The sequence below is a fragment of the Scyliorhinus canicula genome, chromosome 3, assembly GCF_902713615.1.
Source record: "Scyliorhinus canicula chromosome 3, sScyCan1.1, whole genome shotgun sequence".
Classification (NCBI taxonomy): Eukaryota; Metazoa; Chordata; class Chondrichthyes; order Carcharhiniformes; family Scyliorhinidae; genus Scyliorhinus; species Scyliorhinus canicula.
In genome coordinates, this window is record NC_052148.1 from 223053585 (window position 1) to 223630300 (window position 576716).

At 48.9% G+C, this 576716-nt stretch overlaps 2 protein-coding genes and 2 long non-coding RNA genes across 5 annotated transcripts in view; 2 read left to right on the forward strand and 2 right to left on the reverse strand.

Annotated features, from left to right (window-relative positions):
- The window catches only part of LOC119963319, a 19755-nt gene extending 19424 nt beyond the window's left edge, over positions 1-331 (reverse strand). The window contains exon 1 of the long non-coding RNA XR_005460077.1: positions 230-331. This is a non-coding gene — a long non-coding RNA (uncharacterized LOC119963319). The remainder of the gene's footprint in view (positions 1-229) is intronic.
- Positions 332-12126: 11795 nt separating this feature from the next.
- On the forward strand, positions 12127-19364 carry LOC119963318. Its single transcript, XR_005460076.1, has 3 exons — positions 12127-12245; positions 17616-17705; positions 19283-19364. It is a non-coding gene; the product is annotated as an uncharacterized LOC119963318 (long non-coding RNA).
- Positions 19048-448070, reverse strand: pdgfc (platelet derived growth factor c). Its single transcript, XM_038792293.1, has 6 exons — positions 447694-448070; positions 299288-299483; positions 215861-216041; positions 84302-84503; positions 23461-23675; positions 19048-19368 (listed from the first exon to the last, which is right to left on the reverse strand). Exons 1-6 carry the CDS (start codon positions 447800-447802, stop codon positions 19252-19254), a joined length of 1020 nt encoding a protein of 339 aa, XP_038648221.1. The 5' UTR covers positions 447803-448070; the 3' UTR covers positions 19048-19251.
- Positions 448071-510438: 62368 nt separating this feature from the next.
- Positions 510439-576716, forward strand: part of glrbb (glycine receptor, beta b) — a 258440-nt gene continuing 192162 nt past the window's right edge. Inside the window, exons 1-3 of one of the 2 annotated variants that reach the window (XM_038792295.1) lie at positions 510439-511075; positions 511824-511977; positions 569187-569293. In XM_038792295.1, the coding sequence (XP_038648223.1) occupies positions 511856-511977; positions 569187-569293 (229 nt within the window). In that variant the 5' untranslated portion in view covers positions 510439-511075; positions 511824-511855. Of the gene's footprint in view, positions 511076-511196; positions 511365-511823; positions 511978-569186; positions 569294-576716 lie in introns of those variants that run through there. The other variant, XM_038792294.1, reaches the window with a different exon arrangement.

The following is a 576716-nucleotide window of genomic DNA, read 5'->3' on the forward strand; positions in this document are numbered from 1 at the left end:
ACCCGACAACAAGAGGACGTCTGGAAGAGCCGGAGAAAAGAATACCAGTGATTTTGCGTCCAAGGACCAATCCCACCTCTTGGAAACACCAGTCAAACGTGCGGTCAGAGATCCGGCGCCAGGATAGGCTCATCATCCACACAGAGACCCACAGAACCCATGACCAGTGACACAGTTTCTTAGGTGGACAATCATACTCGTTAGCATTGCCGAGCAAGAGGGTTCTTACCTCATCTCTTGTTCTATCTTTAACGATTTGTTCTATTTATATTTGTTCAATTGAGACATTTAATTTGGGAACCCTAAATTACCAAACGGGGTCAGAGTTTTTAAAAATAATCTGTAGAGTAAGGGGACAGCTGAAAGCTGGAGGCATTGTGTCGCAGTTTTATTACAGGTACAGATTGAGTTAATCAATAACAAGCATAACCTTCGGGTTAATCTAAATCCAATGAACAATATTGTAACTTTTTGAGTTTAGAGATTGCTGTGAGTGATAAATGGGTTAATGACTCAGTTAAACACAGACACAGGAATATTGTGCAAGCGGATAAAAATAGTTCCAACAACAATCTCAAATTTTTTACTTTTTTTCCCTCAAGAATTTTGTAGACCTTCAAACAAGGAGCATTACTCGAGATTGGGATCAACAGAAAACCTGGCAACAGATTTCCTCTGGGTTTATGAACGCCAGGAATTATTGGCACGTCCCTGTTAAACAATACCCAGGATTATTTAGGTAAGAGAGTGAACAGGTACTAAGTGGGTGCTGTGATAATAAGACACATTTATTTAAAACGGCATTTTGGGTGCTCGTTGCTGTTTACCGTGTGTAGTACCCTCAATAACGACGCAAGAGAGTAGAACGGTAAAGAGGGCTAAGAACTAGCCTGATGCCGAGACGGGTGCTTATGGTGCCGCTTACAGAGCGGCCCCTTATATACGGCTCCATGATGGGCGGAGCCAGAGGCGGAGTCCCCCAGGGTTCCAAGCCCGGCCTTAAAGGGGACATCACCTTACATGATGATAAAAGTACAGTAATACAGTAACCATTCATCACAATGTGATTTGATTTTGTCTGGAGATACTAAAACAGGTGTCTGCAGGTTTACCATTCAAGCAGTGATTAGAAGCAATTTTTGAGAAGTGGTGTATGATGTGTTGGGTATGCTGGGTCTGTGAGGACTGCGTTTACAGTAGCAGTGAGAGAGACAGGCTTCCAACACTTGAATAAATGCAACTCTATTTTATTGAACTCTTAACTATTACAGTAAGAAGTCTTACAACACCAGGTTAAAGTCCAACAGGTTTGTTTCAAACACGAGCTTTCGGAGCACGGCTCCTTCTTCAGGTGAATGGAAAGGCTTGTTCCAGAAATGTTTATATAGACACAGTCAGAGATGCCCCGGAATGCGAGCACCTGCAGGCAATCAAATCATCAAAGATGCAGAGAGAGAGGTAACTCCAGGTTAAAGAGGTGTGAATTGTCCCAAGCCAGTTCAGTCGGTAGGCCTCTGCAAGTCCAGGCTTGTTGGTGGGGGCCGAATGTAATGCGACATGAATCCCAGATCCCGGTTGAGTCCGCATTCATGCGTGCGGAACTTAGCTATAAGTTTTTGCTCAGCAATTTTGCGTTGTCGCGTCTCCTGAAGGCCTCCTTGTAGAATGCTGACCCCGAGATCAGAGGCTGAATGTCCTTGACTGCTGAAGTGTTCCCCAACTGGAAGGGAACAGTCCTGCCTGTTGATAGTCGCACGATGCCCGTTTATTCGTTGTCGCAGTGTCTGCATGGTCTCGCCAATGTCCTAGACTCGACATGTATGCTCAAGCCGTCAGAAGTCGTGTCAATGCCAGATTCATCACTCGCAATCACAAGGCAGCCTCAAACGTCACCCAAGCACAACGCAACGCCATCCGCACTCTCAAGACCAACCGCAACATCGTCATCAAACCAGCAGACAAAGGAGGGGCCACCGTCATACTGAACAGAACAGACTACTGCAAAGAAGTATACCGACAACTCGACAACCAGGAACACTACAGGCAGTTACCCGCAGATCCAACCAAGGAACACATCCGCCAACTCAGCAGACTGATCAAGACCTTAGATCCAGACCTTCAGAACACCCTACGTGCTCTCATCCCACGTAATCCCCGCATTGGAGATCTCTACTGCCTCCCGAAAATACACAAGGCCAACACACCAGGCCGTCCTATCGTTTCAGGCAATGGGACCCTGTGTGAGAACCTCTCTGGCCACATCGAGGGCATCTTGAAACCCATCGTACAAGGTACACCCAGCTTCTGTCGCGACACGACGGACTTCCTACAGAAACTCAGCACCCATGGACCAGTTGAACCAGGAACATTCCTCGTCACAATGGATGTCTGGGCACTCTACACCAGCATCCCCCATGACGACGGCATTGCTGCAACAGCCTCAGTCCTCAACACCGACAACTGCCAATCTCCAGACGCAATTCTGCAACTCATCCGTTTCATTCTAGACCACAACGTCTTCACCTTCGACAACAAATTCTTCATCCAGACGCACGGAACAGCCATGGGGACCAAATTTGCACCTCAATATGCCAACATCTTCATGCACAAGTTTGAACAGGACTTCCTCACCACACAGGACTTTCAACCGATGCTATACACCAGATACATCGATGACATTTTTTTCCTTTGGACCCACGGCGAGACATCACTGAAACGACTACACGATGACATCAATAAGTTCCATCCCACCATCAAACACACCATGGACTATTCTCCAAATTCAGTTCCATTCTTGGACACACTCGTCTCCATCAAGGACGGTCACCTCAGCACCTCGCTTTACCGCAAGCCCACAGATAATCTCACGATGCTCCACTTCTCCAGCTTTCACCCGAAACACATTAAAGAAGCCATCCCCTATGGACAAGCCCTCCGTATACACAGGATCTGCTCAGACAAGGAGGAGCGCAACAGACACCTACAGATGCTGAAAGATGCCCTTGTACGAACGGGATATGGCGCTCGACTCATTGATCGACAGTTCCACCGCGCCACAGCAAAAAACCGCACCGACCTCCTCAGAAGACAAACACGAGACACCACTGACAGAGTACCCTTCGTCGTCCAGTACTTTCCTGGGGCGGAGAAACTACGACATCTTCTTCGCAGCCTCCAACACATCATCAGCGAGGATGGACATCTTGCTAAGGTCATCCCCACACCCCCACTACTGGCCTTCAAACAACCGCGCAAACTCAAACAAACCATTGTTTGCAGCAAATTACCCAGCCTTCAGAACAGCAACCACAACACCACAAAACCCTGCCAGGGTAATCTCTGCAAGACATGCCAGATCATCGACATGGACACCACCATTACACGTGGAAACACCACCCACCAGGTACGCGGCGCATACTCGTGCGACTCGACCAATGTAGTCTACCTCATACGCTGCAGGAAAGGATGTCCCGAAGCGTGGTACATTGGCGAGACCATGCAGACACTGCGACAACGAATAAACGGGCATCGTGCGACTATCAACAGGCAGGACTGTTCCCTTCCAGTTGGGGAACACTTCAGCAGTCAAGGACATTCAGCCTCTGATCTCCGGGTCAGCATTCTACAAGGAGGCCTTCAGGAGACGCGACAACGCAAAATTGCTGAGCAAAAACTTATAGCTAAGTTCCGCACGCATGAATGCGGACTCAACCGGGATCTGGGATTCATGTCGCATTACATTCGGCCCCCACCAACAAGCCTGGACTTGCAGAGGCCTACCGACTGAACTGGCTTGGGACAATTCACACCTCTTTAACCTGGAGTTACCTCTCTCTCTGCATCTTTGATGATTTGATTGCCTGCAGGTGCTCGCATTCCGGGGCATCTCTGACTGTGTCTATATAAACATTTCTGGAACAAGCCTTTCCATTCACCTGAAGAAGGAGCCGTGCTCCGAAAGCTCGTGTTTGAAACAAACCTGTTGGACTTTAACCTGGTGTTGTAAGACTTCTTACTGTGCTCACCCCAGTCCAACGCCGGCATCTCCACATCATCTTAACTATTAAACATACTTTAACTGTGGGTTGACACTATGCTGAGTTGACTGGAGACCTGAGGCTAACCTGACCAGACTATCTGACTACCACATGGTGTATATTCTAGATGTTGCTCACGGGCTCTGACTGTCTCAGAGGCTGCATCCCAAGAGAGCGGGAAAACTAGTGCCCTCTGGCTTTATAGTGGCCGTGTCCTGTCTGGTGATTGGCTGCTCTGTTCTGTGTGTTCATTGATCATCCTGTGTGTTAATCAATGTCTGTCTGTGCACCATCATATACTTGTGTGTATATTATGACAGTGTATGACATATCCACACACAAAGTACAGAACGTGTTAGTTGACAAATACCAGAATCTTTCAGAATGGACCAAGGGGGAGGGCACACTGGTTCTTGAACATGATATTTGCGTGCCTGGGGGAGGAAGTCTAGAGGAGGAGGTGTATCTCATTGACAGGAAATAAGGATACCATCTTACTCCCGCTGCTAGTTGTCCCTCTCTACTGCAGCAGTTGCTGCTCTGCCTGACTTCCTGTCCTTCCATCCACCATCCTGACTAAGAAGGCCCTGAGCAAGATATCTATGAACAAATACTCCCTTTCTCCTGGTGACCCCAATAGGATTTCCAAAAGTAGACCAACACAGCATTCCTTCCCTTTAGGTGAAGTCCTCAAAGAATTTCCAGAATAAATGTTGACAGAGTGTTGGTGAAGTCTTCACAAAGAGTGGAATTTTCCAGACGTAGCACATGTTCCGGCCATGGAGATGGCTAGCCATTGGCCGCTGGCTGGATCACCTAGTCCCGCTGATGTCTACAGCGTTTTGCGTGGCTGGCCTGTCCTGCCACTGGGAAACCCGCCGCTGGCAGTCAGCTTCCGTCGGACCAGACAATCCCGCTGGCGGAAAGGAGCGGAAAACTTTGCCCAATGTGTCAAGAAATTTCCCTCTTGTGTCTCAAAGTTCTCTTCCAATCAACAGAAGCAAATGAACATTGGAAGCTGAGCAAATGACTTCCAATAGCACTCAAAAATCCTGAACAGAAATGTTTTGATTTCAGTTCCTGCTTGAAATGAGGGCTACGATCTATCGGCCTCATTGTGTCTGACTCGGGGCGTGATGAGGCCGTTATCATGAGATTTAATGGCCTCATTAGGCATTGCGAGATTTAACAAGATCTCACGAGGCTTTACGACCTGAATCCTGCCCATAATGGCTGGTGTTTTGTTATGCTCTTGGCGTACCATAAGCTGCTTCCTTGATGTGCACTCTGACAAAGGAAGGTTCAGACTTGGAAATAGCTTTAACACGTTTATTTAAATTGTTAACAATTCTCCTACTTGGATTCGACTCTCCCGTTAATCCTGCTGTAGCTACTCAGACTGACGAACCAGTCTGCTACAATCCAGGTGGTGGGTGTGATGTGTTTGAAAATCAACCCTGTGTCTGTACTCACTGAGAGTCTCCACTGGAAAGAAGAAAATTATGTGTGCTGTGTCCTTTATATATGGGTTGGTGTAATGCCCTCCTGTGGTGGTGTCACCTCTGTGTGTATCGTGAATGCCCATTGGTCGTGTCCTATCTTACTGACCCATTGGTTGAATATCTGTGTGTCATATCTCTGGTGCTCCCTCTAGTGTCTAGCTAGTCTACGTGTACTTACATTAACCCCTTGTGTATCTACAGTGATGTTTATCACCACAGGTGGGGTCCAGATTTGTATGTTCAAGTGTGCAGTCAAGCTCACTTAAATATGTTCATGCTGGAGTTGCCCAACTGTGGGATCTAACGCCCGTGCTTCGGAGACCCCTAGCGAGCGCCATTTAACACTGATCTCCACCAATGTGGACAAGGCATACCAGCACTTAGGGGGGTCCCCCAGGTGTTTGGGGGCCCCTGGGTAGTCAGGCTATGGGCAGGGTAGTATCCTGGCACCCATGATGCCATCCAGGCACTATGCCATTACCATCTGGGGCATTGGGAGGGTCTGGAGACTGTGATGTGGGGTTCAGAGAATGGGGCACCATTGATCTCTTCCTGCACTGGTGAGCAGAGTTCATTAGCGCAGGAAATGGGACAGGGCATTCCTTGCCGAGTCCCAGAAATGAAGCAGAGTCCCATTTAACAGCGGTGTTTTTCTCTGCGCCCCCAGAGCCAGGAAACACCTGGCTAAATGAGCCCGACAGGGGTTGGCAGGAGTAGAATGAAGATGGCATGGGAGGGAGGAAAGAATGGGATGGGGATGGCATGAAAGCATTGGCATGGGAAGGATGGAATGTTGTGGAGGTGGTATGGGAGGGAGGAGTTCCAAATCCCAACCCCACTCCGGGGCAAACAGTCACACTTTGTCTTTTTCATGGAGGTGCCCCCTTATTTGGCATGGCGACAGGTTACCTGCTGCATTAAGGATGGCAGGTGGGCTTTTGAAGTTGGAGGTCTTTCAGTTTGAGAGGAGCAGCAGCCTGTAATAAATGGCAAGTACGCACACCAAAAATGTTATTCAAAATTTTAAATTAAATAAAGATTCAGTGGCAAAGTGACAACTATGGTTTGGGTGTTGGGGAATCCTTACAGTGTGGCCTTTGGCTACTGGGAGGGCCTATAGGATCGTCTGGTGTGCTTCCTATCCCCAGTCTGCCACTGGGTTCATGCCCCCAGGTAAATAGACCACCCTAGTCTGTGGGGAAACGGAGGGCCCGCTGGAAAATCCCAATGAGCTTAACTGGCTACATGCCCTGTGGAGACAGACAACCCTGCTGGTTCTGAACCCACCTTGACAAAAATGGCCGTCAGGAATGGGTAGGAGACCGGCATGCTGGCTGGTACTGATATTTTCAGGCTCTGTCTGCCTTGGCAGTACACAAATTCCTTGAATAATATCGAGCCCATCAGGTGTAAACCTACCTTTGCAACACAGGAGAAAACAGCTCCCAATTATAATTATAAACAGGCCAAAAGGCCAAACTCTGCATAGAATTTGGATTTATATTCCTAGGCCTGTTTTACAGATGGACAGATTGTCCAAGGTGAGTAATTTTCAATCTGTTCGGTCATTGCTGAACAAATAACAAGAAACTGCATTTAAAGAGTACTGTTGCTATAAGATACAAATTATAAAGATGCAAATCTAAGCACAAGCCTTTGTGGGTCTCTTACTGTTAATCTTACTGTACAAAAATGTTCTTCTAATTTCAATTTTATCCCCAGTGAATGAAATATGCCGTTGCAATATAACCACCATTATAATTCTTCACTTACTTGACTATAAACTACTAAAAGTAAAAATGGAATAGATATACCAAACACAAAATTCAGTAAATATTCTCAAATGCATGAATAGAAATGGCTTCAGGCTTCCGGTGGTGGCCATGGTGTGAGTGGTCACACATTTGGTAGACCCGCCCAACGTGGATTTTTTTCAGTCCCTTCCTGCCCGAATGGTGTGGTATTTGAGGACAAAAGATGTATGACTGCCCAGGGAAGGTAATACTCCTCTGGTGAAGTTGGTGTATGAATCAGCGGACGACAAGTGCCACAAGAGAGAATTTGGAGCAGGAAGGTTTTCGTGGTGCTGATGGAACCATCAATTCACCAGACACGTGTTTCCGATATGAATCTAGGCTTTAATCGACTGACTACAGAGCCAGATTGTTACCTGTTGATGAACTCTCTGTGAACTGCAGGCTGACTCTGGACAAGGGTATTTATACAGCAGCACTAGGGGGAGGAGTCGTGGGCGGAGCCAAGGGTGAAGCACTGTACAAGCTCCTGAGCATTCCCAGAGCTACTCCCCCTAGTGGTCGGATAACGCTCTGCGCTTACAAAGACTTAGGGCGCGATTCTCCCAAAACGGGAGAAATCGTAAAGCAGGCGTAAAACCCGGGTGGGTTTTACGGCAGCGCGCCCCTTCCCGACCGGGGACCGATTCTGGTCCCCGGTCGGGGCTAGCAGCCCGACGCCGTAGGCTCCGGCAAGACGGGCTTAACGAAAATCGTTAAGCCCGCTTGCCGGAGTTTGCGCCGGCTGACGCGTCATATGACGTCAGCCGCGCATGCGCAGTTTGGAAGACTCCACCCCGCGCATGCGCGGGTGACGTCATCGCGTTTTGCGCGAAACCCGCGCATGCGCGGGCCGGGTTGCCCCTCAGCCGCCCCGCGAATGGATACTGCGGGGCGGCGGAAGGACAAGTAGTGCGCGGGCATCGGGCACCGATCGCGGGCCCATGGCACCCTTGGCACGGGACGGCCGTGCCAATCGGTGCCATGGTTATTAATAGCGAGTTAGTCACGCCGTTTTTACGAACGGCAAGACCAGGTGTGTTTGCCATTCGTAAAAACGGCGTAAAGGGCTGGGACTTCGGCCCATCTGACAGCTGAGAATCGCTGCCGGCCGTAAAAAAACGGCGGCAGCGATTCGGGTCGGGACTTCGGCGGGGGGGGGGGGGGGGGGGGGGGGGGGAGAGAATAGCGGGAGGGCGGCAAAAATGTCGGGAAGGCCCTCCCGCTATTCTCCCACCCGTCGTGGGGGTCGGAGAATTTCGCCCATAGTGTGAATTATCATGTTACATTCACCACAGGTGCAACATGGAGAAGATGGTGGAGGGCAAGAGGGCAGCACTGCCTGGTCAATGGAGCAGCTGGTGGAGTCTTTAAATAATAAATTCCAGCAACAGAGGAAAAAGGCTTTTAAGGGTTTGGCCAAGGTGTTGGAGCAGCTTAGGGTCGTGATTGAACGTGTGGAGCAGACGCAGGAGACTCAAGGCCTGGCGATCCAGAAGTGGAGGAGTCAATGAGGGAGCATGAGGATTGGCTGGCCTCCCTGGAGAAGGAGATGGGAATGTTGCTAAGCAGCCAGAAGAGGCTGAGAGGGAAATTGGAGGATCTCGAGAAGTGCTCCAGGAGGCAGGATTTGAGGATTGTCGGGATGCCTGAGGGCATTGAGGGAGCAGAGGCCGGCAAGTATGTGGCGAGCATGCTGGAGACAGTGATGGGGGGTGGTGGCCTTTGTTTGGCCCAAGTGGTGGATCGGGAGCACAGGGCACTAAGGAGGAGGCCGCAGGTGGGGGGAACACCAAGGGCGATGGTGGTGAGGCTGCATCATTTTTTGGATAAATAAAAAATTCTGAAGTTCTGAAATTCTGAACCAAGAAAAGCCCCTAGGAAAGGAGTGAGCTGTGGATTTGCCAAGACCTGGGTGCAGAGCTGGCGAAGTGGAGTGCCAGGTACAACCATATAATGGCAGCTCTCTTTAATGGGGTGAAGTTCAGGGTTTTGAACCTTGCCCGCTTGTGGGTGACACATCAGAAGCAGGAATTTTACTTTGACTCCCCGGAGGAAATGATGGACTTTCCGGAGGCCCATGGGCTGGGACGAGTGTGAGGACATTGAACTTTGGAAACAAGTTTTGTATAAATTGTGGGTCACATTGGGAGGAGTTTCGTGTTCATTGTGGGGTACATGTGGTGGGCAATGTGGGGTAGGTTCCGGCAGGGATGCAGCGATGGTGGATGTGCCTTTTGTTTCTCTTTGTTTGTTGGTGGTTCGGAGGATTTGGGGGCGAGAGGGTGGACTGGAGGGGTGAGGGGGAGTCGGAGGCCTTGGGTGGCGGCCACCATGCTAGCTGGGTGGGCTATTTAACGGGAGTGAATTGGGGATTTGCCAAGAGGAAGGCATTAGGAGGGATGGGGCAGGTGTTCCACTTGGGGCTGGACATGAAGACGAGGGGGGTGGAGGTGTTGGTTAATAAGAGGGTGACTTTTGAGATGGGTAGCATAGTGGCTGATTCGTGGGGGGGGGGGGGTTATGTGATAGTCAGTGGGAAGCTGGAGGGGATGCCACTGGTCCTGGTGAATGTGCATGGCCCAAATTGGGATGACATGGACTTTATGAGCCTGGTTTTCGGGAGGATCCCAGACCTGGAAATGCATTGGCTGATTTCAATACGGTCCCAGATCCGAGTTTGGACCAGTCAAGACGGAAGTCGTCGAGGCTGTCAGTGGTGGCAAGCGAAATGGACAAAGGGTCATCTGGACTCGAAGCATTAACTCTTTTCTCTCCCGACAGATGCTGCCAGACCTGCTGAGATTTTCCAGAATTTTCTCTTTTAGTAGCAAGAGAGTTGAGGGGAATCATTCTGCAGGAGACAGTCTATAGGAGACAATATGAGTCAGAGCCCCAACCAGGCAGCACGGTAGCATGGTGGTTAGCGTCAATGCTTCACAGCTCCAGGGTCCCAGGTTCAGTTCCTGGCTGGGTCACTGTCTGTGCGGAGTCTGCACATCCTCCCCGTGTGTGCGTGGGTTTCCTCCGGGTGCTCCGGTTTCCTCCCACAGTCCAAAGATGTGCGGGTTAGGTGGATTGGTCATGCTAAATTGCCCGTAGTGTCCTAAAAAGTAAGGTTAAGGGGGGGTTGTTGGGTTACGGGTATAGGGTGGATACGTGGGTTTGAGTAGGGTGATCATTGCTCGGCACAACATCGAGGGCCGAAGGGCCTGTTCTGTGCTGTACTGTTCTATGTTCTATGTTCAGGGAGAGGGAGATGAAGCGGTTCCTGGATGGATTGGAGTTCCCTAAGGTAGAGGGTGAGACGGTGCAGAGGCTGGAGGCTGTGATTGGGTTAAGGGAGGTGATGTATGGCATGGGTGTGATACAGGCATTGAAGGCCCTGGGGCTGGATGGGTTCCCAGTACAGTTTTATAAAAGGTTTGATGGAGAGCTGGGGCCACTGTTGGTGAGGGCGTACAATGAGGCGAGGGATAGGGGGAGCTCCCCCCTACATTGTTGCAGGCTTCCATCTCCCTGATCCGAAAGAAAGATAAGGACCCAAATCAGTGTGGGTCGTACCGGCCAGTATCGCTGCTGAACTGTTGGCAAAGGTGCCAGCATCCGAATTGAGGACGGAGGGCATGTCGTTGTGGGCGCCGATTTGCAACAACCATAGGTTTGTGCCAGAAGGTTGGATACGAGGTTCCAGGGTGGCGGCAGGTGGGGATAGGGTACTTTAGCGACTTGTTATGCGGGGCAAATTCATGGGGCTGGAGGAGTTGGAGAACGTGGATGAGTTGTCAAAGGGAACAGCTTTAGGTACGTGCAGGTGAGGGATTTTGTGAGGAGAGGTGTGCCATCCTTCCCGGGGCTGCCTTCTCCGTTGTCTGAGGTTGAAATGGGGAGGGGAGGGTGTGGGATATTTAGAAGGAATTGATGGAAAGGGAGGATGCTCCAATGGTGGAAATTAAGCGTAAGTGGGAGGAGGAGCTGGAAGGAGAGGTACCGGCCAGGACGTGGGTAGAGGCCTTGCGGAGGATGAATGCGTTCTTGTGTGTGAGGTTAAACATCCAGTTTAAAGTGGCGCATAGGGCCCATATGACGGTAGTGAGGATGAGCAGGTTCTTTGGTGTGTGTGGTGTGTGGGGGGAGGGGGGGGCACGAATCACGACCACATGTTCTGGGCGTGTCCTAGTTCTTGGATGTGGTGTCTGAGGTTCTGGAATTGGGGTTGGACCTGAGTCCGGAGGTAGCGGTAATTAGTGTGTCGGAAGATCCAAGAGTCCAGGGTGGGAGAGAGGCCGATGTATTGGCCTTTGCCTCCCTGATAGCCCGGAGACGGATTTTGTTGTGTTGGCGGGTCTCGGAGTCACGAAAGGCAGGGGTGAGGGTGAACGACCTGGCAGAATTCCTCCGGTTGGAGAAAATCAAGTTCATTTTGCGGGGGTCGGTGGCTGGGTTTACTCGGAGGTGGAAACTGTTCATTGATTTGCACAAGTGAAGGAGACACAGCCGGAGTGAGACACATCCAGAATGGGAATTTGGAACTTGGTAATTTGGTGCAGTGAGGTAATTCGGTGCAGAGTGGGAGAAGGTGCTTTGTCCCTACTGTTTTGTTCTCTCTCTTTCTTCTGTGGCCTGTAACTTTTAATCTGCAGGGAGAGAACCAGAGAGCATCTGAGAACCTGGGAAGATAAGTGACTTTTATTCATTTTTATTTTTATTACCTTTTCAAATTGTGTGGGGGGTGGGGGACTGAAGTGACATCACAGTAAAGGTCAGGTGGGGTTACAGGGATAGCACGGGGGATTGGGCCAGGGTAGGGTGCTCTTCAGAGAGTGCTGACTCCATTTTCTGCCCAACACTAGATTATTCACCGCCCGCTGCCAGTAGCGGAGATCCCGATGCTCCAGAGAACCTAGTCCAAGGTATATAAGATGATAAAAGGTATTGTTAAAGTAGGCATGGATAGGTGCTTCCTCTTGTGGGCCTATCTGGAACAAGAGGTCATAGTTTTACGATAAGGGGTAGGATATTTAAAACAGAGATGAGGAGAAATTACTTCTCTCAAAGGGTCTTGAATCTGTCGAACTCACTGCCTTGGGCAGCACAGTGGCACGGGGGGAGGAGGCGGAAATGCTCAAGGATCCTTATCGGTGAGTTGGGGAGGGGGTCCGGGGGTCTCTTTGGGGAGTCGAGCGTTTGGGGCGCCATTGTTAAATGGCACCCCGATTTGTTCCTGCACTAAGGAGGTCCGCTTTTTCCACTTATAAGTATTAAATAAAAATCACCATTAATCATTAAAAGTAACATTAAAAATTACTTAAAAATAACAATACATGCCTGGATAAAAGAACAAAATAAAAACTGTTCAATAACTTTCTACGTACATTTAAAACAACTGTAAAACTTGTTGCTTGTTGTCTTCAATGCACATATCTGCAGTTTAAATGCCTGACCGCAGTGGGCATTCCCGTAGCTGCTGCGTCACAAGGTGGCATCACAGAGTGTCCCGCCAGAAGTCCAAGGCTGCCGCTGGAGCCGGAATGTTCGCCGTGCCTTTTGCATGCAGGTTAGTGCACACTTTTCTCTCAGTATCTGTGGGCCATGGCTCCCCGCCAATACTCGGAAGTTATGGGCAATCCATTACTTCTGTTTTGAAGTTGTTCCGTCCTCTCTCCGTTAAAAATATATCTAATGCACAGATGCAGAATTTACTTGAACTACTTTTGCACAGTCTTTTTATTTAAAATTGCCCTCAATGAGTCCTTAACTCCAATGAGAATCTATCATCGACAACCAGAAGGAGGTGTTTGAGGTTAACTTAGTCCTTCCTTCCCTGGGGTGAAGGCCAGGCTTCTGCTTGGCAGAATCCTTCTAGCCTGGCCTCCAACTGGCTTTCTCCATATTGGGAATTTCTGGCAAAAACCCATGTCCTACTGAGCCATGGTTCAAGGCAATCTGTCAACACCATGACAACAACTTTTGAAGATTTTCTTCAAATTAAATACACATCTTAGCTCTTGAGTTCTCACGCAGCAGGTGCTCACGTCTAAAGCTGCCAAAATGGTTCCCCAGCATCTCCAGTGTGTCGTTAAGAAAATAGATTTTGTGATTGAAGGAAAGAAAATGTGTGCATTAGCACTCAGTTTATGTTCAAGTTTGCAAAGTGTTGCTGCAAACTTGACAGGTCAAACTTTCAGCTTATTGCACTTGGGTATAAAATATTAAGTGTGCTCGGAGAAAAAATAGGCAGGGGGGGATTGCAGCCCTATAATAGAGCTATCCAATATTCTTGACTTTAAATTAACTGGATGGAAGGTTGAGTGGGCTCCATATGATAAGATGATGGTAGCCTTCTAGGTGTGTTTAGTAACTTTTCTCATGTTTGGACTTCTCAATTTATTTCACTGAGATTTTGTTTACACTTTACATTCTAATTTTCACACTTGCTTGTGAGACGTGCAACCGTCATCAAGGTGCTCTGTTTTCATAATGCAATTAACTTTATAGATCCATATGTTTCTGATATGCCAGGTACTTTGTGATTTCAATAGCTCCCTCGGGAAGTTTAGTTGCGGTAAATCCCTTTTAATTTTTCTTTAAAAGTATTTTTATTCAACAAATTTTTAACATTTTCACAATACATCACCCAAACAGCCCCCAGCTTCCACAAACAAACAAACAAGACATTCCCTTCCCATCTCCCCCCCCCCCCCCCCCCCCCCCCACCCCCCGCTCAATAGGCAATGGCAACCCATTCTCGAAAATGCACAGTAAAGAAACTCCAACAATTGTAGAACCTCTCCTTCATCCCCCTCAGTTGGAACTTTACCTTCTCTCGGGCCAAAACTCCAGTAAATCCTCCTGTCATGCCGAGGCACAGGGTGGAGAGACTGATCTCCAACCCAACAAAACCCGCCTTTGAGCGATCAATGAGGTGATGGCTGAGACATCCTTCCCCTTGTCTGCCTGCAGCTGGAGCTGGTCCGATACCCTGAATATGGCTTCTAGGGGGCCGGGCTTCACATCCACGTGCAAGACCCCTGAAAGTGTCCTGAATATCGACCTCAAAAATTTCCTAGTTTTGGACAGGACCAAATAATGTGAACATGATTTGCAGGGCCCCTCCCACATCGCTCCCAGGCATCGTTCACCCCTTCGAACAGCCGGCTTGCTCATCATGATTCAGTGAGGAGAGCTCTATACACTACCTTCAGCTCTATCAGTCCCAACCTTGCACAAGAAGTCGAGGCATTCACCCTCTGAAGCACCTCACACCAGATATCAAAGAGCCTGAGCTGTCAAACGATGTTTCCTCTGGGGAGTAGTTGTTCTAGTGCACTCATAGCTGTCTGGGCTCTCAGCCAAGCACGCATAATGAGTCTTTAATGAGATCTCGGACAGTTACTTCTCTTTTTATTCACTTACGAGATGTGGACGTTGTTGGCTAGGCCAGTACTTAGTGCCTACCACCAGTGTCCATTGAGAAGGTAGTGCGTGGGGAGCTGTCTTCTTGAACAGCACTGCAAGAACATCTGCAGAAACAATCTTTCAGCATCTACCCTATAAAGCCCCTTGAGAATTTTATAAGTTTCTGTGAGGTCACCTCCAGTCTTCTAAACTCCAGAGAATATAAACTCAATGTACTTAACTTTTCATCATAGGATAAATCCCCTCATTCCAGGGACAAATTCAGTGAAGCTTTGCTGTACAGTCTCCATTGCACGCAAAACCTTTTACAAATATGAAGGAAGACCAAAACAACACACAGGACTCCAGATGTTGTCGCACCAACACCCTATTACAATAGTGGCAATAGTTAATTGTTTTCCATCATTAAATTGTTTCTCATGAACAATTGTTTACAATAACTGGTCAGCGTGTTAGTTCTGCCACATAACCTATAATAGGTCAGCAAACGTACATCAGAGAATAAACAATAGCTGTGTTCTTTGTGATGGTCAAAGACTATTGATTTTCACTGTGCTTCGTTATTGCTCCTGTTTGTCAGTGCTTGGCGATTTAACAGCATTCCTCCTGCTAATGCAGTTTGTGATATGGAGCACTGCCTTTGGCACATGAATACCTTATAACTGAAAATCTTACATTTATAATTTGTATAATGTTGCCATCACAGTAAATGCCTCCACTTTTAATGTCCTTTCCACAGAGTTGACGAGTACAGCCACAGAACTAGGTGGATGAACTCTGATGTGTCAAACTGTCTTTTCTCATCTCTGACATTTTTGTATTCTCATGGCAAATAATGGGCATGATTCTCTGTTTGCAGACTATGGGTAGGATTCACCGTTGCCCACTGCCGATATCGTAATCGGCGATCGGGCAGAGAATCCCTTCCGGTGCCCAAATCGGCGCTGCAGCTGGTTCAATGCCAGTTTTCTATCCTCCGCCACCTCTGAAATGGCACCATTGCGTCGCACGCCATTGGAACGGCATTAGCATGCCACTGAAGGCTCTCCCCCAATGGGCGGAGTTCCTGACCGCATGGTTGAAGTGTGGTGTCAGCGGTTGGGAACCCGGCGTGGCAGCTGCAGACTGTGTCCAGCGGCGCCACGGTCGGCCGGGAGCCTTGCTGCTGGCTGGGGGTGGCTTCCGCGAGGGCTGGGAGGGTCTGGTGGGGGGAGGCCATGGGGGCAGTATTTGGCAGGTCGGGTCCACGCATGGCCGGTGCCATGTTTTATGGTGAGGCCGATTCAGGTCGGCACTCTGCGCATGTGCGGTCATGGACCCAATGTTCTCCCGCCATTTCTATCTAGGTGGCCCGATAGTGAGGTTGGATGGCTGCCCCTGCCCCCCCCCCCCTCCTCAATGCAATTCTGGCACCTCCCTACCACGGAAATTGCTGGGTCACTCCCCCCCAACTGACAACTCATGACAACATGAAAAGCAATTAAGTGCTTTCTGTTGAGTAAAAGAGGAAATGAAAGCATTTAACTCCTAGATGTTTATATATATTGCAATCAGGCTACTTGCGATCCTCTTAAGCATAAAGGGAAATTAAATGAAACAATCCAGACATCTGACTGTCTGGAAGCTGACAATTACGGTCTAGTGAAACATTTTCTCTTTGAAGTGCGTAGAAGCCTTTTCTGATCAAAGGGTTTGAGAGGGTTTAAATCCCAGTAGAACTCCGAGACCAGCGAGTGCCTGTGCTGTCTCTGCCTCCGACTGCTGCTTGGTGTGTCAGTGAGGTGTTGTCCAGAAAGTAACCCCAAGTCTAATCTAGAGCTACGACCCATTGAGCTGCATGTCTCTCCACTAGTGGAGGGTGTGGGTGAGTGCTGTGATGGATCTCCGTGAGCCCCCTCATCATTGGACGAGATCTGGTGGCTCAGAGTGTTGTTGCTGAGTTTCCTGGATGGCCACTATCTGCTGGTGCCTGCAAAAAAGAAATTGATTTTTAGTGGATGAGCTTAAGCTATTTAAGAGTACATTTGACTTACTTTGATTGCAGGGATTTGGTGAAGTGATGGAGCTGAGATCCATACTCAGTTTAATGCGCTTCCTGGAGCTTTCCCTTCAGTAGCAGATGTGCCTTTGTGCCTGGACTCCATGGATCAAGGCCCCGAGGGCCTGCTTGCTGAAGCAGGGTGCTGCCTTCTTCTTGAAGGTGGCAGTCTTCTGTTTGCGGCTGGATGCCATCGTGAGCAGTCTCTTGATGACAGGTGGGCTGAAGAGTGTGATATAAGTGTATTTTACTGTTTAAATATGGTGCCAGGGCTTTCGATCTCGCCAGTTGATGAATCAGCTCCTAACCCACCAGGTGATTCAGAGAGATACTCACTTGCGCATAATTAATTAGGCTCTAAGCGTGGAATCAGGTTTGAGTTCGCACCATTCTGGCCAGCGGGAATGGTGCCGCCCGGACTGTCTGCCATCACACTTAGACAACAAAATGGAGAATTCCAAACCCCTCCCCCCCCAATACGTGAGAAAACTTTAAGCATCAAAATGGCAAGTTTTTTAACCTTTGGGACGGATAGATTGCAGTATTAGTCACAAATACTGTATGCTTACTGTAACCATCCTTTCAAACGTCATTTCAACCCTTTATTACAGCACAAAATCTTCTCCAGAAGTGTATTTTTTTTTTACGATTTACTGCAAACCACGTTTTACAAGTTAAGTCATTTTAATGAATCCCTCCGGTAGACTTTACAAGAGCTGTTGATATTCAGATTAAGGCCAAAGATGTACCTCTTCCTTCATTTCATGAAAACGCAGACTTGTTTTTCATGTTGCCTTACAGTTAGAGATTGGGTGTTGCATTTCAGATGAATGAAGAGAAAGGTCATTACAACACTATATAGTGAACCTAGATGCAGTTACATGATTAACCTGTGACCAAAGACCAAAGATAACTGGTATGTGTAACCATTTCAGATCCAATGCTGCTACATTGATAGGAACAAGTGTGATTTTAATGTATTGTCTAAAATTAAATAAATACCAATAAGTAACCAACATGTAATGCAGCTTTAAAAAAAAAGAGTGCTTTCAAGAGCTGGATTCTCTGGTCCCCCAGCCGTGTGTTTCTCAGTGGTGCACTGTTCACTGGTGGAGGGATTCTCTACTCCTGCCACTTGTCAATGGGATTTCCCATTGAAGCCACTCCATGCCGCCGGGAAACCCCTGGGCATTGAGCGCACTGCTGATGGAAACAGAAAACCCAATGGCCAGAGAATTTGGCTAGAATTTCTGAACATAGTTTCTCAGAAACTGGCTTTGTTTCTGTAGCGAACTATTTAACAATCCATCTGTGCTGGTCAGAGCACCATGCTAATCTCAGTTAGTAACTTCAGCACTGATACTCTGAGTTAGTAGAAGTTTTTCATATAACTATATATTCTTCAACTTTTATGACGCTTTAATGAAAGAAAGAAAAGATCAAGTCAAATCAAGATACAGATACAACTGTTTTATGAGCAAAGTAGACAATTGGGTAGAAGTTCTGATTAGTACGATCTTTGGAATAGTGGCTACCATACAAAAAGATATATGCATTGCACAAAGCACCAACACTGACAGTGCAATGATATGGCTGTGCTCTTAAACACACCTACCCATTTCCCTTTTTTGCAAAGTGTTGTAAATCATGAGTCATCTTGGACAATGCAATGAGCTAAATTCTTAAATAAGTTTGGTACAAAATAGATACATTTAATGTAATATAAAAAAAAAGCTTTAGTCATTTTAGCCTAAATGAGAAAAAAAATGTACACGCATCATTCAGGCAATGCCCTCAGAAAAGTCTGTCAAATAAGTCCTTACTCTTCTTGAATTTGGTATTTCTCCAATATACTGTTCATTGGGAGACATTTGCGAGAATATTGTAGCTGTGATTGTAGACGGACATGCAGATTTCTCTTTTAAAATGGTGCATGGAGAAAAACGATGTTCAAAAGCACACAGGAAATGATGTCACACAATGGATGAAGTGGCACAAGACAAACCAATTTTCTTGGAAGTTTTCAGCAACATGGCTAGGAATACTGTAAGCCACAAAGTATGTGACGTAAACAGTAACTGACTCCAGACAATAGTCTTTTTTCCTTAATCTATTTTCCGAACTTTTACGAGGTTCAGAACTGGAACATGGGAACTAAATAACATTTATATTCTCCCACAAGTGAAAGAGAAAACGGGAACCCGGAGTGCAATGCAAGAGCTATTTTCTTTGCTGTTGTTTAGAAATCCAAACATGTCTGGGTGTAGAAGTTTTCCCCTGTGTGATACGTTGCAGTTCCATCTATAGGCAGGAGAGCTGATGTGTCTTGCCCGAAATCCACCGAAAAGCCAGAAAGTGGAAAGTTGAGAACTGAGATGACTGTGATTTCTGAGTTAAGGTAATGCACACAGGCCCCATTGCTCAATGGTTCAAGTCTTTGAAAGGTAAAAGGGCAAACTGGCTTAACCTCCTGTTTTTCCTTTACACACACAGTCACATTCTTCATGGTGCTCCAATCCCACGTCTGCCAGAGATTTCTGCAACGGTTTCCCAGGGCTTCTATATCGCAACTGAAGAACCTGAAAGAGTTGTAAGCCATTAAATTAACACCATGAAAGATGAAGGGATTTTACTCCTGTCACAAATTAGATCTTTCCAGACACTTTGAATCTTCCATTACCAACACACAGCAAAATGAACGATACATCTCGACCACGCCACTAATCATTGAGGATTTTGTTCTTACAACAAATCTCTTCGGTAAAGCTGTCTTTATAAAATAAAAGTAACCTGGGTATCAGTGTGACATTATCCAAATGCTTACTTGGGCTTCCAGAAACTCAAGTAATTTATTACAGCAGCGATATGCACCTCTGGACTGCATCACCTCGATGTGTATAAGAGTGAATACCAGTCTCATAACAACAGCAACTACAAAAAACGATGTTGCAATATTCCTCAGCATTCTCACTTTACAAGTAACTCGATTCTAATCTGATAAAGCGGATTATTCATGTCGTCCAATTTTGTTTTGACAGCTGGCCATAACTTTATTCACTCCAAAGTGAACATAGATCCCTTAAAGAATTAGACTGGGGAAATAATAATGGGGAACCAGGAAATGGCAGACGAGTTAAACAAATACTTTGTGTCAGTGTTCACGGTGGAAAACACCAACAGCATTCCAAAAATAAACAATCAGGAGGCAGAAGTGGGGGTGGAAATAAATACAGCAACAATCACCAGAGAAAATGTACTGGAAAAACTAATGGGACTGAGGGCCTGGACCTGATGGCTTCCATCCCAGGATTTTAAAGGAAGTAGCTACAGAAAAGTGGATGCACCGGTGGTAATCTTCCAAGAATCCTTAAATTCTGGAAAAGTCCCAGAGGATTGAAAAGCTGCCAATATACCACCTTTATTCAAAGAAAGAGGGAGACAATAAACAATTAACTGTAGGCCAGTTAGCTTAACTTCTGTCATTGGGAAGGTTAGAGACCATTTTAATGGATGTAATAGCAGAGCATTTAGAAATGCATTATACAATCAAGCTGAGTCAGCATGGCTTTATGAAGGGGAAATCATGCCTGACAAATATATTAAAATTCTTTGAGGAGATAACGAGCAGGATAAAGGGGAACCTGTAGATGTAATATACTTGTATTTCCAAAAAGCGTTCGATAAGGTACCATACAAATTGCTACTTAATAAGTTAAGAACCCAAGGAATTGGGGTAGTCTATTCGCATGGGTAGAGGATTGGCTAACTGATAGAAGCCAGAATGTGGGATAAGAGGAGTATTTTCAGGATGGAAACCTGTAACTCGTGGAGTGCCAGAGATCTGTGCTGGAGTAAAAATATTCACAATATATATAAATGACTTGGATAAGGGCAGTGACTACTATTGCCAAGTTTGCGGATGACACAAAAATAGGTGGAAGGCAAGTGGTGAAGATGACACAAAGGGCTGACACAGGGATATAGGCAGGTAAGTGGGGCAATCCCACTCTGGGACTTGTCGGAAAATGTGAAGTTATGCTCTTTGGCAGGAAGAATAAAGGAGCTGGGTATTATTCAAATGGAGAAAAACTGTAGAAACCTGCAGCACAGAGGGATTTGGGGGTCCTCGTATATAAATCGCAAAAAGCTAGCATGCAAAGACAGTAGGTGATTGGGAAAGCAAATAGGATGTTGGCCTTTATTTCAAGGGAATGGAATATAAAAATAGGGATGCCCTGCTAAAACTATAGAAGTCACTTGTTAGACCACATCTGTGCTCATTAGAGTTCAGAAGAATGAGAAGTGAGCTTACCGAGGCATATCAGATTCTCAGGGGAGCTTGACAGGGTAGATGCTGAGAAGATGTTTCCTCTCTTGGGAGAGTCTAGGACCAGAGGGCATCATCAAAGATTAAGGGGTCACCCATTTAAGACAGAGATGAGGAAGAACTTCTCTCAGAGGGTAGTGAATCTGTGGAATTCTTTACCATAGACAGCAGTAGAGGGTCGTTAACGGTGTTCAAGGCTGACATAGACAGACTTTTCACCAAAGGCAACCAAAGGTTACGTGGATAAGGTAGGAAAATAGAGTTGAGGATTATATCGGATCAGCCATGATCTCATTGAATGGTGAAGCAGACTTGATAGGCTTATGGAATTTTGATTGGGCTGCATTATGGTTGAAACAATAAATTCCAATGCATAGTTGAATAGTTGCATATAGATCTTCACTGTCACTGGCTCAAAATCCTTGAATTTCTTCCCTAATAGCACTGTAGGTGTACCTAAGCCATAAGCACTGCAGCGGTTCAAGAAGCTGGCTCACCGTTGTGTCCTCAATAGCTATTCAGCATGGGCAATAAATGTTGGCCTAGCCAACGATGTCCACAACCTCGCAAAATAATTAAAATCATGGTTTTTCATTATGGATCTTTAATCCACTGATCTCTGTCATTCTCAGAGCCATTTGGGGATATCTAGATGTCAACCAAACAATGGCCAGTGGCTCGAGTGATAGAATATTGATTTTTATTCCCAAACGCAGCATTTAATATGGGATAGATATGAAGCAAACTACGCACCCAAAGTGGCCGTACCTTTCCCCCTCCTTTGAACCACTGGTTCTCCTTCTCTTCTAGTCCTTTTTCTCCCCCTCTTCTCCTATCACCCTAGTTTCTCCCTCTCTCCTACTATCACCATATCCTCTGTCCTGTCCTATCTCTCCTTCCTCTCTTGCTTTGGTCCCATCATCACCCCATCTCTCCCACACCCTCAACCCTGCTTGATCTTAAAAAATGCCTTTGCTCTTGAATTTTAATATTGTTGGAATCCAATTAACATACAAATAAATGATACATGCGTTGTACCAGTTTAAATGCTTTCAATTGCAACATGCTATTTTCTTTACATCTTTTCTTTATTCATTTATGTTTGGAGTAGGATAAAGGTGAGATCTACCAAAATGGTAAGCAGATTAATTCAGGTTGATATGAAAAATGGCCCCTGCTTGCACAGGCAGGTTTCATGAACCTGCTGGAAAGTTACTAGTTCTATGTGAAGTGCAATTGCTGAAATTTAAGAGACTGGAATGAATTTTAGGGAGTGAAGTTGATTGCGAGCCAATCATCTTTACAAAAGGCTGTCCCTCAGTGATGATACACCAGGGGAAGCCTTAACGATTGTGGGACTTCTGCCCTTCACGGAAAGAGAGTCCCATCCTTGAGAGAATAATCTGATTGGGCAGCACCTGACAAGTCCCAACAGTGCCAAAACTCAGTAGTGGCTGTTGCTGCTGGACTATAGTATTCCTGAGGAGAAGGTCCATGGCGAGATAAGTCCAGGGTACTTTATTTTGAATACATTTAGAGTACCCAATTCATTTTTTCCAATTAAAGGGCAATTTAGTGTGGCCAATCCACCTACCCTGCATATCTTTGGGTTGTGGGGGGCGAAACCCACGCAAACACGGGGAGAATGGCAAACTCCATACGGACATTGACCCAGAGCCGGGATCGAAAGTGGGACCTCGGCGTCGTGAGGCAGCAGTGTTAACCACTGCGCCACCGTGCTGCCTCAAGTCCAGGGTTCTTGATCAGGATGGAATCAGGGGCTCTAGGGATTGGGTGATTGGGTAGTTGGGTTTTGGAGACCTGGAGGAGTCACAAAGGGTGGCAGGGTTAAGGGTGGTTAACGTCTTCAGTGGGTGCCTCCAAGTTCCCGATGGGCACAGGGCAGCCCCAAAGGAAGTAACCACCTCCCTGCCTTTCTTCCTTATCACCTGAGATGGTGAAGTAGTGCGCTGGCCTCCTTCCTCAACCATATGTATTATTTCGGCGAGGATGGAAATAGGCCCTTAACTGGCTATTAATTGGTCAGTTAAGCACTTCATTAGGCCCAAGGCCGAGTGGCCTGGCTGATGTTTTACCTGTATTTTGGGGGGAAACTCGGGAGGGGGGGAGGGGGGGGGGATGGGAAGGGGGTGGTCTAGTCACCTCTCCTATTTTGTGTGATTTCCAGCTTGTAAAATGCCAGGTGTAAAGATCCCCCTGCTGCAATGATTGCTTCGAATAAATCCTAGCATGTCCGTGTGCAGGGTCTGAATGGTCTTAAAGAATCATCATAACTTTGTTGTCACATGAGAACTATTTAATAAAAAAACTAGCTACCAGATACCTCGTGGTATTTTTTTGACACTTTGATGGGGACACATTGACAATCATGGCAGCCAAGGGAGCAGCAGGCACAATTTCCTCCACAACGTTTTACCAGTAAACAGCCAGGCCAGTAGATGGTGTCTGTCCGTTTGAGTTCCTCTCTCAGTGACACTGATATGTTGCGTGGTGTGCAGCTGTACAGCCTCACCTCTTCTTTCAGCAAGTTCAGATCCACTGCATTAACAAAAACAAGGATACTTCTATTAGTTTCCTAATGCGTCCCCACAATCTCAATAGAATATTTCAGAACACAAGGTCCTGGCACAAAGTCTAACAATCACCTACATATTTTGACCATTAATTCCTGAGCTCGTAATACATCAGGTCACCTTGTGTTAGGTTATACGGCAGAAAGAAATAGAAGAATGTGTTAATGTGGGAAGAGGAGCGTGTGATGCATAAACACTGGGACCTGCTGGATCGAATGTTTGTTGTTAATTCGATGCAATATAACATGATGGAGATTTGAGTACTTGAGAAATTTCAGTGTGTTATGGAAGTTTTGAGCTGGATTTTCTGAGAGAGAATGTTCTTTTGAGTTTGTTAAATTGTACACATAATGAACTGATAAATAATTCAGTTATTATTTTAGATGCAAAACAATTTGTTCACCAGCTCTGCCCTGTAAGGTGACTTACAATCTGAATCTATTTCTATTTATGCCGATTGTGATTTAATTAAGAGATAATTTTGGGATCTAACACCAGAAAAGAAACAAACATGAGTAGTAGAGCTCTTTGCTGTTTTTCCAGCTCATTGTGTACAATATCCATTATAGATATAAACATTATTATGTGAATAAACCATATGAATTGCCTGGTGGTCTGTCAGCTGTGAACTTGGGCAATTGGTCTACCTGGTGGTCTACTGAAAGTGATTGATCTGAGGCATGAATTTCCCTTCTGGCCATTGCGGGCTGGTTTAGCTCACCAGGCTAAATCGCTGGCTTTTAAAGTAGACCAAGCAGGCCAGCAGCACTGTTCGATTCCTATACCAGCCTCGCCGGAATGTGGCGACTAGAGGCTTTTCACAGTAACTTCATTGAAGCCTACTCGTGACAATAAGCGATTTTCATTTCGTTTTCATTTTTCATCTGATGCATCTGAGGATAACAGTAAGGAAGACTTGTGCCCTCTTCAATTCCCTCATCATCTTCATTCTCAGATATGGCAGCATGTGAAAGCTGAAGATGTTGCCATCCTGGAACTCCTGCTTTCCCCCTCATATACCTCAGAATCACATAGAACTTACAGTGCAGAAGGAGGCCATTCGGCCCATCGAGTCTGCACCAGCCCATAGAAAAAGCATCCTATACCTCCACCCTATCTCTGTAACCCAGTAACCCCATCTAAACCAAGGGGCAATTTAGCATGTCCAATCCACCTAAACTACATATCTTTGGACTTTGGGAGGAAACTGGAGCACCCGGAGGAAACCCACACAGACACAGGGAGAACGTGCAAACTCCACACAGTCACCAGAGGCCGGAATTGAACCTGGAACCCTGGAGCTGTGAGGCAGCAGTGCTAATTACTGTGCCATCGTGTGGCCCCCTTCATACACTCCAGTCCTCATCTGCTTGTATGCTGTCAGATGTAGAAACATCGCTGCCTGCACAGTCTCAGCAGGGGCAGCTGGATGAGGAGGAGTTCCCCACAAAAGCGATGAGGATGCACTCAAAACCAGCAGCACAGATACTGACTCTGCAAAGACCTTAGAGGGCAGTATAAAATCACAATCAGCATGTGGTGAGCCAGTGGGCATAAGGGAGGGCTGCAACCGGCGGAAAGGGGTTGCTTATATGTTGTAAAAACAGAAAATGTTGGAAGGCCTCAGCAAGTCCGGTAGCTTCTATGGAGAGAGAATCAGAGTTTAAATCCAATATGGCCCTTCTTCAGAACCAGGTTCAGTTTGTATGCTCAAAATGCTTGTAGGTTGGGTTTCTGGAGGATGGAGTCACAGCTGGGTTCTGCAGGCGACTCAGATGAGGATTTCACTGGGGGAACCTACAGGAGAATGTTGACGAACATGCACAGGAAGGTGCTTGGAGTATTGGCAAGCCTGTCAGACAACTTGAGGTCATTGTCTCGGAACTTGGAGGAGTTTGACTCCAACATGTGAGAGGCTATCACGTAGAGCTTAGTGCTCATTTAATTTCATTTCATCCTTTTCACCATAGATGTGGTGGCCAAGAGCATGAGTACTGGTGGCTTGACTAATGATGGATCATCTGGTGGCAGTTGTCGCAGACTTTACTACAGTACAGGCAGAATCCTTCCCACCTGTTGCAGTGGAAGCTCAGATGAAGATCATAGGATTCGCGGCTTGCGCTCAGATGCTTTCGAGCAGTCTTGCAATGTGCTTCAGCAGATTGCTAGGATTGTCGAGGTGTTGCCCCATGGGAAGGGGCAGCGACTACATGGAGGATTAACTTGCTGTCCTCTCTCAGGGTGACAGCCTTCCTGCTCCCACCACTGCCGTACCACCATTGCTCCAATTGTTGCCTTTTAGCCAGCCAGTTCAGATTGTTGCCTCTCTTAGAAAGGCATCGGAGGACAACTGGGAGGAGGAGGAGACAGAAAAAAGGCAAATTGGATCCCATGACATTCTGAAGCTGTGCTTTCTCAAACGGGATTTGTTCCAGAGTTTCATGAAAGCCATCTCAATCTTCCCCTGTGAAAGCTAGCAGCCGTCCACCAACCACTGTCACAGCACTGTGTAGGAGCACTGGGGCATGTAAAGGTACCCACATGGCAGGTGCTAAGGATTGATAGCTCACTAATGTTTGTACAATTGAATGAGTTGTTGGATGAAGATGTTTTGTGAAAACTGGTGGTGGTGGTGTTTATTGTTGATTGTTGGCTGTAGGGATATTGTGGTGAAGTTTGTTAAAAATGAAGCAGAACCTGACCATCTACCCTCCCTCACTCGTTCAGTTTCATGGGGGTCCATGTTGCCTGCTTTCTGTCTCCACCTCCTCCTGCTTTTTCACCTCCTCCTATCAGGCTGGCCTCCAGATAGCAGAAGGTAATGGCCGAATCCTCACAATGGACAGGGCTGTGGAGGACCCAGAAAACCCACAAGCTTCAAGCACCTCAATGGTCTATAGAGGAGTCTCTGTCTGCCAAGTACCAAATACATATTTATGGAATGGTGGGTCAAGTGGTTTCTGTACATGGGTGGAGGGGAGGTCGGGGATGCCTGCAGAACCACATTGTAGTTGATGATGCACAAAAATCCTTCCATCTTGGTGATGGCACGTGTCTTTTCATAGTTCCCCTCACCTTGCATGTATGACTGTTATCACCTCCCAGATGCTAAAATCAACTCCATATTGAAAACTTTCACAACCACCTGGGGAGATCCAGAGGCGTGAAAGGTGATGACAATGGTGACCTTCAAACCCATGTGGAAGGTTGTAGGGGGTTGGCACATCTCCATGACAACCTCCTTCATAAATTTGAGACTCCTTGGCTCATATGAATGCAGTCTATCTCTGAGAGTGCCAACCCTCACGACATACAGGGATAAACTACCCCACACCATCTACCAGCACAGATATATTCACTTCAGTGGGAATGAGATAGTGAGTCAGTCCAGGGTCACAGGCGAGTGAGCACCTCAGTGACACACAGGAGCAATTGTGAGTTCTGTGAGAGCCAAGAGCCCTGGCAATTGGGGTGCTGCTGGAGGCCAGGCCTTTGCTGAACTCTAGACTGATGATAGGCTGCTGATGTTGGCCACACTGAAACTGCTGGAGTTGTCGAATAGGACAAGGAAACATCTGCTAAAGCTGCCAGATGTTATGCGTAGTCATGTTCTGATGATAGAGTAGACCATCTAGGCATAAATTTTGCCACGCCTCAGGTGTGTGAGTACATGCCTTCCAAGGAGAGGTTAGTGACCGCCATGGAGAGGCAGATCCATGCAAACTATCGCAATGCTGCTGGCTGTATGTGCAGACCTGTATACCATTGCATTGGCCATGAGCTCTAGGCTGCAGTGGTGAGACAGGAGTGGCAACAGCAAGTCCAGAATCCTCTCCAGGTGCCCCTCCAACGGTAGATCAGCACATGCCATTAACACACACAGGGAAGAAGTTTTGCAACCTGTCACATTTAGGGGCTTCTGTCAAGGCGCTCCGAGGATGGCTAGATGCTCCTCAGTACCTCTGCCAGTGACCAAATGCCTTCAGTGAAATTGGCCACTTGTGCAACAGCCCCTTAATATGCTGGGGTCCTCGAGGCCTTGGACACCCAGAGCACGACCCCAAGGTCATCTCAAGCAATATGGTATCACACGTCCAATAGCCTGACTCCATCTCATTTGCAGATTCTGGGGCACACCTGGTTAGAAAAAGCACGTGGATGCACCCCGATGGCATAGGTGTTTACACCTTTATTATTAGATAATGGTTGCTGTGTTTCATTAAATTGTGTTTATTCCTGCATCCTTTATTCAGTGTCTTTGGTCTGCTAACCCTGGGGGGCTGGTTAGCCTATTTGGTAAGATGGTTAGCACGATGCAAGTGCTCTCCACACCATCCTGCAACACACTTCCCTCCAGCATTAAAACGCAACCCCAGCTCGTCGTGAGGTTGAAAAGGCAGCTGAAGAACAACAAGGCCTCTGACACAGATGGAAACCCCGCAGAAGTATTAAAATGTGGTGGAGAGGCACACTTGACAAGAATCCACAACCTCATTACTCTTGTCTGGAAGGAAGAGAGCATGCTGGATGATCTCAGAACTGCCTTAATTGTGACCACCTTCAAGAAAGGAGGCAGATCCGACTGCGGAAATTGTCGAGGGATTTCCCAACTTTCCACCATGGGGGAAGGTAATCGCGAGAACACTCCTCAAACGCTTCCCCCCAGTGAGAGAAGAGCTCCTCTCTGAGTCTCAGTGTGCTTCCGTCCATCAAGAGGCTCAATGGACATGATCTTCAGCACGCAACAATTCCAGGAAAAGTGCAGGGAACAGCATCAACCTCTGCACGTAGCCTTCTTCGATTTCACAAAGACCTTCGACTCTATCAACCGGGAGAAATTGTGGAACAACCTCCTCAAATTCGGATGGCAGCAGAAATTCATCATCATTCTCTGCCTGCACCACAGACACACAAGCTGTGATCCTTGCCAATGGAACCACCAATACATGTGCAAACCCGGGTCAAATACACAAACACATTGCACAAACACACTTCACCATCTTCCTCACAGCAACACTTCACCCCGCCACCCTGAAGCTCCCCGCTGGAATGGAGCTAACCACTGGACAAGCGGAAAACTGTTCAACCTCCAACGCTTTCAGGCCAGAACCAAGATCACCCCAACCTCTGTCATCGAGCTGCCGTATACAGACGATGCCTGTGTGTGCGCACATTCAGAGGTACAAACCATCGTCGATGCATTCACTGAGGCTAATGAGAGAATGGGCCTCAGACTAAACATCCGGAAAACAAAGGTTCTCTGCCAGCCCACTCCTGCCACACAAAACTGCTCCCCCGACCATCAAGATCCGTGGTGAGCCCTTGGACAATGTGGATCATATCCCATACCTCAGGAGCCTCCTCTCTGTACAAGCAGATATTGACGGCAGAATCCAACATTGACTCCAATGCGCTAGTGTAGTCTTCGGATGCCTGAGGAACAGAGTATTTGAAGACTGAGGCCTCAAACCCAACACCAAGTACATGGTCTACAGAGCAGACATGGTCCCGCCCTCCTGTATGCATCAGAAACATGGACAATGTACAGCAGACACCTGAAGTCCCTGGAGAGATATCACCAACACTGCCTCTGCAAAATCCTGCAAACCCACTCGCAGGATAGGTGTATCAACATGAGTGTCCTCTCCCAGGCCAATATCACCAGCATCGAGACACTGTACACGCTTGACCAGCTGTGATGGCTGGGCCACATTGCCCGACACAAGTGCTCGATCTTGAGCTTGGCAATGGCAAGCGATCATGAGGAGGACAGAGGAAACACTACAATGACACTCTGAAAGCCTCCCTAAATAAATGCAACCTCCCCACCGACACATGCAAATAGCTTGCATTAGAACGCACAAACTGGAGAAAAAGCATCTACGAAGGCGACAATTACCTTGAAAATCGTAGGGTGGAGAACACAGAGGCCAAGTGTCAACAGCGGAAGGAGAGCTCAGAATTCCGACCATCCCCCTACCTCACCAAACATCACCTGCCAAATCTGTGGCAGGGTCTGAAGACCCAGGATTGGACCATTCAGCCCGGAGTGGGAACAAGTCATCCTCGACGCGGAGCGACTGCCCAAGAAGAAGACAAAGTTCAGAATAATGCCATGAATGGCGATTCAATTCCAGTTCTGAGTGAGGTGGACTTAGGACTTGCTTTCTCACTCAGTCCCAGAGAGTGGAAGGCAATAACAAACAGCCACTGACAAAAGCTGCCAAGAAAGCAGCTCAGGATGATGGAACATTTTTAATATTAACAATTCATTCCAAGGTGAAATGTGTATCTCCCAGGCTCTGGCTCCTGCCATCGGATGTTACTGTCCTGCCTCCTCAACATATTCTTCATCAGAAGGGGTGCAAATCTGCTGCACATTCCCTAGATACAATGCCTCCACACTCTGCTGTGGGAGTTTGCGAAGAGTGCAGCAGAGCACAATGATTCTAGAAACCCTGACTAGGGTCATGTTGCAGAGCTGGTCCAGACCAGTCCAGGCAACAGAATCCCACCTTGAACAGGCTTATTGTTTGCTCAGTCGTCGCCCAGGTTGTCCCATGACAGACGTTGCACCGTTCCTCAGATTCACCGACATCAGTCGTCCTGTCTTGAGAGGGTACCTCCTTTCACCAACGATCCTCTATGGAAACATCGGTGGGGCTGGAACAACAATGCGGCTGGGAGTGCCAGAGCACATGGACGTCATGAGCGCTCACCGAGAAATTGTTACATCCCTGCTGGGTATGCTCCTTGTGGTCGTAGACCTGCTGAATGTTCTCTGTTGATGAAGACTGCAGACTGGCCAGCAGGAGCATTGATGGCTATGAGTCTCTATTACACCCTGCACATATGGGAAATTTGCAATGACCTAAAGCCATCAAACCCCTCAGCCTGGCTATTCAGGTCAGTTCAGAAACACATGCTGCGGGATCCTCCGCTTCATTGGCAGCGCACCCAAGGCCGCAGGTTTCCCGAAAGCGTGCCGTTGGCCACATTGGGAAACCCAATTGGCCTGCTGCAAGAATGGAGAATCCCACTAACGGTGGGGGCTCAACGCACCAAAATACTGGGCTGACAGGTTGGAGAATCCGGCCCTTGAACCCCCAGAATTATTAAACAGTGTGTTAGTTATTTCCCTCACACATTGATGTGTGCAGCTGCCTGGGACATCCTGCACATGTCTCGGGTGGATCCTTGGAAAGTGTCGAAGGTGTAAAAATCAGTGCTGCAGTGATTTTCAGTGTGAATGGTACTTGTAGCTCATTCTGCAGAGCTGTATAGAGCTGGTGAAGGAATCCTTTCATAGGTGCAGTCTTCTCTCGACACTCAACAACTGCAGAGAATTCTTGTAATTTCTACACAGGTACGCAGCATGAGACATCTTCAGCCTCTCTCCAGCTGCCACCCTCTATGGTGCCCAGGATCTCCCACTGATCTGGTGATGGTGGCTCATGGCACCTGGCACATCATTCCTCTATGCCTCATCCCTCCTCAAAATTGTACGGAGGAGTCCCATCTTTAGATGGTACTTCCTTCTCTGGCTGTTGCCCTTGGATACATAGTCCAGATATTGCCTCTCTTCTTGTCACAGCTGCCCCTACCCCTGATCACCCAACTACATCCCCAACCCCTGACTACCTCTAACCACCCGACTATCCCCCACTACCTCTCCAATCACACCCAAATATCCCCTATCTCCCACTCTTCTGTTACCTCCCCCGACCCTGACTAGCCACCCACGCCCAACTATTGCCACTGCCCCTCCAACTACTCCCCAAACAACCTGCCAGCACCCTTCCACTCACCCTAACCCATCACCTGGGTCCCAGGTTCGATTCCTGGCTTGGGTCACTGTGTGTGCAGAGTCTGCACGTTCTCCCCGTGTCTGTGTGGGTTTCCTCCGGGTGCTCCGGTTTCCTCCCACGTCCCGAAAGACGTGCTGTTAGATGAATTGGACATTCTGGATTCTCCCTCTGTGTACCCGAACACTCACTGGAATGTAGCAATTGGGGGCTTTACACAGTAACTTCATTGTAGTGTTAATGTAAATCTACTTGTGACAATAAAGATTATTTATTTATTTTATTTTTACCCCCCCCACCTATTTACCTGCCATCTTACCCCCTCCCCCACCGACCCAGTTGCCATTCCACCCTCTCACTCGCTTACCCTCTCCGAGCTTGTCGAACTGGCTTTGGGCCATTTAAATACACAGGGATGCTGCAGCTAGTATCGTAAAAAGGGAGCATGGCTTGGCTTCTTGTGACACTCCTACGCAAGGGGGGACAGGACTGCACACTCTACATTTCTCAGAAGGCCTGGTTTGGGAGTCCGGATGAGAAATGGGGAGCATCAATGTAGGGTAAGTAAATCGGAACAGAGTGGCAATCCGACCTGAACAACTCAAAGGCCAGGGAAGAACTCCACATTCAGCTCTGTGGGCGACCACTCACGAATGACCCAATGCCAAAACACTTTGACAGTAGGACACACATCCAGAACACTAGAGCCAAGGTCAAGGTCAGATTAAATCTGATGTGGAAACTCGCAGGTACCATCTCGAACAAGAAAGCCAATGCAGCACACATTGCTTCACTCACCCTGATTTGCCCAACAGTAGAATACTGCTGTTCAACCTGACTCAGGAGCCACCACTCAAACATGGTAGATATCCACTTTGAGGAAGTCATGAGGATTATTCCTGGGCTGTTGGGACTAACACAACTCGAGTGGGTTCCTGTGCTAACAAATATTGCCCACAGAAAAACAACCCCCTCAAAGCACACCACAGCTGACATTTATTGAAACATTTCTATTGATGCAGTACATCAGAAAAAACCCACATACACTTCTTTTTTTTAAAATTTAGAGTACCCAATTCATTTTCTCCAATTGAGGGGCAATTTAGCGTGACCAATCCACCTACCCTGCACATCTTTGGGTTCTGGGGGCGAAACCTACGCAAACACGGGGAGAATGTGCAAACTCCACACAGACAGTGACCCAGAGCCGGGATCGAACCTGGGTCCTCGGTGCCGTGAGGCAGCAATGCTAACCACTCTGCCACCGTGCTGCCTTAAAACCCACATACACATCTGAAATCACGTAGTACTGACTGGAATACACTCCACCCCCCACACTCTGTGACCTGCCTCACCTCTCAATGACACATCTCCCTTGTTGACTGGAAACAACCCCAACCGCAACCTGGTAACTGACCCGAGTGGGGAAGTCCCAGGTTTCAATTTTCCATAGACAACCCTCGACTGCTTGAAGACAGGCCAGGGAAGATGTGGACAATTGCTCCACAAGTGGAACATGAGGAACAACTCAAATTGTGACTTGGAAAGTCAGACCATGGCAAAATTTCTGCCCTTAGAGATCCATTCCCGGGAGCATCACAACCATTCACGCTGCGTCAGCTGAAGCTATCAAACAGATTGTTAACTGCAACATTGAACTGTAACTGCTTCCCCAGCCAGGAAAAAAAACTGAAAGACTTCTTTATGTACTACTATCCTTTGTTATTTAGTTTTACCTTTATTTCCAGAGATCTGATTGTTGGATTGACCATTATTTTTAATTATATGATAAACTAGTAAACAGGCTTTTGTTTAAAATTTTTACACAAATTTATCGGGTCATACTTTAGAATTGGTTAATTTACTGTTTGCCCTGTGACGGCATTTTCAATTTCTTTTACCCCCCCACCCCCCAATTCAGTTATGACTCGCAGCTCACAGACCACTCTGAACCAGCCTGCTGCAATGTTTCCCCCATCTGCTCTGTGCTAACTTCAAAGTCTCGCTGCTTTGATCCCGCTCTGTTTCACATTCTCTTTGCTCTACTCTCATTCTGCTTCAAAGTCTCTTCACCCTGATCCCGGTCTGCTTCAATGTCTCTCTCTGCTCTGATCCCGTTCTGCTCAAACGTCTCCCCACTCTGATCCCAGTCTGCTTCAATGTTTCTCTGCTCTGATTGTGGTCTGCTTCAAAGTCCCTCCACGTTCATCTCAATCTTCTTCAATGTCTCTCCACTCTGATCCCGGTCTGCTTCAATGTCTCTCCGCTCTGTTCCTGGTCTCACCTCCCTTAAGGAGTTACCCTTTTGGCTTCCGTGAGGTCTACCACGTCAGGGCCACGCTGATAAATACCGGTAGCGATTTCCACCGACGTGATCCCCGGCCCAGAGGACGAGAGAATCACGCTGGCCCGGAGATTCTGGTGCCCTGCCTGCTAAGTGAACGCAAATGGGTCGTTCAGCACCTGGGCATGAAACCCGATCCCACTGCATCACAAAGGTGCCAATCCTATTTTTATCCAGGACACCCGATTCTCCACCGTATCAGGAACCCCACTACTGGCGGTGGGCAGTGGAGAATCCAGGCCACTGACTTTGAAGGGTTTCTCCACTGACTTCACACCCATTTAGGGGGGAAATCTGAAATGTATTTCTTTCTGATTGAGCTGGGAAGTCAAGGTCAAGTGGAATATTCCAGTCAGCAGGATGATATGTTTTGAGGATTGTGGCATTGTTGAATTTAACAGGGAATTTGTCAAGCCTTTGCTCACTGTAAGTGCTTGCCAGCTCTTTGAATCTGACTAATTGAGATTGGAGTATCTAATACCTTTGCTCCTCTGAGACTGGAGGTGGTCATCCAGCTAATAATTGGTGTTCTGTGAGGCCTGTGCCTTTGAAATTTAAAGGAAGTTATGTTAATTGATGTCACCTGCTTTTCAGATTGGTGATTGCTATACTTGTGTGTTCATGTTGCACAAGGTGTGCTCCAGACTGCTAACTATAGGGATTTGCAATTCCAATGCAGTACTTCACTCACCAGGAATGCATATGAGAACGTTGTGGGCACGCTCCATGATTTTAATGGACAGGAAACTGTGGCCATAATTTCACGGTATTTGTATCTAGTGGGTGAGACTGCCACATTCTCCAGATCATTTTGTCAGAGTCGATTCAGTGATCCCATGCTCCAATGCGTGTAGGGACCGAGGAGATAGGGCTACATGGACTCCACCTGTGACCCCTCAATGGAGACACAGATTGTGGGAGAATTGCCCCTTACATTCCATTCACTAACACGGCAATGGTCTGTGAAGCGACAGACTGACTTGGATTGCCTTCGACATGAGTTCCCAGCAGCTCTGTGGCTGCCATTTTGAAAATTAATTCAGCAAAGAAAAATAAACTTTACAAACCTCCCTAGGATCAAAGAGGAAAACGCTGCTGAACTGAATCACAGAATCTGGAGGACGTTTTAGCCCCCATGAGTCAAAATAAAAATAAAGAAAGGAAAATACTTTGTAAAACCACAATTTAGCCATTTCATGGAATTAGAACACAATGTTAAAGTTGTGACTACAGGAAGAGCATATTTAATTTCATACTTTAACAATTGAACATGATTTTTAAAACTATCTTAATTTTAAGAAAAATGTCTTTTCAGTCAAAGAAACTTACTTCTAAGTTCATGACTCCTTGGTCAATTAGTTGTATAAATTCTAAATCTCAAAGATTCCAATGATCACCTGTATTTGGTAGACGAGGCATAGAACATACAGTGCAGAAGGAGGCCATTTGGCCCATCGAGTCTGCGCCGACTCACTTAAGCCCTCACTTCCACCCTATCCCCGTAACCCAATAATCCCTCCTAACCTTTTGTTTTAGTCACTAATGGCAACTTATCATGGCCAAACCACCTAAGCATGTATATAACCCATCAGAGGGCGCAGATTCCGCTGGTTTCTGGTATCAGAAGAGTACAAAACAAAACCTTCAATGGTACTCCCTAAATTATAGCAAGGAATCCTGTCTTGTGTGTGTGACATTATATAAATGTCCAGTATACAAAGAGTTAATGTCATGTTACAATTAACCACTAGATGGAGCTAGATGCAGTACTAAGCACTGGGGCTGGATTCTCCGCCCCGCCTCATTTCTGTTTCACCCAGCCGTCGGGATGCTCCATTACGCCGGCTAGTTAATGGGGTTTCCCTTTGTGGGGCAGCCCAACGCCATCAATAAAACCCCCGGGCTGCTGGCAAAACGTAGCATCCCGCCGGCGGAGAATCCATCCCCTGATTCTCATACTTTTGGGAGCGAGAGTGAAGGCTGGAGTAGAGTGCGTAGGAGAAATCTAGAGAGAGGATAGAGTACAGTTAGAGTTAGAGTGTAGAGACTAGTGTTAGTCGAGTGTAGATTACTATATTTAGTTTAATACGGGAGTAAGTGGTCGAGCTTAATTTAAGTAGTGTAAATAAACGTTAGCTTTGTTAATAAATTGGCTTCTGTGGTCATTATGAACACTACAACATCCATCCTGAAAACAGCATCACAAAGAACACCACAGTATGATTAAAGGCATTACCCTATCAGAACTTTCTGCAGGGAGGGGATGCTCTTTGAAATGGACATTCAGAGGATAGGTCAACTCATACCACACAAGCTGGGACACAGTCTCCAATTCACAGTGAATTGATAAGGTGTAAATCAGACCCATGTTTGAAATGGGAGCAATACGCTCAATGAAACTGGCAGATCAGTCTGAGTCTTGCTCATAGATGATGCCTTCCTCAGGAGTCCTGGGGCGCAATTCTCCCAAAGGGAGATAAAGTGCCGACGCCGGATTGAAAACCGGAATGTTTCACTCTGGAGTCGGAGGCCGCTCCTCTCCCCCTAGTCTCCCACCCCCAGGGGGCTAGGAGCGGCGCTGCAACAATTACGCATGATGGACCTTGGCGCCCGTGTCAAAGCTGCGCTGCATAAATGACGTGGCCGGCGGCGCTTAAATGACGTCACCCGTGCATGCACAGGTTGGCCAGCGCCAACCCACGCATGCGCGGTTGCCGTCCCCCCCGCGGGCGCTCCACAAGACATGGAGGATTGATCTTGCGGGGCGACGGAGGGAAAAGAGTGCGTCTTTTAGAGACGCCGGCCCGACGATCGGTGGGCACCGATCATGGGCCAGACCCCTCCTGAGCACCCCCCTGGTGCTCGATCCTCCGTCCCCCTCCCACAGGCCGCACACGCAGTGTTCGCGTGCTGTTCACGCCGGCAGCGACCAAGTGTGGTTGGTGCCGGCGTGAACTGGTCGGATTGGGCAGGCCGCTCGGCCCATCCGGGCCGGAGAATCGCCACTCGACCGTTAGAAACGGCGAGCGGCGATTCTCCGAGCAGCCTGTCGTAAACCGCGACACGCCGTTTTGGGTAGGGGTGGGAGAATCGCGTGCGGGTGCCAGGGCGGCGTGGCGTGAATCGCCCGGCACTCCCACAATTCTCCCACCCAGCGTGGGGGTCGGAGAATCGCTCCCCTGTTTTTTTTAAGTTGGCGATACCCTAATTGAAACAGGATTGTTGAGATCGGCATGCTGAGTTTCAGCTCCACAGAGACTTGCCCATGTGAACAATCTCCAGGTGCCGGCATCACCAAATTGTGAACATTTGATCGTTTAAAAATTAAATCAGAAAGAAAAAAATCTAACAGAAACACTTTCAGTTGGGAAACGAGACCTCGTGCTACATATTAGCGAGTTCAAAAATGCGGTTGTCCCTTGTGTGTGCTCTGTGGCAGGCTGGATAACAGAGGTGTGATGTCATCATTCAGGACAGCAATGTAGAAATCAAAATATACTTGTGGGGAACCGTCTACTGTGAAAATATGTTTCGTAATTATATCTAAAGAAGAATAATCTCTCAGAGCACAGTAAGTACCCCTTTGGCATTATTCACATTTGTTCAAACTGGGATCTGAGCCAGGAGTTCACGTTGGATAAAGCGGCATTGGTTCTGGATGACGTTGCATTGTTTCAGCGGTCTAGTCCTAGACTGTTTGAAGGGAAAATTCCAACTCTTGGCAACCATTCACAATCATCAGAGTAAGAGAAGCAACAGCGAGAATCTGTACAGTATATTCTGCTGGAAAAATGTCAAAAGTGCAGTGCTATATGTAACTTATTTCATTAAATGTCTGAGCAATTCTCAACTTTACAATATTTAAAGAGGGAGATGTGCAACAACCTGAAACTTTTGTTCCAGCACAAACAAACAGACGTAAATCCAGCATTAATTCAGTCATAGTATCCACGGATCTGTTGTTTTATTTGTCTTTGGGATACAGCTTAATCCCATTTCTCCCCAAAATGTGCACCTCTGCTCCCCCTCGCCCAGCCCCACAGCTCTGAAGAAAGCAAAAAAAAAAAAACACCTTTCAGTCTTAGTAAGCAAAGCTACAAAATGGTGTATAATATCACCAGAACTGCTTGCTTCTGGAGACATTCATACTGGACAAGCTCATTTTTCTGACTTTGCAGTAGCCACTGGAATTAAAACAGACAGTAACAGCCAAGCACGGTACTTTATCAGCTCAAAGCTCCTGATTCCAGAGCGGAGATGTATGAAAAAAAAACCATTCTGCTTTATCTGAGCATAGCTATGGATAGCTTTGGTCTGGGCATTTAGAAAGCTCAGCAGGTATTAAAATTATTTTTAACTCAGTGGGAACCAATGCTTTGCACAGAGGTTCTCATTGTCAAATTATCTTCCTTGTATTGGATATCTTCCTTGAAACTACATGGTTTCACTGTCCCCTAGCTCTCTAACCACTCTATCCTGACAACCCTTTGTGTTTTTCCAACTCTGACTCTTGTGCCTCGCACACTCCTCTCCCCCGACCACTAGTGGCTGCACCTTCTGCCATTGAGGACTTGAGCTTTGGAAATCCATTCTTGAAAAATCTATCTGTTCACTTCTCTCACCTCACAGAACATAGAGTGCAGAACGAGGCCATTCGGCCCATCGAGTCTGCACCGACCCACTTAAGCCCTCAATTCCACCCTATCCCCCCTAACCCCCTAACCCAATAACCCCTCCTACCTTTTTGGACACTAAGGGCAATTTAGCATGGCCAATCCACCTAACCTGCACGTCTTTGGAATGTGGGAGGAAACCGGAGCACCCGGAGGAAACCCACGCAGACATGGGGAGAATGTGCAGACTCTGCACAGTGCCCAGCAGGGAATTGAACCTGGGACCCCGGCGCTGTGAAGCCACAGTGCTAATCACCATGCTACTCTGCTGCCCCAATACCTCCTTAATGAAGTTTCTTAAAACCAAGTAGCTATTTGACTAAACTTTTAATCTCTCATCCTGACATCTACTACATTGGCTCAAAGTTAATTTCTGGGTAAGTTACTGCAAAGCACCTTGTGATGTTTCACTATTCTCAAGGAACTATGTAATGCCAAGTTGTTGTCGTTGGCAACTTGGCTCAGCAATGTGGCTGTTACCTCGGAGTCTGAAGGTTATGGGTTCAAGCCTCTCAATGTGACCTGAGCACAGAATGGCGCTGACAAGTTATGTGGGGAAGAAAGAGTGCTGTGCTATTGTTTTCCACTGATGTTTGTGAGTGATCTTCCGATGGAGGATCCTTCATATTCAGCCTGATGCAGAAAATCTTATTGAGAGCAATGGCAGAAGTTGCACCTTATTTTACAGCACTAGCTCATGTTTAACAGTAATATCCAGTATGGATGTGTACTGAAGCAAGCTGATCTGGTGATATTTTACATAGTTTTGCAGCTTTGCCTCGTAAGACTGAAAGGGTTTTTTTTGTTTTCTTCAGAGCTGTGGAGCTGGACAAGGGGGAGCGGAGGTGCAGGTTTTGGGAGAAATCATAGAATTTACAGTGCAGAAGGAGGCCATTCGGCCCATCAAGTCTGCACCGGCTCTTGGAAAGAGCACCCTACCCAAGGTCAACACCTCCACCCTATCCCCATAACCCAGTAACCCCACCCAACACTAAGGGCAATTTTGGAAACTATGTGCAATTTAGCATGGCCAATCCACCTAACGTGCACATCTTTGGTCTGTGGGAGGAAACCGGAGCACCCGGAGGAAACCCACGCACACACGGGGAGGATGTGCAGACTCCGCACAGACAGTGACCCAAGCCGGAATCGAACCTGGGACCCTGGAGCTGTGAAGCAATTGTGCTATCCACAATGCTACCCTGCTGCGTTACCGTGTTGCATCAGAAAGACCAACAGTAAGGAGTTTAAACATCCAAAAGCTGGTTTGAAAATAGCTTTGGGGAAAAGGTAAATGGGTACGGTAAGTGGGCAATGGGGTCATGTTGGTAAGAGGGGGTAGAGGGGGTAAGATAAATTGTTAAGGGGTAAATGGGTAAGAGGGTAGGGTGGGTGAAGGGGTAGTTAGGGTGAGGAGACAGGGTGGCAAATGGGTGAGTTGGTAGGGTAGCAAGTGGATGGGATGAGTAGGTGGGTAAGGTGGGTCGAGTTGCAGATTGTTGAGTGGTTAATTCGGTGTGAAGCATAGTCAGGACAGGTCAGGTTTGGGACGAGTCGGGCAGCACGGTGGCACAGTGGTTAGCATTGCTGCCTACGGCGCTGAGGACCCGGGTTCGAATCCCGGCTCTGGGTCACTGTCCGTGAGGAGTTTGCACATTCTCCCCGTGCCTGCGTGGGTTTCACTCCCACAACCCAAAGATGTGCAGAGTAGGTGGATTGGCCACGCTAAATTGCCCCTTAATTGGAAAAAATATTTGGGTACTCTAAATTTAAAAAAAAAAGGTTTGGGACGAGTCAGGTTGGGTCGGTATACAACTGGTCTCCCCCAACTTTCCCTATCTATCATTCACACTGAACCCTGCCAACCAGTTATATAGCTACCCAGGTGTTAGACTTGGTTTTTAATTTGTCTAATTAGGTAAGTTCTAACACAGAGTTGGAGACTTTTTGTAGAGTCCTGGGGAGCAAGGGGATTGCCCATTGAAAGTTCAAACTTCCTGGGTAATTTTGAGTCAGTGCATTGGGACCTCAGAGGGGTTCTGTAGTGCATCTTATGGGGTACGTCCAGTCCCCGTCCACCCAGAGACCAGCAGATCTGGGCCATTATCTTTCAGCTGAACAGAAAGCCTGCCTATTTCAGTGGAATAGAACCGATAACAAGCAGACAAACAGCATTTGGAATCTCAAAGCAACAAGAAAGGGTAGTTCAGGAAAGTACTGACCACAAGAGTAACAATAAAAAAGAAAAAGCTAAAGAACACAAGGGGGGATGGGGCAGAGGCTGTTTAGCACAGGGCTAAATCGCTGGCTTTGAAAGCAGACCAAGCAGGCCAGCAGCACGGTTCGATTCCCGTAACAGCCTCCCCGAACAGGCGGCGGAATGTGGCGACTAGGGGCTTTTCACAGTAACTTCATTTGAAGCCTACTCGTGACAATAAGCGATTTTCATTTCATGAGGTTGAATGCTGGAGGGTAGAAAGGTCATCTACCACAATGATGAGGACATTGGAAAATACTCAGCACAAGATAATAGTGATTAAAGAATGACAGATATGCAAATTCAACACTTCAGCACTGTCTCAAATAGCATGCATCAGTTATAGCTTTGTCTTTATACAGAAGCCATGTGTAAATCCATCTTTATAATTCTATCATTATAACACACAATTTACCGCTTCTCAAGGTCGACAAATGAGAGTCTGAGTTTGGGGAAGTACTCAATCTCCCATTATTTATCTTGGAACACAAGAAGCCATGTCAGAAATGAATGTCTTATCGATGAGCTCAAGTCTGCCAATTTGTAAAAAAAAAGTCACATGTTGGATCCACTTTAACCCTTTGCGAACAGTATGGTTTTGCTGCACTGCATACACAGAGTGGGAGAATCGGCAGCTGAGCACTCGGGGGCAGAGTGTATACAGAGAGCACAGAAATAAGTTAAGGAGAAATCTGAAGATTATTCATTTCTAATTTTATATAGAAAGCCCAAATTAATATATAAATAGATAAGCAGAGTGATTACTAGATCTAAGGGGACAAAATAAACTAGTTGGATGATGCAAAGTTAACAATAAATAAGCACCACAAGTTATGGGGCAGAATCTGGCGATGTGTTCAATGGCAGGTGGGGGGAGGGGAATTCAGTGGGGTTGGTTGGGCAGAAATTGGTTTTATACTGCCTTGAATTTCCCCTGGATTTTCCGCTGGTGCCCGCCATGGTGGATCAGGAAACCTGCTGGTGTCTACACTGAAATTGATTTGCATCCTGCTAATGGGATGCAGGTGAAGGTCCAGTCGGAATCTTCCACCGACACCCGAGTCTCCGCGGCTCCAGCAGGAGAACAGACGTGGTGTGCAGACTTCTGGACTTACCTAAAGAATGCCTGGGACTGTCTCCGGTGTTCGGGGTGGAGGCTGCCAGCACACCGGAATCAACATACCAGAGGGTGAGGGGAGCTCTTATCAGGGGAATCATCCAGTTTCAGTGTCAAGGAGGGGCCCATCTTCCAGCCTCAGCATGTTCCTGGAGAGCCATATTCTTTCTTCAGCAGGTCCATCTTCTTTCTTCAAAAGTGGGACAGTATGATTGGGTGCCTTTTAAACATGGCACCCAGATATGATGGCAGAACACACCCAACCAAACTCATCCTGCCACAGATTATGGTGCGAAACCCCCAGATGCATAATTAATTAGGTCAGGGTCAGAAGATACGGCGTGCTTTCCAGTTGGCCTCCGCAGCATTACATCCCATCGCATACATCCCATCCCCACTTCCACCACAGGACTTAGTCCCAGATTAGAGAATTCCACCCATATGTTGGGTCTATAATATGTGGAAATTTGTGGACAACAGAACCATCCAGGATTGCCAAGTCGGCAAGGACATGGCACAGGTGCAACACCATCCCCTTGTTGGGGCGGAGCCTGCTGCAGCACACGCTGCCATCATCTGTTCGAAAGACCAGTGACACCTGAACACCTTGGGCCATTGCTGGCCTCCCCCTCTGGGTCCCTCCCTCGCCTGATGGATGGTTGGGTCCTCAGAGCGTGGGGTGGGGCCCTGCACATGGGTCGCCGCCTCGAGCATCTATCGACACTGTTACTGCTGCCTTTGCCGGTGTCTGGCCGCCTGGCCTGCCAGCAGCACCACGAAGGCAGATTCCGCGGGGTCAGATATTAGCCATCCAGTGTAACATCTGTCAGGAATTGGAGAGGCTGTGAGACTGACCACCAGGAGTGTCTTCCACCCCGGGACCCTCCATTCCCTCATTGCTACCCCTCTCCCGACATCACCTGCGATCTGATATTCCCAGCTCATGAGCCCCTGGCCACAGCGGGGGGCCCTGGTCACCGGGCTCCACACCCTGTACCCCAGACACTCGCATGTAACGCAACCTGGACTGGACGCTGGTCCCTTCACCGGTGCACATACCCACTGGCTGGTCACGGAAATGTCCCCGGTGCTGGAGCCCAGCCCCTGGGTGTTGGGATCTTGGCCACTTCATCCGTGGTGTTGCCTCCTGCAGTGCCCAGGCACAGTGTCCAGGCATCACAGTCAGATTGGGATGCTAGGCAATAGCTGTCACACGCTACATGGCACACCTACCCATGGGAATCCAATTGGGAGCTATGAAGTGCTCACTGAACAATGATTGCCAATTTCCTATTAGCAATAGCCTTCAGCCGCGCTGCCTGATGCCCCCATGGTCAGTGGTAGTTATGGGTAGTCGCTGGGGCATACAAGCAAGGGCTTGGATTGCCCCCGTAACGGGTACACACAATCCAAGGGGTGGAATAGTGGACCCACGGGCGCTGAGACAGCCCCCCCGCCAGCCCATAGGCAACCCTCCCCCACCAATGGCGGCTTACTCAGAGGATGGCCACCATGCCCCACCCCCACACCCGCACAGAAAGGGCAGCAATCACAGTGCCCCAGGCTCATTGCCTGGGAGCGAAGATGGCTACCCACCTCCTCGAGTCCACACAGCAGCCATTCCGCCAGCTTCACATTTTTGAAAAAGGTGTACTAATCAGCGCCTGAATGACATTTTAAATGAGTGACCCCTTATGTAACTGGGATTGCTCATTCTCGATCCACATCCACCCTGCCTATACCCCTCAGGATCAAGTTGCCTCTTACTCTCCTAAACTGCTGCAGATGGTCAGTCATTGAGAGAAAGGCAGGTGATTGGGGGAATCCCTGGTGATTGTGGTGCATCTCAGAGTTGTCATGTGGCGCCTGCAAACCAAGATGGGTGCAGTCAATCCAGACTATGGAGAAGACAGCAGTTCTTGAAAAGAGCCATGCTCTTGCGCCAGCTGTTGCTCTCTGGCGAGTGAGAATGAAATGTAGTCAGCTGTCTTTTGAATGTGGAATGTCTGTGACCTCACTGACAGAATAGTGGCTGGCAAACTGCAAGATGTTGATCCAGCCTGGAGGCAGTCCACAGCCATTGGCAAAGTGGTTGGTCCTCTTCCTGCTCTGGGTTGGATTTGTGGCTGTAGCAGATTGCAGATTTTTGGGAAGACATCCTTACTAAAGTACAAAAGTTTGATGCATTGTTCCTTGCTGAGGTTCAAATAGGAGAACCGCTCCCTAAGCACGTTGAGTGGATATGGCCTCATGTTGAGAGAGTTCATCTCTATCCACCCCCTCCTCCTTCTAGCAGCTTGTCCTGTTCTGCATATTTTCATGTTTCCAGTGATGCCATATTCCAAGAGGAATGCCTCCATCTGCAAGCATGACTGGTAGGAACTGGCTTGTGCAGAAACCTTGATGTCAAGAAGGCATCTCACCACCACCTTCTCAAGGGCAATTAGGGATGGGCAATAAATGCTGGTCTCGCCAGCAAAGCCCACATCCCTTGAATGAATTTTTAAAAAAAAAACTACAAACCATTAGAAGCCACTATTAATCCCACTCGAGACTACATCAAGAAAAAGAGGGCACAGATTCCAAATAATTGGTAAAAGGAGTGAAAGCAAGGTGACAAAAAAATCTTTTCACCCGGAGGGCGGTTGAGTCTGGAATGAACATCCTGAGAGGGTGGTGGAGGCAGGTTTGATCGAGGTATTCAACAGAGAACTGGAATTCTATCTGAAATGAAAGAATATGCAAGGTAACGGGGATAAGGCAACGAAGTTGGACACGGTAGAATGCTCTTTCAGCGAGCCAGTGCAGAGTGGATGGGCCAAATGTCCTCCTTCTGCACTATAAAGATTCTGTAATTCAATTAGCAACACCTGAAATTGAAAGCTCGTCTCAGTAATGGTAACCATGACAACTATCATTGATTGCCATTTTGTTCACTAATGGACTTTAGGGAGGGAAATCTGACATTCTTATCTGGCCTCGCCTACATGTGTCTCCAGATCCAGAGAAATGTGGTTGACTCTTAAGTGAACTCTGACAAGGTACTCAGTACAAGGGAAATTATGGATAGGTGGCAAGTGCTGGCATTGCCAGTGATGCCCACATCGTACGAAAGAAGACTAAAAGAGCCCTTGACCAGCAGCTGTCACACCACTCCCTGAACACTTTAGCAACTATAAAGAACTCTAGTAAGCGCCAAACACCAGTACACTCGTAGAAACAGCCCGTGGAAGTCAATCAGCAACTAACCTTAAAGCAGTTAATGGTCCCTCTGAATAGCACTAGTTGGATGTATTTTCTGCTGCTGAACCTATGCTCGGCTGTGTGCGATTAAGAGAGAGCGACAGCCGGAGTCTTGTGCTCCAAAATGGCAGTAGTGATTGACATCACGTTCTGCTTACGTTGCATCCTTCTGGTGGACTTTTGCACAAACTTGGTGGTAGTAGTGTTCCCTTGTGCCTACTGCCCTTGTCCTTCCAGATGCTTGAGGTTGCAAATTTAGAAGATATTGTTGTGGAAGACTCCAATTTGGCAACAAACACAGCTTGCACCACAGGAGGTGGGCGAGCAAAGGACGCCATTTTGGATCTCAACACTGACAGTACCTAAAGAATGGGCATTACACATCTGAATTTGGCAGCTTGAGTTGAAATGTGTGTTAGATTCATTTCCACAAATAAGAGAATCAAGAGAAAACAGATGATTGTCATAGGGACACACACATTTGGAAAGTTGGCATTGGCTAAAGGATCAATGTGGGAAAGAGGGATTGATGTGGAAAAGAGCTGGTTTTGTGTCAGTAGTGCGTCAGTACAAAGCATGTTGGCTTGGGAGAGGTTGCAGCTGTTTGGCAACCTCTCCAGGAGGCAGGGTGGTGGTCTATGATTGTCAGGGTTGTCCATGAGGGCAGCACGGTGGCACAGTGGTTAGCACTGCCATCTCACAGCACCAGGGATCTGGGTTCAATTACGGCCTCGAGTGATTGTGTGGAATTATGGGCGGTACGGTAGCACAGTGGTTAGCACTGTTGTTGTTTCACAGCTCCTGAGTACCGGCGCATTCGATTCCCACTTGGGTCACTGACTGTGCGGAGTCTGTACGTTCTCCCTGTGTCTGCGTGGGTTTCCTCCGGGTGCTCTGATTTCCTCCGACAAATTCTGAAAGATGTGCTTGTTAGGTAAATTGAACATTCTGAATTCTCCCGGACACGCGCCGGAGTGTGGCGACTAGGGGATTTTCACAATAACTTGATTGCAGTGTTAATGTAAGCCTACCTGTGACAATAATAAAGATTATTAGATTCTTCTTCTTATTATTATTATTGCACTTTCTCCCCATGTCTGCGTGGGTTTCCTCCGGGTGCTCCGGTTTCCTCCCACAGTTCGAAGATGTGCAGGTCAGGTGGTCTGGCCATGCTAAATTGCCCTTTAGTGTCCAATAGATATGCAGGTTAAGTGGGGTTACAGGGTTATAGGGATAGGGTGGGGTTACAGGGTTATGGAGATAGTGCGGGGGAGTTGGTCCGGGTCGAGTGCTGTTTCTGAGGGTTGGTGCAGACTCGATGGACCGAATGGCCTCCCTCTGCACCGTAGGGATTCTATGATATTGCAGGACCCAAATTTAATTTTGATGGGTGGAATGGTCGTTGCATGCCAACTGCCACGTGCTCTCAGCAGAGTGGGGCCTTGGTCCAATGGCAAGTGGGGAGTTCTAAGATCATTGGAGGCCAGACACTGCTGTGAGCCATTCAGCGGGATTCTCCAGCCCAGCCTACCACTGGGATTTACTGGTGCCGCCGAGTCAATGGGCCACTGGCTGGTTTGTCCACCCACCGGGGTGAAGCCTGAAAATCCCAGACATGATCAAGTTTTGTGCATGATTTCTCAAAGCCTTTCCGCCATCTAAAAGCCATAAGTCAGGAGTGTGATGGAATATCCTCCACCTCTCTGGATGCGTGCTGCTCTGCCAAAACTCAGGACGCCGTCCAGCATAAAGAGCCCATCTTGCTCGGCACCTCATCCACCACCTTAAACATTCACTCGCTCCACCAGTGTTACACAATGGATGTCGTATGTACCATCCACATGGTGCGCTTCAGCAACTCATCAAATATTCTTCATCAGTACCTCTCAAACTCATGAAACTACTATCAGGAAAGACAAGGGCAGCAGGCACAAGGGAACAACCAAGATACCCTACATGTCATGCACCATTCTGACTTAGAACTATTTTGCTGTTATTTCACCATGGCTGGGTCAAATTCCTGTAATTCCCTTCCGTACAGCACAATGGGAGTACCTGCAACACAAGCTACAGTGATTGAAGAAGGCAGCTCACTGGCTCACCAGCACTTTCACAAAGGCAACGAGGGATGGGCAATAAATTGCTGGCTTTGCTAGTGACACCCACATTCCGTAAATTAATTGGAAACAAATAATTATCCAAACCAGGATAGAATGAATAGTCAGTTAGGCAAGCAAGAACAGATTTGTTAAAGGCAAATCATGCTTGACCACCTTGGTTGAATTTTGTTCCAGGAGGGAATAAGGGCAATGTAGCTGCTATGGTGTAACTGAAATTGCAATGTGATTTTGCTACAGTACCAGATAATTATGCTTGCTGGTAAAATGGAAGCACAGAGGGAAATTGGTCAAGAGACGGAAAAGGGATTCGTGGAAGAGTTGTTTTTCACATTGGAAAGGGGTAACCATTGATGTTCAGTCGGTTCGGGACTGGAGCCATTATTGATTTGGACTTCAGAGTACAGGACACAATTTCAAAACTTGCAGATAACACAGAACCTGGAAGTCCAATAAACAGTGAGTAATATAATAATAGGCATGGCTGGTGGGATGGATGTATACCTGGCAGATAAAATTCAGTGCAAAAAAAGTGCGAGTTGATATATTTTGATCGAGAAAGTGGGAAAAGACAACACAAGCTAAATGGTACGATGTTAACCTAAGTGCAAGAATAGAGAATGGGCGGAAGGTGTGTGCACAAATTTTTGAAAGTGACAGGACAGGTTGACAGAGCAGCTCGTAATGTATTTGGATTCTGAGCTTTACAAATAGAGGTATGGGGTGCAAAAGGCAGGAATTATATCAAACTAATTAAAAATACGAGTTCAGCCTTTGTATTTTGTTCAAATTTAGGTGGTATAGTTGCACAGTGGTTAGTGCTGCTGCCTCACAGTGCCAGGGACCCGGGTTCGATTCCAGCCTCGGGTGACTGTCTGAGTGGAGTTGTCACATTTTCCCCGTGACTGCATGCGTTTCCTCAGGGTTTCCTCCCACAGTCCAAAGATTTGAGGGTTAGGTGTATTGGCCATGCTAAATTGTCGCTTAGTATCCAAATATGTGCAACTTAAGTGGGTTAGAGGGATAGGCCAGGGTGCAGGCTTAGGTAGGGTGTAATTTTTATACAGGGCAGCATGGTAGCATAGTGGTTAGCATGTGGCTTCACAGCGCCAGGGCCCCAGTATCGATTCCCCGCTGGGTCACTGTCTGTGCAGAGGCTGCACGTTCTCCCCTTGTCTGCGTGGGTTTCATCCGGGTGCTCCGGTTCCGATTTCCTCCCACAGTCCAAAGATGTGCGGGTTAGGTGGATTGGCCAGGCTAAATTGCCCTTAGTGTCCAAAAAATGGTTCGGAGAGGTTATCGGGTTAGGGGGATAGAGTGGAAGTGAGGGCTTGTGGGTTGGTGCAGACACGAGGCCGAATGACCTCCTTCTGCACTGTATGTTCAATTTTGGAGGGTTGGTGCAGACTCATGGAACATACAGTGCAGAAGGAGGCCATCCGGCCCATCGAGTCTGCACCTACTCACTTAAGCCCTCACTTCCACCCTATCTCCGTAACCCAATGACCCTTCCTAACCTTTTTATTTGAACACTAAGGGCAATTTAGCGTGGCCAATCCACCTAACCTGCACATCTTTGGACTTGATGGGCTGAATGGCCTCCGTCTGCTGTGTATGGATTCTATGGATAGGCATTTTCAAAAACAACATGAAGACAGAATACATTTTTGAAAATGGTTGATTGGAATGATTGGTGAAGTTCCCCTTAGGTCAGGTGAAGAGATTTCATAGAGGAGATTGAAATTGTGTTTGGTTTAAGTGACACAAAACTTCAAGGTATTGTGAACTTTGAGCAGGATAGTTAAGGACTAAGAGGACACGGACAGGCTGGTGGAATGGAAGGATATGTTGCAGATGGAGTTTAACATAAAGGAATGTGAAGTGATTCACAGGAGAGGAAATATAAAATGGCGGGTACAATTCTAAAATGGGTGAATGAACAAAGCGCCTGGGGGTTGATGTACACAATCACAATCAATGTGGCAGAGCACGTTGAGAAAGTGGTTAAAAAAAGCATATTGAATCCTCAATTTTATATATAGGAGCATAGATTACAAAAACAAGGAAACTATCATAAAACATTGGTTCAGCCTCAATGGAGTATTGTGTCCAGATCTAGACATCACACTGCAGGAAGGATTTAGAGAGGATGTAGAAACGATTTACGATGGATCCAGAAATAAGAGACTCCAGAGAAGTAGATAGATTGCAGGAGCAGGATTATTTTCCTGAAATAGAAAATTTGGAGTAGAATTAATAGAGGTGTTCAAAATTCTGGAAGGTCTAAAGCAGGCTTGTCCCACCTTTAAGGTGGGCGGGGGCACACTTCCAAACATCCAAGTTTTTCTCGCTCAAGTTTTCCCGACCAATGAGCAAATTTCCGAAGGGTTTGGCACAACAGTAAAAATGAACTTGTTAAAAAGGTTCAAGTATGAGGAAAAGAAAAGACTTGCTGAGCAAAAATAAAGCAATGTCAAAGCAATACATCTAAAAAGAGACATTAATAAGAGACATTTTAGTATGATTCGGGTCAGAGTTTGTGTTACTGTGTTGGTGGATGAAGATGAGGGTGAGTTAGAAACCTGAGACAGAGTGAGACACACACATACGCACTCACTCACTTTCTCACACAAACACACTTGTTCATCCTTTCTCACACACAAACACACATACTCTCTTACACACACACAAACACACACATTCTCTCACACACAAACAAACACACAAATACGCTCACAAACACACAGTCCCTCACTCACACACACACCTTATAATAATAATCTTTATTATCACAAGTAGGCTTACATTAACACTGCAGTGAAGTTACTGTGAAAAGTCCCTAGTCGCCACATTCCGGCACCTGTTTGGGTACACAGAGGGAGAATTCAGAATGTCCAAATGACCTAGTAGCATGTCTTTTCGGGACTTGTGGGAGGAAACTGGAGCACCCAGAGGAAACCCACGCAGACACGGGGAGAATGTGTAGACTCCGCACAGACAGTGACCCAAGCCGGGAATCGAACCTGGGACCCTGGCGCTGTGAAGCCATAATGCTAACCACCATGCTACCGTGCTGCCCTAACTCTCACACACACTTACTCTCTCTCTCGCACACACATATACTCTCACTCACACACACACTCTCACTCACACACACAAACACACTCTCACTCACACACACAAACACACTCTCTTACACACACACAATGTATGTGTATGATGTGATTTTGGGTTTGATCAAATGGCCTTGTCGCGCCCAACCCGGTTATGTGACGAGGCCATTAAATCTCGTGAGAGGCCTCTCGTGCGATTTGTGACGTTCAAACACCTCGCGAGATCAACGAGATCTCACGGGACATCGCGATCTGGGTCTCGCCCTCGCTGATCGATATCCAGATTAACATATTTAAGTGAGCAGTTTGGCTCATTTAAATATGTCTGCACCCAATTCTCTCGAGGCCCGGGAATGAACGCTCGTGTCTGGGAGACCCTGTCATAGCGCGTTTAGCACTGGTCCACATAAAACGTGGACCAGTGTCTTTATTTATAAAATAAGTAAAGTGTCTTTATTTATAAAGCCTAGGTCCACCTAAACGTGGACCAGGCGTAATGGCAACTGGAGGGGTCTCCAAGGCCATTGGAGGCCCCTGTGGTCGTGATTTGGGTAGGGTGGTTCCTGGAAACTCCCACTGGCACCTGGGCCCCTCAGCACCCCCACCCTGATATTCCTTGCCAACATTCCACCCCCCACTATCCATCATGGCATTCCACCCCCACCCTGACATTCATTGGCTGCATTCCAACCTCCACCCCCAACAAGCCATCGCAGCATTCCCTGCCACCAACACACCGAGAATAGAAGGGTTTACGTTATACACAGATCATGATCGGAGCAGGTTTGAAGGGCAGCAAGGCCTCTTCCTTGCTCTTTAGAGCATTCAGAAGGATGTCAGTTGGCCTGTTGTGCAATTGCTGGCTCTCTGCTGAGCTGACCAATTCAGTCAGAAACATGCCCCCCCCCCACACACAGACACACTTTTCTCCATAACCCTGTAAAGCTTTTCTCATCAAATGCTTATCTAATTCCCCTTTGAGATCCACAAGGCGATTGAATCTGCTCCCAGACTCTCACATAGTGCATTCAAGATCCTGACCACTCGCTGCAGAAAGAGAATTTACCTCATGTTGTCCGAGATTCTTTTGACAATCACTTTAAAATCGATGGTTCTTAACCTTTCCACCAAACTTCTCTCCTCTGTGGAGTAGCCTCAGCTTCTCCAATCCACCCACGTGACAAAAGCTTCTCATCCCTGGAGCCATTTTTATGAATCTTTTCTGCACCCTTCCTCAAACCTTAGTATTATTCTTAAAGATTCATTCCCAGAAATGTACACAGCATTCCAGTTGCACCCAAACAAATATTAGGAACATAGGAACAGAGTCGGCCATTCAGCCCCTTGAGCCTGTCCTGCCATTCAATGGGATCACGCCTAATTTCATATACCTGCCTTTGGCTCAGATCCCTTAATATCTTTGCTTAACAAAAATCTACCGATCTCAGATTTAAAAAGAACAACTATTCTAGCTTCAACTGCTGTTTGTGGGAGTGAGTTCCAGACCTCAACCACCCTTTGCGTGAAGAATTGCTTCCTAACATCTCTCCTGAACAGTCTGGTCTTAATCTTTAGACTATACCCCCTAGTTTTAGAATCTCCAACCACTGGAGATAGTTTACCTTTATCTACCTTGTCTTTTCCTCTTAATGTCTTCATAAAGTTTAATCACAACTTCCTTGTTTTGGTACGCAGTGTCTTTATTTATAAAGCCGAAGATGCCATTTGCCTTTTTCATAATTTTCTCAACCTGCTCTGCCATCTTCTGTGATTTGTGTAAAGCCATCTCCAGACCTTTCTGTTCCTGCACCCCTTTTAGAATTGTACACTTTATTTTATATCTTCTCATTCATCTGACCAAAATGTAGTACTTCATAATTCTCTGCATTGAATTTCACGTGTTGCCTGTTCTCCCATTCCATCAACCTGTGTCCTCTTGAGGTTTGTCACTTATCTTCCTCACAGTTCACAGCACATCCAACTTTTGATACGTTTACAGATTTTGAAACTGTGCCCGGTTCCCCCCGGATTTAGGTTATTAAGGTATATCAGGAAAAGCATTGGTCCTAGAATTGATCCTTGGGGAACCCGACTGTATATCTCCCTCCAGTCTGAAGAACAACTGTTCATCCCAATTCTGTTTTCTGTCACTCAGCCAACTTGGCATCCATGTTGCCGCTATCCCTTTGATTTCACCGGCTTTTAATTTGCTGGCAGGTCAATTCTGTGACACATGATCAAACAGCTTTCAGAGGTCCATGTACACCACATCAACTGCAGTGCCTTCATTAACCCGCTCCGTTACCTCATCAAAAAAGCCAAACAAGTTCATAGAATTTTCAGTGCAGAAGAAGGCCATTCGGCCCATCGGGTCTGCACCGGCTCTAGGAAAGAACACCCTACCCAAGCCCACACCTCCCCCCTATCCCCATAACCCAGTAACCCCACCCGACACTAAGGGCAATTTTGGACACTAGGGCAATTTAGCATGGCCAATCCACCTAACCTGCACATCTTTGGACTGTGGGAGGAAACTGGAGCACCTGGAAGAAACCCACGCACACACGGGGAGAACGTGTAGACTCCGCACAGACAGTGACACAGTGGGGAATCGAACCTGGGACCCTGGAGCTGTGAAGCCACAGTACTATCCACTTGTGCTACCGTGCTGCCCAGTCCTCTGTCCTTTTGTCCAGTCCTCTGAGCACATTGTACCTTCTTTTTTAATGCTTCACCCTGATGTCCCTCCCTGTGTCAAAGTAGTTTAAATGCTCCACTAGTTAACCTTCCTACAAAGACAGCCCTGGAATGTTCAGCCCATCCATCCAATACTCACTGGGAGTATTGGATGGATGGACTGATCCATCCAATGGCACTGGGAGCAATGCGGAGGCTACTAGGTTTGAGGCCCTGCTCTTTAACCTCCTCCCGTGCTCCTGATGCATGTGAGTGCACGACTTGCTTCATGTTTCAAAATGAGCTGCAGTATCTGGCTGTTTCCCTTTCTCCCGCAGAAGGTTCTGCATTACTTCCATAATCTCCTTTACCCTGGCATTGATGAAGCAACAAATCAGATGAAACTCCTGTCAGCAGTTGAAGAAATGCCTGCCCACTCCTGACTATCAAATCCATCAGGACCACAGCATTGCTACACCTTGTGCTATTCCCCATACAGTCCCCTTGCTACAGGTTCCCAAGTACTGGGCACTGCACCGCTTTAATATTTGTGAGTACCACATTTCTGGAGGATTCCTGTATTGCCTGTTTTCTGATGCTTTATTTTACAGCTTGGTACCTATGCGTCCTCTCGTCTTGCTTACTTCCAGATAGTGTTTTATTACATCAATTAATCATGGATTTCTTCCTTTCTCACTTTCCTTTGTACCTTCTTGCCCTCCTCTGTCAACTTCCATCACTAGAACTATCACATTCATAATCTATAGACATAATAAGGAATACCAATCTGATTAATAGACACAATGATAACCTCATGCTTTAAGCAGTTTGGCAATTCCTATTAAGATATGACATTTTCACATGCCTGTACTATAAAGTATAACTAATATTAGATATTTTTAACTTACATGCTATGGGATTTCTTTCACACTGTGTGCGGTGCTGTTTTGAATTATATTTGAATTGCAGTCTCGGAATGTGAGACTGTACTGGGAATTGATAGATAGTTTATCAAAATAACATGATCTAAATGGCTGTTGAGTGAACATTAATCCCCAGTAGAGGAGCACATTTCAAAAACGTAATTTAAACTTCACGAGAGATACTGCTCAATACTTTAAAGGGACCACACATTATACAGAGCGTGCATAATAATCGCTTATTGTCACGAGTAGGCTTCAATTAAGTTACTGTGAAAAGCCCCTAGTTGCCACATTCCGGCGCCTGTTCGGGGAGGCCGGTAAGGGAACTGAACCCGCGCTGCTGGCATTGTGCTGTATTACAAGCCTGCAATTTAGCCCACTGTGCTAAACCAGCCTCAGCAATGGAATACATGAGATTGGTTGTAAAATTGGCATCTTGATTGAATTAAAGCACGATGTTGCCACTTTATGGGGCGATGTTAAACTATTGGCTGACTGACTGGCTCTGGATCATATCACTATCGGGCAGCTGGACCCGTGCTCTTGGCTGGAAGAAGGTATCATTCCTCCTTCTAACAACCCCATGAAAATAATTATTTGCCAGTGGGACACCCTTTTGGCTGGACCACCATTTTGAGCTGGACAGTGCACACACAGTGCACAGTCTTGCCAGTGTTCACCCCAGTGACAATCAGAGTGCTGTGTAGGTCATTGGATCCCGATTGGCATTGCCTCAGTAGATGGAAAGCACAGAGGGGTATGATCCGATTACTCAGTGATCAGCCCAAAGAAGGTTCGCTGCAGCCACAGGACGTACCCCAGTATGTATAACTGTGATTTAGTTACTTCTTTACCGTCTGGAATAGAATACAATTTAAACACCGAAATGTACCAGATCTAACATTAATCATAAATAAATGACCGACCATTCGGAACATAGGTCCCCAATTATGTGGTGAAATTAATAGACTGCGAAAACAGAAGTCCCCAATTTTTAGGTCGGGATGTCTTTTCATGAGATCATAAGAAATGGAGAGGAGTCGGTCATTTGGCCCATGAGACTGCCCACTTTTTCAACAAGAGTGTGGCTGATCCTGCCGTGGTCTTCACTTCACTTTCCTGCCTTTCCTCCATAACTCTTAATCCTCTTCTTGATGGAAAATTTGCGTAACTCAGCCTTGAATATTTTAATAACTCAGCTTCCACTGCTCTCTGTGAGAGAGAATTGCATTGAGATATTCTGAAGGAAAACAAATCTCCTCATTTCTGTTTAAATTGGAAGGCTTCTTATTTTCAAACTGTGTCACCCAGCTCCAGAATCCCTCACAAAGGGAAACATCAGACTAATCATCCCCTTCTGTCAGTGGTGGGGCTAGACGCGGTCGGGAGCAGAGAATAGGCACCAGCGAAAATATTGGTTAATGGATGGCGGGAAATTAGGATGGATACCTACGGTCAAGTATCGTACCATGCACATTGAGACCCATCAGGATGAGAAGTTGGAGGAGGTGCAAGGCAGAGTGGCTGGTAGATGGAAGGCTAGGGCAGGTGGATAGCAGGGCGGAGCATGTGGATGGCAGGGTGGGGCAGGTTGATGGCAGGGTGGGGCAGGTGGATGGAAGGCTGGGGCAGTTGGATGGCAGGGTGAGACAGGTGGATGGCAGGGTGGGGCAGGTGGGTGGCAGGGTGGGGCAGGTGGATGGAAGGCTGGGGCAGTTGGATGGCAGGGTGAGACAGGTGGATGGCAGGGTGGGGCAGGTGGGTGGCAGATGGGACAGGTGGATGGCAGGGTGGGGCATATGGATGGCAGGGTGGGGTAGGTGGATGGCAGGTGGGGCAGGTGGATGGCAGGGTGGGGCAAGTGACTGGCAGGGTGGGACAGGTGGATGGCAGGTGGGACAGGTGGATGGCAGGGTGGAGCAGGTGGATGGAAGGCTGGGGCAGGTGGATGGCAGGGTGCGGCAGGTGGGTGGCAGAGTGGGGCAGGTTGATGGCAGGGTGGAGCAGGTGGATGGCAGGGTGGAGCAGGTGGATGGCAGGGTGGGGCAGGTGAATGGCAGGGTGGGGCAGGTGGATGGCAGATGGGACAGGTGGATGGCAGGGTGGGACAGGTGGTTGGCAGGGTGGGGCAGGTGGATGGCAGGGTGGGGCAGGTGGATGGCTGGGTGGGGCAGGTGGATGGCAGATGGGACAGGTGGATGGCAGGGTGGGACAGGTGGCTGGCAGGTGGGGCAGGTGGATGGCAGGGCGGGGCAGGTGGATGGCAGAGTGGGGCAGGTTGATGGCAGGGTGGGGCAGGTGGATGGCAGGGTGGCGCGGGTGGATGGCAGGGTGGGGCAGGTGGATGGCAGGTGGGGCAGGTCGATGGCAGGTGGGGCAGGTGGATGGCAGGGTGGAGCAGGTGAATGGCAGACAGGCAGGTTGATGGCAGACTGGGGCAGGTGGATGACAGGGTGGGGCTGGTAGATGGCAGGGTGGGACAGGTGGATGGCAGGCTGGGGCAGGTGGATGGCAGGGTGGGGCAGGTGGATGGCAGGGTGGGACAGGTGAATGGCAGGGTGGGGCAGGTGGATGGCAGGGTGGGACAGGTGGATGGCAGGGTGGGACAGGTGAATGGCAGGCTGGGGCAGGTGGATGGCAGGGTGGGACAGGTGGATGGCAGCTGGGGCAGGTGGATGGCAGGGTAGGACAGGTGGATGGCAGGGTCAGACAGGTGGATGGCAGGCTGAGGCAGGTTGATGGCAGGCTGGGGCAGGTGGATGGCAGGGTGGGACAGGTGAATGGCAGGGTGAGACAGGTGGATGGCAGGGTGGGACAGGTGGATGGCAGGGTCAGACAGGTGGATGGCAGGGTCAGACAGGTGGATGGCAGGCTGGGGAAGGTGGATGGCAGGGTGGGACAGGTGGATGGCAGGCTGAGGCAGGTGGATGGCAGGCTGGGGCAGGTGAATGGCAGGGTGGGACAGGTGGATGGCAGGATCAGACAGGTGGATGGCAGGCTGAGGCTGGTGGATGGCAGGCTGGGGCAGGTGGATGGCAGGGTGGGACAGGTGGATGGCAGGGTCAGACAGGTGGATGGCAGGCTGAGGCAGGTGGATGGCAGGCTGGGGCAGGTGGATGGCAGGGTGGGACAGGTGGATGGCAGGGTGGGACAGGTGGATGGCAGGGTAGCGCAGGTGAATGGCAGGGTGGGGCAGGTGGATGGCAGGGTGGGGCAGGTGGATGGCAGGGTGGGGCAGGTGGATGGCAGGGTGGGGCAGGTGGATGGCAGGGTGGGACAGGTGAATGGCAGGGTGGGACAGGTGAATGGCAGGCTGGGGCAGGTGGATGGCAGGGCCGGACAGGTGAATGGCAGGGTCGGACAGGTGAATGGCAGGGTCGGACAGGTGAATGGCAATGTCGGGCAGGTGGATGGCATGGTCGGGCAGGTGAATGGCAGGGTCGGACAGGTGGATGGCAGGGTCGGACAGGTGAATGGCAGGGTCGGACAGGGGGATGGCAGGGTGGGACAGGTGAATGGCAGGGTCGGACAGGGGATTGGCAGGGTCGGACAGGTGGATGGCAGGGTCGGGCATGTGGATGGCAGGGTGGGACAGGTGAATGGCAGGCTGAGGCAGGTGGATGGCAATGTCAGACAGGTGGATGGCAGGCTGGGGCAGGTGGATGGCAGGGTCGGACAGGTGGATGGCAGGGTCGGACAGGTGAATGGCAGGGTCGGACAGGGGGATGGCAGGGTCGGACAGGTGGATGGCAGGGTCGGACAGGTGAATGGCAGGGTCGGACAGGTGGATGGCAGGGTGGGACAGGTGGATGGCAGGCTGGGGCAGGTGAATGGCAGGGTCGGACAGGTGGATGGCAGGGTGGGACAGGTGGATGGCGGGGTCGGACAGGTGGATGGCAGGGTCGGACAGGTGGATGGCAGGGTGGGACAGGTGAATGGCAGATTGGGGCAGGTGGATGACAGGCTGAGGCTGGTGCAGGGCAGGATGGGACAGGTGGATGGCAGAGTGGAGCAGGCCGATGGCAGAGTGGGGCAGGTCGATGGCAGGGTGGGGCAGGTCGATGGCAGGGTGGGGCTGGTAAATGGCAGAATGGGGCAGGTGGATGGCAGGGTGGGGCAGGTGGATGGCAGGGTGGGGCAGGTGGATTGCAGGGTGGGGCAGGTCGATGGCAGGGTGGTTCAGGAGGATGGCAGTGTGGGGCAGGTCGATGGCAGAGTGGGTCAGGTCGATGGCAGAGTGGGGCAGGTCGATGGCAGGGTGGGGCAGGTCGATGGCAGGGTGGGGCTGGTCGATGGCAGAGTGGATGAGGAGGATAGCAGGGTGGGGCAGGTGGATGGCAGGGTGGGGCAGGTCGATGGCAGAGTGGGGCAGGGCGATGGCAGGGAGGGGCAGGTCGATGGCAGAGTGGGGCAGGTCGATGGCAGGGTGGGGCAGGGCGATGGCAGGGTGGGGCAGGTCGATGGCAGGCTGGGGCAGGTGGATGGCAGGGTGGGGCAGGTTGATTGCAGGGTGGGGCAGGTCGATGGCAGGCTGGGGCAGGTCGATGGCAGGGTGGGGCAGGTCGATGGCAGGCTGGGGCAGGTCGATGGCAGGGTGGGGCAGGTTGATTGCAGGGTGGGGCAGGTCGATGGCAGAGTGGGGCAGGTGGATGGCAGAATGGGGCAGGCGAATGGCAGGCTGGGGCAGGGCGATGGCACGGTGGAGCAGGCGAATGGCAGAGTAGGGCAGGTCGATGGCAAGGTGGAGCAGGCGAATGGCAGGGTGGTTCTGGAGGATGGCACGGTGGGGCAGGTCGATGGCACGATGGGACAGGTCGATGGCAGGGTGGGGCAGGTCGATGGCAGAGTGGGGCAGGTCGATGGCAGGGTGGGACAGGTCGATGGCAGAGTGGGGCAGGTGGATGGCAGGGTGGGGCAGGTCGATGGCAGAGTGGGGCAGGTCGATGGCAGGGTGGGGCAGGGCGATGGCAGGCTGGGGCAGGTGGATGGCAGGGTGGGGCAGGTTGATTGCAGGGTGGGGCAGGTCGATGGCAGAGTGGGGCAGGTGGATGGCAGGGTGGGGCAGGTCGATGGCAGGGTGGGGCAGGTTGATGGCAGGGTGGGGCAGGTCGATGGCAGGGTGGGGCAGGTGGATGGCAGAGTGGGGCAGGTCGATGGCAGTGTGGGGCAGGTCGATGGCAGGGTGGGACAGGTCGATGGCAGGGTGGATGAGGAGGATAGCAGGGTGGTTCAGGAGGATGGCAGTGTGGGGCAGGTGGATGGCAGGGTGGGGCAGGTCGATGGCAGGGTGGGGCAGGTGGATGGCAGGGTGGGGCAGGTCTATGGCAGGGTGGGGCAGGTGGATGGCAGGGTGGGGCAGGTCGATGGCAGGGTGGGGCAGGTCGATGGCAGAATGGGGCAGGTGGATGGCAGGGTGGGGCAGGTGGATGGCAGGGTGGGGCAGGTGGATGGCAGGGTGGGGCAGGGCGATGGCAGGGTGGGGCAGGTCGATGGCAGGGTGGAGTAGGCGAATGGCAGGGTGGGGCAGGTGGATGGCAGGGTGGGGCAGGTAGATGGCAGGGTGGGGCAGGTCGATGGCAGAGTGGGACAGGTCGATGGCAGGGTGGGGCAGGTCGATGGCAGGGTGGGGCAGGTCGATGGCAGAATGGGGCAGGTGGATGGCAGGGTGGGGCAGGTGGATGGCAGGGTGGGGCAGGGCGATGGCAGGGTGGAGTAGGCGAATGGCAGGGTGGTTCAGGAGGATGGCAGGGTGGGGCAGGTGGAGGTACATGGTACTGTGAAAATGGGGGAACCGCAAGGAATGTGAGGGGGACAGGGTCAGAGGGAGGAATTGGTGGTGTCAATTACAAAATCCTGGGAGGCAAACCGATCATACAAATAATAGTAGAAAGCAGTCACAGTTAAGGGGCAGTGGCAGGATGGGAGGGTGAGGGTTTGTTGGTAGCGGGACAGGGGAAGGTTTGGGTGGTTGGAGGGGTCTCGGATCGCCTGGGTGGGCAGGGCAAGGGTAGATGCGGGGACAGTAATTGGGGTTGGTTCAGCGAGGAAGGAAGGCATGTGAATGGCGTCTACGCTGAGCTGCAGAGTTATCAGGGGAAGTGTTCAAGGGTGACAGTTTGGAGAGGAAAGGTCACACTGGGGGAGGTCACGGGTGAAGGGTAGAAAATGTGAGAGAATGTTTGAAAGGAAACATGTACCAACCTGCTGCTAAGGCACTGTCTAATCCCTCAATGTCCATCTCAAGACATGCTGCATGGGAGGAAGATTGTCAGGAGTGGTTAGAACTGGTGCTTCACAGCGCCCAGGTACCAGGTTTGATTCCCGGCTTGGGTCACTGTCTGTCCGGAGTCTGCACGTTCTGCCTGTGTCTGCGTGGGTTTTTACCGGGTGCTCCTGTTTGCTCCCACAAGTCCCGAAAGACGTCCTGTTCGGTAATTTGGACATTCTGAATTCTCCCTCTGTGTACCGAACAGGCGGTGGAATGTGGCGACTAGGGGCTTTTCACAGTAACTTCATTGCAGTGTTAATGTAAGCCTACTTGCGACAATAAAGAATATTAGATAAAGATTATTAAGTGGGCGATGCTGCAGGTCAGTTCAACTGGAGAACATGATGGGGAACCCTAATATACTGTCCTGACAATAGAAAGGTTTGTCTATGGACTCGGCAGTGAAGGATAAAGGAACTGTGTGTGTGGGAGGGCTCTCGGACATGCCTCCCGAAAGTCCTGACAAAGAATGATATTTCCATGCCCAGGCATGATTCAGGCGAGGGTCAGCCCCTTTAATTGAGTAATTTGGGGGCAGAAGGAACACACATGCATTGACATGAACAGAAGCAATAAAAGCCCAGCAGACCTCTCCAAAGTGCTCATGTGCATATATTTACAAGTGTGCAACAAAAATTTCAGTGATTATACACCAATGCGACCAGAGCAAACTCAGAGCCTTTTCACTTTACATGTTTTACTACTATATCAAGGCGCTTCTCCGACATCCGCAGCAGAGGTGCAGGCAGCCTGATGACCAGCAAGCCCTGCTATTTGGGATGACTTTGCCGAGCATCCTCTGGAGGCCTGAGGCCTGAAGCAGGTTTATTTGGGAATCCAGCTCTGAGGCAGGTGCTCCCTCGGCAGTCTCAGAAACTGGAGTTGATGGGGTCACAGACACAGGAGACTCAGAATATTTGCAATGCACTCGGAGAGTATTGAGTGGAGGCTCCAGGGTTGTCCGCCTGGCTTTCCCCATCCTTTTGGGTGCCCGAGAGACTCTCTCTGACTCTTTAACCTGGAGGAAGTCAAGATGCTCCATTCCCCTTTTGTGGAGCCAATGCAAAAGCTCACCAATGGCTACAGTGATGGGAGTGCTGATCTGAGCACATCTATGGCAGAAACTGGGTTTCCTGCTGGATCAGGGTTTCCATGGCATCTGCCATTCTCCACGTGGAGACTTTGCTGTATGGACATGTCAGAGCCACTACATCACACAGCAGGCAGATAGGCTTCTCCGCCGCACATGCCACTTTGTTAAGGATCTCTGACTCCGCTACCTGATGCTCCTCCGCCTCTCACTGCATATCCAGCATTTTGTCCAGGGTTGCTCCCAAGGCTTGTCAACAGACTCAGGTTTGTGTGAGCAGCACAGAAGGTGGCCTTGCCACTGAGAGCCATGTACCAGTTCCCATTCATTGAGGTGAGTGTGGGAGTAGAGGTTTCACTTACCCTGGCAGCGCAGGTGATGTCACTCATTCTTTTATAACACTTCAAGGAAAACCTGCTGTGATCGGAGTTGGGTCTCATCGCCCTGGCAACCTCCTCCCATGTAGGTGTGATGAGACAAGTGGGCCACCTCCTCCCACGCCTCAGAAAAAGAACGTTCCTCCTGTCCTCCACTGCTTGAAAAGGTGCACCAGCTGAACCTGGGGCCGGTGATTGTTGATTCCTGCCTGCCATGTCCACCTCTGAACTCTAACGCATGATGAATGAGTAGCTGTCCAGGCATCTTTTAAGTCTGCTCATATAGTCCCCGAGGAAGAGGGAATTATGGAAGTTGAACTGAAGGTAAGTCAGTGGTATCAGTGAGACTGCCTAGTGGACACCAGCAAGAAGGGGTGAAGAGATTTGGAAGGCCAGAGGGGGTGTTAGAAGTGGGGGAGGGAGGTATGAGATTGGGTAGGGATTCATCTTATGGACTCGGGGACCATCAAAGGAGTTTCACCCCTGCCATTCCCTATGCCAGATCACCTAGTAAAAGCCTCTGGACATGGGCCTCCTCTGTTGCAGGTATAATAGTGGTGGTATGATGTATGTAAGAAATTGTATATGTTATATTTTTTGCAGCAATGTTATTAAAACAGGTGCTAATATGCAAACAGACAGTATGACTGCTGGAGCTGTGATTAAAGTGTCGTAAAAGTGAGGTAATCATTGATTTCCAGGTGAAGTGTTCTGTCAACAGATCTTGAAAACCATTTACTTGTTTACAGATAGCTAGCCAATGGAATATATGTTTACATTTGACGGACCCCTGGGGGTGTAGATAATTTATGATTTTGTGTTTGGAACTGGCTAAGCAAATCAAGAAAAGACTTGTAAGAATAGACAAAAGAAAGTCTAATGCTTTGGGTACAGATGATGTAGTTAATGGGAGGAGCCAGGTCGGTCTGAAAAGTCAGTAGGTCCTAGAACTCTCATCTGAACAGAGGTGTTTCAGTTTGGCCCTGAAAGGCTTTCTCTGCAAATTTTCTGCAGAGAGAAAAGCAAGTAAAACCCTGGTTGTTAACTTTATTCATGAGTGGTATTTAATATATAATTTGTTCTATCATAAAAGATACCTGCTGATCAGTGTTATCACCCCTGTGGTGCAGTAATATTTCCTCATAGTTTTACAAATTGCAACTAATTATGTTCTCATCCGGGATCCTAACAGCAGGCACAGGTGAAACACTGAAGTGGCTATTCATTTGCACTTAAAAGCCACAATTGGCCAAATGGTGGAAGGACTAGCCAACTGCCTCCTGTAAAATTGGAGGTTAGAGGCAGACAAGAAGGCAATGGGCAGGCCATGTGTTACATTTTACAAGCCCTTCGCCTGCAAACATGCTGGCAGATTTCTGTATAATACAGTTCTACAACATTTAAAAGATTATTTGTATCATCTCCACTATCTGTCCTGCCATTTCTTTTGAGACTCTAGAATGCAGGCCATTAGGTCCAGGGGCATGTCGGCCTTTTGTCATTATTTTTCTGAATACTTTTATTCCCGTGATCGTGATTCTTTTACGCACTCCTTCCCTTCATTTTCCAGTATTGTCGGGATTCTTTTTGTGAAGACCATTAGAAAATACTTGTTTAGAGTCTCTGCCATTTCCTGGTTTCCAATAATTAATTTCTCAGTCTGGTCCATTTTTTGCGACCTTTTCCTTTTGAAATACTTGTCGAAGCTTTTATTGTCTGTTTTCACATTTCTTGCTAGTTTTCTTTCATATTCAAATTGTTTCTTCACATGGTAAATCGTTCTCATGTCGTCTTTCTTACTCAATGGAATATATTTTTGTTGAGTGACAAAATATCTCCTTAAATGTCTGCCACTGCTTCTTGACCATCTGACCTTTTAACCTATTTCCTCAGTCTATTTTAGCCAACTCTGTCTCCATACTCTTGCAGTTGCCTTGATTTGATTTTAAGGCACTAGTTTTAGACCCACTTTTCTCAACTTCAAACTGAATTTAATATTCTACAATATTATGATGACTCTTGCCTCGAGGATTCTTTACTATGAGGTCATTAATTAAGCTTGCCTTATTACATATTGCCAAATGCAATATAGCCTGCTCCCGGTTAGTTCCAAAACATACCATTCTAAGAAACTGTCCCATTCTGGGAAACTGTCCCAAATATACTCTATGAACTCATCCTCCAGGCTACCTTTGCTAATTTCATTTGTCTAATCTATATGTAGATCACCCAGGATTATTGCAGTATTTTCCTTACTAGTCCCCATTATTTCTTGATTTATATTCAGTCAAACTGGGTAGCTACAGGCAGGGAGCCTATAAACCATTTCCACCAATGACTTAATTCCTTTGCTATTTCTCATCTCCAGTCAAACTGAATTTATATCACGATTCTCCAAACCAAGATCATTTCTCACAACTTTTGATCTCATTGTCTATTAACAGAGTAACCCCACCTCTTTTTGTTTCTTCCTGTCCTTTCAACATGTCAAAATACACCTCTGAGCGTTGGTCACCTTGCAACCACATCTCTGAAGTGGCGATCATCCTCGGAATGTATTTCCATTTATTCTATCAATTCATTCATCTTGATACAAATGCTATGGGCACCCAATCAATAGTTTTTAATTTTGTCTTTTTCCATTTTTAACAGCAAAGGCTCTGGCAACAAGATCCCTGATTATCTATACACCTGCTTTACTTTTCACTGAAGTTAGAAATTGGTACATCTTCATTTCTTGCTGACCTGAATTAATAGTTTCAATAATAATAGATTCCTTCATTTTTCACTTCTGTATCAAACCAAGATTCCCTTTCATCAGTGGTCTAAGAAGTCTTTTAGAACATGGTTGAGCATAATGCCATGTGAGAGTACCTTTAAGAAATGAATGTTTAAGCAATGTACCTTTAAGAAATGAAGCAGCTCATATTACTGAAGAGATGTCAGAGGGGGGAGCTGAGCTGAGATCACTTCTGCTTTTTGGGAGTTTGGGTTTCAGTTTTGAGGAAAAGAGCTTGGGCGTGTCTGTGTTTTTGCAGTAAGCTGGATCTGCGGTGATTTCTGCCAGCAAAGACTATCTTGAATCATTTGGGTGATTTAAACTCATAATAGTAATGTCTTTAACCTGATGTATTTCTGTTTAAAGGTGTTAAGTCTTTTGGAGGTTTGAAGGAACATTTTGAAGGATTATTTAGTGGTGTATTATTTTCGGGGTTATCTTTGAAGTAAGGGGTGTTAAGGGATCCAATGTTTATTTAAAAAGGTTAAGTTGAATTCATGGAATAGACATTGTTTTGTATTTAAAAGCCCACGTGTCCATAATTGTAATACCACACCTGGAGCCAAGCTGTGTGCTTCAAAAGCAACAATACATTAAAGGGAGAAGTTGGTTGAACTCCATGATACATCTTGGGGTTCTGAAAATGCGGCTCCCATAACAATAAAATCATCAAGCTTTTGGACTCACTTTCAAAGTACCCAGGACATTTTATCTGATGGTTTTTGACACAGGCAGAATCAAAGTATGCTATCCTTTCCACGTGATCCCTTTGAATTCACATCTTATTTTTAAAAATATAAATTTAGAGTGCCCAATTCATTTTTTTCAATTAAGGGACAATTTAGCATTGCCAATCTACCTACCCTGTACATCTTTGGGTTGTGGGGGCGAAACCCACGCAGACACGGGGCGAATGTGCGAACTCCACACGGACAGTGACCCAGAGCTGGGATCGAACCTGGGACCTCTGCGCCGTGAGAAAGCAGTGCTACCACTGCGCCACCATGCTGCCCTTTAATTCACATCTTACTGCTGGAGGATGAGGAGGCTACTACATGGCATTAATCAGATTTGAGTTACATCTAGAACTTCTGCATGAAACTTTTTTTTAAACATTTATAGGCTGGTTTAGCACAGGGCTAAAGAGCTGGCTTTTAAAGCAGACCAAGGCAGGCCAGCAGCACGGTTCAAATCCCGCACTAGCCTCCCCGAACAGGTGCCGGAATGTGGCGACTAGGGTATTTTCACAGTAACTTCATTTGAAGCCTACTTGTGACAATAAGTGATTTTCACTTTCATGTTTTTATATCAACAAGTCAATTCACTGCTAACAATAGAATAAGCTCATCAAAGCTGTGATTCCAAAGTAGATGGGATCATACAACACAGATAAGATATGAGGAATGCTGAAACTACTCAGCAGGTCAGGTAGCATCTCTGTTGAGATAAAAAAAAACTACTGTGTCACGTAGAAAGGTCATTGGCTTCATTTTGTTTTTCTCTCCACAGATGCTGCCTGAACCTGCTGAATATTTCCACATTTCCCATTCTTATTTCACATTTTCCAGCATGAGCAGTATCTTACTTTTCTATAAGATATGAGAGACTTGTTTTTCCAACTTACAATCATATATCTGGCACAGCTAGGGCGGCACGGTGACGCAGTGGTTAGCACTGCTGCCTCACAGCGCCGAGGTTCCAGGTTCGATCCCGGCTCTTGGTCACTGTCTGTGTGGAGTTTGCACATTCTCCCCGTATCTGCGTGGGTTTCTCCCCCCACAACCCAAAGATGTGCAGGGTAGGTGGATTGGCCATGCTAAATTGTCCCTTAAATGGGAAAAAATAAATTGGGCACTCTAAATTTATTTAAAAATATATATATCTGGCACAGCTGTGTGGCAGTAGGAATATTACATTGAAGTTTTTACGAGTGCAGCAACTTCCAGGAAATGTTAACTAGGCATGGATTTTGAGCCACCAAGCATCAAATCCCCAATCTCCTGCTCAATCTCCCATCTCCTAGGCTAGCCATTCTATCAAAGAAAGGAACAGGCCTCCCGGGGTCTTTTAAAGTGTGAATGCATCAATCAATCAGGGGTTCCATTTACTTTTAGCAGACTTCTTTGTGAACAAACAAATGACTGGCAAGGTTACTATTACGTATTTGGGAATACATTCTGGTTCTGCATCACATGATGTGTAGTGACGTCAGCAGAGCGTTTGCGTCGGCTTTGAGCAGATCACCACCTTGATAGTGTGATTCTGAAGGGCAACTAGGGAGGGGCAATAAATGCTGGCCTAACCAGCGACATCCACATCCTGTAAATGAATTTACAAAAACCCTGAATAAACCTCTCAAATGTGTTTTCCAAGAATCCATAATGTCGACATCTCCATACCTTTCCTCTTTGTGGCAACAAGGAAATATAACAGTTGCCCATAAGTTCTGTGAAATTTTCCTGGAGATATTAGGGTTCTATTTCCCTATGTGGGGAGAAGATTCTCCAGAGATACATATAAAGATACGTGACAGAAATGTCAGTGAAAAAAAATCTCATCCCTGCACCCATTTTACGACTGTTTTAGACATTGTCACAGTGAGCAGGAGCAAGTTGCGATGGCAAGGACAACACAGGGGTTTTGGATAGGGGTAAGCAGGCCATGAAAGAGATTTTGAGCGACCAGCAATCGGCTTGTGTTAAACAAGAAACTTTATGAGGTATTGGATGGTCCACAAAGGAGTGTCTGGGCCATGGCTCATAATATGGAGGACTGAGCTTCCAACAAGCATGGTATCCTGTGGCATGACATCAGCCCTCCACATTTTACCTGAGCATATGGCCACCATCAACCAATCTCCAAACTCTCACAGCAGGGGCCCGTGTCACTATCTTTTGTAGTTTGAACAGAAAATCAAAAAGTCTGCCAACCAGACTGAGGTTCCCACCATCTGCTTCACCTTTCGCAGGCCGGTGGAACACATATTTTTGAGTTTTTGAGGCATTACTCGTCTCCTCCAATCTGCCCCCCCCCCCCCCCCCCCCCCCCCCATAGATGTGTGTGATACCTTGCAACCCGCAGGAATTCCAAGGTGCACAGCAAACAAAAGTAGCATTGTTGTGCAGAATCTTCAGCATTTCATGCCATTGTGAGAAAATGGTTCCCTGCGACAGCTCAGAGGCCAGGTGTCATTCCATTTCATTTATATGGCCGGGGGCTCAGCTCCGTCAGATCTCCGGATCTCCTGGTGCCGCACAATGAACAGGTGTTCTGCTAAAGTTGTGACTTTGATTGACAGCATGATGGGCCCTTAACCACCCCCCCCCCCCCCCCCCACCCCCCGCCCTTCTCCAACACGCTCATATAATAGAAATAGAAAGAATATCTCTCTATTGCTCCCTTCCCTCAGAAAAATTAGGTGAGCTGGAAAAGTAATCCCTTATTTACGGCTTTATCAAGCTGCACCTACAAAAAACTCCCTGTTACGTCAGCAGGATAGGGCTGGGGATCCTCTATACAAGGGCTAGTAGGCCTGGGGAACTCACAGTTTGAGAACGAGTGACAGTGCTTCATGACATATTTGGCTCACCAATTTCCAAAGTATTAACATTTTAAAATTGTAACAAAACTCTCATGTGAATGGAGATTGGTCCATTTATTCAATCTGACCAAAACTGGGATCTATTTCTTTTCACTGTAACAAAGCCCCAACTCAAAAGTTAGAACAACCAGCAAAAATGCAAAGTAATAGTGAATGTCACAACATTAAAGGGCCGTTAATGTTTCCTATTGTGTCAGTGGCATTATAATGAAACACCATTGACTGGGTCAAGATTAAATGAAGCCTTTCTGTACCATTTTTCCATAATAAGGTATAGAAAATTGGATGTTCTCACCATAGAAAGGGTATACTGTTCACTCATGTACTTTCATGTGAAATAAACTAGTTGGCAATTTAAAATTATGCCTCGTCTTGATAGAATACGATCTAGGCCATCTTCTGCAATCTAAAATGTGAATGCATAGTATCTGGATCAAGGGATTTCTGGCCTGAGTTTTACTGGCACTTGGGTGGCAGAAATGGGAATGGGGATGCAGTGAAATAGAGAGGAGTCAGCTGCTAGGGAAGTTTCCGAGTGGTCAAACAGCACATGTGGATTGGCAGTCTGTTCCATGGAGGCAGTCAGCCAATTTGCCTACCATTAAGCCCCTTTTGCAAACCTGCTGGATAACTTTCTCATCCGTTGCTGGCACTCTCTCAAGCAAAAGCTGAATTTCCAAAACAAAGTAGAAATTCTGAGGTCCTGCTGAATTGTCCAGCGAAGTAAATCCCAGTTTTACTCATCCAATCATGGAGGCCACTAATCATCTGGAGGTGCACAGCGTGTCACTAAATGTTACAGTGTCATGGCAACAAAAAAATAGAATCTAGCAAAACAGGGACTAAATGTTCTTCATTTATGCACATCAAAATGCAAGACATGGTCTGTCTTGTAACGTTTCCTGACAAGCGTTTCCCGTACGTTTCCCGTACCAGCCTCCCTGAACAGGTGCTGGAATGTGGCGACTAGGGGCTTTTCACAGTAACTTCATTTGAAGCCTACTTTTGACAATAAGCGATTTTCATTTTCATTTCAAGCAGCGACAGAACAGGCAAACAGATAAAAAGGAGTCCCATTTTGTGATCGACTCCCAAAAATCTGCAATGTGACATTACCGGTTTTCATAAAATTTACAGTGCAGAAGGAGGCCATTCGGCTCATCGAGTCTGCATTGGCTCTTGGAAAGAGCACCCTACCCAACGTCAACACCTCCACCCTCTCCCCATAACCCAGTAACCCCACCCAACACTTAGGGCAATTTTGGACACTAAGGGCAATTTATCATGGCCAATCCACCTAACCTGCACATCTTTGAACTGTGGGAGGAAACCGGAGCACCCGGAGGAAACCCATGCACACACGGGGAGGATGTGCAGACTCCGCACAGATAGTGACCCAAGCCGGAATCGAACCTGGGACCCTCGAGCTGTGAAGCAATTGTGCCAGCCACAATGCTACCATGCTGCGGTAACTGATGAGGTTCCAATTATTTTATGACAAAAAAGGGATAAGTAACTATGGCTTCACAGCGCCAGGGTCCTAGGTTCGATTTGCTCCCACAAGTCCTGAAAGACGTGCTTGTTAGATGAATTGGACATTCTGAATTCTCCCTCTGTGCACCCGAACAGGCGTTGGACTGTGGCTACTGGGGGCTTTTTGTTGTGTTGTGTAATTTGGAATAACACAAGCTGCCATTTGATGCAGTTTTGAGTAAAATATGCTCCAAACTTTGAAGTGAGTTCAATATGTTTTATTGAACTATTAGCACAGTTCTCAATGATGCGCGATCAATAACTACTGAAATGAGGATGTAGTCCGAATTGAAGGCTTTAATCAACAAGATGTTTCCCCAGAAACTCGAGTACAGAAAGAAGGCCGGCTGCTGGGAAACACGGGTTCTTATACCCCGCCTCACTGGGCGGGGCTACCTTACGTTCCGACCAATGGAATGCAAACACTTGGGCCAATGAGCAGCGAGCCTTCTCCACCAATGGTAGCTCACACTCCCAGGTACCGTAGTACCTCTAGTCATACTACCACATTTACCCCTTGTTGAGAAAGGAACCGGGGTGGGGGGTGGGGGGGGGGGGGGGGGGAGGACTGCTCGGGCGTCCAGCCATGACTGGTAGTCCGGTGCGGATGGGATAATTTACTGGTAGTATGACTAGTGATATGGGACTATACCTCTCTCGAACGGCGGCTGCCCATTGGCCCGTAACTATGTACAGAGTCAGGAATTGTGTTATCAACATGGTGCACTGGCCCATAACTATTTACAGAGACAGAAAAAAAATCCATTAAGAGTTCACATCGACTCGATCAGACGATCGGGGGCCATGGACGTCCTCTGCGACCGACGGAGCTTCGGCGGAGTTTTGATGGAGATGCGGGCGTCCATGACTCCTGGAGCGATGATCCCGTCCTTGTGGAGGTTTCAACACCCCTGGACGGCACTGGTGAGGGCCAGGTCTGGGGTGGGCGGGGGGGCGTCTAGTCCTCCAGGCGGCACAGGTGAGGGGGTTGGCGGGCCAGGGTGCAGTTGCGGTTGGGGGGATCCCACCATAGCCTGTGGGGGGCTTGGTTGGGGCTGGTAACGAGGGGAATGGCGTAGATCCGGTGGGCGCCAGGTCCCATAGAGAGACCGTGTCCTGTCGGCCGTTGGGGTACTCCACATACGCATATTGCGGGTTAGCATGGAGCAGCTGGACCCTCTCGACCAATGGATCTGATTCATGCGCCCGCACGTGCTTCCGGAGCGGGGTCCCTGAGGAAGACTTCCTGGGGAAGACAAGAAGGCGTTCGTGGGGAGTTTGATTAGTAGAAATGCAGATTAGAGACCGGATGGAGTAGAGGGCGTCTGGGAGGACCTCCTGCCAGCGGGAGGCTGGGAGATTTCTGGACCATGGGGCCAGTAGAACGGTTTTCCAGACCGTATCGTTCTCCCTCTCGACCTGTCCGTTACCCCGGGGGTTATAACTGGTCGTCCTGTTTGAGGCAATGCCCCTGCTAAACAGGAATTGACACAGTTTGTCACTCATGAAGGAGGACCCCCATTGCTGTGTATGTAGGGGGGGAATCCAAACAGGGAGAAAATGCTGTGGAGGGCTTTTATGATGGTGGTTGTGGTCATGTTGGGGCAGGGGATGGCGAACGGGAAACGGGAGTACTCGTCAATCACGTTGAGGAAGTACGTGTTGTGGGTGGTAGAGGGAAGGGGACCTTTGAAGTCCATGCTGATGCGTTCAAAGGGACGGGAAGCCTTGATCAGATGCGCTTTTTCGGGGCGGTAGAAGTGCAGCTTTCACTCCGCGCAGATGTGGCAGTTTTTGGTGACTGTCCTGACCTCCTCGGTGGAATAGGACAGGTTGCGGGTCTTCATGAAATGGAAGAAGCAGGTGACCCCGGTTGGCAGAGGTCCTCGTGGAGGGCTCGGAGGCGGTCCACTTGTGCATTAGCACAGGTGACGCGGGACAGGGCATCGGGAGGCTCGTTTAGCTTCCCAGGATGATACAAGATGTCATAACTGTAGGTGGATCACTCGATCCTCCACCGCAAGATCTTGTCGTTTTTTATCTTGCCCCGCTGTGCATTGTCGAACGTGAAAGCCACCGACCGTTGGTCTGTGAGGAGGGTAAACCTCCTGCCAGCTAATGCCTCCAATGCCGTGCAGCTTCTACTATGGCCTGTGCTTCCTTCTCGACCAAGGAGTGGCGGATTTCGGAAGCGTGAAGAAGGCCACGGGCCTGCCCGCTTGGTTGAGGGTGGCTGCCAGAGCTACATCAGACTCATCGCTCTCCATCTGGAAGGGGCACGCATCGTGACCTTTGCGATATCCGCCTTGATGCGGCTGAAGGCCTGGCGGGCCTCCGTCGACAGGGGGAAAGTGGTAGTTTGTATGAGGGGACGGGCTTTGTCGGCGCAGTTGGGGACCCACTGAGCGTAATAAGAGAAAAACCCGAGGCAGCGCTTCAGGGCCTTGGAGCAGTGAGGGAGGGGGAGCTCCATCAGGGGGCGCATGCGTTCAGGGTCGGGGCCTATCACTCCATTTCGCACTACGTAGCCGAGGGTGGCTAGGCGGTCGGTGCGGAACACGCATTTTTCTTTGTTATAGGTCAAATTCAGGAGTTTTGCGGTGTGGAGGAATTTGTGGAGGTTGGTGTCGTAGTCCTGCAGATGGTGACATTATCGAGATACGGGAAAGTTGCCTATAAACCATATTGGTCGACCATCTCTCGTTGGAAGACCGAGACCCCGTTTGTGACACCGAAGGGAACCCTTAAAAAGTGGTAGAGCCACCTGTCCGCCTCGAACACAGTGTATTTGTGATCGCTCGCGCGGATGGGGAACTGGTGGTAGGCGGACTTGAGGTCCACCGTGGAGAAGACCTTGTACTGTGCGATCCTGTTGACCAGGTCGGATATACGGGGGAGAGGGTACGTGTCCAGCTGCGTAAACTTGTTGATGGTCTGACTGTAGTCTATGACCATCCTATTCTTCTCCCCAGTCTTTACCACCAGAACATGTGCTCGCCAGGGGCTGTTACTAGCCTCGATGACCCCTTCCTTCAGAAGCCGCTGGACCTCGGACCTGATGAAGACCCGGTCCTGGGCACTGTATCGTCTGCTCCTGGTGGCGACAGGTTTGCAATCCGGGGTGAAGTTTGCAAACAAGGACGGGGGATCGACTTTGAGGGTCGCGAGGCTGCAGACAGTGAGGGGAGGTATAGGGACGCCGAATTTAAATGTTAGGCTCTGGAGGTTACACTGGAAGTCTAATCCCAGGAGTGTGGCTGCGCAGAGGTGGGGGAGGATGAAGAGCCTGTAATTTTTAAACTCCCTCCCCTGGACCGTGAGGTCCGCTATACAATACCACTTGATCTCAACTGAATGGGAGCCAGAGGCCAGGGAGATTTTTTGCTTTACGGGATGGACAAGAAGAGAGCAGTGTCTTACCGTGGCAGGGTGTATGAAACTCTCTGTTCTCCCGGAGTCCAGCAGGCAGGACGTTTCGTGCCCGTTGAGCAGGACCTTCGTCGTCGCCGTAGAGAGGGTGCGGGGTCGAGACTGGTCCAAGGTGACTGATGCGAGTTGGGGCAGAAGATCGGAGTCGTCATCGGGCGCTGCGTAGTCACGCGTGCCGGGGTCCTCGGAGCCGATCCAAGATGGCGGCATCCACTGGTCACACATGGTGGGGGATGGACAAAATGGCGCCGCCTGTCCCCCGCACGTGGCGTCGGAAAAGCAAGATGGCGGCGCCCAGAGGCCGCATGTGGCGTTGGGGGATGGGGACGGAGGAGTTCGCGGGCCGCATGGGGCCCTCGGAGAGAAACGGGGCGGCGTCCCGCGTCGCTGCCCGGGACCGCAGCGACTGCCTTGGAGTGGCAAACCAACATAAAATGGCCCTTCTTACCGCAGCCCTTGCACGTTGCCGATCAGGCTGGTGAACGCTGCCGGTGATGTTTTGCCTGTCCGCAAAAATAGCAACGGGCCCAGCGGGGTTTCCAGGGCATCTTGCAGCGCAGGCCTGAGGCGATTCAGAGTCCGTAGGGGAAGGGGAAGCTGAATTCCACGCTGCCCAAGGGGCTGCCGCGCGGTCGGGGGCGTAGGAACGGGCGTTTCTGTACGCAACATCTAGAGAGTTCGCGAGGGCCCGTGCCTCCGTGAGGCTCAACGTTTCCTTCTCTAACAGTCTGGCGGATTTGTGGGGACTGCATACCCGCAACAAAGGCGTCTCGGATTAACAGTTCGGTGTGCTCATTAGCAGAACCCTGCGGGCAGCCGCAGTTCCTCCCCAGTCCACTTTAAAAATCGTCTAACGACTCACCAGTGGTCTGCTGCCTCATAGCCAGCAAGTGCCGAGCGTAAACTTGATTCACCGGTCGGATGAAGTGTCCTTTAAGCAGTTCCATGGCGGAGTCGTAGTCAGACGTGTCTTCGATGAGCGTGTAGATGGCGGTGCCGACGCACGAGTGAAGGATGTGCAGCTTCTGCTGCCTCGTCGGTACTTTTTCTGCTGTGCTGAGGTAGCTATTAAAACAAGCTAGCCAATGCTTGAATGTAGCTGCTGCGTTAGCTATGTGGGGGCTGCGTCGTAGACACTCTGGCTTGATGCGGAGCTCCATGCTTTAAAATCTTGTTGATTAAATTGATGCGCGATCAATAACGACTGAAATGAGGACGTAGTCCGAATTGAAGGCTTTAATCAACAAGATGTTTCCCCAGCAGCTCAAGTACAGAAAGAGGCCACCTGCTGGGAAACACGGGTTCTTATACCCAGCCTCACTGGGCGGAGCTACTTTACGTTCCGACCAATGAAATGCAAACACTTGGGCCAATGAGCAGCGAGCCTTCTCCACCAATGGTAGCTCACACTCCCGGGTACCGTAGTACCTCTAGTCATACTACCATACTTAATAAGTTTGACTCTCTGCTAATCTAAGCCATGTGCTGGGGTGTGATGCTGAGGATACACCCTGTCTCACTCTGTAGATGTTGGTGTGTGGAAAGAGGCGGGGTGTGAGTTCCTCATCCCTTTCATAGTGAGATACCACCCCTGAGTGTCCTGACTGCTCATTGGTCGTGTCCTATTCTATGTGTTCATTAGCTGCATGTTTGCATATCATGACACTTTTCACATAAACTTAATTGCAGTGTTAATGTAAGCCTAATTGTGATAATAAAGATTATTTTTTTTAAATTATGAAATAAGATCAAATGAACAGAGGGATAAATTAAAGAAACAGTTCCAAATGGAAACTGTCTTAAACAAAAACAAATCACAAAAGAAACTTAAGACATCAAGTCAAAATGTAAGTAATGGGTTGATAAGGCACCCCAGCCTTCCGGTGCCCAACAAGGAAGGTTTTGAGGGTGCCAGTGGTCATCACATGCTCCCTCTCCAGGGACATCTGGCTGTGAATATAGCCTCGGAAGAGGGGCAGGTAGTCAGGTTGGATAACCCCCTTGATCGCCCGCTGCCTGGACCTGTTGATGGCTAGCTTTGCCAGGCACAGGAGCACGTTCACAAGAAGGTCCTTCTCCTGACCCAGCCCTCTCCGCACCGGGTTCCCGTAGATTACAGAAATGCACAGCACAGAAAGAGGTAATTCAGTCTTTCATGCCTGCGTTACCTCTTTGAAAGAACACTCCTACTTCTTACATCCTTGCTTTTTCCAATTTTCAAAGATGAATTTTGCCCCATTTTGATGATTGTCAATACTAACCCAGAAACGGAAGCCACTTGTCAAGTTGAGGAAAGGAAGGGAGGAATAGCAGATGGTTCATGAGAAGATGTGGAAAACTGATATATTTGTTGAAATTAATTCTTAGCTGGTGGGTGTCGACAGCAAGGCCGACATTTCGTTCACATTTCCTGTTGTCCTGAGAAGGTTTTCGCAGATTTTTTTTTAATAGTGCTTCTGATACAGGTAACTGGCCCCCTAAGTGTGAAAACTATCTTGAGCTTTGGCAAAGAGTCATCCAGACGCGGGACATTAGCTCCCTTCTCTCTCAGATGATGCTGGCAGACCTGCTGAGATTGTCCTGTATTTTGTGTTTTTGTTTCAGATTCCAGCATCTGCAGTAATTTGCTTTTAAAACTACGTTGATGCACAAATGGGATCATATATAGTACCGGGTAAGATCGGCAGGTTTCTTTACCAAGAGGACATTAATAAAGCAATTGGATTTTTATGAAAATAGCCACTTTTTATTTATTTATTTATTTATTTTAAATTTAGATTAGCCAATTATTTTTTCCAATTAAGGGGCAATTTAGCGTGGCCAATCCACCTACTCTGCACATTTTTGGGTTGTGGGGGCGAAACCCACGCAGACATGGGGAGAACGTGCAAACTCCACACGGACAGTGACCCAGAGCCGGGATCGAACCTGGGACCTCAGCGCCGTGAGGCGGTTGTGCTAACCACTAGGCCACCGTGCTGCCCTACCACTTTTTATTTATAGTAGTTTTTGTATTTCCAAAATTTTAAATACCAAATTCAAATTCTCAATCTGCCATAATGGGATTTCTACGGATGCTCTCTCGGCCGATGGATTAAAGTCCAGTAACATAATCACTAAGCTGTTGTACTCACAGATGTGCAAATATTTATTTGGGAGGTCATCAAGATTGCTAGGTCAAATATAGTATTCAATCTTTCTTTATTTCCAGTTGTGTGTCCTTTTGTATGAATTTGTTTTATTCAAGATTTCATTGAAGGCTGACAGTTCTAATTCTGCTTTATATTAACATGCTAGTGAACGTCTTCTTTAGCTCCACTCAGTTCCTCCAAATAAAAGGTGTTGCTATGGGAACCCGTATGGCTCCGAGTTGTGCCTGCTTCTTGGTGCGGTATGTGTTGTTGCAGTCCTACTCAGGCCTTTTCCCTCACCTTTTTGACAATACATTGATTGCTGTATCAACACCATTTCTTTTTATCGCTTGGAACTGGAAAATTCATAAATTATGCTTTCAACTTCCACTCTTTCCTCACCTTCTCATGTTTCATCTGCTGCTCTTCCCTGCTGTGGTAGCACGGGGTAGGCTTCGGGGATCATGTGACTGAGCCAATCGTGCAGGAATGCACAAACCCCAGCCAATATCCTCATGCAGGAGCCCAGTCTTTAAGCTTTCAACATACACTGGGGGGAAATATTTAAGATCCTTGGAACCACCAATGCACCAGTGGTCTACAAAGGACACAATGTCAATCTGCCTTTGGTTGTCATGAAAGGCATAGACTCAGTGTGATGGGAAGAGACTAGTTACAAAATATTACGCTTAACTGGCAGGAAATCTTTAAAATATTCAATGGCATCCTCCAAGATGTCCCAAAGAGGTGTGAAGACGTTTTTCACAAGGAACTGGGATGGATTAAAGCCAAAGCCAAAATCTATGTCAATTTGGATTCAATGCCCAAGTTCTCCAAAGCTAGACCAGTGATACATACATTGCATCAGAAGGTTGAAGCAGAGTTAAATAGATTGGAAGAGCCGGGTATTATCAAGCCGGTTCAGTTTTCAGAGTGAGTGGTGCCAATAGCTTCTGCCCTTTTGAACCAGATAGTTTAATAAAAACCTGTGGTGACGTCAAACTAACTATAAATCAGGCTGCCCAGATTGATAAGTACCGACACCCGGGATTGAGGACGTCTTTGCTAAGCTGGCGAATTCAAAATTCGACTTTTAGTCATGTCTACCGCAACTAGAATTGGAATTGAAGATGGTCTCAGAGGTTTGCCACAACAAATAACCAGAAAGGCCTCTTTCAATATACTGGACAACCAACTGGCATCGCTTCAACAGGAGCTATTTTCCAGTGTACACTGAAAAATCTCCTCCAGTGAATGCCCATGGTGCTGCTCTACCTGGATGGTGCGTTAGTCACCGGCACTACACCAGAAGAACATGTGGCCAGTCTAGTGGGAGTAGACACAGGGGTTCAGCCTCAAATATGAAAAGTGTTCTTTCCAGGCCTCAGAAGTGATATACCTAGGATTTTGCGTTGACGCGACAGGATTGCATCTCCTTGAAGAAAAGGTCAATGCTATATTAGATGTCCCTGCACCCAAAAATGCCATTGAGCTGAAATTCTTCCTCGGTGTGGTCAATTATTATGAAGGGTAGGGCAGCACGGTGGCCTAGTGGTTAGCACAACCGCTTCACGGCGCTGAGGTCCCAGGTTCGATCCCGGCTCTGGGTCACTGTCCGTGTGGAGTTTGCACATTCTCCCCGTGTCTGCGTGGGTTTCGCCCCCACAACCCAAAAATGTGCAGAGTAGGTGGATTGGGCACGCTAAATTGCCCCTTAATTGGAAAATATAATTGGGTAATCTAAATTTATTAAAAAAAAATTATTATGAAGGGTTAATTTTGAATTCAGCCACAACATTGGCACCATTACACCAGCTACTTAAGAAAAATCAACAGTGGCATTGGAGAGAGCCGCAAGAGGAAGCCTTCCGAGTCATAAAGCAATTATTGCAGTCTTCTCTAGGTACATTGTGACCAGGGATAACGTGCTGATACGTGATGGGTCCTCTTACAGTTTAGGGGCAGTTTTATCCCACAAAATGGGACATGGTTCAGAATGCCCTATTGCTTTTGCCTCAAGGATCCTTTCAGAAATAGAACAGAATTATGCCCAGATTGAGAAGAAGGGCTTAGTATCTATATACAGTGTGAAGAAATGCCACCAATATGTGTATGGTCGATGGTTTGACACAGTGACTGACCACAAGCCAATATTGGGCCCTTTAAGGGATGATAAGCCCATAGATCCGGCAAGGGCGTAGAATTAGATCTTGCAGCTGGCAGCCTGCCAGAACAATTATGCTTCCCAGCCTGGTGTGCAAATTGCTAATGCAGGTGCATTAAGTCCCAGCCAAAGAGCATTATGCTGCCACCAGTCCCCCAGGAGATCATACCATCCTTGAACCTGCAAGTGTCTGTCGGACACATCTGAAACTGGACCCAAAGAGACCCCATACTATCAAAGGTGAAGAGACTGATTCAGGCTGGGTCGCACTATGAGAAGTCTGAGCAACTAAGGCCCCACATGACTCGTCAGGCCGAGTTGATATGTGAGGAATATGATTCTGTGGGGATCATGAGAGGTCGTTCTGTCTCCAGCTAGTGGGCCCTCCTTCAAGAGCTACATCGTGCCCACCCATGGCAGACAAAGATGAAGAGGCTGGCATACAGCTAGTCTTGTGGCCAGGCATTGATAAAGCCATGAAAGAATTGCTGCAACAGTGCCACACATGCCAAATGCAGCAGTCCTTGCCACCGGCAGCCACCCTTCACCCTTGGGAATGGCCAGGTTGCCCGTGAACCCAAGCCCATGCTGACTATACTGGCCCTTTAATGGGTAAGATGTTTTGGTCCTGCTGGATGCGCACTCTAATTGGCTATCGGTTAAAGAGATGGGAACCATTCCCTCGAATGTTTGTCATTCATGGGCTTCCCAAATCAATTGTTTCGGACAATGGCACCCTGTTTACTGGTGATGATTTCCAGCTTATTGTACGAGCAAATGTCATACGGCATATGAAATCTGCCCCGTATCACCCAGCGTCTAACAGATTGGCTGCGAGGGCCATTCAGACTTTCAAGATTGCGATGAGAAAGAAATAGGAAAACTGCTTCGCCAGCGGTTGGCTAATTTTTTGCTGTTGTACAGCTCAGTCCATGGGGATCATACCCGCTGAGTTGCTCATGGGTCATTTGTTGAGAAACAGGTTGCATCTTGTGTTTTCAAATTTGGCAGAGAGGATGGAGGCGCAGCAGGCCTCACAGAAGAGTCGACAGTCAGAGCAGAGGAGCGACAGGCCGTTCCCAGTGGGAGACCTGATTTTGGTCCATAATTATGGTTGGCAGGACGCATTGTGACACAGTCAGGGCTGGTGTCTTCTGTGGCCAATGTCAATGGGTGTCTGTCAGAAAGCACGCTGACTGCTTGAGGAGTTGAGGGGTGTCAGCCTGCAGCTTGGAGTCGATAAGTTCTACCAGCATCGTGAACTAGCCGGTGAGGATAGTTTACCTTAGTTGAGGCGGTATCTCTTGAGGTGACACCGACAATGGTAATTCAATTTCTCAGAAGATTGCTGAGCCTGTGGCAGGACTATGAAGGTCTGGGAGGACCCCTGATCTCCAGACTGATTGACTTTTTGATTGACTCTTTTTCCCCTATTGACTCGTAGAACTGTAGTTTTTGGGGTAGTTGAAATGAAGGACTTAAGATGAGAAGTATGTGGTAGTGTGGCCCCTTTAAGGGGGCAGGCTCCAAGGACCACGTGACTGACTCGGGGGTAATTGCATGGGAACGCGCGATCTCCGGCCAATTATAGAGTTTGTGCGGGGCCCTAGAGCAGGTGCCCAGTCAGTGTGGACCCCAGAGCCAAAGTGTAAAAACCTGTTATATAGGGCTGGATTTTCCACCTGTGGCAGCAGAGTTCCCAATTCGGTGGAGAATCCAGCATTGAGCAGGGGTCTCTTTTATGGGGGGCCTCCAGGCAGGGGTCTCTTCCGGGGGTCTTCCAGACAGGAGTCTCTCTAATTTAGGTCTCTGGTGAGGGTTTCTGTAATTAGGGGTCTTTGGTGGGGGTGGGTCTCTCTAATTAGGGGTCTCTGGTGGAGGGTCGATGGAGGGGTGGTCAGGTTACCTTCGTACTGTGGGTGGGAGGTGACCCAGAAACACCTGTGGGGGGTGCTGAATTGTATTGTGGGGGCGTTGAATTGCATTGCAGGTGGGCCCAACCAGCAGACTTTATCTATCGGGCTGCCCGCACAAAATGGCGGACCGATAGCAGAAGTCCCTAGGGAATTCCTCGTAATCCCCGGCATGCACAAATTTGCTTGACTAAAGACTGTGAGTCGCTTCCTGATTTGCGTTCCCAATGTGAGCACACATCAGGTGTGATTCAATTCCAGCAGGAGATCTATCAGCGGGATTCTCCCTAAGTCCCCCATGCTGGTGGGAAAAACGGCGCCAACGACTCCGGCGTCAATGGGCCCCCAAGGTGAGGAATACTCATCTGTCTCGGGGGCTAGGTGGACGCTGGAGGGGTTGGCGCCGCTCCAGCTGGCGCCAAAGGGACTGCGCGAGTTCACGCATGTGCGGAACGGCCGTGGTGATCTCGCGCAGATCGGTGGGCCCCGATCGCGGGCCAGGCCACAGTGGGGGCGCCCCCACCCGAGGACCGCACACGCCGACTTACCTGCCAGGTCCCGTCGTGTGGGACCATGCATAACCCACGCCGGCGGGACTGGCCAAAAACGGACGGCCACTTGGCCCATTGGGGCCCGGAGAATCGTCGGGGGGGCTGCTGCCAACAGCTCCCGACCAGCATGACATGAATCCCTGCCCCGCCCGAAAAACGGCACCAGAGAATACAGCAGCCAGCATCAGGGCGTCGGGGCACGATTCACTCCGCCCCCTAGCGATTTTCCGACCCGGTGGAGGGGGTCGGAGAATCCCGCCCATAATCTCCCAAACGGAGAATCCAGCCCATAGTGTTCTGTGCCTGTTAGTTAAGTGCTTTTGCTTTTCAGCAATAAAACCCTTTGTTAATTACTGGAAGCCTTCAGTGTATGTCTCAAGCCTCCCCTTTCTTAACTTGACTAACTACTGGAAGCCTCCAGTGGATGTCTCAAGCCTCCCCTTTCTCAACTTGACTACTCATCACTATTTCTGGAAAAACGTATCGGCCAATATCAAATCTTCCTCCCACTGTAAGGATCCTCATGTTTAAACCTTGCTTTCCTTGTTTAAACGTTACTTTCCTTGTGTAATTTCTTTATTCCCTGTTCTGTTGGCTTCAACAGTATCTCAGCCTTTATTTTCCAACAGGAACAAACCTCAGTATAACATGCTATTTGGACTAGTCCAAGAACACCCCCCTAAACAATGTGCTATTTAGTATGGTTCCGTGAATTCACCTTTTGATGGACTTGGCCAGCAGCCAATTGGCTCCATTAAAATCCCGGGATTGGCAAATCCTCGATCCGGATTGGTCCGGATAGTTCTGGCAGGGTCTTTGCTGTGTGCCTCTATCTGTTTGACGGTCTCTGATATTTCAGCTGGGGCTCCCTCCAGGTAAAAGGAGCAGCCAGTGTTTTCTCTCTATCCAACTAGTTAGTATTTAAAGCCTGAAGAACTGGGGGTGGGCGGGGGGGAATGCTTTCCACATTCCTCTCTCATTAAGGTGACCAGATGTTTTGTAACACCTCGCAATAGTTGCTGTTCTGATACTCTGTTTAAGTGAGACAAGCCATTGGTCAGTCTGCTGGAGCTGACAACAGATAACCTACTGAACGTACCCAAAGTGCATCTTCCGTGGTAAGGTCAGTGTCGCCCTCGAGAGATCCCACAGCCTGAAAATCCTGCCTGAAGGTTGCAGCCAGAAGAACCAAACCAGTTTGTATTTCAACATTCAGTGGCCTGAGAAGATAGCCGACTACAAAGACTACAACCTCAGCAGCGAAGATACTAATCTCTCAGCTTCATTTAATCCCCCCATTATTTTAATCCTTCCCTTCTGCACTGTGGGTGTGTCTTGTGTGTCCGTGAGCAGAGGGTGGGATGGTGGGGGGGTGGGGGGGGTAAGTTAGATTTGCAGACCGTTGTTCTATTATCGTCATTACATGTTTACTCTTCTCTTGGTGTTAATAAACTGTTTTTTTGTGTTTTACTTACAAATCTCATGCCTGTAAGTCATTGGCACAGTCGAGGGCCTAAGATTTCAAAAGCTTCATACAAACTATTGGTTAATTCACTTTTGTTGGGGCTCCGGGGCCTGTGGGGCTGGAATTGACCATGCACGAGCCCAGGGTGTCATAACACTACAGCCTAGATTTGCCTAGATTTCCTCGCACCCCTCCTGCAATGACTCAATTCCACTTTGCCAGTTTCTCATCCCTGTCTGTTCGGTTGATGTCTATATCAGCATTTATGTTCCGTCTTCCTTTCCTTTCAGCCATAGATTTCCCTCCTCCCCAACTTGGTTGACAGGGCCCTCCACCGTGCCCATTTCGTTTCTCGCACTTCTGTTCTGATCCTGTTCCCCGATCCCACAGTTCGTACAAAAAAATATTTCATATGCTAATGAGTGAACTTGTTACTTTGGAGGGTTATCAGATTTTATGCCATTAAGAAGTGATAGAAATGCTTCAATTCAGAGTATTTGGACCAAGGCCAAGGCTACAAACATTAGGGCATAAATATTCATTAAAACAGGAAACAAAAACAAAAAAGTGCAATATTCAATGGCCTCTGGATCTCAAAGTTCACCTCATCATTTCAGCAGATTCTTTTTCATCCATGATTTAGCTATTGGATTATTGAGTCCCCCATTCAGGGATGAGGTGGTCTTAAACTTCCATCAACAGACATGCCACTCTGCAGTTACATCAATGTCAAAAAGATTTTACTTACCTTCCCCTTTCATTTTCTTCTCTCCCACCACCACACATCGCCACAACCTCACCCCACCCCACCCACTGACCATCCCACCCCAACAGTCTTCTCACAAACAGGATAGCACTAACTCATTAGGGAGTTCACAAATATGGATCTGACATTTCACTTGGTACACAGCCAAAACCAGAAGCTGCTTACCATCGGTATGATAAGTCGCACAACACACAGTTAAATGGACAAATGCGTTACTGCTGCACTCTGGACTGCATAATGAACAATTATGCCACCCATTAGAGATGTGTTGCCTTAGCAGCAGCTGTTTGTCAGGTGTTGGGCATAGTTTGTTCGGTCTTATTAAGGTATTTGTAGTCTTAGTTATAATAATAATCTTTATTGTCACAAGTAGGCTTACATTAACACTGCACTGAGGCTACCGTGAAAAGCCTCTAGTCGCCACACTCCGGCGCCTGTTCAGGTACACAGAGGGAGAATTCAGAATGTCCAATTCACCTGACAAGCACGTCTTTCGAGACTTGTGGGAGGAAACTGGAGCAACCGGAGGAAACCCACGCAGGCACGGGGAGAACGTGCAGACTCCGCCCAGGTTTGATCCTTTTGTGAGGGCCACGAAGAATCCAGCACGAGTTGTAGAATAGAAAGAAATAAGATTTATTTACAATTACATATATATGCGCAGCAGCAACAGCAGTACTCTCTTGCTGCTCACTCCGCTCTAGCTGGTTGCATACTGGCCAGCTCTATTTATGTAGGGAGTCTGCTAATGATTTCTCCGCTCCCCTCATTGGGAAGCTCATACTCCTTAAGGATTGTGGGATTTCCATTAGTCCCCAGCCAGTGGTAAGCAGGCAGGTTATAACAGATTTCCCAAGCCGGGAATCGAACCTGGACCCTGGGCACTGTGAAGCAACAGTGCAGCAGTAAGCATTTCTAAACTGTTAGAAACTATATACCTGGGCACAATGAAGGTCCTAGCTTGGAGCTGTCTAGTTTTGAGACTCCGCCTCAATACTCTACCCCCACTGCCATTTCCGCCCACTGAAAACGGGGACAGAAACATCCCCGCCTTTACTCTCCAACCTATTAAAAGAACCTTACAACAATGTAAAATGTTCACTGAATTCTTAAAAGTGAAATATGGTTAATTATTTCATAGAACCTCTATTTAGATCACAATGGGGAATAATGTCCTTTGGAATAATTCTTGCCGAAGCAGCATAATAGCAATAAAGTAATGATTGGCCAGATAGAAAATGAAAGAGAACACTTGCCTCTGGATTTTCTACCATGGACAAAAGCCTTTCCGAGCATCTGCCAGGTTGGTTTGTACAAGTCTTCCAAATCCAGTTGCCACCTCTCTGGTTCCAAGTACTTGATCAGCTCTTCTACTGTGTCAAAGCTTGAGAGAGCATCATTTAAGCCATCCAAAGATAGAGGAGATGATGGCACGACTGTTGGGCTTTCATAGCGAGTCTGTATTATAAATGTATTTAATACAATGATTAGAGGTATAGGCTCTGTAATCTGAGTTTGGTACTGACAAAATAAGATCTTAAAAGTGTACATTTTATGCATTTGTGGTTTTACTGGGTACATAAGATAGTTGACTTAAATTTCAAGGCTCCTTGAGTACAAATCAAGTACAATCCACTGAACAAGAGTTTCCCCTTCATCTTGCTAGCTGCCAAATCCACTATAATTTTGACTGTTGTTGATCAAGTGTTTAAACTTTGGAAACAACCCAGAAACCCCAGCTATTTGAGCTGGCGTTTAAGTTTCTGCTCAAACTCATTTACATAATGACAAATGTAAACTCTTTTATCGATCAGCACAGAGGGCAGTGATTTAGAATAGTTTTTTACATCAAAAATATTCAATGTCTTTAAGAGTAATATGGTGCAGGTTTATTAATGTAGCTGGAAATAGGTTTATCAAAAAGAACTATTTTAAACAAGAGTCCCTAGTCTGCCACTTAAAAAGAAATTGCTTAAATAAACTATACAGACATATTTACCACTTTTGGTGGTGTACAGAAGTCAATTTTTTGGTAGTACCAACTTGCACCGAAAATATGCTTAATTCTAAGAACATCCTCTAAGGGTTGCAAACAGACATAAATAGGGAAACATTGCCCTGGGGATTAACTCAATCTGGGGACACGGCCAATTTTGTGTGAGAGGTCACTTCCACAATGATATATTTTTAAAATCATTGCAAACAATTATGGAAACTCAATTTGTGCTGAACATAATTTGCACTTGAAATTCCTTGATCTCCTGTGCTGATTTGGGAAAATAGCATAACCTAGTAGAAAGTCTATGGCACCACGGAGAACTGGAGATACTACTGGATGCTGTGGAGGAGAGGCGGGACGCCCTCTTCCTGGGTGGGAAGGAGGTTGCCATCCACCGAGGTTAACCGGGCTGAGTAGAGGTGGCAGAGGCAGTGAGCGGAGTGGGCCCCACCGGGAGCACCGGCCAGCAGTGCCAGAAGAAGCTCCTCAGGGAAGCCTGGATGAGTTACCACCTCCGTGCCCGAAGCACCGCTCCTGTCCCACCCACCCCAACCCTCCAGTTCCTAATTGTCCCCTAATAGGTAGGCAGTGCTATGTGAGGATGGGCAACCCCCCAGGCCATCCTGGGTGTGTCATCACCTCTGTGTCCCTGGCACCAACCCCGCCCCACACCTCTCAACCCTCTGGCCCCATGCGGCTCCCACCAGATGGATGGCTAGGCAGTGCCAAGTGAGGATGGAAAACTCCCCCAGGCCAACCAGGATGAGTCACCACGTCCATGCCCCTGGCACCAGCCCCCCCCCCCCCCCCCCCCGCACCAAACTGAGGGCAATCGAACCCCACCCGCCGACGCCCCAATGCACGTCACCCTACACCGCATTCCAATGCACATACCATCTGCCATGGCCGGGTGCTGGGCACACAAAGGCCACTAGCTGTCCGCATCCCAGTGTCTCACACTGTGCATTATCTGTCCCCCCAGGAGACAGGGGCCCACAATCGCTGGGAGCGGGAGAAGACCAGAGGGGGCCTGCTGAAATGGCTGGTCCTCACTGCCGCAGAGAAGAGGACGATGGACCTGGTCAGTAGATGGGAGAATGAGCGGTGGCCAAGGTGGATGTTGGCATGGGACAACCAAATGAGCCACCAATGAATTGCAGTGGCCCACTGGTGCTACATGGACATTGCTGCAGTACTCCAGAGCATGGCCCTGTCGCAACAGGCCATTGCTGCGGCATTGAGAGCATTGGTCGGGCACTCGTTGACCTGAGCCAGTCCCAGAGGGATCTGGCACAGTCCCAGAGGGACGTGGCACAGTCCCAGAGCTCATGGTTGCAAGCGTGGAGACCTAGGTCTAGACGAGAGCGGGTCTCCAGGACGGGCAGTGCCATGTGATGGAGGAGCCCCTGGAGCTCCTTCCGACTGCACCCCCATCCCAAGGAGTAGCCCGGGGGCCATTGGACACTATGAGGAAGGAGGAGGTAATGGGACCCATGCTGGTGACTACTCACAGGGGAGATGCTGGAACACCGCAGCACCTCCGAATCCTCCTCACCTTTTCCTGCTGCATCCGATGGGCAGTGATCAGAACAGAGTGGCAACATGCCACCTGTGACACCTGGAAGACTGCCAGGCCCATCCAGGCCTGGTCGCTCCAGAGGACGGCCGCCAAAGGGGATCCAGCTCACAGTGTGGGATATGCAGCAGGCAACCTGCATGTGCTACCACCAGAGTTGGTTTGGCACAGTGGGCTAAACAGCTGGTTTGTAATGCAGAACAATGCCAGCAGCGCGGGTTCAATTCCCGTACCAGCCTCCCCCAGAACAGTTGCCGGAATGTGGCGACTAGGGGCTTTTCACTATAACTTCATTGAAGCCTGCTTGTGGCAATAAGTGATCATTATTATATGCATGAGGCCTGATGTGTCGCCTCCTTCCCACCCCATCCTCAGCCTGCTGGATGGCCGGCTCTCCATCCTCACCAGCTGGCCCCTGCTCCTAAGGGGCAGGCTCCCGTTTTGCAGGGTCCTCTCGAACGGCTCCGGTGGTGCAGTTTCAGTGTGTCCGCACGGCCGCGATGGCCAGCCATTCCTGGATAGACCCTGAAATCTATTGGCTGCAGGGGGTATAGGGCAGACATGTTAGCATGATGAGTGCCCTCGTGCCCATCTGGGTCCAATGGGATACACGGTGGCCCTGGATTGCACTGCAGCCCCTGCCCCCACATGCTTCCCCCCCCCCCCCCCTCCCAATCCCACCCCTGTCTCTCTGGCCATTTGCCCCGACAGTTTGCTTTCTCCACTGCACCCCTGGCCCTATCGGTGCCTAGCACAGGGGGGTTTCTAACCTCACCACCCGTCCCTGCAGTGGTACTGGTGGCTAGCATGGGTTGTGTCGACTTGTCTGGGGGCTGGACTGGATGGGTGGAAGCAGGGGCACAGCGGGCAGGCAGGGCTTGGTGACGGTTGGTGGTCCCACGGGTTTGGCTGGCTGATAGGGTCACTGGAGGGGCATCCGCCCTGATAGGGGCAGTGTGCCACAGGCCATGGTGCATGTGCCCACAGTTCGGACTGCGTTCCGCACTTCTCCTGAGGGGTTGCCCTGAATGCCAATAGCGCCAGGTTGAAATCCGAGGTTGAGTCTGCAGCCTTGCACAGCAACCGCTTGACAATATGGACCCCTTTCTCGGCCTTCCCGTTTGATTGCGGGCAATGGGGACTGGATGTGATGTGAATAAAGTGGTAGGATCATGCAAAGTCGGACCACTCTTGGCTGTAGAAACATAGACCGTTGTCACTCATTACCGTGGGTGGTATCCCGTGCCTGGCAAACGTCTCTTTGCAGGCTTTGCTGACGGACTTGGACGTGAGGTCCGACAATTTCACCACTTCCTGCTAGCTGGAGAAGCAGTTGACCAGGAGCATGTAATCACACCCACTGGCGCGAAAGAGGTCTATCCCCACCTTGGACCACGGAGAGGTCACAACTGTTGCAGCGTTTCCTTGGGCTGAGCTGGTTGAAACTTCTGGCATGTTGTGCAGTTGAGGACTGTGTTGGCAATGTCCTGACTGATGCCAGGCCAGTAAACTGCCTGCCGAGCTCTGCGTCGACATTTCTTGACCCCCAGGTGACCCTCATGGATCTGTCTGAGCACCATGTTTTGCATGCTTTGGGGAATGACGATTCTATCTAGTTTAAGAAGGATCCCCTCAACAACCGTCAGCTCGTCCTTAACGTTGAAGAACTGGGGGCACAGCCCCTTTTGCCAGCCATGGGCGAGGTGCTTCATCACGCGCTGCAGTAGGAGATCTTTAGCAGTTTCTTCGCGTATTTGTATAACTCGTTCTTCAGTGGCTGGGAGGTTGCTGGCACACACCTGCACCTGTGCTTCAATGTGGCGAATGAAGTCGCCCTGTTCACACGGCGTGGTGACGGGTCGGGATAGGGCATCCGCGACGATCAGCTTCTTACCCGGTGTGTAGACGAGTTCGAAGGCATATCAGCAGAGATGAAGAAGAATTCACTGCAGCCAAGGTGTCATGTCATTTAAATCCTTTTGGATTATGTGGACTAAAGGCCTATGGTCTGTTTCCACCGTGAGCTTTGGCAGGCCGTATACGTAGTCATGAAACTTGACTATTCCTGTCAGGAGTCCCAAGCACTCCTTTTCGATCTGGGCATACCGTTGTTCGGTCGGAGTCATGGCCCCGGAGGCGTATGCCACTGGATCCCAGGACGAGGAGTTGTCTTGCTGGAGGAGCACCGCCCCAATGCCGTCCTGGTTTGCGTCTGTGGATATCTTGGTATCCTTGGTTGGGTCAAAGAATGCCAGTACAGGGGCTGTGGTGAGCTTCGCCTTCAGCTCAAGCCACTCCGCTTGATGTGCGGGAAGCCACTGGAACACTCAACTTTTTTACGAGATGCCGGAGGGCTGTGGTGTGGGATGCCATGTTGGGAATGAATTTCCCGAGAAAATTCACCATCCCGAAGAAATGGAGGACCGCCTTTTTGTCCTCTGGGGTCTTCATGGCATTGATTGGCAGCACCTTGTCAGCATCAGGTTGCACACCCTGCTGTGAAAAGTGGTCACCCAGAAACTTGATAGCGGACCTACCAAATGAGCATTTGGCCCTGTTGAGCTAGAGGCCGTTTTCATGTATCCTCTGGAAAACTTGTTTGAGGCGAGCGATGTGATCCTCGAGCGTCGTGGACCAGATGATCACATCGTCCACATAGACTCGCACCCCCTCGATGCCCTCCATCATTTGCTCCATTGTGCAATGAAATACTTCGGTAGCTGATATGATACCAAAAGGCATGCGGTGTAGCAATACCTGCCGAACGGAGTGTTAAACGTGCACAGCTTCTGACTGGACTCGTCCAGCTGTATCTGCCAGAACCCACGGGAGGTGTCCAGCTTGGTAAAGAATTTGGCATGAGCCATCTCACAGGTTAACTCTTCACGCTTTGGGATCGGGCAGTGCTCGCGCATGATGTTGCGATTCTGGACTTTGGGATCAATGCAAATGCGGAGTTCACCAGAGGGCTTCTTGACGCAGACCATGGAGCTGACCCAGTCTGTTGGTTCCGTGACCTTTGAGATGATGCCCTGGTCTTGGAGCTCTCGTAGCTGCATTTTCAGACGATCCTTGAGAGCAGCCGGCACCCGGCGCAGTGCATGGATGACTGGGATGGCATTCGGCTTGAGCAATATCTTGTAGCGATATGGGAGCGTGCTCATTCCATCAAACACATTGTGGTAAGGGCAGCACGGTGGCCTAGTGGTTAGCACAACCGCCTCACGGCGCTGAGGTCCCAGGTTCGATCCCGGCTCTGGGTCACTGTCCGTGTGGAGTTTGCATATTCTCCCCGTGTCTGCGTGGGTTTCACCCCCACAACCCAAAAATGTGCAGAACAGGTGGATTGGCCATGCTAAATTGCCCCTTAATTGGAAAAAATAATTGGGTAATCTAAATTTATAAAAAAAATTTTAAAAAAAACACGTTGTGGTATTGCGTGAGAATGTCATCTATCTCAGCCCGGAGATTTACATTGGGCGAGGCAGTCGCCGGTGTCGAGGACATGGCATGGACGCGCTGGATCAGATTTAGGAGTTTGAATGCGCGAGCACCGAGCAGGGATGCCTTGTCAGGCCGGAAGATCTCGAATCGTAAGGTCACTTTGATTGCCTTGTGAGATACACCTAGCTGACACAATCCACTGGCAGCTATGGCATTGCCATTGTAGTCAAGGAGCTGGCAGGCTGGTGGAAGAATGCTAGGTTGGTCTCGGATGCTGTCGGGGTCTGACTGTGATATGAGGTTTGGAGATGCGCCAGTGTCCAATTTAAATCGGATGCGAGACTGGTTGACCGTGATGACAGCACACCACTCGTCGTCAGGATCCACAGTGAGGATTGAAAGGCGGTTTGAAGGCACGGTGGAGGCCAGCTCGTGCTTGGTGATTATGCCCACGTGGTATGCAGACTCAAGGCAGTCAGCATCGGGGTCCGTTGGGCTGTCAGGATCTGAATCCTGCATGCCTCCTTGTACACAGCAGACACGTCTGCGCTTCAGCTGGGATCGCCGGCTATTGGTTGGTGGAGCAGACCTACATAAGGCCGCATAATGTCCAGGCTTTCCACACTGTAGACATCGCCTTCCTTTGGCAGGACATTGCCGCTTTAAATGGGCGGAGCCACAATTTGGACACGTCTTAACGCTGACATCAGCGTATTCCGTGCGCCACCGTGCATGCGCAGTGCGGTCGGCTGACGTTCGCACGTGCACATCGGGGTCTTCGGCCTCGTCGTCCACCCGGTCATGGCGCGCATGCGTAGGGACCCGGGAAAAGTGCGCGAAACGGACACTCTCCTCGATGCTCAGGCCTTGCATTTTTGCGATGGCTTGCACACTTTCTGCCTCGTGGGAGACTAGTTTTGCATTTTCTGCCGCCCTGATGCGGGAGTAACAATCCCTGGCATGCTCACGGACAAAGCACGTTTCGATGGCGACAGAGAGGGTCAACTGTTTGATTTTGAGGAGCTGCTCCCGCAGGGAGTCGGACTGGACCCCGAAAACGATCTGATCCCGGATCATGGAATCAGCCATCGAGTCATAATTACATGACTGCGCTAGGATGCGGAGATGGGTCAAGAAGGACTGAAAAGGTTCATCCTTACCCTGAAGCCTCTGTTGGAAGATGTAACGTTCAAAGCTTTCATTCACCTCAATGTCGCAGTGGTTGTCAAATTTCAGCAGAACAGTCTTGAACTTCCTCTTGTCTTCGCCATCGGCAAACGTGAGCGAGTTGTAGATGTGGATGGAGTGGTCCCCCGCAGTCGACAGGAACAGCGCGATCTTTCTGGCATCTAATGCTGCGTGAAGGTCGGAGGCCTCGATATACAGGAGGAACTTTTGTTTGAAGACTTTCCAGTTGGTGCCGAGGTTGCCGGAGATCCGGAGTTGCGGAGGAGGTTGGATCTTTTCCATGCCGCTGGATGGCTGCTTGCTGGTTGCAGGTTCACTCGAGGTAGGTTCGTTAGAGTTAATAGCTCTCTGGTACCATGATGTGTTATCTGTGTTGGTCTAACATTGACTGCAACTGGATGCAGTAAAACGAGGAACAGGCTTCCGACACAGGAGATGGTGCAACACTGTTTTATTGAACCTGTTGATTGCTGTACATAATCTGCTGGGAGTTGACACTCTATTAACCTAACTGATAACCTCCTACTGGCTTGACCAGACTAGCTCTCTATCACATGGTGATGATGTTTATTGGCCTATGAACTGCGACTATCTCCCTAGCCGTGTCCTGTGAGAGAGGGACAGCCTTAATGCCCTGTGGGCTTTATAGTGGTGGTGTCCTGTCTGGTGATTGCTTGTTTTGTGTCGTGTTATCCTGTGTGTCAATCACTGCCTGTCTGCGTCTCATGATATACATGAGTGGATATTATGACATAGAATTTTGATTGTAATTGTTCTGTCCGTTTGTACGGGTAGCTTGAGACCACTTGAGAGCAGTTCGGGAAATTTTAAACCAATTTTTGGTGAGGCCAGGAGGAGTGCAAGTACAAGCATTCCTCTCTAGTCTGCAAAATCTCTAACTTGCTGCCAGCCCATTGAAAGACAGCCCATCTCCGCCCCCAATCCCGGGAGTAGCTCTGCAAAAGCACCTGACCTGCTGGTCACAAGAGCATGGCAGTCAGCTGATTTCTCAGCCTCGATTGTTCATTCTATGTTTAGTCCATCGTCATGAAAGGGAAACTCTCCACAGGACTGTTTCTGTGCATCACCCCTACTTCCCCCAACCACTAATGTTGCCTCCTGAAAATTGCCCAGGGGTGGGACCAAGGTGAAAGACTCACATGCTGACCAGTGGCGGGAACTTACGGTTTTCGTCTCCGCTCCCTCCTCCACAGTTGAGTGAAAAGTTGGCCCTTTCTGTCCAACGGAGGCAAAGGTTTTGAGAGGAGAGGAGGACTGACAGAGATATGATCCTAATACATATCGTTAACTCTTCCTCTTACAATGGTCATACACTTAAAAGATAGCTTTTATATCCAAAAATCATTGGCTTTAGATCAGCCTGGTCTACCTTTTCTTGAACTACAGCGGAGGATTAAATCCTTCAACTAGATTTTTCAATTGTAATATCATTAATATAGCACCTTTACCGCACCTTTAACGTAGAAATACCATCCCAAGGTGCTTCAGAATAGCCTCACCAAAAAAATAAACTGACAGAAATAATAAATCTCGATGCATGGTGCTTCAAAGAAAATGGGCTGGATTCTCCGCCGATGGGATTCTCCGTTCTGCCGGCAGCACGCCAACACCCGCGGGTTTCCCGGCAGTGTGGCGTGGCCTCAATGGGAAATCCCATTGGCAGGCGGCGAAAATGCAGCCAGCGAGTGTGCACAGCCCAGGAAAACGTGGCTGGCAGGCCAGATAAGCCCGCCCAGTTATTGAGTGTGGTGCTCCTAAAAGACATTCAAAACTCTGCTCATCGATGGGCTTTACGCTCCACCTCACAGATGTTACAATCCTGAAAGCAGCCTCACTCCAAAGTCTTTTCTTATCTGCATGATAGTATTTCAGCACCTTCTCCTGACTTCAATGGGAAAGAAATTTGAGCATGGTGTAAATAACGATTCACTGATTCACTGTTGTTATTACACACTACATCTGAAGACAAACTTCAGCTCCCAACGTTTTATCAAGATTCTAATTGGGCCCAATCTGACTGAATGCTTAAATATTGTTCACTAAAAACACTGATCCTTCTGACAAATCAGGTGAACATCACGGCAATGTTTTCCATTAATTTTGTGGATAATTTTCAGATAACCGTTGTGTGGATCATAAGCAGAGTTAAAGTTATACAATATGCAATCCATATAATTTCTTGAGCCTACTTTAATATTTGCCGCGTAGGATTGCAATCTAAGTCTTTTTAAATAGGAATTATGGAATTTGAACTGATGCTTTAAGTCTACCGCTAAAAAGATTACAGACATATAATGAACCATGTTACAGAAATGCTTCACACAAATGTTAATCTTTTGAAATTTGATTGAAAAGCCAAGCCTGGGATTTCTGTGGGTATCTCAGTATCTTCGAGTGAACAGAAACCCGGACAGGGGGGATATTTAGCCATTCCTTCTTTTCTTGAATAGGGGTGTAACATTTGGGACCATATTACAATTTTGCCGTCGGGACTTCGGCCAGTCGGGTGTGGAGAATAGCGGGAGGGTCTCAATCAATGGCGGCAGGTGGGGGAAACACAACGCGGAGTATTCCCCAAGCACGCCGATTTTCTGGCGCCAGAAAATAGAGGAACTGACGCCAGTCCCGATTCAATGCGTGAAACTGAATTCTCCGCAGGACTGTGATCATTTTTACTACTGCTGGGGGTGGAGGTTGCCAACCAGTTACATCACAACAGGGGGCTGGTTTAGCACACAGGGCTAAATCGCTGGCTTTGAAAGCAGACCAAGGCAAGCCAGCAGCATGGTTCAATTCCTGTACCAGCCTCCCTGAACAGGCGCCGGAATGTGGCGACTAGGGGCTTTTCACAGTAACTTCATTGAAGCCTACTCGTGACAATAAGTGATTTTCATTTCATTTCATTTTCATGTGCCTCGTGATCTTTCACCAAGTTGTGTGCACAGTGCATTCTCCCATGGAAAATTTGGGGATCACGTTAGTGCTAATGTTGGGCTTGAAAATTGGTATGTTCTGGCCCTTAAAATGAAGCAGTGGGATGGGGCTACATCCGTTCTGCACATGCAGTCAAGTCACTGCCAATGTTGTTGGGCATTTGGCTTCAGGCAGTAGCCTAAAACAGGCTTAAGGTCCCTTGCATACGATTAATAAGGACCTGTTGACAGACCCCTGAGTCTAATTTATTTTTGGTATGTGGAGATGGTGCTGGGCCTCTCTTAGAGCCCCAGTGGCTGACAACAAAAGAATGCAGGAGTGCTCCACCAATTCCACCATTGTTGCAATCGCCCCTTTCCAAAATTAGCTTACCATCAAGTTTTCTCAACGTGACAATTTGCAGTGCGAAAGCTGCTTTTAAAGACATGATCGTGACCAACAGCTCAAATATAAAATGTTAACCAGCCGGAGGCCCCTCTCTGTCTAGCCTCAGACTTCATGGTAGGGACACTTTCTGCTTGCAATAATCGGGTCCAAAAACAATGTTGTATTCATGCCAATTGGATAACAAGAATGATTTGGGCCATCCACGGAATCATCATTTGTATGAAATGTAGAGGCTTCCTCCAAAAGCATTTTTTTTGTTTCTTTATTCTTTCATAAGATGTGGGTTTCGCTAGAAATGTCAGCATTTGTTGCCCTTCCCTAACTGCCCTTGAATTGCGTGGCTTGCAAAACCATTTCAGAGGGCATTTCAGAGTCAACTACATTCCTGTGGGTCTGAAGTCACATGTAAGCCACACTAGGTAAGGACCTCAAATTTCCTTCCCGGTACGGTAGCATTGTGGGTAGCACAACTGCTTCACAGCTCTAGAATCCCAGGTTCGATTCCCGGCTTGGGACACTGTCTGTGCGGAGTCTGCACATTCTCCCCGTGTATGTGTGGGCTTCCTCCGGGTGCTCCGGTTTCCTCCCACAGTCCAATGATGTGCGGGTTAGGTGGATTGGCCATGCTAAATTGCCCATAGTATCCAAATTGCCCTTAGTGTTGGGTGGGGTTACTGGGTAATGGGGGAGGTGTGGACCTTGGGTAGGGTGCTCTTTCCAAGAGCTGGTGCAGACTCGATGGGCCAAATGGCCTCCTTCTGCACTGTAAATTTTATGAAGGTAATTGTGAACCAGATGGGTTTTTACAACAATCAATTGTGGTTTCATGGTTGCCATTTGACTTTTGTTTTTAAATTCCACTGTCTGCAGTGGTGGGAATCGAACAAGAATCCCCAGATCATTACCCTGGGTCTCAAGATTACTAGTCCAGTGACAATAACACTGAGCCACCATCTCCTCTCACTCACTTTCACACACTGCATTTGTAGCACCAATCTCATCGGCTGAAATCTGCCTGAATGTGGCTCACATGTGGGATTGTACAATACATTTTATATTCTAGCTCTCACTGATTTTGCAAGCTCGGCATTAACAAGCAAGCATGTTGGCGGGAATGGTGTCATCATCAGATCCAACACAATTGTTATACAGGTACACACAAGCAACTTGTCTGTGCAGTAAAGCAGTTAAGGGCAGGGTTCTCCGGTCCCCCAGCTGGATATTTTTCAGCAGCACACCATTCGCTGGATTTGGATTTGCATTTGGGTTTATTGTCACGTGTATCAAGAGACAGTGAAAAGTACTGTTCTACGCAGAGTCCAGACAGATCGTTCCATACATGAAAAAAATAGTATAGACCCAATGTAAATACATAGACACAGACATTGGGTGAAGCCTATGGAGTGGGGTGCTACTCAGTAGAGAAGATGTGTGGGGAGATCAGTTCAGTCCATAAGAGGGTCATTCAGGAGTCTGGTAATAGTGGGGAAGAAGCAGTTTTTGAATCTGTTAGTGTGTTCTCAGACTTTTGTATCTTCTGCCCAATGGAAGAGGTTGGAAGCGAGAATAACCCGGGTGGGAAGGGTCTTTGATTATGTTGCCCCCTTTCCAAAGCAGCGGGAGGTGTAGACAGAATCAATGAATGGGAGGCGGATTCACGGTGATGGATTGGGCAGTATTCACGACTCTCAGTAGTTTTTTATAATATTGGGTTGAGCAGTTGCCATACCAGGCCGTGAAGCAGCCAGATAATAATATAATAATAATCTTTATTGTCACAAGTAAGGTTACATTAACACTGCTATGAAGTTACTGTGAAAAGCCCCTAATCGCCACATTCCGGCGCCTGTTCGGGTACTGAGGGAGAATTACCTAACAGCACGTCAGGGACTTGTGAGAGGAAACCTGAGCAACGGAGGAAACCCACGCAGACACGGGAAGAATGTGCAGATTCTGCACAGACAGTGACCCAAGCCAGGAATCGAACCTGGGACCCTGGAGCTGTGAAGTAACAGTGCTACCTACTGTGCTACCGTGCTGCCCTTTAGGATACTTTCTATGGTGCATTTGTAAAAATTGTAAGAGATTGGTAAAAATTGGTGGACGTGCCGAATGTCCTTAATTTCCTGAGGAAGTATAGGCACTGTTGTGCTTTCTTGGTTATAGCATCGACGTGGGTGGACTAGGAGAGATTGTTGGTGATATGCACCAACTGTCAACCATCTCCACCTCAGCATCATTGTTGCAGACAGAGTTGTGTACGATACTTCACTTCCTGAAGTCAATCAATGACCAGCTCCTTTGTTTTGCTGACGTTGAGGGAGAGATTACACCATGCCTCGAGGTTCGCTATCTCCCTCCTGCACTCTGACTTGTCGTTGTTCGAGATCTGACCCACTACAGTTGTGTCACCAGCAAACTTGTAGATGGAGTTGGAGCCAAATACTGCCACGCAGTCGTGTGTGTATAGGGAGTATAGTAGGGGGCTAAGTACACAGCCTTGTGAGGCCCGAGTATTGAGGACTATCATGGAGGAGGTGTTATTGTTTATCCTTACTGACTGACGGCGGGATTCTTTCTTTCCGTCCCTTGGCAATGGGATTTCCCACTAAAGTCACCCCATGCCATTCGAAAACCCACGGAGCGCATGGGAAAAGAGAATCCCCACAGCTGGAGAATTCCAGCCTACATCTCAGATTCGCGTCTAGTCTCATCATTCCTCTTTTTCCCATATGAACAAAGAAATATGCCTTAAAATCCAAAATTATTATAATTGGGCCACTTGAAATTTGTTTTGGTTCCTTTCATTCTTGAAAATGTTTGATGCCAAAATGCAGTTGCAGCCCTCTGAGGAGTAATCATAGAATGTACAGTGCAGAAGAAGGCCATTCGGCCCATCGTGTCTGCACTGGCCCCTGGAAAGAGCACCCAACTCAAGTCCACACCTCCACCCCATCCCTGTAACCCACTAACCTCACCTAACCCTTTTGGACACTCAGGGGCAATTTAGCATGACCAATCCACTTTACCTGCACATCTTTGGACTGTGGGAGGAAATAATAATAATAACCGGAGCACCCAGAGGAAACCCACGCAGACACGGGGAGAAAGTGCAAACTCCGTACAGACAGTCGCCTGAGGCCGGGACCGAACCCGGGTCCCTGGAGCTGTGAGGCAGCAGTGCTAACCACTGTGCTACTGTACCTAATCCCAGCAAGTGCACATATGATTGTGACAGGCTTGTGGTTTCTCAGAGATAAAAGCGTTTACACAAGTTTTGGATTTTATGCATTTTGTTTAAAAAAAAACCATTGTTCTGAAATCCCAGACAGCTGGAGTAATTGTATGCGCTTATGTGCCGCAGGGTATTTGGGAGACATAGAACATTAAAAAATAGCATGTTTTCTGCCTTCCTTTTAAGTACTGTTGTACTAGTGTGTGCATGTGATGGATTATAATTATGTCATCTCACTTGACAGGATTGTCTTTTGGCAAGAATACAGCCTTAATGTTTTTCATTGCGTCAATCAGTCCTTCACATCATGAGAACGTATCAGACAGACACACTGGGTTTCATTTTGTGTTATATAATCATTTCAGTCTTTGAACTTGTGTCTATTAGAATATTTTACATAGCTATGTGTGTACACATATATCATACAAACATATACAAATATATAGACACACATATGTAACATTTAAAATATATCTCCATAACCTATAAACAGCTGCAACATATTTCTGCTATATTTTACATAAGATTTATACCAGTCTGTTCAAAGCCAAACTCGTACAGTATGTTTCAAAAATTCATTTGGACTTTTAACCTTAGGAATACTTGATCCAGCAAGGGAAAAAAGGTAGGAATGCATAGCAGACCTGTCCTTAAAGTGAATAAGAAGGGAAGACAGCCAATGAATAACATTTGCAATTGTTTTATTATGTATCAGCTAAAATCCATCCAAATTTATGATAAATGGTGTCAATCTTTTTATATGGAAAATGGCTTAAAGTACAGACAGCGCATGCAGACTTTGAACTTGCCAGGAATTACTGACAGCACTCGCAGTGTAGACCCAAGTGCAAAAATAAGGAACTACAGCACTACCCTTCTGAATGAGGTTGCCATGGATATCCCATTCCTATTCAGCTTAAACTGTAAATGCAAAAGCAAATATGAAAAAGTACATAAATTATGCCATTCTCAGAATCTACAGTAATCTACTCAGACTCGCTCATGTATTCTCCCCAGTCCTTCCTGTTATCCTCCTGAAGAAAATGATTGCATGAACTTGAAACTTTTTTAAAGCTTCCAGAATGAGATTTGCTATTGGATCTCAGGCTGTAACTTTCCAATTGAAGTTGCTTACACAAGAGTCAGTTTTAAATCCAAGTCAATGAAGGGCTAAATGAATTGCTGTGTCAACTTGAAATTGTTCTTTTCAAATTTCAAACAGCAGGAGAATTTGTGAAGCCCATTACAGCAGCACTCTGCAATAAGAAAATAAACTTGCAGAGAGAAGCAAAGATTCAATCAGCTGTCGGTAAGCCCCACCCATGTTCTCCCTCTCCCGAGTGATAGATATACTGGTCAGATCTTCCAATCAGCAGTGGTGTGGGAGTGCACAGTGCTGACCCTGTTTAAAACTTCATCCTTATCTTTATAGACTGGAGACTTTGGACCTTCTTGTCGCAGCTCCAGCTTGGATTCCAACATAAGGTGATTTGGGAGGGCTTGTGCAAACCATAATTCGAGAAAAACCACCCACCAATTTTCATTCTAAAAGAAGACACAATCCTTGAGGTCTATCTTCACTTCACTGCAATTTACTGCTTTTAACTGGATCCGTCTTTGTTCAGTTTCTCCTGTGTCTAAACTTTGCACTCCAGATACTGCATAGACTGCCTCCCGACGTGACCCAGCTGAGTGCCTGACCCGGCCGAGTCTGCCTCCCGACACCGGCCAGCCTCTCCCCCGACACCGCCCAGCCTCTCCCCCGATACCGCCCAGCCTCTCCCCCCGACACCGCCCAGCCTCTCCCCCCGACACCGCCCAGCCACTCCCCCCGACACCGCCCAGCCTCTCCCCCGACACCGCCCAGCCACTCCCCCGACACCACCCAGCCTCTCCCCCGACACCGCCCAGCCTCTCCCCCCGACACCGCCCAGCCTCTCGCCCCGACACCGCCCAGCCACCCCCCCGACACCGCCCAGCCTCTCCCCCCGACACCGCCCAGCCTCTCCCCCCGACACCGCCCAGCCTCTCCCCCCGACACCGTCCAGCCTCTCCCCGACACCACCCAGCCTCTCCCCCCGACACCGCCCAGCCTCTCCCCCGACACCACCCAGCCTCACCCCTACACCGCCCAGCCTCTCCCCCGACACCGCCCAGCCCCTCCCCCGACACCGCCCAGCCCCTCCCCCGACACCGCCCAGCCTCTCCCCCGACACCGCCCAGCCTCTCCCCCCGACACCGTCCAGCCTCTCCCCGACACGACCCAGCCCCTCCCCCGACACCTCCCAGCCCCTCCCCCGACACCGCCCAGCCTCTCCCCCGACACCACCCAGCCTCTCCCCCTACACCGCCCAGCCTCTCCCCCTACACCGCCCAGCCTCTCCTCCGACACCGCCCAGCCTCTCCCCCCGACACCGCCCAGCCTCTCCCCCTACACCGCCCAGCCTCTCCCCGACACCGCCCAGCCCCTTCCCCCGACACCACTCAGCCTCTCCCCCGACACCACCCAGCCTCTCCCCCCGACACCGCCCAGCCTCTCCCCAACACCGCCCAGCCTCTCCCCCCGACCCCGCCCAGCCCCTCCCCCCTACACCGCCCAGCCTCTCCCCCTACATCGCCCAGCCTCTCCTCCGACACCGCCCAGCCTCTCCCCCCGACACCGCCCAGCCTCTCCCCCGACCCCACCCAGCCTCTCCCCCCGACACCGCCCAGCCTCTCCCTCCGACACCGCCCAGCCTCTCCCCCCAACACCGCCCAGCCTCTCCCCCTACTCCGCCCAGCCCCTCCCCCCGACACCACCCAGCCCCTCCCCCCGACACCACGCAGCCTCTCCCCCCGACACCGCCCAGCCCCTCCCCCCGACACCGCCCAGCCTCTCCCCCGACCCCGCCCAGCCTCTCCCCCGACACCGCCCAGCCCCTCCCCCCGACACCGCCCAGCCTCTCCCCCTACACCGCCCAGCCTCTCCCCCCGACCCCGCCCAGCCTCTCCCCCCGACCCCGCCCAGCCTCTCCCCCTACACCGCCCAGCCCCTCCCCCCGACACCTCCCAGCCCCTCCCCCGACACCGCCCAGCATCTCCCCCGACACCACCCAGCCTCTCCCCTTACACCGCCCAGCCCCTCCCCCCGACACCGCCCAGCCCCTTCCCCCGACACCGCCCAGCCTCTCCCCCCGACACCGCCCAGCCCCTTCCCCCGACACCGCCCAGCCTCTCCCCGACACCGCCCAGCCCCTCCCCCGACACCGCCCAGCCTCTCAACACGACACCACTCAGCCTCTCCCCCCAACACCGCCCAGCCTCTCCCCCTACACCGCCCAGCCTCTCCCCCTACACCGCCCAGCCCCTCCCCCGACACCGCCCAGCCTCTCCCCCGACACCGCCCAGCCTCTCCCCCAACACCGCCCAGCCTCTCCCCCCAACACCGCCCAGCCTCTCCCCCCGACACCGCCAAGCCTCTGCCCCGACACCGCCCAGCCTCTCCCCCTACACCGCCCAGCCTCTCCCCCGACACCGCCCAGCCTCTCCCCCTACACCGCCCAGCCTCTCCCCCGACACCGCCCAGCCTCTCCCCCGACACAGCCCAGCCTCTCCCCCCGACACCGCCCAGCCTCTCCCCCTACACCGCCCAGCCTCTCCCCCCTACACCGCCCAGCCTCTCCCCCGACACCGCCCAGTCTCTCCCTCTGATACCGCCCAGCCTCTCCCCCCGACACCGCCCAGCCCCTCTCCCCGACACCACCCAGCCCCTCCCCCCGACACCGCCCAGCCTCTCCCCCGACACCGCCCAGCCTCTCCCCCAACACCGCCCAGCCCCTCCCCCTGACAGTGCCCAGCTCCTCCCCCCGACACCGCCCAGCCTCTCCCCCCGACACCACCCAGCCTCTCTCTCCCCGACACCGCCCAGCCTCTCCCCCGACACCGTCCAGCCTCTCCCCGACACCACCCAGCCCCTGCCCCGACACCTCCCAGCCCTCCCCCCGACCCCGCCCAGCCTCTCCCCCTCAACACCGCCCAGCCTCTCCCCCGACACCGCCCAGCCCCTCCCCCGACACCCGCCCAGCCTCTCCCCCGACACCGCCCAGCCTCTCCCCCCCGACACTGCCCAGCCTCTCCCCCCGACACCACCCAGCCTCTCTCCCCCGACACCGCCCAGCCTCTCCCCCGACACCGTCCAGCCTCTCCCCGACACCACCCAGCCCCTCCCCCGACACCTCCCAGCCTCTCCCCCCGACACCGCCCAGCCTCTCCCCCGACACCACCCAGCCTCTCCCCTACACCGCCCAGCCTCTCCCCCTACACCGCCCAGCCCCTCCCCGACACCGTCCAGCCTCTCCCCCGACACCGTCCAGCCTCTCCCCGACACCACCCAGCCCCTCCCCCGACACCTCCCAGCCCCTCCCCCGACACCGCCCAGCCTCTCCCCCGACACCACCCAGCCTCTCCCCCGACACCACCCAGCCTCTCCCCCGACACCACCCAGCCTCTCCCCCTACACCGCCCAGCCTCTCCCCCTACACCGCCCAGCCTCTCCTCCGACACCGCCCAGCCTCTCTCCCCGACACCGCCCAGCCTCTCCCCCTACACCGCCCAGCCTCTCCCCGACACCGCCCAGCCCCTTCCCCCGACACCACTCAGCCTCTCCCCCGACACCACCCAGCCTCTCCCCCCGACACCGCCCAGCCTCTCCCCAACACCGCCCAGCCTCTCCCCCCGACCCCGCCCAGCCCCTCCCCCCTACACCGCCCAGCCTCTCCCCCTACATCGCCCAGCCTCTCCTCCGACACCGCCCAGCCTCTCCCCCCGACACCGCCCAGCCTCTCCCCCCAACACCGCCCAGCCTCTCCCCCTACACCTCCCAGCCCCTCCCCCCGACACCGCCCAGCCCCTCCCCCCGACACCACCCAGCCCCTCCCCCCGACACCGCGCAGCCTCTCCCCCCGACACCCGCCCAGCCTCTCCCTCCGACACCGTCCAGCCTCTCCCCCCAACACCGCCCAGCCTCTCCCCCTACACCTCCCAGCCCCTCCCCCCGACACCACCCAGCCCCTCCCCCCGACACCGCCCAGCCTCTCCCCCCGACACCGCCCAGCCCCTCCCCCCGACACCGCCCAGCCTCTCCCCCGACCCCTCCCAGCCTCTCCCCCGACACCGCCCAGCCCCTCCCCCCGACCCCGCCCAGCCTCTCCCCCTACACCGCCCAGCCTCTCCCCCCGACTCCGCCCAGCCTCTCCCCCCGACCCCGCCCAGCCTCTCCCCCTACACCGCCCAGCCCCTCCCCCCGACACCTCCCAGCCCCTCCCCCGACACCGCCCAGCATCTCCCCCGACACCACCCAGCCTCTCCCCCTACACCGCCCAGCCCCTCCCCCCGACACCGCCCAGCCCCTTCCCCCCGACACCGCCCAGCCTCTCCCCCCGACACCGCCCAGCCCCTTCCCCCGACACCGCCCAGCCTCTCCCCGACACCGCCCAGCCCCTCCCCCGACACCACCCAGCCTCTCCCCCCGACACCACTCAGCCTCTCCCCCCAACACCGCCCAGCCTCTCCCCCTACACCGCCCAGCCTCTCCCCCTACACCGCCCAGCCCCCTCCCCCGACACCGCCCAGCCTCTCCCCCGACACCGCCCAGCCTCTCCCCCCAACACCGCCCAGCCTCTCCCCCCGACACCGCCAAGCCTCTGCCCCGACACCGCCCAGCCTCTCCCCCTACACCGCCCAGCCTCTCCCCCGACACCGCCCAGCCTCTCCCCCCTACACCGCCCAGCCTCTCCCCCGACACCGCCCAGCCTCTCCCCCGACACAGCCCAGCCTCTCCCCCCGACACCGCCCAGCCTCTCCCCCTACACCGCCCAGCCTCTCCCCCCGACACCGCCCAGCCTCTCCCTCCGACACCGTCCAGCCTCTCCCCCCAACACCGCCCAGCCTCTCCCCCTACACCTCCCAGCCCCTCCCCCCGACACCACCCAGCCCCTCCCCCCGACACCGCGCAGCCTCTCCCCCCGACACCGCCCAGCCCCTCCCCCCGACACCGCCCAGCCTCTCCCCCGACCCCTCCCAGCCTCTCCCCCGACACCGCCCAGCCCCTCCCCCCGACACCGCCCAGCCTCTCCCCCTACACCGCCCAGCCTCTCCCCCCGACTCCGCCCAGCCTCTCCCCCCCGACCCCGCCCAGCCTCTCCCCCTACACCGCCCAGCCCCTCCCCCCGACACCCTCCCAGCCCCTCCCCCGACACCGCCCAGCATCTCCCCCGACACCACCCAGCCTCTCCCCCTACACCGCCCAGCCCCTCCCCCCGACACCGCCCAGCCCCTTCCCCCGACACCGCCCAGCCTCTCCCCCCGACACCGCCCAGCCCCTTCCCCCGACACCGCCCAGCCTCTCCCCGACACCGCCCAGCCCCTCCCCCGACACCACCCAGCCTCTCCCCCCGACACCACTCAGCCTCTCCCCCCAACACCGCCCAGCCTCTCCCCCTACACCGCCCAGCCTCTCCCCCTACACCGCCCAGCCCCTCCCCCGACACCGCCCAGCCTCTCCCCCGACACCGCCCAGCCTCTCCCCCCAACACCGCCCAGCCTCTCCCCCGACACCGCCAAGCCTCTGCCCCGACACCGCCCAGCCTCTCCCCCTACACCGCCCAGCCTCTCCCCCGACACCGCCCAGCCTCTCCCCCCTACACCGCCCAGCCTCTCCCCCGACACCGCCCAGCCTCTCCCCCGACACAGCCCAGCCTCTCCCCCCGACACCGCCCAGCCTCTCCCCCTACACCGCCCAGCCTCTCTCCCCTACACCGCCCAGCCTCTCCCCCGACACCGCCCAGTCTCTCCCTCTGATACCGCCCAGCCTCTCCCCCCGACACCGCCCAGCCCCTCTCCCCGACACCACCCAGCCCCTCCCCCCCGACACCGCCCAGCCTCTCCCCCGACACCGCCCAGCCTCTCCCCCAATACCGCCCAGCCCCTCCCCCGACACCGCCCAGCCCCTCCCCCTGACAGTGCCCAGCTCCTCCCCCCAACACCGCCCAGCCTCTCCCCCCCGACACCACCCAGCCCCTCCCCCCGACCCCGCCCAGCCTCTCCCCCTCAACACCGCCCAGCCTCTCCCCCGACACCGCCCAGCCCCTCCCCCGACACCGCCCAGCCTCTCCCCCCGACACCGCCCAGCCTCTCCCCCCCGACACCGCCCAGCCTCTCCCCCCGACACCACCCAGCCTCTCTCCCCCGACACCGCCCAGCCTCTCCCCCGACACCACCCGGACCCTCCCCCGACACCTCCCAGCCCCACCCCCGACACCGCCCAGCCTCTCCCCCGACACCGCCCAGCCTCTCCCCCTACACCGCCCAGCCTCTCCCCCTACACCGCCCAGCCTCTCCTCCGACACCGCCCAGCCTCTCCCCCCGACACCGCCCAGCCTCTCCCCCTACACCGCCCAGCCTCTCCCCGACACCGCCCAGCCCCTTCCCCCGACACCACTCAGCCCCTCCCCCGACACCGCCCAGCCTCTCCCCCCGACACCGCCCAGCCTCTCCCCCCCGACACTGCCCAGCCTCTCCCACCGACACCGCCCAGCCTCTCCCCCCGACACCACCCAGCCCCTCCCCCCGACACCGCGCAGCCTCTCCCCCCGACACCGCCCAGCCCCTCCCCCGACACCACCCAGCCTCTCCCCCCGACACCGCCCAGCCCCTCCCCCCGACACTGCCCAGCCTCTCCCCCCGACACCGCCCAGCCTCTCCCCCGACACCGCCCAGCCACTCCCCCGACACCGCGCAGCCCCGCCCCGACACCGCCCAGCCCCTCCCTGACACCGCCCAGCCTCTCCCCCGACACCACCCAGCCTCTCCCCCCGACACCGCCCAGCCTCTCTCCCCCGACACCGCCAGCCCCTCCCCCCGACACCGCCCAGCCCCTCCCCCCGACACCGCCCAGCCTCTCTCCCCCGACACCGCCCAGCCCCTCCCCCCGACACCGCCCAGCCTCTCCCCCCGACACCGCCCAGCCTCTCCCCCCGACACCGCCCAGCCCCTCCCCGACACCGCCCAGCCTCTCCCCTGACACCGCGCAGCCCCGCCCCCCGACACCGCCCAGCCTCTCCCCCCGACACCGCCCAGCCCCTCCCCCTGACACCGCCCAGCCTCTCCCCCGACACCGCCCAGCCCCCCCCCCCCGACACCGCCCAGCCTCCCCCCCGACGCCGCCCAGCCTCTCCCTTCGACACTGCCCAGCCACTCCACCCGATACCGCCCAGCTCCTCCCCCCGACACCGCCCAGCCTCTCCCCCCGACACCACTCAGCCTCTCCCCCCGACACCGCCCAGCCTCTCCCCCCGACCCCGCCCAGCCTCTCCCCCGACACCGCCCAGCCTCCCCCCAACACCGCCCAGCCTCTCCCCCCGACCCCGCCCAGCCTCTCCCCCGACACCGCCCAGCCTCCCCCCAACACCGCCCAGCCTCTCCCCCCGACACCGCCCAGCCTCTCCCCCTACACCGCCCAGCCTCTCCCCGACACCGCCCAGCCCCTTCCCCCGACACCACTCAGCCCCTCCCCCGACACCGCCCAGCCTCTCCCCCCGACACCGCCCAGCCTCTCCCCCCCGACACTGCCCAGCCTCTCCCACCGACACCGCCCAGCCTCTCCCCCCGACACCACCCAGCCCCTCCCCCCGACACCGCGCAGCCTCTCCCCCCGACACCGCCCAGCCCCTCCCCCGACACCACCCAGCCTCTCCCCCCGACACCGCCCAGCCCCTCCCCCCGACACTGCCCAGCCTCTCCCCCCGACACCGCCCAGCCTCTCCCCCGACAACGCCCAGCCACTCCCCCGACACCGCGCAGCCCCGCCCCGACACCGCCCAGCCCCTCCCTGACACCGCCCAGCCTCTCCCCCGACACCACCCAGCCACTCCCCCCGACACCGCCCAGCCTCTCTCCCCCGACACCGCCCAGCCCCTCCCCCCGACACCGCCCAGCCCCTCCCCCCGACACCGCCCAGCCTCTCTCCCCCGACACCGCCCAGCCCCTCCCCCCGACACCGCCCAGCCTCTCCCCCCGACACCGCCCAGCCTCTCCCCCCGACACCGCCCAGCCCCTCCCTGACACCGCCCAGCCTCTCCCCTGACACCGCGCAGCCCCGCCCCCCGACACCGCCCAGCCTCTCCCCCCGACACCGCCCAGCCCCTCCCCCTGACACCGCCCAGCCTCTCCCCGACACCGCCCAGCCCCTCCCCCCGACACCGCCCAGCCTCCCCCCCGACGCCGCCCAGCCTCTCCCTTCGACACTGCCCAGCCACTCCACCCGATACCGCCCAGCTCCTCCCCCCGACACCGCCCAGCCTCTCCCCCCGACACCACTCAGCCTCTCCCCCCGACACCGCCCAGCCTCTCCCCCCGACCCCGCCCAGCCTCTCCCCCGACACCGCCCAGCCTCCCCCCAACACCGCCCAGCCTCTCCCCCCGACACCGCCCAGCCTCTCCCCCCGACACCACCCAGCCTCTCCCCGACACCGCCCAGCCTCTCCCCCGATACCACCCAGCTTCTCCCCCCGACACCGCCCAGCCTCCCCCCCGACACTGCCCAGCCTCTCCCCCGACACCGCCCAGCTTCCTCCCGACACTGCTCACTTCTCCAGGCACCCCCGGACAATGTTCAACACACTGCACCTTTGAGCCCCCGATAATACTCACCTGTCATTGCTACCCCCCCTCCAATCCCCTCCATCAATGCTCACCACACTGTGTCATAATCTGCCCCCATGTACATCATGAGGTAAAAACAGGCAGTGACAGACACCTAGGTTAGCCAATCAACATGCAGGGCAGAACACAACCTATCACCAGACAGAACCCCAGAGGGGGGCTTCCAACTGCAAAACACACGAGGCATCGGCAGTCTGGCTCCTTCCGCTGGTGACAACTGTAGTGACAGTCAGGGTGTATATATCAGTCAGCACCTTCTACACGTGGATCAGAGCCGGCCTGGTCTGGTAAGTTAGTTTGTACACTTAGAGTAGTAGAGAGTCAACCCACAGCCAGCTGTGTGCATTGTTACAGAAGTTCAATAAATCATATTGAACCAACGCCTAATTTTGGCGTATGCTTTACCATTCACCTGCATCCTGTTGCAGTCCGTCTTACCCCAGGGTGAATAACACGACACCCTGCACCACATCACCCAGGGTGGCTGAATCTGTTTGGTAATCAGCGGGAGCAAGGAATCCTGGATTCCCAATGGGAAACCAGAGGGACAGTATGGGGCTGGCAAGGTATCCCTCGACATTTTGGGGAGAGGGCGTGTACTGGCAGATTTTGTGAGGGGATGTGATGCAGGGGTGGCAAATGTTGTTAGGAAGGTGGTCAGTGTAAAGCGGGGGCGAGGGGGTCAGCATTGTCTGGATGGTGAGGAGGTGAAGGGGTGATATCACTGTTGTGGGTGTGCAGAGAAATAAGCACCATGAGAGGTTCAGAATTGTCAGGGCTGTGTCAGAGGTGGGTTCTGTCAGGTGATGTGAGGGCAGTGAGCATTGTCAGACGAGTGGGTGTGAGGTGTTGAGGGTGGGGGGGTGGAGTGATGAGCAGCATCAGCATGAACTGGGTAAGTATTGTCCGGAGAGGGGGGGGTGGAATAGTGGGGGAAATGAGCAGGATCAGCGTGAGAGTGGTAGAGAGCAGTGTCTGGAGGTTGAGCATTGTTTGGGATGCCAGGGAATTAGGATGAGGGGGTTGCCGGGGAGTGTCGAGTTTGCCATTTAGTTCATTTACTTATAACTGCATTCCTGGACTGGCTTAACGCGTGTTTGTAACAGTTCCCAGTAAGATAGTACAAACAGCTGCCTAAGTACAGGACAAATAGCCCTAGTTTCCATGTTCTGGAGGGACCATCAATGAGGGGGTCCCTCAGAGCTATTTCTGGTGAATCAGGTTCTGATGTAAACCAGCTCCCCGAACCTCTGATCCCTCATTAGTGGTGAACGTCTCAGCATTTACCGCTATTGAGATCAGATGGTCTGGGCCATGAAGTCAAATAGCCTGGGATCTAAGGATTCAGACAGCCTTCTGTATTAGACATTGAGCCAAGAAAATGGAGACTTGCTGGCAAGATTTTCTGAGTGCTTAAAAATATAATGATCCTCATGTGGAGAAATACCAATAACAATAAAACACTCTCATACATTCTCGGGCAGGGTATAACTCTAGGACTTACGACATCAGACAGTTTATTTCCGGAACGTAATGCTCCTTCAAAGAATTGTTGTAGGTAGGGACAGCACGGTAGCATGGTGGTTAGCATAAATGCTTCACAGCTCCAGGGTCCCAGGTTTGGTTCCCGGCTGGGTCACTGTCTGTGCGGAGTCGGCACGTCCTCCCCGTGTGTGCGTGGGTTTCCTCCGGGTGCTCCGGTTTCCTCCCAGAGTCCAAAGATGTGCGGGTTAGGTGGATTGGCCATGTTAAATTGCCCGTAGTGTCCTAAAAAGTAAGGTTAAAGGGGGTGTTGTTGGGTTACGGGTATAGGGTGGATACGTGGGTTTGAGTAGGGTGATCATTGCTCGGCACAACATCGAGGGCCGAAGGGCCTGTTCTGTGCTGTACTGTTCTATGTTCTATGTTCTAATATAACTTCCCAATTTTTCTTCCTTTTTTTGAGCCACTCTTTCTCACTTTCCCTCCATTTTCTCTTGTGCACTTTCTACTTCCCTTCCTTTTGCTTTCTGTATTGTCTTTTCAATTTCTTTAAGTTTCTCTCGGTCTCTTTTCGGTCAGCTCACTCTGCCCTCAATCGAATTACTTCCCAGATGGATGAATAAGCACATAAATTGTGTTGCCATGACAGCGATAGGAGGATCCAGCCAACACAGTTGCTTTAAACTCAAGACATCATCTGGTATACACATCCCTTGTGAAAAAATACTTGGAATCTTTCTGATTTCAAATTGGCTCTTTCGGATTTGAATGATCTATGTCCTGTACCATTTGGAAAGAAACATCTTGTGCAGGCAGCTGCTTCGCTATAATGTAAGAGGGTTACGCCCCCGAATGTAAAAAAAAGTTTTAAAAAATAAATAGAAATGTTTCATTTTGTTCTGATACACTTTGATATCAAACACAGGGGGCCGAATTCTCCGTTACTGAGCCTATGTCTATGACGCCAAAGGAGGATCCGTGGAGTTCCACATAGGAAACATCAGTGCCACAATCGCACCGATTCCGCTATTCCGCTACCGGTGAGGGGCTAGCACTGGTGCCACGTGGAGCACTCACAGAACATGCGAGAAATGGCTGGGGAATCGCCGGGTCCATGATGGATGTGCGTAGGGCTGACAAACTGCAGCTGCGTTTAGACCATACACCCCACCACCCCCCCACTCCCCCCCACCCCCAACACACACCAACCACGTCTGCAAAGATGACCCTAGTTCTGCTGGACTGCGTCTGCGTCCACCCCAACCCCACGGCCCACCTGCTGGCCACCTGGTACTACTCCCCCTAGCCCTGCCAGGAGCCCCCCGGCCGGCAGCACGATTGTCAGCGAAGTATGGCGGTGCTGGACACTGTCCGTATGCCGTCTTTCGCTCTCCGCAGCCATCACGCCAGGTTCATGAACGTTGAGAGCATACGTGGACCGCGGCATCAGGAACTCAGCCCATCAGAAGCGGAGCATCGTGGGTTGGGCCACTAATGAGATGTGAACACGGTTGCAGCTGTGCGGCGCAATTACGCCATTTTGGAGGGGTAGAGCATCACGATTCAGCATCAAACCAGCACCTGCTGCGATTTCGATGTCAGGAGCTAAACTCAGCCTGATCCCCGTTCCCGATTTCAGTTTCAGGCAACGGAAAAACCCGCCCAGGGGGTTGCATATTTTGTGCACACAGCCAGCGCAGCATTGTGCATCACCAAAATATGGGGCATGTCACTACTTCGGTATGCCAGTATTTTTTAAAGGGACGAGCATAACTGTGTACCCATCTACCAGGCAAGTATCTCATTTGATTTCAGGCCAGCTCAGAAATAGTGACAAGTTAAACTATAAATCACGCTGTGTAATTGCTGAACACTATGGGTGCTATTCTCCGCAAATGCGGAGAGTCGTAAAGGCTGCCGTGAAACTGGCCGTGTTTCACGGCAGCCTCCGCGCCCCCTCCCGGGACCCGATTCTCCCCCCCCGGTCGGGGCTAGCAGCGCGGCCCCGCGAAGCATGGAACGCAGGCTTAGCGACCGTCGCTAAGCCCGCGCGCCAAGGGTCACGCCAGCTGACGCGCACGATGACGTCAGCTGCGCATGCGCAGATTGCACGGCTCCAACCCGTGCATGCGCGGATGACATCATCACGCATATGCGTCAAACCCGCGCATGCGCGAGCCGTCATGCCCCTCAGCCGCCCCGCGGACTGATCCTGCGGGGCGGCGGAGGAACAAAGAGTGCGCGGACTTCGGACCCGCTGCCCGCGATCGGTGCCCACCGATCGCGGGCCTATGCCACCCTTGGCACGGCCGTGGTGCGGCCGATGGGGAGCCACGTCGCAGGGCAGGAGTCTCAGCAGTCCACCTCCACACCTGCTGTACCATCTGGGGATACACCTAGGCATAGTAGTAGGGCCCATATGGCAAAGAAGTTAGACACATAGTTAGTTGGCAGGGGTGCAGGGCACAGCTTATTTGCAGGGGCTAGGGCACCTGTCAGTGAATGTCACAATTAAAGTCAATGTTAAACTGAATTTTGAAGGCTCTGTGCTATGTCCGGTGCCAGGAGGCTGGTGAGGGTGACCAAGTGGCGCTGGGGTTTACGTTCGGTGCAACGGTGATGCCAGGTGTGCGTTCCCTCCCCCCCCCCCCCAACTGAACACCATCGTCTTTGGCACACCAACGGCAGCTACACCACATGGCCATGTGATGGAGTGTCTGTGACGAATACAGTGACCACTGAGGTGGAGAGTTCAGCTACTGCCATGAGTCAGACATTGTCTAACGAATCTGAGCTCACAGCTCATCAAAGAGCGGGCTGTCACCATTCATCATGGCACTCATCACACCCGCTGACACAATCATCAATGTAGTGCAATCCCGTAGTGCCGCAGTCGTAAGGTGATGCGAAATTGGTGTCGTGTGCGCGGTGCGGAAGTTTGGTGGTGCGGGGGGGGTGGTGGTGGGTGCTGCATGGTGCCCGTAGGCGTGAATGGTGGTGCAAGTGCCAGTGTTCAGTGAATCCCCCCCCCGCAGTGTGTGAACCGTGCGGCCACCAATGAGTCGCATGCCTGCTTTCCTCGACAGTGCGGTCGTGCAGCCTACCGGCCATAACCAGCACCTGGGTCATGTCTGTGCCCGGCGCCCCCACGCCACCCCCCCTCCCCCCAGGAGTCCGGAGCCTACCCATGCCGCCAAGTCCCGCCGGTAAGGGTCCTAGCCTGATCCACGCCGGCGGGACCGGCAAGAAACCAGCGGGACTTCGGCCCATCGTGGGCCGGAGACTTCGGTCAGCCCCGGGGCCCATTGAGTCACGCTGGTCCCCGCCATTCTCCGGGGCGGGCGGCGCAACTCACACCTCGCTGACTTTTGGAGGGCCGGAGAATTCGGCGGCCGGCGGGGGCGGGATTCACGCCAACCCCCGGCGATTCTCCGACCCGGCGGGGGGTCGGAGAATCACGCCCTCAACCTCTCATCAACCATGGTTCCCTCACTCGACCATCTCTTCCCTGCCTGACAGAAACATACATATCAAGGACACGTAGTATCTGTTCCTTAAACAAGTTCCACATTTCAATTGTGTCCTTCCCTGACAGCCGATGTTCCCAACTTATGCACTTCAGTTCTTGTCTGACAGCATCATATTTACCCTTCCCCCAATTGTAAACCTTGCCTTGTTGCACGCACCTATCCCTCTCCATTACTGAAGTGAAACTCACAGAATTGTGGTCACTATCTCCAAAATGCTCCCCCACTAACAAATCTATCACCTGCCCTGGTTCATTACCAAGTACCAAATCCAATACGGCCTCCTCTCTGATCAGACAATCTACATACTGTGTTAGAAAAGCTTCGTGGACACACTGCACAAACACCACCCCATCCAAACTATTTAATCTAAAGTGTTTCCACTCAATATTTGGGAAGTTGAAGTCACCCATGACTATTACTCTGTGACTTCTGCACCTTTCCAAAATCTGTTTCCCAATCTGTTCCTCCACATCTCTGCTGCTATTGGGGGGCCTATAGAAAACTCCCAACAAGGTGACTGCTCCTTTCCTATTTCTGACTTCAATCCATGCTACCTCAGTAGGCAGATCCTCCTCGAACTGCCTTTCTGCAGCTGTTATAATATCTCTAATTAACAATGCCACCCCCCCCACCTCTTTTACCATCCTCCCTAATCTTATTGAAACATCTATAACCAGAAACCTCCAACAACCATTTCTGCCCCTCTTCTATCCAAGTTTCCGTGATGGCCACCACATCGTAGTCCCAAGTACATGCCTGCAAGTACTCTCCTTTGTCAGTGTTACCTTCCCCACTGCCTCACTACACGCTTTGACGCCTTGAACATCGGCTACCTTAGTTGCTGGACAAGTCTGGTTCCCATTCCCCTGTCAAATTAGTTTAAACCCTCCCGAAGAGTACGCGAAAACCTCCCTCCCAGGATATTGGTGCCCTTCTGGTTCGAATGCAACCCATCTTGCTTGTACAGGTCCCACAATCCCCAGAATGCACTCCAATTATCCAAATACCTGAAGCCCTCCCTCCTACACCATTAATGTAGCCACTTTTTCAACTGCACTCTCCCTATTACTAGCCTCGCTATCACGTGGCACCGGCAACAAACCAGAGATGACAACTCTGTCTGTCCTGGATTTTAACTTCCAGCCTAACTCCCTAAACTCGTTTATTACATCCACACCCCTATTCCTACCTACGTCGCTGGTACCAATGTGCACCACGACTTCTGGCTGCTCACCCTCCCCCTTAAGGATCCTGAAGACATGATCCGAGACATCCCTGGCCCTGGCACCCGGAAGGCAACATACCAGGAACCGGAAGGCAACATACCTTCCGGGAGTCTCGCTCGCGACCACAGAATCTCTGATCCATTCCCCTAACCATTGAGTCTCCTATCACTATTGCTTTTCTATTCTCCCCCCTTCCCTTCTGAGCCCCAGACCCAGACTCAGTGCCAGAGACCTGGCCGCTAGGGCCTTCCCCCAGTAGGTCATACCCCCCAACAGCATCCAAAACAGTACATTTGTTTTGAAGGGGAACGGCCACGAGGGAGCCCTGCACTGTCTGCCCGTTTGTTATTTTTCCCCTTACTGTAACCCAGCTACTCTTGTCCTGTACCTTGGGTGTGGTTACCTCCCTGTAACTCTTCTCTATTACCCCCTCTGCCTCCCGGATGATCCTAAGTTCATCCAGCTCCAGCTCCAGTTCCCTAACACGGTCTCTGAGGAGCTGGAGTTGGGTGCACTTCCCGCAGGTATAGTCAGCGGGGACACCGGTGGTATCCCTCCGGGACAGGGGCCACTCACCTCCTCGCTCCTCATCGTTAGCCAGCACGACTGGGGTCACGCCGTCGGAACTTCAGCCCATCCGGGCCGTTGAATAGCGGGGGTACCGGAGAATCCCCGTTCTGAGTGTCTCGGGCGATTTTCCGGCTGGCGCGACACCGACCTCGACGGAGCTGTTCTTGCCGGTTGGGAGAATGGTGGACCGGCGTCGCGCGATATAATGGTGCGGCCGCCGATTCTCCCAACCGGCGTGGCTTCGGAGAATCCGCCCATAGTCTTTTCATGGCGTAGAGAACAGCGGTACACCTGCTTTGTCAGGTTTCAGCTCCAACACTGAAAACAAAACTAAAACACACCCTGCAGCAAACAGCCTAAAACAAAAATAAAAAGCTGACAGACAACCTAGCTCCACCCACACTCTGACATCACTGATAAACACCCATTTCTTAAAGGTACTCTCACATGACAAGTTACAGGACTGGATTTTCCTCCAGGCTTTGGGGCCTGCACGTGCCGGAAGCCAGACCACGGGAGTTATTTTCCTGGAGCCGCCTCCCATTGGCCGTGCTCGTCGGGCAATTAAGGATAGTGGGCAGACTCCCGGCCCTTCTCCAGACAGACCTATCGTGAAATATGGCTTTGCTGACACAGGAAGGAGAAAGCTGGAGGCAATCTCAGAGGGATGAAAATAATTAAATTAAAATACTGCAGATACTGGAAATCTGAACTAAAAACAGAAAGTGCTGGAAGTACTCAGCAGGTTTGGCAGCATCTGAGGACTGAGAATCTAAGTTAATGGCAACATGTCAGGTTCTGACTGGAAACCGGTGTACTACTCTTCAGGAACACAGCCGCGTTTTCAGACCAGATTATCTGGGGCTGTTTAGCACAGGGCTAAATCGCTGGCTTTGGAAGCAGACCAAGCAGGCCAGCAGCACGGTTTGGTTCCCGTAACAGCCCCCCCGAACAGGTGCCGGAATGTGGCGACTAGGGGCTTTTCACAGTAACTTCATTTGAAGCCTAATTGTCATAAGCGATTTTCATTTTTTCATTTTCATCTGGAACTTGGTGTATTTTGGGACAACTAACAAGGCAAGGGAATATACAATGACCCCAGGGAGTACAGAGGATCAAAAGGACCTTGGAGTGCAGGTTCACAGATCTCTGAAGACTGCAGGACAGGTAGATAAGGTGGTTATGAAGGCCTATGGGATTCCGAGGCATTGAATATAAGAGCAGGGAGGTTATGCTGGAGCTGTATAAAATGGTGGTTAGGCCCCAGCTGGCGTACTGTGTACAGTTCTGGTAACCACACTGTAGAAAGGAAGTGATTGCACTGGAGAGAGTGCAGAGGCGATTCACCAGGATGTTGCCAGGGCCTAGAGTGTTTCAGCTATGAGGAGAGACTGGATAGGCTGGGGTTGTTCTCCGTGGAGCAGAGAAGGCTGAAGGGGGGGGGGGGGGTGATGGTACCTGATTGAGGTGTACAAAATTATAGAGGACATAGATAGGATGGATAAGAATGTAATTTTGCCCTCTGTGGCGGGGTCAATGACCAGGGGGCATAGATTTAAGGTAATGGGCAGGATGTTTAGAGGAGATGTAAAGAAAACCTTTTTCACCCAGAGGGTGGTAGGAATCTGGAACTCACTTCCGGAAAGGGTGGTAGAGGTGGGAACCCTCACCACACTTAGGAAGTATTTAGCTGAGCACTTCAACTGCCATAGCATGCAAGGCTACCGACCAAATGCTGGAAAATGGGATGAGAATACTTAGGAGCTTGATGTTCGGCATGGACTCTATGGGCCGAAAGGCCTCTTTCCGTGTTGTAAAGCTCTGTGGACGGGATTCTCTTTTCACGGGACTAAGTCCCCACATCGGCAGGAAAACCGGCGCGAACCACTCGCCACTTTCAGTGGCCAGGTGGACGGCGGAGGGGTCGGCGCCACGCCAGTCGGTGCTGAAGGGACTGCGCGATTCTGCACATGCGCCAAAGGGCCAGCATGATCCCGTGCATGCATGGAACCACCGGCAAGGTTCCGCGCATGCGCAGACCGGCCGGCGTATTCTGGTCCTGCGCAGTGGGTTGTGTTCTCCGCCATGGTGGAGCCCTAAAGGGGCCGGGGCGGAAGGAGGGAGTGCTCCATTGGCACAGGTCCGCCCACAGATCGGTGTGCCCCGATCGCAGGCCAAGCCACCGTGGGGTCCCCCCGGGGTCGGATCCCCCTGCACCCCACGAGGCCCACCCCGGCCGACCTACCTACCAGGGGCTGCCATGTGGGACCATGTTTAACCCAGGCTGGCGGGGCTGGCCAAAAACGGACGGCAGAGGAGAATAGCTGGGGGGGGGGGGGGGGCACTGCCAACGGCCCCCAACCGGCGTGGCATCAACCCCGCCCAAAAGCCCCACCAGAGAATACGGTAGCCGGCGTCGGGCGACGGGGCTGGATTCGCGCCCCCCCTCCCCTCCCCCCGGGATTCTCCAACACCCAGTGGGGGGGTCGGAGAATTCCGCTGTATGACTCTACAGCATAAGCAGGTAAAAAATAATTGAAATGATTGGTGCATGGAGTGGATTTCCCAGATAGGAGAGTGCAGGCAAAAACTTAGAAAAGGGTTTATTTATTTGCAAAGGAGTGGGGCCAGCTGCTCTTGGTCAGGTTTTAGAAAATGTCAAAATTCATGAGGTACGGAAGTCCAGTCAATATCCATTTGGGAACGAATTCAATTTTATCCTGCACTTTTATCCAAATCCTGGCCCCGCAGGCGTCCGATTTGCTGGGGTTGATATTCACATTCAGAGGCTGACAAGCCGGAGCAGACTACCATTCCAGCCAAGAAGATAACAGCGAAACGACCAACTCCATGGTTCCTGGACTCGGAAACTGAATGCGTGCTGGACGCCGTTGAGAAGAGGAGGGACACCCTCTTCCCCCGGGTGGCCTCGATCCTGAGGTAGGCCTGAGATGAGGTGGCAGGGGGCGTGAGTGTTGCCAGCCTCACCCAGAGGACTGACATACAATGTTGTAAGATGATGAACAGCCTCCTTTGAGCAGCTCAGGTAAGTAACCACCTCTGTGCTCCTGGCAGGTCAATAACACCCCATCTACCTGCATCTCCCTTACAACCCAACCCTCCACGCCCCCCCCAACACATGTATTGTCCTCTTTGGCCAAGAGCCTTACACACACATGCCACCAGCTACAAGTCCCCCATAAAGCCTGTGTCCCAGCACCTCACTATGTCCTCGCTGTGTCCCCAGGGATAAAGCAGGTCATAATCACTGGGAGCATCTGAAGATGGGTGGCGACATCCCAGATATTTCGGTCCACACAACATCTGAGGAAAAGGCCTTGCAAGCCGCGGGGGAGGCCGAGGAAGGAACAGTGGTTGACATGGAGCCAAACAAGTGAGAGTCCAATGCAATGGAGGTGTCCCTGTAGCAAGTGAGTCGCCCCTCTCTAATAGATCAATCCTTCCCAGGATCCCACCCCATGTCTTTTGTCTTCTCCAACAGACGAGGCAAGGCTGTCCGGGTCGCTGACCCCCATCCAGACCCTTGGAACATCCTGGAGCTGCATTCCGGGGAAGACGCCGACGTCTCGGCACTGCTTTCACCTGCAGCATCCACCATCGCAGAGGCTATCACCTCAGTGAGTAATGTTAATGATCAGGCTCCTGGGTCACTCTCTGATGAGCACCACACACATTAGCGGGAGGCAGGGACTCCCCAGGAAGTAGACAGTCAGAGGGCTGCCCGATTCCAGGCAACAGCTCTCACTTCTGGAAATGATGATCCCATCACTGTTGCAATGCAGAAGCACAGCCAGAATCTACAGGTGGGGATGTCAGCAACATTGCAGCACCTGAAAGGACAGCGGAAGGAGTCCACTCACATTCAGGCACAGGAGATGGTACTGACAATGCCTGGCACCCAGGCCAACACTGAAAGGGTGGCAGCCGTGGCGGAAGGCCTGGGGCAAGACGTCAGGACCATGTGTCAGGATGGCCAAGGCTTGGGGCACACTGTGCTGTCTATGGCTGAGGCACAGGACAGGAGAGCCCAGTCACAGGCGGACATGTCCTAGACGCAGATGGACATTGCTGCAGTTCTCCAGAGCTTGGCTCATTCACAAATGGTCATGACTGAGGGCATTGAGAGCATTGGCCAAGAGCTGACTGTCTTTACCCTGTCACAGAGTGACATGTCCGAGGCAGTGAGGGGCATGGTTCACTCGCTGAGGTGCATGACCCAGTCACAGAGCTCCATGGCTGAGGACATCGACACTATGGTTCAGGCAAGGGCGAGCCGCCAGGACTGGCAGCGCCAGGTGATTGAGCCCTCCAGAGCTCATTCCCTCCATCCCATTGAGTAGCTCAGAGGCCAGTGAGCACCCCAAGGGAGGAGAAAGTGATGGGAGCCATGCTGGCGCCTCTCACAGTGGAGGCACTGGAACACCTCAGCCCTTCCAAATCCTCCCCACCTGACACTGGCGCATCTGCTGGGCAGCGGGAAGAACAGGGTGATACGTTGTCACCTGACACCCGAAAGCCGGCTGTGTCCATGTAGGCCTGGGCCCTCCAGAGGACAAATCACAAGGGCATCACAGGGCAGAGGGCGAGACGAGCTGCAGGCTGGCTTCATTTCGGATGTGCTGTCTGGAGCAGCACCTAGAAGAAGTGGTAGACCGTGAAAGATAAGAAAGATAGATGAGACCTAAGTTGACCCGGCTGTAGTAGAGAACCTCAGCGAGTGAACCGTGCCCCTCATGACATGGCTGGGAAATTATTGGGAAAAATCTGATGGACAGAATTAATTTCCACTTGAACAGGCAAGGATTAATCAAGGATTAATCAAGGATTAATCAAGGATAGTCAGCATGGCTTTGTCAGGTGGAGATCTGTCCAACAAATTGGATGGAATTTTTTGGGGAGGTGTCCAGGTGTGTAGATGAGGGCAGTGCGGTTGATATAGCCTAAGGCTTTAGGGAGGATACTGTTTGGAAGACTGATCAAGGTAGCAAAAAGCCCATGGGATCCAGGGCAATTCGGCAAATTGGAACCCTGGAATCGGGTTATTGGCAGGAAGCAGAGGGTGACGGTCAAAAGTTGTTTTTTATGACTGGAAGACTGTGTCCAGTGGTGTGCCGCAGGGATCGGTGCTTGGCTCGGTCCTCCTTTTAAGTGCATTAATGATCTCGATGTGAATGTGGGGGGCATGATCAGTACGTTAGTAGACTACATGAAAACTGGTAGTTAGGTAAATAGCGAGGAGGAAAGCCTAAGATTACAGGGTGGTATAGATAGGCTGGTCAGATGGGCAGGACATTGGCAAATGGAATTTAACCCTGAAAAGTGTGAGGTGATGCATTTTGGGAGGACTAACAAGGCAAAGGAATATACATTGAAAAGTAGGGCGCAAGGAAGTACAGAGGACCCGAGGGTCCAAAGATCCCTGAAGGCAGCAGGATAATTAGATAAGGTGGTTGAGAAGGTATATGGGATACTTGCTTTTATTAGCCGAGACATAGAATATAATGGAGCTGTATAAAAGGCTCATTGGGCCACAGCTAGAGTATATGTGCAGCTCTGGCCGCCACACTATAGAAAGGATGTGATTGCACTAGAAAGAGTGCAGAAGGGATTCACCAGGATGTTGCCTGGCCTTGAGCATTTCAGCTATCAAGAGAGGTTGGATAGGCTGGGGATTTCCTCAGAGCAAAGCAGACTGACGTGGAGACCTGATCAAGGTGTACAAAATTATGAGGAGCGTAGATCGGAATAAATTTTTCTCCTCAGTAGAAGGGTCTGTAACCAGGAAGCAGAGATTTAAAGTCAGGAGCTGGAGATTTAGTGGGGAATTAGGTCAGGGGCTGGAGACTTAGTGGGGAATTAGGTCAGGGGCTGGAGACTTAGTGGGGACTTGAGGAAAAATCTTTTCACTCCGAGGGTGGTGGGATTCTGGAACCCACTGCCTGAGTGGATGGTAAAGGCAGGAACCCTAACAACATTTAAGAAGCATTCAGATGAGCACTTGAAACGCCATAGGGCGGCACAGTTCCACAGTGGTTAGCACTGTTGCTTCACAGCGCCAGGGATCCGGGTTTGATTCCCGGCTTGGGTCACTGTTTGTGCAGAGTCTGCATGTTCTCCCTGTGTCTGCATGGGTTTCCTTCGGGTTCTCCGGTTTCCTCCCACAATTTCCAGGAGACGCGCTGTTAGGAAATTCGGACATTCTGAATTCTCCCTCTGTGTGACCGAACAGGTGCCGGAATGTGGAGACGAGGGGATTTTTATAGTAACTTCATTGCAGTGTTAATGTAAGCCTGCCAGTGACAATAATAAAAGATTATTATTATTGGAGAAGATCCATCAGTGGGGGAGGCAGATGAGGAAGTGCACCTGGGAAGGGAACGAGCTGCAGGTGTACCAAGATTTGGGTGCAGAACTGGCGAAGAGGAGGGCTGGGTTTAATCAGGTCAAGGCTGCCCTCTTTAAGAAGGTTGTGACGTTTGGGGCGCTGTACCCAGCCCGCCTCTGTGTGACTTTCCAGAAACGTGAATATTATTTTGGCACGCCAGAAGAGGCAATGGAGTTCATGAGGGACAACGGAGTGAGGGACAACGGACTGGCAGGAGAAGGGGGACATTGAACTATGGAGGAGTTTGTGCACATGTGTACTGTGTGCAGTTCTGGTCGCCTCATTTTAGGAAGGATGTGGAAGCTTTGGAAAAGGTGCAAAGGAGATTTACCAGGACGTTGCCTGAAATGGAGAGTAGGTCTTATGAGCAAAGGTTGAGGGTGCTAGGCCTTTTCTCATTAGAACGGAGAAGGATGAGGGGAGACTTGATAGAGGTTTATAAGATGATCAGGGGAATAGATAGAGTAGACAGTCAGAGACTTTTTCCCCGGGTGGAACAAACCATTACAAGGGGACATAAATTTAAGGTGAATGGTGGAAGATATAGGAGGGTGCCAGAGGTAGGTTCTTTACCCAGAGAGTAGTGGGGGCATGGAATGAACTGCCTGTGGAAGTAGTTGAGTCGGAAACATTAGGGACCTTCAAGCGGCTATTGGATAGGTACATGGATTACGGTAGAATGATGGGGTGTAGGTTCATTTGTTCTTAATCCAGGACAAAAGTTCGGCACAACATCGTGGGACGAAGGGCCTGTTCTGTACTGTATTTTCTATGTTCTATGTTTCCTTGTTTGTTCTCGGAAAACTTTTCCCTTGAAGTGTTTCTTTTGTTTTGATGCCGGAGGTGGAAGCCTTTCATTCCTTCTTTAAGGAGGATTGAGGAGTCAGCAAAGGGAGGGGGAATGTGGGGAAGGTGGGGGTTAAAATGGGGGAGGCAGGACTGGAGGAGGAGGCGATAGTATGGAACCGGGGAGGGGTGGGGAGGGGGGAGGTGGGTGTTCGTTATTTATAATGTTGAACAATTTTTCTTTTACCTTGGTTTGTTTTTATGAAAATGACTGAATAAAATATTTTTTTAAAGTTTAAAACGTGACACCAACGCTGTGGTTACCAAGTTAATTATTATTTACTGATGGTAGACTCAATATACAATTCAAACTGCACATTATCATCACCAATAAGCAAAGTGCAGAGGCCACAAGGAAGTTTAATCATTGGGTATAAGTCAACAACATGGAACCTGGTGTACATTTGCCTTCAAGGACATTTGTTGTCATCACAAGTCTGCATTGATAGAGGTTGAGGTACACTGACTTTTCCAATTAAAACAAAAGCAAAATACCATGTATACTGGAATTTGAGAAGCAGCTGGATCATAGAATCCCTACAGTGCTGAAGGAGGCCATTCAGCCAATTGAGTCTGCACCGGACCCAGCTCCGATAGAGCATCCTACATAGGCCCAATCCCCCGTCCTGTCCCTGTAACCCCACCTAACCACTGTGCCTCTCTGCCACACTAAAACAAAGACCATGGCGAGAGCTGTCTTTCGTGCAACCTTCTATTACCTGTCACCACCAGAAATCCCCATCATTATTCTTTTAATTTCAGATTATTATTTTTTTATTTGGGTGGGCAGTGGGATTCGAACCTAGGTTTGCAGACCATTACCCTGGGTCTCTGGATTACTCGTCTGGCAACAATACAACTACGCCACCGCCTCCACCTGCCCCCACTATAGCTTTTAAATTCCAGATGTTTTATTCTGTTCTATTTAAATTCCAACAGCTGCTGTCGTGGGACTTGAACCTGTGATCCCAGAGCATGAGTCTGGGCCTCTGGCTTATTAGTCCAGTGACATTACTGCAACACCACCATTTCCCTCTTTTGGTCTGTTGCTTCAGGAGGTGGAATCAGCCAGTATAAATTTGTCTCTTACCAAATTTGAGAATACAGGCACACATTTTAAGTATGATTAGAAACTCATAAGTAAAGGTGCCATAGTCCCAGACAGGGAGAGCTGACCGGTGGTGATTTAACCTGAGGATCACCACACCTCAGACGAGTGGCAATGTTGAGCCTTCATGAATGACCTCAGCCATGACAGGAATTAAACCTGCGCTGTTGGCCTCACTCTGCATCACAAACCAGCCATCTAGCCGACTGAGCTAAGCCAGCCCCTATAAACAAAGGCGATCCCGGACCATCGTGATGAAAATGCCAAATCCTAACCACGAGGCCAGCAGGGAAGATCGGTGTTCCCCTTTTAGCGATGATGAGAATCATTCAACCCTGATGTGACCTGTCGAATTTTCATAGAATTTACAGTGCAGAAGGAGGCCATTCAGCCCATCAAGTCTGCACTGGCTCTTGGAAAGAGCACCCTACCCAAGCCCACACCTCCACCCTATCCCCATTACCCAGTAACCCCACCCAACACTTAGGGCAATTTTGGACACTAAGGGCAATTTAGCATGGCCAATCCTCCTAACCTGCATGTCTTTGGATTGTGAGAGGAAACCGGAGCACCCGGAGAAAACTCACACACACACGGGGAGAACGTGCAGACTCCGTACAGACAGTGACCCAAGCTGGGAATCGAACCTGGGACCCTGGAGCTGTGAAGCAATTGTGCTAACCACTATGCTACCGTGCTGCCCGTAACAAAGACCATGGCGAGAGCTGTCTTTCGTGCAACCTTCTCCTACCAGTCACCACCAGAAATCCCCATCATTAGACTTTTAATTTCAGGTTATTATTTTTTTATTTGGTGGGCAGTGGGATTTGAACCTAGGTCTGCAGACCATTGCCCTGGGTCGCTGGATTACTCGTCTAGCGACAATACCACTATGCCACCGCCTCCGCCTGCGAATTCTGGTTGATGGTCTGTTGAATTCGAGATGATAAGAAAATTTACATGAGAATCTCCTGTCCACTCTTCAACATAATGTGCAGGCAAGGAAATGTCAAAGTAATCAGGAACATTTAATCATCTTGGGTGTTTCAAAGAGAGCCCATGTATTTAGCAGAGAGAAAGGCCTAGATTTTTGGGCAGTCTTGTACTCCATGACATATCCAAAATGACAATGGAAACCTGGACCTGCAAGTTCCCCTCTACTTCTTTTCAACAGAATTTGCTTGTGGGGAAACGGAACTAGGACATGACTCTTACATGGGGAAACTTGAAATCAGCCGGACTTTTGAGCTCATTGGCAAGTTCAAACGGATCCCATATTCACTCGTATAAGGGCCTTATCCCACAGTGCGTAGGTTATGAATATTTAGAGTAGACATAAATAAATGAAAGGGCAGATAATGTTTGTTGAAATGTGGAACTGTCAAGCTGTCAAGATATTTAAATTCTCCGCCCTTTAAGTTTTGAATAAAAGAACCTTCCCTTGTCTGTAAGATAAAGAAAATGCGCTTGCAGCTTCAACATATGTTTGAAAAATGCTATCATTATTACTGCTTGACTGCTTCCACATTATCACAGTGGGAGCACTGTCAGTTCACAGTTTAATTGACAGCACCAAGAATACAAATGTTTGTTTTCATAAGGGTATAATTCTTGAGGGGATTTAAATGTGTTGAATGGACTTTTATGAATCAGTGCTTTTTTTTTACATAGGGGCAGCACGGTAGCATGGTGGTTAGCATAAATGCTTCACAGCTCCAGGGTCCCAGGTTCGATTCCCGGCTGGGTCACTGTCTGTGTGGAGTCTGCACGTCCTCCCCGTGTGTGCGTGGGTTTCCTCCGGGTGCTCCGGTTTTCTCCCACAGTCCAAAGATGTGTGGGTTAGGTGGATTGGCCATGCTAAATTGCCCGTAGTGTCCTAATAGTAAGGTTAAGGGGGGGAGTTGTTGGGTTACGGTATAGGGTGGATACGTGGGTTTGAGTAGGGTGATCATTGCTCGGCACAACATCGAGGGCCGAAGGGCCTGTTCTGTGCTGTACTGTTCTATTCTATTCTATTGTGAAGTCTGGAACAGATACTTTATTTTGTTTCATTTCAGCATGCCTTTGGAAGACTGCCCATGGTGGATACTGGGTGAGTCAACATAGAGGGCAGTGGCGGACTGGCCAGGGTGTCAGCTTGCCCGATGGCAAGTGGGCCCCTGATGAAGTGGGCCCCCTATATCAAATAAAAATGCAATAAAGAAACAAACACAGACAACTGTTTTAGTAATAAAAAGGAATAAGAAAAAAAAGAGAACAGGATACAAATAAGCAGTGCATGAAAAGGAACGAAGCAGGGGAGGTAGTGGAAGGTAATGTGGAATAGGGGGGCCCGGGTCGGGCATAATTAAGGAAATTCCATGTTTTCAGCAAGAGTGTGTGAATTTAAAGATAAAGTTATAATTCGTGATTTGAGATGATCGGCAACTTCAAAGGACATCAAGCAGTAGTCTTGGTTCAGCCGGTACATCGGTCCGGGGCCGGAGAGCCAAGAAGGGGCCCGTGAATCTCTGAAGGCCCCTTCAAAATTATAATTAATTAAATAAATAAATCTCCAACTTCTTTCCTGAGATTTGTATTCTAACTTAATAAAATATCATTGTTTTTAAAAAGAGCAATACCAAATAAAAATGCAATAAAGAAACAAACAAATAATCACTCAGTGTATGAAGGAACGAAGCAGTGTTAAACGGATGTGAAAAGGAGTGGGGGGGGACTGGTTCACCCGGGTCAGACATAGTTGGAAATCCACGTTTTCAGCAAGAGTGTGTGAATTTAAAGATAAAGTTACAGTTCATGATTTGAGATGGTCGGCAACTTGAAAGGAGATCAAGCAGTACATAGGGTCGTGAGGTCACCAAAAAGGAGAAGCGGTACCTTTGACCGTGAATCATGAGGTCAAAGATATTGAAGTGATAAGCCATAATCGGTAAACTCAAAGGGTTGCGACTTGTAACACTACACTGGTATCAAACTGGACATGTTAACTTTGGTCGTGGGACCATTCTTAATGTCTTACTATAGTCGGACCAAACTTCTAAGTTTCAACAGTTGTCTCAGTTGCTTGCTGGTGTGACACTGGACAGTGGATTGTCTCTTCTGAAGCTGCATAGGCCACAGTAGTATTGACTAATTGATTGAAACATTACAGCATCTATTGATTGAAACATTACAGCATCTTAAAATTGACCCCCAAAAATGTTTATCTGATAGCACAGATGGCGCTGCAAGCTCCCATGGCCAGTATAATGGTTTACAAAGTAAAACTGCTGATGTGGCTGATCAATATGTTCATATATGGTGCTATGCCCATGTCTTGAATTTGGTGATAACTGAAACAACAAAATGTTGTGTGCCTGCAGTTTCTTTTTCCAATTTGCTCCAGAATATAGCAACTTTTGTGAAAGCATCATACAAGAGAATGGCTCTATGGATAGAAGTTGTTGGAAAACATCTAGGACAAGAAAAAATGAAACGATTAAAGCTAATTGGTGAGACCAGATGGTCAGGAAAATCCAATGCAGCAACAACTATATTTGGATGTTTTGATGATGCTGCTGCCAGTATTTTCGTAAATCTATTGACATGCTTATCAATGATACAAGATTCAGAAAAGTTTGATGCAAAAACAAAACATGAAGCAAATGTTTTACTTCAAAGTCTTCTAAAGTTTGAAACCATATTGACAGCATTTACTTACTTGTATATATTTGAAACTACAACCCCGTTATCAAGTTATCTACAGACAAGTGGTTTAGATATGTTTACTGCATGGAGTTTGGTAGATTCAGCTACAACAAAGTTGAAGGAACAGACAAGAACATTTGATAACGTTCACAGCAAGGCTTTGGAATTTGTAAATAAATGTAATGACAGGATTTCACAGATCAATATGGATGAAAATCAAACATTAGAAATTGATGCGTTGGAAACAGCATTGCCAGTTAAGAGGCAGAGGAAGAAGAAAAGAATGGCAGATGAGCTTATTGATGATGAAAGACATTCCTCAGATTCTCCAGCTGATTTTCGAGTAAATGTGTTTAACCTAATAATGGATCGCATTGTCCAGTCACTAGAATCACGCTTTGTACAACACAAACAGCTGTATAAAGATTTGTCCTGCTTGGACCCAGCAAAGTTTAAAACTATTGCAGAGAAGGGGCTTGAAGATGAAGCATTGGAAGGTATTATTAAGCTGTTTCCACAAATCAGCAAAGATCAAGTAATATTGGAATTGTTTTCTTTTGCTTCAAACTTTGATGTATTAAAGTTATTGCTTAATGATGGTGAGAATATGGATTCCAGTTGCAACAATTGTAAAATTTGCAGCACTTGCCCATCGTGTGTACTAAAAATTCTGGCATCCAACAGACTTCATGACAAGGCATATGATAACCTTTATGAACTTTATAAAGTCATCTGCACACTATCAGTTACTCAAGTCCAATGTGAGAGGACATTTTCAAAGCTAAAGATCATAAAGACAAGGTTAAGAAATTCGCTGTCTGAGGAGAATTTGGAATCATACATGTTGCTATCCATTGAAAAGGAATTGTTAGATGAATTGGATGCAGAAGCAATTATTGGCAGATTCGCGCAATCATCTAGCAAACACAAACGATTGCTCTTAATATAGTGGACTGCATGCAATGCTCTATTGTGCTTTTGAACTATCTGTTAATGTGTAAATTGTGCAGCAAACTATTTAAAAATATCAACCAATTACTTAAAATTTTTAAAAAATTAAAAATTAAATTATAACATTCTGTATTTACATTTGGTATCTACTGCCAGTAATATGTACAGTACGTGTACACTGTAATTACTAAGAAATACAAATTTTTTCCACAAAAATTTTAATTGTACCCTTTTTTTCCATATGTATTTTTTGAAAATTTTATTTATTCATTCTGAAAATTAAATGATAGCATTGTAATTGTGGTTGGGCCCCCTTTGTCTCCTGGCAACCAATATTTTTAGACCCAGTCCACCACTGATCGAGGGTGTTAAGGGCAAGGTTGTTGGTTGGGTCATGGGTTGGCATAATTTGGCACCACGTTGCCAAATTATAATTGTCATGTGGATGAGTGGGAGTCATAATTTGGCATGGAAGATACAGGGTCATTGGGCGTGGGTTGACACAGATGGGATATGGAAAGTGGGTGGGGTGGATTAGGAATGTTAGTGGTGAGGGCTAGAGGGCCCAATTTTTAACAGCCCCAGAGAACTGACTCTATCGCTCACCCATCTGCCTGGAACAAAGATCCGACTGTTGGTGGCACTTTTTTCCGGGGTAAGTGGGGAAAGCCAAGAGATTTGCTGATTCTACACACCTGCCTCAGGAGCGAAAGACCAATCCAAAAAAATCACAGAGAATTTCCAATATGATTTTGGCACGAAGGTCGATTCACCAATTGCTTCTGAACAATGTAGATATGGAGGAGCCGTATTGCAGAACACAAAATAGAGTGACGTTGAAAAAAAAAATGAAAATCGCTTGTTGTCACAAGTAGGCTTCAAATGAAGTTACTGTGAAAAGCCCCTAGTCGCCACATTCCAGTGCCTGTTCGGGGAGTCTGGTATGGAAAGCGCCCACCAGCTAAGTACATGATGACCAAGCAGAAATGGAAGTGCATTATTCTGCAACTAAATAGCAGAGTGGAGGTGTCTCCTCCCCACGCAGTGGGGGAGAGTGTCCCCTCCCCGTGGGGACACTCGTGTATTGCGTTCAGGTCCGCCATTATTTAAGGGGCCTCGGAGATCTCTCGCTACACTGGGGAGTTCTGGTGAGCAGAGCTCCCCACTGTACAATGTGTGGCCTTGGCCACGTGTTCCCTGTTCAACGTGAGTCGCATTGTATGGCCAGGTGTTTCTCGGCACTGCGAGTAGCATATTTGGCGTTCAGTTTATTTTGGGTCTTAATGGTCTTCATAGATTATGACAGACAGGTAAACAAGATGAATATCATTGTTAAGAAGTTGACCATGAGGAATTATACTGAGCTCACGAGAGGCATTAGCATCCTACAAAGGATGAAGGGAGAGACTATCTTTGTGTTAAAGGAGTTATTTTAGGTATTACTCTTCCATGAGTTTCATATCATTGATGAGTGTGATTTCCTTTAACAATTAAGCATATTTAGAAGAATTGTACAATTTCTTCTAAACTGCTATGGATCATGGCATATAAGTCGACCTCTGATGCAGCCAAAAACAGGGGTCGACCAGACAGAATGGCACTCTTGGGGGTCTCCCAGGGAAGCGGAGGCCCCCAGCTGCATGTTGTTTGGGCAGAATGGTGCCCTGGCACTGTTGGTGCCACCTGGGTACCCTGGCAGTGCCAGCCTAGCACCCTGCCAGTGCTACCTGGGTGTCAGCCTGGCACTGCCCAGGTGGTCACTGCCAAGGTGCCAAGCTTACATTTTTTGCACATGCGCCATCAGCCTGACATTGCCTGGTGTGGGTGGGGCTGGGGCAGAGACCCGGCGGGGACCCTACCGGCGGGGACACTCGGATATTGCGTTCAGGTCCGCCATTATTTAGGGGGCCTCAGAGATCTCTCGCTACACTGGGGAGTTCTGGTGAGCGGAGCTCCCCACTGTACAATGTGCAGCCTTGACCACGTGTTCCCTGTTCAACGTGAGTCGCATTGTATGGCCAGGTGTTTCTCAGCACTGCGAGTGGCAGGAAACACACAACTAAAGAGGTTCGCTAGGGGACTTTTTTCCCTTTTGGGAGAATCGTACCCAAACCACTCCTTCTGGGAACTTCATAGTCAGCCTGGTTTTTCAAAAATTGGTAAAGATTTTTATTTTGTTCCGTCGGCCATGCAAACTGGTATCATCGTGAAATTGCCTTCTCGTGTCATGTCATTTTCACTAACTATTTTTGAACCTTTCCACTCCGCAGCTTGGTTACTGGACATATTGAAATTCATGGGAGTTTCATCCATGATGCCGGTATGACCTAAAGGCTACTTGTGTTTTTGCTGCTGTTTGATGATGAATTGCTGGAAACTGGTCGCTTTGGTGCTGAGGTCTTTTCGTAGTCCCTGAGCAATTTTTGTCTTCTGCCCCATAACAAGACTGCTTTGTTCCATAAAATGGTGATACCAACTAGGTGTTAGTTTGAAATATTTACTGAACTCAGGGTTCAATTTGGTCCACTTAAGTGCGTATATACATAGAACATAGAACAGTAGAATATAGAACAGTACAGCACAGAACAGGCTCTTCAGCCCTCGATGTTGTGCCGAGCAATGATCACCCTACTTAAACCCACGTAACCCGTATACCCGTAACCCAACAATCCCCCCATTAACCTTACACTACGGGCAATTTAGCATGGCCAATCCACCTAACCCGCACATCTTTGGACTGTGGGAGGAAACCGGAGCACCCGGAGGAAACCCACGCACACACAGGGAGGACGTGCAGACTCCACACAGAAAGTGACCCAGCCGGTAATCGAACCTGGGACCCTGGAGCTGTGAAGCATTGATGCTAACCACCATGCTACCGTGAGGCCCCAAATATACACATTGCATTTCTGATGGCGAGCCTAACAACGTTCGCGGGCCCATTCTGATGTATGTTTCTGAAGATCAGGCCAGCAATAGTCCTTCTACTGATGGTGGATTTGGTCTTCGGCGTCTTCTTCATCCTTCTTCCTTCATTCTCACATCAGTTTTTCACTAGCAATGAATTCCCTCGCTGCAGCACAATGATTTGATAAGGTGGCAAATGTTACAACTTTTAACTTGGAAGCAGCTTCATACTTCATTGGTTTTGCTGGAGGATCCATTTCAGTTTCCTTTCAACTCATGCACATCCTCTTTGCAACACAGCCCCCAATTGCCTGCTTGACCCAATGCATTGATTTACAGTATACGGTCGGTAAAACATGGATTTCAGGGATGAAAAATTGAGGCCAATTACAAATGCGAGTATTGCATCTCACAGCTGAAAAGGAGAGTTGATTTATATGCCAAAGGCACCAAGAAAATGAGGTAATCTCACATGCCACTATCCATGGTATTGAACATTCTCAGTACTCAAGGAGAAGTTATTGTGATTTGGCGAAGAATGAATGTCATTATGGGCTAATTTTACACAAAATATATTTGTTCTACTCCCCAAACAGAGAATGGTGAAATTAGAATGATTGGGAATTGGGCTAGAAAGGATAAAGTCTAAGTTTTCACATTCTATTTCGTTTATATCGAACTCTCAAAATATTGAGAATTTCGGGGAATCCTATATAATTTTGGATTAGCCATTTTAAATATATTTTAGCTCATGGCCCATGGGACTTTGTGTTGCAGAGAAACAATGTAATGGAGTAGCATCAGCACTCTGGAAGGATTTTCTCAACATCAGCAAGATCAAAGTTATCTTGTTCTAATTTCCACCAAAAGACATTTAGAATCGCCGGACCTTGTGTGTAAATTAACTGTCACATTTCTTATATTGTAACAGTGGTTACAAGTCAAAAGCTCATCACTGGCTATAATGCACTTAGGTTGTGAAATGTGCTAATTAAATGCAAATTCTTTATTGTTTCTTTTCTGCTGTGTGAAGCACCTTGGGTAGTTTTAGTACCTGGAACATATTATTGGGTTAATGTAAATTGTCGATGAAAATTTCTCTGGTAATTAAACATTTACAATATAAAATATAATTTTTTAGCAGTGATAAAATTAGCCATGGAATCCCTACAGTGCAGAAGGAGGCCATTTGGACCATCGAGTCTGCACTGGCCCTCTGAAAGAGCAGCCATAACCCCACCGAACCTGCACATCTTTGGATACTATAGGGGAAACTTAACATGGCCAATCTGCCGAACCTAAGCGTCTTTGGACTGTGGGAGGAAATCGGAGCACCCAGAGGAAACCTACGCAGAATGTGCAAACTCCACACGGACAGTCAGCCAAGGCCGGAATCGAACCGGGGTGCCTGTCGCTGTGAGGCAAACGTGCCACCCACTGCGCCACGGTGCTGCCCATAATTAAGATTACTACGTATATCCTGGTTTATTATTTAACTTCTGTATTCTTTTTAGTTACTTCCAGTTATTTCTTATTTACCATATATATTTTATCTTTTATATTATTCGTGTACAGTAGTGAAATTAACACTTTTCTCTGCTTCCCAACAATCTGCTTTAGAGCGGGGAATCATAAAGTCTGTCTCTGGTGTGCTGAAAACCAGTTCCTAAAGCAATTTTCCATTCAAAGAACAGTATTTTGAAATGTGACCTGATGCTGGAATGATAGATCAAATGCTCTACATACTTTGCAGTTGATTCTGCCAAGATCACAAAGCATAAGACATTGGTCAGCGGCCAAGTTCAATGTATGCAGCAAAGTAAAGCATCTAATTACAGTGCTGGAGTTCAAAGAAGATGTTAAATATGCATATAATAATCTGCATTTACATACCAACAGGTAAAAATAACACTGTGAAAACAATGCTATTGTGGAGATTTGATGCTTGCTAGAAACCTAATTATTAGATGGCAAACCAAGCTAATCTCAACGCTTTCCATCCCTTCCTGGGGCCTTCAGCAGCAGCTTGGCTACATTCTACTCTTCATGATGCACCTGGTCTCCACTTCTGGAACCTTCTATGCCTGCTGTCCGCCAATTTTAAGATATTGCACATCCAATCTCACTAAAGGAATATGCCAGGATAGGGTCCTGTAACAGTGCTATCTTTTGAGTCTTCTTTCCAAAAATACACTCTGAATTGTAGTTCTTTTCAGTGTAACATCTCTTTTTAAAGTCAACAAAGAATTTTGTCATGATATGCAAACATACAACCAATGAACACAAGAATAGGACACAACCAATGGGCAGTCAGGACACTCAGAGGTGGCATCACCACAAGGGGGCATGACATAAACACTATAAAAGGGTTGAGGCACTCACACCCTGCCTCTTTCCACAGACAGACATCTAGAAAGTTAGACAGGGTTGATCAGCAGCATCACACCCCAGCACGTGGCTTAGAGCAAGCTGGTACAGTTAGACTGAGTTACTACAGTTAGATTAGCAGAGAGTCGAACTCATTTGAGAACTGTGTTAATAGTTCAATAAATACGTTGAACTCACTTCAGAGTCTGGAGCATCCTTTAGTTAAGACTGCATCAAGTAGCAGCCTGTGTTATCTGAAGCAGCATAACACAACACATTTAAGAAGTAATTATTCATTAGGAATGGGAGCACAGTAGTTATGTTGCTTCACTATTAATTCAGAGGCCTGGTACAATGATCTGGAGTAACCAGTTCAGAACGCACCACAGCAGCTGGGGAATTTATATTGAGTTAATTAAATAAATCCAAATGAGAAAGCTAGTATTTGTAATGGTTGCGATGTAACTACTGGATTGTTGTAAAAAATCCTTGTGGCTGATTTGTAACTGCCTCTAAGTGGCCTCGGAAGGTCTCTCAGTTGTCAAGAAGGGAGCTCACCACCACATTCAAGGGTGATTAGGGATGGACAATGAACTCTGACCTTTCCAGTGATACCCTCATCCTGTAAATGAATAAAAGAAAGTCATAATTCAAGCACTTCCAGCAGATGGCAGGATTGCAGGGAACACATGTGGCAAACTGGAAGTTACACAAGCCATGATCACCTGTGCTTTTAAATTTTAATGGATGGAAAAACCATAAGCTCTACACTGAATATTTCTCAAGCTGTGGTTCCGTTTCATCTTGCTCCTTGATGAGACCTCCAGATTATGGGATTACTCCTTAATATCTTAAAATTAGAATGTGAGGTACCAGTGCGCAGACATTAAAGGTGCAATCCAACAGTCACACTGTACCAGTAAAGTAGCGTGCCCGTTGAAAACCAGAAGACCCCGCACCCGAAAGCTACCCAGCTCACGACGCCTCCTGAGATTCAACGCAATCTCGTGCGACTTTGTAATGTGAATCCCGCCAACAATGGGCAGGATCACTTTTTAAGCAAATCTGCATAATAGCGTGAGACAGTTAGTCTTACTCTAATGTGCAGATCCCAAGGAACCTGAGGCTTTGGGATCCAATCTCTTTGTCTCACAGACCTTGGGCAAGTGTCGTTTAGCACTGGTCCTCACGAATGGGGACCAGACACAACAGCATTCATGGAGTTCTCCCAGGTATCTGAGGCCCCCAGCTGCATGCCTTTTTAGCAGGGTGGTGCCCTGGCACTACTGGTGCCACCTCGGTACCCTGACAGTGCCAGCCTGGCACCTTGGCAGTGCCACCCAGGTGCCAGCCTGACACTGCCAAGGTGCCCACATGGCACTGCCAGCTAGCATAGGCAATGCCGGGATACAGGTGGCATTTTTTGCTCGTGCGCAGATGGGGTTGGAGTTGCCTGGCGTGGGTGTCGGAAGGGGCTGGGGACCCTCCCATATTGTGTTCGGGCTGGGGGGATTGTTTCGGGGGCCTCAGAGATCGGGATGCCATTTAAAAATGGCATCTTGATCTCTCGCTGCAATGGGGAGATCGGGCGAGCGGAGCTCTCCACTGTAGAAAATGGGGTTATGTGCGGCCTCAGCCCCTTATTCAATGCGAGCCGTGTTGAATAATTACGTGTTTCTCGCCACTGCGAGTGCCGGGCAACTTGCAGCTAAACGCGCTCGCTAGGGGACTTTGCACCCTTTTGAGAAAATCGTGTCCTTAATGTGTTGATGTGAAATTCTGTGTTTCTCTATTGTTGGGCTGCTTTAAGTTAAATAACCAAACAACAGAGGGAAACTTCAGAGGAACATCTGAAATACTAATATGGGCAACATCCTGGGGGTTACCGTTGACCGGGAACTGAACTGGAATCCTGCGATGGTTAACACACCTCCTGAGTCCTCATGGCCTGCCCACCATCTATAAGGCACAAGTCAGAGGGGTGATGGAATACTCTCCACTTACCTGGATGAGTGCTGCCCCAACACTCAAGAAGCTTTGCACCATCCAGGACACAGGTGCCCACTTGATTGGTCCCCTTCCAGAAAGATTCAAACCCTCCACCACCAATGAAAGGAGTAGCAGTGTGTACCATCTACATGTAACACTGGAAGAACTCACCAAGACTCCTTAGGTAACAACTTCCAAACCTATGACCGCGACTTACACTAAGGACAAGGGCAGCAGACACATAGGAACATCACAACCTGGAAGTTCCCCTCCAAGTCACTTACCATCCTGGCATGGAAATATATCGCCATTCCTTCACTGTCGCTCGATCAAAATCCGGGACACAGGTGCACACTTGATTGTCTCAGAGACCTTGGGCAAGCGTCATTTAGACAATCTCCTTAACAGCATTGTGGTGTACAGGGACTGCAGCTGTTCTTGCAGATAGTTCACCACCACCTTCTCAAGGGCAGCCAGGGCTGGGCAATAAATGCTGGCCTAGCCAGCGATGGCCACATACCATGAATTAATGAAAGAAAAACCACAGCAGACCAAAATGCGAAAATGCCAATAATTATACTGTGCAGGAAATCACTAATCACCCAAGTGTCAATCTATAGTTCTTTTATTTTGAATAAAGTGTGCTCAACCTATACCTTCCATCTGGTGCTCTCCCAGTAGCATCAGTAATGCTGTTTATAGGCTTCTGTCAATCATATTGAGACCCAGGAGATGCTCCTGACCAGAGCTTGAGGTCATGAGTGCATGGTTGAAGATTTTAGCTTCTCAGCTGTTCCTCGGGAGGATTGACCCAGCTGGCTTTCTGACACCATGCTTGTTATTGCCTTAGGGGGAATGTGTGGAGGATGGTATGTGTATGTGGGGGTGTGTGTGGGGGTGCGGGAGGTGAAGGTAGTAGAAAGGGATGAAGGAGCTGACAGACTGTGGCAGACTAACGTGCTCCTCTGGCAGTGCCGCCACCAATTTAATGGGAACGCTTCCACTGAACTGCAGAAAGGATGAGTCACACCTTCAAAATCTCTATCCATATCATTCGCCAGCTTATCCACCTGTTGCAACAGTCTCTCCAAGCTGGAGCATACTCTCATGCCCAGAGTGTGGATGGCATCTAGCTGCGTTTCTGTCAAAGCTGCAAAGCTGGTGATATAAACTCCTGCTGTGTGGACAAGGCTGCAATGTCCTTGAAGCTGGCTCCATGTTCCAAGGTTGAGTGTGACAGAATTATAAACCTGATGGATCAGGACTGGTAGCACCAAAATGGTAGCACCAAAACTTTATTTAAAGTCTTTGGGAGATCTTCTGTTACCTCATGCAATCTCTGCTGTGCCTCCAGCACTTTTCCTTTCATGACCAGAGGTCCCGGCATCTCTGCCCTGTTCAGCAGAATGGCGAGAGGATCTTGACCTTCAGAAATTCATCTCCTGAGCTGTGCCTGCCACCACTAGTCACTCCTGTTCATGTGCTGTGTATCACAGTATGAGCAGGCCCCATGATCTATAACATCCCTCGGGAGGGTTATATCATGATGATGGCTCCTCAGGAGGTACATCGTCATCCTATGGTCCTTCTACAGGAGGTTACTGATGAAGTTTTTACTGCTGCGAAGGATCGAGAGAAAGGAAGAAGGGGAAAAGAGTGGGAGAGTATTGGATAACAGAGGCTGAATATTTGCATGATTGCAGGGCTTACCCACACGGATTATGAACTTGGCTGAAGGTGCAATTGCTTGTGTTTCAGATAATAAATGAGCAGTCACCCTGCTCATAGGAGGCCACTCTTGGCATCTCCATCACAGCAAGCTCTTGCTGAGTCAGTTATTTCAAACTCAACTGCACTGTCTGGTTGAAGATAATGCTGAGTGTTCCGACCCCCAGTTGTTTTTCTCAGGGTCTTGTGCACACTTCTCCTGCAGGAGACAATTGTGACTGAACATGTCTCTTGCTGAAATGGAGAAGAGCAAGATGCTAAGGAAATGGTAGTGTTGACTGGGAAATAAGTAGCTTGAATGTGAGTTAAAGCTGGAGTCATCAGTGGGAGTGCAGCTTCTGCAATTGTCATTCAATGAGAAAAACATGTATCTACATTTGTCTGAAGATAGCACAGTAATACAGATAAATATCAGAAATTGCAGATTTCCCATTCTAACAAAGAAGACGGCCACTAAGACCAAAGCATCTTGAGTTTTGGGGCAGGCTGATCAAGAAAGGCCTTCACTTTTGGCTTTTCTGAATAAAAATGGCTTTGGTAGTTCTGTAATTGTTGTCGAGTGCTGTTCGTCTTGTTCAATTTGTCATGAAGGCCTTGTTCAATACAGCCCCACTGCTCAGCTTTTCCTTTGCAACACGTCTTATTTAGAGTTAGGCAATTGTAAACAACCAAAGGTTCCTGAGGTGACAGCTGAAGTCATCCACCTCAGCTTCTTCTGAGCTTTCAGCCTTTCCTGAACTCTTGTTCACCTGCATCTAAGTAGAAATCCCCCTTTTCCTGACCTTACACCCGCTCCACGCCATTTGGAATTAAATGAGGACGCTCACGATCAATCCTGCTCACACTTGATAATCCCTCATTTTTTTTCCTGTTCCTCAATGCATTGGTTAGCAATGACATTGCCATGTTACCAGTGTCCTCCCAGAAGTGCTTGGAATGCTGCCGCCACCTCAGACTTGGCATAGCAGTATTGCTTATTCAAAATTTTAAAAATAGAACTACTAGTGTGAAAAAATCCTGCCCTTTTAGCTTTAACAAAACAAGGATCTTTGAGAATTCTCTTGGTGCTTCCACAAATCCTGTAGGAAAACTATCTTTATAGCATCTGCTGCTTCTTTTGGCACCTTGTTCTGTAAATCCACAAATGTGTGCAAAATGTTTAACCTGGAACTTGATATTTGTTTTTTTGCACTGCGACAATAATAGGGTTTTTTATGTAATCATCAAATGCAGAGGTTAGAATGTCACCAGGAATCCAATAAATATATCCAAAAGAGTTAGCTCTACTAATTAAACCTTCTTACTTATTCTGCTGGAATGTCGCCTTCCTAACACAAGCAGCTGAAATGAGAGAACGGGCACATGTACATCACCATTACCAGTAAATCCATTTGTGGTATTATTGGAAAAACAAAGTAAAATAACTCGTGGTCAACAACTCTTGTAATTTTGTGAATCCTGCGGGGATAAGTCTATTTTCTGCTTCTGTTGCTGAAAAGGAGACTGACTGATACCACCTAAGGAAAGCCTGTGGTGATAATTGGTCCAGTTCTAGGGTTCTTCAAACTGCTAAGAAAGCATGCTTCCTAGATTACACTAGCTTCCATTTACTATTGTGAAGACACATTTCCAAGTTTTCCCTTGCAGATACTTTGTCCAACAGATACTGGAAGCTCGGGTCTCCCTCAGATGGATGTACCCAGATTCCATTTCCAACTGGGAGTGCCAAGCAACTAATAATGCACCTTCTCCAATATTGGTGAAAATATTCTAAAGATCCACAAATTACAGTGATATGACATCCCACATGTTTTCCATCATTCGCACACTCCCACCCACCCCATGGCATCAAGAGTTGCAACAATAGAACATAGAACATAGAACGATACAGCGCAGTACAGGCCCTTCGGCCCTCGATGTTGCACCGACATGGAAAAAAACTAAAGGCCATCTAACCTACACTATGCCCTTATCATCCATATGCTTATCCAATAAACTTTTAAATGCCCTCAATGTTGGCGAGTTCACTACTGCTGCAGGTAGGGCATTCCAGGGCCTCACCACTCTTTGCGTAAAAAACCCACCTCTGACCTCTGTCCTATATCTATTACCCCTCAATTTAAGGCTATGTCCCCTCGTGCTAGCCACCTCCATCCGCGGGAGAAGGCTCTCACTGTCCACCCTATCTAACCCTCTGATCATTTTGTATGCCTCTATTAAGTCACCTCTTAACCTTCTTCTCTCTAACGAAAACAACCTCAAGTCCATCAGCCTTTCCTCATAAGATTTTCCCGCCATACCAGGCAACATCCTGGTAAATCTCCTCTGCACCCGTTCCAAAGCTTCCACGTCCTTCCTATAATGAGGCGACCAGAACTGTACGCAATACTCCAAATGTGGCCGTACTAGAGTTTTGTACAACTGCAACATGACCTCATGGCTCCGGAACTCAATCCCTCTACCAATAAAGGCCAACACACCATAGGCCTTCTTCACAACCCTATCAACCTGGGTGGCAACTTTCAGGGATCTATGTACATGGACACCGAGATCCCTCTGCTCATCCACACTACCAAGAATTTTACCATTAGCCAAATATTCCGCATTCCTGTTATTCTTTCCAAAGTGAATCACCTCACACTTCTCCACATTAAACTCCATTTGCCACCTCTCAGCCCAGCTCTGCAGCTTATCTATGTCCCTCTGTAACCTGCAACATCCTTCCGCACTGTCTACAACTCCACCGACTTTAGTGTCGTCTGCAAATTTACTCACCCATCCTTCTGCGCCCTCCTCTAGGTCATTTATAAAAATGACAAACAGCAACGGCCCCAGAACAGATCCTTGTGGTACGCCACTCGTAACTGAACTCCATTCTGAACATTTCCCATCAACTACCACTCTCTGTCTTCTTTCAACTAGCCAATTTCTGATCCACATCTCTAAATCACCCTCAATCCCCAGCCTCCGTATTTTCTGCAATAGCCGACCGTGGGGAACCTTATCAAACGCTTTACTGAAATCCATATACACCACATCAACTGCTCTACCCTCGTCTACCTGTTCAGTCACCTTCTCAAAGAACTCGATAAGGTTTGTGAGGCATGACCTACCCTTCACAAAACCATGCTGACTATCCCTAATCATATTATTCCTATCTAGATGATTATAAATTGTATCTTTTATAATCCTCTCCAAGACTTTACCCACCACAGACGTTAGGCTCACCGGCCTATAGTTACCGGGGTTATCTCTAATTCTCTTCTTGAACAAAGGGACCACATTTGCTATCCTCCAGTCCTCTGGCACTATTCCTGTAGCCAATGATGACCTAAAAATCAAAGCCAAAGGCTCAGCAATCTCTTCCCTGGCTTCCCAGAGAATCCTAGGATAAATCCCATCAGGCCCCGGGGACTTATCTATTTTCACCTTGTCCAGAATTGCCAACACTTCTTCCCTACGCACCTCAATGCCATTTATTCTAATATCCTGGGTCTCAGCATTCTCCTCCACAATATTATCTTTTTCTTGAGTGAATACTGACGAAAAGTATTCATTTAGTATCTCGCTTATCTCCTCAGCCTCCACACACAACTTCCCACCACTGTCCTTGACTGGCCCTACTCTTACCCTAGTCATTCTTTTATTTCTGACATACCTATAGAAAGCTTTTGGGTTTTCCTTGATCCTACCTGCCAAAGACTTCTCATGTCCCCTCCTTGCTCGTCTCAGCTCTCTCTTTAGATCCTTCCTCGCTTCCTTGTAACTATCAAGCGCCCCAACTGAAACTTCACGCCTCATCTTCACATAGGCCTTAAATAGTAGGGTTTTTTAAACAGTTGAAGAGCACATTAGCCAACGTAATCAAATGCAGAGGTTAGAATGTCACCAGGAATCGACCAAATATACCCAAAAGAGTTACATTCTGGAAAGATCTGCTTGAATTATGAACGCAGGTAAGAGTCAGAACTCCACAGAGCAGAGGATCACAGCGTGCCTTTGCAAACTGAGGCATTAAGGGAGCTCTTCGAAGCCCTATTTAGTACTAATTCTCCCTTATCCAGACTTCGCAGCAGCACTTCCATATCCAAATTCATTCAAATTTCTTTCCTGTTTGAAGCAAAATGTTGAAGGCCATGGCTGACATAGACGCCACCAGATTAATGTTCCACCCCCTGGTCAGTTCCTCCGACTGGCCCAAATGAATGCTTCGAATGGAATGCGCCAGTAAAATGCAGGCTTATTCCCCAGAGGAACATTGTAAGCCATGTTTCACACAGTATTTTTCCTTGGGAAAAGTCCAGATCCCAGTGATCCCCATTGATACCACAATGCCATCGCATCATTCTTTCCCAGGACCTCAAAGCTCAACAGCTGAAACGTCATTTTTCTTTATAATATTGGTCGTTAGCCATTTAAAATAAATAACACTTTTATCAGAAAATCTAGGCTAAAAAATGTGAAACTCTTTTCTCACTGTTTCGTTCCTCCATTAATATTCACCCTAAAAATCCAAGCTAGATTGCTATTCATAGCCTCCGCTTCCCGTTTCTCACATTTTCGCTCTTCTCAGGTCAAAACTGGTTTCTACATCTTCATTTTGATTTCTCAGTTGTGTAGTATCATAAATGTTATTATCCCTCCAAAGTCCAAATCCTTACAGAACATTTAGGATGACTTTCCTCATGGCTTCTCCTGCTCCACCAAGCCTTTGTCAAAGTTATGTGGAAAAATGAGGGATTCCCCGAGGAACCTAACGCTCATGTTTTATTTTTAAAAATAACGGACCAGAATTATGTTCTTGTTAATTTGGCTCACTTCTGCTCCAATGAAATTATGCCCTTTCCCAAGTTATGTTGAAGTCTGTATGTTTTTGAAGTAAAGACATTTTCTTGGAGCTATTCCCATCAAGTAACATGGTTCAACTCCCTTTATATAATGATGGGAATATTTTCCCAAAGGGAATCTCCTGCTGGCACAGAATGTATGTGGGCAGTTTCTCTCCGTGAGTTCTTGCTCCATTAGCACAGAATGTGATTTTCCAAGTGGCCTGTTCAACTGATTTCAAATCCTATTGCACAAGATGTGAGCAACTTCATTTAAATTTGATAACGTACGGGAAGCGATACTAATAGGCCGCAGTACCATTTACCATCTAGGAGAGACTCATAAGAACATAAGAACATAAGAACTAGGAGCAGGAGTAGGCCATCTGGCCCCTCGAGCCTGCTCCGCCATTCAATGAGATCATGGCTGATCTTTTGTGGACTCAGCTCCACTTTCCGGCCCGAACACCATAACCCTTAATCCCTTTATTCTTCAAAAAACTATCTATCTTTACCTTAAAAACATGTAATGAAGGAGCCTCAACTGCTTCACTGGGCAAGGAATTCCATAGATTCACAACCCTTTGGGTGAAGAAGTTCCTCCTAAACTCAGTTCTAAATCTACTTCCCCTTATTTTGAGGCTATGCCCCCTAGTTCTGCTGTCACCCGCCAGTGGACTCGCACTACACATTCCGCTTGCCGCCCGGGCTAGTGAAAAGTGAAGCTCTAGGTCAGACAGTGTTCTTAAAAAGGACAGAGGTTAATTGGCTTCATTTTTGTCATCAGCTATTTTCAGTAGCTTTATATTGCGAGGGTTTTAAAACAATTTCTTCAATTTAGCATTTAAAAATAAGGAATTATTATGTAGAAATGAAAACAACTAATATCTGAACAATAACTGGCAGCTAAGAATTGAAGGATTCAAAACTGAAACAGAAAAGTGGTGAAATAAGACCTCTTAGAATAAAGAATTTCAGTGCAGCTAAGGAAATGACAAAGGCACCTAGCTCCAACTCAAGAAGTCATGTGAAATAGACTCTTTAAAAGCAATCCAAGTATGGCAACAATGCCACAGTGGTTAGCACTGCTGCCTCACAGCGCCAGGGACCCAGGTTTGATTCCGGCCTTGGGTGAATGTGTGGAGTTTGCACGTTCTCTCCATGTCTCCATGGGTTTCCTCCGGGTGCTCCGATTTCCTCCCACAATCCAAAGATGTGCAGGTTAGGTTGTGGGGTTAGGGCAGGGGAGTAGGTCAGGGTAGGGTCTTCTTTCGGAGGTCTGGTGCAGACTTGATGGGCCAAATGGCCTCCTTTTGTGCTGCAAAGATTCTACGATTAATGTTAAATCGTCTACTCCATACTCAACTGCTAAGCTTTCAACTAGTTTCAGGTTAGCAGAGGGATAAACTGAAGCATTGGTGAACTTGTGTTGTATTCTCTGGAATCTAGAAGGTTAATAAGTGATTTGATTGGAGTTTTCCAGATTTCAAAGGAAACTGACAGGGCAGATAGAGTGAAACTATCTGTGCTGCTTGGGAAGACTTTTGTTCAATAATTAGGTCATTCCTTTTGGGAGTGAAACTAGGAAACACTTCCACACAGGGATATTTGGAACTGCCTTCTGCAAATAGTGATTGATGCTGGATCAATTGGTAATTTTAAATCTGAGGTTGATAGATTTTTGTTAACCAGAGGTATCATGGAATGGTTTCAACACAGAACAAGGTAATTCAGCAAGAGCATGCCAGCTAATCCCACACTCCTTCCCTTTCCCCATCGCCCTTCAATGTTTTTCCCTCCAAGTGCTTTTCAAACAGGGAGGCCGATTAGGGTGGATAGTGTCCCTACTTCTGACTGGGTTCGGGTCCCACCGAAGGCCGAAGAAGGTGCATTCGTAGCGTGGCCAAACAACCTGTAAATCCTTCCAGCATCCACCAATGGCGAGCAGTAAAAGTGGGAGGGATTCCTGGTCGGCCATGTGATGGAAAGAAAGTTGGAACTTCGACCATCACTGTCCATTGCTCCAGATTACGGCATGCATACATGAGTGCACGTTGCCAGAGCAACGCGGATTCTAAGAGATCCGCAACACACCACTACCACTTATCAAATTCCATTTTCAAAAGCCTCAACCACACTCTCAGGCAATGCATTTCAGAGACTAACCACCCGATGTGTAAAAATGTATTTCCTCATGCTGCCTTTGGTTCTTTTGCCATTTATCTTTGTGTCCTCTGGTTCTAGATCCTTCTTCGAGTGGTAACAATTGATGCATATTGACTCTATCTAGACTCTTCATGGTTTGGAGTACCCCAATCTCCCCTCAACCTCCTCTGTCTTGAGAGAAAAATGTCAGATTCTCTACTGTATGGTCAGAATTTTCCAGCACTTCATGGCGGTGGGACCTCCCGGCCCCAATAATGTGAACAGAGATTTCAATGGCTCGCCAGCCCCACCATGGGGAAAACTGCGGCCGGGGTGCTGAAAAATGTCATCATGTAATTGAAGTCCCTCAACCCTGGAACTATTTGAGTAAATCCATGACCTTCACATCCTTTCTGCTGAGAGAAAAGAGGAAGTGTAGGTGCCGTGGTGCCAGTATACCATCGGGAATGTCAGGGGGTGGGACAGAAGGAGTGGCTGAGGGGGGATTTATGGAGGAGCTGTGGGAGTCAGGTGGAGGGAGTTGGGTTACACTCATGTGGGCGTGGTGTGGAGGGGGTGACCCATTACTGACGTGGCAAGGGGGAAGATGTCCCTCTTTGCCAGTGGTGGGAGTCAGGATTTGCATTATGGGGGCAGGGGGGATGGAACCCCCCCTCTGATTTTCATAAATTTGCTTATTCAAGGAATGAGACCCGCACCAGGCTGCTGCCTCTAGAGCCAGTGGAGATTAGTCCTGATTCGTCTCTGGCACGTTCCATTGGAGGATGGTGCGATTTGAGTTCCATGCAGCAGGCAGGTCGGGGGGAGGGGGGGGTGGAGGGGGGGAGGCTGTTCTGTGGTACGCTGGGGGGGGGGGGGTTGAATGAGGGGGTAGGTATTTTAATTTTATTAATTTACATCGGGGCACCCTTTAGAAATACAGTGCGGGGAGCATGGCATTGTGGAACCTGCCCCTTACGCTTTTTTTGGCAAAATGTTTAATAGCAGAGTGGGAAAACTACACTTTGCCTTTCCCACCTCAGATGGCACTTTGAAAAAAAAGGCAAAATTCTGCCCCTAATGTTTTCTTCACAACATACTTTCCTATTTATCTTTGTGTTGTCTGCAACATTTGCAAAGATGTCCTCGCTCCCCTCATTTAAGTCATTGATATAAATTGCAAAAAGTTGAGAACCCAGCACAGGCCCAATAAGAATCCAGCCGTCACATAGAAACATAGAAAATAGGAGCAGAAATAGGCCATTCAGCCCTTCGAGCCTGCTCCTCCATTCATTATGATCACGGCTGATTATCTAACTCAGTAACCTGTTCCAGCTTTCCCACAATCCTTTGATCCCTCTGGCTCCAAGAGCTATATCTAACTGCTTATTGAAAACATACTGAGCGTCCCGCCAGAATCAGGATGGGATATAGCTGATAGATCCCAGGAGAGGCTGCCCCGGAATTCCCGACGGTTGTTACGCCTCACGGGATCTAACCAGATCTCGTGAGACGTCGCGATCTGTATCCCGCTGACAATGGGCGGTGTCCAGACTCACATAGTTAAGTGAGCTTAAAATCCAACTTAACTATGCCTCGGCCAGGGCGGCAGGTTGGTGCGGTGGTTAGCACTGCTGCCGCAAGGCGCCGACGCCCCGGGTTTGATCCCGGTCTTGGGTCATTGCCGTATGGAGTTTGCACATTTACCCTGAGACTGCGTGATTCTTCACAATCCAAAGATGTGCAGGATAGGTGAATTGGTCACGCTAAATTGCTCCTTAATTGAAAAAAAAGAATTGGCGACTCTAAATTTATTTTTGTTAAAAACTATATCTCGGCCGGATCGAACGATGGCCCAGCATCAACCAGCCTCACCGAGGAGGCTCTAGGTGGGCACCGTTTAGGACCACAAACGGACACCAGGCAGACGGCATTTGGGGGGGAGGGGGGGGTCTCCCAGTTGATCAGATACCCCTGGGTGGTCGGCCTCTCAGCAGTCTGACACCCTGGCACTACTGGTGCCACCTTGGCATGGTCAGACTGGTACCCTGGCACAGTCACCTGGGCACTCCTGCAGTGCAACCTGGGTGCCAGCCTGGCACTACCATGGTGCCCAGATGGAAATGCCACGCTGCCAGGGGCATTGCAAAGTGCCAGGCTGACAGTGCCAAGGTGCCAGGCTGGTATTTTGCCCACATCAGGTATCAGGCCTGGAGGTGCCCTGCCGTGTGAGATAGGGTGCGGCAGGCACTAGCACCCCCTTTATAGGTGAGTTGGGCTGTTGGGGGGGGGGGGGGGGTGAGTGACGCGGGGGGGGGGGGAGAGGTCAGGGGGCCATTTGCACTGATGAACTCTGCTTGGCGGAACTCCTCCGTGCAGGAAATGGCACCAAGTGCAGTCACGGGGGAGGGGGGGGGGGGGGGGTGGGGGGGGTGTGCTTGTTTCCACTCCGTGGGTTGAAATAGCAACAACATGCCATTAGGTAGCTGGGTCGTTCCCGGCGCTACAAGCGGTGTGAACAACACACATAGTAGCACAGTAGTTAGCACTGTTGCTTCATAGCGTCAGGGTCCCAGGTTCGATTCCCGGCTTGGGTCATTGTCTGTGCGGAGTTAGCACGTTCTCCCCGTATCTGCGTGGGTTTTCCTCCGGGTGCTCCGGTTTCCTCCCACAGTCCCGAAAGATGTGCTGTTAGGTGAATTGGACATTCTGAATTCTCCCTCTGTGCACCCGAACAGGCAGTAGGGGTTTTTCACAGTAACTTCATTGCAGTGTTAATGCAAACCTATTTGTGACAATAAAGATTATTATTAACTAATCCCGGCGAGAAGGGGCTTTAATTCTTAAAAATTAAATCACGCTCACTATAGAACATAGAACAGTACAGCACAGAACAGGCCCTTCGGCCCTCGATGTTGTGCCGAGTATTGTCCGAAACCAAGATCAAGCTATCCCACTCCCTGTCATGCTGGTGTGCTCCATGTGCCTATCCAATAACTGCTTGAAAGTTCCTAAAGTGTCCGACTCCACTATCACAGCAGGCAGTCCATTCCACACCCTAACCACTCTCTGAGTAAAGAACCTACCTCGGATATCCCTCCTATATCTCCCACCCTGAATCTTATAGTTATGCCCTCTTGTAACAGCTACATCCACCCGAGGAAATAGTCTCTGAACGTCCACTCTATCTATCCCACTCATCATCCGAGAAACCTCTATTAAGTCGCCTCTCATCCTCCCCCGCTCCAAAGAGAAAAGCCCTAGCTCCCTCAACCTTTCCTCACAAGACCTATCCTGCAAACCAGGAGCATCCTGGTAAATCTCCTTTGCACCCTTTCCAATGCTTCCACATCCTTCCTATAATGAGGTGACCAGAACTGCACACAATATTCCAAATATGGTCTCACCAGGGTCATGGACAGTTGCAGCATAACCCCACGGCTCTTAAACTCAGGCCCCCTGTTAATAAATGCTAACACACTGTAGGCCTTCTTCACGGCTCTATCCACTTGAGTGGCAACCTTCAGAGATCTGTGGACATGAACCCCAAGATCTCTCTGTTCCTCCACATTCCTCAGAACCCTGCCGTTGACCCTGTAATCCGCATTCAAATTTTTTCTGCCAAAATGAATCATCTCGCACTTATCAGGGTTAAACTCCATCTGCCATTTTTCGGCCCAGCTCTGCATCCTATCAATGTCTCTTTGCAGCCAACAACAGCCCTCTACCTCATCCACTACTCCACCAATCTTGGTGTCATCAGCAAATTTACTGACCCACCCTTCAGCCCCCTCCTCCAAGTCATTGATAACAATCACAAATAGCAGAGGACCCAGCACTGATCTCTGTGGTACAACGCTGGTAACTGGTCTCCAGTCTGAAAATCTTCCATCCACCACTACCCTCTGTCTTCTATGTGATAGCCAGTTACTTATCCAATTGGCCAAATTTCCCTCTATCCCACACCTCCTTACTTTCTTCATGAGCCGACCATGGGGAACCTTATAAAATGCCTTACTAAAAATCCATGTATACAACATCAACTGCTCTACCTTCATCTACACATTTAGTTACCTCCTCAAAGGATTCAATCAAATTTGTGAGGCAAGACGTCCCTTCACGAATCCGTGTTGACTATCCCAGATTAAGCTGCATCTTTCCAAATGGTCATAAATCCTATCCTTCAGGACCTTTTCCATTAACTTACCAACCACCGAAGTAAGACTAACCGGCCTATAATTACCAGGGTCCTATTCCTATTCTCTTTCTTGAACAGAGGAACAACATTCGCCACTCTCCAGTGCTCTGGCACTATCCCCGTGGACAGTGAGGACATAAAGATCAAAGCCAAAGGCTCTGCAATCTCATCCCTTGCCTCCCAAAGAATCCTTGGATATATCCCATTTGGCCCAGTGGACTTGTCGACCCTAAGGTTTTTCAAAATTGCTAATACATCCTTCCTCAGAACATCTACCTCCTCCAGCCTACCCGCCTGTATCACACTCTCATCCTCAAAAACATGGCCCCTCTCCTAATGCAGACCAGGGATGCAGACCATCCCTGTCCACCCTATGTTTTGGCCTTAACTGATTTCTGTGTTATCGAATTCCACTGGCTCACCACTCTCTCTGGGTCAAAGAATTTCTCCTCATCTCAGTGCTAAATGGTTTATCCCATATCCTTAGATTCTGACCCCGGGTTCTGGGCTCCGCCAGCAATGGGAACATCCTTTCTACATCAACTCCAACTCGCCCTGTTAGAATTCCATAGGTTGCTATAAGATTTCTTTCTCATTCTTCTAAACTCCAGTGAATATAATACCAACCAACTCAATCTCTCCTCGTACTTCAGTCCCGCCATCCCAAGAATCAGTCTAGTAACCCTTTGCTGCGCTCCCTCAATAGCAAGAACATCCTTCCTCAGAAAAGGAGGTGAAAACTGCACACAATATTCCAGGTGTGGGCTCACTAAGGCCCTGTATAATTGCAGCAAGACGTCCCTGCTCCTGTACTTGAATCCTCTCACTATGAAGGCCAACATGTTTCTTTTACCACCTGCTGCACCTGCATGCTTGCTTTCAGCAACTGGTGTACAAGGACACCCCTATCTCGTTGCACATTCCCTTCTCTCAATCTATAGCCATTCTGATAATAATCTGCCTTCCTTTGTTTGCTACCAAAGTGGATAACCTCACATTCATGCGCATTATACTGCATCTGCCATGCATTTGCCCACTCACTCAACTTGTCCGAATCACACTGAAGCATCTCTACATCTTCCTCACAGCTCAGCCGTCCACCCAACTTTATGTCATCTGCAAATTTGGAGACATTACAGGCTGGATTCTCCAGTTCTCCAGCCGCCTATTTCTCAGTGGGGCGCCATTCGCAGGCGGCAGGTATCACTTGTCAATGTGATTTCCCATTGAAGCCAGCCCATGCCGCCTGGAAATCCATGGGCAGAGGTGCACAGCTGGTGGGAAGAGGGAATCCTAATGGCCAGAGAATTCTGGCCATTACATTTAGTTCCCTCATCTAAATCATTAATATATATTGTGAATAGCTGGGGTCCCAGCACTGTTCCCTGCGGTGCCCCACTAGTCACTGCCTGCCATTTGGAAAAAGACCCATTCATTCCTACTCTTTGTTTCCTGAGTGCCAACAAATTTTTTAACCATCTCAATATGCTACCCACAATCCTATGTGCTTTAAGTTTGCATGCTAATCTCTTATTTGGGACGTAGTCGAAAGCCTTCTGAAAGTCCAAATAAACCACATCCACTGGCTCCCCCTTGTCAACTCTACTAGTTACATCATCAAAGAATTACAGAAGATTTTTCAAGCGTGATTTCCCTTCATAAATCCATGCTGACTCTGCCCAATTCTGCCACTGTTTTCCAAGTGCTCTGGTATTAAATATTTTAAAATGGACTGTAGCATTTCCCCAATATCGGCATCAGACTGACTGGTCTATAATTCTGTTTTTTCTCCTCCTCTATTTTTAAATAGTGGGGTTACATTAGATGCCCTTCAATCTGTAGGAACTGTTCCAGAGTCTGTAGAATCTTGGAAGATGACCACCAATGCATCCATTATTTCTAGGGCCACTTCCTTAAATACTCTGGGGTGTAGATTATTGGCCTTCAATCCCATTAATTTCCCAATACTAATTCCCTACTAATACTGATTTTCTTCAGTTCCTCCCTCTCACTAAACCTTGTATTACCCAAAATTTCTGGTACCTTATTTATGTCCTCCTTTGTGAAGACAGAACCAAAAGTATGTATTTAGTTGGTCAACAATTTATTTTTTCCCCATTAGAAATTCCCCTCTTTCTGACTGTAAGGGGAAGACACATATTTTCACCAATCTTTTTCTCTTCATATACATATTGAAGCTTCTGCAGGCAGTTTTTTTATATTCCCCACAAGTTTACTCTTGTACTCTAGTCTTGGTTTCTTCATCAATCCCTTTGTCCTCCTTTGCTGAATTTTAAACTGTTCCCAATCCTCAGGTCTGCTGATTTTTTTCTGACCAGTTTGTATGCCTCTTCTATGAGTCTAATGCTATGTTTAATTTCCCTTGAAACCAAGGTTTGGCCACCTTTCCTTTTGCGTCAGACAGGAATGAACAATTGCTGCAGTTCTTGAATGTTTGCCATTGCCTATCCACCGCCATCCCTTTAAATGGTGTTCCCCAATCCATCACAGCCAATATGCACCTCATACCATCATAGATTCCTTTATTTAGATTCCATCTCGGAATCAACTACATCCCTCTCCATCTTGATGAAGAATCCCATCATATTACGGTCGCTCAACCACAAGAGGCCTTGCACAACAAGATTGCTCATTATTCTGCCCTCATTACACAATACCCACTTTAGGATGGCTTCTCCTCCAGTTGGATATTGGTCCAGAAAACCATCATGAATGCAGGAATTCCTCCTCTTAAGGTGTTGTTACTGATTTGATTTGCGAATCTATATGCAGATTAAAGTCACCCATAATTATCGATGTTCTCTTCTTATATGCATCTCTAATTTCTTGTTTCATGTCATTCCCAAAATCAATACACCATGTGGGGGTCTATATACAGCCCCACCTAATGTTTTTTGCCCCTTGGTGTTTCTCATCTCTACCCATACGGACTCCACATTGTTGGAGCTAATATCCTTCCTCACTATTGCATTAATTTCCTCTTTAACCAGCAGTGCAACACCACCGCCTATTCCATTTTGTCTCTCCTTTCAAAATACTGAATGCCCATGGATGTTCAGTTCCCATCCGTGGTCACCGTGCAGCCACGTCTCCGTAATTCCAACTATGTCATGCCTGTTTACATCTATTTACGTAATTAATTCACCCACTTTATTGCGAATGCTCCGCACATTAAGGTACAAACATTTCTTGACCCATTCCCATTATTTCTCACTGTGACCCTGTTTGATTCTGGCCCTTGATTTCTCTGCCTACAGTCTTTTGCTGTTGTCCATGTTTCCCATTCCTCTGACTCCTTGCATAGATTCCCAACCACCTGCCATTTTAGTTTAAACCCTTCCCAACCACTATAGCAAATACATCAGTCCCAAACTTGCCCTTCCCAGGTAGAATTCATCCAGTTTGTACTGATCCCACCTCCCCCAGAACCGCTCCCTGAAACTCTCCCCCTCGCACCATCTCTTCAGTCTCACATTCATATGATATTTCTTGCTATTTCTGCTCTGACTAGCAGATGGCACTGGTAGTAATCCTGGGATCACTACATTTCAGGGTTGCTGCTTTCCCCTGGGAGGCCAATTCACCAAACTGTATCCAAAGCGGTATATCTGGTTTGTAGGGGAATGGCCACCGGAGATTTCTGCACTGCCTGCCTAGTCTCCTTCTTGCCCTGCTTGGTTGCCACTCATTCCCTTCCTGTCTGCAGAGTCTTAGCCTGTGACGTGACCACCTCTCTATATGTGCTATCCAGGGTTCTCTCCACCTCAAGGATCCTCCACAGTGTCCCCAATCGCCGCCGCCTCTCCAGCTCTGGGTTCCAGGAGCTGCAGCTGGACACACCTCCTACACACATGCTGGCCCTCAGCACTGGAAATGTTCCCGCTTCCCACAAAGAGTTGAAGGAGCACATCACTGCTTTGAGTTCTTCTGCCATGACTTACCTCTTTAAATTAAAACTTTTAAAAGATACTTAAAATCAAATATTATCAATTACTACAGGGCACCTCTTCCCTGACCATTGTTACTGCAGAATGCAGCCCTTACACGCTAGAGACCACAAAATATTGATTTTACAAACAACAAGCGATAAAAGGAGTAAATACCTATCCGACTGTCCTCACCCAATCAGCTACTTGCCCCACATCACTTTTGAATCGCAATGTCACCTCAGGAGCTCCAAACTCCAAGCGAGGACTCCGCTCTCTGTCTTGATCTTTCTCATACTCTTTTTTCCTCCCAGCCCCGCTCTCAGTCTTTATCTTTCCTGCGCTCATTTATCCTCCCGGCTCCACATCAGTCTTGCTCTTTCTCAAGCTCTTTTTTCCTCCTGACTCTGATGTCAGTCTTGATCTTTCTCGTGCTCTTTAATCCTCCCAGCTCCACTCTTAGTCTCGCTCTTTCTCATACTATTTGGTCTCCTGGCTCCGCTCTCGGTCTCTCCCTGTCTCACACTCCCAGCTCAGTTCTCAGTTTCACGCTTTCTTGCACTCTTTTATTTCCCTACTCCTCTCTCAGTCTCGCTCTTTCTCACACTCTGTTATCCTCACAGCTCTGCTCTCAGTCTCGCTCTTTGTTATCTCCCAGTTCCGCTCACAGTCTCGTTCTTTCCCACACTCTTTTATCCTCCCAGCCCCGCTCTCAGTCTCACTTTTTCTTGCACTCTTTTATTTCCTGGCTCCGCTCACAGTCGCATTCTTTCTCATGCTTCTTTATCTCCCCGGCTCCACTGGTTTTCCCGTGATAACATATTTGTCAATCAGACAAAGATACATTTATGTATCCTCTGTTTTCTGCCAGCCAGCCAAAATGTTTTATCATAATAATAATCTTTATTAGCGTCCCACATTAACATGGCAACGAAGTTACTGTGAAAATACATGCTAAAATAAAAGCAAAATACCATGGATGCTGGAATTCTGAAATAAAAACAATGAATTCCCATCAATTTCTACCCTTCTTCAGCACTGAAGCAGAGTCATATGGACTCTTCAGTATGTTTCTCTCTGCACAGATGCTACCAGACCTGTTGAGTTTTTCCAGCATTTTCTGTTTTTGCTTCCAACGATGCTAATATGTTACTACCTATAACAGGAGTTTTTACTTTCTGCATTAACCTTTATGTGATGAGCCTCATTGTCTATTCTTGACCGAGAGCCCAGGCATCCATTAAAGTACTAAAACACATGGGTCCCAGAGAAAACATTTCTTAACTTAGCATGGGGGGCATGAGGATCCATAGGAGCAGGTGGGGGCATGAGGTGGTATGGTTTGGGCATGGGGAGTGTGTGGATTGAGGGATAGAGGGCCTTTCTGCTTCTATTTTAACAGCACTTAGCAGGCCTTTTAAAAAGCCCACCTTGGCACCCGCCAATCCAATTGACTACCTCCAACTTTTATCCTGGGTCAGTTAGTCAGACCCAACTCTGCACTCATGTCCCCACAATGAAAATCCTGCCTTTGTGGCTCTTTCTCCAATGTGGGTGGACCAAACAAGAATTTTCCCAACTCCCATTACAGAGCTTGAGGTGGAATATCCAGAATATCCAGGCTCATCTTCTCCATGCGTTCTCAGGCCCGACAGTTTGAATACATAAAGTTAACCTTGGAACATGGTCGACCGGGCTTGCTGCATTGTTGCTTGCAAACTAAGGGTGCTGTAGATTGTCAACCATGGCAACGTATCTCACACCCACCTCTTGCAACAACAACTTTGCTTCACCAGATATCAAATAGTAGGTTCAAGGGCTGCACTGTTCTTTCACGGAACAGATTAGGGCATCAGAACATCAGACCTAGAAGCAGGAATAGGCTATTTGGCCCTTCAAAGCCTGTTCTGCCATTCGATAAGATCATGACTGATCTGATTGTGGTGTCAACTTACTTTCCTGTCTGACCATAACCCATGACTCCCTTGTCCATCAAAATTGAAGTCAACCTTGAATAAATTCAATGGCCCAGCTTCCACCGTTTTCTGAAGTAAAAAATTCCACACACTAATAACCTTCCGAGAAAATAGTTCTCCTTGTTTCCATTTGAAAGGGGAGATTTCTTGTTCTTAAACTTTTGTGCCTTTGTTCTAGTCTTCCGCAATTCTGCATTTAGTTTCCCATCAACTTATATTTTGCCAGCTGCTTCTTTTACAAATACAGCCTTTACTGAGGGAATCAAAAATATTTATCCCTTAATATAGCCATGATCAGGGAGTGAGTTGTGGGGGAGGGGTTGGCATGGGTGCGCATGGAGGCGGCTTCATGTAAGGGCGCCAGTTTGGGGGCATTGGTAACTGCACCTCTGCCGTTCCCTCCTGCATGGTACTCCACCAGTCCTGTGGTGGTAGCAGCCCTGAGAGTTTGGGGCCAGTGGAGGAGGCATGTGGGAGCAGTGGGAGCATCGGTTTGGGCCCCAATCTGTGATAATCACCGATTTGCCCTGGGGAGTATGGATGGAGGGTTCCGGTTATGGCGGAGAGCAGGGATTGAGAGGATGGGGCATATGTTTATAGAGGGGAGCTTTCCGAGTTTGAGGGCGCTGAAGGAGAAGTTTGGGTTGGCGAGGGGAAACAAATTCAGGTATCTGCAGGTGCGGGACTTCCTACGTAAACAGGTGTCAACCTTCCCACTCCTACTGCTAAGGGGGATTCAGGACAGGGTAGTTTCCAGACTGTGGGTAGGAGCAGGGAGCGTCTCGGACATTTATAAGGAGCTTATGGGGTCGGAGGAGATGCAGACCGAGGAGCTGAAGCGCAAGTGGGAGGAGGAGCTGGGAGGTGAGATAGAGCATGGTCTGTGGGCGGACGTGTTGAGTAGAGTCAAAGCATCCACAACATGCACCAGGCTCAGCCTGATACAATTCAAGGTTGTTCACCGGGCTCACATGACAGTGGCCCAGATGAGCAGATTCTTTGGGGTTGTGGACGGGTGCGCAAAATGTGTGGGAGGACTGGCGAACCAGTCCACATGTTTTGGACATGTCCAAAGCTTAGGAAATTTTGGCAGTCGTTTGCAGACGTCATGTCCACTGTGTTAAAGACAAGGGTGGCGCCGAGTCTAGAGGTGGCGATTTTCGGGATGTCAGAAGACCCGTGAATCCAGGAGAAAGAGGCAGACGTTCTGGCCTTTGCTTCCCTGGTAGCCTGGAGACAGCTACTATTAGCTTGGAGGGACTCAAAGCCCCCAAAGTCGGAGACCTGGCTATCGGACATGGCTAGCTTTCTTTGTTTGGAGAAAATCAAGTTCGCCTTGAGATGGTCACTGTTAGGGTTCACTCGGAGGTGGCAGCTGTTTGTCGACTTCTTTGCAGAAAATTAATCGTCAGCAGATAGGGGGAAGGGGTGGGGAGTAGTTTAGATTAGAGGAGGGGGTCAATAAGGGTGGGACTTGTATGTGCGGTAAATGGCTTTTGCACTATGTTTATGTTTCATGTATATTGTTTATTTTGCTGTTGCTATTATACCGAAAATACCTCAATAAAATGTTTATTAAAAAAATATATATTTATCCCACATTTAGCCTATGCCTTCAAGTGGCCATGTTACCTTGATTTCCAAGTGTTAGGCAAGTGAATCAGTATGATTGGGAATCCCTGAAGGGATGGTGGAAGCAGGTTCACTGGTAACTGTCAAAAGGTAATTGGATAAATACGATAAGGGGAGCATATTGAAGACAATGTGGAAAGAGCTGGAAAGGGAAACTAATTGGGCAATTCCTTCAAAATGCCAGAACCAGCACCGTGGATCAAATGTTTTTCTTCTTGATTCTATCAAGCAAGAAGCTTAGCTGAAACAAAAACAGAAAATACTGGAAAATCTCAGCAGGTCTGACAGCATCTGTGGAGAGAAAAGGGAGCTAACATTTCGCGTCTGGATGACTCGTTGTCAAAGCCCATAGGCATGGTGGCTTTGACAAGACTAGAAACGTTAGCTCCGTTCTCTCTCCACAGATGCTGCCAGACCTGCTAAGATTGTCCAGTATTTTCTGGGGGGGGGTTCAGATTCCAGCATCCGCAGTAATTTGCTTTTAGCTCAGCTGAAATGCGGGAATCAGGAAATTTAGTCTTCGAGCCGACTTCAGGAATTTCCAGCTTTTCATATTGTGTGAGATTCTGAAAAACTTTTAACCCATCAAGTTTCTGTTCTTCTGGAAGGCAAAGCTGCATGTAGCATGTATTAACATAAAATTACAACTATTTGAATGGTTGTGTTTTGTTTGGAAGAGAAGCGAGTTCCAATGAAACGGAATAGCCTTCCACTTCTGCAAATGGCCGACTTCCCTTTTGGCACAGAGCCTTTTCCAACAGGTACAGAGAGTTAGATGGCGAGATGAATGCATCCGACTTGCAGCGCTCCCAATTTTGTCGTCAATCAGATCAATTCTCTGGTTTCTGTTCTGGGATCACAGACTATTTCATAGCTATTCTGTCAGCATCAAGGACTTTTAGCTAAAGTATGACAAATAGACAGAAAGAACAAACAAATAACTCACATATTTATCGTATTTTCACAAAGGAATATCTCAGAAAGCTGCACAGCCAATGAGTGTATTTTTGAAGTGAATGAAGAAAACTACAAAACATGACATTGTTGTTATAAAGAAAAAAAATGTTTCTTGCTGTTGCATATTATCTTTGTACAAACAGTGGGAACATTTATATTTCCAGGCAAGTTATAAAATATTTACTATTTTTTGAGAAATAACTACAAGAAGAAATCATCCTATTTATCGTGTTACTATAATCGAAGGAAATTTTCCTCCAAAATAGCTTAAGCCAACCTTAAAAGAATGTCATCCAAATTTGTACCTGAATGCTAGTGTGTTAAATATTCTCCAAACAATGTTCCTCAGGGTGCTCCACCCAGAGGTACAGGGGCTCCAGTGGAACATCGTAAACCATAATTTTCAACTATCAGTTTGATCAATTCAAGGGAACAGTTAAGAGTTTCAAAGAGTTGTCACATGCTCTGTTCCTACTCCTTGTCACATACTGGCCTCCTTTGTTTTTCTGGTTAAGTTTAAGTCAAAAGTTTAGTTACATAGGATACACAGAACCAAATCATGCCATTTGGCTGAACCAGGCAATATTGGCATTTATGTTCCAGTCAGGCCTCTTAGCTCTCTTCATATAAAGCTACCATCATAACCATGGGCAGGATTCTCCCACAATTGGCAGGCTGGCACGATGCCGGCACCAAGAACGACGCAAGCCACTCCGGCGTCGGGTCAACCGGAAGTTGCGGAATCCTCCGCACATCCGGTGGCTAGGCTGGCGCCGGATGGGTTGGCGCTGCGCCAACCGGCGCCGAAGGGCCACCAAAAGTTGGCACATGCGCAGAACCGTCGGCGTGGTTCCGCACATGCACAGACCGACCGGCATGTTCCTGCACATGCACAGGGGGGTTCTTCTCCGGACCGGCCATGGCAGAGCTCTACAGAGGCCGGCGAGGAAGGAAGGAGTGCCCCCACAGTACTGGCATGCCCGCAGATCGGTGGGCCACGATCGCGGGCCAGGTCACCCCAAGCGCCAGATCCCCCCCCCCGCCCCCCCCCGAGGTCTCCATTAGACGGCCTACCAGCCAGGTCCCGCCGTGTGGGACCATGTCCATTTCACGCCAGCGGACCGACCAGGAACTGACCAGGAACTGACCAGGAACTGACGGTCGCTTGGCTCATTGGGGCCCGGAGAATTGCCCGGGGGGGGGGGGGGGGGGGGGGGGGGGGTCGCTGCCAACGGCCCTCGACCGGCGTGGCATAAACTACGCCCGAAAACCGGCACCGGAGAATACGACAGCCAGTGTCGGAGCGACGGGGCGGATTCACGCCGCCCCCCCCCCCCCCCCCCCCCCCCGCCCCCGAGATTCTCCGACCCGGTGGGGGGTCAGAGTATCCCACCCAATGTGTTCCTTCTCCCGCAAATGCTTATCTAGCTTCCTATTAAATACGTCTATACTGTTCACTTTAACCCATTCTCTGTGGTCAGGAATTCTACGGTCTCACCACTCTTTGGGTAAAGAGGTTTCTTCTGAATTACCTATTGGATTTCTTGGTGACATCTTATATTGATCACTTCTAATTATGTAGAAACATGTTGAATATTCTTCCTGCATCCACTCTATCAAAACATTTTATAATTTTCAAGTCCTTTACTGTCACCCCTCAGCTTCAAGAAAGAAGACACTCTGTCAATAATTTGCTCATATGTATACCCATGTACTTTTGTAAATCATTTCTGCCTCTTCTCCAGTGCCTCTTTATCCTTTTTATAATGTGGTCTAACCAAGACTCAATGCTGATTTCTATCCCTCCAGAAATGAATCTCGTTCTTGGTTTGGCTTTATTTTATGACCTTGCTGATCCGTGTTGCAATTTTTGTGATTGGTGTATTTGTACTCCAAGATCCCTTCATTCCTTTATCCCACCTTGTGTAAGAGGTCTCACTGTTTATTTCCTTTGTCCCATTTCTTTCATTGTATTTGACTGTATTGGTCCATGGACACATAATCAGGTTGTGACTTTAAGAAGAACATTCAAAGATGAAACAACTTGCTTACCAGGACATTGTGTTCCCAGGCTTTGTATTTTGGAAAAGAGAAGCCAGACTCTTCGGCACTGAGAGGATTTTCGGAACTAGGTTTTGAGGGAGTCGGTTTGATTGGTTAACTGACAACTGGCGTGTTGGCCAGGAACAGTGTTCTGCCTGAAAATGGTCAGAGATTGGTTCCTGCATGATGCTTTCTGATTGAACTTAGCTGAAGTGTTTAGACCTTGGAAGTGAAAGCAACTCTCTCTCTTCTGCTTGCTGAAGTGAACAAATTGCTCTAATGTTCTGAAAGCAGTGAGTGCTTGGCATATCTTTGCAATCGCGTTGGCCCCCACGGCGATTCTGCATGCTCGACGGGCCAAGTGCCCGCCGAGTCCCGCCGGCATCGTTTGCATATGGTCCTATCCGTAGGGACCTTGATGTTCTGGCTGCGGGGCTGTCCTGGGGGCAAGGGGGGCAGGTGGAGCCAACACCGGGGGGGGGGGGGGGGGGGGGGGGGGTGGGGCCTCCACGTTGGCCAGGCCCGCGATCGGGGGCAACTGATCGGCCGGCGTGCTAATTCCGGGGGGAGGGTCTATGTTCCTCTGCGCCGGCCCCTATAGAGCTCCATGTTGCCCATGGAGACGAGCGTGGCACGCATGTGCGGGCCCGCGCCGGCCGTGACAGGCCGGCTTTCGGCACCGGAGCAGCGCACAGCACTCCGGCTCTGTTCTTGCCCCCCCCCCCCCCCCCCCGGGGACGGGGAGAATGACTGGGCCTAGAGGCCTGTTGACGCCGGCGTTGCACGCGCCGGTTTTGACACTGCCGTCAACACTTGGCCGGGATTTCAGAGAATCCCAGCCATGAACTGAAAGTCATTCCAGTGCAACAGAGATCCTTATCCTTATATATTTATGAATATGTTCTTTCCCTTTACACCACCCTTTCCTGTGTGTGTATGTGTGTGTAGAGAATGGGGAGTGTTAGGAAGAGGGAGTTGGGAAAGAGGTCGTAGATAGTCAGTTACATTTTCTGTCAGTTTAATTATAATACTGTACATAATAAAAGATGATGGGCGCGATTCTCCCAAAACGGGAGAAATCGTAAGGCTGGCGTCAAACCCGCCCGGGTTTGACGCCAGCGCGCCCCTTCCCGACCGGGAACCGATTCTGGTCCCCGGTCGGGGCTAGCAGCCCGACGCTGCAAGCTCCGGCATCACGGGCTTAACGAATTTCATTAAGCCCGCTTGCCGGAGTTAGCGCCGGCTGACGCGTCATATGACGTCAGCCGCGCATGCTCGGATTGGAAGACTCCAACCCGCGCATGCGCGGATGACGTCATCGCGTATTTGCGCGAAACCCGCGCATGCGCGGGCCGGGATGCCCCTCAGCCGCCCCGCGAATGGATACTGCGGGGCGGCGGAAGGACAAATAGTGCGCGGGCATCAGGCCCGCTGCCCGCGATCGGTGCCCACCGATCGCGGGCCCATGGAACCCTTGGCACGGCCGTGGTACTGCCGTGCCAATCGGTGCCATGGTTATAGAAAGCGAGTTGTTCCCGCCGTTTTTACGAACGGCCAGACCAGGTCTGTTTGCCGTTCGTAAAAACAGCGTAAAGGGCTGGGACTTCGGCCCATCGAACAGCTGTGAATCGCTGCCGGCCGTAAAAAAACGGCAGCAGCGATTCGTGTCGGGAGTTGGGCGGGGGGGGGGGAGAATAGCGGGAGGGCGGGAAAAATGTCGGGAAGACCCTCCCGCTATTCTCCGACCCGTCGTGGGGGGCGGAGAATCGGGCCCGATGTGTTTTAAAGTTACAAACCTGGTGACTGTAGATAACTAGGCTCAACCAAGAACCTCGGGAATTTTAAATCAAATCTAATTTCACCTGTGTTGCGACTCCAGGTCAAGTGGGGCTGAAATTGACCATGCAGTAGCCCAGGGTGTCGTGGCTCCAGACTTTCACCTTCCAAGTAAAGTAACCTTCCTATTCTTCCTCGTAAAAAGTTCTACCCCACATTTATGTGTTGAACTTCATTTGCCATGTATTTGCCCATTCTGCTGGTTAACTAATAGAACATAGAACATAGAACAGTACAGCACAGAACAGGCCCTTCGGCCCTCAACGTTGTGCCGAGCCATGATCACCCTACTCAAACCCACGTATCCACCCTATACCCATAACCCAACAACCCACCCCCTTAACCTTACTTTTATTAGGACACTACGGACAATTTAGCGTGGCCAATCCACCTAACCCGCACATCTTTGGACTGTGGGAGGAAACCGGAGCACCCGGAGGAAACCCACGCACACAGGGGGAGGATGTGCAGACTCCACACAGACAGTGACCCAGCCGGGAATCGAACCTGGGACCCTGGAGCTGTGAAGCATTTATGCTAACCACCATGCTACCCTGCTGCCCCTAATGGCCTGCTGTAATTAATTGCAGGCCTCCTCAGTATTGATTGCTCCATCCAATTTAGTGCCATCTGTAAATTCAGACACAGTACTTTTGATTCAAATGTCCAAGTGGTTAATGCAAATTGTGAACAGCAGTGGCTCCAGCACTGATCCTTGCGCAACACAACTTTGCACCTTCTGTCACTCTAATGACCCTTTATTTCCACTCGCTGCTTCGTCTCAAAGCCACCCAGCAATGTATTCTGCCACTTGTCCCTTGACTGCACATTCTTTGACCTTATTTAATCGGTCTATGATGAAGCACCAGGGATGAATCATCTCCATCCAGCTCTGATGTAATTCAAGATTGTAGATATCAATCTTTATTCTCTGTGGGTCTATAACTTGGCCGGCTTTTCAATAATCTTGAGTAGACTCTCGCGGGTATTGGAATATTCCAGCCCATATTCCACAACCTTTTCTGATCTCCTTTTTTTCTGCCTTTTCTTCTTGTAAAGGATCAGTGCTATGAGATTTTGAAATAAAGGTCCAACAACGATAAAGCATTGCTTCGTATATTAAACAGTGTAAAGAATTGCTTGAGCAACAGAACCGAAGGATCTGGCTTTGCCAGAGAGTGCATTAGATACTACCACTTGAGCTTTCACTGTGTGTACATATGTTTGCAATCATTTCCCTGTACTAATTTGTTCTGTTTAAATGTATTAATTTAGATAACCCTGTGATTAAGAGCAATTCTCAAAAATGTTTGATCATCTCAAGTGGAGGAAAATCCACTCTATCCAACATGCTCACAGTCCCTTCCATTCTTCTTTGAAGACATCATTCTGGTTTCCTAAAATTCTGTGTTTACAGGCATGGAAATCGATTGACAAAAATTTTCGAAAACAAAAGACAACATTGCATACAAATGAGGTGTAAATTTAAATGTTCTTGTCTGATTTGACTTTGTAGTTTTTAGTTATCAAACCAAAAGAGCAAATTGCCTGTTTGACACACATTGGACTCTTATTTTCAACAGAATTATCAGTGCAGCAAATCATTTTTTAAAATATTTTTATTCGCGGCATTTTCAATTATGTGCAACAAAAGAAAAAAACACCACCAATTGACATCCTTCACAAATCACTCTCCAAATACCGAAAGTCCTTTGTCCCAGCCCACTCCCTCTGCCCAGTTTTCTAAATGTAGTCGCAAAAGAAAAGAATCCCCCCCGCAGAAGAACTGCCCCCCATACATCACCCCCGTCCACTGACGTGTTACCAATCTTTAAAGAAGGCAATGAACAACCTCCACCTCGGGAAGAACCCCTTATCTGCACCACGAAAAGCAAATGTTATCCTTTCCAGGTGCAAAAACTCCGCTAAGTTGCTCACCCACACCGTCCCTTTCGGCGGTGCCGGATCCCACCACCCAGTCAGCGTAGCAAATCTAAACACAAATTCTGCAGTAATGACTGCAGAAAAGAGGGATAAATAACTGCAGATTAACCCAGTATTCAAACTAATGGCGGTGCAAATACAAGTTATTCTCAATGTGGATGAAGGGAAATTTTATCTCTTTTTTTACCGACAGCTGTGACAACTCACTTCAGGAAAACGAAAGGAGCTGCAGAATATCATCTTACCTAGCTAAAACCTAGTGGTGCGTAAGAATAATACAACTCCCAGGAATGCACAGAAAAGTCAAATCTCTTGTCAAAAATATTGTATCCTTTATCGCATGCCATATGTTCATCTTTGTCTGTCTTACACCAAGTTATTAGCTGAGCAACGATCAACCCAGTTGTAATTTTTTAATCCAGCAGGGTTAAAGATTTGTCACTAAAGTTAAACCAGCATTGCAAATGTCACTTGCTGGTGAACATAAACCATGTTTCAATGTTTTAATGCAAAACAAGTGAAATTTGGTAATTAGGGTTTCTAAACCTTTTTTAAAAAATAAATTTAGTGTACCCAATTCATTTTTTCAAGTTAAGGGGCAATTTAGCGTGGCCAATCCACCTACCCTGCACATCTTTTGGGTTGTGGGTGCAAAACCCCTTGCAAACACAGGGAGAATGTGCAAACTCCACACGGACAGTGACCCAGAGCCGGGATCGAACCTGGGACCTCGGCGCCGTGAGGCAGCAATGCTAACCACTGTTCCATCGTGCTGCCCTGGGTTTTAAAACTTTTTAAAAAACAGGGTAGGATTTACCAATTCCACAGCGGTAAGGGTCACGGTGGGCAGAATGGGAAAATTTGACCGACCTTGAGATTTGTGTATGTAGCACTCGCCTACCTTTCACTGAGCTGCAGTTGCAATTGCTCCAACTCCATGCCAAGGCTGCTTGTGGGGGTGAGGGGGGAGAGAGTTGTTGGAGGGCAGGGATTTAAGTGGATGTGGAGTGGTGAGATAAGACAGAAGCAAGAAATGGGCTGGAAGATGAAAGCTTGACAGGAGGTGGAGTGAAGAATTGTGGCTATGGAGCCTGGGTGAAAGATTGGCTGCAGATATAAGACTGGGAGGTTGGGGAATGACTGATTAGGAGAGCATAAATACACATGACTGGAGGGGGGAGGGGGGTGGGGATTGTCGTGAGGGACTAAAAACCTCAGCCCCGCCATTTTCAAGCTAATCAAAGGATGCAGTTGAAAAGAAGCAATGGCGACCAGAAAGGCGAAGGAACACAATTAAGCTATTCGGCCAGTCGAGTGTGCTCCACCATTTATTGCGACCATGACTGACCTGATATGATAATCCTCAACTCCACTTTCCTGCCTTATCCCCATAATCCTTGATTCCCTTACTGATTAAAAATCGGTCTGTCTCAGCCTTGAGCATACCGAAGGACAGCTTCTACAGCCCTCTGTGGCAAACAATTGCACAGATTCACTGCCCTCTGAGAGAAGAAATTCCTCCTCATCTCTGTCTTAAATAGGCAACCCCTTACTCTTTACTCTGAGATTATGACCTCTGGTCCTAGACTCTCCCATAAGGGGAACAAGCTCTCACCATCTAGCCTGTCAAGCCCCCAGAGGATCCTTTATGTCTCAATAAGGTCACCTCTCACTTCTAAATTCCAATGAGTACAGGCCCAACCTACTCAACCTGTGCTTATAAGGAAATCACTCCATACGGGGATCAACCTAATAAAATTTCTCTGGACTGCCTTCATTAGCGGCATATCTTTCCTTAGATAAGGGGGCCAAAACTGTTCACAAATTGCCTGGGGAGGGCACTGGGGCTTGTGGGTGGAGTTGACTACTGCACTTGTGGGCCGATTGAAGGGGCACGCTACTAATTCTATTTTACCACATGAAGAGAAAGGCACACCTGAGAAATGTTCGGAACATCAAATGCCCAATTTATGTCATGAACTCATGTTGTGGGCAGCACGGTGGCGCAGTGGGTTAGCCCTGCAGCCTCACGGCGCCGAGGTCCCAGGTTCGATCCCGGCTCTGGGTCACTGTCTGTGTGGAGTTTGCACATTCTCCCCGTGTTTGCGTGGGTTTCGCCCCCACAACCCAAAGATTTGCAGGCTAGGTAGATTGGCCACACTAAATTGCCCCTTAATTGGAAAAAATGAATTGGATACACTAAATTAAAAAAAAAAAAAAAATGAACTCATGTTGTGCATCCTTGCGAGAGCCCACACCCAAATGGGGCTATTTTTTGGATTGGCTTCCAAAGACTCTTTCTCCCTCTCATAGAAAATCCCAAGTGTCAGAAGGATCCACCTGAAAAGGAGCAACGTGTATCAGTGCCTAACAGTCTAAAGACCTCTGAACCTTGCAGCTGGCAGGTGCAGGCTTCGAAAGTCCCCCAAATACAGTCACTACATCAATGCAAGTTGGGGCTGCCGTGTAATCCAAAAGGTTTAGTTTTACAGTCCTTTGACTGAGGCTTCAATCATCTGCCAGCACTCACTCAGATCCAAGTCCCTGTGTGAAAGTCCTGTCATGCCTGTGGCATTTGTGGTGCTGGGGTGGAGCCCGACCAGTGATCCTTAAGGCAGTACCGGCGCTCCAAGGGATGATGTGCGGTTGAAATGTCTATGATGAAAGCAACCCCTGGGTTTCACAATGACTCCTTAGTTTGTGCCTGGATGGTAAACGTGGCATGCTTCTGTTCATTGTTTCTGCAGAGATAAGCACAAGTGCATCCTGGATGAAGCAGCCAACATTGCATTTATATTCTCGCCTTGGTGTCTGCAATCCAATCTGAATTCGCACAATGTTATCGCCGCACAGGAAATCATTAATGAAAGACATGTGGTCAGGCCTCACTCTCATATTTAGTCCCAGCATGAAATCTATCTTAAGGCCTCCACTCTCCAGACTTCCTTGTGACGGCGGGCGGGAGGCAGCCGCACACTGAAGGGCTCCCGCTCGGGAAGAGGAATTTCGGAGTTTTAACCTCCGGTCCTGGGGGCAACGGAGGCTGAAAAGGCTGTAAGATGGCACAGGGAGGAGAAATGTCCAAGTTTGGGAGAAAAACGGGCGTGAAAAAAGGGGTTAACAAAAGTCCGCCGGTGAGTGGAAAAGTCAGCGCATGAACTGTAAGGAAAGCGGAGGCTGGGGCACCAGGGGAGGCCGCATCGCTCACAGTAGAAGAAATGACCACGGTGATGGCTGTGGAACCCGAAAAACAGTTCACAAAGCACATGGAAGCGATGAGGAAGGAGACGGGGGCGATATTGAAAGCGCTGGTGGAGGAGGCGATTGCCCCGATGAGGGCGGCGGTATCAAGCGCAGCGGCGGAGGTGCGGGAGCAAGGTGAGACACTGAAGGAAATGGAAGACGTATCATCACAGCACAGTGATCAACTCACCTCGATGAGGAACGAGTTGCTGAAGGTGACAGAGACCAACAAGGGTCTGCGAGCCAAAATGGAAGACCTGGAAAACAGATCCAGGCGACAGAATCTGAGGATCGTGGGTCTGCCCGAAGGGGTGGAAGGCCCGAGGCCGACGGAGTATTTTGCCATGATATTGGCGAAGCCATTGGGGGAGGGGGACGATTCCTCCCGATATGAACTGGATCTGACTCATAGGACGTGGAGGCCTATACCAACGGTGAGTGAGCTGCCGTGAGTAGTAACTCTGTGTTTCTGTAGGTATAGCATGAAGGAGAAAATCCTGTGCTGGGCAAAGCAGAAGCGGGTGGTGCAGTGGGCTGGAGCTGGTATATGTATATAACAGTACTTTACGGTGGAGCTGGCGAGGAGGCGGGCTGCCTTCAGCCGGGTGAAGTAATGAAATGAAAAATGAAAATCGCTTATTGTCACAAGTAGGCTTCAAATGAAGTTACTGTGAAAAGCCCCTAGTCGCCACATTCCGGCGCCTGTTCGGGGAGGCTGGTACGGGAATCGAACCATGCTGCTGGCCTGCCTTGGTCTGCTTTCAAAGCCAGCGATTTAGCCTTGTGCTAAACAGCCCCAAGTAGGCACTGTACATCAGCAAGGTGCAGTGCGGCATAGTATATCCAGCTAAATTGAGGGTGACCTACAAATCCAAGGACTTTTATTTTGGGACAGCGGAAGCAGCAGAGGAGTTTACAAAGGCAGAAGGACTGTGGCAGAATTGAGAAATGGTCGTGTACTGATGTAGCCTCATGTAACTTTATTTTTTCACTGTGTGTTGGTGTATGTATTAATGAGTCGACGCTGTATATATTTGGACAAGGGAAGAGATGGGACTTTCATTTGCAATGATGGTTCTTTGGGGCTTGGGTCTGTATGCTGGGGTTGTGTGCTAAAGGGAATTTTTTGGTTTTTCTGGGACCGGGCAAGGGGGAAGGAGACCCGGGCGGGGGCCTCCACACTGGCCGGTTTAAGCCGGCCAGTGAAGGGGAATGAGGTGGGGGAAGGGGATTCAACCATCAGAACCTGGTAGAACAGGTTTTGGTGAGTCTAGTCGGGGTGAAAAGTTGGGGGAAGGAACCGAGGTCGGGGGGAGAAGCTTGCAAGAGGAAGTGGAGGGGAGGAGTCTGGGAGTGGGAATGGGAGGAGTCTGGGAGGGTGAATGGGGGGTGTCTACAATTCATGGGTATCATTCACGGTACTCTTTCGGAGATTGGATAGCATTGAGTATTAGGGGGGTGGGTTGGGGGGTGAACTGTATAGGTCAATGGTGACCATAGGCGATTCCGGATTCCTTTTTCTTTTTCCCTTTCTCTTTTCCCACCTTGGGAGGGTTTATTTTATTTGATGCTTGTATTGTCAGGTGGGCCATTATTTGGGAGGATGGGATTGTTGTGTTAAGGGGATTGACATTGTATTCCTTACCGTTTACTGTTTGTTGGTGGGGTGTAAATTCGGAAGAAAATGTGAAAATGTAGAATAAAAATATATTTTTTAAAAAGGACGCCACTCTCAGCAATGGGTGAAAACCTGTACTTTAGGTCACCTGACAGTAGATTTGAAACTTCAGCAGAAGCATAGTCGAACCGCTGTCAAGCACTCATGGCCATGACTCCGTGTGGAGTTTCTCAAGTTACCGTACAGCCTAGCCTTGGCATCTGTGGGTCTGAACATACTGACACTCCTTATAGACATTAAATACAAGGTTTGATGACAAACAGAACACATCATTTTTGTTTTGTCCACTATGTACCTACTGTGCACGTTTCCTTGGCCGCAGAAAAATACTTTTCACTGTACTTCAGTACATGTGACAATAATTAAATCAAATCAAATCAGATGTACTGGAGCTTTATCATGATCCCACTTGCGGCCTCTACATTTTCATTCACTGGAATATCCGTATGTGGCACCACATATTCACAAGGAAACGAGACACATCACATAATGAGCAAAGAACCATGTTGATTGATTATCTGAGAGTTGGCACATGGTTAATGTTTACTAGTCACACCTTCTGGCCCAGCACAGGATCCTCCCATGCCAAACTGCTGCATCTGTGGCCTTTACAAACACCTCCAATCTCACATAGTTTCAGCCCTCTAGCAGGAAAAGCGAGGCTCAGCGTGTGTCAGCGAGATCCATAGCTCTGCATCATGCAGATGGGAAGGTGGGGACTATTATTGGAAGCAATGTTTAGATGGACACACGGATATCGCTGCAGGCCACCAGGAGCGCATAAGAGCATGTCAAAATTCAAACCTCCAAGATCAACATTGAGTACTCTTGAGTGCAGAAGCATCAGGCGGCTAAAGCAGTCTGCAGCTTCTAAACTCACGAAGCAACATTCCATCATCCTCTGAAGCAGCCCTAAGAAATGCCTTGTCCAACCACCATGTTCTTAGAGCCGGAGGCTTCAATCACGTTGATGCTGTGCAGAGGCCAGTCAAGCGCTGTAACGAGACACCACATACTGAGGCACATAATGGGACATCTGCCAGGACGAGGGGCATCTCTTCACTGAACTGACCATGGAGTGCATCTTCAGATAGAAGAGCATAGAACAGATGAGAAGCTTACCAAAACAAACTTTATTTACTTCTGTGAAATTATGTACAGATTGTGAATAACCGTGCCACCTTTGAGTGCTTAGTATTTCTTAATTTTTCTTACTCTGCTTCTGCATTTTGGTGCATTCCATTATCCAGAGCAGGGGTGGAGGGAGCCTGCTGACTGCTACACCCTCCTGCCTGTGGTCTGAGGGTAAGATGCCTTGCCCCTCTTTGCCTAGAAACTGGCGGATCCCACCAAGGCTAAAGTAATGGAGTGCAAGTCCTGGCACGGATCAGGTACAAAATTCTGAACGCTGGCATATCGGCACAATGACATCAGACCAAAAGCGGCAAACTTTTCCATCGTCTGTTGCAATCTGTTGACGCCATTGACAATGCTGCCTGATGTTCCTGTGTCTATCTTTGCAGCTCCAACATCTCTAAAAGGGCTGAGTGCGCATGCTCATCATCCGACTCGGACTGAACATGAGCCTGGCCTCCAATATTCCCCTGAGTGCTGGTGAGCTTGGTGTCACTGCCTCTGTCTAGGAGGGACCCATGTCTGTACTGTGGTCACCAGATGGTGATACCGAACCTGCTCTGGAACTTGGTCCTATTGAGATGTGTGTGTCTCTGCGCTGGTGGAGGGTGTGAGTGAGGCCTGTGACCCATATCTTTAGGTCCTCAGGATTCTCAACTGGTGTGGGGGCTGGAGTTGAAGGGTTGACTGCCAATGGGCCTCTTCCTGATGCCTGTTAAAGAGAGTTGGCGATTGGTTGTATCGCCACCAACATTACAAAGCAATCACAGTTTTGGCAGGTGCCTGATGAGATGTTAATGGATCCTAGCTGGCTTGGAAGATGCTGGTCTCACCTTTGGCGCCTGCACGTTCCTGGTCCTCTCTGGCCAGCTCTGACGCCCGCTCTTCACATATTCTGAGTGGCCTGAGCTCAGGAATCCCTCCTCCATTCTGGAATGTCTCCCTGTTGCTGTGGATGATGTTATGCAGGAGAAGTTCACCTGTTCATGTGAGATCCCTGTAAATTGTAACCCAGCAACTGCGTGATGGGCTTGTGAGAGTAAGTTGAGAGCAGAAGGTGAATTTGCCCTGATGCAGCAGATGAGATCATCCATTCTCTCCCTGCACTGGATGGCGGCCTTCTTCTGAGGAGCGTTGGTGCTGACCGCCCGGCGACCTGCTCCCAAACCGGCGTGGTGAGGTTGGTGGACCTCCTTCTCCTATCATGAGGGAAATGTATGTCCTGCTATTCCTCCACTCCATCGAGAAGTGTTCTCCTTGCCTGGTCTCTGAACTTCGGCTTGTGTCTTCCAGGGCCGTTCCGTTGCTTGCCAAGACCAGTCCTGAGCTGTAGAGAGTGATGAGTGCTTGGGTGCGGTTCAAGTATAGTGTCCGGAAATATGATCCGACGTGGTAACAGCAGGGTGGACGAATGCCAGTGCACCCCGCCAAGAGAAACAACGTGTTTCATGTTTCTGCATATATACGGAGCTAAAAAGCAGACAACTTGGTGGAGAAATGCACCATGACGGGCAGCAGGTTCCACACTATCTTTCCCACCCGCCACCATACTTAGCCTCTGGAGTGAATACTTCTGCCCACAATCTCACACCGATAACTACTCCATGAATAACGATTCATTAACATAACTTAAGTTGTCGATGCTTTCACATTGAAGCAGTAGAAAAGAAAATTATTTTGTAGCAAATGCAACTAGCAGCAGAGTTTCACAGTAGAACAAAGAGGTTTGTATCTAACATGTGGTCCCACTAATGTGAATGCTTATAAATTCTTCTCTGGGAGAGGAAGGACTTTATGAATCCTGTTTCAATTGTGATTTGTAATTAGTAAAATAAATAAGAAATATGGGGCTGGATTCTCCGTTTTCGGGACTATGTCCCCACGCTGTCATGAGAACTGTGGTCTTTTACGCCAGGAAAACTGGGATCAAAAGGCCACAGATTCACAGCCTTGCAAGGGGCTAGCAGGCAGCTGTTGTGGAGCTTGCAGCTCCAACTGCCGATACAGACCCTGCACTTCCAGGTCAGAGGCCGCACAAGTGCACAGCAGTGTCTCCAGCGGCCGTGCTGTGCTCCATGACGGACTCAGACCTGGACCGCTGCAATAGTGCCCCTGATCAGCCGCTCGCCCGACCGGACCACCTGCACACATAGCCCCCAGTGCCCTCCGATCGGCCCGCCCCTGACAGTAGCGGCCGTGGACTCGCGAGTTTCCAGAATGGCAGGACCACATTAGAAATATGCCGTCGTGAATTCGGCCGGTCGGGGACGGAGAATAGAAGAGCGGGTCTCAGGCAATGGCCTGAGGCGGTAGATACTTGGCGCGGCGTACTTCCCGAGTACGTTACTTTTCGGGAGGTGGAGTATTGCGGAACCGACACCGGTCCCGATTTCGTGCGGGAAAAAAGATTCTCTGCCCCGTAGCTGAACGCGATTTCAGCGTCGGGGTGCGGAGAATCCATCCCAGCACATGACAAAGTGAGGGTTTAATTTGACTTGGGTGCTAACGCAAATTGGTAATCCTTTTTTATTATTATTTCATGGAATGTGGGTGTTTCATTTTTTGCCCATCCCTAATTGCCCTTCTGAAGGTGGTGGTGAACAGTTGCAGACATGTTGTTTAAATACACCCACAGTGGCGTGAAGAGTGAGTTCCAGGATCTTGATCAGCGAAGGAGCGGCGATATATTTCCAAGTCAGGATGGTGATTTACCTGGAGGGGAACTTGCAGGTGATGTTTCCTTGCATTCCGTCCTTGTCCCTTTTCTTCCACATGGGAAAGGTTGCAAGTTTTGAGGGTGTTGTCGAAAGAGTGTTTGTGAGTTGCTGTTGTATCTTGTAGTGCATCTTGTAGATGGTCCAGACTGCTGTCACTGTGCTTTGGCAGTGGAAGGAGTGAATATTTCTTATTGTGAATGGGGTGCCATTCAGTCAGGTTATTCTATCTTGGATGGTGTTGAACGTCGTGGGTATTATTGGAACTGCACTTAACCAGGCAACTGGAGTGCATTCCATCATACTCCTGACCTGTGCCTTGTAAATGATGGGTAGGCTTTGTACAGTCAGGAGATGAGTTACTCACGACAGCATCCCTACCCGATGACCTAGTCTTGCAGTCACAGTATTTATATGGCTAATCCAATTAGATTTCTGGTCCATGGTAACCCCCAAAATGTTAATGGTGGGGGGATTCAGTAATCCTCTGGAGGTCCCCAGCATCACATGCAAGTTTACAGCTAATATGATTCACTCCATGTGATATCAAGAAACAACTGTGCAAAGGTGATGGGTCCTGACAATTTTCCAGCAATAGTACTGAAGACGTGTGCTCCAGAACTTGCCGCACCCTTGGTCAAGATTCCAGTCCATGTGCAACACTGGCATCAACCCAGCAATGTGGAAAATTGCCTTGGTGTGTCTTGTACACAAGAAACAGGACAAATCCAACCAAGCCAATTACTGCCCTATCAGTCTACTCTCCATCATCAACAAAGCGATGGAGGGAGTCATCAGCAGTGCTATCAAGCGGCACTGACTCAGCAATAACCTGCTCATGAACGCTCAGTTTGGGTTCTGCCAGGGTCACTCAGCTCCTGACCTCATTGCAGCCTTGGTTCAAACATGGACAAAAGAGCTGAATGCCAACGGTGAGGTGAGAGTGACTGTCGTTGACATCAAGGCAACATTTGATCATGTATGGCATTATGGAACCCCAGCAAAACTGGAGTTAATGGGAATCAGAGGGCAAACTCTCCACTAGTTGGAGTCATACTTTGCAACAAAGAAGATGGTTGTGGCGATTGGAGGTCAATCATCTCAGCTCCGTGACATCATTGCAGGCGTTCCTCAGGGTAGTGTCCTATGCCATCTTCAACTGCTTCATCAATGACTTCCCTTCCATTGTAAGGTCAGAAGTGAAGATGTTTGCTGATGACTGCACAATGTTCAGCATCTTTCGCGACTCCTCAGATAATGAAGCAGTTCTTGTTCAAATGCAGCAAGACCTGGACAATATCCAGGTTTGGGCTGAGTGGCATGTTACATTTGTGCCGCACAAGTGCTAGGCAATGATCAGCTCCGGCAAGGGAGGGTTCTAGCCACTTACCCTTGACACTCAATGGCATTACCATCGCTGAATCCCCCACGATCAACATCCTGGGGGGTTACCATTGATCAGAAGCTGAACTGGACTAGCCACTTTAATATTGTGGCTACCAGGGCAGAATAAAGACTAGGAATCCTACGGCGAGTAACTTAATCCTGGACCCCGACCCCCCCCCCCCCCCCCCCCCCCCCCCCCCGGGCCCCCCCACAAAGCCTGTCCACCATCTACAAGGCACAAGTCAGGAGTGTAATTAAATAATCTCCACTTGCCTGGATCAGTGCAGCTCCAACAAAATTCAAGACGCTCGACACCATCCAGGACAAAGCAGCCCGCTTGCTTTCTGCTCCTTCCACAAATATTCAATCCCTCCATCACTGACGAACAGTGGCAGCCGTGTGTACCATCTACAAGATACACTGTAGGTTCCAAGGTTCCTTAGAAAGCACCTTCCAAACCTATGATCAGTACCATCTAAGAGACAAGAGCAGCAGATACCTGGGAACCCCACCAATTGGAGGTTCCCCTCCAAGTCATTCACCACCCCAGCTTGGAAATATATTGCCGTTCCTTCACTGTCGCTGGGTCAAAATCCTGGAGTCCCTCGCTATTAGCACAGTGGGTATACCTACACTACATGGACTGCAGCGGTTCAAGAAGACAACTCACCACCACCTTCTGAATGGTAACTAGGGATGGACAATAAATGCTGACCTAACCAGTGACACCCAAATCCTGAAAATGAAAAAGAACTTTAAAAAACCTTTTCTCTTGGATATGTCAAGATGACACTTGTTTCCATGATGCAACAGGTTTCTTCATTGCTCAAATATTGGGTAGACTTAGACATTGCTTTCGGTTCCTGCTCTGTTCCATAGCCACTGGCTTTCCCTGGCAGTCTGAGATTAAGCCATTCTGTTCACAAGCTTAGTCGGACATTTAATCGCAAAATTGAACTTCCAAACTCATATTCATGCTATTACTGAGATCTCCTATTTCTGCCTTTGCAATATTGTTCCTTCATCAGTTGCTGAAACCGTCATTCATGTCTACATTCTCTCCATACTGTACCAGCACACTCCTTGCTGGCCTCCTACATTCTATCTTCTATAAGCACATTATCGAAAACTCTGTCTTAACTCGCAATGAGTTCTATTCCCTTATCATGACTGACCTACACTGGCTCCTGATCCTTGCCAAGTAATGTCTTGAGTTAGAATTCTTATCCCTGTTTTTAAATCTCTCCATGGCCATGACCCTCCTGATCTCTTTGACCTTCTCCAGCTTCCCAACCCTCTGCGATACCTCAGTTCATCTATTTCTGTCCCAGCATCCCCAATGCTTCTCCATTGCTGCTCTTGTCTTCAGTTATCTGGGACCTAAGCTCTGGACTTCCCTTCCTATACCTCTCTGCCTCTCAAACAAATTTCTTCCTTTAAGTCACTCATTAAAACCCCTTTTTTGGCCAAGCCTTTGATCATCTGGCCTAATATATCCTCACTTGACTCAGTCAAACTCCTGTACAATGCTCCTGTAAATCAGCTTGGGACATCTCATTATGTTAAAGGTGCTATATAGGTCCTCATCCCTCGAACCATTCTGAGAAAGACATAATTTTAATCAATAAGGGAATCAAGGGTTATGGATATAAGGCGGGAAAGTGAAGTTGAGGATTACCATATCAGTCATGATCTAATTGATTGACAGATCAGATTTGATGGGCCAAATGGCCTGCTTCTGCTCCTACGTCTTATTGTATTATGTTAATTAAATCTTGTCTGAATCTTCAAAACCCTCACGGCCTTCCCAAAAACTGGACACAACCATTTTCTAAAGGTTCAGCATACTTTCCTTGCTTCACTACTCAATACCTCAACTTGTGAAGCCCCAGATTCCATATCCTTTGCGGATTACTCTCTCAACATGTGCTGCCGCCTTCAAAGATCTAGGATAATCAAACCCGTCCCTCTGTCTCTACGCATCTGTTAAGTCCATAATGCCTCTCCCTGTCCTTTCTGTCAAAATGCATCAACTTCTCACTTCCCTCTATTTATTAAGCTCCACTTGTCATTCTGCTAACCTATCTATGTGCTGATGCAGTTGATTGGTTTTAATACCTCCACACTTCCAGGTTTAATATCATGGCCAAGTTTTGAATTTTTACTTTGTATAACAATATCAAAGTCATTTATATATATCAAAGAACAGTTTTGTAGCACCGAGCCCTGTGGAACACTACTGTCTACCATCCCCCAGTCTGAAAAATAATGATTTATCATGGCTCCCTGTTTTCTGTTCTTCAGCCAAATTTTTCAACCAAGCTGACTGACTCTCCTACTCCATGAGCCTCAATTTTATGATCCAGCCTTTTATGTAGTATTTTGTCAAGCACTTATTTAAAATCCCTATAGAAAAATATCCATTACATTGCCTTCATCAACCTTCTCTGTTACATCAATTATTGCAATTAAATTAGTCAAGCACATTCTGCCTTTAAAAAATGGTGTTAGCTCGCTTCATTTCACACAAAGCTCTCCAAATGCCTGTTGATTTTTTCCCTTAATTATTACTTCTAAAACCTTACCCACCAGCAACGCTAAACTGCCTGGCCTGTGGTGACTGGAAATATGCTCACCCTTTCTTGAATAAGGGTATTGCAGTTGCCAGTCCCCGATCATCTGACATATTTAGGAAAGATTGAAAGATTATTACAACTCTTTCTTCTATCTCCATAGAACTTCCTGCCATCCAGACCAGGTAACATATCCACCCTCAGCAGAGGTACCGTCTTCAGTACATTCAATCAATTTTAACATGATCCATTGCTGCTACAATCTCTATTTCTATTGGTATTTTGTCAGCATCTTCTTCTTTAGTAAACACCGGTAGAAAATACTCATTCACTATTCTCACCTTGCCCTGCACCTTTAGCATATATTATTCCCTCCTTATCCCTAATAGGATACACCCATCCCATACTTACTATTTGCATGCCAGTAGAACGTTTTCAGGTTCCTTTTTATGTTAACTGCCATTCTTATCTCATATTCTCTATTTGCCAGTCTTTATTTTCCTCTCCGCTTCCTCTCTCAAGTTATTACACTTGGTCTTGGTTTTGCTTGGTATGTATAATATACCCCTTATTTTGTTTCATCTTGGGCTTACAAGAGGCAAGTAATATTTGCACCACACAAGTGTCAGGCAATGACCATCTCCAACAAGAGAGAATCCATCAATTGCTCCTCGACAGCCAAAGGCATTGCCATTGCTGAATCCCCCACTGTCAACATCCTGGGAGTTACCACAGCCAGAAACTGAACTAGGCTAACCATTTAAATACTGTAGTTACAAGAGCAGGTCTGCGATTAGGAATCCTGCGGTGAGTAACTCACTTCCTGACTTCCCAAAGCCTGCCCACTATCTACTAGGATGGAATACTCTTCACTTGCCTGGATGAGTGCAGCTCCAATGACACTCAAGAAGCTTGACACCATCCAAGACAAAGCAACCCACTTGATTGAAACATTCATTCTGTCCGCCATTGACGCACAGCAGCAGCAGTGTGCACCATTTACAAGAGGTACCATCTACAAGGGTGAAGCTAAAAAGCTACAAGGGGTGGAAAATATTAGTGGGAGTGGATTATAGGTCTCTCAACACTAGTGGCAAGGTAAGGGGTGACAATAAATGGAATTTAGCAAGGGGGCTACAGCAATCATGGATGACTTTAATCTAAATATAGACCAGACAAACCAAATTAGCAATAATACTGTGATGGGTGAATTCCTGGAGTGTATGCGAGATGGTACTTTAGACCAGTATGTTGGTAAACTAACTAGGGAACATGCCACCTTAGATTTGGTATTATACAATGAGAAGGAGTTAATTAATAAGTTTATTGTGTGGAGTAATTTAAGGAAGAGTGACCATAACATGATCAAACTTTTCACTAGATGGAAGGTGACCTAGTCCGACCTGAAACTAGGGTCCTAAATCGAAGCAAAGGAAACTACAAAAGTAAGAGGTGTGGAATGGGTAAGATAGATTGGGGAACTTTGGACACGATTTATAGGCTGTGTCCCGTCAGAATCGGGATGGGACGCAGCCGGTAAATCCTACAAGAGGCCCCTTCTGGGATTCCCATCGCTCATTACGCCCCATGAGATTTCGCGAGATGTTGCGATTTGAACCCTGCCCTGCACATCAGAACTAACCAGCCCCAGATATCTATCAGCCTCACCGGGAAGACCCCAGCCAGGCGCCGTTTCGTACTGGTCTCTACAAATGGGGACCAGGTGAAATGGCACTTAGGGGAGGGGAGAGATCTCCCATGCGATTGGATGCAGGTGAAGCGCCGGGATCAACCCCACTATTGAACAGAACTCTGTTATTTTTTTCAGGCCTTGGTGGGAACTGCTCCCCGACACCGTATTTAGTTTCATATCCTATTGGGGTGGTTTCCTGTGCGATTGGAGGTCCCTGGGTGGATTGGCCTGTGGGCAGGTTGGCAGCCTGGCACTCCTGATGCCACCCAGGTACCTTGGCACTGCCAGCTGAGACCCTGGCAGTGCTACCTGGGTGCCACCCTGATAGTCAAGGTGCCAGGCTGGCAGTGCCAAGGTGCCCAGGTGGCATTTTTCCAGAACTGGGGATTGGACCTGTGGGTGCCTTGCCCATATAAGGTGGGTTGCAGCAGTTTGAGGACCCCCCAGCAGGTGAGCAGAGCTCCTCAGTGCACGATATGATACTAAGTGAGGCATCGGGGAAGAGGGAGGGGGGAGCTTCGATAGTGTGGTCATTCCCGATGCTTCATCTGCCCAAAATGGCACTCTTTTTTCCATTTTTCGCATCCTTCATTAAAAACATGATGGTGGCTTCGCTAATATTTAGCGATTGAACGCATACATTGCTACTGTTATACGTTCCTTTCTGGCACAGAGATATGACGTGAAAAGAAGCCCAACTATGGCTTAAAAAAAAGGATAATATTCGGTCCAAACTGGAGTCATACAAAATTGCTAGAAAAAGTAGCAAACCTGAAGATTGAGAGCAGTTCAGAATTCAGCAAACGAGGGCCAAGAGATAGATTAAGAGGGTAAAAATAGAGTATTAGAGTAAACTTGCAAGGAACATAGAAGCGGACTGTAAAGACTTTGATAATCATGTAAAAGGAAAAAGATTAGTGAAGACAAATGTCGGTCCTTTATAGTCAGAAATAGGAGAGGAAGACAAAAATAACTTACCCAATTTCTAGGGAACCAAGGGTCTAGTGAAAAGGAGGAATTGAAGGAAATTAGTATTATTTCTTTTTAAAAGTGCTGAACCAGTTAATGGGACTGAATGCTGATAAATCCCAAGGCCTAATAATCTACAGCCCAGGGTGATAAATGAGGTGACAATGAAAATAGTGGCTGCGTTGGTTGTCAAGCTTCAAACTTTGTAGACTTTGGAACAGTCCTGGCAGATTGGAGGCTGGCAAATGTAACTCCACAATTTAAAAAAGTAACGGGCGGGTGAGAAAACGGAATTACAGACCAGTCAACATGGATTTATGAAAGGGAAATCATGTAAACCTATTGGAGTTTTTTGTGACTGTAACTAGTGGAATAGGTGAGAGAGAACGCATGAATGCAGTGTATTTGCGTTTTCAGGGCTGGGCCAGGGAATCCGTGAAACTGGGCCACGCCGCCCCGACGCCGGGGCGTCGTAATTCTCCGCAGAGCGGCGAATCGGCGCCATTGGCTCTGGCGTGTTTGGCGCGGCGGCAGTTGCGGGCCGCTCTACGCGGCTCGGCCGCCGATTCACCAGCCTGGATGGGCCGAGCGGCCGCTCTAAAAAGGCAGAGTGCCACCGGCGCCGTCCACACCTGGTCGCAGCCGGCGGGAACTCTGCGCGCAAGGTCAAGGGGCAGCCTGTGGGTGGTGGAGGGGAGCTCCGACCTGGTGGGGGGAGAGGGGGGGGGGCCTCCGATGGGGCCTGGCCCACGATCGGGGCGCACCAATCAGCGGGCCGGCCTCTTGCTCCCTAGGCCTATTTTCTTCTGCGCCGGCCCCTGAACTCCCATGCCATGTTGCGTCGGTGCCGGCACTTTGAGGGGTGGCCACCACGCATGCGCGGGTTGGCGCTGACGCTACTGCGCATGCGCGGATCCCGCAGCGCACAGTTCATGCCGAGATGGGAGGCTGGAGCAGCGTGAACCGCTCCAGCGCCATGCTGGCCCCCGTAGGGGAAGAATCGGTATTCCCAGCAGCCCGTTCACGCCGTCGTGAAGCGCGACAGCGTTTCCGACGGCGTGGACACTCAGCCGCCGAATGGGAGAATCCCGCCCGGCTCCTGTGCAAAATAAAAGCACACGGGATTGGGGTGATATGTAGGGCAGCACAGTAGCACAGTGGTTAGCAGTGTTGCTTCACAGTGCCAGGGCCCCAGGTTCGATTCCCGCTTGAGTCACTGTCTGTGCGGAATCTGCACGTTCTCCCTGTGTCTGCCTGGGTTTCCTCCGGGTGCTCCAGTTTCCTCCCACAAGTCCCAAAAGATGTGCTGTTAGGTAATTTGGACATTCTGAATTCTCCCTCTGTGTCCCTGAACAGGCGACTGGGGGATTTTCACAGTAACTTCATTGCAGTGTTAATGTAAGCCTACTTGTAACACTAATAAAGATTCTTATTATTATTAGGCATGTATTAAGAATTGTTTAGCGGACAAGAAACGGATAATAGGAATAAACGGCTCTTTTTCAGAGGGGCAGGCAGTGATGGTTGGGATATCATATGGATCAGTGCTTGGCCCCAGTTATTCACAATATACATCAATAATTTGGACGAAGGAACCAAATGTAATATTTCCAAGTTTGCTGATGACATGAAACTTGGTGAAAATATAAGTGGCGAGGAGGATGTTGAGAAGCTTCAAGGTGATTTGGAAAAGTTGAGTGAGTGGGCAAATACATGGCGGGTGCAGTATAATGTGGACAGGTATGATTTTATCCACTTCAGTAGGAGAAACAGAATGGCAGAACATTATTAAAATAGTGATAGATTGGGTAATGTTGACATACTGAGGAATCTTGGTATCTTTGTACAGCAGTCATTGAAAACAAGCGGACAGGTTCAAAACGCAGTTAGGAAGGCAAGTGGGCTGTTGTCTTTTAATGAAATAGGATGTCTTACTACATCTGTACAGGACCTTGGTGAGACCACACCTGGAGAATTGTGTGCAGTTTTTGTCATAGAGGGACTGCAGCAAATTTTCACCAGACTGATCCCTGGAATGGCAGGATTGTCATATGGGGAGAGGTTGGGTCGGCCCCAGATGCATGAGGAGTTACATACACACGACAAAATGCAACAAAACCCCCAAAGCAAGGCCCAAGGCAGAACCACAATTATAAAGAAAGAAAAGGAAGAGAGAACCGGCAACAGTGGCAAGATGTTCAGACTATGGTCAAGCCCGCAGGGCCTCCCAAAGTAGAAAAGAAAGGAAGGAAGAGCGAAAAAAACAGACCCACCCAGGCTATCCCACCAGATGACAACACTCACCAGTGAGGAGGAGAACAGGCCACTCAATAAACCAAAGGGTGTCCCAACACTAAAGGGGGAACCACAGGATATCCACCAAGGCACAGAACCTGACTCATCCCCAGGTCCCTGTGCACCACAAGGAAACAAAACCCAGCCTCCCAGGAAGCCCTTCCGCGCACCCTTGAAGGGGGAGAACCTGAGTCCCGAGGGGCAACAGGATAACAGCCACAGCACCGGGGCTGGCCTGTCCCACCGCCCCCCCCCCCCTCTCCCCCCGGCCTCCGGCACACCCCAGAAAACCCTGCACCTTTTCAACCCCATCCAGAACAACACACCACAAAAGGATAATTATTCCAGCCCCAGCCGAGAGGGGGGCTCCCAACCGAGAAGAGGAGGAATCATCAGGCCACCCAAAGGGCTGGTTTAGCTCAGTGGGCTATACAGCTGGTTTGTGGTGCAGAACAAGGCCAGCAGCGTGGGTTCAATTCCCGTGCCAGCTGAGAATTCTGAACTCTCCCTCTGTGTACTCGAACAGATGCCGGAATGTGGTGACTAGGGGCTTTTCACAGTAACTTCATTGCAGTGTTAATGTAAGCCTACTTGTGACAATAAAAGATTATTATTATTTATTAGATGTCCTGGGGAGGGGAGGGGGGGGGGGGGAGAGGGGAGGCTGACTCCCTCCTCCCTGGCACAAATACTGAAACCCTCACCCATCAAACTACCGCGCCAAACCAGGATAAAAGCCACCACAATACTCACCTGAATAAAAAGAAGAGAACCCCGAGAGAGGGGGACACCCAGCCTAGCTCAAAGAGACCTCTGTCGCAGAAAGAACATCCAGAGGAACCTCCCTCCTCAACAACCCGACCACCACAAAAGCCATGGGGAGAAACACAAAGAGAGATCCAAATGTACGGAACAAAATATTCAACCTCAAGGAAGAGACAGAAGGAACCTAGTCCTCTCCATGATACAGACTCTGCCCAGGCCAAAGAAGGATGAAGACACGGATTCTTAAATCAAAAAATATGCAAATCCAAAAGAAAAATGTGAAATGGATTATCTCTAACGGGTGGGTTGGGGGCTATCCTCAATTTCCATATTGATTGAACTAACCCGACCCACCATATCCACCCACCTTTCACCGAACCCATCTCCACTCGTCGTCATCATAAACAAGGCGAAAGTCACTCCCTTCCCCCAACCATAAGGGTTATTAGAGACAATGACCAGGAGTAAAACTGTACACAACTCACACTTCCTATAATTGATGCAAAATTATCCTAACACAGGGTGAGGATAATCAACAGCACAGGCAATCAAGCTGGCATTTTGCACACCCCGACAGGAAAAAAGACAGCAATAAAGTGCCAACAACAAGATAAAGAGGGAGTAACAATCAGGATTATTGAAGGACCACAGAGTAAATTTCAGGATAAAGGGGCAGCGCAGTGGCATTGTGGTTAGCACTGATGCCTCACGGTGCCGAGGTCCCAGGTTCGATCCCGGCTCTGGGTCATTGTCCATGTGGAGTTTGCACATTCTCCCCGTGTTTGCGTGGGTTTCACCCCCAGAACCGAGAGATGTGCAGGCTAGGTGGATTGGCCACGCTAAATTGCCCTTAATTGGAAAAAATGAATTGGGTTCTCTAAATTTGAAAAAAAGATGACACTACGAGCAGAGGCTGGGGCTCGCAAAAACACATCCTCTCCCACGCTCATATCACGTGATCTCCATTGACCTACTTTCTAAAACACTACACCAGGGCCAGGCTGGTAGAGACCACAAGTAATCCGTGCCCATGTGATTCCCGGCTGCGGAGACTGGAGAACCATGGGAGGCCGGAGCATAGGGCTCTGGGCCCTCGAAATAAATGCAAATAGGTCATTAAGATCCATTTGCATTTATTTACATCCCCCTGCCGCCACGCATCACGGACCTCATTCACGCCACCAGTGGACATGGCGGGTCAGAGCATCGCGTCTGGGAGCCGATCCCGATCTTCTCCCGATGGCTGATTCGCCATCCCATCGGGTCACATGGTCCGGCCATCCAGGGACGGAGAATCCCACCCTACCTCTTTTACCAAACTTTGTTTTAAAAAATTTAGAGTACCCAATTAATTTTTTCCAATTAAGGGGCAATTTAGTGTGTTCAATCCACCTACCTTGCACATCTTTGGGTTGTGAAGGCGAAACCCATTTACCAAACTTTTGATCATTTGCCCTTAAATGGCTCAGTGCCAAATTTAGTTTGAAAACGTTCTTGTGAAGCACTTTGGAATCTTTTAATATGTTAAAGCCTCTACAAAATTACAGTTTAGTTGTAATTATTAGTACCTGTACTTCAGCAGACACATCTTTAATTGATGTCGAGGCAAACCCGTGGAAATCGACTTATTAAACTGGATTGTGTGCAGTACCTTTAATAAACTTTTCCTGAACTACCAAAACAGTTTGCTGCACTATGAAGCGTCCGTGCATTGAAACCTTGCTTTAATTTATGTGTAAATGTCATGCAATAAATGCTTAGACGTTGCCGTCTGAGGGGTGCTTGCAATGTGCTGAATGTAAAGCACTCGTAGTATTTTCCCGCTAAGGAACGACCCAAGGGGAAAATTCCTCCTGTTTTGTGATCATTATTATTCCAGGAGACCAAACTGCTGCACCGGTTGCTTTACCACTGGGAGCAAAGAAACCGGCAGCTTGTGTTCGGAGTCTTTGCAGAAATGGAATGCACAACGAAATCCAAGACACTGTCTTTCGATCTGGTCCACTTTTACTTGCATTCCTCTGGTGCACTCTGTAAAATATCACAGAGACAGTACTGGGGGAGGGGAGTTTCTGTCCGTTTTCGCCAGTGGGATCTTCTCTTCCAACCAATGGCAATGGTAAATGAGTTGATGGCACAAATCATCGTGAATGACTATGATTTAGTGGCCATTACTGAAACATGGTTAAAGTATGTAATGGAACCTACGAGGGAACAAGCGGTCCTAGATCTTGTCCTGTGTAATGAGACAGGATTGATTCATGATCTCATAGTTAGGGATCCTCTCGGAAGGAGCGATCACAATATGGTGGAATTTAAAATACAGATGGAGGGTGAGAAAGTAAAATCAAATACTAGTGTTTTGTGTTTAAACAAAGGAGATTACAATGGGATGAGAGAAGAACTAGCTAAGGTAGACTGGGAGCAAAGACTTTATGGTGAAACAGTTGAGGAACAGTGGAGAACCTTCCAAGCGATTTTTCACAGTGCTCAGCAAAGGTTTATACCAACAAAAAGGAAGGACGGTAGAAAGAGGGAAAATCGACCGTGGATATCTAAGGAAATAAGGGAGAGTATCAAATTGAAGGAAAAAGCATATAAAGTGGCAAAGATTGGTGGGAGACTAGAGGACTGAGAAATCTTTAGGGGGCAACAGAAAGCTACTAAAAAAGCTATAAAGAAGAGTTAGATAGAGTATGAGAGTAAACTTGCTCAGAATATAAAAACAGACAGCAAAAGTTTTTACAAATATATAAAACAAAAAAGAGTGGCTAAGGTAAATATTGGTCCTTTAGAGGATGAGAAGGGAGTTTTAATAATGGGAGATGAGGAAATGGCTGAGGAACTGAACAGGTTTTTTGGGTCGGTCTTCACAGTGGAAGACACAAATAACATGCCAGCGACTGATAGAAATGAGGCTATGGCAGGTAAGGACCTTGAGAGAATTGTTATCACTAAGGAGGTAGTGATGGGCAAGCTAATGGGGCTAAAGATAGACAATCTCCTGGCCCTGATGGAATGCATCCCAGAGTGCTAAAAGAAATGGCTAGGGAAATTGCAGATGCACTAAAGATGATTTACCAAAATTCATTAGACTCTGGGGTGGTCCCGGTGGATTGGAAATTAGCAAACGTGACACCACTGTTTAAAAAAGGAGGTAGGCAGAGAGCGGGAAATTATAGGCCAGTGAGCTTAACTTCGGTAGTAGGGAAGATGCTGGAATCTATCATCAAGGAAGAAATAGCGCGGCATCTGGATAGAAATTGTCCCATTGGGCAGACGCAGCATGGGTTCATAAAGGGCAGGTCGTGCCTAACTAATTAAGTGGAATTTTCTGAAGACATTACCAGTGCAGTAGATAACGGGGAGCCAATGGATGTGGTATATCTGGATTTCCAGAAAGCCTTTGACAAGGTGCCACACAAAAGGTTGCTGCATAAGATAAAGATGCATGGCATTAAGGGTAAAGTAGTAGCATGGATAGAGGATTGGTTAATTAATAGAAAGCAAAGAGTGGGGATTAATGGGTGTTTCTCTGGTTGGCAATCAGTAGCTAGTGGTGTCCCCCAGGGATCCGTGTTGGGCCCACAATTGTTCACAATTTACATAGATGATTTGGAGTTGGGGACCAAGGGCAATGTGTCCAAGTTTGAAGATGACACTAAGATGAGTGGTAAAGCGAAAAGTGCAGAGGATACTGGAAGTCTGCAGAGGGATTTGGATAGGTTAAGTGAATGGGCTAGAGTCTGGCAGATGGAATACAATGTTGACAAATGTGAGGTTATCCATTTTGGTAGGAATAACAGCAAAAGGGATTATTATTTAAACAATAAAATATTAAAGCATGCCGCTGTGCAGAGAGACCTGGGTGTGCTAGTGCATGAGTCACAGAAAGTTGGTTTACAGGTGCAACAGGTGATTAAGAAGGCAAATGGAATTTTGTCCTTCATTGCTAGATGGATGGAGTTTAAGACTAGGGAGGTTATGTTGCAATTGTATAAGGTGTTAGTGAGGCCACACCTGGAGTATTGTGTTCAGTTTTGGTCTCCTTACTTGAGAAAGGACATACTGGCACTGGAGGGTGTGCAGAGGGGATTCACTAGGTTAATCCCAGAGCTGAAGGGGTTAGATTATGAGGAGAGGTTCAGTAGACTGGGACTGTACTCGTTGGAATTTAGAAGGATGAGGGGGGATCTTATAGAAACATTTAAAATTATGATGGGAATAGATAGGATAGATGCGGGCAGGTTGTTTCCACTGGCGGGTGAAAGCAGAACTAGGGGACATAGCCTCAAAATCAGGGGAAGTAGATTTAGGACTGAGTTTAGGAGGAACATCTTCACCCAAAGGGTTGTGAATCTATGGAATTCCTTGCCCAGTGAAGCAGTTGAGGCTCCTTCATTACATGTTTTTAAGGTAAAGATAGATAGTTTTTTGAAGAATAAAGGGATTAAGGGTTATGGTGTTCAGGCCGGAAAGTGGAGCTGAGTCCAGAAAAGATCAGCCATTATCTCATTGAATGGCGGAGCAGGCTCGAGGCGCCAGATGGCCTACTCCTGCTCCTAGTTCTTATGTTCTAAAGTAAACCCCTGTCACAGGATGGATTCAGCGGGAAAGCCCACGAAAAGCAGCAGAACCAGAAGATCTTGCCGGCGGCTAACAGGGAATGCCAACCCACAGCCAGGAGGCACGCTGTCGGGAGCGTAGAAAATTCACCCCCCCCCCCCCCCCCCCCCCGCCAACCCCCAGTATTCCTGTCACTTTACAAATTACATTTTTGTATTTTGCATTCTGATACCGCCCTGTTTTTCCTACTATATCAGCCTGTTGTTTTACTCAACTAGAAAAGCAGGGTGGTTCAACCAATGCACCCATTTCTCGATGTGCTTCTCTCAAGGTTAGGTCTCTCAAGATGGTCTCTGGGCTGGAATTTCCTGACTGTTGAGGTTCTCTCCTTTGCAACTCTATCTGTGACCATCTCGTTCCCTATTCTGCCTAATTTCCTCTTCGACACTGTTTAAGATTTCCTGCTCCGAATAGAAGGTGCATTTTAGTCAAAAATCAAGTTCAAATGACAAGTTGAAAGCTACCTTTATGCAGCACATGTCCCTGCTTGTGCTGTGTTTTTATTGGGCTCTCTGCGATGTCTGGAGTTCTGCTCAAATTTGATTCTGGATTCCTCTGACATCAGAACTGCACTGCTCCCCTGGTCTACACTGCTGCACTCACTTCAAGTTTTTAGGTTACCTTTTCTTGGCTATCATGCTCAACCTCTATCTGTTCCTGCTTAGCTTCAGGTTGACTTAGCTTATAGAATAGAACAGTACAGCACAGAACCTGCCCTTCGGCCCTCGATGTTGTGCCAAGCCATGATCACCCTACTCAAACCCACATATCCACCCTATACCCGTAACTCAACAACCCCCCCTCCCTTAACCTTACTTTTTAGGACACTATGGGCAATTTAGCATGGCCAATCCACCTAACCCGCACATCTTTGGACTGTGGGAGGAAACCGGAGCACCCGGAGGAAACCCACGCACACACGGGGAGGACGTGCAGACTCCGCACAGACAGTGACCCAGCCGGGAATTGAACCTGGGACCCTGGAGCTGTGAAGCATTTATGCTAACCACCATGCTACCGTGCGGCTTCTGTGCTCGGGTTGGACAGACCATCCATTTGGCTGTCTGTCACATTCCTCCCTTGCTCACCAAACCAATATTTCCCCAATGATGCCCTTGCCTCAGCACTAACTTTGCATCCTTCTCCATTGTCTGTCTCCTTTTGAGTTCATCTTGTCCATGTGACCCACCTGCTGCTCTCTTCACCATATTTCCACAAAAATGCTAACTGCCCAAACATCGACCTGACCCTCCTGCTAGTTGATATTGTAAACTGCTACTTCTCCTCAGATACTGACCCTCATAAAATTACTCTCATCACCATCTATTCAAAATAACCATCCTCAATATCTCTGGTAAACTTTTGTCTTGTCTCCAGTCACATTCCTCTCCAAAGCCCTTCAACAGGTTTATGCCTCCTAAATCAGAGAGAAAGGGGCATACAGATGTGAGACTATGGGTGCGATTCAGCAACCCCATTGTGCCCAGCTCGGATCCAGGGGCAATGGGTGAGCAGCTGGTGAGCCCCTCGGGTTCTGCGCCACATGCGAAAGCTCACACAAAACACCCAACTTGCTCCACCCGGCATGATCTCCACAAATGTGGACCAGTCAATGCCACCTGGGGGAGGTATCTCCCAGGTCATTGGAGACACCTGGGTGGTCGGGGACACAGTAGGGTGTCAGTCTGGCACTCCCCCTGACACTGCCAAGGTACCCAGGTGGCACCTCCAGGGTGCCAGGGGTACTGATAGGTGCCAAGTTCCAACTGCCAGTGGTCGGGTCTGGGGTCCTTGCCAGGTAGAGGGGATGAGGGGGGTTTCCCGGGGGCCTACCCAAGGATGGGATGGGGTCAAAGGAGCATGAGGGATTTGAAGGGGGGGAGGAAGATTGGGGTAGCCTTCCAAAATGGCCCCCTGAAAGGCTCACCAGCAGGAAATCCCTCTAAGTGCAGCCTAGACAGAGAGAATCTCCCCTTGGCCACAAAAACGGGAAAGTGCCATTGGATAGCAGGATGTTTCTCAGTGCTACAGTCACGGAGAAATACCCTGCTAAATGCGTCGCTCAGTGAACTTTAACTTGAGTCGGCTGAATTACGCCCTATGCCTGACTGGGGTGTAGATTGAGTGATGTGTTGTGAATTTGGTTCAGCTGGTAAGTTCTGGAAACCTTTCCGAAATGTTAATTCAGATTAAGTGTTGGTTCTTGCTTTCAGTCATTGTTAGTGTAATAGCCCAGTTAAACAGAGAGCTGCCTGAAGTGGCAGTCATCTGTCAATTAGATGAAAATAGTTTCCTCCAATTGGTGATAATTACTGCAGCAGAAAGCTGAGCTAGATAGCGAGCCATCAGAAGCTCTATATATAAACAGAGAGGTTTTAAACCTCTCTAGGGGAGTGCAACTTTCTATTAATTTATCAGTGTAACCGATTAACTGGACAGAAATGGCAGGGCTGGTGCTCTGTCATGACTGCAACATGTGCAAATCTGTGGAATGCACCTCAATCCCAGACAGCCATCGTTTCAAAAATGATCTGTAGTTTAGGCAACTTTGACTCAGATTTGCTGAGTTGTGAATATTGTACAGCATCAGGGAGGGGGAGAGTTACCTCGGAACTTTGTTCCAGGAGACAGTCACATTCTTTTGGTTTATCTGAGTGTTAATCGCGAATCCGGCACCATTTCTCTTTGGAATCGATTGGGTTTAACGTGGCGCCGATGCTAGCCCTCAACAGTCGCTGAATCGGTCCAGGTGCACCAGGTGTAACACTGATAACACATCATGTTAGACCACTTTTTAAACACATGAGGGAGAGAGAAAGCAGTGAACTATGGGCCTGTTAGCTGATAATCAGTTGTTAGGAAGATGCTGGAACTTACTATTAAGAAAATCTGAACACTGCACTTAGAAAAGGATAGATTTGAGCAAGACAAGATGCTTTTGCTAAGAGAAAATCCCGTTTGACAAATTTATCGGTGTTTTTTCAAGGATGTAACTGGTCTAGATTTTTGTTATTGATTGGATCTGGGCGATGCTGGCTGGGCCAACATTTATTGCTTATCTCGAACTGCTTTTGAACTGTTGGGTAAGTAAATGCAGGCCATGCCAATAATGCCCACTTCCAGAGAATTTATCTTTACAGTTCTCCCACTGCTAATCATCCGACAGATCTGTATAGCCACTGAGCACAAGCATTGATATTGAAACATAATCACAGATGACAATCCAACGCCTTGTCAAGACTCTTGTGTTCCTAAATTCCTGCTGTTGGCATGTTCTTCCCTACTTTGCCAAAAGAAACTGTGGCAATCTAATCTACATTCTTACTTTTTTTTGACTAAAGAACTGAAACATAGAAGGTAATATAATTTGTTTTTTTCCAACCACTTTCAGTGCTAATGTGACCATGGAATTCGAAACATGAGGCATTCATATAGGTTTCAAAAGAGCTTTATAAATTACAGCCGTGTTAACATCACTTTTCAGCAGAATAAAAACCTGTTCTCTGCCATTTCCAATGTCACTAATGTCCAGTGATGTTCTATGTCACAACGTGAACAGTGAAATCAAGAGAAATGATATAGTTAAAACAAATGTTGGGCTGGAGTCTCCGCTGCCCGCCGCTGGTAGCGGAGTTCCCCGTGCAGCAGATAATCCAGTGTTGGGGGAAAATGGGAGCGATGTCCACCGATCCGATTCAGATGTTCTGGTCGCTCACTGGCAACGGCATCGGGGTTTGTGCCTCGTGCCAATGGGAGGATGAAAATGGGTCAAATTGGCCCATTTGCATCTAATTAACGGGCTGCACACTAGATTCTCTATGCCTCTGTAATTCTCTAGTCCTTGCACCTGCTGCCTCAGAGATGTGCAGAAAGCAGCAGCTCTAACTTACTAGAAAGCTCACATTGGAGCCCTGATGCTACTGCAACACTAAATTGGGCCACAACATAGAACATAGAACATAGAACGATACAGCGCAGTACAGGCCCTTCGGCCCTCGATGTTGCACCGACATGGAAAAAATCTAAAGGCCATCTAACCTACACTATGCCCTTATCATCCATATGCTTATCCAATAAATTTTTAAATGCCCTCAATGTTGGCGAGTTCACTACTGTTGCAGGTAGGGCATTCCACGGCCTCACCACTCTTTGCGTAAAAAACCCACCTCTGACCTCTGTCCTATATCTATTACCCCTCAATTTAAGGCTATGTCCCCTCGTGCTAGCCACCTCCATCCGCGGGAGAAGGCTCTCGCTGTCCACCCTATCTAACCCTCTGATCATTTTGTATGCCTCTATTAAGTCACCTCTTAACCTTCTTCTCTCTAACGAAAACAACCTCAAGTCCATCAGCCTTTCCTCATAAGATTTTCCCTCCATACCAGGCAACATCCTGGTAAATCTCCTCTGCACCCGTTCCAAAGCTTCCACGTCCTTCCTATAATGAGGCGACCAGAACTGTACGCAATACTCCAAATGCGGCCGTACTAGAGTTTTGTACAACTGCAACATGACCTCATGGCTCCGGAACTCAATCCCTCTACCAATAAAGGCCAACACACCATAGGCCTTCTTCACAACCCTATCAACCTGGGTGGCAACTTTCAGGGATCTATGTACATGGACACCGAGATCCCTCTGCTCATCCACACTACCAAGAATATTACCATTAGCCAAATATTCCGCATTCCTGTTATTCTTTCCAAAGTGAATCACCTCACACTTCTCCACATTAAACTCCATTTGCCACCTCTCAGCCCAGCTCTGCAGCTTATCTATGTCCCTCTGTAACCTGCAACATCCTTCCGCACTGTCTACAACTCCACCGACTTTAGTGTCGTCTGCAAATTTACTCACCCATCCTTCTGCGCCCTCCTCTAGGTCATTTATAAAAATGACAAACAGCAACGGCCCCAGAACAGATCCTTGTGGTACGCCACTCGTAACTGAACTCCATTCTGAACATTTCCCATCAACTACCACTCTCTGTCTTCTTTCAACTAGCCAATTTCTGATCCACATCTCTAAATCACCCGCAATCCCCAGCCTCCGTATTTTCTGCAATAGCCGACCGTGGGGAACCTTATCAAACGCTTTACTGAAATCCATATACACCACATCAACTGCTCTACCCTCGTCTACCTGTTCAGTCACCTTCTCAAAGAACTCGATAAGGTTTGTGAGGCATGACCTACCCTTCACAAAACCATGCTGACTGTCCCTAATCATATTATTCCTATCTAGGTGATTATAAATCGTATCTTTTATAATCCTCTCCAAGACTTTACCCACCACAGACGTTAGGCTCACCGGCCTATAGTTACCGGGGTTATCTCTACTCCCCTTCTTGAACAAAGGGACCACATTTGCTATCCTCCAGTCCTCTGGCACTATTCCTGTAGCCAATGATGACCTAAAAATCAAAGCCAAAGGCTCAGCAATCTCTTCCCTGGCTTCCCAGAGAATCCTAGGATAAATCCCATCCGGCCCCGGGGACTTATCTATTTTCACCTTGTCCAGAATTGCCAACACTTCTTCCCTACGCACCTCAATGCCATCTATTCTAATACCTTGGTCTCAGCATTCTCCTCCACAATATTATCTTTTTCTTGAGTGAATACTGACGAAAAGTATTCATTTAGTATCTCGCTTATCTCCTCAGCCTCCACACACAACTTCCCACCACTGTCCTTGACTGGCCCTACTCTTACCCTAGTCATTCTTTTATTTCTGACATACCTATAGAAAGCTTTTGGGTTTTCCTTGATCCTACCTGCCAAAGACTTCTCATGTCCCCTCCTTGCTCGTCTCAGCTCTCTCTTTAGATCCTTCCTCGCTTCCTTGTAACTATCAAGCGCCCCAACTGAAACTTCACGCCTCATCTTCACATAGGCCTCCTTCTTCCTCTTAACAAGAGATTCCACTTCTTTGGTAAACCACGGTTCCCTCGCTCGACCCCTTCCTCCCTGCCTGACTGGTACGTACTTATCAAGAACATGCAATAGCTGTTCCTTGAACAAGCTCCACATATCCAGTGTGCCCAACCCTTGCAGCCTACTTCTCCAACCAATACATCCTAAGTCATGTCTAATGGCATCATAATTGCCCTTCCCCCAGCTATAACTCTTGCACTGCGGGGTATACTTATCCCTTTCCATCACTAACGTAAAGGTCACCGAATTGTGGTCACTGTTTCCAAAGTGCTCACCTACCTCCAGATCTAACACCTGGCCTGGTTCATTACCCAAAACCAAATCCAATGTGGCCTCGCCTCTTGTTGGCCTGTCAACATATTGTGTCAGGAAACCCTCCTGCACACATTGTACAAAGAATGACCCATCTAATGTACTCGAACTATATCTTTTCCAGTCAATATTTGGAAAGTTAAAGTCTCCCATAACAACTACCCTGTTACTTTCGCTCTTTTCCAGAATCATCTTCGCCATCCTTTCCTCTACATCCCTAGAACTATTAGGTGGCCTATAGAAAACTCCCAACAGGGTGACCTCTCCTTTCCTGTTTCTAACCTCAGCCCATACTACCTCAGAAGAAGAGTCCCCATCTAGCATCCTTTCCGCCACCGTAATACTGTCCTTGACGAGCAGCGCCACACCTCCCCCTCTTTTGCCCCCTTCTCTGAGCTTACTAAAACACCTAAACCCCGGAACCTGCAACAACCATTCCTGTCACAATGCCACAACACAAGGGGCTGGATTCTCCGATTGTGGGGCTATGTCCCCACGCCAGCGTAGAAGCGGTGATGTTTTACGCCTGAACAAATGGCGCCAAACGGCCACCGATTTCCCATTTTGCTGGGGGCTAGCAGGACGCAGCATAGAGCACTGGACTCTAGCTGCAGATTATGCCCGGAGAATTGCCGGGTCCACAGCAGTCCATGCGCACGGTGGCGGCCTGCAGCGGCCACACTGTGCTACATGCCACCGGCCACTTGCAGACCCAACCCGCGAAATAGTCCCCCACTGCGGCCAGCTCGCACGCCCCAGACCACCCCACCCACAGTGCCCCCAGCCCCGAATAAAGTCCCCCCTGCCCACGGATCGGCCCTCCCCCAACTGTGCCGAGTTCTGACGGGTGAGACCACATGTGTCTCACGCTGTCTGGAATTCAGCCGGCCAAGGGCGGAGCATCTGGGGCGGGCCTCAGGAAACGTCCTGAGGCCGTCGATACGTGGCGCAAGTATGCCGCTTTGGAGTGGGCAATGCATCGCGACAGCAGCGCTGCCCCTAATTTGATCAGGAATTCGGATTCTCCGGCCAGTCAGCAAACACGATTTTGGCGTCAGCGACCAGAGAATCCAGTCCAAGGTTTTCCATTCTCTCTCTCTTCTCCGACTCACAGCTTAAACTGCCAGAGTCCATCCAACCTTCCTCAGCTGAGTGGACTCCTGAAAAACAGCTAAAGTACCGATATTAACCAATGGACCCACCCCACTGCACTGTTCATGTCACTGTGGGGAAGCGTAAAGTTCCGGTCTTTAGGCTGGATTCTCCACTACCTCCCACCGGTAGCAGAGTTCCCAATGTGACGTAGAATTCAGCATCAGGGAGAAATGGGCAGCACGGTGGCACAGTGGTTAGCACTGCTGTCTCACCGCTCCAGAGTCCCGGGTTCAATTCTGGCCTCGGGCGACTGTGTAGAATTTGCCTTTTCTCCTCCGGGGTGCTCCGGTTTCCTCCCACAGTCCAAAGATGTGCAGGTTAGGTGGATTGGCCATGCTAACTTGCCCCTTAGTGTCCAAAAGGTTAGATGGGGGTCACGTGGATTGGGTGGAGTTGTGGGCTTAAGTAGGGTCGGTGCAGACTCGATGGGCCAAATGGCCTCCTTCTGCACTGTGAATTCTATGATTCTATGAAAACTGGATCAGCACCCTTTCCGATGGTCCAGTCCTGTGCTGACGGCGGCATCAAGGTTCAATGACCACACCAGTGGGAGGACGCAAATAGGTCAAAATGACCCATTTGAATCCTATTAATGGGCTGGGCACCAGATTTTCTGGTCTTCTGGGCCAGGATTCGCGTGGGTGTGGATTGATACAAGTATTTCCCAGTTGGGAATGTGAGTGGGCCAGGGGTTTAGTATTTAAGGTAGGTGCCCCCTAAAGTCCATCAGAGGGCCCCCTCTCCTCCCTCCACCTCCACAATGCAAAGCCTGCCACCCTATCAGACGAGTTCCCCTAGTAGTAGAGAACCTTCCCCCACCCAAAGCAGAGAGCAGTGCCCTTCCCCCCACCCCCTGTCCGGGCAAAAACAGTGAAAACAAATCACTGGTTTCTCACTCACCTTTGCCTAATATCTGCTACCTCAGACAGATTTCTAGAAAGTAGCATTTGTATCTTAATAGAAAGCCAAACCAACATCACATGATTTTAAACCCACTCATATCCTTTGATCTGCAAGACTTTTATTCAATTCAAAAAGAATAGCTTTAGTCCTATCCTGCTATAATTGACACTCATGACCACATCAAAAGCAGTTGAGTGCTTTCTGCTGAGAGGAAGAAATAAAGCACTTAATTCCTAGATGTTTACAAACAGCGTGATTAGTTTTTCAGCAGGAAATTTGAGATCCATTCAAGCGTGAAGGGAACTGAAAATAATCAATCCAGACATCTGACTGACTGGAAGTTATTGATGACTACTAAAAGCCATTTCTCTTTGAAGTCAATAGAGGCCTTACAGATAAAAGTATCTGGTGGAGTGTAAAGTTTTTGTGTGGGCTTAGCTTTCTATTAAGTTATATCTGTCTGAGGCAGTGAGGAAGCAGTCATTTCTTTCACTATTTTGGCTGGACTGCTCTTTAGCTTCCTACAGGGATGACTGATGGAAGGTTTCCTACTATTGGGGTCTCTGATGGGGGTGTCTGGTGTTGGGGGGTTGGTCAGATCACCCTCATGTGTGCGTTCTATGGAGGGAGGGGGGTGAGTGATCAAGCAATTCCCGTTGTGGGGTGGGGGGGGAGGTGAGCCTCCAGGTTTCGCTATTGTGCCGCCCGCTCAAAATGGCAGCCCGATAGTGGGATTTGTCATGAAATCCCTTTGATTCCCTAGCATGCGTACATTTGCATGACCAGGAATACTGAATCACTCCCTGCTGCCTATTCCAGTGCCAGCACAAAACAGAAGCGATTCAGTTCCGGCGGGAGATCATAGGGTGGGATTCTCTGCCTGCCGATGCCGAAAACGCGATCTGGGGCAGCGCCTGTTTACGGATGCCCCACCCCCTCCAAAATCATCATCGAGGAGTATGCCGCAGGCTGGTGGGATGGCCTCAGGAGGTCACCTGAAGGCCCTCCCCCGACGCTCCACTCCCAATGGGCCGAGTTCCCACAACACATAGGGGGCAAGTGGTCTCAACAGTCGGGAACCCGGCATGGTAGCTGCGGACTGAGGGGGTGTCCAGGGGGGGGCACTATCTGGCAGGTCGGGTTCGCACGCGGCCAATGCCATGTTGTATGACGCGACCGCTGCAGGTCGTCGCCGTGCACATGCATGGCCACGGACACGGCAATTATCCAGCATTTATAGCGGAAAGGCTGTGAGCCCCTCACCAGTCAGAGGATCAGTGCTGGGGCCTCGCCGATTATTCCCATGCAAAACGTCACGGATCCTCCGGACACAGCCAGAAAATCGGAGAATTAGCAGGATTCTCCAAACCCCTGCCGGGTTGGAGAATTCCCGGGTGGGTGGCACAAGTCCCGCCCCGCCGCTCCGACGCCTGCTGTCATATTCTCCGGCGCCGGTTTTAGGGCGGGAGCAGGGATCACGCTACACCGGTCGGGGGCCGTTGCCAATGGCCCCCCCGGCAATTCTCCGGGCCCCGATGGGCCGAGCAGCTGCCCGTTTTTGGGCAGTCCCAACGGTGTGGATTAGACATGGTCCCACACGGCAGGACCTGGCAGGTACGTCGGCTGATGCAGTCCTCGGGTGGATGCGGGGGGGAGATCCGACCCTGGGGGGGGGGGGGGGGGGGGGGGGGGCACGGTGGTCTGGCCTGTGATCGGGGTCCACCGATCTGCGGGCGGGCCTGTGCGTGGGGGCACTCCTTCGTTCTGTGCCAACCACGCCGGTGGTTCTGCGCATGTGCTAACTCACGCAGTCCCTTCAGCGTCGCCAACCCCTCCAGCATTCACCTAGCCCCCGGAAGTGCGGAGAATTCCACTACTTCCGGTCAGCCCGATTCAGGGTCGGTTCGCGCCGTTTCTGATGCCGGGGTCGGGCCATCGCGTCGATTTTGGTGAATCCCGCTTCATGTCTGTTCTGATGTTGCTCAGACCTTAACAACTGGAAATTACATTGTTAGGTAGCTAGCATTAAAATGCACAATTTCCACTTATTCAGCACCTTTTACCTCTTAATAAAATGTCACAAGACTCCTCACAGGAGCATCATCACAGAAATGGAGGCAAGCAAGATCGGAAGGCAGAAAGGTTTTGGAGGGAATTGCAAAGCTGAGGCGTCTGAGAACCTGGCCTTCATTGTTGGAGCAATTAAAACGGAAACTTGAGAGGTCAGATTTCGAGGAATACAGATGACTTTGAATGTCTGGAGGAGGTTGCTGAGATAGAAAGCAGTGTGGACAACGAGGGATTTCAAAACAAGGGTGAGAATTTCACACAAGTAATTGCTTAGCCAGGAGTCAATGTTGGTCAACGGAGACAGGGGTTAATGGGTGAAGGGACCTTCGTGGGAGTTAGGATCTGACAGCAGAGTTGCAGCTGAATTTTAGGTTATGAAGGGTGAAAAATGGAAGGCTGACCAGAAGCACGTTGGAATATTTCATGTTCGGGATAGCATAGGCCTGGATAGAGATTTTAACAGCAGACGAGCTCAGATAAGGGTGGAGTTACACAATTTTGCAAAGGTGAAAGGAGAAATCTTAGTGGTGGTGCTGATATGTGGTTAGAAGTTCAACGTGGGATTAATACAGCACCAAGATTGCACGGAGGTTTGCTTCAAATGGGATAGCGATAGAGTCAATAGCAAGGAAGCAGAGTTTCTGGTGAATTTACACAAAGTAGTTCTGCAGAGAATCCTATGGAAACTTGCAATGGATTTTACTTTCAACTTTCAACAGTCATATATGATCACAAGACCACAAAACTCCAGTTATATCAGACGTGTGCTCCACATCAATTGACAATGACGAATGATATTGCAGCCAACCATTCACAGATTACTGCACCACAAACCACAAAGAACATTTCGTAAGACATCAAGCCACTTAAACCAGAGAAAACTAAAATAATTCCTACTCGTCTTACATGCCTTACCATCAGCTACTTAGTAAATTTCAGAATAACACATTCCTTTGGAGATCCAACATGATGTATCACATGGCACAACAAGCGTACATGTCTGTGATTCCACATATTTAGCACAGCTGAGCATTGTTGGAAGGCTCCAAGTGTTTGAAGAAAGAGAATGAGAGGGTGAGTCACCCAGTCCTCTCTTGAACACCTTGCAGTTGACAATGTTTGTGTAAAGGTATGGACATAGAAATCCAGGAATGCCAATATTTACACTTCAACTACAAAGGAATGGAAAGGTCCAAGGATATCGGGTCAACTGGGAATGGTGTTGTGAGTGGAACACTCGAAAGGGAAGGGAGAAAGACCAGACCACTGCTAGCTCTCCTGCAGCCTAAATATAAGTGGAAGCAGTGAAGTCACGAACATCCAAGACAATTGTGGGACTCAAGTTGGTTCATGGATCTTGGGGGGGGGGGGCGGGTGCATAGATATGGGGGGGGGGGGGGGGGGGGCTGCGTGGAATGGTGCTGAGGTGAGATGGTAGGGGTTTGGTGGCCTATTGGGTATAGGGGCTGATAGTCAGCTGCAGGCGGTAGCTACCTGCCGATGGATGGTCAGAGACAAGGGTGTTCAGATGTCAAGGCTGGGGAGCCCAGAGGTTTTTCTGCGCTAGGAGGAGTAGAGGTCACGATAATCCTATAACATCGGATCAGGTACAACAATACTCTGTTCTCTAGAGGTGCCATTCCTGAATGCAGCCCGCAATTTTGCTGGGCCCCAGGAACATTAATCTTGCAGCGGGAACCAAAAGAAGATGTTAAGCCCTTTATTTGTGTGAAGTACCTTGTATTTGCTTCAGTCATTGAGACAGGATGATAGGTCATAGAATCCGTACATTTCAGAAAGAGGCCATTCAGCCCATTAAGTCTGTACTGACCCTCTGAAAGAGCACCCTACCTGGACCAACTCCCCTGTAACCCCACCTAACCTTTGAACACTTAGGAGAAATTTAGCATGGTCAATCCTAACCTGCGCATCTTTGGACTGTGGGAGGAAACCGGAGCACCCAGAAGAAACCCACGGGGAGAAAGTGCAAACTCCACACAGACTGTCACCCAAGGTCAGAATCAAACCCGGGGGCCTTGGTGCTGTGAGGTGGCAGGGCTAACCACTGTGCCACCATGCTGCCTTAGGATGTTCTATGTTTATCCTCCTACATGTTGGTGAGCAGTTAATTTCCAATTGGAACTCGCACATGCTTACTACCCACCATTTTGGAAAATTCGGGGACTGCATAGAAAACTGGCCAAATGTAAGCTTTCAATCACAGATGCCCGTCTTCAACCACTTTGATTCACCCCGCATTAAATCAAAATATGACTGTGTGTACTAGTCACTATCAACATCCTGTGGGTAAACATTGACCAGAGCATGAACTGAATTAAACATATAAATACTGTGCCAACAAGAGTAGGTCAGAGGTTGGGAATACTGTGGAGAGTAACTCACCTCCTGACTCCCCAAGGCCTGTCCACCATCTGCAAGGCACAAGTCAGGAGTGTGATGGAATACTCTCCACTTGTCTGGATGACTGCAGTTCCAAAAACACTCAAGGAGCCTGACACCATCCAATACACAGCAGCCCACAGAATCCCTCACTCATTGAACATCCACTCCCTCCACCACAGTGGCAGCCATGTGTACCATCTATAAGATGCACTGCACAAACTTACCAAGATTCCTTTGACAGCACGTCCAATTCCTCGACCACTACCATCTAGAGAGACAAGGGCTGCAGATACATGGGAACACCACCTACAAATTCCCTCCAAGCATCCATACTTTGAAATATATAATAATAATAATAATAATAATCGCTTTTTGTCACAAGTAAGCTACAATGAAGTTACTATGCAAAGCCCCTAGTCGCCACATTCCAGCGCCTGTTTGGAGAGGCACAGACGGGAATTGAACCCGCGCTGCTGGCCTTGCTCTGCATTACAAGCCAGCTGTTTAGGCCACTGTGCTAAACCAGCCCCACCTGGCCTGCTGCGGTTCAACTGCCAGAAGGCAGTTCACCGCCACCTTCTCAAGGGCAATTAGGGATGGGCAACAAAATGCTGGCCAACAAATTGGATGGACACTTGAGGAAAATAAACTTGCAGGACAGTGGTGGTGGAGCAGGGGAAAAGGACTGATTGGATTACTCAACAGAAATCGGTGTGTATTTGATTGGCCAAATGGCCTCCTTCAGTTTTATAATGTAAGTATGGCATCTGAAGCTCAAGATATTTCTACAGGAGTCCCTCAGAACAGTGTCCTCGGAGAGAGAGAGTGAATGTGGGGGAGAGAGAGTGAGCGTGTGGGGGAGAGAGAGTGAGTGTGTGGGGAGAGAGAGTGAATGTGGGGAGAGAGAGTGAGTGTGTGGGGAGAGAGAGTGAGCGTGTGGGGAGACTAGACTGTGGACTGAAGAGAGTGTGAGGCCCAACACTTTTCAGTTTCTTCAATAATGAGCTCTCCTGCATCATGAGGTGAGAAATTGAGATTTATTTCTGCTGGTCATTGCAATGTTTAGCTTTGTGAATAACATTCAAGCTGATAAGTGGAAAGTAACATTTGTGCCATACAAACGTACGGCATTGCCATTTCCGCAAAGAGAGAACATAACTTGCCTTGACCTTCACCGGTATGAGATTGAATACGTTTCTCATCATTATGGTTCACCAATGATGGAAGCTGGACGGGACTGGATGCATGAAAGCATCATGACTCCCCCAACTGTCAGTCTCCACCATCTTGTCGGATAAGGGCAGCAGGTGCGTGGGGACACAATCACCTCCACCTTATCCTCTAAATGACACACCAGCCTGTCTTGAACATTAATCATTGTTCCTTCATTGTTGCTGGGTCAAATTCCGAGCATTCCTACCGAACAGCACAGTCGGAGAACCTTCGTCACATGGACTGCAGTTCAAAAAGGGAGCTCAACACTAGTATCTTAGCGGAATTAGGGATGGACAATAAAGGTTAATGGAGAATGTAAAATTGTATAAGAACAAAGAAAATTACAGCACAGGAACAGGCCCTTTGGCCCTCCCAGCCTGCGCCGATGGATGCGTATGGTTGTTGGCATCATGAATGAGAAAAACAATTCCATCAGATCTAGCAGCAACAGGGGTCAGTAGTAAAATTGAAAATCTAATTATATAAAATAGCGATGCAGGGTCAGGCAATGTGTTGTAGCTGCAGCCTATTGGAGATGGTGGACCCTATTGTACATTGACCATATCTGTAGCAAATGTTGGTTGCTCGAGGAACTTCCACTCAGAGTTAAGTTTCACATTGCGACACATCAGGGAGGGGAAGAGTTACCTACATGCTGTGTTTCAGGAGGCAGTCATATGCCTCAGAATAACTACCTTGAATTCGGTCACTGATCAGGGACAGGAGGATGTGACTATGAGTGAGGCAGTTAGAGGATTCCAACAAGTAACACTGCAGGAGCCTCAGCCCCTGCCCAACAGGTTTGAGATTCTTGTCCCCAGTGTGGACGAAAGCAGGCACTGCAGGAGGATGAGAAAATTGACCATAGCACCATGGTAAAGGGAGCCATTCAAGCGCGGGGAGAAAAAATGAAATGTAGTTCGAGTAGGGGATAGTATAGTTAGGGGAACTGTTTTCTGTCAGGATCGAGAGTTCTGAGGTTGTGTTGCCTAACTGGTGCCAGGGTTAAGGATATCTCAACTGGGCTGCAATGGAACTTGGAGGGGAAACAGCCAGTTGTTGTGATCCATGTAGGTGCTGACGATATAGGTCGAACAAGGAAAAAAGTTCTGCGGAGGGAATACCAACAGCTAGGTGCTGAATTAAAAAGCAGAACCACAAAGGTAATAATCTGCAGATGACTAGCTGAGTCATGAGCTAATTGCCATGCGGTCAAGAAGTTTAAAGAGATAAATACGTGGCGCAAAGATTGGTGTGGGAGAAATGGGTTTGAGTTCTTCGGACATTGGCACCAGTGCGGAAAGGGAGAGTTGTTCCATGGAGATGGACTCCACTTGAATTATGCTGGGACAAGTGTCCTGACAAATCGAATAGCGAAGGCTGTAGATAGAGCTTTAAACTAAATAGTAGAGAGAAGGGTTCAGTAGAACTTAAAAAAAATAAAGTGTAAGGAAAAGGTAGGTAAGGCTAATTATTACCAGTTAATGAAATAAAGAGGCACAGCTTGCGAACGTCATATTATACCTGAGAATTGGACAATAGTTGGGGAAATTAATTATCGGACAAACTTAAAGGCTTTGTAATTGAATGGGTGTAGCAACTGGAATAAAATTAATGAGTTAACTGCACAAATAAAGGGCAGCACGGTGGTCTAGTGGTTAGCACAACTGCCTCACGGCGCTGAGGTCCCAGGTTCGATCCCGGCTATGGGTCACTGTCCGTGTGGAGTTTGCACATTCTCCCCGTGTCTGCGTGGGTTTCGCCCCCACAACCCAAAAATGTGCAGAGTAGGTGGATTGGCTGCACTAAATTGCCCCTTAATTGGAAAAAACAATTGGGTAATCTAAATTTATTTTTTAAAAAACCGCACAAATAAAGACAATGGGTATGATTTGGTAGTGATTATTGAGACATGGGCCGGGATTCTCCCCTACCCGGTGGGGCGGGGGTCCCGGCGGGACAGAGTGGCATGAACCACTCCGGCGTTGGGCCACCCCAAAGGTGCGGAATTCTCCGCACCTTTAGGGGCTAGGTCCGCGCCGGAGTGGTTCCCGCTCCGGCGGCCGGCGCGAACGGCCTTTGGCGCCCCACCAGCTGGGGCGAAAAGCCTTTGCCGGCCGGCGGTAGTCCGCGCATGCGCCGGTGCGTCAGCGGCTGCTGACGTCATACCGGCATGTGCGCAGGGGAGGGGGTCTCTTCCGCCCCCGCCATGGTGAAGGCCATGGCGGGGTGGAAGAAAAAGGGTGCCCCCACGGCACAGGCCCGCCCGCCGATCAGTTTGCCCCGATCGCGGGCCAGGCCACCGTGGGGGTACCCCCCCGGGGCAGATCGGCATGCGCCCCCCCCCCCCCCCCCCCCCCAGGACCCTGCCGGCACCAGACGTGCTTTGATTCCCGCCGGTGGGAAAGGCCTGTCAGCGGCGGGATTTCAGGCCATCGCGGGCCGGAGAATCACCGCGGGGGCCCACCGACTGGCGCGGCGCGATTCCCGCCCCCGCCGATTCCCGGGTGGTGGAGAATTCAGGCCACGGCGGGTGCGGGATTGACGCCGGCCCCGGGCGATTCCCCGACCCTGCGGGGGGGGGGGGTCGTAGAATTCCGCCCATGGTTACAAGGAGAACAGGTCTGGGAGCTGAATATCCAAGAGTACTCATATTTTGGAAGCATAGAAGGAAAGGAAATGGAGGTTGTGTGGCTATGTTAGTAAAGGAAGGGATCAGTGCTGTAGTGATAAATAATAATGACACTGGAGATCAATACATAGAATCAGTCTGGGTAGAAGTAAGAAATAGCAAGGGTATGAACTCCCTGGCGGGAGTTATCCCCGAATAGTAGTTCCACAGTAGGACACAGTATAAACCAGGAGATATTGGAGGCCTGTAAGAAAGGTGCGACAATAATAATGGATGATTTTAATGTGCATATGGATTAATCAAATGGACAAGGGTAGCCTCAAGGGAGTACAGAGTGTATTTGAGATGTTTCTTGTATCAATGGGCAGGATTCTCTGATCCCGGGCCGGGTGATCGGCGGGGTGACCAGAAAGTCGGTGCCATTGGCGCGGTGCCAATCAGCGACCGCCCCCCCCCTCCCCCCCCGGCGATTCTCTGCGCGGCATGTGCCGAGAGGCCGCCGAGATAGGCTGAGTCTCGCCGGCTCCGTTCACATGTGGTTATACCCGGCGGGACCTCAGTGTTCATCCTGCAGGGGGGGGGGGGGGGGCGGCATGGTTGGGGGGGGGGGTCTGACCCCGGGGGTGGGGGGCCTCCACTGTGGCCTGGTCTGCGATCGGGGCCTACCGATCGCCGGGCCGGCTTCTCCTGTTGGGGGCATTTTTTACTCCGCGCTGGGTCCCTGTAGCTCTGCGCCATGTTGCGTTGGAGCTGGCGTGAAGTAGGCAACTAGCGCGCATGCAGAGACCCGTGGTGCCCATTTGGTGCCGGTATCGGCAGCTGGAGCTGCGCGAGTCGCTCCAGTGCAGTGCTGGCTCCCTATGGGGCGCAGGATCACTGATCCTGGGGGCCCTGTTGATGCCATCGTAAAACAGGACGGCGTTTACGACGGCGTCAACACTTAGCCCCAGGATCAGAGAATCCCGCCCAACATGTTGTCAAACCAATCAGGGAGTAGGATGTTTTTGGTTAGTATTGTGTTATGACATGGGACTAATTAATGATTTGGTCATTGCATGCTTGAATTAGCAGCACGGTAGCATAGTGGGTAGCTCCATTGCTTCACAGCTCCAGGGTCCCAGGTTCGATTTCCAGCTTGGGTCACTGTCTGTGTGGAGTCTGCACATTCTCCCTGTGTCTGCGTGTGTTTCCTCCCACAAGTCCTGAACAACGTGCTAAAAGGCAAGTTGGACACTGACTTCTCCCTCTGTGTACCCGAACAGGCATCGGAATGTGGCGACTAGGGGCTTTTCACAGTAACTTCATTGCAGTGTTAATGTAAGCCTACTTGTAACAATAAAGATTACTTTAAACTTTAGACATTCATTTTGAGTGCAATAAACTTGCAATCCCACAATAGTGTTCTGGTGTTAAACCAAGGAACATATATATAGGCATGAGGACAGATTTGGATCTAGTGGACTGGGCAAGAAGACTGAAAGGTAAGGCATTTAGGAAGATATTCAACTCCTTCCAACTAAATTATATTCCAGAGAAGAAGAAAGATTGTAAGAGGGGGAAAATGCATCTGTGGTTAAGCAAGGAGGTTAAAGATGACAAAGGCAAAAACAAAGGCATACCATTTTGCAAAGGTCAGTGGCACGCTGAAGTACTGGGAAATTTTTTAAGACCAACAGACAGTTACTAAAAGGAGCAAAGTTAAATTACGAATAGAATCTAGTGCAAAATATAAAAACAGATAGCAAAAGATTCTATAGGTATATACAAAGGAAGGAAGTTAGCTTGGATAGAGGATTGCCTAAACAACAGTGAGCGAAGAGTGGGAATAAATGGGTAATTTTCTCCTTGACAAGGTGTAACTATTTGTGTGCCACAGGGTTTGGTCCTCAGGCCCTAATTATTTACAATCTATATCAGTGACTTGGATGGAGGGATAGAATGCACTATAGTCAAATTTGCAGATGACCGTAAAATAGGTGGGAAAACAGGTTGCAATCAAGGAATAAGACATTTATAAATGGATATGGATAGGTTAGGTGAGTGGGACAAAATTTGGCAGATGGAGTTTAACAATGATAAGTGTGAGATTATCCATTTTGGTCAGAGGAATAAAAAGGCAACTTATTATCTAAATGGAAAAACATCAAAATGCTTCGGCGCAGAGGCATTTGGATGTCCTCGTACACAAATCTGAGTTAGTAAACAGTACGTAATAAGGAAGGCATGTGGAATTTTGGCATTCGTTGCTAATAGAATAGAGTATAAAAGTAGAGAAGCACTACTGCAGCTGTGTAGGGCATTGTGGTGACTGCATCCAGAGTACTGCGCACAGTTTTGGTACCTTACTTGAGGAAGGATGCAAATGCATTAGAGGCAGTTCAGAGAAGATTTACTAGAAGGTTCCAGGGATGAAAGACTTGCCTCATGAAGAGAGGTTCAGCAGTTTAGGCCGATACTCGCTTGAGTTTAGAGTGGCTATTTCCCCTTGTTGGACATTGTAAAACGAAAAGGCCATAGTTTTAGGCTGAAGGGTAGGAGATTTGAAACAGAAATGAGGAGAAATTACTTCAATAAAATGTTGTAAATCTGTCTACCCTAGAGTGCAGTGGACGCCGAAACAGTAAACACATTTTAGATAGATAGGTTTTTAATTAGCAGCGGGATGAAGGGTTATAGGGAGCAGGCAGGAAGGTGGCGATGAGGCTGAGATGAGACCAGTAATGATTGCATCGAATGGTGGAGCAAGCGCAAGCGGCTGAATTGGTTGCTCCTGTTCCCAGTTCTTCTGTTCTTAGGCTCTTAACCACAAATCTGGATCCTCTATACTCCAGTAACCTATCATCCCTTTGCTTCCCAAGAATCTATCCACCTCCGCCTTGAAAATATTCAAAGATTCTGCTTCCACTGCCATTTCAAAAAGAGAGTTCCAAAGACTCACAACCCCATGAGTGAAAACAATTCACCTAATCTACCAGCCCATTATCTTTAAACCGTGACCCCCTAGTTCTGGATTCTCCCGCAAGAGGAAACATTGGGCTGTATTCTCCATTTCGTGATGCTGGAAGCACAATTCACAATCTGGCGGAGAATCCAGTGTTGGGAAAAATAAGGGAAGCTGGTTCGGTACCGATCCCGTTCCGATGCACTGGTTCCGCACTGCCGTCAACATTGAGGTTCGCGCCTCTGCGCCAGTGGGAGGATCGTTAAGACCCATTTGCATCCTATTAACTGGGTGGGTGCCTAGTCTCCAAGCCCATGTGATTCTCTGGTCCTCTGGGCTGGGATTCATGCGGGCGAGAATTGGTACAGGTATTTACAAACGTGGCCCGGATGCGGTGGGCCAAGGGGCTAACACTTCAAGGGAGTTGCCACAAAGTCCAATGGAGGCCATCCTCCCTTCACGCTTGAAGTGGTCAGCTAGAAACTGACAGTACCTAACTCTGCAAGGTTGTGCAGTGGTTAGCACTGCTGCCTCACTGTGCCAGGGACCTGGTTCAGTTCCGACCTTAGATGGTTGTCTGTGTGGAGTCTGCACTGTGTGGAGGGCAGCACGGTAGCATGGTGGTTAGCATAAATGCTTCACAGCTCCAGGGTCCCAGGTTCGATTCCCGGCTGGGACACTGTCTGTGTGGAGTCTGCATGTCCTCCCCGTGTGTGCGTGGGTTTCCTCCGGGTGCTCCAGTTTCCTCCCACAGTCCAAAGATGTGCGGGTTAGGTGGATTGGCCATGCTAAATTGCCCGTAGTGTCCTAAAAAGCAAGGTTAAGGGAGGGGGGGGGGGGGGTTACGGGTATAGGGTGGATACGTGGGTTTGAGTAGGGTGATCATGGCTCGGCACAACATCGAGGACCGAAGGGCCTGTTCTGTGCTGTACTGTTCTATGTTCTATGTTCTATCTGCGTGTGTATCCTCCGGGTGCTCCTGTTTCCTCCCACACTACAAAGATGTGCAGGTTAGGGGGGGGCGGGTTATGGGGATAGGGCAAGGGTGTGAGTCTAGGTAAGGTGTTCCTTCGGAGGACCGGTGCAGACTTGATGGGTCTAATGGCCTCCATCTACACTGTAGGGATTCTATGATTCTGTTTGAAGTGGTCCAGGAGCCGTCAACCAAAGCTTGAAGTTTATAAAGATTGTGGTTAGACCGCTTCAAAGTAACTCGGCCGTGAAGGAAGATGAATGGAACAATGCAGTCTGATAGCAGGATTATCGCATATACCACGCCATGCTAAAATTTGCATGGCAAAGAAGACTGGAAAGCTTGCTGGTTTGAGCTCCCAGGGGGGGTCGTCAACTGGTTACAATTGGCCTCAGGTGGGAGAATAGAGGGCTGGATTCTCCGATTTTGCTGCTAAGTGCCAAAGCCGATGTGGGATCTGTGGCGTTTTACGATGCCAAAATTGGCGCCGTACTCTCACCAAACCTGGGACCATAAGAGGCTAGCAGTAAAACACCCGGCTCCCACGCCAGAAACGACCGGAGAATGGCCAGGTCCATGGATCCGCATGCGCACGACGACGACCTGCAGCGGTCACGCCGTACAACATGGCGCCGGCTGTGCGTGGACCCGATCTGTCAAATACTGCCCTCCTGGCCACCCCTCCAGCCCTCGCGGGAGGCCCCCCGGTAAGCAGCACGGCTCCTGGTCGACTGTGGTGGCGCTAGACACAGTCCGCGGCTGTCACGCCGGGTTCCCGACCGCTCCGAGGACACATCACCAGCGCAGTCAGGAACTTGGCCCATCGGAGGCGGAGCATCAGGGGAAGGCCTTCCGAAGATATGCTAACGCCATTCCAATGGCGATAACATCCATTTCTTCTCTGTTCATAGACCTGGATCTTTCTACCGTTCCTCAATTCCAATTCAGTTCCTTGGCCTGGGTCTCCCAACTTGGACCTGAAGGTGAACATGGATCCATCTCACCCTTTGACCTTGCCCCAACCTCCACCTTCCGTCCCTGCCTTATGATCCCTGATTGTAAGCCTAGAAATCCAGCTCCACCCCTCAATCCCAATCATGGGCCTGGCTGCACCTATTGGTGCGCCTACATTTTTCCCATTCCGGTATACCATCATGGGCCTGGATTCTCATCCCTACCTGCTGCTCTGATTCCCAAGCATGTTCCTGGATCCTATCACATCACCTCTCCCTGGCCTTAGATCATTATCCCCATTTCCCTCCACTCCTGATTTATGCTGAGATTCTCCTGCTCGCTCCCGACCTGGGACTTTTCCGCACCTAATCCCAAATGTGGGCTAGATCCATACCCAATCCCCAAGAACCAACATCTAGATTGGAGCCTGATACCATTCCTTCCCCTCACACACCCTATCATGTTCCAGATCATTCCTCCCATTGATGGGCTGGTTTAGCTCACTGGGCTAAATCGCTGGCTTTTAAAGCAGACCAAGCAGGCCAGCAGCACGGTTCGATTCCCGTACCAGCCTCCTTGGACAGGCGCTGGAATGTGGCGACTAGGGGCTTTTCACAGTAACTTCATTGAAGCCTACTCGTGACAATAAGCGATTTTCATTTTCATTTCATTTTTTATGGCCTTCCCCTCTACTGACCAGTCACAACCCAGAGTCTTCCTCCCTTCCCAATGGTTCTGGATGCATCCCCTTGCCACTAAATGTCTGTATCTGTCCCCTGGCCCTGCAGCAGTTAAACTAGCTGACTGTCAGGCAGGGAACAGGAGGGATTTATTTAAATGCCGTCCTGCCATTAAGATTGGCTGGGCATCCATATTCCAGCCTTGCCAAATTCTTCCTTCGCTTTCCCCTCAGCTCCCCCACACCCTCCATTCACCATTAATACCAGGGCCTCTGTCTCTGAATAATGGGGACAGCACCTTTAGTGAAGGAGGTATCTCTTGCTGATAAGGTTAAAGAGAAATGATGCCAAAAGTGCCAAGACTTTCCCAAATTAGAATGCAATTGCTAAACTGTGTGACACAGCCCTTTTTAAAAAATGATTTATTGTGGTGCTCTGCAATGTGAATATTATAATCAAGCAAATGACAAAAATACACTTTCAGTTATCCATAAAACCTGCTTTTACAGCATTGGAATTCAGTTTCCATTCCAAAACGATCTTTTTTGGCAAAGGTCATTCAACAGTTATATTTAACAACAATTAGCATGGTTAAGTGAGAAAAAAAACTTGGCAAACTCATTATTCCCTCAGGTATTCCTCTGCAGTATGTATTTCCAAGACTCATATGCAATATGCAATGAGGGGGCTGATGAAAATGATGCTGTTGAAGGATTTTCAAACAGTGTTGGGTAAAATCCCACATTATATCCCACAAATCCTCAAACAATGACGAGTCAGTGTACACGAGGGTAGAGAACTTAGTGACATGGAGCAATGACAACAATCTCTCCCTCAATGTCAGCAAAACTACTGAGCTGGTCATCGACTTCAGGAAGTGAAGTGTCAACCACGCCCGTGTCTGAATCAATGGTGCGAGGTGGAGATGGCTGACAGCTTAAAATTCCATCACCAACAATCTGTCCTGGTCCACCCACGTCGACGCTACGACCAAGAAAGCACAACAGCGCCTATATTTTCTCAGGAATTAAGGAAATTCGGCATGTCCACAACAACTCTTACCAATTTTAGATGAACCATAGAAAGCATCATAAGCATCCTATCTGGCTGCATCACAGCAACTGCTCGGCCCAAGACCGCAAGAAACTACAGAGTCATGAACTGCGCCCAGTTTATCACATGAACCCTCCTCCAATCCATTGAATCTGTCTAAAACTCCCGCTTCCTTAGGAAAGCGGGCAGCATAATCAACTTCCAACTCCTTCCACTGGGCAGGAGGTACAAAAGTCTGAGAACATGCAATAACTGGTTCAAAAACAGCTTCTTCCCTGCTATTACCAGTCTCCTGAATGGCCCTCTTCTTGACTGAACTGATCTCTGCATGCACCTTCTCCACAGTTGTAGCACTACACTTCCTCTGCTTCACCCGATGTCTATGTTTATCTATTTACATGTGTATTTATATTATGTCCCATGTTTTTCATGTATGGAGTGCTCTGCCTGGACTGTACACAGAACAATACTTTTCACTGTACCTCAGTACAGGTGACAATAAATCTAAGAATTACAGGCTGTGGGAAGAAGGGACGTTGACAAAATTAACAGAGGAACAGAAAGCGTAAGTAGTAGTATTACTTATGGGTTGGTATTCAGACCGCTGCAGCTTTCGCTGCTTGTTAATCTCTTGGATTTGGATTTACAGGGCACAATTTGAAAGCTTTGCAGATGAAACAAACTTTCTCGGCCTTTTAACTAAGATCTTACATCAGATCAAGCCCAAGATGAGGTGCAAGGCCTTTTCATGTCAGCTTGGATCTTGTGTGTCTGTCTTGTGGAGACCATGAATTAGATTCAGTTTGAATTTGAATTGGCTTTGGAGCAAGCAATGAGATGGATTAAGGGTTTACTTGTCCACTCAGTGCATTGGCTTTGTAACGTTAAGAATGGGGGGCTGGATTCTCTGTTTTTTGGGACAAAGTCCCCACGCTGTTGGGAAAACTGTGGTCTTTTACGCCCGGAAACGTGGCGTCAAAAGGCCACAGATTGCCCGTTTTTCAGGGGGCTAGCAGGGAGCTGTCGTAGAGCTCGCACCTCTAACCGCACTTTCGGGTCAGAGGCCACGCATGCGCACAACGGCGGCCTGCTGCGGCCGCGCCGCACTCCATGGCAGACTCAGCCCGCGGACCTGGACCGCCGAAATTGTGCCCCGCATCAGCCGTTCGCCTGCCCTGGACCACTCGCACACGCCAGCCCCAAAAGAGGCCCCCCCCCCCGCCCGCCGATCGGCCCTCCCCCGACTGTGGCGGTCCCGGACTGAGTCCGCAGCCGCTACGTGAGGATCGCGGTTGCTGGGACCATGTTAGAACCACTCTGTCGGGAATTCGTCCAGTCGGCAATGCAGCATCGCGGGGTGGGCCTCAGACGATGGCCTGAGGTGGTGGATACTCGGCGTGGCATACTCTATTTTCGGGGGACGGAGAATTGCGAAACTTGCACCGGTCCCGATGTCGTGCCTTAAAACGGATTCTCCGCCACTTTGCCGAACGTGATTTCGGGGGCGGAGAATCCAGTCCGAGCTTTTTTAAAATTAACAAAAATGACAAACAGGCTGGTGAAATGGGTAGACACGTGGCTGATGAAATGTCATGCTACGAAGTGGAAAACCTATATGCCATGGAAGGTAAATGAGAAGAGGCTATATGAATTACATGGCACATTTTTAAACAGTTAAAAACCGTGACACCTGGGGTTGTAGGTACAAATCTTTGAAAGTGGTAGGGCAGGTTGAGAAGGCTGCTAAAATCCTTAACCTTGTTAAGATCTGTAATGAAGATGAATCTAAAGGTCTTCCCTTTAATGTGGTGGGAACTCCTGAAGTGCTTTTATCACAGTCAATTTCATTGCCCTTCAACTTCTTTCAAGCCTTTGTGCCAAGTTCATGAGGAGTTAAATGAGGCTGAAGGAATTGCCTAGAGGAAAAATCTACAGTGCAACCCACACAGTGAGAGGTAGTCCTGGTATTAGAGATTATATAGTTGGGAAAGTGGAAAGGAGGCAAACTATTGGAAGCTAGGAGCATCTGTGAACTGTTTGAGATTCTGTGCAGAGTGCGATGCATTGTAACTAAAAAGGAACCATTTATTTTTTATATTTTAAAGTATAACATGCCGACAAAAGAAAAGTGCTTATCGTCAATAGTGTTTTAGTCATTTGATACAAATAAATGTTTTTTCAAACACATAATCTTTAATGTATTATTCCTTCAGCTGTTAACTGGGAGCTCAAATTTGTCTTTAAAAGTTAGCGGCCTCTAAGGAGATCATAACAATGTTAGAAAGCTATAAAGTACAAGCATTTAGCTCAAGAAAAGATTGGTCTTTCTCAGAACCCAAAGGGAAATCTTCAGGTAGAAACCGAGGACATGGTTTAAGCATTAAATAAGTATATTTTATCGGTCTTCAAAATAAAGTGATGGTGTTGTTTACACTTAGAGGAGAGGAGATTTATGAATGGAATAGTAATAGAGGAGACATACTAAAAAGTTCATCATTGCTGAAAGTTGATAAGTCACCTGGTCCTGATGGAAGCTGCTTAAAGTAACGGTAGAAATGTCAGAGGCATTGATCACAATCGTTCAATCCTCATTGCACACAGGAATAATGCTGATGGACTACCAGGCTACTAGCATTACACTACTATTCCAGAAAGGGGAGAGGGATAAACCAGGAAATTACAGGCCAGCCGGTATCATCAAAATGATGGAGAAGTTACTTGGATGTATTATCAAGGACAAAATTAACTCATTTTTTACCAAATGAAAGATTATCAAGAAACATCAGCACAGATTTGTTGAAAGCAAATCATACCTGGCCAACCTGATTGAATTATTTGCTGAGGTGACCGAGAATGTTGATGAAGGTGGTGCAGTAGATGTCATGTATTTACCTTCAGTAGACATTCAATAACGTACAACACAGGAGGCTCGTTAAGAAATAAAAATGGAAAATTCTTCAAATTCTCAGCAGGTCAGGCAGAGAGATGTGGTCAAACCTGCTGAATATTTCCAGCACTTTTTGTTTTTATTTCAGGTTTACAGTATTTGCAATATTTTTTCATTGTATTAAGACCCTATTAAAAAGATGGAAGTCCAGGGAATTAAGGGGAAAGTGGTAGCATGTATCTGAAATTGGCTCAGTGATAGGAAGTAAGAGCTGAAACGTTTTCACATTGGGCGATGTTTTGCAAGTGATGGTCCCCAATGAGTCAGCTTTGGATGCATCTCAGCTCTAAGTCCAGACAGACTATCCAATTAACAGTTTTAAACCCTTTAACTGTCTGAACTATCTCCTCTTTCACCATGGACTACAAAGCATCTTCTTCCTTAGTAAAGGCAGATGTTAAGTTTTCATTTAATACCTCAGTCAATACTCTTTTTGATCCCTAATCAATCGTGACAATTAATATACCTATTGAAGACTTTTAGATTCCCTTTTACGTTACCTGCCAGACTCTTTTTACACTCTCTTTCCGCTTCTCTTATTGCCTTTCTCAATTCCACTCTGAGCCTCCTATAGTCTACTTCGTTCTCAGTTGTATTTATCTGCCTGACATCTGTCATAAGCACACATTTTCTTCTTCTTCTTGATCTCTATCTCTTTTGTCACCCAGAGAGCTCTGGATTTTTTTTGCCTTGCCTTTCCACTTCATCCAAATATACCTTGGCTGTGTCTGAATGATCTCCTCTTTGATGGTCGCCCATTGTTCAGTTCCAATTTTCCCTACCAACCTTTGGTTCCAATTTATCGGGTCCAGATCCATTCTTACCCTTTGATTTTGGCTTTCCTCCAGTTAATTATTCTTACTCTTGACTGTTCCTTATCCTTTTGCACAGACAGCCTGAAACTTATATGGAAAACTAATATAATGATTACTGTCGTGTAAATGATCTCCTGCTGATGCTTGGTTCATTTGGTCCATCTCATTCCCAAGAACCAGGTCTAGCAGTGCCTCCTTTCTCATTAGACTGGAAATATACTGCTGTAGAAAATTTTCCAAAACACACTCTAGTAACAGTTGCCCCTCTCTATCCTTTACATTACTACTATCCCAGTCTATATTTGAATAACTAAAATCCCCCATTATAATTACTCTATAGTTCTACCTCACTGTAATTTCCTTGAAAATATGTTCTGCTGCATCTTTCCCACTAGCTGATGGTCTGTAGACTATACAAAGGAATCCTGTGGCGAGTAACTCACCTCCTAACTCTCCAAAACCTGCCTGTCCACCACGTACAAGGCACAAATCAGAAGTGTGATGGAAAACTCCCCATTTGCAGTGGATGAGTGCAGCTCCAACAACACTCAAGACACTCAACGCCATCCAGGACAAATCAGTCCACTTGATTAGCACCCCTTGAACACGCATTCACTCCTTCCAACACAGATGCACAGTAGCAGCCATGTGCCATCTACAAGATGCATTGCGGGAACTCACCAAGGTTCCTTTGACAGCACCTTCCAAACACATGACCACTACCTTCTGGAAGGGCAAGGGCAGAAGATACCTGGGAACCCCACCACCTGGAGGTTCCACTCCAAGTCACTCACCATCCTGACAATGCAGTGGGTGTACCTATACCACATGGACTGCAGCAGTTCAGAAGGCAGCTCATCACCACCGTCTCAAGGGCAATTAGGGATGGGCAACAAATGCTGGCCAAGCCAGCGAAGCCTACATCCGTAAAATGTGAATTGTTAAAAAATAGCACGAGAAATTTGTCCCAAAGATCATGGAAGGTGGCAGATTAAAATTTGGAGATGTGAGATTAAGTAAGACAGTTCCTTCAAAGAACTAACACAGGCATGATCAGCCAAGTGGCATCCTTCTATGCTGTATTTTTCTATGATTCTTTGCCTATACTATGTCCATGTGGATCGACCATTTAAAATAGATGGGTTATGGAGAACATGCATATAAATTGCATGAACATAGAACTATGTTAGATGGAAGATTTTTCATTTTGTTGCTTTGTGACAAAATGTTTGGAACAAGTTGCTGGTTCAAACACTGCATGTGTTCAAGAGCAAGCTTTTTTTTCAATTTCAATAACCTTTATTGTCATAAGTAGGCTGACATTAACACTGCAATGAATTTACTGTGAAAAGCCCCTAGTCGCCACATTCTGGCGCCTGTTCGGGTACACAGAGGGAGATTTCAGAATGTCCAAATTACCTAATAGCAGAATTTCAGGACTTGTGGGAGAAAACTGGAGCACCCGGAGGAAACCCACACAGACATGGGAAGCACGTGCAGACTCCACACAGACAATGACCCAAGCCGGGAATTGAACCTGGGACCCTGTTACTGTGAAGCCATAGTGCTAACCACTATGCTACCATGCTGTTAGAGTTCCTGATGAAGGTTTATATCACTACATGTGAGACATTAGTAAATTATTAGGGAATGTGTCTTGTGGTCACTGTGATGCCCGGAACTGTTTTTGTCACCCAGCGGATCAAAGCAAAATTTCTCACATTTTGTTTCCCTAACTTTGTCGAAGATTTTATGAATCTATTTGTGTGTGTGTTTTGGTATCTCCCCTACCATATCACTGTAACCCCAGCTGACCTGCCCATCTGTGAACATTAAGGGGCAATTTAGCATGGCCAATCCACCTAACCCACACATCTTTGGACCGTGGGAGGAAACCGGAGCACCCGGAGTAAACCCACACAGACACGGGGAGAAATTACAAACTCCACACAGACTTTCACCCAAGACCGTAATTGAACCCGGCACTGTGAAGCAGCAGTGCTAACCACTGTGCCATCGCCATATTTTGTGTTAGGGGTCATGATGTCCGGCTGTACCATAACTGAACAGCCGAGGCTCAAAGCAGCAGCTGATCTTTCATTTCAATTTTGTACGTTGTGAATACCCTTTATTGTGACTGCACTGGTAATCGTGTAAGGTGAAAAATTTAATGACATACTCAAATAACGCCACACGGTTAGTTTGAGATCGTTTGATACACAGTTGACACACATTGCAGGACAAATTAAAATTTGTTGTGACTACCGGCAGAGGAAAGCATCCAGCTCCAGAATTCTCTTAATTCACACATATGACATCAGTCTTTATTATATTAAAGATGTCATTTCAGTAACCACAAGATTGCTATTGAGGGTGAACACGGAGGGAACATAGAACATACAGGGAGCAGTGTCTCCGCTGAGTTTTGCTGTGACACTGAATGAAAGTACATTCTATCCCCTTGGATATGGACCTAAGTCTTAGGGCGAGTTGCTAAATAGACACTGAGCAGATACTAAACACTTCGAAACATCCAGTCAAAGAAAAAATGTTGAGTTAATCACCCCACATTGAGTCTGGTGTATCTGTTTGTGATTAGCTAAAATGTAGAAGTGACCAGAGGCCTAGGAGCAGGTTTCCCACACATTCTTGGACAGCGAATGATGGCTAATCAAGGGACTAAAAAGATAATGCACAAAAGTTAGCATGCCAGAGGTAGAAAAGAATTCATTCAAGAAAATGCCTGAGGTTGTGTCAAGAATCAGATAAGCACTGAACAAACAGATAATCTCACCACAACTGGTAAGTACTATATATTCTTTCATGAGTATAGGAGGAACACAATGGCCTTCTTTCCTCCACATATAATAGAACTGCCACACCTTATTGGCATAGCTAAAACACCCCCTGCATTGCTGAAGAACAACATGTTACAGATCACAAAAGAAGGAAATAGTATTCAATTTGCTCAAGTCAAATTCTGGAGCGAAGATGTTTATCGCCTGCAACAGAATGTCCCGGTGATGATTGGGCTTTTCTGAACCCTTGTTAATTAACAATCTTTATATTTTACAAAATTGCGATAGGGTAAAAAGTAGCTGCAGCTGCTAAGGCTGAAGACCAAATTGGGTTTTCTTTCATTCAAACACTCAAGCTAAATGTTTCTCTTTACTTGTGTGATGTTATTTCCCTCAGACTGTATTTTCTGCCATTGTGCTTATTGTTAAAAGTCACTAACACGTTATGAATTTTTATTTGTGCTAATTTCTGGTAGTTTAGCGCAGCAAACAGTGTTACATTTTAGTTGCGTCCAAATATTTGTCCAATACATACCAATCTCGTGGAATGTACCCAATCAACAGGACATCTTATAGGAGGGAGAGGTGTCAGGAATCAGATACACAGGGAACAAACAGATCATCTCACCACACAAGCTATTCGTGGGACATCTAGCAGGAAATAGGTACGTTTTGGGGTAGGGTGAAAGCCACTCTGGCCACGAGTGTACGGACATATACGTTCAAAACACGTAGCAACCCAAACAATTCCTCCTTGGGGATGTGTGTTCATTCTCCATTTTCAAGCATCAACAAAGCAGTTTTGCAGTCCGTAGAATCGCTCTCTAAGCAGAAAGTTTTGTGTGCAGTCCCTAAATTACCTGTTCTTGCACCTTTGCTAAGACTGTGTGGTCCTTAAATCTAGACACGGCTTCAATATTTTATCTGGAGAGTATAAATGTGGGAATCTCACACATTTCCGGACGATCGTTTTTGAAATTCAAACTGTGAGGCCCACAATGTTAGAAACTATATATGCTGCGGCCAATATGATTGTCTGTGCTAAATGTTTACACAAAGGTATTGCAACATAATATATAGCTAATCTAAAATTCATCATATGATTCCCATTTCCTGAATTTCAAAACAGCACACATATTCCTTAAATAAGACAATTTTCCCATTGACTTACAGGTTCCAGAAGGGAGTAGTAAATACAGAAGCCTGGTTTTGATGGCAGATACTCATCGGATCGGAATCGTATCCGGACTTGATTTGCCTTCGATATTTGTATATCTGGAACTACATTGGTGCCACACCATCGTCCAATAATTGCGCCATCACTTGGATCTTCAATTTCTACAAAGTCAAACCTAAAGAAGAGAATTACCCTTCAACAAAATGTGGCTTAAATGCAAATGAGCTGTATTTGAATTCAGCAAAATAACGGATCCTTCAATTTTGAAGCATTCTCCATTTTGAGGCCTGGAGATCACTGATGACAATATCATCCTACAAAGGCTTAACATGCTCAGAGCAAATTCCTCTCCAGTTCATTTTAATGGGCGGCATTAGTCAACTTCAAAAATTGGGACACGCTGTCAAAGCTTTTCCTCTTGCACCAATCAGGTCAGGCGTAAGAATGCCAAATTTCAAAGGGGTTAACAATTCATACATTAGTAGAAAAAGGTGCTGATTTGTTGGTAGGTGCTCTCTGATTAGTTCAGGTGCTGCATTGGAGAACACACCAAGGATCTATTGTTCCACATGCTTGTGGTTAATTAAAAAAAGGCATAATGCCTCGACATGTTCCTTTTGGTTGCAGAGGGCTGATCCCTGTTTATGAATATATGTGACTTCTAGCAAGCTTACAAACCCAACTGATAACCAATTGATTATTAGTCAAATATTTAGTTGATTGATTGACAAATCAACTCTGGTCAAGGCAATATACCAGATAACTATGGCCCCCCCAAGCTTTTGTTTAATTTTCATTAATGGGCCTAAAACTGCCACTTTCTGACCTAAACAATTGCACAATCTACCTCAAATTACTCGGGAAAAGTTATCTATTTTCTATTTTCCTTGACCAATCAAAGCCAACTTGCCAACTAATATGCAGAATAAATTTGGTATTTTTATATCTGTCCTGGTGAGTGTAAGATGAAAAGCTTCGATAGCATGTCTCTTTCTTTCAGCAATACTCAAGTTCTGTACTAACAAGCAACTCTTGAAATAAATGCCTTAATGCTGCAGTTTTAGTCAAGGAAAGCAGCACGGTAGCACAAATGGATAGCATTGTGGCTTCACAATGCCAGGGTCCCAGGTTCGATTCCCCACTGGGTCACTGTCTGCACGGAGTCTGCATGTTCTCCCCGTGTCTGCATGGGTTTCCTCCGGATGCTCCGGTTTCTTCCCACAGTCCAAAGACGTTGAGGTTAGGTGGATTGGCCATGCTAAATAGCACTTAGTGTCCAATAAGGTTAGGAGGGGTTATTGGGTTACGGGGATAGGGTGGAAGCGAGGGCTTAAGTGGGTCGGTGCAGACTCGATGGGCTGAATGACCTCCTTCTGCACTGTATGTTCTCTGTTCTATGAAAACCTGGGTCCAGAACGTCCGTGGAGTGGCAATCACAATCGGATTGCTACTGTGCTCCTTTTTTCCTACATTAGTTGGGTGCAGAACCTTCCTTGGGGCCAGGTGAGAAAAGTGCAGTGCAGTGGTAATAATAATAACAATAATAATAACTTATTGTCACAAGTAGGCTTCAATGAAGTTACTGTGAAAAGCCCCGAGTCACCACATTCCGGTGCCTGTTCAGGGAGGCTGGTACGGGAATTGAACCTGCGCTGCTGGTCTTGGTCTGCATTACAAGCCAGCTGTTTTGCCCACTGTGCTAAACCAGCCCGTTTACTGAGGTCTTCAGTGCAGGGCAACAAAGTCGGGGGTATGGCAACCAAGTTAACTTTTTAAGGCACCGGGTTCCATGAGGCATGTATGCTTAAAGGTTCCAGACACTTGAGAAGCCAGGTGTGTAATGTAATTGGGGAGGGGAGGGGTGGGATATGGCTGGGGGGGGGGGGGGGGATGAGAATGGAGGAAGCAGGTGGTCAGTAGAGGTGGGGGGTGGGGCGGGGGTGTTGGCTGGTCAGTGGGGGGGGGGGGGGGTTGACAGTGTCAGGTGCACAGCATGGGATTGGGTGGATTGAGGGGTCAGTCAGGAGATGGGTGGTAGTCAAGAGGGTGGCAGGGGCTGAGGGGCAGGCCGGTGGTTTGTCGCGGATAAAGAAGTAGTCGGGGCTGGGGCGGTAGTTAAGAAGGCGGAGAGTAGTCAGTGGATTGGGATGGTAGTTGGAAGGATGGGTAGGTACTTGGGGTGGAGGCAGTAGTCAATGCTATAGTTACCTAGGAGTTAAGTGGTTTTAATTCTAATATTTCCTGTATAATCATTCTGCGTAATCAGTTGGAACCATCCACAGTCTGATTTAAATCGGATGGGTCCCAGTGAAGGCAATTGCCCATCGGACGTTTGAACTTACCAAACAATTCCCATGCAGAATTTACATGGGGACATCGGTGGAGTTCCCCAGTGCACCTTCTGGTGTACCTCCAGGGTGTGACCAAGAGATTGGAAGATATGGGCTCTATTATAAAAACATTCAACATTTCTGATGATCACATCACCAAAATGCTGAATTCATCGTAGAATCTCTACAGTGCAGAAAGACGCATTCTGCCCAGCAAGCCTGCACTGACTCAAAGAGCACCCTACCTAGGCCCAATCCCCCACCCTATAACCCCATTGTGAACACTGAGGGACAATTTAGCATGGCCAATCCACCTAACCTGGACATGCTTGGACTGTGGGAGGAAACCGAAGCACCGGGAGGAAACCCACAAAGACACAGGGAGAAAGCGAAAACTCCACACAGACAGACAGTCACCCAAGGCCAGAATTGAACCCAGTTCCCTGGTGCTGTGAGGCAGCAGTGCTAACCACTGTGCCACCGTGCCACCGAAGAATTAAATATTGTTATATGCTAAAAAAGATTAATTGTTAAATCAAAATGTATTTCAAATGGACTTCGTAAATCATAAAGTATTATTATTAAAATGAGTAAGTTTCAGTCAAAAATAAGCAGGAGCTGCACTAATAATTTCGAGGTATAAGATAAATAATTCATGATTCGGTGATGAATGCAAGGTATTTTAAATAATTCATGTTAACAACTGGTTTACCAGAGCTCTAGCTGCTGGTTGTATCTTGGATTAATTGCTTGCTGAATTAAATGCCAGCACTAGACCAGAAAAAACATGGATGTGACGAGTATGACAGTGGAACAAAATGTCTGAGGACACTAAACGGGAATCAGCCAAATTGCCTCTCAAAATTCCAGATCACCTAGAGTTGTTATATGTGTTATACTCCACATTTGCCACCTTTTCAATCCATTCAGCTTGGGACATGAATCAGTAGCCTACAGAGAGCAAGACGCCCACTTAATATCGTGAAGGTGAGACCAAGCAATTTTAACTCAAGCTTTCATTTTTCAATTAATGACAGGCTGCTCGGCTGGACACACTGGCTGTGTGACATGCACAATTTCCCTCATGCTTCCAGAGACCTAATTTAGAGTGGAGTGCACCACCAGTGTCAAGAAGCATCTTTTTGCAAAACAATTAATTATCTCTTCTGAGCAAACACAAAACAATTAATCTAATTAATTAATTGACATTTCCTTAAAGGGGGCACTGTAGTACAATTGTCTCTTCAAAAAAACATTTTTGTCACAATCTCTTTTGAGTATCAATAAAAAAATAAACACATTAACAAATTAACAGCTCCTTAAAGGGGCACTGTAACAAAAGGGTAAAACTTGCAAGGAAATTAAAATAAATGTATTAAAATAATGTTATGGGCGGATGAAGCACACCAGTCCCTGCGGTGCCCACCAGTCATGGCAAGTATCTCTTTATATTGGCACAAGTAATTACCCAATGAGTGCTTCCAGCTTCACACACTAAATTTACACTCTTAAATTTCCTTCCATCTTTTAGTTTCACTTCCTAACATGGATTATTCATATCTCCAGATTACCTTCTGGTTCCCTGAATGTCTTGTTAAATAATAGCTGCTGGTACAAAACCACAAGCAAATATATTTAACTCCAGAGAATCTAGCCTTTCTAAATTAAATGCAAATAACATGCTTCTAAAGATTGGGGTATATTGTCGCAAACAAAGCCAAACATTATTGCTTATTCCTATTTGCCTTTGAAAAAATGGTGGGCCTTACTTTTGAAGTCTGCAGTCTGTGGTATCGTTTCTGGACTTTGGCCAAGCAAACATGAAGGGAGAAGTTCTAGATGTTATATCATCAAGTAACATATGGCCAGATATCATGTGATTAAACCTTACCGTGGCATGGTAGCGAGGAATTTGGCTAAGGGGGAGCAAGAATGAAGACTTGTTTTTCAGACTAAAGGGAAATATAGAGCACGATTTAGCGGAAAGATTTCTCAGTGTCATTTTGCACGTGATTGACTGGGTGTTTCCCGACGGCTGCGCTGGTGAGATCATGGCGCTTACTTAACAGCCCTCAGTATTGAAAATTAGCCCCCATGAGCTTCACACCAATACTGGCTGTCTCGCCATCTGATTGGCCAGACTTGTGCATTGCATTGGCAGCTCTCCGCTAACAAGTGGGAGCTGCTTTTAAACGCTCCCTCACAACTCATTCCCTGTCAGCACACTAGCATGGCAGTGCACAGGCCTGCTCCTCGCATTGGTGATGCCGACCTGGCGAGGTTTCAGAATGCCATGGATGCGAGATGGGACATCCTATTCTCCCGAGGGGGAGTTAGAGGGCCAGCAGCAGGGCCGCCATGCCACCTGGGAGGCAGTGTCAGTGGCCCTCAGTTCAGGCAGCGTGACCAGGAGGACCGCCGTACTGTGCAGGAAGATGACCGACGCCCTCCACTGAGCCGTAAGGGTAGGTAAACAGCAACTCCCGGCATCAGTCCCACCTGCCAGCCCCAACCACCCCCCTCCCCAACAAGTCAGCGCTGCCACCACGCACCCTTCCCACATCCGATCACTGTGCTTGTGCCCCAGCACACCCTGGCACCAACCAGTTCAACCCCTCCATGGCCAGGGGCGGTGCCCACATGTCACTTACCATAGACAACCCCCCCCCCCCCCCCCCGATGCACCGAGAGCACGGCTGACAATGCCCCCTCTCTGTCCCTGTAGAAGAAGTTAGCTCATAATAGGCATGAAAGGGCCCAGACGGGTGATGGAGTTCCAGATAACAGAGTCCTCACCCGTATGAGGAATGGGCCCTGGAGATTGCGGGATTGACCGGGGAGAGAGCAGTCACTGACAGTGAGGGTGGGCCAACGATGCAGAGGGGAGGATCCACTGCCCCTTCACCCAGATGACCTATCTCAAGAGAGTTGTTCATGTCAGACAAAATTATCCTTCCCTCTGACTGACCACATGTCCATTCTCTCCCAGGACATCCACTTGATGAACCGGCCCATCTGGGATTAGCCCCCCCCCCCCCCCCCCCACCCCTCTCCCCACCCACCCCCTTCAGAGGAGAGCTCCATGGAAACTACCATCGACGTGTCACAACTATCACCCCACCTTCCACCAGCGCAGAGACACACACCCCGGTGGGCAGCATTAGTGGGCAGGCTTGTTGGGCACAGCCTGGTGAGCACCACACAGTTGCTGATGCACATCAGGTGGAGGCAGGAATATCCAAGTGAGTCAGCAGTAAGAGGTCTGCTGGATCCCAGGACTCAGGTACGTCTCAGTCAGATGTCGAGCTTCTGGACAAAGTTATCCCAGAGTTGATGCAGTTGCTGGGCACGGCCGTGGGATTGAGGAGGAGATGTCAGTGACACTCGGGTGGGTGCACAGACTATTAGAGGAGTCCCAAAGGCTATGGTCGCAGGAGATGGTGCCAGAAATGCGCGAGACCAAGGCCAAAACTGGTAGGGTGGCGGGCGGCCACAGTGGAAAGCCTGGAGCTCAGGTCCTCCATAGGACGTCCGCCAAGGGAATTGAAGGCCACAGGGCACACAAAGCAGCAGGCTGCCTCCACGTCTGAGGTGCATCCTGGGGACACACCTAGACCCAGCATTAGAGCCCAAAATATTAAGAATCACTGAGTGAGCAGGGGGCACGATGTGTAGCTAGGTATAATGGAAATTGCAAATGTTCACCATGAAATCATATAACACCTGCTACACGTGCACACCGGGCATGCCAGCACCCCCACCTGCTGTTGCTCTCTACACCCACGACAACCGTCCCTGGGCACAGTGGTCCAAGATCAAATACTCCCAATGCAGACCCCATTTAGGTGATGTGCGAGTGCGCTGTCCGAGGAAAGACAGGAGTCAGACTTTGACATAACTGAGGAGCACCAGAGTGTCCCTCACAGTGAGTGATCAGCATCCTCCTGCCTTGTACATTGACCCACTGATAGAGCTTACAGAGGCCCATCACCCTTCAGTGATGTTACACAGACTCTGGGAGAGTGACACATGGTAGTCAGGATGTGGGGGGGGGGGGAGCTGACAGACAGAGACTCATCCTATGAGAAGAGGGCCAGAATGAGGGCCTCCCTGGCCCTCCAGGGACGCCGGACCCTTGCCACCACCTGTCTTCCATCCTCCACCTGCTCCTGCGAGTCCTCCCCAGGCTCGTCCTCCAGCACCTCCTAGACCGCCTCCTCAGATGAGGCCACATGTCCCTCTTACTCCAGGATGTTGCCCCGCTGCTGTGCTGTGGAGGGCACAGCAGACCACCACAGAGTGCGAGACCCTCTGGTGGGGGGTGGGGCGGGGTGTACTGCAGTGCACCACCAGAGTGGTCCAGGCATCAGAACCGCATTTTGGGCAGTAAGATGTGCCACTCAATGACAGCTGGGGTGGTAGCATTGGCCTCATTATATACATCTCTGACCTCCGCAATTACATCATCGACCAGGATCTCAGCCGGTACCCCTTATCCCCCAAGAACCAACCTGCCATCATGAGGTGGACACCGAGGATCTCAGAGTATCCTAGGATGTAGCTGTCATGCATGTCTCCTGGGAAGTGTGCCCACATATGAATGATCCAGAGATGGTGGTCACACACAAGTTATCTGGGCACCTTGGTGTGCTTGATCCATTTCAAAGTTTCTATAGTCAGCTTCCTGGCATCACAGGGCATCCGTGAACTCATGGATTCACTTGTGGGTTTTAGCTTTGGAAATGCCGTGCAAGTTCCGGATCGAGTCCTGGAATGCTCCTGTGACATAAATGTTCAGGGCTGCGGTAGCCTCCACGGCCTCCACGAGCCCGTTCCCCCTCCTCTTCGGGGTGCCAGGTCTGTGAGGACATGGCACGGGTGCCGTACTGTCTCCCTGCTGAGACGGAGTCTTCTGTGGCACATGCTGTCCTTCACCTCATCAAAAAACCAACGATGCCTGTACACCTTGGGCCGTGGCATGTGGCCCCCTCTGGGTCCCTCCTCAGCCTGAGGGGTGGCCGAGTCATCAGGGTGTGTGGTAGCCCCCTGCACATGGGGTACCGCCTCCAGCCTGCGTGGATGCTGCAGCCGCCTTCTCCAGCGTCTGGCCACCTGGGCTGCCACCAGCACCACGAGGGCAGCCGCTGCCGGGTCGACATCACCATCCATTTTGGGATCTGTGAGGAATTGGAGAAGGTGAGAGTCCGACAATCAGTGAGAGCTTCCACCCCTGGACCCTCACATCCCCCAAGCCTCCCCCACCCTTAACACGCCCCACCTGCACACTCACCCCCGGCCACAGGAGTAGCCCCTAGAACACAGGGGAAACATTAGGGAGATTGAGCTCAAGTGCTCTCCCCCAATCCGCACACTTACCCTCTGGTTGCCGCCGGGATATCCCCAGTGCTGAAGCCCAGCTCCTGAGTGTTTGACTGTTGGCTGCTGCCTCTGTGGTGCTGACGCCTCCACGGTTCAGACAAAGTGTCCAGGCCTCACAGTTTGCTTGGAATGTTAGGCAATAACACTCGGCCGAGAGATGGCACATGTACCCACGAGAAGCCACTTGAGAATATTTTGTTAATTAAAACAGTCAACAGTAACAAAAATTTAAAAATCAACAAAGTAACATTCCACATATCACACTGACCATTAAATAACAAGGAAACATCACAGTTCATATTGGTACCAACACAAAGCTGTATCAGCTAATTTTCACAAAAAAAACAAACACATGGTATCAACCCTCACAGGTTCCTCAACAGAAACAGGGGATAAGCCTGAGAATGTTATCATGTCCAGAACTTTGTTGTAGAAATGATCTGTCCATCAATGTGTTACTTGTTCCAAGTATCAGTGTCATTCTCCATCCAGGAGTCACAGCTGTGCAGGTCCTCCCACATGACCCAATCTCACCGGAACCAAATCTTGGCATCCACATATCCCACTGGTGCTCAAGGTGCAGTTGAATATCCTTCACTTCCAGCATGTTTAATCCACGGTGACGTGCCAGTTACATACAGCACTCATCACACCAGCAACAAAAGCATTAGCAATTTCTTCAACAGCATTAGCAGGTAGCTCATTTGGATCAATGTCATGCACCAGGTCCTGTCACATCTTCTTGCTTCAAACCGGATTTCCTTCTGGAGTCATAAGTCCCCCTGAGCCCGGTGTTCCAGGGCCCGGGTGTCTCAGAAAAAATTGGCCTTTTTTCCAGCTACAGAAAAGGAAGGAAACAGCAACAGCAGCCTCCAGGCATCTGCAGCCATCAGCAGGAGCAAGCAGCAAATACAACCTACAGCAGTGACGTGCTTACATAACTAACAAGGCCAATTCCTTATTAGCAATAGCCTTCAGCTGTGAAGCGGGCTGGCAGAGAGATGGAAGTGTACTAAGTGCGTTCTAATCACTCAAGCATGTGATTTCATCTCTTTGATGTGGGCAATGTTTACAAACATTGTGGTTTGACCACTTTGGCCACTGGAGTATGAAGGGATATGTATGGATCAAAGCTACCAGTGGTTTTTACGAGCTGTCAGTCACAAACCACAACTTGAAAGCCAGCAATGGATTGCAGATCGTAGATCCGTGGGAACCATACGCAGGCACAGCTACTCTACTTTGAAGATTGGACCCGTGGAGCTGCAAGGTAAGTATTGCAGCTATAATGCTTCCCACTGCCCATGTCTGGACTGCTCTCTAGCAGCGCCGGCCCTAGGGCTGCTGGCGCCCCGGGCAAGCTGAACTTCGGCGCCCTTCGGGGGGGGGAGGGGGGGCGGGCCCGAGGCGGGGGGGCGGGCCCAAGGCGTGGGGGCGGGGCCAAGGGGGGGCCGAGGGCGGACGGAGGGGGGGGCGGCCGGAGGGGGGCGGACGGGGCCGCCCTGGGGGAGGGCGGCCACCGCGCATGTGCTGGTTGGCACCGGCCCAACTGCGCATGCGCGGGACCCGAGTCTCTGGAGCCCCCTAGCACATGGCGCCCCGGGCGACTGCCCGAGTTGCCGGTGCCTTGGGCCGGCCCTGCTCTCTAGCTTTCAGACAGGGGTCTCTTTTCTGAGGGGCTCTTTAGTCAGGGGGTCCGGTGGGGAGTATCCCAATCACACGAGTCACTATGAGGAGGGTCTTCCTATTACCAGGGCCCCTGTGGGGGTCTCCCTATTATGCACGTGGAGGGGGAGGGGGGGGTGGTTGCCGGCTGCGGGACTCCGCTATCGGTCCGCATGCTCGAGATGGCAGCCCGATATTGGCATTCCTCCAGGAATGACTCGTATTCCATGCCATGCATAAATTTGCATGGCATGGAACAATGAATTTCATCCTCTGTTACGACCACATGGGAATCGTAAAACTGGTGCAATTCAGCTGTGGCGGGAGAACAGTTTCCCAAATGGAGAATCCAGCCCAATAAATAAAGGAGACCAAAACTGCTCACAGTACTCCAGATGTGGTCCCACCAATGCCTTGTACAATTGCAGCAAGACCTCTCTACTTTTATATTCCAACCCCTTTGAAATAAGGACCAACATTCCACTACGCTTCCTGATTACCTGCTGAACCGGTGTGCTGGCTTTTTGTGTTTTGTGCACACGTACCCCCAAATCCCTTTGTGTTGCATCTTTCTGCAGTTTTTCTCTATTTAAATAATAGGGGCAGCAGGGTAGCATGGTGGTTAGCATAAATGCTTCACAGCTCCAGGGTCCCAGGTTCGATTCCCGGCTGGGTCACTGTCTGTGTGGAGTCTGCACGTCCTCCCCCTGTGTGCGTGGATTTCCTCCGGGTGCTCCGGTTTCCTCCCACAGTCCAAAGATGTGCGGGTTAGGTGGATTGGCCATGCTAAATTGCCCGTAGTGTCCTAATAAAAGTAAGGTTAAGGGGGGGGGGTGTTGTTGGGTTATGGGTATAGGGTGGATACGTGGGTTTGAGTAGGGTGATCATGACTCGGCACAACATTGAGGGCCGAAGGGCCTGTTCTGTGCTGTACTGTTCTATGGTCTATAATACTCTGTTCATTTGTTCTCCTTTCCAAAATGAACAACTTTACCTTTTCCCACATTGTGCTCCATTTTCCAACAGTTTGCCACTGATGTAACCTATCAATATCTCTTGGCAAACTTTCTGTACCCCTCTCACAATTTGCCTTTCCACCTAAATATGGATCTCTGCAGGAAAACTCACTATTCGCTGGCTTTGGCAAACAACCCATCCATCACTTGTCCACTTTACTGTGAGCTGCCAATTGTGAGACCCTAGCTAGATATGGCTGCAACAAAGCCCTGGAACGATCCAGAGACAGGGGAGTTGATGGTGCTGATTTTGACATTGTAAACCCTGTTCGTGCCTCCAGAGAGCTGTCTCTTTCTCTGCTGCACAACTAAAGGTTGCCAGTGTTGTGGCTGGTCATCTTGCTTTGAGTCCAAGCTCAGACAGCATAAGCAGCACACATCCTGATGTAATAGACCAACGAAAGGCAAAAAGGTACTGCAAACGTTTTTTTGAAATATTTTTATTCAAGGCATTTTACATACACATGAAAATATCAGAAGACCGAACATCCACATGAACAAAAACCACAAGTTATCTCAAAGCGACCTGTCAGCAAAAGCACTGTGTACAAAATAATTCTCCCTGGCAGCTGTGAGCACTGAACCTTTCTTGGCATCTTTGCCTGAGATTGATGGTGGTCCCTCAGTTGCTGCTGTGTATTCACCTTGCTTTCACTGGTTATTCCCAAGAAGCAGAGAAAACGTGAACACACCATCAAAGTGAAAACAGTGCGGCAATATTGCTTTAATTTAGTAATGAGCGTGTACCGGTTGACAACCTGCCCGTTCCGGGAGGATGCGCACAGGACAGACACCGGTGGTCAATTGCGGAAGTTGGCAGGTTGGAGTTGCCTTCAGCCTTACATAAAAGCAAATTACTGCGGATGCTGGAATCTGAAACACAAGCAGAATACGCTGGAAAATCTCAACCCATCTCACAGCATCTGTGGAAAGAGAACAGAGCAAAGAGCCATCCAGGCTCTAAACATTAGCTCCATTCTCTCTCCACAGATGCTGTCAGACCTGTTGAGATTTTCCAGCATTTTCTGTTTTACACCAGCAATCTTACTGGTTTCAATCTGCCTACCTGCATCCAAACTAACAGGCTCTCCCGCATTAAAATCCAAACACCAAATGTCAAACTGCTGAGAATCAATTAATTACTTTTGAATTACTACAAAATTATTAAATTGGTTTGCCCCCAAAAATAAACACAAAGTTGCAAAGTTCACGATACGCGATTCAATGCCCTGCAGGCACCATGCCAATTTTGTCTGCTCATTATAATGACGTCTGCATGCAGACAGTGCCCTCGTTGCCAGCAGGCATAAGCTGGAAGCCCAAAGTCATAACTTTCCAGCACGTTTGCACTGTTAAGCCCACAATGCCTAAAGGGAGGTACTCCATGGAGCAGCAAGACACAGCAAGTGCTTGGAGTTCTTCGTGGAGTGAACCATCCTGGGAAAAAGTGAGGAATAGCACAACGTGGGATAGAGGGCTCTGATATTTTTGGACGCAGCACTGTGGGTGTTATTGGAGGAGGTAGGTTTAATCACTTCACAGAAGTGGTCAAAGTCAGTGAAGGCTTCTTCAAATGCTTTTCCCCCCACCAATTGTATCACTAGCTTGAGCCGCGCACCCTAATCAATCAAGCATTAACAATTTCTGTCAATCAGGACTCAAATTTATATTTTAAAAAGTATTTTTATTCCAAATTTTCAATATTTTTACAATTTACAACTAACATACCCTCCCCCCAACACATTAAGCCACCCCACCTCCCGGCCCCTCCCTCAGCAGTCAACGGTAACCAGGGGCGGGATTCTCCGGCCCCCTGCCGGGTCGGAGAATTGCCGTGGGGCGCCGTGAATCCGGCCCCCGCCGACTCCCGATGTCTCCGGCACCAGAGATTCGGCAAGGGCAGGAATCGCACCGCGCCTGTCGGCGCCCCCCCCCCCCAGCGATTCTCCGGCCCGCAATGAGCCGAAATCCCGCTGCTGTCCCGGTCCCGCCGGCAGGAATCAAACCACCTACCTTACCGGTGGGACCAGGCGGTGCGAGCGAGCTCCGGGGTCCTGGGGGGGCGCGGGCAATCTGGCCCCGGGGGGGTGCCCCCACGGGGGCCTACCGATCGGCGGGCGGGCCTGTGCCGTTGGGGCACTCTTTTCCTTCTGCGTTCGTCATAGTCTTCACGATGGCGGACGCGGAAGTGACCCTCTCCCCTGCGCATGCGCGGGGATGACGTCAGCAGCCGCTGATGCTCCGGCGCATGCGCAGACTTCCACCGGCCGGCGAAGTCCCTTCGGCCCCGGCTGCCATGACGCCAAAGGCCTTTCCCGCTGGTTGGCGGGGCGCCAACCACTCCATCGCCAACCACGGAGAAATCCACACCTTTGAGGCGGCCCGACACCGGAGTGGTTCACGCCACTCCATGCCGCCGGGACCCCCCCCCGCCCCGCCGGGCAGGGGAGAATCCCGACCCAGCTCTCCAAAATGCAAAATGAGCAAACCCCAACAATTGTAGAACCCATCACTCACCTCCCCTTCGAGCAAAGGTGGAGAAGCTGACTTCCATCCCAACAAGACCCGCCTGCTAGTAATCAGCAAGGTGAAAGTTAAAATATCTGCCCCCGCACCAGCCTGCAGTTCCAGCCGGACCAACACCCCGAATATGGCTTCTAGGGGACCAGGCTCCACATCCACAAGCAGAATGTAGCTGAAAAGCATCCCCCAAAACCTTTGCAGCTTTGGGCATGCCCAAAGCATATGTACATGGTTCGCTAGGCCCCTCCCACCTTGTTCACAGACATCCTCCATCCCCTCGAACAGCAGGCTCATGCTAGACATTGTAAGGTGTGCCCTATACATTATCATCAGCTTATCAGCCCCAGACTCGCACACAAAGACGAGTTGTTCACCCTCCGCAGCATGTTACACCACAATCCTTCCTCCAGCTCCATCCCCAACTCTTCCTCACACTTCGCCTTAACCCTCTCCATGGACACCCCATCCTCCTCTACATTCCTCCCGTAAATCACCAAGACAACCCTCCCTCTCCAACCCCACGCCGCCCTGCCCCCCACCCCCACCCCTGCTGACTGCCCCGCCTCCAACAGCGAGGCAGGCGCTATCAGGAAGTCCTTTGTCGCAAAGTCCCACACCTGCATATACCCGAAACGTTGCCACGCTCCAACCCAAACATCTCCCTCAGCTCCTCCAAGCTTGTGAACCACCCTCCCAGAAACAGATTCTTCTTCTCCTTATCCCCTTCTCTTCCCATTCCCGAAACCTCGCATCCATCCCCCCCGCAGTTCAAATCCATGATTCCCCACAATCGGTATCTCACCCCTCCCCCGACCCTGCTCACAACTGCCTCCAGGTCTTCAGCGCCCCCCCCCCCCCCCCCCCCGCCCCCCCGCCGCTGCCTGCCGTCCCCTCTGCAGCCATGATGTAGAGATGCCAGCGTTGGACTGGGGTGAGCACAGGAAGAAGTCTTACAACACCAGGTTAAAGTCCAACAGGTTTGTTTCAAACACGAGCTTTCGGAGCACTGCTCCTTCCTCAGGTGAATGGAGAGATATGTCTTAAGAGATAATAAATATCCCTTAAGATAAGAGATATGAAGAGAATGAAGACATACCTCTCCATTCACCTGAGGAAGGAGCAGTGCTCCGAAAGCTAGTGTTTGAAACAAACCTGTTGGACTTTAACCTGGTGTTGTAAGACTTCTTACTGTCCCCTTTGCAGTATCACCTTCCTTATCTTCGACACCTTCCCTGCCCAGACAAACGAGGAGATCAGCCGTCCACCGCTCTGAAAATGCCTTGGTCAAAAAGACCGGCAAGCACTGAAAGAAAATCAAGAATCGGGGTAAAATATTCATCTTTGCTGCCTGTATTTGGCACGGCAACTACAGGGAACGACTGTCCCACCTGAACAAGTCAGCCTTCACCCTCCCCACCTGCCCCCCCCCCCCCCCCCAGGTACCTGAGGTGAGATGCTGCCAAACAAAACAACACCACCACCCTAAATTCAATTTATACCCTGAAAATTTCCCAAATTCCTGAAGCAAACCCATTGGGCGGGATTTTCCCAATGGGAGTCTAAGTGCCGACGCCGGAGTAAAAACCGGAGTGTTTTATTCCGGCGTTGGCGCCCATTCCCAGACCCCTATTCTCCCCCCTCCGTGGGGCTAGTAGGGGCGTTGTGCGGTTTACGGGGGCGGGGCCTCAGCGTGGCGTCAGAGACCTAACGTGGAGCCTTGGGTCCCGCACATATGCAGTTGGGCCGGCGCCAACTAGCGAATGCGCGATTACTTCACGGAGTGCTCCAGCCCCTCACCAGGGTTCTAGGGCCGGTCGCAGAGGAGGTAGGCCCGTGGGTGGAGGGGGGGGGGAGAGAGGCCGGCACGCCAATCGGTGAGCCCCGATCGCGGTCCAGACCCCATCGGAGGCCTCCCCCGGGAACGGAGCCCCCCTCCCCCCCACAGGCCGCCCCCCAAGCCTTTGCGACAAGTACCCACCGGCAGCACCAGGTGTGGACAGCGCCGGCGGGACTCGGCCGTTTATGCGCGGCTGCTCGGCCCATTCGGGCCGGAGAATCACCACTCGCCGTTTGCAGCGATTCTCCAAGCGGCCCGGCGCAATTCGCGCAGCGCCCCAGCGATTCCCCCACCCGGTGGGGCAGGGGGCAGGCCATAATACTGCCCATTATGTCCCCAACCGAAAAGCTCGATTGCAGAACATGAAACAACAAATCATCTCCATTCAAGGACACCCGATGCTCCAACCCTCACTATCCCCTTCCAAAACCTCAGACCAATACAAACGGAAAGAGGGTATAGGCACCCCTGCCTCCTCCCCCGGTGCATTGCAAAATATCCTAAATTCATGTTATTCATGCACACACTCGCCATTGCCTCCATTTACAGCAACTCCATCCATGCCACAAACTTTGGACCAATCTCAAATTTCTCCAACATCGTCATCTAATAACTCCACTCCACCCGATCAAATAACGTCTCCGCATTGAACGCCACCACCACCTCCGTCTCCCTTCCCTCTGCTGAAGAAAGCACCTCATCACATTCAAAGGCAACTATCTGCCATTTACGACCCTTGTCTGGATAGCAGGCTAGCCCTTTAAGGCAGATCACAACAGAGGCCTTTAAATAGTGTTGTGGTAAGATTTTCATCCAGCTGCTGAACTCCAAAAACACAAGACTGGTGTCAGATTAGCCTGAATTTGTTGGAGCAATGTCTGTTCTGCATATTTCCAGTGAGATTAATTGTGCGCATGCTGATAACCTCACTAAAAGCGCATCAGGTAGAAGTAGCAGAAGCAGGACCATTTTGGTCCTGAGCAAAGGATGCTACCAAGCCTAACTTCACACTCATTCAATCTACAGCAAAGAATCAGGTCATTTGGCCCAACTGGTGCCTCCTGCGGTTCAGGCTCCACAAGGAAACTCATCCTAGCTTTACTCATCTAACTCCATTGGCCTTTTTTCCCTCATTTTTCCCTCATTTACTTATCTAATGTCTCATGAAATGCATGTATGCCATTTGGCTCAACACCACCTGGTCACAGTGAGTTTCCCATTCTAACCCAGGCATTGTCAAACTTGGGGGCGTGACCCGCGGGTGGGTCGCGGGCGGACGTCAGGAAGGTCGCGGAGCCGTCTGTCGCAGCGCTCCCGATTACCCAAATCCACGCGCAACAGCTGCAGCAGCCGGCTTTTAATAATGCCAGCTGTAAGCGGCCTTCAAAATGGCCAGGAACAGATAAAAAGATTTGGCCGCACTGCACATGCGTGCCCGATCATCGGTGCGCAAAACTAAAACCGTATTTTTTTCATATGGTCGCAGCCTTTTTTTTCCAAGTTCGGGGGGGCTAAAGGGACCATTGGGCCTAAAGGGACCCAAAACCATTTTCTTAATTTTTGTCAGCAACAAACAAGGTAAGAGGAAATGGTGGGTCGTGAAAATCTACCGGTGTGGGTCGCGCAGGTCGGCTGGTTGGGAAAAATGGGTCCCCGGAAAAAATAGTTTGAAAAGCACTGTTCGAACCAATCTTTGGGTAAAGATGTTTCTCACTGAATGTCCACTGGCTTTACCAGTGGCCATCTTGTTAAGCATAGATGAATAGATGAGACTGCATTGAAGGACACGTTTCTGCTTCCACATTACCTGTGGCAGCTTTTTGAAAGAGTTCTCCATTTAGTTGCCCTTCTGTGCTCACTTTCCACACCCCAGCAACACTTTTCTTTTCTATTATTTATCCAATTCTCTTTATTTTTTACAAATAAGGGGCGACTGAGTGTGGCCAATCCACCTATCCTGCACATCCTTGGGTTGCGGGGGTAAGACCCAGGCAGACACAGGGTGAATGTGCAAACTCCACATAGACAGTGTCACAGGATCGAAGCTAGGTCCTCGGCACTATGAGGCAGCAGTGCTAACCACTGCGGCACCGTGCCACCCCTACCCAATTCTCTCTTGAAAGTACGTCCCAGATCACAACAATTCACAATATAAGGACACAATCTACCCAAATGTGAACAGGGTCCCATAATAAGCGTGTTTAGCCGGGTATTCCCCGGCGCTCAGGGTGTCTAGAAACTCCACGTTATCAAATCGGACTCTATTTCCATTTGGGTAGATTCAGGGGCTCAGCAGAGAACCCCCTGATGAGGCCACACTTAGTCCCGTTTTCTTCACTGAAGAACTCCCCTCGCCGGAACTCCTCAGTGCAAAAGCAGACTGGGATGCCATTTAAAAATGACGGCCCTATCTCCCTGTCGAGTTGTTCACCCTGGGGTAACACGGATTGCAGATGATGCAATTAACTGATCAAGTATACACCAAACGAAGGTGTTGGTTCAATATGAGATTTATTGAACTCTAGTAATGAAACACACAGCTGTCTGTGGGTTGACTTTCTACTCCCCTGAGTAAACTAAAGTTGACTATCTAGACCAGGCTAGCTCTGATCCACGTGTAGGAGGTGTTGAATGATTTGTACACCCTGACTATCACTATAGCTATCACCAGTGGAAAGAGGCAGAGTGCTGATGCCTCGTGTGTTTTATAGGTGTCATTCCCCCTCTGGTGTCCTGTCTTGTGATTGGCCGTGTTCTATTCTGTATGTTGATTGGCTCACCTGGATGTCTGTCACTGCCTGCTTTTACCTCATGATGTGCATGGGTGCATATTATGACACTCATGACCCCCCCAATGTGACCCTAGAATCCCCCCGAAAGCCCCAACTCACATATAAGGGGTCCTCAGATCCCCACCCCCACCCCCGCATCCACACAAGGCACACCGGGTCCATTCCCAGTCATAGAATTCACATTGCGAGGTCTCGCGAGATCCTAGAAGAGGGATCTCCCGGCTGTGCCGGGCTGCCTTTCAATTGCTGTCCCTTCTGCCACTGGAAACAGTCGGTCTTTATTTAATTGATCAAAACTATTCACAATTTTGAAGTTAAGTCTTTCATGCTTGGCAGCATTTTAGTGAAGCTGCTCTGCATCCTCTCTAAAAGTTAAACATTGTCTGAAGTATAATACCCAGAACTTGCAAAAATATCCAGTAAATTATAAAGATTTTGCTCAATGCTTTTGAACTTTATGGAAGTAACCCCCCAAAACAGGTGTCTTTGTTTGGATTAGATTATAATGTAAAGAGTTTCAAAGCTGAACTCAAACATGCCCACTTCCGATTTTAACAGCAGAAAGATGAGGCGTGAAGGAAATAGGCAACGGGCTCATTCTCAGGAGGCAGATCTATCACTTAATTGTTTTAAATACACTACATGCATGAGCTGGGCCTCAGGAAACCATACAGCTGAAAGGAGATGAGGAATGTTCAATGGAACAGGTAACTGTCACAAGCTACTTTGTTAACCTCCCTGGCGATCAAATCCCCCATCTCTGCCTTCACCACCACATGATCCACTGCCCTCCTAATGTCCTCCCCGGCCTGCCAATTCCTTCATGGCCACTCCCAACCTATTTTTCCCATGAGCCACCCACTGATGTCCCCATGATGCTTGGGCTCTCCTGATCCTTCCCATTGACTTCCACCATTGTTCTTTGATCTTTCTCGGCACCCTCAGCATTTCTCAAATCCTCCAAGCACAACTCATCGATGTACCCTCATCCCTTAATCTCTCAGCATCTCCCCACCAATCATTCCCCCAAAACCCTAATCCCTCTGGACCACACTGCCAACCTCCAACTGCCTGACCCAGAATCACTCCAGACCCGCTTGCAAAATTCCCCGAAGCCTAGATTTCACGAGCAATTCACCCCTCTGACTTTCTGCCAAAGCTTGATCCTTCCAGGTACCTCCCACATTGATTCCCAAGCTCCCATTTCTCCGGAACATACCTGCCTGTGTCCCCCCAATCCACGTGCCCACTGATATCGCCACCCTGGCCCCCGATCTCTCCCTCCTAGCTCTACGCTCCCAATCTGCAGACTGGTAGATCCAGGACTGCCTGATAGCCATCTAGTCTTTCAATTTAGTTGCCTGCAGTCCTGAGCGGATTTCAAAAATGGCAAATTAGGTCCTTCCAATAATTGTAACAGAATCCGAGGGAGATCCGAACTTCTGGATTTCCTAACTATTTAAACTATATTCCAACCCCACTATACCCTCCTCCCCACCCCATATTGCACCCAAGTCAAAGATCCCACATGCAGTTTTAACAGCCCCCTCAACTTGTCCTACCACGTCAAAGACTTGTCTACATATCAGATAAACGGTCGCTCTGTTCCTGTATCCCTTTAAAATTGCATCATTTAATTTATGTTACTCCTCCTCATTCATCCAACGAAAAATAATCATTTCACCTATTAGGGGTGCATTAGTGTTTGTTGAGAAATATTGCTCCATGACTGGAGCACGAGTGCATCAAATTATTCGATGATGTCCACATAAGGCAGTTTGAACATTCACCATCACTGATGCAGATTCAGGATACAGTTGTGACAAGTGGGGGGGTTTATGAGGTAGGACAGCGCAAAGCAGACAGTAGTTTTTCGGTCATGTGCTCACCTCAATGGAAGTGAAACGTTCAGTCTAGAACAATGGCAGATCCACTACTGTACACCTGACCATCTTGAATTTTTCAGAAGTGCTGCGATAGCTTGGAGAAGGCACAGGTAGGTGGTGGGTGGTATTTGGGACTTGGATCTGCCTCGTGCTGCCTGAATTTCACAGATGGCAGCCAAAATTCCCATCAGTCTCGCCACTGATAGCTCCACACAATCGAATGCCTGCAGAAATCAGCTATTTTGGAGAAGCAGAGATTCTTAATCATTATCACCACCATTTACATTCCCTTTGTCTTTTTTACCATGTCATCTTTGTCAATCTCCACCAATCGCTGGCCCTCTATCCAGCCCCACTTCTCTAGCCCCACTCCTCCCCCAACAAGAGTAAAAATGTCATCCTATTTCCAGTTCTCGCTACCTTTGACAAAGTCATCCAGACTCAAAACATTAGCTTCCTTTTTGCTCCACAATTCCGCTCTTGGGTGACTGTGTGGAGTTTGCACTTTCTCCAGTAGGTTTCCTCCGGGTGCTCCGGTTTCCTCCCACAGTCCAAAGACATGCAGGTTAGGTTGATTGGCCATGCTAAATTTCACCTTAATGTCCAAATATGTGGGGTTATGAGGTTACGGGGAGGGCAAGGGCCTAGGTAGGGTACTCTTTCAGAGGGTCGGTGCAGACTCAATGGGCTGAATGGCCTCCAACTGCACTGTAAGAATTCTATGATTCTACGACACAGATGATGTCAGACCTGCTGAGATTGTCCAGTATTTTCTGTTTTTGTTTCAGATTCCAGCACGCGCAGTAATTTGTTTTTATAAAGCATGTTCAACTGACCTATTATTTCTACCCTTTTTCCTTGTGCAGCCCTTGTAAAGCCCATGGCTTTAAGTTTGTGAAGTGAACATTCCTTTACTTAGACCATTACTTTGATCATGTAGCAGTCTCTTGCTTTTTATGGAACTGTTCAACCTCAAAACATTTCCTCTTTGAACAGAGTATTAGTTGTTCATCCCCTTTGCTGAAATGCTTGCTTACCTTTATGTTTTCAGATACTGAGGCCTCTGCTATATTTTTCCTGCATTTTCTGTTCTTGTTTAAGATTTCGGTGTTTATTGTTATTATTTGGATTTGTAAAACCTGAAATGGTTTGTATTGAATAGTGCAATGCTTTAAATCGAATTGCAATTTGAAGATATCAATAGTGCTTTTGGCACTTACATACAGTAAAGCTTGTGTGCTGGGAAAACAAAGTCCAGAAATTAAAGTTTCCATCATAGCAAACAAATGTTGAACACCGATACAGCGTTTCTCGGTCTGCTATTTTAACCCAGGGACTCACCCATTTATTTACGCATTAGCAATCAACTGATATCACCAACAGCAAGTTCTTTGACTTTATAACATAATAAAAGATCATAAACCTTAAGTGTGAAGTGTGTCATCCACTAATGTAGCACATTGTTACATTGATAAGTTTACATTGATAAGTTGTACCATTTATATACAGTCACATGGGTTCAATGCGCACTTTAAATGAGATTACAATTCATAGAATTTACAGTGCAGAAGGAGGCCATTCGGCCCATCAAGTCTGAACCTTCAACAGAGTACCCCACTTAAGCCCACGCCTCCACCCTATCCCCGTAAGCCCACATACCCTTTTGGACACCAAGGGACAATTTATCATGGCCAATCTACCTAACCTGCACATCTTGGACTGTGGGAGAAAGCCGGAGCACCCGGAGGAGACCCACGCACACATGGAGAGAAAGTGCAAACTCCACACCGTCACCCGAGGCCGGAATTGAACCCTGGACCCTGGAACTGTGAGGCAGCAGTGCTAACAACAGTGCCCACCGTGCCACTCCGTGAAGTAGTTGAATTGAAGTAGTTGGCCCCTTTAAGGGGAGTATATCAAGAGGGTCATGTGACCCCCATAACCCAATAGGAATTGAGCGCAGGGATCTTGGTGCAGAGTGGATAGTCAGTCTATTTGCTGCAGTGGTACTCTGGTCCTGCTGCAGTGAATGGGAGGTTTGGCTGAGTGCCAAATTCTCCGTCCTCGCGAGCAGTGGTAGCGGGCGGACTCTCAATGCAGAATCCCAGTCTGTGTGTAAATAACGTTTTTAAATAAACCATTATAATTCATAATACATGGGCAGTACGGTGGCACAGTGGTTAGCACTGTTGCCTCATGGTACCGAGGTCCCAGGTTCGATCCTGGCTCTGGGTCACTGTCCGTGTGGAGTTTGCACATTCTCCCCGTGTTTGCGTGGGTTTCGCCCCCACAATCCAAAGATGTGCAGGGTAGGTGGATTGGCCACGCTAAATTACCCCTTAATTGGGAAAGATTAATTGGGCACTCTAAATTTTTTTTTAAAATTAATTACACATACTAACTGGTGGTCGCCAACCCTTCCGATGTCATGCGAAAGGGACAATGCTGGAAAATCTCAGCAGGTCTGGCAGCATCTGTAGGGAGAGATAAGAGCTAACGTTTTGAGTCCAATGACTCTTTGTCAAAGCTTTGACAAAGAGCCATCGGACTCGAAACGTTAGCTCTTTTCTCTCCCTTCAGATGCTGCCAGACCTGCTGAGATTTTCCAGTATTGTCCCTTTCGTTTCAGATTCCAGCATCCGCAGTAATTTGCTTTTATCCTTCCGATGTCATGATATGTACTCATGCACATAATGAGATACAGACAGGCAGTGACAGACACCCAGTACAGCCAATCAACACACAGGACAGAACACAACCAATCACCAGGCAGAACACTAGAAGGTGGTCTCCCACTATAAAACACATGAGGCATCAATACCCTGCCTCTTTCCACTGGTGACAACTGGAGTGACAGTCAGGGTGTATATATCAGGAAGCACCTTCTACACGTGGCTTAGAGCTACTCTGGTCTAGTTAGTTATAGTAAGCACGCTTAGGTTAGTAGAGTGTCAAACCCACAGTGAACTGTGTGCACTGCTTAACAAGTTCAATAAAGCATGTTGAACCAACACCAAAGTTTGGAGTCTATTTCAAGTCCAACTGTTTCCAGTTGCAATCTGTGTTACCCCTGGGTGATTAACACAAAATCCTTTACTTCAGCAATCTTATCCACAATACTGTGGGAAGTAGTGAGCAGAAACCAATAACTTCCTCAAAAGAAAGAACAGGATAAAATACAAATTCCACATGTTCTCCCCGGTTCTTGCACTCAATTAAACTCCAACCAGATGTAGGGCAACAGAAGCCTCAGAACCAGTTTCCCTCCTGTATTTCTGGTTGCATTTTGGAGGGTGGGGCCAGAGGGGTTGATGGCAGAAATGGGAAAGCAGATGAGGGATCGTTGAAATAACAGCATGCCAGAAGTTGGCTGACTGCTCTAACAATATTTTACTAAGGGTGCGATTCAGCAGCCACGTCGAGATTCGCAACGCTCAAAACGTCTCGTGATATTCAACAGACTCTCACGTGATGTCATGATCTGCATCAAGCTCTCGCTGGGCGAAATCCAGGTATGCATATGGAACCATTAGGCTCATTTAAATATGCATTCACCAGATTCTCCTGGGGCCTTGGATTCACCGGCCATGCCTGAGACCTCGCCAGGGCACCATTTAGTACTGGTCCACACAAACGTGGACCAGACTAAACATCATCTGGGGGGGGGTCTCCTAGGCTATTGGAGATACCAGAGTGGTTGGGCATTGGGCAGGGTGGCACCCTGGCACTCCTGCTGGCACCTTGGCACTGCCAGCCTGGCACCTAGGCACTGCTACCCATGCACCCTGATGCCAGGGTGGCACTCCATGGTGCCCAGGTGGCACTTCCAGGCTTGCAGAGGCACTGACAGGGTCCGAGGCTGGCAGTGCCAAGGTACCAGGTTGTCCGTGCCGGGGTCGGGCCCAGGGGGCTTTGCTGATAAGAGGTGGGGTTAAGGATGCCGGGGACCCCGGAAACGGTGGATAGGATGAAGTGTGAGGGGCCCGGGGGTCCCAGTGGGGACGCTAAGAGGAGTCAATAAATCAGGGCGGCCTTAAAAATGGCGCACCGATCTGCGAATAGTCTTCCAGCAGGAAATTACTAAAGTGCCATCTCGATAGGGTGTTCCTCGCCAAGACCAAAAATAAATGGCTAGTTGCCTTTGAATAGCGGGGTCTTTCCCGGCACTGCAGACATCGAGAGAGACACCCTGCTAAACATGCCCAAAACCGGACAGAATCGTGCCCTGTATATAACTTTAGTTATTGGTAAGGAAATGCTGTTGTAATATTATTTCTGGCCTAAGGTAGTTTTAAAGGCATTTATTTTAAAAATTCAGAAAATACAATTACATGAAACTCACGAAAGGTCAAAATAGAAACATAGCTAATTAATTACACACATTTCTGAACAATGTTTGCCAACTGAGAAACTTGGCTACATCAGCAAAAGCCCTACTTACAAAGTAGGGTTCAACCTCAAAAAGACCGTTAATCATGGTTAAGAAAGCGAATGTATTGCCATGATTGCTCAAGTCTTTGACAGTAAAATAAATACAGTAGGATGTTCCCTTGTTTGTAACCATGGGGATTAGTTTTAATATGTGTATCAGGTTTACAATTTTAAAACTTGCAATAAGATCATGAATGTGTTGCCAATTTCATCTTTTGTACATTGATTCTATGAACTGAAAATTACACGACAAACATTCAGCCTATACACAAGGCAAGATTTTGCAGATGATGTGGAATGTTACCATTTCCCGAATATCTTACATTATGTTTGGAAGGTGCCATGCGCCAACATTTATGGATGTTATGCAGGGCACGTATGAAAGAGTAAAAAATACGGGGGAGGAATTTAATACAGTCACAATCACCAGAGAGTTAGTTTTCGGCAAACTAATGGGGTTAAAGCTGATAGGTCTCCTGGACCTAATGGTTTTGATCTTAGGATGTTAAACAGAGATTGTGAATGCATCGATAGTAATTTTCCAAAAAACCTTGGATTCTGGAACTGTGCCAAAGGATTGGAAAATTGCCATTGCGGTGCCCTTGTTCAAAAAGGGAAGGAGGTAAAATGCAGGAAAGTACTCTAACTTCAGTTATTGGAAAATATTAGAATTGATTATTGAGGAGAGACTAGCAGTGTATTTGGAAAGTCAAAACCTGGTCAAGCAGAGTCAGTATGGTTTCATGAAGGGAAAATCATGTCTGACAAATTTACTAAAGTTATTTGAAGAAGTATCAGCCAGAGTAGATAGAGGAGATCAAGTCAATGTTGTATATTTGGATTTTCAAATGGCATTTGATAAGGTGCCACACAAAAGGCTTCTCTGCAAGGTAGGGGCTCATAATGTTGGAGATAATATTCTGGCATGAATAGAGGATTGGCTACTAACAAGAAGCAGCCAGTCGTGATCATGGGGGTCTTTCTTAGGTTGGAGGGCAGTAATCAGTGGAGTGCTACAGGGGTCAGTGCTGAGATTGCAGTTCTTCACAATAAATATTAATGATTTGGAGGAAGGAACAGTGTCCTGTGGCCACATTTGCAGGTGGGAGGAAGGCGGGTTGTAAGGAGGATATAAATAGCTTCGAGAGAGATATTGCCAGGTTAAATGAGTGGGAAGTATAACGACAAGGGGAGTCCAGCGAGTTCACGGGGAGACGATTATTCAGCTTTACAGCGGCAGATAAATCGGGCCCGGTTAACCGGGCACTTACTCCTATCTCTCGGCTACTCCCATCTCTCAGCTACTACAGAGGCCAACCTATTATACAAATGCTGGTTAATTCCCGGTACAATCAGGACAAGGGAACAATCATCCCCAGCTTGATGAACCTCTTGCACGTTATTGCAGGAAGAAAATTGGCAAATGGAATTTAATGTGGGAAAATGTGAGATTGTTCATTTTGGAAGAAAGAAAGAGAGAGAAGGATAATTATTGTTGAAATGAAGAGAGAAACTGCAGAAAGCCATAGCACAAAGGGAATTGGGGGTACTTGCTCATGAAACCCAGAAAGCTAACACACAGCTGCAGAAGTTAATAGGGAAAGCAAATGGAATGCTGGCTTTTCGTTCAAGGGAGCAGGAGTATAAAAGTACGGAGGTGTTGCTCGACTGTACAAGTTACTGGTCAGGCCACATATAGAATACTGTGTACAGTTTTGGTCCCCTTCCCTCATCATTGAAGGCAGTAATGGAAGGCGTTTGCTAGGACGACCCTGGGTATGGAGGGGCTGCCATAAAAGGAAAGATTAAGCAGGGTGGGTCTGTGCTCCTTGGAGTTCAGAAGAATGAGAAGTGATATAATTGATACATATACGATTGTCAGACAGGGTAAATGTTGGGTGGATGTTTCCACTTCAGGGAGTGTGTGGACCAGAGGGCATAATCTAAAAATAAGGGGATGCTCATTTAAGACGGATTTGAGGAAGAATTTCTTGTCTCAGAGTGGCAAATCTTTGGAATTCTTTACCCCAGGAAGCTGTGGAGACTGAGTCCCTGAACATTTTCAGGGCTGAGATCGATAGGTCTTTAATCAGGAGGGAAATTAAAGGTTACGGTGAGAAGGCAGGAAAGTGGACTTGGTGAGTGTTAGATCAGCCATGATCTTATTAAATGGCAGAGAAAGCTTGGTGGACCGAATGGCCTACTCCTATTTTTTATGGGGTTATTATGGTCCAGGTGGCAGCAAGTGCTTCCAGTATAGTAGTGTCCAATGAATTGATTCAAGTAAATAAAGTTCGAGGCTCATATTGAAAACTGACAGTTCTGGTAAAAACAAGCTACAGTGAATTAAAGGCATTGTTAATCTGAGGCTAAGCATCTTATACTTGCATCTTATAAGTTACTTGCAACGTTTAAATAGATTTTTGTTCTGTTACTATAATTAGAATCATTGGTTTAATACGAAGCACCCTTTCAGCAGGAAACCCATTATATAACTCAGTTAAAGTTACAGCAAAGTATCATCAATGCTATATGATGGATTTTTAGAAAGAAATGCTTGAGTTTCATTCCTTTAAAAGCCTTAATTCCCAAGAGTAATTTTGGCTTTAAGTGATAACAACAACAACAACATAAGTTTATTTAGTACCTTCATCCCGAGGTGCTTCATGAGAGCGTTATAAAATAAAACACAGCAGTGAGTAATGGACAGAGAAATTCGGTACGGTGAGCAAAAGCTTGATCAAAGAGGCAGGTTCTCTTGAGCATTTCAGAGGAGGACAGCGAGGCAGAGGGGAGCAAGGTGGGTATTCCAGAGTTTAGGGTCCAGATAACTGAAGGCACGTCCAACAATGGTGGAGTAATTAAAATCAGAGATGCCTCTTGTCAGCATGAGAGGAGTGTATATCTCTGAGGATTGTGGGGCTGGAGGAAATTCCAGAGATAGAATGGGACAAGGTGATGCAGAGATATGAAAACAATTTCCAACTCAAGATATTACTTGACTCGGAGTCAAATTACAGGTCAGGTAGGATAGGAGTGATGCATGAATGGGTCCTGGTGCGAGTTAAGACACGGGCGGCAGAGTGGACAGTGGTAATAAAAATTGGGAGAGATGCAAAGCAAGCTGCCAATAGGCTACCACCCATTTGCATGAATGCACAAAGCTAAAATGATTGCCATTTGGTTCTTCATGGGAGAGGCATCTTCCATAAAAAGGCCAGTCTTCACAGATCACTCTCGCCCACTCTTCGAAACTGGCATAGAGCAGAATTTGTCGAGAATTTTTTTGGGAAAATCCTCCATCATTTCTATCACTAGCGGTGTCAGTGTGTCCTTGAATTATTTATAAAATTCAACCCGCAACACATCTGGCCCTGGCGCCTTATCCGACTGTATCTTCCCTATTGCTGCCTGCACTTCTCACACCCTAATTGGTTCCTCCAATCCCTCCCTCTCCTCGTCGCCCACCTCTGGGTACTCCAGTCACTCCAGAAATTCCCTCATCTCCAACTCATCCTCCGACGGTTCCGGAATCCCTATAAAAGTCTTCAAACACCATGGTGCGGCATTCTCCCATCCCGCGGCAGAGTATCCAGCTGTCATAAATGCAGTTGCGTTTTATGATGGCGTGAATGGGCCGCTGCTAGGAATAATTCTGGCCCCGGGCCAGCACGGCGCTGGAGCGGTTCGTGCTGCTCAAGCTGCTGATCCTGGCGTGAACTGTGTGCTGCGGGATACGCGCATGCGCAGTGGCGCCGGCGCCAACGCGCGCATGCACAGTGGCCTCCTTCAACACGCCGGCCCCGACGCAACACGGCACCAAACATGCCGGCGCCAATGGCGCCGATTCTCCGCACTGCGGAGAATCGCGTGCCAGTATCGGGGCAGCGTGGCTCGGTTGCAGGGATTCTCCGGCCCGGCCCCGGGCTGAGAGAATCCCGCCCCTTTTTCATCTGCTCCGGCGCCATTACCAACCCACCCGCCCCATCCCTAATCCATACGATCTCCCTCGCTGCTGCCTGCCAATGGAGCTGGCCCGCCAGCAACTGACTGGCCTTCTCACCATATTCACACTCGCCTCAGCTGCCGGATCACTCTTTCCATGGATAAAAGATCAATCTTCGCCTGCAACTCCATCCTCTTCACCCTGCTCTGGGTCCTCAGCATATCTCACGTCTACCTCCATAATATCTTCTGTCAATCTCTGCTGCTCCTCTCTATCCATTTTGCAGCGAGACCTGCCCATTCCAATTAAACCCCGCATACTCCTCAATCGTCTTCCCCATTTTAGGGCAAAAATTTGGGCCTTCCATAAAGTCCACATCTAGTTTCCACACCGGCCTCTTGGCTGGACCCTTCTCCAAAATCACATCCACGCAATGTGGAGCATGGTCCGGTATCACAATCACCAAATACTCTTTACCCCAGCTAGCAGCGTCTTCTCCGCCGTAAAAATGTAGATCCTTGAGCACACCTTGTGCACCGGCGAAAATAACTCCCAGAATACTCCCTACCTTGCAGATGTAAAAACTGCCAAGAGTCCACCCCTCCTATCTCCTTCATGAACCCAGCCAACACCTTCGCCTCTGATGTGTTAGGCAGGCTGGGTCGACGTGGACTGCACTTGATGCAGTATAGCGAGAGACAGACCTCTAACACTGGATAAGATGCAACACGATTTTATTTAACGTCTTAACTAACATACATGTTCAACTGTGGGTTGACACCATACTGACTTGACTTGAGACCTAGTACTAGCCTGACTAGACTTACTAGCTACCACATGGTGTTTGCACTGTCTAGCTCACGAACTCTGACTGTCTCAGTAGCTGGGTCCAGAGAGAGCGGGAAACCTAGTGCCCTCTGGCTTTATAGTGGTAGTGTCCTGTCTGGTGATTGGCTGCTCTGTTCTGTGTGCTTACTGGTCACCCTGTGTGTCAATCATTGCCTGGCTGCACTCCATTATATACATAGATGTATATTATGACATCTCTCCCCCTTTTTTTTTCTACTAGATAATAAATATTAAGGTGCTTGTGTGTATGGATGTGTATATGTGTACAGGCCTGACTATATATGTCAAAATGAAATTATATACATAGGAAGATGTCGCTAGTGCAGATATAGGGCAGATGAAACAATAAAACGGTATTTACAGGGGTCAGGGGCTGGTTTAGCACACTGGGCTAAATTGCTGGCTTTTAAAGCAGACCAAGGCAGGCCAGCAGCACAGTTCAATTCCTGTACCAGCCTCCCCGAACAGGCGCCGGAATGTGGCGACTAGGGGCTTTTCACAGTAATTTCATTGAAGCCTACTCGTGATAAAAAGCGATTTTTATTTCCAGTTCATTTTCAAAACAATGAGGTGACAAAATGTACAAAGTTCAGTCTATAAATTCAGTCTTTGTGGCGGGCGCCGAATTCTCGTTAATCGCCGCAGGGGGTGGATCAGGGGCCGCCTGCACTTGGATAGGCGGGACGGCTGCCAACGCAGTGGTCGCAGGGGCCGGCAGGATTGCTGGTAGATCGGTGGCCTCGTGGTAGGGCACGTCCAGAGGAAGCATTGTGGGTGGCGGGGCATTTCAGTCAGGTGGCGGGCGTGGAACTGTACGCAGTGCCCGTCTATTGCGCCGTAGCAAGGAGCCATCAGCCATGCGGACAAGGAATGATCTTGGGGCCACTTGCTTGACCACCACAGCTGTGGCTGACCAGCCGCCGTCAGGCAACTGTACACGAACACGATCAGTTGGGACAAGCTCGGGTAGATCCGTGGCATGAGCATCACATGTAGATTTCTGTTGGGCCCGAGACTGCTGCATGTTTTGTACAACCGTGAGGTGGTCAAGGTTTGGAACATGGATGGCTGGAACCATGGTCCTCAGAGTACAATTCATGAGCATCTGCGCTGGAGAGAACCCAGTGGACAGCGGGGTTGCCCTGTATGCCAGCAGTGCCAGGTTAAAGTCGTAGCCGGAGTCTGCAGCCTTGCATAGCAACCGCTTAACAATATGGACCCCTTTTTCGGCCTTCCCATTTGACTGCGCGTAGTGGGGGCTGGAGGTTACGTGGCGGAAGTTGTAGGACCGTGCAAAATCAGACCATTCCTGGTTGTAAAAACAGGGACTGTTGTCACTCATCACCATGAGCGGTATCCCATGCCTGGCGAACGTTTCTTTGCAGGCTTTGATCACTGCCTTCGACATGAGGTCGGACAGTTCCGCCACTTCTGGGTAACTGGGGAAGTTGTCGACCAGAAGGACATAGTCACGCCCCTTGGCATGGAAAAGGTCGACACTGACTTTGGACCATGGAGAGGTCACTATCTCAGTTGCTGCAAAGTTTCTTTGGGTTGAGCTGGCTGAAATTTCTGACATGTAGGGCAGTTGAGGACTGTGTTGGCAAAGTCCTGGCTGATGCCCAGCCAATAGACTGCCTCCCGAGCTCTGCGTCGGCATTTCTCGACCCCAGGGTGACCCTCATGGAGTTGGCCGAGCACCATAGCTCGCATGCTCTGAGGAATCACGATCCAGGAGGATGCCGTCCACCACCATCAGGTCGTCCTTGACGTTGTAGAACTGGGGACATTGTCCCTTCTGCCAGCTATTTGTGAGGTGCTGCATCACACGCTGCAGCAGAGGATCCTTGGCTATTTCCTCGCGAATTTGGATCACTCTCTCATCAGAGGCCGGAAGGGTGGTGGCACTTGCGCGCGTCAATGTGGCAGATGAAGTCAGTTTCTTCACACAGTGTGGTAATGGACCTGGAAAGGGCATCTGCAACAATGAGCTCTTTGCCTGGCGTGTAGGCAAGTTTAATGTCATAGCGGCGTAGCTTAAGAAGGATTCGCTGTAACCGAGGTGTCATGTCATTTTAATCCTTCTGGGTTATGTGGACTAATGGCCTGTAGTCCGTCTCTACCGTGAATTTTGGCAGGACATAGACATAGTCATGAAACTTGTCGATTCCCGTTAGGAGGCCCAGATATTCCTTCTCAATCTGTGCGTACCATTGCTCAGTGGGCGTCGTGGCCCTGGAGGCATATGCCACTGGAGCCCAGGACGAGGAGTCATCCCGTTGGAGGAGCACCGCCCCAATGCCATGCTGGCTTGCATCAGTGGATATCTTGGTCTCCTTGGTTGGGTCGAAGAACGCCAGAACCGGGGTTGTGGTGAGCTTCGCCCTCAGCTCATACCATTCCTTTTCATGTGCGGGCAGCCACTGGAATTCCGTCAATTTTTTGATGAGATGGTGGAGGGCTGTGGTGTGGGACGCCATATTGGGAATTCATTTCCTGAGGAAGTTGACCATCCCAAGAAAGCGGAGGACCGCCTTCTTGTCCTCTGGCATTGATCGCCGAAAACTTGTCAGCATCTGGCCGCATGCCTTGCGAGATGTGGTCACCAAGGAATTTGATGTCATACATGTCCAACTGTGGGTTGACACCATACTGACTTGACTTGAGACCTAGTACTAGCCTGACCAGACTTACTAGCTACTGCATGGTGTTTGCACTGGCTATGCTCACAAGCTCTGACTGTCTCAGTGGCTGGGTCCAGAGAGAGCGGGAAAACTGGTGCCCTCTGCTTTATAGTGGTGGTGTCCTGTCTTGTGATTGGCTGCACTGTGTTGTGTGATTACTGTGTGTCAATGACTGCCTGTCTGCTCTCCATTATATACATAGATGTATATTATGACAGCCTCCTCGACCCCCATCCCCCCACCGAAGGGGCCAGCGAGCGTGGCCGGAGCCTGTCCACCTTCGGATCATATTCCAGTTCCCCCAAAGTGAGTATCCAGATCTGGGATGGCAGCTAACATTTCCCTCACAAACCCAGTGTCGTCCCAGTTTAGGGCATACACACTAGCCAACACCACCAGCCTCCCTTCCAATGCCCCCGTTGCTATCACGTACCTGCCCCCCTGATCCACCACCACTTTCTCCATCTGAGACCTCACCCGTTTGCCGTGCAATATTGCCACCCACCCCATGCCCTGTTGTTGAAGCCCGAATGAAATACCTGGCTCACCCAGCCCTCCTGCAGCCTCATCTGGAACTTTACCTTAGATGGGTCTCCTGTAACAGCACCACGTCCACTTTCAGGCCCATCAAGTGTGAGAAAACTCACACTCTCTTCACTGGTCCACTCAACCCTTGCACATTCCATGTTGCCACTCCGACTGAGGGTCTCTCACCAACCACCACCCTTCTTGCCCGCCATGATCATCCTCCCAGGCCCTACCTAGCAGGTGGGACCCAACCTCGGCCTTCGTCACTGTCACTCTCCACCCCTTCCCCCTTCCCAGAAACCCCTGCCACTTCCTCTTGAAAACTCCTCACCCAGTATCATCCCCATCCCCCCACATTCACACCTCCCAGGTCCATCGAAACCTCAAACTGGTTACAAGAACCATGGCCCCTCCCCCCACCTCGCTCCCATTCACTAGCCAACATTACGTTTGTTAGCACGTCGGCCCCTGCCAGTGCCCCCCTCCGCCACATCGAAAAACCACACCACCTCCAAAGCCCCCCACCCCCTCCGAACTCCCAACGCCCCACCTCAAAGCAAACCCCCAAATCCAACAAACCATAAATCCTAACCACCCTCCCCCATCCTCCCCGTGTGTGCGTGGGTTTCCTCCGGGTGCTCCGGTTTCCTCCCACAGTCCAAAGATGTGCAGGTTAGGTGGATTGGCCATGATAAATTGCCCTTAGTGTCCAAAATTGCCCTTAAGTGTTGGGTGGGGTTACTGGGTTATGGGGATAGGGTGGAGATGTTGACCTCGGGTAGGGTGCTCTTTCCAAGAGCCGGTGCAGACTCGATGGGCTGAGTGGCCTCCTTCTGCACTGTAAATTCTATGAAACCACCCAAGCCCAAACATCTTTTCTACAAAACAGTTTTGTCGAGCGTTTTAAACAGGTTACCAACCTCTTTCTTTGGCTCGAGAGGGTTGCACTGTGAAAATGAAATCATGAGGGCTGAGTGATGGGTTGCCCAAAATCAAAATATCCCCAAATTAAACAGGGAGACAAAGGTTGGATTTTCCATGAAAAGGCTGGACTCAGATAACCCAGGAGAAGAAAAAGGAGAAAAGACAAACAGGAGAATGAAAGCTGTAAATTACACAGGGCGGTAAACAAAACTCATGTCCCCAGGCACCAATTGCTAAAGCCTTTCAGTGATTATAAACTACTTTTCAGTATTATATTACAGTGCAAACAATGGACCAAATCAAGTCTACAAAGAATTTGCTGAGCATGTTCGCTGGGCTAGTGAAACCACATTTTCATGTCAACACAATATATATTGGTCTCCATTCTGCAATTAGCACCTCGGGATTTTATGGAAACTATTTAGAACTTTAATGGAATATCAAGTATAGATACAGTGGTGTAATTAAGCCACAACACTAAGAGCAGAAGTAATTAAATATGTTTGCACTGTGCAGCTATAATTTTAAAAGATTTTTCCCTCCGCAGCAGGTAGTCAGTTTATTAAAAATTAACAAGGTTTTATAACATGCACTAAATGATCAAAATCACAAAGAATTCACCATTGTCCATTATTATCAAAATCAATGACAATTATTTTGTTCTTTAAACCAAACTCAATTGCATAATTTTCTATATTTCATCATTTCCTGAGAAATCCCTCCTCTGAATCTATGAGCAATGACAGCACATTTGCAATAAAAACAACAAGGGGAGTTTTAAATTACCCCAGCTTTGCCGAGACCCATTCCCAGTTAAAACACTCCCCTTCCAGACCCTTATTGCCTGTCAACTTGAATGTGATATCTGTCGGCCAGTGCCTCAAGTAAAAATGCTTTCCGTTTGCCAATCCTTCCTATATTTGAAGGGTAATTGAAATAGGCAGAATTATACTTGTGTGAAGTATACTAAAGTAAAATCTGAGACAAATGTAGCCTTTTTGCACTTAACCATGCATGACGTGACCTGATTATCATTCTGTCATTTTCAGTCACAATTCCCTGTGATTAGCAGATATTTGTATTTAAAAAGTTGGAGTGAAAATTAAAACAAGTCATAAAAGAAACAGGTGCAAGAGTAGGCCATGCAATGCCATGAACCTGCTCTGCAATTCAATAAGATCATGGCCCGTGTGGTCTTGGCCACAACTCCAGGTCCCTGCCTTTTCCTCATACCTATGGCACTCCTGTAGCTCAATACTTTGTCTCATCATCCAAGGTTCGAGAATTATTTTTGGAGGAGAAGATTTGAAGGGGAGGGGACAGTAACTGAAGAGAGAAATTAGTGAGCAATACCTGTGAACATTCACAGCACGGAGCAGCACGGTAGCACAAGTGGATAGCACTGTGGCTTCACAGCGCCAGGGTCCCAGGTTTGATTCCCCGCTGGGTCACTGTCTGTGTGGAGTCTGCACGTTCTCCCCGTGTCTGCGTGGGTTTACTCCGGTTTCCCCCCACAGTGCAAAGAAATGAAATGAAAATCGTTTATTGTCACGAGTAGGCGTCAATGAAGTTACTGTGAAAAGCCGCTAGTCGCCACATTCCGGTGCCTGTCCGGGGAGGCTGGTACGGGAATCGAACCGTGCTGCTGACCTGCTTGGTCTGCTTTAAAAGCCAGCTATTTAGCCCAGTGAGCTAAACCAGCCCCTGCTGACATTTAGCAGACGTGCAGGTTAGGTGGATTGGCCATGATAAATTGCCCTTAGTGACCAAAAAGGCTTGGAGGGGTTATTGGACTATGGGGATAGGGTGGAAGAGAGGGCTTAAGTGGGTCGGTGCAGACTCGATGGGCTGAATGGCCTCCTTCTACACTGCCTGTTCTATTCAAGCAGGAGGGGAAATTGGGTGTTCAGCAGTTTAACAGGGTCAAGGAAGCAGAAGGTGGGTCTCAAGGATAAAATAAGTTTGAAGAAGGCAATGTGGGGAAGTAAGAGAAAAACTAGAGAACAATGTGAGCTGAGGGGTGGGGGCACTAATGGGGTGCAGAGAAAGGCAAAACCGGAATCTTCCACCCACATCCAATTCTCCACAATGTCAGTGGAAAACATTCTGGCCCAGAACGCACCTGGAACTACTGGGTGAGGAAGTCGGGACTCACCTGAACAATGCCTGGGGCTGCCTCTGAAGTTTGGGATGGTAGATGCCAGCAACCCTGGACCCCAGAACACTACTGCATTTTGTGGGAGGGAGGGGTGGCATCTTCAGGTAAATCTTTCAGATTCAGTATCACTACGGAGGTCCATCTCCTAGCCTCAAAATGTTCCTGGAGATCCATCTTCTTTTACAGGGGGGTCCATCTTCTCTCTTCATTTTGGGCGCCATTTCAATATGGCACCCTGATATGATGTCAGGACTCACATAGGTTGGCATTCAGTTGGCATAGGTGTTACAACAGGCCATGGCGGTGGGTGGGGCCATGCACTGGCATGAAGGGCTTGTGAGACCTTTGGGGGGTTGGCATTGAGAGTTTATGGAGGGATGATAGATTGTGAGGGATAAGGCCTAAAGGGCCTAACAGTCAATGAAACAGTTGCGACAAAGTTGCAGGAACCAATATGCCCCTTTTAACCAGGCCACCACATGACTCAGCCACCCTGTGGATACCTCCAACCTGCTTCTGGGGATTGTGTGCTGGACTCTGTCCTGCAATCACCTCCTCTGCACTGTAAATTGAGTTGTTGGGTACTTTCTACAAAGGTGAGTCTGCTGAGTGAGGAAATGTACTAACTCAACCGATCCACATCAGTCGCAAACAATCGGGCCCAAGGAAAATGCTCTATCTATCCTTACCCAACCTTCCCAACTCCTCTGGAGCCATGGCTCAGTTGGTCGTACAGTTAATTGGAACTCAGAAGTTTATGGGTTAAATTCCCACTCCACGACTTGAGCACAACGATGTTGCCATTTCACTGCATGACTGAGGGAGTGCCATGCCGTCTTTCAGAAGAGACACTAGGCTGCATTCTCCACCTCGCAATGCTGGAAACGCAAATCGTGATTAGGACGAGAATCGGGCATCTGGCAAAATTCGCATTTCGCGTCCGGCGCCGATTCAAGCGCTGTGTTCCAGTCCTTCCCTGGCTTGAAAATAAGGTTTGAGCCCAGCAGGGACATGCAAAACCGGCGTTTGCAGTAATTTAAATGTACTTAATAAGTAGGGCACAGTATGCTCCGTCCTTCTGTGATGCTCCACTCCTCTCAGGAGGAAGACACATGGGCGAAGATTACTGCAAGTATTTACAAACAGAGACTGGGTGCCATGGCTGCGAAGGGGGAGAAGGAGGCTAAAAGACACTGAAAACCATTGAAAACTGTCAAACTTGCTGGGAGGTCGCTTCCTGGGCCAGGGGCAGTAGCGGAGAGTGACTTGGTGCTGAGTCCATTGACTCAGGGTGTCCCCCTTGGGATCGGGGTGGCCTGGCCCAGACCACCAATGCTGCAGTCGTTCTTTTAAACGCACCCCTTTGGTGCTCCCTACAGGCTCCCGGCTGCTTCCCTGTGTTCTTTAAATGCTCAGAAGGCCTCTGGCCATCTGGGAGCTGACCTGAGCTGCCCCTCTGGACATCCTCATACCCCAGCTGTATCATCAAAGGGATGGGTGTGGCCAAGCTCAATTAGGAGCCCGCCAGGTGTTTACACTCTCAGAAGCACTGCCCCACTCCAGAAGAAGCAGGTGCTCAGCAGAGATTAACCCAACCAGAGGACACCTGCACGTTGCCTTTGGAGGCCCCCTAGTTCTCTGCCCCTCTCAGGGCAGAGGCTTCACTTGTGACCCCCATCTCCTCCTGTTGAGATTGGCAGCATTGACTGCCTCTGCCACCATCTCCCGGGCAGTGTTCGGGAGGGCATGCTGGAGTCTGCAGCCCACACTGGGGAAGAGGGTGTCCCTCCTCTCCTCACTTGCATGGAACTGTGTGTCCACCTTGGACTCCCGCCCTCTGGTGGGGGTGGGGGGGGGGGGGGGGGGGGGGGGGGGGGGGGGGGGGGGGGGGGGGAGGTCTTCTCTGAGCCATCTTGGTGGCTGCAGTGCGTGTGCGGTAAGTGAAGCACTTAAAAACAGCTCCAGCTGTCAGGCTCTTTAGCACTAACTCCAGCCCCAGTGGTTAGAATGCCCGCTGGGCCAGGAATTGCTCTCAATTCGTGTTGGTAGAGTGCTAGACCATTTGCATGTCCTGACTCTCTTACTGAATAGCACCCGCAAAGAGAATGCAAACCGTACCCAATTCGGTCCCGCCGTCAGCACTTAGTTGCCCAAACGCAGCAACTCCCCATTAAATTTAGACCAAGTCTCTTCTCAAATGGCCATAAAAACGACTGTGGGACCATTTTGAAGAACAGCAGGAGTGTTATTGTTGCTATCCTGACAATACGTATGCATCAAATCAACAGCACAATGGGCGGTACGGTTAGCACTGCTGCTTTGCAGCGCCAAGGTCCCAGGTTCGATTCCCGGCTTGGGTCACTGTCTGTGTGGAGTTTCCACTTTCTCCCTATGTCTGTGCGGATTTTCTCGAGGTGCTCCGGTTTCCTCCTACAGTCCAAAGATACACAGGTTAGGTGGATTGGCAATGCTAAATTGCCCCTTAAGTGTCCAAAATATTAGGTGTCACTGGGTTACGGGATAGGGTGGAGGCGTGGGTTAGGGTGCAGAGTCAATGGGCCAATTGGCTTCCTTCTGCACTGTAAATTCTATGACTTCTAGCATCAAAGCAGATTATCTGGTCTTTATCACATTGTTGTTTGTGGGAGTTGGTTCCCATTCATAATAAGAGAGACCCGAGTGAGAATACTCTAAATGCAGCTCAGAATGGTCAAATGGAAAGGCCAACAGACTGCATGGTTACTGAGAAAATTCTGGACACTAAAGCTAGCCTGCCTGAAATAGCTTGATATCAAACCCATGGTGGAGGAGCTTAGCAAAGCTACTGACTTGCTTGCAATTGGCAAAATTCCAGGTTTTGATGCTATACTGCCTGAAGACATCGAGTATGGAAACCCACACTCCTACAGAAATTATGCAAACTCCTCTGTCTCTGTTGGAGGGAGGGGGAGGTGCCTCAGGAAACATTGTGACCTTGTACAAGATCAAAGGCAGCTGCAGGAATTGTAACAACCATTAACGCATCTCCTTGCTGAACATCATGGGAAAAGTATTTGCTTGCCTGAGATCGAAGACAAAAGATGCAAGAAGTCCTCATGAACTCTCCCCTGATCATATCAGATTGACGAACACCTCCAGTGGCAAATGGTTAGACTCTCTCACGCCTGTAAGGAGTTTGGTTTGACCATCATCATCAGGAGGACATATATAATGGTCCAGGATATTGCCATATCTCCAATAGCTGTCTAGACCTCACATTGCCATTATTCAACTTGCATCCAGTAATTCCAAGAAGGCAGCATTAGTCAACACGGCAGAACATAACCTTTGTCTTTCAGGGGCTTGCCCAAAACTCCCTGTACTTGGGTGAAGAGTGATAGCATCCTTGATTGCTTTAAAGTGAATGTATAATGAATACTGCTAGGGAGTCAAGGATTTCAAAAGATGAAGTGGTACATTCAGTCATAGACAAACTGCTCACTGTGACAGTGGAGTCCTTCCTTTTTCAAGCAGCTAATGGCAAGGGAATATATGGCCAGGCTGAAACAATTAATAGTTTCTTAGCCCCTTGGGAAACACAGAACTCTAAAGCTAATGTTGCTACTGTTCAAGTAAAACTGCCAACACAGGCAAACTGTGCACCTGTCACTTCTTCAACCTACTGTACATGGGTGGTTAATGCTAGTTATTATCTCCAGTAACAGCCTGAAACTATTCTGCAGAGGAAACATTCAAGTGGGACTGTGACCTTTGTAACCATGGTGCTGCTTGACAAATCTGTCTTCCATTTGAAATTAGGCATGGGCAAGGAGGCAACAGACGACACAAAATCCATTGAGAAATTAGTTGTCAAAAACAAACAAAAAGAAACAAAATGTACACCAAAACCAACTCGATAAATCAGAAGCTGAGTGCCAGCTGAAAAATTTTAAAGAGCTGTTTCGTTACCTCAAAAGGCATCTGTCCTGAATTTTAACAACAGGCAGCTGAGGCCTACCACAACTATTTTCTATTTTACACCACTCCTTGTGGCTTAGGAGGAATAGGAATGCTCACCCCAGCCCTCAAGCAAACCTCTGCCACCTCCCTCCGTCCCAGCCCTGGCAAATTGCAACATCTCTCACACTTCTGTCACAAATCACTGCAGATTGGATAAACATCTACTGGTTTCGATAAAATTGTCTTCCACCTTTTGTGTTCAACCAAAAAACTTTGGACATTCCTTGTGAACTGGTAAGGGGGATGGGGAATGGGAAGAGAGTGCCAATCAGGAGGAAGATAGTCAGAGGTAACTGTTAACAGGGCTGTGAGAGATTTGCTAAGGCAATGTCCAAGATCTTAGGCACGCAGGTGGTGCCGAGTCCAGAGATAGCGATCTTTGGTGTGTCAGACGATCCGGGAGTTCAGGAAGTGAAAGAGGCTGACATATTGACCTTTGCCTCCCTGGTAGCCTCCATGGATCCTTTTAATATGGAGGGACTCGAAGACCCCGAGTGTAGAGATCTGGGTTAGTGACATGGCTGGGTTTCTGAGTCTCGAGAAAATAAAATTTGCCTTGAGAGGGTCCATGGCGGGGTTCTCTCGGAGGTGGCAGCCGTTCCTCGACTTTCTAGGAGAGCAGTGAAGGTCAGCAGCAGCAGCAGCAGCAGCAGCAGCATCCCGGGGGGGGGGGGGGGGGGGGTCGTTACATTATATTGTTCCTTTCTTTGTATGTACGGTTAACATTTTTTTTTCTCTCTTTGTTCTGTTAATTGTTGCATACGGTTATGCAAAAATTATGTTTTTTGACAAAAATTTCAATAAAAATAATTTTTTTTAAAACAGGGCTGTGAGAGATGCATGAAGTAGAGCTCAAGGGAAATTAGGGGTCAACAATCAATTTTGTACTTATTAAGGATGTTCAAATCCTATTAGTAAATTTTTAAAAGCCATTAACATGGCCTGATTTAACAGTTGTCTGTGAGATATGCCAGGGCTCAGGAAATCTGGTAGTAAAAGGGAGGTGGGATCTGATGGCTGCAGCAGATTAATGCTTTTTACACCACTTATTATGGATCAAGAGGAAAAGGAGTTCCACTGTCTCTAAAGCAAGCCTTTCTCACCATCCACTGTACAGTTCAGCATCTCTCACATCCCTGCTAACAAACAACGAAAACCCGAGTCCCAGTGCTCATCTCTGGCTCTCTTCCTCCCAATTGCCACTCTCATCCTCTTGCTCCCCCGAATAACACCTGCCTCTTGCTCCCTCCTCGCTGACAGATGGGGTATCTTCCCAAGGAACCCTAACGAAGGGCTCCTGCAGCTTGCTATCGTGTATTACCTGCCAATCATTGTTTAAATTCAAACCAGGTTGATTCTGATTGGTTAAAGCATTGCCCTGGGAATGAACCAGAGAATGGCTGTCACCTAGTTTGTTCAGCTAAAGCAGTTGCACATATTCTTTCTGCTTGCAAAGAAGGGCGGCACGGTGGCTCAGTTATCAGCACTGCTGCTTCACAGCGCCAGGGACCTGGGTTCAAATCCGGCCTTGGGTAACTGTGGGGAGTTTGTACGCTTCTCCCGTGTCTGCGTGGGTTTCCTCTGGGTGCTCCGGTTTCCTCCCACAGTCCAAAGATGGGAAGATTAGATGGATTGCCAATGAGAAATTGCTCCTTAGTGTCCAGGGATGTGCAGGTTAGGATACTAGGATGTGATGGGGTGGCTGGGTGAGTGGACCTGGGTAGAATGATATGGGCCAAATGGCTTCCTTCTGCACTGTAGGGATTCTATAAACAGGGCTCTGTGTATTAATAAATGTAGTTTCTAGCAACACTGTGAGTCCAACTGACAATCTTAAATTGGTTGTCAGCACAATTCCTCGCACAATCTGGATTGTTTCGCAAATGGAGTCCAATTGCAGAATGATAACTAATGTTGAACATTGCGTTTGAGTTTTGCAAGCATAGGCTGGTTGAGTACAGTCAGTACCTTGCTTGTTGCAAACAACTGAGGGGACATGCTGTTTAATATGATCTTTAGGACGGACAGCCTACATACCTAGCATTACACCGGTACTGAAATTCATATACCACATTACTCATTTGTGTAATGGGCAGAACATATTTTTGGCCCGATGTCAGCATCATGTTGGTGCCAAATATCGGGAATGGGGTATTGTATGGTATAGGTATGGGGTATATGGCAGCACGGTAGCACAGTGGGTAGCACTGTCGCTTTGCCGCTCCAGGGTCCCAGGTTCGATTACCTGCTTGAGTCACTGTCTTCACAGAGTCTGCGCGTTCTCCCCGTGTCTGTGTGGGTTTCCTCCGGCTGCTCCGATTTCCTCCCACAAGTCCCGAAAGACATGCTGTGAGGTAATTTGGACATTCTGAATTCTCCATCTGTGTACCCGAAGAGGCGTCGGAATGTGGCGACTAGGGGCTTTTCACAGTAACTTCATTGCAGTGTTAATGTAAGCCTACTTGTGACAATAAAGATTATTATTTTTATCACTCCTATTACTAATGCATAGTAGCAGCGTGAAATAGCTAGCCTAACCGTTGACCAAATTTTTGAGATATTTTACCCTCCAGCGTAACCTGAGGTTAACTGGTCACTTTTCAGGACCAGGGAGGAGTAGCGGAGTTGGCCAGGAGGTGGGCTGTAGAGTCAGGGTGGGCAAGGAGTACCATTGCCATGGCCTGGAAGTCCGACATGCAGCTGTGCATGCTGTGCATGCTGCTGACTGCCCACTGTGAATTTAAGGCCACAGATTGTATGAGTTCCCCCCCCCCCCCCCCCCCCCCCCCGCTTCCCCCGGTACCCTCCTAAGTGCCCTCTGGCCCCTTCTGACCTATCAGTTGGATGGCCGCAGTCCAGTGCAACCAGTGCCATCTTGGTGGCTGGGATGGTGTGTGTGGGGAGTGCAGTGTGTATATGCAGCTGCAGCTTATCAGCCTCCTGAGTGTCAACACTTAGTTTCAGGAATGGAGAATCCCGCCTATCATGATTCCCGATATTCCCTGCCCCTCACTGCCAACATCATGAGATTCACACCCACAAAGGGTGTGAACATCACGTTAATAAATTTCCATCATTCTATATATTACTGGAGCACCCCCCCCGTCCCCACCAAATGACCCCCTCTCGCTAAATATTCATACCTCGACGACCTGTCATCTATGATGACTGTAAGGAAATTTTTACATACTTTGTATTCTGTGTCTGTTGCAGTAATTTTATTGAAAGAATTTAGGTTAAGGTATCCAGATGTCTGCCAAATCTGTGATTAGGGTGTTAGCAGCTGGGCAGGCTGTAATGTTACTCATGGGAGGGGCTGAGACTGTGTTTAGTTTTGGTTTTCAAGCCTGTCCTGTGTCTGTTGCTTTTAGTTTCATTTTTTGAGTTCTGCTCTGCTTTCTATGACAGGGGGTGTGTTTCTCAGACTGACTCTGAAAGCTTCTCTCCCAAGGACTTTGTGATTAAATCTGTAAGCCACTGGGCTGGATTCTTTGGTCCTACCCACCACGAGAACACCACAGGAGTCATGTTTTCTGTCGATGAATATCGGGGGGAAGTTGCCGGTGATGAATGATGGGGGGAGTTGCCTGCGATGAATGTCAGTGGGGGAGGGGAGAGAGCCGGCGAGATCTCCGTCATGTGGGCTGGGGCTCTTCGACTGCAGCACCCTTCAAAGATGGCACCCCGATCTATTTGGAGATCTTTGAGGCCCTGCGGTGCCAGAGTTGCGGCATAAATCACATTCACTGTTTCTTTTGGCAAAGAGGCTCAAGATCCTGTGAGAAAACAGGTCTGCACAACTGGAAAGTTCCATGTCAATTTTCTGTCTGAGCCTGACACCTTGCCAAATTCTGCTAAGATTCTGCCCTCAGAGTGTCCCCTTTTAAGATTAACATTCATGTGATGTCAAATAAGTTAACTTGTTGCCAGCCCCTTGTTTTTTCTCAGGTGTAATTCTTTATACGGAGTGCATGATGAGTGAGTTGTCAAACCTGAGTCCTCAAGGGCTGAGGCGGATTCGTGGGCGGCACGGCAGCACCATGGGTAGCACTGTTGCTTCAGAGCTCCAGGGTCCCATGTTCGATTCCCGTCTTGGGTCAGTGTCTATGTGGAGTCTGTACGTTCTCCCTGTGTCTGTGTAGGTTTCCTCCGGGAGCTCCGGTTTCATCCCACAAGTCCCAAAAGACGTGCTGTTAGGTGATTTAGACTTCCTGAATTCTCGCTCTATGCGCCAGAACGTGACTACGAGCGGCTTTTCACAGTAACTTCATTGCAGTGTCAATTATGCCTTCTTGTGACAATAAAGATTATTAAATTAATTAGTTATGTGGCTCTCTGCACATCTGGGTTTCCGACCTGATATTGTCCCAAATCAAGGTATGCACTTCAGGATGAGAGTCGTTCGCTGGTCCACATTTCCTTCACAGCAGTGAAGTATCCTGACACGGTATAGCGAGTGTTTGGCCTCGACTAACATCACTGTTCTTCCTTGCTGGACTTTAAGTTGACAGAATGAGTACATATTAGCAGGGCTCCAATGACAACAGCTAAGCTGTGAGCTCAGTGACAGGTGATCACTTTAAGGCCCACATGTGTGACTACAGGACCCGACCTGTCAGCGATGGTTTGACTATTCCCTCAGAAGTTAGGAAATGGCTTGGTGTGCTAGAGGAGATGTCTCCTGCTGATCAGACTTTGTTTTACTCCTTTTCGAACCTGTCAGCTATTATGCTATCAGGGGCGCACCTTCCACATCTCCCCACATCCATGGCATCAACGCTCTCTTGCTGTCCCTCAGTATTTCTTCTCTGAATGAGTCCATATTGCGTTTCCACAAATTTGCTTCTTACACGATTTGAATGAAGATAGTCCCATCACTTAAACTAAACAGGGGAGCACACCCATTAAAATGGTGAGAAAGGAATTTCCATTCAGGTACACCAATGGTTCATGCACCAACGTCCAAAAAGACAACTTAAGCCCCATTGAGGAAATAGAGTGCCACTGTTAAAAACATGAAAGGGAAGGATCTGCTTGTTCACAATTGATGATGTTTTCTCCACAATTAAATGTCAGCATGTAATAAGTAAAAGGGAAAATGAAGCACAACAGTTCCACAATCTTCCTGGTCAGTCCATTCCATGCAGGAATGCTGACTAATGGAATAATCCTTTTAACTTTGTAGTTGGTTGACAATGAGGCGCCCCAACATATATTCACTTGTTATGATAAAGGTACTTCCTGCAAAAAATGTCGCCATTATTCTACAATAAGCTTGTAAAGAAATTTCACATATTAACAATCAATTTTAGCAGTGCAATGTCTGAGAAAACTTTGCACGACAATATCCCAAAGAATACATTGCTGCCCAGTTAGAAATTCCATACATTAAAATCGGAACTGTTTTCTTCAATCTCCGACAAAACTTCTTCCTCATTATTTCTTTTGCCAACTATTAATCTTGAATCCCATCTTCCGGAAAACAACTTATTTGTCCATCTACTCAGAAACAACTGGTAACAATGTAAAGTTACAAATGTGTCTTCATGCTTTTAGCTGTTTTGTTTTGTTATTCTATATTGCAGTTCTCACATCATGATTAATTCAGGACTGGTCACATTAAAGTGATTTGTGAGACAATGGTAATCATTTTAGGTTTCACCATCAGGGTGATCAAAAGCCCCAGGGGCAGAAATCTCACCAATGCCAGGTAATCAGAGGCTGGCAGCGCGACGGGGAGGTTCTGGTTGTCGCCGGTATGACACCAGCCTGAGGTTTAGGATCGTTGCTGGATTCCAGGCCAAAGATAATAATAATAATCACTTATTGTCACAGGTAGGCTTCAATGAAGTTACTGTGAAAAGTCCCTAGTCGCCACATTCCGGCGCCTGTTCGGGGAGGCTGGTATGGGAATTGAACCTGCACTGCTGCCATTGTTCTGCATTACAAGCCAGCTGTTTAGCCCACTGTGCTAAATGAGTGCTGATTGGAGGGGGCCAGGGGTGGAGATCGCAAAGAAGGCAGGAGGGATGCTGAGTCTGTCTGCAGCAAGGAGGGGGGAGAACTCAATGGGCTCCCACTCTTCCTAATGTCGGGTCCTCGATTAAGCTCAAATTGCCTTTGAACGTGGGACCCCACCGCGAACCCTGGCTTGCGTGTTGCCCTCCCTGCACAGAGAGCCCCTTCCACCACCAGTTTAATACCAGGTATAAGGCCCTTATGTGAGCATTAAATTTCCCACTTGAGGCCTCAGTTGGCAGCAGATTGGGAAAGCTGCCCGCATGCCTTCCATCCATAGACTTAATTGCAATGGAGATGGGATCCACACCCACCATCCTCCCGCATGATTAAATACCCTGCTTGCCACAAAACTCACCATGGAGAAGGGCACAAGATTCTGCCTCAAGTCTGAGCTGATTGTGGCCTCAATTCTCCTTTCCTGTCTGCCCACAACTCTCTTGTTGATCAAAATTATGTATAACTCAGCCTGGAATATACCCAATGGCCCAGACAAAACTGTTCGCTGTGGATCAGAATTCCTAAGATTACCAATCCTCTCAGACAAGACATTCTTCCTCATCTCCATTTAAAATGAGAGACCCCTTATTCTTAACCTGTGTCCCCTTGTTTTAGATTCCCTCATGGAAGGAAAATCCTCTCAGCAACCACCCTGTGAAGCCCCATCAGAATCTTATATGTTCAATAAGATCACCTCTCGTTCTTCTAAACTCCAATTAATATTGGCTCAATTGGGTCAAAATGTCCTTATAAGACAACGGGCGGGATTCTGCGGTCTGCCAGCTGTGTTTTCCTGCACAGCACACTCCCGCCGGCAGCGGTATTCTCCATTCCCGCAGCTGGCCAATGGGATTTCCCAATGTGGCACCCGCCATTTGCCATTGTGGGAAACCTGAGGGTGCGCTGCCAGCGGACCGGAGGATCTCGCTGACAGAGAATTCCACAGAGCACCTCTATCCCTGGAATCAACCTCATGAACTTTTTTTGAACTGCCTCCCTCCTTTTTTTCTATTTGTTTATGAGATGTGGGCGTGGCTGGCTGGGCTTGCATTTATTATCCATCCATGAGGGCGTTTAAGAGTCAACCACATTGGTGCAGATCTGGAGTCACATGGAGGGTCAGGTAAGGATGACAGATTTCCTCCCCAAAGAACATTAGTGCACCAGATGGGTTTATACGACAATCAACAATGGTCACCTTTAGACTTTTAATTCCAGATTTTTATTGAATTCCAGTTTCGCCATCTGCAATGGCAGGATTTGAATCCGGGTCCCCAGAGCATGACTATGGGTCTCTGGATTACTGGATTACGAGTCCAGCGACAATACCACTACACCACCGCCTCTTTAAATAAGGAGAACAAAACTACACAGTACTCTGGGTGTGATCTCACCAACACCCTGTACAGTTATAGCAATGATGTGGAGCTGTAGGCACTGGGCTGGGATGGGCACAGTAAGAAGTCTCACAACACCAGGTTAAAGTCCAACAGGTTTATTTGAAATCACAAGCTTTCGGAGTGCAGCTCCTGGTGAAGGAGCAGTGCTCTGAATGCCTGTGATTTCTTTTTTTTTTTAATTATTCCTTTATCAGAGTTACAAAGCCAGAGCTCAGAGTGTGGACAGGGACAAATCCCTAATCCAACTCCTTGCCTGCTCCAAAAACCAATTCAAATTAAATCCAGTTCATGGTCCCCACAAGAGAGACATACTAGATCCAAGCATTACACCTGATCGCACGCTCACCTTAGCCAAAAGGCCGAGAAGTGATAAATGCTTATGATCTCAAATAAACCGTTGGACATTAACCTGGTTTTGTGAGACTTCCTACAGTTATAGTAAGATTTCCCTACTTTTATACTCCATCTCCTTGCTATAAAGGCCAAATTCCATTACCTTCCTAATTACCTGCTGTACCTCAATGCTAATGTTTTGTGATTCATTTCCTAGATCAGCCAAATCCCACTGTAATGTAGCATTCTGCAGTTGCTCTCCATTTAAGTTATATTTTACTTTTCTATTTTTCCTACCAATGGACAAAGTCACATTTTCCTGCACTACATCTGCCAAACTTTTGCCCACTCGAATTAACCGACCCATATTCCTCCACACTCTTTATGTCTTCCTCACAACTTGCCTCGCACTTATCTTTGTATCGTCAGGATGGCTACAACACATTCCGCCCCTTCATCCAAAGGAGTAATATAGATTGCAAATAGTTGAGACCCCAGCCCTGATCACATGATACTTCACTAGTTACTGTGTGCCAACCTGAAAGTCACCCACTTATCCCAACATTCTGTCTCTGATTAGATAGCTAATCCTCCATCTCAGACAATATACCCACCCCCAACACCATGAGAGTAATAATCTTTAATGTGGCATATTATCAAATGCCTTTTAGAAATCCAAATACACCACATTTACTGCTCAAACCTCCTCAAAACCCTCTAATAAATTTGTTGAACATGATTTCCCTTTCTTAAAACCTGATTGTACTATACTTTCTCAAATGTCCTTCTACTACTTCCTTAAGAATGGATTCTTGCATTTTCCCAATGGCAGACGTTAGATTAACTGTTTTAAACTTTCCTGCTTTCTGCCGCCCTCCTTTCCGGAATCAAATCTTTTGGGACTTTTTCTAGAATCTAGGGGATTTTGGATGATTACAACCAATACATCCATCATTTCAGCAGCCATTCTTTTTTAGGGAGGTGCAGTGGGCTTAAGGAGAGTGCTCTTTCGGAGGGCCAGTGTAGACTCAATGTGTTAAATGGCCACCTGCATTGTAGGGATTCTATGGATCTATACAGTAAAAGGAGGAGCCAGGTCTGTACCAGGACTCTAGCAGTCAGTTTGGAGTATTTTAGTCAGTTTCAGTAAGATGCAAATTATCAGGTCAGTGAATCTGTCAACCTTTTCCCACAATAGTTTTCCTAGTGCCTTTTCTGTAGAGATAGCGATTGTTTTAAATTCTGCCTCTCCTTTTACCCCATGATTTCCCACTGTTATTCAAATGGTTTAAGTGGCTTCAACACTGAAGACAGATAAAATATACTGATTGAAAATCTCTGCCATTTCCTTATTTCCCATTATTAATTCCCCAGTATCAAGATGTATTCTAGCCATGCTCATCCATATATATTATTATGAGTCTGGACCAAACCCCGACATTTTCTAGGATACGGTACAGGAACCCCAATCACCCTTTTTTCATTTGTAGAACTGTGAGGAAAGGATGCTTCAATCCAAAAGTATTCCGCTGGCAAATATGGAAATGGGACATTAAACAATGTTTATTATTAACACAGTGGGTGGAATTCTCTGACCCCCCGGGGGGTCGGAGAATCGCCAGGGGCCGGCGCCAATCCCGCCCCCTCCGTGTCCTGAATTCTCCGCCCCCCGAGATTCGACGGGGGCGAGAATCGCGCCGCGCAGGTCGCAGGGCCCCCTGCGGCGATTCTCCGGCCCACGATGGGCCGAAGTCCTGCCGCTGAGAGGCCTTTCCCGCCGGCGTGTTTTGAACCACCTCTGGTACCGGCGGGATTGGCGGCGCGGGCGGCCTCCGGGGGGTGGCCTGGCCCGCGATCGAGGCCCACCGATTGGCGGGTGGACCTGTGCCGTGGGGGCACTCTTTTTCTTCTGCCCCCACCATGGCCGTCACCCCCTCCCCTGCGCATGCGCCGGTATGACGTCAGCAGCCGCTGACGCTCCGGCGCATGCGTGGACTTCCGCCGGCCGGCAAAGGCCTTTCGGCCCCTGCTGGCGGGGCGCCAAAGGCTATTCGCGCCGGCCGGCGGAGCGGTAACCACTCCGGCGTGGGCCTAGCCCCTAAAGGTGCAGAGAATTCCGCACCTTTGGGGAGGCCCGGACCCCGGAGTGGTTCATGCCACTCCATCCCGCCGGGACCCCCCGCCCCGCTGGGTAGGGGAGAATCCCGGCCAGTGTTAAACTGCCTTGAACAGCACAGAAACATAGCTTACAATTACCAGGTAAACAATACTCAACATTAAAATGAAATACTTTAACGCACAAGTGCTACTTTCTTTATCTCTAATCAAGCAAAACACATCACAGGTTAAACCCCACTTTTAAATAAAATTGGCAAACACAAGAATATATGCCAGTCTTTGGGCAGAAAGTTCTGTTAAAAGACTGCTTGGAGAGAGAGGAAGAGAGATCCTGCCTGGACAAAGAATGCAGATTTTTTTCTGTGTCAGACTACTGCTTAACCTGTCGGCCTTTCACAGAATCTGCTGATCACCTCCCAGCCGAAACTGACTAAAACACTCAATACTGACTGTGCGAGTCCTGGTACAGGCCTGGCTCCTCCTTTTACTGTATATATCTATAGAATCCCTACAATGCAGGAGGCCATTTGGCGCATCGAGTCTACACTGACCCTCCGAAAGAGCACTCTCCTTAAGCCCACTGCCCCTCCCTATCCCCATAACTCTAGCTAACCAGTAAATATTTGGACATTAAGGGGCAATTTGGCATGGCGAATCCACCTAACCTGAATATCTTTGGATGGTGGGAGGAAAAGAGAGCACCCAGAGGAAACCCACTCTTTATCCATATTTATCCTACTCAAATTCCATGATCAAATTACATAAGTTTAAAAACAATGGGTACAATTTAATGGCCTCATCGCACCTGGTTTGGTGATGTGACAAGGTTGTTGAATCTCGCGAGATTCGCAACGCTTGTAATGTCTCGCGAGATTCCATTGAATCTCATGAGACGTCACGATCTGGATCTCGTCCTTAATGGACAAGATCTAAATGAACATATTTAAGTAAGCCATTAGGCTCATTTAAATTTATCTGCGCTAGTTTCTCCCAGCACTGGGACCTAATGGCTTCACCTGAGAGACCTCGCCACAGTGCCATTTTACACTGGTTTCCACAAACGTGGAATAGGCATGAGAGCACCAAGTGGGGTCTCCCAGGCCATTCATGACTCCTGGATGGTCAGGCTCTGGGCAGGGAGGTACCTCGACATTCCTGCTGGCACCCTGGCACCTTGGCAGTGCTACTCGGGTACCTTGGCACTGCCAGGTTGACAAAGGCTCAGCCAGAGTGCCAGGCTGTCAGTGCCAAGGTGCCAGATTGGCCATGCCAGGGATCACGGTGCCTTGCCCTTAAGAGGCGAGGTGAAGTGGAGCTTGAGGAGCCTGTAAGAGATACGTGGGTGCAGTGAGGGATCCGAAGAACGTGGTTGAGGGGGGTCACAAAATCAGCACGGCATTTAAAAGTGGCACCCCAATCCGTGAGTCATCTTCCTGCACTGGCAAGATGAGCTCGTCAGTGCAGGAAATTATTTAATTGCAGTCTCAGTGGGGCGTTCCTCTCCAAGGCCCCCAAAAAACAAAGAACCATTAAATAACAGGTGGCTGGATTCTCCATTTCAGCGGGTAAGTGCCGACGCCAGCGGAGCACCTGTGGTCTATTACGACGAAAAATTCAGCGTGAAACCCTCACCGATTCCAGGTCTGGTGAGGGTCTCGCACCAACGCCAAATGTAACCCCCGTATCTCGCGCTGCAAATGGTTGGAGAATGGCCAGATCCTGTGCTGCGCAGGCGCACAGCTGACGACCTGCAGTGGTCGCGCTGTACAGCATGGCGCCAGCCGTTTGCGGACCCCCTGGCCATCCCTACCAGTCCCCCTAGCCCTCGCAGAAGCACCCCTGGCCTGCGGCATGGATCCTGGACGCAGCCCCCACGTTGGGTCCTGCACGGTTGGGACCACACGTGTCCCACGCCATCGCGAACTCGGCCCATCGGGGCAGAGCCAAGCGGGTGGGCCGGCCGATTGGGGGGGGGGGGGACTGGCGTCAAACGGCGGCAGCCCTGATTCTGGCGCAAAAATCCATTCTCTGCTCGATTGCCGAACGCAATTTTGCATTGGGCTATGGAGAATCCAACCCAGGGCGTTTCTCAGCACTGCAGGTGCCAAGAAACACCCTGCTAAATGTGTCCAAAATGGGACTCTGTTTTTGTACCATTAAATTACACCCGAAGTCTCTGGTTATCTACTCCCCAGAAATCATAACAAAATTCATTAGGCCTTTCCTTTTAAATATAAGCATGGTTTGAAATAACAATGATCTCACTTTTATGAAATCTTAATTGTACCTTCTGCAGCTGCAATGTCTGTCTTTTATTTAAACCCGGATTTTAAAAAATATTCCTGCAGCAGATATATACACACTAACCCAGGCTTTAAAAATCATTACTGCGCTTGATACATATAATCCAATAGAAATTTCAATTTCTTACATTCATCACAGTGATTAATGGAGAGTCTGACTTTCAATATTAATCAATCTCAAGCTGAATTTTCTATTCCATACTACCATTTAAGGTGGATTCTATTGATGATTTACTAATCCTAAAGTTGAATCAATTTCCTGCGTGTATCCTGATCACAAATTGCAGCTTAAAAGATTAACCAGTTGAAAAAAGATGGCCATTCTAACTGTACTGTGGCTTTAGCTCGTGACTGAGACTTATGCGGATTATTAAAGTACCAGATACAACAGAGCAATTAGCTCTGGAAAGAACTCCTAGCTTCTATTGTCCAACTCGTGGGGTCTTTGAGCATTTGATGACTATTGCATTTGCCTTTACTGATAGACAAAGACCAAATTCTCCGGCCATTGGGATTCTCCTTTCCCGCCGGCAGCGCACCCCCCATCCATGGGTTTCCCAGGAACGTGGGAAAAACCCCTCAACAAGCGATGGGGCGAGAGAGAATCCCGTCGCCAGCGAACGTCGCGCCTCCGAGAAACACGTGGCTGGAGAACAAGAAAATCCCGCCCTTAGTTTTGCAATGTGACAAAGAAACATTTACTGCCCTGCTCCTAATGAATGAGGTACACTCATAATATAATGCTTCTGCTACCAATAAAAATTTAATTTAAAAGTGGGCCAATTCAGATTAGTTTATATAATCTTCATCTGTCCAAAATTGGACAGTGGGTTCATGTTTTTCATGACTTGCTATTTCTCTTTGTGCAATGTCGCTCTTCATGAGCAATCCAATTATCTATCATGCCAATAACCTTAATGTCAACTATCAACGACCATGCCAGTAAGCAACTACAAAGGAAAATTATTTTTAATTTACCAACTGTCTGGTTTTAATGCTGCCGTAGTGGTTTCCAGGCAATTTTCAGCATGGTTTTACTGATTTGCATCTGGCGTTTTGGGTTAGCATTTTTGTAAAATTCTTTCATGGGATGTGGGCATTGCTGGCAAGGCCGACATTTTGTAACTATTCCTAATTGCCCTTGAGAGGTTTGTGGTGAGCTGCCTTCTTGAACCGCTGCATTACATGTGGTGTAGGTACACCCACAGTGCTGTTAGGAAGGAACTTACAAGAATTTGACCCAGTGATAACGGAGGAGCAGCAATACATTTTCAAGCCAGGATGGTTTGTGGCTTGAAGGCGAACTTGCAGGTGGCAGTGTTCCCATGCATTTGCTACGCTGGTCCATATAGAGAGTAGACGTTGCAGATTTAGGTGGCGCTATTGGAGAATGTTGAGAGTTAACTCCCCTGTTCTGGTCAATATAGATTCCTGAATCAACATCACACAAATCTGATATTCTGTTAATTATCACATGATAGTCCACTGTTCTCACCACATGGCTGCCCGGGGGCGGGATTCTGTAATAATGGGGCTATGTCCCTACGCCAGCGTAAAAACTGGTGCCAGCGACTCCAGCGACAACGGCCCTCGAAAGTGGGGAATTCTAATGACCTTTCTAGGGGGCTAGGATGCCACCTGAGTGGCCTCCGCAGCTCCAGCTAGCGCGGAATGGACCGCGCGAGTCCGTGCATGCACAGAACGGCCGGCCTATTTTCACGCATGTGCGGAACGGTCAGCGAGATTCGGCGCATGTGCGGGGATTCCCTTCTCCCCACCGGCTCCCGGGCTATATGGTGGAGCCCTACAGGGGCCCAGCGCGGCGTGAAGTAGGCCCCCAAGGAACCACTCGCCCGCCGATCAGTAGGCCCTGATCACGGGCCAGGCTAACGCGGGGCCCCCCCTCCGGGGTCAGATCCCTCAGTCGCCCCCCCCTCCAGGATGGCCCCCGCAAACTCACCTTCCAGGTCCTGCCGTGTGGGACCTGAGCAACCCATGGGACTCGGCCAAACACGTTGGCCACTCGGCCCATCGGGGCCCGGAGAATCGCCGGGGGGAGGGGGGGCGTTGTCAACGGCCCCCGACCGGCGTGGCGGCGATCCCGCGGGTGCCCAAAAGATAGCGTAGGAGAATGGGGAAGCCAGCATCGGGGTGGCAGGGCACGATTCTCATTGGTGAGTTGCTGCCATGCACCTTGTATATTGTTGATGAGACTTTTGTGTCGAAGCTTTTTATCTTTAACTCATCAGGACCGTTCGCAAGAACACCAATGTCAAAGGAAACCATATAAATTCATACCAGTGTTGTAGCTTGGTAGGAACAGCTTGGCTAGTTCTCGAGCACAGGTCTTCAGTACTATTGCTGAGATGTTGGTATGGCCCACACTCTGCGCAGTATCCACTTCTTTTTGACATTTCTTAATATCATGGGGAGCGAATGGAATTGACTAAATATTGGCATCTGTGATGGCGATTTCAGGAGAAGGTCCTGTACATAATGTATCTGTACAGTTTAGGGTGGTAGTGAAGGAATGCTGCATAGTGGGAGATGCGGGCCGGGATTCTCCAAGCCCACGCAGGGTCAGATAATTGCGGGGGTGTGGGAAATTCCCGCCACACCGTTCCGACGCCGGGCCACCGTTTCTCCGCCAACCGGAGAATCGCCGCCGGTCCGGGGGGGGGGGGGGGGGGGGGGGGGGTGAAATAGGCCCCCATAGCATTTCTCCGCGGGCACCCAGCTGAACTCCCACCGGCATGGTTTACATCGGGTACCACCCAGCAGGAGCTTGAACCCGCAGCCGCGGTGATGTTCCTGGTGGGGGAACGGGGTTATCTGACTCCAGGGCGGGGCCTCAGTGATCAGGGGCCACCAATCAGTGGGCCATCGGGATCTGGGGGGGAGCTACCTTCCTCTGCATGGGCCCACTGTGTGGCTCCGCCATGTCGTTGACGCCCGCGCCGAAGTGGGCTACCGCGCCCATGCGGGACCCGCTTGCGGCCGCCGTGCGCATGCGCAGCCATGCGGTATGGACAGCAGGACCCGTCGGCGGCCAGAGCTGCCGGACACATAGCGGGGCTCTGCTAGCCCCCTGGAAAATGGAGAATCACCCTGGACCTGCGAGGAAATGTCCGGAGTGATTCTCACCCATTTTCCGGCGGGTGTGGGGACTTCGTCCCCAAAAGGGAGAATCACGACTGCTGTGTCTCAGATGAAATTTTAAACCAAGACCCCATTTTCCTGTTCAGAAAAAAATCCCTTCATTAAAATTACATGCCCTCTGCATTTCAGGGGTAATGTCTGCTTACAATTTGTTCTTTGCCTTTCTCAACTGTCAGTTTAATTAAGAGGCAAGCACTTCAATATGGAAGCAAGGTGCAGTTTTTCATTATAAACTAAACAATGAATAATGCCAAGGGAAGGGCAACCCCGCTGACTGTTGTCAATCTTCTGAACAAAAATTCAGCATTAGTACAAACAAGGTTTTCCATTGTGTAGAGTGATGAATGTAATAAATTATCATATTTTATATTTTTTGAAGTAACGTTATGAAAACCTGGGTTAAGATGCATACAGACAGAATGACTGCTGGACTAAGGTGTCGTAAAAGTGAGGTAATCATTTATTTGCAGGTGAAATGTTCTGCTAATAAATCTTGAGAATCACGTACTTGTTTACAGATAGCTAGCTAATGGAAGATTGTTTACATTTGAAAGATCCCTGGGTGGTAGATAATTTATGAAGGGTATTGTGTTTGGTCCTGACTAAACAAGACAAGGGACATCAGATAAGTAGAAACAGGGGAATGTCTTATGCTTGTAATGATGTAATTAAGGGGAGTAGCCAGTTCTGTCTGAAAATAGTTCTTCCTGGGATTTTAGGCTGACAGAGGTGTTTCATTTTTGGTCCTGAAATGTTCTCTCTCGAAAGATCATGCACAGAGAAAAGCAAATGAAAAACCTGGTTGTTAACAAGATTGATGAGTGGCATTTGAACTATGCTAGTTTGCTTATTTGGAATATAATGACAGGTTTAGTAAGTAAATTAAAGTTTCTTCTTTCACTTAAGAAATGAAGTAACTGTTAACTGTAAAGATATTTTTCTGTTGTTAATATAGTTAATTCTGTGTTTGAATTAAAGTTTGTTTTAACATCAAAGATACCTATTGGTCAGTGTTTTTCGCTCCTGTGGTATAGTAACATTTCCTCACAGCTTTACAAATTGCAAATAGTTGAGTTCCCGTCTGGGATCCTAATAGCAACTACCTCAACCTTCTTGACAAAGTTATCAATAGGAAGATTTAAGCCCTATTTATGAAGTAGGCAGCATTTTTTCAGAAATATTACATTATTGTTGCAAAGTTTCCATACCTATTGTGTAATTAATTTTTAATAACACACACTATTTTGGTAAAGGCCTTACTAGGCGCTAAAGTCTTTGAAACACAAAGCTTTCAATAAGTATCGTTCACAAAACAGTAAAAGCCTGCTTTCCTAACAATCTTATGGCCATGTTGCCTGCCATGGACCAGGTATAGGCAAGTCATCGAAACACTTAAAATCTCCAACATGGAAACATTCCACGCGCTCAATGATTCAATGTCAGTATTTATCCCCATTTGAGCAAACAGTCAAAATCATATTTACTTGCTCTGTCCCCAAATACTTTGTTTGCTTTTTCTTAAAACTGATCTTTTGATATTAAATGTTGATAATGTTTCTGCCTCAACCATTAAATTTGGAAATAAATTCCATACCATTACAATTTCTTCGCAAAAAACTTTCCCGTCTTGTCTGTTCTAAATCTCTCTTCCACAGACAATTTCAAACCAGTGCTCAAAATTTTAATAAATTCCAAATAATAAATACTTTCACACTTTATCAATTTAATTGGTATGCCAGCCTCAATTTATGAACTGTGTAAAATGTCTTGCAAACATTTTAGCACAGGATTTCCATTTAAAATTATTGTAACAAAAGCATTAAAGCATTTAAAATGAATTGATTAGCACAATTAACATAATGCTGATGTGAAAATTTAAAAGCCTTATATCTTCTAAATTTCATCTATTCCGACTATTTATGTTTATTTAAGGACATACTGTGGGGTAGGGATTGAAGACTTCAGTCCGGACTTTGCCTTCCCATGTGGAGCAAACCCAGGGAAAAAGATATGGGAAAGATCCATTCCCATCCCACGCTGTTTCAAGAGAACGGGAAAAGGGTATGGGCTGTGATCCTGCACTCCGATAGTGGAGCCCCCATTGTGAAGGTGACGATTTCAGAATCCTCAGAATTTTCATGACATTTGCTTGGCTTCAGATGTCTCCTAAAGACGACCTGGTTCACACCTGGTCATAAACCATAAGGGAGGCCTGTTCTGATGTTAAAACCCTTTGACAGTTATTTTTAAAAGATGTTGCCAACTTCATGTATCATAATTAGATGTTCTATGTTAATCTAGGGACGATCCTTTAAAACAGAGATGAGGAGGAATTTCTTCAGTCAGAGGGTGGTGAATCTGTGGAACTCTTTGCCGCAGAAGGCTGTGGAGGCCAAATCACTGAGTGTCTTTAAGACAGAGATAGATAGGTTCTTGATTAATAAGGGGATCAGAGGCTATGGGAGAAGGCAGGAGAATAGGGGTGAGAAAATATCAGCCATGACTGAATGGCGGAGCAGACTCGATGGGCCGAGTGGCCTAATCCTACTCCTAAGTCTTATGGTCTTGTGGTTATGTAAGTATTTGTTAAATACAGTGATTGATAATAGGGCGTTATTCTTAAAAGTAAGCAACCACTAAATTGACCAGCATTACAAAAGTGTACAGATACTTTAGAGTACTTTATCTGGTGGAAAAAGTGTTCATCTGAATTTGGCTATATTCTAATTTAGGTTCTAATTTGTCAGTTGCACCCTGTGCTTTGATCTTTGCATTGATTGACAGTCCAACCATCTGTTGATCATTTGAAATAGCTGAACAGGTGGCTGACTTCTTTATAATTGAAGGGATCTGGTGGATTGAAATGGCAAGGGGTATGGACTCTAATGTCTAACACTTATGTGCAGAATCAGGCCAATGTCCTAGCAAATGGAGGTGAATCTCCAAACATGCCCTCCTCCATGCCTGCCGAGGAAGCAGCAATCCCGACTCTCGCCCATCCCTGCCACCTCATGATGAAAATAGCATGAGTATACACTGCCAGACAGGAGGCAGAGTCACAATGTTGGGAAAGCTCCTGACTCACGATTTCTACCCCAAAAGGGGAACATTTGGCCCTTTCTTCTGTTCATACCAAAATCATAACAGCATTCTTTAAATTCATGAGAATATAGGGAAGTCGAAACACAGGCTCCAGGAAATACTACGTCACTAGAACCATTGAGATGTCTTGCCATTTTGTTAGCTCTGACAGCATTATTTTTTAAATTTCCAGCTCCCTATTCAAGTCATCAAATCATACTTGGGATTGATTTTGCAAACAAAGAGTATCTACCTCAAAATTTCTTGTTCTCAAGATGGTCAAAACATAATTAAGTGTTATTTATTTCTGTGGAGAGTAAACATCAACACAGATTGGTTGGGTCAAGTGACCCAGTTCTATACAGCAACTTCTACACCTGGCATCAGAATTTTATAGAAACAGCTTCCAATTGCTTAAGGTTCTTAATGGTTAGAAGTTAAATACGTCTGACAATTCCATTCTTCAGGCACAGTAACCTGAATTTTGGTTTGCTGAGGTAATGGGTATTATCAATGGGAAATTAAATATAGATTAAAGTGACCTGTGTGAAGTATGCCTTTTTCCTTTCTATAAGTGAAGTAGCCGTTCAGGTCATGAGTGAGACAGTCATGAATTAATTGTGGTTGGAGTTCTCAACACAAAAGCACATGCCCATATAAATCTTTAGGAAGTATTCTGTTTCTAATGCCTGTGATTCCATTTAGAAACGAGTTACTTCTTATGAGATACTATAAGGACAAATGCCCAAATTTAATTCTAAATTCAAATTAATGAGTTTGGTGTAAATTAAATACCTTAATTTGGCTGATGACCAATTTTCAAAACGCGTTGGTGTTTTATTTCCTGGTACCTTGCACTGGCAAGATGCCAATTGCCGCTGATGCTGCATGAACCAATCACTGATGGATTTGCTGCTGATGTGGGTACATTCCAGGCCATTTGGATTGAAATCTTGCTGGATTAATGACAAGAAAAGTGTTCCTGCCACAAATCTAGTGCGTTTCCTTGGAGCAAAGTTTCTGAGTAGTTAACCTAATATTACTCAATGTATTCTAAGTTGACATTTCATTCATGTTTAATTATAGTTAACTGTAAAGGCAATAATGAGGCAATTTTTCCTATTGCGGCGCCGACTGGATTGCCTGGTCACAGCGCACAAAGGAAAATCAGGCAGAGGGATTGGCACATCCAAAAGAAAAGCTGCCCATCTGCCGAATTTTAAATGCATGGACAAGCTCCATTGTGGATGCACAACTCTCCTCACATAGATTTGTGTATTTACCTCAGATAATTGCTTTATACCCAAATTAAATAAGAGGAAACAATTGCCTCTTTTAAAGACTGTACAAATTGTTGCACTCTACTGGGTCATCTTATCTTACTCACTCCACAGATATATTTAGACCTTCTGACGGAACCGCATCAGAGACGGTGACCATGTGACTTTTCTTCATTGAAAAACCCATCTGGTTAACTAATGTCTTTGAAGGAGGAAAATCTGCTATTCTCACCCAGTCTAGTCTACCTGTGACTCCAGACCCACAGCATTGTGGTTGTCTCCTAACTGCCCTGTGAAATGGCCTGGCAAGCCACTCATTTAAGAGCATATAAGAAACACCAAAGCTGTTTGCCTTGCCATTGATGTGCACATCCTTTGAATGAACTTACAAAAATCATTTAAATTAGCAGCCTTACCTGTATCTGGAACATTGTTTGCACATGTACCTCAAACTATCAACTTCAGTTGGTGTTAACTAGAGTTTGAACTGTACTACAAACTATGGTGGCATCTCCTACATTTGACCATGGGTGGAAGTTTCAACTGTCATGGCGGGTACCATTCCCACCGGCCTGTGTCGTGGGTCTCCATGATAGATCATCTGCTTTTCAGCTCACTGTATTTGCGTGCATGTCCGTGCAGCACGGTGGCGCAGTGGTTAGCACTGCTGTCTCACGGCACCGAGGTCCCAGGCTCGATCTCGGCTCTGGGTCACTGTCCGTGTGGAGTTTGTACATTCTCCCCATGTTTGCATGGGTTTCGCCCCCACAACCCAAAGATGTGCAGGCTAGGTGGAATGGCCATGCTAAATAGACCCTTAATTTGAAAAAATGAATTGGGCACTCTTAATATATATTTTTTAAAGTATATGCATGCATGTGAAGCATGCCCTAGCTTGTGGAGGGACGGGCTGGAATTCATCCGTCCCACCATGACTTCATTAGATGATCTTTCCGGGCTCAATATTTAAAAGACATCTATGCACATCATTCACTCTCTGCAATTCGGGACTGGTCGTGGTGAGTGATGGCTCAGAAATGTAAGAAGAGTACTGCCCTCACATTCAGCGACAATGTGCTCGGGGAGCTTCTCGGTACTGTGGAGGTACGTCAGACTACTCTTTACCCTCGTGATGGCGCAAAGAGGTCCACCAACGTCATCATGCTGGAAAATCACCAGGATGGTCAGCACCAAAGCTCGTCAGAGGAGGACTGTTATCCAGTGCAGGAATGGTATGAACGGTTTCATCTGCTCTGCTAGAGTAAGTCTACTTTCTCCTCACTCTCACCTCACAAGCCCATCAGGTATTCGCAGTATTATATTCCGCAGGGATCTCACACATTTCCAGGACAAGAGACGTCATCACTGATTCTCTCTCACACACTTCAGCATCTTCATCTCTTCTCACGTCCTGTGCAGCTCACGTCTATACCACAGATCCACTCAGCACACACAGAAAGTAGGCATCTTTATTATCTACCTTGGCATCCAGACTGCTTACAGCCTGGTCATCTGTATTAATGCAGGACAAGATCACGCAAACAAAAGGGAGAAATCCCAGACAGGTTGGGGGATGCCTGAGCTTTGAACCCTCACCCAGTAGGAAGGGTGTGCGGCAAAGTTGGCCAGCAAGGACGTAGGCCATGATGGCACCTAGGGTGAGACCAGTATCTCCCAAGCAACTGAGGACCATCACCAGCTCATTGGTCACCCGACAATACTGGGTGTTTTGTACTGTTGTTGACAACCAGCCAATCACTAATTAGCTCTTCTCACTTTGACAGGTATCTGCAGGAAAAGGAAGGGGTCCATCGGCAGCCAGTCCATCAGCCCCAGCGGCCATACTACCTCGGATCACAATCCCGAAGACCCACTTCATGAAAACACATCACAGCGTTCACCCGCACTCCTCACCAGTGCAGGTACATACGCCTTGGTGTAGAGTATGCCCAGGGTCACACTCTGGTGAGCAAAGCACAGAGACATAGAGAATCCCAAAGTCATTGGCACTTGGGGGATTGTGAGAGACCAGGGGTGGGATTCTCCGCGAACTGGCGGGGCGGGCCACTCTGGCGCCGAGGAGTACCGTAAACCACTCCGGCATCGGGCCACGCCGAAGGTGCGGAATCCTCTGCACCTTCAGGGGCTAGGCCATGCCGGAGTGTTTGGCACTGCGCCAGCCGGTGCGGAAGGGCTTGGCGCCATGCCAAGGGCGTCTGCCAGCCGGTGCGAGTTGGCGCATGCGCGGGAGCGCCAGCATGTGCTGCCGTCATTCTAGCGCATGTGCAGGGGGGTTCTTCTCCACACCGGCCATGGTGGAGGTTGACAGCGGCCCGTGCGGAGGGAGAGTGAGCACCTCCAAGGCACAGGCCCGCCCGTGAATCGGTGGGCCCCGTTAGCAGGCCAGGCCACCGTGGGGGCACCCCCCCCCCCCCCCCCCCGGGGGCGAGATCCCCACCCCCCCCCTCCCCCCAAGGACTCTGCAGGCCACCCGTGGAGCCGGTTCCTGACAGTAAGGACCTGTATGGGATTTACGCTGGCGGGACCCGCCGAGAACGGGCGGCCACTCGAAACCATCCCACCCCCGCCAAAACCCCAGCGGCGGAGAGTTTGGCAGCCAGCGGGGGCAGGATTCATGCCGCCCGCCCCGGCGATTCTCCGACAGAGAACACTGGCAGACTCTAAATGGAGGAATGGTCAAAAGAGCTTGGCAGATATCAGATAATGCTGCTTCTGAGGGTTTTGCTGTTCAACTGAAAGGCGAGCATAGTACGGGCTCACATCCATTACTGAAAGTTACAGGTCACTGCATCCTAGTTTTAATTTTTTTTTTTAAATTTAAGAGTACCCAATTATTTTTTTCCAATAAAGCGGCAATTTAGCGTGGCCAATCCACCGAGAAATAAAAATGAAATGAAAAATCGCTTATTGTCACGAGTAGGCTTCAATGAAGTTACTGTGAAAAGCCCCTAGTCGCCATATTTCGGCGCCTGTCCGGGGAGGCTGGTCCGGGACTGCACATCTTTTGGGTTGTGGGGGTGAGACCCGCGCAAACACGGTGTAAACTCCACACGGACAGTGACCCGTGGTCGGGATTAAACCTGGGACCTCAGCACTGTGAGGCAACAGTGCTAATCACTGCACCACCGCGCCGCCCATAGGTGACTGAATCCTGAAGAAAGGTCAAATGCTAGAGACGGAGTATGATGATGAGGCCTGAACACTTATCTTTCCTGAATGATTGCCTGCGTGGGGATACTGAAGTGTGGATTCAGAATTAACTTCGCACAGGAGGGTGAGAATTGAGTGATGATCCTCTTTCTTGAGGTGCCTTGCTAGACTGCAGGCATACTGCCGTGAGTGCACTGAAAATTGCAATGCTGCTCCTGCCTCTTGAAGGCAATAGGCAGTGAAATGTTGGCGAGATGATTGAAGAGGCTGCACCATCTCAACTCTGCCCATAAAATATGTTGTAGTTATTATCCCATAACAGAAAGGCCACATGTTCCAGAGGCTGCCAAACATTCGAAGGATGACGGCATTGTGATACAAGATTATAACTCCTCATTTAGAGATGTATGTGCTGCATTGACCTGATTAGGGCCACAACCAGGGTGTTAAGGTGGGCCCAGCATGGGGGGCTGTGGTGACAGAGGGTCATATGAGCTATTTGTTATCATCCTTCCGGAATCTGGTGGCTAAAGGATCTCACGTGCACATCTACCTTGTCTGGCCTGTGCTATGGGTCTTCATGAGGAACATCCATTTCTTCACCCTCCTTGGGCTCAGCCCTCTTGACATCTTCAACTTCAGAGAAAATGTGCAGCTTATCCATCTCTCATTCGGCCAAGACATCCCCCCTTTGGAGTGCCAGGTTGTGTAGAGCGCAGCAAGTCACAATCAAGTGGATGTTCCTCTGGGGAAGGTTCAGGCATTATAGAATGAACAGCGTTATACCGCTCCTCTAAGGCACTTAGCAGCCAGAAAACAGGCTTCATTAAACATGCCTTTTGCAGATTGTTTTTGTCACTGAGGAGCCAACGCTAGATATATTTTGGGCCCTTGAAGGTCTGTGGCATCTGCAAGTGCCTCAAGCTGTAGGAATTCCAGGCTATCTTGCACAGACCTGCATAACCTGCTTCTTGTAGTTGCAGACGAGCTGCACATTAAGGGAGTGGAACTTTTTCCTGTTGTTGAATTGAAGTGTTCCCAAGGAGCTCTTCGAACCACATGTGTGCAATTGATAGCATCCTGTACCTGTGGGAATCCGGGGATCGCTGCAGCCTGACTGGCTTCACCTAAAGAGAACTGGACTTAATTGTGCATCTTGCTAAATAGGGTCTCCGTAACCTCGCAAATGCATTTGTGAGCAGGTGTCTGAGAAATTCCACAGAGATCCCCAGTGGATCCCTGGAATGAGCCACTCGTGAAGAAGTTCAGAGTAGCGATCACTTTGAGAGCCATTGGCAATGGGTGGCCTCCCAGTTCCTGTGGTGTCAGCTCCTTCCCAGACAATGTTGCAGATGTGAAACAACATATCCCTAGACATAAGAAGGCATTTGGCACTGTCTCCGCCCAATACCTCGGTCAACCTCAACATTTGGATCTTGCAGGGGCCCCACTGGCCTTTGTTTCTCAATCTGAGGCTTTTCCCTCAGCCCATCCGGGTCCTTCTTCTACTCCTTCTTTGTTGCCTAATTGCCAGGGTGAAAGCAACATTGCCTGCTCCACCCACGAGGCAATTGAAATAGATATGAATGAATATAATCCTGCAATGGACACCTTCCAGTCACTATCGAGGGAGTCATTGTGGAGTCCACGGGCCACTTCCATCCCCCCCAGTCCCTTGTAGCACAATTACATCCTTCAGAACCTGGGTAGGGTAAATGAGGCCGGTGCATTTTGGTCCCTTTTCAGTTGGTTCCTTCTGACAATTCCCATGAGAGCACAAAGGGGCTTTGGGAGCTGATCGTAAAATTGGCCTAATTGGGGTGATATTCTCGCTGGAATGTGCAAACTGACTTTGGGTGCCGTATTCCCCAAATGGACATGTGATGCTCCGAACACGTCTCAGTTGTGCCTTCCTCTCCATTTTGAAAAGTGGCATGTGTAGGGTGCACCTTCAATCGATACACAAGTGCAGTGGTCGATTCTTCCCACATACACTGAGGACCCTCGTCTGGCAATTTTTTTCATTTTTGTACTGCGCCACTGGAACAGCTTAAATAATGGTGGTGCTGAGGTTTTGCTAGACCAGCATCGAGCCTCCCTTGTGACTGTGGAAATCCCTCCAATCCTGCTGGAAGAGCACATTTGCAGGCTTCCCTCCCTGCAATCACTCTCTTTCCTCCCCCTATCGGCCATGGTCCCATCATTATGGTTGTTAATACCCCTGTCCTCCCGCTCCCCCCTCCCCCACCCCCCGATGGTTTGACATTGATGTCATGATAGCCCCATGTAGACCTGACCACTCTCCACCTTGAGGCCTAATTGTGCTGTGATTTACAGAGAACATCCCCCACCTGCGCCCACATGAGACCATCAAGTGCCTCCCCCACCCCCACCCCCCACCCAGCCCAGCTCAGCCCCTTCTCTTGCCTCTGTCTTGTCTCAACATCGTTTTCAGTCAAGCCTTTTCCCTCCAGCCCCCAGCCCCTCATCTTGTATGTTGGCTCTGACCCCTGTCTCGAGTTCCCGCTGGTCTTGCCTGTGCAGCTTTGCCATGGAGTGGGAGCAGCCGCGGACGCAGTGCTAAGATACCTCGAGGTCAGAGGGGTGAAGTGGTGCTCGCCAGGGGCATGTCATTTATATTCGTCTGTGAACCACGCCAGTCTAATTTTCCACCAGTGTGGTCATGTGATCTGAGTGGGGGAGGTGATTCTGGTGAGCTGGTTTTTTCATGTGTATTCATGATATTCAAATAGGTGCAAACGTAGTTTCCAAGATTGGCTACCCGACCCTCCACGAATGTCTTGAATGAAAAATTGCGAACTCTTTTTACACCAGCAGGAAACGGAGGCCGCGATCCACTGGTCGCATTGCGCTCTCACTCGAGCGTAGTGCGGCCGCTGAATCCCGGGAGAGCTCTCCCGTGGGCTCCCCGGACATTTCCGCATCTCGCGGGATTCACCCAAGTCCTGTGAGGTGTCAGAGTCAGAATCCCACCCACAAAACCAGCTTCGGAGAACATACCCGGGATCCACAGGCAACGTGGGAACCCACCAGTCTCCCCATGGAGGCTGCAGCCGGGCGCAGATCAGTGGACCAGGTGGAACTCGGGGAGGTCTCCCGGGCCATTAGAGACCCCTGGTTGGTCAGGGTCAGTGCAGGGTGACTCCCTGGACCTCCCCCTGGAATGTGGGCACCTTGGCACTGCCACCCCGGCACTACCAAGCTGGCAGGAGCACTGCTTGTGTGGCAGTTCAAGGGTGCCCAAGTGCAAGGGTGCACTGCCGAAGGAGGCCATGCCCATGAAAGGAAGTTGGAGGGGGGATTTGAAGGGTGGGGGTGTGCACGGCAGGTAAATGGGAGTCTCCGGGAGGTTGGGGTGGGTGTCCGGGCAGGGGAAAGTGCTGTATGGAGGTTTGGGGGGTGGGGCTGAAGAGGGGAGACCCCAGGGACCCTATAGCGTGGTGTCCTCACCTGGGGGGGGGGGGGGGGGGGGGGGGTAGTGTCCATGTTTGTGGGGAGTGACATTGCCCATGTGTGAGGAGTGAGGGAGGGGACCCACAAGCTCACTCAGAGATCGGGCACCCTTTCAAAATGGCAGCCCAATCGCTGAGTTCAGCTCCCCAATTCTAAAATAAATTTGAAGGTGGGCTGAACCGGTGAGAAACTCCCCAGGGCCCAATGACTAAGTGTCATTGAATAGCGGTGGGGAACATGTCATCAGAGCCGACTGAAAACTCCCTGAAAAACCCGCTACAAATGAACTTTAAAAATTTTCAGGAGAATCCCGGCCTGAAATATCTCCACATTTTCCCATTCTGAATTGAAAAAATAATGAAAATCGCTTATTGTCACAAGTAGGCTTCAAATGAAGTTACTGTGAAAAGCCCCTAGTTGCCACATTCCGGCACCTGTTTGGGGAGGCTGGTACAGGAATTGAACCGTGCTGGCCTTGTTCTGCTTTACAAGCCAGCTGTTTAGCCCACTGTGCTAAACCAGACCCTTATTCTGCTTGTCATTGACAGAGAATATTGCCCCATGGAGCTGTCACAGAGGATTTAGTGCAATGGAGAGGCAACCTGCAGGCTTTCAGTGTCACATATTACAGAAACCTTGTGAAATGTTGGTGTTACAGCACAAAGCAGCAGTAAGAGAGGTTTGCTGTTTGGGGACTTTTCTTTTTAGACAGATCATGGTGTGCAGTCATTGAAGGTCTGAGAATTATTCCATCAATGGGATAATTACTACATAATAAAGCATTTTAACAAAACCCTTGCAACAAATCCAAGTGATTCTGGTGTGCTACTTCCAAGATCTGTTTAAGTTACTCAGTTCAGTTTATTATAGAGAGTAATTTAAATGTCACAATTGCTGATGTACAATCCTTGGCCAGAGTCTGAAGAACAGTATAGACTGATCTTTGAAATACTGCTTGCAGAGAAAGTACAACCAGGGAAGTTTGCAGGAGATTAACAATGCCAGGCAGAATGTTTCACCGCAGATGAATGGCTGCCTTAGATATATAAGCAAATCAAGATGAAATAAGGCTTTTGACTTACAGGTAAGATGCAAATCACAGAGCCAATTATTCTTGGTGCTGCTCAATCAAAACACCAAAGGATACATTTTCTAGTCCAGTGGACAGGGCGATCAATTAGGCTGTAAAAACTGCCATTATACCACCTGATGGCATTGTTAGCAGTTTTCACATAGCATTGGTCAAAGCTGTGGAGGTTGCTATACCTCCCTCCACATGTGTTCCATCTCTTCTCGGCCAGAACTACACAGCAGGTCAATGCACTATGCTTCCCAGAAGACATCACACTGAAACAGGAACAGGTACAGGTGAGCAGTAGAACGCACAAAATGAAAGAGGGGGCTTGAACAGAATGGTCTGTCTACAAGCATACAAAGTGGCAAAGATTGGTGGGAGACTAGAGGACTGGAAAATCTTTAGGGGGCAACAGAAAGCAACTAAAAAAGCTATAAAGAAGAGTAAGATAGAGTATGAGAGTAAACTTGCTCAGAATATAAAAACAGACAGTAAAAGTTTTTACAAATATATAAAACAAAAAAGAGTGGCTAAGGTAAATATTGGTCCTTTAGAGGATGAGAAGGGAGTTTTAATAATGGGAGATGAGGAAATAGCTGAGGAACTGAACAGGTTGTTTGGGTTGGTTTTCACAGTGGAAAACACAAATAACATGCCAGTGACTGATAGAAATGAGGCTTTGACAGGTGAGGACCTTGAGAGGATTGTTATCACTAAGGAGGTAGTGATGGAGAAGCTAATGGGGCTAAAGGTAGACAAGTCCCCTGGCCCTGATGGAATGCACCCCAGAGTGCGAAAAGAGATGGCTAGGGAAATTGCAGATGCACTAATGATGATTTACCAAAATTCAGTAGACTCTGGGGTGGTCCCGACGGATTGGAAATTAGCAAACGTGACACCACTGTTTAAAAAAGGAGGTAGGCAGAGAGCGGGAAATTATAGGCCAGTGAGCTTAACTTCGGTAGTAGGGAAGATGCTGGAATCTATCATCAAGGAAGAAATAGCGAGGCATCTGGATAGAAATTGTCCCATTGGGCAGACGCAGCATGGGTTCATAAAGGGCAGGTCGTGCCTAACTAATTTAGTGGAATTTTTTGAGGACATTACCAGTGCAGTAGATAACGGGGAGCCAATGGATGTGGTATATCTGGATTTCCAGAAAGCCTTTGACAAGGTGCCACACAAAAGGTTGCTGCATAAGATAAAGATGCATGGCATTAAGGGTAAAGTAGTAGTATGGAGAGAGGATTGGTTAATTAATAGAAAGCAAAGAGTGGGGATTAATGGGTGTTTCTCTGGTTGGCAATCAGTAGCTAGTGGTGTCCCTCAGGGATCCTTGTTGGGCCCACAATTGTTCACAATTTACATAGATGATTTGGAGTTGGCGACCAAGGGCAATGTGTCTAAGTTTGCAGATGACACTAAGATGAGTGGTAAAGCAAAAAGTGCAGAGGATACTGGAAGTCTGCAGAGGGATTTGGATAGGTTAAGTGAATGGGCTAGGGTCTGTCAGATGGAATATAATGTTGACAAATGTGAGGTTATCCATTTTGGTAGGAATAACAGCAAACGGGATTATTATTTAAACGATAAAATATTAAAGCATGCTGCTCTGCAGAGAGACCTGGGTGTGCTAGTGCATGAGTCACAGAAAGTTGGTTTACAGGTGCAACAGGCGATTAAGAAGGCAAATGGAATTTTGTCCTTCATTGCTAGAGGGATGGAGTTTAAGACTAGGGAGGTTATGCTGCAATTGTATAAGGTGTTAGTGAGGCCACACCTGGAGTATTGTGTTCAGTTTTGGTCTCCTTACTTGAGAAAGGAAGTACTGGCACTGGAGGGTGTGCAGAGGAGATTCACTAGGTTAATCCCAGAGCTGAAGGGGTTGGATATACGAGGAGAGGTTGAGTAGACTGGGACTGTACTCGTTGGAATTTAGAAGGATGAGGGGGGATCTTATAGAAACAAATTATGGAGGGAATAGATAGGATAGATGCGGGCAGGTTGTTTCCACTGGCGGCTAAAAGCAGAACTAGGGGAAATAGCCTCAAAATAAGGGGAAGTAGATTTAGGACCGAGTTTAGGAGGAACGTCTTCACCCAAAGGGTTGTGAATCTAAGGAATTCCTTGCCCAGTGAAGCAGTTGAGGCTCCTTCATTAAATGTTTTTAAAGTAAAGATAGATAGTTTTTTGAAGAATAAAGGGATTAAGGGTTATGGTGTTCGGGTCGGAAAGTGGAGCTGAGTCCACAAAAGATCAGCCATGATCTCCTTGAATGGTGGAGCAGGCTCGAGGGGCCAGATGGCCTACTCCTGCTCCTAGGTATTATGTTCTTATGTTCTTATGTGCTTATGAGTGCCTGCAGAGTTAAATGGATGTGGAGAGTAGCTGCTGAGCAACCTGAGAGAAAATTTGTTTGACCACCTGGCTTTGAACTGTGTTTAACTTGCAACCACAAATTGGAATACAAACTGGGACTCGCTGAGAACCCCACACAGTAAGGCCTTAATTGTCCAAACACTGACTCAGGGCATTTCTTTCTGTTTTGGTTTGATTGTATCAGTAAATAGCCTAGCTATCCGGTAAAATAGATAGGGGAGATAGTCAATGTGCAGATAGCCTGAACAAAGAGTTCGGGTTGTTTTGTGTTGTTTTATTTCCTTCTTATTTTGAAGTGTCTCACTTGTATGAAACAATAAATGTACATTGATCATTCTGATTACTTGAATTCCTACTTAAGCTTCCCATCTACAAGATCCCAGCACAACACAACTTTCTCATCGCCATTCTCTTCTCCCACGCACTCTTGTACCATGGGTGCAAGTGCTTCTTCTGGATCCCCCCTCAGTGGGTTACCTTTATCTTCCTCTTTGTATCCAGTTCATTTCCAGAGTCTCAGGAAGAATGGACATTCTCGTCCTAGAACAACAGGATTAGGCAGCTTTTTCACCAGTGCCACTGTTCCATTAAATATACCCTCCTTGGTTGGTATTTCTAGGTGTGCAGCAGGACATGTCTTGGTATCCACATGGATACATGTTATGGAAATGGGGTGGTTCTCTCTTGTACTGCTGATGGTGGCTAAACCAGGAGTAACCAGTGTGACCAGGATTCCGGAGTCTAACAGAACCTCCACTTCCTGGTTTTGGATTCGGACTGGGCTGGCAGGAGGAGGTTGACTAGGATTTCCCAGGAGGATGATGATGGCATAACGTTGTTCAGTAGGGGTGGTTTCCACTTGCATTGGCTCATCTCTGGCAGGACAGTTCCATAAGATGTGGCTCTCCATATGTGTAACAGGTTCAGCTGTCTTTGTCTATCAATCCCCTTCTTGGTTCCAATGGATTCTGGTGCCTATTGAAGTCCCCAAATCCTGTGGCTCCTTTCCTCCATTCTGACTCTGGGGTCTGAAGAGATGGTTCTCTTTCCAAGATCTTGGTGGGCTTTCTTTTCACTAATGGTTCTTTCGGGTCTGGAAGTTTTCAACTATAGCATAATATCTTTCTGAAAGATCGACCAGGCCTTCTGCTTTCTCTGTGATGCCATCAGGGGATAGCAGTGAGTGTGATCTGCCGAGAGGAAATTAAACATACATGGAAGAAGGTTCCGCCCCTCCACATTCTGCCCAATGATGTGTTACACAGTCAAGATTCACCCTCCATATTTTTGATTGCACATCCTGCCATGAATCCTATACTCTGGCGAAGATGTCCTAAAATGCCAAAGTGGACAATCCTTGGCACATCCACATCCTCCTGCAGTATCTCCACATCATTACCTATCCTACTGGGAGCTGGATACCATTTCACCTCTTCCGCTCTCCACACTTTGCTTTCGGCTTCAAATTTATGTTGGGCACAATGGATTTTGATGGCCAGTTTCTTGTGCTTGGAAATGCTTAAACGCCCATTTCAAATATTTACAGCATTTGCAAAGGCTAAACAAAATTTTGGCTCCGCATTTTGGCACTTTTCTTTCTGTGGCTGTATCCCTTCAACTGTTTCCAGACGCTCCTCAAAGCCGGCTCAAACAATTTCATATTCCCTCCCTTTGGCGAGTTTCGAGCACAACTTCCAAATGGGCATGCAGACAACCATGGGCTTTAGTCAGAGCCAATTTTAGAAAATCCTAGTAGAGTCACCTGGCTTGAATTATTTGAGAAACTCCCCTTACACCCACAGAATACCTCCTTTTTGAAACAGTGGTGTCACGTTTGCTAATTTACAATCCACCGGGACCACCCCAGAGCTGCGTTCCGAAAGCTCGTGTTTGATACAAACCTGTTGGACTTTAACCTGGTGTTGTAAGACTTCTTACTGTGCTCACCGACAGAATAGTGAACAATGGTTTCTCCATGTCGGGAACTTGCCCTCATGCATGGACACTGGTTGTATTTTGTTTTAATTCACATGCTACACACTGAGCACACGCTGCATTTCGAAAGTGGGACTGTAATGGTTATGGTAAAGAGGCTGTTATGCCTACCTTATTCATGCCAGCTCACTGTATAACTCCCGCCCTGAATCCCTGCAATATTTTCTTTTTGAGTAATAATCCAATTCTCTTTTGAAGGCTCAAATTGAATCTGCCTTCACCAGGCCCTCAGGCATTGACTTTTACAGATGCACCATAGAAAGCATTCTTTCTGGTTGTATCACAGCTTGGTATGGATCCTGCTCTGCCAAAGACCGCAGGAAACTACAAAAGGCCATCAATGTAGCCCAGTCCATCACGCAAACCAGCCTCCCATCCATTGACTCTGTTTACAATTCCCGATGCCTCAGAAAGGCAGAAAGGAGATTTAAGGACCCCACGCACCCCAGACATACTCTCTTCCACTTTCTTCCGTCAGGAAAAAGATACAAAAGTTTGAGGTCACGTACCAACCGACTCGCGAACAGCTTCTTCCCTGCTGCCATCAGACTTTTGAATGGACCTACCCAGTATTAAGTTGATCTTTTCTCTACACCTTAGCTATGACTGAAACATTATATTCTGCAGCCTCTCCTTCCTTCCCTATGTACGGTCTGCATTGTTTGTACAGCATGCATAAAACAATACTTTTCACTGTACACTAATACATGTGACAATAATAAATCAAAATCAAATCATTGCATTGCAGGATCTGACTACCCACTGAAGTTTACCCTTGTGTTGCCATTGTTTCATTTGCCAATCACCTTAATTCTGTTTCCTCTGGTTGATCCTTCCACCGTTGAGAACAATGTTTCTCTCTGTACTCTGTCCAGTCCCTTCATGATCTGGAATACTCTATCAAATCTCCTCTGAATCTTTTCTCCACAGAGCACAGCCCAAGATACGCCAACCCATCCACATAACGGAAGCTCCTGATCTCTAGGAAAATTCCAGTGAATCTTTTCTGCAATCTCCCTAATGTCTTCTCATCCTTCCTAAAGTACGGTGCCTAGAAATGGGCACAGTGCATTAGCTGTAGCCGAACCAGTATTTTATAAAGGTTTATCGTAATTTCCTTACTTTTGCACTCTGTGCAAGATGCTGTACGCTTTATTAACTGCTTTCTCAATGTTTTGAATAAACTTCAATGATTTGTGTACTGATACCCCAGGACACTCTGCACCGCCATAAGGCATGAAACACAACAACTGGTGATGAAATGGAGAATAGTTTAAATTTACTGACTTCAACTCCTTTCCTTTTTTTGCCACAGGATCAATCGATTTGGGGGTTGAAGAGCTATTTGCTCATTATGAGGATTGGCAGTCTGGATGTAGCAGTTACCCACAAGAAGGCTAGACATGCACACCGTCTGGGAGCTGAAGGTCAGCAAATATTCAAGCAGCTCACAGAGGACGCATCTATGTTTGGTACAGCAGTGAGTGCACGCAAGAAATACTTCAAGACAAAGAAATGTGTGCTGATCAAATCGAATATCCAGAGTTGCCAGGAAGCCCATCATGGTCATACACCCTCAGAAATATGCCCAAATTATAGAGCTATCCATCGACTCACAGCACGGGCGTGATTCTCCCAAACCGGGAGAAATCGTGAGGCTGGCGTCAAAAACGGGCGGGTTTGACGCCAGCCTCCGCCCCCCCGACCGGGAACCGATTCTGGTCCCCGGTCGGGGCTAGCATGCCGTGAACTCCGGCATCGCGGGCTTAAGGAATTTCGTTAAGCCTGCTTGCCAGAGTTTGCGACGGCTGACGCATCACATGACGTCAGCCACGCATGCATGGATTGGAAGACTCCAACCCGCGCATGCGCGGATGACGTCATCGCGCATTTGCGTGAAACCCGCGCATGCGCGGGCCGGGATGCCCCTCAGCCGCCCCGCAAATGGGTACAGCTTGGCGGCGGAAGAACAAAGAGTGCGCGGGGTAAGTACCCGCTGCCCGCGATCGGTGGGCATCGATCGCGGGCCCATGGCACCCTTGGCACGGCCGTGGTACTGCCGTGCCAATCGGTGCCATGGTTCCCAAGATCGCAACTTTACGGCCGTTTTTACGAACGGTCAGACCAGGTGTGTTTGACGTTCCTAAAAACGGTCGTAAAGGGCTTGGACTTCAGCCCATCGGTCAGCTGAGAATCGCTGCTCGCCGTAAAAAAACGGCGGGCAGCGATTCGTGTCGGGAGGCAGGCGTGGGGGGGGGGGAGAATAGCGGGAGGGCGTCAGACCAGCGTGGCCGTAAAAATTTACGACCCCCGCTATTCTCCGCACCGTCGTGAGTGCGGAGAATCGCCCCCCACATGTCCAGTTCGAAGGAAAAAGTGTTCTCATGCTTAAAATGAAATCACTCTGCAAAGGTGTGCAGAGAAGGGGACTTTGTTGATTTGTTGTGTGAAGGAGTCTCTTCCTGTGAGTGAGGTACAGCAGGTACACCTTCATGAACAGAAAAACTCCAGATCATTGTTAGGTAGGCTCAGTTGAGATCATAGGTATCTGATTTTGACATGCAAGTATTTATATTGAGCGACTAACTCTACCATTGTTAATTTTCACAAATGTCTCTCACTCCTGTAACAAACACTCTTGAAGATTACAATTACAATTATTCCAGTTTGGGGAAATGCTCACAGTACCACGGCACTCCTAAAATGCAACATTGTCAGCTTCAAGTACTACATGAAGCAACATTCTCTGTTCAGGAAACTTTATGCACAGTGAGGAATACGAGTTATTCCTGAGGGAATCCCGCTGTTGGATCGTCATTTTGAGCAGGTGGCCCAATAGCGAGGTCCCGCGCCCGGCTGGCCAAGCTACCCACCGCATTTCAGACCAGCCCCACCTCCAAGTACAGGGGTGACCTGACCCGCCTGCCCTTCAGAGACCCCCTGAATAGGGGGACCCCCAAATAGAGACCACCCGAATAGGGGTACACACCTGCAAAGACCATCAGAAGAGGGGGACCTCTCCCCAGAGAACCCCTCAATTGGGAGGAACCCCTATCTCTTTGAAGTAGTTGATGTTTGTAAACATTGTGGTTACAACACTTTAGAATTACTCATCCATGAAGGGAGGTGAATGAAGCAAGGCTCACAGTTATGTTTGTGGAAGATGTCAATCACAGCCCACTGAGATAAATGAATGACTGGCTTACAGCTAAAGGATCTGAGATGTTTAAACACAGGTAACTGCTTTTCTCTTTCAAGGAGTGGATAAGTGGTGCTTCCTCTGTCTGAGCTAGCAGATGTCTGCCCAGGTGAGTGCAACAACAGTAATTTTTTTCACTGCCCCTGTCTGAACTGTTCTCTGGCTTTTAGACAAAGGTCTCTTTTCTGCTCTTTTCTGGGTTTGTCTGGGGTGGGGGTCCCTTTAGTTACGGGGTCTTTGTGGTGGTCCCTCTATTCAGGGGGTCTCTGCCTTTTTAGGGGTTTTTTGGGCGGGAATCTCTTTATTTAGGGGGTATCTGGGTTTGTGTGTGGGGGGGGGGGGGGGTTCTGGTTATGGGAGGGTGGCCATGTCTGACATTGTGGGGACTGAGGAGAATGGCCCTCAAGTGGACTTTGGGGGCAACCCCTTGGGCCACGGCAAGATCCACCACGTAGGGCCATGTTTGTCCATACCCAGGGAATATGGTGCCCAGCCCACTTAGTGGATGCAAATGGGTCATGAAGACCCATTAGCATCCATTTGCATCCTCCCGCTGGTGCCGGCGAGAACCCCGATTCTGCCACCAGTGGGCGCCAATCCCATTTTAACCCCTGAAGCCCGATTCTCCGCTATATCGGAAACCCTGCTACTGGAGGCGGGCAGAGGAGAATTTCACCAATGGTCAAATACAGAAGCCTTATGGGAATAAACCTATTCAATAAGCTTTGCTTCAAACTTGAATACCCCACTGCAGCATATGTCAATGTAATCAATGACGCACGCTAGACACAATGCTATCCTTCCTTATTTACCAGTTTTGGGGAGATTAAGGGGCACTATCATGCTCCTCGAGTTGACATACAAATTACGCCAGTTTCACAGAATTTGAGATGGGTGCCATTTGCAGTCCATGTTAAAGTGTCACATGGGGTTGAAATTAGTTAAAAGAGATGGTATCCTTCAGTGAATCAACTCATCGCTTTGGATATTGGACCTCATCATTGCATAATGGAAAAAAGATGGAATTAGACTGTGCATCCACCTTAAGGCGGTCAACAAAGCAACAATTCCGACATGTATCCAACGTTCCAAGAATTATCGGCATAATTTCATGGCTCCATAGTCTTGACAACATCTGTAGTACTGAAGACTTGTGATTCAAAATTAGATACACCCTAGCAAAGCTTGAACCAGTAGAGCTACAACTTTGACATCTACCCAACAACTTGGGAAATTGCCATCTGTGTTCTATCCAGAAGTAGCTGAACAAATGCAATCTGTCAATTACCTCCCCAACAGTCTACTCTCAAATATCAGGAAATCAATGGAAGATGCCATTGCTATCAAGCGGCACTTAACCTGCTCACTTATGCTCAATTTGGGTTCCATGACTGCCATTTGCCTCCAGACCTCATTGCAGCCTTGGTCCAAACATGGAAAAGAGCTGAATTCAAGAGTAAGCTAAGGGAAACAGACCTCGATATCAAGGCAGCATTTGACCGAGGTGGCATCAGGAAGCAACAGCAAAATTGAATTCAATGACACCAAAACTGCACTGCAGCGACTTGTAAAGCCTCTTTCAACAGCCCCTCCCAAACCCATGACCTGTATCACCTAGAAGGACAAGGGTATCAGATGCATGTGAACATCACCACATGCAAGTTCCCCTCCAAGCCCCACACCATCATGGCTTGGAAATATATTGCCGTTCCTTCACTGCCACTGGGTCAAAATACTCGAACTCCCTTCCGAACAGCACTGTGGATGTACTTACACCACAGAGGGACTGCAATATGTGATTACCACATGGCCATTAGATGTAAAGCATGCAGGAGTCTATCTTTATGTGGTATGTTCATTTAAGAACATAAGAACATAAGAACTAGGAGCAGGAGTAGGCCATCTGGCCCCTCGAGCCTGCTCCGCCATTCAATTAGATCATGGCTGATCTTTTGTGGACTCAGCTCCACTTTCTGGCCCAAACACCATAACCCTTAATTCCTTTATTCTTCAAAAAACTATCTATCTTTACCTTAAAAACATGTAATGAAGGAGCCTCAACTGCTTCACTGGGCAAGGAATTCCATAGATTCACAACCCTTTGGGTGAAGAAGTTCCTCCTAAACTCAGTTCTAAATCTACTTCCCCTTATTTTGAGGCTATGCCCCCTAGTTCTGCTGTCACCCGCCAGTGGAAACAACCTGCCCGCATCTATCCTATCTATTCCCTTCATAATTTTAAATGTTTCTATAAGATCCCCCCTCATCCTTCTAAATTCCAACGAGTACAGTCCCAGTCTACTCAACCTCTCCTCATAATCCAACCCCTTCAGCTCTGGGATTAACCTAGTGAATCTCCTCTGCACACCCTCCAGCGCCAGTACGTCCTTTCTCAAGTAAGGAGACCAAAACTGAACGCAATACTCCAGGTGTGGCCGCACTAACACCTTATACAATTGCAACATAACCTCCCTAGTCTTAAACTCCATCCCTCTAGCAATGAAGGACAAAATTCCATTTGCCTTCTTAATCACCTGTTGCACTTGTAAACCAACCTTCTGTGACTCATGCACTAGCACACCCAAGTCTCTTTGAACAGCGGCATGCTTTAATATTTTATCGTTTAAATAATAATCCCGTTTGCTGTTATTCCTACCAAAATGGATAACCTCACATTTGTCAACATTGTATTCCATCTGCCAGACCCGAGCCCATTCACTTAACCTATCCAAATCCCTCTGCAGACTTCCAGTATCCTCTGCACTTTTCGCTTTACCACTCATCTTAGTGTCATCTGCAAACTTGGACACATTGCCCTTGGTCCCCAACTCCAAATCATCACCATTTATATGGTTTCTGCATGTAGCAGGCACTAAATGCCAAATGAATTGGCTATATTTATCAGTATGAAGCCCAAAATTGCTTGCTGTTCACAATACATAAAGCTAGCCTGCACTGTTTAAAGCCAGCCTGCACCTCTTAAAGTAAGGTGCATTGCGTCTAGAGCAGGTACTGAATGTTGTCTTTGGATCTGTCCTTGGAAACACAGTAGAGTAGATGAATATGGATGGGAAGAAGCACCTACGTTTTCTGATGTCACGTTGTATGTCTTTTTGGACTAATTGGAAAGAAGTGAAGATGTCCAAAGATGTTCAGGTTAAGTGAACTGGCCATATTAAACTGCCCCTTAGTGTCCAAAAATGTGTCGGTTAGGTTACAGGTTGCGGGTGGGCCTGGGTAGGGTGCCCTTTTGGAGGGTCAGTGCGGATGCGATAGGCCAAATGGCCTCCTTCTGCACAGTTGGGATTCTATGATTCTATGTCCTCAATCCACAGGAGGCATTCCAGAGAAGCTAATGAGAACAAATAGCTATGGAGGTCAATGCCTGGAATCCAGCTGTGAACACCTGGATGTAATGCCACAAGAGGTTCACATAAGTGGTCAAGATGACTGAATGCATCTTCAAATGCCGTATCCTCCCAACTACACCGCTAGCCTCAGTCGTTGCTCAAATCACAGCTCCATTATTAGCAGGAATCACAATCAATCAGAACTTGAACTGAACATACAGATGTGTAATTTCATGCCCACACGCATTTAGCACTGCTGGAAGCCTTAAACCAACACTTCACAGCTTGCACAAACTGGCAGCTATTCATTCAGGACATCCACACCATATAAACACATTGCTCTGCATTCAATGGGCTGCATTTAATGGCTGTAGCATTGGTTTGTTTACTGGCTAAAGAGTTGGTTGCAACCTCGCTGTGGCCATTTCTGGGAGCATGGATAGAATTAAATCCCAATCAGGTTCTTACCTGCCTGCCATCAGGGTTCCCACAGCCTTCAGGCCAAGAATACAGACTTCAAAAGCTGCCAGCCAATCAGAAGCCTGGTAGCCCTACCGTACCAGCAGTGCCACTGCAGTAGGCGGAGGTCAAGAAGAAAACATGGACGCTTGGAGGAGGAGTAAGAGAGAAGCCCACTGGCACATGCCTGACTGGGCCCAGTAAGGAGAAGGGGAGGACAGGATTTGGTGTGGACGTCAGGGGGGAACACCTGCGTGGGCAACCCTTGCTGGTCATGGAGACCTCTCTGGAGCAGAGTACATCAAACCTCCCAGAAATCAGGCAGGCCGCTAGGGTATACCATTCATTGACCCCCTTAAGGGCCTCAGTTGGCTTAGGGACATGAAGGCTGGCCCCGACCTTCTCGACCCCTGACTTAATTAGAGTGAGTTAGGAAGTCAACAGGTCCTTCACCTCATGTCCTCATGTGCGATTAAGCAGCAACCACCAACACCACCAACCCACCAACCCCCATGGCACCCCCCCCCCCCCCCCCCCACCTCTCCCATGTGGGAGAGAGTGGGCCTTAAATTCCATCTACTAACACACTTCCCTCTCTCTCTCGCAGAGGAAGGTGAAATATAAAAAGAACAAGTGGAGACAAACTGCCATTGCTGAGGTGTAGCCGGCAGCAAGCCTGCATCCTGTATAAGGGGACAGTATCATCTATGTAAACCCTCCTTCTCAGGTCCTAGGTCCTCCTCAACGCACAGTCTCTGCTGACTTATTACTTGCAGATGATGTAAGCATGCAGCTCTTACTCCCCCCTCTCCACACCACAACCCACCCCTGAGCCTTTTCCTTTCTGATACCCAGATTTGTGCAAGCAGAGCAGACAGTGGGGGAATAGCAAGAAGAAAGTGGTGCTGAAGATACATTCTTACTTGGTTTCTCACTCGCAGACACCCGCTCAGATACTGACATTACATTGATCCTAGAGGAGAAATGAAAGATGGGATCTGCACATCGTGAGACAATGCAGACAAGTGCCCAGCAGCCAGAACCATGTGAAAGAGAAAGTCAGGTCATGCACAAGGTCTGTCCCTGAGGACTCAGATGAGGACTCCAGGCTACAGAAGGTTGCTAATGTTCATACATAACAAAATGCCTGGCATGTTGAGAAGCCTATCAGGAAGCCACATTCAATGTCAGTGGACTCAGAGCAGCCCCACACCACTTGGGACCTGGTGTTTTGTAAAGCTTGAAACCCTAAATTCTCCTCTGGAAGCAGTGGTTAACTCCATGAGCACACTTGTGGATCCAAACGTATGCTGTCTTTGTGGAGAGAGGAACAAAGTTAATGTTTCCCTCCCACTGACCTTTCATCAGGATTCAGGTCATCAACCTGAATTGTTAACTCTGGGCCTGCTTTAACGAGACAGAAACAGAGTCCCATTTTGGGCGCGTTTAACAGGGTATCTCAGCGTCTGCAGCAACGAGAACAACACCGCTATTTAACGGCACTTTGCCATGTTTTATGGCCACAGTGAGGAACAGCCCGCTAAGCCACACTTACATAATTTCCTGCACTGACAAGCAGTATCTAAGCCCCGACACTGCATCCAACTTATTTCTTACGGAATCTTCGAGCCCTCCTTCACCCCACCTCTTCAGAGCAAGGCACCCCCAGGCTAGTCCTTGGCATGGGAAACCTGGCACCGGGGTAACTTGGCACTGCCAGCCTGGCACCATGGCAGTGCCCCGCCAGCCTGGAAGTGCAACCTGGGCAACCTGGCAGCACTGCCAGGGTGACTAGATGGAAGTGTTAAGGTGCCAGGCTGGCAGTGCCAAGGTGCCCAGGTGTCAGCGGGACTGCAAGTGTACCATCCTGCCTAGAGCCTGACCACCCAGGGGTCTCTAATGTCCTGGGGACCCCCAGGTGCAGTTACACTTGGTCCAAGTTTATAGAAACCAGTGCTAAATGGCACCGCGGCAAGGTCTCCCAGGCTAGGCCATTAGTTCCCAGGCCCGGGGAGAATCCAGCGTAATGGCTCACTTAAGTATGTTAATCTGGATCTCACCCAGCAAGGGAGAGATTCAGATTGTGATGTCTCACGAGATTTAATGAAATCACACAAGGCTTTTCGAGCATTGCGAGTCTCGCGAGAAGCCTCTCGCAATATTCAACAGCCTCGTCGTGTCACCAAGTCGGGCGTGATGAGGCCATTAAATCGCAACCTCTGTTTCTCATTCCACAGATCCTGCCACACCTGCTGAGTATTTGCAGTATTTTGTGTCACTATTTTAGATTTCCAATATCCGCAGTATTTTGCTTTTATGCAATGTCTGATGGCCTATGTCTCAGGCTCCGTTGCAGAACAACGGGCTTCCACCAGAAAACCGAGTGCCTCAATGGAAGCTTACACTGAAGTCAACAAGGTCAGCTTAATGCTGTCATCATGGCAGCAGATAGTAGTGTTCTAAAAGGTTTGGAGGGTGTCACAGCAGCCCAGCAATCTGTCCTCCAAAGGATTATTAGGATTTCTGAGGTACCAGACTGGGGAGTGGCAGTGGCTCCAAAGAGTGCAAACCTGTTGTCCCCTTTCAGGAATAGAGCATTTGTCTTCTGCTCCTGCCACTTCACCCACTCCAGCTGACTGCTGTTGCCCATGCCAAGGTGGTGTCTTCTCCACTGAAATTCAGCAGCCTGTCACCACGCATGTTACTGCTACTGGGGGGAAACTGCCCTCGAGCACGCGGACAGGCTAAGACATATGGAAGACAAGCACTGAGGAATGAACAAATGTAATTTGTGAACACTTGCATGTAATATGACCTGATTTCATTTATAAATTTGATTTAGAAGGCTTACTGTGAAGGCTTTTAAATTTGCATTATGACCAGCAGGCTGATGAAATGGTCAGCTTCAGATTGTGGGGCAATTGATGAATGAGGAAATAGGGTTGTGATTGCTGGTATTATTGAAAGAGTGTGAGCCCTTCACGACCAGCCCTGGCAAAAAGGTGCTCCCTTCTTCTTCTTCCTCCTCCTCTTCCTCCTCTGGCTCCTCAGCCTCTTGCTTGATTGTCTGATAGAGGAAAGTTTGCAGTATTGCCCTCAGCAGTCAACATTAAGACCACTGTTTGATATATATTACCTGACATATATGACCTATAGAAATACAGGGCATCATTTCAGAATTTGCAGATATCACAATATTTGGAAACATATTAAACAGTAAGGAGAGTACTTCAGGATACATGCTTCATGGACTGGAGAAACAGGTAGACACAGGGAACGTGCAATTTAACACGGAGAAGTATGAAGTGATATATTTTGATTGGAGGAAAGAGGAGAGACAATATTAACTAAATGGTACAGGAACAGAAAGACCTGAGGATATATCTATGCACAACCGATAGCAGGACAAGTTGTGAACATCTCTTTAAAAAAAATCCTGACAAGATCCCTGACATGATAAACAGAAGGATAAAGCAAAAAAGCAAGGAAAGATATGTTGAACTTTTGGACCCAGGTGGCAGCAGCTGTGTTAAGGTACCACCCTGCCCAGAGGCCGACTACCCGAGGGCCTCAAGAGACCCTCCCCAGGTACCATTCCGCATGGTCCCCGGTTTGTGGGGACCAGTACTGAAGGGCACCCAGCTGGGCTCTCCCAGTGGAGGCCAACAGATGCCGGGTGACCATTCGAGCCGGCGAAGGCAGAGGTAAGTCAGCTTCTGAGCTGACTTCACTCTGTGAGACTGGATCCTGCTCATTGTAGGCAGGATCCAGATCGTGATGTCTCGCGAGATCTGGTTAGATCTTGCGAGGCATAACGGCTGTCAGGAAGCCTGGGGAAGGCCTCTACCGGCCACGCTGGGCCCCCAGCAGCAACACGGCCGGTAGATCGCTCCCATTGTTTTGAATGCAGAAGGTTGCCTGGGGTGTAGATCATTTATGAGGGAGTATGTTTGGTCCTAGCTAAGCAGGCCATGAGACATGTTAGTGGAATACAGATGATGTAATTAATGGGAGGAGCCATGTCTGCCTCTAGTTTTGCAGGCTGTTCAAAGGATTTTATACTGAAAAGCAGTATGCCATAGGATTTGAATCTGACAAGACTGAAGGATTTTTAGGTTTCTGAAAGGGTCTCTCTCTCCAAAGGTCTACACAGATAAGCAAGTAACCCTTTTTTGTTAACTTTATTCGTAAGTGGGTTTTGAACTGCACTGGGTTGCTTTCATGGAATATATATCGAGGCAGGTGTAGATAGTGGGCTAAAGTTTTTTTTTCCTTTTATTTAAGAACTATTTAACTGTTAATTGTAAAGCTATTTATTTGAAGTTAATGTGGTTAACTCTGTGTTTAAATTAAAGTTTCTTTCAAATTAATATACCTATTGGTCAGAGTCATCAATCCTTCCCTCACAGTTTGGGGTTCCTTGTCCAGTATCCTCACAAAAGTTGAGGTCTGGTTCAGTATCCTGACAATTGGAAAATACCGGCTTGACTATAGGGAAAGGGCAAGAGAATGGGACTATTTGGGTTGTTCTTTCAAAGATCTGGCACAAGTACACTCGGTCAAATAGCCTCCTTCTGTACTGTATCAATCGACTATTCCATGATTACATGGCCTCAATTTCCTCAATGGCATAAATGTCATGGGATATCAACATTTATTGAGAATTTCCTCAGCAAACATGGAATGTAAAATACAGTGAGCAACAAGCAGAAATCAGTGTAAACAACAAAGCAGAAGGAAAACATGGAACTTGTATTATGCTTAAAAATTAGGGGCAAGATCCTCTGGTCCTGCTGGTAACGCATCATTACCCACGGGATTCCCAGCAATGTGAGGTGGTTTTAATGGGAAATCCCATTGACAACTGCGGGAGGAGAGAATTCCGCTGCCAGCAAATTCCACACCGCTAAATTCTCCATCCTCGCTAGCAGAGGTTGCGGGGCGGGCCTGCGAAGGAAAATCCCGGTCCAGAGCAGACACAGTAGCACAGTGGTTAGCACATATGCCTCACGGCACCCAGCACAGGGACCCGGGTTCGATTTTGAGCTTGGGCGACTGTCTGTGCGGAGTCTGCACTTTCTCCCCATGCCTGCGTGGGTTTCCTCTGGGTGCTCCAGTTTCCTCCCACAGTCCAAAGATGTGCAGGTTAGGTGGACTGGCCAGGCTAAACTGCTCCTTTGGGTGGGGTTGCAGGAATTGGGCAGGGATTGGGCCTAGGTGGGGCCTTTCAAAGGGTCGGTGCAGCATTGATGGGCTGAATGGTCACCTACTACATTGTAAGGATTCTATAATTCTAGATCATTAAAGCTATTAAGCTATCATTCATGGCTGTCAGGCATCATATTTCAAAAAGTGTAATCATGGAAGCTTTGAAACTCTTTAACTATCTCATTGTAGCTTTTTTATTACTTTATTACTTACATTCTCAAAAAGAAAGCAGACAGGCATAGACTGGGTTTTGCTTTTGATTCTGTTAATCAGTCATTCACTTAAACAGGCTTCATCGTATCAGCAATCCCAACATGGATATTTTTAAGAAACAATGCAAGACCACTTACTTGACTGTATATGGAATGTATATTAAATGTAGTTGGCTGTTCCTAGTTCACCTCCTATTTTAAGAGCAATAATTTTCTTTACTAGCAGTTTGATCGACCTTTATCTGAAAAGAATGCACTCACTTGCACAGTCCATTCTCTGGTTCCTCAAGTCCAAATCTTTCATCGAAGGTCAGCTGTATTTGCATATTCTCATCAGCTGCTATTAATCTCCACACTAGCACCACATTCCGAGGGTAACTCTGAGGAAATCGTGGACTCTGCACAAATCCATCCTCTGATATTGTGATAATTTTTTCATGCTGATGATCATGTACTCCTAATTTAATTAGAAAAAAGCCAATGTAATTGTAAATTTAAAACAAAGGGAATTTAAATCTCAGCCATGACCAATTGCCTTTACGTACTTAATTTTGTCAGTAATAAACTAGTCTGACATACTGAACACAAATCTCACAACAACGAACCAATAAATCATAATGGCACAAGAGAACCAGCACCCTAATGAAATATTTATCAACTGGAACTCATTCAACCATTCTCTGCACCATAACATTTTTAGCAAGTATGTGGGGCCAGTACTTTCATCACATTCTTGGTGACAGCTTACAAAACATTGAAAAATAAATAACACATACGGTTAGGATTTTCAGGCACTTCTTAAGTAGAAAAATACATTTGTTCTCCTTCCTACTGTTTTGAAGGTTGAAGGGGAATGGCGCTCGGTTACGATGTTCGTTTGGAGAGCCAGTGCAGCCAAGATGGGCCAAATGGCCTCCTTCTGCGCTGTAACAATTCTGTGATTCAGAGTTCCTACAATGCGCACAGGACTCTTTTCAAGCCCAGTATGTCGGAATGCCAACAAGGGAAGATTCACCGCAGGATCTCGTAATGGGGAATGATCCAGGACAGATAAGAGAAAGGAAAGTCTGCATTTGGTGTGACATAAGAAGTGCACTTTAAGAAAATAACTGAGAGAAATGGTGGAATCGAGACACTGAGAACAGATCTTGGAAAAATATAATGGGCAATTAAATTGGAAATCAATAATTTAGAACAGCAATGGGAAACATTAAAGACAGTGGTCAGAGTACAGGAAAAATATATTTCACTAGAAAAAGAAGAGACTACACCTTAATCAGCAACCATGGATGAATAAAGACATAAGTGAAAAATAGAGGGAAAGGAAAGAGGCAAGCACTAAGAGAGTAATTTAAATAATAACAAGGGAACCGGCAGCAAGGAGCTCATGCTATTCTCAGACTTAGGGGTCGGGATTCTCCGATCGCCGACACCGAAGTCGAGTTCACTGATTGGCCAGAGAATCCCTGTTTATGCTGGATTCGGGGGCGTTTTTTGCGATGCTCCCCCCCTCAAAAATGGCATACGAGTACGCCGCACACCATCGGGAAAGCCTCAGGTTGTCACCTGAGGCCCTCCCCCGATGCTCCGTCCCTAATGGGCCTAGTCCCCACCGAGGACCTCGCGTGGCAGTTGCGGACTGTGTCCAGTGTTTATGGACTGACCTCATTAACACTACACCCCTGTATGCTTCATCCGATGCCGGTGCTTATGTAGTTACTTTGTATACCTTGTGTTGCCCTATTATGTATTTTCTTCTATTCCCTTTTCTTCCCATGTACTTAATGATTTGTTGAGCTGCTCGCAGAAAAATACTTTTCACTGTACCTCGGTACACGTGACAATAAACAAATCCAATCCAGTGCCACATTCGGGGGCGGGGGGTCGGGGAGCCATTCCGCTGGCAGGTGTGCCATCATTGGGGGGTGGGGGTGACTGGTGGGAGGTGGTCCAGGGGTGGCGAGGCTGGTCATAGGGGGCAATTTTTGGCAGGCCGGGTCCACACGCAGCCAGCGTAATGATGCACGTTCCAGCCGCCGCAAGCCGCCACCATGAGCACGCGCAGCCACGGACCCGGCCATTCTCCGACTGTATCAGCAATTAAAGCGCAGGCTTTACGCTGCGTGGTTGCTAGCCCCCCACTGGATGGAGGATCGGTGCAGGGGCGGCGGCGACTTTCTGGTTGTAAGACCAGACCGACCCTGCGGACATAGCCGCAGGATCGGAGAATCCAGCCCCTGGTCTCCCATGGAAGAAAATGATGGGAGAAGGGAAAAAGGTCAGAGCTACTAGCACTGACCTTGCAGGATTCTCACAAAGCCCGAAACGTGAGTAAGGATAATCACTCTGATCCCAGTAAACAGGACGGGACAGTGGGGGCATCCCCAGGGAGAAGGGGGCCATCAAGATGCCCCTCAAAAAAGACTCCAGCACCAGGCAACCCACTCCACCAACCAGAACCACCCAGGAGAAAAGCCTAGATCACATTAAAACAACCATTCAAGTGGACTCACTCTAAACAACCCAAACGCTGAAACCCAGCCAGCCTGAACATGGCCAGGGTTATGCTGCACCTCCAAGTAGCTGAGGGTAAAAGCAAGAATAAAGTGAGAGATGTAACAGAGGTCTCAGCCTCTAGGAATTCCAAAAGAGAGGAAAAGAGGGTGGCACGGTGGCACAGTGGTTAGCACTGCTGCCTCTCAGCGGCAGGGACCCGGGTTCCATTCCGGCTTTGGGTGACTGTCTGTATGGAGTTTGCACATTCTACCTGTGCCTGCGTGGGTTTCCTCCGGGTGCTCCAGTTTCCTCCCACAGTCCAAAGAAGTGCAGGTTAGGTGAATTGGCCATGCTAAATTGCCCCTCAGTGAAAAAAGATGCGTAGGTTAGGTGGGGTTATGGGGTTACAGGGATAACGCCCAGGTCTGGTGCTCTTTCAGAGAGTCAGTGCAAACTCACTGGGTCGAACGATCTCCTTCTGCACTGTAGGAATTCTGTGGTTCTAACCCTCGGATCTAATCACACGAATAATAGAGAAACAGTGTTCAATCCAAACCCCATATCTCTCAGGCAGATGTCCGACCGATGCAAATGAGGGAGAGAACCAACGACCCAAACAACAAAGGGGCATCTCACCTACCCCAGGGAAAACAAACACGGTCTCTATTCAGTGCGGTTGTCCCTCTTTGCTACACCGCTCTATTGTCTCTATTGTCACCGCTCTACACCACACAGCTGGGGGAGGGGTCATACCCAACCCACAGCACCCTCCTCAAAGGTGCCTGAAGGAGGACAGCCCTGATACCTGGGGACAACAGGATTCTGACTGCTCCGCCAAGCTTCGTATAGCCAAGCACCATGAAAAATAAACACTGGAAATGATGTCCCTAGGACCTTTCACTCAACCCCAAACCGATAATCCACCAAGCCTGCACCAAATCAACCCCATCTCGGACAGGGTACCAGCCGTCGGCGGTGGGGGGGAGGGGGGGCGGGGGGGGGAGAGCTTCAGAGGAAAACGAACTATCAAGACAGCCATCTATTGGACTTCCTGAGAGAGAGGGCCGGTCCTCCTCCCCATCCCGCAAGAGTACCACCTCTCCCTTCTGCCAGCCTAAACTGTGGTGATATGCCTGTGAATGATACTGTATATATTAGTAATGCGACCTCCAACCAGCTGGTGGCGTCAGACATATGACATCTGACTCTCGCCAGTTGGTAATGAGGGATACCCCAGGACAGTCACACATAGGTTAGTTCCAGGAGAGTAAATGAATATCAAATAGTAACCGAATCTGTATAGCATTCTGGTTGTTACCTTTTCACGTGTTAATCAATAAAGCATCATTCTAGTTAAGTCACCAGCAGTTCTGTTGAATTATTGCAAAGGCAAGTCACAGAACACAACATAGACCAGAACCAGGACCAGAACCATAATCACCCAGATTAGAGAAGAGATAAGAGGGGAGGACCAAACCTATTTGCGGAAACAACCACCATACAAAGGAGACCCAGGGCCATCCTCATCCTGCATCCTCAAGCACGGATACCTATTCCACCTCAGACTAACTGCTCTCATAATAGACAAGATGCTCTGCAAGCTCCAAAAGTGCCAAAAACAGCTGAAGAGAAAAACCCATGTCAGGGAAAAAGACAAACTAGACCGGAAGGAAGCGTCAAACAAATCCCTCTCTTCCCCAGGATAACAAAAGTCTCTCCAGATCGATGAAGGATAAAGGCACGGATTCTTAAATTTAGAACAAGAAGGAAAAGGAAAAAAAAATGAAATGGATTAGCTCTAACTGGAGAGGCTTTAACCTAAAGGAGGCTTGGGAGTGTTCAGGTGATGGGAGATTTAAACAAAGAAATTGAGACAATAGAGCGGTGTAGCAAAGAGGGACATGAAGAGTGTTATGCACTACATGTGCTGTCTGGTTTGCCATACTTGGCAAGCCAGTATATTATGAGATCACAGGATCCAGGTCTTCTGGTCAGTTAGATAGCTGAAGCAATAAAGGATAGTTGCAATGTTAATAATCTTTTTTGCCTACATGTGCACTGATCAACCTTGAAAGGTGCCAGGACTAAAAACAGGACAAACTGGCGACGAGGATGAAGGACTTTGCAGTAACACCACTTGAAATGAAAATGAAAATTGCTTATTGTCACAAGTAGGCTTCAACTGAAGTTACTGTGAAAAGCCCCTAGTCGCCACATTCTGGCGCCTGTTCAGGGAGGCTGGAAAAGTGAAGCTAAAGCAAGGAAACTTGATTGCTTAACTGAACCGCATGTTGGATTGTATTACACAGCATGAAATGGTTGGCAGTCAAATACAGGAACCTGCAGAGTTTGGGAAAAAAAGAAAACTGCAAACTTCAAAAAGAAAAGAAAACTGCAGAGTATCGTAAAATAAAAATTGCAACTGCTCAGAATAAAACACGGGACATTAAAAAAAGTCACAATAATAAAGAAGTAGTAAAAAGAAATTACAAGGGGAAAAAAGGCTCCCGATGAAACCACAGGCCCACCCCAACGTCCAAAGTATAGGAGATATAGAAAGTGAAAGTTCTGCCAAGTAAAAAAGTAAACAACAATGGGCGCGATTTATTTTTTAAAATAAATTTAAAGTATCCAATTATTTTCTTTTTCCAATCAAGGGGCAATTCCGTGTGGCCAGTCCGCCTACCCTGCACATCCTTTTGGGTTGTGGGGGTGAGACCCATGCAGACATGGGGAGAGTGTGTGAACTCCACACAGACAGTGACCTGGGGCCGGGGTCGAACCCGGGTCCTCAGCGGCGTGAAGCAGCAGTGCTAACCACTGCACTATCAAGCCGCAGGATGTGATTTAACGGAAATGAAATAGAGCAAATATAGCTGGGTATTTACCGGCGCTCGCAGTGCCAAGTACGAACCCGTTATTAAATGGGACTCTGCTTCATTCCGGGGCCTCAGTGATGGAGGCTCCGCTGAGGTCGCACTTCGTCCCATTTTCTGCACTAGCAAGCTTGCCAGAACAAGAGATCGGGGTGCCATTCTCTAGACTCCCCCACCGTGACCTTCAAACACCCACAATGTCCCAACTCACCTATAAGGGGGTCATCAGCCGCCCACACCCCACTTCATAAGAGCACCCATGGGCCGGTTCCCCAGTGTGGGCAAAATTGGCACCTGGGCACCACCAGCCTAGCACTGTGGCGGTTCTCGTGCCATCCTGGCAGTGCTATTTGGGCAAATAGGCAATGCCAGGGTAGCACCCGGGTGGCACTGTCGGGATGCCCAAGTGGCACTGCCATGGTGGCAGCCTGGCAGTGCCAAGGTGGTATTAGCAGTGTCTCGGTACCACCCTGCCCAGACGCTACCACCCCCCCCCCCCAAAGTGGCGTTCTTCCTGGTCCACATTGGTGGAGACGAGTGCTGAACGGCGCTCGCTCAGAATTTCCAAGGCTGGGGGGGGTTAGCCTTGGGTAACTCTGGCGACAGCGCATTCAAGTGAGCCTGACTGCACACGTGAATATGCTAATTTAGCTATCGCCCATTGTGGGTGGGATCCCATATCGCAACATCTTGCGAGATCCCTTTGGATGTCACAAGGGGTGACGAGCCAAGTAAACCCCACGAGAGGCGTTTCGCGAGATTTAACTGCCGCGTCCCAAGTCAGGCGCAGCGAGGCCGTTAGATCGCGCCCAACCTCTTGAATTGACCAGAAAATAAGAGTAGAGATTGCTGCTGTGTTTAATACAGCAACAAAGACATTTTCAGAGAGCAGCCATGTTGCCGGTGAGCCTTCCAAAACCTGGAAAACTCATATCAGTGACAGCTGACAGCTGCCAGCTGCAGTGACAGCTTGAAGTAAAAAAAATCAGTTACACAGCATAAAGTGGCAACACATTTTAAATGGCACATTGCAACTGGCAAAGAAGAGAAAGCAAAAGGCTGAAAATGGCCACGCTTACCGGATTGTGGGACATTGGAAGAAACTAAGAGGGAGATACAGTTGCGCAGTATGTTGCAGATTTCAAAAAGTTCAATGAACTTTGTGAATTCAATGAAGTGCTGAACAATATTCCCCACAGAAGGTTGGTCTGCGGCCTTCATAGTGAAGCCTCCTGACAGAAGCTAACCTCACTTTGCAGAGTTTACAGCCTTCATGGTACTGGCTGCAAAAGAAGCACAGCAGCTGAATGCATCAAGTCGAGTGCATAACATGACAGCTGAGCATGCACACACGATAGCCAGCAGCTGAGAATGTTACCACTGTGGAAAGCCTGGTCACCACCCATCTGAATGTTGGTGCAGAGACCTTGAATGCTGCCAGTGTGGTAAGAAGTGACACATTGAGCATGTCTGTAAAAGCATGAAAGAAACACTGGTCCCAGGTCATGTGTATCAGGAAAAGTTGAATCATCTTCCCTTGATACGTGAAAACAAATAGACGGAGGCCTGTTTCTGTGATGGGCAGAACAGAAGTTAAAGCGGAATGCAATGGACAGACTGCTAAGCAATCACCGTTTGTAGTGAAAGGCAAACCTCCAGCTTTAGATGGACAGTCATGGCCGGAGAAGGTCTGGTTAAACTGGGCGAGAGCACATAGCATTGCGATAGAAGAAATTAATCTGACAGCCGGGGGATTAAAAAACAATGGTGTTATTTTCAAAGGGGATTTGTGAAGCATAAAGGGAATTAACATAAAGTTGAATATCAAAGCTGACTCTCAAACAAATATCTGAAGGCAAGACCCGTTGTCTTATGCCAGACAACCAAAATTCGAAGCTGGCTTGGAACGTCTGGCCAAGATAGGTGTCTTGGTACCTGTCCTCCATCGCGACAGGGAAGCACCCATCACTTCAGTGCTCAATAAAGGTGGCTCTATGCCCATCTGTGAGAATTTCAAAGTGACTGTTAGTCCCATGTTGTGTGTTTCCACTTCCCCAGATTGAGCACCTTCTTACTGGATGTTGGACAGGAATTCAGCAAAATAGACCAATGCTCGGCCTACTTCAAAATGTATGTTGATGAGAAGTCACAAGAATATGTTACCATCACAACACGCAAGGGAGCGTAATGATTTTGCCATATGCCTTTTGGAATAACCTCTGCTCCAGCCCTGTTTCAGAAGGTCATGGAACCTAAGTGGCTTGCCTGGAGCTCAGTGCTATCTTGATGATGTCTTGGTAATGGGCTAGGCTGATGAGGATCATCTCAGGAACTTCAATGCCAAAGGCTAGAGGAGTATGGCAAAGACAAACGTGTGTTTTTTCAGCCGCCTATGGAATATTTGGGGCATGTAATTGATGCTGCTGGGCTTCACAAAGCACATACCAAAGCCAAGGCTGCTGTGGATATAGCCACCTACAGAATATCAGCCACCTTCATCCGTCCTTAGCGCTGCTGAATTATTACGGGAGATTCATTCCCCAGCTGGCAGCCCAGCTGGGACCCTTGCATGAGATTTAGTGTTAGAACAAAGCCTGTAAATGGACAAAAGTCTGTGAAGCGGCGTTCAAGAAGGCTGAAGCCACAGTGACAAGTTGCAAGATACTGACATACGTTGACCCCCTCCTTACCTCTCCAAATTGTATGTGATGCATCGCCTTATGGAGTTGGGGCCATTGTCTCACCGATAGTGTGCTGTCGTGTGGAGAAGTCCATGGTTTTCGCTTCAGAGACTTCAAATAAAGCAGAGAGCCCATGTGCCCAAATTGAACGCAAAGCACCAGGGATAATTTTGGGAAAGCAGAAATTTCTCCAGTACCTGTTTGGATGGAAATTCACGCTCCTCCTTGATATTCGGTCCACACACAGGTTTCCCTTCCTGACCTGCAAGCAGGTTGCAGCATTGGGCATTGATGTTGACTGCTCATACATGGCATTAAAAATCAAAATTCTACCCTGTATGGCAATGTGGATGGTCTTTCGAGGCTGCCCCTATCAGTCAACCAGAGGGTCACTTTTCATAGAGGCAGCTACTTTGCACAGGTGGAGAACACACTCATCACTTCAGTCCAAGTCAAGAAGGCCACTTGAGTGGACCCAACATTGTCCAAACTCACAGATGTTGTGATGCAGGGCAACTGTTCCCTGAACTTCCAAGTCTCACCTGACCTTCAACTTTACATTTCCAGAAGGATGGAGTTAACAGTCACTTCAGGAAGTTTGCTTTGGGTCATGTGAGTTATTATTCCACCAACATTGAGTTGGACCAACTAAATTCAGGACACTGTGGAATAGTTTGCACGAAAGAGATCGCAAGAAGCTACTTTTGCTGGCCTGGCCTGGACAAAGACAACGAAGCCAAGGCACGATTATGGGCTGGATTCTCCGTCCCCCCAGCCGCATGTTTCTCGACAGCGCACTGTTCGCTGGCGGCGGGATTCTATACTGCCACTGCTTGTCAATGGGATTTCCCATTGAAGACACAGGGAAACCCATGGGCGGGGATGCACTGCCGGTGGGAACAGAGAATTCTGATGAAGGGAGCATTCCAGCCTTTGTTTTTCACGGCAGACTGTGAGGAACATGCCTCAGTTGGCACCGCTCCATCCACGAGATAGGCCGGAAAAGCCTTGGCCGTGCAACCACATTGATTTTCACTGGTTCATTTGAAGGAAAAATGTTCAAGGTGGTTGTGCATGATCATTCCAAAATGGCCAGAAGTTTCAGTGATGACCTCTATTACCGCTCAGAATATAATTCAAAGTCGAAGAGAAATGTTCAGCAGTTACGATTGACCTGAACATTTGTGGAAGACTACGGGCCTGTTTGTCTCGCAGGAGTTTGAGAATCTTTTGAGATGTAGTGGAATTCATCACATCACCTCAGCACCATATCACGTATCCACCAAACCATTAGCAGAGAGATTTGTTCAGAACATGAAACACACATTCAGGTCGTCGCAAGGACATTCCTCTGGACATGTTTCTGCTGACAGATCAAAACAAGCCACATGCTACGGCTAGAGCACTTCCAGCATTCCTGCTAATGATGGCGACAACTATGCACTTGCTGAAATGAATGAAAACACACCAAGTTGTGCAAGATCAATAGCACAAGTGAGAGGAGAGAGCACAAAGTTCAAAGCCAAGCATTTTATGTTCAGGACGGGGCAGCACGGTAGCATAGTGGTTAGTACAATTGCTTCACAGCTCCAGGGTCCCAGGTTCGATTCCCGGCTTGGGTCACTGTCTGTGCGGAGTCTGCACGTTCTCCCCGTGTCTGCGTGGGTTTCCTCCGGGTGCTCCGGTTTCCTCCCACAGTCTAAAGATGTGCAGGTTAGGCACATTGGCCATGCTAAACTGCCCTTAGTGTCCAAAATTGCCCTTAGTGTTGGGTGGGGTTACTGGGTTGTGGGGATAGTGTGGAGGTGTGGGCTTGGGTAGAGTGCTCTTTGCAAGAGCCGGTGCAGATTCGATGGGCCGAATGGCCTCCTTCTGCACTGTAAATTCTATGAAAATAAGAGGTTCTAGCTCATAATTATGTTATTGGAGCTAATTGGGTTCTTGCTATTATGATTGCTTAGGTAGGAGCTGTTTCATATATAGTCCAAATGGCAACCCATCTCACCTGGTGGAGACATGTTGATCAACTGTTGCCAAGTCAAGCTCCATCTCAGGATACCTCTCTATGGACGAGCCTGATTTTGCCACTTCCGGTGAGTGTTTTCCAAGTTAAGGAATGCCGTTTCCAATTTCACTTCCTCAGTCCAGCTCGACTGAAGTTGAAGTTAGTTTGGCATTTCCAGGAAGGGGCGATATGTTATGGACTGTATGTCTTGCCTGGCTTGCTGTACTTTGTAAGCCAGTACGTTATGAGGTCACAGGATCTATGATTTCTTGTCAGTAAGATTGCTGAAGCAATAACTGACAGTTGTAATGTTAATCACATCCTGTGTCTACATGTATACTAATTAATCTGGAAATGGTTTGTATGCAATTGCCATCACAGGAACATGGGGCAGAATTTAATACACTCCCCATGGTGGGTTTGGTGGTGGGGTGTCAAATGGGACCGTGGTGGGTGAGGGCTCCGCTACCTTCCCACCTCCACCTTGTTTATGACCATGGCAGAAGTCCCCATGGATGGCTTTCCAGCCCCATGTCCAATCAAGGCCCTTAAATCATAGAATCATAGAATCCCTGCAGTGCAGAAGGAGGCCGTTCAGCCCATTGAGTCTGCAACGACCCTCCAAAAGAGCACTCAACCTAGGCCCACTCCCCCACCCATCCCCACAACCCCGTAACCTAACTTACACATCTTTGGAGTTGAAGGAGCAATTTAGAGTTGCCAATCCACCTCACCTGCACATCTTTGGACAGTGGGAAGAAGCTGGAGCACCCGCATTACACCCATGCTGTGCTAATGTCCACTGTCTTTGTTGCTGCCCACACAACACCAACCCCACAACTCCTTTTGTACCCTCACTCACCTGTGGCCTGGGGTCCGGTGATGATCCCAGGTTTCAGGTACATGTCATATAGGCAGCAACCACCATTTTCCAGTGGTAGTGAAGTTCAATGCAGCTGCCGGCTTCTGGTTCGCTATCAGCTCACGGCGGGTGAATCTTGAGCCTCTGGGGTCCTTAATCCTGGACCAAGCTCGTCACTTCCCAGTTAACGGTCTGAGTAACACTCAAAGCGGTGAGTCTTCCATGGAAAGAGGCAATGTGGAGCTCTCGCCAGCTCTCTACAGCTGGCAGGCGAGAACCTCATCGCCTCACTGTAATACCAGAGGGTGATGGAAGTTGGAAAATAAGTATCCCAGGCTGCACAACATTTCAAAAGTATGGACAAAATAGAAAGAGACTAGGATTACTCTGACAGCAAAGAATGCCATAAGGACATGAGTGACAAATGATCTTGCCTGAGAAAATCATAAAGTAGAAATAATATGGGTGGAGATTAGGAATAACAGGGGCCATAAAATGCTTGTGGCAGTAGTTTATAGACCCCCCCCCCCCCAATCCCTTACAGTAGTGCTACTGTAGGGCGATACATTGAGCAAATAATAATTGAAACTAATTGGAATGTAATCTAAACTGTACCAATCTAATTAGCAAAGTTAGTTGATCAAAGGTGAGGTTGTAGAGGGCTTTTGTGACAATTTCCTGCAACAATACATTGTGGAACCAATTAGGGATAAAACTGTTTTAGATTTCGTCTTGTGCAAAGAGACAGAATTAATGAGTAATCTCATAGTTAAATTTACACTCGGAAAACGCGATAACATTACAATTAAATTCCATTAACTTTGGAAACAACCAGTCCCAAACAAGACACCTGATGATGCGTTGATGAAATGTTTTCGCAGATTGCTGATGTTTGTGTTGCTGGTGTGCTGAGTGCTGCATGTAACTGGCACATCACTGTGTGTTAAACATGTTGGAAGTCAAGGATGTTCAACTGCACCTTGAGCACCAGTGGGATATGTGGATTCCAGCATTTGGTTCCGGTGAGATTGGGTCGTGTGGGAGGACCTGCACAGCTGCGGGTCCTGGATGGAGAATGACACTGATACATGGAACAAGTAAAACACTGATGGACAGATCATTTCTACGACCAAGGTCAGGACATGATAACACATTCTCAGGCTTATCCTCCATTTCTGTTAAGGAACCTGCAAGGGTAATATTGTGTGTTTGTTGTGAAAATCAGCTGATATAGCTTTGTATTGGTACAAATATGGAACGGTGATGTTTCCTTGTTGTTTAAAGGTTAGTGTGATATGTGGAATGTTTCGTAGTTGATTTAAATCTTTGTTACTGGTGACCATTTTAATAAACAAAATATTCCTATGAAGTTAAACAAAACCAATGACAAAGATATGAGGGGAGGACTGGCTAAGGTTGATTGGGTAAATAGACTAAACGTTGAAGTGATAAATGAACAGTGGGAAATATTTATGGTAACAATACAAACTGTTCAATAAAAATACATCTTACTAAAAAAACTAGTTTCACAAGTAAGGTCTATTTGTGGCTTACCAAGGAGATTAAGGATAATATTAGATTAAAAGACGATTTATAGTGTTGTAAAGAATAGTGATAAGCCTGAGGATTGAAAATGGTTTTGAAACCAGCATAGGGCCACTAAAAAACTAATAAAAGGCAAAAAAAATAGAATATGAGAGTAAGCTATCCAAAAAATGAAAACAGATTGCAAGAACTTTTACAAGGATATAAAAAGGAGAATAGTGAAAGTAAATGTTGGTCCCTTAGAAGCAGAGAGAGGAGCAATTATCATTCGGACTGAAGAAATAACAGAAACATTGAAGAAATATTTGGGGCCAGACTTTTGTGGCCTGATTTGGGAGAAGGGAGGCAGACATCTGTTTCCGCCAACTCCGATTTTCCAAGGCCGGCGGGTGGGGGGGGAGCAAGCCTCTGAGCTTACCTGCACTCTTAAACTGGCCAATTAAATTAGTGAAGGGCTAATTAAAATCTGTCTCCGCAAACCTTTTGGGCGGGATTCTCCCAAACCGGAAGAAATCGTGAGGCTGGCGTCAAAAACGGGCGGGTTTGACGCCAGCCTCCGCCCCCCCGACCGGGAAACGCTTGCCAGAGTTTGCGACGGCTGACGCGTCACATGACATCAGCCGCGCACGCGCGGATTGGAAGACTCCAACCCGCGCATGCGCGGATGACGCCATCGCGCATTTGCGCGAAACCTGCGCATGCGTGGGCCGGGATGCCCCTCAGCCGCCCCGCGAATGGATACAGCGGGGTGGCGGAAGGACAAAGAGTGCGCGGGGTAAGTACCCGCTGCCCGCGATCGGTGCCCACCGATCGCGGGCCCATGGCACCCTTGGCACGGCCGTGGTACTGCTGTGCCAATCGGTGCCATGGTTCCCAAGATCCGAACTTTACGGCCGTTTTTACGAACGGTCAGACCAGGTGTGTTTGACGTTCCTAAAAACGGTCATAAAGGGCTTGGACTTCGGCCCATCGGCCAGCTGAGAATCGCTGCTCGCCGTAAAAAAATGGCGGCCAGCAATTCGTGTCGGGAGGCGGGCGTGGGGGGGGGGAATAGCGGGAGGGCGTCAGACTAGCGTGGCCGTAAAAATTTACGACCCCCGCTATTCTCCGCACCGTCGTGAGTGCGGAGAATCGCCCCCCTTGTATCTTCCTGCGATGCTCAAAAACTGCTGCAGAACATCTGCCAAGGCAAGCAAGGCTTCTTTCCGGGGGGAAGGCACGGAGGCCAGATTGTAATTAAGTTACAACAGAAGAGAGCCACCGCAAACAGCTTCGCCAGTTCAATAGGTTGCCACGCTCCAGGCATTGCGTGGGTATCAGAGCTGTGGGCTGAAGGGGGGGGGTGTCCTGAGATGAGACCCCTTAAAACCGGATAGCTAGGATAACACTAGAATAGTTCTACAAAGTTAGTTTATTAAAGATTGAGACTAATCATATAAAGTACATCCAAAAATCATTATTAACCATTAATCATGTATTCTAGGACATAACAGTAATAAGCATTCAAACTCTTGCTAAAAGCAGTGGCCACAATGCATAATGTGATTTAAGCTAGCTAGTTTACCCATGTTTTTAAGACAAACATAGATTGGACAGAAATAGTGTGGTCAGCAGTAAGACAGTCAGCTCAGTAAGGAGTTCCTACCAGTAGCCCCAACATCCTGTCTCAAACAATCCATGGTGTAAAGAGGGACCAACTTTAGCATCCTGCTCCTAGATGAACAATGAGGTGGGCAGGAACTGGCTACAATAAGTAACATGGGAATGGCAGAAAAACAACTTTATAATGGATAAAGTACCCTGGTAAACAACAGGTGGCAGGATGGGGTTAAATCACAGTCATCATGTTGATCACAGTCATCATGTTGCTTAAAGTACCCTTCATGGGTCAATATAAAATAGACAGCTTCAAGGATTGGATCTAGTCCAACTGGGGTGAGCTATTGATTTTTGGAACATTGTAAATTGGGGTGTCGGCACCAGTGTAAATCAGAATGGTTTTGACATTTATCCAAATTACTCTCCTTCGTACGTGGACCAAGCTTGGAAAAATAAAGCTGCCTTAACCAGAGTTATTGGCGGGGATTCTCCGACCCCGCACCGGGTCTGAGAATCCCCGGGGGATGCAAGAATCGTGCCATGCCGCCCCGACACCGGCTTCCCGATTCTCCCCCACCAATTCACGGGCGCCCGCGGGATTCTTGCCGCACCGGTCGGGGACCGTTGACAGCGCATCCCCCCAACCCACCCCGGCGACGGTGGCCTGGCCCGCGGTCGGGGCCTACAGATCGGATGGCCAGCTGGTTAAGTGGGGGCCTATTTTACTCCACATCGGGCCACTGTAGGGCTCCGCCATATTGCCCGGGAGCTAGCGAGGAGAAGGGATCACCCACGCATGGACAAAAATACACCAGCCGTTCCACGTATGAACAGAAATACGCCCACCGTTCCACGCATGTGTAAACTCGCGCCGGCCGTTCCACGCCAGCTGGAGCTGCGGGGACCACTCCGGCACCGACTTGGCCCCCTAGGAAGGGGAGAATTCCTCACTTTCAGGAACCGTTGACGCCGGAGTGGTTGGCGCCGGTTTTCAAGCCGGCGTGGGGACATAGCCCCATTATTAGAGAATCCTGTCCAATGTGTCTGCAGGTCTGAATTTTCAGCTGAGCTGTAACTAAGAGGGAGGGAAGGCTGTCTGGGCTCAATCTGAGCACCAAAAAGGATGAAACTGAAAAAGAGAGGTGCATGCTCAGAAATTGTGGCTTGTAGAGGTGAGTTTCAGCAACCTGCACAGGAATGGTGCATTTTCAGGCTGGGGGGGGGGTTCAGTTTTTTTTTAAATTCACTAAGGGAATGTGAGTGTTGCTGGTTAGGCCAGTATTCGTTTCCCATCCCTCGTTGCCCCTTGAACTAAGTGGTTTGCTTCGGCAATTTCAGAAGGCAGTTCAGAGTCAACCCCATTGCTGTGGGTCTGGTGTTCACATGCAGGCCAGACCAGGTAAGGACGGCAGATTTCCTTCCCTAAAGGGCATTAGTAAATCATACAGGTTTTTACGACAATGGACAATGGTGTTGTGGTCACCATTGGACTTTCAATTTCAGATTTTATTGATTTCCAAATTTCACCATCTGTCATGGCAGGATTCAAACCTGGGTCCCCAGAGCATTAGTTTCTGGATTCTGAGTCCAGTGGCAATAGCACTCCAACACCGCCTCATCTTGAGATAAGGAGAAATTACTTCACAAGAGATGAGAATGCTTAAAATTCTTCAGTGGGTTTGTGGGAGGATATACAACAAATAGAATCTAGAACTCACAAAGGCAAAATGTATCTCAAGTGCAACTGCAGAAAAGTGAAAAGTTAATTCTTCCTCCTTTGTTTCCATTTGCTAATCTGACCTGTCCCAGTGACCATAGACACGTTCCCTTATTTGGGGCAACAAGAACAGGGCAAAGTCAGACAAAGCGCCAGTTTTGGAAGCAAAATAAAAACTCCAGGAAACAGTACTGGAGCATCGACAGAATTCCCTTTGTTTAACACTTTACATTTCTTCACATAAAGGATGCAAGAGTTTCAGACAACAGTCTTGAAATTCTGTGAGGGTTCCCTCGGTTCTCAGTCGTACGTTTCCGCAGGTGATCTAATCTATCTGATCATGGCATGAAATCAAAACAAACTCTATGGAATTTCAAGGCCAAAATATTTATCTGGGGCATGACTTCACTGTCAAGTGAAGGGAAATATTTCATCACCAGCAGTCTAGAATGATGTGCTCATCTGCAGTTGTGCAGACATCATTCTGGGTGCAAACATGATGTTCTGGCTCAAGTGCTCTTTCTTGTTGTTCCAATCGTGCTTATATTGAACCACAGTTTCACAGCATTGTGGAGATGAAACTTGACACGCAACAAATCATTCTCTTCAATTGCTGCTCTATACAGGTTCATACGAGGTGAGGGTGAAGAGATGGGCTCAATTGAACTATAATGAGCCATGTCTGGTGGTATACACAATCCCCATTAACATTCTTCACCAAAGATTTTGAATTTTTATTAACTTCATGGGAAATTCCTTGTTATTTTTTGGTACTCACCAAAACCAAAATTAAAACATCGAAGAACTCAAGATGGCTCCTCTTATTTAACCATAGAATTGATGAGCAATAGATTAGTCGAAAATGTCACTGCTTCAATTTTCATTGTGGTGCTGAGTTAGTTCATTTCAGGTGTAAATAAAATTCTTGCCATTTGATTAGGGAGAGGAAAGAATAGCCAATGGATTGGATTCTCCGCACCCCAACACCGAAATCGCAGCCAGCGCCAGGGCGGAGAATCCAGTTTTCACTGTCTCCTCCCTGCGTGGTGTAGGAGAATTTCGCCCAATGCCTTGATCTGCGATAAAAAAAACACCACCCCACTCCCCACAGACATGGAGGGCCCCACAAGCATTGAGGTGACAGCCCCCCATAGTCATCACATCTCATCCCCATACCGACAACTCCTCCACAAGCATTGGGGCACGCCTGCCCCACCAGAATCGTCCCCCCCCCCCCAAGCATCGGGGTGCGCCCCTCCTAAAACATTAGGGTGCTTCCCCATACTAAAGTATGAGAGCAGGCACCCCCATTGCATAAGCATTGGGGCATACATTCCACCACACAAAAGGGGAACCCTTCCAATGGAGCTTCACAGGCGGCCCACCCCAGCACTTCCCAAACATGTCCCTTTCCCCCCACAAGCTATATTTACCTTGGCATCCCTTGTGGGTTCCCCTCGACTGCTTGTAAACCTCACCGAGATGAACAGTCAGTGAGGGGGGGGGGACATTTTGCCCGGAAGCCCGATAATGGCATTTGGGCAGGAACCTCGTTAGGTCACGAGTGAGGTGTGGAAAATCAGGAAATTAAAAAATCACCCATGAGGATCATGTTTCCTGATTTTTGAAATATTTTGGGCCTGTGTCACTGTTTACATGGACAGCTAACACAGACTCAAAATCACACCCTGTCTATTTTGTCACAGATGATGCCAGACATCCAGGGTTTGCCAGCACTTTCTGTTTTTATTATTAAAGTGAAAAGTATAAATTGATGTGTATTTTATAATGGATTAAGTACTTGAGGGGATTTAAATATAATGAATGGGCTTTTATGAATGGGAGTCATTGATTATTATCATGATGGTCGTAATAGATAGTTAAGTCTTCATTTTCTTTCATTGCACCATCATTCCTGAAGTCTTCCCATGGTGGATACTGTTTGAGTTGGCAAGGAGTGTGTAAGGACAAAGAGTGGGGTGGGGGGGGGGGGTACTCTACCTCTGGCCAAACTTCGGACCTTTGTTACAGTAGCTGCATAAGTCTAACAGCACACTGCTGTCGAGATAGACACTGGTGTGGGAGATTGTGGTGGAGGGAGGGCAGGCAGGAGACCTCTTTATTCCCCAACACGAGGCACTGTACTGATCCGAGACAGCACGGTGCTGTTCATGAAGTTGAGCCCGGCATGGAGATGTCGGGCAGGAGATGTTCAACAATCAGCAGTAATGCAGCACTATGGCACAAAGCTTTGTTGCACTGTTCTCTTGCCAACTGAGGGCCACCTTGTTCACACCATTTTTGAGCAATCCGGTTTGGTGCCAGTGTGATTTCCCATTCGTGCAAGATCAGAAGGCCTGACAGGACACTGGGGGTGGGCAGCTGTTTTAATGAACATTCATGATATGCAAATGAATGCAAATAGCATTTGCGCCACCTGCCAGGGGGAAGAGCGACCGACCATTAACGTGCTATTGGGAGAATTGCAATGTTATTTTACACTGGTGGGTTTCTGTATTTTTGGTTGGCACCTGGGGCGCGATTCTCCCATCGGGCAGCTAAGTGCCGACGCCGCGTAAAAACGGGAGTGTTTTACTCCGGCCCACGCCGCTCCAGGTGTGAACCCGGCACCACGATGTCCGCGCATGCGCAGTTGGGCCGGCGCCAACTAGCGCATGCGCAGTGGCCTTCTTCCCCACGCCGGCCCCGACATCAAATGGCGCAGGGCTACAGGAGCCGGCCCGGAGGAAAGGAGGCCCCCAGCCAGAGAGGCTGGCCCGCCGATCGGTGGGCCCCGATTGCGGGCCAGGCCATTACGGAGGCCCCCCCGGGATCAGACCCCCCCGGGGTCGGACCCCCGTCCCTCCACCACCCCCCCACCCTCGCTCCAACCCCCCCCCCCATAGGGTGCCCCCGGACCCTTCAACGCCAAGGTCCCGCCGGCTTAGAGGATGTTAGAATGGCGCCGGCAGGACTCAGCTTTTTGGTGATGGCCGCTCGGCCCATCTGGGCCGGAGAAACGGCGCGCCGGCCCGGGCCGGAGAGTCGGCGCATACCCCAACCGGCGCCCCGCCGACCACACCGGCCCCAGTGGCGCCGATTCTTCTCTCTGTGGAGAATCGTGTCCCGGCATCGGGGGGGGCGTGGCGCGATACTCGTGGCCCGCTGCCAATTCTATGACCCGGTGGGGGAATCGGTAAATTCCGCCTCAGATTCCCCACCCCACCGCCACCAAATGGTGGCGCCACCCGCCACCAGGTTGGGAGAATTCTGTCCAGTACTACTAAAAGCAGATTGACTGTTCAGGTGGCTATTTGCAGTACCTTGCTGTGAGAAAAAAGGTTGCCAGGCTTCCCTCTATTACAACAGTAACTGCACCTCAAATAATTTTATTCATTGCCAAATGCTTTGGGATGTCCTGCTGTCAGGAAAGGGATTATATCAATGCATTTATTTTCCTTTACTTCTGCAAAATTCTGCAGAAGAGCCATCAGATTCCATGTACCCGTCCCACGAGCCAATCAGCATGTGTTGGCAGCAAGCCAATATTCTAAAAATGAATCTCGACCCTGAAAATGGCTCAAGTGCTGCCATAGGACAGGTTTGGGTGGGTGCGCCAGAATTGAAAGTTACCCCTTGCAAGTACCTAGGTTGCAAACTTAACAGCCTCCTTCGCTTCACAAATGATCAGCTGAGGCTTGTCCATACGCAATTTACTGTTCAAAGCTTGTCACTGTGGCTGGTGCAATGTTTTCATGTGACCCTTGCAATGTAAAAACACTCCACCAGTGGAAATGCGATCTCGCCCTGGGATATCAAAGTACATGGAAACTTTGAGATCAAAAAGAAACCATGCAACTTTAAAAATCGCTCTCATCTGCAGTGAAATACAATTTTAAAAGGAACACCCATACACACACAATTTCTGACATTTTGCCTCTTAAATTACAAGCAGCGTTTTCTTACAGATGATGTAATCAAGCCAAACCAGAAATGACTGTGGTTTCGGCAATAACCACATGTAATGTGCACAGTTTTGGTGTCAGCTGACTGAGCCCGCAGGCAGGAGGTCACAAATAGTGCCACTGCTAAAGTTGGCAGTGCAATAAAGCATAATGCAGAGTGAATCCAGCTCCCTCCTCCCCAGCGAGAGGCAGCATTAATAATAAGGGTAGGAGCAAAGCTTCTGTTCAACTCTTGAGGCCATAATGCCGATAGCACCAATGTAAAACTGAAACCCAAACGCAGAGAAAATCTTAGAGGCTCCAAAGTTCATGTTTTGTTTCAAAAGACAAATGGAGCGGGGGGGAAAAACCGAAAGGTTATCATGAATTCCTTTAAGATTAAGATCAGAGTTCCATCGTCTATATAAATATGTATATACACACACAAAGCCTGAGAGCCATTTCATTGGATTAATTCCAACACTTAGCCTTCTTCTTGCCCTGACTGGCCAATACCTCATGCCTCGTACAAATCAAAAGTTCCTGATGTTTACTGTTACCAGGGAGATGGAAATTTGACTTCGGCAAAGATTGTTGAATACTCTCCAAGAATAAAAATACATGACAGAAAACAGTTGCCTTGTTCCTGCAAGTTACAAGTTGTATCTCCAAGGCATGTTAAATTTTTGCCACACACCTATCGATGATAAAACAACAAGTATGTTCTGTGACAACAGTTCTTAATATGAGTAAAAAGCAGTTTTGAAGACCAAAACATCTGCTTTATTGTTTTTGCCCCATATTAACAAGGTGTACAGAGAATAACATTGGGCTGCTGGTATAGATCGGAGGCGGGATACTCCGACCCCCACCGCCGAGTCAGAGAATCGGCGGGGGGCGGCGTGAATCCTGCCCCCGCCGGCTGCCGAATTCTCCGGCACCGGGGTTTTGATGGAGTTGGGAATCGCGTTGCGCTGGTTGGGGGCTGTTGGCAGTGGCTATCCCAGTGATACTCTGGCCCACGATGGGCCGAGTGGCCGCCCGTTTTCAGCCGGTCCCACCGACGTAAATCACAACAGGTCCTTACCGGCGGGACCTGACTCCACGGGCAGCCTGCAGAGTCCTCGGGGGGATCTGGCCCCGGGGGGTGCCCCCACGGTGGCCTGGCCCACGATCGGGGCCCACCGATCTGCGGGTGGGCCTGTGCCATGGGGGCACTCTTTGAAATGAATGAAATGAAAAAATGAAATGAAAATCGCTTATTGTCACAAGTAGGCTTCAAATGAAGTTACTGTGAAAAGCCCCTAGTCGCCACATTCCGGCGCCTGTTCAGGGAGGCTGGTACGTGATACGTCTCACTCCGCAACAGCCGCTGTCCATCTCCACCATGGCCAGTGCGGAGAAGAACTCTCCTGTGCATGCGCGGTCAGACTGCACTGATGAAAGGACCAATCGGAGAGTCCATGGGTGGAGGAGCACTCTGATGACTGCATAGAAACATCTGTATAATCTCTGGTCACATCTGCCCGACCTTCATTCGGCAGGAAGACTCCTCCACAGGGTGGTCTCTGGCTGCAGCTGCCCCAGGATGAGGGCATTGGGTGGAAATAAACGACGTCTTGTTGCCCCCCTGATCCATTGTCAGCCGGCTGCCTCCAGTTATCTGCTTAGCTTCAGCTTCAGCGAGGATGATAAGACCTCAGGGTCATCACCAAATGAAGTCCTCTGGCCATTCTCCTGATATTTGCACGGCTCAGTAAACAGTAATGTTGCATTCTTTCCCATGTTTTCAATCAACTCTGCAGCTATTTCATTTTTTCCAGCCATATTGCTGCTCTTATCTCACTTTCTACCATTTCTGGTCCCAATGAAATCAATTCGCTCTTCTTCTTGCACATTTATTTCAGGTTTTTAAAGATGTTTTGAGGATAGTGCTTCAGTATGCTTCTTCTACCTTGATCTTAATTCAGCAGCGTTTATTAATCAAACACATTCCTTACTCTCTATTGCTCTTGTTTTCGGTCCTTTATGCTGAGTGCCACCTATCTCTTTTGCTTTTGCCTCCCTAAGGTCTCGCCAACAATTGATGCATTAGTCATTACCATCCTTCAGGTATGAATGCCCACGAACAAACATTCAGATGGCAAGGTTGATGAAATGTGAGAGAATTGAAAAAACTAATCAAGCAGGATTCTGCACTGTCGGGATTGTTTGATTATATGAAAGCAAAGTGGAAAGAGCTATGTGATTGTTACAGGAGATTGAAAGAGTATTGTTGGACAAGAAAGAGATGACAAAGAAGTTGGAGCATACTGGGCTGAATTCTCCATTCTGGAGACTAAGTGTTGATGCCGTCGTGAAAACTGTGGAGTTTCACAAAGTGAGATCGGGTCCACTGCTGCAGCAATTCAACCGCTCCCAAGGGGCTAGCACGGGCGTAACGTGGGACGCCACACTCTGATAACGGAATGGCAGCTGATTCGCCGGTTCCGAGATGGACTTAGTGCACTCTCCCCCTCCCACACACAGACAACATGGCCGCAGGACAGCAGCGCCGCGCTTCCGGGACACCAAACTCGAGGCCCTCCTCGACTCCGTGGAGGAGAGGAGGCTGGTGCTGTGCCCTGGGCCGGGACGGACGTCATCAGGCACCACCGTCGCCGTGCCTGGGCGGAGGCGGGAGCCGGTGTGAGCGCTGTCGGGGAGGTGGAAGGACTGGAGACCAGTGCAGGAAGAAACTGCACGACCTCCTCAGGGTGGCCAGGATGAGTACCTAGCGCTGTGCCCCTGGCACCAAGCACCCTACCCCCCACACATGTGACCCGGCCCCACCCCCCTGGGGGCGGCTAGATACCAAGCCTGACCCACAAGCCAGCACCCAAGCTAGCCACAATGCCCGTGTGCCCTGGCCACTGATGCCATCCTCTACCCAAACCCTGGGCTGCATGCGCTGGACCGTCGAACACTGTCCCCCTTCTCCCCAGGACAAAGCCGCGCACATACGCCGGGAGCGGGAGAAGACTGGAGGGGGACCACCAGAACTGCGTCCCCTTATCGTGCCCAATCAAAGGGCACTTGACATTGTCGACAGCCCGGAGGAAAGGGAGGTCGTCGACATGGAGATCAGCGGCGTGCGACAAAGAGAGACTCCCTGCCCGGTTGCGGGTCCTCATCACTACTGTGTGCCCACCCCAAACTCCTACACCCGACACCCAACCCCCCCACACCCCATACCCAACCCCCCTCACCCCATACCACAACTCCCCTCACCCCACACACCACCCCCCCCACACCACCACAACATGGCTCACCTCTGTCCCACTGTCCAACCTTACATGCCGTCTTATGTCTTACAGGACCAGCCGGGGATGAGGCTGGCCCATCCAGGGCTCTCCGCCCTCAGCCAGTGCCAGAGCTGGTGCCCCCCAGACAGCTGAGCACCGCGGGGAGAGCAGCCGGAACACCAGCCCTCTGCCCGAGACCCAGGATACCCCGGAGTTCGGGTCAGAGGAGGACACAGACTTTCCGTCACTGTTGTCTCCAACACTGTCCACTGTTTCAGAGATTACCATCTCGGCTGGGCAACTTAGTTCAGAGGCTCCTGGGACACTGACTGCTGCGCACCACACAGTCGGACAGTCGGTCCGGTACAGAAGGTAGAGGTAGGAGCAGCCGAGGGGCCGGAGACTAGAGGGCAGTCCGGCCTCAGGAACCAGTTGCCGCCCAGACAGGTCCCTGCTCCTGGAACATCCAGTCCCAGCCATATTGTAGGTGCAGTCGGAGACCCAAGGACTGGAGGAGGAGATAGCAGCCGGCTTCGAGCACCTGCAGGGGCAGCTGGAGAAGTTCATCCGCATGCAGGAGCAGGGAGTGGTGATGGTCATGCGTGCACCCAGGCCAAAACTGCAGGAGTGGCGTCAACGGTGGAGGAATGGGGGCGACGGTGTGGGGCATAGGTCAACGGTTGAAAGGCCTGGGGCATTCTGGGGGCCGAGGCCCAGGACAGGGCTGCCGTCTGTGTCGGAGCCAGCTGGACATTGCAGCGGTGCTCCTCAGCATGGCCCAGTCACAGCAGGGCATTGCTGAGAGCACGGCGGCATTGCCCAGGTGCTGGCCGGCGTCACACAGACACAGAGCAAGGTGATCCAGTCCTAGAGGGAGGTGGCCCACTCACTGGCTGATGTGGCACAGACCCTCAGGGTAGTGGCACAGTCCCAGGCGGAGATGGTCCACTGCCTCTGCTCCATAACCGCGAACGTGCAGACCCTTGTCGATACTAGAGCTGGCCTCCAGGACTGGCAGCACCAGGTGGTGGGCGGGGCCTCGGGAAATGGCTCCATTCACACCCCCGTCCCATGGAGAACCCCGGGGGCCATCAGGCACCTCGAAGGAGGAGGAGGTGCTGGGGCGCATGCCGGTGACTCCTGCAGGTGAGGACCCAGATCACCGCTTCACCTCGGACTCACCCCCCCCCTTCCGAGGTTGGGCAAATTAGTGCAGAGGCTCCTGGGACACTCACTGCTGCGCACCGCACAGTCGGTCCGGTACAGTAGCTGGAGGTAGGAGCAGCCGAGAGGCCGGAGACCAGAGGGCAGTCCGGCCCCAGGAACTAGTTGCCGCCCAGACAGGTCCCTGCTCCTGGAACATCCAGTCCCACCCATATTGTGGGTGCAGTCAGAGACCCAGGGACTGGAAGAGGAGATAACAGCCGGCTTCCAGCACCTAGGGGCAGGTGGAGCTGTCCATCCGCATGCAGGATCAGCAGGTGGTGACGGTCATACATGCCACCCAGGCCAAAACTGCACGTCTGGATTATCTCCCTCTGAGGGCAGAACAGGGTGGCACCACACCACTCGGGACGCCCGAGGAGCAGCCGGACCCTTCCAGGCCAGCTCGCCTCAGGAGACGTGTGCCAACGGGGACTCTCATCGCAGGGCAAGAGTCACAGCAGGCGGCCTCCACTCATGCTGTTCTGTCTGGGGAACCACAGAGGCATAGTGTTAGGGCCCATAAGGCAAGAAAGTTAGACACCTGTTAAGTTGGCACGGGTGAAGGGCAAGGCTTAGATATAGGGGCTAGGGCACAGACTGCATATTATTATTTAGAATAAACACATGTGCACACTGTTAAAACCAGCCTTGGTGCTCTATCTGATGGGGGTGGGGCGACCAGTTATGGCCACTGGGAGTGAGGGGTGGTGGACGAGTGAGCCCCAGTGGGTGGACCGTGCAGCCCCCGCTCCCCCGACCGTCCCCCGCACCACCTCCCCAGCAAATTGACAGGGCCGTATGATGGACTGGCCAGCTCGCAGGCAGGGATCACCCAGGTGGAAGGTGCTACTGTGGGCATGAGTCAGACATTGTCAAACGATGTGGAGCACAGAGCTCATTGCAGAGAGGGCTGTCATCATCCTCCATTCCATGGACCAGACCTGCTGTCACTGCCAACCCAATGCCCCTGGCTTGTAGTGCTGCAGGTATTTTTAACGGAGGGGGTGTGCATACGGGTAGTTCGATGGTATGGGAAGGGAGGGTGGTCAGTTGTGTGGGAGGTGAGGGTGTTCGGTGGTGAGGGACGTGAGGGTGGTCGGTGGTGAGGGAGGTGATAGTGTATCGGTGATGTGGGAGGTGAGGGTGTATCGGTGGTGTGGGAGGTGAGGGCGTATCGGTGGTGTGGGGGTGAGGGTGTATCGGTGGTGTGGGAGGTGAGATTGTTCGGTAGTGTGGGAGGTAAGGGTGGACGGTGGTGTGGGAGGTGAGGGTGTTCAGTGGTGTGGGAGGTGAGGGCGTATCGGTGGTGTGGGATGTGAGGGTGTTCGGTGGTGTGGGGGTGAGGGTGTATCGGTGGTGTGGGAGGTGAGGGTGTTCAGTGGTGTGGGAGGTGAGGGCGTATCGGTGGTGTGGGATGTGAGGGTGTTCGGTGGTGTGGGGGTGAGGGTGTATCGGTGGTGTGGGAGGTGAGATTGTTCGGTAGTGTGGGAGGTAAGGGTGGGCGGTGGTGTGGGAGGTGAGGGTGTTCAGTGGTGTGGGGGTGAGGGCGTGTGGTGGTGTGGGAGTTGATAGTGTATCGGTGGTGGGGGAGGTGAGGGTGTATCGGTGGTGTGGGAGGTGAGGGTGGTCAGTGGTGTGGGAGGTGAGGGTGGATGGTGGTGTGGGAGGTGAGGGTGTGTGGTGGTGTGGGGGTGAGCGCGTGTGGTGGTGTGGGAGGTGAGGGTGTAGCGGTGGTGTGGGAGGTGAGGGTGGTCAGTGGTGTGGGAGGTGAGGGTGGATGGTGGTGTGGGAGGTGAGGGTGGATGGTGGTGTGGGAGGTGAGGGTGTGTGGTGGTGTGGGAGGTGAGGGTGTTCAGTGGTGTGGGAGGTGCGGGTGTTCGGTAGTGTGGGAGGTGAGAATGTTCGGTAGTGTGGAAGGTGAGGGTGGACGGTGGTGTGGGAGGTGAGGGTGCTCGGTGTGGGAGTTAAGGGTGGATGGTGGTGTGGGAGTTAAGGGTGGATGGTGGTGTGGGAGTTAAGGGTGGATGGTGGTGTGGGAGGTGAGGGTGGATGGTGGTGTGGGAGGTGAGGGTGGATGGTGGTGTGGGAGGTGAGGGTGGATGGTGGTGTGGGAGGTAAGGGTGGTCGGTGGTGTGGGAGGTGAGGGTGTTCAGTGGTGTGGGAGGTGCGGGTGTTCGGTAGTGTGGGAGGTAAGGGTGGACGGTGGTGTGGGAGGTGAGGGTGGATGGTGGTGTGGGAGGTGAGGGTGCTCGGTGTTGGAGGTGAGGGTGGATGATGGTGTGGGAGGTGAGAATGTTCGGTAGTGTGGAAGGTGAGGGTGGATGATGGTGTGGGAGGTGAGGGTGGATGGTGGTGTGGGAGGTGAGGGTGCTCGGTGTGGGAGGTAAGGGTGGATGATGGTGTGGGAGGTGAGGGTGTGTGGTACAGTGCTGTCCGTGCCCCTGTCCAGCAAACCCCCTCCCCCCTAGTTGGTGAACCATGTTTCGATGAGTGTGTCCCATGCGTGCTGGCCCTGGTGGTACCGTTGTGCGGCCTCCCCTGTCCCCATGTCCCGTACTTTGTGCGACCTCATCCGGCGCCTCTTTGGCACCACCTCCACCTCCCCCTCCTCGGCCTGATGGGCAGCCGGCCCTCCAGCCTGAGCGGCTGCCACCTTCCCCTCTGCAGCCCACTCCTCTGCTGCGGCCTCCGCCTTCTCTCTGAACCGCCACCACTCACGCTGCCACAGGGCTGCATGCAGGGCAGCACCCGTCGCCACAGCGGCCAACATCGCTGGTTGATGACCAAATGCTATAATTATCTGCAGGGGGTGAGAGGGAAACATGTTACTATGGAGCGTACACCCGTGCCTAACCAGGTACCATGGGCTATATGGTGGCCCCTGCTGTCACCGTGCGCCCCAGCCACGCATGTCCCCCACCCTCGCACCATCGGTGCCCCTGGTCCTGGCGCCCATCCCTGTTGCAAGGGACACCATTTGATGACATTGCCCTCAATGGCGGCTTCCGTCAGCATGGTCCTGGATGGTCCCCTGGTGGGTGTCGTCGGTTGGGTCGAGTGGTCGGGGGGAGGGGGGGGGGGGGATCCACACATACGGCTGGTGTCTCTATGTCCACCCAGGGGTCCGGGTGGGTGGCCAGCAAGATGTCCGGCCTATCCCACCCCCCGCATCCCATCCCCTCCCCCGGCCCTGGCATAGCCTTCCCCCCACCCGCCGAAGGCACAGCGGCAGTCCCCCCACGCCACCTCCGACCTCCTCTCTCAGCCGCCTGAGCCAGCAGGCCAGCTTCACAATTTTTTATAGGACATTAGAAACACATCCATCCGAGGCGCAGAATCACTGAGGCCCGGAGAATCGGTGGTCAGGACCGATTATGAGATGCATACTGTACCTCCAGGCCGAGCGGCGGGTGCCAAAATTTCGTCGATTTCGGGAGGGTCTGTAGAATGCCAATTTGGCGCAAAACAGGCGTCAGGCCCGATTTCGGAGTCAATTCTCCGGCGATCACGTTTTTGCGATTTTGGTGTGATCCCACAGAGAATCCAGCTCACTGTCTTGAAAATCAAAAAATGAGGCCAACACTGGTAGAATTTTTGCAGATGAAGAGAACTCATGAGAACAAACACATGGTTAGACCAGGGTTGCCCATCCCATGCCCCATGGGCCACATTGTGATGGCAGAGTCCTCTGTTCTCAGCTCGCCAAACAGGTTGGGCATTCAATGACTGATATTTGGAAAATGCTGTGAAGGCGCTCGGCCAGTCACAGACTGCTTCCTCCCTGCATTTGTTGCTGATAGGGTCACTCATGTGATATGCTCACAAATGCAGAGGGAAACCAGCCTGCGATTGGATGAGCAGCAAAGAGTGAGAAAGCAAGTTTTCAAGGTACACTCCAGAGACTGGAGTGCAAGGGAGCTGGAGCAGGACACGGCTGGTACAGGGCAGGGTGCAATGCAGCTAGAGATGGGTGTGAGGAAGTGGGACATGGGAGTGAGGAGAGAAAATGTGGGGGTCTGTCTGGGGGGGGGGGGGGGGGGGGAACGTAAGAGTGTGTGAGGTGGGAGAAGGAAAGAGAATATATGAAATGGGAAAGAGAGAGAACATGAGTGTGTGGGGGAGAGAGAAAGAGATGAGAGGGGGGGTACGTGAGGGGGAGAGGGTGTGTGTGAGGAGGAGAGTGTGAGAGGGAGATGGGGAGAATGTACGTGAGAGAGAGAGGGTGTGAGGGGGAGAGAGAGTGGGTGAGAGGATGAGAGAGAGTCAGAGTGTGGGAAGGTGAGAGAGAGTGTTTGTGACAGATAGAGTACAAGAGATGGGAGTGTGTGCCACACGCCCCCATCTTATCACATTCAAATGCTCATCTTTATTTATTACTCACTTTTTTATCAATTCATTGCATTTTTTGTGCTCAGCCAAATAATTGCTACTTTCACACCTCATTTTAAAAGAAATTCATATATATATATTGTTGTGCCAGACTTTATGGCCTGAATTCTAGGCTCTCCGACCAGCAGGTTTTAGACAGGGTGGTGGTGGGGGGGGGGGGGAGCTCCATCAGAGCACTTTCTGAACTGACACCTTAAAAATCAGTGGCCTGCAGATCTCCCTCCCCCACTGTTCTCTTTCCAAAGACCGTGGTCACCATCGCACAAAGGCTCTCCCTACCCTCCCCATTCTGAGACTCCTTGAACTTACTTGGGCCTCCGGTGCCCAGAATTAGCCTCAGACACCTTGCTGCATTTCCTCTTCTGTCCACTGCAGGGTTGTGGCTGCAGAGACTGCAGAGCTGAATCTAATTGGCTGGCAGCTCTCTAAGGCAGGATTACCTCCCGGGTGCGGGGCAGTAGCCCTGCCTACAGCCACGTAATGCATATTCCAGAGTGAACTGGCTATGGGGCATTCTGAGTCGGTGGGAGACTCTAGATGGCAGGTAGTTAAACCGTGCCATCAAAAAGATTCAGACCTGTCTTTCGAAAATGTTGCTCACCGGCCCCATGAGTGAGAACATTTTTGAAATGTGACCCCCCACCAAAGTGAAAAGGTAGGACAAGCCTGGTTTAGCCATCATAAACTGAGACAATACACATGCAGACCACAATCTGACAATATAGGCAACAGCACCTCCTATAGATTAGTCCTCAACACTGGGGCCCCGCAAGGATGTGTGCTCAGTCCTCTCCTGTACTCCCTATACGCACAAGACTGTGTGGCAAGATTTACCTCCAACTCAATCTATAAGTTTGTGGATGATACGACTGTGATGGGCTGTATCACAAACAATGACGAATCAGACTACAAGAGGGAGATAAATCACTTGGTTACATGGTGTAACGAAAATAACCCCTTTCTAAATGTTGGAAAGACTAAGGAACTGATCATTGACTTCAGGAAGCGTAGCATGACACACACTCCCATCTGCATCAATGGCTCTGAAGTGGAGATGGTCGATAGCTTTAAGTTCCTGGGGATTGTGGTGAACACCACTAGTGGTATATTATATGTATTACGGCACTGCCCGTATATTAGTGGTACGATGGTAATTCCCTGCCTGCTGGCTCTGCCCAGCAGGCGGCATATAAAAGTGTGTGCTCTCCTGCACTGCAGCCATTCTGGTTCCAGCTACAGGAGGCACAACATCTTGCTCAATAAAGCCTCAATTGTTCCACCATTCTCGTCTCGTGGTAATTGACGGTACATCAATTTATTGAACAATATTTTTAAACAATGGATCTCCTCATCAAGCCTGATCGCCTGCAGCTGAGCCCTCAAGCAGCCAATGCCACATCCAACTTCGACCACTGGCCAGCCTGCTTCGAAGGCTACCTCAGAGCGGCCGCTGAAGAACCCTCGGGCTCACAGAAGCTCCAAGTCCTCTATTCACGGGTGAGCCCTGACATTTTTCCCCTCATCCTGGATGCGCCCACCTACTCCAAAGCGATGACGCTCCTGAAGGGACATTACATTCGACCGGTGAATCAAGTGTACGCCAGGCACCTCCTGGCCACGAGACATTAACTCCCCAATGGAGACACTGGATGATTTCTTGCGTGCCCTGCAGTTCCTAGATACGAACTGTGACTGCCAGGCAGTTTCGGCAGTCCAGCACACCGAACGTTTAATTAGAGACGCTTACGTCACAGGCATGAAGTCTGCGTACATCCACCAGCGGCTATTGGAAGGGGGCACACTCGATCTTGCGGTGACTAGGCAGCTCGCTAATTTATTAGAAGTGGCCTCCCGTAACATTCAGTCCTATGCCCCCGGTGCGCGGCACCCTCGTGGGCATCGTGGGCCCCACCAACTGCCGACTCCAGCTCACCGCAAGCATGCGTCGCGCGGCAGCCAGCCAACTCTGTGGGGCCCAAGTGTTATTTTTAAGGACAAAACAAACACCCCAGGCAGCGCTGCCCGGCGCGGAGCGCAACCTGCAATGGGTTTCTGTTTGCCAGGCCCGGTCGGTCGTCGCTGTTTCTAGGCCCAGCATTTCTACACCCCCCCGTGCGACCTAGGTGCCGCCACCTTCCCGTCCGCAAGCCACGTGCAGCCCGTGGGCGCTGCCATCTTTGATGCCGCCCGCCATGTGCGCCCCATGGGCACCGCCATCTTCGGCGCCATTTTGAACCGCGCCTCAGGGCCTCTGCTTGTCTGACTGTTCGTTGCCTACTGCTACCTCCGCCGCTGCTGATCAGCCCGGGAGCTCCCAGCATCTTCCGCAGCTCGCTTCTATCACCCTGGATCAGTCTTGGCCCCGCAACCTCGCGACCGATGTGACGACGGTGAAGATCAATGGGCACGAGACGACCTGCCTCTTTGACTCCGGGAGCACAGAGAACTTCATTCACCCCATATGATAAGGGGCTGCTCTCTCCCGGTACACCCCATCACCCAGAAAATCTCCCTGGCCTCCGGATCCCATTCCGTTGAAATCCGGGGGTAATGTATCGTGATCCTCACCGTCCAGGGCGTAGAGTTCAGCAACTTCCGACTCTACGTCCTCCCCCACCTCTGCGATGCCCTGTTACTCGGCCTGGATTTTCAGTGCCATCTCCAAAGCCTGACTTTAAAATTCGGCGGACCCCTACCCCCCTCACCGTCTGTGGCCTCACGACCCTTAAGGTCGATCCACCTTCCCTGTCTGCGAACCTCACCCCGGACTGCACACCCGTCGCCACTAGGAGCAGACGGTACAGTGCCCAGGACAGGACCTTCACCAGGTCGGAGGTCTAACGGCTTCTGCGGGAGGGGGTCGTTGAGGCCAGTAACAGCCCCTGGAGAGCTCAATTAGTGATAGTGAAGACTGGGGTTAAGCACAGGATGGTAATTGACTACAGTTAGACCATCAATCGGTACACTCAGCTCAACACGTACCCCCTCCCATGCATATCCGACATGGTCAATCAGATTGCGCAGTATCAAGTCTTTTCCACAGTAGACTTGAAGTCCGCCTCCCACCAACTCCACATCCACCCGGAGGACCGCCAATACACTGCGTTTGAAGCAGATGGCCGCCTCTATCATTTCCTTAGGGTTCCCTTCGGCATCATAATGGGGTCTGTCTTCCAGCGAGAGATGGACTGAATGGTTGACCGGTACGGACTGCGGGCCACCTTCCCGTACCTAGATAACGTCACCATCTGCGGCCACAATCAGCAGGACCACGATGCAAACCTCCAAAAATTCCTCCACACCGCCAAACTCCTTGACCTCACCTGCAATAAGGAGAAATGCGTGTTCCGCACCAAACGCTTAGCCATCCTTGGCTACGTAGTGGAAAATGGAGTCCTGGGGCCCGACCCTGACCGCATGCGCCCCCTCATGGAACTACCACTCCCCCACTGCCCCAAGGCCCTGAAACGATGCCCAGTGGATCCCTAACTATGCGAACAAGGCCCACCCACTCATTCAGTCCACAGTTTTTCCCCTGATGGCTGAGGCCCGCCAGGTCTTCAACCGCATCAAAGCGGACATTGCCAAGGCCACGATGCACGCAGCCGACGAGTCCCTCCCCTTTCAGGTGGAGAGCGATGCATGGACATAACTCTGGCTGCCACCCTCAACCAGGCGGGCAGACCCGTGGCCTTCTTCTCCCGCACCCTCCATGCTTCCGAAATTCGGCATTCCTCTGTCGAAAAAGAGGCCCAAGCCATTGTGGAAGCTGTACGACATTGGAGGCATTACCTGGCCGGCAGGAGATTCACTCTCCTCACTGACCAATGGTCGGTTGCTTTTGTGTTTAATAATACAAAGCGGGGCAAGATCAAAAATGACAAGATCTTGAGGTGGAGGATCGAGCTCGCCACCTATAATTATGAGATCTTGTATCGCCCGGGGAATCACCACGAGCCCCCTGATGCCCTACCCAATGGTACATGTGCCAGCGCACAAGTGGACCGACTCTGGGCTCTCCACTATGACCTCTGCAACCCAGGGGTCATCCGGTTCTTCCATTTTGTCAAGGCCCGCAACCTGCCCTACTCCATTGAGGAGGTCAGGACCGTACCCAGAGACTGCCAAGTCTGCACAGAGTGCAAGCAGCACTTCTACCGACCAGATAGAGCGCACCTGGTGAAGGCCTCCCGCCCCTTTGAACGCCTCAGCCAGGACTTCAAAGTGCCCCTCCCCTCCACTGACCGCAACGCGTACTTCCTGAATGTGATTGACGAGTACGCCCAGTTCCCTTTTGCCATCCCATGCCCCGATATGACTTCTGCCACGGTAATCAAAGCCCTGCACAGCATCTTCGCTGTTTGGTTTCCCCACCTAAATCCACACCGATCGGGGATTCTCCTTCATGAGCGATGAGCTGCATCAGTTCCTGCTCAGGAAGGGCATCGCCTCAAGCAGGACGACCAGCTACAACCCCCAGGGAAACAGGCAGGTGGAGAGTGAGAATGGGACGGTCTGGAAGGCCGTCCTGCTGGCCCTGCGGTCTAAAAATCTCCCGGTATCCCTCTGGCAGGAGGTCCTCCCCGACGTGCTCCACTCCATCCAATCGCTCCTCTGCACTGCGACTAATGAGACCCCTCACGAACATGTGTTTGCCTTCCCCAGGAAGTCCACCTCCGGGGTCTCGCTCCCAACATGGCTGACAGTTCCTGGACCCGTCCTCCTCCGAAAGCATGTGCGAAGCCATAAATCGGGCCCCTTGGTCGAAAAGGTCCACCTCCTACATGCTAACCCGCAGTACGCCTACGTGGCAAAGTCCAACGGGCGCCAAGACACGGTCTCCCTCCGGGACCTGGCACCTGCTGGGTCCCCACCCATGACCCCTGATGACCTGACACCGCCTCCCCCCCCCCCCCCCGGTTGCCTCATTCACCCCTGCGCCACTCACCCCCCCTCCAGCAAACCTCACTGCAGCCCCCACCCCAGCAGGTTCTGTCCTCCCACTGGATCCACTAAGGGGTGACAAAGACGAGGACAACACGCTCCCGGAGTCGCAGGTGACCAGGTCGGCGCCCACACCACCAACAGGACTGAGGCGATCGCGGAGGAGGATCAAGGCCCCCGACAGACTTAATTAGTAATGTTTCCACCACCCCCGCCAGACTCTTTTTTAACAGGGGGTGAATGTGGTGAATACCACTCGCGGTATATTACATGTATTACGGTACTGCCCATATATTAGATGTACGATGGTAAATCCCTGCCCACTGGCTCCGCCCAGCATGCGGCATATAAAATGCTACAGGAGGCATAACATCTTGTTCAATAAAGCCTCGATTGTTCCACCATTCTCGTCTGGTGGTAATTGACAGTACAGCAGAGGTCACCATCACCAACAGTCTGTCTTGGTCCACTCACGTATATGCAACAGTCAAGAAAGCCAACTACGTCTCTACTTCCGACGGAAGGTAAAGAAATTTTGCATGTCTCACAAACTTCTGCAAATGTGCGATAGAGAGCATCCTATCCGGCTGCATCACAGCATGGTATGGCAACATCTCGGTCCAAGAAACTGCAGAGTGTGGTGAACTCTGTCAAACGTATCACATAAGTATGCCACCCCCACATTGATTCTCTATACACCTCCCACTGCCTCAGGAAGGCAGGCAGCATTATCAGAGACCCCTCACACACACAGGCATTGCCTTCTTCCAGACCCTTCAATCAGGCAGAAGGTACAGAGGTCTGAAGACCCGCACATACAGACATAGGAACAGCTTCTTCCCCACAGCTACAAGCCTCCTCAACGACTCCCCCTCGGACTGATCTGTTCCCTGTAAGAACACTATTCACGATGCCCTTGCTGCTCTTGTTCATGTATTTGCTTTGTTTGGCCCCTTGTTCCGCACTGTAACCAATCACTGTTTGTCGATGTTCCATTTGTCAATGTTCTCTGTTGATTATTCTTTTTGTCTACCATGTACGTACTGTGTACGTTCCCTCGGCCGCAGAAAAACACTTTTCACTGTACTTCGGTACATGTGACAATAAATTAAATCAATCAATCAATCAAGTGTTTGGTGACACAGTAAGATTTCAACTGGATCATATACTGTAGAGCCAATGATACAGGAATAGTGTTAAGAACTCGAAAGCTCAGCCAGAAGTCAATGCCGATTAACATCATAATCCTGTGAAAATGGAGACAGCATTCTGATTGAAGAAGATCCAAAATGGATTCAACACTGGAACCTAGATAGGCTGTGGAGAAACTGAAGAATTTGTAAATCTGGTAAACAAAGCATTGGCTAGAAAAGATGAGGGGCACAATCTAACCAAAAAGTGTCTAAGTGTGATAGCGAGCGGGAACTGCCGGCAGTTTCCCGATGGCCGACCCAGCAAGGCCATCACTGGCATCTAATGCTGATTAGGTCAATTAAGGAGGCCCCCAGGACTCCGCCGCAAATGACAATCCTCCTGGCTGATTCGTCAGGAGCGTGCCCAGCAACTCCCTGCTATCAAGGGGGAGCAGCACTTAAACAGATCCCGCAGAGCAAACCCCAGAGAGCACACAGCCATGTCACCATGCAGACCAGCTCCACGATTCGGGGATGCCAACCCCACAAGACTAATGGACACAATGGAGCCCAGGTGGGGTACCCTGTTCCCACAAGGGGCTTGGACGGTCAGCCATAGCTCCCTACGAGGCAGTCGCAGGGGCCATCAGCTTCGGGAGTGTGACCAGGAGGACCACCACCCAGTGCCGGAAGAAGCTCAGTAATATCCACTGGGCCGCATGGGTAAGTTGGCACCTTCCCCCTGGCACCGGTCCCACCAGTCATTACTGGACGCCCGCCGCCCCCCACCGACAACCCTGTGCCTAGCCCCCACCCTGATGCCCATGTGCCCGGCACCACTCACACCCCCGCAAACAATGCCACAACGTATCCTGGCATACCATGGCACCCACCAGCACAACCCATCACGCCTGGCAGTGATGCACCCACCTGCCCATCATCATGCTCCCTCCACTCCTGATGCATAGGCCATTTGGTTCACAATGTCCCCCCTCTCCTTATCCTCGCAAGAGAAGTCGATACAAGAGCCAAGATGGATGGCGGGTTGCCAGACCTCGGAGTTGTAACGCCCTACAAAGAATGAGACCTTGAGGTTGCGGAGGTGGCCGAGGACAGATCATAAATAAAAAATCTTTATGAGTGTCACAGGTCGGCTTACATTAACACTGCAATGAAGTTAGTGTGAAAATTCCCTAGTCGCCACACTCCGGCGCCTGTTCGGGTTCACTGAGGGAGAATTCAGAATGTCCAATTCACCTAACAAACACATCTTTTAGGACTTGTGGGAGGAAATCAGAGCACCCGGAGGAAACCCACACAGACACGGGAGAACGTGCAAACTCCGCACAGACAGTGACCCAAGCCAGGATCAAACCTGGGACCCTGGAGCTATGAAATAACAGTGCTAACCACTGTGCTACCGTGCCACCGAATAATAATCTTTATTGTCAAAAGTAGGCTTACATTAACACTGCAATGAAGTTACTGCGGAAAAACCCCTCAACAGTGCAGGAAGAGATTGGTGAGCAATTTTTAAATGCTGACCCAAACATTCGGCCACCCTCATACACAACTTCTGAACTCCCCAACGCATCAACCTACCTCCTCAGAGGTCCTCGAGCCCCACCTCACTCCACCTCTTAAGGCAGGGCACCTCCAGGCCCTTCCTTGGCGCAGGCAACCTTTCACCCTGGCATATTGGCACTGCCAGTCTGGCTCCCCGGCAGTGCCCCTGCCAGCCTGACCTCCTTGAATCTCGTGAGGCGCTCCAGATGTCGCAAATCTCACGAGAGGCCTCTTGTGAGATTAGCGGCATCATCATGTCACCGAGTCAGGCGCGAGGGGTCCATTCGATCATGCCCATTGATTGCCCACATGTCAATCCAGCTGCCCTCAGATCAACCTCAGATTATTGCCCATCCTTAATTGCCCTTGAGAAAGTGGTGGTGAGTTATCTTTTTGAATGACTGCACAGTGCCACTGTGTGCACCATCGACAAGATGCACTGCAAGAACTCACCAAGGCTTCTTCAACAGCACATTCCAAACCCACAACTGCTACCATATGAAAGGACAGATGCAAGGGACCACAACTATGTGGAAGTTCCCTCAAAACCACACACCATTCTGACTTGGAAATATATCCATGTTCCTTCACAGTCATTGGGGCAATATCCTGGAATTTCCTGCCTGGTAGAAATGTGGGTGAATCATGGACTGCGACGGTTCAAGAAGGTAGGTCATCACCATTTCCTGAAGGGCAATTAGGGATGGGCAATAAATGCTGGCCTAGCCAGCGATGCCCACATCACATGAATTAAGTTTAAAAAAGAATTCCTAGCCTTTGAGATCCACAGTATTTATATGGTTGGTCCAATTTAGTTTCTGGTCAATGGTAACCCCCAGGATATTGATAGTAGGGGATTCAGTGATCGTAATACCATTTCATGTCAAGGAAAGATGGTTAGATTCTCTCTTTATTGTGCTCAACATTCTAGAAACTGAGAACATTCATTCTGTGGCAGCCGTATCCCCACAGGATTTCTTTCCTCCACAGTGTCAGTAATTGATTCATTGGAGACAAGAGCTACCCTCTGAGGATGTCTTTGATGATTCCAGTGAGGAATTCTACCAGTGATGCATCAGGAGCCGCATGAGCACAAATTCAATGATAGAGCAAACACTTTCGATACCTCAGCAGACCTAGCCTTTGAGTCATGAGATGCCCCTGGGCGACCACCTCAGAGTTCTGGCACTCATGAGGGTCCCACAAAAGACTGCCCCACCTGCACCTGTGCAGAAGCAGATCTTGTCATTAGGGCGGGAGGCAGTGTGTCTGCCTCTGTCAGCACGGGAAGGGGAAGAGTGGCAAGAGATAAGAAGCCAGAACACCTTGAGAAGAGACCTGACTGTCAAATGGCCTTTCTCCTTCTCATGGTCCATGGAAACATTTTGCTGCATTTCAGTGAAAGTGCTCAATGCCCATGGCAACGCTTTCCTTCATCCTGTGTGAAGTGGCAGACTGAATGTGCAGGCCATTGCGGAGAGCCGGCATGCACTTGGTTGCCAACTGTATCTGATTCACCCTGCAGGTGGCCACTCTTTCCAGGATTTTGGATATCAGCGCAAAAGGCTGAGACATCCCGGCACTTATAGTAGAGATGGACTCTCCCAAACTCACTCCAAGGGTGCACTCTGCCTCCAGAAATGCTGACATGAGCATCCGCAATCTGCCTAAGTTTTGATGAATGACATTCGAGGCTCTGAATCTGAGCCCAGATGAGCAGAGCTTGAGTGCCCAGCATCCTATGAATGGGTGTCTCCAATATTGCCCCTGTCTCCCACACCAAATCTTGCTCACTTGTGATGTAGTCCTCTCTCTGTGACAAGTCAACCGTCTCTAACGCAGTAGCCCCTGATTAGATTCTATCTGTGCTGCTGGAGGATGTGCGTGAGTTATGTGAAAGTGCATCCCCAGAGTGCTCACCCTCCCTCGTCCCACTATCACACTTGAAGGGCCAATGGTAGATTAAAGACATGAGTTATTGCTGCCATGAGGAAAGGATTCAAACTTGGCACAGTGTACATTGTGGGATTTCAGTTCCATTATGCTATCTTATCCCTGGGTGTGTGGGCCAGCTGCATGTCTCCGATAACTAATGTTCATATCAACCTTTTTGATCAGTAAGATATCCTTCTCCCATGCAGTCAGGATGACCATCCCTGTCCTCCTCTGGAATTGTGTACCCTCTTCTGCAATGAGATAAAGCAGAGTTATGGTGGATTTTGTGGAGAAGGTGGAATGGACTGTGTTTAGAGGATCCCTATGAGGAATGGATGTGAGGTGACAATTGGATGATGCTGAGTTAGAGTGTTGGCTATTCAGATGAAATTTGAGGAAAGTTAATGTGTGGAACTACAAGGTATGTTACTCAGAGGAATACTGTGGAGGAGAATGCTGGGGAAGTCAGAGTGTGATGGAAGCCACCTGGAAATGATCTCTGTTATATTTTAAATAATGACTTATCTAAAATGTATATCTTACTCTTGAATCCATCAGGATGATAAAATGACCAATAATCTTCTTGTTGAAAGTTGAACTATTTAATGAGTAATAAAATAATAAACTGAGTCATTTTACTCAATACTAAACTAACAATAAAGAATTAAAGTATTATACAGATAACTATATAACTATACACTATTATAACAAACTAGCTCTAACTTCTCTCGCTCTAGCTATTCTATGTCTTGCTTGTTCACTGTTCTGAATCACATCATCATCTGACTGGGAAAAGGCGGGAAATCAGTTCTTAAAGTATCTGACTGTGAGCCATCTAGTGTTGAAATGACTGTACTACATTTACATACAATGATCATGTTTGATATCTGAATATCACCATAATCTCCATTCACCTTTCCTGACCTACTCAGGTCAGTGAACAGTTTCTGAGCCTGTATACAGGTTCTGGATACCACACCCCTGCTGCTGGCAGTTTCCACGACATCCAGCCATGCCCAGTTAAATGACTGGTCTCTCCCTCTCATGTTGAGGAAACAAGTCCCTCCTGGTCCTCACAACCTCCAATGGCAGTCTTCGCATATCTTCCTCGCCTCCACTAGCTGGGATGAGCAAGCTATTGCTGCAGCTATTCTGACCCCTGTCAAAGTCTATTTAAATTGGGATCTTTCATTGACAGAGTGAAGGCCATCATTTAGTCTGCACTCTGTGATTGATTGGGAAACCTGGAAGCAGGATGCACATGCTGCTGAAGGAAAGAGTCACAACAAAGGTTGCTGATCAAACAGCCGAGCTCCTCATCCGCTGACAACCTCCCCACTGATTGCTTCTCTGTGAGGACACAATTCCACTCAACGACTTTGCTCTTTCCAGTATTTAATGGGAGTAATTTTCTGCTTATCCAGAACTGAATTTTGGACAAACATCCTGGGCGGGTTTCTCCGTCCCGCCGCACCATATTTCTGTCAGCGCCACGCCGTCGGGAAACCCCCCGGGCTGCCGGCAAAACGGAGAATTCCAATGGTGGAGAATTCAGCCCTCTAACAATTTAGGGATAGTTGAGGAATGGGAAAGGCGATGGTGAGTTGAAGCATGTGAAAACTAACCATGTGTTCTAATGAGTCGGGAACTCATCAGCGGCATTGCTTCCAGAATTCCCGACCAATCAAAATCATGTCACTGAGAAGCATCATGATGCTGAAACTCCATGAATTTTTAGGCATTGTTGCATGCTACTTATTTTCTAGGTGTGCTATTCTTAAGTTCCATATCCTTGGAATGTTGGCAACTAACTCAGATGTTGGAGAGATTTTCCAGGCCCTTTTGCTTTGGGAGCAAATCCTGATATGGCCGCCGACTCTCACCATTGGGTCATAACGGGATTTGCACCGGGGAAATCTCAGGATGAGATCTTTCTCACCCCCCGCCAGCCACTTAATCAGGTTCACACCCAACGTGAACTGAATTACCATCAATTTGCATGCATTTAAATATTCCTAAATGGCATGTGCTGTATCTTCTGGAGTGTCAGATGTTCCCTCCTGCCGGCATGATGTCACGCCGGCGGAAATTACTACTGCTCTCCTGCAGTCAAGCTGACCACGCCGGGGGCACGGAGCCAGTTCAGCCCCGGGTGGCCAGGGACATGGCAACGGCACTACCCCGGCGCCCTGGCAGTGCCAACCTGGTACTGCCACCTTTGTTTAATGTAATTTAATTACATTTTAAATTTAATAATCTTTATTGTCACAAGTAGCCTGACATTAACACTGCAATGAACAAAGAACAAAGAAAATTACAGCACAGGAAGAGGCCCTTCAGCCCTCCAAGCCTGTGCCGACCACGCTGCACGTCAAAACTAAAATCTTCTACACTTCCGGGTTCCGTATCCCTCTATTCCCATCCTATTCATGTATTTGTAAAGATGCCCCTTAAACGTCACTATCGTCTCTGCTTCCACCATCTCCTCCGGCAGAGAGTTCCAGGCACCCACGACCCTCGGTGTAAAAAAACTTGCCTCGTACATCTCCTCTAAACCTTGCCCCTCGCACCTTAAACCTATGCCCCCAAGTAATTGACCCCTCTACCCTGGGAAAAAGTCTCTGACTATCCACTCTGTCTATGCCCCTCATAATTTTGTAGACCTCTATCAGGTCGCCCCTCAACCTCCGTCATTCCAGTGAGAACAAACCGAGTTTACTCAATCTCTCCTTATAGCTAATGCCCTCCATACCAGGCAACATCCTGGTAAATCTCTTCTGCATCCTCTCGAAAGCCTCCACATCCTTCTGGTAGTGTGGCAACCAGAACTGAATGTTATACTCTAAGTGTGGCCTAACTAAGGTTCCATTCACTTGACTTGCCAATTTTTATACTCAGTACCACGGCCAATGATGGCAAGCATGCCGTATGTCTTCCTGACCTGTGGACCTGTGCACCAAGATCTCTCTGACTTTCATAACTCTTGAAGGTTCTATCATTCACTGTATATTCCCTACCTGTATTAGACCTTCCAAAATGCATTACCTCACATTTGTCCGGATTAAACTCCATCTGCCATCTCGCCGCCCAATGGTCCAAATCCTGCTGTATCCTCTGACAGTCCCCATCGCTATCTGCAATTCCACCAACCTTTGTCTCATCCGCAAACGTACTAATCAGACCAGTTACATTTTCCTCCAAATCATTTATATATACTACGAACAGCAAAGGTCCTCGCACTGAACCCTGCGGAACACCACTAGTCACAGCCCTCCAATCAGAAAAGCAACTGCTGTGAAGTTACTGTGAAAAGCCCCAAGTCGCCACATTCTGGCGCCTGTTTGGCCAGGGGCATGGGGCCAGTGGCATAGGGCCAGGGCAGGGCTGCCAGGTAGCCCCATTTGGGTGAGGGAGGGGGAGTGGTCCCATTATGTGAGGATGCCGGCAATGGCAGTGGGGAGGGCATTGAAGCTCCGATGCGGGAAATAATTGGCAGGGGGGGGGGGGGCGCACTGAAGCTCCAAGGGCCGGTGTTGATGGTGGGTGGGCATTGAAGAGCCAATGCTGGCAATCGTGGCAGAGGACACTGAAGCCCCAATGCCAGCGATGGTTGTTGGCGGGGTGGGCATTGATGCCCTGATGCTGGCAATGGTGGAAGGGGGCACTGAAGTACAGATTCCGGTGATGGTGGTTGGGGAAGTTTGGCACTGAAGCCCAGATGCCAGCGATTCTGGTGGAAGGGGTGCCTTTACTTTCATCTTGAGATCAGGGCTTCCTTTAAAAAGGGCACACCAATCTCTATGCAGCCAGGCTTGCCAGCATGATGAGGCCTCACGCCTCGAGAGTGACGGAGCAAAGCCTCCAGCCCAGAACGCTGCTTTCTGTTGGATAAAGGGCCAGAAGATCTGGTGAGAAAACTTGGCTGTTTCTCTCGGGAGTAACACGCCGGTTTTCAGTCAGAACTTGACATTTTGCCATTTTTAGGGAAAACGGTGCCAAATATCTAGTTAATGACATCCTCCCCTGGAAACAGTGATACTGTGAACCTGTGCCTTTCTACTCCGTGGTGATGAGCATTGCTGCTCCAACACTGAGTGTGGTCCAGGAGAAATTGACTGACAAGATTTGGCAAATTTATTAATAACTGATATATCAGAAAATAAGTTCTTCTGCTGTACCCCTTAAAAATAAAGTGCGATTGCTTCATATCAGTTTGCACCTTTCAACTTCAATATCAATGCCAACTAATTTTTAAAGTCTGGTTTGCCAGAACAGTGCTGAAACAGTGCCCAGTAATTTTATATCGTGAACTCATTTCCACCTGGAGCTGACTTGGGACAGATATGGAACTGGCAAATAGGCCTGCAGTTAAAAAGGAAAATTGAAGAGCAAACGGTGTAAAAATGTTCTGATCAATCCTAATTCAACTGCAGCCCAATGAATTGTTAACTCAGAGTCCATCTAAACATCTTAGGGTCTAAATTTAACATTGTTGTGCCCCAAATGGGCACAGCAATAACCATTTTAGCACTGGAGCAGTCTATTTGTGTGGCACTTCAGGTCACTGCTATATTTGTAATTGAAATTAAACTCCTGCACTAATTCAGACCGGGGCTTCTAAATTTGTTTGCCCTTGTCATAGCTTGACATTTCTGAGCCTCAAGAAACCTACTCAGCAATGCTGAGCAAGAATGGCTGACAGTCATTCAAGAAATGGGCCCCTAAACTTCCAAAGTGTTGCTTCCTGCACAGTCAGAAGGTGGAAGTGTATGCCTCGTGGCTCCAGAAAAAAACTATGAGCAGCTACCATCACACCCTTGCCATCCCTTTTGATTACTTCCTCCCTCCCTCGCCACCCCTTTAGATCACCTCCTCCCTCCCTCCTTACATCTGGGCATCGGGCATGTTATAACCTGCCTGCTTACCATTGGCTGGGGACTAATGACAATCCCACAATCCTATGGGAGTATGAGCTTCCCCAATGAGGGGGGCGGATAAATCATCAGCAGACTCCCTGCATAAATTGAGCTGGCCAGTTTGGAACCAGCGGAGAGAGAGGAGTGAGCAGCAAGGGAAGTTGCTGCTGCTGTTGTATATATATATATGTTATTGTAAATAAATGTTATTTCTTTGTATCCTGAACACTCGTGCTGGATTCTTTATGGCCCTCACAAAACTGGTGACGAGGGTTAAAGTGAATAGCTGTCTACACTGCTGAAGCCACCTCCCTGGATTTTTGTTGGATACAGGTTGGAAGTAGTTTTCTTTTACACCATGCCTCTGTATGGACGTTTGGATGTTTTTGATGCTGCGCTGGAAAGCTGGAACCAGTAGGCACAACGGATGCGTTACTATTTCCGGGCAAACAACATCACCGAAAACGAGCGCCAGGTGGTCATATTGCTCACCGCCTGTGGCCCGCATACGTTTGGGGTGATTAGGAGCCTTACGTACCCAGCTGCGCCGGACACCAAAACGTTTGATGAACTTGTGAACTTAGTGGGGCAACATTTTAACCCAACCCCATCCATGATAGTCCAACGTTACCAGTTTAATACCGCTGAGAGGACCCCAGGAGAATCCTTTGCCGACTTTCTATCCAGGCTATGCAGGATTGCGGAGTACTGTGACTATGGTGAGACCTTGTCAGAAATGTTACGCGACCGTTTGGTTTGCGGTATTAACAATGTGGCCACCCAGAGAAAGTTGTTAGCCGAGCCAACATTGACTTTCAACAGGCCATTCAAATAGTATTGTCCCGAGAGAGCGCAGAATGAGGAGTGCAGGAACTACAGGGAATTGTGGTGCACGCCTTGGGGCGCAACCCCTTCCGTCCGAAAGCGTCCCCTGCACCCCTGCGGTACCTTGGGCAAGGCGACATCCGGATCGACGCCAGTGGCCGTCGGACATTCCTCCCCGAAGGGAGCCTTCTCCAAAACCAATGGATGAGGAGCCATGTCCGTGTCAGACTTGTAGGCGCAGACCCCGTCGCGGACACCGGTCCTGGGGGCGCCAGATGCGCCGTCGTTCCGACCGAAACTGGGGCCAGCCCAGGGGCCATACCTTTCATTTGGATGAACCTGCGGCGACTACTCCCGAGGACATGGAGACGGAGGATGACTGCCTGCAGCTACATTGTGTGGCAGCTCCCCGTGTGACCCCCATTAAAGTGACAGTACGGGTCAATGGTCACCCGCTTGAGATGGAGTTGGACACTGGCGCAGAGGTCTCCGTGATTGCCCAGAGGGCATTCGACCGCATCAAGCAGGGTATACAGACCCTTACATTAACCGACACACAGGCCAGGTTGGCCACCTGTTTGGGGGAACCATTGGACATTGCAGGAACTACGATGACCCCTGTTGTTTATGGACGCCAGGAGGGGCGTTTCCCACTTATCGTGGTGCGCGGCCATGGGCCCAGCCTGTTGGGTCGGGACTGGTGGCGCCATTTGCAGTTGCAGTGGCAGCACATCCTCCAAACAGTTTCTGGAGGGTTGACTGAGGTGCTAGGACGATACCCAGATGTATTCCAGCCCAGTTTGGGGAAAATAAAAGGGGCTGTAGCCCGTATCCAAGTCGAACCAGGAGCCACGCCGTGCTATTTCCGGGCACGCCCGTGCCTTACTCCTTGCTCGAGAAGGTAGAAGGAGAGCTCACTCATTTGGAGACTTTGGGTATCATCAGGCCCGTCCGTTTCGTTGACTGGGTAGCACCAATTGTACCTGTAATGAAGCCAGATGCCACAGTTCGCTTCTGCGGCGATTATAAACTTACAGTGAATACGGCTTCCCGACTCGACCGATACCCAATGCCTTGCATAGAGGACCTCTACACGAAGCTTGCAGGCGGACTCTCGTTCACAAAATTAGATATGAGTCACGCCTACCTACAGTTGGAGCTGGACCCTGCCTCTCGGCCCTATGTAATGATTAATACACACCAGGGCCTGTATGAATATACATGTTTGCCCTTTGGAGTATCCTCTGCTTGCCTTATTTTTCAACGCGATATGGAGGGCATTTGGAGAGGTTTACCACGTGTTGCTGTCTACTTAGATGACGTTTTGATCACAGGGACGTCGGAACAGGAACATTTGGAAAATTTGGAGGCTGTCCTTAGATGCTTTTCGGAGGCTGGAGTCTGTTTACGTCGCACAAAGTGCGTCTTTCAGGCGAAGGAAGTAGTCGACCTAGGTTATCGGGTGGACCACAAAGGTTTTCACCCCGTTGCAGAGAAGGTGCGCGCGATTCAACAGGCCCCAGCCCCGACTGACACTTCGCATCTTCGCTCGTTTCTCGGCCTCGTAAAGTATTACGGAAAGTTCCTCCCCAATCTGGCAACTATGCTGGCCCCATTGCATCTTCTGCTAAAGAAGAATCACACCTGGGTTTGGGGTTAGCCACAAGAAACCGCTTTCCGGCGAGTAAAACAACAATTGTCGTCATCTGGGTTACTAATCCACTATGATCCTGGAAAGCCTTTGCTCGTCACATGTGATGCATCCCCGTATGGTATTGGGGCCGTCCTGTCCCACAAGATGGAACTCCCAGGCGAGTTGCGGGCATTTTCCTCCAAGCTGTCCGAATTCAGCTTGGAAGACGGCATCCTTTTGTGGGGGACACGTGTGATTGTCCCGGATAAAGGACAGGAGCTGATACTGAGAGACTTGCACAATAGGCATCCAGGTGTGACCAAAATGAAAATGTTGGCCCGGAGTTATGTCTGGTGGCCAGGCCTCGACACCGACATTGAGAAGGTGGCCCAAAACCGCTCCTTTGCCAGGAGCATCAGAAGCTTCCGCTGGCCGCGTCCCTACATCACTGGGAATGACCAGGGCGGCCTTGGGCGCGCTTGCATGTGGATTTCGCCGGCCCTTTTCAAGGATCCATGTTCCTGCTGTTAATCGACGCCCAGTCTAAATGGCTAGAGGTGCATAAGATGGCAGGCACAACATCCTGCGCAACAATCGAGAAGATGCGTTTGTCTTTCAATACGCATGGCCTCCCCGAAGTGCTGGTCATGGACAACGGCACTCCATTCACAAGTGAGGAGTTTGCAAGGTTCATGAAGATGAACAGCATATGCCATATCCGCACTGCCCCTTACCACCCGGCTTCAAATGGGTTGGCGGAGCGCGCAGTGCAGACATACAAATGAGGCCTAAAGAAGCAGTCTTCCGGGTCGATGGACATGAGACTGGCTCGTTTTTTGTTTTCATATCGGACCACCCCCCATGCGGTGACTGGGGTAACTCCCGCAGAACTCCTAATGGGCCGGAGACTTTGCACCCATCTTAGCATGGTTTTCCCGGACATTGGCGCAAAAGTACGCCGCACACAAGAACGGCAGGGACATGGTTTTTCTCGGCATCGACCGATTCGGCAGTTTATGCCTGGTGACCCAGTGTTCGTTCGGAATTTTGCTGGTGGTGCCCAGTGGGTCCCTGGTGTAATTTTTCGCCAAACGGGCCCTATCTCTTACCAGGTGCAAGCCCAGGGCAGTCTCCAGCGCAAACATGTAGATCATGTTCGGTCCAGAAGACTATCCTTTCCAAAGATTCCCCGCTCATTTCTACAGCCACAGAGACCAGACGCAATGGAAAGTATTCCTCACAATCTTCCTCTGGTGCCGCACTCAAAGCCTGCGCAGGTCGTGACAGAACCGCGTGGAGATAAAGACGCCGAGATGACGGAGGCAGCAGACTCTGACTCCGAGATGGAGACACAAGACACCTCAGAGGGGGAATCCTCGGCACACGGGCCGTGGATGTACAACCGTTACGCCGTTCATCACGGAAGGGCCGGTCTCCATCTCGTTACAAGCCGCCCGATCCAGCGCCTCATGCAAATGGTGTCCGGCCTGCAGCAAAACAAGTCCGACGCCCTCCTTGGCCGGGGTCTTTGGTGGATTCCTTGGACTTTGGGGGGTGGGGAGGGATGTTATAACCTGCCTGCTTACCATTGGCTGGGGACAAATGACAATCCCACAATCCTATGGGAGTATGAGCTTCCCCAATGAGGGGGGTGGAGAAATCATTAGCAGACTCCCTGCATAAATAGAGCTGGCCAGTTTGGAACCAGCAGAGAGAGAGGAGTGAGCAGCAAGGGAAGTTGCTGCTGCTGTTGTGTGTATATATATATATATATATATATATATATATATATATATATATATATATATATATATATAGGGGGGCAGCAGGGTAGCATGGTGGTTAGCATACATGCTTCACAGCTCCAGGGTCCCAGGTTCGATTCCCGGCTGGGTCACTGTCTGTGTGGAGTCTGCACGTCCTCCCCCTGTGTGCGTGGGTTTCCTCCGGGTGCTCCGGTTTCCTCCCACAGTCCAAAGATGTGCGGGTTAGGTGGATTGGCCATGCTAAATTGCCCGTAGTGTCCTAAAAAAAGTAAGGTTAAGGGGGGGGGTTGTTGGGTTATGGGTATAGGGTGGATGCGTGGGTTTGAGTAGGGTGATCATGGCTCGGCACAACATTGAGGGCCGAAGGGCCTGTTCTGTGCTGTACTGTTCTATGGTTCTATATGTTATTGTAAATAAATGATATTTCTTTGTATCCTGAAAACTCGTGCTGGATTCTTTGTGGCCCTCACGAAAGGACAGGACAACAATTCTTAGAGTCGAGGGAGGCGAGCTCCACTGAGGTTCTTGACTTGGGCCCACAGCTCACCCTATATATAATTTGATGAGGGACAATTTAATTTGATTTTTGAGCATTTTCATTCCAGGACACTATTGTTGCTTACTGCCGGATGTATGCCTCATTGCTGGTGTTTAGCCCACATTATTTCAGCTGACAAGAACACAGGCAAGAAACCTGTACTCAATCCTCTTGAAAAATTGTTTGGATGCTGGATCAATTGAGATACTCCAAAATACTCCAAACTAAGATCAAACAGATTTTTGTTAGATATGGATAAGTGATATGGTGCAAAAGAGATAAATGAAATTGAGGTATAATTTAGCCATGAGCTATTGAATAGTGGGAATGGGAATGGCCAGGGGGTACTGAAAGCTGCCTTTCCTAATTCCCGAAGATGAACTCAACCAGAATTTTGTGTATTGCCTTTCACCATACCCTCCACACCAAAATATCAACTGAAAATCTCAACATCCTCCACTTCGGCCAATACTCCTTATGCAGGAAACCGAGCAATGTAATTGTACTAAGCCGACACCCCTGTGACCTATGATGCTATGATGTTAATGATCTGGCAATATGTATCGCCGAATGAAAAGATTTGAGTCCCGATGTATGACTATGCAGCACCCAAATGGCCTCCCAAGTTTCCAATATGGTGGGAGGAAGCGAATGCTGATTAGGAGCTGGGAAAGTTTCACCCTCCATTTGGAGGATGCAAAACAACTAGGCTTCCAATGGCTGAACCTGAAAAAGGCAGAAAATTCATTGCATAATGTCAGAACCTCTGTTTGAATCCCGCTCTGCAATATTGCATTCCCTGAATACAGCTGGCCACAGCTGCATTCAGGAAAAACAGGTGTACTAATTAATGGCCTAATATCAACAATCCTTAAAAGCATCCCTGCAGGCTTCAGTCAAATAAACTCAACTGCTAAACATATACGTACTTAGATGTGAGGAAAAGAAATGCTCCGCCAGCACTGATATTCAAAACACATGGGCTCTTTCTGGCCTCTGATCCATCCTCTCCTGTCAATCAAAATTACACCCCAACCAGCACTAACACTAATCAACCTTCCAAACCAACACTACCCAGTCCACGTCAGTAACTGGTACCATCCCCATACCATCGCTCTCCTTCCCAACCCAATCGCTCTCCTTCCCAACACAATCGCTCTCCTCCCGAACACAATCGCACTCCTTCCCAACACATTCGCTCTCCTTCCGAACACAATCGCTCTCCTTCCCAACACAATCGCTCTCCTTCCCAACACAATCGCACTCCTTCTCGACACAATTGCTCTCCTTCGCAACACAATTGCTCTCCTTCCCGACACAATCTCTCTCCTTCCTGACACAATCGCTCTCCTTCCCGACACAATCGCTCTCCTTCCCGACACCATCGCTCTCCTTCCCGACACAATCGCTCTCCTTCCCGACACAATCGCTCTCCTTCCCGACACAATCGCTCTCCTTCCCGACACATTCGCTCTCCTTCCCGACACCATCGCTCTCCTTCCCGACACAATCGCTCTCCTTCCCGACACAGTAGCTCTCCTTCCCAACACAATTGCTCTCCATCCCGACACAATCGCTCTCCATCCCGACACAATCGCTCTCCTTCCCAACACAATCCCACTCCTTCCCGACACAATCGCTCTCCTTCCCTACACAATCGCTCTCCTTCCCGATACAATCTCCCTCCCCTGATGCAATCTACAATATCCCTCCCTCCGGACATAACCTCTCTCCCTCCAGACACAATATCCCTCCATCCAGACACAACCTCCCTCCCTCCAGACACAATATCCCTCCCTCCAAACACAACCTCCCTCCAGACACAATATCCTTCCCTCCAGAAACAATCTCCCTCCCTCCAGACACAACCTCCCTCCCTCCGGACACAATCTCCCTCCCTCCAGACACAACCTCCCTCCCTCCGGACACAATCTCCCTCTCTCCGGACACAACCTCCCTTCCTCCAGACACAACCTCCCTTCCTCCAGACACAACCTCCCTCCCTCCGGACACAACCTCCCTTCCTCCAGATACAACCTCCCTCCCTCCGGACACAACCTCCTGTCCTCCAGACACAACTTCCCTTCCTCCCTACACAATCTCCCTCCATCCTGGCACAATCTCCTCCGTCGCGACACAATCTCCCTCCCTCGCGACACAATCTCCCTCCCTCGCGACACAATCCCCCTCCATCCCGACATAATCGCCTTCCATTCTGACACAATCACCCTCCCTACCGACAAAATCTCCCTCCATTCTGACACAAACGGCCCTTCACCCTGACAGAATCGCCCTCCATCCCGACACAATCGCGCTCCATCCCAACACAATCGCTTTACTCCTGAAACAGTCTCCCTCCTTCCCAACACAGTCTCCCTCCCGAGACAATCTCCCTCCATTCAAAGTCAGATCGACCTTCTTGAAAGTGACAAAACCGGTGCTGACAGAGTCCCTGACGTGTACTCAGATCCTGGGCGTACCAACTGGTGAGGTGGAGGTGGTTGACAGCTTCAAATTCCCAGCTGTGCACATCACCAACAATCTGTCCACCCACCTCGACACTTCAACGAAGAAAGCACAACAGCGCCTATACTTCCTCAGGAAACTAAGGAAATTCGGCATTCCCACATTGACTCTTACCAATTTTTACAGATGCACCATAGAAAGCATCGTATCTGGCTGCATCACAGTCTGGTATGGCAACTGCTCGGCCCAAGATCGTAAAAAAACTAGAGAGAGTCGTGAACACAGCCCAGTCCATCACGCAAACTCGCCTTCCATCCATTGACTCTGTTTACACTTCCCGCTGCCTTTGGAAAGCGGGCTGCATAATCAAAGACCCCTCTCTTCTCTCTTCCAACCTCTTCCATTGGACAGGAGATGCAAAGGTCTGAGTAAACGGACTAAAAGGTTCAAAAACAGCTTATTCCCCGCTGTTATCAGACTCCTGCATGACCCTCTTCTGGACTGAACTGATCTCTTCACACATCTTCTCTACTGAGTAGTACAACACTCCATATGCTTCACCCGATGCCTGTGTCTATGTACTTACATTGTATATTTATCATATGTCCTATGTTTTTCCATGTAAAGAACAATCTGTCTGGATTGTACGCAGAACAATACTTTTCACTGTACCTCGGTACATGTGACAATAAATCAAATCCAAATTCTGACACAATCACCCTCCATTCTGACACAAACTTCCATGATCTGGACACAATTGCCCTCCATCCTGACACAGCGGGCTTGATTTTCACTGAGTCAGGAGACCAATGAAAATGATAGGCCAGTCTTGATTATTATTCTGGGATTCTTGACCCCATTCCCAAGCTGTGTGGTCTTCAGGAATGCTTTTTAAGGGTGCAGGCTGGGTAAGGTCAAAAGCCCGCACCCGGCACTCCCAACCTGACTGGATCCATTACAGAGGTTGGGCATGTTCTATCTCTCTGTAATTGTCATGGAGAAGAGCCATGTTTTTAAAGAGTAATATTTTACAGCCTCTTAGAGAAATCATGAACCATAGTCTGCATGAAGGGGTCATATGAGGGGCTGGTTTAGCACAGGACTAAACATCTGGCTTTTAAAGCAGACCAAGGCAGGCCAGCAGCGCGGGTTGAGTTCCCATACCAGCCGCCCGAACAGGTGCCGGAATGTGGCGACTAGGGGCTTTTCACAGTAACTTCATTTTTGAAGCCTACTTGTAACAATAAGCAATTTTAATTTTTTCATTTCATATAAAAGATGCGTTCAAAGGGGTTTCGTCATGCCGTAAAGGCAAGTGAGGCCCCCACACCTCACTGATGCTCATATGTTCCCTCTTCCAAGCTACGCCTCCCATCTATCTCACACGCCCCCATTCCAAATTATACCTCCTGCCCATCCCCCATAGTCCCCCAAAGCCCTATGCCAACCAATGTCCTCAACCACCCACATGGTCCCTCATGCTGTCTTTGCCAGGCTATGCCCCTCAGCCACCCCCATAACTCCTCATTACCCCATATGCCAAGCTATGACAATACCACGCTTATTGACCCACTACTATACTGTGTAGAGAACCAAAGAACCCCATAGTGACTCTAGTTTGTGTAAAAAAAAGCTTTTAAAATTATGTTGCAACATCCTTTCACCACAGTCCAGTAAAATAATTCAGACCCTTCAAAATATCAATAACAGAAACTGCAGACACTTGAAAATTCTTCGCTTCGTCCAAGTAAAAATTGTGAAACTGGCACAGAGATCAGAGAGGCAGAACCATCAATCAAGCAATGTTTTCCCTGGGGCTCAGGTGTTTCATGCAGGTAATGGATGTCTGCATGATTGACACTTTTATTGGGCTATGGTGAAACAAATTTTTTAACACAATGGCAAGTCATGCACAGATTGTGTCTCTCAAGTGTCTTTGACACATCTTGTCACGATACGATTCATTGGTTTCACACAATATATAGTGGGCATAGAAGTGTCATAGCTTCTCAGAGGGGGCAGAAAGAGCCATTGCGGGGCCATCGTTTGGCAAAGAGTAAATAAGGGACCACACAGGGTGGGTGGAGGTGCATATCTTGGCATTGGGGGCATAAGGGTCCACGAGGGTTGAGTGGCAGTGCATAGTCTGGTATCAGGGATATGATGTCCTTGGTGTGTCAATGGGGGCATGAAGGGCCATGGGTGGGGTGGCATACCCAGGCATCGGGACATGAGGTAGCATGGAGAGGTTAAGGGAGGAGTGATAGGTGAGGGCTGGTATACCATCTAAACAGTCCGTTTCAGAAACCAACAACCTCTTTCCCAGTTGGGCTGGCCTGGTTGCATTCTGCACCCGTTCCCCAGCAATGAAAGTCCCACCATAGTGGGCAATTTCCCCCAAGGTGGGCGGACCAAGCCTGGAATTTTCCCAACTCCCACTACCTGCCTCGGTGGTGAATATCCAAGCTAATCTCCCTCCCTCCTGACCTGATCTTCTTCCCTCACAACATGGGAGGCATGGTGGCACATTGGTTAGCACAGCTGCCTCACAGTACCAGGGACCGGGTTCAATTCTGCCCTTGGAGTTTGCAACTTTTTCCTGTGTCTGCGTGGGTTTCTCCGCATGCTCCGGTTTCTTCCCACAGTCCAAAGATGTTAGGTGGATTGGCCATATTAAAATTGCCTCTTAGTATCCAAAGAGGTGCAGGTTGGGTGGGCTTACAGGGTTGCGGGGATAGGGCAGGGGAATGGGCCTAGGTAGGATGCTCTTTGGGGGTCGGTGCCGGCTCGATGGGCCGAAGGCCTTCTTCTGCATTGTATGGATTTTAATCTTTTAATCTCAATCTTCTAATGATGGCTCTCTCTCCAAGCATGATTTATTTTCCTCTAGACGTGGTAGCTATCAATCCTGACATGATCGCCCTCCGATGCTTTCACATCATCATTCTCTATCCTTTTTTTTTATAAATTTAGATTACCCAATTATTTTTTCCAATTAAGGGGCAATTTAGCGTGGCCAATCCACCTACTCTGCACATTTTTGGGGTGTGGGGGCGAAACCCACGCAGACACGGGGAGAATGTGCAAACTCCACACGGACAGTGACCCAGAGCCGGGATCGAACCTGGGACCTCAGCGCCGTGAGGCGGTTGTGCTAACCACTAGGCCACCGTGCTGCCCTATCATTCTCTATCCTAACCCTATTACTCCATTTCCTGGTTCCCTTTTAAGGACTTCACTTAGTGCTATTGCTGGCTTTACAGTCTAGCGAGCAATTTAACTTTACCAGAGAGCTGCCTGAGGATATCTATTACTTGACTGCGCCTTGCCCGAGGTCCACTCTTGCCTGAAGCCCACTGTCATCTGCACCTCAGGTCTATCCACTCTTTCCTAAGTGATTGCAGAATTTGACTCTTTTAAGATACTAGAACTTTAAAGTTTGAACAGGGTGAAGATATTGGTCCCAATATTTATAGGGGGCCAGGAAAGGATTGGGGGGTAACTTAAAACAACCAGAAAACATGGAACTACAAGGAACACCAAGGTTCCACGCAATTTAACAGCAGAGGCTCTTTTCAATATATTTCCCTCATGTTCCACCTGACAGCTGACCGGATTGAAATAGAGGCCAGATGTTAGGCAGAATCATCCTCATAGGGTTAGGATAGAGAATGATGATGTGAAAGCATCGGAGGGCGATCATGTCAGGATTGATAGCTACCACGTCCAGAGGAAAATAAATCATGCTTGGAGAAAGAGCCATCATTAGAAGATTGAGATTAAAAGATTAAATCCATACAATGCAGAAGAGAAGGAAGAAGAAAAGGGGAAAGAGGAAGAGGGAGGGAGAGGATTCATGGAGGGAGGGAGATGGAGAGAGAGGGAGTGAGAGGACTCATGGAGAAAGGGAGAGGATTCATGGAGGGAGGGCAGTTGAGGTTGAGTTTCCATTTTTTTAGGTATTTAATTCCCACCTGCCCTGGGGGGGCGGGAGTGGTGTTATAATTTTCATCAGTGTTCCTTTTGGAATTTGTGAGTCTCCTTTGCTTGGTCAAAACCCCTGGGGGTTATCAAATAAAGAAGATATTTTATAGACTGTCCAGTTTGTGTTTAATAAGGCCAAGCTTCTCTATATGGCTGGTAGATAAAACAAAAATAACACAAAACACAGGAGCTGGAAAAACCTGCAATGCATCAAACTTTCCTCAGGACTTAACAAGCTGGCACGAATTGCTCGACTGAAGCAATAGTTCCAAAGAATGAAGGCATTCTTTGAATAATTAGTGGGTGTCAAACAATTATGGGAACCGTGCTCAGGTTCATTATATACAAAAGATAGGCCCCCACAGAAGCACCTGCCAAGAATTCTTGAGAGCAGGTAGAAGAGATTTAATGGTATGGTTCCAGAAATGAGAGATTTTAGTTACAATTTGAGGTTGCATAGGCTCAAGTTGTTCTCCCTCGATCAGCCTCCCTGAACAGGCGCCGGAATGTGGCGACTAGCGGCTTTTCACAGTAACTTCATTTGAAGCCTACTTATGACAATAAGCCATTTTCATTAAAGGGGCTGGTTTAGCTCACTGAGCTAAATCGCTGGCTTACCAAGCAGGCCAGCAGCACGGTTCGATTCCGGCCCCGGCCCCCTGGACAGGCCCGGAATGTGGTGACTCGGGGCTTTTCACAGTAACTTCATTGAAGTCTACTTGTGACAATAAGCCATTTTCATTTTCATTTTCAAAGGAGATTCCGGGGAGATTTGATAGAAGGAAGACAAGGAAAAACTGTTGTCATTAGCTGATGGTACAAGGGACACAAATATAAGAGTATGGCAAGAGATGCGGAGGGAATGTGAGGAAGAAGACTTTCACGCAGCGGGTCATAATGACCTGCACGTTGCTGCCCACGGTGGTGGAAGGGGAAAAATTCAATTATTTCAAAGTAAAATTGAATGGCACAGGAAGGAAACAAACTTGCAGGGTTCTCGGAACCAAGTTGGTAAGTGGGGCTGACTGGATTGCTCTGTGGAGGACCAGCATGGACCCAATAGGATGAATGTCCTCCTTCTGTGCCGTAATGACTCTACAGGCTGGGTATTGGGGCAGTCAAGAAGCTTCTGCAGACCTTTAAAAATGGCCGACAGGACCTGGACCCAGATGTCCCACCCCATCTTTGACAAATCCATTTTTTTCTGGAGTAGAAAGGGGGCGGGGTATAATTTGCACAGGCAAGAAACCCAAACTCAGCATAGTCATTAGAACTCCCTGCTGAGTTCACACAGGCTCAATATGTGGCTGTTGCAAGAACCTTTACTTGCAGTGTGGGAGTTACAAATTGAGAGAGTAGATGCAAACGTTCCTGAAAGGTGGATAAGATCTGCATTACTGTCATGATCTGAAATGTTTTAAATCCCCCCACTCATTGAACTTTATTAAAAAACAGGCTGCAGCGGTCAGTAAGAGTTAAAGAAAAACAATTAGCTGGGCTGCTTTGATTGATAGGAATAGGTTAGAAAATGAAGTAGCATCCGGTTGTGCAGCATCAACAGAGACCTTTGTTGATATTTCCCCTCGAGCTATCATTTTGTCATTATGAATGCTTGGCCGAGTTTCAAAACCTACCATTATCTCAGCAGGGTGTTCTGAGTTCTCAATTTAATTGACAGTTTAAAACGTCTAGTGAAGGATTAGTTGTCTTATGGTGCAGAACCTGAATAGAAATTTGTTTTCTCCATAATAGGTTAACAACTCAAAGAGATTTAGTTGTCTACTGCACCAATTTGCACCTATCATACTGCAATGTAAAGCCCTTGCAATAGCTAAAATAGGATCTGTTTGGCTCAGCACTGAGTTCAAATGGCCTTGCTGAGTTTGGGCTTCTGCCTGCATGAATCACACCCCAACGTTTTTCTCCTAATGGTAAAAATTGGATGTGTTGGAAATGAGGATGGGACCTCCATCTGCGGGCCCTGCACTCCAGTTTTAAAGGTCTGTTGAGTCTTCCTAACTCTGAGAAAATCCAACTCTTTGACTCTAATCAGTGAGCATGTTATTAATGGATGAAATAATATGGGTTGCATACCCATGATTGACCAAGATGCAGCTTTGATTGGCAGCATTGAATTGTGAAAGTTCCCCAACTCGTAGGTCAGGTGATCTTTAGTTTGTCTCATTTCCCCTTTTTTTCTGAAGATAAAACAAAACTGATTTTCTCTCTCTCTCTATAATGTGAAATAAACATAGACCAAAGACGTTTGCCTCCAGTAACTGGACGAAATATGAACGGAAGCTCTGAATTGAACCTTTGCTTCAAAAATTTCTCTGGTAAACAGGAATGCTTTATTTTTATGTATTACTTTTAATATGAAAAGATAGTTTATTCCTAAGAAAATTAGTAGGATTTATTCACTCTTCTAAGATGCAGGATTGCTCACTCAGCCACTATGCCATTGTTCCCTCAGATTCTCTTCAACTTTCCACCCCATCTCCACTTTTAAATTCCTCCATATTCACCCCACCAACACCAACTATTTTCCCTCCTGTTGTGCACCATCCGTTTCCCTCCTCAATGTACAACTCTTTGAAATTCTCCCTACGTTTGTGAAATATAATTGAATTGTTGGATGTCGAAACATTGAAATGAATAATTCTGACCCTGGCCTTTTCCAACGTCACAGCATTAACTGACCAGTATGGAGGGACATCAAAATATCTGGGGTGTGACTCGCAGGCAGGCGAAAAAGAACCATCAATTTTGTATGTTTGTATGTTCAACTTCCACTCCTTCACATTGAGGAAACATTTTCCTCACTACTCTCTATTTCCACCATACTTTGGTGTATCGCATTGACAACCTTGCTGAGACCAGGAAATCAGAGTCAGGAATTCTAGCCACATCTATCACAGCACATGAAATAAATCACAATGTGATCCAGTACACGACCACCCAGATAGTTTATCAGTGTTTGAAAAAAGAGAATAAAATCATGCAAAATATTTATAATGGAGTGAGCAAAAGGTCAGTCGCAAATCATAATACATATCTTACGTTAAAAATAATTGAAATTGGTGCCAAATGTTTCATAATATTTTGAACAAACGTTCTGATGTAAATCAGTTTGTTATTCAAAAATTTGCACAGATAAACATTAGGTAATAAATGTGAGGGAAGGGAGATAAAGTGGGTCACCGAAGGCCTGAATTCTTGACAACTTTACAATCTTAACCGTATGAAGCAGTTCCCTTTTTTATATTGTAATCCAATACTGCCTACCCACTGTGGGTAAGCATACTACAGTTCAGCACGTGGATGTAAGTCGAGGTAAGTATCATGTCATCGTTTTTTTTTAGTACAAGAGATGTGTGTGTGTCTTTGCATGTGTGTGTGTCTGCTTGTGGTGGAGGTGAAGGTCGAGAGAGTTCTGACACTGAATCCACAGTTGGACTTTTTATTCCTCGTGGATACCACTGAAAGATATGTCAAAATGGAAGAGTTGTTACTAAGCACGTAATTTTCAATGGAGCAAAGAAATCTGGCACCTACAATCAACGGTGATCATTGCAAATAGCGATCACAGTAAGCAACAGCGATCACAGTAAACAACTGCGATCACGATAAACAATGGTGATAACCCCAAATGATGATCATTGCAAACAATTACAAACTATGGCCGGGATTTTCCTGTTGTGGCGGGACCCACTGCTGAAGATTTGGCACCCCATCAAAAGTCAACTACCGTTTAGTGGGACTGGACAATCCAGAGGGCAGGCAGATTCGATAAATTAGGGTACGCATAATCTTACAAATGCTAGAGTAGTGAAAGCTGATTATAGAAATCTGATGACCTTACAGGGCTATGGAATACCCTAATGAGGATGGCCTGCTGGCACAGTGGTCAGCACTGCTGCCTCACAGTGTCAGGGACTTGAGTTCGATTCCAGCCTTGGATGATAGTCTGTGCGAAGTTTGCACGTTCTACCTGTGTCTGCGTGGGTTTCCTCCGGATGCTCTGGTTTCCTCCCACAGTCCAAAGATGCGCAGGTTAGGTAGATTGGCCATGCTAAATTGTCCCTTAGTGTCCAGGGTTGTTCAGGTTAGGTAAGGCGATGGAGTGGAGTGGGCAAGGGTGCGGATCTCTTTAGGAGGGTCGGTGCAGGTTCGATGGGCCGAATAGCCTCTGTTTGCACTGCAACGATTCTGCGATACTTCTGTGAATCAACCGAAGGAACCCTATCTGAAAACATATGATGCAAGGATGATTCGGAGGCAAATACTGATATGATGTGCTTCTCATTACAATGCAAATTGTCTGAGGTGTCCCCTGCCAGAACCACATAATAACTAAATAAACAACACACGCACAATTAGAATAAACCATACCCTTTATGTTACTTGTGGACAGGGTTCATGCTAAGCAACTAAATCCGAGATTCCAAAATGTTAAAAACCATTCCATTTAAGGCATGTCACATTATATCTGAATTTGATAAACAATTTGCCGATTAAATTACTTTAATGCAGAGCCAGACCATACATAGAGTGAATATTTGGATTGAAACAAAACTTTTTCAGATGATTTGACTTCTGAAAGTGCATGTTAAAGGATTACAGTCTCTGGCTTGTTACAGAAACCACCACAGATCCATTAATCAAATAACCATTAAAATATGTTTCAACATGAACTTCATTGAGGGAGATGTTGCATAATCTGGAACAGAAAGATGAAATACCAAATTAATTTAAATATCATTCCGTAAGGTAATAGACTGTTTGGTCCCTGTCACAAATTATGTTTCCTCATCACCAACACCATCACTCTCCCTGAACATAAGAACATTAGAAATAGGACAGGAATAGGCCAATTGGCCCATTCAGCCTGCTCTAATAATCAGTAGGATCATGACTGATATTTCATCTGAACTGCATCCTCCTGCACCATCCCCATTTCCCTTGATTCCTTCAAAAATGTATCAATCTGAACTTGAACATTCTAAACAACAAGTCTTTAGGGTAGAAAATTCCAAAAGTTGTTGACTTTTGAGTGGAAGAAATTCCTCTTTATCTTAGTCCTCAATCTCAGTGCTGGCCAGTATCACAGGCGGAATCACAGTATTTGTAACCTTGCTACGCTATTTAACATGGAACTGAACTTCCAATCTCTTCATCACCAAGCCCAAGAGTTGCCAGAATTGGCCAGGGGTCTCCAGGGATTGGAGCTCAATCTCTAAGTCATAGCTGTACCCAACCCTGGAAAAAAAAATCATTGGGTCATTAAAAGTTTTTTTTTAAAAATCATTTTCTTTGAACACTTCTTAAAATATTTTTAAAAGGAGGGTTAGGGTGTGGGGCAAATGTTTGGGTGACAGTCAAGGGGCCGATTCAGCGACCCTGTTGCATCTGGCAGGGATCCGCACAACAGGTGAATCGAGCGCAAGTCCCAAATCAGGCTGCGCGCCGGATCGATCGTGAGTCACCCAACCCGTTCCGCCTGCCGCGATCTGGAACTCGCCCTTACCAGGCAAGATCCAGATCTAAATACCCGGCACCTGATTCACCCAGCACGTCCATGCCTGGGAGACCTCGCCAGGGTGCCGTTTAGTATTTGCCCACACAAATATGGACCAGGTAAAACAGCACCTCAGGGGTCTCTCAGGCCATTGGAAGCTCCTTGGGTATCAGGCACAGTATAGGGTGGTACCCTGGTGCTGGTACCTGGGCACCTTTGCAGTGCTAGTCTGGCACCATGGCAGTGCCGCCATGGCATCCTGGCAGTGCCATCCTTGCCACTGCCAGGGTACCTGGGTAGCACATCCAGAGTGACCGTAGAATTGCCAGAGTGCCAGGCTGGCAGTTTTCAAGGTGCCCAAGTTCCAGGTCGGCAGTGCCAAGGATTGGCGTGGGGAGGGATCTTTGGCACTTGGAGGAGGGATGGGGAGACCCAAAGGCCTGGAGAAGGTTGAGGGGGTCGATAAAGGTGGGGAGTGGATGAAGGAGTGGCAGAAGATCGGAGCTGCCGATCAAAATGTCGTCCCGATCTGCAGACAGCCGTTCATGTTCATGGGCAGCACGGTAGCATTGTGGATAGCACAATCGCTTCACAGCTCCAGGGTCCCAGGTTCGATTCCGGCTTGGGTCACTGTCTGTGCGGAGTCTGCACATCCTCCCTGTGTGTGCGTGGGTTTCCTCCGGGTGCTCCGGTTTCCTCCCACAGTCCAAAGATGTGCAGGTTAGGTGGATTGGCCATGATAAATTGCCCTTAGTGTCCAAAATTGCCCTTAGTGTTGTGTGGGGTTACTGGGTTACGGGGATAGGGTGGAGGTGTTGACCTTGGGTAGGGTGCTCTTTCCAAGAGCCGGTGCAGACTCGATGGGCTGAATGGCCTCCTTCTGCACTGTAAATTCTATGTAAATGTTGGTAAGATCAGCTCAGCAGCAGGAAATCCTCGGCGGAGAAAACTCTCCGAGGCCAAAATAACAAACTGCTGTTGAATTGTGGGGTATTTCTCAGCGCTGCAGCCACCCAGAAACATTCGGCTAAACCCGCCCAACAGCAGACTTACGCAGCGATCATCTGGAAATATTTCCCAAGTGTGTTAGCGAGCGGAAATATCCAGGGTTTCCCAGCGCTCAGCCTAGCGAGGCCGGCAAGGCTATTCAACATTAATTGCTCCACATAACTCGACCTCACAGGCTTCTCGCTCTGAATGCCGGTTGGCCAGCTGATTCGCCAAGACCGCACTCGCCCGTCCCCTGCTATCAATGCCGAGCAGCACTTAAGCTGCACTTGCTCGGCCAACCCCAGCCAGCTAGCAACAATGCGCCAAGACGATCGGACTCAACTTTTGGGGATGCAGATCTGGGGAGGCTCATGGACGCGGTGGAGACCAGGAGGGATGTACCGTTTCCCCGAGGGTCCCGGAGGGAGAGCCACAAGGCAGCCTGTGCTGCCTGGGATGAGGTGGCGGAAGCAGTCAGCTCGGACAGTGTGACCAGGAGGACTGGCCTCCAGTGTCAGAAGAAGGTCGACGACCTTCACCGGGCAGCACGAGTGAGTAGGCACCAACGTCACACCCCCCCAAACCCCCATGGGAGCATTCCCCCAGGTGACCCCCAACCCTCCCTCCACCCCGTCTACCTTTGGCAGTCCCTCCACCCACCCCCCCAACCCTCCCTTCACACCACCACCCCTCCCGCCCACCCACAACTGTGGCTAACGATGCCCTCTCTGTGTCCCCTCAGGAAAAGCTCTCCCATAATCGGCGGGAGAGGGCGCAGACTGGCGGTGGCATTCCGGACTTGAGAATCCTCACCTCCTTCGAGGAGCAGGCCCTGGAGGTGACTGGTGTGGCCGAGGGCAGGTCTGTCACCAAAATGGAGGCTGGCGGATGCTGCAGAAGTGAGGGACTACTTGGATCCACCCGGAGGACCTGTCAAATGTGAATAGTGATTACCTTACTGACTGACCCATCCCTCCCTTTGACCACATGTCCATTCTCCCACAGGTCCTCCAGCCAACGATACCGGCTCATCCCGGGCGGCACCATCTCCTGGCTCTGAGGAAAGCACTTCAGAGGAGAGCTCTGAGGATGCAACCATTATAGTCGCATCACAGCTGTCATCCCCACAATCCATCAGTGCAGATACACACCTCGGTGGGAAATGCTAGTGGTCAGGTTTATGAGGCACAATCTGGTGAGCACCACACTGCTGCTGATGCACATCGGGTGGAGGCAGGATCTCCCCGGCGAGACAGCAGTTGGAGGTCAGCTGTATCCCTGGACCCACCTGGGCCCCAGCCTGATGCTGGGTCTCTGGAACAAAGATACCCGGGGCTGATGGAGACAATAGGGAGCAGCCGGGACGTTCACCACTCCAGCAAATCCATAGCCGATTGGAGGAGTCCCAGAGGCTACCAGCGCATTAGATGGCACCGGCAATGAGTGGCACCGAGGCCAACACTGCTAGGGTGGCAACCGCAGTGGAAAGCCTGGTGCACGATGTCAGCACCGTGAGTGAAGGTGTCTAAGGCGTCGCGCAGTCGGTGACGGCCATGGCCGAGGGTCTCGGCAGTATGTGTGCCTCACTGGGAGATGTCACCCAGTACCAGGCTGACCTTGATGAAGTTCTTTGGGACATGTCCCGATCTCTGATGGGAATGGCCGAGGCACTGCGGAGCTTGTGCCAGTCGCAGGTGGGCATGGCTGAGGCAATGCAGAGCATAGCCTGATCTCGAAGGGATGTATCCCAGTCACTGAAGAGCATCGCCAAGGGCATCGACACAATGGTACAGACTATGGGGAACCGCCAAGGCTGACAGAGTGCCAACCCGGACCCATCCCATGGGCGGCGACGGTGGCCACCAGCACTCACGAGTTCCACCCCCTGGTGCGGCCTCATCTCGGGGTCAGCACATGGGACAGGGTAGCACCGCTATGCCTGTGCCCTTGACAAGTGAGCCGGGGCCCTGTGGTGAAAGAGTCCCCAGAGAATGCCCGCCAGGGGCATTAATGGCCACAGGATGAGGTAAGCAGCTGGCTGCTTCCACCTCCGATGTGCATCCTGGGGACACAGCTAGACGTTGTGGTAGAGCTGGGAGGGCCAGGCACGTTGAGCATCACTGAGAGCTCCAGGGTAGGGGGGAGGGGTTAGGTAGAGGATGGGGAGGAGATGGGTTGGGGGCTGGGGTGGGGGGGGACACTATAGGGAACGGGGTATTGTACAGCACATTATATAACTCTTTGAACAAGCATTATGGTAGCCCACCCTGCGGAGGGTCTCCCACACCCCCCGCCAAGCACTGGGGTGGCAGCCCCGCACCCCCAGTCTCTTTGCCTGAGAGCAAAGATGGCTACTGACCTCCTCGGCTCTCCACGGAAGCCCTTCCGCCAGGTTTCTATTTTCCAAAAGGAGTACTAATCGGCGCCAGCGTGACCACTTGCTGGGGATGCCGGTGAATGTCAGGAGACCATTGGATGATGGTGGCTCTCGTTAATTGTATGGAAATAGGGCTTAAGTGGTGATAATTGGTTTCTCACCGTGCTTCAGCGACATTCCGATTTCACCCATGGGAGCAAACCAGTTGCATCGCAAACTTTTTGGCACGTGGCACAGTTCCCATTTTTGTTCTCTCCCACTATTCACTAGCCTCGTTACACTTGAGCTGCCAGAAGACCGCGCCCTTAGTTTTAAGTCCACTGAATCACGCGCAAGATTTATCCAGTTGTTTAACGAGTCTTTTTTGCTTTCGAATTGGCGGAGGAAGGCAGTGCAGCATAGGGATGTATGTGCTGCCTGACTAATGGCTGGAGCCTGTGGGCAAGTCATGTGATTTAATCTCCAGTAATACATTTAATCACAGTTGGCAAGTAGCAAACCAAGTCCCATTCACCCATGTCACGCCTATGCTCACTGAACTATTTACATCCCGTCTGGCACTAGCTCATTTTTAGAATTGTCATCCGACTTCTCAAATTCCTAAAAGCCTTCCCCTTCCTATCTGCTGTAGTCTCCTTGAGTCCTAAACCCTTTGAGATTTCTTGCCTCCTCCACTTCAGGCCTCGGACATCCATGTCGTCTAATCATTCCATCACTGGAAACTGTGGGCCCGATCGAATGTCCTCGTCGCTCGGGATGTAACAAGGCCGTTAAAGCTAGTGAGAGGCCTCGCGCTAGATTTGCAACGCTTGGGACACCTGGCGAGATCTAATGAGATCTTGCGAGATAGCGTGCTCTGGATCTCACCCCCAGTGGTTTTATGGAATCACTGTGACTCCTGCCAATGCAAGAAGACCAGCTAATGCCCATTTGTGTTTGCACACTGCTCTGTTCATGCAGAAAAATCTAATGCACACAATCAGTTTACCCAGCACACTGCCAACTCATTTTGCTTTCTAACTGAGTTATTGCTGAAGTATTTTAAAGAGGCAACAGAGAGGGTCAATGAAGATAATGCTGTTGATGTGGTGGACACGGACTTCACAATTTCTCACAACAGTCTTGTGAGAAAAGTTATAGCTCATGGAACAAAAGAGACAATAGCAACATGGGTATAGAAGTGGCTGAATAATAGGAAACAGAGAGTAATGGTCAATTATTATTTTTGGGGCTGGTTGGAAGATGGAGCTCCCAGGTGTCAGTACTGGGACTCTTACTTTTCCTAATATATATTAATGATCTCAATCTTGATATACAGTGGACAATTTTAAAGTTTGCAAATGATACGAAACTTGGAAGCATTGTAAACTGTGAGGAGGGCAATGTAGAACTTCAAAAGGACAGACAGAATGGTGGGATGGGCAGACAGGTGACAGATGACATTCAATGCAGAGATATATGTGGTGACTCATTCTGGCAGGAAGAACATGGAGATACCATAAGACCATAATATATTAGAGCAGAATTAAGCCATTCGGCCCATCGAATCCGCTTCACCATTCAGTCTTAGCTGATATGTTTCTCATTCCCATTCACCTACCTTCTCCCCAGATATTCTTGTTCATAAAGAACCAATCTGTTTCTGTCTTAAAGAAACAACATAAAATAAGGGATACAACTCTTCTGGGTATGAAGGAACAGAGGGACATGGGTGCACATGTGCATATATCATTGAGGTGGCAGGACAGGTGAAGAGAGCAGTTAATAAAGCATTTGATATTCTAGGCTTCTCAAGAGTGGTATAGAGTATAAGAACAAGGTTATCCAAAACTTGTATCAGAGACTAGTTAGACCTCAGCTGGAATATTGCGTACTGTTCCTGGCAACCACACTTTAGGAAGGATGTGAATGCATTAGAGAGAGTGCAGAAGAGGTTCACAAGAATGATTGCAGGATGAGAAGGCTGTGTTTTCAGCCAGTGCCGTGCATGTGCAGTTGTATGCATGATTGCCAACTTTATAGGGGTAAATGTGTGACATGAACACAGCTTATTTACTTTCAAGAACTATGTACCATGGATCCAAACAAAGAGACTGTCAGTACTTTGCAAAATCATATTTCGTTCTGCAACATCATTGATTCATTGATCCTTCTTCAACTGAAGAGATTTGAGAAGGTGACAGAATATGCAGCTGTTTTAAGGTAGGTTTCTATACCTTCCCTTCACTAAACCACTAGAATTAGTGAGCTCAGTAAAGTAATACAACAGTTATCTATCCTATCTTGGTTGAATCTTTCAGATCATTGAATATTTACCAACATATGTCTACGGTGGTTATAAATTGCGAGATGACAGGAATCATTAAAGTGAATTGAAGCATCGGCGTTCAGTAACAATTTTGTATTGTCCCTGTCAACCTCATAAAATAATGTTAACACTTTCTTCAAGTGTCAATAAAATGCTGTGAGCTCGGTATTCCAAGCAACCGACCAAAGCAGTGATGTATGGGATCCATGGAATCCACAAACAAAGAGCACATTGCAATAAGATCACAGAATTATTATGGTGCAAAGGAAGGCCATTTGGCCCATCATATTTGCACCAGCTCTCCAAATGCCTTTTTTCTGTAACCCTGTAAATTGTTTAATGCCCTGTTAATGCCCTCTTGAAAGTGTCGATTGAACTTGCCTCCATCACACTTCCAGGCAGTGCATTCCAGACCTGAACCACACGTGTGCAAAAGCTTTTCCTCACATCACATTTTCTTCTTTTGCAAATCACTTGAAATCTGTGCCGTCACGTTCTCGATCCCTTTACCAGCGGGTACAGTTTGTCCCTATCTACTCCGTCCAGCCACCTCATGATTTTAAACATCTGCATCAAATCTTTTAGTCTTCTTTTCTCCAAGGAGACCACCGCCCAAATCTCCAATCTATCCTCATAATTAGAGCGTAATGTGTGATGATTACAAAAGGGGAATGTTCCCCTCTGTATAAAGTGCCTCAAAAAAGAATAATGTGTGGTTTTTAGTCATTTGTTACAGTAGAAGCATTGATAGTCAGTCTGTAAATGACTCTTGAGCCAGAATACGATAACATACCAAAGAAAAAGCCTCGGATACTGTAAAAGGGAGGCCTCCCGGTTGTCGTCCCAAAACACTAAAAAGGAAATAAAGGCCAGCAATAGATTAAGCAATGAAATAAAGGCCAAAGAACTGTCTTGCAACAGAACTAGAAGCAGGGCCGGAATTCTCCAGCCGTTGGGATTCCCTGTTCTCATTGGCAGCCCAATCCCGCCCGTGGATTTCCGAATGACATGGGATGGCTTCAATGGGAACCCCATTGTTAAGCAGCAGGAGTAAAGAATCCCGCCACCAGCGAACAATGCACCACCAAGAAACACGCGGCTTGGGGAGCGGAGATTCCAGACCCCGAAGTCGGCATGGCCGTGAGGTTTTGTTGCTGCCAATAAACTTGAGAAACTATTGAGAGACAAAACAAAGGGAGTTAGATTGTTGGGGTGAATTACAAATTTATTCTGAGGTACCAGATAAGGGTCAACCAGTTTTGTCAGATACGCATGGTGGCATAGTGGTTAGCACTGCTGCCTCACAGTGCCAGGGACCTGGGTTCAATTCCGGCCTTGGGGGACTGTGTGGAGTTTGTACCTTCTCCTCGTGTCTGTGGGGGTTGACTCCAGATGCTCTGGTTTCCTCCCACAGTCCGAAGATGTGCAGGTTAGATGGATTGGCCATGCTAAATTGGCCCTTACTGTCCAGGAATGTGCAGGTTAGGTGGGGTTACAGGGATAGGGTGGCATGGGTGGGGGAGTGGACCTGGGTAGAGTGCTCTTTCATTGGCTCAATGGGCCAAATGGCCACTTTTTGCACTGTAGGGATTCTATGATGCGAGATGGATTTGTACTGAAAGTAATTGCAGATTGGTCTTATCAAACTAAAGTAGCACCAGTTGTTAGGCATTTTGAAGAGTGACTGGATGATTCAGCTCTTAGAGTGGATCTCCCACAGCTAAAAACTATCATTTTAAAAGTATTTTTGGCTCTTTTGACCAATTATTCATTGGCATGCAGATCAATCAACATAAAAGCTGCATTTCCGCAGGGCAACACTTTGCTTTTCAGAGAGAAGTGTGGAATTACCCAAAGAGGTAGCAGATCCAAAATGAAAAATGTGAAAACTAAACAAAGGCATCTATGACCTGACTGATGCTTTAAGGTACAATTTGTTTCCATTTTGCAATAAATTTTTCAAAAAACGTTTTGCTGAAAATAGGTTGTGTTGAACTAAAAGCAGATCCAACAATGTTTTATTGGTATCATAAAGGGAAACTTCATGACGCATTTTAATTATTTCTTATGGGGTAGCAATGTGGAGTTTGAGAGAAGTGTTATTGGATGGGAATTTAAAATTGGGATTTAGGTTTGTGGAGCTTTCAAGTATATTGCTTCAGCCATTAAGCGGAGAGGGTCTGGAATAACTTGCAATCAACAATCCTATTTAGAGAGTGTACTCCCATCCCAGTACTAGGTCATCAGAGAACAATGATGTTGTATTAAAGAGACAGAGCAATTGTGAAGCTTGATGGGTTAGTTGAACGGGTTGTACACTCAGAATCGACTGCATGCTAGTTTTGATGGTGTTAAATACGATGATAAAACACCAGAGATTGTTGTAAGTGAACATAGAACATGATGAATATTAAGTTTGGATAGATAATCCTTAGGTTTCTACCTTTCGGTGACCCAAAAACACTTTGAGTAATGTCTCACATGCTAATCTTTATGATTGTTATTCTAATGCAGCTGCTTTGATAACATAAAGGCTGGAAAGCGGAAATAAGATCAGTAAATGTTGGAAATATTCAGCAGGTCAGGCAGCTTCTTTGGAGAGAGAAACATAATTAATATTTTAGGTCTATGACCTTATCAGAACTAACAAAAGGTCACATACATAAAATGTTAACCCAACACCATTTTCACCTGCAGTATAATTTGTTGCGATTGTTTGAAATTGGTTATTCTTCGTGTTTATCTGATGGATACCAAGTGAAAAACCTTGTAAACTTGTCTCTCTTTTCAGTAGTCTCTGTGTCAAAGGCACCAGATGCTGCCTTGTCCTACAAAAAAAATGAGTCTTTTTATTTATTATTTAAGGGTGACACTGTGGCACAATGCCTCACAGTGCCGGGTTTGATCCCAGCTTTGGGTGACTGTGAAGAGTTTGCACATTCTCCCCTTCTCTGCGCGGGTTTTCCCGGGGATTGGGCCAACATAGGGTGCTCTTTCAGCGGGTCGTTGAAGGCTTGATGGGCCAAATGGCCTCTTTCTGCACTGGAGGGATTCTATGATTCGATGACTTTGTTGGTGGCATTGAATGGGGTGTCCACACTGCCACCCCGATGTTGTTGGCAGACATTCTGTTCAACTTTGGTGGCCGGATGTCATTTAAACAGAGAAAATGAGTTGGCAGCGCTACTCGCATTGTTTCTAGGCAGCTCGCCATTTGGCAAGACAGGCGATCCTGCTGGCCTCCTGCCACTCAGAGGAAGCTTGGAAATCTTGAAAGGAAGATACACTTTTCAAAGGTGATCAGCAGACAGCACTTTATTGAATCAACAGAAAGCAAAATGTTGCCCAGAGCACCCTAAATCTACGAAGCAGCTGTGGAAGTCCTTGTATATTGAGGAATAGGAAAGAAGCCCTCTTTCATTCAGGTGGACAATAGATGCCACAAGAAATAAATCAGAAGCACCGGAGAGAAATGACTATCCGAGTCAATGCCAGCAGTAGAAACTGGCTGGAAATCAAAGAGAAATGCAATAACCTTAGCAGTGATGCCAAGGTAAGACGCCACTTCACGTCTCTCTTACTCTCTCCACAGTCCTGCAAAACCAGCTCGAGAATTATCTATCCTTCCTGCCCTGTTTGACAAGCTTCACCTATAATTTGTTATGGGAGCGGCGGTTTCAGAACCCCAAAATGTACCATGGAGTTCAACCAACCTCTCCCTTTTATGTATTGTTGCTTTTGAAGCACACGGCTTGTTCCCCAGGTGTGGTGTGACAATTATGGACACGTGGGTTTTTAAACACAAAACAATGTTTATTCCATGAATTCAACTTAAACGTTTTAAATAAACATTGGATCCCTTAACACCCCTTACTTCAAAGATAACCCCGAAAATAATACAACACTAAATAATCCCTCACAATGTTCCTTCAAACCTCCAAAAAACTTAACACCTTTAAACAGAAACACATCAGGTTAAAGACATTACTATTATGAGTTTAAATCACCCAAATGATTCCGAGATAGTCTTTCATGGCAGAGATCACAGCAAATCCAGCTCCCTGCAAAACACAGACACACCCAAGCTCTTTTCTCAAAACTGGTTTCTCCTTTCAAAACAGCTCACAGCAAACCAGCCAGGCACTTTTCAGCTGCTTTCTCAAACTGAAACTAAAAGTAGAAAAAGCAGAAGTGATCTCAGCTCAGCTCCCCCCTCTGACATCACTTCAGTAATATGAGCTGCTCCATTTCTTCAAGGTACATAGCTTAAACATCCATTTCTTAAAGGTACTCTCACATGACAAATTGCCTGGAGTATTTAACTACAGCTCCTAACATTTGCTCTCACACACGTGCAATGCATGTTACTGTCCTCTAGATACAGAATTGTTGAACCCTGACTAGGGTTGGTAATCCTCAGACGTGACTCAATGAACAAATTTCAGAGTCCAGTTTCGGGCACTTTCAGCGGGGTATTTCTCAAACCCTGCAGTAGTGAGAAAGACCCTGCTATTCAGTGGCACTTTGCCATTATTTGTGGCTGCACTTTGGTAATTTCCTGCACTGATGAGCTCAGCTCGCCAATGCAGGTAGGTGACTAGTGGGTCAGGGCGGATCTTTCGACCCCTTCCAGCAACCGCACCACAGCATCTGGACCCACCCACTTGATCCAACTTCCCTCTTCCGAGTCCTCGAGCACCCCCCTCACCCCTCCACTTACGGGCAAGGCACCTCGGGCCCGACCCCTGTCACAGTAAACCTGGCACCTGGGCATCTTGGCATTGGCAGCTTGGCACTCTGGCCATGCCCCTTCCAGACTAGCAGTGCCACCCAGGCACCCTGGTAGTGTCAGGGTGGCCCTGCCAGGGTGCCTGGGTGGCACTGCCAAGATGCCAGGCTGGCAGTGCCAAGACATTGAGGTGCCAAAGGAAGTGCCAGGTGCCACCCTGTCCAATGCCCAACCACTTGAGGGACTCAAATGGCCTGGAAGACCCCACCCCCAGCTGCCGCTATGATTGGTCCACATTTGTGTGGGCAAGTACTAAACAGCACCCTGGCAAGGTCCCCCATGCACGGCTGGTGAATCCCAGGTCCTTGGATCCAGAGTGCAATATCTCACAAGATTCCATTACATCGCGCAAGACCTTTCTCGCGAGATTCAATGGCCTTGTCCCGACACCAAGTCGGGTGAAGTGAGGTCATTGAATTGCGGCCAGTTACGCTGAAAGAGTTAGAAGGAAAAAAACACTTCTAACTCCAGAGTGGCTATTTAAAAAACCCGAACATGGCCTTGCACAGGATATCCTCTTACACACATACCACCCCACCCCACCCCTGCCACCTCTCGGTCTGACCCCCCCCCCCCCCCCCCCCCACTCCCCCCGGGTCCAAACCCCATCCTGGTCAAACTCCACCCTCTTCAGTTAGATCCCACCCTCTCCGGTCCAAACTCCCCCCGATTCTGACTCTGGGTCACTGTCTGTGTGGAGTTTGCACATTCTCCCCGTGTTTGCATGGGTTTCACCCCCAGAACCCAAAGATGTGCAGGTTAGTTGGACTGCCCACACTAAATTGCCCCTTAATTGGAAAAATGAATTGGGTACTCTAAATTTATATTTTAAAAAATAAGGTTTTTTTATAATACATGCAAGCATATATCATCATAATACAATAAAGCGTTATGTCTTGACAGTTCTTTCACCTGTCAAGTATAAAGGAATGGTCATGTCACTCCATGTCTGGTAATTAGGTCATGTGATAAAGTTTTTTCCCTTTCTAGAATTTCAATTCAGCATCTTTTTCGTCAATGGTTTTATCATGTTGCTTTTCCGTTCATGTCAAGCAATCTTGTTCTGGCACATAGGGCGCAATTCTCCCACCCCACACCGTGTCGGAGAATCGCCGGGGGGCCGCGCGAATCGCACCATGCCACCCCAACGCCTGTATGCAATTCTCCACAGAGCGGAGAATCGGCGTCATTGGGGCCAGTGTGGTCAGCGCTCTACGCGGCGCCCTCCCCTTCCCCGCGATTCTCCGCGATGGACCGAGAGGCCGTAAAAAAAAACTTGAGTCCCGCCGATGCCGTTCTAACCTGCTCTGAGCTGGCGGGACCTCGGCATTGAAGGTCGGGTGGCGGCCTGTGGGGGGGAGGGAGAGAGAAGGGGTCCGACTCTAGAGGGGCCTCCAATGTGGCCTGGCCCGCGATCGGGACCCACCGATTGGTGGGCCGGCCTCTCTGTGTCCCGGCCTCCTTTATTCAGTGCCGGCCCCTGTACTCCTGCGCCATGTTGGGGGGTCGGGGCAAGTGCGGACAAGGGAGACACCGTGCATGCGTGGAAATCGCGCCGGTGGGACTGCGAATGCGCGGGTTCTCGCCAGACCCACAGCGCATGCGTGCATCCTCCGGCGCCCATTCCTCGGCCGGATCAGCAGCTGGAGTGACGTGAACCGCTCCAGCACCCTGCTGGCCCCTGTAGGACTTATTCTTATTTTCCAGTTGCTCGTTGAGGAGTTCAATTTATTCTCCAGAGTCTCTTTAATTTCTCCTTAACTTCTCATTCTTTGTAACTTCATTTTGTAAACTTTGCAACTTTATTTTAAACACCTGCTGTCCGTCATTTAATCTTGATTTATTGTATTCTCTCGAGCTTTAATCATTTTTGCTGATTCCTCTTTATGTTCAATAGTTCCTAGTTTCTTTTGAAGTCTATAATTTCTGCCTTTCTTCCAAAGGAAATTCATCATGTTCTTACTGAACGTATACATTTCACAAATGGAATCTTAATTTCTACTTGTCTTATCTTCAGCCAAACCCATTTGGCTTCACTGTCTCTGACAAATTGTTGACTTGTTTCCATTCTGCATTTATCTCATTGCCCTTCTTGTGGGGTGTTTTGTTGCCCTCCTTCTGGAGTCTTTCATTGATTGCCCTCTTTCTGGGGTTTTTCATTGCCTTCCCTCTGGGTTCTGCCTCTCTCTTCAACAGCTCTGCCTCCGGGGCCTACGAATACCTCTTATCCACCCTCTGGATCTCATGCAACAGCCTCCTGTGCAGGCATGAGGCCACACCCGGTCCACTAACAAATCCATACAATGCACGTGGTCAGAGACCATGATTACCGAATATTCCGAGTTTACCACCCCCACCAGCAACGCCTTGTCCAACATGAAAATGTCAATCAGGGAGTGCACCTGGTGCACATGGGAGAAGTATGAAACTGAAAATTCCTTCACTCTCGGCCTCCCGAACCTCCACGAGTCCAATCCCACATGTGCTCCATAAAGCCCTTCAGCTCCTTCAGTAGCCACTGTCCACACCTTCACTGACCTTGGGCTCGACTTGTCCAAGCTCAGTCTCTTTGTCCTCTTCAGAGGTTTTTCATTGCCTCTTCCTTGAGGTCTTCATTGCCTCCTCCTAGGTCATCTGCTGCCTCTCGCTGGAGGTCTTTATTGCCTCCCCTGAGGTCTTCTGTTGTTTCTTCCTTGAGGTCTTCATTGCCTATGGACCTTTTTTGAGAGTTTCTACCTATCTGGAGTTTTCTACAATTTTCCTGCCATAGTTGTTTGTTCGTTATTGTGATTACTGCTTTAAGTGCATTGCCACATTAAATGTATTGTCACATTAAATATATTGGCCGCGATTCTCCCAAAGTGCCAACGCCGGAGTGAAACCCGGAGTGTTTCACTCAGGCGTCGGAGGCCACTCCTCGCCCCCTATTCTCCCACCCCCAGGGGGCTAGGAGCGGCAGCGCGTCAATCTCGGGCGACGGGCCTTGACGCTTGCGTCAAAGTGGCGCCACCTGAATGATGCGGCCGGCGGCGCCTAAATGACGTCACCCACGCATGCGCAGGTTGGCCGGTGCCAACCAACGCATGCGCGGTTCCCGTCTCCCCCTCCGCTGCCCCGCAAGACATGTCGGAGTGATCTTGTGAGGTGGCGGAGGGAAAAGAGTGCGTCTTTCAGAGACGCCAGCCCAACACTCGGTGGGCACCGATCGCGGGCCAGACCCCTCCTGAGCACCCCCCTGGTGCTCAATTCTCACTCCGCCCCCCACAGGCCCCATACGCACCGGTCGTGCGCTGTTCACGCCGGTAGCGACCAGGTGTGGTTGGCGCCGGCGTGAACCAGTCATATTAGGCAGGCCGCTCGGCCCATTCGGGCCGGAGAATCGCCGCTCGACCGGATCACAGTGGGTCCCCAATTACGCAGACAAAGCCCGTCCCCTCATCCAGTACACCACGTTCCCCCTGCCAATGGAGGCCCGCCAGGCCTTTAGCCGCATCAAAGCAGACAATGTAAAGGCCACGATGCGCGCTATTGACGAGTCCCTCCCCTTTCAGGTCGAGAGCAACGCCTCTGATGTTGCTCTGGCAGCCACCCTCAACCAAGCGAGCAGACCCATGGCCTTCTTCTCCCGGACCCTCCACGATTCCGAAATCCGACATTCCGCAGTCGAGAAGGAAGCACAGGCCATAGTTGAAGCTGTGCGACATTGGAAGCACTATCAGGCCAGCAGGTGGTTTACCCTCCTCACAGACCAATGGTCAGTAGCTTTCATGTTTGATAATGCACAGAGGGGCAAGATAAAGAATGATAAAATCTTGCGGTGGAGGATTGAGTTGTCCACGGAAGCTAAACGAGCCTCCCGATGCCCTGTCCCGCGGCACCTGTGCCAACGCACAAGTGAACCGCCTTCGAACCCTCCACGCGGACCTCTGCCACCCGGGGGTCACCCACTTCTTCCATTTCATAAAGACCCGCAACCTGCCCTACTCCATCGAGGAGGTCAGGACAGTCACTAGGGGCTGCCACATCTGCGCGGAGTGCAAACCGCACTTCTACCGCCCTGAACGAGTGCATCTGATTAAGGCTTCCTGCCCCTTTGAACGACTCAGCATGGACTTCAAGGGTCCCCTCCCCTCCAGTAACCGCAACACGTACTTCCTCAACGTGATTGACGAGTACTCCCGCTTCCCGTTCACCATCCCCTGCCCCGACATGACCACAACCACCATTATCAAAGCCCTGCATACCATCTTCTCCCTGTTCGGTTACCCCGCATACATTCATAGCGATCGGGGGTCCTCATTTATGAGCGACGAGCTGCGTCAATTCCTGCTCAGCAGGACGACCAGTTACAACCCCCAGGGTAACGGGCAGGTCGAGAGGGAGAACGGTACGGTCTGGAAGACCGTCCTGCTAGCCCTACGGTCCAGAAATCTCCCAGTCTGCCACTGGCAAGAAGTCCTCCCAGACATCCTCCACTCAATCCGGTCACTTCTCTGTACAGCCACTAACCAAATGTCTCACGAACGTCTTCTTGTTTTTCCCAGGAGGTCTTCTTCAGGGACCCCGATCCCGACCTGGCTGGCTACCCCCGGGCCCAATCTGCTCCGGAAACACGTGCGGGTGCACAAGTCGGACCCGTTGGTCGAAAGAGTCCAGCTACTCCAGGCGAATCCGCAATACGCGTATGTGGAGTATCCCGACGGCCGACAGGACACGGCCTCCCTCCGGGACCTGGCACCCACCGGATCTCGGCCACACACCCCAGCACCATCCATCACCCCCCCCCCCCCTCCTCCCGACACCCACTGCCCCCAGCAACGATGCACCCACAGCTCAGCAGACAGGGACCCCCTCCCCCGGCCTGGTCCCCGCTAGCTCCGACCAGGGGTACAGACACAGAAACAAGATCATCGCTCCCGGAGTCACGGACGACCACCGCTCCGACGCAGGTCAAGCAGGACATCGAAGGCGTCCACTCGACTGATTAAATCGATGTGACCTGCGGGTGGACTTCTGGCTGCGGTTGGACTCTTGTGATTTTTTTGTTCTTTAAGTGTTCACCCATTCCCCCCCCCCCCCCCCCCCCCCCCCCCCCCGATTATGCACACTGTACATAGTTATTGTTCTTATCTCCTCCTGCATATTAGTTACAGGTGAGTGGGCAGCCATCGATGCAACGGCACGGCCTAAACATCTCTAGTCATACTACCACTCTCACGTACTCACGGGACACCCCCCCTCATGCCCGTTTCCCCCCCCCCCCCCCCGGCTTCCTTTTCAACAAGGGATGAATGTGGTAGTATGACTAGGGGTATTACGGTACCTCAGAGGTGAGCTGCCATTGGTGCAGAGGACTCTCTGCCCATTGGCCCGGGTAAGTCATGTGCCTCTCAGCCTAGGTAGCTCAACCTACAGGGCGGGTTATAAGAACCCGTGTTCCCCGGCAGTCGGCCATTCTTCTGTACGTCTGCTGCCGGGCACACATCTTGTGCATTAAAGCCTTTTGTTTTGATCACATCTTCGCCTCGTGTCCAATTGATGGTGCATCATGACATTAAGCGATTATTATTATTATTATTATTACTAATCCTTCCTTTGATACTGGCTGGACGTGTCCATCACATTTAAACGACAATGATCCATGAAATTTATTGTAAACAATGTAATTAAAAGCTTTTAGGCATGCACACAGGCTTGGAAAAGATAAAGGGCAATGAAATTGACGGTGTAAAAATCACTTAAAGGGTTTCCACCACATTAAAACAAATACTTTTACCTTAATCTCACAGATCTTTGAACTTGGCATGTTGACAGAATTTAAACGGTTTAACCCTGCAGATAGGAACACTTTCACTCTCTTCTCAGATACCTTGGGCAGGATTCTCCGCCGGCGTGATTCTCCGTTTTGCCGGCGCCCGGGGGTTTCCCGACTGCGTGGGGCTGCCCCACAATGGGAAACGCCTGGCTGGATTCTCTGCCCCCCACGCCACATTTCTGCCCCGACCCATCGGCAGGATTCTCCGTCGGGAAACCCCTGGCTGCCGGCAAAACGGAGAAACACGCTGGCGGAGAATCAAACATGCCGGCAGGTCGGGGCAGAAGGTAGCGCGGCGGGGTGGTGAATCCAGCCCCTTGTGCCTTACAAACTATTGCATCCAACTTCCCTATCCACTCCAAAGTCTTTGATGTGCTGAATGCCTGGCCATTTTGTCCCAGAATATATTTGAATCCCTCCAATCTGGTTTCCACCCTGTCATGGCATCAAAATGACTTTGATCAAATGACATTCCATGAAACTCTGACCATGGTAAACTGTCTTTTCCTGTCCTTCTAAACCTGTCTTTAGGCTTTAGCACTGTTGAGCATACCATCCTCCTCCAAAGGCTCACCTCCCTCATCCAGCTGAATGACACTTCTCAAGTTCCATTCTTATTTCTTCAGACATTGAACAGAATTGCCCAAATGGGAATCTCAGCCCACATCTACTCCGATATTTTCAGAGTCCTCCAGCGATCGACTCTTGAACCCCCTTCTATATCACATCGACATAGAGCCCTTCGGTGACATCATCCAAAACTGTCAACAACCCACTGGATGACCAGAAATTTCCACCAACTAAACATTGAAATGACCAAAGCAATTGCTTACAGATTCAACGACAAAATCTGTTTCCTAACTCTGACTGTATCCCCCTCTCTTGTAACATCCCGAGGTTGAACCAAACTGTTCAAAATCGTGGTGTCACATCTGACATGGGGATGAGCTTCTAACCCCATATCCACTCCATGGGCAAAACCCTGTACTTTCAGGTCTACAACATTGTCTGCCTCAGTTCATCTACTCATGAAATGCTCATCCCTTTATTACCTCAAAATTTGACTATCCCAATGCTCTTCTGCCTGGTGTCCATCTTCTATGTCGTACAAACTTGAGGCACAATTCTAAAGTTCTCTTCCTTGTTTTCAAATCACATGGCCTTGCTCCTCCACATCTCTATCATCTCCAACCCCATAACCTTCTCAGAACTCTACCTTTCTCCAATTCTGACTTTAAGTTCTATTCTTTCTCTTGCCAGTGTCTCATTTTTAATGGTTTTTCCAATTGCTCCGAAACCATTACCTCTGCTGTTGCCCAAGGATCTACCCATGGCACCCTCTTATGTTGCATCAACATCTGCCAACTTGAGAATCTCTGATTTTAATTTCTCCACTGTCGATGGCTTTACCTTCCGTTGCCTAGGGCCCAAGCTCTGTAATTCCTTCCCTAAACATCCCTGACTATTTTTGCAGGCTGGGTCTGCGGACTGCGCCCGCCATGAAGCACGGCGCGGCCTCAGACCTGGCAATGTTCCGGGCCATATCGGCAACTAGAGCTGGGAGTTCTTCGCTGCCTGGCTGCTAGAGCCCTCCCCCCCGGAATAGGGAATCGGTGGACATTTTGCATCAGTTTTCCTGGCGTAAAACATCACCGTTTTTACATTGCTGCTGGGGACTTAGTCTCCCAAATGGAGAATCCAGCCCCAGTTCTTATTGTTGTTGTCCCCTACTTTAATAGCTTCACCACTGACATACCTTCAGATGCCTAGGCCATAAGCTAACTAATTATTTTCCAAAACCTCTCTGCCTCTGCACCTCTCTATCCTAATTTACTATCTTCCTGAACAAGCTCTTTGATCAAGCTGTCCGATTATCTCCAGATGTGGTGTATCATCAAATTTTGCTTGATATCCATAGAACTATAGAATGTCTACAGTGTAGAAGGAGGCCCTTCAGCCCATCAAGTCTGCATCGACCCTCTGAAAGAGCACTCTACCTCGGCCCAATCCCCCCATCCTATCTCTATAACTCCATTACCCCATCTAACCTGCACATCTTTGGGTCCTATCCATCCTCTCTTCATAGCTGAAACACTCCAGCCCAGGCATCATCCTGGTGAATCTTCTGTACTCTCTCTAGTGTAATCACATCCTTCCTATAGTGCAGCATCCACAACTGCACAAATACTCCAGCTGTGGCCTAACAAGATTTTAATACAGCTCCATTATACCCTCCATGCACTTGTATTCTCCGACTCGGTTAATATAGGCAGGTATCCCATATGCCTTCCTAACAACCTTATCTACCTGTACTGTTATTTTCAGGGATCTATGACTATGCACCCCAAGGTCCCTCTGGTCCTCTACCTCCTGGCGTCCTACCATTTGTGCGTATTCCCTTGCCTTGTTAGTCCTCTCAAAATGCATCACATCGCACTTTTCAGGGTTAAATTCTATTGTTCTGCCCATCTGACCAGCCCGCTATATCATCCTATAATCGAAGGGTTTCCTCCTCGCTGTTTATCACACCACCAGTCAGTCCTCCTTAATAAGTTTGCTTTTAAACAGACCAGGTTCTCACTTTCCACAAACCCTTCATGTTAAAATGAATTATATTGCAGCCCCAGCTCAGTTTGGGCCCGACGACAATACACTCATGATATCACTAAACAAGCATGAAAGTGTTTCCATCTTTATAATTCCACATGGCAATTTGACATTTTGTTTCTCTAATCACTATAAATCTTCTCATTGATTCCTCTGGCAACCATCCCATTCAAATGATCAGGTGAGATCAGACCAGCCACCACATGCACATTTCTGTTGGAGCTTCTAATTCAGGCTTGGAGAAAGAACGTGCACTTGCACAATAGCCACCACCTGAGAATACTGAAATGCTAAATCATGTTCCAAGTGTGCAATATCTGGATTTATTTGAATAATTCATCTGAGCATTCATTTTGTTTCAGTTGCACTAACCAGAATCTACAATAAGAGGATGTATATTTTTCTCTGCATGTTATTGAGAGTTTTGCCTATCCTTTGATGACATGGGGTGTAATCTTACCAAATTTTTTGCGAAGTGCTAGGCTCAGACTGAAAACCAGCAGTAAGCTCTCCAGCTGCACAGACCAGTTTGTAGTCTCCATCTGGAGCCACTATGACTGAAAGAATATGAGTGCGTGGGATTTACAGCATCACTCCAGCAGAGTGGGGCCTGATAGAGCCGGCTAGACTAACTCCACGGAGATCAGGTTGTCACCTTTAAAGGACGTCCCGATGAGAACTAAGAACTAAAAATAAACTCTCTCACCCCCCCCTCTCAATGACAGACAATCAACTCCGGCATTCCACCCCGCCCCCCTGACAATCATCACCGACATTCAAACTAGCCCCCCTCCTACTTCCCAGACCATCATCAGCGGCAATTCCCCTCTCCCTGCAATCATCACTGGCATTCCCCCACACCACCACTGCGGAGATAGCGCCAACGTTTCCCCCTCCCCCCTAATACCCACTATCCCCCCATCACACATAAATGGAACCCCGCCCCATGGGGCACCCATTCGAGCTCACCCTGGCACGCAGCCCCAGTACAGGATGGAGCTGCCACGTTGGCACTGCCCGGGCAGGTACCTCTACTCCCTGGGGACTATACTACCTTCGTGGCCCAGAGGGATTCCCTCGACTGTTTCTCGTTTTTCCAAACCTGTCATGAACCTCGAGGTATGACTATTTAGTGAGAGGGAATCACGTCGGGGAGGGAGCCTGAATAATATTTAAATTTATTAAAATCCATTTAAAGGAGGTTCCTGCACTTTGTGGGCATGAACTTCGTGACATCACCAGCGAGGGGCGGGGAGAATCAGGAAACATGGGGCAGAACTCTCCGAACCCCCGCCGGGTTGGTGAATCAGTGCGGCCGCGCGAATCGGCCAGGCCGCCCCGACGCTGGGACGCAATTCTCCGCAGTGCAGAGAATTGGCATCATCGGCGACGGCGAAGTCAGCGCGGTGCCAGTCGGGGTATGCGACCGTCATCAAAAACCGAGTCCCGCCGGCGCTGTTCTAACATCCTCTGAGCCAGCAGGACCTCGCCGTTGAAGGGTCTGGGGGCGGGGGGGGGGGTGGTCCGACACCGGAGGGGGGCCTCCGTCGTGGCCTGGCCCACGATTGGGGTCCACCGATCAGCGGGCCAGGCCTCTCTGGCCCCAGCCTCCTTTTCTCCGCGCCAGCTCCTGTAGCCCTGCGCCATTTGTGCGGGAAAGAAGGTCACTGCGCATGCGCTAGTTGGCGCCGGCCCAACTGCGCATGCACGGACCCTACGGCGACGGGTTCAGGCTGGGATCGGTAGCTGGAGCGGCGTAGGCTGCTCCAGCGCCGTCCTAGCCCCCTGTGGGCCGCAGAATGTTGGCCCGGAACGGGCGCCACGCCGGATTAAAACACTCCCGTTTTTACTCCGGCATCGGAACTTAGCTGCCCGATTGGAGAATCCCGCCCGTGATCTCTCCGGAGAGAACCACGTTTCCCGTGTCTCTCCAGATTTTCTGCCTGCATTGCCGTTCTGTCTGAAAATCACCCTCACGGTAACGCACTGAAAGTAAATCAAAGGGTCATAAATCTGGAATGTTACCTTGTTTCTTGCTCCACAGTTACCGCCTGACTTGCTGAGTATTTCCTGTACTTTCTGTATTTACTTAAAATGTCCAGCACCTGCAATATCTTGATCAGCAACAGTTCCCGTCACTGTGGTATTATTTTGACTCTTCACATTTATACCACACAATTCTTTACCTGACGGACTACTTGATCAAGGTATTTTTATTTGCACAGCTCACTTTCACCCAAACAATTAACTCGCCCACATATTTAACCACAGGCGGACATCTGAGGCAATTCCACTCATTCTTTCATGCAAAATGTTCCATGTTATAGAAACCAAGTTGGCTCGCATTCCAAATAGTAACAGTGAGGAACCTAGGCAGAATCTGACTGCCTTCGATAGACATTTTGACTGAGTGCCATCAATATGTTCTTGTGGATTCAGCGGTGTTGCAGTAACTCAGGTAAGAATGCCAGTCCAAATCAATTATAACAGGAATCTATCTCTGTTCCCACATGCTTAGTTTATTCTGTGGCAAACAGAGTTTAATAAATCCATTGCACTGAAAACCCCTCAACTGTTTTTAATCAAAATAATTCCTTATCACGGTTTCAAATTTTTCTCATATTTTTGCTGTAACTACAATAGTGTTTGTGCTCAAAGTTCATAATTGAAATCTAGTTGGAGATTTCAACAGCACCCTCAAGGACGCCTCACTGCACCGCACCCTCCCTCCCCCGCACCGCACCCCCCCCCCCCCCCCCCCCCCCCCCACCCTCCCCAACCATTGCCCTCACCCCAACCAATCTCCCTTCTCTGGCCCCCAAACAAGTCTGCAATGTCAGAATTTTAAAATAATATAACGCATTCTTAGATGGCTGCAGCTTCTGGGCATCTGGCAACTGGGATGATTTGGAAACAATGTATTCACTGATATATCATTGCTAATGCTTGCCAGTGTGTTTGTGTGTTAAATATGTAAACCATACAGCACTAATGCTGACCAGACAGGTTCCAATTCTTCAATAGCCAGGGGCAACCATAAATACAAACAAACTTCCAACTAGTAAACAATAAACCTGATAATAATCCAAGTTATATTTTTGTATTAATACAGTGGTGACATTTCAAAAGTACATCATTGTTATTATTATTAGCTGGAAAGAGCTTTGGCATGGTCTGAGGCCATTGTTATTATTATTAGCTGGAAAGAGCTTTGGTATTGTCTGAGGCCATTGTTATTATTATTAGCTGGAAAGAGCTTTGCCATTGTCTGAGGCCATTGTTATTATTATTAGCGGGAAAGAGCTTTGGCATTGTCTGAGGCCATGACAGGCGGCATTTCAATTCAAACTCTTCCTCTTCTTTTTTACATTATCTTAGCTTTTTTAAAATATATTTTTATTTGATTTTTAACATTTTAAGCATACAACACAACAAAGCAAAGCAACAAAAAAAACCCACCCCCCTCCACCCTCCAACCCCCCAATAATACCCAGCAAAAGACTCACTTCCCCCCCCCCCCCCCCGCCCCCACACCCCCCCCCCCCCCCCCCCCCCTCCCGCCGCAAGCAGCTGACGGTCACCAACTCTTTAAAATGTAATATAAACAAACCCCATCTCTGGTGGAACCCCCCTCACTTGCCCCCTCACCAATCAAAATAAACTTGGCCTTCTCCAAATACAGGAACTCCATCAAATCCCCCCCTGCCATACCGAGGCACAGGGCAGAGACACTGACCTCCACCCCAACCAGGATCCACCTGCAAGCAATCAGCGAAGCGAAGGCTAAAACATCTGCCCCCGCATCCATCTGCAGCTCCGGCAAGTCCGACACCCCAAATATGGCCCCCAGAGGACTGGGCTCCAAATCCACATGCAAGATCGCCAATATGTTGCTGAAAAACAACCTGCAAAATCTCTCCAACTTCAGGCAGGACCAGAACATATGTACATGATTGGCCGTAGCCCTCCCACACCGCTTGTCATGAATGGTTACTGTATTACTGTACCCTTATCATCATGTGAGGTGATGTCCCCTTTAAGACTGGGCTTGGAACCCTGGGGGACTCAGCCTCTGGCTCCACCCACCAGGGAGCCGTATATAAGGGGCCGCCCTATAGGCGGCACTAGTAAGCACCTGTCTGGGCATCAGGCTAGTTCTTACCTTATTAAAGCCTGCTTTACCGTTCTAGTCTCTTGCGTCGTTATTGAGGGTACTACGTCGCTCACAAATGTCCTCCACCCCCTCAAACAACTGGCTTATCCGCAATGTCATCAGATGCGCCCTATGCACCAACTTTAGCTCTATCAGCCCCAACCTTGCGCACAAGATTGAGGCTTTCTCCCTCCGCAACACGTCACACCACAACCTCTCCTCCAGAGAAATCCACAGCTCTTCTTCCCACTTGGTCTTGACCCCTCCAAAGATACCCGTCCTCCTCCAACATCTTCCCATAAATCGCAGAGATAATCCGCGGAGAAGACACTAGAAAACACTCACTCTTTTCCAGATTCAACTTATTACCTGAAAAAGCCCTGAATCGCCTGAACAGCCCCATTATAACCCGCACGGTAGAACCCAGGTTGGAGATGCACAACAAATCATCGGCATAGAACAAATCATCGGCACAGCCCTGCCATGTTCCCCATACCCCAATTTCACCTTGTCCGTGCACACACTCGCCTTCAGTTCCCTATATAACAATTTGACCCATGCCACCAATCTACACCCAATCCCAAACCCTACCAACACCGCAAACAAATAGCTCCATTCTACCATGGTCAAATGCATTCTCTGCATCGAGCACCACCTCCGGCTCCCCACCCCTCTCTGATGGGGAGAGCACCAGATTTAACAAATGCCGCACATTCGGAGATTACTGCCTTCCCTTTACGAACCCCATCTGATTTTCTCCAATGACCTGTGGGAGGCACTCCTTTAACCTAAGCGGCAAAACCTTGGCCAGTATTTTGGCATCCACATTTCGCAGATATTGGCCTATATGAACCACACTAAACCGGGTCCTTATCCTTTTTTAACAACAACAGGATGGATGCCTGCCCATCATCTCCAGGAGTAACCCCTTAGCCACAACATTGTCAAAAATTTCCACAAACAGCAGACTATCACAGCTCTTGGTGGTTTGGCCGGAACGTTCGATGAGACCGATCCAGCCCCTAGCCAGGCTCCTCCTCCTTTCCTAGGCAAACGCCTCCGTGAAATACTCTGTCGGCTTTCGGTCCACCAGCCCTGCAGACAATCCGACGATCCGCAGATTCTGCCTTTGTGATCTGTTGTTCAAACTCCACAGCCAGCTTATCCACTGTAATGGGCACGGCCCCACCTGGAGAGCTTGCTCCCGCTACTTTCCTCCAACAGAACTCCGCTCTCAGGCGAGCTATTGCTCACACCTTTTTGCCCCATATTCTCCTTCTAGGTTTTCGACATCCTTTAGTTGCCGTAACCTTTCTGAAGGTCAGTCACATAAAATTTTCCCCCCAAATCTGGGTGAAAAAAACAGGAGCAACCCAACGTGCGACCTCTACCTACATGTCGCTACCAGAGGTCCCCCAACATAAATGTTAGCTGTTCGCATGTTAAATAATATGGCATATTTTCGAATGTGTACTGTTTATAAAGATGCACAATTAATGGTTATTCCCCACAGCAGGCCGTAGCAAATCTGGCATGTTTTAGATAGCCACTAGCTGTGCCAGGCCTGCCAGTCAAAGCTGGTGATCCCAGCATAGAATGGAGCAAATCTGACCTCAGTATAACAGTGTAGTAATTAAGTAATTGGGTATAATGGGCCATATTTCAAATGGAATAAATGTGAATAAAAATTAAGAGTGATATTTAACAGGCAGTCGATCCAACATTGCCCACTTTTCACTATTGTCCAAAATTAACTCAATAAACTATAAACGCAGGCCTAATATAAAAGACACTAAATAGGTACTGGCAGTCAATGGTTTCACTGAGTAGGCCACTCGGCCCTTTGAGCCAGCTGCAATATTCATGTATGATCTTCTACTTCAGCATTACCCCCATATCCCTTGATTCCCTCAATTTACAAAAATATATCAATCACAAAAAGAAACCAGATTCTCACCCTTAACAGCTGTGTACTGATCCAATGAAACATCATTCACTACTTCTATAGAGTTACATGCTGGATTTTCATCAAGGAGACAGTTATTGGAGTCAGGAAAGATCTTGGGCGGGATTCTCCATAGCCCGACACTGAAATCATGGGCGCGATTCTCCGCAAATGCGGAGAGTCGTGAATGCTGCCATGAAAACGGCCGTGTTTCACGGCAGCCTCCGCGCCCCCTCCCGGGACCCGATTCAGCTCCCCGGTCGGGGCTAGCATCGCGGCCCCGTGAACTACGGCATCGCGGGCTTAACGAATTTCGCTAAGCCCGCGCGCCAAAGTTAGCGACGGCTGACGCATATGATGACGTCAGCCATGCATGTGCGGATTGGACGACTCCAACCTGCACATGCGCGGATGACGTAATCCGCAAATATGCGTCAGACCCGCGCATGCGCGGTCCGTAATGCCCCTCAGCCGCCCCGCGGACTGATCCAGCGGGGCGGCGGAGTAACAAAGAGTGCGCGGGGTAAGTACCCGCTGCCCACGATCGGTGCCCACCGATCACGTGCCCATGCCACCCTTGGCACGGCCGTGGTGCGGCCGTGCCAATCGGTGGCATGGTTGTGCAGAACGGCACTTTGCGGCCGTATTCACGAACTTGTATAGCAGGTGTATTCAAATTCTTGAAAACGGCCGTAAAGGCCTTGGAAATCGTCCCATCGGCCAGGGGAGAATCGCTGCTCGCCGTAAAAAAACGGCGAGCAGCGATTCGTGTCGGGGGGCGGGCGTGGGGGGGGGGGGGGGGAGAACAGTGGGAGGGCGTCGGACCAGCGTCGCCGTAAAAATTTGCACCGCCCGCTATTCTCAGCCCCGTCGTGAGTGCGGAGAATCGCGCCCCATGTTCGGCAATGAGGCGGAAAATAGATTTCCATGCCAAAATCGGGGCCGACGCCGGTCAGCCATGCTCCGCCCTCTCCATTGGCGGACGCCATCGTGACACCCGCCGTGCGCAGTTTCAATGGCGTTGCCGCATCATTGGCCGGCTCACCCTCAATGCTCCGTCTCCGATGGACCGCGGTCCCAATGGCGTAGACCACGTGTGGTCCCAGTGGTCAGGAGTCCAGCATACCATCTGTGGACTGTGTTCAGCGCCGCCACACTCGACCAGGATCCATGCCGCTGGCCGTGGAGGTTTCAGTTGGGGCTGGAGGAAACTGGTAGGAGGTGGCCAGGGGGTGGGCTGTGGGGTTACGGATGGCAGGTTGAGTTCGCGCACTGCTGACACCATGTTGAGCGGCGCGACCGGTGCAGGTCGGCAGCCGGGTGCACTGCGGTCCAGGACCCGCCCATTCTATGGCCATTTTCGGTGCAGGCAGCGGGAGTTTCAGTCACCGCCAGTGCTAGCCCCTGACCGGTACCGGAACGGTTCGGGTTTCACACCGATTTTTCGGTTATGATAGACCACACATGCTCCACTGGCGTCAGCACTTAGTCTCCCAAATGGAGAATCCAGCTCCTTGCCTCTTCAAACCTGTCTTTGTTAAGGGAACCCTGCCCCCCATATTTCATTCTGAGGAGGCATGGTCAGGATGGAGCCAGGCCTACCACCTCTGAAGGTGGGTGGCTGGCGAGGACTTGAGAGTATAATTCTCATGATTGCAACTAGGTCGCTGTTGGCCAACATGTTGGAAGGCTCGTTGCCATTTACTGGGCCATCAACCTAGTTGTAATCATGAGAATTATGCTCTCAAGTCCTCACCTAATCCGATGCTCCTTCCAAAGCACAATGCTTCCTCATATGCCCCATGCTCCAATATTCTCCATGTCATGTTTATGCTCCTATTTCTCCCATGCCCCTATAACCCCTACATGCTCGCTCATAAACCCCTTGCCCCTTCCATGCCCTCCATGCAGCCTCCATACTTATTCTACAAGTATCCCCAATATACAGAACTACTCTTCATTCGCAAATTCAGCAAAGTCTTTGAAATATGCCTGAAGCAATCAGCAAAAATGTTTGGAAAATCTCCGTAAAAGAAAACTGCTCATATTACAACCTTTAAAAGCTACCAATCAATGACAAAAAGCTTTTACATAATATTCTTAATCTTGTATAAATAAACACACAAACATAGAAAAAAAGTCTCTTGAGTGATCAAGATATTACAAGGTAACAAAGATGTCACTCAAGAAAAAACTAGCACGACATGGCAAGCTGCGTCAACATTCCCTGCAGCATTGAGGCATGAGCCATTCGCGGAGCTCAGGCTCATTCATAATGAGGGCATCTGGAAATGGTGTCAACAGAGCAATTAGAACAGATGGCCAGACACCTTCCAGATGTCCTCAATATTGGCAATTTATTTCAATAAAGTGTTGAATGGCATTTTTTCATTCTTCATGAATCTTTAACTGCCTTGTCGTGGATGCTGAGAATATTTTATGTCAGGTAATGGCAGGAGGCGAGTTTTTGTTCCCCCAAACAGTTATTCAAAGACCGCTTCAAAACTGTACCATCTATAATTGAGTAATTATTTGTGGAAAAACATTTCACCCTTTGGTCTCCCACACTTGCTGCTCCTCCACGCGGCAATCCTATACCTGCAGGAGCAGCTGGATCAGGAGAAACAGGGGGCCGGGATTCTCCGACCCCGCGCTGGGTTGGAGAATCCCCGGGGGGGGGGAGGGGGGGGGGGGGGCGCGAGAATCGCGCACCGCCACCCCGACGGCGGCTTCCCGATTCTCCCCGACCGATTCTCGCGTGCCAGCGGGGTTCCCGCCACACCGGTTGGGGGTTGTAGAAAGCGTCCAACCCCCGTCGATTCTCCGGGCTCCAATGGGCCGAGTGGATGACGAGTTCGGCCGAGTCCCGTCGTCGTGGGTTACTCAGGTCCCACACGGCAGGACCTGGAAGGTGAGTCTGGGGGAGCCATCCTGGAGGGGGGACAGGGAGATCCGACCCGGGGGGAGGGGCCACGGTGGCCTGGCCCACGATTGGGGCCTACCGATCGACGGGCGGGCTGGTTCCATGGGGGCCTATGTTCCTCCACTCCGAGCCACTGTAGGGCTCCACTAAATTACCTGGGGGACAGAGAAGGGAACCCCTACGCACGCCGGCCGTCCCGCGCATCCGCGGAAATATGCCGGCTGTAGCACTCATGCGCGAACTCGCGCTGTCCGTTCCGCGCCGGCTGGAGCTGATGGGACCACTCCGGCGCCAACCTAGCCCCCGAGGAAGGGGAGTCACTCCGGGACTATTGACGCCGGAGTGGTTGGCGCTGCTTTTCTCACTGGCGTGAGGACATAGTCCCATTATTAGAGAATCCTGCCCAGAATCTGTGATCCGAGGAGCAGCTCCTCACAGATTCTGTCCGGAATTCTCCGAGCCCGCGCCCAGTCGGAGAATCGGAGTTGACACCGAGACGGCCCGCGACCCCGGTCCGATGCCTGGACGCAATTTTCCGGCGACCGGAGAATCGTCACCAGTCGCACGCACGCGGTTGGCGTGACGCCGGTCGGGGGCTGTTGAAAGTGGCCCTCGCAGCAATTCTCCACAGGCAACCGGTCGAGTTCTCACCAGTGTGGTTCACGTATGGTTCCACCCGGCTGGAGCTTGCCGTCACAGCTGCAGTGGCCATCCTGGTGGGGGGGCAGGGTGATGAGTCTCCGGGGGGGGGGGCCTCCATGACGGCCAGGCCCGCGATCGGGGTTGCCGATCGACGGGCATGCGCAACCCGGGGGTGGCCCACCTTGTTCCATGCCGACCCGCTGTGTGGCTCCCTCCATGTTGCACGGCGCCGACGCCCAAGTGGCCGCTGCGTGCACGCACGGACCCGCAGCAAGCAGTGCAGGGTCACTTATGGCAGCTCAGCAGCACGGAGCACTCCAGCGCTGCGATAGTCCCCTGTGGGCAACAGAATCACTGGGCCAAGAGGCCCGTTGACGCCGGCATGAAACACCGGTGTTTACCCCGGCGTCAACACTTAGCCGTGTTTTCAGAGAATCTCGGCCTCTGAATCTCACCTACAGGGGGAACTGTTCCTTCATTGGCCGTCCCGATGATAGAGTTTTCCAGGGCTTTTTGGAGGCTTTCAATGGCAAATGTGCCTGTTGCCCGATATATTTTGAACCCAGAGTAGGATGAGCCACAATATTTTCAATGAACTTGAGAATGGTGAAGTTTTTACCATACGTTATGGTCAGCAGTTGAAGGACTGATGTAAGAGTGGAGGCATGTAATATTACAGAGGCAGGAATAGATGGTCTTTATGGTGGTGAGTATGGGATTGGGAGCTCTGCAGGGTCAAATAGAATGCTGAGATTGAAAACTGTCTGATTCAAGTTGAGACAGTGGAGAGAGAGGGGGAGAAAATTGGCAAGAAGTAGGATGTAGAGTTTGTGGAGGGTCAAAGAATATGGCTTCAGTCTTCCCAATGTTCAGTGGAGGAAATTACAGCACTTCTAAAATTGAGTGTGAGACATTTAGTGTGAAAACATAGAAGCAGTGGAAGGGCCACACCTGGAGTATTGTGTTCAGTTTTGGTCTCCTTACTTGAGAAAGGACGTACTGGCGCTGGAGGGTGTGCAGAGGAGATTCACTAGGTTAATCCCAGAGCTGAAGGGGTTGGATTACGAGGAGAGGTTGAGTAGACTGGGACTGTACTCTTTGGAATTTAGAAGGATGAGGGGTGATCTTATAGAAACATTTAAAACTATGAAGGGACTAGATAGGATAGATGTGGGCAGGTTGTTTCCACTGGCGGGTGAAAGCAGAACTAGGGGACATAGCCTCAAAATAAGGGGAAGTAGATTTAGGACTGAGTTTAGGAGGAACATCTTCACCCAAAGGGTTGTGAATCTATGGAATTCCTTGCCCAGTGAAGCAGTTGAGGCTCCTTCATTACATGTTTTTAAGGTAAAGATAGATAGTTTTTTGAAGAATAAAGGGATTAAGGATCATGGTTTTCAGGCCGGAAAGTGGAACTGAGTCCACAAAAGATCAGCCATGATCTCATTGAATGGTGGAGCAGGCTCGAGGGGCCAGATGGCCTACTCCTGCTTCTAGTTCTTATGTTCTTATGTCAGAAGAAATTGAACTATCTGTCAAAGGCACGGAAATGAAAGCTGACCACACGTTTGCAGATATTTCACCAAGAGTCAATAAGTAGATCAGTAAAAATAGATCCCATAAAAAAACTCAGTGAGAAAGAGCCATCATGGCTCACCACGGATGAGCGAGAACAGATCAGAGATGTTGGAAGGGGATGATCTAGTTGAACGTATTAAAAGTTTTAGAAAATGCGTTCCCAAGCTGGGTTCTGCGAAGTGGCCAGTTCGGCCCTGGGCAGAGGCGGATTAACAATGAAACACAATATGCCTCGGCACAGGGCCGCAACCAATGAGGGGGTCCGATGCCAGCCAGTGCACTGAGCATCCAATCAGGGCCTGATTACTTTGCATTTGCTGATTGGCACATTTAGCAGACAATGCAGAGTGAATTCAGACTCTGATTGGTGAGTCGACCCAGGGCTGAAGGCAGGCCAGAAACAGCGAGGCACCAAAAGCCACCACAAGGTAACGCCAACCGCTGAGCAGAACAGGCGAGGCGAGCAGGTTTGTGACTCGATCAAGGCAGGCTGGCAACGGCGAAGGGCAAGGCATCGAAAGCCACCACGAGGTGAGGTCAGCAGCTATGCAGAGCAGCAGGCGAGGCAAGCAGGCAACTTGACCAAGGGTGGAGGGCAGTTCAGCAACTGCAAGGTGCGAGGCGTGTTGCCCGGACTAAGGCAGGGGGTTGCCTTGAAGTCCCTGATGTGTTGGGTAAGCTCTTAACTATCATACATACTTTAACTGTGGGTTGACACTATGCTGAGTTGACTGGAGACCTGAGGCTAACCTGACCAGACTATCTTACTACCACATGGCGGATGTTCTAGTTGTTGCTCGCGGGCTCTGACTGTCTCAGAGGCTGCATCCCAAGAGAACGGGAAAACTAGTGCCCTCTGGCTTTATAGTGGTCGTGTCCTGTCTGGTGATTGGCAGCTATGTTCTGTGTGTTCATTGGTCATCCTGTGTGTCAATCACTGCCTGTCTGTGCACCACCATATACCTGTGTGTATATTATGACAGTCCCCAGGTGAGCAAGATGAGTCAGATTGTGAGATTGGGAGGGTCTGTTCTGTGGGGTGAGGGTAACTGGGCTGGGGAGGGATGTGAGGTTCGATAGGGTGGTCCAGAAATGAAGGTGAGCACAGAGTCCCAAGAACTGTACATCCACCTCTGGTCGCGGGCCCCAAGAAGTGCTGAGGCCGAGGATGCCCGAGAAGAGCCAGTGCCAGGGAAGGGCCCAAGAAGAGCAAGGGTCAGAGGGGTCAAGGGAGTCCAAGAAGAGCCGAGGCCACATGGACGCGAGAAGACCTGGGGGTGGATGAGGGTGAGAGTGGGTGAGTGAGAGTGGGTGAGTGAGAGTGGGTGAGTGAGAGTGGGTGAGTGAGAGTGGGTGAATGAGAGTGGGTGGTAGAACCCTCAAGAGTATTGACAGTCAGAGAGATCTTGGTGTATTGGTCCACAGGTCACTGAAAGGGGCAACACAGGTGAAGGTAGTCATGAAGGCATACGGCATGCTTGCGTTCATTGGCCGGGGCATTGAGTATAAGAATTGGCAAGTCATGTTGCAGCTGTATAGAACCTTAGTTAGGCCACGCTTGGAGTATAGTGTTCAATTCTGGTCGCCACACTACCAGAAGGATGTGGAGGCTTTAGAGAGGGTGCAGAAGAGATTTACCAGGATGTTGCCTAGTATGGAGGGAATTAGCTATGAGGAGAGGTTGAATAAACTCGGTTTGTTCTCACTGGAATGACGGAGGTTGAGGTGCGACCTGATAGAGGTCTACAAAATTATGAGGGACATAGACAGAGTGGATAGTCAGAGGCTTTTACCCAGGGTAGAGGGGTCAATTATTAGGGGGCATAGGTTTAAGGTGCGAGGGGCAAGGTTTAGAGGAGATGTACGAGGCAAGTTTTTTACACAGAGGGTAGTGGGTGCCTGGAACTCGCTGCTGGAAGAGGTGGTGGAAGCAGAGACGATAATGATATTTAAGAGGCATCTTGACAAATACATGAATAGGATGGGAATAGAGGGATACGGGCCCAGGAAGTGTAGAAGATTTTAGTTTAGACGGGCAGCAGGGTCAGCATAGGCTTGGAGAGCCGAAGGGCCTGTTCCTGTGCTGTACTTGTCTTTGTTCTTTGTTTGTTCTTTGTGAGTGAGAGTGGGTGAGTGAGCGAGAGTGGGTGAGGGTAAGTGAGGATGAGGTTGAACGAGGGTGAGAGTGAGTGTTGGTGAGAGAGTGTGTGTGTGGGTGGCTGCTCCCATTAAAAATAACAAAAAGGTAAGACTTGGAAGTATTTATTGAAAAAAAGAATTTATTTATTATAATAAATGTATACATATAAGACCAAACGTCGTGGAAGTTGGTTTTTGTCCATTTGTACTTATTGCACAATAATAATCTTTTTTATGTGGTTTAACTCTTCAAAAAGACTGGTTCTCAGGGATTCCTGAGAGGTCAAAAGAGTTCCGCAGCTGCAATAGCTTGGGAAACCCTGCTGTAGAGGTAGAAGGCGGGTGTCATTCGTTACATTTCAGCAAGGGCAGAAAACTAGTTGGATAGGTTCAGATATGTAACTACAGGAAAGGAGGAGATGTATTTGTTCAGGGGCATTTGATGAAGCAGAAGAGGTTGGAGATGATGGGGCAATTTTCAAGAATGGCATGATCAAGGGTGAACTTTGCAAAATAGGAGGGAAATGATAGCAGTTATAAAAAAAGAGGGTGACAGTACCTGAGGGTGAAGGTACCGTGCCACCCAGAATGGGTGGAGGGAGGGAGCGGCAACAGGGGAGGTTGACAGATCACAGCTTTATGGAATAGAGTCAAGGAACAAAACAGTAACTCCTGGCGAGGATGAGCTCAGCTATTTGGCTGATGGACAAGGAGAAGGGAGGATTGCATCAGAGACAGCTGAATAAATGTTTAATTCTTAGTGAAAAAGTCCTGGGGGTGGAATTCTCCCATCTCATCCGTGGCGGGGTCAGTGGCAAGTGAGAGCGGAGAACCTAGAGGGAAGCCTAAAAGACGGAACCTGCCGGTATAAAATCACGTCGCAATTCTCTCAATGGTGGGTTAATGGTGGGTTGGCCTTCCCGCTGGTTGGTGGCATAAATGCCATTTTCATTCATTTGCATCTCCCGAATGTTCATTAAAACAGCTGTCCGCAGGCATCCCGTCAGGACGTCCAATCTTACGTCACACCAGCGGGAAATTACATTGGTCTGAAACCCAATGGATAAAGAGTGGCATGCACAAGGTGGTCTTCAGTTTGCCAGAGACTTTGGGCGCGATTCTCCGCAACCACGATGGGTGGGAGAATGGCGGGAGGACCGCTCCCGCACCTCCCGCTATTCTCCCATTCCCCCCAAAATGGCGTGTCCGGTTTTGCGACATGCCGCTCGGAGAAACGCGGGCTGCCATTTTTCACGGCCGAGCGGCCTGCCGTTCCCGACCAGTTCATGACGGCGACAACCACACCTGGTCGTTGCCGTCGTGAACATGGCGCACCAGGTAAGTGTGGGGCCTGTGGGGGGCGGATCGGGGATCGAGCACCACGACCGTGCTTGGGAGGGGACAGGCCCGCCATCGGTGCCCACTGATCGTCGGGCCGGCATCTCAATTGTACGCGCTCTTTCCCCTCCGCCGCCCCGCAAAATCAAGCCGCCACATCTTGCGGGGCGGCTGAGGGGAAAGACGGCAACTGCGTATGCGCGGGTTTGAGCTGCCCAACCCGCGCATGCGCAGCTGACGTCATTAGGTGCCGCCGCGGCGTCATTCTTCGCGCGCCAGGCCTTGAAGCCAGGGACAAGGCTCAACCGCCGAGTTTCCCGGTACGGCCCTCCTATCCCCCCGGGGAGGGGAGAATAGGGGGCCGGGAGAGGCTTCCGATGCCATTGTGAACCTCTCCGGGTTTCACAACGGCGTTGGGCCTTGCGGAGAATTCCGCCCTTTGATTGAGTTCAACAAAGCCTTCCTGCCATAGTGCCGAGCTGCTCCGGATGTGCTGTATACCACTCTGCCAGGGCAGGCTGGTTCCTGCCTCCATCTCCGTGTCGAGCTGGTCTTTATGGACAGCACCGTGCTGCTCGACCCATGGGCCTTCCTATATCACCGAGTCAGATCAGTACAGCAGCTGGGGTTGGGGAGTACAGGGATCTACATGCCCCTGATCCCACACATACCTGGAGGGCACAGTGATGCGGGAATCATGCAGCCATTGCAACAATGTCCGAATTTCGACAATGGGTGGAGGAGTGCGAAGTGAGGCTGGAGGGTGCAGAGGGGGCGGGGGAGGGGGGGAAAGTCAAATGGGGGCAATGTGGAAGGAGGACTGTGCAAAGAGGAGGGGCAAGGGTGGAGGCTCACGATGGCAGGATGAGGGGCACAGAGGTGGATGAAGAAGACGAACAATGGAAGGCAGAGCAAAGTCCATGTGGAGGGAATCTGGACACTGACAAGATTGCATGAAAAGCTCACAAACAAGGGGGACCATGGGACACCGCATCATTTACTGAAAGGGAATGGATAAAGACTCCAAATGCGGTGGGTAGAGCTGCAAGTGTGGCATGGATGATAGGCTCAGGGAGAGGGTGGTTGAATCGAGGAACAGAACTTCTTCTAGAGGCTGCTAGCCTTTTCCTTCTGGGTTATAAACATCCAGCACGGTCTGGGCTGGAGAGAGTGATATGAGGGTGTTTAAATATGGCGGTGACCAGCTGACAGTGGACGAACAAATCATCTGCCGGTGTGCCAGGAGAGTCGGAGGGGAATTCCCCTGTGCGTAAATAACGAGATTCCAAGCATAGAATCTGCCGTGAGATCCTGCCATTCTGGTCGGCGAGACAGGCGTCGCTCTAGCCGACTGCCACCGCACTTAGCCTCAAAAAAGGAGAATTCCGCCCTTAATCTTTGAATTACAAATGCACAAGATTGTGGATGCAAGAAATCTAAAATAAGATCAGAAAATTCTGGAAATACTGAACAGGTCAGACAGCATTTATTTTCTTTCAGACAGCAGTTATTTATCATTCTGCCATTCGCATCTTCTCCATACACATGTTTTGCTTCTGTACTTGTCCAGTTACCACTCACTTTCATGGCCTTGCACTTCCAATTTTTTTGTCATTTAATCTCTCCTGTCTTCCACTCTATCACAGATCTTTCCTTTTATTCTTTTTCCTCACCTCCCCTTTTCATTTGTTGAAAACCTATCACATGTCTAACTTTTCTCAGTTCTGTTGAACTTAAAGAGCATAAGAATTAGGAAAATAGGAGTGTATGACCCTTGATGCCTACTCCACCATTCAATACAATCTTGGCTGATCTCTGGTTTAAATTCTGCTTTCCTGCCTGTTTTCCATATCCCTGGATTCCCTGGGTTACTGAACATCTGACCATCATGGCTTTAAATATATTCAGTGACGGAGAATCTACAGCACCCTGGAGTACAAATTACAAAGATTCATGAGCCTGCGAGTGAAAAACTTACTTTTTATTCATTCATGGCATGTCGGCATCGCTGGCTAGGCCAGCAATTATTGTCCATCCCTGATTTCCTTTGAGAAGGTGGTGGTGAGCGGCCTTTTTAAACAGCTGCAGTCCATATGTTGTCGGTACACCCACTGTGTTGTTGGGGAGAGACTTCCAGGATTTTGACCCAGCGACAGTGAAGGAACGGTGATATAGTTCCAAGTCAGGGTGGCATGTGGCTTGGCGGGGAACTTGGAGGTGGGGGTGCTTCCATGTGTCTTCTGCCCTTGTCTTCTTGGTCATCAAGATCACGGGCTAGATTCTCCGTTGGCAGGATCCTTCATTTCGCCGGCAGCGCACTCATGCCCGCAGATTTCCCAACGAGTTGGGGTGCCCACAATGGGAAATCCCCATTGACTGGCTGGTGGGACGGAGGATCCCGCTGCTGGTGGGGTGCGACAGGACGGAGAATCCTACCTCACAGATTTGGAAGATGCTGTGAAGCAATTTCTCTCCATCCCAGTCTTAAATGATAAGCCACTTGTCTTGAGACCATAGTCCCATGTTCTAGATTCCTCAGCCTGTGGAAACAACCTTTTTTTGTCTTTATATCCTCTCATGGGATGTGGGTGTCACTGGCTAGGCCAGCATTTCAATAGAATCCCTACAGTGCAGAAGGAGGCCACTCGGCCCATGGAGTCTCCACTGACCCTCCAAAATCACCGCTCCCAGGTTCATCCCCTTTGTGTTCGCTTACCCGCACCCCACACCCCTCCAAGACCCATCTCCCAGTTGATGTACTATGTATGGGCCACTCCATATTGTGCCCTCCCCGAGTCAACTACTTGCGGCAGGGTGCTCATTCACAACATGTAACTTGCTGGTGAAACTTAAATGAGTTCTGAGCTCAGAACAGAGCTGCCTTCCTTGGCTAATCACCCAGTGAGAAATTCAGCCATTCAGAATTGAAAATGGACTCCTCTGGAAGAGTAAAAAGGCCCTTGTGAGATGGGCAGCGGGGTGACCATGAAGAGGTGTAGACAGACTGAATTGCATTTATAAGAGAATGTATTCATGGAAAGAAAGAGAAGCTGAAAGTAGGAGGGCAATGATATCAGAAAAAAAATGACAAGCTAAGTTGAAATGGATCTTGAAACAGGGTGATGCATGATAGCATTGTAATAAGGGATATGGAACATTTTTGTTTCAAAATATGAAGAAATGCCTTCTCACAGTCAGGTTTTGGTAAAATGCATATATTTAAAAATAACATATTACTTTGAGTTTTGAAACAGTGAGTTGCATGAAACTTAAGATTTAGGAATAGTGAATGTATGCAATCCAGTATAGAGTTACGTAGACCATCCATTGTTAATTGATGAACTACATGGAGCAAGGCCTAGACTAACTCCAGATTTATGTTCAGAATAAGTAGCAGATGTTATCTTATGAGCACTCATCCATTATCAAAGCATATAATATGAAGCATGAAACTATGAAATGAAAGGGATCACAACCCACTTCCATGTAAATATTGGGGACTTATTCCAACATTGCCCTGCTTCCAATCGTGACCCTGTTCAGTGCTTAACACAGAACAGGGTCAGAAAGATGACAAATGTTTATCCAAAGGAACAGCTCAACATGCCCCATTGAAGCAAGTGGGTATATTTCTTGCTTTCTGAACAGATTTTCATCCAAGAAATTTAGCTACGGCATGATTCCAGGAAACTGAAAGGCAGCATCCATCAGGGTTGTAAACGAAGCTGCAAATTACATCATTCTGTGTTCACCAATTGCATAGAATTAAATAGAAATTAATGGCACTGAAACAAGCTGTTCAGTCAGCCAATCGGGTTGGTTTGTACTCCCTGTAATGTGTAGTCCTAATCCTTTGTGCTCACCCCATTTCTGATGTCCCTTCATTCCCTCAAACCAGCGAGCTACCCTGTTCTTTTTAAAGCTGACCATGGTGGAACTATCTGTCTTTGTCTGGAATACTGCATTTTCCAAGCATACCTTTGTCTTTACTGAAATGTGCCCTGGTGTGGAGTATGGACAGCTTTCATCAGAAGGCAGCGACACAATTAACACACTCTCAGCCTGGCTGCTCTCCAGCAATTGACAGACATGGTACAGATTTTCAGAAATTACAGAGTAATTTATCTCACAGCTGTAGGCTCCAACAACAGCAAGCACTATGCTCCTCAGACGTATCTGTCACACACTGGCACCCAATATACCAAAAGAAGACAAGTTTTGTTTAATTGTAGTTTGAGTTACTAAGCTCCCCTTCCTTTCAGAGTTCTGGCACATTCCAGTAAAAAGGAGAACTGGCTGAGTTAATTGTTCAATCAGCTTTTGGGTGTAATTTTTCCATTTTGGGCACAATTGACAATCTGAGAATAAATTGCCCAAAATTGCACCAATTCTGAAAGGGAATTTTCCTCAACTTCCTGCTGAAACTCATTTGCATATCACCAAAAACCGAAATTTTGCTATTAAAATTTCCCGATGTATTTAAGAGTGACAACGTTGACTAAAACAGATTCATTTTTAAAAATGAATAATAATAATCTTGATTATTGTCACAAGTAAGCTTACATTAACACTGCAATGAAGGTACTGTGAAAATCTCCTGGTCGCCACATTCCAGCGCCTGGTCGGGTACACAGAGGGAGAATTCAGAATGTCCAATTCACCGAACAAGCACGTCTTTCAGAACTTTGTGGGAGCAGGGGCATGGGAACCTGGATTGTAGTTTTGGGGTACGGGAGATTGAGAGTATAGAGGTCAGGAGCACAGATTTGACTTCGCAGGAGGGTGCCAGTGTTCAGGTAGGTGGTTTGAAGTGTGTCTACTTCAATGCCAGGAGTGTACGAAATAAAGTAGGGGAACTGGCAGCATGGGTTGGTACCTGGGACTTCGATGTTGTGGCCATGTCAGAGACATGGAGAGAGCAGGGACAGGAATGGTTGTTGCAGGTTCCGGGGTTTAGGTGTTTTAGTAAGCTCAGAGAAGGGGGCAAAAGAGGGGGAGGTGTGGCGCTAATAGTCAAGGACATTATTACGGTGGCGGAAAGGATGCTAGATGGGGACTCTTCTTCTGAGGTAGTATGGGCTGAGGTTAGAAACAGGAAAGGAGAGGTCACCCTGTTGGGAGTTTTCTATAGGCCACCTAATAGTTCTAGGGATGTAGAAGAAAGGATGGCGAAGATGATTCTGGAAAAGAGCGAAAGTAACAGGGTAGTTGTTATGGGAGACTTTAACTTTCCAAATATTGACTGGAAAAGATATAGTTCGAGTACATTAGATGGGTCGTTCTTTGTACAATGTGTGCAGGTGGGTTTCCTGACACAATATGTTGACAGGCCAACAAGAGGCAAGGCCACATTGGATTTGGTTTTGGGTAATGAACCAGGCCAGGTGTTAGATCTGGTGGTAGGTGAGCACTTTGGCGACAGTGACCACAATTTGGTGACCTTTACATTAGTGATGGAAAGGGATAAGTATACCCCGCAGGGCAAGAGTTATAGCTGGGGGAAGGGCAATTATGATGCCATTAGACATGACTTAGGATGTGTAGGCTGGAGAAGTAGGCTGCAAGGGTTGGGCACACTGGATATGTGGAGCTTGTTCAAGGAACAGCGTTTGCGTGTTCTAGATAAGTATGTACCAGTCAGGCAGGGAGGAAGGGGTAGAACCGCGAGGGAACCGTGGTTTACCAAAGAAGTGGAATCTCTTGTTAAGAGGAAGAAGGACGCCTATGTGAAGATGAGGAGTGAAGTTTCAGTTGGGGCGCTTGATAGTTACAAGGAAGCGAGGAAGGATCTAAAGAGAGAGCTAAGACGAGCAAGGAGGGGACATGAGAAGTCGTTGGCAGGTAGGATCAAGGAAAACCCAAAAGCTTTCTATAGGTATGTCAGGAATAAAAGAATGACTAGGGTAAGAGTAGGGCCAGTCAAGGACAGTGGTGGGAAGTGTGTGTGGAGGCTGAGGAGATAAGCGAGATACTAAATGAATACTTTTCATCAGTATTCACTCAGGAAAAAGATAATGTTGTGGAGGAGAATGCTGAGACCCAGGCTATTAGAATAGATGGCATTGAGGTGCGTAGGGAAGAAGTGTTGGCAATTCTGGACAAGGTGAAAATAGATAAGTCCCTGGGGCCTGATGGAATTTATCCTCGGATTCTCTGGGAAGCCAGGGAAGAGATTGCTGAGCCTTTGGCTTTGATTTTTATGTCATCATTGGCTACAGGAATAGTGCCAGAGGACTGGAGGATAGCAAATGTGGTCCCTTTGTTCAAGAAGGGGAGTAGAGATAACCCTGGTAACTATAGGCCGGTGAGCCTCACGTCTGTTGTGGGTAAAGTCTTGGAGAGGATTATAAGAGATACGATTTATAATCATCTAGATAGGAATAATATGATTAGGGATAATCAGCATGGTTTTGTGAAGGGTAGGTCATGCCTCACAAACCTTATCGAGTTCTTTGAGAAGGTGACTGAACAGGTAGACGAGGGTAGAGCAGTTGATGTGGTGTATATGGATTTCAGTAAAGCGTTTGATAAGGTTCCCCACGGTCGGCTATTGCAGAAAATACGGAGGCTGGGGATTGAGGGTGATTTAGAGATGTGGATCAGAAATTGGCTAGTTGAAAGAAGACAGAAGGTGGTGGTTGATGGCAAATGTTCAGAACGGAGTTCAGTTGCGAGTGGCGTACCACAAGGATCTGTTCTGGGGCCGTTGCTGTTTGTCATTTTTATAAATGACCTAGAGGAGGGCACAGAAGGTTGGGTGAGTAAATTTGCAGACGACACTAAAGTCGGTGGAGTTGTAGACAATGTGGAAGGATGTTGCAGGTTACAGAGGGACATAGATAAGCTGCAGAGCTGGGCTGAGAGGTGGCAAATGGAGTTTAACGTAGAGAAGTGTGAGGTGATTCACTTTGGAAAGAATAGCAGGAATGCGGAATATTTGGCTAATGGTAAAATTTTTGGTAGTGTGGATGAGCAGAGGGATCTCGGTGTCCATGTACATAGATCCCTGAAAGTTGCCATCCAGGTTGATAGGGTTGTGAAGAAGGCCTATGGTGTGTTGGCCTTTATTGGTAGAGGGATTGAGTTCCGGAGCCATGAGGTCATGTTGCAGCTGTACAAAACTCTGGTACGGCCGCATTTGGAGTATTGCGTACAGTTCTGGTCGCCTCATTATAGGAAGGACGTGGAAGCTTTGGAACGGGTGCAGAGGAGGTTTACCAGGATGTTGCCTGGTATGGAGGGAAAATCTTATGAGGAAAGGCTGATGGACTTGAGGTTGTTTTCGTTAGAGAGAAGAAGGTTAAGAGGTGACTTAATAGAGGCATACAAAATGATCAGAGGGTTAGATAGGGTGGACAGTGAGAGCCTTCTCCCACGGATGGAGGTGGCTAGCACGAGGGGACATAGCCTTAAATTGAGGGGTAATAGATATAGGACAGAGGTCAGAGGTAGGTTTTTTACGCAAAGGGTGGCGAGGCCGTGGAATGCCCTACCTGCAACAGTAGTGAACTCGCCAACATTGAGGGCATTTAAAAGTTTATTGGATAAGCATATGGATGATAATGGCATAGTGTAGGTTAGATGGCCTTTAGTTTTTGACTTCCCATGTCGGTGCAACATCGTGGGCCGAAGGGCCTGTACTGCGCTGTATCGTTCTATGTTCTATATTCTATGAAACTGGAGCACCCGGAGAAAACCCACGCAGGCAAGGGGAGAATGTGCAGACTCCGTACAGTGACCCAAGCCGGGGATCAAATCCAGGTGCCTAGCGCTGTGAAGCAACAGTGCTAACCACAGTGCTACCGTGCTGACCTTCAATCCCAGTGTCAATCCATCACCTGTGAGGAACATGGTTTTAAACTGCTGAAAATGACGTTTTAGAACATATATTTATCCATATTGGGAAAATATAATCAGTTGCCGAATAAATTCAATAAAACATTTTTGTGCCTACTTTTGTCCTTGCCCAAAAAAGACCCAGCTTAATTTTATAACCTCCACAAAGACCCACAATTGAATAAATCTGGCAAAATCCCCCAATGTTGATTAATTTATTCTGGTAACATGGCCAGATTTGTGGCAGGACATATTGGGCGAAATTCTCCCCTACACGGTGGGGCGGGGGGGGTCCCGCGCCACTCCGCCTTCGGGCCTCCCCTAAGGTGCGGAATTCTCCACACCTTTAGGGACTAGACCCACGCCGGACTGGCTCCCGCTCTGCCGACTGGCACCAATGGCCTTTGGTGCCACGCCGCCCGGCATCGGGGCTGGCCGAAAGGCCTTCGCCGGTTGGCGTGAGTCCGTGCATGCGCCGGAGCATCAGCAGCCGCTGACATCACCACCGGCACATGCGTGGTGAGGGGGTCTCTTCCGCCTCCGCCATGGTGGAGGCCATGACGGCGGCGGAAGAAAAAGAGTGCCCCCATGGCACAGGCCCACCTGCTGATCAGTGGGCCCCGATCGTGGACCAGGCCACCGTGGGAGCACCCCCCGGGGTTCGATCGCCCCGCGCCCCCGCAGGACCCCGGGGCCTGCTCCCGCCGCCTGCTCCCGCCGGCACAAAGGTGGTTTAAACCACGTCGGCGGGAGAGGCCTGACAGCGGCTGGACTTCGGCCCATCGCGGGCCGGAGAATCGCCGCGGGGGGCCCACCGGCGCGCCCCGCCGATTCCCGGGTGGCAGAGAATTCCGGCCACGGCAGGGGCGGGATTTACACCAGCCCCGGGCGATTCCCCGACCCTGCGGGGGGTCGGAGAATTCCGCCCATTGAATGTAATTTGCGCTTGAAATGACATAACCTTTCTATTTTTGTGTGATTTGTTTTCTTTAGCTACTGCAAAAGATCGTGGAAACACAATTTCCCTCACAAGGTCAGAAGTGGGGATGTTCGCTGATGATTGCACAATGTTCAGCAGCATTCACAATTCTGTAGACACTGAAGCAGTCCATGCCCAAATGCAGCATGACAAGGACAAAATTCAGGCTTGGGCTGGCAAGTGGTAAATACCATTCACGCCACACAAGTGCCAGGCAATGACCATCCCAAACAAGAGAGAATCTAACTAATGACCCTTAATATTCAATCGCATTGCCATCACTAAATTTCCCACTATCACCATCCTAGGGTTAACTATTAATTGGAAACTGAACTGGACTAGCTATATAAATGTGGCTACAAGAGCAGATCATAGGCTAGGAATCTGGGCCGAGTAACTTACCTTCTGTCTCCCCAAAGTCTGTCCATATCTTCAAGGCACAAGTCAGGAGTGATGGAATACTCTCCACTTGCCTGGATGAGTGTAGCTCCAACAACACTCAAGAAGCTCGACACCAAGCACATGAAAATAGCCTACTTCATTGGCATCCCTTCCACAATCATTCACTCCCTCAAACACCGACGCACACCAGCAACAGTGTTTCATACAATCTATGAAATGCACTTCAGGAACTCACTAAGGTTCCTCAGGCAACACCTTCCAAATCCACGATCTCTACAATCTAGAAGGACAAGAATACCTGAGAACACCATTACCTGGAAGTTCCCCTCCAAGTTGCTCACCATCTGGACTTGGAAATATATAGCCGTTCCTTCACTGTTACTGGGTCAAAATTCTGAAATTCCCTTCCTGACAGCATGGTTGATGTACCTACACCACGACGACTGCATTGGTTCAAGAAGGCAGCTCACCACCACCTTGTCACGGGAAGTTAGGATCGGGCAATAAATGCTGGCCTAGCCGGAAAAGCCCACATCCTGTGAATGAATGGGCGGGGGGGGGGGGGGGGGGGGGGGGGGGGGGCCTGAAAGGCAGGTTTCAACTCCTGCCTTTGGTCAGGAGTTTTGCAGCTTCTGCACCAACAGGATTTACCTAACGGAACTCCCAACCTTTGTATCTATTTAAATATGCGTATCAGGACTTTACAGCAAATAGTCCCCCCATGTTAAACTGCCGATTCACATCAGCGTGAGGGCATGTGGACGTGAATCATAACACGTCCCCCACAACCTGCAGCTGCCGAACAGAACCTGCTAGAGACACGCAGCTGAGTACAGTCCTCAGGGGGAGAAGAGGAGTCATGCCCAAGCACTGTCCCCGCCACTGCCTGGGCCAGTATCTGGGCAGTGGCAGGGGATAGTGCTGGGGTTGATGGGGGGGGGGGGGGGGGGGGGGCAAAGTTCCATAGGAAGGAGGTTCCATGGTGTGTAGGTGGGGGGGGTTCTGTGGGGGGGGGTTTTGGAGTTCCTTGCTGGAGTAGATGGGAGTTTCTGTGGGGGTGGGTGGGTGGGGGATATGTGGAGTTTGGTTTGGGAATTCCGTGGTGGAGCGGTTGTGGGGCTATGTGGGATGGTTGGGGAGTTCTATGGCAGTGGGAATACCATTTTGTTAAAATCAGTGTGCCCTTTAAATACACAACACGATCTTTTAAAAACCAAAGATGTTGGCGGAGCGGGTTTCATGGGACCAGCACCTTCACTTCTTTTTCAAAGTGTTTAAAAATATGGAGGGCAAAGCTGGCAGTGCAGTTGGCAGACTACCCTCCACTTTTCCCACATAAGATGACAGACTGCCAAAAGATGGCAAAAGTTTGTCCCTCATCTTTACAATGTGAACCTCATCATATCATCATAGAGGAACATTAAACTATCATGTTGTGCAAGAAAGAAAAAATATGCATGATTCCATCCTGTTCATGGGTGTCTTCAAGCTGGAAAAGGTATTCTTTCTTATCTACTTGGCAGGAAAGGTGGAATTCGACCCTCTTTTTTATTTAATGTGATAAATTTCACATCTGAGAAACAGAAGCTGTATAACCAAATTTCTAGACCCATTAATGAGTTGATAAATTAGCGGTGAGCGTATCTTTTTTTTACACAGATAGAATTTACAGTGCAGAAGGAGGCCATTTGGCCCATCGAGTCTGCACCGGCTCTTGGAAAGAGCACTCTACCCAAGGTCACCACCTCCACCCTATCCCCATAACCCAGTAACCCCACCCAACACTAAGGGCAATTTTGGACACTAAGGGCAATTTAGCGCGGCCAAGCCACCTAACCTGCACATCTTTGGACTTTTGGACATTTTACTAGGCCATACCAGAATCCTGAAAGTGAGGACTATGACCGTCCAAGGTAATGTGCTTTGGACATATTTGAGAGTGACTTCTCTAATAAACTCTACATATTGATGCTCCTTGTTATCTTAGACAAATTGACATTACTACATCAATGATTCTTTTACTCAGTCAAATAGGCACCAAGTGGTAACTCCAGACAGAGGGGGAAGTTCTCTCTCTCGCGACCTGCAAACGCGAACCACAATCGGGCACCTTGTCACCGCCAGCCTGGCACCCTGGCAGGGGCACTGCAGACAAGGTGCCCAGGTTGCATTTTGCCCATGCTGGGGATTGGGCCCAAGGTGCCCTGCCCATATGAGGTGGGGTGCGGGGGGTGGGCTTGATGACCTCCCCCCTCCCCACCCCCACAGGTGAGTTGGGGCATTGGGGGGAATCCGGGGTCGCATCGGGGGGGGTCGAGAGATTGGGACGCCCTTTTTCCTGCACTGGTGAGCGGAGCTCCTCAGTACAGGAAATACGTCTGAGTGCGGCCTTGGTGGGGTGTTCCTCACCGAGGCCCGAAATAATAAGTCTCCCAACCTTTGTATCTATTTAAATATGCGTATCAGGACTTTACAGCAAATAGTCCCCCCATGTTAAACTGCCGATTCACATCAGCGTGAGGGCATGTGGACGTGAATCATAACACGTCCCCCACAACCTGCAGCTGCCGAACAGAACCTGCTAGAGACACGCAGCTGAGTACAGTCCTCAGGGGGAGAAGAGGAGTCATGCCCAAGCACTGTCCCCGCCACTGCCTGGGCCAGTATCTGGGCAGTGGCAGGGGATAGTGCTGGGGTTGATGGGGGGGGGGGGGCAAAGTTCCATAGGAAGGAGGTTCCATGGTGTGTAGGTGGGGGGGGTTCTGTGGGGGCGGGTTTTGGAGTTCCTTGCTGGAGTAGATGGGAGTTTCTGTGGGGGTGGGTGGGTGGGGGATATGTGGAGTTTGGTTTGGGAATTCCGTGGTGGAGCGGTTGTGGGGCTATGTGGGATGGTTGGGGAGTTCTATGGCAGTGGGAATACCATTTTGTTAAAATCAGTGTGCCCTTTAAATACACAACACGATCTTTTAAAAACCAAAGATGTTGGCGGAGCGGGTTTCATGGGACCAGCACCTTCACTTCTTTTTCAAAGTGTTTAAAAATATGGAGGGCAAAGCTGGCAGTGCAGTTGGCAGACTACCCTCCACTTTTCCCACATAAGATGACAGACTGCCAAAAGATGGCAAAAGTTTGTCCCTCATCTTTACAATGTGAACCTCATCATATCATCATAAAGGAACATTAAACTATCATGTTGTGCAAGAAAGAAAAAATATGCATGATTCCATCCTGTTCATGGGTGTCTTCAAGCTGGAAAAGGTATTCTTTCTTATCTACTTGGCAGGAAAGGTGGAATTCGACCCTCTTTTTTATTTAATGTGATAAATTTCACATCTGAGAAACAGAAGCTGTATAACCAAATTTCTAGACCCATTAATGAGTTGATAAATTAGCGGTGAGCGTATCTTTTTTTTACACAGATAGAATTTACAGTGCAGAAGGAGGCCATTTGGCCCATCGAGTCTGCACCGGCTCTTGGAAAGAGCACTCTACCCAAGGTCACCACCTCCACCCTATCCCCATAACCCAGTAACCCCACCCAACACTAAGGGCAATTTTGGACACTAAGGGCAATTTAGCGCGGCCAAGCCACCTAACCTGCACATCTTTGGACTTTTGGACATTTTACTAGGCCATACCAGAATCCTGAAAGTGAGGACTATGACCGTCCAAGGTAATGTGCTTTGGACATATTTGAGAGTGACTTCTCTAATAAACTCTACATATTGATGCTCCTTGTTATCTTAGACAAATTGACATTACTACATCAATGATTCTTTTACTCAGTCAAATAGGCACCAAGTGGTAACTCCAGACAGAGGGGGAAGTTCTCTCTCTCGCGACCTGCAAACGCGAACCACAATCGGGCACCTTGTCACCGCCAGCCTGGCACCCTGGCAGGGGCACTGCAGACAAGGTGCCCAGGTTGCATTTTGCCCATGCTGGGGATTGGGCCCAAGGTGCCCTGCCCATATGAGGTGGGGTGCGGGGGGTGGGCTTGATGACCTCCCCCCTCCCCACCCCCACAGGTGAGTTGGGGCATTGGGGGGAATCCGGGGTCGCATCGGGGGGGGTCGAGAGATTGGGACGCCCTTTTTCCTGCACTGGTGAGCGGAGCTCCTCAGTACAGGAAATACGTCTGAGTGCGGCCTTGGTGGGGTGTTCCTCACCGAGGCCCGAAATAATAAGTCTCATTCGATAACGGGGTTGTTCCCGGCCCTTCCGCTAACCTGCCCAAAACGGGACTTTTTTTTGTTAAATCGCACCCTTAGTCTCCCAGAAAGAGAATTTCACCCAGAGTGTACTGACAAGTCATCCTAAAGGGACAGAACTTTAACCCTGCACTCAGAATTAAGAAAGACAATTATGCCTTTTATCAAGTGACACTGAATTTCCACAGATAGATCTATATCACACTGTTCACACCCTCGGGCCATTACAAAATGTTTCACACCAATTAAGTATTTTTGAGGTATGGTAACATAAGGAAATGCGGCAATGTGCAGAGTAAGGGCCCACATACAGCAATCAGATAATCCGTTGATGGAGAAATATTGGCTGGGAGAGCTCCCCGAATCTTCTTGGAGCAGTGTTTTCTGTCAGATCCACCTGAGGGGTCTGATGGAATGTTAGTTCAATGTCCCCAACAGGAAAGTTAAAGCTACCCTTTTTTATACACAATGATTGTAACATGGCTCCTTTTATGGCTTTCAAAACAGTGTGGATAATTTTAAACTATGGGTGTAAAACGGGTGATTAATAACTTTAATGAAAATGGAAATGAGGAGTGATATGGATTGAGGGATTTAATCAAAATCACCAATGTATACCAAAAGAGAAAATGCTGGAAAATCTCAGCAGATTTGGCAGCATCTGTAAGGAGAGAAAAGAGCTAACATTTCGAGTCCAGATGACCCTTTGTCAAAGCTATGACCCCAAATCGACAATAGTCATAGAGTTTACTGCACAGAAAGAGGCCCTTTGTTTCATCGTGTCTGTGCTGCCCATCAAACCCCTTTCTATTCTAATCCCATTTTCCAGCACTTGGTCCGTAGCCTTGTAAACTATGGCATTTTGAATGCTCACCTAAATGCTTCTTAAATGTTGTGAGTGTTGCACTTCTACCACCCTTTCAGGCAGTGAGTTCCAGATTGCCACCGCCTTCTGGGTGAAGATGTTTTTCCTCAAATCTTCTCAAAATCTCCTGTCCATTACCTTAAATCTATGACCCCTGATTATTGACCCCTCCACTCAGGGGAAAAGTTTCTTCCTGTCTACCCGACCTATGTCCTTCATAATTTTATACACCTCATCAGGTCCCCCTCAGCCTTCTCTACCCGAGCCTAACCAGCCTCTTTTCTTAACTGAGGCACTCCAACCCAGGCAACATCCCCTTTCTAGCGCAATCACATCCTTCCTAAAGTGTGGTGAAGAAGAAACACCCAGACAGGGACTTGAACCCTGGACCCTGAGATTAAATGTCTGAGATTAAATGCTCTACTGACTGAACTATCCAAGCTCGATATGTATTCTTGAGGCCCAAATTTAACAGCAACAACCTGCATGTAGATACCACCTTAGTACATCAATTAAAGCTTGTTGAAAGACTTGCAAAAACTTTCAGATAGCCAACAATACCCTGCACTTTCAAAGATTTTAAGTAATGGGCTCGCCAGGTACATCCTCCTCACCGCATCTATTTAAGCCATGATCTCTTGCAGGAAGAATCTTCACATACGTAGTTCATCCATTTTAATCAGTTACCTTCCGAACTGAATGAACACTAGAACTATCACTTTGTAAAAATGAAATCACTCAGTAATAATGCACATTAGACATTGAAATGCAGTTTGACAATGATACCTGATTTTAAATGTGATAAATGAGGGAACCAGAATTCTGGTAATAGTGGACATGGGTGTGTCAGCTGCAAACTACAAACTGCTTTCATTATTTCTAGTCGCGTGTAATATTATATATTAGCGGTGAGAACATGTTCAGGACTAATGAACAAAATGACTCTTTCCTTTTTCAAATAGAAATGCCGGCTGGAAGATAAGAGCAAGGAGTTTATGCTAGAGCTGTATGAAACCCGAAATAGGCCAAAGCAAGAGTATTGCATAGTCTGGTCATCACATTAAAAGAAGGGTGTGATCACAATCAATAGGTTATAGAGGAGACTAGCACGAACGTTGCCAGGAATGGAGGATTTTAACTATGAGGAAAGGTTTTGTTCGCTCGGGTTGTCTCTAAAAGTGGAGGCCAATTCAAATCTATAAGATGACGAGGGACCTGGAAAAAGTGAATAGGAATGATTGCCGTCTTGTAACAAACTCTAATACCTACCCTGAGTTTAGATCGGGAGTTTGGGGACTATAGTATCCGGCAGACCTCGGAACAGCTGCCATGTGCTGGCTGGAAAGGGTCACACAAAGGGAACGTAGAATTACAGTACTGGCAGAAAAGCGTTTCCGTTTTGTGTAAAATGTGTTCAATAAAATACCCATTTATTTACCGCAAGTGGAGAAGGTAGTCAATACCATCCAAGTCTATTAGTTAAAATAAAATTTGATGAAAGATGTAAACTGAAATTCGAGCTGTTTTCTAATTAACTGGCCTGAAATGTTGTGCGCGATTTAATGGAAAAGAAACAGAGTCCTGTTTTGGGCGCATTTATCAGGGTGCTTCCCTGCACTTGTGTCTAACTACTCGCTTGATTGTGAATATCTGGTTCACGCCCAGTGAGGGCGAGATCCCAGAGCGCGATGCCTCTCAAGGTATAACGAGCGGTAAATCTCACAAGAGACTTCTCGAGGAATTTACTGGCCTCACCATGTCCCGAGTCGGGAGCAACGGGGCCGTTAGATCGTGCCCGTTAACTCTGTTTCTCTCCCCACAAAGGCAGCACGGTAGCACAGTGGTTAGCACAATTGCTTCACAGCTCCAGGGTCCCAGGTTCGATTCCTGGCTTGGGTCACTGTCTGTGCGGAGTCTGCACGTTCTCCCCCTGTGTGCGTGGGTTTCCTCCGGATGCTCCGGTTTCCTCCCACAGTCCGAAGATGTGCAGGTTAGGTGGCTTGGCCATGCTAAATTGCCCATAGTATCCAAAATTGCCCTTAGTATTGGGTGGGGTTACTGGGTTATGGGGATAGGGTGGAGGTGTGGGCTTGGGTAGGGTGCTCGTTCCAAGAGCAAGTGTAGACTCGATGGGCCGAATGGCCTCCTTCGGCACTGTAAATTCTATAAGAAAACTGCTAGACCTGCTGAGTGTTTCCAGTATATTTTGTTTTTATTTAGATCCCTACATTTCAAACCCCTCCTTTATATTCCCCTGTGCACTTTTGAACACATCATGCCACCCTGACTTCTGAAGCAATGGTAATCTCACCCAAGCTGAGGTCTTGACCTTGCTTCTTTCCTATATCTAATCTTTAACATCAACACTTCCCTGTTTTACAACATAACCTGTCTAGATCCATGATGATCTGTAACGTACAACACTGAACACATGGAAACGTCTTCACAGTGCCGAACAAATGATGTGTACACAGTAATGGAAAAGAAAGTTTTAAAAATGGTAATTAAGTGGATGAATATAGACACTTGGGGACTTCTGCCAAAATTGAGAGAGTTGATCCATTAGTTAGTCAAACAACATCCTGATATAGTCATAGGGAGCAATTTCATGGAAAAGAAAGAATCCAGTTTTGGGCACGTTTAGCATGCCGTTTCCCAGCGCTACGACCCCGCTATGAAACGGGACTCGGCAACGAACGCCCTGCCACAGCCGCACTTAGATTCATTTCCTGCACTAACGAGCCCCAAATTACCAATTACGGGGTCCTCGGGCCCTCTGCATCCCACCGCATAAGGACAGGACACCACGGACCTGATCCCCAACACAGGCAAGGTGCCACCTGGGTGACATTGCTAGGGTGTCAGGCTTGATAGTGGCATCGTTCCAGGTTGGAAGTGCCGTAGTGCTTGTGTGGCATTGAAGATGGCAGGGTACCACCGTGCCCAGAGCCCGACCACCTGAGCAGCTCCGATCACCTGAGAGAACCCCTCCCACAAGTGTTGTTACGTGTGGTCCACATTTTTGGAGGCCAGTACTAAACGGCACTCGGTCGAGATCTCCCAGCTACATCCAATCATCAGTGAGGAATTCCTCAGGGTGGTGGGTGGTGTATGAGGCTTAACCATCATCAGTTACTTCATCAATGACCTTCACACCATCATAATATAAGTGTGAGAATATTCATTGATTGTACAATCTTCAGTTCCATTTGCAGCTCCTCAGATACTGCAGCAATTCATGTCTCGCAAGAGCTGGTCAACATTCAGGTTTGAGTTGACAGGTAACAAGTAACATTCATGTCATTGAAAGTTCCAAGCAATGGTCATCTCCAACAAGAATGAATGTCACCACTTCCCCTGACATTTAATATTAATGTCATTGCTAAAAATTGCCCCTCAGCATCCTGGGAATCACGATTGACAAGAATCTTAACTGGACCAGCCACAGACACACTCTAGCTTTACGTGAAGGTAAAGTTGCCTTTGTCCCAGATGACTATCGGTGGCTTTCCTCTTTTGAGGGGGCAAGCTGACTGGTGGTGATTTAATCTGAGGATCACCACACCTCAGGCGAGGGGCAAGGTTGGGACGGCAGGCCTTCATAAATAACGTCTAATTGTAACAGCGGGCCAGAGGCTGGGACCTCTGCAGCAATAACCCACACAATATCGCAGCAATGACTCCTCAAAGCCGTTTCACCACCTACAAAGAAAAGCGTGGGATTCTCTGGCCCTTCCCACCACGGGATCGTCCGGTCTGGCTTCCAGTCCTGCCGGCAACCAATGGTGAACTGCCTCCGCTGCCACGCCATGGGGGTGGAAGGGGGGGAGCTGTAAAACCTTGAGCAAAATCTGGAGTGTGATCTCCACTTACCCATATGGGTGAAGCTCCAACAACACTCGTAAACCTCAACATCATCCAGGACAAAGCACTTTGTTGGTTGGCCCCTTATCCACCACCTTAATAATTCACTCCCTCCACCACAAACAGTGGCAGCAGTGCACCATCTACAAGATACACTGCAGCAACTCACCAAGATTCCTTAGACAGCACCTGACAAAACCTATAATAATAATAACAATAATAATAATAGTAATAATAGTAAACGCTTATTGTCACAAGTAGGCTTCAATGAAGTTACTGTGAAAAGCCCCTAGTCGCCACATTCCGGCACCTGTTCGGGGAGGCCGGTACGGGAACAAGAGCAGCAGATGACAGGCGCACCACCACCTGAAAATTTCCCTCTAAGTCCACACTATTCTGACTTGCAATTATATTGCAATTCCATCACTATCACTGGATGAAAATCCTGGAATTCTCCACTGAACAACTCTCTGTGTGTACCTTAATCACATGGACTGCAGCGGTTCCAGAAGGTGGTTCACCACAACCTTCTCAAGGGAAATTAGATATTGGCAATAAATGCTGACGTTGCCACCGATTCCCATATCACATGAATGAATAATAAAGATTGATTGAAATCCATCAAACAAGTGTTCCACGGCAACAGATTACCAAACAGGTGGTAAAATGAAAATTTGCTCCATTATTTCAACCACAACTTGGTCTCAATATTTAACTAAATTGAACTACCTTACTCTGCCTCCCTGCGTGGCAAGATTTCTAGTTCCTTTTCCAGCTATTCATTTGCTGAAAACGTAGATGCAGTGTCAGTAGCTGCCTGCACCTGCTACTCTGCTTATTGTTATGTGATGGCTTAATTGTAAATGTTGGAAGGTCGAGGAACGACCTTTGTGGAAAACTGATGAAAGAGCCCAGAAGGATAGGTGTTAATGACATCTTGGGCAGTGGCACTAAATGAGTGATAGCGAATCAACAGCAGATTTTATTTGATCATTGACTTTCAATGCTTCCCAGTACAATTTAAATGAGGCAGCACTCACAATAAACAAATTGCACAACTGGCATCTACATAGGTGACATTTGGAGTTGCCGCCCTCTTCACTTCTACAGAACGCAGTACCACCCACATTTGTCAGCAACAAGAAGAGAATCTTCAACCCAATGAAGTGAAGTAAAACCATTATTTCAATTTCACTTATCTATGGAGTGCATCCCCCGACCTATAATTTCCATGTAGAAGCAACGCAAATAATAATTTTCATTCCCTGAACAAAGCCTTATACAAACTAGTGTCTGCACAAACTCAGAGAGAGGTCCTGATATCAGCAGTCCAGATCTCAGCAGATTAAATACAGTATAATAGCACTCTTTACACTGTGACAATAGTGGTAAGTGAACTCAAGTCTGTAAATTTCCGGGTTCTGTATTACAACCACTGAAGTGTGTGAAGAGTGCCAGCAGCACAATGTCACACACTCTAAATGGCTTCATTAAAAGGGAGACAGAAAGCAGGAGACTATCAGATCAGTTAGCCTGTAATCCATCACTGGGAAAAATCTAGAATCAGTGATTATGGATGTAGCAGAAGGACATTTAGAAAATCATAATCCAGCCAGGCAGAGTCAACATGGTTTTGTGAAAGAGACCAATTGATTGGAGTCCTTTGAGGATGTACTAAGCAGAGTAATAAAAAAGAACCTGTGGGTGTAATGGTGCTGGGGTGATATATTAGTGTGGATAGAGGATTGGCTAAGTAAAGGAAACAGAATTGGGATAAATGGATATTATCTATTCAGTAAACTGCAACTAGTGGAGTGTCACAGGGATCATGTTGGGACCTCAACTATTTACAAATAATATGAATGATTTGAATGAAGGGACTGACTGCAGGGTTGCCAAATCTGCTGATGATACAAATATAGGCAGGAAAACAAGTTATGAGTCTTCAAAATCACAGAATCATAGAATACTACAGTGCAGAAAGGCCCTTCAGCCCATTGATCTGCACCAATGCATGAAAGGCCCTGACCTGCCCACCCAACCCCACTTGCCAGCACTTGGCCCAGAGCCTTGAATGTTATGGCGTGCTAAGTACTCACCCAGGTACTTTTTAAAGGATATGAGGCATCCCGTCTCTACTACCCACCCAAGCAGTTCATTCCAGACCATCACCACTCTCTGGGTAAAAATGTTTCCCCTCAAATCCTAAACCCCCCACCCCTCACTTTGAACTTGTGTCCCTTTGTAACTGATCCTTCTACTGAGGGGAACAGTTGCTCCGTATCCGCCTTGTCCATGCCCCTCATAATCTTGTACACCTCAATCAGGTCACCCCTCAGTCTTCTCTGCTCCAGAGAAAACAACCCAAGCCTACCCAACCTCTCTTATAACTTAAATGTTCCATTCCAGGCAAGGATATAAATAAAGTGAGTTAGCAAAATGTTAGTGGATGGAGTGTAATGTGGGATAAAGTGAGGTTGTCCACTTTGTCAGGAAGAAAAGAAAAGCAGAATATTATTTATGTGGAGATAGACTGCAGAATACTGCATTACAGAAGGATCAGGGTGTCCTTGTACATGAACCACAAACGGTTAGCTTGCAAGTACAGCAAGTAATTATGAAGACAAATAGAGGTTTGCCCTTTATTGCAAAAGGAATGGAGTATAAAAATAGAGAAGTTTTGCCACAGCTGCACAGAGCATTGTGAAACTGCACCCAGAGTATTGTATACAGTGTTGGTTTCCTTACCTAAGGATGGATATGCTTGTATTGGAAACAGTTCAGAAAAAGTTCACTGGGCTAATTCCTGGGATGAGGGGTTTATCTTAAAAGAAAATTTAGAGCAGGTTGAGCCTATACTCATTGGAATTTTGAAGAATAAGAGGTGATCTTATTGTAAATTCTTTGAGATCTATGAGAAACATAAGGGACGGGATTCTCTCAGCCCATGTCAGTGCGGACAATCGCCGGGCCAAGCGCGAATCGCGTGATGCCGCCCCGACACCGGTGACCGGAGAATCAACGCCATTGGCACCGGCGTGGCGCCGGTTGGGGCCGCTCTACGCGGCCCACCCCGGCGATTCTCCGCCCGGGATGGGCCGAGTGGCCACCCAAAAAAGCTTGAGTCCTGCCGGCGCCATTCACATCTGGTCTTACCCGGCGGGACCTCGGCCTCCATCCTGTTGGGGACGGCCTTGTGGGGGGGGGGGGGGTCATACCCCGGGGCCTCCACCGTGGCCTGGCCCGTGATTGGGGCCTACCAATCGGTGGGCCAGCCTCTCCTGGTGGGGGCCTCGTTTGCTCCGCACCAGCTCCTGTAGCCCTACACCATGTTGCGTCGGGGTCGACGCGGAGAAGGAGGCTACCGCGCATGCGTGCATTCGCACCGGTCGCAGTGCGCATGCGCGGACCCGCGGCGCCCATTTGATGCCGGTATCGGCAGCTGGAGCGGCGTGGGTGGCTCTGGTGCCATGCTGACCTCCTGTAGGGCAGAGGATCACTACACTTAGCGGTCTGATGACACTGTCGTTAAACTCTCCAGTTTTTACAACGGCATCAACACTCTGCGGTCAGATGGGAGTATCCCGCCCAATATTCTGAGGGAGCTTGATTGGATTGATGCTAAGTGGATGAGCTGGACTTTAGAGGGTGCTGTATTTCCTGCCCTCCCAATCTCACTAAAAAGTCTGACTAAAAAGTCTCACTAAAGAGCCCGCTGAAAAAAACGTTGGTTGCTCCACACACATTTTACAGTGGAAATAGTGATAATTGTCTAAGGTCAAGACTTCTGTCCCCACCTTGTTGGCCGCAGGCAGTCCCCAAAACAAAGGAGGTTGTAGAGCCGTTCTTCAAGCTGAGCCCAGGGTATGAACACAGTCTGACTGGGAAATCGCAACAGGGGGGGGGTGTGAGGTGGGTAAGTGGGGTGATGTGTGTGAGGGGGATGGGGAGCTGGGTTTGAGAGGCAAAGAAAGGAGGGTTAGAAGAGAGGTAAGACCTGGGTGGAAGTGCTTCCAATGGGCACAGAGGACCCCCAATCGAGATGCCCCTCCCTGCCCCTTGGCCAACAGGAGCCCACACATCTAAAACTGGTGGGCTTCCCACATGGCACGCGCCTTCCCCTGCCATAGGTAAAATAGCGGGAAAGGTGGAATGAGGAACTTGGTGGTGATTAATTGGCCATTTGGGGCCTCAATAGGCCCACGGGTGGGCGTGTTTCCTGATGCCTCCTCTGTCCACTGTAAAATGGGAGACAGGGCAAGGTGGACTGAAGGTAGTGGGGAGGCCACCCACTGCATGTCATAATCTGCACCCATACGCAACGTACTGGGTGGGAATGATCATATTCCCCGTGTACTTTACGGAATACGGACTTTCCCGCTAAAGGGGTGGGGGAAACTCAATTAACAACGTATATTAGGTCAGCCAGTTCGGACCAACCTGTTCAGGGTACTACCGGGAGCAGTATAGCTTAAACATTGTAAATAAACTTTTCTTTCTTTAGATACAAGTCGGTGCGGACCTCCCATGTCTTCATAAAACTGTGTTTCATGAGTTCCCCCCCCCCCCCCCCCCCCCCTCCCCCAACCCCCTCCCCCAACCCCCTCCCCCAACCCACCTTCACAACCCCTGTCTTGAAAGACAGAGATAGGGAGAAATTCCTTCTCTCCGAAGGTCATTAGTTTTTGGAATTACCATTCCATTACCAGCATGGAGGCTGTGTGATTAAATAGCTGAGTTGGATAAATTTCTGATCTAAAAGGGAGCCCAGAGTTATTGGGGGGGGGGGGGGGGGAGCGGAAGGAGGAGTTAAGGCCACAACCAGGCCGGGCATGATCTTATTGAATGGCATAACAGGCTTGAGGGGCCAAATGGCCTGTTCCTGATCCTATTTGATACGGTCATTTTTCTTCTGTCAACTGCAAAATAGCTCACATGATGGAGACGGCTTAAGTATATTTCAACATCAGTAATGCTCGCGACAATGCATTTCATGGGCGAAATTCTCCGACCCCCAGCAAGGTCGGAGAATCGCCTGGGGGCGCCTAAAATCCCACCCCCGCCGTGACAGAGATTCTCCGCCACCCGGGAAGTGGCGGGGGCAGGAATCTCACCACTCCGATCGGAGAGGCCCCTGCGGCGATTCACCGGCCCAGATGGGCCGAAGTCCCACCGCTGGAAGGCCTCTCCCGCCGCCGAGGTTTAAACCACCTCTGGAACGGCGGGCTCAGCGGCGCGAGCAGGCCCCGGGATCCTGGGGGGGGCGGGGCGCGATCGAACCCCGGGGGGGTGCCCCCACGGTGGCCTGGCCCGCAATCGGGGCCCCCCTCAGAGTCCGGGCCAGTGCCCTGGCTGCTCTATTTTCTTCCGCTGCCGCCACGGCCTCCGCCATGGCGGAAACGGAAGAGAACCCCACATCGCGCATGCGCCGCCAGTGACGTCAGCGGCCAGCTGCCGCTGACGTCACTGCCGGCACATGCGCGGACCGGCGAAAACCTTTCGGCCAGCCCCGCTGCCGGGGGCGCCGGGTTTTTGCGCCGGTCTTCTGGTGGCAAGACACATTGTTTTCCCTCCGCCGCCCCGTAAGATCACTCCGACATGTCTTGCAGGGCAGCGGAGGGGAAGGCGGCAACCGCGCATACGCGTGTTGGCGCCGGCCAACCTGCGCATGCGTGGGTGATGTAATTTAGGCGCTGCCGGCCGCTTCATTCAGGCGGCGCCGCTTTGACGCAAGCGTCAGGGCCCGGCGCCCAAAATTGACGCGCCACCGCTCCTAGCCCCCTGGGGGTGGGAGAATAGGGAGCAAGGAGCGGCCTCCGACGCCAGAGTGAAACACTCCGGGTTTCACTCCGGCGTCAGCACTTTGTCTCCCTTTGGGAGAATCGCGGCCATTATTTTAAGCCTGCATGCAATAAACAGTCATTCAGTTCATTACTCACAATGCTTCCTTGCGTTACTGTGTATAAAAGCTATGTAAGACAGTGCCGAGACACAGTGGGCGGGATTTTCCCAGCCCTGGGCTGGGCCGGAGAATCTCCGCGACCGGGCCACACCGCCCCGACGCCAGCACGCAATTTTCCGCAGATGGGAGAATCGGTGCCATTAGCACTGGCGTGGTTGGCGCCGGTCGCGAGCCGCTCTACACGGCATGCCCACCGATTCAAGCAGCCGTACGAAAAAAACTGAGTCCCGCCGGCGCCGTTCTAACCTGCTCTGAGCCAGCGGGATCTCGGCGTTGAAGGGTCGGGTGGCAGCCTGTACGGGGGTCCGAGCCCAGTGGCGGGGGGGGGGGGGGGGGGGGGGGGGGGGCCTCCGATGTGGCCTGGCCTGCGATCAGGGCCCACCGATCGGCCTCTCTGTCCACCAGTCTCTTTTCCTACGCGCCGGCCCCTCTAGCCCTGTGCCATGTTGCGTCAGGGCCGGCACGTTGAAGGAGGATGCTGCACATGCGCACATTGGCGCCGGCGCCACTGCACATGGGCGGATCCCGCGGCACACAGTTCGCGCCGGGATCAGCAGCTGGATCATCCGGATCGGCATCTGGTTCTGCAGGGGCCAGAATTTCCCCTGGCAGGGGCCCGTTTACGCGGTCGTAAAATGCAACGGCGTTTACGGTGCCGTGGACACTCTGCCTCTGGATGGGAGAATCCCACCTGGATATTGAAATTGAAACATGGAAGTTCACACCTGCCACGAAGCAGGAGGTAAATTTTCAATCTCTATTTCATTTTCAAAATTTGCAGACGACATTAAATTGTGATGTCTGACTAATACTAAGAAAGAATGTGACAAAAAACAGGAATAACAATAAGTTTATGGAGTGCATATATATTTGAATTTCAATATGCCTAATTGGCAAGTGGTGCAGAGGACAAATAAGGAAGTCACATGCTGCTCGCATAGCAAGAGTCCGAATGGCGGAGGTTTGGGGGTACATATACACAAGTAACAAAGCAAGTTAAAAGGGCCGGAAATAAAGCAAAGCAAACACTGTGATTCATTTCTAGAGAGACAGAATTGAAAAGCAGAGAGGTTATGTTAAACTTGTATCAATCCTTGGCTAGACCAGACTTGCATACAGTGCCCACTTCTGTTCTCCATTGTATAAAAATAATATAGAGGCATTAGAAAAGGGCTGGAAAGGATTCACAAGGATGATGCAGGATCTTTTGGGAATAAAATTAGGTCACACTTCCAGACACAAGGGGTGGGAGATGTTTGGAACTCTCTTCCATGAATATCAGTTAGTGGGCAGATGGAATTACATCATAGGATCCCCCATGATGTCACTGAAAGGCAAGGGAGGCTCCGGAAGCTAAATGGCCTCTCCTACTCCCATGTTTTTAGAACTGTGAGGCTAAACTTAGCAGGAAAAGCTGAACAGGCAGGGGTGCTCTTCTCCTGGAAAGGTAAAGCTGAAGGGTAACTGGAAAAAGATCCTTGAGATAATGAAAGGGTTTGATAAGGAAGGCTTATAGAAGAAGTTTCCACCAAGTGAGACTTGACATGGGCCATAAATTCAAGTAAATCAGTAATAATCCACCCGGACTTGCAAATTAGGAGTGGGAGTAGACCACTCGGCCCCTCAAGCCTGGTCCACCATTCAATAAGATCATGGTAGATCTGACTGTAAACTTACCTCCATATCTAGGCCTACCCCCAACAGCCTTTCACCCCCTTGCTATCTGCCTTAAAATATCCACTGTCTTTTGAGAAAGAAAATTCCAAAAACTGACGACCCTGTGAGGGAAAAAATTTCTCCTCATCTCTGATATAAATGGGCCACCCCTTATTTTTAATCGCCGACCCTTAGTTCTAGATTCTCCCACAAGAGTAAATATCCTCTCCCCAGCCACTGTGTCAATACCTCCTAGAATCTTTTAAAAAATAAATTTAGAGTACTCAATTAATTTTTTCCGATTAAGGGGCAATTTAGCGTGGCCAATCCACCTACCTGGCACAGCTTTAGGTTGTGGGGGTGAAATCCACGCAAACACGGGGAGAATGTGAAAACTCCACACGGACAGTGACCCAGAGCCGGGATCGGACCTGGGACCTCGGCGCCGTGAGATCGCAGTGCTAACCACTGCGCCATCATGCTGCCCTCTCTCAGAATCTTACATGTTTCAGTCAAATTGCCTCTTATTCTTCTGAACTCCAGCAGACAGAAGTCTAGCCCGTCCAACCTTTCCTCATAAGATAACCCACCAATTCCAGGTATTAGTCGAGTAAACCTCCTCTGAATTGCTTCCAATGCATTTACAGCCTTCTTTCAGTGAGGAGACCAATATAGAATAATATTCCAGATGTGGTCTCACCAATGCCCTGCATAAATGAAGCATGGCCTCCTTACTTTTGTTTTTTGAGGGCAACCGCAGAATTCTGAGATGCAGATGGATCTAGGTGTTCTCTTGCATGAGTCACAAAATGTTGGTATTCAGGTACAGCATGAAATCAAGAAGGCTAGTGGAATGCCATATTTTATTGCAAGAGGAATTGAACATAAAAGTAAGGAGGCCTTGCTTCAGTTATACAGGGCATTGCTGGGATCTCATCTCAAGTATCATTTGCAGTTTTGGTCTCCTTATTTAAGGAGGGATGTAAATGCATTGGAGACGGTTGAGAGGAGGTTTACTAGATTGATACTTGGAAGGAGAGGGTTATCTTATGATGATAGTGTGGACAGGCTGAGCTTGTTTCCATTGGAGTTTAGAAGAGTCAGGGTGACTTGATTGATCCTGAATGGTCTTGCCAAGGCGGACAAGCAAAGAATGGGATTCTCTGGCCTCCTAGCCACGTGTTTCACAGCGGCAGGAGCCCAGCGCACCAGTCGCTGGCAACGGAATTCTCTGCTCCTGACACTGTCAATGGGAATTTCCATTGAAGCCACCACACACCATTGGCAAACCTATGGACGTGGGTCTGCTGCCAGAGAATCCCGCTGCCAGCAAGCAGCCAGAGAATTCCGGCTATTTTGTTTCCTCTTTGAGGGGGCACTGTTTCAAAATTCAGGATCACCATTCTAGGCCAGAGATGAGGAGAATTGTTTTCTCTCAAAGGGTTGTGTGACTTTGGAACTGTCTGCCTCAGAAAGTGGGATCACTGAATATTTTACAGGTAGATAGATTCTGGTTAGGCAAAGGAATCAAAGGTTATCGGGGGTAGATGTGAAATGCAGAACCTGAAACACAAACAGATCAGTTATGACCTCACTGAATGGAGAAACAGGCTCAAGGGGCTGAATGGCCTACTTCTGCTCCTATTTCGGATTCAATTCCCTTCGCAATAAATGATAAAATTATCTTAGCTTCCCTAATTACTTGCTGAACCTGCATACTAACCTTTTGTGATTCATGCATTCGGGCATTCCATGAGGGAATTTAGGAAAAACTACTTCACTTACAAAAGTGAATGTGGAACTTGCTGTCACAGGAGTAATTGGAGACAAATGGCATTGGTGCATTTAAGGAAGCTTGATTAACACAATGGAGAAAGGAGTGAAAGATTAGCTGACAAGAGTTAGATGAAATAAGGTGGCAGGAGTGTGGTGTGGAGTATAAATGGCAGCATATACAAGTGGAACTGAATGGCCTGCGTTTGGCTTGAGTTACAATCAGTGTAACCATGGGGGCAAGGTGAACCCCCCAAGGGGAAGAAGAGCGAATCACCAAGCTAAAACTGATTTCTCTTTTGCACTGCTAAGTGGGAGGTATCTATTTTATTCTCTCTGGGTAGTTGGCTGCAGAGAGAAATTGTGTGGAACACAAACATAAGGGGGATGATTCTCCAATATGGAGCCCAAGTGTTTGCGCCATCGTGAACGCCGTCGTGTTTCACGAGGGCGTGGACCGAGCCCGGGTACGATCGATTCTGGCCCCCACTGGTGGGGAAGATCTCAAATTGAAATCACGATGGCGCAAATCCCATTTTTGGCCGCGAGTGATATTTAACGGCCATTGCAGGATTTACGCCAACGGCTAATGGGGCCGCTAAATCGCGGACAAATTTTCAAATTGTTGTTTCAAATGGAGATAGCGTGCAGCAACAGAACTTCAATTTTTTTATAGAACCTTTAGCATTGTAAAAGGCCCCTAGGCACATCACAGGAGGGTCATCCAGCAAAATTTGATGCTGAGCCACAAATGGAGGTGGTCAAATGTTTGGTCACAGAGGTAGGTTTAAGAAACATCTCAGTGGAAAATAGAGAGGAAGAGAGGTGGAGAGGTTTTGGGAGAGAATTTCAGAGCTTAAGGCTGAAGCAGCTGAAGGCACGGTCATTAATGCTGAAATTATTAACATTGGGAATGCACAAGAGGCCAGAATTAGAGGAGTGCAGATATCTCAGATTGCAGGGCTGGTTGAGATTACAGGAATCGGGAGTGCAAGGCCACAGATCGATTAAAACAAGGAGGTGAATTTTAAAACCAAGGCATTGCTCAATTGCAAACAACATTGTTGGTGAAGGGGACTTGGTGCGAGTTAAAACATGGGCAGCAGAGTTTTGAATGTGTTTCAGCCTATGGAGAGTAGAAGATGGGAATGTGCCAGGAGCGTCTATTAATATAGCCATGTGCCAAACTGACAGTGCCAAAAGCCTTCTGTAAAATCAAAGCGGAGAAAATGAAAATGAAATACTCTCACCACACAAGACCCAATTCTGAGTCCTGCCAATTCCAGCCGATCTGATTGCAGAAATATCTTTCGGTTCCACCAGCAGAAGGTAGCTCGCTGGGCAGGGGATCTTAAAATTGGCACAATGCCAAAGTTTCCCGATGATGGGATGAACTTTAGCAATTAAGTTCTCAGGCCTATAAAGGTGAGTCACGCTTCACAATGCATAATGTCAGGAAGACCTTTGTGCATGCATTAACATGGCATGCATGTTTATTAAAAGACCACCTCTCTGGAACTATGTTCCCCCTCAAAATTTAGTTCGCCTCCAGTCAGAAATTAGCATGTTCACATTCACGACTGTATATGAGTGACATGCACTCGGTGAGATTGACTTCTTCAATAACTTTGAGATGAGTTGGCCTTCTTGGGGAATGCTCACAAATCTGAGCCTTTTGACTCAGATTGGGTGCCAGTAAGGCAAGCAGTGTGAAGGCTGGTCATGGGAGGCAGAAACAGGGTGGAGCGGAGGCTGGATTTGGGAGGCAGGTTAAGGGTGGAATGGATGGAAGCTTTCTGGGGAATGAAGTCAGACCGTTTGGGGTGGAGATGAAGGCAGCGAGGGAATATGAATGTGCAGGGATGTGGGATGGAGAGAAGGGCTTTGCCCGTTAGGTTGGGGGTTCTTTAGTTGTGTGGGAATGGGGGTTTCCAGGCAGGAATGGTGGGTGAGAGGTGGTCCTAGAGGGTATTGTCCGTGCTGTCGCCAGTGGGATCCTAGGAATTGAATGGAGGGGGCTGAGTAGCGGGGAAACAGGCATAGTAAGAGGAGGAAGTGAGATGGGGTAGGGTGGCAGGTCCAGGATAATAGTTCTTTAGCTGGAGGTTTTATGGGGGGGGGTGGCATGGAAACAGATGAGACAAGTGTCTTGGATAACAGCAGGAATCAAGGTGGGTATTGGTATAGAAATGGGTTTAGGCTCAGAGGGGAGAAAAGGCATGTGAAGCACACCATTTTTGGGATTCTCAACTATGAAACACTATCACTGAAACTGCGATTCCTCAAAGTGGAAGGACGGTCTTTATGGGTGGGTGGATTTCAAGGTGAGCACAATTGGGACACCCTAATGGTCATGAGGCAACTGTAAGACAACCATGCTCCGTTGTGTTCTCCTCGCTATGGTGAAGCCCACATGACAACAGGTTTATTTCTGACTCATGGGTCTCACAATATGGAGATCCCAGCAAGGTCTGGGGCAGCCGTCCATTCTGTGCGATTTGCCATCGGCTGAGAGGTCCCAGAGGCTGGGATCAAGCGAGGGAGTTGAATGTCTCCAAGGACTACACAAGGCTGGTGGATGGCTGCAAACACATGACTCTAGGCCCCCATCCTCCAAGGTGAATGGTCATGGCTGACAAGTGTCTCTCAAAATAGTGGATGCATTGACGGTTATCTTTCAAGATTCTATAAACTATGGAACTTTTCTTACAGATTGGACGGTAGCTAATGTAACCCCACTATTTACAAATGGAAGTAGAGAGAAAACAGAGAATTCTAGGCCAGTAAGCCTATGGTAGCGGGGGAAAATTCTACAATCTACTATCAAGGATTTTATAGCCGAGCACTTGGCAGGATCGGAAAGAGTCAGCATGGATTTATGAAAGAAAAATCATGCTTGACAAATCTACTGGAATTCTTTGAGAACGTAACTAGCAGAGTTGATAAAGAGGAGCCAGTGGATGTTGTTTATTTGGACTTTCAGGAGGACTTTTGACACACTCACACACAAAAGATTAGCGTGTCAAACTAAAGTCATGGGATTCAGGGTATTGTACTGAGATGGATAGAAAACGGTTTGGCAGACAGGAAACAAAGAGTAGGAATAAATGGGTCTTTTTTCAAATGACAGGCAGTGACTAGTGGGGTACCGCAGGGTTCGGTGCTGGGACTCCAGCTATTCACAATATATATTAATGGTTTAAATGAGGGAACAAAATGTAAAATCTCTAAATTTGCAGATCACACAACGCTGGATGGGGGGATTGAGCTGTGTGAGCGACGCAGAGATTCTTCAGCGTGATTTGGAAAAGTTGAGTGAATGGGAAAATGAATGGCAGATACAGTATAATTGGGATAAAGGTGACCCACTTTGGTGGCAAAAATGGGAAGGCAGATTATCATCTGAATGCCCATCAGCTAGGAGAGGAAAATGTGCAATGAGACCTTGGTATCCTCGTACATCAGTCACTCAATGTAAGAATGCAAATGCAGCAGGCAGTAAAGAAGCAAATGGCCTTCATAGCAAGAGGATTCAAGTACAGGGGAAGGGATGTCTTGCTGCAATTATACAAGGCCTTGGTGAGGCCACACCTGGAATATTGTGTGCAGTTCTGGTCTCCCTATCAGAGGAAGGATGGTCTTGCTTTAGCGGGAGTACAGAACAGGTTTACTAAACAGGCTTGAGGGGCCGAATGACCTCCTCCTTCTCCTATTTTCTATGTTTCTACATTAGCTTAACAATTGCCTACTTACTTGCAGCCTTCCCCTGCAGGTTAGCACAAAATGACAAACCACCAAGGAAGGCCAGTTACAATTGGACGTGCCCAGCACAGTTTTGTCCAAACATGGAGGCAAGCCTCTGGTTTTCTTCTGTTAAGAAGACAGTGTTTAGCTTCACTCTCTCACCCCTGAAACTGCATCTACAGTGTTCCTTGCCACTCACATAGTCTGTTGAACTCCCCTTGAGTACTCCTTACACCCACCCACAATTCACATCAGGCGATAGCAACAGGAGATGCAATTACCTCACTGAGCACTCTGCGCAGTCGTCATTCTCAGAGCTCAGAACATGGTGAGCAGCAAGTAATGGCTTGCATGATACATGTCCAGACAGCACACTCACAAATGATAGCCAGTACTTAATCATGTACCTGTGGTTTATTAAGCATTCACTATGTTGATAATGTGAGAGAAGGTAAGAGTTCATTATCGGACTCTGGTGGGAGTTCAAATTCCACACACTTAAATGCTCGCGACTGTTGAAGCAATTATCAGCAACATGGAGTCCAGGACATTTGTAAATGGTGAAAATGAACACATATTTTCATGTGCCAATAGTATATATACTATTTGTACATCCAGTGTGCCTTCAAAACTTCTTGATCTTTCTTTTCTCTTTCTATATCCCAACAATTACAGCTGAGTTGGAGGCAGTTTGTTGTCTGCTATGTGATGGCTTTGATGAGTGTCTTGTGTATGGCCCGGGGTCTCGATGCTCCAGCCTGCTAACAATCTCTTGCTCAGGTACAGATGCAGGTGCATCCTCCTTGGCCTCACCTGCAGAGGTAATGGGGTCTCAGGCAGAAGGGAGGTGGAGCAACAGGGCACCCTTGGAGTGTCCTGGGTTGAAGCTCCCAGTTTGCCCAGCTGGCATTCCTCCTCCTTATGGGTGCCCGATGGCATCTCCTTGATGGCTTGAGGAAAAGGAGCACCTGGAGGGAGTTTGAGATGTCTCGTTCCCGTCTCAACTGCACCCATGGCTAGAGAAACAGAGGCAGATCCATGCGCATATCATGCAGCCACAGTGTATGCTGCTAGACCTGTGTTTCCATGGCGCCAACCACCCTTTCCATGGAGGCAGAATAACACTTGCATTCTAGAGCCATGACAGCAGACAGAACATGGTTGGAATCCTCCAGCATTTGGTCTAGTCTGCGCATGGCCTCTAGCAATTCTGCCTGATATTCCCCTCTCTGTCTCCAACATGTCACTTAGTGCCAGGACTAGAGGCTCTTCATCTGCATAGGGCTGAGCAGGGGCCTAGTCTCCAGCAGTTCTCCACAAGCAGTGGACCAATGTCAGTAATCTGCTCACCAGATTGTGACCCCCCTAGCCTACTATAGAACAGGCATCCACCAATATATCTCTGCTGGAGGAGAATGTAGGTGAACACCGTAACAGTGCATTCTGCTAGTCCTCTTCCTCCGAACTAGGATAAGAGATAGAGTTGTGGGTGGTCGTGTTGGTACCTGTAATGGAGAAAATAAAGATTTCCTGGATGCTCCTTAATTAAAGAAAAATGATATTCTGTGTGTGCATCTGGAAACTGCAGACTGAAGGCATCCTCTGGCTTCCTAGAGAGTCCTATCACACCTTCAGCACAGACATGGTCCTTTTCCTCCCCTGGCTAGCTTTGAGGCCTCCTCCTCGAAGGGGCTGATGATTTGAATGTCCGCAATGTCGTCTCCAGTCCTACTGTCTCCTATTGTGGGTGCTTCTGCCCCGCAGACAGAGATAAGGATTATCATTTCAATGGGTGCATGAGCTGTTTAGGGGCATGGATACCTCTGGCAGCTCCTGAGCCCTCCCCTGTAAGTGATCAATAAGCAGGATTGCTGCAACTGGTAGAAAATTGAGTGTGTAGAAGCATAGAAAATAGGAGCAGGAGTAGGCCATTCGGCCCATCGATCGATTGTGCCATTCAATGTGATCATGGCTGATCATCTATCTCAATGCCATGCTCCCACTCCCTATAAATCTATCTATTTCTTTCATAAATACATTCAGTAACTTGGCCACCACAGCCTTATGGGGTAGAGCATTCCGCAGGTTCACCATGCTCTGAGTGAAGAGATTTTTCTTTATCCCAGTCCTAAATGGCCTATCCTGCATCCTGAGACTGTGACCCCTTGTCCTGGGCCTCTCAGCCAGAGGAAACATCATTCCTGCATCCACACTGTCCAGCCCTGTCAGAATTTTATACAATTCACTGAGATTGCCTCTCATTCTTCTAAATACCAGTGAATACAGGTCCAGTCGACACAATCTCTCCTCATACAAGGATCCTGCCATCCCTGGAATCTGGTAAATCTTCACTGCCCTCCCTCGATGACAACTGTATATTTTCTCTGGTAAGGAGACCAAAATTGCACCCGATACTCCAAGTGTGATCTCACCGAGGCCCTGTACAGCTTTAGTAAGGAATCCTTGCGCCTGTACTCAAATCCTCGTGCAATGAAGGCCAAAATACCATTTTCCTTCCTAACTGCTTGCTGTACCTGCATGCTTGCTTTCTAAGACTGCTGTACAAGGACACCCAGGTACCTTTGTCCATCAACATTTCACAATCTATTACCATTTAAATAACACTGTGCCATTATGTTCCTCTATCCAAAGTGGATAACTTCACAATCATATATGTTTCCTGTATCTACCATGTATTTGCCCACTCATTCCACTTGTCTAAATCACCTTGAAGCCTCTTTACTTCCTCCTCACCACCCACAATTCCACCTTGATTCGTGTCATCAGCAAACTTGGAAATCTTATATTTGATTCCCTCATCCAAATTATTGATGTATGTTGAGAATATCTAGGGCAAGATTTGATCCCTGTGGGCCCCCACTAGTCACTGACATTCACTCCAAAAAAGTCTCATTTATTCCTGCTCTATGTTTCCTGTCTGCCAATCAATTCTCTATCCAAACCAATATATTACCACCAATTCCGTGCATTGTAACTTTACAAACTAACTCCTCATGTGGGACTTTATCAAAAAGCTTTCTGAAAATCCAAATACACCACATCCACTCATTCTCCCTTATCTATTCTGCTAGTTACGTCATCAAAGTCTCCAGCAGGTTTGTCAAACAGTATTTTCCTTTCCAATATCCATGTTGACTTTTTCTAATCTCATTTATATTTTTGAAGTGGCCCGTGATCACATCCTTTATAATGGACTTTAGTATTTTTCCTACTATTGATACATGGCACGCATTCAGTGTACATGTCCCATCTGCTGCTGAATTCTGAAACCCAAACTCTTGTCTGACATCCCTGTGCATTTGCACACTGCCTGATGCCATTATCAGTTTGCAGTGAGTAGTCTCTGCTGACTACCTTGGCAGATCACAACAGATTGTTCATCCTTTTTCTGCACTGTTAGGCAGTCTCCATGGGTGCTACGCTCCACTGTGACCCCTTCCTAGGTTGCTCTGGTCAGACAGGGTGGATTCCTGCTGCCATTCCTGGGAAGCAGCACCCTCCCATATTTCCTGGATGACCTGGAGGAGAATCTCCAGCTGAATTATGTGGCCACAGGTTGTCTGCTCTGCCACATCCTGGTGTCGGCAGAATCCAGAGTTCTTGGCTTGCAGTGAATGAATGACTGTCAGAGTGTCCTTTAAATATGGTGCCTGGACCTTTGGCCCCATGAGGCGACGGCGGCGATGCTAACTTCCTGCCCGCCCCCACTATGAGATTCAACAAGCTGCTTGCGAATGGACATGTAATGAGCTGAACAAAGCAATATCATCCCAGCAGGAATAACGGTCACTTATGCGTCCTCCACTCAATTTAGACTCCAGAACAGAATATTCTGGCCTATGTTTAGTAAATTAAAGTCAGAAGCATCATTTTAAAATAAAAATCATAATTGACAGAAAGTGGATCAGAAACTGAGATGGATGACGGCCAGATAATATGGCTGGATCTGATATTGTGTGAGTGCATCTTAAATGAACAGATTGTAACACAGGAAATCTTGTCAAACCTCGCTAAAAATGCTGGAAAAGTCACTCAGGCACAACTTAACAAACAAAGGGAAGGCCATTTTAGTCCCTTTCGGTATTGCTCACCCATGTTTCCATCCAGTTAACAAAACAATGCTGCTGAAACTTGTGCTTTGCAGAGATATGTGCTGAAAACACAAGGTGACATGTAGTTACACGAACTGCAACATTTTCTCCTGTTCACACGGATTACAAACTGTACTGTACAATTAGTACTGAGGATTACTGATCGCAAGCAGGGCAGAATTGGGTGCAATGCCAGAAGTTGCAAGTTTAGTCTTTCAGAACATGTGAATTAATCAGATCCCTGTGCTAGGTCTTCCTACTGTTTTTCAAAATCAGTTTAAATACTGTCAGTGCAATAAGCTAAACAAGCCAACTTCTATTCGTTGTTTGTGTTAATGGCATGCTGTGTGAAAGGCTTAAATGAAGAACCTTCTGTTCCTTCAATTCAACTAAATCCTGACAGACTGTCATGCAATAATTTACTTATTTCCTTACTGACACAAACTCTGAACTGTTGACAACTTGTCCACAATTCAATGCTAATTAACAGGGCTGTTAACTGAACAGGCTACATGGGAAAAAATTAGATCACTTGTATGCTTTGGAAAACAGGCTCTGCACTGTAAATTGATTTTACTTTTTAATGGTTATCATTATTCCTGCATATTTTGACTTACATTATCATCTCAGCTTATCTATGCTTTCTTATCTCTGGACTTGACTATACCAATGCACTCCTGGCCTCCACTCCTTTGCACGTTCATCCCTCTGTAGACTTGAGGGCATCCAAAAATCTGGTGCCCATATCGTTTTTTAAGTATTTTATTCCAACACATGTAACAACAGCTAAATATAAAGTACAGAGTCCATAAAAACACAGTCCACAGTTTGTACAATTGTTCCCCTTTTATCCCCTCCCCTCCCCCTCCCACTCCTCCATCTTCCCCCCCGACAAACAACTCTTCAAATACCATCATGAACAACCCCCACCACAGCTCAAAGTCCTCCTCTGACCCCTTCAACTCAAACTTAATCTTCTCTAACCAGAGAAAGTCGTACAAATCCTCCAACCAAGCCGCCACCCCTGCGGTGTTTCCGACCTCCAGTTTATCAGGATCATTTCTGGGCAATCAGAGAGGCGAAGGCCACAACACTGGATCCCTTCCCCTCCGGAAGCTCCGGCACACTCGATACCCCATAAAATCTCCTCCATAGGGTTTGGCTTGACCTCCGCCCCCACTGTCTTAGATAATGACCCAAACACCACCTCCCTGAATCTCTGCAGCTTCTCACAACCCCAGAACATGTACACATGATTCGCCCGTCCTCGCTCACATTTCTCGCACCCATCAGCCACCCCCTGGAAAAACCCACTCATCCTCGCCCGAGTATACCCTATGCACCACCTTGAACTGAATCAAGCTCATCCTCGTGCAGGAGGAGATTAAGTTTACCCACTGCACCGCCTGACTCCATAGTCCCCAACCTATTTCCCACCCCCCCAACTCCTCCTCCCATTTACTCTTGATCCTCACCACCTGCATCCCGCCCTGCTCCCCCAACCACCCATATATACCTCCAGCTCTGCCCTCCCCCAACTCATCTGGGAGCAGCAGCTGCTCCTACAGCGTGCACTCCGGCAGCTTATGGAATGCCCTCCACTCTTTTCACGCAAATTCCTGCACCACTACCTAAACTCACTGCCCCTCGGCAGCTCGAACCTCTCCCGCACCTCGTCCAGACCCGCAAACCTCCCCTCCGAGGACATGTCCCGAACCCGCTCCAGCCCCGCATCCCTCCATTTCCCATACACCCCATCCATCTCCCCCGGCTTAAACCTACGATTCCCACGCAGTAGTTTCAGCACCAACATACTTTCCAACTTAATATGCCTCCTCAAATGGTTCCATACCCCGATCTTCGATTGCATCACCGAGCTCCCTGTACACTTCCCGGAGATAACGGCAGTGGAGTCATCACCATGGCACTCAGACTAGATCCCTGACAGGACTCCTCTTCCATCCTGACCCCGCCACCCCCTCTCTCCCCGCTCTTCCATCCTTACCCACTCCACCCCCTCCCTCCCCACCGTCACCTCGCCGTCTCCACATTCACCGCCCAATAATAATGCAGCAGGTTCGGCAGCGCCGATCCCCCCTTTCTGTCTCTGTAACAGAGCCCTCTTTGCTCTCAGCACTTTTCCTGCCCAAATGAACGCCAAGATCACTGCCTTCTCCCTTCGGAAGAATACCTTAAGGAGAAAGTTAGGAGGGTCTGAAAGACAAACAGGAATCTTGGCAGCACATTTATCTTCAGCACCTGCACCCTCCCTGTCAGCGTCAAGTGCAAAGTATCCACCCCTTAAAATTCCCCTTAACCTCCTCCAATAATGCTGTCAAATTCCACCTCTGCATCATGGCCCACTCACGCATCACCTGATCCCTAAATACCTAAACCTCTCGCTAGATACCTTAAACGGCAACGACTCCCAAATTGGCCTCCCACCCCGCCACATTCGCCGAAACACCTCGCTTTTCCAAACATTCAACTTATACCCAGAGAAGGCCCCAAATCTCTCCAACAGTCCCATGATCCTGCCCATAGTCTTCAGCGGGCCTGGCACAAGCAACACATATCGTCCGCGTACAACGGCACCTGCCCTCACAATCCCTTGCCAATCAGCAGATCCCCGAAGGGCCATTGCCAAGGGTTCAATCGTCAATGCGAATCACAGTGGCGACAGCGGGCACCCTGCCTCATTCCCTTGTGCGATCCAAAAGTTGGGGAACTCATCTTGTTTGTGCGCACACTTGCCAACGGGGACACATACAAAAGATGCACCCATCCCACAAACTTCGGCCAAACCCAAACCTCCCCAGAATTTCAAACAAGTACCTCCATTTCACCTGATCAAAGGTCTTCTCTGCATCCATAAAAACAATAATCTCCAGCGCCCGCCCCTCTGACAGAGTCATAACCATATTTAACAGCCTTCTGATATTACTAGAGAGCTGCCTGCCCTTTACAAAACCCATTTGGTACTCAGAAACCAGCCCTGGCACACATCCCTCCATCCTCCGCGCCAACACCTTCGCCAATACTTTTGTGTCCATATTCAACAGCAAGATGGGCCTGCGTGACCCACACTAAAGCAGGTCCTTCCCCATCTTTGGAATCAGTGTAATCGCCATCCGTTTCAATGTCTCTGGCAACTCCCCCCTCTCCATTGCCTCACTAAGCATCCCCAACAAGTGAGGCGCCGACTAGTCACGAACACCTTATAAAATTCCGCGGGAAAGCCGTTCGGTCCCGGGGTGTTCCTCGACTGCATTCCCCTGATATTGGGCGCGATTCTCCACCCCCCACGACGGGTCAGAGAATAGCGGGAGGGCCTTCCCGACATTTTTCCCGACCTCCCGCTATTCTCCCCCCCCCCACGGCCGCCCCACGACACGAATCGCTGCTCGCCGTTTTTTACGGCGAGCAGCGATTCTCTCCTAGCCGATGGATCAGTCCGCGGGGCGGCTGAGGGGCATAACGGCCCGCGCATGCGCGGGTTTCACGCATATGCATGATGATGTCATCCACGCATGCGCAGATTGGAGCCGTCCAATCCGCGCATGCGCGGCTGACGTCATCGTTTGCATCAGCCGCCGTTAACCTTGGCGCGCGGGCTTAGCGAAGTTCGCTAAGCCTGCGATGCCGAGGTTCACGGGGCCCCGCTGCTAGCCCCGACCGGGGAGCAGAATCGGGTCCCGGGAGGGGGCGCGGAGGCTGCCATGAAACACGGCCAGTTTCACGGCAGCCTTCACGACTCTCCGCATTTGCGAAGAATCGCACCCATTGTCTATCACCTCCCTCAGCTCCAGTGGCTCCTTCAACGCCTGCCTCTTCTCTTCCTCCATCCCTGTGAACTCCAAACACCCTCCCATATCCCCTCCTCTCCACCGGGTCAGCCTTATACAAGTTCACAGAATACCCCCTGAACACCTTGTTGAACATCTCCAGCTCTGTCACCACCTGCCCAATCTCTGCCTGCTCCCTTAGAATTTCCCTAGGTGCCGTCTGCAACCACACCTGGTGGGCCAACATGCAGCTCACCTTCTCTCCGCACTCACATTGCACCCCCCCCTCGCTCTCTGTCGTCAACTTATCAAACTGCCCCTACTATTTCTTCCTCTCCAACTCCTCCTTAGTGGGGGCCCCCAGGTATCTCCAATTCACAACAACTATCCCGCCCAGCAGCCATCCATGCTCCTCCCTCCTCCTCCTATCCCTGTGAGCCTTGAATGAGATCATAACCCCTCGAACCACTGCCTTCACGCCTCCCACAACATGACCGGCGACACTTCCCCATTCTAAATAATTCCCAATCGTCAGTCTCACCTTTTCACAAAATGCCTTTTCCGCCAAGAAATCTGAATCTGGCCTCCATCCCGGCCTCTGCACCTGCCCCAAGCTAAACCTCACCTCCAGGCAATGTGGCACATGATCCAAAATCACAATTCCCGCATACCCCACCAACCCCATCAGCACCGCGCGACTCACCACAAAGAAATCAATTCGAGAATGCACCTTATACACGTACATCAAGAAGGTGTACTCCCCACCCCACCCCCCTGGATTCCTGAGCCTCCAAAGATCGATCACCCCCATATGCTCCATATACCCTCCCAACTCATTTGCCATCCTCGACCTGTCTACCTTCAGCTCCATCACACAATTAAAATCACCACCCATAATCAGTGTATCTCCACCCATAATGGTGCATATCCAAGTCCGAGATCGCTCCCACTAACCCCTTTATAAAGCCTGCGTCATCCCAGTTGGGAGCATATACATTGATTAGCACCACCGGCGTTCCTTCTATCACATACCTGTCCCCGGATCCCGCACTTCCCTGGCCCCCACAAATCCCGTCCTCTCATTCAAGAAAATGGCCACTCCCCTTGACTTCAAATCAAACCCCAAGTGAAATACTTGTCCCACCCATCCCTTCCTCAGCCTAACCTGATCTTTCACCCCGAAATGCATCTCCTGTAGAAAAATCACCTCCGCTCTCAAAACCCCTGAGGTACGCAAAAACCCCGGGACCTCTTGACAAGTCCATTTAGCCCCCGGATATTCCACGACTCATACCGGAGGCTTACGCCTCCATTTCCCCCTACCGTCTGCCATAATTTCCCACCAGTTGTGCCTCACAATCCCACCCTGAACCAGGCCCATCCAAGGTGCCCTCCTCACCGTCCCTGACCACACTCAGCCTCCAACTCTGCCATGTCGCATTTCTCCGTCCCCCCCCCCAACCCCCCCTTCCGCTCCCTCCCCTTCTCCTGGCCTCCCCTCGTGACCTCCTCTCCCACCTTAACTCCGTTCACTAGCATTGCTTGCTAGTGTGACCCTCTTTGCACACCCCCCACCAGACCCTCCTTAGCCTGTGCAACCGTCCCCTTAGCCCCTGAATCTTGCGCCCATATCTTAACTTGCAATCATTTCAATTCACCCAGCAACACGGTATTCATTGACCCATAGTGGATCCATAAGACCATAAGACATAGGAGCGGAAGTAAGGCCATTCGGCCCATTGAGTCCACTCCACCATTCAATCATGGTTGATTTCAACTCCATTTACCCGCTCTCTCCCCATAGCCCTTAATTCCTCGAGAAATCAAGAATTTATCAATTTCTGTCTTAAAGACACTCAATGTCCCGGCCTCCACCGCCCTCTGTGGCAATGAATTCCACAGACCTACCACTCTCTGGCTGAAGAAATTTCTCCTCATCTCTGTTCTAAAGTGACTCCCTTTTATTCTAAGGCTGTGCCCCCGCGTCCTAGTCTCCCCTGCTAATGGAAAAACTTCCCTACGTCCATCCTATCCAAGCCATTCATTATCTTGTAAGTTTCTATTAGATCTCCCCTCAACCTCCTAAACTCCAATGAATATAATCCCACGATCCTCAGACGTTCATCGTATGTTAGGCCTACCATTCCTGGGATCATCCATGTGAATCTCCCCTGGACCCGCTCCAGTGCCAGTATGTCCTTCCTGAGGTGTGGGGCCCAAAATTGCTCCCAGTATTCTAAATGGGGCCTAACTAGTGCTTTATAAAGCCTCAGAAGTACATCCCTGCTTTTATATTCCAAGCCTCTTGAGATAAATGACAACATTACATTTGCTTTCTTAATTACGGACTCAACCTGCAAGTTTACCTTTAGAGAATCCTGGACTAGGACTCCCAAGTCCCTTTGCACTTTAGCATTATGAATTTTGTCACCGTTTAGAAAATAGTCCATGCCTCTATTCTTTTTTCCAAAGTGCAAGACCTCGCACTTGCCCACGTTGAATTTCATCAGCCACTTCTTGGACCATTCTCCTAAACTGTCTAAATCTTTCTGCAGCCTCCCCACCTCCTCAATACTACCTGCCCCTCCACCTATCTTTGTATCATCGGCAAACTTGGCCAGAATGCCCCCAGTCCCGTCATCTAGGTCGTTAATATATAAAGAGAACAGCTGTGGCCCCAACACTGAACCCTGCGGGACACCACTTGTCGCCGGTTGCCATTCCGAAAAAGAACCTTTTATCCCAACTCTCTGCCTTCTGTCTGACAGCCAATCGTCAATCCATGTTAGTACCTTGCCTCGAATACCATGGGCCCTTATTTTACTCAGCAGTCTCCCGTGAGGCACCTTGTCAAAGGCCTTTTGGAAGTCAAGATAGATAACATCCATTGGCTCTCCTTGGTCTAACCTATTTGTTATCTCTTCAAAGAACTCTAACAGGTTTGTCAGGCATGACCTCCCCTTACTAAATCCATGCTGACTTGTCCTAATCCGACCCTGCACTTCCAAGAATTTAGAAATCTCATCCTTAATGATGGATTCTAGAATTTTGCCAACAACCGAGGTTAGGCTAATTGGCCTATAATTTTCCATCTTTTTTCTTGTTCCCTTCTTGAACAGGGGGGTTACAACAGCGATTTTCCAATCCTCTGGGACTTTCCCTGATTCCAGTGACTTTTGAAAGATCATAACTAACGCCTCCACTATTTCTTCAGCTATCTCCTTTAGAACTCTAGGATGTAGCCCATCTGGGCCCGGAGATTTATCAATTTTCAGACCTTTTAGTTTCTCTAGCACCTTCTCTTTTGTGATGGCAACCATATTCAACTCTGCCCCCTGACTTTCCTGAATTGTTGGGATATTACTCATGTCTTCTACTGTGAAGACGGACGCAAAGTACTTATTAAGTTCCTCAGCTATTTCCTTGTCTCCCATCACTAGATTACCAGCGTCATTTTGGAGCGGCCCAATGTCTACTTTTGCCTCCCGTTTGTTTTTAATGTATTTAAAGAAACTTTTACTATCATTCCTAATGTTACTGGCTAGCCGACCTTCATATTTGATCCTCTCCTTCCTTATTTCTCTCTTTGTTATCCTCTGTTTGTTTTTGTAGCCTTCCCAATCTTCTGACTTCCCACTACTCTTTGCCACATTATAGGCTCTCTCTTTTGCCTTGAAGCATTCCCTGACTTCCTTTGTCAGCCATGGCTGCCTAATCCTCCCTCTGATAACCTTTCTTTTCTTTGGGATGAACCTCTGCACTGTGTCCTCAATTACTCCCTGGTTAAACAGCACCTTGATTTTCAAATTCTCATCATTGTTTTAAAATCTCTGTCACCTCACTATCTGCCTCATGTTCTCCTTCATCTACCCAAGCCCTACAACCCTCTGAGTTACCTGTATTTCATTAATTCTGGCCTCATGTGCATTTACGATTTTAATCACAGGCAGCACCTGTTTTCCGAAGCATTCAAGGGATATCATTTGTTCACATGTAACGTGTTCAGTTAACAGCTCTGTTTATTAGCTGTGCCTTCAACTGGCTCGGAGTAAGCTCTGAATCCTCCTCTCTCCAACTTCTCCATCTCCCTATCTCCCTTTCCTCCATTAAGATGCTTCGAAATCCGATCTCTATGACAAGGAATTTGGCCTTCTATTCTCATATCTCCTGATGTGAATCTTGACAAATTATGTATCATAGTGCTCCTGTGAAGCACCTTGGGATATGTGGTTAGATTAGGAGGCTCTTTATCAATGCAAGTTGTTGTTAACAATGTTGTTGTGCTTTGCATGCACCCTGTGCAGGTTAAGTTCATTTTCATACAGAATTGCCTGATTCTTTCAAGAAGCATCTGATTTAAATTCTATGCTTTAGCAAAGAGATAAGTGTCAGGTCTAACAATGAAAAGATTGTCTTCGGCGCCCTAAAGCAAGACTATGGAATGATCATGTTGCTGCTGGAAAAAAAATTCTGTTTTACCTAAAAATGTCTCGGTGACAGTGCAAGTTTGATGCTAAGGCTGAGTTTCTGACAGTAATGCTTCAAAAGTCTCTTAAAAACCCGACCCCATTCTTCTGTTAAACCTGTTTCATGCTTAAAATTTTAACTTTATGTGAGGAATGCTTTAACTGCCCAAAAGTCCATTAATATTAAGCTGTTTTCCTTTTTTGAAAACCCATCAGGCGCACAGTCCTTTAGTGGGTGGGCTGCTATAGTGATAGCATTTTGCATGTCATGTTTGATTAATGCTTTGAAACTGCTGAAACGGTTCATTGGCCTCTAATGTCCTCTTTGAGAGAGAACAAAGGCACTGTTTCAGGTACAGTGTTTTAAAAAGTGCCCCTGGCTGCTTTAGTGCAAGCCCATAGCACAGGGCCAAGCAGCCTCTACTGTAACTCTCCATCCTTTAGAAAAAACTCTTTCACTGATTCTGCAAAGAAATCCTTCAAGTCTGCTGGTATGGTGCCTGCCAGATTGATTTCAACAGGTGTACAGAACAATGGTGTATCTAAATACTTTGCTATTTAGGCAAATATGTTCATGGCCATTACTTTCCTTATCAAAGACATTGCCTATTTATTGATAGATAAAACCGGATTTTGCAACCTTTTAGGGGGGAAAAACTCCATCAAATTTACAAAGTTCCATACAGTCACGTGTACCATATCATGGAATTTTACAGCACCAGAGGAGGCCTTTCAGCCCATCATACTTGTACATACTATGTTCTATCTTTTTAATGTCTCCACATCTAATTATTGTTTCACACAATCTTTTTGCAAATTACTTTTTTGCTCAATACTTTGCGTTCTAAAGGATAGATTTGAGCAACTAGACTAAATCTTAAGCATGACTTACTAAGGATGTTGCCCAGTAGTGTAATACAGTTTTCATTCTGGACCTCCACTTCTTGGGCTTCTTTCCACCAGTAAGCTCTTCAGCAAGTTAATTATTATTATCCTCGAACAACAATGCCTGAAGTATTTGATAACAGCATGTTACAAAAGGAATTTCGGTCCCTTTGATGTTACTGTGCAATAGCACTTCTCTAATAAATAGAGATTGATACGAACCAAGACAGAATGTTGCAGTGTAGTTTTCTTTTCTCCCTCGGTGTAAACTTTTACAAATTTAACTTGATTTTGGTAATAATAAAACATTGTACTGTCTTCATCAAACAGTATAGGTAAATCGGGTTACTTGCTGTTGAATGGAATTTTATTACCATGATGAAAGTTTTCCTTGGCTGTTGTATGAAATTCCAGCTCCACCCCAACGCTATAGTGCATCTCTGTTCATGTTGTGAGCACAGTACTTTGTGGATTATGCATTTTTTTATAGACTTATAAGCAATGAAACATTGAGTGTCATGCATGCACAGCAGTCTGACTCCAGTACTACTGAACCTAACCCTTTCATCGATATCAGAAGTTACATTCTATCTGCCCTGTCTCCACCAATCAGACCACTATAAAACAAGAAGAAATCTGATTATAACTGCTGGTCATTTGTGCTGCTAACACACCATATTGTTTTCTTTGCTGAGCCTAGGGAACAGTATCCTAGCCAGTGACATTTTTGAATGGGTAAACATTGAAGGTATGGTAGTGATCCATTATGGAAAATAATAACCTCCCAGTAATGTCGGGAAGAACTTGCATTTATATGGAATTTGCATTTATTCTGAGTTTCAACCATGCAAACACTTCACAGTTAATAAATTACATTTGAAGCCTAGTCGCTGTTAATTAATAGGTAAACAAGGCATATAATATGCCTGCAACATTGTTTCGCAAGCAGAGAATGTGATAAATGCTCAATCTGATGGTATTGAGTAGAAGTTGTTGGCCAGAATACCAGAAAAACATATCTTCAAGGAATCGTTTATTTCCACCTCAGTAGGTAGACAGGACCTCAGTTTCATTCAAATGATGGCATCTCCAAGAAATGTAGTTCCCCTCAGTATTACACCACACTGTCAGAGTCAATTTGAGTAAAATGAGGTCCCTGGACTGAGTTTTGAACCTATGACTTTCTAAGGGGCAAGGATATGCGGCCTACTGAGCCAAGCTGACACTCATATACGGTTTAACGCTATCACAAATGGAAGCATTGTGTCCAATTAGATCATTTACGTCAATGCTACATTTTCAGCTGCACTCTTTTGCCTCCAACATTGCCATTAGCATCATGGGCTTAACTTTCTTCTGAAAAGATATTTACGTGCAGTGACTGCCCATTGTACTGTGATCTTTGGCACACTTGTACTGACTGTAGCTGCAAAAAATAATTCCCATATTGGTGTCTTCCTGGGGCAAGCAGGAGGGAAATGCGAGAACAGGGACACCAGCCAGTCAAATTCCTTCTCCTTCTTTTCTCTTTTAGTTGCTCTTTTGGTAGCATAACAAAGTCAGTCAACATCTCATGAGGAATTCAAGTTTCTAAAAGATCTCACCTTTCATGCTATAACACTCAAGGACAAACACAAACCATCCTCCAGACATCTGCACCACAGTGTGATATCTCCCAGCCGTTTGGAATAAGTTCTGTCTCTGCTGTTTGCCGACTGCCAGTGAATCAAAAATCTCGTCATTTTCACAGTGAGGTGCACAGAAGCAGGGGTTGTGTAAATAAGACTGAAAACGGTTGTGCTAAATATATTTTAATTCATACTTAAAAACTGTCAATGGTAACTGTACGAAATGTATTGAATGAAAACGATTTTCAAAGCAAAATATTTTCCACAATCAATTTCCGAATGGATCTTCTTTCTCTAAATAATTCCTTGTACAAGGGAAGAAATGTTTAGGCTCAGTATTGTAGTCCATAGTCACCCAACACAATGGGCGTGTTTCACCGGAAAAATTTTGAAGTGCAGTTTTGGGCGCGTCTAGCGGGATGTCTCGCACCAGCTGCAATGCCAAGATAGAGACCACTGTTCAATGGGACTTGGCGAGTTTATCCCTGGTCGAGGACACACTTAAAATTTTTCCAGCACTGGACAGCTGAACTCGCCAAGGGCTCCATTTTGAAAGCCTGCCCCAAATTCTACACCCCTCCCCCCTTTTCAGGAACCCTTGCCTTCACCTCAACCTATGTGCATCTCCTTCATACCGCCTTGGCAGGTGGGCACCTTGGTGCTGCCAGCTTGGCATCTTGGCAGTGCCAAGTAGGGCGCCACGGGTGCTGGGGGGAGTGCCAGGATACTGCCCGGCCCTGTCTCCGACCAGCCGGGGGTGGGGGGGCTCTAATAGTCTCCAAAACACCCTGAGGTGCCACCACGCCTGGTCCATATTTGTGGAGACCAGTATTGATTGGTGCCTGGTTGAGGCCTCGTAGGCACAGCCGTTGATGCCCAGCGAGGGCATAATCCAGATCACGCAGGCATAGCAAGTCAGGTGACTCGCAATCGGCCCAACTCCCAGCACAAAGTATGCTTTGGGGCTCTCCCAGTATTCACCTGCCATTCCCGGCTCTGTACCAGGTGGAAACGGAGATTTTCACTCAGCTAAGTGGCTGATTCAAAAGATGCATCAAGATTAGCATCTTTTTCCAGTATATATACAGAAGATATTTCTCCACCTGGGACAGAACAGAGAACATACTTCCCCTTTGCTCCAAGACAAAAACTGACTGAAAGTAAATATAAATTCACATAATTATTCTGAAGCACTTAAATGTGCTTTGTGCGCTAACAAAATACAGCTTGTGGAATCTCAATACACACTCAAAGCTGAATTGTCTGTTAATTGCTAGGACTGTCATTAAGTGATCATTACAGAGAGTACTCTGATGGTCTTCAAGTCAAGTTTCACCAACAAAAAAAAGCTCAAATTGCAGACACCCACAATAGATTATTTCTAACTCATTGATTTACACTATTGTGTTGCCAATTATGACATCCCAGATGTGACAAGCTCAAATAAAAAGACTTAATGACATCATTAAATTACCAAAAGGGACTGACATGAGTGGAATTTTCCTTTCAGTCGTAATACATGAGGGGATTATGACATCATTAACTTAGGAGTCACAAGGGCTCTCTGTAACTGGCACCAGACCAGCTTGTTTTAATTTAGATCTTCACAAAGCATTTGACATTCTTTTTCCTAACGTTAGCACAATTTAAATGATGCACTCGAGGGATGGGAGGGTATATCATGCCCCCATCTGCTTTTCTTGTTATACAATAGGCACATTCACGCTGTTCCGAAAACCTCAGCATCATTATTACTGAAACCTTCAGCTGTGCCCTGGATACAGAACAGGTTTCAGCTGTGTCCCAGATTCATAACTTCCAAGTTCTAAGCAAGGGGGTTAAGAATTTTGGGGCGACTTATCAATTGTTTTTTTTCTAAAATTGCCTTGAAACAGGATTTCAGAAATGTAATGCCAAACACCCAGACTCCCACCCTGGTTCCCATGCCTGGTATCACTGGTCTAACAATGCCAGAGCAGAATTGGGGTGAGATTCTTAAAGTTATAATGGATCCTCTTTTGTAGTGCATTTCATAAACACTTGTAACTAGTTACCTTAATTCCTTGCCATTTTTCAGGATGCATTTGGCAGATTGATGAACATTTCAGTTGTAAATATGATCAAGAACATTGAGTCCAAGACTGCCAGTAATCGATGTATACCACATGTGTGAACTGTGGACCAAGAGTTCCCTCCAAATGGAATTCAAAGGATTGGACAAAGCACAATACCTGTATGTGTCTTTATGTAATCCCATTGAGGTGTCAGACACAGATTCATGTCCACAATGTACATGATTTTAACAAATTCTTTTGGAGAGATATTGGGCTGAATTTTCTCAAGTGGATCCAATCCCTGATTCCAAGCAGTGACCCTGGAAGCGACTTGAAGGTAGATTTTGGATAGCTCAGAATGTTATTTGAAATACTGTCTAAGTTGTATCATAAAATTCAAGTGGTGTTTCAGGCGGCACGGTAGCACAGTGGTTACCACTGCTGCCTCACAGCACTAGGGACCTGGGTTCGATTCCGGCCTTGTGTCACTCACTATGTGGAGCTCTGGTTTCCTCACGCAGTCCAAAGACATTGCAGGTTAGGTGTGGTTACAGGGATTTGGCAGTGGAGTGGGCCTCGGCGGGGAGCTCTTTCGGAAGGTCAATGCAGATTCGATGGGCCGAACGGCCTCATTCTGCACTGTAAAAACAAAATTACATTGAAATAACAACTTCCTACTTATTGAGTAGAAGTACAAAGCTTCCAAGGTATAATTTCCCACAGGTGGTATGTTCCAGAGATTTAGTTATGCTCGCATGAAGAATCAAACAGTGGAACCCAGGAATTTGCAGGAGATGGGAAAAATCAAAGGTAAAATCACATGGGACTGCTCGCACACACCTTCAGCAGTTGTTAGAGAAACATTAGCAGGCACTTACAAGCAGGCTACCTGTGTACCTTCTCGATTGCAGAAAATATTTGGCACGAATAAGGCCTTAAAATAGAGTACAACCTAAACACGTCAATCGTAGAAATTGCAGCATTCTCAAATGCACATGCAAAAACAAACGTTTGTATTATTTCCTGCAGATAAATTACTGCAGTCCTCAATTGCTTGCATGGATCTGATTGCTTGTTCGGTCTTTTTCCCCAATGGGATGAATTGTTATGTTTAGGCTCACTATCCCTTCAAAAACCATTGTATTTCCCTACTCAAGATCTGAACGGTGCAACTTGAGCAAGGTTACCCAAGCATGGGGCAGTTAGTAAGAACAACTGTAAGAACAAAAGAAAAGGGGCTTTTCACAGTAACTTCATTGAAGCCTACTCGTGACAATAAGCGATTTTCATTTTCATTTCATTTCAAAATGTTGTCTGTATGACATATTCTAATTCTAGTGATCAACTTATGCTATGCCCACAAAATAGTTGAGATTTTAATAACATTTGTAAGCTGTGAAATACTTGAGGATGCCATGTGGATGTGTAAGGCACAAGACTAATATAAGCCCTTTCTTCATTCAAAGCATTGCATTTGTGGCAACAACTGGCACAAAAAGGGTGACATCAGGTCACATAAGACCACCAAACTGACACTCACATCCAAAAGACCATGACAGCAAATACTTGAAGTGACATTAGTTCCATCCTTTTTAAAGGAGGAAATATTTGAAGTGTTAACAAGCTGTAGGTGCCTCACACCACTGGAAGTGTTGACAGATGGCTTATCATAAGGTAAGCTCCCCCACTTACAGGCAAAGGGTCACAAATTTCACCAACTGTTTACACAATAGCATTTCTTGTTACAAGCCATTGCTAACAAAAATGTTAAATTTTACAGGTAGATAGGCGCTGTCATACCATGCGGACTCAGAGCCAGAGAGCCTGCACCGAGGATATTTGTTCAGAGACAGATCTATGTCTTGCATCATCCTGAATATCACCTATTTACAAGTAGTTTTGAGTTTGTATTTATATGTATTTAGTCACTTTATTCCCAATGAAAAATGATAGCATCTCAAGATAACTTCTTCACACAGGCAAAAAAGCACTCTGCAAAAGCCTGCAACATGGGTTGTGCTATGGTCTAAAAAAAGGCTTCTGGATTCCAACTTAAGATTATCAAATGTTACACCAGGTAATTGAGGTCATATTGCAGTTAACCAAAACTCTCTGCAGTATACATCTGTGATGTGAAAACTCTTCTTTGGTTGAAGGATGAATGAGTTAAATTTTACTTTTGCAGTAGCTCTTAAGAATTGGAAGTGGAATGAACTGTGCCAAACTCAGTCTACCTGACAAATTAAATTAAACCTCAATTTGTACTGCCAAAAGCATGTGTTTCGAGCAGCCATTTGCGTTCTCGACTGCGATTACAGCAATGTATTTTTAAAGCCCTTTTTTATTGAAAATATAAAAAGACTTTTTCAGAGGAAGTAAAAACTGACAATACCATAAAAGGAATAAAGGCATGGCGCCAGACGCACAAAGGATGAGTAAAAGCTTGTCAAAAAGGATGGCTTTTGTGAAAACCTTTGAAGGTGAATAGAGAAACAGAGCATCAGAGAACATTAGGGAAAGAATCCAGAGATTAGGGCTGAGGCTATTAAAGGCTCTGTCACCAACGTAAAGGTGGGGTGGGGGAGGCAAAGGAAGGTTGAGTCAGAATGGTCAGAAAACTAAAAAGGCATGGAAAGAGATGTAATGCAAGAGGAGATTGGAGAGATAGGGTTGGATGAGAACATGCATGGAAGGATTGAAAGAAAAAGACAAACATTTTGAACAAAATTACAACAGTGAGCGAACATTAATCTGTGAGGAAGGGATTGATGGATGTGTGACACCTAATCCGGGATATGACCAAAAGCAATTTAAACAAATGAGAATTAACCAGAGCAGAGAATAATGAAAGTTCTAGAGCTGACCAGTGTGGATAAGAATCTCAACAGAACTGCTTAAAAGTAGAAACGGCTATTGTTGAATAGGAGGGATAAGCCATCTTGATAACCAATAAATGTGAGATTTGAAGTTCCGTATGAGTTGATGAGGATTATCTAGCTCAACTTTAACAGGCTAAATTGGATGAAATTTTGTATTTTCAATGCCTCACTGTCAGACTCACTCTGAAAACAGATTCTGCCAAAGTAATTGGTAGAAGTGTGGAGCTATCAGCATCACTATGAAAGTTGGACCTGTGCCTTTAATTAGTTACCAAGATACATTATGTAGCTGAGGGAGAGACTAAGGATAGGAGGTCTCCTGAGGTAACAAAGCAGGCTTGAAGAGAAACCATTGTTAGAGATGTATTGGCTGTGTTCTGATAATGAGGTACAGAGCCACATGAGACCAGAAGCAAAAGGTGCAGTCCCATGTGCGGGGCAATGAAACAGAGCTAAACAATGAAGAAACATGACATGGTCTGCCATATTATACGCCTCAGTGTGGTTAAAGTAGAACAAGTGGAATTGAAGCACTGTATCCACAGTCACAGAGGAAGCCATTTTTGTCTTTGACAATTACTTGTTTTGATGATGAAAACAAAGTACGAGCCAAGGATCCTAATAAAGTGCTTTTACAAGAATTAGGTGTAGATCTGTGAGACCAAAACATATTAGATGATGTGAGAGAGAAAAGAAGGTGAGAAGCCTGAACTAATTGTATTTCAAAAAAAGACATTCTGGGATGGACTTTCTTTGTGCAGCTGTCCTGGTTAGGTATTTGTGGCAACAGATAAACTGAGCAGAGTGATTACATACGTCTTCTTCATGCCATATTGATCAAAGAAATTACATTCATAGCATCTGTAGAAAATGTCCATTGATCCTATCAGAGCAAGACTGTCTTGAAACTAAAAGCTGGATGAAAATTTCCAGTACAATGATAGTACATGGACAATGCATGTTGGGGTACAGAAAAGCCAATTTCGGATGGAGTCAGGTTAATTCGGGTGGAAGATGAGAGTTTGGCCAAGAGAGTATTGGAACAGTCAAGTCTGGAAATAACAAAAAGCATAGATGACCATTTCAGCAGCGTTGGGGCTGAGGTGGGCTGGTATAACAGAAGTGATCTTGGTCTTGTGGTCTTGGGGCCCACACCATGTTCACTGACCTCATGGGCTCTCAATCTACCATTGTCCAGAACACAGAATATTTTCCTGTCTGTCTTCTCATTTTCCCCACGACCTTGCACCTCCTTAACTCTGTAACCTCCAAGAGTTCTGAATTCCTCCAATTCTGACCTCTGAGACATCCCGATTTATTTTGTCCCCCCCCCCCCCCCCCCCCTCCCTTGGCAGCCATGTTTTCATCTGTCTAGGCCCCAAGCTCAGGAATTACTTTCCCAAACCTCTTTCCTTTAAAATCCTGTTTAAAAGCTCACTTCTTGGCCCAAGCTTCTGTTTTCCAGTCTTCTTTTTAATCTGTCTCAGTGTCAAACTTTGTCTAATAATAATCCTTCTGGAGTGCCTTGGGATGCCTGTACTTTGTACGATGCTTAATGTGCATTACAAATTCAATTTGTTGTTTAGTAAATTGTAGCCAATTAGGTTAATCAAATATACAATGATTGTAAAACAAATAAAATGCATTTGTGTTTCCTCCATTACAACAGTACCCACACTTCAAAATAATACTTCACTGATTTTAAAGCATTTTGAGACATACTGAAGTGGTAAAAATTGTTATGTATGGTAAGGGCAAGTCGTTCTTTTCTTTTAACTCGAAATACTGTTCTGTCAAGAGAAAAAAAGGTGAACAATTTCAGCATGACTCCAAATGTATTTGATATAACCTGTGTCTATCAAAGAGTTATATGAGAATTGTTAACTGCTGTCTGTGCTCTTTACAGATACTACGCCTGCTGTGTTCTTCCTTTGCGTTTCAACTTTCCAATATTTGTAGTTTTATAAGACCATAAGACATAGGAGCAGAATTAGGCCACTCGGCCCATCACGTCTGCTCTGCCATTCAATCATGGCTGATATTTTCTCATCCCCATTTTCCTGCCTTCTCCCAACAACCCCTGATCCCTTTATTAATCAAGAACTTATCTATCTCTGTCTTAAAGAGACTCAGTGATTTGGCCTCCACAGCCTTCTGCGGTAAAGAGTTCCACAGATTCACCACCCTCTGGCTGAAGAAATTCCTCCTCATCTCAGTTTTAAAGGATCGTCCCTTTAGTCTGAGATGGTGTCCTCTGGTTCTAGTTCTTCCTACAAGTGGAAACATCCTCTCCACGTTCTATATTTTAAATCCACGATTGGCTTGAATGCACTAGAATCCAAAAAAACATTTCTAAAAATACGTCCATCAACATGGTCACATACCACTTAGCTGATGTCTAAATCTAATAACTGCTGAATGTTCAAAGCACTTGCTGCAATATGTGACTACTTTAATGGATTACACAGTCTGATTCACATTACTGCAAAAGTCCAGCACTGTTCCTGGATTATAGCAGTCCCTTGAACTGGAACTGCTCATTTTGAGGCCATTGTGTGCCTTGACCAGCGCCAAACCCCAGGACCACACCCAATGCAGAAATAGCTCACCACAGAGAAACAAGAAAAATGCCCATTCTTTAGCATGGTCAACACTGGGAACACAAATACCCAGTGTTCCTCTCATTTAAACAACAAAAAAGTAAGGCTTTCAGAGTTTTAAAAAACTTTTCAAACAAGTGCCCTGTTTCTAAAGCATGAAAATCCTTTTGATGTAATCCTGTGATCTCAGCTGCAAATTGTTATACAAAACGTAGGAGATTTTGTCATGTCCATAAATCTGGTTTAATGTACTCATTAAACTAATCTCCAATTTTATTTTGGTTCGAACCTGTGCTGGATTATTCAAAACATTTCTTACTGAGGGGTTGGACGGCTTAAAAGAACATAGGAATGTCATGCTTTGCTTGGCTTTTTATTAGCCAGTCTAGGTTGTAATCTAAAACTGTCCAGTCCCGAAGCTATATAATTAGGTAGTAATGCACGGGGATTGAGAATGAGTTTATCATCGCTTTGTTTTGCCAGGAGGGCGGAGCTCAGTCAGCACCTTTAAATTCTCCATTTCGAGTTTAGGTGCAGGGGCTGAAAGTCAAAATTCGTATTTATACTCATGTTTACCCCCCCCCCCCCCCCCACCCATTCCCATTAAAGGCACGATTTATGGACGCTGGTGGATTAACATGCCTTCATAGAATGAAATATTTGCTAGATAGTCTCGCAGTCTCAATGATTGTCTTAAACTTCATGGCAGACATTGTGGAAAAATAAGGCGTTCGAGTCAGAATTGAACGTTAAACAGCAACAGGCACGTCCCCCCGAATGGTTTCCCTTCGGCACAGTCAGGAGGTCAGGAAAAAAGTCGCGGTGTGAGTGTGTAAAAGTGTCAAAATGCGACAGCGGTGACTTCGTAAGGGCTGGTGGCTGAATGTCAGTGTGCAGCGCTCTCTCGCTGACTTCACGCTTTTGATCGCTTTACACTGCGTCTTCCAACTTGTTCTGACTGTGAGGCCAGCTTTGTTAATGCTGCTCTTTGATCAGCGCCCTGGCTGCCTGCAAGGTGCCAGATGTCATCGCGTTTACAAGCAGCGTGGCTCAGTGTTTTAAAAAAACCACAACACATCAGCCAGCCATATTCCAGAAGCAACCCGACTGCAAAACTTTCAATCTTTCCTAAAGTCGAACTGCTTTCCAACGCCCCCCCCCCCCCCCCCCGGATACACACACACAGAGCCGTCCCGGGTCACTCGCATGTAGCAGTATCACACTACCCTGCACGTTTCTTTTTCTCGCTCTCTCCAGAGCTCAGAGTACCTTCAGAAGTTTGGCATTTCCTACAACAACAAAAAAAGTTAAACAAACAGAAATCCCACTGAGGGCCAGGATTCCCTCAGCTCTCAAGTGCTATCTCCTGTGTGTGTGTGTGTGTACTGGACTGCACTGAAATCCATACCTGCAAGCGGTCATTCACCCTGGCAAGTGAATAGGAGTCAAAAGCCATTCTCTCTCCCCCCCCCCCCCCCCCCCCCACATCACCCCCTCCCCGCATCAAAGAGAGTAAAAGGCAAGAAAGACTTACCGTTTTGTTCCTTGTTACTCGATGGCTGGATCTTGTTGACTTGGGCTTCCGACCCATGATGGCGGAAGTTGAGAGTCGATATTAGCAGTAATACTAATGACAGGGACATTTGGGGAGGAATGTTTTTTTAAATGCGCGCTACCGTGGGGGGCAGAGCAGAAGAAGACAGGACACTGGGAGCGGGGCTGATTCACACTGACTCACTGCCCAGCCGCCGCTTCTACCATGAAGGATGCCGAATGCAGGGACCCTGGTGTGCCAGCATTTCCACCAGATAATCACATAGTGGCTTCCACATTCCGATCCAAAGCACTCCCTTCTCTCTCCAAAGTGCCCCGATCCAACGATCGCATTTATCTGCTCAATGGGTCGTGTAAGACGGGAGGAGGAGGAGGGGGGGGGGGGGGGGGGGTGGATGACAGACGGTTTATGCCAGACCCGAAGGTTTTTTTTTAAAGGAGTAGCCAAGGACTTGCGCACACCTGTCAACTTTTATAAACTTCTGGGTTTCGAAAAGAAAATGTATATATGATAAAAATGACCGATCTTCGCCTACTCCTCGTTCCCTCCTAACGTGAACTGGCAGTGTAAAACTTTTCGACTCCAGCAAAGTTTGACTTGAAATTACTTTAAAAGGTAGTTTTAAGCAGCAGACAGCTGGATTCCATTATTGCAGAGTACTTTCAAGTGGGTTTTTTTTTAAAAGGAAAAAAAAAGCTGATCTAAGATTTTTCCCCCTTTCGCTCTTGTCTTCAGACCAAAAAAGAAACTTTTGAAAGTGCTGCCTGTTGCTGTGGGGAAGTAAAGGTTACTTTAAAGCATTTCGTGTTCCCCCCCCCCCCCTCCCTCCCAGGCTGGGTGTGAGCTGCTGACTCTCCGCTGAACAAGACCGTGCCAACTGGCCACACGACAGGTGCTGTAACGTTGCTGGCTGCAAATCTCTCCAGGGGCAACCCCCCCCCCCCCCCCCTCCCCCTCCCTCCAGCCATCAGATTCACATAGCAAGCCTTATTCCCCGCGTACTCTTTACAGGTCAACCCCTCACCCCCCCCCCCCCCCCCCCCCCCCACAAGACTGTTTGCCAACCATTTTAGGATTCTTCAGAAACCCCTCCACATACCAAAATAAATAAAAGCACGGAGTAAACACTTGGACTGCTTTTCAAAGTCTCGCCTGCACTCAAATGAATTTTGCATCATATAAAACGAAACTGGGGTGTTCAGAATTGCCACGCTGCCCCGGGGTTTTTACTCGCAATTCGCAGCCAGTAGTCAGCAGACATTGAACTGTATACATTACCCACGCCTATCCTCACACCCAGAAATCAGTAAATGTGTCCCATTTTCTGCTGATTCTGTGGAGAAGTTGATGATCAGGGAATTTTGAAAGGTATAAGACCAGTCCCCCCCCCCCCCCCCCCGCCAAAAGTCACCTTGGACTAGAAACGTAAAGTTGGCCCATTACTTCCTGACTGCCCAGAGTCCTATCAGGCGGTTACCCCAATGATGCGCTGGGGAATCCCTCGTTGGAAGTTCTTCTCAGGGAAGGGTTTACCCGGCAATTGCCCAGAATAGCGAACTTCCTCGGGACAACTGTGTTGGGTTGGGAACCATCTGAAGAAATTTAAACCCCAAACTTTGCGGGAGGGGGAAGGGCTTCTACATTGAGTGTAACTATTTTACACACCCAGACCCACGCTCCTCCCCGATCTGAACTGGGACCCCCCCCCCCCAACCCGCCCTGCACCTCCCCTCCCCCACCCACAACAGCCCCATCCCACCCCAACACACGCTGACACCCACCCTGACCCAAGCCCCCCCCCCAACGTGACTCGACACTCATACTGACCCAACCCATCACCACACCCGACCTGATCCAAACTAACATCACCCAGAACTGACCCAACCCGACCCCCCTCTCCGACCCAACCCATCACCACACCCGACCTGACCCAAACTAACATCACCCTGAGCTGACCCAACCCGATCCCCCCCGACCCAACCTGACCCCCCCGACCTGACCCAAACTAACATCACCCTGACCTGATCCAACCTGACACCCCCCGACCCAACCTGACCCCCCCCGACCTGACCCAAACTAACATCACCCTGAGCTGACCCAACCCGATCCCCCCCGACCCAACCCATCACCACACCCGATCCCCCCCCGACCCAACCTGACCCCCCCGACCTGACCCAAACTAACATCACCCTGACCTGATCCAACCTGACACCCCCCGACCCAACCCATCACCACACCCGACCTGACCCAAACTAACATCACCCAGAACTGACCCAACCCGACCCCCCCTGACCCCCCCACGACCCAACCTGACCCCTCCCGACCCAACCCATCACCACGCCCGACCTGACCCAAACTAACCTCACCCTGACCTGACCCAACCCGACCCCCCCGACCCAACCCATCACCACACCCGACCTGACCCAAACTAACATGAACCAACCTGACACCCCCCGACCCAACCTGACACCCCCTACCCTAACCATCACCACACCCGACCTGACCCAAGCTAACATCACCCAGAACTGACCCAACCCGACCCCCCCCGACCCAACCTGACACCCTCCGACCAAAACCCATCACCACACCCAACCTATCCCAAACTAACATCACCCTGAGCTGACCCAACCCGACCCCCCCCAACCTAACCCATCACCACACCCGACCTGACCCAAACTAACATCACCCTGAGCTGACCCAACCCGACCCCCCCCGACCCAACCCGACCCCCCCAACCCAACCCATCACCACACCCAACCTATCCCAAACTATCATCACCCAGAACTAACCCAACCCGACCCCCCCCAACCCAACCCATCACCACACCCGACCTGACCCAAACTAACATCACCCTGACCTGATCCAACCTGACACCCCCCGACCCAACCTGACCCCCCCCCGACCTGACCCAAACTAACATCACCCTGACCTGATCCAACCTGACACCCCCCGACCCAACCTGACCCCCCTCGACCTGACCCAAACTAACATCACCCTGAGCTGACCCAACCCGATCCCCCTCTCCGACCCAACCCATCACCACACCCGATCCCCCCCCGACCCAACCCATCACCACACCCGACCTGACCCAAACTAACATCACCCAGAACTGACCCAACCCGACCCCCCTGACCCCCCCACGACCCAACCTGACCCCTCCCGACCCAACCCATCACCACGCCCGACCTGACCCAAACTAACATCACCCTGAGCTGACCCAACCCGATCCCCCTCTCCGACCCAACCCATCACCACACCCGATCCCCCCCCGACCCAACCCATCACCACACCCGACCTGACCCAAACTAACATCACCCAGAACTGACCCAACCCGACCCCCCCTGACCCCCCCACGACCCAACCTGACCCCTCCCGACCCAACCCATCACCACGCCCGACCTGACCCAAACTAACCTCACCCTGACCTGACCCAACCCGACCCCCCCGACCCAACCCATCACCACACCCGACCTGACCCAAACTAACATGAACCAACCTGACACCCCGCGACCCAACCTGACACACCCTACCCTAACCATCACCACACCCGACTTGACCCAAGCTAACATCACCCAGAACTGACCCAACCCGACACCCCCCGACCCAACCTGACACCCTCCGACCCAACCCATCACCACACCCAACCTATCCCAAACTAAAATCACCCTGAGCTGACCCAACCCGACCCCCCCAACCCAACCCATCACCACACTCGACCTGACCCAAACTAACATCACCCTGAGCTGACCCAACCCGACCCCCCCCGACCCAACCTGACCCCCCCGACCTGACCCAAACTAACATCACCCTGAGCTGACCCAACCCGATCCCCCCCGACCCAACCTGACCCCCCCGACCTGACCCAAACTAACATCACCCTGAGCTGATCCAACCTGACACCCCCCGACCCAACCCATCACCACACCCGACCTGACCCAAACTAACATCACCCTGAGCTGACCCAACCCGACCCCCCCAACCCAACCCATCACCACACCCGACTTGACCCAAACTAACATCACCCTGAGCTGACCCAACCCGACCCCCCCAACCTAACCCATCACCACACCCGGTCTGACCCAAACTAACATCACCCTGAGCTGACCCAACCCGACCCCCCCCGACCCAACCCGACCCCCCCCAACCCAACCCATCACCACACCCAACCTATCCCAAACTAACATCACCCAGAACTAACCCAACCCGACCCCCCCCAACCCAACCCATCACCACACCCGACCCCCCCGACCCAACCCGATCCCCCCCCCGACCCAACCCATCACCACACCCAACCTATCCCAAACTATCATCACCCAGAACTGACCCAACCCGACCCCCCCCCGACCCAACCCATCACCACACCCGACCTGACCCAAACTAACATCACCCTGAGCTGACCCAACCCGACCCCCCCCGACCCAACCCATCTCCACGCCCGACCTGACCCAAACAAACATCACCCAGAACTGACCCAACCCGATCCCCCCCCGACCCAACCTGACCCCCCGACCTGACCCAAACTAACATCACCCTGAGCTGATCCAACCTGACACCCCCCGACCCAACCCATCACCACACCCGACCTGACCCAAACTAACATCACACTGAGCTGACCCAACCCGATCCCCCCCGACCCAACCTGACCCCCCCGACCTGACCCAAACTAACATCACCCTGAGCTGACCCAACCCGATCCCCCCCGACCCAACCTGACCCCCCCGACCTGACCCAAACTAACATCACCCTGACCTGACCCAACCCGACCCCCCCAACACAACCCATCACCACACCCGACCTGACCCAAACTAACATCACCCTGAGCTGACCCAACCTGACACCCCCGACCCAACCCATCATCACACCCGACCTGACCCAAACTAACATCACCCAGAACTGACCCAACCCGACCCCCCCTGACCCTCCCCACGACCCAACCTGACCCCTCCCGACCCAACCCATCACCACGCCCGACCTGACCCAAACTAACCTCACCCTGACCTGACCCAACCCGACCCCCCCCGACCCAACCCATCACCACACCCGACCTGACCCTAACTAACATGAACCAACCTGACACCCCCCGACCCAACCTGACACCCCCTACCCTAACCATCACCACACCCGACCTGACCCAAGCTAACATCACCCAGAACTGACCCATCCCGACCCCCCCCGACCCAACCTGACACCCTCCGACCCAACCCATCACCACACCCAACCTATCCCAAACTAACATCACCCTAAGCTGACCCAACCCGACCCCCCCCAACCCCACCCATCACCACACCCGACCTGACCCAAACTAACATCACCCTGAGCTGACCCAACCCGATCCCCCCCGACCCAACCTGACCCCCCCGACCTGACCCAAACTAACATCACCCAGAACTGACCCAACCCGACCCCCCCAACCCAACCCATCACCACACCCGACCTGACCCAAACTAACATCACCCTGAGCTGACCCAACCCGATCCCCCCCGACCCAACCTGACCCCCCCGACCTGACCCAAACTAACATCACCCTGAGCTGATCCAACCTGACACCCCCCGACCCAACCCATCACCACACCCGACCTGACCCAAACTAACATCACCCTGACCTGACCCAACCCGACCCCCCCAACCCAACCCATCACCACACCCGACCTGACCCAAACTAACATCACCCTGAGCTGACCCAACCCGATCCCCCCCGACCCAACCTGACCCCCCCGACCTGACCCAAACTAACATCACCCTGAGCTGACCCAACCCGATCCCCCCCCGACCCAACCTGACCCCCCCGACCTGACCCAAACTAACATCACCCTGAGCTGATCCAACCTGACACCCCCGGACCCAACCCATCACCACACCCGACCTAACCCAAACTATCATCACCCAGAACTAACCCAACCCGACCCCCCCCCAACCCAACCCATCTCCACGCCCGACCTGACCCAAACTAACATCACCCAGAACTGACCCAACCCGATCCCCCCCCGACCCAACCTGACCCCCCGACCTGACCCAAACTAACATCACCCTGAGCTGATCCAACCTGACACCCCCCGACCCAACCTGACCCCCCCGACCTGACCCAAACTAACATCACCCTGAGCTGACCCAACCCGATCTCCCCCGACCCAACCTGACCCCCCCGACCTGACCCAAACTAACATCACCCAGAACTGACCCAACCCGACCCCCCCAACCCAACCCGACCCCCCCTGGCCCCCCACGACCCAACCTGACCCCTCCCGACCCAACCCATCTCCACGCCTGACCTGACCCAAACTAACATCACCCTGAGCTTACCCAACCCAATCCCCCCCCCGACCCAACCCATCACCACACCCGACCTGACCCAAACTAACATCACCCTGAGCTGACCCAAGCCGATCCCCCCCGACCAACCCGACCCCCCCCCGACCCAACCCATCACCACACCTGACCTGACCCAAACTAACATCACCCAGAACTGACCCAACCCGACCCCCCCCGACCCAACCCATCACCAAACCCGACCTGACCCAAACTAACATCACCCAGAACTGACCCAACCTGACACCTCCCGACCCAACCCATCACCACACCCGACCTAACCCAAACTAACATCACCCTGACCTGCTCCAACCCGACCCCCCCCTGAGCCGACAGGCCACACACCCTAACCCAATCTGGCAATCTCCCCAACCTGACCCAACCCGCCAACCCCCCGATCTGACCTCACCAGACCCCACACCCCTCTAACCTGTTCCAACATCCCCCTGATCCACCAACCTGACACCCCCCCACCCTAACCTGACTCCCACGCTTGAACCAACACTCCCCTCGAACCCCTGACCACGTACCCCCTGACCCAACAGTCTTGACCCAACCCGTCGCACATCTCTGACCAGACACCACACCTTCCGGCCTGATCCAAAATCCCCAACCTAAATCGACACCCCCACCCCAAACCCGACCCACCCCACACACCCAACCCGACCTGACAAACTCCCCCACTCCACAATACACACCCCCAACCCAACACCCCCGCCTCGACACATCCCCAACCTGACACCCCTTCAACCCGACATCACTCCAACCCGACATCCCTCCAACCCGACATCCCTCCAAACCGACACCCCTCCAACCGACACCCCCCCAACCCGACATCCCTCCAACCCGACACCCGCAACCCGACCCCCCCCAACCCGACACCCCCCAACCCGACCCCCCAACCCGACACCCCCCAACCCGACCCCCCAACCCGACACACTCCCCAACCCGACACCTCCCCAACCCGACATCCCTCCAATCAACACCCCCCAACCCGACACCCCCCAACCTAACGCCTCCCCGACACCACCACAACACGACACCTCCCCAACCCAACACCCCTTCAACCCGACATCACTCTAACCCGACATCCCTCCAACCGACACCCCTCCAACCGACACCCCTCCAACCGACAGCCCTCCAACCGACACCCCCAACCCGACATCCCTCCAACCCGACACCTCCCCAACCCGACACCCCCAACCCGACCCCCCCCAACCCACCCCCCAACCCAACACCCCCCAACCCGACACCTCCCCAATCTGACACCCCCCAAACCCGACCCCCCCACCCGACACCCCCCCCCAACCCGACACCCCCCAACCTGACACCCCCCCAACCCGACACGCCCGAACCCAAACTCCCATCCGACACCCCCCCCAACACCCCCAAACCCGACACCCCCCCCAACCCGACACCCCCCCAACCAAACACCCCAACCCGACACCCCCCAGCCCGACAACCCCCAACCCAACACCTCCCCAACCCGACGCCCCCAACCCGACACCCCACCATCCCGACACCGCCCCAACGCGACACCCCCCCCAACCCAACACCCCCCAACCAACACCCCCCAACCCAAAACCTCCCCCAACCCGACACCCCCCAACCCGACACACCCCCAACCCGACACCTCCCCAACCCGACACAACCCCCAACCCGACACCCCCCCCCAACCCAACCCCCCCAACCCGACACCCCCCAACCCGACACCTCCCCAATCTGACACCGCCCAACCTGACACCCCCCAACCCGACACCCCCCCACCCGACACCCCCCCAACCCGACACCCCCAAACCCGACACCCCCCCAAAACCTGACAGCTCCCCAACCCGACACCCCCCAACCCAACCCCCCAACCCGCCAGCGCCCCAACCCGACACCCCCCAAACCCGACACCCCCCAAACCTGACACCCCCCAACACAACACCCCCCAAACCCGACACCCACAACCGACCACCCCCACCGACACCCACCCAACCGGACCCCCCAACCCGACACCCCAACCAACACCCCAACCCCCCCCCAACCCAACACCCCCAACCCGACACCCCACAACCTGACACCCCCCAAACCCGACACCCCCCAACCCGATCTCCCATCCGACACATCCCCAACCCGACACCCCCAACCCGACACCCCCCAACCCAACACCCCCAACCCGACACCCCCCCAACCCAACACCCCCCCAACCCGACACCCCACAACCTGACACTCCCCAAACCGACACCCCCAACCCGATCTCCCATCCGACACATCCCAACCCGACATCCCCCCAACCCAACACCCAACCCGACACCCCCCCAACCCAACACCCCCAACCGACACCCCCAACCCGACACCCCCCAACCCGACACACCCCCAACCTGACAGCCCCAACCGACACACCCAACCCGACAACCCCCCCACAACCCGACACCCCCCAACCCGACACCCCCCAACCCGACACCCCCGAACCCAAACTCCCATCCGACACATCCACAACCCGACACCCCCCAACCCGACACCCCCCAACCCAACCCCCCAACCCGCCAGCGCCCCAACCCGACACCCCCCAAACCCGACACCCCACAACCTGACAACCCCCCAACCCGACACCCCCCCAACCCGACACCCCCCCAACCCGACACCCCCCAACCCAACCCCCCAACCCGCCAGCGCCCCAACCCAACACCGCCCCAACCCGACACCCCACAACCTGACACCCCCCAAACCGACACCCCCAACCCGATCTCCCATCCGACACATCCCCAACCCGACACCCCCAACCCGACACCCCCCAAACCTGACAGCTCCCCAACCCGACACCCCCCAACCCGACACCCCCGAACCCAAACTCCCATCCGACACATCCACAACCCGACACCCCCCCAACCCGACAACCCCCAACCCGACACCCCCCCAACCCGACACCCCCCAACCCGACATCCCCCCAACCCGACATCCCCCCAACCCGACACCTCCCCAACCCGACACCCCCCAACCCGACACCCCCGAACCCAAACTCCCATCCGACACATCACCAACCCGACATCCCCCCAACCCGACACCCCCCAACCCGACATCCCCCCAACCCGACACCTCCCCAACCCGATACCCCCCCAACCCGACACCTCCCCAACCCGACACCCCCAACCCGACAACCCCCCAACCCGACATCCCCCCAACCCGACATCCCCCCAACCCGACACCTCCCCAACCCGACACCCCCCAACCCGACACCCCCGAACACAAACTCCCATCCGACACATCACCAACCCGACATCCCCCCAACCCGACATCCCCCCAACCCGACATCCCCCAACCCGACACCCCCCAACCCGACACCTCCCCAACCCGATACCCCGCCAACCCGACACCTCCCCAACCCGACACCCCCCAACCCGACATCCCCCCAACCCGACACCCCCCCAACCCGACCCCCCCAACCCGACATCCCCCAACCCGACACCCCCCAACCCGACCCCCCAACCGACACCCCCAACCCGACACCCAACCCGACACCCCCCAACCCGACACCCCAACCGACACCCCCAACCCCACCCCCCCAACACCCCCCAACCCCCCCCACCCCCCCGACACCGTCAACCGGATCACCAACCCTACACCCCCCAAAACACACCAACCCGACACCCCACCAAACCCGACACCCCCCAACCCGACACCCCCAACCCGACACCCCCAACCCTACACCCCCCCAACCCGACCCCCCAACCGACCGCCAACCGACACCTCCCAACCGACACCCCCCCAACCCGACACCCCCAACCGACAACCCCCACCCGACCCCCCAACCCGACACGCCCCCAACCCCCCAACCGACACCTCCCCAACCCGACACCCCCCAACCCGACACCCCCAACCGCCACCCCAACCCGACACCCCCCCAACCCGACACCCTGAACCCGACACACCCCAACACCCCCCCCAATCCGGCTCTGCCCAACCCGACACCCCCCACCCAACCCAACACCCCCCCACCAACCACCCCCAACCCAACACTCCCCCAACCCGACACCCCTCAACCCGAAACCCCCCCCAACCCGACACACCCCCAACCCGGCCCCAACCCGACACGCCCGACCCCGAACTCCCATCCGACACATCCCAAACCCGACACGACAGCCCCCCAACCCACCAGCGCCCCAACCCGACATCCCCCCAACCCAACACTCCCCAACCGACACCCCCAACCCAACACCCCCAAACCCGACACCCCCCAACCAAACACCCCCAACCCAACACCTCCCCAACCCGACGCCCCCCAACCCGACACCCCCAACCCGACACCCCCCAACCGACACCCCCCAACCCGACACCCCACCATCCCGACACCCCAACCCGACACCCCCCAACCTAACACCCCAACCCACACCCCCCAACCCGACACTCCCCAACCCGACATCCCTCAACCCGAAACCCCCCCCAACCCGACACACCACCCCCGACGCCCCCAACCCGACACCCCCCAACCCACCCCCCCACCCGACACCCCCCCAACCCGACACCCCCCCAACCCGACACCCTACAACCTGACACCCCCCCAACCCGACACCCCCCAACCCGACACCCCCCAACCCGACACCCCATCAAACCCGACACCCCCCCAACCCGACACCCCCGAAACCGACACCCCTCAAACCCGACACCCCCCAACCCGACACCCTCCCCAACCCGACACCCCCCCCAACCCGACACCCCCCCAACCCGACACCCCCCCAAACCGACACCCCATCAAACCCGACACCCCCCCAACCCGACACCCCCCAAACCGACACCCCCTCAAACCCGACACCCCCCAACCCGACACCCTCCCCAACCCGACACCCCCCCCAACCCGACACCCCCCCAACCCGACACCCCCCAACCCGAGCTCCCATCCGGCACCCCCCCAACCCGACACCTCCCCAACCCGACACCCCCCCAACCCGACACCCCCCCAACCCGACACCCCCAACCCGAGCTCCCATCCGACACCCCCCCAACCCGACACCCCCAAGCCAACACCCCCCAACCAGCCCCCACAACCAGACCCCTCCAACCTGTCACCCCATACCCCGACACCTCCGGAATCCGACACCTCCCCAACTCGACACCCCCCAACCCGACACATCCCCAACCAGTCACCCCACCAAACCCGACCCACCCCACACACCCAACCCGACCTGACACACTCCCTGGCCCCAGATACACCCCCCAATCCGACACATCCCCCGGTCCAACACAACTCCCGATCCAACACAACTCCTGCTCCAACACAACTCCCGATCCAACACAACTCCCGATCCGACATGACCCCTGCACCTCTGACACACCCTGACCCGACTCATCCCTGACCCGACTCATCCCTGACCCATCACAACCCCATGACTGATACACTCCCAAACTGACACAATCACCAACTCAACACACTCTCCGATGCACCACGCATCCCCAAACCCCCCCCAAAACCACCAACCTGACACCCCCCGACCCAACACACCCCGAATCGACACCTCCCTAATCCAACACACACCCCGATCCAACATTGACACACAACCCAACACAGACTCCCAACGCAACACTCCCCTGATCCAACATACCCAACGACCCAACCTTGAGAGGATTGTTATCACTAAGGAGGGAGTGATGGGCAAGCTAATGGGGCTAAAGGTAGACAAGTCTCCTGGCCCTGATGGAATGCATCCCAGAGTGCTAAAAGAGATGGCTAGGGAAATTGCAGATGCACTAGTGATAATTTACCGAAATTCACTAGACTCTGGGGTGGTCCCGGTGGATTGGAAATTAGCAAACGTGACGCCACTGTTTAAAAAAGGAGGTAGGCAGGAAGCAGGAAATTATAGGCCAGTGAGCTTAACTTCGGTAGTAGGGAAGATGCTGGAATCTATCATCAAGGAAGAAATTGCGAGGCATCTGGATAGAAATTGTCCCATTGGGCAGACGCAGCATGGGTTCGTAAAGGGCAGGTCATGCCCAACTAATTTAGTGGAATCTTTTGAGTACATTACCAGTGCAGTAGATAACGGGGAGCCGATGGATGTGGTATATCTGGATTTCCAGAAAGCCTTTGACAAGGTGCCACACAAAAGGTTGCTGCATAAGATAAAGATGCATGGCATTAAGGGTAAAGTAGCAGCATGGATAGAGGATTGGTTAATTAATAGAAAGCAAAGAGTTGGGATAAATGGGTGTTTCTCTGGTTGGCAATCAGTAGCTAGTGGTGTCCCTCAGGGATCCGTGTTGGGCCCACAATTGTTCACAATTTACATAGATGATTTGGAGTTGGGGACCAAGGGCAATGTGTCCAAGTTTGCAGATGACACTAAGATGAGTGGTAAAGTGAAAAGTGCAGAGGATACTGGAAGTCTGCAGAGGGATTTGGATAGGTTAAGTGAATGGGCTAGGGTCTGGCAGATGGAATACAATGTTGACAAATGTGAGGTTATCCATTTTGGTAGGAATAACAGCAAACAGGATTATTATTTAAACGATAAAATATTAAAGCATGCCGCTGTTCAGAGAGACTTGGGTGTGCTAGTGCATGAGTCACAGAAGGTTGGTTTACAAGTGCAACAGGTGATTAAGAAGGCAAATGGAATTTTGTCCTTCATTGCTAGAGGGATGGAGTTTAAGACTAGGGAGGTTATGTTGCAATTGTATAAGGTGTTAGTGCGGCCACACCTGGAGTATTGTGTTCAGTTTTGGTCTCCTTACTTGAGAAAGGACATACTGGCGCTGGAGGGTGTGCAGAGGAGATTCACTAGGTTAATCCCAGAGCTGAAGGGGTTGGATTATGAGGAGAGGTTGAGTAGACTGGGACTGTACTCGTTGGAATTTAGAAGGATGAGGGGGGATCTTATAGAAACATTTAAAATTATGAAGGGAATAGATAGGATAGATGCGGGCAGGTTGTTTCCACTGGCGGGTGACGGCAGAACTAGGGGACATAGCCTCAAAATAAGGGGAAGTAGATTTAGGACTGAGTTTAGGAGGAACTTCTTCACCCAAAGGGTTGTGAATCTATGGAATTCCTTGCCCAGTGAAGTAGTTGAGGCTCCTTCATTACATGTTTTTAAGGTAAAGATAGATAGTTTTTTGAAGAATAAAGGGATAAAGGGTTATGGTGTTCGGGCCGGAAAGTGGAACTGAGTCCACAAAAGATCAGCCATGATCTAATTGAATGGCGGAGCAGACTCGAGGGGCCAGATGGCCTACTCCTGCTCCTAGTTCTTATGTTCTTATGACTACGACCTCCGCGGACAGTCATCACGGAGCCGCTCCAACACTGCTGACCAAGCCACCGACTACCCGCAACTCAACGCAGTCACTTTGGACCAGTCGCGGCCAAAGCACCTCAGAAGCTCCATGATGTCCATTCAAATCAACGGATACAAGACACCGTGCCTCTTCGACTCCGGGAGCACCGAGAGCTTCGTTCACCCAGACCTGGAAGGCGCTGCTCGCATCCGATATTCACGACACAGCAAACTATCTCCCTCGCCTCGGGGTCGCACTCAGTCCAGATACAAGGGCGCACTATTGCAACGCTAACAATACAGGGCGCCAACTACTCCAACTTCCAATTGCATGTACTCCCAGACCTCTGCGCCCCTCTCCTACTCGGACTCGATTTTCAGTGTAACCCCAGGAGCCTAACACTCAGCTTCGGCGGATCCCTGCCCCCTCTCACTATATGCAGTTTAGCAACTCTAAAAATCGACCACCCTCCACTCTTCGCTAACCTCACCGCTAACTGCAAACCCGTGGCCACTCGCAGCAGGAGGTATAGCCTGAAGGACAGGGCATTTATTAGAGCCGAAGTCCAGCGGCTCTTACGTGAGGGAGTCATAGAGACCAGTAATAGCCCCTGGAGAGCTCAGGTGGTGGTCGTCAAGACTGGGGAAAAATTCCGAATGTTGGTTGATTACAGCCAAACCATTAACTGGTTCACGCACCTCGCAACAGGGCAAAATTAAAAATGACAAAATCTTGAGGTGGAGGATCGAACTCTCCACCAATAATTATGATATCGGATACCGTCCGGGGAAGCTCAACGAGCCCCGAGATGCCCTGTCCCGCGGCACATGCGCCAGCGCACAAGACGACCGATTACAGGCTATCCACAAGGACCTCTGCCACCCGGGGTTTACCCGGCTCGCCCACTACATCAAGGCCCGCAATTTGCCTTTCTCCACCTAGGAGGTTAAAGCTGTCACCAGGAATTGCCCGATCTGCGCGGAGTGTAAACCGCACTTCTTTAGACCAGACAAGGCCCACCTGGTAAAGGCATCCCGGCCCTTTGAACGACTGAGTATCGATTTCAAGGGGCCCTTCCCTCGACCAACCGTAATGTGTACTTCCTTGACATCATAGATGAATTCTCTTACTTCCCGTTTGCCATCCCGTGCCCCGATATGACCTCCCATACAGTCATCAGAGCCCTGCACAGTGTCTTCACCCTGTTCGGTTTCCCTAACTATGTCCACAGCGACAGGGGTTCGTCCTTCATGAGTGACGAGCTTCGTCAGTACCTGCTCGACAAGGGCAGCGCCTCGAGCAGGACTACCAGCTATAACCCCAGGGGAACGGGCAGGTGGAGAGGGAGAACGCAACGGTCTGGAAGACCGTCCTACTGACCCTAAGGTCCAGGAATCTCCCTTCCTCCCACTGGCAGGAGGTCCTCCTCGACGTGCTCCATGCAATTAGGTCCCTCCTGTGTACGGCCACTAATCAGACTCCTCACAAGCGATTATTTGTTTTCCCTAGGGGCGCTACCAGGGGGGCCTCGCTTCCATCCTGGTTGAGGACACCGGGCCCTGTCCACCTTCAGAAGCACGCTCGGACACATAAAACAGACCCGCTGGTAGAGAGGGCCCTACTACTACATTCAAACCCCCACTAAGCATTTATCGAGCACCCCGACGGCCGGCAGGACACCGTTTCCCTCCGGGACCTGCGCCTGCAGGATCTACCACCACCACTACCGCCGAGGTACCCCTCACACCACACCCCACCCGACCCCCCACGCCCTGCACCCCCGCGCCTACAGGTTTCCTGCGCCCCCTTTCACCCGTCACACCGATCAGGGACGAAGCTCGGAACGAACCACCCCCGGAGTCCACCCTCAGATTCACACCGGACATCAACACACAGCTATCTGAAGCGGCTGCAACCCCGGTGCTCCGCCGGTCCCAGCGAACGATTCGAGCACTGGACCAACTCAACTTATAGACCCGTCACCCCCGCCGGACTTGATTTTTTTAACAGGGGGTGAATGTGGTGAATGTATAATATAAATTCACACTGTGTATCACTGTGTCCCTGTGGGCTCCATCTGTGAGCCGTTGCGCGGCTCTGCCCACAGGGGGAGATAAGGAGCATGTACAGGGCTCCGCCCATGGCTCCTCCCACAACCGGAAGTATAAAGTGCTGCGGTCTTGCGAGCCTGCCTTCAGTTCAGCTAGTCGGAGGCAAGCTCAGTTGTAAGTCGATTAGAGCCACAGTTTACTTCTACTCGTGTCCTTGAGTGAATTGATGGTCGCATCATCTCACTTCAGAGAATTGAGCAAAAACATCCAGCTGACACTCCTGTGCTGTACTAAGGAAATACTGCAATGCACAGATCTATGCAGGGGGCATAGATTTAAGGTAAGGGGCAGGGGGCATGGAGGGGAAGTGAGGAAAAACCTTATCACGAGTCTGGAAACCTTATCACTACCTGAAAAGGATGGTGGAGGCAGAGACCCTCATAACATTTAAGAAGTATTTAAATGTGCACTTGTGATGCCAAGGCATACAATGTTTGTCCCAAGTGCTAGAAAATAGAATTAGAATACATAACTGGTTGCTTTTGGCCAGCGCAGATGGGATGTGCCGAAAGGCCTTTTCTCCTTTTCTGTGCTGTGGATCTTTATGACAGCTACAGGAGCTGCCTTTCGGATGAGACATATAATTAAGTCCTGGATGCCCTCTTCGGTGGATGTGGAAGGTCTGTTGGCACTAGTTTGATGAGCAGGGGAGTTCTCCTCAGGGTTCTGGCCAATATTAATCCCTCAATGAAGAATAATGGGTATTAATAAAGCACCTCCACATAATAAAGCATCCCAAGCTGCTTCACAAGAAAGTAGTCAAACAAAATTTGACATTGCACATCCCTGAGCACAGATTTAAATTTCTATCTCCATCATGAGTGCCATTATGTCTCAGCCCTTTACGCTGATGCCTACCTCTATGGAAAGAATGGCCACTTGCATGGAGAATCAGATGGTGCAGGTAATGCAGTGCACGCTGTTTCTGATCAACAGCCCACATAAAGGACCCCCACTCTTCTCTCCTTGCAACACTTTATTAGTCAGAGTCCCACTTGCTGCCACCTGCCCCAATGGCCAAGTCTGATCCAGCACCGGTGCATTTAGGTAGTCTTTGTTGGGGCCTTATAGGAATGAAAATCCAGGGCACATCAGCCAAGGGTATATAAATGGTTAGAGCACCAAAACTAGCAACTTGCATCTCGCACTGCTGGAGCCACATGGAATAACATGAGGTAGAACGGAAAGGAGGAGAAACAATTTGTACTTGGACTGGACTAATCATCGATGTATCTGACACTATTTCAAATTGTGAGGTACATTTTCAATGATTGCCAATCATAAACCTTGGTTTTGATTTCACGATCACCAGCGAAGCGGCACTATTTACCACTGGCCATGCTGCAAGATGCAAACTTACCCAATTTGTCAGCTGCAACGAGACTATCAGTATCTAGCTGCTGCATGGTCCACCCATGAGAGAATGAGTGAGGCCTTGGACAGAGGCACATTCTCAGTGAAGGCATGACCTTGGTCATGTCGTGACCTGGTGACCTCCCTCCCCCCCCCCCCCCCCCCTCGCCAGAGGGAATTCCTCCTTCAGCTCGAAGGGGCTGCTCAACCAATTCAACTGATTTGATAAATAGATTCATTATCCAACATGTGATTTTGAAAACCAATCATGGGCGGGATTCTCCGACCCTCCACGAAGCTGGCATACACCACTCCAGTGTTTACGCCAGTGTCAACACTTGGCCGGGATTTGGTAGACTCCTGGCCCATATATTTCAAAGGTTATTTGACATATATTAATGACAAAGAAATGTCTCAAAGTCAGTTAGTGTTTTTACTGTGATTTCTTTGAAAATACGATAATATGATGCTATGTTGATACAGAGGGTAGGATTCTCCAATTTTGAGGCTATGTCCAGAGCATGTATCTAGTCTTCCGACCAAAATGTCAGCGCCGCCCCTACACCGATGCTCCACCCAATGCGGGGGGGGGGGGGCTAGCCTGCAGATACAGATGGAGAATTGCCGGGTGCATGGCTGCACATGTGCACGCTGTGACCTGCAGTGGTTGTGCCGTACAACATGGTACCAGCCGCGCGCAGACCCAGCCTGCCAGATAGTATCCCCCATAACACCTTTTGCCACCCCGGACCACCCCCCACCAGTCCCCTCAACCCCCACCGGCCAGAGGAACGGCTGCTCCCCCCCTCCCCGCCCTCCGGCTGTGGCGGAGCTGGACACAGTCTGCAGCCACCACGCGAGGTCCCTGAAACCTGTGAGCACATGCACCCCATGCCGTCGGGAAGTAGGCCCATCGGGTGCGGAGTACGGGGGAGGGCATCAGGTGACGTCCTGAGGCCGTCCCAACGCTGTGCAGCATACTCAGCGATGACACCGTTTGTGAGCGGGAGGAGCATCCGAGACTAGCAAACCCGACTCAAACCCACACCCACCTTGCCACCTGGCACTCCTTGACCCAACAACCCTGACCATATAACCCCCAGCCCGCCAGCCACCAATTAGGGATCCCCCAACCTGACACAACATCCCCCAACCTGGCACAGCCTGACCTGACAACCCCCCGACCCAACATCCCCGAACCTGATGCCCCCGCCGACTGGATATCTCCCAATCTGACACCTCCCCTGATCTGACACCCCCAACCTGACAACCCTCCAACCCAACAACCCCTTGACACAATGCCTCCCGACCCAATGACCCCTCAACCCCATACCCCCCCCACCCCAGCTCAATTCCTCCCGACCTGATGCCCCCCGCGAACCGACATCTCCCCAACCCCGAAAGCCCCCCCCGACCCGACATCCCCCTGATCTGCCAACACCCCGTCCAATGTCCCCCCCAACCCAACACCCCACGACCCCCGACCTGATAAGCCCCGACCTGACACCCCTGCCCCGACTAACCCCGACCTGACAGCACCCCGACCGAACACCCCCTTACCTGATAACCCCCCAACCCGACCCAATAACCCCTGGACTGACAGCACCCTCACCTGCTGACCAAACACTTCTGATGTTTGAAACCCCCACACCCACAACCTATTTACTTACCTTTGAAACTTGCCTTGCCCCTTTCAATTGTCCCTTTAAACTCAGCAGCTTTACAGCCCTAGTGCCATTAAAATGGGGAACGTCCTCCTTCACTGTGTCCCTTTTACACTTTCCTGCTGGAATCACTGACCTCCTTCACTCCTTCAATGTCACCCGGCCTGAATCAGGAAGGCTGGACGAGACAGTGGCTTTGGAATTCAAGTGAATTTCTGCAGATTGCCACTCCGAGGAAGTTACTCTCTCTCTGTCACTCTCTCCACAGATGCTGCCAGACGTGCTGCGGTTTTCCAGTATCTTCTGTTCTCAGGTCTCCAGCATCTGCATTGTGTTACATCAGAAAGTACAAACAAGGGTGTTTAAGATGATCCGCACTGCACAGGCCTTTCCAGTCTTTCACATTGGCTGGATCTCCTGCTCCCAACGAAGGTGGCGCCCTACAGCGGGTTCCCTGGCAGTGGGACGGGCTAGCTTCACAAAATGCTACAGACATCGGTGTGACTGGACAATCCCGCCAGTGGCTAACACACTGCAGCGGAGCTAGAAAATCCCGCCCATATTTCATCCAAAACATGGCGCGTATTGTGGAAGCTCAAATGACAAGGGGCAAATTAGATGGGATCGAAAGAAAAAACAAAAATGGTGAAAATACTCAATAGGTCAGCAAGCACCTGTGGAGGGAAAGAGTTAATCTTTCAGGTCAATGATTTTTTGGAGAAAATAACTGCTTACTGATTAATTTACTGAACTATATTTACCAATTTCTTTGTGGAACAAAAGGCATTCTTTATAAAACAAAGAATACAAAAACTACAATTCATGCAAACAGTTTGTAGTAAAGGCATTTTGGGGTGTGTTTGCACCATGAGCCAATTTATGATGCATATCATTGGCTGACAGGAGCTGATATCTGTATAATTGGACCTTAACATTTTAACATTGCTAAGAAAGTGATTTCCAAAATGACTAAAAAGCACAGCCCTGGGACCTGAGAGAAGAATAGACTCCCAGAAGGGGGGTTGAAGGTTTCCGTCCAATAATTATCAGTTAATCTAAATGCTATGGAGATTCAAGGTAATATTTGAATTTTGCTAAGAAATTGTCAAAAGGAGAGAACAGAATGGATATTTGTTGCAAGAGTTATATCATGGGTGGGGAAATACTGAATAAACTGCTCCACAGATTGTTATTGGAACCTGAACTCATGGAACAAAAGTGTAATTTAGTCATATTTTCTGATGGTACAGAAGAAGGAGGGTCAGTAGAATCAGAAGAGGCAGCAGAAGAATTGAAGGATATGCTGGATAAAATATGCAAGTGGTTTGAGCATTGGGAGATGATTGGCAGGTCCAACGGCAATGGCCTCCCCCATGCCAACCAGCCCAACACTGAAGGGTTAATCATTCTGAATCCGCTCTGCTGGGCAGGACATGTTTTTTGCTAGCCTGACATGCACTATTCTACTCGGAACTTGATCGCGGCAGAAGATTCACAGGAGCACAATGGAAACACTTTTCCCCGAAACATTCCTGAAGACATCCCTGGGAGTCTCTGACTTGTGACTGACCAAAATAGAGAAGATTCATTCAGGAAAATGCCAAACACATCAAAAGACTTTTTTTTAGGAATGCGCAGAGGTGAAGGTACTCATCCATTGTGGTTTATGCCTTGGAGGTCCTCTGGGATGACACATCAGTTTCCATTTGCAAGCAAGAGTTTTATTCAAAAGCTGGCAGGGTGGCACAGTGGCTAGCACTGCTGTCTCACAGCGCCAGGGACCTGACTTCAATTCTGGCCTTGGGTGACTGGTTGTGTGGAGTTTGCACTTTCTCCCTGTGTCTGCATGGGTTTCCTCCAGGTGCTCTGATTTGCTCCCACAATCCAAAGATGTGCAGGTTAGGTGGATTGGCATGATAAATTGCCTTTTAGTGTCCAAAGGTGTGCAGATTACAGGGATAGGGCAGGGAAATGGGCCTACGTAGGGTGCTCTTTTAGAGGGTCGGTGCAGAGTCGATGGGCCAAATGGCCTTCCTCTGTACTAGGAATTCTATGGTTCAATGGTTTAAAATGTCCGTGGCGTGTCTTGTTGCTGTACATTTCAAATCCATTGGAGTGTATGGAGAAGATAATAGGCATATTGGGGAAATTTGGTGCGTGTTTGGGATGCAAATTTAATGTGGCAAAAAGCCAATTATTTCTGATGAATGCTTAGGGAAAAGTGCAAATTTGTGTGCCTGCCATTCAGGCTGGCCGGCAGTAAGTTGAGATATTTGGATATTCAGGTGGCTCATGAGTGAGCCATGAATCATAAGTGGAACTTGGCCAGCTTGGTGGAGAGAATGAAAGAAGATCTGAAGAGATGGGACGCCCTCCCATTGCCACTGGTGGGGAGGGTGCAAACGGTCAAGATGAACGTCCTTCTGAGGGTTTCATTATTGATTTCCAGTCCCTCCGAATATTCCTGGCAAACGCATTCTTCCGAAAAATGGACAGGTTAATTTTGACATTTGTATGGGCGGGCAAGATGCCACGGATTCAGAGTTTTTTTTTTAAACAGGGGAGACAGCGGACGCTCCCAAATCTATTATACAGCTGTGGTGGTGAATGTGGAGAAGGAGCGGCAATGTTGGGGAGGTGGTGCAGACTGGATGCAGGTGGAGGAGGCTTTGTATGTGGGGGTGTGCCTGAGAGCCCTGGCTATGGCCCTCTCTCGTTCTCCCTGAGCAAGTGTACTATGAGCCCAGTGGTGGTATCGTCCCTAAAGTTTGGAACCAATTGAGGCGGCACTTTGGCATGGAGAGGGTGTTGTGTTCTGTGACCTGACCTTTGCAATGATACACACAGAACTGCTGGTGACTTAACTAGAATGATGGTATACAGCTGCTGGACTTTGTGAGCAAGGAGTTACCCTCATTCCTTCAACTGCCGGAACATACCTTGCTGGATAGGTTATTAAAACAGGACAAGTTGTGAGATAGGAGGATTGCGGACATTTACGGGTGATTGGTGGAATTGGAGAAGGCACCAATTAAGGAGATGAAGCAGAAATGGGGGAGGAAGAGCTGGGAAAGGAATTGGAATGGAGTAGTTTGGAGTGAAATTATATACGGGTGAATGCAGCTTCATCCTGTGCTAGGTTGAGCCTGGTACAGTTTAAAGTAGTGCATAGGGCTCATATGACGTAGGCCCGTATGAGCAGGTTCTTCCCAGAGGTAGAGGGCAACTGTGTGAGATGTGGAGGGGGACCGGCAAATCATGTCCACATACTTTGGCCATGTCCGAGATTAGTGGGCTTTTGGAGCCCGGTTTTTGAAACACTGCCAGAGAGTGTGGGAGTGAAGATAGCGTTGTGCCCGCAGGTGGCAACTTTCAGAGTATTAGAGCTGCCGGAGCTACTGGAGGGGAGCAGTCCGATGTTGTAGCCTTTGCTACTTTGATTGCCAGGCAGCGAATTCTACTGGGGTGGAGGTTGATGGAGCCACAAAGGGTTTCGAAGTGGTTAGAGGATGTAGCGGAGTTCCTCAAATTAGAAAAAATTAAGTTTGCTCTCAGAGGGTCAGAGGAGCGTTTTTTTGTAAGATAGAGGATGTTCTTGTCCATATTTGAGGACTTGATTGTTGCCAGTGGTTAGGGGTGGGAGGGGGGGTTCTCTGTTGGGGGGTTAAGGGAGACAAAGGGGAAAAATATGTCAAGCTGTGTGGATTGTGATACATTTTTGAAGAGATTGTGTGTATTTTGTAAACTTTGGTTTGGAATAAAAATAAGTAAAATATCTGCGCGATTCAAAAGATTCATTTTAGTTTCTCTTCCTCATAGCCAGTTATTTAAGTAATGACTTGTCTAAAATATATATATTACTCTTGAATCCACCAGGATGATAAAATGACCGATAGTCTTCTTGTTGAAAGATGAGCTATTTAATGATTAATAAAATAAGAAACTGAGTCCTTTTACTCAATACTAAACTAACAATAAAGAATTAAAGTACAATACAGATAACTATATAACTATACACTATTATAACAAACTAGCTCTAACTTCTCTCACTCTAGCTATTCTATGTCTTGCTTCTTCACTGTTCTGCATCACATCATCATGTCATCTGACTCAGAAAAGGCAGGAAAACAGTTCTTATAGTATCTGACTGTGAGCCATCTAGTGTTGAAATGACTGTACTATATTTACACACTTTGATCATGATATTGATATCTGAATATCACTAATCCCCCTTTCTTTTTAACATTTTCTTTGAAATATTTGAAAATAAATTTTACATAAGAAACGCAGTGTAAACAGTATAAGTGTAGCCACCTGGGTTGGCCATTTCCCGAGTTTAAAATGGAGATTCGCAAAGAACGCAGGGAAAAATGGACAGGCTCAGAGAAGCAAGCAGTTTGCAAAGTTTTCCTGTATATTCGACTCGCAGAAAACAGACAGCATTGAAACCAGCAATCTGAATATTAATGAGCGATTCCCAGGCACAATGGTAACGATCAAGAATAGCCAAAGCAAAGCCAGACTCCTCGGTGCCAGCAGGAGTCCAAGACAAAAGAGGCTAACGAGCACCCAAGGAACACCCAGCGATCAGGGAACAGCCCCAATATTGGGGAATTCAAACTGATCGATTGGTACGTGATCCAATCGATTGGAGTCAGGTACGGGGTCTGCCCAAAAGGGCGCGAAGCCCCTGGGGCCTAAAAAAGACAGGTCCCAAGTTCAATTCGCTCTTGGCAGTTTCTCTCGATAGACTTCTCGGCAGGGTCACGCAGCAGACCGAAACAACACTTGACCCTGAACTGCCTTGCGGCTGCACCAACAAGTAAGTGTCCAGTCAACGCACGCTACGTGATAGGCGCTCCTGACCCTTAGTCCGTACGAGCTGGAAGCCTGCAGTCTCAGGATTAAACAAGAGGCCATTGTTCCCTGACCCAGTGGGTTCCTTTTCCAGAAGATAAGTATTGGCCTGTAGTGGTAGAAGTAGCTTAGTTTCATAATGTTTATGCATGAGTAGCGATTGACTGTGTATATAATAAATGTGTTTTGATTTGAACCTTACTAACTGGTGTATTGAGTTATTGATCAGCACTTGAACTTGAACCTCATGGTGGTATCATAAAGATACCTGGCGACTCTAGAGCAAGGTAATAAAACAGAGCCAATTGAGTGTAAACCACACTCACCAGAACGAGCAACAACAGTAATCACGAGATTATTGAAAAAGTTCACAAATTCAGACGATTGGGTTTTTTTCTTCTCCTTGTCGATCTTCTCAACTTCAAAGGTGATGAAGAATTCTCCAGTTTGTTGTGAATCAGTACATTGGATTGCATTCTTCTTTCAAGTTGTTTGGAAACAATCTGGTTCAAATCAAGATCTATAAAAATGTATCTTTGACTTGAAGTAGATCTCTTCTATTTCTTCTTGAAATGGTTCCATCAGAAGTTCGGATCAGATAAGATTTTGGTTAGAATTGCCTCAATTTGTGAGCTTTGTCAGACCAACCTCCTTCAGGAAGTCTGAATCTAACTATATCATCATCAGATAGAGTAGACAGTTGTTTCGAATGTTGATCAAAATATCTTTTCTGACTCATTTTCTGTTGTTGCATTCTTTTAAAAAGATTTTGTTGTTCTTGACCAGGAAAGTGTATGAGGTAATGTTGTCCTCAATACTCTGTTGTACAACATGTGAGATGGAGATAAGCCTGTTGATAGGATGATGTTCTCTCATTGAGTAAAACTAAGTAAAAATCAGAATCAGATTCTTTAGATTTGTTAAGTAGCTGTTTCATGATGTGAACACCTTTCTCTGCTTTTCCATTTGATTATGGAAAGTGTGGGCTTGAAGTAACATGTTGAAAATTGTATTTCAATGAGCAATCATGCCATTCATGACTTGAGAAACAAGGGTCATTGTCAGACATTACGATACTTGGAATATCATGTCCGGCAAAACTCTCCTTGCATGCCTTTATGACATTGTTGGATGTGATTTCTTTCAGTTTCACTATCTCAGGAAAATTGGAAAAATAGTCAATGACTACAAGATAGTCTTTTCCAAAAAAGTGAAAAAGATCAGCACCAACCTTGATCCATGGTAATGTTACTAGATTATGTGGTTGCAGTGGTTCTTTGGATTGCTGACTTTGATGGGAATGACACGTTGAACACGATGATATCATGTTCGCAATATCATTGTTGATACCAGGCCAATAGATAGACTGTCTGGCATGCCTTCTACATTTCTCAATGCCTAGATCACACTCATGGAATCTCAACAGCATTTCAGAACACAAGCTTTGTGGAATTACAATGTAATCTTGTCTCAGCAGTATACCATCTACAATAGTCAGCACTGACTGAATGGATTGATATTGCGGACAATTGCCTTTGGGCCATCCTTTTTGAAGATATTTCATAACTTTCATCAACGTGGTGTCTTTCTGTGTTTCAATGCAAATTTGCTGAAGTTTGACATCTGATACTGGTAGTAATTCTTTGAATAGCTGCAAATGCAAATCAACATCATTGATGAATTCTTCTTGGAGAATGTCAGTGATGACTGACCTAGATAGAGTATCAGCAATTACTAATGCTTTACCTGGTGTATACTTCAGTGTGAAATCGTATCTTCTCAATTTCATTATTAAATGTTGAAGTCTGGGAGTCATGTCATTTAAGTTTTGTTCTATGATGTGTACTCGTGGACGATGGTTTACACTGCGAATTTGGGTAGACCATATATGTAGTCGTGGAATCCCCGTGACTAACCCTAGTGACTCTTTTTCGATTTGGGCATACCTACACTCAGTGTCAGTCATTGAAATTGACGCATAGGCAATAGGAACCCAAATATCAAAATGGTTTTGTTGCAGTAGAACTTGCATCAGTTGAAACTTTGGTTGGTTTTGTAGGATCAAAGAATGATAAGCATGGAGCATGTATCAATTGTTGTTTCAAATCAGTCCATTCTGCAGTATGTTTGCCAGTCCAGATGAATTATGTGTTCTTTCTGATCAATTGACATAGAGCAGTTGTTCCTGCGGATAGATTTGAATTGAACTTTCCTAAAAAGTTGACAAATCCAAGAAAGTGTAAGACAGCCTTCTTATCTTTGGGAATTGGCATTGCCTTGATAGTTTGCACTTTGTCTTGATCTGGTTTAATGCCTTCAGCCGTTATGTTGTCACCTAGGAATGTTAAGGATGAGGCCGCAAACATGCACTTGGCCTTGTTTAACTTTAAACTATAGTTGTCAATTCTTTGAAAAACCTCCTGAAGAAGCTTGGTATGCTCTTCAGGCATTGCTGACGAGATGATTATGTTGTCAACATAAACCCAAACTCCTTCTATGTTCTCAGTCATCTGTTCCATTTTTCTGTGACAAATTTCAGAAGCAGATATAATACCAAAAGGCATCCTATTGAAATAGTCCCTTCCAAAAGGTGTATTAAAAGTATAAAGAAGTTTGCTGGAGTCTTCTAACTGCATCTGCCAAAATCCTTGAGACGCATCAAGCTTGGTAAATATTTTAGCATTTGCCATCTCAGCAGTGATATCTTCTTTCTTTGGTATTGGATAATGCGCTCTCTTGATACTTTTATTGAGATCTTTTGGGTCCACACAGATTCTTATTTCACCTGTTGGTTTCTTGACACAGACTAGGGAGCTTACCCCGTCAGTAGGTTGAGTAACCTTCGAGATTATTCCTTGAGTTTGAAGTTGTGACAATTCAGCTTTCAGTCGAGCTTTAAGTGGAGCAGGAACTACGTCTAGGCGGATGAATCACTGATTTGGCATCCTTTTTCAGTTGGATTTTGCACTGAAAAGGTAACGTGCCCATACCTTGAAAAACATTTGGGTATTGCCGTAAGAGTAGCTGAACATCATCATTGAGTCCACTTGATTGACAGGTATTCATGAATATTCTCTGTATGTGTTGCAAATCTTTGCATGCTTGTGCTCTAAGTAATGAGTATCATTGACAATCTCGAACCTTACTTGTTGTTCAATGTCTCTGTTTGTGACACGTAGGTAGCAGGATCCATGTGAAAAAATGGGGTTGCTATTGTAATCACGCAGTGAGCATTCTGGAGGAATCATTTCATACTGACTCTTGATCTTGGACAGGTCCTTGGAATTCAAAAGATTCGCCGAGGCGCAGGTATCCAATTTTGAAGTGATTGGAATTGTGTTCACATGCACAGTAGTCATCCAGTCGTTGCTTACTATGTTGACTTTTTGTTCTTCCGTTGCTTGATGATTTTCTCGATGAGGTAACTTCATTGTTTTAATATGATCCTTGCTTGCTTGCAGATCATACTTGATGGACGAATCAACTACTCCAACAAAGAAAATGAGAAAATATCGTCATCTTCCGTGAAATCTTCTTGGGTGTTGATTTCCTCTGTTTTGTCCACAGCTCAGACTTTGTGATACTTTTTGTGTGTAGGAGGAATGTATTTAACAGTTGAGTGACACTGTGAAGCATAATGGTTGAGTTTCTGACATTTTAAACATCATTTGCCAAAAGCTGGACAATTCCCTTTAAGTGGGCATTACCACATCTGTGACACGTAATTACGTTGTCGTCATGACGTAATTGTGACGTACACGAATGCGCAGACGTCTTCTTGAACGTCTCGCATTTTGGTGCGTAGTGCGCATGAAAATGAAAAAATGAAATGAAATGAAAATCGCTTATTGTCACAAGTAGGCTTCAATGAAGTTACTGTGAAAAGCCCCTAGTCGCCACATCCCCGGCGCCTGTTTGGGGAGGCTGGTATGGGGATTGAACCGTGCTGCTGGCCTGCCTGGGTCTTCTTTCAAAGCCAGCTCTTTAGCTCTGTGCTAAACCAGCCCCAGCATGTGCAGAGCACAAAAATGCTTACAGAGGATAGCTTCCGTTCCTTACAGATTTCTGCTTTGCTTGCAACTCCATTTTAATTTTCTCTGCCTCCTGGTAGAGATTTGCACTTTTTTCCTTTGGATAAAATCCTAGATATTGGCTTCTGGTCTGTTCTGCTGCGATACATTTGTCAATCGTGATTTGTCGAGTTAAATCATTTTGACGAATTAACGCTTCTCTGATATTATCATCAAGTATACCATACACTATTTGGTCTCTCACAAGTGAATCGTGCAGATTTTCAGTTACATGTTTTAGCTGAGAGCTTGAGATCTGTGATAAAATTATTCACAGGTTCACCAGTTTTTTGAATTCTCTGATGAAATTTCAGTCATTCTAAAATCTCATTTGTCTGCATTTTACAATGTTCATCAAACTTCGCTGTCACTTGATCAAATTTGGTTTTATCTTCATCAGCACTAACATGAAATGAGTTGAATATTTCGATTGCTTGCTGTCCTGCAAGGGATAGAAATAACATGATCCTTCTAGCTTCTGGTGCTGCACTTAAATCACTAGCTTCTCGGTAAAGTTGAAATTGCTGCTTGAACAACTTCCAATTTATACTTAAATTACCAGTGGTCTTTAGATGTCATGGTAATTGAACTTGGTCCTTTGATAGGTCGTTTGAGTCATAGTTTTCAAAGTTGCAATGATTGCTTTCGTCGAATAGTTGAATACCTTTTCTATGCTAAATCTTTGTTAGTCTTTCTGAAAAGATTTATAACTCGCTGGTACCATATTATATTTTAAATGACTTCACTAAAATATCTACATTACTCTTGAATACTCAATACTAAACTAACAATAAAGAATTATAGTACAATACAGATAACTATATAACCATACACTATTATAACAAATTAGTTCTAACTTCTCTCACTCGACCTATCCTACGTCTTGCTTGTTCACTGTTCTGAATCACATCATCATGTCATCTGACTTAGAAAAGGCGAGAAACCAGTTCTTATAGTGTCTGACTGTAGCCATCTAGTGTTGAAATGACTGTACTACATTTACACACTTTAATCATGTATATTTATATCTGAATGTCACTACAACACATCCAGGTTTAACCAAGAACAGTAAAGAATCAACTGCAGGATGGCCCACTGTACTGGGCTTTAAAAGAACATCACATATTTGAGGTGGTTATCCTGTATCCCAGGTTGTTGGCAGCTCCGACAGCTCTTGTACCATTTTTCAGACCTGTGATTTTCATGCATGCGCATCATGCATATCAGCATGCAAACTACTCTGCATTACAGGTGTTCCACTGTCACAGGCTCACCACCATCCTCCCCCACACCCAGCATCTGACTCACACCATCCTCCCCCACACCCAGCATCTGACTCACACCATCATCCCCCTCCGGAACCAAAGTCTGACTCCCATCATCCTCCCCCCGCACCCACAGTCTGACTCCCACCATCCTCCCCCCGCACCCACAGTCTGACTCCCACCATCCTCCCCCCCTGCACCCACAGTCTGACTCCCACCATCCTCCCCCCGCACCCACAGTCTGACTCCCACCATCCTCCCCCCCTGCACCCACAGTCTGACTCCCACCATCCTACCCCCCGCACCCACAGTCTGACTCCCACCATCCTCCCCCCGCACCCACAGTCTGACTCCCACCATCCTCCCCCCGCACCCACAGTCTGGCTCCCACCATCCTCACCCCCGCACCCACAGTCTGACTCCCACCATCCTCCCCCCGCACCCACAGTCTGACTCCCATCATCCTCCCCCCGCACCCACAGTCTGACTCCCACCATCCTCCCCCCCTGCACCCACAGTCTGACTCCCACCATCCTCCCCCCGCACTCACAGTCTGACTCCCATCATCCTCCCCCCGCACCCACAGTCTGACTCCCACCATCCCCCCCCCCTGCACCCACAGTCTGACTCCCACCATCCTCCCCCACACCAGCGTCTGACTCCCACCATCCTCCCCCCGCACTCACAGTCTGACTCCCATCATCCTCCCCCCGCACCCACAGTCTGACTCCCACCATCCTCCCCCCCTGCACCCACAGTCTGACTCCCACCATCCTCCCCCACACCAGCGTCTGACTCCCACCATCCTCCCCCCGCACCCACAGTCTGACTCCCACCATCCTCCCCCCGCACCCACAGTCTGACTCCCACCATCCTCCCCCCGCACCCACAGACTGACTCCCACCATCCTCCCCCTGCACCCACAGTCTGACTCCCACCATCCTCCCCCCGCACCCAGCATCTGACTCCCACCATCCTCCCCCACACCCAGCATCTGACTCCCACCATCCTCCCCCCCCCCCGCCCCCGCAGTCTGACTCCCACCATCCTCCCCCCCCGCACCCACAGTCTGACTCCCACCATCCTCCCCCCGCACTCACAGTCTGACTCCCACCCCCCCCGCACTCACAGTCTGACTCCCACCATCCTCCCCCCCCGCACCCATAGACTGACTCCCACCATCCTCCCCCCGCACTCACAGTCTGACTCCCACCCCCCCCGCACTCACAGTCTGACTCCCACCATCCTCCCCCCCCGCACCCACAGTCTGACTCCCACCATCCTCCCCCCCGCACCCACAGTCTGACTCCCACCCCCCCCGCACCCACAGTCTGACTCCCACCATCCTCCCCCCGCACCCACAGTCTGACTCCCACCCCCCCCGCACCCACAGTCTGACTCCCACCCCCCCCGCACCCACAGTCTGACTCCCACCCCCCCTGCACCCACAGTCTGACTCCCACCATCCTCCCCCCGCACTCACAGTCTGACTCCCACCATCCTCCCCCCCCGCACCCACAGTCTGACTCCCACCATCCTCCCCCACACCAGCGTCTGACTCCCACCATCCTCCACACCCAGCGTCTGACTCCCACCATCCTACCCCCCCCCCGCAGACTGACTCCCACCATCCCCCCCCGCACCCACAGTCTGACTCCCACCATCCTCTCCCCCCGCACCCACAGTCTGACTCCCACCATCCTCCCCCCCCCGCACCCACAGTCTGCCTCCCACCATCCCCCCCCCCGCACCCACAGTCTGACTCCCACCATCCTCCCCCCCCCCGCACCCACAGTCTGACTCCCACCATCCTACCCCCGCACCCACAGTCTGACTCCCACCATCCTCCCCCCGCACTCACAGTCTGACTCCCACCATCCTACCCCCCCGCACCCACAGACTGACTCCCACCATCCTCCCCCCCCCGCACCCACAGTCTGACTCCCACCATCCTCCCCCCCGCACCCACAGTCTGACTCCCACCATCCTCCCCCCCCCCGCACCCACAGTCTGACTCCCACCATCCTCCCCCCGCACCCACAGTCTGACTCCCACCATCCTCCCCCCCCCGCACCCACAGTCTGACTCCCACCATCCTCCCCCCGCACTCACAGTCTGACTCCCACCATCCTCCCCCCGCACCCACAGACTGACTCCCACCATCCTCCCCCCGCACTCACAGTCTGACTCCCACCATCCTCCCCCCGCACCCACAGACTGACTCCCACCATCCTCCCCCCGCACCCACAGTCTGACTCCCACCATCCTCCCCCCCGCACCCACAGTCTGACTCCCACCATCCTCCCCCCGCACTCACAGTCTGACTCCCACCATCCTCCCCCCGCACCCACAGACTGACTCCCACCATCCTCCCCCCGCACCCACAGACTGACTCCCACCATCCTCCCCTCCGCACCCACAGTCTGACTCCCACCATCCTCCCCCCCCCCCCCGCCCCCACAGTCTGACTCCCACCATCCTACCCCTCCGCCCCCGCAGACTGACTCCCACCATCCTCCCCCACACCAGCGTCTGACTCCCACCATCCTCCCCCCGCACCCACAGTCTGACTCCCACCATCCTCCCCCCCCCCGCACCCACAGTCTGACTCCCACCCCCCCCGCACCCACAGTCTGACTCCCACCATCCTCCCCCCGCACTCACAGTCTGACTCCCACCATCCTCCCCCCGCACCCACAGTCTGACTCCCACCATCCTCCCCCCCGCACCCACAGTCTGACTCCCACCATCCTCCCCCCCCCGCACCCACAGTCTGACTCCCACCCCCCCCGCACCCACAGTCTGACTCTCACCATCCTACCCCCGCACCCACAGTCTGACTCCCACCATCCTCCCCCCCCCGCACCCACAGTCTGACTCCCACCCCCCCCCGCACCCACAGTCTGACTCCCACCATCCTCCCCCCCGCACCCACAGTCTGACTCCCACCATCCTCCCCCCGCACCCACAGTCTGACTCCCACCATCCTCCCCCGCACCCACAGTCTGACTCCCACCATCCTCCCCCCGCACCCACAGTCTGACTCCCACCATCCTCCCCCCGCACCCACAGTCTGACTCCCACCATCCTCCCCCCGCACCCACAGTCTGACTCCCACCATCCTCCCCCCCCCCGCACTCACAGTCTGACTCCCACCATCCTCGCCCCCCCGCACCCACAGTCTGACTCCCACCATCCTCCCCCCCGCACTCACAGTCTGACTCCCACCCCCCCCACACCCACAGACTGACTCCCACCCCCCCCCCCGCACCCACAGTCTGACTCCCACCATCCTCCCCCCCCCCGCACCCACAGTCTGACTCCCACCCCCCCGCACCCACAGTCTGACTCCCACCCCCCCGCACCCACAGTCTGACTCCCACCCCCCCCACACCCACAGACTGACTCCCACCCCCCCCCCCCGCACCCACAGTCTGACTCCCACCATCCCCCCCCCCCGCACCCACAGTCTGACTCTCACCCCCCCGCACCCATAGACTGACTCCCACCATCCTCCCCCCCCGCACCCACAGTCTGACTCTCACCCCCCCGCACCCATAGACTGACTCCCACCATCCTCCCCCCCCCGCACCCACAGTCTGACTCTCACCCCCCCGCACCCATAGACTGACTCCCACCATCCTCCCCCCGCACCCACAGTCTGACTCCCACCCCCCCCGCACCCACAGTCTGACTCCCACCCCCCCCCGCACCCACAGTCTGACTCCCACCCCCCCTGCACCCACAGTCTGACTCCCACCATCCTCCCCCCGCACTCACAGTCTGACTCCCACCCCCCCCCGCACCCACAGTCTGACTCCCACCCCCCCCGCACCCACAGTCTGACTCCCACCCCCCCTGCACCCACAGTCTGACTCCCACCATCCTCCCCCCTGCACCCACAGTCTGACTCCCACCATCCTCCCCCCGCACCCACAGACTGACTCCCACCATCCTCCCCCCGCACCCACAGTCTGACTCCCACCATCCTCCCCCCCCGCACCCACAGTCTGACTCCCACCATCCTCCCCCACACCAGCGTCTGACTCCCACCATCCTCCACACCCAGCGTCTGACTCCCACCATCCTACCCCCCCCCCCGCAGACTGACTCCCACCATCCCCCCCCGCACCCACAGTCTGACTCCCACCATCCTCTCCCCCCGCACCCACAGTCTGACTCCCACCATCCTCCCCCCCCCGCACCCACAGTCTGACTCCCACCATCCTCCCCCCCGCACCCACAGTCTGACTCCCACCATCCTCCCCCCCCCCCGCACCCACAGTCTGACTCCCACCATCCTACCCCCGCACCCACAGTCTGACTCCCACCATCCTCCCCCCGCACTCACAGTCTGACTCCCACCATCCTACCCCCCCGCACCCACAGACTGACTCCCACCATCCTCCCCCCCCCGCACCCACAGTCTGACTCCCACCATCCTCCCCCCCGCACCCACAGTCTGACTCCCACCATCCTCCCCCCCCCCGCACCCACAGTCTGACTCCCACCATCCTCCCCCCGCACCCACAGTCTGACTCCCACCATCCTCCCCCCCCGCACCCACAGTCTGACTCCCACCATCCTCCCCCCGCACTCACAGTCTGACTCCCACCATCCTCCCCCCGCACCCACAGACTGACTCCCACCATCCTCCCCCCGCACCCACAGTCTGACTCCCACCATCCTCCCCCCGCACCCACAGTCTGACTCCCACCATCCTCCCCCCGCACTCACAGTCTGACTCCCACCATCCCCCCCCCGCACCCACAGACTGACTCCCACCATCCTCCCCCCGCACCCACAGACTGACTCCCACCATCCTCCCCTCCGCACCCACAGTCTGACTCCCACCATCCTCCCCCCCCCCCCCCGCCCCCACAGTCTGACTCCCACCATCCTACCCCTCCGCCCCCGCAGACTGACTCCCACCATCCTCCCCCACACCAGCGTCTGACTCCCACCATCCTCCCCCCGCACCCACAGTCTGACTCCCACCATCCTCCCCCCCCCCGCACCCACAGTCTGACTCCCACCCCCCCCGCACCCACAGTCTGACTCCCACCATCCTCCCCCCGCACTCACAGTCTGACTCCCACCATCCTCCCCCCGCACCCACAGTCTGACTCCCACCATCCTCCCCCCGCACCCACAGTCTGACTCCCACCATCCTCCCCCCCCCGCACCCACAGTCTGACTCCCACCCCCCCCGCACCCACAGTCTGACTCTCACCATCCTACCCCCGCACCCACAGTCTGACTCCCACCATCCTCCCCCCCCCGCACCCACAGTCTGACTCCCACCCCCCCCGCACCCACAGTCTGACTCCCACCATCCTCCCCCCGCACCCACAGTCTGACTCCCACCATCCTCCCCCCGCACTCACAGTCTGACTCCCACCATCCTCCCCCCGCACCCACAGTCTGACTCCCACCATCCTCCCCCCGCACCCACAGTCTGACTCCCACCATCCTCCCCCCGCACCCACAGTCTGACTCCCACCATCCTCCCCCCCCCGCACTCACAGTCTGACTCCCACCATCCTCGCCCCCCGCACCCACAGTCTGACTCCCACCATCCTCCCCCCGCACTCACAGTCTGACTCCCACCCCCCCCACACCCACAGACTGACTCCCACCCCCCCCCCGCACCCACAGTCTGACTCCCACCATCCTCCCCCCCCCGCACCCACAGTCTGACTCCCACCCCCCCGCACCCACAGTCTGACTCCCACCCCCCCGCACCCACAGTCTGACTCCCACCCCCCCCACACCCACAGACTGACTCCCACCCCCCCCCCCCGCACCCACAGTCTGACTCCCACCATCCTCCCCCCCCGCACCCACAGTCTGACTCTCACCCCCCCGCACCCATAGACTGACTCCCACCATCCTCCCCCCCCGCACCCACAGTCTGACTCTCACCCCCCCGCACCCATAGACTGACTCCCACCATCCTCCCCCCCCCGCACCCACAGTCTGACTCCCACCATCCTCCCCCCCCCCGCACCCACAGTCTGACTCCCACCATCCTCCCCCCCGCACCCACAGTCTGACTCTCACCCCCCCCGCACCCACAGTCTGACTTTCACCATCCTCCCCCCCGCACCCACAGTCTGGCTTTCACCACGCCCCTCCCCCTCCCCCTCACAATCTGACTCCAAACACCGTCCTCACCCTTCCTGCAGTCTGGCACCTAATACCCTTCCCCCGTCCCATGGTCTGTCTCACACCTTTATCACTCCTCACAATCTGACTCCTACCTCACTACCCCCTCACAGCCTGACTTCCACCTCCCTCCCCCTAAAAGCCCCACCTCCCTCACTCCACCTTCACCGCTGACTCCCACCTCCCTGTTCCCTCACAGTCTGACTCCCACCTCCCTGTTCCCCTCACAGTCTGACTCCCACCTCCCTGTTCCCCTCACAGTCTGACTCCCACCTCCCTGTACCCTCACAGTCTGACTCCCACCTCCCTGTACCCCTCACAGTCTGACTCCCACCTCCCTGTTCCCTCACATTCTGACTCCCACCTCCCTGTACCCCTCACAGTCTGACTCCCACCTCCATGTTCCCCTCACAGTCTGACTCCCACCTCCCTGTTCCCTCAGAGTCTGACTCCCACCTCCCTGTTCCCTCACAGTCTGACTCCCACCTCCCTGTACCCCTCACAGTCTGACTCCCACCTCCCTGTACCCCTCACAGTCTGACTCCCACCTCCCTGTTCCCTAACAGTCTGACTCCCACCTCCCTGTTCCCCTCACAGTCTGACTCCTACCTCCCTGTTCCCTCACAGTCTGACTCCCACCTCCCTGTTCCCTCACAGTCTGACTCCCACCTCCCTGTATCCCACACAGTCTGACTCCCACCTCCCTGTTCCCTCACCGTCTGACTCCCACCACCCTCCCGTACCTCACAATCTGACTCCTACCTCCCTGTACCCCTCACAGTCTGACTCCCACCTCCCTGTACCCCTCACAGTCTGACTCCCACCTCCCTGTACCCTCACAGTCTGACTCCCACCTCCCTGTTCCCTCACAATCTGACTCCTACCTCCCGGTTCCCTCACAGTCTGACTCCCACCTCCCTGTACCCTCACAGTCTGACTCCTACCTCCCTGTTCCCTCACAGACTGACTCCTACCTCCCTGTTCCCTCACAGTCTGACTCCTACCTCCCTGTTCCCTCACAGTCTGACTCCTACCTCCCTGTTCCCTCACAGTCTGACTCCCACCTCCCTGTATCCCACACAGTCTGACTCCTACCTCCCTGTTCCCTCACCGTCTGACTCCCACCACCCTCCCGTACCTCACAGTCTGACTCCCACCGCCCTGTACCCCTCACAGTCTGACTCCCACTACCCTCCCTGTACCCCTCACAGTCTGACTCCTATCTCCCTGTTCCCTCACAGTCTGACTCCCACTACCCTCCCTGTACCACTCACAGTCTGACTCCTATCTCCCTGTTCCCTCACAGTCTGACTCCCAACTCCCTGTTCCCTCACAGTCTGACTCCCACCTCCCTGTTCCCTCACAGTCTGACTCCCACCTCCCTGTTCCCTCACAGTCTGACTCCCACCTCCCTGTATCCCACACAGTCTGACTCCCACCTCCCTGTACCCCTCACAGTCTGACTCCCACCTCCCTGTACTCCTCACAGCCTGACTCCCACCTCCCTGTACCCCTCACAGTCTGACTCCCACCTCCCTGTTCCCTCACAATCTGACTCCTACCTCCCGGTTCCCTCACAGTCTGACTCCCACCTCCCTGTACCCTCACAGTCTGACTCCTACCTCCCTGTTCCCTCACAGACTGACTCCTACCTCCCTGTTCCCTCACAGTCTGACTCCTACCTCCCTGTTCCCTCACAGTCTGACTCCTACCTCCCTGTTCCCTCACAGTCTGACTCCCACCTCCCTGTATCCCACACAGTCTGACTCCTACCTCCCTGTTCCCTCACCGTCTGACTCCCACCACCCTCCCGTACCTCACAGTCTGACTCCCACCGCCCTGTACCCCTCACAGTCTGACTCCCACTACCCTCCCTGTACCACTCACAGTCTGACTCCTATCTCCCTGTTCCCTCACAGTCTGACTCCTATCTCCCTGTTCCCTCACAGTCTGACTCCCAACTCCCTGTTCCCTCACAGTCTGACTCCCACCTCCCTGTTCCCTCACAGTCTGACTCCCAACTCCCTGTTCCCTCACAGTCTGACTCCCAACTCCCTGTTCCCTCACAGTCTGACTCCCACCTCCCTGTTCCCTCACAGTCTGACTCCCAACTCCCTGTTCCCTCACAGTCTGACTCCCACCTCCCTGTACTCCTCACAGTCTGACTCCCACCTCCCTGTACTCCTCACAGCCTGACTCCCACCTCCCTGTTCCCTCACAGTCTGACTCCCACCTCCCTGTTCCCTCACAGTCTGACTCCCACCACCCTCCCTGTACTCCTCACAGTCTGACTCCCACCTCCCTGTACTCCTCACAGTCTGACTCCCATCTCCCTGTACTCCTCACAGTCTGACTCCTATCTCCCTGTTCCCTCACAGTCTGACTCCCACCTGCCTGTACTCCTCACAGTCTGACTCCCACCTCCCTGTACTCCTCACAGTCTGACTCCCACCTCCCTGTACTCCTCACAGTCTGACTCCTATCTCCCTGTTCCCTCACAGTCTGACTCCCAACTCCCTGTTCCCTCACAGTCTGACTCCCACCTCCCTGTACCCCTCACAGTCTGGCTCCCACCTCCCTGTACCCCTCACAGTCTGACTCCCTCCTCCCTGTAACCCTCACAGTCTGACTCCCACCTCCCTGTTCCCTCACAGTCTGAATCCCACCTCCCTGTTCCCTCACAGTCTGACTCCCACCTCCCTGTACCCCTCACAGTCTGACTCCTACCTCCCTGTTCCCTCACAGTCTGACTCCCACCTCCCTGTACCCCTCACAGTCTGACTCCTACCTCCCTGCCCCCTTCATATTCTGACTCCCACCACCCTCCCGTACCTCACAGTCTGACTTCAAGCACTGTCCCCCCCCCCTTCCCACACTTTGGCTCACACCACTCTTCTCCGCTCCCACATTCTGACTCCCTCCTCCCTCCTCCTGCTCTCACTCTATGAATTCCTCCCCTTCTCCCCCTGTCTGGCCAGCACACCCAAACCCCTATTATACTCCAATAGTTTTTCGGGATAACTGCTCGGTTTCTGTCTGCAATACAGTTGTCATCAAATAATCCGAGTTTATTGCATATTCTTTAGTACGGGAGCAGTCTTTCTCGAACTTGTGAGGCCACTCAGTTTTGAGACTCTGGATTACTCTCTGCAGTTCTCTTCTGTCATCGATCCTGTCAATAACAAGTTTTATGGTCACATGTGAAATTACCACCATCTTGTAATCTTCAATGTCAGATGTCACTTCACTATTGCTAACACTGTCTGACTTTGCTATTGCTAACACTGTCTGCGATAGTAGTATGGCCAGGAATGACAGCTATCCTGTTGCTTGAACCTGAAAGTCAAAGTTATACTGATTGTTGGAACCAACAATTCTACGGACACGTGCTTGTAGGATTAGAATAGCGGTTTTAATATACTCACAACAGAGCCAGCCTATTAGCCATTAAACTTTCGGTGAACTGGCCGGCTGACCATGTGGCACTGATCTTTATACAGCAGCTTCCGGGGGAGGAGTCCTGGGCAGAGCCAAGGGAGAAGCCCCGTACAACTCGAGCATTCCCAGAGCTACTCCCCCTGGAGGACAGGTAGTGCAACTGCACTTACAATATAGACACATGTATATACAGATTATAATCCGGTGTGAATCACATTCACCACATTCACCCCCTGTGAAAAAAATCGAGTCCAGCGGGGGTGGTGGCTCACAGAGTTAGTCTGTCCGGTGGATGAATTGTTCTTTTCGATCTGCGGAGCACCGGGATTGCAGCCTCTTGCGGTGGCTGGGTGGGTGTTGAGAGCCTGGGTACGATGGCAGACTCCGGGGCGGGTCTCGTCCAAACTTTATACACCTCTGGCTCGACCGGAGACTGGGGGCGCTGGGGGCTGGCTGGTTCTGGCGCGTGGAACCGGTGGGGTGAGCTTGCGGAATCGGGGGCGCGAGGGGGCGGTAGCATAGGGAACGGGGTAAGGGTTTCCTCAGCGGGGGTGGGGGGGGGCTGGATCCAGCGGGTGCCAGGTCCCAAAGGGATACTGTGTCCTGGCGACCGTCCGGGAACTCCACGAATGCGTACTGGGGGTTGGAATGGAGGAGGCGCACCTTTTCAACAAGGGGGTCAGTTTTGTGCCCCCTGACGTGCTTCCTCAGGAGGACCGGTCCTGGTGTCCTCAGCCACGCCAGAAGTGAGACTCCCGTGGTAGTGCCCCTAGAAAAAATGAAGAGTCGCTCGTGAGGGGTTTGATTTGTAGCTGTACCAGAGGAGGGATCTGATTGCGTGGAGCGCGTCTGGGAGGACTTCTTGCCATTAGGAGACTTGGAGTTTTCTAGACCGGAGGGTCAGTAGGACGGTCTTCTAGACCGTCTCGTTCTCCCTCTCCACCTGCCCGTTCCCCCTGGGGTTGTAACTGGTAGTCCTGCTCGAGGCGATGCCCTTGTCGCGCAGGTACTGACGCAGCTCGTCGCTCATAAAGGACAAACCCCGGTCGCTGTGCACGTAGCTGGGGAAACCGAACAGGGTGAAGACACTATGCAGGGCCCTAATGACTGTGTGGGAGGTCATATCAGGGCATGGAATGGCAAAAGGGAATCGGGAGAACTCGTCGATGATGTTGAGGAAATACATTTTCTTGTTAGTGGAGGGGAGTGGCCCTTTGAAATCGATCGCAAGGCATTCAAAGGGCCTAGAAGCCTTGACCAGGTGGGCCCTGTCTGGTCTATAGAAGTGCGGTTTGCACTCTGCACAGATCGAGCAGTCCCTGGTGACCGCTTTTACCTCTTCATTGGAGAAAGGCAGGTTTCGGGCTCTGATGTAGTGGGCGAGCCGGGTGACCCCTGGATGGCAGAGGTCAACGTGGATGGCTTTCAGATGGCTGATCTGCGCGCTGGCGCATGTCCCGCGGGATAGGGCATCCGAGGGCTCGTTGAGCTTCCCCGGTCGATATTTAATATCGTAACTATAGGTGGAGAGTTCGATCCTCCACCGAAGGATTTTATAATTTTTTATTTTGCCACTTTGCGAGTTGTCAAACATAAAGGCAACCGATCGTTGGTCGGTGATGAGGGTGAACCTCCTACCTGTGAGATAGTGCCTCCAGTGACGAACAGCCTCCACGATGGCTTGTGCTTCCTTCTCGACTGAGGAGCGTCGGAGTTCTGAAGCGGATAGGGTACGGGAGAAAAATGCAACGGGCCTCCCTGCCTGAAATAAAGTGGCTGCTAGAGCTACCTCTGAGGCGTCGCTCTCAACCTGAAAGGGAGTGGATTCATCCACCGCCCACATGGCTGCTTTGGCGATATCCTCCTTGATGCAGCTGAAGGCCTGGCGTGCCTCAGCTGACAGGGGAAATCGTGTGGCCTTAAAGAGTGGGCAGGCTTTGTCCGCATATTGAGGGACCCACTGGGCGTAGTATGAGAAGAACCCCAAGCACCGTTTGAGAGCTTTGGGCCAATGAGGGAGGGGGAGTTCTAAGAGTCCGGGTCTGGGCCCAGGACTCCGTTCTCCACGACGTAGCCGAGGATGGTCCGTCTGTTTGTGTGGAAAACGCATTTCTCCTTGTTATAAGTAAGATTTAATTTCTGTGCCGTTTGGAGAAAACGGTGGAGGTTGGCGTCGTGGTCCTGCTGGTCATAGCCGCAGATGGTAACATTGTCCAGATATGGAAACGTGGCCCGCAGCCCGTACTGGTCTACCATTAGGTCCATTGCTCGTTGGAACACCGAAACCCCGTTAGTGACGCCAAAGGGGACCCGGAGGGAATGGAAGAGGCAGCCATCGGCCTCGAACGCCGTGTCATGGCGGTCCTCCGGGCGGATTGGGAGCTGGTGGTATGCAGACTTCAGATCCACCGTTGAAAATAGCCGATATTGGGCGATCTGATAACCATGTCTGCAATTCTGGGAAGGGGATACGCATCTAGGAGCGTAAAGCGACTGATGGTCTGGCTATAGTCGACGACCATGCGAAATTTTTCCCCGGTCTTGACGACCACCACCTGAGCTCTCCAGGGACTATTACTGGCCTCTATGATCCCCTCACTGAGCAGCCGTCGGACCTCCGATCGGATAAAGACCCTATCCTGTAGGCTGTATTGCCTGCTGCGAGTAGCTACTGGCTTGCAATCTGGAGTGAGATTGGCGAAGAGCGGAGGGAGGGAGATGCGCAGCGTGGTTAGGCTGCAGATAGTGAGTGGGGGCAGGGGCCCGCCGAAGCTGAGGGTGAGGCTCTTGAGGTTGCACTGGAAATCCAGGCCTAATAAGAGTGGCGCGCAGAGGTCTGGCAGGACATAAAGTTTAAATTTAGAATAACTAGCGCCTCGAATTGTGAGCATAGCAACGGTGCGTCCTTGGATTTGGACTGAGTGGGAGCCCAAAGCGAGGGCGATAGTTTGGCTCACCGGAAAAATAGAAAGTGAACAGTGTCTTACCAGCTCTGGATGTATAAAGCTCTCGGTGCTCCCGGAGTCAAAGAGGCATGGCGTGCTGTACCCGTTGATCTGGACCTCCGCCATCGAACTTCGTAGGTGCTTGGGGCAGGATTGATCCAGGGTGTCTGCGCTGAGTTGCGGGTAGTCGGCGGCTCGATCAGCTGTGCTGGAGTGGCCCCGTGATGACTGCCCTCTGTGTTCGTAGTCGTCGAGGTGAGTTTCAGAGTTTGAAGGGGATGGATCCCAAGATGGCCGCCCCCATGAGTCGCACATGGCCGGCAGCATGGAGGAGGATTGCCAAGATGGCCGTCCCCATGAGTCGCACATGGCCGGGCGCATGGAGGAGGATTGCCAAGATGGCCGCCCCCATGAGTCGCACATGTCGGGTGGGGGCGGAGTCGGCATACAGGCTGCAGCATTTCGGGGCCTGCAGGCCTGTGAATTCAGGGAACGAGTGCTTTGAGCAGTGGGAGGGTTAGAGGCTGGGGCTTTCTCCGCCAGACACACTCTGGCATAGTGTCCTTTTCGTCCGCAGCTGCTGCAAGTCGCGTTACGGGCCGGGCAGTGCTGCCGCGGGTGCTGGCTTTGGCCACAGAAATGGCAGGCTGGAGCAGCCGAGTAGCTGGCTGGGGCAGCAGAGTAACTGGCTGGGGCAGCAGAGTAACTGGCTTTGGCAGCGCGGTAGCTGGGGGGCCGTGCGGCACAGGCTTGGGGGGACTGTTGGTCGGGGGTCCACGATGAGGTCGCGGGGTCCAAGGGAAATGAGGTGAGGCTGCGGAAGGAAACTTCCATAGTGGTAGCAGCCTCCACAGTAGTGTCTAAGTCCTGGGCCCCCTTTTCTAGCAGTCTTTGGCGCACATAGTTAGACCTAAGGCCCGCCACGAAAACGTCCCGCACAGCAAGCTCCCTATGTTCAGCCGCGGTAACGGCTTGATAATTACAGTCATTGGAAAGATTGTTCAATTCCCTTACAAACTCGGCTAGCGTTTCTGTAGGCCGCTGACGGCGGGTCATAAACACGTGGCGTGCATAAACCAAGTTAATGGGCCTAACGTACATTTTGTCCAATATTGCCAGCGCTGCGGTGTAAGAACCGGCCGGATTCAGCTGTATGGATATTCTGTGGCTTACCCTTGCGTGCAGTCGGCTGAGTTTTTGTTCCTCCGTTGTTCCGGCGGTGCTGGCTTCTGCCAGGTAGGCTTTAAAACATCTCAGCCAGTGGGAAAAAATTTCCTTAGCCTCTGCATCCTCTGGGTCGAGTTCTAGGCGTCCGGGCTTGAGGGCTGCTTCCATGATTTCTTCGACTGTTTCCTGAGTATATTAAATTGTTGGAACCAACAATTCTATGGACACGTGCTTGTAGGATTAGAATAGCGGTTTTAATATACTCACAACAGAGCCAGCCTATTAGCCATTGAACTTTCGGTGAACTGGCCGGCTGACCATGTGGCACTGATCTTTATACAGCAGCTTCTGGGGAAGGAGTCCTGGGCAGAGCCAAGGGAGAAGCCCCGTACAACTCGAGCATTCCCAGAGCTACTCCCCCTGGAGGACAGGTAATGCAACTGCACTTACAATATAGACACATGTATATACAGATTATAATCTGGTGTGAATCACATTCACCACACTGATGAAGATGATCTGACCATCTGTAGATGCGTCAATGACTTGATCGTGATATGGTTAACAATTTAATCAGCACTTGGTGATTAGTACAGAGAGCGAACTTTCTATCATAGAGAGACATGTGCCAATGTTCACAAGCATAGCTGCAGGCTGAAGCTCTCCACTCTCAAGCCGAATGTTGACATGCAGTTTCCAGCAACATGATGGGTAAGTGATTGGTTGTTCACTTCCTTCAATTGTTAAGGACTCAGTTTCGATTGCATTTCCTGCTACATTTGTTGTGACATATGGGGCTGGATTCTCCCAAAATGGGACTATGTCCCCACGCCGGCGTAAAAACACTGGAGTTTTACTCCAGAGATTCCTGGAAAAAAGATCAGCTAATTCAATGCCCTGCAGGGGGCTTGCAGGGACATGGAGCAATTCACGCAGATTGAGCTGCGGATACGGGCCCCTTTATGTCCGGTTCAGGGTCCGCGCATGCGCATGCCTGCGGCCTCCAGCGGCCGTGCCGAGCTCCATGGCAGATTCGGACCGCGGAGCGACACACAAAAATTAGACCCCTCAATCGGCGTACCCGAGCATCTAACCACGTAGATCTAACCCCCGGCAGCCTATAAGGCTCCCCCACTGGTGTTCGATCCCCGCGCCCCCCACCAGGGCGGCCGCAGACTGAGTCCCCAGCCGCCACACCAGCAACCCCACCGGCAATAGATGGTTAGCTCCACGCCGTCGGGAACTCGGCTGGTCGGGAGCGGAGGATCGCTGGGCTGACCTCTGTCAATGAACCCCCAGTTGTGCCGAGTGCTCCACGTTCACGCCAATTCTCGGGTCCCGGAGAATCGCCAGACAGGCACCGGGCCCAATTTCGCCGTGAAAGTCGATTTTCCGGCCCAGCGCCAAAATCGCGTTCGACGCGGAGCTGCGGAGAATCCAGCCCATGGTTCCTCATGTGGGTCGAGTGATAACCACTGATTGTGTTTTGTTTTGTCTCTTCCACCGACAATGCGTTATCCAGTAGGCCGTGCATCCCTCAACATCTGAAAAGACTGAAGAAATAATCTGCTGGAATGTGCTAAGTGCTGAAATGTAGGGCGTGCTGTTGTACTGAAACATGCCTTCATGAGTAACAAAAGTTGCAAGACATTGAGCTTTACTCACTAGTGGTATCTGAAGGTAATTTGATAGCATGTTGAACTTTGTGAACACTGTGGAGTCATGAAATGATTCCGATAGTTCTTGGATCGTAGCAAGTTAATATTTGTCAGAATCATTGCTTTGTTGACTGCTTTAACGTCGTCCAGAAGTCCACGTTCACCATTTTTGCACATCCAAGGCAGAGTTGTGAAGCGCAATGATACCGAGTTGTAGCATCTCCTGTAACACTTCAGTATGGATTGCAAATGGAAAACATCTCAAATATTGCAAAACTGGTGCAATTGACCCATCAACGTGTTTACTCAAAGACGGATAAATAAGGAAGGATACCGTTATGTGTAGTCTGTCTCATCAGTCCTTTTGCTCAAGTGGGGTCTTCAAGTTTGAAGTCAAGCTTATCGAGCATGCAGAGACTAGCAAGTAGTAGCCTCTGAAGAATGTGAACTAGTCTAGGTTGACGTTTCTGTAGTACACTGGAACAGTGATCATTGTCAAAACTGGAACAACTGAGTCATTGTAAGCTTGATGCATGTCTGCCACAGGAGTGAGTGAGTTGCAAAAAACAATGTTGGTAGAGTTTGTCACTTAATATAGATACATTCACACCAACATCGAGGAGGAGTGACGCAATCTCAACTGAGCTTTGTTTAAAATGACCTGGTGTTTTCCCACCCACAAAGATAAAAATATGCCCTACCACTCCCCCCTTCCGCCATGCATTGTATCAATCAATATCTATCAATCAATGAAATCTGTTTCTTCTATTACTCACACAACTTTGCAAAGTGATTCTTTCACTTTAAGCATGAGTTCCACTTTATCTCTTGAGCTGCATATCATTTTGGGAGCTGATGAGCGCTTCCACAATTTGGATCTATTTTTGAAGGTATCATGATGGGGCACATGTTGATCAGATTGCTGAAGTCTCTTTTTCCCTAACCCTTGCACATGAGCGGGTTGGGCAAGTTGTGTCTGCGACCTTGAGGGTGCATCTCTGTGTAACTGCTTTGCATCCAACATGGCAGATTCGATTTGGGCTGCCAAAGTCATGACTAAATCATCGCCCTCCATGAGGAGGCAGTCCGTAATTCGTGGAACCGAGGTTTTTTTCAAAAGGTTGGTCACAAATATCTTCCTTGGTTCATGTGACAAATTTACATGTCGAAGTAACTTGTCGCAGTGCTATCACATATTGTTTTGTGGGCTTACCATTTCTCCAGCATATCTGGAAAAATATATATCATTTCATCATCACTCTTTCCTTTTGCTCGAAATATAGCTGTATCAACCATAAATGTGTCTTCTGTGAGCTGCCCAGATGCTCATTGGCCTTCAACTCCAAGTTTTTTTTAATGCATTCATCGCGGGATATGGGCTTTGTAGGCTAGGCCAGCATTGTCCATCCCTAGTTGCCCTTGAGAATCTGGTGCTGAGCTGCCTTCTTGAACCGCTGCAGTCCATGTGGTGTAGGTACACTTACAGTGCTGTTAGGGACGAAGTTCCAGGATTTTGACTCCGTGACAGTGAAGGAACAGCAATATATTTCCAAGTCAGGATGGCGAGTTGCTGGAGTAGAACCTTCAGGTGGTGGTGTCCCCATGCTTTCTTGCAGGTTATTGCTACATCCCCAAAATGAGCAAGTTGAACCCTGAAATTCATTAATCCCATGGTATGGGTGGATCACCCAATGAAGAAATGTAAGGTGCTGGAGCTGGTAAATTTAACCTATTCTCCATCTTTGTCACCAATTGTGTTTTATGCCTTGGAGATATGCAGAGGTGACACATACCAGGCTTTATGTGTACGGGAATTTTGTTCAATGCTTTAAAATGTCTGCAGCAGCCACAAGCTTCCAGCTTACTTCAGCATTTCTTTTTTAATAACCACGTCCAGGCCTGACGAGCAGCACACAGAGATGAACAGAGTCAACAAACACACATAGTCAAACAATTGAATGCTACATCTTTGGAGGAAGCACACAAACTGACCTTCAAACACAGACCATTGTGGCAGCCTGCAGCTTGTACATTAGACTTATCAGCCATCTCAAAAGCCATTGAACCAGAGCAGAAGCAGGTTGATCATGACAGACTGCCTAAGAAGGAGACATGCAAGGTTTAATGCAGATATAGGAAGGAAAAATTGGTGTCAAATACGTTCACTGAATTATATTGTAACCGCTAAGATTGAAGTTCAAAGCATTTTAGGTATCTTTGTTAACTCAGTGTTCAACCTACCCACCAAATGCAGAGCAGCAACCAACAAAAACAATAGAACATTGGACTGTGCAACTAAAAATTAGAATTCAGGTCGAAGGCAGGAATGATCAATTGATCAAGTCATACACTGAGGACTATGCCCAATGTTAGTTGATGAGACAGTCAGGGCATTCATGCCCTGAAGGCAGTACAGATAAATGTCACAAGGCTGATGGTATCAAAATTCCGAGTTATGACGAAAGACTAGAAAGCTTGGACATGTCGGCCTGGAATGAAGAAGTCGATAAGGTGATCTGATGGGACACAGACACCAGTCCTGGGACAGGAAGGAACAATACCAGTGGGAAATGTTCCACCTGAAACAAGTTAGGACTCGAGTTCTAGTGGAAAGGATAAATGGGGTGGTCACTTTGAGTTTAAACTAGTAAATAGAGGTCAAGCATAGGTGGAAGAAAATTGGATTAGTAATAGCTCAAAAACAAAAGAAAGGCGAGAAAGTGGAATCATAGTCAGAAATTGAACTAAATGTTGATGGAAAGCTAAAATATGTCATGTGATTAAACAAGGAAGGAGAAAGAAGAAACATGTGAGGAACACTTTGGAGCTTTCCTCCCTCTGAGCAAATTAAATGTTTCATGCTGTTCATTTGCCCTACCATTAATTATAGACTTCAGCAATTTCCCCTAACTCCACCCATGACTCCAAACTCTGTTTTCAAGCCAATTATGGATCACAAAGGCCAGCATATCTCATCCATCCAAAATGACATGTGAACATACATATTTGGAACAAGTGGAATCCATTAAGCCCATTGACTCTGCATCTGCTAACATTAGCTACAGTATACCAGTGACTGCATCTCAAAAGTACTGAATTGGCTGTAAAGCAATTTGGGACATTGTGAAAGGTGCTGCAAATGGGTGGCATGGTAGCACAGTGGGTAGCACTGTTGCTTCACAGCTCCAGAGTCCCAGGTTCGATTCCCGGCTTGGGTCTCCGTCTTATGTGTGGAGTCTGCACGTTCTCCCTGTGTCTACGTGGGTTTCCTCCGGATGCTCCGGTTTCCTCCCACAAGTCCTGAAAGATATGTTGTTAGGTAATTTGGACATTCTGAATTCTCCCTCTGTGTACCTGAACTGGCACCGGAATGTGGCGACTAGGGTCTTTTCACAGTAACTTCATCGCAGTGTTAATGTAAGCCTACTTGTGACACTAATGAAGATTATTATAGGTTCTATCTTTCTTTCATTGCACCTTTATGCAGTAGGTTGAGTGGCTGCAGCAATGGTGATATTGGAGGCTCAATGTTATTTACTAAGGATAACTAATCACAGAGCAATCAATATTTATTAAGTACCTACAAAGATATTACTATGTTTACAAATCAATTCAACTCTGTAACTAATACATCCATACCATTCTAACTTCTCCGGTGCCACCCAAGAATATGCCATAAATGAAATCTGCCCCTTTTAATAATGGGATCAGTAACTGGATTTGTTTCCACTTCCCCCAGAAGCTGTCATGCAAATTGTATTGCACATTGTGAATTTACAACCTATCTGGATGAAACTAAGATGAGGTAGATAGTTGTAAAACCTTACTTGAAGCAATCTCCTAGTGACAAGGAGGGATTTCATTCTCAGACTTTGCAAGAATAATACAACAATTGTGAGTCAACACCCTGTTTTGCATCATTACCGGTTTTTAATTTCATACATTTATTTTGATGGGGCCCAAGATTCTTAAGCATCTGGTACATCAATGTACCGTAGAATTGTGCCTACCTAGTTTAGGACATAATGAAAATTTAGATGCTGTTTAAATGCTGGCATTTAGACTGCTACTTAAATTCAAAAGGGAAAGTTGGGAAGAATGGAATATTTATTTGGGGGGAATAAACCTTAAAAGTGATTTCCTCCCAACCTCACATTACCACAACGACCATTACCACACGCACCACCACCTCAACCATCATCCACTCATTCTCACCAACCCCCATCATAACCACACAAAACCCTTACTCCCCCCTCGACCTCACCATCCCTTCACCTCTTCACCCCTCCACACCACATGTCCTCACTCACTATCCCCTCACCCCAACACCCTCACCCCTCATTCACCACCATACCCTCACACCTCTGCCAAACTCACCACTCCCTCAAACCCTACACCCTCACCCCGACCACCCTTTCACATCCACATCCTCACTTTCCCCCACCACCCCCTCAGCAACCCAGTCTTCACCCCCCATCACCTTACATTAACACTGCAATTAAGTTACTGTGAATATCCCCTCATCGCCACACTGTGGGAGAATTCAGAATGTTCAATTCACCTAACAGCAATTCTTTCAGGAATTGTGGGAGGAAACCGGAGCACCTGGATGAAACTCACACAGACACAGGGAGAACATGCAGACTCCGCACAGACAGTGACCCAATCCGGGAATCGAAACCGGGTCCCTGGCGCTTCATTTATCCATCGATAAATGCCAGTGAAACACTTTGCCCTGAGATTTACTCTGCACTTCTGCCCAAATACACATTAAATCGGACACCGACAAATTACATTAGAACATAGAACATACAGTGCAGAAGGAGGCCATTCGGCCCATCGATTCTGCACCAACCCACTTAAGCCCTCACTTCCACCATATCCCCATAACCCAATAACCGCTTCTAACCTTTTTTGGACACTAAGGGCAATTTAGCATGACCAATCCACCTAACCTGTGCATCTTTGGACTGTGGGAGGAAACCGGAGCACCCGGAGGAAACCGACACAGACACGGGGAGAATGTGCAGACTCTACAAAGACAGTGACCCAGTGGGGATCGAACCTGGGACCCTGGCACAGTGAAGCCATAGCGCTAGCCACTTGTGCTACCGTGCTGCCCTAATATTGTTTAATAGTTGGTGTAAATTTAGGCATATATGAATTATACGCATAGTCACAATATGCCCGAGTCTCGAAAATCTTTTATGTTGGGGAGAGAGGAAAATTCTGCCAAAGAACATAGAACAAAGAACATGCAGTGCAGAAGGAGGCCATTTGGCCAATCGAGTCTGCACCAACCCACTTAAGCCCTCACTTCCACCCTATCCCCGTAACCCAATAACCCCTCCTAACCTTTTTGGACACTAAGGGCAATTTATCATGGCCAATCCACCTAACCTGCACGTCTTTGGACTGTGGGAGGAAACCGGAGCACCCAGAGGAAACCCATGAACACACGGGGAGAATGTGCAGACTCCGCACAGACAGTGACCCAGCAGGGAATTGAACCTGGGACCCTGGCGCAGTGAAGCCACAGTGCTATCCACTTGCTCAATGTTTGAATAATATCAAATTTAAAACCTATGAACCTTTTCTTTCTATCTCTTTTTCTCTGTCTCTTACTTCCCCTCTCTTTATTTCTACTTCTGTACCTGAGTTGACATCAAATTCACTCTCTAATTTACCCTTCCTGCTTTGTCTTTCTGCTGTTTATGTCCCAATCCTTCAATCTCTAAAAGTGCAGTTCACTCAGATTCCAGGTGCCCTTGCTGCTTTGTTATTTGCACTCATTTCAGTAACTTAGTCGTAAAGTTTTTGACCTGGAGCATGCAGCGACAGGTCTAACTAGCCGCAGAAATCATCAGAGGCCTTGCTTCTGCATAATACAGTCGATTGTTCTTTGTTGGGCCTTACTGTGTGAAAATTGGCTTCTGCACGTCCCTACTCTATAACAGCAAATGCATCACTAGTTGTAAAACTCTTTAAAATCTCCTGAGGATGGGAAAGCTCCCTCTTTCTAAAATTCCAGAAATTTTAGTTCTGATGGTTTATACACATTCACTGTATCCTGTATGAAATGATTGGCCTGTTTGGGACAAAGTATGCTCTTTAAAGGCAAGAAACTTAAAGGTGATTTCCTAAATTAGGTATTCCCGGTGAAAAGAGGAGTTTACAGGGAGTGCCGGTTAGGAAATCACAAGAGTGCGGTCCTGATTTATTTATCCAGCATTTTAAAATTCGAGCACCTTTCAGGGATTCAGCTCCTTAATTCCATGCAGTTAGGTTTGATTTAAACATAGATTCTGAGGACGAAGGTGCTTCTAGTTCACTGCCATTTGGTTATCTGAACAAGAGAATTTTTTAGGAGCATCTTCAGAATATATATGAATTGATCAGTTGATGCACATCAACCTATTCAGCAGGCTGCTAAAACTAAGCAACACCAGAAGGGGATGAGTTATGTGGAATGACTAAAGGTAACTTTTTCTGTAAACCACTCAGTTCCAGTTGGTATTCTGCATCTACCACAAGTTGATTGATTGGTTACTCGGGCTGGGAGAGTTTTAATTGTGGAGCACTACTCTATCTCCTGGGACATCTGGATTTAATCCAGTCCAAACTGATGTGATGAGTGCACACGACAGCCTGTAAAGATCCTGCACAAGATTAGTTTAGTCCATAAGTCTCACTCTGGTGCTTGATTGAAATGGGTCCTTAATTTTACTCAGAAAAGTTACAAGTTAATTGGTGTGTGAAACAAAAATATTTTATTAATGGTATTAGAAATATTTGCCAAAGCTTTGGGGTAAAATTCATTTTTTAGATGGGGGAAAGGCAAAGTAGAAAGGGTAATAGTCTGCAACTGGCTGATCTAAACTTTACCTGGGATTGTATGATGCTGACTCAAGATGGCCAAAGTAAATCATGTTCCATCACCATCGAGGTCTGCCACATTGATGAGCATCATGTATATGTGGAAATAACAGCCTGAACTTGAATTGCATACTTAAATGGTAAAAAAAATAATTTTAAAAAAGGAATCTGTTGCAAAGATTAGCTGACTTGTATAATTCACATCAATATGGCAGCTTATTTATTCTGACAATTTTTCTCCTTCTTAAATTTTTTTCACTCAGAGAACGGTGAGGATGTGCACCTCCCCCCCCCCACAGGGAATAGCGGAGGTGAATATTATAGATACATTAGTGGAACTGGAAGATTTAAAACAAAAAGAGGGAGACAGGATTGGGGATTATATAGATAGAGTTGGATGGGGAAAGATTGGAGAAGTCTCAAATAGAGCATGAATGCCGCAATGGATGGTTTGGCCAATTAGCTCTTTTCTGTGTTGTATGTTCTGTATGTTAAGCTGCTGACTCCCGCTGGGAGATAACTTTCTTCAATCTTGGCAAAATGCTGTTACCTCCCAAAAGTAGTCCTTTTGTGTGAGTGGAGACAATAAAGGTTTGTGAACGATTTGAACATTGACTGGCCTGATATCAATACATGTCTGCTGCCCAGAAGAAACTGTTCCATTAGGATCAGAAAAAGGAAGCTTGACTGAATGTTTCTCTTTGAGCCAGTTGGAGTCACTGAACTGCAGTCAGCTGAGGTCAACTATTACCCACTGGAAATTTCTTGAACTGGATAACACAGTGGATCATTCACATCTGGATTATTCATTGAATGTCTGCGCAGCTTCAGCGAAGATAGGTGAAAAATGTCCTTTTATTGTGCTGGGAAATATGAAATAACATGTGGCAGGTGATTATTGTAATCTAAAAATGAATGAATTTCAGAAATCATCCATCACAAATGAATCATCATATTGTTATGAGAGGGAGATATTAGGAACTGGGTTCCAGGAATGGGATCAAAGATGTAGCAGGCAATTTAGGAGTTAACAGACTGAGGGAAAAACCTGCTAGCATGGAGTCAGAGGGATTAGTAGTGGTTAACACTGCTGATTTACAGCTCCAGGGACCCGGATTCAATTCCCACCTCGGGTGACTGTCTGTGCAGAGTCTACACTTTCACCCCGTGTCTACGCGGGTTTCCTCCAGGTGCCCCGGTTTCCTCCCACAGTCCAAAGATGTGCAGCTTAGCTAGAATTACCATGATCAATTGCCCCTTGGTGCCCAAAAGGTTAGAGGTTAGGTTAGGTAGGGTTACTCGGTTAAGAGGATAGGGTGGGGGCCTGACCCTGGATAGGGTACCCTTTCAAGGTTCGGTACAGACTCGATGGGCCAAATGGCCTCCTTCTGCACTGTTGTGATTCTATTCTATTCTATGGATACGCCCACACCTGGCCCGAGTTACATTGTCCCAGTCAGACTTAAACTCATTAGTGGGAATGCAGAGGATGCCCCAGATCTATTGTCCATCGGGACCCGCCTGTCTGACCAGCCATTAGCTCATTACAGAATCTGGTGGCCTCTCTGCCCGTCAATGGGAGGTTAGTTGCATATCAATAACATGGCTCTATTCTTTTGTATAAATGGCAGTGGGAAACAAAACAACAAAAATAACGATGATGGATTCAAGTCTGGAAATTCCAGGAAAGAACCTTTTTTTGAGGAGTTGGACGGAGCTCAGAGAGAGAGAGAAATAATCCTGTTTTTGAACAGGAGGGGAGAGGGCTTTTGAAAGTGACTGAGAGAGACCATGAAAGTTGCCACTGAGGCAGGCTGGGGGAAAGGGTCCTGAAAGAACTTCCATAATAGAAGAAAATTTGCTTCATAAATGCAAGTATTAACCTTGCTTTTCTGTGTAAATGGAATGAGAGCTGCATGCCCATTTCAAATGTTTTTTAATAGGAATTTGTGTGTTAAAGTTAAAAATCTACAGGAAACTGTTATTGTTCTGGTTGAAGTTTAAAAGTTTAAATATTGTTTTCTTTACTTTTGTTTTAATAAAGTTTGTTTATAAAATAACCAAGCTCTATTTCTTATGATATTACTCCTGGAACAAATCGATCTTTCCAAGTTGCCTTAAAACTTTAAAAGGTTGCGGCTCTAGTATGGTATGTTAGCCACTGCCGAGAGGTGGCCATGCGTCTGTAACAAATTGGGGCTTGTGGCTGGGGTATTCTTACGTATAATTCCTTGTTTGGCTTGGGGTTATCGAACTTAAAACAATGAGTGTGTGTGGATCAGTTACATTCTTTCTGGGTTTGAAATATTGAATAGGGAGTAACTGGAAATGGCCCTTGCAGTTGGAAAAGATGTCCTGGGAATGGAAGAAATCACTCAGGGGGAGTTACAAGGGGAATCTAAAGCAAAGCTTTAGCGTTTGATAGAGAAACTGCCAAAAGGGTAAAGAAGTCAGGTGACCAGTGACACTGCCATTAGAATGAGTTCAAATCTAATTAAAAATGAAAGAATTGGAAATGCAGCAAAAAACTGAGAGATGGAGATGTCAAATGAAGCCAAAGTAAAAGAGAGGGTTCTTCATAGGTAAATAGAAAGGAATAAATTGAAATGGAAAGAGAAAGATTAGCAAAGGAAGGGAGAGAGAGATTGGCCATGGCAGAAGCAAAGGAAAAAGAGGGAATTTGAACTTTGGAAACTGGCACCGCAAAGAGAGCAACAATGTAAAGTGCTGGAGGCAAAGGCAGGAACTGTGGAAGTTTTAGGGGAAGAACTAAATACCCCCTTGTTAAAGGTTTAATAGGGACATTGTATTATACATTATATTCTGCAGTCTCTCCTTCCTTCCCTATGTACGGTATGCATTGTTTGTATAGCATGCAAGAAACAATACTTTTCACTGTATACTAATACATGTGACAATAATAAATCAAATCAAATCAAATTCTGAGTGTTACTTTGAAATTATTCAAAGATTTTAAGTCATAAGTCTGCCATCTGAATTAAATTTATAAGTTGGCTGCAGTTTCCAGCCCGATTACACTTGTTTTCTCACAGGATGAAAGGGCATCTGGATTTTCTGGACTAGGAGATGGCTCTGTGCAGTTGGTATGCAATCACACCAAGAATTAATCTCATTGAATGCCTGCAATCCTGGAAATAGCCCAGTGTTTTTATTCTGCACCACTCATTGAGATGTTGCTCCGGACTTAGGAAGGGAGGAGTGTTGTAAACACAATGGAGGTCCCGGGGTCAGGACAATATGATTTCCCATGACCCGCCCGGAATATGAACTTCTCCTTTAAGTAGGGGAAACGCCGACTTTCCCTTTAAGGAGGTGGTCTTCCCCTTAGCAAGGAGAGCCCCAGCTGTATAAAAACCCCGGCCCAGGTGCAGGTCGGGAAGGAGATGCTTAGCGAAGTGGAGGTGTATTGTGATTGTACTTGAAGAAACCTTGTTCTTTAATTTCTAACATCGTCTGTGCATTCTGCTTATTGCAGATCCAACAATAGCACTCTTGGCTCAAGAGCTCTACTGAGTCGTACCTCCCTCCAGGTATTGGAGGTACATCCCAGTGCGGCAGGCAGGTTGTGGCTTTATTCACAACTTGTCATTTCACCAAGACCATCCCAGCTCAAACCTGCGCATTTTCAAATCCTCAACAGTGGAACAGGCGGATGAATGAGGCACATGTGCACAACAATGGCAGTGAAGACAGATGAAAACTGCGGTGGGATTTAACAATCTCCAGTTATCATGGCCTGATAAAGATTGCCAACCCTACAGAATTGTGTGGTCGTCCACTATATACCAACTATCTCGCATTAAAAGAGTCTTCCACAGTTCTCTACCAGGGACACCAAAAAATTCTACAGTGGTGGACGACTGATGCTGGAGATGGGGCTGTAAACGTAGAGGTTTCTAGTCACCGATCTGCATGTAGGGGCGGTGGTGCCTAATAATCACTGAGTTCTTGGATATGGGACAGAAGTAGCATCTGTCAGCAACATCCATGACTTGGCAGTCCTTTTTAGGGTTGACCTAATTTGAGGAAAAGGTCTCTCGCGGTTCCAAATTATCCTGACAGGGAAACAAAACCGTGAATTCCCGGAAAGGGAGCCACCATAATATTTGGGAACTTGCAAGATGCAACATTAATGTTGCCGCTGTCAGTGAAAATGGGCTCCCTGCAGAAGGCTAGCTTCGAGAGGAAAGACGAAAGATACACTTCTTTTTCGAAAAGGAAACCAGTGGAGGGTCATTGCATTCTCAACCAAAAGAGTATCACAGATATACAGACGAACTTCAATTAATTAATGAATGGCTCATGACATTACACCTTCCACTTCATCAGAACCATTGGGCCAAAATCACCAGTGCTTATGCTCCCCACACATGACAAAAACAAAGAGCTCGTGCATGCAGATCTGAATTCTGTCCTGGCAGCTGTTCCAAAACAAGACAAGCTGATCCCACTGGGAGAGTTTATCATCTCATAGAATGGTAGAATTTACAGTGCAGAAGGAGGCCATTCGGCCCATCACGTCTGCACCGGCCCTTCAAAAGAGCACCCTACTTAAGCCCACACCTCCGCCCTATCCTCGTAACACAGTTACCCCACCTTTCCTTTTTGGACATTAAAGGCAATTTAGCAAGGCCAATCCACCTAACCTGCACATCCTTGGACTGTGGGAGGAAACCGGAGCACCCAGAGGAAACCCACGCAGACATGGGGAGAACGTGCAGACTCCGCACAGACAGTGGCCCAGCGGGGAAGCGATCCTGGGACCCTGGAGCTCTGAAGCAACAGTATTAACCATTGTGCTACAAGTTTAGTGGCAGAGTTGGATACAACTTTACTGTCTGAAAAGGCACCATTTGGAAAGAAGAAATTAGTGCCACTGTATATGGACACTGACCAATACATGGAGGGGCAGCTATGACCTCCCGCCAGCAGGTGGAATCAGACGGGGACTGATATATACACCAGCGGACGAAGTGGAGCCCGGAACTTGGTAGCAGGACGAACAAGAGGACAGACATCAGTAACGGAGACGGAATCGTTTGTAGATAGAAAGGTTTGTACATAGGGTGCTCTTTCCAAGGGCCAGTGCAGACTCGATGGGCCGAATGGCCTCCTTCTGCACTGTAAATTCCATAAAATTCTATGAAATGCATGGTTACCATTAAGAATACTTGTAGTAACTACATCTTCATGTTCTATGTGTACCTTCATCATCAAGGAAGTACTAGAACACTACATCTACCTCCTTACCATATGCACTGAACATGGGCTCACCATGACAAACATAATTTCTGGTCAGAGAAATAAATGCAAAAACAGGCAATGGACTTGGAAGCTCTGCAATGAGCAAGGGCCTGGCACCAAAAATCATCAAAGAAATCCAGGAAAAGATTTCAGGTTAAAAAGCATCCTATCTGGCTGCATTACAGCCTGGTATGGCAACTGTTCGGCCCAAGACTGTAAGAAACCAGAGAGTTGTAAACACAGCCCTGTCCATCACGCAAAACGCCTCCCATCCATTGACTCTGTCTACACCTCCCATTGCCTTTGGAAAGCAGGCAGCATAATTAAAGACCCTTCCCACACGGGTTATTCTCTCTTCCAACCTCTTCCATTGGGCAGCAGATACAAAAGTCTGAGAACACACACTAACAGGTTCAAAAACAGCTTCTTCCCCACTGTTACCAGACTCCTCAATGCCTCTCTTATGGACTGAACAGATCTCTCCACGCATCTTCTCTACTGAGTAGTCCGACACTCCATATGCTTCACCCGTGATTGCGTTGGTTTCGCCCCCACAACCCAAACATATGCAGGCTAGGTGGATTAGCCACGCTAAATTGCCCCTTAATTGGAAAAAATGAATTGGCACCCTAAATTTATTTTAAAAAGAGAAGAGTGAGGTGGGTGGCCTACAAGCACGGGGAGAAGGCAGGATGTCTGCTGGCCGGCAGCTCCGGATGGGGGCGGTGGCAAGGGGGATAGTTCAGGTACGGATCAAGACGGGGGAGCTGGTGGTGATCACGGAGCAGATCAATACAGTATTCGAGGAGTTTTATAAGGATCAATATTGGGCGGAGCCACCGAGGGAAGAGCGGGAGGATGAGGGAGTTCCTGGAAGGGATGGAGTATCCGAGGCTGGGAGAGGAGGATAGAGTAGGGTTGGAGGGGTCAGTGGGGGAACAGAACATGAAGGAGGCGATTGGGATAATGCAGACAGGGAAGGTGGTGGTGCCAGTTGAATTTTATAAGAAATTTCAGGACAAGTTGGCGCCGCTGATAATGGGAATGTTTGAGGATGCAATAGGTAGGGGTGTCATGCCGCAAACAATGGGGCAAGTTTCTATTTTGTTGCTGCTAAAGAAGGATAAGGATCCAGTGGAGAATGGGTTGTACAGGCCCATATTCCTACTCAATGAAGATGCCGAGATATTGGCAAAGGTTTTGGTGGTGAGGCTGGAGGGATGTCTCCTGAAGGTGATTGGGGAGGACCATATGGGATTTGTCAAGGGAAGGCAGATGTATTCGAACATGAGTAGGTTGCTGAATGTGATCCTGTCCCCAGCGGAGGGAAAGGAGACAGAGGTGGTGGCGGCACTGAATGCAGAGAAGGCGTTTGTTCGGGTAGAGTGGGGTTACTTGATAGCTGTATTGGAGAGATGTGGAATTGGGCCAAGGTTCATGGTGTGTGTACGGCTATTGTATAGGAGCTGAAGGCGAGTGTTCACACCAACAGCTTGAATTCAGGGTACTTTGCACGACACCAGGGTACGGGACAGGGGTGCCTGTGTCTCCCCTGTTGTTTGCATTGGCTAGAGAACTCTTGGCCATTGCACTAAGGAGCTTGGGGCTGTAGGATAGGATAGCTTGGTGGGGAGGAAGATAGGGTGTCCTTATACGCCGATGATCTGCTGTTGAATATGTCGAACTGAGCACGTGGCGGGGGGGGGGGGGGGGGGGGGGGGGAGTATAATGGATCTGCTCCAGAGATTCGGGACGTTCTTGGGGTATAAATTGAATTTAGGCAAGAACGAGTATTTTACGGTCCCCCCACTGGAGTAGGGATGGGGGTGGGGGTGTTGCCAATCTGTTTGCTGGCAACCCACTTCAGGTACTTAGGGGTGCAGGTGGCCGAGAATGGGGAGGGCTCCGAAAATATAATTTCACTCGTTTGGTGTGGAGGGCGAAGGCCGATCTGACAAGGTGGCACAACCTCCCTCTGTCATTGGCGGGCCGGGTGCACGCCGTTAAAATTAATGATTTGCTGTGATTCTTGTTTTAATTTTAGCGTCTGCAGTCTTTTTATCAAAGTCCTTCAGGGGGGTGGACAAGTTGATCTAGATCTTCGAAACTAGGAGTACTATTATTGGATGGCGAATGGGGAGATGGTGTGGGGTTGGAGCAAGATTGGGAAGTTTTGTTTGTAAAGGTGGAGGTGGGCTTGTTTAGGGGATTGGAGTTGCGGGAGCTGGCAATGGCACCGCTTCTGATGGCTCCAGGAAAGTATTCGGTGAGCAGGGTGGTGGTGGCCACATTGAAGATTTGGAGGCAGTTTATGCAGCATTTTAAGTTTGAGGTCAGGTCAGAGGGAATGCTGATGAGGGGGAATCATGGGTTTGAGCCAGAGAGGGTGGATGCGAGGTTTCAGAGGTGGGATGAGAGGGGGATTATGGAAATGAAGGATTTGTTCCTTGCAGGGGTGATTTGCAAGCCTAGAGGAGTTGGGAGAGAAGTATGGGTTGGCACAGGGGGAAGGGTTTAGGTACATTCAGGTTCAGGACTTTGCAAGGCAGGTCTTCCCAACCTTCCTGATGGAGAAGGGTGTGGCTTTCACCACATTAAACAATGCCTCTAGCAAGGCAAAACTAAAAGTAAAGATCGACATAGGAGCAAATTGTAATGTCCTGCCCAGGCAGTTGTTGTGGGAATCGACCCATATAGTGCACCAAATCCCAACACTCAAGTGGACCTCATGACATATGGCTGACAAACGGCCCACTGCACCGTGGTCACTCTCCACTGCACAGCGGGCAGTTTTCAGTTTCATGTCGTTGACCAAAATGTGAAGCCACCTTTGGGTCTTCGGGACAGCATCACACTGGGGTTAATCCACCTTGGTCCAGATATACATACTCTGCAGCACAGGCTCCAGAAATGATGGAACATAAAGACTCATTCAACTGCAACATCATTGGGAAGCTACCTATACTATATCACATGAGACAAGATAAATTGATTCTAATAATAATAATAAATCTTTATTAGTGTCACAAGTAGGCTTACATTAACACTGCAATTAAATTACTCTGAAAATCCCCTAGTCGCCACCCTCCACCACCTCTTTGGGTATACAGAGGGAGAATTCAGAATATCCAATTCACCTAACAGCACGTCTTTCGGGACTTGTGGGAGGAAATTGGAGTACCCGGAGGAAACCCACTTAGACACGGAGAGAACATGTAGACTCCGCACAGACAGTGACCCAAGCCGGGAATCGAACCGGGGTCCCTGGTGCTGTGAAGCCACAGTGCTAACCACTGTGCTACGATTGAGCTCTATGCTCTGGGAAGAGACCCCTACTGAGGAGGCAGAAAGTAATCGATGACCTGGACTGCATGACAACACTGGACGTAATAGCCCCAAGGATGAGGACAGAGAATGGGTTTTGGCAATGGTGGCTGCAGTAAAAAAAAAGTCACGGTCTGTATTGACTTAGTGCATCTGAATAAGCCACTGCTCAGACCTCAACACACCATGAAGCCAGTAGAACAGGTCATGTCTTCACCATCTTGGATGTGAACAGTGGGTTCTGGCAAACCTTCTGGATGAAGAATTTTTGAAACTCACACATTCATGTCTCTGGTATGCAGATATGGCTATGGAATTTCCACTGGCAGCAAGGTCTTCCAACAATGTATGGAGCTGCTCTTTGCAGGACAACACAGCAGAATCATCGTCAATGACATCCTGGTCTGGGGTCATATAATGTAAGAACATGATGCGTGTCTACTTTTCATGCTTGACAGAATCAGGACAATACAGTTAAACCTCAGCCCTGCTAAATGCAGACTCAAGGTCATTCAGGGTACTTATGTGGGTCATTTGCTTATAGCCGATGGTGTAGCGAGATCCAGACAAAGCAACGGTTATACAACAGATGGCCATTCCCTAGAACACCTTGCAACGTTTCTTTGATATGAGAAATTAGGGCAACACGGTGGTGCAGTGGTTAGCATTGCCGCCTCACGGTGCCGAGGTCCCAGGTTCAATCCCGGCTCTGGGTTATTGTCTGTGTAGAGTTTGCGCATTCTCCCCAGTTTGCGTGGGTTTCACCCCCACAACCCAAAGATGTGCAGGGTAGGTGGATTAGCCACGCTAAATTGCCCCTTAATTGTAAAAAATTAATTGTGTACTCTAAATATTTGTTTAAATAAATAAACGATGTGATAAATTATCATTCATAGTTCAGTCCTTGCTACAGTGAGGTTATCGTACCCCTTCACCAGCTGCTCCACCAAGATGTTGAATGGTGTTGGCAGGAACACCGTTGTGTTAACCCAGCTCAAGAGGTACTCTCAGTTCCTCCGGTGCTATAATATTTCAATGTTTGAGCTCCTGTACTCTTTCTCAGCAGGTGCCTCCAAGCATGAACTTGGTGCAATCTGCATCCAGAATGGCAAACCAGTATCGTTCGCATCAAAGACTTGACACCGAGACACGTTATGCCCAAATCGAGAAGGAGTTCCTTGCCCTTGTCTTCACTTGTCAGAAATTTCATGACTTCATGTTGTCATGTAAGTGTTGAAACTGATTATCAGCCATTTATAACTATTCTTAAATAACCTGCTCACTGATAGTTTGTTTGTGTTCCAACAGGAATACTCGGATCCAGATCTCATTACAGCCTTGGTTCAGATGTGAAGAAAAGAGCTGAATTCAAGAGAAGAGATGAGAGTGACATCAATGGTAGCAGCTGACTGAGTGTGGCATCAAGGAGCCCCAGCAAATTGAAATCAATGGTAATCAGGAGGAATATTCTCCACTGGCTGGAGTCATACCTGGAATAAAGGAGGATGGTTGTGATTGTTGGAGGAAAACCATGCCAGCTTTAGGACATCACTGCAGGAGTTCCTCAGGGTACTGTCCTAGGCCGAACCACCTTCAGCTGCTTCATCAATGACCTTCCTCCTATCATAAGGATAGGACATAAGTGGAGGTGTTCAATGATGGTTGCACATTATATAATTCCATAGGCAGCTCTTCAGATAACAAAACAGTCAAGCCCACACGCAGCAAAACTTGGCCAACATTCAGGTTTAGGCTGTTGAGTGGCTCATGAGGTACATAAATACCAGACAATGATCATCTCCAACAAGAGAGAACCTAGCCATGTGTCCTTGATGTACACCAGCATTATCATCTCTGAATTCCTCACCATTACCATCCTAGGGGTCACCATTCACCAGAAACAAGCCTAGCTATACAAATACCATGGCAGGTCAGAGCTTGGGAATTCTGAAATGAGGAACCACATCCTGAGCTTTTCCATCATCGACCAAATTAGGAGTATGATAGAATAGTCTCCACTTGCCTGGATTTGCGCAGCTTATAACACTCAAGAAATTTTACACAATCCAGGACAAAACAACCCATTTCTGAACAACCTCTCTACCTTAAAAATTCACTCCCTCCACATTTGGCAAATGGCAAAAGTGTGTACCACCAACAAGATGCACGGCAGTAACTTGCCATGACGTCTTCAACAGCACCTTCCAAATGCACAATCTCTACCACCTAGAAGAACAAGGGAACAATGGAAACACCTGATTTTCAATTTTATCACCGTTTTTCCATTGTCACAATCATGTTTCTCCCTATCTAACAGCACTGTGGAAACACCATCCACAGATGGACTGCAGGGGTTCAAGAAGGCAGTTCACCACCACCTTTTTAAGGACCATTAGACATGGACAAGAAATCTGGCATAGCAAACGATGCCGATAATCCATTAATGAAAAGGAAATGTGGCATTGCCTGAACATATGAGGCAGAGATGCAGAAACAGAGAGAATGGAATTGAGTCTTTACAGAAACTCGGCATGAGGAATTGAAGTCAAGATATCTGTGGAAGAAAATGGTTTTTATAGTGGACATGAATCAACAGTGAATGTCCAGAAATAGGGACAGAGAAGTTGAGGAAGGGAAGAATTGGAAATGTAGAAATTGAGGGCAAGGGAAGAATGGAAATGGGAAGTGAAGTGAATGATTTTTCCCCAGTTGGGCTAGAACTGGAAATGGCATTGATACAGACCTCAATATCCAGAAGAAAAAGGTGATGTAGGAGGCCTGAGTAAGACAGGACCAAAGAACATCCAATTTCACCTTCCATATATCTTGCCAAAAGAAGTGGTGGAAACAAAATATTGTGGGGAACAATATTGATACTTTACATCAAAGATAAGGCCCAGGGTCACGAGACCTTCTGTCTGGCAGTCATGCAGGGTGCAACAAGGGTTCAATGATAGTAGTGCCAGAAGCTTGAAACAGCTAATTCTCTCTGACACTGTTGCAAGCACTCCTGAGAAGCACAGCCCTGTGTTCGAGAGACAACTATTTACTCGAATGCAGTGTTTAATGTAGTCATGTCAGATTGGCTTTTGTTATTCAGATCAAGAATTGGTGTAAGGGGACAGATTAATGGTGAGGGAAAGGACCCAAGGAAGAGTAATGCCGGAAGAACATCAAACGACACCGCTGATCACCATTTGACCACGCCGTTTAAAGTTTTGCAAAACCCCTTGGGTTCAGGGCAAAGGAAGGGCCGATCGATGATCCGGACTGCAAAATGAGCAGCAGCGTTGCCCGTTTCCCCTGATGTGTCGGGACTACTGCGCATGTAGCAGGTGCACACACATTGCTCCTCCATCTTGAGAAACAGTATCATCCACACACACACACACACACACACAAAAACAACAAAATAATACCAGCCGGCGTGTCAATGGTGCGGCGGATTGAAGATGCAGTGGGAGGATTGAGGTCAGGGCAGTGAAGGCTGCATGCAGCTCGCCCGCTTTACCGGAGCGGTCAAAGTCGAGCGCTCAGTCGCTGATGGATAAGAAGCACAAGGCACATTCCGGGGGACTCTTCAGATCTCGGCTTTTTTTTGTGAGGAGGGGAAAAAAGAATTGCACCACCGTTCACGGTGAGTATAGGAACAGTCAGATTGTTTATATATATATATATTCCCCATCCCCCCCCCCCCCCCCCCAGATGTGCCTGCGACTGATGTGTGAGGAGCTGCTGTGTGTGTGTTCAAGGCGCCATCGCCCTTGGTATTTGTTGCTTCATGTTGTGCTGGTCCCGATGCCCATAGCCTCCAGGCTCCGGCCGGCTGCAGCTTGATGTTCTGAGGGGAGGGAGTGGGGGGCGGTTTATTGTTTACAGAAGCGGCTGGAATTTGTGTCGAAGGATGCAGCCCGCCTCCGCCGCAGGTACGACTATAATGCGCTTCCCCATCGACCTGCAATGTCATGTCATTCATGTGTAATGTGCTCCGTCAACGATAAATTAAACACATCAGACGTCGCGTATTTATCTTGCTTTTAAAATCTTTGAATTTTGGAAGAGAAATGTTTTCCTGGGGAGAAAAAGACTGGACAGGTTCACGGTATCGGTGATGGTTCAACCGGGACTTTTTTTTCCTTTTTCAAATAATGAATGCGCTCCGAAGATTTCCTATCCAGTCGTGGTATGTGTGTGGCAACTCTTTAACGTTGCTGCCCGGAGCTGATGGACCGTCGTGTTGGCCCATCGGTCTTGTGCACACGCTCTGACGTGGACCCATGTACACATGTTTCATCTGTTTAGTATTTCCCTGTGTTGTCATTCGCAAAATGGAGTTCCTGAAAAGGATGAGCATTGACTGACATTTGTTTCACCCCCTGTTCCAGATTAGGATTGTTCCAGACCAATCCGTTCAGGAATGGAGCTGATCAAGAAATCCCTCCTCTTCGTTATCTTCTGCTTTTGGATTGAACTAGGCTTGTCCAGCGATAAGTCTTCAAAGAAAGCGAAGGCGAAGAAGAAGCAGCATCCGTGTCCATCGTACGTTGTCTTTTCGTTTTCCTCTCTGGTGTCAAAATGAGTCTTTGTGCTTTTCTTTAAAAGTAGGTGCTTCCCAAGTAATGATGGCCAGTAGTTTCAGGTATTCCCTGGTTTCAGGTATTCCCCTCCACAATATCGCACAGCTTTACCACATGATGCAGGAAGAGAGGGCAGCACAGTGGTGCAGTGGGTAGCAATTCATTTTTTTCAATTAAGGGACAATTTAGCACGGCCAATCCATCTACCCCGCACATCTTTTGGGTTGTGGGGACGAAACCCACGCAGACATGGGGAGAATGTGCAAACTCCGCACAGACAGTGACCCAGAGCCGGGATCGAACCTGGGACCTCGGCGCCGTGAGGCAGGAGTGCTAACCACAGCGCCACCGTGCTGCCCGGATGGTGACCATTTTAAGGGGCGTCTGTCTTCACTCAGAAATATTAAAAAACATCTTTTTCAGCTCTGTTGTCATTTTCCATCATGAAGTCTTGGGTAAATGTTGCCGGGGTAATTTAAGTCACTTGTGTCCTTGATTACAAACAGGCGAGAAGGTTTCCTGGGTTATCATCAGCCCGTTGTTTCTTTAAAAAATGGTGCAAATGTGGTTGAATGAAAAACCCCACAATTATGTGAAATTTCACAGTATTCCTTCAGGAACTTCCAGGAGGGAGATAACTGGATAAAAATAGATGTAAGTAGCCTGAGGTTGCTATGGCATTTTTGCACGTAGTTCTTGTCGATCAAATTCTACATGCCAGCGGTGCTTGGAGCAAAGGATTGACACCTGAAAATTATTGTGCAACTTGTTCACCAGTTGGAGACAGAAGTTGCAAGCTTCTAACAGTTGTTTGCGATGTCAGAAACCAGTTGGTGCAAATGCTGGAAAAATTCAAGAGGCCATGTTGCAGTTTCCAACCACCTCAGAGCCCCGTGCATCACTTCCTCACAAGTGTACCTTAACACTGAGGCCAATGGTGTAAATTCTTCACCAAATGTAGCAGCTGCATATCAACTTTGAACTCTTAAGTGAGGGTTTCAGGAAACTATGGGCCAGAATTCTCTGGTTGTTGGGATTCACTTTACCCTCTGGCCGCGCACTCCTGCCAGCAGATTTTGCGGCAGCGTGGGGTGGTTTCAAAGAGAAATCCCATTGACAAGTGGCGCGAGGATATAATCCCATCGCCAGCAAATGCCATGCGGCCGAGAAACACGAGGCTGGGGCACCGGAGAATTCCGCCCATATTTTCCACCCATTTCAGCCATGAGAATCTTCTGTGGCTTAGTGAATATAGCTTTGGATGATAGCTTGTTAGACATATGTAGAATTCCAAAGATGTGCAGGTTACGTAGATTGACCATGCTAAATTACCCTAGAGTGTCCAAAGGTGTGCAGGTTAGGTATGGTTATGGTGGGAGAGTGGGCCTAGGTGGGGTACTCCTTCAGAGGGTTGGTTCAGACTTGATGGGCCGAATACCCTCCTACTGCACTATTGGGATTCTATGATTCTATGGTTCTATGAAATGTTTCCATCCTGCCCAGTCTGCCTTCCACAATGACAACCATAGCAAACAACACAAGTTGCTGCAGTTCCACCAATTAAACAATCTCATACCTGTAGGAACCATAACTTGGACTCCAACTTGAATCTTTCAATTAAAGGATGCAATAGGGTAGGCTTTTATAAATTTTCACTTCAGATACATTGTGCATATGCACATTAGAAGATAATACACAATGCTCTTTTATCTGTGCACAAAAATCCTTTGGTCTCTACTAATCTCAGTCTCTAAAATCCTGATGCGCATTTCAGGCAGAAAGTTCAACATGGCTAACCTAGTAAATCATTAGACAGAGCTACAGCTATCTTCTGTTTTTGTCACATCAGCAACTGTTCCTTTGGTAAGTTTAATTGATGAAATTAGAAATCTGGGGGATCAGTCATTAGATTCTTTCCATTAGTCAAGTATATGCCTAACATGTATATTTTGTGATCTACTGCCATGCAGTCTCTGTACACTTTGAATATGTGCCTATGCTGGTGTTTTCCTGCAGTAGTGTCAGTGCTTCTGACTGTGGGCCTTCAGTTATTTAAATGCAATGTTAGAAAGATTAATCATATTTCACTGACTGAAGTATTCCGGGAGGAAATGTCTTACAGAGAAGTTATGGATGACTGCTAATGAGTACCAAATAGGATATTTGATGGTCTCAGGATATCTCAAAAAGCTTCACAGTCAATGAAGTTGTCTTGAAGTTTAATTGCTGTTGTCTTGTAGGAAATGTGGAAGCCAATTCGCAGATAGTAAATTCTTTCAAACAGGAATGTATTAAGGATGACATTGGGTGGTTTAATGATGTTGGTTGAGGGATGAAAAAAATAAGGTTGCCATAGTCCCAGGTGACTATAGGTTGCTTTCCACTTCGAGGGGGAGAGCTGACTGGTGGTGATTTAACCTGAAGACCACCACACCTCAGGCGAGGGGCAAGGTTGAGAGTAACCTCAGCTGCTTCGGGAATTGAACCTGCGATATTGGCCTTTTTCTGCATCGCAAACCAGCTGCCCAGCCAACTGAGCTAAACCGGGATGAATTTTGGGCAGGTAACTACCGAGAAATCCTGTGCTTTCCTTTGAAGTAGTGTCAGAGGATCTTTTATGTCCATCTGTGAAGCAGACCTCAAAAATAGCAGCGAAAACAGATTCTACTTCAGAACCAGACTGAAATATTAACTTTCAATGTGTTGCATAAGTCTCGAGAGTGGGGCCAGAATCCAGAGCTCCAGCAATTTAGAGACTGTCTGTTGACATGTGTTTTAATGACCCGCCTTTGCAGTTCTCTATTTAAGTTACTGATGGTGACGAGATTTGAACAAGAATCCACAATCACATCAGTACTGGTTTGAAAGTACACGGTTACCTTTCTATGCTGGCGCAATTAGGATTTACTCCCTCAGCTGCAGCAGGGAGCAAACACCGGAGGATAAGTCTAGAGATGCAGTTGTTGCAAACCACATAATTGGAGGAAGGCATGCCTCTTGAGGTTCAGCACTGTACCTGTGTTCTGTTAGGTGCAATATTTACAAGAGTTTACAAGTGTTGACATGTTTTCAAATGTTTACAAGTGCTTTTAACTGCCTTTAAGTGCTTCCAGGTGTTTTCATGTGCTTCCAGGTGTTTTCCTGTGCTTCCAGGTGTTAACAGGTGTTTTCAAGTATTTACTGCTCTTTTAAGCATTTACAGTTTTTAAATGTTTACAGATGTTTATAAGGGTTCCTTCATTCAACTTTTAATTCCAGCCCCCATTATCCCTTCCTGCCATCACCCCAGCTCTGCTCACTATCCCCCCCATCCCCAGCTCAGGTCAACTCCCTCCCCACCCCTGACTTTTCCCCTCACTTCAGCTCCCCCCCCTCCCCCGAAAGCTCCTTACCTCTCTCCTCCCCCTCGCTAGCTCTGTTCAATGTCCCTCATTCCCCACCGAAGAACTGCCCAGCACACATTCCCTTAATGCCCCCCTCTTGGCTATGACAAACCGCCTCTTCTCTGCACCCCTGATTTGTCAGTCCTTTCAGTGTCGGAGAAGAGCAGAGGGAGGAGTTATACAGAGCTGGGGTGGCAGGGGTTGTGGAAGCAGGGGCAGTGAGCTGAGCCAGAGGTGTTTACAGAGTGGGGGCGCAGTGAGTGGAAGTGGTGTTAGTATGGCAAGCAGAGCTTGCCGGGCTATGGGTGGAGGTGTGGGGTGCTGCGGGGTCTGGGGGCGTAGAAGGGCAGCACTGTAGCACAGTGGGTAGCACTGTTGCTTCACAGCTCCAGGGTCCCAGGTTCGATTCCCGGCTTGGGTCACTTGCACAGTCTGCAAGTTCTCCTTGTGTCTGCGTGGGTTTCCTCCAGCTGCTCCGGTTTCCTCCTATAAATCCCGAACGACGCGCTGATACGTAATTTGGACATTGTAAATTCTCCCTCTGTGTACCCGAACAGACGCTGGATTGTGGCGACGAGGGGCTTTTCACAGTAACTTCATTGCAGTGTTAATGTAAGCCTACTTGTGACAATAAAGATTATTATTATTATTATTATAAAGAAGGGGAGCAGGTCTGGAGATGAGGAAGGTGGGTGGGTAGAACACTGGGTGCCAAAGGAAATGGCACTGAGTGGAGCCTGGGCTTTTGGGAATGTGGAAGTGCTTTGACACTCCTGATTTAGGACTGTGTTCTTGGAGTTGGCTTTGCACCTGTTAGGACCAGACCTAAATAATTCAGTGTAAATAACTGGCTAAATACTGGGCAATCAGGTGAAGTTTACATAGAACATCACAGCGCAATACAGGCCCTTCGGCCCTCGATGTTGCGCCGACCTGTGAAACCACTCTAAAGCCCACCTTCACTATTCCCTTATCATCCATATGTTTATCCAATGACCTTTAAATGACCTTAATGTTGGCGAGTCCACTACTGTCGCAGGCAGGTTATTCCATGCCCTTACTACTCTCTGAGTAAAGAACCTACCTCTGACATCTGTCCTATATCTATCTCCCCTCAATTTAAAGCTATGCCCCCTTGTGCTAGCCATCACCATCCGAGGAAAAAGGCTCTCACTGACAACCCTATCTAATCCTCTGATCATCTTGTATGCCACAATTAAGTCACCTCTTAACCTTCTTCTCTCTAACGAAAACAGCCTTAAGTCCCTCCGCCTTTCCTCATAAGATCTTCCCTTCATACCAGGCAACATTCTGGTAAATCTCCTCTGCACCCATTCCAATGCTTCACATCCTTCCTATAATGCGGCGACCAGAACTGCACGCAATACTCCAAATGGGGCCGCACCAGAGCTTTGTACAGCTGCAAAATGACCTCATGGCTCCGAAACTCAATCCATCTGCCAAAAAAAGTTAACACACCGTAAGCCTTCTTAACAACCTTATCAACCTGGGTGGCAACTTTCAGGGATTTATGTACATGGACACCGAGATCTCTCTGCTCATAGGCACTGCCAAGATTCTTACCATTAGCCCAGTACTCTGTCTTCGTGTTACTCCTTCCAAAATGAATCACCTAACACTTTTCTGCATTAAACTCCATTGCCACCTCTCAGCCCAGCTCTGCAGCTTATCTATGTCCCTCTGTAACCTGCAACATCCTTCCGCACTGTCCACAACTCTACCGACTTTAGTGTCATCTGCAAATTTACTCACCCATCCTTCTATGCCCTCCTCCAGGTCATTTATAAAAATGTCAAGCAGCAGTGGCCCCAAAACAGATCCTTGTGGTACACCACTAGTAACTTAACTTCAGGCTGAATATTTCCCATCACCCACCACCCTCTGTCTTCTTACAGCGAGCCAATTTCTGGTCCAAACTGCGAAATCACCCTGAATCCCATGCCTCCATATTTTCCGCAATAGCCTACCGTTGGGAACATTATCAAACGCTTTACTGAGATCCATATACACCACATCAACTGCTTTACCCTCGTCCACCTGTTTGGTCACCTTCTCAAAGAACTCAATAAGGTTTGTGAGGCACAACCTACCCTACACAAAACCGTGTTGACTATCCCTGATCAAATTATTCCTTTCTAGATGATTATAAATCCTACCTCTTATAAACCTTTCCAAGCCTTTGCCCACAACAGAAGTAATGCTCACTGGTCTATAGTTACCGGGGTTGTCTCTACTCCCCTTCTTGAACAAGGGGACAACATTTGCTATCCTCCAGTTTTCTGGCACTATTCCTGTAGACAATGACGACATAAAGATCAAAGCCAAAGGGTCAGCAATCTCCTCCCTAGCTTCCCAGCGAATCCTAAGATAAATCCCATCCGGCTCAGGAGACTTATCTATTTTCACACTTTCCGGAAACATCTCCTCCTTATGAACCTCAAGCCCTACTAGTCTAGTAGCCTGTATCTCAGTATTATCCTCGACAACATTGTCTTTTTCTGCATGAATATTGACGAAAATATTCATTTAGCACCTCTCCCATCTCCTCGGACTCCACGCACAACTTCCCACTACTGTCCTTGACTGGCCCTACTCTTACCCTAGTCATTCTTTTATTCCTGACATACCTAGAGAAAGCTTTAGGGTTATCCTTGATCCTACCTGCCAAAGACTTCTCATGTCCCCTCCTGGCTTTTCGTAGCTCTCTCTTTAGGTCCTTCCTAGCTAACTTGTAACTCTCGAGTGCCCTAACTGAACCTTCATGTCTTATCTTTACATAAGTCTCCTTCTTCCTCTTGACAAGTGATTCAACTACTTTAGTAAACCACGGTTCCCTCACTCGACCACTTCTTCCCTGCCTGACAGGAACATACTTATAAAGCACACGCAGTAGCTGTTCCTTGAACAAGCTCCACATTTCAATTGTCCCCATCCCCTGCAGTTTCCTTCCCCATCCTATGCATCCTAAGTTTTGCCTCATCGCATCATAATTGCCTTTCCCCCAGCTATAGCTCTTGCCCTGCGGTATATACTTATCCCTTTCCATCGCTAAAGTAAACGTAACTGAGTTGTGGTCACTATCACCAAAGTGCTCACCTACCTCCAAATCTAGCACCTGTCCTGGATCATTACCCAGTACCAAATCCAATGTGGCCTCGCCTCTTGTTGGCCTGTCTACATACTGTGTCAGGAAACCCTCCTGCACATATTGGACAAAAACGGACCCATCTAAAGTACTCGATCTATAGCGTTTCCAGTCAATATTTGGAAAGTTAAAGTCCCCCATAACAACTACCCTGTTACTTTCGCTCCTGTCCAGAATCATCTTTGTAATCCTTTCCTCTACATCTATGAAACTTTTCGGAGGCCTAAAGAAAACACCCAACAGGGTGACCTCTCCTTTCCTGTTTCTAACCTCAGCCCATACTACCTCAGTAGACGAGTCCTCATCAAACGTCCTTTCTGCCACCGTAATACTGTCCTTGACTAACAATGCCACCCCTCCCCCTCTTTTATCACCTTCCCTGAGCTTACTGAACTATCTAAACCCAGGAACCTGCAACAACCATTCTTCTCCCTGCTCTAGCCATGTCTCCGAAATGGCCACAACATCGAAGTTCCAGGTACCAACCTATGCTCCAAATTCACCCACCTTATTCCGGATGCTCCTGGCGTTGAAGTAGACACACTTTAAACCACCTTCCTGCCTGCTGGTACACTCCTGCAACCTTGAAACCTTACTCATTACCTCACTACTCTCAACCTCCTGTATACTGGAGCTACAATCCAGGTTCCCAACCCCCTGCTGAATTAGTTTAAACCCTTCCAAAGAGCATCAGCAAATTTCCCCCCCCCCCAGATATTGGTACCCCTCTGGTCCAGGTGTAGACCATCCCGTTTGTAGAGGTCCCATCTACCCCAGAATGAGCCCCAATTATGCAGGTATCTGAAACCCTCCCTCCTGCACCATCCCTGTAGCCACATGGTGATAGGTCCCAGCAGGAGCATCAATCGAGCCATTTCTGTTGAACCGCAAGTTCTGAGTTCTAGTGTAAGATGGCTCCCGAGTAGTTGTGGTGCTTTTGCGGCCTTCAATTTCGCAAACGATTCAGCATTCACTGCTGTTGGGACCGGAAGATCTCGGCCATTCTTCCACTGATATTCTTCCATAATTGACCCTGTGCCAAGCATAGAAACAGTGAAAACTTAGGAAGTAGTGCAAATTGAATTTAGTACAGAAAATTGTGAGGTGATTTGTTTTTTGTGAGTACAAAAGCAGATAAGTTATTCTGAATTTTTATTTAGGCCCAGTTAGGCTACTAAAAGACGATTCCCTCCAGTGTCTTTGAAAGAATACAGAGGAGAGTTACCAGAGTGGTTCCAGAGGTGGGGGATTTCAGCTACAATGTTAGGCTGGGCAAGCTAGGGTTGTTCTCCTTGAAATAAAGACTGAGTGCAGATTTGGTAGAGGTGTGCAAAATAATGAAAATGTAGACAAATAAAGTTTGTCCCCATTAGCTGATTGTGCAAGGACTCGGGGACACAGATTTAAGGTTTTGGGCGAGAGATTCAGACAGAATGTGAAGAAGAACCTTTTTACGCAGCGAGTGGTTATGTCCTGGAACACACTGCCCATGACCGCGGTGAAAGCAATGATAGTAAATGATTTCGAAAGAAAATTTGGTGGTCGCTTGAGAGAAATAAACTTGCAGGGCAAAAGGAACAGAGAAGGAGAATGGGACTGACTGGTCTGCTCTACTGGAAGCCAGCATGAACCTGATGGGGCAAATGACCTACTTTAGTGCTGTAAATGACTCCATGTCCCTTTGCTTTGCTTGCAAACATAGTAACAATAGATAAAAAAAACAAGGAGCGTTACTCCAAAAGTTCTTAGTGCTGCTTTGCCCGACATTTGGGTTATTATGTGTCCAGCTGTTTATAGTTGTTGCAAGATGGAAGAATTCCTTTTTAAGATTTGGCTACCGCACCAAAATATGGAGGTCTTTATCCTACCCTATCTATTCCATCTTTCACTGTAGTATGCATGACAACGATAATATTCTGCACATCAAAATGATGTTCCACTGTGCCCAGCTTGAAGCTGCATACATTGAACTTTGTACTTGTTGTAAAATAGATCCCAGTCCAGAAGATGAAGGGTGAAGCAAGACACAAATCCTTCTCTTGGCAGTTGGCTTATTTACAGAATGCAGCATTATATGTATAATCAGCCTCCTAGCTGCCAACATCCAGTACCCCTGAAGTCTTTCTTGTACTCGGAGTACAACAGTGAAATGGATTAATTAACTAATGAACCAACCCTTACTGAGGAGAGATGAGGCACTCCAGCCCCTGCGGAATCACCAGTTGTGGAAGGCGGTGTGGTGGACATGACGTACTTCCTTTCCAAGGACAGCCCGGCATGGATATAATCACAGAAGAGGCAGTCAGGATGGACAACTTGGTCAAGCACCCACTGCTTCCATAGAACCACAACAATGCAGAAGGAGGCCATTCGGCCTATTAAGTTTGCACTGACCCTCAAAAACAGCACCCTACCTGGGTCCACCTCCTCACCCTATCCCGAGAGTCCTGTAACCTCACCACCTCCTCGTCCTATCCCTGTAGTCCTGTAACCCCACCTACCTGCACATCTTTGGACTGTAGGAGAAAACCGGTGCACCCGGAGGAAACCCACACGTACACGGGAAGAATGTGTAAACTCCACACAGACAGTCACCCAAAGTGGGAATTGAATCGGGGTCCCAGTGCTGTGATCATAGAATTTACAGTGCAGAAGGAGGTCATTCAGCCCATCGGATCTGCACTAGCCTTTGGATAGCCCACACCTCCACCCCCTATCCCTGTAGCCCAATAACCTCACCTGACCTTTTTGGACACTAAGGGCAATTTTTATCATGGCCAATCCACCTAACCGGCACATCTTTGTACTGTGGGAGAAAACCGGAGCACCCAGAGGAAACTCACGTCCACACGGGTAGAACATGCAGACTCTGCACAGACAGTGACCCAAGCCGGGAATCAAACCTGGGACCCTGGAGCTGTGATGCAGCAGTGCTAACCACTGTGCCACCTTGCTTAGACCTGTTAATAGCCATCTTGGCCAGGCCCAGGCACAGCCCCATGAGAAGTCGCTCCAGTCAGACATGGTGGGCTGAATGGTCTCTTTCTGTGCCATAATTTTTCTTGGTTCTATTTTTAAAAACTTATCAAATAAATTAAAAATAATATTATCACAGTCTGGCGATGAGGATACAATTTTGGATTCTCTCGCCAAACTAATTTGTTGGAGAAGTTTCCTGGAAACCAGTAGAGGAATTGGAATTTTATTTTGCTGAGAAATATTTTAAAACCCAGTCTTTGTGAAAAGGCTGTTTCTACATGTGGGTAGACTGCCCCTCGAAGATGGCTGCATGAATCAATATTATTGGGTGAACTGGGAGAGCACAGCTGTAACTGGGAGTCTTTTGGTTCAAGTGCGGAGCTATTCAAGAGTGTTTTTCACTGCTGATAATGTCCTCAATGTCCCTGATACTCCAGCTGTTAATCAAGCAGTCAGGAAAATGGCGATAAAATCTGATTGAAGCAGGCTAGGAGAATCCCGGGGGGAGGCGCGAATCCCGCCCTGCTGCCGGCTGCCCTATTCTCCGGCACCTTTTCGGGGGCCGGCAGGATTCCCGCCACGCCGGTCGGGGGCCAATGACAGCGGCTCCCTCGGCGATTCTCCGGGCCCCGATGGACCGAGTGGCCGTAAAGTTTTGACCAGTCCCACCGGCGTGAATTACTCACCTCACGCACGTCGGGACCTGGCAGGTAAGTGTGCGGGGGCGGTCCTGGGGGGAGTGCGTGGGGGGATCCGACCCCAGGGGGGGCCCCCACAATGGCCTGGCCCGTAATCGGGACCTACCGATCTAAGGGCGGGCTGGTTCCGTGGGGGGGGGCCTTCTTTCCTCCGCGCCGGGCCCCTGTAGGGCTCTGCCATATTACCCGGGGGCTGGGTAGAAGGGAACCCCGCGCATGCGTGGAAATACACCGCCGGTCTGCGCATGCACATAAATACGCCAGCCTGTCTGCGCATACGCGAGATCATGCTTGCTGTTCCGCGCATGCGCAAACTCGCGCCAGCCATTCGGCGCGGGCTAGAGCGGCGCCAACCACTCCAGCATCATCCAAGCCTCCGAAAGGTTGGAGAATTCCTCATTTTCGGGGGCTGTTGACGCTGGACTGGTTGGCGCCGGTTTTCCTGTCAGCTTGGGGACTTAGCTCCATTTTCAGAGAATCCCGCCCCTGTTCAGTGATGGAGATTTTGGGCGTGATTTACCCGAAGAATTTCTGTGTTCGGTTTCGAGCGCAAATTGGGGTGTTTCTGGGCGGCTGTAGCACTTTGCAGTTTTTGTTTGGCCTGGGGAAGTATTTCTCCGCTGGGGCCACACCAGGAGGGATTTCCTGCTGATGAGGAAAGGCTCCACGCAGATTGAATGCCATTTTGTCTGGTATTATGGGCCAGGGTTTAGAGCACAGCAAAGTATATCATGGAGTTCACCTGGCCCACAACTTTGAACAGATTTTGGTTATGGGGAGCACAAGGGCCCACTTTACAGGTGGGATGCAAAAGAGATCTAAAAGTGTTTTTAAACAAAGACAAGGTTTATTCTATGAATCTAGTTAACATTTTAAAAACACGCAGTAAACTATCAACACTGATAATCCCCCAGATACAATACTCTATAAATTAGGGCAGCACGGTAGTACAAGTGGAGCACTGTGGCTTCACAGCGCCAGGCCCCAGTTTCGATTCCCCGTTGGGTCACTGTCTGTGCAGAGTTTGCACGTTCTCCCCGTGTCTGCCTGAGTTTCCTCCCACAGTCCAAAGACGTGCAGGTTAGATGGATTGGCCATGATAAATTACCCTCAGTGACCAAAAAGGTTAAGAGGGGTTATAGGGTTACGGGGATAGTGTGGCAGTGAGGGTCGGTGCAGACTCGATGGGCTGAATGGCCTCCTTCTGCACTGTATGTTCTATGTTCTATAACCCTCAATAACTTTCCAAACAACATCCATAAGTCAAAAAACCCTTTTAACAAAGACAGTAGGTTTGCATCCCTTACAGAAACAGGTATTACTTTGAAATCATCAAGTGATCTGGAGACATTCTTTAGCGAGAGAGAGAGATATAAAGCTTCTTGTTTGAATGAAAACGAAATTAAGACACATTGCAGCTGCCAGCTCAAAAAAGAAAGTAAAAGCAGAGGCAGAGCTCAGCTCCACCCAGTCAATGCCACTGGCTACCCCAATCTTTCCCTCACACTTTCAGGACCCCCCCCCCCCCCCCATCTTCCCATCTTCCCAACTGTGGGGAGGCCCCCGTACCTCTATCTGGTAAGACCCCTCCGGACTCAAGCTCTGGCATTGCCAGCCGAGCACCCTGGCAGTTCCGGCAAATGTGTATTTAAATGAGCTGTACGGCCCAGTGAGGGTTCAATATAGATCGTGACAACTCATTCCTGCTTCCAAACCCATAGTTTCGAACATCGCAAATCTCACGAGTGGTCTCGTGAGATTCAGTGGCCTTGTCCTGATACCACGTCGGGTGCGACGAGGCCGCTGAATCGCGCCCGTTATTATGGTTTTGAAAAAAATCTGTCCTCCCAATGTAATTTTGGAGAATTATGAGAGCGTGCATTCCGGAACAGATTTATGGGTGGTTTAAAAAATGAATGTACTCACATTAAATCACTGGCATTGCCTCTGTTAACTTTTGAAATAGCTTGCCAAAGAACATTGTGCATCAACATGGTGGAATGTAACTCAAGAGACATCAAAGATAACAACTGCCATTTATTTGTGCTGAAATAAATAAGCTGAAACACAGTAAGCAAAAAGCACTCATGACAGCAGTTAGTGGTAGCAGAGGTACTAATAAGCGGTCATCGGCTCTTTTGGCCAACATTCGGCACAGAATTGTCCATTTCCGAAGACAGAGTACTATAGCTGCAGAAGAAGGGTCATCTTTCCAAGGTTTCAGAAGAATAGAAATGGATAAACTGCTGGCTGGAGGAAACTGCAATTTTTGCACACAGGTATTGAAGAGCAATTGGTCGTTGCGGGGTCGGTTGTGATCCATAAGATCTGAGGCACAAGAAAGCTCAGTTGAAACTTCAGGCCGGGATGCTTAATTTGCCGTTTTACTGTTTTTTATTCTGGACCTGCGGTGCCAAGACTGTCTGGTTCCCAACTGCATCCCTTTCAGACCAATAGCTCAGTTCTGTCACTGCCATTTTCTCTTTTAATTGCCCCATTTCTCCCAACTATCCTTATTAGTGTGTACCATCTCCAAGTTGCATTGCAGCACGCTAGCGCAAGTGGATAACACTGTGGCTTCACAGCGCCAGGGTCCCAGGTTCAGTTCCCGGCTGGGTCACTGTCTGTGCGGAGTCTGCACGTCCTCCCCGTGTGTGCGTAGGTTTCCTCCGGGTGCTCCGGTTTCCTCCCACAGTCCAAAGATGTGCGGGTTAGGTGGATTGGCCATGCTAAATTGCCCGTAGTGTCCTAAAAAGTAAGGTTAGGTGGGGGGGGGGGGGGGGGTTGGGTTACGAGTATAGGGTGGATACGTGGGTTTGAGTAGGGTGATCATTGCTCGGCACAACATCGAGGGCCGAGGGGCCTGTTCTGTGCTGTACTGTTCTATGTTCTATACCTTCCCACTCCAGACAAAATTCAAAATCTGGGAGATTTCAGTGACAATCTCCCCAAGCTCCAAAAAAGTGACGCTGGGGCGGACTGTCTGGTTTCCCAGACAGTGGGCTGGATTCTCCGAAAATGGGGCTAAGTGTTGACGCCGTCATGAAAACCGTGGAGATTCACGATGGCGTCATCGGGCCCACAGGCGGAGCTGTTCAACAACCCACAAGGGGCTGGCGTGGGTGGAACGTGAAGTGCCCGAGGGAGTGGCTGCCGATCCGCCGGGTCTGTCATTGATGTGGCACCGCGGCTGCTCATAAACATTCCCCCCCCCCCCCTCCCCCACACGCTCAGCGTCGCAGGCAAGATGGCTGCCAGAAGAGCAGCTCCGCGATTTAAGGACGGCGAGTTGGACACCCTCCTGGACGCCGTGGAGGAGAGAAGGCTGGTGTTGTACCCCGGGCCGGGACGCAGGACAGCAAGGGCCATCATTCGGCATACGTGGGCAGAGGTGGCCGAAGCCGTTGGGGCGGTGGCCAGGACCGCAGACCAATGTCGAAGGAAGCTGCAACACCTCCTTAGGGCAGACGGTGAGTACCCAGCACTGTGCCCCTGGCACCAACCACCCTACCCTACCACACACACACACACGCGACCGCCAGCCCCCCCCCACCCCCACACACATACACGTGACCGCCCCCTCCACCCACACACACACACAGACGTGACTGCCCCCCCCCCCCCCCACCCACACACGTGACTGCCCCCCCCCCCCCCAGGGGAAGACTGTGCATAACGGCTGGGAGCGGGAGAAGACTGGAGGAAGACCACCAGAACTACATCCCCTCACTGTGCCCGAGCGGAGGGCACTGGACATTGTTGGCGGACTGGAGGAGTGGGAGGACGCCGATGCGGGGGTTGGAGGCGCGCCACCAAGTGAGAACCCCCTGCCTGGTATGAGGCCCCTCACAACACGTGTGCCCACTCCCACCATCCCCAACCCCCTCACCCCATCCCGTCACCACCGCATGTCTCATCCCCGTCTGTCTGTCTAACCATACATGCCGTCTTGTGTCTTGTAGCACCAGCTGGCGCTGGTCCCGGACCATCTGGCGCCCCCAGCCAGTGCCAGGGCCGGTGTCCCCCAAGCACCCAAGCACCGACGGGGACGGCAGCCGTAACAACAGCCGTCCGCCCGAGAAGAGCCAGGACACCACAACCCAGGGGACAGAAACACAGGGGACCGTCACACAGGGGACAGACACACAACACACCATGACACAGGGGACCAAGACACAGAGGACAGACACACAACACAACACAGGAAACCCCGGACTTCAGGTCCGATGATTTCAAAGACTTTCTGTCACTGCTGTCTCCTACACCTTCCACCACGTCAGAGACTATCACCTCGGTTGGGCTCCTAACTGGGAACGCTTCTGCGACACTCACTGGTGCGCACCACACAGCCGCTCCGGTACAGCAGGTGGAGGTAGGAGCAGCTGAGGGGCCGGACGGTCGGAGAACAGCCCGGCCCCAGCAGCCAGCTGCCGCCCAGACGGGTCCCGGGTTCCTGGAATATCCACTCACACCCCTAGTTCAGATGCAGTCAGAGACCCAGGGACCAGAGAAGGGGATGACGGCCAGCTTCCAGCACATACAGAGGCAGGTGGAGGAGTCCAACCAGGGGCAGGGAGTGGTGCTGGACATGAGTGCCACCCAGGCTGAAACCGCACGGGTGGTGTCCTTGGTGGAGGCTATGGGGGGCGGCGGAGTCGGACATGGGTCAGCTTATGCAAGGCCTGGGGATACCTGTGCAGGCGGGGGCCATGGCCCAGGACAGGGCTGCCAACTCACAGGCAGCCATGTGCCAGAGCCAGCTGCAGCTTGCAACAGCGCTACTCAGTGTGGCCCAGTCTCAGCAGGCCATGGCTGAGAGCATTGGCGCCATTGCCCAGGTGCTGGCCAGCGTCGCAGACCCTGGTCGATACCAATGCGGGCATCCAGGACTGACAGCCCCAGGTGGCAGGGTGACCTTGGATTTTGGCTCCGCTCATACCACCATCCCATGGAGAAGCCCGGGGGCAATCGGGCACCCCAAGGGAGGAGGAGGTGCTGGGGCCCCTGCGGTGACTCCTGCGGGGGGGGGTCCAGAACAGCGCCGCATCTTGGACTCCCTCCCCCCCTCCCCCTCCCCCCCTCCGCCCATCTCTGGTGGGCAGCGGGCAGAACAGGGCGGCACCACGCCACCCGGGACGCCAGAGCAGCTGCCAGGCCCCCATAGGAAATGTGTGCCAATGGGGACCCTAGTCGCAGGGAAGGGGTCAGCAGTCCACCTCCACTCCTGCTGTACTGTCTAGGGAACCACAAAGCCATAGTGGTAGGGCCTGTGAGGCCAGAAAGTTAGACACCAGTTATAGGGGCTAGGGCACACATAAATATTTGTTCACATGAAACACCTGTTAAAACTGTTAGAACATGTCTCAGTGCTCTGTCCGGTGGGTATGAGGGATGGACTGGTCTGGGCTGGCCAAAGGTGTTGGGGGGTGGGAATGGTGTGATGTTGTCGGTGGCCCAGGCTCCCCCTCCGACCGTTCCCACCACCGTCACCCCAGGGAATTAATGGGTCCGTGTGATGGAATGGCCGGTTCACATGCAGGGATCACCCAGGTGGATGGCGGAAAGTGGGCCGGAGTCAGACATTGTCAGACGATGTGGAGCACCAGGGTCACTAATGACCCACTGTTACTGTCAACCCAGGGTTCGCAACCTGTAGTACGGCAGGTGTATATCACAAAGGGGTTGCAGGCAGGGGGAGGTTGTGGGGGTGGGATGCGGTTTCCGTGCCCCTGGCAAGTCCCTCTAGTCGGTGAACCTAGTGGTGATCACACCGTCCCGTGTACGTTGGCCCTGGCGCACACATCGTGCGGCCTCTGTGCCTGCCTGGACCCGTTGTCCTACACAGCCTCCCCCTCCTCCGCATCCTGTTCTGTGGATGAGGCGTGGTGTTCCACGTCCTCCTCCAGCACATTGCCCCTCTGTTGCACGATGCTGTGGAGGACGCAACAGACCACCACGTTTCGGGCGATCCTCTCAGTGTCAGACTGGAGGGCCCCTCCAGAGTGGTCCAGGCACCTGAACCGCATCTTCAGGAGGCTGAAGCCACTCGAGTGAAACCACTCGATCACGCCCCTGGTTGCTACGTGGACGTTGTTGGAGCAGGTCTCCGCATCGGTCTGTGGCCTCTGGATAGGTGTCATCAGCCACAACCGGAGTAGATACCCCCCTGTCGCCCAGGAGCCAACCTCCCAGCCAGGGGGGCGTCTCAAACATGAATCATCTAGTGTGCCAGGATGAAGGCGCTGTGCACACTGCCCGGGTATTGGGTGCAGAGGTGAATGATGCATATCAGCTGCGTGTTCACCAACCCCTTTCAGTTGCTGTAGAGCGGACTGTCATCTGCAGGTGCTCATAGGGAGACATTATCCGGGGCATCCTGTCGATGGTGGTGAACCCCGCTGCACACGCATCCTGGTGGGCTCGGTCAACACTGAAATAGATGTATTGATCTGCCTGGTCAAATACGGCGTCCGTGATGGCATGGATGCACCTGTGCACCAAGATCTGAGGTCCCGGGCAAGACAGCATTTGGTGCCTGGAAGGATCCCGTGGCGAAAAAGGTTCAGGGTAACTGTTACCTCGGGTGGGTGACATTGGAAGGGTGTCCTCGCCCATATCTCTGCGGTGCCAGGAGTGTCACCTGGCAGATATATTGCACTACCTCTCTGCTCAGCCGGATTCTTTGGCATGCCCAGTCCAGCAGATCCTCGAATAACAGGCGGTGCCGGTACACGCGAGGCCTCACGCGGTACCTCTTTGACACCTCCTCCTCAGCTTGTTGGACCACTGGCTCTCCATCCTGGGTGGCTGCCGTCTGTCCCTCTGCAGCATGCTCCGCTGTTGCACGTTTTGCTGCTGCAGATTCCTCCTCCTCCTCGAGCAGTGCCCGCTCGTACAGCTGCAGGGCATCCCCCAGGGCAGCGGCGACTAGCACGAAGGCCACCATTGCTGTTTGAATCCCAATATGCATTGTCTGCAGGGGTGAAAGGCTGGCTTGTTAGCATGATGTGTTGCCTCGTGCCCAACCAGGTCTAACAGGTTACATGGTGGCCCCAGATGGCACTGTGGGCTCTGCACCCGCATAAACCCCTTCGGCGGCTGGCACCATGGGGGCCTCTGGTCCTGGTGCCTGTCCCTGATGCCACGGGTACCATTGGCTGGCACTGCCCTTGCCAGTGATATGCTCCGCGGCCCCCGCCTCTTGCCCCCGTGGGAGCTACTGTGGGTGTTGTCCTGTTTGGCCCACCGGGTGGTGTGGTGGGGGTGGTGTCACTCTGCAGAACCAGAGGCCAAGGTGGGTGGTCAGTAGTTGCGCAGCTAGATGGCTGCCTCGCAGGCCGCGGTAATGGCGGTCAGTGCCTTAGCACCGCCCCAGTCCTGTAGGGGTCACCCCGGACACTCAGCTTGTTTCCACCCCCTCCAACCTCCAGGCCCACGGCCCTGGCAGGGCCCCCCACCCCAACCAGCTCGCCAATGTCTGGCCCAGCCGCCCACAGTTACTTCCTGTATCCTACAACCTCTCTCTCTCTCTCTCCCTCATCAACCACAACGCTGGTTTCACGATGTTTAAAAGCACAAGTGAACTGTGCCGCCAGGAGCTCAGCCCATTGGAGGCAGAGAATCCTGGAGGCCCCAGAGAATACCAAGTGGGGCCCACTAATGATATGCAACGGTGTTTATTGTACATGCATTCCAGTCCGAATCAGCCAAAGAATCCCCGTTTACGCCAGAATCGGGGAAGGTGCGTTTTTTGCGATGCTCTGTCCCCACGCTGATGTACGGTGCACGCTGTATGGATGGCCTCAGGCCATCACCTGAGACGCTCCCCGATGCTCCCCCCCCCCCCCCCACCCAATGGGCCAAGACCCCGACAGCGTCGCTCGCGTGTGCTCACACCATTTGGGGACCTCGCATGGTGGCTGCGGACTGAGTCCAGCCCCGCCACAGTTGCGGGGTGGGGGGAGCCATTCCACTGGCAAGCGGGACTTCAGCAGGGACTGGGGCACTGGTGTGTGATGGTCCGGGGTACCGAAGCTGGCGACAGGGCGGGGGGGGGGGGGGGGGGGGCTAGTTTTTGGCAGGTTGGGTCTGCATGCGGTCAGTGCCATGCTGCACGGCGCGGCCACGGATCCGGCCATTCTGCAGCTGTATCCGCAGGTAAAGCCGGGGCCTTGACGCTGCGTGGCTGCTAACCCCACACCAGATGGAGGATTGGTGCGGGCCGCCACTGACTTTCTGGTCATAAGACCAGACCGATCCTGAGGACAAAGCCGCAAACACCAACCTGAATCCAGCTTCCTGCATCTTCATTCTAGTTACAATGAAAATGGTGTTTATTTTCAGGTTAGATTTCTTGTTGGTTGTGCAGGAATTGTTTCCAATCACAAGCTTTTGGAGCGCAGCTCTTTCCTCAGGTGAATGAAGAGGTGGGATCCAGAAACAGATATATAGACAAAGTCGATGATGCAAGACGATGCTGATTTGAAACAAACCTGTTGGACTTTAAACTGGTGTTGTCAGGCCTCTTACTGTGCCCAACCCAGTCCAACGCCGGCATCTCCACATCTGTGCAGGAATTAGTATACTCATGTTTTACATACAATTAAATGATTAGTGCCAATTAAATGATTAGTGCATGAGCACACGAAGGATGTAATTTCTGCAATGTGTACACTGTAGGGTAGATTTTCCGATTTGTTATGGCTGGCAATTGGAAAGAAGATGTAATCAGGTGTAATGGTGCAGCTTTACTTTTTTGGGTTGCATGCATTATGAGACTCAAAACATCAAGCAGAGGCTATGTAAATGCACAGCATGATGAGAGATATTTTGCATAATGAAGAAAATACTTTTTTGTATATTCACCTTTTAAATTTTTTTTCAAGTCCTCTCCTCTGCTTTGGTGTGATGCATTATCAGAAAAAAGTATGAAATTCAGAAGCTTTCAATAAAAAAAGGGATAATTTCTGAAACAATAATTCTGCCGTAGAGCCTCACATGCTGGGAGCACATTTAAGGAATTTGTGCATTTACCGGCCTTTACTTCCACCCTGAATTGTGAAGTTATACATTTTGTCCGGAAGAATGAGCAGAGGCAATGTGAACTAAATGGAACAATTTTAAAGGAAGTGCAGAGACTGTCAGATCCGTTTATGTATGAAACCCTTGAAGGTGGCAGGACAAGTTGAGAAGGCTATTAAAAATCTTTGTGCGTTCACAACCTGGATATCTGCTCGGAAAGAAACATGATGATGATGCAGCCAAGACTCTCGGGGGTGCCCATTGGTAGCCTAATGAGTAAATTTGCCCTTATTCCCACAAGATCGGCCAGGGCTGCAACAGACGGCTTGCTGGGTGTATCTGGTCAGAGTGCACCACGTTTTGGCCTCCCTTCTTTATTATCTGTGCTAAATCAGCTGCTCTTAGTCGAGGTGAGATTGCTTCTTATACAGGGTAAAGAATGTTGGCCAGTGCTCCCTTCTGAGCACTGAGCAGTAACCATGTCCCTGGGAAAAGTACGTAAGTATGAATACCGGAAAGGGGGAGATTGCCATCTGCATGTTTGCTAAATGGATAAATGCACTTTCAATGAGTGTTGTGAACCGAGAAAGTACCTAGCTTCAGTGTTTTCAGTTTAGTGTGTTGCGTTAAAAGTGCATTGACGTTAATTTTGTGGCCTTGATTTTGTGACCAGCATCAAAGTAGCAGCTCAAAGGAAGTCGCCACATATCTCTGTAGCATGGATTTCTCTTTTCCTGACCTTTATTTGAATCTGGAGCCATGTCAAGGGGACCATCAGGCACCTAGCAATAGCGATATTACCAAGTAGGGTAAACCAGGAAGTAAAATGCATTGATCGTCTTTCACTTTTTAAATAAATCAATAAAGACAGCAAAATAAAAAATTGGCACATACATATTAGAAGGTAAAAGAACGTGGATATTAAAAACTATGGGATTATCAAAATGGAAAAGATTACATACATGTAAAACTAGTTTTTCAGGGCGAGAGTGGTACTTCAATCGTCGTTTTGATGTAGTAGGCATTAGAAACAATTAACCTTTCCAAGAATTTTTAACAATGATATTGCCATGATAAAGGGAAAGTTCTCATCAGCTCAGTGATTTCTAATTGATTGCAGTGTGCAGAGACTTCAAAAGGTACCCTGTAGTGAATCACGGAATTACTGACAGCAACTTTGAAATTTCTAACTTTAGCTGTGCATGTCTCCCACACGAGGTTGCTGTCAATTTCAGAGGATTAATGATGGCAAACATTGACAGTTTGTTTTGTCATTACAACCAGAAAATGCAGGCCAAGAACACTGCATGTAAAATGTTAACTTTAAATGTTAAACACTATTAGCTTTATTAAAACTAACAATTGTCTGATATTATAAATGCCGCGTCACCCAAAATAATCAAGTGCAATTACACTGTTGAGCCACCCAGTGGAAATGGTCAAGGTAAATGCAGTACCAGTAATGCATTTACCTTGGCCAGAAGACAGGAGCCAAAGTTACAGAGGGTCATGAGTCTCTAGCTCTACACAAACTTTGTGGGTCATTGCCTCACATAACCAAACGCAGATTTTAATAACTTATTGAACGTGGGGTAAGGGAAACACTAGTCTAATACTCCAATGCAGTGCCGAAGGAGTTCAGCACTACTGGGGGTGATACGTTGTAAAATGGAGGCTCTCTGCCTGTTCTTTCAGGTGGAGATCACATGGTATTATTTCAAAGGAGAGCAGGGGATTTATTCCTGGTCTTCTGACCGTTTATTTCGCAATCCACACCACTAAAAATATATATTCTGGTCATGATTACATTTTGTGGAGCTTGCTGTGTGTGCTGGATTTCTTTCCATTACACCAGTAACGATGTTGGGGGGGGATTTTCACCGCCTCCTATAAACTTTCTTGGCAGCGTGCCATTGACCAGAGGTGGGATCTTCTGTTCCCACCGCTGTCAATGGGAATTCTCTTTGAATCCACCCCCTGCCGCCAGGAAGCCCACAACGAGGGTTCGTCGTTGGCGTGACTGGCAGATCGTGTTGGCGAGAAAGGCCAAAAAATCTCACCCCCCCCCCTCCCCCCCCCCCTATATTTCAAAAGTACTTTAATGACTATAAAATACTTTAGGATGCCCTAAATTTGAAATGCACTTTTCAAAATCCTCCCTTTTCTCTTTTTCCATATGTTTTGAACTTTTCTTGGTTTGCAGAAAATACTGTATATGTCTACTGTAGGAATACCTTATTGTAAAATCTCAAATTTCATACTTACTCAGTCATCTGTTTCCCAAAAGGAATCAATTTAATTTTCTGAGCTAATCTTCAGAGCTCAATAACCTACATCTGGAATCACCTTTCCTGCCTCTCTGTACCCTATTTACTGTGGGCACAATGTTCTATGTTTGATCTCAGCAATGCTGTTTATGCTATTAGTACCGCATCTTTGAAAAGATAGAATACATTCTTCAGACACTTTTGCCAGAGATTTTATGTCCATTGAAGTCAATCCAGTAAAATACCAAGAGTTGCGATTTTTCAATCCCCCATCGGCCTCTATGAGGCCCTGCTACCAACATGGGGTCTTGCAAAACCACCCTAAATTATAGGAAACTGTTATACAACCCCAGTATATTCTGAAGCCATGATATTGGCAGCTCAGATGTAGGCTCTGAAATTGAGATTTATAGCTAATGAAGCATCAATATGAAAGAAAGGTGAACACATCACTTTCTGTCACTCGCAGTAAGACCTACATGGTACACAATGCTTGAAAGATGCAAGTGCAGTCATGCCACTTGTATGCCAGATACATTAGGAGACATCTGGTTATGAGGTCAATCAGCTGCTTGATCCGGGCATGTTTTCAGAATTTGAACCAGGTACAGTGGGTACATGTGGAAATCATGCAAATGTGCATTCCGTTGTAAGAGGAATTACCATCCCCATCCACCCGTTTCCTTCCCCCCACCCCTCCGCACACACTATTCAAAGGAATAGTCATCCAACTTGTAGCTCATGTGCTTTGAATTTACTTCTTGTGGCAAATTGTGGCAACATTTGTAGCTTGCTTTTGGAAGTCAGTTGATGAGCTGATGCATCTGCTTGAAGAGGGCAGAGGATTTGGTCACCAGTTCACACCAAATTCTGCAGGCAGTACAGGAGCTGTAGTTGCAATGCTTTTGAGTCTGGGTCTTGAGAGTGGAAATCCATCTCCGAGCTACCATTAAAGGGATGAAGACTTGACAAAACCAGCAAAGGCACTGGACCAATGCCAGCTGAGGGTCACAAATGCGAATTTCTCAAAGGATCATATTCCAGGGAGAGGATCTACAGGAACATTTAAAAAAAAAATTAGAGTAACCAATTCATTTTTTCCAATTCAGGGGCAATTTAGCATGGCCAATCTACCTACCATGCACATCTTTGGGTTGATGGGGCAAAACCCACACAAACACGGGGCGAATGTGCAAACTCCATACGGATAGTGACCCATGGCCGTGATGGATCCTGGGACCTCGGCCCTGTGAGGCAGTAGTGCTAACCACTGTGACACCGTGTTGCCCCGGATCTACAGGAACATAATGGGCGGAATTCTCTCTTCTACCCCCCCCACGCCGGGTGGGAAAATCGCCGGGGCGCCGCGTGAGTCCCGCCATGCCGCCCCGGCACCCGCACGCGATTCTCCCACCCCTCCCAATCCGCGCGGCGAGATTTACGGCTGGCCGCTGGGAGAATCGACGCTCGCCGTTTGTATTGGTCGAGCGGCGATTCTCCGGCCCAGATGGGCCGAGCGGCCTGCCCAATACGACGGGTTCCCGCCGGCGCCGTCCACGCCTGGTCACTGCCGGTGGGATCAGCGCGGGAACGCTGGGGGGGGGGGAGGGGGGGGGTCCAGCACCGGGGGCGGGGGGGCCTCAAAAGGGGTCTGGCCCACGATCGGTGCCCACCGATCGTCAGTCTGTCCTCTCTGAAGGAGGAACTCTTTTCCTCCGCCGCCCCGCAAGATCCATCCGACATTTTTTGCGGGGCGGCCGCGGGGAGGACGGCAGCCGCGCTTGCGCGGGTTGGCGCTGGCCAACCTGCGCATGGGCTGGTGACATCAATTTACGCAGTGCCGCTTTTACGCGGCGCCAAGGCCCAGCGTGTAATGGACGTGGCGCCGCTCCTAGCCCTCTGGGGGTGGGAGAATAGGGGGCGAGGAGCGACCTCCGATGCCGGAGTGAAACACTCCAGTTTTCATTCTGGCGTCGGGACTTAGTCTCCCGATGGGATAATTTCGCCAGTTTCTACCTGAGACTAACAGGGGAACGACATCAGAGGAGAGTGCGACATTCTGGGCATTGGATTATTGGACTGGGTGAGATGCAAACCCTTTCCTCTGGTGGCTAAGAAGGACATAGCTGCCTTCGGTCTGAGAATTAGCTAGATTGCCTTATTTTCCTGTACTCACGCTCGGACTGATGCACTTTTCTGCAAGAGTAAAAGGCACATTAATTTCCACTAAGGTACAGAGCAATATAGGCATGGAATGCATGGCTCAGAGGTTGGAGAGAGCTGCTCAAAGATGGGAGAGAGTTGAATGCGTGGCTCAAAAGGTTGGTGTGGGTGAAGCGGTTTTGATTCATGGCACTGGCCGAAGTAATGGGAAAAGATGGAACTGTACAGACTTCACCAAAAATACGCTGGGATCAGTGTCCTGGCAAGTTATATAATATATAAACGTGGGTGGAGGCATCATGTGAGGTGAAATTTATAAAGTTACAGAGGAAGGACAAGGCAATAGTGCAGGATAGCGAAGTGGGTAATGATAGCCAGCATTTGACAGGAAAAGGAAGAGTTTATAACTAAAGAGTGCACTTGCAAATATGGTCAGCGTTGGGAAAAATTCCTTTAAGCTAACAGAAGGAGGGGAGTTCAGGTGAAGGGAGATTTAGAAATCCAAAGATAAAAGTCGAGGCAATTGGAAAGTATATCGTTGTAGGTATGATGAGCTGAGAGACAGGAACGGACAGAGTTTAACCGTAATAGCACATCAGAGGGCAAGGTCCATGCAGGGAATGAAATGCGCACAAAGTAACTGGAGTAATTTTATCTAAATATGTGAAGCATCAATAGGATACATGAACTTGGGACACAAATAGAGGTAAGTGGTTTAGATCTAATCACCAGTAGAGAAATGGTTAAAAGGTGGGGACAATATATATCCCAGGTACACAACATTTTAAAAAGACAGAATGAAGTAGGAGTGGTAGCCCTGATAAAGGGCATGAGTGAGAAAGAACCTTGGCTCAGAAAATAGAATCAGCCTGGGTGAAGATTAGCAAAAGCATGGGTCAGAAAATGCTGTTGGGTAGAAGTTTAAAGCTCCCCTATAATATACCATTGGACAGAACAGTAAACAAGAAATTATTGGAGCTTGTAACAAAGGCGTGAGAATGTTAATCACTATATAGATTGGACCAATCAAATTGGCAACGGTGGCCTGGAAAATTAGTTTGTAGAGTGCTTTTGTGACAGTTTCTTGGAGCAATACATTGAGGAACCAAATAGGGATAAAGCTATTTTAGATCTCATATTAAATAAGGCAGGGTTCGTTAATAACATCCGAGTAAAAGATCCACTGGGAAATAGTGATCATACTACCATTGAATTCCATATTAAGTTTGAAAATTACATACTCCAATCACAAACAAGAATTTTCAACACTAACAAAGCCAATTACATACGTGTGAGTGGAAAACTGGTTTCATAAATAGACAAAACGGTAGGGCGACCAATGAAAAATGGGGAACATTTGAAGAAGCAATTCAAATTGGTCAACAAAATTATAACAATTAACACAGCTACTCAAGAAAGGAGGAAGAGAAAGTGGAACTACACAGCCGTTCGGAAATTCATGGAATCTTATTATTAAGGAAGAATCAATAATGCACTTAGAAAAGTATAGTATGATTAGAACAAGTCAGTATGGTTTACACATTTATTTGAGTTTTGAGGATGTAACTGGTGGATTAGATTAGGGGAAACCAATTTATGTAGTATATTTGGATTTCCAAAAAGCATTTGTTAAGATGCTACAAGATAAAGATTTGTGGAGTTAGGTGTGATACATTAGCATGGTTAGGGGATTGGTTAACACACATGAAACAGAGATAAGTGGGTTGTTTTCAAGTTGGTGATTAGTGGAGTGCCACAGGGATCAGTGCTGGGGCTTCAGCTATTTATTAATCCATATTAATGACTTATTTGAAGAGACAGTAATACAGCTAGCTTTGATGATGACACAAAGCTGGGGGAAATGCAAGCTGAGAGTTGACACAACAAGGTTGCAAAGAGATATCGACAGACTAAGTGGATGGGCAACAAAATGGCAGATGGCGTATAATGTGGGTTCTTCACTTTGGCGTATAAGGTTCTTCACTTTGATCTCAAACATATAAAAACAATCATTTTAAAAGGCATGAAAGTTTGTTATGATCAGGTGAGAAGGGTTAATTGGCTCCCCTCTATTCAACCTCCTTGGTCGGTCAAAACAAAGCTTTATGCTTCTTTTTCATGAGGATATGCCGTTCCCAAATCAAAATATACTTAACTATTTAAGCTTTGAGCAATAAATAGCCAACCAAGCAAGGCTTTTGAGACAAAGAAATCTAATTTATTAGCCACTAAACCCAAGAAAAATAATTTAAAAAGTGTTCAGGCCAGTGGGCAGACACAAATGTATTTGAAACAAAGGAAATTAAAGGTCAATAACAAAAAGTTAATTAATACACATTTAGGTGCCCTTTGATTATCCCTGAAGCGTAGATTTAACTGCTATGATTGATTTCGATTAGCTGGTTTCTTGGATGTGGCCAGATGTAGAAGAAGACGTTACAATTATTACAAAATCACATTTTGCTGGTAGGTTTCTGGTAGAGCTGGCTTCTTGAATTCAAAAGAGAGAAGGAGAGAGTGAGCAGCCTTCAGCTTGTTTCGTCGGCTGAAGACACCACCTGTCTCAGTACAATCTTTCTTAAGTAGCCTCAAAATACTTCACCTGTTGTGCATTTCCAAACGGTTTTGGCTTAGAACTGAGATGAGGCAATATTGTTTCAGTCAAATGCTTGTGAATCATTGGAATTCTCTGCTCCCAAAGGGTTGTGAATGTGTCAGTACTGAATATACTTAAGGTTGAGATTTGTGTCTCAGGGAATAAAATGACAGGGATTGGGTGGGAAAATGGACTTGAAACCCAAGATCAGTCATGATCGTATTGAAAGGTGAAAGAAGCTCAATGGGTCTTCGGTTTTTATTTCTTGTTTTCTTTTGTGATATAAATAGAATCTGGAGGAAAAGCTCAGTGGACAGAATTCTCCGATCTCACCTTTGGCAGGTTTGATGATAGGCGGGAGCGGAGAATGTAGCGGAGCAAAGACGTCAGAAATACACCAGCTTAAAAGCACATGGCAGTTCTGCTCATGGTGAGTTAGTCTTCCTGCTGGCAGGTGGCATGATTTCTATTTGCATCTCATGAATATTCATGAAAAAAGCTGCCCATCGGCATGCCATCAGGCCTTCCAATCTTGTGTCTCGACCTTAATTTAGCACCATTGATACCTTTTCAAAGTTATTAATTGTCAGAAAGTTGAGTAACCTACAGATTAGGATGTCTGTCTTTGAAATTTGTTGCTCTGGGTCCCCTGTCACCACCATCTGGCACTGCCATGGGACAGTCCCAGGTTGGCACTGCTATGGCATGAAAGTAGGGGGGGGAAGACATGAAGCAACCCCTAGGGTTGTCACTCACCTAGGAGGCTGCCAGTATCAGTGATTGGGGAAGGGGGGTAGGGGTGATGCCACCGAGGATGGTTGGGGGAGGGGTGGAGTAGAGGGAGTTGATGCCGGTAAGGATGCTGGAGGGAGACACCTTTACTGTAACATCTCTGTGAAACTTGGCTTGCCGGCATGTTTAGGCCATGCCCCTCAACTCCCTCCAAATATATTTCGAAGCGTGGGTGGATTGCGATCACGCCCAACACCTAGTAGGATTTACACCTCGTTTACTGCCAGTGACTATACTTTGAATGTTTTTGGGAGAATTCTGCCTGATGTTTGTATTCCTTGTGATGTATCTGAGGTTTTAAATGATGTGTTCAGTTGATATATCATGGAATGATGCAACTCAATGGAGTTCATTTGACTTAACTAGCCTATGCCACATCTTTGTAAGAGCTAATCAATTTGTCCCACTTGCCTGTTGTTTTCCCACAGCTCTGCAGTTATTTCACAATCAGGTATTTATTCAGTCCCTTTTAGAAGGTATTATTGAACTGCTTCAATCACCCTTTTGGCAATGCATTCAAGATCATAGCTTGCTGTGTACAAAAATGTTTGTTCTATTAAAAATGCTTATGATTTTGAACAGCATTATGAAATCTGCTTTGATCTTCTCTTTGAAGACAACAAGCCCAGCTTCTCCATTCTCTTCACATAATTAATCCTGGTAGCATTCTAGTAAAGTTCCTTCATATCCTCTCCAGAGCCATTGGCATTCCTTCTAAAGTGTTGGGCCCAAATTGTGACACAGTCCTCCAGCTCAGACCTACCCATGAATTATAAAGGTGAAGTACAACATCCTTGCTTTTATGCTCCATGCCTCTATTTATAAAGTCAGTAACTCAGTATGCTTTTTCAAACAGACTTCTCAACTTGTCATGCCACCTTCAAAGATTTGCATCTCTCTTGCATCATGTTTATAATGGTGCCAATTAATTCATGCTGCCATACTCATTCTTCCTACCAAAATGAACCACTTCACAGTGTTCTATGTTGAAATTCATCCATCATGTTCCCACTTATTTCACCGTTCTGTGTCTGCCTGAAGCCTGCTACCATGCACATCACTATTTATTACATCTGTTTTGTATCATTTGCAATTTGATATTATGCCCTGCATGTCCAAGGCCAGGTCATTCATATATATAAAAAAGAGCAAAAGTCCCAACACGGACTTCTGTGGGACAGCACTATATTTTCCCCTCCAGTGTAAAACCGACTGCTCATCATTTCTCTCTACATTTAGCCCTTCAGCAAATTTCACACTCATTCAATCCAGCTCCTTATATCACATGGATCTGCATGATATCAACCATTGCCGAAGATGGACAAATGCTCAAGAGGACAACTTTTTTTGGAGTGAGTGGGCGATTTGTTGAAGTGCGGGACTCCCTTTAACTCTTTTTTGCATGACTCAGCATGCAGACAGGGAACAGCTTGGGTGCATCCTGCACAGGGACATCTTGGTCTGCACAGTTTAAAGGGAACATTGGACACAACTTCAAAACTAAAGCCAAGTCATTGAGGGGTAATGTCAGAGAAAGGTTTTTTGCACCAAAGCTAACAAAAATCCAGCTGAGAACTTTCTCCTCAAAATGATCTAGGTCAACTAAAAAGGTAAAAACTTAGAATTTTGTTGAGTGAGGGTTTTAAGGGAATGGAACCAAAGTGAGTAGATCGGGTTAAGTTGCAGATCGTAATCTAACGAAGTGGTGAAACCACATCAAGGGGCTGAATGAACTATTCCTGTTCTGATGTTCCTTCAATGGAACAGAACTTAGGGAAATATTATAACTCCATAAAATTACTGAAGACTAAAATTTAGTCCAGTTAAACCTCTGCTCACGTTAGAGCCTTGAGCTGATTGTGTGCATAAAACCTACTGGCATTCTCAGCAAAATATCAGTTGGGATCTTGAAGAAGCGACTGAAGTTTCTTGACTGTTAGGGAGAGAGTTTCTCATTATCCATTAGCCAAAGTGCAGGGTGATACTTGGCTTGCTGCATACTCAAAAACCTCATAATTGAGAAGGACCTGCAAGGCAATCAGCATGGGCCAAAACCTGGATTAGGAAGAACTACATCTGCCACCGCTGGTTGAAGATAAATTGGTTTATCCATGGGGGTAAGGGGATATTCTGATTCACACATTCTCCATAGGTGGTGATGAAGCATACAATTAGATGATTCTTAATCAACATGGCACCTGTCAAAAATATTACTCCATCTTGTCTGTTTGAGGAAGTAAATCAGGTGTTGCAAATCTATCAAATTTAACAACTGGGAGAAGAAATTGTATTCTGTTGAAAAACGAATTTTCACACTATGACTGGCACATGCAAGGAATTTTGAAACCTAGCCATCCTTGATATACTTTGTTTTCTAACTAAATTTTATTGGAATCTGACCACTTCCATTCTCAAATCTTTTACACTCCCTACCTCCTCCTCCTCTTCTTCATCTTAGTCCTCTCTCTCTCCCTCTGAGTGCAGTGCGGTCAGCGTAAGTTGAAGGTGCACCTGCATCAGTGACCCGAGGAGTTCGACGGAAGTCAAGCATCCAGCAGAGGGCAGCAGAGCAGAGCTTCTGATTGGCTGTTCCGGGGACATTTGCATACGTGCAGTGCGGTCAGCGTAAGTTGAAGGTGCACCTGCATCAGTGACCCGAGGAGTTCGACGGAAGTCAAGCATCCAGCAGAGGGCAGCAGAGCAGAGCTTCTGATTGGCTGTTCCGGGGACATTTGCATACGTGCAGTGCGGTCAGCGTAAGTTGAAGGTGCACCTGCATCAGTGACCCGAGGAGTTCGACGGAAGTCAAGCATCCAGCAGAGGGCAGCAGAGCAGAGCTTCTGATTGGCTGTTCCGGGGACATTTGCATACGTGCAGTGCGGTCAGCGTAAGTTGAAGGTGCACCTGCATCAGTGACCCGAGGAGTTCGACGGAAGTCAAGCATCCAGCAGAGGGCAGCAGAGCAGAGCTTCTGATTGGCTGTTCCGGGGACATTTGCATGCGTGCAGTGCGGTCAGCGTAAGTTGAAGGTGCACCTGCATCAGTGACCCGAGGAGTTCGACGGAAGTCAAGCATCCAGCAGAGGGCAGCAGAGCAGAGCTTCTGATTGGCTGTTCCGGGGACATTTGCATACGTGCAGTGCGGTCAGCGTAAGTTGAAGGTGCACCTGCATCAGTGACCCGAGGAGTTCGACGGAAGTCAAGCATCCAGCAGAGGGCAGCAGAGCAGAGCTTCTGATTGGCTGTTCCGGGGACATTTGCATACGTGCAGTGCGGTCAGCGTAAGTTGAAGGTGCACCTGCATCAGTGACCCGAGGAGTTCGACGGAAGTCAAGCATCCAGCAGAGGGCAGCAGAGCAGAGCTTCTGATTGGCTGTTCCGGGGACATTTGCATACGTGCAGTGCGGTCAGCGTAAGTTGAAGGTGCACCTGCATCAGTGACCCGAGGAGTTCGACGGAAGTCAAGCATCCAGCAGAGGGCAGCAGAGCAGAGCTTCTGATTGGCTGTTCCGGGGACATTTGCATGCGTGCAGTGCGGTCAGCGTAAGTTGAAGGTGCACCTGCATCAGTGACCCGAGGAGTTCGACGGAAGTCAAGCATCCAGCAGAGGGCAGCAGAGCAGAGCTTCTGATTGGCTGTTCCGGGGACATTTGCATACGTGCAGTGCGGTCAGCGTAAGTTGAAGGTGCACCTGCATCAGTGACCCGAGGAGTTCGACGGAAGTCAAGCATCCAGCAGAGGGCAGCAGAGCAGAGCTTCTGATTGGCTGTTCCGGGGACATTTGCATACGTGCAGTGCGGTCAGCGTAAGTTGAAGGTGCACCTGCATCAGTGACCCGAGGAGTTCGACGGAAGTCAAGCATCCAGCAGAGGGCAGCAGAGCAGAGCTTCTGATTGGCTGTTCCGGGGACATTTGCATACGTGCAGTGCGGTCAGCGTAAGTTGAAGGTGGTTTGTGAAGGGGCTGTTCTCGAGTGACTCACTTTAACCCGGGGATCGAGGCCTAGTTTCAGGAGCCGTTCAGAGGAGGAGGAGCAGTCTCTGAGTGAGTATAAAAACTCACTTTAACCCGGGGATCGAGGCCTAGTTTCGGGAGCCGTTCAGAGGAGGAGGAGCAGTCTCTGGGTGAGTATACAGACCTACCGGTAACTTCCTGTTTTCCACTTTTTTTTCAAAAGTGACATCAGAGGGAAGCTGTGATCTGATTGGTTGATAACCAATCTGCCCCAAATTTAAAACTCGTAAACTTAAATTAAACAAATTAATTAATTAGAGATGGCTGGTCAGGTGACGTGCTTAAGCTGCTTGATGTGGGAGCTGGCAGATCCCATTGCGAGCTGCAGCGACCACATCTGCAGTAAGTGTTGGCTGCTCGAAGAACTCCGGCTCAGAGTTGATGAGCTGGAGTCTGAGCTTCACACACTGAGGCACATCCGGGAGGGGCAGGCTTACCTGGACACTTTGTTTCAGGAGGCAGTCACACCTGTCAGAGTAAATAGTTTAAATCCTGCCAGTGGCCAGGGACAGCAGGGTGTGACTGCAAGTCAGGCAGGTAAAGGGAACCAGCAGTCAGGAACTCAGGAGCCTCAGCCCTTGACCCTGTCCAACAGGTATGAGGCACTTGCTCCCTGTGTGGATGGCGAACAGGGCTGCAGGAAGGATGAGTCAACTGACCAAGGCACCATGGTTCAGCAGGCCATTCAAGGGGAGGAAGTAAATAGGCAAGTTGTAGTTGTAGGGGATTCTATTATCAGAGGGATAGATAGTATCCTTTGTGAGCAGGATAGAGGGTCCCGCATGGTATGTTGCCTGCCCGGTGCTAGGGTGCGGGACATCTCTGACCGGCTTGAAAGGATATTGGAGAGGGAGGGGGAGGATCCAGTTGTTGTGGTCCATGTCGGTTCCAACAACTTAGGCAAGTCTAGGAAAGAGGACCTGTTTAGAGATTATAAAGAGTTAGGATTCAAATTAAAAAACAGGTCCTCAAGGGTCATAATCTCCGATTACTGCCCGAGCCACGTGCAAATTGGCATAGGGAGGCAGGAATAAGGGAAGTTAACACGTGGCTGAAAGAGTGGTGTGGGAAAGAGGGGTTCCTTTTCATGGGACACTGGCATCAGTTTTGGGACAGGGGGGACCTATACCGTTGGGATGGTCTCCACCTGAACCGAGCTGGGACCAGTGTTCTGGCGAAAAGAGTAAATAGGGTGGTCAATAGGACTTTAAACTAGAGATTGGGGGGGAAGGGAAAGTCAGGGAACCAAGAGGTGAAGGAATCAGTGGGAAGCGTAGCTGCTTAGGATTACAAAAAAATCACGAAAAGACAGAGCTCAGGAGAGGTTACGATAGTCCCCATCTCACAAAATATGACACAGTGTATGGAAAGGCTCAGTAAACCAAGGTCCACCACACTAAGAAAACAAAAAGGGACAGTCAATAGGGAATTAAAGGTGCTATATTTAAATGCCCGCAGTGTACGGAACAAGGTAGATGAGCTTGTGGCCCAGATTGTGACTGGCAGGTATGATGTGGTAGGCATCACAGAGACATGGTTGCAGGGGGTTCAGGACTGGCAGTTAAACATCCAGGGATTTACAACCTATCGAAAAGACAGAGAGGTGGGTAGAGGGGGCGGGGTTGCCTTGTTAATTAGAAATGAAATTAAATTAATAGCACTAAACGACATAGGGTCAGACGATGTGGAGTCTGTGTGGGTAGAGTTGAGGAACCACAAAGGCAAAAAAACAATAATGGGAGTTATGTACAGGCCTCCTGACAGTGGTCAGGACCAGGGGCACAAAATGCACCACGAAATAGAAAGGGCATGTCAGAAAGGCAAGGTCACAGTGATCATGGGGGACTTCAATATGCAGGTGGACTGGGTAAATAATGTTGCCAGTGGACCCAAAGAAAGGGAATTCATTGAATGTTTACAGGATGGCTTTTTGGAACAGCTTGTGATGGAGCCCACGAGGGAACAGGCTATTCTGGACTTAGTGTTATGTAATGAGCCAGAATTGATAAAAGATCTTAAAGTAAGGGAACACTTAGGAAGCAGTGATCATAATATGGTATAATTCAGTCTGCAATTTGAAAGAAGGAAGGTAGAATCAGATGTAAAGGTTTTACAGTTAAATAAAGGTAATTACAGGCGCATGAGGGAGGAACTGACGAAAATCGACTGGAAGCAGAGCCTAGTGGGAAAGACAGTAGAACAGCAATGGCAGGAGTTTCTGGGAGTAATTGAGGACACAGTGCAGAGGTTCATCCCAAAGAAAAGAAAGGTTATCAGAGGGAGGATTAGGCAGCCATGGCTGACAAAGGAAGTCAGGGAATGCATCAAGGCAAAAGAGAGAGCCTATAATGTGGCAAAGAGTAGTGGGAAGTCAGAAGATTGGGAAGGCTACAAAAACAAACAGAGGATAACAAAGAGAGAAATAAGGAAGGAGAGGATCAAATATGAAGGTAGGCTAGCCAGTAACATTAGGAATGATAGTAAAAGTTTCTTTAAATACATTAAAAACAAACGGGAGGCAAAAGTAGACATTGGGCCGCTCCAAAATGATGCTGGTAATCTAGTGATGGGAGACAAGGAAATAGCTGAGGAACTTAATAAGTACTTTGCGTCCGTCTTCACAGTAGAAGACATGAGTAATATCCCAACAATTCAGGAAATTCAGGGGGCAGAGTTGAATATGGTTGCCATCACAAAGGAGAAGGTGCTAGAGAAACTAAAAGGTCTGAAAATTGATAAATCTCCGGGCCCAGATGGGCTACATCCTAGAGTTCTAAAGGAGATAGCTGAAGAAATAGTGGAGGCGTTAGTTATGATCTTTCAAAAGTCACTGGAATCAGGGAAAGTCCCAGAGGATTGGAAAATCGCTGTTGTAACCCCCCTGTTCAAGAAGGGAAGAAGAAAAAAGATGGAAAATTATAGGCCAATTAGCCTAACCTCGGTTGTTGGCAAAATTCTAGAATCCATCGTTAAGGATGAGATTTCTAAATTCTTGGAAGTGCAGGGTCGGATTAGGACAAGTCAGCATGGATTTAGTAAGGGGAGGTCGTGCCTGACAAACCTGTTAGAGTTCTTTGAAGAGATAACAAATAGGTTAGACCAAGGAGAGCCAATGGATGTTATCTATCTTGACTTCCAAAAGGCCTTTGACAAGGTGCCTCATGGGAGACTGCTGAGTAAAATAAGGGCCCATGGTATTCGAGGCAAGGTACTAACATGGATTGACGATTGGCTGTCAGACAGAAGGCAGAGAGTTGGGATAAAAGGTTATTTTTCGGAATGGCAACCGGTGACAAGTGGTGTCCCGCAGGGTTCAGTGTTGGGGCCACAGCTGTTCTCTTTATATATTAACGATCTAGATGACGGGACTGGGGGCATTCTGACCAAGTTTGCCGATGATACAAAGATAGGTGGAGGGGCAGGTAGTATTGAGGAGGTGGGGAGGCTGCAGAAAGATTTAGACAGTTTAGGAGAATGGTCCAAGAAGTGGCTGATGAAATTCAACGTGGGCAAGTGCGAGGTCTTTCACTTTGGAAAAAAGAATAGAGGCATGGACTATTTTCTAAACGGTGACAAAATTCATAATGCTAAAGTGCAAAGGGACTTGGGAGTCTAGTCCAGGATTCTCTAAAGGTAAACTTGCAGGTTGAGTCCGTAATTAAGAAAGCAAATGTAATGTTGTCATTTATCTCAAGAGGCTTGGAATATAAAAGCAGGGATGTACTTCTGAGGCTTTATAAAGCACTAGTTAGGCCCCATTTAGAATACTGTGAGCAATTTTGGGCCCCACACCTCAGGAAGGACATACTGGCACTGGAGCGGGTCCAGCGGAGATTCACACGGATGATCCCAGGAATGGTGGGCCTAACATACGATGAACGTCTGAGGATCGTGGGATTATATTCATTGGAGTTTAGGAGGTTGAGGGGAGATCTAATAGAAACTTACAAGATAATGAATGGCTTGGATAGGATGGACGTAGGGAAGTTGTTTCCATTAGCAGGGGAGACTAGGACGCGGGGGCACAGCCTTAGAATAAAAGGGAGTCACTTTAGAACAGAGATGAGGAGAAATTTCTTCAGCCAGAGAGTGGTAGGTCTGTGGAATTCATTGCCACAGAGGGCGGTGGAGGCCGGGACATTGAGTGTCTTTAAGACAGAAATTGATAAATTCTTGATTTCTCGAGGAATTAAGGGCTATGGGGAGAGAGCGGGTAAATGGAGTTGAAATCAACCATGATTGAATGGTGGAGTGGACTCGATGGGCCGAATGGCCTTACTTCCGCTCCTATGTCTTATGGTCTTATGGAGTCCTTCTCTGGTTCTCCCAGTCTAACTCCCATTTTTCTTTCTTTTACCTTTCTTTCCCTTGTATCCTGTTTAATTCCCTCCATCCATGACTATCAATACTTCTTTCTTACTTTTCTCATTACCTCTGCTCTGTTGCATTTTAGTTCCTTGAGCTTCTGCAGTACTTCCTGTCTGCCGATATTAATTATCTTAATTTCCTCATTCTTATTGGTCCCTAGGTTACATTATTTCTGGTATGTAACTGATGTCCTCTCCAGTGAGGACAGGCACAATATTCATTCAATCTCCCTGCCACCTCCTCATCGCCATGATAATTTCTCCTGTTTGTTTACAAGGGACCAACATTTACTTTAGCTACTCTTACATTTTATCCACGTGTAAAAGCTCTTGCAATCTGTTTTTATATTCCTCCCTAGTTTACTCATTTTATTTTTCCCTTTTTGTCAATTTCTTGGTGGACCTTCACTGGTTTCTAAAACACTCCTTAACCTCCTGAGCAAGCTATGGATGATTCTTTCTCGATGAGTTTTTGTTTATCAGTGGAATGCATTTTTGTTGAATATTTTCCGAATTGTTTCTTTAAATGATTCCCACTGTTTATTTACCACCAAAACTTTGTCTATTTACCAAATCAACCATAAACAACTCTTCCCTCATATCTGCAATTGGCTTTGTTTCAGCTTAAAATGTTTGTTTGTTATTGGAGTATGTTGTTTCCAATTTGCATTTATTTGTAACAATGTTGCCAGAAAAAAAGGGAAGAAATAAACAGGTATGAATATATAGGAAACATGAGGTATATTAACATTGGGCTCCCAGTAGTCGGTTACCACAACCTTACTGTTTAACTATCCACATGTTGCCCCATGACCCATTGGCTCTTCTGCCCTACTTTCCTTGCACTCTGGGTGGTGACTCCCCAACCCTTTTCCCATCTCCACCCCAACTCCCTTTCTTTTCTTTTTCTGTTTTGATGCCCTCTCCCTGCTCCTCCCCACCCCATTCCCCGCTCCTTTATTGGTTGCTGGTCACGAAAAGGTCCTCAAACAGGCTGGTAAATTGGTTCCACATGTTTCGCAAGCCTTCCTATGATTGCAAATCTTATCTTTTCCAATTTGAAGAATTCTGCTCAATCGGACAGCCAGTCTATGGCCTTTGGTGGGGCGGCTGATCTCCAGCTGAGCAGGAATTTCCGGCGGGTGATCAGGGATGCAAAGGCTAGGGCGTCTGCCATTTGCAAACTTAAATGTGGAATTCAATTCCCATTTCCCAGTGGATCTTTTACTGTGATGTTAACCTATGTTACTAATTAACTCTTAGTCATTGCATAGTATCAGATTCAGTCTAGATGAAGATTAAAGTTCTCCACATTGCTTTTGTTACAAGCTCCAATAATTTCTCGTTTAATGTTCTGTCCAATGGTATAACGACTATTAGTTCGCCCATAAACTACAACCCACCAGCACTTTCCATCCCTTGTTATTGTTAATTTCCACCTATACTGATACTACGTCCTGAATGCCTGAGCCAAGATCCTTTTTTGCGAAGGTCTTTATGTCACCCTTTATTATCAGGGCTACCCCTCCTCCTTGTCTATTCTGCCTTCCTTTTCCAAATGTTGCCTGCCCGGAATATTAATTTTCCAACATTGGTCACCTTGTAACCACACCTCTATCTCTATTTGTGCAACTAGTTCATCCACCTTACTGCAAATGCTCAGTACATTCACATAAAGTTACTTCAATTTTTTTTTACGACTATTCCCTGGGTGGATTTTATTGTCTGATGCACGATATTTGTCAATCTCTATAACCCTTCTTGGTCCACTTGGATCGTCCTCACATCAATTTAATTTTCTGTTCCCTCAGCTTTTGTGTTTGAATTTCTAAATCTCCCTGCACCTGAACCCTCCTCTTCCTCTGTTGGTTCAAAGCCACTTTACCCTACTTTGATCATATTTACTGGTGAAACCTTATGTTTGTATGCTCTGTCTCTTTCCATCACACTCGTCACTCATTATTTTTTCCCGTAACACTCTCCTGCAATTTTGCCTTGTGGTTTCTCTAAATTTTCAAATCACCCCTCACATAAAACGTCCCCCCCACCTTCCCACCACCACCATTTAGTTTAAAGCTGCCTCTACCTCCCTGGATATACAGTTCACCAGGATACTGATCCCAGCATGGTTCAGGTGAAAGCAACCCAACAGTACCCCAGTAGTGGTGCCAGTGTCTGATGTATCAAAACCTATTTCTCCCACAAATCTTTGAGCCATGCATTCAACTCTGTTTTATTTAGCCTATGGTAAACTCTCGGCACCCGCCAGCCCCTCCAGGCAAAACTCTGCAGTGGCCGGAACTGAGCTGACCCTAAGTCCCAGGGCCACACTTCAGCTGAGTCCCAGGGATCCCGGGATGGGAGGATAGGGGGGTGGGCGATCGGAACCTCAGGGCGTAGGCTTGAGAGGTGGCGGGACATTACAGGGAAAAGAGCCCAGAACACCTGATGTGACCATCAATTCACACAACACGTGGGTGGATGTGAACAGTGGTTTTAATAATCTTTCAACAGAGCCTGCTTGTGACGAGATGAACTGGCAGGCAGACTCACGACTGCCAAGCTTTATACTTCCGGTTAGTGGGAGGAGCCATGGGTGGAGCCATGGGCGGATCAAGGGTGGAGCCCAGAACAAACTCCTCATCTCCCCCTATGGGCAGAGCCACGCAACTGCTCGTATATCGAGTTTACATAGACACAGTATGTAATGAACTCCAATTGGCTTTATTGGTAGGCCAATTGGAGTATGAGCTCCCTCAATGATGGCTCATTGAGGGGGCCCATATAATCACCTGTGTAGGCTTTGTGAGTCAGTCTTAAGTTGACTGGACTGCTAGCAGCACTGTTTGTAGCTGCTCCTGTAATAGCGTTATTGTAAATAAATATTGGTGTGGTGATGGAACTCCTGCCTCCCGTGGATTACTACACAGTACATCATATATAATAACTGTGAATTACACGGACTGTGATTCACCACAACACCCAAGTCCCTGAGAGCAGTGGGCCAAATTGCCATCAGATTGAGATGTACCACCCACTCCCACATTTCCACTCGAGATAAGAGGGTGAAGACTATTTCTATTTGGCCCCTTGATCCAACCGTCACTCACAAATTGATACTGGGCTGACAAAGGCTTAAAGCTGTTAGGGGCATAAGCAGGCTTCCCATCAGAGGCCCTGCCTACTCCACCATAAAATTGCATCTGTGTTGGCACATCAGGATCCCAAAGGGAATCCAATCCTTGCAATTTTATGTCTCAGAACACACCAGGAGAGGGGTGGTGATTTAAAATCCTGGCCTCTGTGTATTTTCTGTGGCTCAGGTAGTAATCCAGAGATAGTTACCTTTCCCGTTCTGCCTATTAATTTAGCTCCTCACTGTTCATATTCCTTCACAGAACTGTTTTCTTAGTCAGCACCCAAGTGAACCATGACAACTGCACCTTGCTCTAAGTTCCCTTCAGCACATATGCACTCTTTGGCACTGGCAGTCAATTTTTCCAGACTCGTGCTTTCAGCTGTAGAGAACAGGATCTATCCCCAATGTTACTGCCCTCGTGTATAATTACATTCCTCTCTATTTCCCCAACTTGAGTGGCTCCCTGCACCATGGTGCCATGGCCAGTTTACTCATCCACCCTGCAGTCCAGTCTGTGGACAATTGCCAGGGCTGAAGCTGCTGCATTGGATCCATGTACCTGCCTCACTCACAGTCACATTCTTTTTTCCCTGATCACAGACCAAAGACTACCTCCTGGAACAAACTGTGCAAATAACTCACCCGCTCCCTGATGCATTGTAGCATCCAAAGTTCAAACTCTAGCTCATTAACTCCGAGTTGATGACCCTCAAGCTGCAGATATGATTTCCAAGCATCACACTGATGTCCACCAGCTCCTACATGTTTTAGCGACAGTACATCACCTGCACTGCCACCTTTATTGTGCTTTGTTTAACTACCTAGGTTTATAAAGATCACTCAACTGTTATCCATATTCAGATTTAATATTTTAACTTGTCAAGCTATAAATTAAATGCAATACTTGGATCTCCCCAGAACTGGTTCAAACTACTGCCCCCTTTTAGAGGGATAAAATCCTGAAAATTCACAGAAAATTCAGTCACCTACCTGCACACTTAATTAATGCCATTGAACACTCACCAGCTACTAGAGGCTGAAAAGATATAAACAGCAGCACCTTCTTCCCTCGCTGCACCAAATTACCAAGTCAGCACCTATATCTCATCTCATATCTCATCTCATATCTCATCTCATATCTCATCACATATCTCATCACATATCGCATCACATATCGCATCTCATCTCATCTCATATCTCATCTCATATCTCATCTCATATCTCATCACATATCGCATCTCATCTCATCTCATCTCATATCACATCTCGTATCTCGATCGAGATTCTCCGACCCCCCGCCGGGTCGGTGATACGCCGGGGGGCACCGTGAATCCCGCCCCCGCCGGCTGCCGAATTCTCCGGCGCCGGAGAATTGGCGGTGGCGGGAATCACGCCGTGCCGGTCAGCGGCTGCTAACAGCGGCCCCCCTGGCGATTCTCTGGCCTGCGATGGGCCGAAGTCCCGCCCGTGCTATGCAGGTCCCGCCGACGTAAATTGGAGTAGGTGCCTTAACGGCGGGACCTGGCGGCGCGGGCGGTCTCTGGGTCCTCGGGGGGGGGGGCACCGATCCATGGGCAGGCCTGTGCCGTGGGGGGCACTCTATTCCTACGCGCCGGTCGTGTAAGCCTCCGCGATGGCCGGCGCGAAGGTGAACCCCCCCGCGCATATACGGGGTTGACGTCAGCAGCCACTGACGCTCCTGCGCATGCGCGGACCCGTGCCGGCCGGCGGAGTCCCTTCGGCCCCGGATGGCGTGCCGCCAAAGGCCGTCCACACCGGCCGGCGGGGCGCGAACCACTCCGGCACCGGCCTAGCCCCTGAAGTTGCGGAGGATTCCGCACCTTTGGGGCGGCCCGACGCCGGAGTGTTTCACGCCACTCTGTCCCGCGGGACCCCCACCCTGCCGGGTACGGGAGAATCCACCCCCTTCATCTCATATCTCATAATCTCATCTCATCTCATATCTCGTCTCATCTCATCACACCCAGGCTTCCACTCTGTTATTTCACAAAATCTGTGTGATATTATAGAGGATTGATGACCCACCTTCAAGTTGCAACTGCTACAATAATTAACACCTATTCAGAAACAACTTTCCATTGATTGGCTGATAACTGCCACTACCAGACGGTCTCTGTTAAACTAAACTTGCTGTTTTAATTTCCAAGTCAGAGCCTGAATGTTAATCTGAATTGTTGCTTAAGAAAAACCTACCGGAGATATCCTCCCTGCACCAAATCCCCAAGTTAGCCGCTCATTCCTCGTCACACTCAGCCCTCTTCATCTCCAATCTGTACTCCCACTGAATGGCTGAAAAAAAATCATTATTGAATTTATATTAGTGATACGAAAACAAAATAATTGTCCTCATGTTTTAGAATAATGCAAATACATGTGATAATTATCATATAATTACTTGATCTTTCAGCTTTTTATGACTTATTTTCAAAATAATCATTCTAATAGGATTTCATTTATAATAACTGTTGTGGAAAGAAAATAGTCAGAGGCTTCGAGCTTAATTTCAAGTAATTTATTTGGACACGATTGTGAAGGGGTTGTAATGGTCGGAGACCACTAAACACCTTACCGTATAAATTTAAGTCATTTATACCATGAAGTAAACAACATCGAGGACAAGAATAGGCTTCTGCTAGCAATGTTAACACAAAGCAAACCTTGAGAATTTTCTTCATAAGTTATCTAGTACGTTTTTCTGTCTCTAGCTAAAACAATTCTAAAGCAACTTGTCAGCAAGAAAAAGGCTGCAGCTGCAGTATTTGTTTACATTATTCGACCTTCCAAAGTTTTGTACAGAAGCAGTTGAAAAATATAGCCAAGCATCCCATCGTGCTTTTAGCAAGTGCCTTTTCTTATGAAGTATAGCCACGAGATAGTAATGAATGCCCTTAAGCGGACAACTAATCCGCACATTAAATTCCCTTCTACAATAATAATAATCTTTATTGCCACAAGTGGGCTTACATTAATACTGCAATGAAGTTACTATGAAAAGCCTCTAGTCACCACATTCCAACGCCTGTCCGGGTACACGGAGAATTCAGAATCTCCAATTCACCGAACACCGAACGGGACTTGTGGGAGGAAACCGGAGCACCCGGAGGAAACCCACGCAGACACGGGGAGAACGTACAGACTCCGCACAGACAGTGACCCAAGCCGGGAATCAAACTTGGGACCCAGGCACTGTGAAGCAACAGTGCTACCCACTGTGCTACCGTGCTGTCTCATTTGATAAGGTGTGAAAATAGATGAAGCGCTGGATTCTCCGGCGTATTTCTCTGGGTGCGCAGTTTGCTGGCAGCCGGATGCTCACTTCCCGTCGCTTATCAATGGGATATCCCATTGAAGCCACCCCACGCTGCTAGGAAACCCATGGTGGGGATGTGCTGCCGCTGGAGAATTCCAACCGAAAACCTACTTGCTCTTTGTTGCCATGGGGATCCCTTTGTCACGGAATTATTCTGGTATAATCTGCAGAAACCTTTTAGTATTCAAATTGTGATCGCACACTGTGTTTGGATAAAGTTGAGCTGAATCTGTGTCCAAAAATTGAGGGCAAGGCGGCATGTTTAGCTCACTGGTTTAGCCTGGTTTAGCTCACTGGGCTAAATCGCTGGCTTTTAAAACAGACCAAGCAGGCCAGCAGCACGGTTCGATTCCCGTACCAGCCTCCCCGGACAGGCGCCGGAATGTGGCGACTAGGGGCTTTTCACAGTAACTTCATTGAAGCCTACTCGTGACAATAAGCAATTTTCATTTTTTTTTCATTTTCATGTGGCGCAGTGGTTAGCACTTGGACTTCGGCGCTGAGGACCTGGGTACGAATCCCGGCCCTGGGTCACTGTCCGTGTGGAGTTTGCACATTCTCCCCATGTCTGCGTGGGTTTCATCTCCACAACCCAAAGATGTGCAGGTTAGGTGAATTGGCCACGCTAAATTGATCCTTAGTTGGAGAAAAAATAATTGGGTACTATAAATTTATTTTAAAAGAAAAAAAGGGCAGCACGGTGGCGCAGTGGTTAGCACTGCTGTCTCACGGCGCCAAGGTCCCAGGTTCGATCCCGGCTCTGGGTCACTGTTTGTGTGGAGTTTGCACATTTTCCCCGTGTTTGCGTATGTTTTGCCCCCACAACCCAAAAGATGTGCAGGGTAGGTGGATTGGCCATGCTAAATTGCCCCTTAATTGGAAAAAATGAATTGGGCACTCTAAATTTATATTTAAAAAAAAATTGAGGGTAAATATAATTTGGTTTTAAATTTCAGAGGAGCTGATTTTGATTTGAAGTGCTCTGGGCTGGATTCTCCGAGTGCCGAAATCACTTACGGCGATTGGATGTAGAATTCGATTTAACACCGAAATCAAGGTGGTGGGGGGGGGGGGGGGGGGGGGGGGGGGGGCGGTTTGCTAGTCTCGGATGCTCCTCCCGCTCACAAACGGTGTCATCGCTGAGTATGCTGCACAGCGTTGGGACGGCCTCAGGACGTCACCTGATGCCCTCCCCCGTACTCCGCACCCGATGGGCCTACTTCCCGACGGCATGGGGTGCATGTGCTCACAGGTTTCAGGGACCTCGCGTGGTGGCTGCAGACTGTGTCCAGCACCGCCACAGCCGGAGGGCGGGGAGGGGGGGAGGAGCCGTTCCTCTGGCCGGTGGGGGTTGAGGGGACTGGTGGGGGATGGTCCAGGGTGGCAAAAGGTGTTATGGGGGATACTATCTGGCAGGCCGGGTATGCGCGCGACTGGTGCCATGTTGTATGGCACAACCACTGCAGGTCACAGCGTGCACATGTGCGGCCATGCACCCGGCAATTCTCCATCTGTATCTGCAGGCTAGCCCCCCCCCCCCGCATTGGGTGGAGCATCGGTGTAGGGGCGGCACTGACATTTTGGTCGGAAGACTAGATACATGCTCTGGACATAGCCTCAAAATTGGAGAATCCTACCCTCTGTGTCAACATTGCACCATATTATGGTATTTTCAAAGAGATCACAGTAAAAACACTAACTGACTTTGAGACATTTCTTTGTCATTAATATATGTCAAATAACCTTTGAAATATATGGGCCAGGAGTCTACCAAATCCCGGCCAAGTGTTGACACTGGCGTAAACACTGGAGTGGTGTATGCCAGCTTCGTGGAGGGTCGGAGAATTCCGCCCATTATGTTGGATAATGAATCTATTTATCAAATCAGTTGAATTGGTTGAGCAGCCCCTTCGAGCTGAAGGAGGAATTCCCTCTGGCGAGGGGGGGGGGGGGGGGGGGGGGGGGTCACCAGGTCACGACATGACCAAGGTCATGCCTTCACTGAGAATGCGCCTCTGTCCAAGGCCTCACTCATTCTCTCATGGGTGGACCATGCAGCAGCTAGATACTGATAGTCTCGTTGCAGCTGACAAATTGGGTAAGTTTGCATTTTGCAGCGTGGTCAGTGGTAAATAGTGCCGCTTCGCTGGTGATCGTGAAATCAAATCCAAGGTTTATGATTGGCAATCATTGAAAATGTACCTCGCAATTCGAAATAGTGTCAGATACATCGATGATTAGTCCAGTCCAAGTACAAATTGTTTCTCTTCCTTTCCGTTCTACCTCATGTTATTCCATGTGGCTCCAGCAGTGCTAGATGCAAGTTGCTAGTTTCGGTGCTCTAACCATTTATATACCCTTGGCTGATGTGCCCTGGATTTTCAGTCCTATAAGGCTTCAACAAAGACTACCTAAACACACCGGTGCTGGATCAGACTTGGCCATTGGGGCAGGTGGCAGCAAGTGGGACTCTGACTAATAAAGTGTTGCAAGGAGAGAAGAGTGGGGGTCCTTTATGTGGGCTGTTGATCAGAAACAGCGTGCACTGCATTACCTGCACCATCTGATTCTCCATGCAAGTGGCCATTGTTTCCATAGAGGTAGGCATCAGCGTAAAGGGCTGAGACATAATGGCACTCATGATGGAGATAGAAATTAAAATCTGTGCTCAGGGATGTGCAATGTCAAATTTTGTTTGACTACTTTCTTGTGAAGCAGCTTGGGATGCTTTATTATGTGGAGGTGCTTTATTAATACCCATTATTCTTCATTGAGGGATTAATATTGGCCAGAGCCCTGAGGAGAACTCCCCTGCTCATCAAACTAGTGCCAACAGACCTTCCACATCCACCGAAGAGGGCATCCAGGACTTAATTATATGTCTCATCCGAAAGGCAGCTCCTGTAGCTGTCATAAAGGTCCATGGCACAGAAAAGGAGAAAAGGCCTTTCGGCACATCCCATCTGCGCTAGCCAAAAGCAACCAGTTATGTATTCTAATTCTATTTTCTAGCACTTGGTTCAAACATTGTATGCCTTGGCATCACAAGTGCACATTTAAATACTTCTTAAATGTTATGAGGGTCTCTGCCTCCACCATCCTTTTCAGGTAGTGATAAGGTTTCCAGACTCGTGATAAGGTTTTTCCTCACTTCCCCTCCATGCCCCTTGCCTCTTACCTTAAATCTATGCTCCCTGCATAGATCTGTGCATTGCAGTATTTCCTTAGTACAGCACAGGAGTGTCAACTGGATGTTTTTGCTCAATTCTCTGAAGTGAGATGATGCGACCATCAATTCACTCAAGGACACGAGTAGAAGTAAACTGTGGCTCTAATCGACTTACAACTGAGCTTGCCTGCGACTAGCTGAACTGAAGGCAGGCTCGCAAGACCGCAGCACTTTATACTTCCGGTTGTGGGAGGAGCCATGGGTGGAGCCATGGGTGGAGCCCTGTACATGCTCCCCATCTCCCCCTGTGGGCAGAGCCACGCAACGGCTCACAGATGGAGCCCACAGGGACACAGTGATACACAGTGTGAATTTATATTATACATTCACCACATGAGACATGACCTACAGTCTTCTGTATCTGAGCCAAGAATGTTCCCCAAATGAGCTACAGCTGATACAAAGTTGTGAAATTGGAACTATGTTGGAAAACTGGTACTTTAAGATCAATGTCCGCTCTCAGTGATCTATATCAATTGGCTACATATGAGCGGAAGGCTTGGTGACTGAAAAACAAATGCCCTTTTTGATTCCTTCTTGGGATGTGGGTATCTCTCGCAAGGCCAGCATCTGTTGCCCATCCCTAATCTTCAGAGGTGGTGATGAGCTGCCTTGAATAAAATATTGCCATGTTCTTGTTTAGTTAATGTTATTATCCTCAAAAAGAGAGCGATAATTTAAAAATAAATTTGAAGTTTGACTTAATAACTGAAAGGTTGACGCAATAGGATTTCACACTTTAAGGCCAGAATTCTCCAGCTGTTCATACTGGCAGGTTCTCTGCTCCTGCCAGCATCGCACCCCACCCTTCCCCATGGGTTTCCCAGTGGCATGGGGTGGCTTCAAAGGGAATTCTCATTGACAGCCATGGAGCAGAGAGTCCTGCTCCAAGGGAATGACGCGCCACCTCCCGCTGCTGAGAAACACGCAGCTAGGAGTCTGTGAATCCCGCCTGAAGACTTTTACTGTAACAAACAGGCTACAAATACTATTTACTAAAGAATCTTTTTTGAAGACAAGTTATACTTTAAAACAGAAATGTTGCTTTTTACTTTAATACAGCTGAGGAACCCACATCACAGGTATGTATTAATCTCCCTTAAATAAACATTCAAATCTTCAGGAACCAATCCAGAGTGATTTGTCTGTCTTTTCCCAGCCTGCTAACGTTTAACCCCAGATCTGTCTTTCACCGTGAAGGTTTTTCCTGGAGATACTCCTTCTCGCACAAGTTGGGTGAATCTTCTGACCTTGCTTCAAACCCTCTTGAATTCAGTCTTCTCAATCTGAGTGTGAGCTCCCGCCTACATTCCAGAATTGGAACCATACGGAATCTCGACCTCTCACTGCTCCCTCTATTGTGAACACTGGCAGGCTGCCTTGTCTGTGAGTTTCAGGAATATACTTAGGAAACCCTTCCCTTAAAGATATAAATGCATTGGAAGGAGTTCAGAGAATGTTTGTTTGTAATTTCAAGAACCCAATTCATTTTCTTTCCAATTAAGGAGCAATTTAGCGTGGCCAATCCACCTACCCTGCACATCTTTGGGTTGTGGGGATGAGACCCACGCAGACATGGGGAGAATGTGCATACTCCACACGGACAGTGACCCGGGGCCGGGATCGAACCTGGGTCATCAGCGCCATGAGGCTGCAGTGCTAACCCCTGCGGCACTGTGCCGCCCTTCATCAGAGAATATTTAATAGACTAATATCTGAAATGGGTAGGTTGTGTTACGAGGAAAGGTTGGCCAGGCTAGGCTTATATCTGCTGTAGTTTGAAAGAGCGAGAGGCAACTTGATTGAAAAATTTGACATCCTGAGGGGTCCGAACAGGGTAGATGTGGAGAGGATCTTTCTCTTGTGAGAGAATCTGGCACTAGGGGTTGCTATTTTAAAAAAAGGAATCGCCCTTTTACGACAGAGATGCGGATAATTTATTCTCTGAGGGTTGTGAGTCTTTGAAACTCTACCCCTGAAAAGACCTTGGGAAGCAAAGTTTTTGCTTATTCCTAAGGCAGAGACGCAGAGATTAAGTAAGGTGATGAAAGGTGATTGGGGGTATGTGGAAATGTGGAGTTGAAGTTACAGTAAAATCAGCCATCATACTGAAAGGTAGAGCAGGAATGAGGGGCCAAGTGGCTGCTCCTGTTCCTAAATCATATGCTCCCCTCTTGCAACCCACCTCCATGGTGATGTGAATCAAAAGGACCTTTTATCCAGATAGATATGATGAATAGTTATACTTTAAACACAAGTGGTGGATTCTCCGCCATCCGACATTGATAGCATGTTTCCTGATTTGGTGGAAAATCGAACATCGGCCTAAAAATGGTGCCGATCACGTTCCGATCCCCCGGTCCCCCGATTGAGGCTTCAGCGAGCTACGCATCCCTGCCAATGGGTAGATGTAAGTAGGTCATTTGTACTCGTTTGCATCTGACTTACGGGCTGGAAGCATGATTCTCCATGCCCCCATGATGCCCCCGTGATGCTCCAGGTCTTTCAAAAGGACCTGGAGCTGGAGGATTCACGCGGACATGGATTGAGGCGAGTATATTCAGATGTCGCCTGACGCGGTGGACCCGCGGTGGGCCGGGGGGTCAGTGCCTAATGGAGATGACCGCCAAAGTCCAACAGAAAGCCCCGTACCCCCACAATGCAAATCCTGCCACCCGCCTGACTGCCTGCCCCCAAGGCCCCCCCCCAACAAACACCCCCACACCAGAGACCCACCCACACCAGAGACCCACCCACACCAGAGGCCCCCACCACATCAAAGACCGCCACCAGATCAAAGACCCCCACCATCAGAGATCGCTCCAGATCAGAGATCCCCGCACACACAAATACATTGCATTAACCATTGATTGACAGTTTCATTACTCCAGAGACAACTGCTTGATGGATTATTTATTGATCTTTCCCTTCACGCTTGAATGCATATCCATTCCCCAACTTTGATCCTAACTACTATGTTTATAAACACTTTTGCTGTGATTGACAGCACCTCACTGCATCAAAAGTAGCAAAATGATTTGACTTCCTCTTTTTCACAGCTGGAAAAAGAGAGGGAATGCTTCTGGGCACCACTCCTAGTGCCAGAGAGACCAGGATTGATACTACTCCAGTGGGAGCACTTAATCTCCAGAATGGAAAATCCAATCCAAGGTCTATTCTGTCTTGGGAGTAAATGGAAAGTTTAAAGTAGAACTATTTACAACCTGCCATTCTTAGTACCCTTCTGGGACTTAGGAAATGTGCAGTTTAACCATTGTACACACATTGATCCAACTCTTTCAGTCTCTAGATTATTGGGGCTGGGATATATGTTAGAAGATGCATCTCTGGACCCTGTGAAAGTCTTGATGCTAGACATACATGGAAATTTCCTGAGAAGTTTCCTCTTTCAATGAGCTGATTCCTTGTTGCTATTGACCCTCGACCTGTCTCTGATCCTGAACTCATGGCTGAGACTTGGGTGAGATATGTGGGACTTATCCGGATATTTACACAGGAAATGTTAAGACCGTTTAATACCTGGTTTAACATCTTTACCGCACCTGAACATCACAGGGACCGTGGCAGCAAACAATTCAACAATAGATAAGTATGGTCCCTGGATGGTGAGGGACATGCCCAAGAATTGTCCCTTGGCATTCTAGCAGTGTCCCCTGGCCAGGGGGCAGTGCCAGGGGCAAGTGCTGAGGAGGTGTTCACGGGAATGTGGACTGGTTCCCCTTATCCATGAGGCAGTTAGTTGCCCTTTTCCATAGCATTTCAATGTCTGTTGGGGGGGGGGGGGGGGGGGGGGGGGTTGCTCTTCCTGTGGAGGGTTTAATTGTCTGTGTGGGAGATGGGGCTTTTATTTAAATCGGATATCAAAGGACACCCCGATCTTGGGATTTTCGGCGGTGCCGGCTTTCATACGCTACACCCCTCCAACTGACTGTGTGGATCTTGCCTCCCTTTGACATTGCACAGAGTATTGTCCAGCACGAAGAGAATGGCCATCTGTGTAGCCTGCGAGCTTCACATTGATCCAACACTCTGTGGATTTGTGAGAAGATACCAGCCAAGGTTATTATCGTGATATATCATGTGATATTGTAATACGAAACACACTTCATATGAAGGTACACAAGTGGTGCACAAAGTTGTGATTCTGTAAAACATTTCATATCCAGTAAACAGTGTGGAAAAGCATAAGTTTGGAGAAAAGTCACCATAGAAATACTGGCAGATATATCAAGGTGGATGTTAACTCTTGGTGTGTTTGTGGAGGGTATGGCAGGAGGAATATCCAGTCGGAGAGTTGAGTGTTCAACATGAGACATTGTCAGTCTGAGGTCACGTTTACATAGTGCAGCACTGTTCCTTGCCCAAAACAAGGAGGAATTGCATTAATGTTGGGCAGGAATGAAAATTTGAATGTGAAACCCTTGCACATAGTGACCAAGGAATGGTCTCTGGATATAGTGCGCAATTCAGCAGGCCCAAGTCAAAATCCGCTGAATGGTTTGTTTCGCAGAAGACCCTGCTACTAAACGGCACTTTGCCGTTTTTTTGCTCTCGTGAAGAACTCCCCATCTAGGCCGCTCTTTAAGTCATTAAGAGCTGAGCTCACCAGTTCAGGAAGACTACACGTGGATTGGAGCACCATTTTTAAAGGCAGCCCCGATCTTTCGACCCCCTTCGGCACCCCACCGCGACCTCAGGACCTCCTCGCTTCAGGCAACTTACTGCTTCTGGGGTCCTCGAGTTGAAATTATGTTGCAGTGCTGGTGATGTTATCAGCCCAACACTTTCACACCTGGAATGGTGCCCCCCCCCCCCCCCCCCCCACCAAGCCTATTTTGAGGGGAGTTATGATGATGGCTAGGAATACACAGTTGCAGTGTATGCCCTGCGCACCAATCATGTCAATGACTCCTTATTTGTTTTTACCATGAAAGCTGGATTAAAATCTACCCCATCCAATTTATCATCATCATCTTAAGCTGCACAATTCCACCATATTTCTTTGCTTTGTCAAGTTTCATTTCCCATGGCCACCATTTTGTGGGTGTCAGACATGAAATTGGCCCAACTGGCAGCATCGTCCCTGGATTGTTTCCCTCAGTGTGGATCAATCCAAAGCTGAATATTGCAGCCTTCCTGGCAAGGACTCTTTTGCGCAACCATAGCATCTTTCTGGTTGATGTTTTGGATGTGGCTGTTACTTTTCTGATGAACATCGTGTTGAACTATGCTTCCTGCCTGTTGGAGTGTTAAATCATGGGAATTAAATCTGCCTGCTGAATTCATTTCTGTCCCAGGGGTTTCACTAGCCACTGTTTCAGTGCCTCGCCACCGACTAAAACTGGGGCCCATGAACCAAAGCGATACCTCTGCCACCCACCACTGATCCTGTAACCCATCAGCCCCAGGGCATGCCAGATGAAGGGCAGTGATAGAACTTGCAACCTCACAACTCCACACCCCAAATACCTTATCTTTTCTGCCTTTGAATCTTGTCAGGAGGATATCCAGGTCAGACTCCATGAAATCGCCACTTATTTCTTCAGCCTGGCTGTAATTTGTCTCGCCCGGATTTCCTGCTCCATCCCTGGCCATTTCACCTTTAAGCAGCAGCAGGTTCTACATTCTGTTGCTGTCGCAACCAGATCTCTGCCTCACCTCATTCTCTACATCCACATAAAGTAATCATTCATGGTTTCCTTGGCAACTCACTCCAAGCTTCTGCTGCAGATTTCAAGTCCCCACTGACCAACACTGCAAGAGGGATTCACACAGCCTGCCCACCTTCCGACATTCTGATTGTCAGATACTGCAACTCAGTCAGGTCAGCACCAAGGCATCATGAGGGACAGAAGTTGCACACCTTATCATTTCATGTGGCCGAAAGCATTTCCTGAACTTCGGACTCACATCACAACCAGTTGTTCTTTCCTGTATTTTCAAACTTTTTCTCCATTGGAGAAAAAGAGTGAAAGAATTCACAGGCTTGCCAACAGTCTGACAGATCGCAGTGTGAACACTCCATTCACAGCCAGAACTTTCTTGATGGCAGCCAATAACGCAGTGATGAAAGGTTTGTTTGAGCTCTCATAACCCATACGATGAGTGGAGGCAGGTGGTAGTCGCACTGACTGATTGACTGTGACACCCTCACTGGGTGTCAAGCCAAACTTCAGAACTGGACTCATGGGGTGGAATTTTACATGGAGGTGCTGGCCCCAGCCCCAGCTGACTTACAAGTCAGGGCGAGCCCATCTCTGCGTGCCCAGGAAACCCTGAGCAGACTTTACAGTTGGCAGACCCATCTGGGAGGGTGCCCCGCTTCCAAGAGCTATCCGGTCTCAGCAATGCCACTGGGAGCATCGGCCACTGCTGGGACTGCATCCAGTTTCCAACTGGTGTGTTCACAAACAATATTTTAACAAATTAAAGAAAGCATTTGGATATAGATGTCTTTGTTTCCAGCGTGTAGAATTTTTGCTCCTACTACTTGTAGCACCGTTGGCACCTCATCCACCACCTTCAACATTCACATTCTCCATCGCCAACGCGCAGTGCCAACCATCTACAAGATACACTGCAGCAACACACCATGGCTGCTTCGACAGCACCTTCTGAACCCAGGACCTCTACCACCTAGAAGAACAAGGACAACAAATGCATGGGAACATCATCACTTGCAAGCTCCTCTCCAAACCACACACTATCCTGACTTGGAAATATATCGGTGCTCCTTCACTGTCACTGTTAAAATCCTGTAAGTCCCTCTCTGACAGAATTGTGGGTGTACTTACACCACAGGGACTGGAATGGTTCAAGAAGGCAGCTCACCACCACCTTTTCATGACAATAAGAATGGGCAATAAATGCTAGCCAAGCCGGTAACACTCACATCCCGTGCAGGAATAAAAACAAAATTACTATGCTTTCATTACTACTCAAGCAATTTTTTTTATGGAAAGCAAAAATAGAAACAATTATGTCACTTCTGTTGCCGCTGCCTGTCAAGCCTGGCCCCAGTGAAATCCCCCACCCCATTTACCTTGGTATCTGTCTCCAACAATGATCTCCTTTGAAGGCTTCTTTTTGTCCCACCAGCAGTTTGATGAGGTGAGGTCTCCTCTCTCTGAGTGATGGAAATCCTTCCTTGGCCATTTAATGACTTCAGGGCAGCTATTCTTTCCCCACTATCTTATTGTCTAGGGTGTGGGGGGGCATGGTTTAATATAAAATCCAGCTCTATGACACGAATAGATGGAATTCATAAGCTGGGCCGGAATTCTCCGGACATTTGCTGGCGGCGTGGTTCTCTGTTCTCGCCGGCAGTGCACCCTCGCCTGCAGGTTTCCCAGGGGCATGCGGTGGCTTCAATGGGAAATCCCATTCACATGTCCCGGATGCAGAGAATCCCTCTGCCAGAGAACGGCGCTTTGCCTCCCGCCGCCGAGAATCACGCGGCTGAGGCCGGTGATCCCACCTTGGGTCTGCATAATTAATTATGCGTCTTCCCAATGTGCTCCAGGAACAGCGAAACAGAATTTTCCACATTTGCTGAATGGTTCTCAGTGTTTCATTGTAAACTAGGGTGGACTGTCCAAAATTATTTTACAAAGGATGCCTGTAGTTATAGAAAGAGGCGAGTTTCATCCCATCTCTTAACTGGCTTCAAATGTGGGTTACAGGAGAGACAATTCTATTCGCCTGCTACACCATTCTGGCTATCTTCTGGGTTCTCTAAGTATTTAAAGTCAAACAATCTGAAGTTTTTCACTTAAATTTAAACTTAGCCTTTAATAGACCTGAATACTTTTGATCACTGTAAACGTTAAAGGGCTATGCATACTTTTGAGTCGGTACTTTCTGGTGTTTAAGCACTGTTTCAGTAAGAAGTTTCACATTTGCAAACCCTAAACAAATGCTTTTCTCACATCCTGTTATTTTAAATTATCTGCCATGTTCTACTTACTTTTTCCACCAGAAACAATGAGCTGGATTCTCCGGTCCCCAAGTCCAGTGTTTGTCAACAGCAGGAGGAAGTGCGCCGTTCGCTGGCGGCGGGATTGATTCTCTGTTCCCGCCGCTGTCAATGGAAATTCCCATTGAAATCACCCCATGCCGCCGGGAAACGGGCAGGTGAGGTGCACTGCCGGCGGGACCAGAGAATCCCACTGCCAGCGATGGCCCAAGAAGTCCGGCCAGTATGAAATAACAATAGAAATTGCTTAACTTTCACAGGCGGTCACTCAGCACCTGGAGCAGAAAGACATGGTGGCGGAGGGGAGGTTTCTGTGCTTCCCCGCGGTGTGTTTCTTGGCAGCAGGAGGAGGTCAATGGGATTTGCCATCGATTCCACCCACGCCCCCGGGAAACCCGTGTCAGGGGTTTGCCATCAGCACGACTGGAAGATGCTGCTGGCGAGAACGGCCAGAAATTCTCTCCCCCCCCCCCCCCAATCAATTTCAATGGAAGTAATATTTGACGGCTTCTGTTATTGGTGGGTGATCTTCCCTCATTGCCAGATTTATGTTTCTGTGCTTCGCCCAAGTGATGCAAGAAGAGATTAGCTCAGTTGGCTGGACAGCTGGTTTATGATGCAGAGTCAAGGCCAGCAGCCTAGTTCAATTCCCATACCAGCTGAGGTTATTCATAAAGGCCTTGCCTTCCCCCTTGCCTGAGGTGTGGTGATCCTCGGGTTAAATCACACCAGTTAGCTCTCCCCTTCAAAGGTGAAAGCAGCCTATGGTCATCTGGGACTATGGTGACTTTACTGCAAGAAGAGAGGAAACAATGCAATCTCTGACCGTACAATGTTATCTTGACTCTTGAGAAGTTACTCAGAATATGCTTCTTTATTTTGGATATTGTGAGTGACCCTCAAGAAAAGAAATTTCATGGAGAGGAGAATATTTGCTTCAGCAATCCAATGGTGACCGAGGAAAAATCCCATCACAGGGTTACCACAGGATTTGATATCAGGAATAATAATAATAATGTGAGTATGTTAATCTTTAGTTGAGGCAAAAAGTTTTCTCGTCTTTTCACAGTCTCACCTTTTGCTTTGGAATAGCTGACCTAACTGAGGAAGCTTGATAGAATTCTTCAGACCAGGAGTAGATAATTTCAGCCAAACATGTTTCTGCTCACTCTTTGAAAGAGCTACTCATTTAGTTCCACAACCCTGTTTGTTTTGCACATGGCCCTTTTGACTCGACCGTTTCAACTATTTATCTAATTCCCTTTTGATAGTTACCATTGAATCTGCTCCCACCACCCTTTCACGCAGCAAATTCCACATCATAACAATTCATAACATAAAATAAAATTCTCGAAAACTTCCCTTAGATTTTTGCCAATGAACTTACATCTACATAATCTGGTGAGCAGTCCTGCTGCCGGGCTAAGCAGCTTGTCCTTATGTATTCCATCAAAATCCCACATCATTTGAACAACTGTAGCTATGAGGATAGATGGGAAAGGCTGATCTGTTTTCCTCGGAGAAATGAAGGCTGAGAGGTGACCTAACAGAGATCTTAAGGGGTATGGACAGGGGAATATATGAATGTAGAATCCGCACAGAGAGATCACATGGAATAACGGGTAGGGTGCAAAATAAAGGTTTTTTGTTATCATTAACTAGTCCACTCCCCAAAAGGTCTCCTGCCCAAGCCTACACTCAGGCTGGAGTTTGTATACTCTGTGGGCTCCCCTTGTTAAATGGGAAGCAACGCCCGTTACCTGGGAAGTTTGTACTCTGTAGAGGTCATGGGGAACCGGATGGTCCACACCCAGTGACCTCCGCGGGAGTTGTAACAGTGAGAAACCGTTCCTTCTCAGGAGTAAATCAAGAACTGGAGGGCACAGATTGAACGTAATGGGCAAAGGAGTAGAAATGATGTGGTGAAAACATTTTTCACCCAGAGGAGGGCTGGAGTCTGGAATGATCTTCCCGAGAAGATGGTGGAGACAGGTTTGATCAAAAGGGAATTGGATTTCTATCTCAAAAGAAACAGCATGTAAGGTTACGGGGATGAGATAGGGGACTGGGATTAGGTAGAATGATCTTTCAGGGAGCCAGTGAAGATTCGGTGGACCAAATGGACTCCTTCTGCACTGTAAATATTCTGTGATATAGTGATTAAAATCTCCCGTTAGCCTGATCTTCTAAGCAGAACAACACTAGCTTCTCGGGTTCTTCACATTCTCATCATTGGTATCATTCAAGTCAAATCTCTTCTGCACCCTCACCAAGGCTTTGACATTCTTCCTGACATGTGACACCGAGAATTGGCTGTCTATTTTATAAAGGGTTAACAAAATTTCCTTGCTGTTGTGCGCGACGCCTCCACGGATCTCTCAGTCAAGGATCTATTATTTTTCTAACATACGTGTCAATTTGTCAACATGACACCTTCAAAAATGTGTGTATATGAAGGTTGAAATTATACCAATTAATTCATGTTGCCTTGCTCGACATGTTACTGTGCTGACATATTTTGAGGGAGGTGGGGAGAGAGTGGGTGTACATGTCAATAACCAGGAAATTCATCAGAATGTTTTTGCTTTGTTTCCTACCCGGCATTTGGCCAGATTGGGAGGCAGGCTGGCTGCTGGGTGGAAAGATTGATGACACAAGGCAGCAGCTGGGGGCTCCTATGAATAGTAGCTGGAAATCGAGTAGATCATTGAAATAAACGGACCTCATTCAACAGAGAAAATCTAGAGGGATCAGTGGTCAGGTATCTAACTTTTAAACCCCCACAAACCTACCCTACCCAGTTTAGGGGGTTTGTGGAAGTGGTGGGTGATTAAAATACCTTGGTGGAAAGACCAATGACCAGGGGGCATAGATTTAATGTAAGGGTCAGGCGGTTGAGAGGGTGTCTGATGTAAAACCTTTTCACGCAGAGGATGGTGGGAGTCTGGAACTCACTGCCTGAAATGGTGGTGGCGGTAGAGACCCTCATAACATTTAAAAAGTATTTAGATGGGCACTAATGATGACAAGGTATGCAAGGTTATGGGCCAGAACTGAGGCAGAGAGGCAATATTACAAAGGTAACAGAATGCATTCTTGGTTTTGGTGTGAACACCTGGGGCGGGATTCTCCGTGCCGAAATTGCGATCGGCGCGGGGGGGGGCAGAATGGGTGTCAAACCCGAGATTGGGTCCGACGCTGCTCCCGCGATTCTCCGGTCCCCTGAGAACCACCGCCAATCGTGCGCATACAGTCGACGCGGCGCCGGTTGGGGACCATTGAAAGAGGCCCCCGCGGCGATTCAACGAGTGCAGCTGGCCGAGTTCCCGACGGCGTGGGTCTCTCATGGTACCACCTGTCGGGAACTCGGCGTGGCGGCTGTGGACTCAGTCCACGGCCGCCCTGGTGGGGGGCGGAGGGATCAGTCCGCGGGCGTGCGCGAACTGGGGGGGGGCTAAGGTTTTGGTGCTGGTCCGCGGTGTGGATCGGCCATGTCGCGTGGGGTGGTCGACACGGCCACCGCCGTGCATATGCACGGACCCCCGACCGGAAGTGCAGGGCCCCGTATCTGCAGCCAAAGCTGTGAGGACTAGTTCAGGGCCCTGCTAGCCCCCTGCAAATCGGAGAATCACCCTGGACTTTCTTCAGGTAAGTCCAGAGTGATTCGCACACATTCTTTCACAGGCTTGGGGCCATAGCCCCATTATTGGAGAATCCCGCCCATGATTGGTGACTGACCTCAGATCATATCGGGCACCAAAGTTATGAACGGCCTGGTTATCAATAACGATCAAAGAGAGGGGTGAACTTAGTAATAGAGACTGAAGACCGTGCCCTTCATTATCCCAATATTTCATTTGAGGAAATTTTGGCTTCTCCAAAACTAGGTGAACAAAACTGTAACATTGAAATCATGTTATTGATCATTTTTCCCCCGATTCTATCGGTAAAATGTTGGCACAGTCTTATCTTGGAAAAAACAAATTTCTCACTGGAATTGAATATTCAAAATGCTTTTAATTTTGTTGCAGTGAGCAGACAGCTGAAGATCTTGCACGAGTGCCTGCAAATTCCACGAGCAACATCCTCAACAGGTTACTTGTTCTATATGACCCAAGAATACGACCAAACTTCAAAGGTTTGTAGCACTTCACATTAAAAACAATAGCAAACTTTCACTGTATGGACATTGGAATGAGAAGTGGATTTTACACAGGGTGCCTTAGACAGTTTTGTTACTGGCAAAGTAGCCAGAAGCATGCACTACCATTTGGGAGTGCATTTTTGGTAAATGCTAAAGGACTATTTCCATCATTTTAGCGATAAAATTAATGGATGGAAGATCATAATTACTCGCAGGTGCTGCTCCACGCTGAGAGAACCACATCAGTTTTATTATGACAGATTTATCTCCACCCCTGCTCGTCATAAGTCATTGCATTGGAGGTAATACAGCTCCAATGTGAGGACTTTTATTATAAGTGAAAGCACATAATCAACAGTACAAGTTAATTTTCATTCTCAGTATGGCCAGGAATCATTTGAGAAGTTGGTATCTGAGTGGAGTGTGGAAACCAGGCAGTTTGTAAATATCCATGTCATATTCTGAGGTGGATTTTTTTGGGTGGGTGGATGACTCAAACCCCACCCCCAAACCTGACTGAAAAGTCCATTGGCTTGGCGTCGACCAGAAACCTGGCTTCCCCTCAGTGATAGTATACTAGGGGCAGCCTCAATTGATTACAGTGGGTCCCCTGCCCCCAATTAGAACCCGGGCTTCCCCTCAGTGATAATGCCCTGGGGGCAGCCTCAGTTGATTACAGTGGGTCTCCTGCCTCGAATTGGGAGGAAGTACCATCTTGAGCGCCAATGGCCACTCTGATTGGCAGTAGCTCTGCAGCGACAGCTGCCGGGCTATCTACTTTCTTCTGCCTTCCCTTGCAGCGGAGGCAGGATGAGGTCCTTAATGGGCAGGTGGGCTGCCTGATGCCTTACCCGCGCATCGTAATATGGGAGATAGGTCGGATGAGCGGGAAGGCAGTGGACAGGTGGCTAGTTATATTTTACCAGCCCTGGCAGAAGCCCCCCGGCCAGCGCACAAATGGTGGTTCTGGACACTGTCCGTACGCCCTTTCTCTCTCTCTCTGCTGCCACCACGCCAGGCTTACGACCGTTGAGCGCACACGTGGACCGCGCCGTCGGGAACTCGGGCCATTGGAAGCGGAGCATTGTGGGTGGGCCCGCTAATGAGATGCGAATGCGGTTGCAACTTTGCGCGGTGTGTATTGCAATGATGCAGTTTGGCAGGGGCGGAGGATCGGAGGTTGCGGTTTCGGCGTTGGGAGCTATTTTCCGCCCGATCGTCATTCCCGATTTCGGCGTCGGGGAACGGAGAATCCAATCCCCTATTGTATGGTTTTCTCGGCCTGTTATCTAACTGCTTTTGTCTTTCATCAATAAACCCCTTTGTTAATTACTGGAGGCCTCCAGTTTGTTCTCGAGCCACCACATTGACAATGAGGTAAAGCTTTTCGATCACAGCTGATAGTCGTCGTGAATTGAGGGGAAAAGCAAGGAATAGTTGAAAAAGTAGAGTAGCTCAAGCAAGCGTTGGAATAATTTAGACCGTGAGTGAAAATGCCTATCATTGGGAAGCTAGACCTATTTGATCAGGAGTTGAGTCATGGAGTCAGTACATCGAACAATTCAGTTTCTCCTTTACTGCAAACAAGATCACTGGCGAAGAGAAGCAGAAGGTGATATTTCTGACAGTTTGCGAACCCCAAATGTATAATTTGATTAAGAAAATCACATCCTTGAAGGCAGCCTACTCGTCGACCTTTGAACAGATAGTGAAATTGATTAAAGAACACTACAACCCAAGGCCACGATTATCCTCCGACGCTTAACTCTACAATGGTGGACCATGAAGAATCTGCCTCAGCCTTCATAGCCAGATGTTGCCAGCTTGCTGACAAAAACAGAAAAACTGGACAATCTCAACAGGTCTGGCAGCATCTGTGGAGAGAGAAGGAAACTAGGCCGGGATTCTCCGAGCCCGTGACAGGTTGGAGAATCGCGGGGGCCGTGAAATTCCTGCCAAGCCGCTCTGACGCTTGCGCGGTTGCCATGGCGCCGGATGGGGGCCGCTGAAATAGAGTTTGATGAGGAATCTCAGAGGTTTGTGATAGAAAGGCCCCTGCCAGTATACCAGACTGCTGTTCGGCTTCACTTCATTTCTTCCAATGCATGATGGAAAATTTCCAGGGGATTTTCTTTTTTTTTTAAATAATTTTTATTGAAATTTCTACAAAATATAAACATCTTAACTCTATTAACAAACAACCGCAGTAACACCCCAAGAACAATACCCCCCCAACTTCAAGAGCAACTTCAAACAAAAGGAAAAAGGAAAAGAAAACAAAAAAAGCACCCAAACAACAAAAGGGAAAGAGATAGCACCCGCCACATCCCACAGACCCATGTACACAGTTCTTCCTCTCCCCATTCCAGACCCCCCCCCCCCCCGAGTTGCTGCTGCTGTCGGCCTATTCCCTACCATTCCACCAGGAAGTCCAGGAAAGGCTGCCACCGCCTGAAAAACCCTTGTACTGATCCCCTCAGGGCAAATTTCACCCTCTCCAATTTAATGAACCCCGCCATATCAGAGATCCAGGCCTCCACGCTTGGGGGCCTCGCATCCTTCCATTGGAGCAAGATCCTCCGCCGGGCTACTAGGGACACAAAGGCCAGAACACCGGCCTCTATCGCCTCCTGCACTCCCGGCTCCACTGCCACCCCAAAACTTGCGAGTCCCCAGCCTGGCTCGACCCTGGATCCCACCACCCTCGACACCGTCCTTGCTACACCCTTCCAAAACTCCCCCAACGCTGGGCACGCCCAAAACATATGGGTGTGGTTCGCTGGGCTCCCCGAGCACCTAGCACACCCGTCCTCGCCCCCGAAAAACCTACTCATCCTCGACCCTGTAATGTGGGCCCTATGCAGCACCTTGAACTGTATGAGGCTAAGCCTCGTACAGGAAGAGGAGGAATTCACTCTCTCCAGGGAATCCGCCCACGTCCCCTCCTCAATCTCCTCACCCAGCTCCTCTTCCCATTTACCCTTCAGTTCCTCCACCGATGCCTCGTCTGCCTCCTGCATTACCCGGTATATGTCCGAAATCCTCCCTCCTCCAACCCACACCCCCGAGAGCACCCTGTCCCGTACCCAACGTGGGGGCAACAAGGGGAACCCCTCCATCTGCCGTCTGGCAAACGCCCTAACCTCATGTACCGAAACATGTTCCCCGGGGGGAGCCCAAACTTCCCCTCTAACTCCCCCAAGCTCGCGAACCTCCCCTCCACAAACAGGTCCCTCAACCTCCTAACCCCTGCCCTGTGCCAGCCCAGAAATCCGCCATCAATGCTCCCCGGAACAAACCAATAGTTCCCCCGTATCGGGGCCTCCATCGAGCCCCCCATTTCACCCTTGTGCCGTCTCCATTGCCCCCAAATTTTGAGGGTAGCCGCCACCACCGGGCTCGTGGTATACCTCGTTGGAGGGAGCGGCAAAGGCGCCGTCACTAGCGCCTCCAAGCTCGTGCCCACACAAGACGCCATCTCCATCCTCTTCCATGCTGCCCCCTCCTCGTCCATTACCCACTTACGCACCATCGCTGCGTTGGCAGCCCAGTAGTACCCACAGAGGTTGGGCAACGCCAGCCCCCCCCCTATCCCTGCCTCGTTCCAGGAACACTCTTCTAACCCGTGATACTCCTGTTGACCCTCCTAAAAAAGGCCTTCGGGATAAGGATGGGAAGGCACTGGAACAGGAACAAAAACCTCGGGAGCACCATCATCTTAACGGACTGCACCCTCCCCGCCAGTGACAGCGGTAACATATCCCACCTCTTAAACTCCTCCTCCATCTGCTCCACCAACCTTGTGAAGTTGAGCTTGTGCAGGGCCCCCCAACTCCCTGCCACCTGGACCCCTAGGTACCTGAAGCTCTTCCCTGCCTGCTTCAATGGGAGCCTACCAATCCCCTCCTCTTGATCCCCCGGATGCACCACAAACACCTCACACTTGCCCAGGTTCAACTTGTACCCCGAGAAACCCCCAAATTCACTAAGAATCCTCATCACCTCCGGCATTCCCCCCACCGGGTCCGCCACATACAGCAACAGGTCGTCCGCGTACAACGACACTCTATGCTCCTCCCCACCCCGCACCAGGCCTCTCCAGTTCCCTGACTCCCTCAGTGCCATGGCCAGGGGCTCAATTGCCAGCGCGAAGAGCAAGGGGGACAGGGGAAACCCCTGTCTCGTCCCCCGGTACAGCCGAAAGTACTCCGACCTCCTCCTATTTGTGGCTACACTCGCCATCGGGGCCTCGTAGAGCAGCCTCACCCACCGGATAAACCCCTCCCTAAACCCAAACCTCTCCAACACCTCCCACAAATACTCCCACTCAACCCTACCGAAGGCCTTCTCCGCATCTAATGCCACCACTATCTCCGCCTCCCCTTCCACAGCTGGCATCATAATAACATTGAGGAGCCTTCGTACGTTTGTGTTCAGCTGCCTTCCCTTCACAAACCCCGTCTGGTCCTCGTGAATGACCCCGGGCACGCAATCCTCTATTCTAGTGGCCAGGATCTTTGCCAGCAGTTTAGCGTCGACGTTCAGCAGCAAAATCGGCCTATATGATCCGCACTGCAGAGGGTCCTTGTCCCGCTTCAGGATCAAGGAAATCAGCGCCCGTCACATAGTTGGGGGCAAAGCCCCCCCCCTCCCTTGCCTCGTTAAAGGTCCGGACCAACAGGGGGCCCAACAGGTCCACATACCTTTTATAGAATTCCGCCGGAAACCCGTCCGGCCCCGGCGCCTTCCCCGACTGCATGCTCCCTATCCCCTTGACCACCTCCTCCACCTCGATCGGTGCCCCTAGTCCCTCCACCTGCTCCTCCTCCACCCTCGGGAATCGCAGCTTGTCCAAGAAGCGCCCCATTCCACCCCCATCCACCGGGGGTTCAGACCGGTACAGTTCCCCATAGAAGTCCCTGAAGACCCCATTAACATCTACCCCCCTCCGCACCACCTTCCCAGCTCCATCTATCACTCCCCCAATCTCCCTGGCCGCATCTCGCTTCCGGAGCTGGTGCGCCAGCATCCTGCTCGCCTTCTCCCCGTATTCATACACCGCCCCCTGTGCTTTCCTCCACTGAGCTTCCGCCTTTCTGGTAGTCAATAGGTCAAATCTGGCCTGAAGGCTATGCCTCTCCCCCAGCAAACCCTCCTCTGGGGCCTCCGCATATCTCCTATCCACCTGCACCATTTCCCCTATCAGTCTCTCCCTCTCCCTCTGCTCCCACCTCTCCCTATGGGTTCGGATGGAGATCAATTCCCCCCTCATCACCGCCTTCAATGCCTCCCAGACCGTCCCCACTCGAACCTCCCCGTTATCATTGGCCTCAAGGTACCTCTCGATACACCCCCGAACCCTCCCGGCCACCACCTCATCTACCAACAGCCCCACCTCCAAGCGCCAGAGCGGACGTTGGTCCCTCTCTTCCCCCAGCCCGAGGTCCACCCAGTGCGGGGCATGATCTGAAATGGCAATGGCGGAGTATTCCACTTCTTCCACCCTCGCCACCAACCCCCTGCTCAGGACAAAAAAATCGATCCTCGAGTAGGCCTTATGTACGTGTGAGAAAAACGAGTATTCCTTGGCCCTTGGCCTCGCAAACCTCCAGGGATCCACCCCCCCTATGTGGTCCATGAATCCCCTCAGCACCTTGGCCGCCGCCGGCCTCCTACCCGTCCGGGACTTGGATCGATCCAATGGGGGATCCAGTGCTGTGTTGAAGTCCCCCCCATGATCAGGCCCCCCACCTCCAGGTCCGGAATGCGGCCCAACATACGCCGCATAAACCCCGCATCGTCCCAATTTGGGGCATAAACATTCACCAACACCACCCGCTCCCCCTGCAGCTTGCCACTCACCATCACATATCTCCCGCCACTGTCAGCCACCACATTTAACGCCTCAAACGACACCTTCTTCTCCACCAGGATCGCCACCCCCTTACTCTTCTCATCCAGCCCTGAGTGGAATACGTGGCCCACCCATCCCTTCCTCAGCCGAACCTGGTCCACCACTCTCAGGTGTGTTTCCTGGAGCATGGCCACATCCGCCTTCAGCCCCTTCAGGTGCGCAAATATCCGGGCCCGTTTGACCAGCCCATTCAGCCCCCTCACATTCCAGGTTATCAGCCGGATCCGAGGGCTCCCTGCCCCCCTCCCCTGCCGATTAGCCATACCCCATCCCTTGCCCACCCCCGGCCAGCGTCCCCCGCTCTGCCAGTTTCCCACGGCGGCAACTCCCCCCCTCCAGCACCCCCTGCGTCCTCCAGCTCCTTCCTGACCGTTTCAGCAGCAACCCGGTACCCCCCCCCCCCCCCCCCCCCCCCCCCCCCCCCCCCCCCCCCCCAGGCTAGGACCCCTCCTAGCCGCGCCCCTCCCTCCACAGCACTCCCGTGAGCCAGCTAACTTCTGCTGACCCCGGTGACTCCCGCCCTACCTTCGGCTCCTCCCAACGTGGGACTGCCCCTCTTCCATTGTGCCCGTCAACGGGTCCACCCTCCCCCCGCTCTTGCGCAAGAAAAGAAAACAACCAGCAACGACCCGCGCTTCTCAGCCCCGGCCCCGCCCCCACCATCTCACAGCGCGGGAAGCCCGCAGAAAGACCGCGCTTTCGCCCTGCCGGGCCCCGCCTCCTCCGGGGCCACTCCCATTGTGAGTCCCCCCCACCAGCTCCCCGAACTCCCCGTTTACCCCTCTGCCCGAACCCGTGCATCCGGCCTGTGCTTAATAACCCCTATAGAAAAAACAGTACGACATTCTTACACTAAACCAAGCAAATGCAAATACAATATTATACAACATCCCCCATCCTAGACCCTCAGTTTGAGTCCAATTTCTCGGCTTGCACAAAGGCCCACGCCTCCTCCGGGGACTCAAAATAGTGGTGCCGATCCTTATAGGTGACCCACAGATGTGCCGGCTGCAACATGCCGAACTTCACACTCCGTCTGTGGAGCACCGTCTTCGTCCGGGTAAACCCGGCCCTCCGCCTCGCCACCTCCGCACTCCAGTCCTGGAAGATCCGCACCTCCGTGTTCTCCCACTTGCTGCTCCGCTCCTTCTTGGCCCACCGGAGCACACACTCACGATCCACGAACCGATGAAACCTCACCAGCACCGCCGGCGGCGGCTCGTTCGGCTTGGGCCTCCTAGCCAGAATTCTGTGGGCCCCCTCTAACTCCAGGGGCCCCTGGAAGGACCCAGCCCCCATCAGCGAGTTTAACATGATCACCACGTAGGCCGCTAGGTCCGACCCCTCCAGCCCTACCGTGAGGCCCAGGATCCGCAAATTCTTCCTCCTCGACCGGTTGTCCAGCTCCTCGAACCGCTCCTGCCAGCTTTTATGGAGCGCCTCGTGCATCTCCACTTCCCCGCCATGGCCACGACCCCGTCCTCCCTTTCGGAGGCCTGCTGC

What these genes read in the sequence shown, in the direction of transcription:
- pdgfc (XM_038792293.1), bottom strand. Translation starts at nt 447,802, where the DNA reads ATGTCCCTGTCATTAGTATTACTGCTAATATCGACTCTCAACTTCCGC. An exon ending in ACTACTCCCTTCTGGAACCT is followed by an intron (nt 84,504 to 215,860) that starts GTAAGTCAATGG and finishes TTTATAATACAG; the next exon opens with ACTCGCTATGAAAGCCCAAC. An exon ending in TGTCAAAAAAATACCACGAG is followed by an intron (nt 19,369 to 23,460) that starts GTATCTGGTAGC and finishes CAACTCTTTCAG; the next exon opens with GTTCTTCAGTTGCGATATAG.